The sequence below is a fragment of the Suncus etruscus genome, chromosome 8 (assembly GCF_024139225.1).
Source record: "Suncus etruscus isolate mSunEtr1 chromosome 8, mSunEtr1.pri.cur, whole genome shotgun sequence".
NCBI classification, from domain to species: Eukaryota; Metazoa; Chordata; class Mammalia; order Eulipotyphla; family Soricidae; genus Suncus; species Suncus etruscus.
The window spans coordinates 116,106,258-116,593,844 of record NC_064855.1 but is presented as its reverse complement, the minus strand read 5'-3'; the positions used below and the strand labels follow the sequence as shown (position 1 = coordinate 116,593,844).

Below are 487,587 nucleotides of genomic sequence, written 5' to 3'. Positions count from 1 at the left end.
GCTAGCGGGCCGACCTAACGGTCCCCGCAAGGCTGCGCATCATCCTCCGGCCCCCGCGCGCGCCCCTGCAGCAGAGCCAGCTAATGCGCCTTTGGTGATTGGGGATTTTTTTAAGATAGATCCCCCCCCCCAAAAAAGAAAAAAACCACCCATCTAAGATTGTCCAAGCCCTAACCCTCCGCCCACGCCGCTCGCAGGCCCCGCCCGCCCCGCACCGCCCCGCGCGCACCGACCCTGCGGAGCCAGAGGCAGCCACCCCGGGGCCGCGTTGGGTACCGCGCCTGGCACCATGACCGCGCCGCGCTCGCGGGTTACAGGTTGGTCACGGCCTGGCAGAGGGGCCCCGCAGCAGGGTTGGGCCCCGGGGGGTGGGGTATGCGGGGTCCCGGGGCTCCCACGCTGCCAGGAATGGGGTGCCAAGGCTGCGGGATGCGACTACTGGGCCTTGGCTTTAGGCGCGCGCGGGGAGGTGCCGGGGGCGCAGGGCGAGCCAGGCGTGGGCATTAAAGTGCCCAGTAGGTGGAGGAGGTTTCTGGCTGTGGAGGGGGAACCCTGCATTTTGAATCCTGCGTGTCTAGGGATGAGGTGGGGATGATCGGGAGTTGCAGCAGGTTTCAGAGAGGGCAGCTGGCCCCTGCACACCCCCATGGCACGCAGATGCCTGGCCCTGAGCTTGAACAGCTTTGGGTGACTCCATCAGTCTGCATGGGCCTGCCTGGGCCACTCCATCAGAGGTATTGGGTCCTGCCAAAGCGTCACTGGTGGTCACTGGACCCTAAATTGGAGGTGATGTCTGTTGCAATGGGGGACATGGGGGTTTCACTCTAAGGATGGGTTGATAACTGAGCATTGGTCGGGCTGCAGAATCTCAGGCTCATCCTGTCCACTGCAAGGCCTAATCTTGACAGGAAGGTGCTGAGCCGCCTGAGGTTGCTGCAGGCCCAGAGATCAGGGTGCTCCGAGTCAATGGTGCGGCCGGGTATCAACTCCTGGGCGTAGGCCCCGGTTGGAGAAGAGCTGAGTGGTGATGGGAAATTAACAGGTGGCTGTTTGGTTTATTTTTTAATACAAAAATAATTATGATTCACGGTTTTATTAGTAACAACTGTGACCTTACTTGAAATTAAGCCATGGTTAAGGTTGTTTATGGTGCTGTTGCTGGTGGTAGATAACTAGTACGAATAGATTTGGGCAATTAAGAATTCAGCGACAACAGTCTGAGGACAAACCCGCCACTTCTCAAACCTCTGTAAGGACAATGAGCAGGGAAATGTGTTTCTTGACCATTTGGTTCAAGTTCTATAGCATCTAAGTTAAACTTCCTCCCTTTTTTTTTTTTTTCTTTTGTTTTTGTTTTTGGGTCACACCCAGCGGTGTTCAGGAGTTACTCCAGCCAGCTCTGTGCTCAGAAGTCGCTCCTGGCAGCCACAGGGGATCATATGGGATGCCAGGTCCTGCTGCATGCAAAGCAAACACCCTACCTCAGTGCTATCTCTCCAGCCCCTGAACATCCTCTTTTGTGGGGCATTTCTGAACCAGCACAATCATTCATTCAGAGTGGAGAGAAAAGAAATCTGAGTTGGAAGAGAGATTGGAAAGGGAACACACTCCTTAGACCCTTTTATTTGTTCTTCTAAGGTCATGGAAACGGTGAGCTCCTATTTCTACTTGCTATGGGAAAGAAAATTTAGGTACATCTTACGGAATGGTAGGAACAAAGGTCTAACTTGTGATGCCACACAGGATACTCAGAAAAAAAAAAAAAGGAAAACACAGTAACTTCCCAAAGAAACACTTGTACTCAAACTAGTATAATCTGATCTGGTGAGTGTTTTCTAGAATGGAACGACTTAGTACTATTTTCTTTTTTGCATGTTAATACTTTGTGGGGGGAGGTTCGGCCACACCTGGCAGTGCTCAGGGGTTACTCCTAGTTCTGCCCCTCAGAAATTGCTCCTTACAGGCTCAGGGGGACAATATGGGATGCCATGTTTGCTGTGTTATCACCTTGGCCACCACATGTTATATTTTTTGGTTTGAGGCCACACTCAGAGGTACTCAGAGGTTACTCCTGGCTCCATGCTCAGAAAGTACTCCTAGCAGGATCAGGGGACCATATGGGATACTGGGAATCAAACATGGTTCAGCCATGTGTAAGGCAAACATTCTACCTGCTGTGCTATCACTCTAGCTTTCATTATGCATTTTGGGGCGTGTTTTTATGCATCTTTTATCTTTCCTACATACAGAGTCCACAGATTTATCTGGGTACAGGTGTCTCTTTTGCTTTATCATTTATCTAAAAAGCTGAGAGAATTTTAGAATCTTTAGTGCCAAGTAAATTTATCCCCAGAGAATAGTAGAGTTTTAGTTTATGAAGAAATAATCTCATTGACCCCAAACAATATATCTGACTCTAAGCCAAGTCCTGAACCAGAACTTCATGGAGGAGAAGAGATAAACTGGAATGAATAAACACCCCAAATCCATGTGAAAAGACAAAACTACCTGAATGGAGAGACAGCTTGGTTTTTAGATCTGGCTTGAAATCTAGAGCTTAACGAAAATAGGAATCTCTCTCTCTCAGCCTGGTGTCACCATCTTAGAACTTTATTCACATTATATGAGTGCTGTCAGTTTATTAATTTGGGGCCTAGGGGTGTTTCTGAGCCATTCTCAGCAGAGCTCAGGGACTACTCCTGGCTCTGTGCTCAAGGATAATTCCTAGATGTGCCCAGAGGACATTATGCAGTGCTGAGATCTAAAGGGGAAAGCTACAGCCAGGCAAGTACTTTAATACTGTACTATCTCTCCAGCCTTATAATTAATATCAGCCTAAGGGTCCTAGGCCAGGTACTTTTTCCCTTACAACTCTGTGTGCAAAGCAGCCTTGTTATTTTTTTATTTGAATGGAAAGTATCTTAAAGTTATCCATTGAATCTTCCAATAAACATGGTAGAATGAGAGATAAGAGAGACAAAAAGATGAGAGATGAGTGAAATAATGAAAACTAGTATCTCTAGCTTTAACAACCTAAATAAATGAAGGTGATAATATGTTTAGCTCTGGTCTTTTGAATGACATTACTTTATCTACTGGTCAGCACGACATTGTCGAATTCATATTAATTTTCTCAGTTTAATATTTAAGAAAAATCAGGCGTTTGTGTTTCTATATATTGGTCTTACCTAAAATTTGCAAATCACTCTATTACACAAGATATAACACAATTCTTTGACTATAGATTCACTATTAATGAATATTTTGTATTTCCAGTTTTCATCATTTTGTGGGCTTTTGTTTTGTTTTGTTTTGGTTTGGTTTTTGGGGGTCACACCCTGTGATGCTCAGGGGTACTCCTACCTATGCACTTAGAAATCTCTCATGGCTCAGGGGACCATATAGGACACCAGGGATCAAACCCAGGTCTGTCCTGGGCAGCCACGTGCAAGGCAAATGCCCCTACAGCTATGCTATCGCTTCGGATCCTGGTTTTCATCATTGTAAACACTATACTCCTGGCTATTATGTAGGGATTTATATATATTGGATGTTCTTGTGAAGAATTGAAAACTGTTGTGCTCTTGACAAAGATAGTTTTTAAATTATTTTCAGTATATATTTCTGAGAACAATTTTGAGTAAGAAGACTATGTGCTTTCCAGGGTAAATATCCGATCTAGCAATTGTAGCTTACCTTCCACTTCTCCAGGAATACACAGTGATAGCTCGAAATTAATGATTTTTGTACTCTAGCAAGAGTTTTTGAGCAAATTCAGCTAAAATTCTTCTGCTAGATCTACCTCTTCGAGAAAAACCTAAGTAGGAATGCTCTAACGGTGGTAAAAGGCAAGGTCCCTCAGGGAAAATCATTCTGTGGTCAAGAGTTCTTTGCTTTTTGCTTTGCTGTTCAGACTTGATCAAGATAATTCAGAAAGTTTGCCTAGTTTTTCTACCCTTTTCTCTATGGTGCAGGGACAGATGCTTGGTTCCTGGGTACAGATTAGCACAGAGAACTGGAATGATAGGCTCAACTAAAGTTCAGGCCACAATGATCTCTTGGAACTATGTCCAAATTCAGGCTACAGAGATATTCCACTCCAATGTGAAGGGGCAAACTGAAATTGTGACTGGAGGTCAGCCATAGAGGCCTGGCTTCAGCTATGTCTGCAGGAGACCAGGCTGGATGCAGCCACGCAAATGGCAGGTGTTTATGGAACACACACCCAGTCCCTGAGCCCAATAGTGATTAAATGGTGGCAGGAAGAATAGATTTGAAGTAATCAAAGTTGCCATTTTAATAAGGTTATAGTTACATGCCATTACATTCCATATACTAATTTCTGTAGTGCTATAATGGTCATGACCCAAATATTTCTGAATGTGTTTATTTGGGGAGATGATGCCGTAGATGCAAATTTTTCCTCAAAGTTTTCTCTACTTCCTATGTGCTGAGAGACTAGCATTTCAACATAGAAAGTCGGAAACCAGAAATTCAATGTAAGGAGTGGGGACATTGCTGTTTTAAAACATACATGGATTTATTATAAAATGGAAAATTTTAGATCTGATATAAAAGAATTACAAGCCACACATAGCCTCGTCTCTCTAAAACTCTTATCTGGCTGTGGTGGGTATTACCCTAAACTAAGATTGGGGTAAAGAATAAAAGATATTTACTAAGTGGGAGTTTAGGTAAGTGTTGGGGAAACTGAGACTCTGGCCCTAATTCAGGATGGATGTGGAGTGGAGCAGGGAGATCTGTGGAAAATATACTCTAATCCAAGAGCACTGTCCCACAGACTAACAGGTTGAAAGGTAGAAAAACCCATCCCAAGCTTGAGGTTCTGTAGCTCACATTATTATTTTTATATCAAACAGTCCATTTCTTATCTTTTAGTCAAGTCTCTCTAAGCTAAATCCTTGGCTCTTAATTTTTATTTTCTGGCTGTTCTCTTTTTGTGATGATGAGATTCATAGCAGATCAGCTTCACAGATCATTTGTGAAGCAGGAGTGGATGAAAAAGAAATATTTTCTGTGAAAAGGACAAATTATGAAAGCAAGTGTCAGACAAGATACAAATCAGTAAAGGCTTAAAATACTATGGAATCTATGTCACCAAAATTGCCCCGGGTTAAAAAGCTTCTTAAATAAAGTGAACCAGAAATGAGACTCTTTAAGTCTAAAACATTGCTTAAATGTCCCTGCCTAGAGTTAAGACACAAAGATTAAGCTACTGGAAGATACCAGAAGCAGAATTTGGGGCTTGGAAGTGTTTCACGTTGCAAAGGTCTTTCTATTGTCTTCAGTCTCAAATGTCAATAGTTTCTAACAGAAAAAAAAAATTAATGAAAACTAGGGATGCCCAGAATTATTTTCTGTTTTTATTAAGTAACATAAAGAAAGCTGGGCCAAAGAGAGGTCGGGCACTCACATCCTACCTGGATTTGATCCCCAGCACCACATATGAATCCCTGAGCACTGCCAGGAATGATCCCTGAGCATAGAATCAGGAGTCAGCCCTGAGCTCTACAGGGTGTAGACCAAAACACCAAAAACAAAGCCAAGAAAAGTGAAAGGTCTTCTAGAAGCTACTTGCTAAAGCTACACAATTGTTTTTGCCTCTTTTGAAGAAAATAGAGCCATCTCACAATTTGATTCTTCATCAGGGTCTACCAGAGTAAGAGACACAATTCATTTAGGGAGGGCCTCCAAGTGGTAGTAACCTCCGGTGCAATTGATAGCACTTTCTGCATATTCCCTTAAAGATAGTTGATTTCGGGGGGGGCGGGGGGGGAATCTACTGAGGGACATATTTTTTGGAAAATTGGGCCAAATAAGTCTGTTTTAGAGAGCTTGTGTGGTAGAAAAAAACAGGGAAACTCCAAAGTTTTTAGTGATCTTCTGTAAAGGAAAATCTATGTTTATATTTAAATTACATTCCACATTACATTCCACATACCTACGATTCAGGAAAATGATCCTGTTCCCCCCAGGAGACCTGGAGATTAGAACATACAGTACAGGCATTCGTTACAAATGAACATGTTGGCTCAGATTTATTTCTCTTTTGCCTCTGTTGGCTTTGACTAATCTAACTTATATGTTTTATTCTCAAGCATCTGGTCTGGACTATTAATTCCAGGCTCTGTAGGTGAGTGTTGAGATGTTCTCCTGCCCATGTCCTCCCTTTAGGTAGTCCTGTTTGGTTCCCCTCAAGAACACGGCAGCAATGGAGACAGGGGCCTCCCAGGGCCATGATAGAAAGTGGACAAGAGAATCCAAAAAGCATGGTTAACTCTCAGGATGACACAACCTCAGAAGATGGGGAGGTTTTCTTAAAATTGAATTTCATTTCATGCTTCACAGAAATTCCAAATGAAATTAATCTCTGTTGCAAAACACTCTAATTGGATAGTTCTTGAACACAGAAATCTAGAGTCAAGCCATTGGTCTCTTCCCTACTTACCCGCTACTCTTGGGAGAACTGCTCTAGGTTCTGAACTGGCTTTGTGATTCTGGACAAGTTTGTTTTGACTTAAATTATATGATATTGATAATAACTTTGGAGACACAATGAGGGATCAGAACAGTGTCTACTGTGGAGCCAGCTTTTATCTAAGGTTTCCATTTATTTTTTAAAGATCAATTTTAATCAAATCACAGTGAACTGCAAAGTTTCAAAGTTAATTGGGATTGAGATTCACTTATACAATTTCTAGCACCCATCCCTTCACTAGGATTCACTTCCCTCTACCAATATCCCTATTTTCCCTTCTGCCCCCAATCTACCTCTATGACAGACAGGCACTATTTTCCTTTTTCTTTGTTTCCCTATAAGGCACAGTGTTTCACATGGTTTAACTGATACTAAGACAAGAATACATAAGAATGCTAGTAGGGTTGTCTTCTGAAATTAACTCCTTTAGGGATCAGAACACCCATCCTCAGAGTTAATAAAAGTTATAAAAATGCAAGTAGTTTGCAAGAAGTGCCAAGAAATTTTCATCCTCAGATGTTTCTTAGGGATTGTAGGGTTGGTCTCCCCCAGTGGGTCAGATAGTTTTTTGTGTGTGTGTGCCCAAATATTACCAGTGCGAGCCCAGTGGCCTTGGGCAGTTTATTAGTCTATTCCCATGCAGAAGAAAGCAGATCTAAATGAAAAGCTACGATGGCTTCAGAGACCAAGAATCCTTTCCTGTTTTTCCTGCGCAGTTCTTTGCCCTTTTCCAAATCAGAGAAGCCGTTTCTATCCCACACCCAGGGTGTAGTAATAGAGGGCACATTATCCAAGTGAAGGTCTATCAACACAAAATCCTTCCTATCTGAGAATCATAGCTTTCTGCAGTAGCATAAGATGAGGTCTTATCTGCCATTGTCTTCAATGGAAGTCATTCCTGTCCTCTTCTCTGTGCCCCAGGCAATGAATATCTATGATTTGTTTTGGTTTTATTTAGAATTTTTCCATATGTATGTTTATTAGTTTTGCATTTTTAAAATATTCTACTCCTATGCTTGATGGACAGATTGTTCTTGAACCAAGACTTAATCTCTTAAAAAAAATTTAACCAGTTTAGGAATCCTCTCTGAAAATTCTATAATCTGTCATTGTTTTAGGTAACATCCAGAAATGCCTTTACACACCACCCAGGAGAACCCATCACAATTATTATTGGAAATATTTTACTTCAACGCTTCTTTTCTTTGAATGAAAGCTAGTTCCAGTGCATTTACATGGAGAAACTTCTCCTTAGTCTAGAGTTTCCTTGCTGGAACAACAGAGAACACAGCAAAACAAAATCATGGCTTTGCCTGTTCTTGTTTTTCTGGATATAATTATGATTTCATTGGAACTGAATCATGTCCAATCATTTCAAAGTTTTGTATGACTGTAGGATTATTACAAATAACTTCAACAATTAGGTAAATGCTGAATTTGGAAGAAGACAGGAAGCTTCTCTGACAAATTCCTTTCTGCTCTACTCCAGTCTCTTCACAAAAACACTTTCTAGTGAGTTTATTTTCTTCTTTCACATTCTCTGCATAGTCAGTCTTGAGTTTATGAAACTAAAGCTAACACTACAAAATTAAGAAATATGTTAACTTGAGGAAATTAAAGCAAATTTTATTTTCCTTTAAAATTTAGAAAAGATAATATCATAACAATATACTTCTATGTTTCATTCCCCCCCCCCAATAAAGAAGACTGAATTCTTTCTCAAGAAAGATAGTGAGATTTGAATAACCTGATTGTGGCATTGAGATAGCTTTGATAAGAATTTTGATAATTTCTTGCCAGAAAAGCATTCTTATAAATGTCTGGTAAAGCTATAATTATTCAGTAAAAATCGATTGAATTTTAAGAGATGAGAAATTTTTAAACCATTTCTCATATCTAATTGTTGCTAAGAGTTTAGAGTTACCAAGCTGAATGATAAAAAAAATGTTGAAAACATAGTCTTCCTTTTATCCCCTACCATATAATACCCTCAGTTTTTCATTTTTAGTTCTACAAATTACATTTTCTTGGTTCATTTCCCATATTTCTAAGTTCCCTCACCTATGAAATTACCTGTAAGACTTGAAAGAGAAGGTATATGCCATGCTTGGACAAAGCTAGGCCCTTGGACAAGGCCAGGCACCAATAGTAAACTTCTCTGGAACGAGTCTATGTAATGAGGTGATCAACATAATTGGAGAAGAAAATCTTGGCTGTAAAGACTAAAACCACCTTTCTATAGGAACATCTTTATCTTTCAAAACACCCCCAATAACTTTCTAAGCTTTCTGAAGACTTTGTAAATATGTTTCTGCATGTGTGTGTGTGTTTATGTATATTTAAGAATAATTGCTCTTTTCGGAGCAGGGAGTATTCAGTTTGACATTATGTCCTGTCTTTGACACTTGCCCACACACACTTTGCTTATTAAAGTCAAAGGCAAGTTATTAGCCCCTCCAAGGGGGGCTGCAGGAGCTGCTGGAGACCAACAAGAGATGTGCCCTGTGTAGTACAGAAGCATCTAGAGGGCAGGGACCTCAGTGCATGGCAGGAAGTGCAGATGAAAGCCACAAGGAGAGTAAGAGGATGGAACATGGAGGACTGAGACAAGAGTTTCAGAAAACCTGAGATTCCTGTGTACCTTGGCTGTTGGAAGCAGAATAGGGGAACAGGGGAAGGTGAGCAAGGGACTGAGCACAAGAAAGTTGGGCAGAAGGAAGCAGGACATAAGACAAAATTAAGCTTTTTCCTTCCTAACTTAAACCATCGTGTAAAATATATAATGCTTCATTTACTCATTTGCATGGTAATATCTTCAGTTGGGAAGGAAATTTAGTCAGATAAAAGGAAGTCTGCCTTTACAAGTTAAGTAAAGACTTCTGGCCATTCTAATACAAGGAATAACAAATGTCCTGTGGTTATTATGCTGCACTGGAGTAAAAATAAAGTTTTATGTAGGTGTGTGTGGTTCAAAGGTAAGAAGCATACATTTGAATATTGGCATTCAGTGGCTTTGTGTTTAGGGTTCTTTAGCTACTAATAAAAAGAGATTGAATTCCATGCAGCAAGATCAGGTTCAATTTCCAGAATCACATACATTCCTCCTCAAATATTTCTAGAAGTGATTCCTATGTGCAGAACCACGAGTAAGCATTGAGCATCACCGAGTATGATTCCAAACCAAAAATGGATAAAGACACTAATACTAACACTTCCTATATTGTGATGGTCAAATAAAGTATTTGGTGATATAAAACCAGTTATATCCTTCCATACGTGCTTAGAAACTCAACTACATACACAGAAGCATGTGTTTGTACCTGGCAAGGTATGTCACATATAATTATGGAGATAGGAAAAGAAATGATTGGCACAAATGTTTGCAGGTTGTCTTTATTTATAATCAAGATTATCTGTGCTGGCATAGTTAGTGACATAGAAAGATTTCCACATGCAAGAAAAAATGCTAGTTAAGAACACAGTGCTCTAGGGGCCAGAGCGGTGGCTCAAGCAGTAGGGAGGGCTAATGTAGGATGGACAGCGCTTTGATCCCCAGGGTCCCCTATGGTCTCCCAAGCCAGGAACAATTTCTGAATGCATAGCCAAGAGTAAACCCTGAGTGTCACCGGGTGTGCCCCCCCAAAAAAAAAGAACACCGGTTTCTAGTAACCACTGAAACATAAATACATACATGGAGGGAAAATTCATGGAATAAAAAATGTTAAAAGAAAAAAAAATGTTAAAAGAAATCTACTCTATGTCTCTGGCTCCAAGATATTTCATGAGCAGATCTGAGCACTGTTCTTGGGCTCACACCCTGTAGGAATTTGACAAATACTTTGCAAAAACTATTCATTTGGTGTGAGAGGGATAATTATGATGGCATTTATTTCATTTACATTAATTTCCGTATATCTCTGACAAAGAACTATATTGCTCGTCCAAGGAGAAGAAAATAGAAATTATGTTTTTTATCTCTTTGAACTTTAAGTATTTGTGGTACTGAAAGACCCAGATTCAACTGTTTTGTTTGTGTGCATCCTCTTAGGAGACCAGATGGCTCAGAGAGAAGGACATTAAGAGTCAGTCAGTATCTCTTGTTCAAGATAGTAAAATTGAGCCAATGAGGCAGCAAAAGTACCAGAAAACTATTAGAGGTTGAAAAAATTAGCCTGTAATGGTCAGATGTTCTGCTTTCATCAGGTGCTCTCTATGCATTTGAATGTTGTCTGTGGGAAGAACATGAGGCTTGGAGGAGACCACAGATGTTTTGTTTAGTGCTAAACCCACATCACAAGCTGTGATTGATGGTTCCATGGGGTTGCTCTGTGTTTAGTGTAAGCATGCATACAAGCATGGATGGATGAAAGACCTCTGGGATATATGGAGGGGCTTTTTTCAAGACAAGTCAGGAGGGCAAAAAAAGTCCCTTCCTCACACCTATATTCATTGCAGTGCTATTTACGATAGCCAGACTCTGGAAACAACCAAGATAAATTTTCTTATATGCGAATGTACATGAAATCTATTATGCTGAGTGAAATATGTCAGAGGGAAAGAGATAGATGCACAATAGTCTCACTCATCTATGGGTTTTACGAAAAATTAAAGGCATTATTTTAATAAGGCCCAGAGACAATATAGTTAAGGGCTGGAAGGGCCGCAAGAACGGGCTCACAATTTGAAGCTCACCACAAAGAGTGGTGAATGCTGTTAGGGAAATAACTACACTAACAACTAGCATGACAATGTTAAAGAATGAGAGAAGTAGAATGCCTATCATGAATACAGGCAGTGGTGGGGGTGGAGGAGGGGGAATTGATGGTGGGAATGTTGCACTGGTGAAGGGGTGGTGTTCTTTTTATGACAGAAACCCAACTACAATCATGCTTGTAATCATGGTGCTTAAATAAGGACTTTATTTTAAAAAAAAGTAGTCATAATATTTAGTGAGTCTATAGGTTACTACATTTCCTTTCCAATCTTCCTGGGTTTCTTTAGAGACTGATGTATATATGCAGAAGGGATCAGTTATATAAAAGTCAAAAGATCAGTGTTGGTGGTGGCTTGTCCAGAGAACCCCTGACATGGACTAGGTGTTAGTATGTTGACCCCATCAGCCAGTAAGGGTCAACTTCGATCCTCCTGGTGCATTTGAAATTGAGGGTGTTCTCACAAGCTCAGGGCTGGAAAGGACAGATCCCAGGATGATGACTAGACACATTTTATTCCATCCCAACAATGCTTATATAGGGCAAAAGAAACTGGGATACATTTAGGATGGCAGGGTCAGTGACATAGAAGAATAGCCAAGGGGAAGAGAGGTGCCACGGAGAATATAAATATAAACATTGATGCTTAGAAATGTCTTGGGAGCAACACAGTGGACAATAAAAATGGTCTGAAATCTTTATTATCTAGAGCTCTCTGTAAGGGAGGAGGAATGGCACAGAGTCAAGTGTGAGAGTAACCACTAATCATGGAAATATGGTGCCCCTCTTTGTGCTATCTATCCCCATCTCTGGAGCCATGTCTCTTAAGCTTTCACCTCAAGGAGAATCCCTTGAGCAGTTGGTCTACCAGGTTCTACTAGGTTGTTTGGGTTTCCAACACACTTGGCAGCAGAACAACATGAAAGGGGCCTTGATAGTTGCTTGGCTCAATCTGAGATGAGACCACCAGTGAAGATTTTGACAAAAATGGCATCTGTGTTTTTCATTTTTGCCCACTGTGGTGCATGGGGCCCAGGTCCTCAGAGTAACAGAATGGAGTACTTCAGGGGACAAAGAGGGACTGAGATGCACATTTCCTGCTTAGTTCTAAGTTATGTGTTACAGGCTGGGGCTGCATAAGAGGAGGAAGATGCACAGATGTATATCTCTGGAATTGCTGGGCCCAGCAGATGGTGAGGGAGCCATGCAGAGCAGTTGCCTGTTTTAGGGGTTAAGGAGAAAGAAAAGTCATGTGAGCTCAGAGGTAAAAGACACTTCAGTGAGTAGGTAAAAGATGCAAAAGCTGTGACTACAAACCTGAAAGGCTTGGAAGAAGGAATAGCCCAGTCCATTGGAAGCACCTCCCCAGTGAAATAAAAGATGAGTTAGAGTTTTGCTATGAGAAAGTTGGAAAGCTCAGAGATAAAAATCCTGCCACAAGGCTACAGGGGTAGGGCTCTTGTCCTGTATGCAGCTGACCCAGGTTTAATCCTTAGTGTATGTGGTTCCTCCAAGTGGCAGCAATAGTAAACCTTGTACACCACTATGTGTAAGCACAAGGCACCAACAGAAATAAGACATCTATTTATCTTTATTCTAGCTATCTAATCTATTTCTATGTAATTTCTATCTATCTGTATCTCCCTATGTATCTAATTTCTATCTACCTATAAATCGAATCTATATTTGTATTTATCTAATCTCTATAATCTTCTATCTATATTTATCTAATCTTTAATTTCTATCAAATTTCTTCATCTACTGTCTACTTAATTTCTTTATATATCTAATCTCTCTGTATCTAAATACATATCTAATCTCTATATCTTTCTATCTATATCTATGTACTTCTACATATATCTCTATTTATCTGTATCTATCTATATCTAATATATACATATATATCTTTCGCTATTTCTAAGGAAAGATTTATAAATGAATAAGTCATAAAGTGCATGTTCTTATCCCACTAGTGAGTTGTAGAAATATCCAATTTTAATATGTGGAAAAGATCCACTGGCTGATATGTTGTTCAGATTCAGTGCATTGACTCATGAAAAATAGATACTGGATTTTAAACACCTAACCACGATAAGGCTAAGGTACATAGAAACAATGTCCTATTAAAATACTAGGCTTACCTGGAAACTGAAAGATACCTGCTAGACTTTATCAGGGGAATAATAGTTATGTTATAGTCAGTGAAGTGATATTGATTCAACAGTAATGACTGAGGTGCAAAACTTATTTCTCTGGATTGAGATTGAAAATGATTACAACTGACTGCCTCAGGTGAATTTTGAATTCTGTGTGTGAATATAATTTGACTTATTTTGCTGCTTGAGTTTGTTACATAATATTGAATAATATTTAATGCTGTTGCATAACCTGTACTGAATATTCTTTTAAATAAAATAAGAGGCATTTGAGGAATTCTTTGAATTTTGGGGCAAGTCTGAAGAGATTTTTCTGGGGGGTTGGTAAAATTTATTGGTAAAGTCTTTTGATCTAGGACTTGTTTGGGGAAGGCTAAATAAAATATTCTTGGAATTTGAATGCTTCAAAGGAACACCCAGGTTTTTCTGTTTCTTCTTGATTCAGTCTAGTTCATTTATATTGACCTAAAAGCATACCCCCTTTTTTCTAGTTTTTAAATATGTAGCATATGTCTGTTCTTGGTAGGCTCTTTAATATGGCACTGTATCGATTTTACCATATTTCTTATTCTGTTCATTCGTTTTCTCTCTTTTTCATTAGACTGACTAAATGTCTAATTAATCTTAATCTTTCCCCAAAATAGCTCTTGGTTTCATTGACTTTTGTTTTGTTTACTTAGGTTCTATTTTATTTCTTTCTACTCTGATTTGTATTATTTCCTTTCTTTCTTTAACTCTGGTTTTATTTGCCGCTCTTTTACTTTTTTAGTTGCTTTAGTTTAAAGATTAAAGCTTTTGTTTGGGATTTTTTTCTTTCTTGATGAAAACTTGCATTGTTATGAACTTTCATATTTAACCATTTTTAATGTGCCCTGTGAATCCTGACATCTCCTGTATTCATTTTCATTTATCTCCAGGTATTTTTGAATTTCTGCCTTAGTTCACACATTGGCCCAATTGGATACTGAGAAGCATATTTTGTTTTTGGAATCACAAAGGCTTGAGGTGATTCTGACATTATGTTGATTAGTTCTAATTTGTTCTCATTCTTGCATTGTAATCAGAAAAAGTTTTTATTATTTAAAGCTTCTTTTTATTTTTTTTATCCATTTATTTATTGGGTTTTGGGTTTCACCTAGATGTGTTCATGGTTTACGCCTGGCTCTTTATTCAAGGATAACTTCTAATGGTTCTAGGGGACCATATGGGATCCCCAGGGATCAAACCTCAGTCAAAGTCTACCTGCTATACTATCTTTCCAGCTTCTATTTGTAGCTTCTAAGGTTGACTGGTAGTTGTTCTGTGTCCCACCAGATAGTCTGTCCTTGAAACGTTTCTACACATACTAGTTGTTGTGTTTTAGTGTATGAGTAGATTAATAACCTTATTCTAATCCGAGTGTGGACAGAGAGTTTTTGAGGCACTTTTGGATTGATGACACTGTTTCTTGGAGTTTGTAAAATGGTGCTGCTAGTGAGTCAGTGTCTAGATCTCAATTTTAGTTTATGTGTGGAGGATTTCACACCACCAACAAGCAGTTTCACATAACACTTGCCTGGTGTCCTGAATCAGTCAATGAAGTTCTTACACTTCCAACCCAGAGATAGTATCCGAGGTCCTTCCCCTAAGCTGTCAATCATAAACCAACCACATGTACCCTTGGACATCTAACTGGAGACAGCTTGAGAGTCCCAAAACTTCTCTCCTTGAACTTCAGAGATTAATGCAACTTCAGGTTATCTATACTTCATTGTATGGTTATAAATCAGAGGTTCTCACAGTCTCTTCAGGTTCAATTCATTTGCTAAAAGCATCTCCCAAAACTCACTGAAACATTTCATGTCTCAGATGACTGATTTGTTAGAAGATAGAACTAAGGAAGAGTCCATAAAAAGAGGTATCTGAGTGAAGGCATGGGGAAAAGTGGTGGGACTGACATGCCCCTTCACTCTCTGCCTCTAACATCAGCCCAGGGCTCACCCACTGGAAGCTCTCATAACCAGCCCTTTGGTTTTTAAGGTACTTAATGATGGCTTTATTACCCATGTGTGATTGATAAAATTATTGACTATTATCTATTGATTCAACCTCTAGAACCTCTTCATGCTGCATTATGAGGAGGACAATGGATGGAGCGGATGGCTTCAAGTGCTCATTATTTATTGGCTCTTCCAATACTGAGTGCTCATCACTAGAGTGTGTCCAGGGATCTCTTTAACAGAACAAGAAACACATTAGTAGTTCAAGTTATTGATGAAATTCCAAGAGGATTTGGAGTTTTGCATTGGAAAATGGGATGAAGAGCAAATATGATTTTCTCATGAATTATCATATCACGATTAAATAGTCTTAGTGAGGTTTGAGTGGAACCATTGGAGTCGATATGTACTTTAAGAAGAATCTATTATAATGAAAGCACAATGGGGAGGGTGCTTGCCTTGCACATGGCCAACCTGGATTCTATTCTCAGTGTCCCATATGGTCCCCTGATCATTGCCAAGAGTACTTCCTGAATGCAGAGCCTAGAGTAACACTGAACATCATCGCTTGTGGCCAAAAACAAACAAATATATGAGTGTCTCTTCTCAAAACAAATAATCAGTTTTAACTCAAAGAGGTATTTTGTCAAGAGGTTTATGCGCATTCTTTTGGTATAACTATGACACAATTGTGTGACATTACTCCAGCTTCTCCTATTGTGCCATCTTAGGCTTCTTCAGGATTCTTTCTGGGTTTTGAATTGATAAGGGACTATCATTCAAGATCTGTCTCAAATTAAGGCCTCCAAATATTTTCTACATAGTCAGAGCACCAGCATCATTTGAATATGTTGCATAAATTTACATATTCATGTCAAAAATCAATTAGTGCTGCCTACTACAAGGTCTATATTCAAATCCAATTTTCAGGGCTAGGCAGCTTGGAAGCACCTTGCACCTCTGGAAGCTCTTAGCTCAGGTTCTTCTGGCACATCTGAAATTTCTTTATGCAGTACTTCCATGACTGTATGTTCTGGGAGCTTTCTCATTCTCTTCACTGCCTCAGACCTACTCAGCAGCATTATGGCTCATTGGATATGCCTCATACTCCCTAATCAGACAAGGTAACCGATAACAAGGTCAGGTCAGATAACATGGAGGTAGGGCATTTGCCTTGTACGCAGTAGAATGGTGGTTCAAATCCCAGCATCCCATATGATCCCTGAGCCTTCCAGGAGCAATTTCTGAGTGTATAACCAGGAGTAGCCCCTGAGCGATGCCGGGTCTGACCCAAAATCAAACAAAACAAACAAACCAAGGTTAGTTGAGTCTTCAGAGTCCAACCAAGGTTAGTTGAGTCTTCAGATACCTTGCTAAGTCTGTTACTGTGGTTTAAGGAAGTCAATTTTTCACGAAGCAAAGAGGACCTTCAAGTATGAGAAATTCTTATCTATTCCAGGCTTTGTTTGTGAACCCTCCTATGATTTTCCTTACCTTTGCATGATCTAGAATAGAATGTTAGAGTGTAGTGGTGTAATCCAGGTTTCAGTGCTCAGGAAGCACCTCCCCCCAAGAAGCTCACCATTTTGCTATCAAAAATGAAGTAATTTTCATCCTTCATTCATGATGTGTCTCCCTTCTCTCTCAGAGACACCCCAGGTCCCTTTACACAGGATAAATCTTCCAGGTTGATCCTGTTTTTCCTTGACAGTCCTCTGCCATTTAATTCTATAGTGTTTTAGTAAGTTATGTCTCCTTTGCTAACAGGTTGAATGCTTTCTAGTTGTTTGTCCAGTCCAAGAGAACCCAGAGTCCTAGGTGATTTTTCTCAGGGGAACAGATGGGGTGCCAGGGTTTGAACCTGGGTCATTCACGGTTAATGGAATACCCTAGCTTAGCCTATAGTAATGGAGAATGTGTGTCATTTACAGGTAAATGGGCCATTCGGGAATATCCCTCCTGTGATCTGGAGAAAGATGGGTGAGGTGGCTCACACAACTTCTGTTCTGTTCACAGACTGGGGTTCAGTGCTTGCACCCCAGCGCTAATTTCAGCATGCTCAAAAGGAAGCAGAGCTCCAGGGTGGAGGCCCAGCCTGTCACCGACTTTGGCCCTGATGAATCTCTGTCAGACAACGCAGATATTCTCTGGATTAATAAACCAGTAAGTTTTTGATTTGATGTTTGTGGAATCCCATATTCACACAAAGGTGGTTTGATTTTGAGGATTCCAAAAACATGTATGTTTAGCCTTAAAAAGTTTATCTGGGGGGCCTAGAGAGGTAGTAAAAAAGGTAGGGTGTTTTCTTAGCATACAACTAACCTAGGTTTGATCCACACCATCCAATGGGGTCTCCTGAACTCCATCAGGAGCACATTCCTGAGCACAGAACCAAGCATAAGCCAGATGTTATCCCAAAATATAAAACAAACAAACAAACAAAAAAAAAGCAAGTGTTTCTAAGTTCCAAGAGTGAGTCTTGGAATCCAGATGCTGAGCTAATTCAGGTTCAGTAATGAGTTATTTGTGCAGGAAGACTGGTGGAGGGGGGCAAAGGGCTCTCCATACCTGTGCCTTCCATTGTCGGAGTTACTGCATATTGAGAGAATGCCACCTTTCAGGCTGACCAAAACTAAGCCCGAGACATAAGCTACTCAGCTGAGTTTTCTCTACTTTGCATTCACAATATACTGATTCCTCAAGGAGATAATGGAATGTTCTGAATGAAAGTCATTTCCAAAACCTGGGTTATACATTTTGAAGGAAAGTCAAGATGAATGAAACAGTAGATGGTGTCTGAAGAATGGGGCCACCTTCTCTGCCCCCCTCCACTCACAAGAAGTTGAAGAGTGACCCATTCTGTGAGAATCTTGGCATTTGGACAGGTCGATGTCAGAACCAGGCTTTAAGGATTCTGTTCTGTCATATAGGGGAGCTTGACCCCATAGTCTCAAGTGAAGAGAAGAACTTGCTCCCTGGTGCTCATGATCTTGCCTTTGCCCTTGATAAAGATGATGCCCCTTCTAATGTGAGCTGACTCACAGGCCACTGCCCCATCCTGCTCAGACTTATTTCAGCCTCTGTTTTTATTACCTTATCTCCAGTCACCAAGCCCCTGTCCTCTGTCTTATACAGTGAAGTATTTCTGTTAGAGTCAAGGATATCCATGGGATGACACTAACTTGCCCATTAGTTTCCCCACTCCCGTATTTACACACTTATCCTTCATGGTGTGTGGCTCTAGCAATAAGTATGATAGGATACCATCCTCTCCATAGTAACACACCAATTTATACACCAATGTGTATCTAAATCCACCTAATGTTCAGAAACAAAAGACATAATAGAATGATCAATGAGAGTCTTCTAAACTTTCTGAAAATGATGTAATGACCTCAGTGTAAAATACAATAATTTTTACAACTTCTCAACAAATTTGCTGCTGTACTCTTTTATTTTAATAATTTAACCCCAATTACTTGGAAACAAATGTATTTATGATCAACTATGTCAATTATGTGAATCATGATCTTTAAATGAAGTTATTTAAAAATATGTATAATATGAACCCAACTTCTATGAGCTCAGTGAACACACATTAAGAAGAAAGAAGCACAAGATTATATTTCTACTTGAGTATGTGACTAACATGGGAATCCTTCATGTTAGGCATGTGGAAATGTTTAGCACTCCACTTGCTTCGAATCATCTTCCATTTGTCCTCCTTATATTGGTATCTTCCTGCTCTTCATGTTCCAGTCCCCAGGTGGTCCCTCTCCTCTCACCACAGGTAGCCTCTATGGACCAAGCACTAACTCTGGTTCTTTCTTGCAGTGGGTCCACTCTTTGCTGCGGATCTGTGCCATCATAAGCGTGATTTCTGTGTGCATGAACACACCCATGACATTCGAGCACTACCCTCCTCTGCAGTATGTCACCTTCACCCTGGACACTTTGCTCATGTTTCTCTACACAGCAGAGATGATCGCAAAGATGCACATCCGGGGCATTGTCAAGGTGAGCCTTTTTGCATCATGGCAGCTGGTATCCTGAAGGAAAAAGAATCACTGTCAGCTCAGTACTGTCTTCAGAGTTATTTTGGTAAAGCAAAGCCTGACCTGGTCTCTATTCAAGTTCTCTTAAATGACACGGCTCTGGAGAATGGTGGAAATGGGATGAAGAAGAAAATCAAAATATCAGTAAGATTTGAAGGGGACAAAGTAGTGGGATATCTGGAGTGAAGTTAGAGGGCACTTCTTCTATGGTGCTGGGCTAAATATCAATAAAGCAATGTGGCCTAAGCTCAGAAAATGTCAATTGACTGGGATGAAGAACCAAAATTATATGGTCAAAGAGAATGCGGTTATATATTCATCAGGATGTCCTTTGCCTAAAGTTTTTTGAGGATAGGGGATAAAAGAAAGGCTGGGAAGTAATAAAACATTTCAGGATTTAAAGGGGCAGGACTTAGCCCACTGGGGGGGGGGCATTCAAAAAAAGAAAAGAAAGGAAAAGAAAAGAAGGAACAGGGAAAAGAATCCTTTGGTCCCAGGTACCTCTTTTTTATTTAACTCATCTTTCTGGAGGTTGCAAATATGGCCACATAACTGATGTATTTATGGCATTATACTACTTCAGGAGGGTAGTTTAGCTCGAGTCTCTTCATTTTCTGACTATATCCACATTTCCAATGTAGAAAAAACAGATGGGAAAATCTTACTTATCTGTACAATGGTCTCAACAATATGAGCATAACATAGTTTATTAATTAATTTTGTTGATATCTTTACACATAATGTATTACATGTTATCCTCACAGGAGAAAGATCGATCACAGTAAATGTATTGTTCTCTCTTTCTTTGACCTAAAAACTACAGTGGAAACTGGAGTACAGAGCATAGCCTTGCATTTTTAAATTTTGTGATTTTTTCAGGAGGGCCTGGATAAACAGGTGCTGACATTCGACCTCCAGACAAAGACAACCTTTAGTTATTCTTGTAGGAATCCTTGTAACCAAAGACTTCTGTGCTGCCTTCTGGATGATTTCAACTTGAATAAACAAAACCATGACATCTTCCAAGAATAAAAGTTTTATCTTTTTTTGTTTTATTTTGATGTATTAGACTTTTGTGTCATATATAAAAATGGCAATTAGCATCATTTTCATAGTGCAACCTAATGATAAAAATTAATAGAGGTGGACTAACACAGAAATCATACATTTATTCCCAGTGAACAGAGATTTTAATAGTTTAAATTCTAGAAATTGAAGCTGACTTTCCAAATGCTGTCACAGAACTGTTCTGCTGTTTTCAGAGCCTCATCAACATTTGGATCATGAATTATTTACTGAACCAAAATGTTATCTTCTATCTAACCTGTAAAAATTCTATATTAGAAATTCATGAAACATGGTTTTCTGTTTTTATTCAGAATAAATGGGTTAAATACAAACAAATGTTCATTTGAGTAATACTACTTTGCTAATATCATCTCAGAGTAATTAGCACAAATTTCTGTCTTATTAAAATTGATATTCAAGGAAGCAGAGAGAGAGAGTAGAGTGGACAAGGTTCACGATCTCCACACTTCAAGTGGTCCCCTGAACCTCACCAGGCATGATCCCAGTCACAAAGCCAGCAGCAAACCATGAGAACAGCCAAGTGTGACTTCTCAAAATATAAATAAGGAAATTTGATATTTAACCAGCAATTAAATAAAGTTAATATTCGGTGTTGAAATTCTAGCAGAAATGTTGTATAGTTCTTTTGTTTGTTTGGTTTTGGTTTCTTTGGGGGGGGGATATCTGTTAGGATGCTCAGGGGTTACTCCTAGCTATGTGCTCAGAAATCGCTCCTGGCTTGGGTGACCATATGGGACGCTGGGGAATCAAACTGCAGTCCAAACTAGGCTCGAGCTTGCAAGGCAGACACCTTACCTCTAGCGCCACCGTGCTGGCCCCAAGATGGTGTATAGTTCTATATGGATAAATACAAGGTCAGATTATACTGAGCTCAGGTTTAAATGGATCGTTGAAAGAATTGTTCATCTTTTGAACTCACCAGTCCTAAGCACTCAAGACAAATACTTCTGCAACATATATTTGTCATAGGACAGGGAGTAAGTTGGGCTAGAGATACATTCATGACTTTGCCTAAGGCTGGGATGCTCCTTTGAGTCACATCTATGGTCACTGCTTGGAGAAACCTTCATTCTGTTTTTCATGGTGGTTGCACCATGGTCTTCCCACCAGAAATACATAAAGCTTCCATTTTTCCATTGCTTTTCAGCTCTTGCTATCTGTTAACTGATTGGTAGACTTATAGAAAGTACTGTTATTGTTTGGATTTGCATTTCTTTCCTTGGTGTTGAAAGAAAAGGAAGTGCTCATCCACTGGCTGGTCATTCACATATCTTTTTTTGAGCAATGTCTATTTTGATCCTTTTTAATCCTTTAGATAGCAAATTATCAAGTTGTGTACTTTCAATATATGCACTTTTAGTAGTCAATGTTGAAGTCAAGCTGAGGGAAATAAAACTTTTCATCATATTTTGTTTTAGAAAAAAATAAGTCAGAATAAACTTATGTTGCTAATTTAAATTGTACTGAATTTGTGTTTATTTGCTTATTTTATTTTAAAGTTGCTTGAGAATTATGTACATATGTTGGCATTTAATTTATGTTTTAATAAAAGTCACACATTAGAACTTTGATTCCTCTTCAGAGGATCTTAAGTTGCTCAAATTTGTATTAATATGCCTTTACTAGTAGACCCCACTATTAATTTTTGCAATTGCTAAGATTCAATTTTTCATGAAATATTGTTATGCATTTTGTGTGCTAAAATATTTTCATGTTTTACCTCCCTTAATTGCCAACAGTACTGAAATTTTCACCTCTCAAAATTTTAGCTTCTTTACTCAGAGTAATTGGCAATTATGTGCTGTGTTTGCTTGTAAAAAAGAAAGAAGAACTTACACTTGTATTTCTTCACACATATAGCATGATGTTATGAATACATTTGTGTGCATGGTGTTCTGTTTTAAGCATCGTTTTGCATTATTTAGAACAGAACTCTTAGCTGTTCAGAAATTAAATGTTTAATGTGTACTGACTTCCAACTTAAATATTTCTAAGAAACAAAGCTGTAGTTAATGGAGGGAGTAAATGTATGATTTTACAGCAATTCATTTGTCCTGTCTTATGTGTATAAGCATGAGTTGATATGTGATATATCAAGGTTTGGGAAATGTTGGTCTTAGATATTTGGAAAGTGTGACCTTAAGTCTATTCTACTCATAATAAAAATATTCCTAGAAACAATTTAATATATTTCTCATCCTCATACACATCTCAGAAAATTGTACCTTTTTAGTTTGGTAATATATTATTATATATATTATACTATATTCATACTATACTATATATACATTATACTATAATATTATAGAATAGTATTTATAATAGAATTATAATCATATGTACTGCTTAAGGTAGCGTGAAGCAGTAAGACCTGCTTTATAGATGAATTTGCAACCAACCAAACCCAGAAACTTTGTTTTCAAAACAAAACTACTAAAGAGGTCCGGGGGCATTGCCTGCTTATTTTACTTGCCAGATTTTTTCAACTCTGTTCAAATCTAAGTTTTAGATATTGACTAATACTAGTCACTAAATACTTTAAAGTATTTAGGCCCCAAGTGTCATATACATATGATAAATCAGTATTCTTAAATCCAGGCAGAGTTGTCACAGTTTGTATTTTGGGGGGTGCCAGTGGATGTTGAGGCATACCCAACAGCACTGAGGTGTTCCTCCTGGCTCTGAGCTCAGTAATTACTCCTGGCAAGATTGGAGACCATATGGGATACTGGGGATTGAACCTCGGTCAGCCGCATGCAATGCAAATGCTCTACCTGCTGTGCTATGACTCTGGCCTCAAACATTTTGCTTTTATCATTCAGAAGGCAAATATTGAACACATATCATGTTGAACAATTGAATTTGTTGAATTGTTCCTGGTTGCAACCCAGCAGTGGCCCTTCCTCTGGAATCCCTACCCATTTCACAGATAAGTCCTCAGAAGCAGGTCCACCTGCTTTTCTGCACTCAATCAGATCCCCAAGACATATTGACAGATTTCTTTTTCTTTTTTAATAAACAGGAGCCTATATCTACTAATGTGTAAATGGGAAGTCTGTCAGTCATTATATCTCACCCCCAATTTAATCAGAGTCATCTCCCTAACAATTTACACTCAAATTTATGTATAAGATATTCATTTTTAAATGTATAGACTCTATAACTTTAATTCAGTAATATTTTGTTTTAGCACTCTGTAGAGAAATAATGTTGATCTCTAGTTTCTACTCTATTTTATTAAATCTACATGTGTTAGTTTTAATATGTGGGTTCACTCTACAGATTCATTTTTTTTATTTTTTGCTTTTGGGCCCCACCCATCAATGCTTAGAAGATACTCTTGGCTCTGTGCTTAGAAACTAGTCTTGGAAGTGACCATATGGGATACCAGGAATCACACCTGCATCAGCAGCAAGGAAACCTACCCATTGTGCTATTTCTCTAACCCCCACTTTACAGATTGATAAGGAATAGAAAACTACTCCTTATGACACTGGTGGTAGGATTGGTGTTAGATCTTTTATGCCTGAGAGGAAACTATGAATAATGTTGTCAGTTATGGTGCCTTAATCAAAAACTAAAAAGAAATGAAAGATATAAGAATCTAATGGATGTATCAACTATCATATGGCTCCCAAATTCAAAAATGCCCCACTGAATCAGGGAAGTGGCTGGATAAAGAGTAATTTTCGTCTCGGTCAAATGGAGACCTAGTTCCTCAGAATGGCTGATGGTCACAGGGAAGACATGTCAGCAGAAAGTGGGGACACAAAACCGGGGAGAGTATTTGCAAGATGTCAAGTATCTAATGGATGTGGCAACTGGAGAGATTCTGAGTGGTTCTGAGTGACAGGTCTGTGATGAGAAAGTTATTGGGTTGGGGCAGCCTCTGGAGCAAGGGTCTCACCAACTGACTTGTATTTGTATTTTCCTGCACAAAGAAAATGCAGATCAAATGCTCACTAATTTGGAATAGAGAAATGAACACCAACCTGTTCTTGCAAAAAATATCCAGAGCATGAATTTTTAGGCTTTGGGGTCCTTTTAAGGATTTATTTCCCTTCCCTTCCTTGGTCTTGTTCTCTAAATCTGAAAGTATTAATTGGTCCATTAATACCCACTTTTCTATAATTTGTTTCTAATTGCCCCATTCCTGGACTTCCTGCCGATAAAAGGGTCTGAAGCTGGGAATTGAGAAAACAGGAGAGAGAAGACTTAGGTATCTTTGAGTTCACAGCTTTGTAGTTTGAGATACCTGGTTCTTCACATATATCATCTTAAAATAACAGTCCTGGGCAGACCAAAGGCAATTTACAGATATGTGCCTATCTATGCTAATGTAACTAGGCTAAGGTTTTACTTATCAAAAGTAATATAAGTCTCCTATATTTAAAAGACCCTAAACAGTCTTAATCTATTCATGTCTGGATCATTTTTGCTACTGACAAATATTTGCTTATTCTCTATTCAAATCTTTCCTGTTATATTCTTTCCTGTGTCCCTTTTTGAAAAACCTTTGCATTCTGTTACTAGCACTATCTTCCCTAGGGTTATATCTCATTCTTGGATTTTTTTTTACTAAGGGATCAAACTCTGACCCCCCCCAACTCCTCCAAGCAATGTGAAACCCTTTGGGAAGTAGATGTTCTTGGTGTTGTGATGAGCTCTATTTATTTCTGCAGTGAAAAATTCAAAAAGTTCGCAGTAGTCTGTTCATCTCCATCTGGCAGTGGACCAAAGTTCCTCCAAGCCTTCAGATAATAATAATGGTGAGCCATAGTGACAGACAGGCCCCAAAATTCAGAACTATAAATTGTATGCTTATGAAACTCAACCAGTGCGTATCACTTTGTGGCTCAAAAATATATCCCTAGAACTGTCCTCAGATAATTGCATAGTTTCTCTGTTTGATAACCACTTGCTCAGCAATTTAAATGACTCATTTAAATGATGGAATTGACTGGGATCCCCTGAGTTTTCACCTTTACCACAATGGACAGACAGCCCTTGACTATCTCTACTCAATCCTCAGATGCTAATTTTGGCTGTACTTGGGCATCCTCTGCTTTGTTTCTTCTTGATGGAACAAATAAATGGCAGCCCTTCTTTCATGTTTAAAATGGGTAAAAATTCTTGGGACCAAAGAGATTGTCTAGGAGTTAAGGCATTTTGACCTTGACGCAGCCAACTCTTTGGATCTCTGGCATCAAGTATGATGCTTTGAGCACCACTAGGGGTCAGTTCTAAGTACAGAGCCAGGAAAACAAAGCAAAACAAAACAAACAAACAAACAAACAAAACAGCCAAGCATGGGTTTGCCTCAAAACCCAACACATCCAAAATAAATATAAATAATAAGTAAAACAGAGGTTAGCATTTCTTAAGTATTTGGGGTCATTCATAAATGTCACATTCTAATTATATCTTTTGTAAGCCAGAGGGAAAAGGACAGGTTTATCTTAGCAGATACTATAACATTATTAATATAATAGAATTTGAAACAGAATCATTCAACCAATTTTAGTAAGGAGTCTTTGAAAATACCAATTGAGTGTAGAATAAATTGTACAGTGGGTAGGGCAGTTGCCCTGCATGCCAACACAACCATCCCTAGCATCACATATGGCCTCCAGTCACTCCCAGGAATGATCCCTGAGTCCAGAGCCAGGAGTAAGGTCTGAGCAACACTGATTATGACCACAAAAAGCAATAATACACATGGAAAAGATCTCAATTTCCATTTAATTATATTTATAATTGCAATATAATGTGGATTACATAACTCTGGCCCTATTCCTAATCTCATGTGATGATTTGCTTCACTTATTCAAGCTTATATTTATTCAGTGAGTATCCAAAAGTCATTTCTTATACGATGCACTTATCTAATTATCCCTGCAGAATCTAGCTCGACCATATACTGTGCTAGGAGTTAGAAGACTACCTAAAATTGCCTTTGGTTTAAAATTTAAAAAAATACAAAATGGGGTCCAAAGAGATAGTCAGATAGATGGCAGAGCACTTACCTTGCACATAGCCAATCCAGGTTCAATCTCTTGGACCCCAAATTTCCCTAAGCCCACCAGGAGTGATTCTTGAGCCCAGATTCAAGAATAAGCCCTGAGCATTGCCAGGTGTGACCTTAAGACACACAAGTAAATCTCAAATGGAGAATAGGCTATATTAATGATAACAAATCGTTCAATCTTGAACAAGACTGAGAAAACTAAAATATTGGGAGGCATAGGAAGAAAAGAAGAAAGAGGTAGATGAGGAGTAAAACCAAAATCGTGGTAGAAGATCTTGGGAGCATTGGTGGTAGTGAAGGTCACATCCACGTCACATCTGTACATGTTTATACCACAGAAATAGCATTACCTAAGCTCTAGTAGGAATTTTCAAAAATATCTCTATAAATTCTAAAAAAAAATCAAATATAGTCTCAAATCCTAAGGATCCTCCAAATTCACACATTCACAGTGGCTTTATTTTTTATTCTAATGTAACACCAGCAGGTGAGTCCAAAGAAGCCCACACTTCACAGTGAGGTAAGAGATGATCGTTAAACAGTCAGGTGGGAATGACCCAGGATCATCCTATAGGATACACCATAGGAAGTGAATCTACATTAATGCACTGATTTGTGTCCGAATCAAAAGAGTAGACTGTAGCGCAATGTGAAAATGTTGGTCTACACCTAGAATTTCTGCATGAAAAGCAGTGCTCAATTACTAGTGAAAGCTAAACAAGGCAAAGAATATATATATATATATTTTGGTTGGTTGGTATTTTTTGGATTTCAGTTAGCTGTGCTCACAGATTACTCCTGATTCTGTGCTCAGAAATCACTCAAGATGGCTCAGGAGACCATATGGGATGTTGGGAATTGAACTCGGGTTGGTCACATGCAAGGCAAACACCCTACCTACCGTACTATCACTTGAGCCCCCTGTTTCATGTTTCTTTTAACATTTTTAAATGAAGGTTTTATTTAGACACCACCATTCACAAAGTATGTTAAAATATATGTTTATGCATACAATGTTCTCATCTTAACTCCACCATTGACCCCTTCTTCTACCAATGGTTCATGTTCTCTCCACACATACACATTCTAAATAACTCCCTTACAGGTACATTTTTAAAATTCATTATTATTATTATCTGAGTTCCATGTTTTCAGTAGTACTGGGTCTAGTGATTCAGATTTATTTTTTGGTTTTTGGGTCACACCCAGCAGTGCTCAGGAGTTATTCCTGGCTCTATGCTCAGAAATCACCCCTGGCAGGCACAGGGACCATATGGGATGCCAGGATTTGAACCACTGATCTTCTGCATGCAAGGCAAACTCCTTATCTCCATGCTATCTCGCCAGCCAGTGTTTCAGATTTTTTAGATTATTTTTTAAATTTAAACTATGGTGTGCTGAAGCATTTTATGCCTAAAACTCAACTATAAGTAACTTTGTAAATTACAGTGCTTTGAATATTTCATCTTCATTTAAACCAGGAAAGTATTAAGCAGCCCATTGTAATGGCTTTACCATCTAGTGTGTGGTTATATTCTTGATGACAGCTAAGGACCACTGCACATTTCTGTAAAGTTGGAAACATAGAACAGTCTAAGCTGGGTGCTAAATACACTGACACTGAATTGATTCTGACCAATGAAAACTGTTACATGGGTAGATATTGTAGTCCAATTGAGGCAAAGACTAGTGAGATATTGGGTGATTCAGTAACAGGCATGTGTGTAAAAAAGCCTGACCAGGTTGAAGGGAGCCTCAGCTAAATCAGCAGTTGACTGTATGATAGCTGTGTAATAAAGCATGGATTTAGGCATCAGATGGGACCAGGTTGGAGGTGCTTTCAAATTTCACATCCAGCGTCTTGAGCCATTTTCTGGTGAGGGCCTCTAAGAGAAGGACACATAAAGGACCATAGGATGGAATTTTCTGGTGGGCTTGGCTACTGGCCTGTGTGTGGGAGCTCTGTCTCCATCCATCAGTTCCTTTATTACAATTGACTTAATGCATATCCACATTACCTGGTGACTGTTGTAGCTTGTGACTGTAGTTCAGTTGACTGAAGTCATAAAGTTGAGCTTCCTACTTCAAGATGTAAATTAGCACTGCTGGACCCTCGCTGTGTAGTACACAGAGCCACAAAAATTTCTTCCAAGTTCAAAATACTTTACATGATGTACAGCAATTTAGCTAAATTAGTTCTCATAAGGCAGTTATTTGAGATTAGAATATGTTTTCATTCTTTTTTTAAAGAATTCAAGTTGAAAGTGTATGTTAGGTCATCATTTGCAAGTTTCATTTTTTTTTAAAAAATACCTTCTAGTAAAGAAGGAACAACAACTGTACTTCTGAAGATAGATGACCCCAGGTTTTGTATTTGACTTTATTTAGGCCACCTAACAATTTTGTGAAAGCTCAAATGTTTTCCTTTAAAAGTTATTTAGAATTTAATATAGACTTTATAAATTATAGCACATAATCTTTAGTCAACAGCTTCACTAGTGGTTCTTGGCCACTCAGATTCTCACATAGGAAAATACTTCTGTTTATCCTTATGTTTATAGTTTTGACAGTTCCCCATATGAGAAGCTTTGTTCCTTTATCTTATTGAATATAATTTGCTGCTAAATTAATTATGAACAACAAGAGAGGTTAATTGCAGTGGCTTTGCATAAGACTTCTTTTAATGGCAAAAAATTATATAAACTCATTTGTTTTTGCATTTGGGTATACCCAATAACCAATGATCTATAATTATCGTTTTCCTCCTAATATTTAGTGGGTTTTTTATTTTGGTAGGGGATGAGGTGTACCTAGTGGTGGTTAGGGCCCGTCTCTGGCGATGCTGGTAATCCCAATGAAGAATCCATTCCAGCACTGTGCACCATTAGCCCACACTTCTAACATTTAGTTGTTTATCTTTTAAAATAGTACCCTGCTGAGTCTCACAAAATTTCAGCTTTTACTTTTTGAAATTCCTTTCTGTGTTTTTAAATAGTCAAAATTCCACCTACTTCTTAAAGAGAAAATGCATTCCTCCCTCCTTTTTTTAATCAAATGATCAAGAAAGATCATTTCATTAAAAAGACATTGTTTAATGAAAACCAATTTAAAAACATACACTGCAATTGTTCTTTGTAATTTACCATCATAAAATATGCTATAAGGTTCTCATTTATTAATAAGTGAGAATGGAAGATGAGGGCCAAAATTCTCTTTTAATTCACTGATGTCTTTGTTACTCATGATGGAGCTCTTGATCAGCATGTTTCTGACACTTTGAGCTACCACTCTGAACCTCTTTAGTCGCTCATTTATTCGTTCATACACTGTCATTGAGTGCATGGCAAAATAAATGAAAAGTAGAGGAATTTCACCATTCTTCAATGTAAAGGACTCTTCAAACACAACTTAAAGTAATTGTAGGTCGTCTTGAGGAATTTCAACCAAAATTGGATAAGGAAATTTAATGTTCTATTGGCTCTGTAGTCTATATTTAGATTGTTATGTGTTATTTATAGCTTTAGTTAATGATGCAATACACAATGCAAATAGAATGTCCTTAAATTGGTATAATGTCCTTAAATTATCTGTTCTATGATTTTTTTTGCTAGGCAGAACCTCGAATGTATTTTTGTCACCATCAGTTTTAACTTATCATCTGATAGCTTGTCAGTTATTTTTCTTCATCCAAGTGTTTTGTTGGGTTTGTTTGGTTTTTATTTTTTCCTCTCATTTGGTTTGGGACCACACCTGACTGTGCTAAGATTGTTACTCCTCAAGCAGGCTCAAAGTCACATGGTGTCCTGGAGTTGAAGCTGAATTGGTTACATGCAAAGAACATGCCTTCTTTACAGATGACCCAGGTCATATCGAGCACTGCAGGGCTCAATATGCACCATCTAAGTCCCATCTTTAATTCTCCTAATGAGCTGTCAGTCAAGTGAGAATCACCAGGAGTGGGTCCAGGACCTCTTAAGCAATGCTTGGGTGATTTCAAATTAAATGAATTTAAAGAATGAAAGTATTACTCTAATAAGACTGCAATTGGGTCATCAAAATTGCAGACTCTATTTATCAAACATGTAACTGACTACTCCTTTCTTAGTTATTTCTCAAAACTTCATTTTAACTAATAATGCCTTGTAAATTCTGTTTTTAGGGGGATAGCTCCTATGTGAAGGATCGTTGGTGTGTTTTTGATGGATTTATGGTCTTTTGCCTTTGGGTTTCATTGGTGTTACAGGTAACTATGAACATTTTTTCTTTCTTTCTTTTTCTTTCTTTCTCTCCTATGTTTTTTCTTTTTCTTTCTTTCTTTTTTATTTTTTATATATTTTATTTAAACACCTTGATTACATACATGATTGTGTTTGGGTTTCAGTCATGTAAAGAACACCACCCATCACCAGTGCAACATTCCCATCACCAATGTCCCAAATCTCCTTTCTCCCCACCCAACCCCCGCCTATACTCTAGACAGGCTTTCTATAACCCTCATACGTTCTTATTATTAGGATAGTTCAAAATGTAGTTATTTCTCTAACTAAACTCATCACTCTTTGTAGTGAGCTTCCTGAGGTGAGCTGTAACTTCCAGCTCTTTGCTCTTTTGTGTCTGAAAATTATTATTGCAAGAATGTCTTTCATTTTTCTTAAAACCCATAGATGAGTGAGACCATTCTGCATTTTTCTCTCTCTCTGACTTATTTCACTCAGCATAATAGATTCCATATACATCCATGTATATGAAAATTTCATGACTTCATCTCTCCTGACAGCTGCATAATATTTCATTGTGTATATGTACCACAGTTTCTTTAGCCATTCATCTGTTGAAGAGCATCTTGGTTTTTTCCAGAGTCTTGCTATGGTAAATAGTGCTGCAGTGAATATAAGTGTAAGGAAGTGATTTTTGTATTGTATTTTTGTGTTCCTAGGGTATATTCCTAGGAGTGGTATAGCTGGATCGTATGGGAGCTCGATTTCCAGTTTTTGAGGAATCTTCATATCGCTTGTTAATCTTCACAAAGTTATTCATTCCTGGGTTTATCAGTTTCACAACATGAGTCCATCCATACGTTATTGCCTCAGGGACTTGACAAGTGGTTCCTAAAAATTATTTGCTGATTGATTTATTTTTAGGCACAAAGTTGTATTTAATGTCACAAAAAGCTTATCTAGCATGTAGATGCAGGTCCTTTCTATATTTTTCATAATACTTCTTACCCTTTCTCCATTATTTTATTTCTTAGATATTCAAATGTCCCATAAAAACATTATAAGTAACATTCATATTCCATAGTCTAAGTTGATATTTGTTTTTGTGCTCAAAAATAACAGCTGTGCCCTGGGAAATGATACAAGAAAGCAACAGAGAATGGCACTTTGATTTCTGTACTTGTATTTTTCTTGAGGTAGCTTCAAAAGGGGCTCAAGAGAAATGAAAAAGAAGAGAATAATATAGGATCCAGGTCAGCATACTGTGTTGTCATCTAGCCATGACACACACATACACACCTGCAGACCTAAGAGGAGCCTAAACTTGTGCACCCCCTCTCCTACCTCACAGGTATTTGAAATCGCTGATATAGTGGATCAGATGTCACCATGGGGGATGCTGAGGATCCCACGACCACTCATTATGATCCGAGCATTTCGGATTTACTTCCGATTTGAACTCCCAAGAACCCGGATTACAAATATTTTAAAGTAAGCAACTGCTTTCTTTTAAACATGAAGGGGAACCATTTGTGGATTTTGGGGTCCCTCTGACCCTATTTTAACTACTTTTGTTTCTCCCCTAGGCGATCAGGAGAACAAATATGGAGTGTTTCCATTTTCCTACTTTTCTTTCTACTTCTTTATGGAATTTTAGGAGTTCAGATGTTTGGAACATTTACCTATCACTGTGTTGTAAATGACACAAAACCAGGGTAAGTTCATTAGCATCTTTATCTATATCTATATATACATATATATTTCTGTTTGTTAAATCTCACAATGCCTAATTCTTTTGACATAAACCAGAATGAAGCATCTACCCATGTAAGAAACTGAGCTAAGCAGATGCTCAGAGTGTAATTAGAAATCTTCCTCAGTGTTTTAAAAGGGCCAGTGAGGAATATAAAACCATCAGAATATTTTTGTTTCTGTTACTAGAAACAAAGATGAAGATGTTAGAACTCAAGTTTTTAGCCCCTGGAGACTTAGTTCCTCCCTCTCCATGCCCGACCCTCCTACCCCCATTAGCACCACCCTTTTCTTTAATTCATGAACCTCCCTTCTTCTAGATTTGGGAATCATTCTTAGGTTTTGACATTTTATACTTCATCGTAAGCACAGATATGTATTCTTCTATGGTTTATTCTTTTGTTGTTGTTTTTTTCTGTTTTATTTGGGGGATATAAACACTTGGATGTGCTTAAGGCTCACCCCTGGCAGCTTAGGAGATAGTTCGGGGTGCCCGTGATCAAACTCAGGTCAGCTGTGTGCAAGGCCAGTGTTTTCTTGCCCTATTCTACTATATCTCTAGCTCCTCTATGGCTTCTTCCAAAAAAAAAAAAAAGGGACAGTGACTTGTGGTGGAAAAGCAGAAAATCCTGTGGGCCATTTTCCACATCTCTAGTTATCTGAGACTTCTTAAAACGTCTCCCCTGCTTCTCTCCTTCCTCTATGAAGGACTAAATGGGGACGATTGGAGAAGATTCATTTCTTTTTTAATTACTTTTTTAAATATAATTTTTATTTTAATCATAGTGGCCTACATATCATTGACAATAATATTTTAGGTACATATTAACATAAAATCAGGGGAATTCCCATCACCTAATTGTCCTCCCTCCACCTCTGTTCCTGTCCTACCTCCCATCATTTCTTAATGCCAGTCCCCAGCCTCCAAGTAAAAGAAATCCTTAGTAACTGTTTATTGAAGTCTATTTAAACAACTGGTAATTGTGAAATAAATCAAGAAGAGGAAATGAAAAGGAAGAGAAGTTGTTGCTAAGTGGGACAAGAGAGACATGGTCATATAAATTTTAAAAAGTGATACAAATAACAGAGGAAAGTAGGGAATTTTTACACACAAGGGAGACAAGTTGAAGGAAACCAGCTCATTGACTGTGGGAGAAAGACTGATGTGAAGCAGGAAACTGTAGGTAGTTTGGTACCCACTCTCCCAAGTGTATGTTTGTAGGCTGTAGAATATCTCTGTCTTGTTTCATGAATGGATATGAAAATGCCAAAAGACAGTGTGTGGGCAGGGAACAATAGAAAGAGATGAAACAGAGAAAACTTCTGCTTAAAAAATAAAACCTAGTGTCCTACTAGTGTCCTAGTAGCAAAGAGAATAGGAAAGAGGTGGGTTGAAAGTCTCTTTTATTAAAAACCAAGCTGTGGGCCAGAGAACTAAGACAGCATACAAGGTGCTTCTCTCATGCAGCAGACATGTGTTCAATCCCTGACACCACATATAATTTCCTGAGCTCACCAGGGGCCATCTCTGAGTGAAAAAGCATAAGTATTGACATATCAGGGTGAAATCCCAACCCTTGTTCCTCTCCATAAAATAGCTGAGTCACAACATAAGAACTCTTAGACTTGTGATCATGGCTGGACCAGGCATCTGGCTGGGACACTTAACTTCTAGATAAGTTGGGGGTTAGGGCAAGGTTTGGGGACTTCTGAGCTCATGGATCTTGATGCATATCCTCAAAGACTCTGGATCACACTCGGGTCTGAGAAATAGGTGTAGGGCCAGAGTTATGGCGCAGCACTAGGGCATTTGCCTTGCACACGGCTGACCTAGAACGGACTGCAATTTGATCCCCCCAGCGTTCCATATGGTCCCCAAGCCAGGAGCGATTTCTGAGCACAGAGCCAGGAGTAAACCCTGAGTGTCACCAAAACCAAAACCAAACAAACAAACAAACAAACAAAAAAGAGACGTAGGTGTCTGGCACAAGGATGAAAAGGCCTGGAAAGACCTTGCATGTTCTGAAGAGAAGCTCTGATTCCCAGCTCCCCAATGGCAGCAGACCTTGAGGACACTCATAAATGTTTGCCCGATTGGCAGTGCCAGGCATGTCTGCATTTTCTTCTTCCTTGCTTGTAAAATCTGCCATTCTCTACAGACATCTTAATTTTTCCTCCTTTCTATGTGACTCTTAATTCACTACACGAGAGTTTACCCTAACTTGCCACCTGGTAGTCAAGTGGTTTATATGTCGTACATAATGAGTTTGGTGATTCATCTGGAGGACAGATCATTTATGCCATTTTCTTTCACTTTTCAGTTCAGGATTTAATGAGTCTTCAATTCTATTCACAAGCAGAGAAACCTGGCAATGCCATTTTACAATTAGTTCCAACCCAGACATTAATTTATTTTTAGAAATCAGCATCTCCAAACTGCTGCTAAAACATATAAACAGTTCAATTAAAAAGCAATCTACCTGCTTGTTTCTTTTATTCTGTCTGATCTTCGCATTTTCCATTAACATCTCTGAGTCCGATACTGAAAATCCAGCTAGATGTTTCCATGCCTTGCAATAGGAGTTACTATTGCTATTGCTCATTTTCCTTCATCATTGTCCTTTAACGATTATTCCAATTTCAGCATCATTGATCAATCTGCACTCTAACTCAGGGATGAGATAGTCAGGTAGAGAGAGTTTTCTCTCTCTTCAAAAATCTGTATTTTCTGGGCTTCACAGCTGACCTCTAAAATAGATCCTTTATAATCCATGGAGCCAGCAGGATGAAGAAGGAAGCGATTTAATACGTACTGTTCTGGTTCTATCTGGAGCTCATTTTTCTTTCAAGTACACGGAAGGGAACCTTGGCCTTTGTAGCCTTCCTGGCATCTTCTCTGAAAATGAGGGGTGACCAAGTGCAACTATGAAACAAGATGGGATTGACAAAGCACAGCAGGTCTCATTCCAAAGGAAGTTGTGATGGGCAGTGTCCGGTGGCAGAAATAGATGTCCTAAGAAGCCAAACAAGAAGGCTGACCTCTCCCCTGAAGTTGAAAGAAGAGCATGGAAGCCTCAACTGGCACATTAAATATGAAGACAAAGACTTGTATGACACCTGATAATCACTCCTGAGCACAGAGCGACAGTGTATTCATCAGCTAGTCTTAGTAATGAAACAATTTCCAGAGAGAGATAATGAGAAAAACTGTACATGTCAGTTGCTGTCTAGATAAAAGTGTTCTATCGAAGATTGAGCTAGATGTTGAGACAACATTTGTGGTGGCCAAACCCTTTTTTTTTTACATGTAGGGAATGGCATGGCACAGATGCTCGAAGCAATCCTGTTACATCTGTCTTATTTATGTATGTATTTATCAATTGATTTTTAAGGCCACACCTTGTGATGCTTAGGGATTACTCCTGGCCCTGTGCTCAGAATTTACTCCTGGAAGTAATCAGGGGACCATGTTGGTTGTATGCAAGACAAATGCCCTCCTGGCAGTGCTATCTCTTAGTCCACTAGTGTTATTTTCTGAGAATTACAAATATCTACCCTTTTTCATCTCCAAGTTATCTCAGGATGCAACTCCCCACCTTCTTTAGTCCCCAGCTAAGGAAGAAAATAGTATTTGTTGGTATTTTAAAAAATAACGCTGACTTAGACAAGGAAAAATAATGAAAATGGTTATGTTTAAATTTCTCTCTTGATAGTCCAAATAAAATTTAAATTAAATGGGCTGGAGTGATAGCACAATGGTAGGGCTTTTGCCTTGCACGTGGATGACCTGCGACAGACCCAGGTTCGATTCCCAGATCCCATACGGTCCCCTGAACCTGCCAGGATTGATTTCTGAGTACAGAGCCAAGAGTAACCCCTGATGCAACCAGGTGTGACCAGTGAACCAAAAACAAAAAAAAATTGAATTTACTTAAGAGTGCTCAGAGAGTAAAAGAATTACTGACCTTTAGATTCTATCTACAAAGTAAATGAAATTTTTTAAATAAGAAAATAAAAAAACTAAAAAGTCAGAAGAATTAAAAACAGAAACATGGGGCCTATTCAGGATGAACCTGGTTGTATCCTCGGTGTCCTGTATTGTCCCCCAAGCCTGCCAGGAGCTATTTCTGAGTGCAGAGCCAGGAGTATCTCCTAAGCATCATCGGGTATGGCCTGAAATACCAAAATAAATACATAAATTAATAAAATAGAAACATTAGAATCTTGAATATTAATTAGCTTTTAATCTCTTAGTTTATTATTAAGAGAGAAATTCTAAAGGCCCAGAATCTATGCAATAGTTTATGAGGTTTTCTTGAGCACTATTCAAAAGAATGAAGGGCAATTGCTTGCCTTAACTTAGGGCTGAGGGAGTCATGTGACAATTCCTGGCATGGGGATGTTTCTCAGGACAGGACTGGATAAACTGTCAGAGAAATGGTCTTTTAAATATTTAAATAAGAAATAAAAATGAGGCCAGAGCGGTGGTCCAATGGTATGGCATTTGCTTGCATGCGCTAACCTTATGGCATCCCATTTGGTCCCCCAAGCCAGGAGCAATTTCTGAGAGCAGAGCCAGGAGTAACCCCTGAGCGTCACAGGGTATGGCCCCAAAACAAAGAAACAAACAAACAAATTTCCTGGTCTATGTGCCCTTAATAGTAACATTAGGAAAAAACATTTTATTAATTATTAAAAAAACTTTATTTGGGGATCTGTACCCAATAATGCTCCCAGTTTACTACAGGCTCTGTGCTCAGGAACCACTCCTGGTGGTGCTTGGGGGAACATAATAGTTAGGATCAGGAAATGAACCTGGGCCAGCTGCATTCAAAGTGCAGATGTCCACTTTCCTTAAGAAATTCTAAAACATCTTAAAATATATGTGCTCCCATTTTTGTAGATGAAGACACAGTCCTCAAAAGTTAAATGAATAGAAAAGATAAAATATAAGAGATAAAATACCATCAGTCACACAGTGTGATAAAATATATTTGTACTATGCCAAACATTTCTTTATAAGTTGCTGTTCAAACCTATCTAATGATGCATTGACCTATGTTCACCAGCCAAGACAATCTCCACTGTGGCAATAATTAAAAAAATAACTATAAGGAAATACCTCAGATAAGCCAAGTGTCAATGTGAAAATTAGTACAGAATGATATTCGCCAGCCAGACCATCCATTTAAAAACAAAGCAAAACAAACAAAACTAGTGAGTTCTGATCCATTATAACACAGTGCAATTATTCTTTTGATTTGATATCCACCTTTCTTTTTTTTTTTTTTTTTTTTTAATTTTTTTTTTATTTAAACACCTTGATTACATACATGATTGTGTTTGGGTTTCAGTCATAAAAGGAACACCACCCATCACCAGTGCAACATTCCCATCACCCAAGTCCCAAATCACCCTCCTCCCCACCCAACCCCCGCCTGTACCCTAAACAGGCTCTACATTTCCCTCATACATTCTCAATATTAGGACAGTTCAAAATGTAGTTATTTCTCTAACTAAACTCATCACTCTTTGTGGTGAGCTTCCTGAGGTGAGCTGGAACTTCCAGCTCTTTTCTCTTTTGTGTCTGAAAATTATTATTACAAGGGTGTCTTTCATTTTTCTTAAAACCCATAGATGAGTGAGACCATTCTGCGTTTTTCTCTCTCTCTCTGACTTATTTCACTCAGCATAATAGATTCCATGTACATCCATGTATAGGAAAATTTCATGACTTCATCTCTCCTGACAGCTGCATAATATTCCATTGTGTATATGTACCACAGTTTCTTTAGCCATTCATCTGTTGAAGGGCATCTTGGTTGTTTCCAGAGTCTTGCTATGGTAAATAGAGCTGCAATGAATATAGGTGTAAGGAAGGGGTTTTTGTATTGTATTTTTGTGTTCCTAGGGTATATTCCTAGGAGTGGTATAGCTGGATCGTATGGGAGCTCGATTTCCAGTTTTTGGAGGAATCTCCATATCGCTTTCCATAAAGGTTGAACTAGACAGCATTCCCACCAGCAGTGGATAAGAGTTCCTTTCTCTCCACATCCCCGCCAACACTGTTTATTCTCATTCTTTGTGATGTGTGCCATTCTCTGGGGTGTGAGGTGGTATCTCATCGTTGTTTTGATTTGCATCTCCCTGATGATTAGTGATGTGGAACATTTTTTCATGTGTCTTTTGGCCATGCATATTTCTTCTTTGTCAAAGTGTCTGTTCATTTCTTCTCCCCATTTTTTGATGGGGTTAGATGTTTTTTTCTTGTAAAGTTCTGTCAGTGCCTTGTATATTTTGGAGATTAGCCCCTTATCTGATGGGTATTGGGTGAATAGTTTCTCCCACTCAGTGGGTGGCTCTTGTATCCTGGGCACTATTTCCTTTGAGGTGCAGAAGCTTCTCAGCTTAATATATTCCCATCTGTTAATCTCTGCTTTCACTTGCTTGGAGAGTGCAGTTTCCTCCTTGAAGATGCCTGTAATGTCCTGTAGTGTTTTGCCTATGTGCTGTTCTATATATCTTATGGTTTTGGGGCTGATATCGAGGTCTTTAATCCATTTGGATTTTACCTTTGTACATGATGTTAGCTGGGGGTCTAAGTTTAATTTTTTGCAAGTGGCTATCCAATTGTGCCAACACCACTTGTTGAAGAGGCTTTCCCTGCTCCATTTAGGATTTCCTGCTCCTTTATCAAAAATTAGATGGTTGTATCTCTGGGGAACTTTTTCTGAGTATTCAAGCCTATTCCACTGATCTGAGGACCTATCCTTATTCCAATACCATGCTGTTTTGATAACTGTTGCTTTGTAGTACAGTTTAAAGTTGGGAAAAGTAATTCCTCCCATATTCTTTTTCCCAATGATTGCTTTAGCTATTCGAGGGTGTTTATTGTTCCAAATGAATTTCAAAAGTGTCTGATCCACTTCTTTGAAGAATGTAATGGGTATCTTTAGAGGGATGGCATTAAATCTGTATAATGCCTTGGGGAGTATTGACATTTTGATGATGTTAATCCTGCCAATCCATGAGCAGGGTATGTGTTTCCATTTCCGTGTGTCCTCTCTTATTTCTTGGAGCAGAGTTTTATAGTTTTCTTTGTATAGGTCCTTCACATATTTAGTCAAGTTGATTCCAAGATATTTGAGTTTGTGTGGTACTATTGTGAATGGGGTTGTTTTCTTAATGTCCATTTCTTCTTTATTACTGTTGGTGTATAGAAAGGCCATTGATTTTTGTGTGTTAATTTTGTAGCCTGCCACCTTGCTATATGAGTCTATTGTTTCTAGAAGCTTTTTGATAGAGTCTTTAGGGTTTTCTAAGTAGAGTATCATGTCATCTGCAAACAGTGAGAGCTTGACTTCTTCCTTTCCTATCTGGATTCCCTTGATATCCTTTTCTTGCCTAATCGCTATAGCAAGTACTTCCAGTGCTATGTTGAATAGGAGTGGTGAGAGAGGACAGCCTTGTCTTGTGCCAGAATTTAGAGGGAAGGCTTTCAGTTTTTCTCCATTGAGGATAATATTTGCCACTGGCTTGTGGTAGATGGCCTTCACTATATTGAGAAAGGTTCCCTCCATTCCCATCTTGCTGAGAGTTTTGATCAAGAATGGGTGTTGGACCTTATCAAATGCTTTCTCTGCATCTATTGATATGATCATGTGGTTTTTATTTTTCTTGTTATTGATGTTGTGTATTATGTTGATAGATTTACGGATGTTAAACCAGCCTTGCATTCCTAGGATGAAACCTACTTGATCGTAGTGGATGATCTTTTTAACGAGGCATTGAATCCTATTTGCCAGGATTTTGTTGAGGATCTTTGCATCTGCATTCATCAGTGATATTGGTCTGTAATTTTCTTTTTTGGTAGCGTCTCTGTCTGGTTTAGGTATCAAGGTGATGTTGGCTTCATAAAAGCTATTTGGAAGTGTTTCTGTTTGTTCAATTTCATGAAAGAGTCTTGCCAAGATTGGCAGTAGTTCCTCTTGGAAAGTTTGATAGAATTCATTAGTGAATCCATCTGGACCTGGGCTTTTGTTTTTCGGCAGACATTTGATTACTGTTTTAATTTCATCAATGGTGATGGGGGTGTTTAGATATGCTACATCCTCTTCCTTCAACCGTGGAAGATTATAAGAGTCCAAGAATTTATCCATTTCTTCCAGGTTCTCATTTTTAGTGGCGTAGAGTTTTTCAAAGTAGTTTCTGATTACCCTTTGAATCTCTGTCATATCAGTAGTGATCTCTCCTTTTTCATTCCTGATACGAGTTATCAAGTTTCTCTCTCTCTCTTTCTTTGTTAGGTTTGCCAGTGGTCTATCAATCTTGTTTATTTTTTCAAAGAACCAACTTCTGCTTTCGTTGATCTTTCGGATTGTTTTTTGAGTTTCCACTTCGTTGATTTCTGCTCTCAGCTTTGTTATTTCCTTCTGTCTTCCTGTTCTTGGGTCCTTTTGTTGAGCATTTTCTAGTTCTATTAGCTGTGTCATTAAGCTACTCAGGTAAGCTCCTTCTTCCTTCCTGATGTGTGCTTGCAAAGCTATAAATTTTCCTCTCAGTACTGCTTTTGCTGTGTCCCATAAGTTCTGAGAGTTTGTGTCTTTATTGTCATTTGTTTCCAGGAACCTTTTTATTTCCTCCTTGATTTCATCTCGGACCCACTGGTTATTGAGCATGAGGCTGTTTAACTTCCAGGTGTTAAAGTGTTTCTTCTGAGTCCCTTTGGAGTTCACAAATAATTTCAGAGCCTTGTGGTCAGCGAAGGTAGTCTGCAAAATTTCTATCCTCTTGATCTTATGGAGGTATGTTTTATGTGACAGCATTTAGTCTATCCTGGAGAATGTCCCATGTACATTGGAGAAGAATGTGTATCCAGGTTTCTGGGGATGGAGTGTCCTATATATATCCACTAGGCCTCTTTCTTCCATTTCTCTCCTCAGGTCTAGTATATTCTTGTTGGGTTTCAGTCTGGTTGACCTGTCCAGTGTTGACAAAGCCGTGTTTAGGTCCCCCACAATTATTGTGTTGTTGTTGATATTATTTTTCAGATTTGTCAGCAGTTGTATTAAATATTTTACTGGCCCCTCATTCGGTGCATATATGTTTAGGAGAGTGAATTCTTCCTGCTCTACGTACCCCTTGATTAATATAAAATGTCCGTCTTTGTCCCTTACAACCTTCCTGAGTATAAAGTTTGCATTATCTGATATTAGTATGGCCACTCCAGCTTTTTTATGGGTGTTGTTTGCTTGGATAACTTTTCTCCAGCCTTTTATTTTGAGTCTATGTTTGTTCTGACTATTCAGGTGCGTTTCTTGTAGGCAGCAGAAGGTTGGATTGAGTTTTTTGATCCATTTAGCCACTCTGTGTCTCTTAACTGGTGCATTTAGTCCATTGACGTTGAGAGAAAGAATTGTCCTGGGATTTAACGCCATCTTTATTTCAAAATTTGGTGTGTCTTTTGGGTAGTCTTGTCTTAGATTAGGTCTTTCAGTTTTTCTCTTAAGACTGGTTTTGTGTCTGTGAAGTTTCTGAGCTGTTTTTTGTCTGTGAAACCATGTATTCTTCCATCAAACCGGAAAGTGAGTTTTGCTGGGTATAGTATTCTGGGTGAAGCATTCATTTCATTCAGTCTTGTCACAATATCCCACCACTGCTTTCTGGCATTGAGCGTTTCTGGTGACAGGTCTGCTGTAAATCTCAGGGAAGCTTGCTTGAACATGATTTCCCCTTTTGATCTTGCTGTTTTCAGAATTCTGTCTCTATCTGTGGGATTTGTCATTGTGACTAGGATGTGTCTTGGGGTGGTTTTTCTGGGGTCTCTTTTGGTTGGTACTCTTCGGGCATGCAGGATTTGATCACATATATTCTTTAGCTCTGGAAGTTTCTCTTTAATGATGTTCTTGACCATTGATTCTTCCTGGAAATTTTCTTCCTGGGTCTCTGGGACTCCAATGATTCTTAAGTTGTTTCTGTTGATCTTATCATAGACTTCTATTTTCGTCTGTTCCCATTCTTTGACTAATTTTTCCATTGTCTGCTCATTTGCTTTAAGTTTTTTGTCCAATCTCTCCTGCTGTATGGAATTGTTATGTATCTCATCTTCCACAGCACCAAGTCTATTCTCAGCTTCTGATACCCTGTCCCAGAGCTTATCCATTTTGTCATTCACTTCGTTTACTGAGTTTTTCAGGCCTGTTAGTTGACATGTTATTTCAGTTTGGAGTTTTGTCATTTCTGCCTTCATATTTTCTTGGTTCTTATTAGTGTTCTGTTCAACTCGATCCATGGTTTCTTGGAGTCTGTTGAGCACCTTCCATATTGCTAGTCTAAAGTCCTTATCTGAGAGGTTGATTAGTTGTTCAGTCATTATCTGGTCCTCAGAATTGTCATCTTCATTCTCTATGTCTGATGCTGGCCTGCGCTGTTTCCCCATTGTCACATTTGTATTGTGGGTTTTTCTACGTGTTGTAGTGGTATTCATTGTCTATATGATGTAGGCAGCACACTCCTCTGGCTCCTCCCTTTCTGGATGGGCTGACTTGCCTCTAAGGGAGGGGAGTCCTCCGTGGATGAAGCCTCACACTGGGTCAAATCTTAGGCCCGAGCATGTAACAGAGAAGACAGTCCAGAGAGAAATGTTTGCTTCTGTGATATAGCGCCGTTCTTAGTGTGATTTTTCCTTCTTGTTGCAATGGAGTTCTTTCCTTAGAAAGAGTGCACGGCCGCTCCGCTTCGCTACGCGGCCGTGCTCCTCTGAGCCTCTTTTTGCCCCACTCGCAAGAGTTTCACGCAAGAGGACAGTAGACAGACATAGACAGGTCACACTCACAGTCTTTCACAGCTGAGCCCCACTGGGCCGGTGTACTTTCGCGGATTTTCCCCGCCTGGTGTCACACACAGGGAGCCAGCTTTTGCAAAGGATAGCCGGTTTTTATGCTCTGAAGTCCCTCCCTGAAAATGGCGTCTGGGCGAGCGAGGTTTCTGGAGGCTCTTTTTGCCCCACTCGCAAGAGTTTCACGCAAGAGGACAGTAGACAGACATAGACAGGTCACACTCACAGTCTTTCACAGCTGAGCCCCACTGGGCCGGTGTACTTTCGCGGATTTTCCCCGCCTGGTGTCACACACAGGGAGCCAGCTTTTGCAAAGGATAGCCGGCTTTTATGCTCTGAAGTCCCTCCCTGAAAATGGCGTCTGGGCGAGCGAGGTTTCTGGAGGCTCTTTTTGCCCCACTCGCAAGAGTTTCACGCAAGAGGACAGTAGACAGACATAGACAGGTCACACTCACAGTCTTTCACAGCTGAGCCCCACTGGGCCGGTGTACTTTCGCGGATTTTCCCCGCCTGGTGTCACACACAGGGAGCCAGCTTTTGCAAAGGATAGCCGGCTTTTATGCTCTGAAGTCCCTCCCTGAAAATGATATCCACCTTTCAAAGAATGACAGTATAATAAAATAGGATGTGCATTTACTGTTAGAGGTAACTACTTAAATATTGCGATGGGTTACTCTCTTATTTAATATTCATCCCTGTCTGATTAAGTTCTGTTCTGTTTTTGCATTTTATAATAGTCAGGGATCTTGCAGCTTACTAAGGTCAAGTATGTCCAAGATGAAACAACCTGTAATGTAAGTGGCAGAGGCAGGTTTTAAATTTGTTTCTTTCTAGTTCTGATGTCTAGATTGTGATGTGGTCCTTCGTATGGATTAGTATATGACATGAGCACATGTAGGTCTTGAATGGTTAAATAAAATGTTCTCTTTCCCTTCAGTGACAGAGTACTGAAGGTATATATATTTAGAAAACAAGTTCTATGGGGGCAGGTGATTGAGTGGTGAAGTTGGCTTAGCAGAGGACTCTGAAAGAATTTCCTTGAATTTACAAACACAAATTTACAAAACTTTTTTACAAAAACAAATGCCTGCTCCACAGGCACTTCTCACTCAGCTCCTTGCAAACCTGAACACTATCATTGCCTCTGTTAAAAAATCATATAGGGTGTCATGTTGAAATCTCAAATACTGATATTTTGAGATATATATCAAATATTGATATTGTATTCAATATCTCAGTCAGGCTCAGCTCACCACCTGCTTCATCCTAAGAGAAACCCCTCGTTGGTTATAAGAGCATACGCAGCACTCTTGGGAAGACTTTGTCTAGGAGGGGCACCTGGCATAGCCCACTGTCTGGGGGATTCTGTAGATACAGAGATGCCACATCTGGGTATTTGTATGTCTAGACAGAGCTGAGAGTCTCAGTCCTTCAGGTATGACATCAATAAATTAAAAACTTCATTTCATATGAAAATTCTAAAGCTTTGGTGGTGTACAAAATACATAATTTTAGTGGGGCTCTTAAAAGATAAGAGTCTTATAAGAATTACAGTGAATGGGGCCGGAGAGATGATGCAAGTGGTAGGCCTTGCATGCACTAAACTAGGATAAACCCCAGTTCAATCCTTGGCATCCCATATGGTCCCCCAAGCCAGGAGTGATTTCTGAGCTCAGAGCCAGGAGTAAGCCTTGAGTATCACCGAGTGTGGCCCAAAAACAAACAAAAAAAAAAAACAACAAAAACAAAACAAAAAAATTACAGTGAATATGCAAGTAGTCTGGAGAATTTCATCCCTTCATTCTACTTCCTTGATCAAAAAAAAATGGGGGAAGATTTTGTCACTTTGGGTCCTAATTGTGCTCAGTCTTTGATGGCATTGCTTATTTAGCTACTCAGGAAAGGATGGAAGAGAGAAATAAGACTATAATATTTTATTTAATATAAAGGGGACACATATGTCCTAAATATTAAAACATATGTAAAATCACTGATAATGAAAAAGGTAGAATCTGGGTATAATTCCCTGCCTTTCTCTTGAATGTCTTCTAAGTGTAGTCAGGACAAAGAAAAAATTTTTAAAAAATCAATAAATGGTTTTATCTCTGTAAATTCCAGCCTGGGATTTGCCTTGCAAAGCAGCCAGTATTAATTAGCAGGGGCCAACTCAGAGGCGCTTGGTACTAATCCTGAAAGAGAAGCCAATAAAAGAGCCAAAACAGCCAGATGAGTCTGGATTCAAAGGCACAAATAAGCAGAGCAGATACATGGAAGGGGTTATGTCTCTGAAAAAAAAAATGAACTTGTTTTCCTGTCCATCCTCTGAGCCAGACAAGCAACAAACTAAGGCATCAGATACTGGTTTTTCTTTTGTCTCTGGCATAAACAGGGCCAAAGTTGTGTGTAACTAGTGCCATGTTATTTTTTTCTAGGGGTGGGCATTTTATTCATTATTTTGTGAAAACCTGACAACTAAACCAATAATATACACAGACAAGAAATAACAGGACCTGGGGCCGGAGAAATAGCATGGAGGTAGTGCATTTGCCTTACATGCAGAAGGACGGTGGTTCGAATCCCGGCATCCCATATGGTCCCCCGAGCCTGCCAGGAGAGATTTCTGAGCATAGAGCCAGAAGTAACCCCTGAGCGCTTCCGGGTATGACCTCCCGCCCCCCCACCCCAAAAAAAAGAAATAGCAGGACCTAGTTGTAGAGTATTTTCTGCTCTACAGGCACCTGGTATACCAGGTCCTGCTGACACCCCTTTCAAAGCTCAAACATCAAGCATTCATGGCTGGTCAGCCTCTCTGGATGATTCTAAAAAAAAAAAAAAAAAAATCAAAAACATGCAAATCGTGTTTGCCTGTGGATAAGATAAAATCCTTGCTTATCTTCAGTTCTTCAATGAGAAAAAGGTCAGAAAATGCTATCAAAATTACTGTCTTAATTCCCATTGTAGGTATATTTTGTGAATATGTGGCAACTGAATTATCTGAATTAAGGAGTGTTCTCTTTGCTAACTTTGTGTTTATTTTCTCACCTTCCCTACCAATGAAGAGAAGATGATGGCCTGTCCAGAGTGTCTTAATGCCTTTTTTGTCAGGTTGAGGGCAGTTTAATTTCTTGGCTCTTCTTCCAATCCCACAAATCTTAAAGTTATAACTTAAGAATTACATGGTGTAGTAACCATGAGAAAATATAGAGACTCGGGATGACTTTCTGGCACCACAAGGTACACTTAAGTTCACTTGTGCTTCTCTAGAGGCTTGTAAGCACCAACATGGTGACCTGGATCTCTCTGGCATACAGCATGAAAGTCACGCCTAAGGACCTCCCACCCCTCTCCTCAACAAACAGAGAAATGGTTTGGCTTGGTAACAGTGACATGCCCACAAACCTTGAGCAAAAGCTCTATCATGTCTACTGGGTAGGAGGAGGACAGATGTCTATCCTCCCCCCTTCCCTGAGCACACACAGCCTGATGAACATTTCTACTTGTACAAGTAGAATATCTCACTGTTAATTATCATTTATTTTTGTTTGGTTTGGGTGCTGGAGCCAGTGTTTTATGGGGTACCATGCCTGGGTCTGTGTTCATGAGTAACCACTGACAATGCTCAGGGAATCCTAAACAATTAAATAAATGATAGACCTTGACTTCTCATGAACTGTCTCTTGCTGCATGAAAAACATACACCATATCCTCTACCATTATCTCTCTGGACCCAAGTTAGTATATGTTGATTCCTGCTGATGGCTCAAAGCATTCATCACCTTACTAGAGAGATTTTCTAATGTTCACCACACACACTAATCATATGTGGCTTCCCCCTTTTTGTCACATGATAGAAGATTTAACTTCTCTACTCTTCTCCTACTAGGACAGGAAAGATCATGATTTGGAAATATCTGCTTTTTTGTTATTTCTATCATGTATATATGTTGTATGTATAGTCTATATGAGGCTTATTTTAAATATATATGTATAAATATCTGATTTTGGATAAACGGACAGGCAGATGAACAATGGGAGAAGCTATTTATGAAAAGAAGTTATTAGCTACTAAGTATATTTATGTTCATAATTCAGTCATTGCTTTGGTCAACTGGAATAGAGAAAGATGAATTTAATAAGTAAAAGAAGCATATCACCACCCTCTGTCCTGAAGTCGAATCATTTGGTGTTGGTTAAGATTAGAACTCAGTGGAACACATGGATTTTTTTCTAATTATTTTCCTTTATTTGTGGCTGAAAGTATGACATGATTCTTCAAAAGCATGTCTTTAGATGGTAAAGAAGTGACCATCTTTACAAGTGAGGAGGCTGAAGGTCAGATGGTTGAAGAGCATTTCCTCTAGATAACTAAGCCAGATCATCACTGAAAGGATAAGATGAGACTTGGGTTCCCATGCAGAACTCAGTGATGGCTCTCTGGACCATCAGTTTTTATTCATAAAACTGCAAGACTCCAGGGCCAAGAAATTGTACAACTGATAGGGCATTCGCCTTGCATGCAGCTCACCCAGGTTTGATCCCCAGCATTTTATTTGGTCCCCTGAGCCCACCAGGAATGATTCCTGAGTGCAGGGCCAGGAGTTGCCCTGGATATTGCCAGGTGTGGACCAAAATTCAACACACACACACACACACACACACACACACACACACACACACACACACACACACACACACCAAAAACCTGCAAATCTCAAAAGTTCTGAGGGTTATTTTTTAAATATCTTTGGCTTCTGGGTCACACCTGATGATGCTCATAATTTACTCTTAGTTCTTACTAAATTTCTGGCAGTTCTCAGGGGACCATATGTGATGTGGGGGGATCCCAAACCTGGGTCTGACTTGTGCAGGGTAAGCACCCTGCCCACTCTACTATCACTCTAGCTCCCAGTATTGTGGTTTTGTTTTGTGATTGTTATAAATAATTTTAGCAACAAGCTCAAAAAACATTTTCTTAGAATCTAAAGCTATTTATAAATACATAGTTTGTTAATAATTTAGAAATATCATGGCAGCCAATAATTAAAGCTTTTTGAAAAACAATCAACTGTTCAGAGGGACTCTGGTGCTCATTTAAACCAAGCAAAATACCATAGCCATAAATTTCCAAAACTAAGCATCTATGCCAAGTTTCATATACCACATAGCATAATTCTATAAAAACAACAGGATCTAATTATTGAAGTTTCATCTATATTTACTTTATCAACAGCCTAAATAAAAGAATCTATTTGCAATTGATTTGAGTCATGGTGAAAAGAAAGACATTCAATTACCAGGGAATAATTTCATCAAGTCTATCAGAGTACTTCAACAAAACAAGACTAATAGTGTGTATTTATAAAAAGAACATTTAATTTTAAGGACTTGTGATTGTAGGAAGTGGACGGCCAGATTCATAAGAATAGACAACCCAGTAAGCTGGAAATTCAAACAGGACTGGGAGCAGCAGTGTGAAGATTGCAAATCTCACTCTTTTGAAGTTTCAACTCTTTCTCAAAAGGGTCATGACTATAAGGATAAGGCTTACCCCTCTAGAAGATGACTGTCCACTTTACTCCAGGTGTATTAATTTCAAACGTCTTTGCATCCCAGCAACAACTAGAGTGATGTTTGCCCAATGAGGTACAACCATCTGGTCAGTTTCACTCTTATACATCACAATATGTCAGGAATGACATGCTACTCAAGATGAGGAACAGTTAGGTTTGCAAGGCTTCCAAATAGCCAACAAAACATGAATTGTCTGCATCTCAAAATCCAGACATGAAAAGCTAGGGTACTTTGATATATTACATGGTATTTATGCCACCACTGGCTCCTTGTGATGAGGAGAATGAGGACACATATGCAACAAACCTTTAACCCACCAATTGAACAGAACCCAGTTCATTTAAAGCTGTGATTTTTGAATGCATCTAGAAACAGAGACATGCTCAAGCCAGCAGAAATATACCATATTATGACAAGAATAAAAGTCCAAGCATTTAGGGAGCAAGTCCATTTGGTTCTTCTCATAACTTCAAGGCCAGGTGGACCTTGACTTACATTCTGTTGATTAGTGGATTTCTACTCACCTCTTTCCTTGACTTTGATATTTATGATAGGAGAAATGTCAGTTCATTGTGAGAGACTTGGGGTGACTCTTGGAGAAAGTAACATTCCGGCCTCAAGATTGAAGTTTTTTTAAAAAAAAATTATGTAAGCAAAGATGTGCCCAAGTGGACTATAAAATTCTGAAGTTAAAGTTGCACACTGGCTGGGAGTTAAGTATTCAAAAGAGTTTAATATAAGACACTTGGGCAAAGGGATCTTGATCCTGCAGAATTCTGTAATCACTCATGTTAAAAACATGGATTAAAGGATTTCCAGTAGGAGAATTATTTTAGAAATCTTTCCCTGTGCTTTATGGTCAATAAACAAAAGTGATCAATGCTATAGATACAAGGAGACCAGTTAGGGAGCTAAAAATGGCTCATGGAGGAAATTTAATTAGTTCAAAAGATCTTCCAGGTGATAATAAGTAATGTGCTAGCTCACTATGACAATTTAAGAGACATAAGTATCCAAGTGATACCAGATGCTAAACTTGTTCAGCACTTTGGAGGGTGGTGCCTTGGAGATGCTGTTTGTTTTGGGAGGAAATTTCGGCAAAGGAGTTGGAGTTTAGTGTGGAGAGAAGATAGTTGGTCATACTTGCAGGTTACCCAAATGGAGAGACGTAGTTTAGTAGACAACTGAAAAGATCTGGAAAAGCAAGTGAATGACTGAGGAAGAGAACCATGAACACAGATTTTATTGAACCAGGAATGAGGATGTTGAGAAAGAGAGGAAAGTAGGGATCCAACTTAGATGTAACTGTAGGAAGAGGTGAACTTGAGAACAAAGCCAGTGTATTTGGTGCCAGATATTTCCCATTCCTGTGCCTTCCTGCAATTGCCTTATAATCCCAAGGTTTTCTGCTATGCTGAACTAATATGATTAATTCATCTGTATCAAACAGTAAATCTTCCAAACTCACTTTTTGGGGATTATATCCTTGTTGGAATCTGTATCCTTAAATCCCCTTAAGGAACCATGTGCTCCCAGGTTCCTGGGCTAGAATGTAGGCCGACATCTATATAGGTCAGTATTCCATCTTTTTTTTTTAATTTTTATTTTTATTTTTTTATTTAAACACCTTGATTACATACATGATTGTGTTTGGGTTTCAGTAATAAAAGGAACACCACCCATCACCAGTGCAACATTCCCATCACCCATGTCCCAAATCTCCCTCCTCCCCACCCGACCCCCACCTGTACTCTAAACAGGCTCTGCATTTCCCTCATACATTCTCAATATTAGGACAGTTCAAAATGTAGTTATTTCTCTAACTAAACTCATCACTCTTTGTGGTGAGCTTCCTGAGGTGAGCTGGAACTTCCAGCTCTTTTCTCTTTTGTGTCTGAAAGAAACTGTGGTACATATACACAATGGAATATTATGCAGCTGTCAGGAGAGATGAAGTCATGAAATTTTCCTATACATGGATGTACACAGAATCTATTATGCTGAGTGAAATAAGTCAGAGAGAGATAGAGAAAAACGCAGAATGGTCTCACTCATCTATGGGTTTTAAGAAAAATGAAAGACATTCTTGCAATAATAAATTTTAGTATTCCATCTTTTAATAGCACAGTGATGCAGAACCTTCTGGAGAGAGCTAACGCCAAGTGAAAAAGAAGCAGTTTTCTGTTGGAGGTAGCTCATGGAAATCAATGAGCAATTTCAGTGAATTAAGGAGCCTGACAATGAACTCAAAAATTTAATAAGGGATATTACAAGTAGATCTGATTGTGAGTAATAAATGCAGTTCCTAAGACCCCCCAAACAAGAGTAGTTATTTGTAATGGTCAGGAGAATCACTATTTGTATTTTGGATTTTTCTGGTTGGAATCAAATTTGGCCTCTCTAGATCCCAAGTGGAGCCTCTTCTTCAGTCCTGAGATGAAAATAATATTAGCAAACAAATGAAAAATAAAAAGAAAAGATTTTTTGCACCAATAAAATGAATATATAGATATTCTAAAACTCTTGACATCCGTTTTTATTTTATTTTTGATGAAAGCAATTTCTTTATTTAAGCACCATTGTTACAAACTTGTTCATTATTGGGTTTCAGCCATAAAATGCCCACCCGCCTTCACCAGTGCAACTTTCCTGCCTCCAATGCCATTTCAATTTTTAAAAGGGGTAATTACTGAGTGGTTTTAAAACTATGTGTTCCAGAAGTACCTGACCATATATGTAATTTATTAGTAGGCACTTACAAATACTTTGAAGTTGGTTAAAAATAATAATGTGTTTTAGTCTGTTTCCTTTGACATAAAATTATTTGTCAATAATATATGTGCCATTAAAATATTGGATTCAAGGATAACACTGAAGAAAAAGAAAAGAAATCTAAGATAGAAAGTATTTTTGTAAGTTGATAAAACTATAATTCTAAAGTTTTTACAGTTATGAGTAATAGATTTAGTTAAATTATTTCTAGAGTTGTATAGTAACTCATTTTCTTATGAAACACACCCACAGAGTAGCTAGAGTTATAATTTCTTTTTTTTTTTTTTTTTTTTTTTTTTTTTTTGGTTTTTGAGTCACACCCTGTGACGCTCAGGGGTTACTCCTGGCTATGCGCTCAGAAGTTGCTCCTGGCTTCTTGGGGGACCATATGGGACGCCGGGGGATCGAACCGCGGTCCGTCCTAGGCTAGCGCAGGCAAGGCAGGCACCTTACCTCCAGCGCCACCGCCCGGCCCCTAGAGTTATAATTTCTATTGCAGAAACATGAAACTTTAAGGCATGTTTTAATAGTTTCCTTACCTAGGGCTCATGTTAGTAATTCCACTCTATCAGTAATGAGAGTAAATACCTAGATCCCGCTTACATATGGGGAAACTGAGTTACAGAGAGCTGAAATCATACAGGTGGCAAGTGACTGACCTGGAATTCACAGCCAGAAGACTATCCCCAGACTTTCATTTCCAATCCAAACAGAAAGATGAATTTCTCTTTCATCCCATTTGGACGAAGTGTTTTCTCAAATGCTATCATCTGATGTATAAAGAAAAACATTTGTCAATTTTGATGGGCTGAACTTCTGCTCACCTTCCTTCGTGAAGATCTGGATGATTGATAGTTTCTTCTTTCATTTGTGCCATTTTATGACTGAAGTTCTCTTTGTCACGTTTCCTTCTCTCCACAATTTTGTTCTTGTGCTCTCACAGCCAGTTATAAAGTGGCAATTTTTATTGTAATGATTAATCATTATTTATAGAATCTAATGAGGACTTGTAATTTGCAACGATGTCACTCACTTGGTCCTTTAACTTAATCTTCACCCAAGGTTCCTCTTACTTATAACATTCCCTAGATCACAGATGAGGAAACTGAATTTAGATGCAGCATTTTATTCAACCTGCACAACTTGTAAGTGACAGGGTGCAGGATTCCATTAGAAAGTCTTCACCTGGGACTGAGTCCCTGTCTCTGGATTGTTCTGTTCTAATTTGTAGGTACCACATCAGAAACTTAGAGGCACTTTAGGCAAAGATGTGTCACTTGGCCTCCACAGAAGTATGTGCTGAGGAGAAATGAGTGAAAAGTCTGACTAAAATTCTTTCTGACCCAATCAACTCATTTCTACATTTCAAACTTTCCCCCTTGGTGTTTGTATGCAAAGGAGTAGCTTAAAAAATGTAAATTAAGGGAATAATTTTTAAAACATTCCCTAAGAAATACATGGCATCAGATGAGCTCACATGCAGCTAACACAATCCCAAAGGAATGAACATAGAATGTGTGAAGTAAAGTTGAGAACTTTTGGAGCTTTGTGATTGAGATGAAATGGACAAGTTACCATATATACAGTGAAGCTTATGGTAGAGATGGTGGTGATCGTGAAAGGGATGGTGATGGTGGTGGTAATAGAAGATATAATAGAGATAATTGTGAAAGAGGTGCTGGTTATGGTGATGAACCATAACAATAACTGCGGTGGATGATAGTGAAGGATATGATGGAAGTGGTGGTAGAATGATGGTGGAGGAGATGGTGGACTTTGTGGAAGTATGAAAGAAGAGGTGGTGGCAGACTGATGGAGATGGCAACAGTCATGGTAATCATGAACATGGAGATGTTATGGTGGTGCAGGAAGTTTCTATAAATTTTCTTGCCTCCCCTTTGCTCTTTGTCAGAGAAAGGTTCAAGAACAAGACAACGTAGGTAAGAGTTGGGAGATTTCTTAGACTCAGTGGACCTTTGAGGCATGAGTAAGGGTCCTTTCCAGGGAGAAAGAACCCCTGGGTTTGGAACAAAGGCTTCTCAAGGAGAGAGATAACCAAAAGGAACAATATGTATGAGGGATCAGTCATAAATCACCCAACTGAGTCAAAATGTACCACTGCAGTTGCAGTGTAGTTGATGTAAAGATGGAAATAAGATGCTGAGACTGCACTACCAAGGAGCAGGAATGAGTTGTCCAGACTTTTCTCTGTGTCAGAAAGTTGGTTACCACAGGCCATTTGGGTTGGATGTTGAAGGCTTCTGCATCAGCCTCAGGGCTCTTCTGGTTTTCATTGGATTCGGGGGAGTCTCCTTTGGTGCCTAGAACAATTTTCTCGCCATGATTCCTCCTTCTAGTCCCTCCTCAGAGCAACTGTTTATCCAGCTGCCTTTGTCAGCAGTGAAAGGGGTGGAGGAAGAGGCAGTGGAATTAGATGTGTAAAACTGTAAGGGGAGGGGGACATGCCCACAGTTCAGGCTCATGCAGCAGAGTTAGGCTCCAGCATAGAGAACCCACAATTTATAAGGGTAGAAAACAGACAGTTGAATTGAAGGTATTAAAAAGAGGAAATGAGATCCCAAAGTCTACCTCGGTTTTCTATTTGCTGTACATACAAATAGGCACTGAGCCTTCCCTAAGATCGGTTCCATTTAGGAAATTTATTTAAATAAAATGATAGTAATAAAAATGATAGGCTTAGAAACTTAGCCAATAGCCTTGGCTTCTGAGAAACCATATGAACTGTCTCAGATAACAGCTGAGTTCCATTTCAAAGATTTCATAATTTCCAATTCCTGATGCCCATAGTGGCTACCAAGAAGCTATTACAAATCTAAATCCTTCTACAGCAACTTGATCTTCAGCTTTTTCTCCAAAAATTGGAAAGTATTATACCACTATCCACTTTAATGACCTTCCTATTCCCAGAGCATACACTAAGCCACTCCTAATCTCTCTCTTTTCCAGGAGAGTTTCTTCACTCTCACATGATTTGTCCATTTTTCCTTTTAAATTGCACTTTCTAAACCACTGCACTAAATTTCAGCACAGAAAGCTGCAAATAAAGTTTGAGCCACTCAAAGTATTTGTGTCATGTGGAAAATGTCAATAATAATTTAACATTGTTTGGCAGTGGAGTGGTACAACTTCTACCTAGAGAAATTGCAAAGATTTCGTAAACAATGGGGCATTGCAAAAATTAGCATTGTTTGCCAATGTATAGAACTCTTCCCTTTGCCTCTCTAGTTCATGGTTTTTAATGACAAAGCCACAGTGGTAAGGTAATTTTTATTATGCAAACTGGCCATGGACTTTCAGGTGTGACTTGAAAATGTTTATAGGGCCATTCATGTTAAAAATACCACTTATGCAACATCAATCTTATTTTGGGGGGTCAGGGGCCATATCCATTGGTTCTCAATATCTCTTAAAATAGAGAAATCTTGGACTTACTCTTGGCTCTTTGCACAGGGAGCACTGCTAGTGTGTTGCATGTCAGCCCTTGATGGGGTTGACTGATGGAAGGATGGAGGATGAAGCCTTTCTCTTCCAGCTCAGAGCACGAGTCTGCCACTCTGTCTAGCCAACGGTTCTGAGGTGAAAGGGCGGGTAAACAGCTCGCAGACAGTCAGGCTTGTGGAAATATTAGCTTTATTCAGTGGACAAGATTGAAGTCCAAAGACTCAGCATAAGTTCCAGCAAAAAGCCCCTCGCCTTCCACAGACCCTTGTTTTTATCCCCCAGAATCAGGTACCACCCAATGGTGGGATCAGATACCACCCAATGGTGGAAGCAGAATCAGGTACTACCCTAGGGTGTGGGCAGAATGCCAGGTCACACCCTAGGATAGGGCACAATCACCGATCAGGGTAGGGTCAGTAACATAATAATCCCCTAAAATATTTACATACACAACACTAGTGGTGCTCAGGGATCACTCTTCAGGGTGCCAGGGCTCAAACCCAGGTCAGCTACATCAAGACAAGTCTCCTTCCTACTCTCCTAACTCTCCAGCTCAAGAATCATGGATCTTAAGTCTATGTCCTTATATAGTAGTTATGAATGAATTACTATTGTTGCTTTTTTTTTTTAACCAGCATTCACAAAATTGACTAACCTTTGCTTTGTGTGTGTTGTCCACAGAAATGTAACCTGGAATAGTTTGGCTATTCCAGATACACACTGCTCACCAGAGCTGGAAGAAGGCTACCAGTGTCCCCCCGGATTTAAATGCATGGATTTGGAAGACTTGGGACTTAGCAGGCAAGAACTGGGCTACAGTGGCTTTAATGAGATAGGTCTGTTTTCCTCATGTTTTCAGTTCTCTTTTACAATGTTTTTGAAATAGAGAATTATTATTGATGCGATTTCATGTCCAGATGTTTCTTGTAGGTCTGAATTATAAATGCACATTTTCATGCCAGGAAATGCCTGACAGTTTGTAACAGTTCTTGCCTGTGAGTTTAGCAATGTGTGTTGAGTTCAAGAGCTCCTGTTTTGATGAGTTTGGGATGGTTCATGCTAATGTCTGAATGTTATGTGATGAGCAAGGCTCAGTAGTTGTTGATGTAAAGACAAATAAGACCTGTTTTCCTTAACTCCTTTCACTAGGTTCTGGTAAATAAGGTAAGTCTTAAAATAAATGAAATTCTAGTCATTGATGAGTGCAGGAAAGCTGGAAAATCATCCTGCAGCAGAGACAGCTAATGAAATCCTTAATGAATAGACATCAACTTTATAATAGGTGCCTGAGAAGGTTTGTACATGAGTGTGATGGGCTTGACTGTTGACATTGATTTGTGCTTAGTGCTATTAAGTCCTGAAATGTGCCATTAGACACAGTAAGGGAAGAACTTAGTGTCTGCCATATGTAGTCATAATAGGAGCACTTATTTTGTTTCTATGCAAGTGGCATATATTTCATTAATGAAGTGGGAAAGCAACGAAATTCAAAACAATGGCTGGATGCCTTGAGAATGCATCTTAATGCACTCTGTCTGCCATAACTAAATGCTACATCCAGATGGGATGGTGGCAGCAGCATGAAAGTGTCTCCCCCTTCTGGAGGCTGGCACAAAGACATCAGCCTGGCAGTAGGACTGGCACCTAGTGGGAACCCTCTCTGCACCTCAACTCTGTCTTTATAAAGCATGGGAGACTTAGAGCAGCCAATAGGCTGTTTGCCTTGTATACCACTAACCTGAGTTTCAACCCTAGAACCACTTATATTCCCCCAAGCACTGCCATGAATAATCCCTGAGCAAAGAGCCAAAAGTTGTCTTGAGTACCTATATACTCGAGTATAGTAAGCCAATATTGAGATTTATGCTTTTTTGTGGAAAAATATGAAAAGGTTGTTTTCCCTACATTAGTCTTTATGTTTCACATAGCCACTGGAGTTAATTATTGATTTTATGAAAATATGTGCAAAAGAGAACTAAAGTAATAGAACTCAAACAACGTGCTTGCTTTCTCAATAATAGTACATTTGTCTTGCAAAGGAATTCTTTTATTATGGCAGAGGAAAAACCAGACATATTTGTGTTAAATAGAGAACAAGGTCTTCTGAATTCGACAAAAGGAATAGCTGTCAGTCTCTGATCAAATATGGGAATTTTCAGGGCCAGAGCGGTGGCGCAGCGGTCCCTACTGTTTTTGCCTTGCACATGGCTGACCCAGGATGGACTGCAGTTCAATTCCCTGGTGTCCCATATGGTCCCCCAAGCCAGGAGCGATTTCTGAGTGCATAGCCAGGAATAACCATTGAGCCTCAATGGGTGTGGCCCCAAAAGCACAAATTTTGTGCTGGAAAAACTTGGCTTCTACTCGAGTATATACGGTATTTGCAGATATGCCCCCCAAACAAAACAAAAACTCTAGCCATCTTGTCTATGGGACTCTCATCTCATTATGAGTACCTCAAAAATATAGTTATATTTCAATGGGCCCAATCACTGATATCTTCACACCTGGAGTTACTTGGGGAGGGGTGCTTAAACATTTAGTCCTTAATTTTGTTTTAGGGCCACACCCACTAGTGCTTAGGAGTTCCTCTTAGCTCTGTGCTTAGAAATTACACTTGAGAGCCTTGTGGGACCATATGGAACGTCAGGGGTTGATTGAGCTAGTCTAGGACGAACTGCGATTCAATCCATATGGTCCCTCAAGCCAGGAGCAATTTTGAGCACATAGCCAGGAGTAACCCCTAAATATCACTGGGTGTGGCCGAAAAAAGAAAAAGAAAAGAAATCTCTCCTGGCAGGCATAAGGGACCATATGAAACACTGGGGATTGACTGAACCAGGTTCATCCTGGGTCAGCTGCATGCAAGGCAAACTCTCTACCGCTGTTGCTCATTCCAACCCCTCATTGCCACTTCTTAAAGAATTTTTCAATTTTAATGGGTACTAATGGTTTGAAAAATCATTAGTAACAGTACTATAAACCAAAGAATCTCCAGAAATAAAGATATTTAAATACAATAAAATATGTGTTTTTCAAGTAATAACCCTAATCATTCATTGATATATTTTAATACCCTCATGTTAAAATGTGAATTGTAATGTATATTAAGATGAGTGGATTTTCAGAAGTGTTACTAAATGGGCATTCCTCCAACTCTCTGGGCAGTGATATTGTTTCTGACTTAAAAAAATATAATCATCTTATCATGGGATTAACTATAGACTTCTTTCAAGTTCATTTACTCTCCCCTTGATGTTTTCGTGGTGTATGGAAGATTTCTGCTTCATTCTGGGTGATAAAATCAGAGGTCTGTATCTAGAGATCTCGGTCTCTGCACAGATCAAGGAGTGGAACTTATGATGAAGTCTTTCTTTGTGATTCTAGAAGTTCTGTTTCCTCAGTGTCATTTTAATCTGTTTTCTGTGGTTGGTGGTCTTGGTCCTTGTGGTGAACCTAGAATAGAGCCTGGGATAGCGTCTTTCGTTATGTTTCCAGAAGACCCATTCAGTTGTAATTGTCTCAGTCAGATCTCTGGAATTAGAGATCATGGTTGTTGTGTAGGTCGTAGAATAAACCCTAGACTAGGGCTTTTTTATAGGTCCCAGGATACATGCTGCCCGGTCATGGTTCTATCAGCCAGTCATCTGTAAATCGCGATCTTGGCTTTTGCACAGACCAAAGGGTGACAAGTCTTCTGATTTTGTCTTATCGTTAGCTGGTGAGGTAGGATAATCTGCTTTTAGGTCCAGTTGTTCCCAATTTCCGCGTTGTCAGGATATCATTAGAGCTGGCACATGTTGGTGTTCAAGAAGTATTAAGGATGTCCTGGATGGGATTTGGTTCCTGTAACTTTTGTGAAGAGCTGTGTCATTTCTATGTCTGGGATCCAGGATTCAAGGCTGGACGGTTGGTGTCTAATCACCTGGGGTCTAAGTTGGGTCCACATGACATATTTTTAAGGTGGGAGATGCCCCTGTATTGTAAAGAAGTATAAGTACTTATCCCTAGTAGATAAGAGCTTGTTTATATACGTAAGATTTCCCCTTTTTTTAGTGTGCCTTTGTAGGAAGAAATGGTGCTTCATTATATTGCCAGTGCATTTGGAGGTGGAAAGAGAAGAAAACAGAAACGTCACACACCCAAAAAAGATAAAAATATATGTGCTAACATATATATAAAAATTATTTTAAAAATGAAATAAAAAAGTAATTAAAGGGACAAAGTGATGCAGGAGACTACCTTTTATTTGGGGGAACGCAGGTAAAGAGGTAGTATTATACTTATGATGGAAGTACAGGTTTCCCCATTGTCTTTTGAGATTTTCTTGTGGGGTGTGGGTTCCAGGGCGCCTTTTCATCACACACCCTGATAATATATTCAAAGGGTGGAGAAATCCTGTATCTCTTAGGCCAAGGGAATTCCTTTTAGAATGACCCCAATATTTACTGTGCCTATGCAGGAGGGAAAAAAAAAAAGAGACAAAAAAGCACAAAATAATCTTTTTTTTAATTTATTTTTCTAGTTTTTGTCAATTTCTTTGTTTCAGTGTGGATATTGAAGTTGTTGTCTCCATTATTATTTATATATTTACTTTTTCTTTCTTCTTTTCTTTTCTTCCTTTTTGCACTCTGTCATGTTTTTTATTTCAAGACCATGGCAAGTATGTGGTGCTAATCTTTATTGCTGTAGTGCTCACTGGATATTTTATTTGATATTTCTTTTTGTACTGTTGTGGTGTTTCACCTTCTTTTTCCCCTTTGTCTCTCAAACCAAGGATGAGAGCCACTAGAAGGACTCTGCCCATTGTCGGCGTATTTGATTTTTACCTCATTTTATTACTTTTCTCTTCTTCAAACAAAACCACATAACTTGAACTATCTAGTCCTGCCTCCCAATTAGAGGGAGAAATAATGGAGGTACCAACACCAAACAGTTATAAGATCACTAAGTAGTAAGCTAGACACAGAGGGGACCAAGCATTCTAACAGCCCTGGGGGTGAGGGTGAAGGATATGGGAGGCAGGATAGGAATGGAGGTGGAGGGAGGACAATTTGGTGATGGGAATTCCCTGATTCAATGTTAATATGTACCTAAAATATTACTCTGAACGATATGTAAGCCACTATGATTAAAATAAAAATTATATTAAAAATATAATCACCTTGAAACCCTGAAAGGTTTCCAGTTGGCAGCACACTCCTAAACTTACCTGACTTTGCAATCCACTTCCTTTTTCTTTTTATTTCAGGGGTAAGGAGATTCAGGGATTAGATGCTGCTTTAAAGGTAGAAAATTACAGGCATGATGTGGGGACGAGGTGCATAGGTTTAGTAGTTTTCAAGAAACAGGATCCAGGAGTGCAGATGAGAAGGGATAGCTTATCCAAGCTTGCAGCACTTTCATTAAGGAGGTCACAGGTTCAATCTGGTTTTGTATGGAGACCAGCCAGAAGTTCAGGAGTTAAGCTGCCTTTGCACATAAACCCTCCAATCCTGCTCAGTCACGTTATCAATCAAATCTAATCTAAGCTATTCAACGTCAATCATGACACCTAAGTGCCAGTGGCTGCATTCTATTAGAGATGTTGCCTCTTTCTTCATTGTCACTGAGAAGGACTTGAGCTTATGTTAGCTCCATCTTCCTCTTGGAGAGAGAAAGTCCCCTATCTGAGAGACCCCCTTGTTAGAAGGACTGGTCCTGGGACTCCAGAGCCCCTCTAAGTTCCTCTACTGCTCATTTGCACCTTGATCTTCTAAGGATTAAGTGCTTTGAATCAGGGAGGTCTATTTCAACTTCATTTCTCCTAGGGCTAGTGAAATGCCTGGCAAAGGAGGAAAGCTCTGTCCTGTTTACTGGTGTCTTAACAACAGCAAAAGTCTTTTTTCAACTGACCGCTAACTATTTTTGTTTGTATTAGGAGAAATCCCACAATAGAACATTAAGTAGCTTCCATATTCTGTTCTTTGATTTTTTTGTCTTGTTTCTATTGGCAATAGTCAGTTTTTCTCATGACTTCTCTTTACAAACCCATTGGGTTTGTTTCTTTTTTCTCAAGTGATGATTGAATTCATCATTGTGAAATGACTATTGACTAGATGATAAAATGTTGATTTTGAACCAAAGTAAAAAAAAATTTTGGTGGCTATTCTAGTTGATATTAAAATTAAAAGCTACTTCCTAATGCATTTATCTTGCTCACTTCTATATACATTGTCATTTTTTAGATAATTTGGTGATGTTCTTCTAAAATTGAGATGTTTTCTTAAAAATAAGTACAGGTAAGACTATATGAGGCACATGAGTTGAACCCTTTCTGCATGTATTAAATTTAAAACATCATTAGGAGTTTAAAAGTTTGTATAAATATCACTTAATATATCATGAGCATAATCATGATTAATTCAAAGAATGTACATGTTCTTTTCTTAGAAATGTATCCTTCCCTCCTTGAATTCTGTTTTATTCATAAGTAACTTTACATCCCAATAACACATAATAGTGATTATGTTTAATTTTTAAATAGAAAATTTAATTTATTGTAGATAATACATTTAATTTTAAAGTATACAAAAATATCATTAGCATGGATGAATATGGAGTGTATTATGCTAAGAGAAGTAAGTCAGAGGGAGAGAAATAAATAAAATGATCGCACTCATTTGTAGGTTATAAAAAAAAGATAGTATGATCATAATTCTCATTGAAAATAAAGATGAGGGCCAAGAGGACTGGTCCATAGGAAGAAACTTGCCACAGAGTGCAGGGGGCTATAGTGAGGGCAGAAAAAGGACCACTATGACAGAGGGAGTTAGAAATAATCACTCTGGGAAAGAACTGGGTGCTGAAAGGAGGGAGAGTGATTGGCATGATATCCGTCAGTAACAATATTTTAAATCACAGTGTCTAAAATGAAAAAAGGAAGAGAGAGAGAGATTAGAGAAAAAATGTCTGCCCCAGAGGCAGGCAGGAGGGAGGGCATGAGGGAAACTGGGGATATTGGTGGTGGAAAATGTGCACTGGTGAAGGATGTTGGACAACATATGACTGAAACTCAGTCATGAACAGCTTTGTAAATAAATTTTATGATATTCAATTAAGAGTTATTTTATTAAAAATAAAAACATCATTGAGGATGATTTCAATGCAAATGGCTGCTTCCATTTTAATATAGTATTGCCATCAATTAAAAATGATTTTCTGTGCCCACAAACCTCCACCTCACACTATTGGCATTGTTTTTCTACAACATTTTTCTTTTTAACATCTAATTTTAAATCTTAAGACAATGACTTTTTTTCAAATAATATAATTGTAATATAACTTAATATAATACTATTTATAATGTAATATAAATTCAAATGTTGCTGCCCCGCTGATAAAAATTGATTCAACAGATTTGAATGATGTTAAATCATATTTTATCCTGCTTGTATGTGATATCAGACAAAAACTCTACAAATTAATAGAAATGAATTACTGTATAACTATGATTTATAACATAACATATACATTTATTGCATTTGCAAAGATCTCCAGTAAGATTTATTTCTAAAGTATGTCATTGAGATTTATGCTTTTCTGTGGAAAAAATATGAAAAGGTTGTTTTCCCTACATTAGTCTTTATGTTTCACATAGCCACTGAAATTAATTATGGATTTTATGAAAAATATGTGCAAAAGAGAGAACTAAAGCAATAGAACTCAAACAAAGTGCTTGCTTTTATCAATAAAAGTACATTTGTCTTGCAAAGGAATTCTTTTATTATGGCAGAAGAAAAATAAGACATATGTGTGTTAAATAGAGAACAAGGTCTTCTGACTTTGACAGAAGGAATAGCTGTGAGTGTCTGATCAAATTGGGAATTTGATCCCTGAACCAGGTGACGGGTAAACCTTGGGTTGTGTGAAAAAGTGCAGGTTTGAGGATTTATAAAATATGTCTTTGGGCCTCATCCAATTTTCAAACTAGGTCACAGTCTTCTTTAAATTGGTAATAGATAATCATATGTTATGAGAATGTTAGGAAGACAGGGGGATTAAAGATGGAAATGCAGGCATGCATTTGAAGAGCATTATCAGCTGCTAGAGAGCACTTTTCTAGGAGTCCCTGTGGAATGTGAAAGGGCCTTTGATTAACTAACAGAAGGAAAGTTAGCAATGTCTGAGAACATAATAGATTATGTTTTTCATATTATGAATGAAATATATAATGCCCATTAGGAATACCTAGTATCACCAGCAAAGTAACATGTTTAAATTTATATTTTAAGTATTTGTAGATAAGAATCACTTCAAGTGATATAAAATTTAATGAAAGGAAGTATTATATATGTCTTAGCTCATTCCTTCCTCCACCTTTACCAGTTTAATGAAATCATATGCCTTTCCTTTTTCCCTCACAATATATAATAAATTCTTTATAGTGATTTATGGCAGGTTGCTTTGTATTGAATGCATACACACATGTGTATCCCATGTCCATGAGTATTCTTTGAAATGGATTCCCCAGCTAGATTCTGCACCCTAGTTTCTCAGATATTTATAGGGATTCATAGTCTTGCTCTTTTTTAGAGTACATTTTTAAGTATAGGTACTTTTTAATATGCATCAATATTGATGTAAAGAAAAAGATCCCTATTGTATTCTGTACTTTAAACTTTGGAATCCCCCCCCCCCTTGAATTTCTCCCTGGAGTCACTCTCACACTCTTTTTGTTCACTATAGAACTCAGCTCCCAATACCCACAAGCTTCCCTGAACACTCTGGCTAAAAGTGTCCTTCTCTCTACATGAGACCACAAGTCTTTGTGTGTGAAAGTTGATGCTCTATTCAATTAATTTCCATTCTGCAATGTGTGCTGTGTCCAACCTTGAACTGGTTGACTTTGGCTGGCTCATATCAGAGACTCTGGTTTCTCTTAGGATACTGGTTTGTTTGGTTTTGATTTCGGGGCCACACTGTGATGTGCTGTGGGTTTACTCCTGCTCTGCTCTCAGAAACCACTCCTGGGATCTCAATGTGGGGTGCCTATATGCAAAGCAAGAGTCTCATTCACTCTGCCATTTCTGTTATTTTTTTTTCAAGAGATCCTTGGGGGCACCCCTAGATCTTTATTGATTAGTCAGACAGCTTCCCACTAGTCTAAATAGGCAAGCAGAGCTATTTAAGTCTCCACTATTTAATTATCTTAATAAATTTCTTTATTAATAAGGGATGTACCAGTCTCCATTTAAAAAGTTCCCGCTGTGGGAAGGTTGCATTGGTAAAAGGGGATGTTCATTTTATGACCTGAAAACCAACTACAATATGTTTGTAATCATGGTGCTTAAATAAAGATATTATTTAAAAAAAATAGTTCCCACTATAGAGTCCACTTTGGGGGTTCAAGGGACCTTGGGAATGTTGACAGTGGGAAGAGAACACTGGTGAAAACTTTGGTGTTGGAATGTCTTATACCTGAAACTCAATCATGAATGGCTTTGTAAGTCATGATAATTCAATGAATTTTTAAAAAATTAAAAACTGCCCTTTGTGAAATTTAAGCTTTCACAGCACACAGCAATTCGGGGTGCTTCTTGTGCCCATTAGGGTTTCTGCCCAAGTCCTCTGCCTGGATGTATCGAAGCCCCTTTGGTCTAGCTTTGAATATGCGAATATATTTGTGTCATCCAACTTCACTGTTCCTCCCTCCAGGGCTATAATCTCCAGTAGCCTCTGACTCCAGGATATTGCACACAATCATAGACTCATTTATGAGACCCAAAGTTTAATCTCTTTTATTTATCTATTTCTTGTTGCTGGTTGGGCTGGAGAGAATAAAGGAAATTTCTCTGTAAACTTAGTCCATAAAACTGACCTCAAGACTTATCTTTTTACTGTAGCTTTAGACTTTCTATAAAGAGGGGCATTTATTCTCTCTTAAATATGAGTATTGCAACTATTTTATATTTAAGAAATAAATGTGTTTCAGCATTTTATTAAACTTTGTTAAGACCTATTTATAGGACCTTTTTTATCAGTTCAAAATGTTTCTTTCTGATATATAACTGATAGATATAAAGTAAAAATAGCTTTTTTTGGTGAGGGAATTCACTATTAGTCTTCCTCTATTTTTTAAAGTAAAACTAGTAATTTTAATAATATTTTAATTACTTTATTTAAACACCATGATTATGAGGTTGTTCATAATATACTTGATATTTTTGACAGTTACAAAGTTGTTTATAATTGAGTTTCAGTCATACAATGCATAACAATGTCCGATTTATAGTCCATAAAACTAACTATAACAATGTACAAAAATGTCCTATTTATATTCCATATAACTACTGCTCTATTTATTGCTTCTGAATTCATGTACTAAAACTCTTTCTAGCCTGATTCTGGTAACACCTTGGTAGTGACTTTGTATTAAAAAAAATTTTGTAGAGATTAAGAGAATGCACAGAAAATAAGCAACGGTAATTGTTGAGTCCTGAGAGTAATTCTAATGGATTAAGATTTGGACTTCTTAATCATCTCACTGTTAATTGCAACAAATATTCAAATACTTTCCTCATTTATATAGCTTATTTTACACGTAAGCAGAATAAAAAATGAAGCTTAATTCAGAAATTCCCTAAACATCAGCCAATAAATTTTATCAGACAATTCAGAGTCTAATACAAATTTTATCTACATGTACACATGGAGTTGCATTATTTTATTTCCAAAGCAATGGTGACTAAAAATCCAGTTACAAATTGAGGTTGAATTGGTGAAGACATTCACACAAAGACTACATGGAAGCTAACTTTGGAGAGCAAGGAATACCCTAGAAGGGGACATCAGCTCCAGGTGGGCCAGTGGTGAGGAGAGGATGATGCTTGGTGTTGAACAACTCTGAATCCAGTCCAGCTGCAGATGTGAGAATATGGTAGCTATTTTCACACAAGGAATGAGAGGACTCGCTTTGACAAGACTACTCATTACTCCTGCCTCTTTCTAGAAGATGACCTAGGCTCATGTGTCTTACTTAGCCTCTACGAGCCTGTAAAACGGGAGGAAGGGAGGAAGACACACCCAAGGGCAGGGAGAAGAATAAATAAGTTAAATGTTTCTCATCTTCATGCCTCCTCAATATGATAATGACTTCTGTTTTCATTAGCTCTTAGTTTCATTAGCTTATTAACTGTTAAGGTAAGTGAAAGAATAAATGAATGATGGTAAAGATGACCTGAAGTAATAGGAGTTAAAGCCCACCAATAAATGACTTCTTTCTATAACAGGTGCCTTAGTTTTCAGCCTTGGCAAAAACACTTAGGGTCTGGCACATGTGTTGCCTGGGTGCCTTGATGCCAAGTGCATGTTGCCTGCATCTTCCATCCTGAGCTGTTGAGATGCCAACTTTCATGCTGGGTTATGGACCAGGGTTCTCTCTAGCTTTGAAGAAGCCTGTGCTCTCCCTGGAGCATGTTACATTATTCGTTATTCACTCTTTTTTGTTTGTATGTTTGTTTGTTTTTATTTTGAGGCCACACCCAGTGATGCTCTGGGTTTACTTTTGGTTTGGGGGACCATATATGACACCAGGGATCGAACCCAGGTCCGTCCTGGGTTGGCCCCATGCAAGGCAAATACCCTACTGCTGCGCTATCACTCCAGTCCCTTTTTATTATTTCTTTCTTATCCTCACCCTCCTCTACATTACTAGCTCCAAATAAAATCTGTTTTTACTTAAAAACAAAAAACACTAAGGGTCTTCCAACATATGGAACAATATTATCACAGTTTATTCTGCACATATCTGCCCTTTTTTTTGTCTATTTCATCCACTGTGTCTAGATTATTGAGATTCAAACATGAGTCGTGTTTCTTAACTCCTTAGGCCACCAAATGGGTAAGAAAAGTTATTTTTATGCTCTTATGACAACTGAAATGTATTAATCAATTTAGCATCTTTTTATATGTTTATTGGACAATGTTTCTTTCTTTATATACTTTGTCAGTTCATATAGTTTGTCCATTTATTGGATATTTTGTCTTTACATATATGTATGAACCTTTGAATATACACACATCTAATCTAGAAACTTGATTCTTACTATTATTTGTTTTCAAGTCTTAGTATTTTAGAGTTTATGAAATTAATTGCACACTGCAGGACACTTAAAGCTCACAGATATGTGTGTATCTAAGCATAAGTCCTACATAAAGGACTTGTTTTTAAGGGAGGAAGAAAATAAGAGAGGGACTTATCATGGATGAAGACTAGTCCAGATGGGAGGATACATGGTCAAAAATGATTTAGTGACAACATGGCATGAAAGAATGGTATCGTCACCCCTGTCAGAATGGAGAATGTGATCAGTGTTTCTCTGTAGACCATGAAATCACATTACCCTATCCTCTAACCCTGAGAATGTACTTCTAGAGTGGAAGTAAAAAGAATGAGACAGACACAGTATTAATATGCTGTTAGAATCAAAGAAAAAGAGAAGGAAATGTAGCAAGAAGAGGAAATCTGTAAAAATACAGAAATAGGGGTCAGAGCAATAACACTGCATTTGCCTTGCAAGCAGTCAACCCAGGACTGACTCAGGTTCAATCCCAGGCATCCCCTGTGGTCTCCTGAGTCAACCAGGACCAATTTTTAAGCACAAAGCCAGGAGTAGTCCCTGAGCACTGCTGGGTATGGCCCAAAACCAAAACCAAAAAAAAAAAAAAAAAAAAAAAAAAAAACAGAACAAAAATAACAAAGTTTTATTTAGGCATCTGACAGCCACCAGGATAGAATTCTGAAATTTGATGCATTCAACAATAAAAAAAAAAAAACCTTTTCAGACAAGTTCCAAGAATCTGGAAGACTAGTAATGGGACTTTCCTTACAATCAGTGCTTTAAAAGGCAGAAAGCCATCTAATGGGATACAAAAATAGTCTTTTCCTCCCCACTGTAATATTCGCCTTTAAAAAAAAACAGCCTTATATAGCACAGGAAATAATAGCACACAGCAAGAACTATACTTTGAGGCATTATTGAGTGTCTCAAGTGTCTAAAAGGTACAAAGCTAAAAATCAAACGATTTCAGCTTGGAAAATGTCCCAGAATTTGTGATTTTCACATTTACAGCTGAAATGCAAGTGGGTAAAAAATAACAAACAAAAAAATTACCCCCCAAAATAATTCTTAAATCTAAAAACTAAGCTCAATTGACAACCAGAGGTTTTCTGGACATATTTTATTTAATTATGTCACTTATTAATAAGTTCCATACTTTTTGGGGGGCCACGCCCTGTGATGGTCATGGTTTACTCCTGGCTATGTGCTCAAAAATTGCTCCTGGCTTGAAAGACCATATGGGACCCCAGGTATTTAAGTGAGGTCCGTCCTGGGACAGCCATGTGCAAGGCAAACGCCCTCTCGCTGCCCTATCATCCAGTCCCAAATTCCATACTTTAATTTTGATGTGAGTTATTTGAGGAAACTAGTACTAGCTTGTAACTTTCTTCGTTGATGAGAAGTTGTCACACTCAGGTAGACTTTTTAGACTGTAATTGTAAGTTTAATAAATTTTCTAGTAGATTTAGCACACCAAATAATTGCGCATATACTCAGGTGGCTCATACTGTGATGCCAAGGCATGTTATTAATTTACAGGAGTAAGAAATGAGACAGTGAGGAAGAACAGGACCATGAATTTAACATAGGTCAATGCATCTTGCACTAATACCAATCTCTATCTCAGGTGGTTTGCATCACCTACAAGCATGTGCTTATGATATAGGCTTAGTTCCGCCAGTACTGACACAAGAGAGCACTTGTTCCATGGCTTAGCATACAACAGATGCCCTGCACCATCAACTACCTCAGAGGTTTTTCACCAATACAGATTGCTGTCTGTACTTCTGACCAATTGACTACATTTTAGAGAATCCCAAGATACCCTCTAAGAGTTTGATTCATTTGCTCAAGTGAAGCACAGAACCCAAGGAAGCATTCCATGTACCAGATTATGTGCTTTTCCTAAAAGGATATATTGAGGAAGATCCAACGAAAGAAATGTATAGAGCCAGATGGCCTGTGGAAGTACAGTTGGCCTATCATTCCTGATTTATATCTCACAGCTCTGCGAATGATTTTGGGGGGGGTTATATAAAGGCTTTATTACTAGGTTTGATTGATTAACGTGATTGATTAGGTCATTGGTGATGGAAATGAGAAGTCTGAGTGGAAAAATGGAAGTCTCATCCTTTAATCATGTAATTAGCAATCAGTCTCTTCTTCAGTCATCACACTAACAAATCAAAAATAATTTTTTAAAAAATATATCAATCCCCACTTGATCTGGGAGGTGGGAAATAATATGCCACTTGTGTATAAGAAATACATTTGAGCCATCTGAATAGTCATAGATATAGTTTTCTGATAAATCATTATATTCAAAGGGGTAGCATAAAATGTAATATTATTTTAAGAATTAAGTCATTTTGTAACAATCCTCAGAGACAATGAGAGGAGGGCTGGAACACCAGCTCACTCCATGAAGCTCACCACAAAGAGAGGTGAGCACAGTTATAGAAATAACTACACTGAGAAATACCATAATTAAGTGAATGAATGAGGGAACTGGAAAGCCTGTCTGGAGTATAGGTGGGGGTGGGGTGGGATGGAGGGAGATTTGGGACATTGGTGGCGGGAATGTTGCACTGGTGAAGAGGGGTGTTCTTTATATGACTGAAACCATATCACAATCATTTATGTAATCACGATATTCAAATAAAGAGAAAAAAAAGAATTGGTGCTTAAATTGATTTTCAAAAGAAAAAATCTTATAAACCAAGAAATGCTTAGAAAATATAACCTTTTTTTTAAATGATAAGTTTTATATTGGGATATATTAAATCCATAAACTATTGACTTTATACAAAAGAACAATTACAAATCAATCTATGACCTAATATTAGAAGAGTTGACATTTTATGAGGCATTTAAATATATTCTGCTGGTTTGGTGAGCATGTAAGGAATTTCTTTTTTATATATCAAATGGGTATTTTCTAACCCTAAGAATACAATTATTATATATAAAATAGACAAAGCCATTGACTTAATTTTCCCTCCTTCCAAGAGTAAGAGGTGTATTCTAGGAATGTCGGAAAGCTTTAAAGCATATAACCAAAAAATATTATTTATTCTTAAAGCTTGATTCATGTACTTTTCCAAAGTGAAATGAAATATAAATATTGTATTTTAAGTGATCTTTTGGATATGATTCAAAGCCTTAGATACAGAGAACAAAATGCTAAGTGTTTTACTATATGAGACACAATCTTCCATCTTCCAGAAGTGATCCATAGGCAGGAGGGTTTATGTGATAATCTCCACGAGCCCTTATGCTATCTCTAGTCTAGAGAGATAAAGTGAGATCACACTTGAGCAGATAGGCCAAAGACAGGAATCACACGAGGAAGGGTAGATCTTCATGCCCAGAATGATTTAAATTCAAAACTAGTAAAAATGGCTGTGGTTATTTGGTCTCGACATTTAGGATCTTCAGAAAGGGAATATGCAAACAGAATTTTTTTTTCTTGCAATACATACAAGCAATGAAAACCACAATTTTCCAGAGCACAGGTATCAAAAAGTGTATTCTTTACAAGAAAACATGGTGACAGATGGCTAAAATTTCCATCCAAGAAAAATTTAGTTCTGGAACTTCAAAATATGGAAAAGTTTCTTTGCTGGGCTTCATACAATGTTTACAGTGCTTATAGAAAGTTAAGAGAGAGATGAATGTGGAAGTGAAATGCTCTTGAAATGTAATCAATCTGTGTCAAAATTTTGAATTCTGAGAAATTTCATAGTCCTGTCTGTCCAGTTTGACATGGTGAGCAATGCCAAATTTCTGTGAGGAATATAATAAGTCTAGAATCCTTGGAAGACTGACCAAAATGCCACTCTCACAGTGAACTTGAAATACCTTGGTGCTTTTTTTAAAAAATTCTTTGTGCAATTTGGGTAGTTAATTAGGTTAAATATGAACTTAGGGTCCAATATATAATTTAACATGTTTCTTAATTAATAGAATGATGTAGACCACTGTCATCTGTTGCTATATGGGCAAAGAAGATCATGGAACTCTGACATTTTGATAAAAGAAACATTATTGGGTAGTATATATATATATATATAACATATATATAGTATATAGTAGTATATAGTATATATATAGAATATACCTTCCAGTGCAGCCTCTGAGGATGTTTCCTGTACACAGAGTAAACAGAATTTAAATCATTTGTTCTATGTTAGAATCAAAAGTGCAGTGAGCTTTTGGAGGCTTAGATTATTTTCCAGTTTAGACTCAGTGTTTGGTGTGCAGAGAAGAAGAGAGAGCAATAAATTCTGCCCATCTTTCATTCTTTTCAGAGAGAGCTGGTACTCAGAATTGAACAGGAGCATGTTGAAGAGAAAGGATAATCATATGGGCAACTTTAAAATGAGGGGAAAATGAAGGAGCAAGCAAGTCTTGGCTATCATGGGCCCCCACCTTGGCAGTCATTGCTTTTTTTAATCTATTAGAAACTATGACATTGTTGTTTAGGGAGAGGGGGTGCTTGACTCTTTTATTTTTTGGTTTGGGGGTCACATCCAATGGCACTTAGGGTTTATGCCTGACTCTGAGTTTAGGGATAAATTCTGACTGGCTCAAAGAACTGAATCTATGGCGTGTTGGGGATTAAACCATAGTGAACCACATTAAAAGCAAGTGTCCTCCTCACTCTACTACTCAGTCATCACTGTTGTTTGTAAGTTGTGTTTTTTTCTGGTGCAATTGGTCCTTTTGCCTGTGGTAGCTGAATAGAGGATGTTTATCACAAGACTTCTGGTGACTATTCCAACTCCAGGTAGCTCTGAACTTTATATAAACTGTTATTTTTCTTACGCAGACCTACCTATGATCATATCTAATCTATATATCAAGAGCAATAAGAGAAGCTATAAAACAATAACAATTGAAGATTCCATAATGGAATTATATAAATACTATCATCTTTCTCTATATCAAAATATCTTACTGTATAGGATATTTTTAGACGGTGATTAAAAAGATGTAACCAATGAGAGCAAAACCTTGGTTAAAAGAGTGTTGCCGTGTCTGTGTTTACTATACTTAAAATAGTCTCACTGAATTACCTGATCTCATCCCTTGACATTAATCATTATAATTGATGAATAATTATGACCAGGAATAAATTAGAAGTAAATTAATTTCCCTAGCAACTTTTTGACAGACTATCTGTTAATAAAATGGAATAAAAATTTATAGTAGAACAATTTTTTTGGTTATATCTTAGATTATTACAGAATTCCTTCTTTAGTTTCTACTCCAACACCACGTGCATTCAAATTGGTTAGTCAGTTGCTAATTCATCTCTTCCTGCTGTCAATTATGCTATTACTCCAGCTTTCCTGAAGGATATATATAGTATGACTATTTTGTTGAAAGTAAGTGCTACCTGGTAGTGTAACCACTCCTTCAATTATTCCTCTATTCCTAAAAAAAATAAAATCTTCAAAGCATTATATATCAGCATGTTATTGGTGCCTAGAACTTTCTATGGCATTTGTTACTGACTGGTAGTGCCTCTAAATTTTCTGGGATGTGTGTTTCTTTTATAACATGATACTTTCTCCTTCTCAGAATAAGTCAGTTTCATTTTTACCTTGGTAGTTACTATTTATTTGCTAGGACTTGAGTGTAGAAGAATCTTCTAGAATTCATTATTATGAGTTCCTTCTGCATCTTCTTTGCATTATATCCCCAAATCTAGCAGCCCTAACCAACATTCTTAAATGGGTTCTATCTGAGTTATTTAAGTTTCTCCTCGGCCACAATTTAGTCACTTCCCTTTTTTCATCTTGCTCCACATGACCAAAAGTTATTATTTGTTAGCAGTCTGGCAAACCTCAGTCTCCTTTTATGTAAGACTTGCTTTGTCTGGACATCTTGACCTGGGTCCATTTGAAGGTCAGCCCAGAAGACCGTATTTGTTCTGTACTCTGCTTTTGCCTTTTTTCTGTTATTTATGACATAGAAATTCTCACCAAGTCTTTCAGTGGTCAGCTTGGTTTCCTTAGGAATTTTTTTATAGACTTTACTGGGATTAGTTGTTCTCCTAATGTTTATGTTTTACTTCTTGTCTCTCTCTTTCTCTCTATCCTCACTTGAAAAGTTTCCCTTCTCTTTTAAAAAGCTCATCTGTAAAACTCCTTTGGAGATATGTTCAACATTGCATTCTTTTATTTCCCCCCAACACTACTGTCTGTCCTTATAGGGGGAAGAAGTGAGTGACTGAGAAATATACCTCCAGATAAGAAAATAAGTGCAGACATGCATGCGGTATCACAGGATGCTGAATGATAGGGTTTAATGCTTCCCTTCCTTTGTATGGGATCCAGCTGCTCTTGGGTATCAATAAAAATTACACCATGAGTTCATGCCCTGTCATTGTATGTGAGACTGAGGAAATTCACTTTGATCATTGTAACTTGTGGCTGGTACTCAGTTGAAAATTTTCCCAAGGCATTTATTCTGATTAAATAGAAAACTGAGTGCTCCTGAGGTGAATGTGGGTGGTAGAAGAAAAGAAATGCTGTCTTGTTGAGCACATCCTAGCTATGGTTGTGTATTAGCATAGACTCAAGAACCCACAGTGATAAAACATGCAAGCTATAAACTATAGGGGCCATCTGTCAGAAAGGAACACTCTAAAAAATGCCAACTATTTCTCTATTAAACTGACCTTTGCCTCAATATATCTCAAGTACCCCTGTGCTTTGTTTGTTATTTCTCACGTTCAAGCTGTTTGATAACTAACAAGATATTTACATATTTTATCAATGAGCACTCTATTCAGTTTCTTTTAATAGCCTATTTTTTCTTTTCTCCTTTGTTCTACCAGTTCCTTTCTAGGAAGGTCACTTATTTGAAATATTATTTTTCTATTCCAATAATGACTATTTAAAGGGACTTATAATGATATAATGAAGAAAACAAAGTTCTTCTTAGGACTAGAGAGAGTACAGTGGGTAGGACACTTGCCTCGTTTGTACAAATAGGTTAGATACTCTTTTGATCTCTGGAGCACAGAACCAAGCACTGCCAAGTATGGTCTAAACCAAAGTTTTTCTTTCTTTCTTTCTTTCTTTCTTTCTTTCTTTCTTTCTTTCTTTCTTTCTTTCTTTCTTTCTTTCTTTCTTTCTTTCTTTCTTTCTTTCTTTCTTTCTTTCTTTCTTTCTTTCTTTCTTTCTTTCTTTCTTTCTTTCTTTCTTTCTTTTTTTTGATTTTGGTGTCACACCTAATGGCACTCAAGGGTTACTCCTGGCTCTATGCTCAGAAATCACTCCCAGCAGGCTCAGGGGACATTGGGATGCTAGAATTAAACTCAGGTTGGCTACACACAAGGCTATCTGCTATTCTATTTCAGTTTTTCCTTTCTATGGCCAACAAATTCCATTAAGGGAGGAGACAAACAATAAGATAAATAAAGTGAATAGTATAGGGGGAAAAGGTAAGTGGGCCAGGATTTTGGGTGCTTGAGCTAGGAGGGGCCCTTCAGCATGAAATGTGAAATATTTGAGTTAGGTTTTAAGCTGTTACAGAAACTTAGATTGTCATAACAACCCAGAAAGCATAAGATAATGGTTTAGGGGTGGAAATATGGAGTGGGGGTGGTGTGTCTGGGGGGTCTGGCTGTTCAGTGAATGGTAAAGCAATAGATATACTAACTGAGAAAGAGCCCTCCAAGGTAGCTGGCCTTGATGATTCTATAGAGCTCCTATGAATTTCTCCTATTCAAGTACTAACCAAGCTCAACCCTGATCAACTTCCAAGATCAGAAAAGATTGGGCACATTGAGGATGATATGGATTTTTTGAGGAATATCTATATTCTTTTTTTTTTTTTTTTGGTTTTTGGGCCACACCTGGCGGTGCTCAGGGGTTACTCCTGGCTGTCTGCTCAGAAATAGCTCCTGGCAGGCACGGGGGACCATATGGGACACCGGGATTCGAACCAACCACATTTGGTCCTGGATCGGCTGCTTGCAAGGCAAACGCCGCTGTGCTATCTCTCCGGGCCCGGAATATCTATATTCTTTCTCCCATATGATTCAGCTATCCTACTCCTAGGGGTATACCCTAGGAACACAGAAACAAAACACAAAAAGGCCATCTGCACACCTATATTCATTGTAGCACTATTTACAATGGCCAAAATCTGGAAACATGTCCTTCAACAGATGAATGGCTAAAGAAACTGTGGTACATATACACAATAGAATACTTTGCAGCTGTCAGGAAAAATGAAGTCATAAAATTTTCCTATACATGGATGGACATGGAAACTCTTATGCTGAGTTCAATAAGTCATAGGGAGAAAGATAGACACAAAATAGTCTCATTCATCTATGTGTTTTAAGAAAAATAAAAGACATTATTGTAATAATATCCAGAGACAAAAGAGATGAGAGTTGGAAGGACCGGCCCATGGCATGAAACTTGCCATAAAGAGTGGTGAGTTCACTAAGAGAAAGAACTATACCGATAACTATCATGAAAATGGTAGTGAGTGAGAGAATTAAAATGTCTGTCTCAAATACAGGCAAGGGGTGGGGGGGGGGGAGAAAAATGGGGGCATCAGTGGTGGGAATGTTGTATTGGTAAAGAAGGATGTTCTTTTCTATAACTGAAACCCAACTACAAATATGTTTGTAATCATGGTGCCTAAATAAAGATGTTTTCTTTAAAAAAAAAAAAAAAAGGATGATGTGGCTGTAGGCAAGCCCCTACGAACTTCTAAAGAGCTTGTCTAAGGAAAGGGTGAGGAGGGAGAGATGAGAGACTCAGTTTCACAGCATACCATGTTAAGGTTTTTAATATATTAAAAATGCTATGGAAATTAAGATGTTGATGAAATTTCTTTAATTATTTTTTAATTTAAAGCTCTGTGGTTCACAAAGTTATTCAGAGTTGAGTCTTAGACATAAAATATTTTAGCACTAATCCCAGCATCAGTATCAGCCTCCCTCCACCAATCTTCCTTTTTCTTTAAAATAAAAGGGGGGGAGGCAAGCAGAATGTTTGAACTATGAAAATTACACAGAATTAAATTTAGAAAGTTGGCATTCTTGGACTTAACATGAATTGATTAGAATTGCCTCATTTTGGTCAAATATACTAAGTCAACAGTAGCTGCAGATGAGAAAAGTCCCTAGGAACTAAACTGATCTGATTTGCAAGGAACCATGGCTCCATGCTACGAATTGCACTTAGAGCTCACAGCATGATTTTAAAGGCTGGTTGAAATCATCAGATAGATGCTTAGGGGGGACTCGGTGATGATAGCTGATGTCCTGGTGAGCGTGTTTGGACTGATGGACTGATCAGGAAGGAAATGCCTGCTCTATTTTATCACACAGTGTGTCCGATTTATATCTCCTTGAGATGGACTTCACTAGAATCATCAATTGTGACTTTGTGCTTGGGTCGTAACTTGCCAAAATACCTCCTTCTCCAGCACTAAAGAATGGTTCTGTCACTTCACCTTGAACAAGAAAATTCCTATAGGTGGTCATTTTAAGTTAATGATTTCCTATGGGTGTGTCTGGCCTCAGGAAATATGGTGCCTGGGTATATAAATTATTCTTTAAATTTTGCCTATATCTTAGTATTTTACTTTAGTAAGTGGTAACACTTCTTTGACAAAAAATGTTAGAGAATTGAAGCAAGATAAATTAAATTATAATCCTGCCTCTTGAGAAATAATGTATCGCTTGATATTGTTGAATCATACTGTTAATCATGACATCCAAACCCTATATTTAAAAAGCAACAATCTCATGTTTAAAATCTTTCTTTAGAACATTTTAAAGAATCCTAAGCAAGTCTTTATGCAACTGAAATTATTCATTTTAACTTGTTATTTGAGCTCTATGGTTAACATTTTATCCTGTGGGCTGAAAGTATTGTAGAATATAAATTCTCATGGTTAGTCTGGCACTTGGGGGCCAGGTTAGTACAGTGAGTTTTGCAAGGAAAAATAAAGAACTGCCTTATGAAAGTCTTCTTGAATATGGCCTTGCTTTATTTCCCTGAACTGTCAGATTTGTTTCATATATTTGTCCTAGATCTTCCAAGGTCACTAAGCTTTTAGATATTAAATAGTTTGTTCCAGACAGATATACCTTGGGAACTGACCACATAACAGTGCCCAGGGACTCTGAACTCCTCTGAATATATTAGTCTATGTAATTACTGGCTAAAGTAAATTTCTAAAAAGGAACCTCAAAATTTGCTTTCTCCCTGAAACCAATATCTTGTCTTGACAGACAAATTTTGTCTTTTGTGCCTCACCTATTTTCTAAGTTTGCTTCTGACTTCTGTTGCTAGAAACAAAGAAAAAAATGGGTCCGGGGTCAGAGAGTAATATAGGGGTGAAAACATCTGCCTCTCATGAGCACTGTCAAGAGTGATCCCTGAGACCAGATCTAAGAGTAAGCCCTGAGTACTGACAGTTGTGATCCCAAAACCAAAGGAAAAAACAATAAATCCAGATGGAGTTTTTGTAAATGACTTGAAAGATCTCTCACATCAGAGGGTGACACTTCCATGCTGGAACTTCAAGAAGAATATTGTCCAACTGAGAGGCCTGGTGGCAGAGATGAAGAGAGCAGTTAGCAGAGAGATACCTAGAACATTAGTAAAGAACACATGCCCAAGCATGCAGCCATTGTGTTGATGTCAAGATAAATCTCTCCTATAAATCATCTTTCTGTTTTATCTTCTGCTCCTCATGAGATTCCATTCACCTCATGAAATACAATTCAAGAATGTCAGTTCGTAAGGTCAATGAACATGCATAATTCCATGAATTCAACAAACACAACTTTGAGGTTTTCTGTGCTTCTGATTTCCCTATTGAGATAAAACTTTGAGAGAAAGTGCTTTCAAATTTACCACTTTAAAATATGAGGACTTGGAATTAGAACTCATAGGAAATTTTCAAACTAACTCCTACTACTCTGGGGAAGCTAGCATCATGGAGGGGGTGGTTAGGATCCGATACACAGCTTCTTCCATCCAGACAACATCCAACAACTGTTGCTAATCCAAAGGCCACAGCAGGAATTTTTTCCTGTACTCCCCACCCTTTCTCTGGGCTGGTCCATTTAATTTTAAAAGCAGAGTTTTTCTTTCCCCAAAGTATACCAGACAAGAATGTGCTCAAATTCCTCAAAGCCAAGCCAAGAAAAGTTCAGTCAGTTCAGAAGTGCGTGGCAGAGTGGAAAGAACACAGCAGAGGGGAGGAGGGCATGGACTTGGGTGTTCAGACCCAGACACTCTGCCCAGCCCCACTTGAGTAGCTGAACCAAAGAGAGCCTAGACTATTTCTTTATGGAGAATCCCAGAGTGTGGATGCCCTAAACAAAGATTTAGGAAAGATCCTGATGCTGTAGAATAATCTCCTTCATACAAGGTCCTGTGGCTCTGTAGCTGTAAAATAAATCCCCATGTCATGAAATCACCCCACATGCTATGTTTCCTTCCACCCCCAGGCAGACAGGTCTGATGAAGGTAGGGTAGCTACAAAGGATTAATAAACCAAGCCAGCCAGGAGAGAGTCATGGAGTCAGTGGCTTCCCCTCGTGGTCTCTCAGAGTGCCAAAGCCAAGCTGACTTTTCTTTCTTTTTTTTTTAATAAAATCTTTATTTAAGCACCATGATTACAAGCATGATTGTAGCTGAGTTTTCTTTATTAATCCAGTACAAGCTTCACCAGGCAGGGGAGGGTAAAGTGCCCCATGTGGGCTTGTATATATCAAAAAGATAGGTTTAAAGAAAAGAGGAAGCTGAGAGAACTCCTTTGTTTTGAGTTAATAGCTGGTTGTCATCTTATAATGTCACCCTTTCTGTTCAAAACAAAATAAAAAAAAATTGAGAAAGGCTACAAAAGTTTTGTTCTACTTTTCTCCATCAGAGGTGAGAACCCCAGATCAGAATTTATAAAAGCAGTTGTTATTTTGCATAGGCATGGTCAATGTTGGCTGTAAAAAAGTCAAAGGTTAGATTGTATGTATCATTCTCAAAATAATCAGCTTTTTCATTATCCTTGTCTTATATATATCACAAAGTTTTTTCATAGACTTCTCTAAACATAAACATTTGAACCTTTCTGCATATATATATATATATATATTGTTTGAAAATACGTTTGCTAGAACGTTCTTATGAGCACCATAAAATGAGTCTACATCTTGTAGTATCATATTGCAGGTCATAAACATCTGGGTTTCTTTCCTGAAGGTAAACTGAGAACAAAGGCATTATAATATAGTAGAAAACTAGCTTGAATTAAAAATAAATTGCAAAGACACACTCAATGACTGAGCACATAGCAAGAGTCTATAGCTTGTAGATGCCTTATCCTTATCTCTGGAAAAAAAACATTCACTCATACAAGCAGGCATAATCAAATGGAAATGAATAATTTAAAATATTTCTTCAGACATTATCATGATGAGCACTGTATTAGGAGTCTAGTGGAATATAGCACTGCAATGCCAAACTGGGGTGTCAAGCCTGTATCGTTAAGGATCACTGTGAAGAATAGCATGAAAAGGTTGTTATAAAAATAATATATTGAAGTTAAAACATTTAAGCATTCTACAAGTGAGTGCTGTAGTGGGAATTTGTGGTTTCCAAATGCATTCTGCAGCTGTTCCTGTGGGTAAAAAAAAGCAATAGAACATTGTTAATTTTTTTAGGTTTTGGGGTACACCCAGTGATGCTCAGGGGTTACTCCTGGCTCTGCACTCAGAAATAGCTCCTGGCTCAAGAGACCAACCATATGAGAAACTGGGGAATTGAACCGCATTCCATCCTAGGTCAGTCTTGTGCAAGGCAAATGTCCTACCGCTGAACCACCAACATGGCCCCAAACATTAGAACATTATTATAGACATCTATAAAGAGCAGTAAGTTTAACAGATGCTTAATCTAAGCAGCTCTATCTGTTGCTTCAGGTTCTTTGAAGTATAAAAAAATTATAAGCTGCTGAAGATTTCACAGATGAGTTGGAGATTTCTGAAACTTCACAAATTTAAGCCAATATTGTCTTGCTGCATTTTTACAATAGGCTGTGCAATGACCCTTTTCCACTTCAGCTTAATGGTTTGAAACAGAATAAATTGTACCATTCAGGGTCGTCTTTATAATCCATAGTGTATGCAGGGGTCCTCAAACTTTTTAAACAGGGGGCCAGTTCACTGTCCCTCAGACCATTGGAGGGTCTGACTATAGTAAAAACAAAACTTATGAACGAATTCTTATGCACACTGCATATATCTTATTTTGCAATGAAGAAACAAAACAGATACAAATACAATATGTGGCCCGCAGGCCATAGTTTGAAGATCACTTCTTTAAAGCATGAAACTTCAGATTCTGTAATCATCCTTTCATGTTCGAGACCGGTGAATCAAGATAGCTCAGTCGGTAGAATATCAGACTTTTAATCTGAGGGTCCAGGGTTTATGTCACTGTTCAGGTGCCAGTTGTAAAATAAATACCCATGTTGTGAAATCACCCCACACAGTGTGTTTCCACCCCAGGTAGACAGGTCTTATGAAGGTAGGATAGATGCAGAGGATTAATAAATCAAGCCAATCAGGAGAGAGTTATAGAGTCAATGGCTTCTTCCTTGTGTTCTCTCCAAGTACCAAAGCCAGACTGACATTTTTTATTTTCTCTGTGCAAAGTCAACTGGGTAGGGGAGGGTAAAGTGTCCCAGGTTGGCTTTACATATAAAAGGGATAGGTTTAAAAGAAAAAGGAAGATGGGGGAATACTTTCTTTGGGATAGGTTAATAGCTGGATGTCATCTTACCTATTAACAAGGGAGATGCCTCTAGTTTCTGATATGACAAGCTCAGGTCACCATCATCCTACTGATGACCTTAGGCCTTATCCAGTAAAGTAAGGCCCCATGAGACTGGCTAACCAGGCTCCATCTGACAGGGAAGTCTGGACCTCTAAAACAGAGCATCCAGGTCTCAAAGATAGGGTAGTCAGGCCCCAGGAGACAGGGGCACAGGCCTGTGACACAGAGGAGCAGGAACAATAACAGGGAAGCAAGACATGTTAACAGATTCAGAGAGAAAGGGGAGCAAGCTCTGGGAGACAGAGGAGACAGACCTCAGGAGCTAGGCCCCATGAATCAGGGGACCTAGGCCCTGTGATAAGGCAGCTAGGCCCCAGGAGGCAAGGTAGCCAGACTTCCACCACGGGACAAGAAAGCAACATGGCAGCACTATTCTGGCCAAGCAGCACTTGTCTGTGCTGAACCAAGTACTCTGCTCCCACTGACAGTGTTGGGGTGGGGGTGTGAGTTTGTGGAAGGAGAGGCTGGGCTCCATGCAACTCTAGGTCCCAACAGTTGAGGAACTTATTTCCTGCCATTTCAGCTTCACCATGGAGGGTGTGGATTCTCCAAGATTTAGAAAGGATGCCCTGTAACAATACTATGGTTTTTTATCCACTCATCTATTCTTGGGTACTTGAGTTGTTACCAGACTTGTTACCAGGCTATTATGAGTAGTGTTGCAATAGCCATCAGGATGCAAATGTCTGTTCCCTTTTCAAAGTCAAGAACCTATGCCAGAAATGTGACACAAGACTATAAAGGCCAAGGGAAACTGACTCACATTTAAGAGAATAATTGCTACTGAAGTGTAGCAGGTACTTGCTTCTTTTAACTCATAAGTAAGAACCCAATGTCAATGAGAAGGCAAAATGATTATGCGAACCAGGTAGATGTATATAAAACTGTCTTACCTGCTCTTCCCTCTTCTTCCTAAACTGAAACATTGCAAAATGGCTCTGATGTAGAAATTTAAGAAGAGCCTCCATCAATCACCAATGGTTTAGATTGGCAAATAATAATCATTTTTAAAAATAGTTTTAGATGTTTCCCTATATTCGAATGACACTCATGTAAGTCAGTTAGCTCAAAGGTCATTGAGAAATACACATACATCACACATAGATGTATACATATCCTACATGGATTGGTAATGAACATAATTATATCCCTGACTATATGCCTGATGAATGATCAATTAAGAGAATATTGAACTGGAAGAAATTGTTTTATAGTATGAAATATAAGTCTGTGCTGGATGATACTTTCATGGGTGATTTCCTCTATTTGTTATGCCAGTGATGAAAATAAGTATTATGCCATTCACCACAGCAGTCACATCTGGCTGCACTCTTCAGATCAGATGCTGTCAGAAATGTGGGGTCTCTGGACAAATGATCCTTAGCTAGTCTTACCAATGTTTCTACTGAGGGATTAAGAGGAACCCTTTGTCCCAGGTCAGATTTATCTGCCCCCCACTTTCTTACTTTAACTAAGTTTTCTGTGCTGTTAAATAATATATACATATTTAAAGAATGATTTTCCCCACATTCATTTCCACTGTTATTTTCACCATGCCATCAGTCTGTAATGTTAGCTTGGAGCCTTTCAATTCGTGAAAATTAAGCAGGAAGATGGGCCGCTATTAGGGTATAAAGGAGAAAATGTAGCAAATGGGTGGAAAAGGCATACGGCAGAGAACAATTATGCTTCAGTGTTGGCGGGATGATGGGGAAAGGGATTGCTCTCAAGGGCTGCGCTCACTTTGTATTAATGATGCCCCTTTATCTCACTATGGTTACAAAGCTGGCCAAGTTGGACAGAGAAGGCCAGCTGGCCTCTGAGCACAAATGAGCCCTTCCTAGAAATCCATTTAGAACTCTCCTTTAAATCCCCCAGAATTGTTTCACTTAGAATATTTTTGTCCTTTTCTTGTATAAAAGGGTCATTATTTTTTTTTCTTTTGTTTTGTTTTGGGGCCACACCCATTGACGCTCAGAGGTTACTCCTGGCTATGAGCTAGGAAATAGCTCCTGGATTGGAGGGACCATATGGGGTGCAGGGGGATTGAACTGAGGTCTGTCCTAGGCTAGCACTTGCAAGGCAGATGCCTTACCTCTAGCGCCACTGCTCCAGCCCCAGAAAAGGTCATTATTTTGACTTATGATTAATTTTCCAACTTGTAAAGTGAAGAGCTTGGAATTAATCAATCCTGTGTTTGCAACAGGAAGTGGGGGGGGGCGTCAAGGAGCACACTAAAGAAAAATCTTTCTGGAAGTCTAATGCCTGAGAAAAAGTATAGGAATGAAGATGCTGGTGTTCTGTAGGCAGTTGACCCTGGTTCATTCCTCCACGAATGATCCCTGAGCAAAGAGATAGGTGTAAACCTTGCACATGGCCAGATATGGTGCACAAACAAATGAATAAAACAACCAGCCTTCCCAAATTCTGAAAATCTATGGTGCTTCTTTGCAGAAGAGAATTGGGGTCCCGGGCCAAGTCACTATTATGAAATGTGAGAAGACAGGAAAATACTGAGAAAGAGTCCAAGTTCCTAGGAGCAGAGGACAGTAGAGCCAGAAAGATGCTTGGGTCATTGACTGAAAACTCAAGCATGCAGAGCTGAAAATCCCTCAGTCTGAGGTGAGGGCTAGAGGACCCTGGGAGGTTTACCACTGGGAGCCCAACCAAATGAAGAGAGGAAGGAAAATTCACTCATTCTTTCTGTAGGGGAAAAATAATGATTGTTAGGAGATAGCTGTGCTCTTGGGGAAAGTTATTTCCAAAAATCTCTCTGGACCTAAAGGGAGGTGCAGCTGTCCCCCTTTATGCTTCACAGGATCTGATTTTTTAAAAAGGTTAAGAAGGTTGGCTGAAAGTTAGGTAGGAACAGGGGTCAAAGCATCAAGTTTCATTGGTGCTGAGCTCTATATCCAAACCTTAGATTCAACAGCATGGAAAGAGTTGGAGATCCAAACCACAATAACCAAACTTAAAAAATGTGTCATTGAGGCAGGTTGAAGGCAAAGGGTGGGTAGGAGGGAAGCTGGGACACTGGTGGAGAGAATTTGTTGTTGGGAATGTTACTGGTACAGGAACATAGTATGAAATTCAACTAGGAATCATTTTTTAAAACTCAGTTTCTTAATAAAATAACTTTAAAAATACAAAGAAGCTCTTCTAAAGATCACAGCCCTGGACTCAGAGTAATAGTTTATTAAATTATTGACTAGCTCATCCCAGTTACTTAACTTTAGGAACAAGACACCAAAATGATCATTAGATAACAAATCCAAATATGACAAGGACACAGATGCTTTGTGGAAGGATTTCTAGAGAAGTATTTCTAGAGAAAGCAGCAGCAGAAAAGAGAGAGCTCAGGACACAGGGGGAACTGAAGTCTCTGCAATCTACAATTGTAGGATACAGTGACACAGTCTGGCATGTGGCTTTGTAAAATTCCTACCTTCTTTCACAATTGTTATTTGCCTGGTATCACTTCAGGTCCAGCTTAAAAAAAATTGGGGACATGATAAAAAACAAATAAAAGCACATTTAGTATGCAGAGCCAATGTCGATGATGACCCTCAGAGTCAGACTTAGAATAGCAAGGGTTTTCTAATTAACAATTCATTGGGGATTATTTTGAAATTTAAAATACTTGATGTTCAAAGGACATGCAAATAAAAAATAAAAGGCATGCAAAAGCAGGCAGGTAAAGAAAGCAGAAGCTTGAAACCTAAAAAATGAATTGAAAACAAATGCGGAAGATCAGAAACACTGGGATTGAAATGAAGATTGCTTTGATGGGTTCATCTGTAAACTAGACAGGGCTAAAAAAAAAAAGGAACCATGGGATTGGATATGTCAATAGGAACATCTCTATCTAGAATGCTAAGAAAAAGTGTTACTGACCAAAGAATAATATACTAAAGAAATATAGGACAGGCCCCAAGGGTCTAACAGGGTAGGTCATGTTCAATCTGCAGAAAAGCAACAACAGAGAGAAAAATCTATGTGGGTGATAGGAGTTCTTTAATCGACAGAGGAAGTAAGATCAGCATCTGATGTGCTTTTGCTCAAAAGACTTACAAGCCAGAAAGGAAGGCCAGTGAGTTCCATGAACTCTCTTTCCCTCCTGATGAGAATCAGAATGAGGCAGTTCGCTTCAAAGACACAATCAGATTTGGATTCTTTCATTTATAATTTTATGTTTAATAAAACTAAATATGCCTTACTATATAATCCAGCCAGCAAGCATACTCCTAGATCTTGACGTTAATGAGCTGAAAACTTATATCAATACAGAAACCGCTATATAAATGTTTGTAACAGCTTTATCCATTACAGATAAAACTGGAGACAGCTAAGCTGCTCCTTAGAGTATAATGTGAGAAAAACAATCCGTGGTACATTCATACAATGTCATATTATCCAACAATAAAAATAATTGGGTTGTCAGTCACCAAGAAATGTGGAGAAACAGTAAATGCATATTGATAAGTGAAATGTACTTGTCTTAAAATGTAACAGGTGGTCTCATTTCAACTGCATAATATTTGGAAAAAAGACAAAACTGTAGAGATCAAATAAGGCCATTGGTTCGTGGCCAGGGAGTCGGGAGAGAAGGGGCTAAGACAAAACATAGCATAACGAACTTAATTTCTAGGATGGCTTTCTATTTCTTAATGGTAGTTACATGATATTATGTATTTGCCAAGATCTGTATAATTGTTCACCACAACAATCTATAGATTTGAGTTAATAAGGCATTCATATTGGTGCATTTGTTTTCACAAAAACACACACCAGTGCAAGATTTTAGGGGAAAGTAGACAGAGAAGGGAAATCAATAGGAATTCTATTATTTGCTCAGTTTTGGTTTTGGTTTGTTTGTTTGTTTGTTTTGCAAGAAAAAAGTTCTTTTAAAAATGAGATTTAAGGTTAGAAAGATAGTACAGAAGTTAAGGCACTTTCCTTACCTGCAGACAACCCTGATTCTATCCCCAGCACTATTTATGGTCGCGTGAGCATGGCCAGGAGTAATCCCTGAGTGCTGCCAGGTGCACTCTTTCAAATATAATTAGAAACTAAGAGAATTATTATTAAAATATGATTTGTGGTTTGTGGGAGAGAGTTGTTAGAAGGTGTATTTTAAACTTACATAAATAAATCTAAAACTGAATGGAACACATCAGAAAACAATCTTAAGTCAATTCAGTACTACATATTTTACAAAAACATGTTTTTTAGATGACAGGAATTTATGGAAGGAAGGAGATCTCAAATAAACAGACAATTTGGTGACTATTTGTTCTTGTTTGATTCTTATTTTAGGACGTACTCTTAATACACTATGATCCCATAGTATTAATATTTATGTTTGGTTGCCTGTGCGTGTTTTTCCACTGTCCTGTCTCCTGAACCTCTTGGGAGTGGGCCAAAAAGGGCCCAGAAAAATAGCTCTTCCAGAGGCTCATCCAAGGGCCAGAACGCCAAGGAACTGTGTCCGACCATGAAAATCGGCTACCTGCATTATTCTGCAGAAAGGCAGGTCTCCTATTTGTGATGTCAGGCTGGGAAAATCTACACTTGCCCAGTGGTTCCCAACTGTGAGAAACTGTGAGTGTTGCCTGTGCATGTTTTTCCACTGTCCCATCTCCTGAACCTCTTGGGAGTGGGCCAAAAAGGGCCCAGAAAAATAGCTCTCCCAGAAGCTCCACTTCGCTTGGCAGCCATGCGCTCTTTCTAACCAATGAACCCCACCACAAGAAGCAGAAAAAAAATCACACTACAAGCATGACAATGGGGAAACCTCACAGGCAAACATCATGCACAGAGAATGAAGATGATAGCTCAGATGACCTAAAAAATTTCAACCAACTTCTCAGATAAGGAGTTTAGAATAAAAATATGGAAGATGTTTGTAGAACTCAAAGAAAGCATAGATCGATCTGAACAGAACACGAAGACAGAAATAAGAAAACTCCAAACTGAAATAACATATCTGAAAAACATGGTAGCTGAACTGAAAAGCTCTCCAGCAGGGTAACAGCAGCTGAGAACAGAATCAGCATGCTGGAAGATGAGATGCAGAAAAACTCAACACAGCAGAAAAAATTGGAAAAGAACCTTTTTTTTTTTTTTTTTTTTTTTTTTGGTTTTTGGGCCACACCCTGTGACGCTCAGGGGTTACTCCTGGCTATGCGCTCAGAAGTTGCTCCTGGCTTCTTGGGGGACCATATGGGACGCCAGGGGATCGAACCGCGGTCCGTCCTAGGCTAGCGCAGGCAAGGCAGGAACCTTACCTCCAGCGCCACCGCCCGGCCCCTGGAAAAGAACCTTAAGACAAACGATCAGGCAATGGAAAAAGTACTCAAGGAACGTGAACAGATGAAAATAGAAGTCTTTGATAAACTCAACAGAAACAACATAAGAATCATTGGAGTCCCAGAGGCCCAGGTAGGAGATCTCTAGGAAGAACAACTGTCAAAGACATCATCAAAGAGATATCCCCACAGTTAAAGACTACATGCAATCAAATCCTGCATGCCCAAAGAGTACCAGCTATGAGACCCGAAGAAAAACACCCCAAGACACATCCTCCTTACGATGACAAATCCCACAGATAGAGATAGAATAGTGAAAGCAGCAAGATCAAAAGAGAAAAGAGCATCCGTAAGACTTATAGCAGACATGTCACAAGAAACTCAAGGCCAGAAAACAGTGGTGGGATATTGTGACAAGACTGAATGAAATGGATGCCTCACCGAGAATACTGCACCCAGTCTGACTCATGTTCAGGCTTGAAGGAAAGATACATAGCTTCATGGATAAACAAGAGCTCAGAAACTTCACAGATGAAAAACAAGCATTAAAGGAAAAATTTTAAGATAAGAGAGACCAACAAACACAGCAAACCTATATACAAAGATGACATTAAATCCTATGACAATCATCTTCCTCAATGTCAATGGACTAAATTCACCAATTAAAAGACACAGAGTGGCAAAATGGGTCAAAAAGCTGAATCCAACCTTCTGCTGCCTTCAAGAAACACACCTTAATAGTCAGAACAAACATATACTCAAAATCAAAGGCTGGAGGAAAATCATCCAATCAAACAACACCCTTAAAAAAGCTGGGGTGGCCATATTAATATCTGATGACACCAACTTTATACTCAAAAAAGTGGTAAGGGACAAAGATGGACACTATGTACTAACCAAAGGATATGTACAACAGGAAGAAATCAGACTATTAAACATATATGCACCCAATGAGAGACTAGCAAATTATCTAATACAATTAATGACAAATCTGAAAGAAGAAATCAATAATAACACAGTAATTGTGGGAGACCTCAACCCGGCCCTGTCAACACTTGATAGGTCAACCAGACTGAAACCAAAAAAAAAAAATACTAGCTCTGAAAAGAGTAATGGAAGAAAGAGGACTAGTATATATATGTATATATATATATATATATATATATATATATATATATATATATATATGACATTCCACCCCAAAAAACCTGGATACATATTCTTCTCCAATGTACATGGGTCATTCTCCAGGATAAACTACATGCTGACACATAAAACATACCTTCATAAAATCAAGAGGATAGAAATCTTGCAGGCTACCTTTGCTGACCACAAGGCTCTGAAATTAGATGTGAACTACAAAGGCACACAAAAGAAAAACTTTAACAATTGGAAATTAAACAGCCTGCTACTGAACAACCAGTGGGTCCGAGAGGAAATCAAAACTTTCCTAGAAACAAATGATAATGAAGACAAAAACTGACAGAATCTATGGGACACAGCAAAAGCAGTCCTGAGAGGAAAATTTATAGCTTTACAAGCACACATCAGGAAGGAAGAAGGAGCATACCTGAATAAACTTAATGACACAGCTCATAAAATTAGAAAATGACCAACAAAAGGAACCAAAAATAAGGAGACAGAAGGAAATAGTAAAAGTGAAAGCAGAAACCAATGAAGTGGAAACCCAAAAAACAATCCGAAAGACCAACAAAAGTAGAAGCTGGTTCTTTGAAAAAATAAACAAGATTGGTAGACAGACCATTGGCAAAACTCACAAAGAAAGAGAGAGAGAGAGAGAGAGAGAGAGAGAGAGAGAGAGAGAGAGAGAGAGAAACCATATTAGAAATAAAAAGGGGAGGGCCCGGAGAGATAGCACAGTGGTGTTTGCCTTGCAAGGAGCCGATCCAGGACCAAAGGTGGTTGGTTCGAATCCCGGTGTCCCATATGGTTCCCCGTGCCTGAAAGGAGCTATTTCTGAGCAGACAGCCAGGAGTAACCCCTGAGTACCGCCGGGTGTGGCCCAAAAACAAAAAAAATAAAAATAAAAATAAAAAAACTAAAAAGAGGGAGATCGTGACAGATATTGCAGAGATCCAAAGGGTAATCAGAGACTACTTTGAGAAACTTTATGCTACTAAACATGAGAACCTAGAAGAAATGGATAAATTCTTGGACATTTATAACTTCCACAGTTAAGTAAGGAGGATGTAGCATATCTAAACACCCCCATCACTATTGAGGAAATTGAAACTGTAATAAAACATCTGCCTAAAAAGAAAAGCCCAAGCCCAGATGGATTTACTAATGAATTCATTCAAGCCTTTCAAGAGGAGCTACTACCAATCCTTGCCAGGCTCTTCCATGAAATTGAAAAAATAGGAACACTCCTAAACAGCTTTTATGAAGCTAACATCACCTTGATACCAAAACCAGACAGAGATGCTGCCAAAAAAGAAAAATACAGACCAATATCCCTGATGAATGCAGATGCAAAGATCTTCAACAAACTCTTGGCAAATAAGATCCAATGCATCATCAAGAAGATCATACACTATGACTAAGTAGGTGTCATCCCAGGAATGCAAGGATATTTTAACATCCATGAATCTATCAACATCATACACAACATCAACAACAAGAAAAATAAAAATCACATGATAATATCAATATCAATAGATGCAGAGAAAGCATTTGACAAGGTCCGACACCCATTCTTGATAAAAACTCTCAGCAAAATGGGAATGAAAGGAACCTTTCTCAATCTAGTTAAAGCCATCTACCACAAGCTAATGGCAAATATTATCTTCAATGGAGAAAAACTAAAAGCCTTTTCTCTAAATTCTGGTACAAGACAAGGCTGTCCGCTCTCACCACTCCTCTTCAACATAGTACTGGAAGTGCTTGCTATAGTGATCAGGGAAGAAAAAGATATTAAGGGAATCAAGATAGGAAAGGAAGAAGTCAAGCTCTCATTGTTTGCAGATGACATGATACTCCCTTAGAAACCCCTAAAGACTCTACCAAAAAGCTTCTAGAAGCAATAGACTCATATAACAAGGTGGCAGGCTACAAAATTAACACACAGAAATCAATGGCCTTTTTATACACCAATAATGTTAGGGAAGAGATGAACGTCAAGATGCAAATCAAAACAATGATGAGTTACCATCTCACACCACAGAGATTGGCACACATCACAAAGAATGAGAACAATCAGTGCTGGCGGGGATGTGGAGAGAAAGGAACTCTTATCCACTGCTGGTGGGAATGCCATCTAGTCCAACCTCTATGGAAGAAGATATGGAGATTCCTCCAAGAACTGGAAATTGAGCTCCCATTCGACCCAGCTATTCCACTCCTAGGGATATACCCTAGGAATACAAGAGTACAATACAAAAACTCCTTCCTCACACCTATATTTATTGCAGCACTATTCACAATAGCCAGGCTCTGGAAACAACCAAGATGCCCTTCAACAGACGAATGGATAAAGAAAATGTGGTACATATACACAATGGAATATTATGCAGCCGTCAGGAGAGATAAAGTCATGAAATTTTCCAAACATGGATGTACATGGAATCTATCATGCTGAGTGAAATATGTCAGAAGTAGAGAGACACACATAGAATAGTCTCACTCATCTATGGCTTTTAAGAAAAATAAGTCATTTTGCAACAATCCTCAGAGACAATGAGAGGAGGGCTGGAACTTACAGCTCACTTCATGAAGCTCACCACATAGAGTGGTGAGTGCAGTTATAGAAATAACTACGCAAAGAACTACCATAATCATGTGAATGAATAAGGGAACTGGAAAGCCTGTCTGGAGTACAGGTGGGGATGGGGTGGGATGGAGGGAGATTTGGGACATTGGCGGTGGGAATGTTGCACTGGTGAAGGGGGGTGTTCTTTACATGACTGAAACCCAATCACAATCATGTTTGTAATCAAGGTGTTTAAATAAAGAAAAAAGTTAAAAATATTTATGCTCACTATATACTTGATATATACTTGATAAACTCATGGTATACTCATCAGTATAATGTAATTGTTATTTTTGCTCTTGGTGTTTATGCTAATAATATACATAAACACTTTGACTTTTTCCATGTGAAAATATATAACCAAAACTTTTGCATGTATAATTTTGTTTTTAACTATGATTATTTCCTGCTAAGTTTTAAATATTAACTTGTTCTGTGAATGACAGTGATGAAAGATAGACCCTAGAGAATGTCTCCCTGGCTTTGATACTCAACAAAAATGACAACATATATTGTAATATTAATATAAATTATTTTAGGACATGTCTTATGTTCAGTTTTAGTTATCATTGTTCTTCTTTGTTTTGTTTTCTTTTGGTGTAATAAATAACTGTGCTCAGGGATAACTCCTGGCTCTGCACTCAGGGATCACTACTGGTGGGGTTTGGGACTAAATGAGGTGTCGGAATCAAATCCACATTGGCCATAGGCAAAGCAGGTATTTGACCTGCTGTGCTATCTCTCCAGCCCCATTTTATCATAATTTTTCAAATGTCATAGTAAAAGATTTTTCACCACAGGTCTTCAAATGGACATTGTACAGTGGCCAGTAAGTGTGACCACTTTTATTAATGAAATTTATAATTTAATATTACCACTCATATGAATAAAATTTAGAATAAAATGGTACATTTTAATCTTTGACAGTGATTATGCTTTTAAAAGAAAAATATTATACCCAGAGTTGTACATGTTTTATGAATTTATGGTTCACCTCAGAACAGAAAGCAATTGAACCACATTTAGGTTTGGGATGCTTTATGGTTTTGCTTTGTTTGATTCTTAAATTCAAATTCAATATAATGAAACCTTTAATTTTAAGTTGTGGAAAGTTTATACTCATTCCTATACAATTAGCTTATTTTTAAAGACACATTACATATTTCTTAAATTAAATTTATTGTAAATTACATTTGGTCACGTAGGTTTCTTTCTTCCTGGATGGATCTGAATCAAATTTTAATATATATCTGTGAAAAATAAAGATTAATTTATTTCTAATCTTGTTGATCTTTTGATTCTGATTGTGAATAATTCAGTCAACCTTAATATAAAAAATGAAACAAATATAATATGGCCATTCTGTGGTATAGGAACAAAGAATTAGTTTACAGTACATTCTTAATCCATTTTACGTGGTGGTATAAATGTCGGCCACATGTATATAAAAATCTTGAAGATAAGGAAATCTTCATATTGTTTCCAAATACTTGGTTCAATTTTTTGGACTCAAAATTCTAATGCTGGAACAATTAACTCTCTAGAAATTGCATGCAGTTCTGGCCTTTCAATGTTGATTTCTTTTGATTGTAGTTTCCAGCAAATCTTTCAAAAATGCTAAAATACTCTAAAAAATTTACAGATCTTGTATGACAAGTTTTGCTTGTTGTTTGGAGATTTTTTAAGAATATAAAAAATAACTGTTAATGATCACGTGTTTAGTGCTTTAGTTTAGTACTCCCTAGGCAGCATAACTGCCTGAGTGCTTCAGAGGAAGCCCAGTTGCAGATTTTAACTGGCTGCTCAAGGTTCTTAGAGATTAGAATATGAGGATAGGATTGGTCTGATAGGACAGTAACTGAAAGATCATTGCAGCCAACTAATTTTGAACTTTAAATCCACCAATGAAAAAGAAGCTATTTGGATCAGAAATTGCTGCTCTCTAAAAAGCAGATCAGTCACATAATTGGTGTGACCTCTTCTCCTTCACTATGAACATTCACTCAGAACTCATAGAATGTTTTAGTTGGCTATGAGCTTGTCATCTTTGAAACGGTTCTACTTTAATACCCAGATTTCCTAGCCAATGTCAGCATCTGGCCTTGTCAACACTTCTTTTTTCCATTTGTGAATACTGTAATTAAAGCTTTCACCTCTCCTTTTCAAGAAGTATTTTTATATTTAGTCCTCGAAAGTTTAGAAATGTTCTACCTCTAAAGGAAAGCATTTCAACTAAATGCATTTATTACTTACAAAAACTATAAATTTACACAAAACTAGGTACTTCTAACTGCTCATTGTTACTTCTAAGTGTTAGTGTTATGAATAATGTAACTGAAGATGAAAGATAAAGTGATTTTTACCAGAGGCAAGGCTGTATAGCAAAGGAACATTGAACTAAATATGTACGTGTGTGTGGTCATATTGTGAAATTATATACTAAAATTTAATGACAAAATATGGTTCTTAAATATATTTTAAAACATTTGGAACAAATGTTTGCTCCATTTTCTAAAATAGCAAACACCACTTTTTGCTTTCTTTTTTATTTGTTTGATGATTCTTTCACTAATTAGGTTGCTACATAAGTCATATAGCACGAGTACTGAATGAGTTGGTACTGAATGAGTATGGGTACTGAAGGAGTTGAACTTGGGACTGAGTTATTTGAAAATTATTATGCGGCTTTCTGGGGACCCCGGCCAGCAGGGTGAAGGGGATGAATGCCGCAACTTACTCGTGGGTTCACTGAGGCCGACCCGATCCGAAATATCTGTGGAAAAATCTGTAGAGGTTAGAAAGAAGGCCTAAGTCTTGTAGCTGATCAAAGGCAAATTTATTAAGCAGGCAAGCACTTATATATTTTTACACAAAGGGAGGTGTGTTTCAAAAACTATTGGTCATTTTGAACCAGCTCTTATTCAATTATATTCAAAGCATAGACACATAACCAAAAATGGATAAAGGCACTTAACATTAAACCTATGGGGCATACAAGCATTGGTCAATTCAAACAAGCTTTTCACCAATTATATGCTACTACAGGTATTTTGCCAAAAAGGGAAAAAAGGATAGAGTGTGCCTTGTTAAGCACATCCCATAGGAGGTAGGGAAGGGTAAAGGGGAAAGCATAACTTAATGGCTGATCCTAGCAATCTTAGCTTGACCGGAATCAGAGACATATAAGGAAATACTATCTACATCTTGTCCCTGGCCTCATGGCCCTGTGGTTAGTACAAGGGGCTATCTTTTGTTGCAAGATTTCCTATTTGCTCATGGGCTAAGAACCTGCCGACGGTCACGTATACAGCTCAGTGAAACTTTCCACAGAGACAGAGGCTAAGGTTGATAGCATCCGTTTTGTGCAGGCTAGAGCAGTCTTCCACATTATTAGTCATAAGTTTGTATCATAGCCTATTGAAAACTCTTGATTTAATTATTTTTCATGTAAATCTTAATCAAATTGGTCATTCATTCACAGAATAGAAAACATTATTCATAAAGACTTTTATATTCATTATAAAGGTGACATTATCCCAAGCAATTTAATTCTAACAGCTTATTCTTAAGTCAGCCCCAATCACTAAAGATAGGTCATTCTTGCTCATGTTGGTTTTTTTTTATCTTAACTTACTTTCATTTCCTATATATAGTTTTATGTAGCATTAGAAACAAATATTTATTATGCTGGACCCAGATGTCTAGCTTACACCTATAAATCTCTCATTTAGGGCTTTATTCTATTGTCTCACGAGAAAGAGATTTATTTGTGTTACTGTAGTCACTAATGTGTAAAATTTATTGTTATTCCAGTTATAATCATCATGAATAGAGTTTCCATTTAGGTTCTATGAACAAGTTGGTGAAAGAAAAACATATTCAAAAAGTTACAATGTGTCTCACCACTGAAAATTGGTTGAATTATTTTGCATGTGTGGTTAAGATCAATAGAAGAGATTTTATTCCAGAGAACAGGGAAATTATCAGATATTTAAATAGTCATGAATTCTCCCTAGATGTAGATTGGCATGCAGTGTATCTTGAGTGGTTTTTTATTTATTTTTTATTTAATCCCCTGTTAACCCCTATAAAGCCCTTTTCTTAAAATTATTATTCTTTTGGATCTGTGGCAGAGGACAAATATTGCACTTAGAAGCAATTCTAGAATTTAAACTTAAAGTTTAGTTGGAGAACAAGTGAACATATGCAAACACAATTAAATCACTGAAGAAATAAGGAGATTTGGCCCATCATCTTGAAAAATCTTGCATTTCTAATAATGGGAGTAGGCAAGACCAAACTTTTTCTTTTGGTTCTTCTATAGATTGGCTTTCTCAAATAAATCATTCATTGTGGTAATTGTCATTTCCAAATGGGAGAACAAAAAGAACAAGTTAAAATAAGTGCAAGGAAAGCTGAGATTTTTAATGATACAAACATCACTTTTCCATCCACAATGAATTTCTTTCCCAGGTGGCAAATTCAGCTGAATATGCCAATCTTTCTCTCTGGCCCCATGCCAATCTTATTTTTAAAAAAATGTTCATCAGATTAGGAAGAGGAAAAGAGCAAATGAGATCAACACCTGTCTCAGGATGGCTCATCGAAGCCACTATATCATAATCACTATATTATATCATACATCACTATATTAAAGCCATCAATACCACTGCCCAAATAGGATTGCTTATCCTGCCTTGTGAAGCCAAGAGGAGAGGCCCAAAGGGATTAAATTATTAAACACCTTCTAGTGGGATGGGTCCTGATCTGATCTGGAAACTGGATACTGTGGATGAGCCACTTGATCCACTTGATCACTGGAGATATTTAAATTCAGTAATATTGTTCGGAGAATATAAATGTTGAGGTAGAAGATGGAATGAATGGATTCTTTAGGAGTCTTCCTGGCTTGATCAAAAGTTTTGAGTATGGAGATGAAGGTTGTTGCTGACAGGAAAGTCGGATGTACCTACTTCTTGTACAGATAACCTTACACCTTCATCACCAACTCTAATTTTCCCCCAATATTTTTATTTTTTATTTGTTATGGGGCCACCCCCAGAAGTGTTCAGGAGTTAGTCCTAGCTCTGCATTTCATTCCTGATAGTGCTTGGGGGAACATATGGGATGCCAAGAATTTAACCCGTGTCAGTCACATGCAAACACCTACCCTCTGTGCTATAGTTCCAGTCTCTAATTTTCCCTTTTTTTCATATAACTATCATTTGTATAGCATTACAGGTATTTTGTATTTTTATGGGTGTTTCATGGATGTGGTGACACAATAACCTAAAAGCTTATTTTTATTGACCAAAACACTTAGTGGTCTTTTCATTTCAAAATTAGCTGACTCACTTGAGTTCCATAACATATGACCAGAAGAAATAGAAAATATTCCCAGAATACATTCAGTTTCTCAATTTTTTTCTTCAGAAAGAACATAAAAAGAGTTGAACAGTAGATACAATTCTAATAATGCCTTTGAAACAGATGCAAGTAGAATGTGTTCTGAACTATTAGAAATGATCTTCCACAGGTGTCAATATCCTCAAACCTGTAGGAAGTCATATGTATAAGCATGAACCTTTTTGCCCTTTAGTGAATTTGAACCAGCAAAGGCAAAGGGAAGAAGGAATTTCTGGAAATAGGAGAATTCATTGTCTTTTTTTCTCCTACAACTTGAGCTGGTGCTAAGTGTTTGGACTCCAAGAACATGGTAATTTTCCAGGAGTTTCTGGAGACTTCTGGGAGCAAGTCCAGGTGTTATTTAAGTGTCATTATTTGGGTAACAAACACGGGTCTTTTTAACTAGAAAATTTAGTTCTATGATTTTTTTTATTGAACCAACGTGAATTATAAAGTTATTCAGAATTAAGTTTTAGTTGTACAATGTTCCAACACCAAACACTTCACCAGTGTTTACTTTCTTCCTTGGTGTCCCCAGTTTCTCTCCTTCCCCATTATTGTCCTAGTGGTTCTTTCCCTATCATGTTTCCCCTCTCACCATGTGTCATGCTTCCAAAGAACTACCAGCTCCTCTTTTCTATTGCCTTTGGGCACTAGTTAATCCCCTTTTCTGTTTCTATCCTGCATATGAGTGAGATCATTCTATCTCAGAACTAAAATTACTCTAGAATGTATCTAGAAAAGCTAATTTTGAATGCATCAATGCAAATTTACATATCAATATGAAATTCTAGAAGTTTTAGGTGATATATCAAATTATAAAAGGAGATTTTTATGTGCAGTATGGCTGTAAGGAAATTTTTTTTGTTTTTTTGTTTTTTTTTTTTTAGACCACATCTAGTGGTGCTCAAGAATACTTCTGGCTTAGTACTAGGGGCCAAAGGGTGCCAAGGAATCAAACCTAAGAGGTTGGCATTCAAAACATTGCTTCAGCCTTTTTAGCTCTTGTTGAGGCCTATTATAACATTGACTTTAAGTTTGTGTGTGTGTATGTATGTGTGTGTTTTAAGTGAATTTTGAAAATCAGCCAAACATCAAGCCAATGATAATTTCCTTAGTTTGCAAGGAATCTACTCACATTGAGAAAGAATTATTAAGAGTCAATTTTGACAAAAGCTGTCTACCACAAGATCATTGTTATCAACAGTTCTTGAATTCCAGACACAGATGTGAACAAGATTTTACATAGAACACAGGCCCCTCTTATAGAAGGCAATAGAGAACAGGGACAAGTACCTAATGTAAGTGACCCCAGGTCTCTCTGGGAGGGTGCAAGTGGCCAATTCAGAGGCAGTGATTGGTCCAGGTGACCAGAGAGGGTGGGGCATTCAGAGCATCTGAGCATAGCATCTTCTTTAAACCACCCAACTCCCAAAAACCTCAGGATCATCACACATTGGATTCTTCTCAAGTGAACGTTTAGAGACATCAGGAAAACCTTTTGAAAAGTTATTTTCTTTCCCTGCATTTTATAAAATCAGAAGCAGAAAAGAGATGAACAAGTATTGCCTGATTCAGTTGCTTTTACTTCTGCCACACTTACGAACAGTTTCAAAGGCTTTTGTCTGGGTTCAGTTCATATGTTAAAGTTGTGTTTTTTGCAAGGTCTCAATCTTCCTGCAGAATTTTGGGTTATCTTTGCACAAATCTCTAACATTTTTGTAACAAAAAATATGACTTGTATTGCATTGGGGTTTAAGTCTTTTCTTTTTTCTTTGCCAACTTAGGTAAAATCGAGTAAAAGCATTAAGATTATTCATTGAACATACTATATTTTTGTTTCTAGATAGTATCTTTAGAAAAAGGATATTTTTTCAATGTTTCTCACAATTTTAATCTTTTATTGTCAGCTCCTTGTTTTTTACCTCTAATTGCTCAATGGGAAAAGCTTTTAAACATTAATGGCATTTTGTGATGGACTTTTGTTGAGACTTTTCTGCCTTCTTTGAAACAATTTGAAGCAAATAGAAAGCAATAAATTGCTTGTTTTGTATTAAGATGATTTTTATGGAGCCTGAGAGATAAAACAGCAGGTAAGGCAATTGCCTTACACACACCCAACCCAGGTTAAATCAGCAGTACCCTGCATGGTTCTCCAAGCACCTCTCGGGGTGGTCACTGAGCACAGAACCAGAAATAAGCCCTGAGCACCAATAGATATGCTCCCTCCCCCTCAGAAAAGATTGTCTTCCATAGGCAATAAAAATATTACAGTGTTGGGGCTGGAGCGGTGGCACAGGCAGTAGGGCATTTGTCTTGCACTCTGCTGACCCAGGAAGGACCATGGTTCGAAACCGCAGCGTCCGTATGGTCCCCCAAGCCAGGGGTGATTTCTGAGCACATAGCCCGGAGTAACCCTTGAGTGTCACTGGGTGTGGCCCAAAAAGTTAAAAAAAAATTACATTGTTATTAGGTAGGAATCCTATATGGAAACAGTAATTTCTACTTTCTGTTGGCATTGGATTGTGTGTATACTTGTGTGTACTGCTCTTTTTGAAATCATTCTCTTAAAAGTCACTCAGCATGAATCCCTCAAGATACTGTGTTGACAGACATGCCAGTTCTTCAGACAAAAACATAAAGTTAACTTCCTTCCAATTAGACACAAGTGGAGAAAATAAAGTCTCACTTTTAAGTAAAAAAAAAAAAAAAAGATCTACCCAATAAAAAAATTTAACACCTGGAGCCAAAACAATGCAGGTTCTAAACCCATCACTGCTTCCCACAACATGATTAAGTCATAATCTTCCATTTCCTTTTCTATAGAGTATGATTGATAGTATCTGTCTCCCTACCCACCTACCCATCTACCTGCCTCATTAGAGATTTCCTTTGTAGTCAGATAAGTAAGAGTCGCACATGGAAACCTATTTTGTAAATCCTAGTTGCTATAGCAACAGTGTACAGTCTGCAAAATAGGAGTTTCCAAATGAGAGGCAATATAGTCATACTTCATGGAAACTTCACATAGATGAATCCAGAAAGGGTATTTACCAAGTATGAACACTTTCCTTCTGTCTCTCAGCCTATCCCCCCAAAACTTCCATATTTTTTATGAGTTCCCATTTGCTGTTTAAGTTTACCTGTTTGTTTTGTGTGCTCCAGCGTTGATAGCTATTCTTTCATAGATGTTCCTGATGCTCAGAGACAGCATAATGCTGTCAACCAACTTTTGTCGGCCAACTTTTGTACCTTCTTTCTTAATGTGGATATTGATTTCTATACACACTTAATTTCAAATAAATGCATGATTATCACATCTATGTGCTTTGGAGGATTAAAGCTGTGGATATGTTTATACAGGCTGTAACAAAATAGACAGTTTATGGCAGTAGAATTGATATGTTTACTAGTTTCCTGAGTAACTGTGTGTGCATATTGATTTATAAGTAAACAACATTAATATGTGTATTTAATATGTTTTTGTACTGCATGTTAAATGGTCATTTTCTAGTTTTGTGATCATCTTAATACCTAGATTGTGTTAAGTGTTTTTCATCTGTTAACACTATAAAGGAATCGAATCCCTTAATTCTCACAATAATCTTATTGCTATATGTGTCATTTTCCTGGTTTACAAGTGAGAAAATAAAATAATGGAAGGATGCAGAAGATATCACAATTGCATATTTAGATCTTCTAGAATTATTGTTTATTCCAATTCCCGTAGTTGTTATTTGGGCATCCTAAGATTGATGATTTAATCTATCTACTTAACTTTCAGTCTACTCAACTGTAAAATGAGGAAAAAATAATATGCGCTACATTATATAGTCAGGAATTAAATGTTGTCTTTGCTTGAATGGCATTTTAGATTCTCTTAACCTTAAGTTCAAAATATCTGCTCACCTATTGTCCAGTTTTCTTTCTTTATTTTATTTGAGGTATTTTTGATGAAACAGTTCTCCCAGGGAAAGCAAATATAATTTGATTATTTATCACCTCACAGTTTGGTGTTCAGTAAACACCATGAAATCTAAAGTCAGGGTCCATAATATTAACTTTTGAAGCCTAAAATACTTTAGCCTTTCTGTGAGAAAGCCATGTAAAATGAAACCCAATTTTTAGATTTATTTCAATTGGATAAAACTATACCAAGTGTTTTATAGCACACCCAATGCGACCAGCTTAAACTGGGCACATTCTTTTTTCATTTCATCTTCCCCTTGATTCATTTTTCCCACATTGTAAAAGGCATTGAGCAGCCAAAGAAATAATGTACTGTTATTTTATTGCCAGCATTATTGAAGTTTTCCCTGACTATAAGTCAGAAAGAATCTTATCAAAATTGTAGCAATAAGAACAATGAAAGATTTTATGGGGTGTTAAGCCCCTTAGAAAACATGGGTCATTGGAAATAGAGCCTGGATCAATGTATATTGTTTTCTGAAAAATATGTCTCTCCCTTTCCAAGCATGAAGGAACTCAACTCCCTTTCTTCTTGTGACAGGAACCAGCATTTTCACGGTATATGAAGCTGCTTCTCAAGAGGGCTGGGTGTTTCTCATGTACAGAGCCATTGACAGCTTCCCCCGCTGGCGCTCCTACTTCTATTTCATCACACTCATCTTCTTTCTGGCCTGGCTTGTGAAGGTAGAGTCAACATTCCTCCCCATTCACTAACAGCTCCCACACATCTGGGTCTCATTGTTTTCATGGCCCAGTGCAACCTCCTCCTTCTTTCTCACCTCTGGTAAACTTTGATTTGTGGTTTTATTCCAGAATGTGTTTATAGCCGTCATCATTGAAACCTTTGCAGAAATCAGGGTCCAATTCCAGCAGATGTGGGGATCAAGGAGTAGCACCACCTCAACGGCCACCACACAGGTATGGTACTGGGAGATGAGGAGGAAAGTCCCTGAGACATGATGGAGCCGGTCTTGGCCAGTTTCCTTGTCAGTGGTATTGAATGGAACTTGAGACCTTCTGTTGTCATGGGTTTCTGTGAACACTCAAAGAGTGAAGAGCTGAGAGAGCAGATATAAGGGCCCAGCTGCAATCAACCTTCTTGGGCAATGTGCCCAGGGGTATCTCTATTTTAATGATCTCTGTAGATAAATTCAGACCAAAGCTAAGTGACTTAATTCTATCATCTTAAGTCTTTTAAGTATCAACAGACAAGAGAGAAACTGGAATTTCCCAAATTGATATAAATTTGTTCAAGTAATTATAAATCACAACTATGGCCTAATACATAACTTTGGAAAATAAAGTATATTTCATCTGAATGAACCAATCAGTTAATAGTATCTTATGAGAAAGTTTCTTTTACCCCAAATGCATACTGATGAAGCATGGATGGTTGGGAAGCCTATATATTCAAGAAATTGGAAGTAGCCTAGTGTTTGGTAAAAATCAAAGTTACTAGCCAAGAGGGTGATGCAAATCCAATATATTGCCTGTGTACAAGAATGTTTGCTTTCTAGAAATACAGACAGGTTGATAGCCCTCCAAGTAGTTATCTTCATAAAAAAAGAGAACATAAAGAGAAATCATTTAATGCCTTATCACTCTTATTTTAATAATCAATTTTAAGGGAAATTTCATCTAGCTGGAAAATTCTTGCAAGGCTAACACCTAACCATTGTACTATTGCTTCAGACCCGAAAGCTGAACAATCCTTTACAAATCTGCCATGACAAGTTTCTGTGAAAACTCTGAGATCTCAGAAAAACCTTCAAATTAAGCCTTTAATATTCATGTGTTAAGTGTTGTAAGGTCTGCCAATATTTGAAAATTCTTACACCCACCTTTAATCTCTTGTTTGACCAGTTGTTTATATTTGCTCTAGAATCCACAGTATTCTAGTTTGGCCAACAACTACTGAGAGGTTCATGAAAGGTTCCAAACATTATTTAGTTGCTTGGGAGAACAACAATAGAAAACACTCCAAAGAACCCAGCATGTCTTGTCCTTATTTCTTCTGCTTTTCTATGAGCCATGAGAAGCAATGAAGTCCACTTCCAATAAGAACTATTTACCATAGCAAGACTCTGGAAACAACCAAGAGGCCCTTCAACAGACGAATGGCTAAAGAAACTGTGGTACATATACACAATGGAATATTATGCAGCTGTCAGGAGAGATGAAGTCATGAAATTTTCCTATACATGGATGTACACGGAATCTATTATGCTGAGTGAAATAAGTCAGAGAGAAAGAGAAAAACGCAGAATGGTCTCACTCATCTATGGGTTCTAAGAAAAATGAAAGACATTCTTGCAATAATAATTTTCAGACACAAAAGAGAAAAGAGCTGGAAGTTCCAGCTCACCTCAGGAAGCTCACCACAAAGAGTGATGAGTTTAGTTAGAGAAATAACTACATTTTGAACTGTCCTAATAATGAGAATGTATGAGGGAAATGGAGAGCCTGTTTAGAGTACAGGCGGGGGTCAGGTGGGGAGGAGGGAGACTTGGGGCATTGGTGATGGGAATGTTGCACTGGTGATGGGTGGTGTTCTTTACATGACTGAAACCCAAACACAATCATGTATGTAATCAAGGTGTTTAAATAAAATAAAAATGTGGGAGCCGGGAAGGTGGTGCTAGAGGTAAGGTGTCTGCCTTACAAGCGCTAGCCAAGGAACGGACCGCGGTTCGATCCCCGGCGTCCCATATGGTCCCCCCAAGCCAGGGGCGATTTCTGAGCACATAGCCAGGAGTAACCCCTGAGCGTCAAACGGGTGTGGCCCAAAAACCAAAAAAAAAAAAAAAAAATAAAATAAATTTTTTCCCCGCTGGTGTTACCGATTATAGACACACAGTTCAGTGGAACATAGGACCAGAAGTTCATCACAGAGTTTCCATTCAGCACTGAGCCAGGGCCAAACCTATCGTCACACTGTCTGCTGTTCACTCAGTTACTCTTGCTCATAAACCCAACACCACAGCTGGAAAGGTTGTCTTTAACAGAAAGCACACTGTAAAGAAGGGACCATGAAACCTGGTGGACAGAATTGTTTCGATGCAAAATGAATCAAGGGAAATCAAGTTGGTAGTTTAGAGGTAACACACTCAGGCGTTGAGCAGAGGTAATCACACAGAGGACTGTGATAAAACCTTCATTAAGAAAAAATGCTGGGACTGAGGACCTTGTTGCTAGGCAACATAGCTCCTGCTACGGTCTCTGAGTAAAGCACAATTGAGGTTGCCTGGCAACTCACTGACTGGCCCCGCCCAGCTGTTGGCCTGTCACTCAGCAGGTGGCCCAGAAGCTCGAATGTCTGGAGAAGGGAGGGACTTCCTTTGTCAGGATCCTGGTGCATTGGGAAAATGTGACAGAAACTATGTTCAAGGAACTCTCTTCTCTCCTTCGATGGTTTAAAACACCAAATCACAAGCTCCCAATTCTAAGGAGACAGACAGACTGTCAGGAAATAAATGAAAGAAGATTGTCTGTCATTGGCAGGGTACACAACTATGGAGCCTTGAATTCCTTTTGCTCTTTCTCTCTGGAGCCCAAATAGTTTCTCTTTCAAGAACATACTTAATAAAGGATGAAGAGGGCCCAAAGGGGATTCAGGAGGGCTTTGAAGTGCATGAAAATTCCATCAGGAATGTATGAGGAGGACAAAGAAGTGTAGAATTAACATGATGGGAAAAGGAATCTTTGATGCCTCTGCTAATGCAGGAGGAAGCTCTGACATGCACTTTCAGAGGCAACAGGAAGTCAGTGACAAGAATGGCTTCAAATAATAAAGTATGGTAGATATGAGTTATTTCCCTGAAGTGGATCATGGATGGTTTGAATCTGTAAGCACTCTATTCACCCCTGATCTGACATCATCAGCATCATCTACACAAGGTTATGAGCAGCCTGATGACTGAGCTGTGGGGCTGGGCCAATGCGACATGGCAAGGACTGCACCTCTGTAGAGACTTCAGGGAAGTTCTCTACAGAGTTGAGCTGGGGCAATCTAGTTAGTACCTTTGTCAAGATTGACAAGAACCTTTCCCAAGCTCTAAATAATGACAGTTCCTGGTACTGAAAGTTAATAAACAGCTTTTCCAAAGCACGGAAAAACACAAAGCAAGGAGAAAGAGGACAGGGGATAGGGCACTTGCCTTGTACATGGTTAACCCAGGTTTAATCCTTGGCATCCCCGATGTTCCCTTGAGCATGGCTTAGAGTGATCTTTGATTATAGAATCAAGAGTAAGCCTTGAGAATGTCCACCTCCAGGTAGGACCCAAAGCCAAACCAAACAAGTCAAAGGCAATGTGCTTCCAAATCATAGGCTAGAAGAAGGTCACAGCAAAGCGATTGTCCACATTTGAAGGGAATTGTGATCTGGAACAGGAAACAAAAGGTACATGCAACCTGTGGGAGTTTTCTCATTCTTCATGATTTATTTGCCTCAACTCCACAGATCCTGGGACTTTGAAGACACAATATTTGGAGACACATGAAGGCCTCATGCTTGGTTACATATTGGGTCCAAGATCCAAAGGTTCAGCCAACTGTTGTCTCAGAACTAACTCGGTATTGGAACATTCATCCCTCTGTTTGGGTTTCTCTGCTCATTCCCTGAACATTCCCTTGCACCCTCAAAGACCTGATTAGCCCAGCAACTACCCTATCTAGACAAAGACCTGGCAGGATGCACTTATGTCTCCTGCAGGCAATTGGAAAGCCTTGAAGCCACATAAGGTAGCCTTTTTGGGACAGAGTGATAAGAGATAAAGGCAGTCAGTTTACTATATAAAAGCCAAGTCCAACAAAGTCATATTAAAAGATTGGCAAACAAATATTCTGCTTGTCTGAGGAGACATTTGTGTCTCTTCTGCTATCATTGACTGATCTCTTTCCAGTGGTCTGTGCTTTTCTTTCTGAGTTAATCGCCTCCAGTTCACATCGAAAACCAAAAAGGGTTGAATTGATCAAAGGGTGCTTTGAGTTCTTTCTCCTTTGTGGATTCATCAAAAGTCTTAGGATATTTTCTAAGTTCTTGTCAGAGGCTAACGCATCTTCTGAATCAGTGAACAAGCAGAGCTAAAGAGAAAGAGATTAGAATTGGAAACATAGGGATCTGAGAGCGGGTACAGGAAGTAAGGCACTGGTCTGGCATGCAGATGCCATGACCAGGACCCTGAATCTGTCATCTGTCATCCTATATAGTTCCCAGATCACAACTCATGGTCGCTCCTGAGCACAGAGTCAAGAATAGTTCCTGAGCTCTGCTGGGTATGGCCCAACACCTTGTTTCCAAATAGAAATTCTCAAAATAATGGTTGTAGATAGTCTAATTGAGCCTAGTGCTCAAAGAGAATGCTTTGTGAAGCTTCATTTTTGTGTGTGTTCTAAGATAAATATATATCACTAAAATATGTGAGAAAGACATTTAATGAAAACAATTTCTGAGACGGAAGGGATCATCCAGCAATGCACAATGGCAGATGACATAATGGTTTTAAAGAAACCTTAGAAACAAAACTGAATTTTTATTCTGGAAAGATCTCAATCTTTAAATGTATAATTTCATGATGAAATCATGTCTAGTCTCATATTTTTCAATAATGATTATTACACATTTTTAAAAAATAATTGATTTTTAAAAGAACCCAAGAAGCATAAGAATTTGAAAATGAATTTTAGATTTTTCTCTGCATTGATGTGATGGTATCTTAGGTTTTAAATACTAATGAATACCCTGTAACTAAAATCTTTCTCTGTCAACTCCTATTGTATGTTATAATTGTTGTTCCTGTTGATGATGATATTTTGCTTAGAACAATTTCAAAAGCATTCTTGGCTACATTGTAAATCTAACACCTCTCAAAAATACTCTAGTTATTATAAACAATATAACCTGAGATAATCCTAAAAATTTCATGGATTCCCAAGAAGTGGTTGCTCCTGGAAATATGTCCAGATTGTTATTCATATTCCTATAAATTGTAACATGACAACTTACAATATAATGAGAGCTACAGTATTTATATGTGGAATCTTCTCTAATATTCATAATAATACAGGGAATTGGGTACAATTTGATCTCCCCTTTACAGATTAAAAATGAACAAGGACTATAAAAACTATACAATGGGGCCAGAATGATAGTTCATCAGGTAGGTTGTTTGCCTTGCATGTGGCCAACCCAGGTTTATTCCCTGGTGCCAGCGGGCCTTAAGCATGCCAGCAGTGATTTCTGAGTGCAGAACTAGGAATCTCTGAGAACCTCTAGGTAAGATCCCTAAACCATTAACTATAAACTTTATTCAGTGTGTATTCTGCAAACCCAGCTGCTTATCTGGAAGAGTCCTCAATTGAGCAGCATAGGATTCTATCTCTTTTGAATCTAATGCTGATGGCACATACAGACAGCATTGCTCTTTGTATTCTGGTTGTCAGTTAATATACTTTGTCTTAAAATAAATATGGCTTCTTAGTGGCTCTAAGTTTGATAAAAAGGGACCTTAGGACGTTATTATTCAGAGAGTAACAACTCAGCACTTCAGCAACCTGTTTCTGAAAGTTCTTAAAACATACAGACAATTTGACCAAAAAATTTTATCTTTCGGGATTTCTCCTCAAAGCAATTTTAAGCAACGTTCAAAGGAAAAAATTTGAGAGAATGTTGTCAGAAATAAAAAAAAAGCACTTAAGGTCTAATTATTATATGTTAGAATAATTTTAAAAGTAGGTAATGGTTTCAACTTGGTTGCATGATAATATGAAAACAACATATTAATCCAAAAAGCCCCTGCATTTTTGTATGTGTGTATATTAAATATCTGGAGAACTAATCCCAAAGTGTTCACAATCATTCTCTTTAGGAGATGGTGGTTACAATGTTTTCCCAATTCATCCATATTTTCTAGGCTTTTCATTATAAACCTGCCTTCATTATGTAATGAGTAGACTATAGTTACATCTTCAAAATGAAAATCATATGTAATCCAATGAAAATCTTTTGTATTATGACTCTCTCAGCTACTAGAAACAAACAAATTGGAAATGTTTACTTGTAATAGAGTATATTTCCCTCATATGAAATCAGAAGAGATCACTGGGGCTTGGCACTGTGGTTTACATTGCCAGGGATCCAAATTTCTATCCCCTTTCCTGTGCAACCTTGGTCTTGTACAACCTCCCTTCCCATTGTTGCTCATATCAATATTCCAGAAAGTAGCCCAAAAAGGGCATAACTTTTGCTTCAATCTCCTAGTTCAGTAAGTAGTTAGATGCCAAGGGGAGTTTCATAATCAAAAGATGAGAATTAATTGTGGGAGTGTTACTGGTTGGACTAAGGATAGTGGCTCAATGTAAAATTTGTCTTTTTCTGGAAGACTGAGCAGTGAAGGAGTTTGAGTTGGGTCCCCTCCTCGCCATACACTCCTACAATCTTGGTGCTGGTGGATTCCTGATTCAAATACCCCATGGTTTCCCTCTCTTGGCTACTGTCATGGCATCAGAGCATCCTCTGTCTAGGATCCTTCTTAATGCAGGGAGCCAAAGAGAGTTTCAACACACTTGCATTTCCATCACTTTATTTCCCACTAAAGAAGTGACCTTGGGAGTGTGCTTTTTACTAACAATTAAATTGATTCATTTGATTTTGCTCTACTGGAAAAAAAATAATTTCAAAGAGAAAATTAGTCTGCTACTGATGAAAGCCAGTCGCTGCCCCAGGGATCCTTTGTGCCTTGATAAGAGAGGAGAGGACGAGAGGGCTTTTAGCTGGAGACTGACAAGAGCACTTTGTCTTTTCCCCTTAAAGGGAGACACCCATAATTTTGACAGGAACTTTAAAAGGCACATTAACATGTTTGCATTTCGGCCAACGTCTCTTTGTTCCTAATAAACCTATTCATGGAAGAGGCACTCAATTCTACCACTGAGACACTCTTTTAATTTTTTTTTCCTAAATGGAACCAGAATCCTGTGGATGGATGACAGAGGGGAAAGTGATTAGCATCATCGATCAAAGGATCTTTGTAAATGTGCACCTCCATTTCATCACTCTAAAAATATATTTGTGTATATGTGACCTGTGAAATTTAGTTCTTAGGTATTGATGCCTCATTTTATTTATAGGAGCAAGTTAATTTTTATTATTTCAGCAAAGAATCAGTTGCCTTCACGGTTGGGAGTTTGAAATTCTGATTAAAAAATTAGGTCATGGACCCTGTGTGTTAATTCCAGTTTCAATTGACAATTAAAGGCAGAACAAAGGATCAGGTTAACAAGAGTAAAAAGAATGGCAAAAAAATTGTGTTTTATATGGATTATAACAACCCCAGATAGAATCAGTGAATGTTATAACTATTACCATTTCTTGGGAAAAAAAAAGCCTAAATTTATATTTTATGCAGCCCTTTCACCCAGTTAAACATCCCTAAAAAGTCTTTTATAGGAGATAACAATGAGAAAATATTTACAAGTAAGAAATGTCTTCCCTCAAATCAGAGGACTGATGTCTGAAGTAGTGGGATATACAACCCACAAATAAATATCTCATTCATTGAATGTCTGATTTTGATCATATAATATTCTAATTTTCATTGCATTAGTCTTTTAAATTCAAATAAATTATTTTTCTTTCATAACTCTGCAGTGTACCTACTGTACAAATAGTGACCCATTTAAAAATATCTCACTAAAGCAATATTAAGTGATCCATTAAATCACTCGAGTGTCTTTCCAGATGATTCCAGATGTTTCCAGATACACACTTCTGACTTGATTTTTCATGAGAACATTTTCATTAGCTCATTGAGAAATGTTCATCATATAAAGGTATTGATTCACCTCTTAACAAAAAATACAGGGTCAGGAGAGATAGGTAGTACTTTTGCCTTACATATAGCCAACCCAGGTTTATTCCTGACATCTCATATGGCCCCCTGAATACCACCAGGAGTGATTTCTGAGTGCAGAGTGAGGAACAGCCGCTGAGTATTGCATGGTATGGCCCAGAAAACAAACCAAAAATATAAATAAATATGCTAATAAAAAAATCATGCATATTAGGCATCAGCCTTTGGCATGTCAACTTTTATTTTCTCCCATGTAAGGAATATTATCAACATATGTAAGTTCCAATGCTTCTACTGCCTGGTAAAGGAGAATATTTTGGCAATTCCATGAAAAGCATGTATAAATCTGAAAGAAACTAGCATATAACCGGTGTTTGATACATTCTTTTGCTTTTATTATGACTCACTTAAGTTTTCTGTGTTCAAATGAACACAACTAGAATGACTCATATCCTAAAAGTAAATGTGTACGGAGACAAATCTTGGGCAATGGAGGCGGGGCTGAATCTTGAAGTTTCCATTTCAGTGTTTCTGATTCATCTCCCTCTTTGTCTTGAAGATGTTTCATGAAGATGCTGCTGGTGGGTGGCAGCTGGTCGCCGTGGATGTCAACAAGCCTCAGGGACGTGCTCCAGCTTGTCTCCAGGTACCATACTGTGACATTTATTAAATACTGAGCAGAGGTCTTTTGTTTTATGCAAAGAAATCCATGGTTCTCCAAACTCTAGATCTGCCCTGAAAAAAAAAAATAAGCCTATCTGGCCAGGATCAGCTTTGGCTTAGAGAAACAATAGGGATTTGGTGACTAAGGAATGAATGAAACTGAGGTAACAGCATACCAGGAGTATTGTTCTATGAAGAATTTCTTGTCCTATTACATAGTCTTATTGTTTGTTTGTTTGTTTTTTCTTTCAGGAAAGTCAGGGGGGATGTGATGAGGACATATTTAGTTTGGAGTTTCACTTGTCCTATTAGAGCATAGTAACCCTATGATGTCGAACTGATCTGTTCTATTCGCTCCATAGATGGGGAAAGGGAGATCCAGGACCTCTACTTCTCTCCTAAAATGACATTTTATTTTATTTGGTTTTTGGCCACACTGGCTGCATTCAGGGGTTACTTCTGGCTCTACTCTCAGAAATCATTCCTGGCAGGTTCCGGGGATCATATGGGATGCTGGGAATTGAACCCAGCTCTATCCTGGATCAGCCAAGTACAAGGCAAACACCCTACTGCTGTGCTATCTCTCTGGTCCTGAAGTGGCATTTTAAATGAGTGGAGAAGGCAGGGTGCATTCTTGTATCTTCTGATTCCACTTCACATGCTTTCTCCAACTGTAAAAATATAAAATAAAATACACAGAATTTTAAAACTAAACTCACAATTCTCTGAGATCAGTACAGAGTCTTACAAGACCTCAAATCCATTGCTTAAAAATCTGTAAAAGGCTCAGGAACAAGTACCTCTAGTTTGCAAACAAAGATGCAAGTGGGCCCATTTATGTGAGTGCCTTTATGTGAAAATTTGAGATGATGAGAGGTATACTCTGGCATGGTGGATGTGAATGGAAATGGCAGTCCAGAGCAGAGACAGGAGAACAAATGTCATTGTATTCTTAGGTGGATTTTCAGCTTAAAATCCTAGGAATATACCCTAGAAACACAAAAATACAATACAAAAACCCCTTCCTTGTACCTATATTCATTGCAGCACTATTTACCATAGCAAGACTCTGGAAACAACCAAGAGGCCCTTCAACAGACGAATGGCTAAAGAAACTGTGGTACATATACACAATGGAATATTATGCAGCTGTCAGGAGAGATAAAGTCATGAAATTTTCCTATACATGGATGTACACAGAATCTATGCTGAGTGAAATAAGTCAGAGAGAGAGAAAAACGCAGAATGGTCTCACTCATCTATGGGTTCTAAGAAAAATGAAAGACATTCTTGCAATAATAATTTTCAGACACAAAAGAGAAAAGAGCTGGAAGTTCCAGCTCACCTCAGGAAGCTCACCACAAAGAGTGATGAGTTTAGTTAGAGAAATAACTACATTTTGAACTGTCCTAATAATGAGAATGTATGAGGGAAATGGAGAGCCTGTTTAGAGTACAGGCGGGGGTCGGGTGGGAAGGTGGGAGACTTGGGACATTGGTGATGGGAATGTTGCACTGGTGATGGGTGGTGTTCTTTACATGACTGAAACCCAAACACAATCATGTATGTAATCAAGGTGTTTAAATAAAAAAATTTAAAAAAAAATTTAAAAAAAATGAAAGCATGCTGCACCCAACTGACCACTATGTGAGCTCTGTGTTAGGAAGATAGATCTCCTGTATGTGTTTTATAGTTAGAAACTAATGGAGTGGAACTGGGAGTAGGGTGCTTGGCTTTCATGTGGCCCACCTGAGTTAGGTCCCTGTCACTCTAGATGATCCCTGGAGCACCACCACGAGTGATCTCTGAGTGCAGAGCCAGGAGTAAGTCCTGAGCTCTGCAAGGCATGGCCCAAAACAGTAAGTAAATAAATAAATAAATAAATAATAAAATTTGATACTATGTTTGTAAAACAGCATTTTTAAGGGAAAACTCATCCAACTTCCTGCTTTTTTAAGAATATTCTGATGGCATAGGACTTTTTCTTCTGTCTGTCCCTCATCACTGGAGTTGGTGGCAGTCCCATCAGTCTTGTATATCCATTTTATTTTCAGCCTCCCCATGTTCCAGGTTATGTTCACAGCTCAACATGAGTGTTCTATTTATCTATAGATTGGTGCAATTTCTTTTGTCAGAATAGAAAAATTAGTGCTTTTACCCATGACATGTGGTGGGAAAACAAACACATGTTCACAGAGGCATCAATATTTAAGTACACAATAGATGTCTGAGTGAATAGAGGAATTGTCTGCAGAGAGAAATGAGAGCATGAGTGATCCTTTGTTTAAGCAAATGCCATTGCTGTGTGTTTTGGAAAATGCATATATCTCAGGAGCACCTTCCTTGTTCATGCGACTCACAGATCTCAAGATTTTTGCACCTGTGGCCTGCACTTAGAATCTCAACTATTTATATGCTGTGTTCTGAAACACAAATTAATTTTACATATAATCATAACAATAAACATGACCAGGGTCATGGGAGCCACCTGTAGGTATCAAGGAAAGTCTGGGAGGTTTCAGGTGTTCTTTTGTGCTTTATACTAAATAAAAATGCAAACTCTCTAAAATTGTGGGAGGACTTCTCAGTCCTATGGTATTAGAAACTGCTGAGGTCATCCTAGAGCTCATCCAGTGGTGCTCGGGGACCTCCGGAGCTGTCTCCAGCAATGTCACCTGATGTTGGGAACAGAGCTAGGAATAACTGCATGCAGATCCTCCTCAGTCCCTTTAGTAGCTCTCTTGCCCTTTTACTTTTCTGAGCAAATAGCCAAAACCACAAATTCATAACATGGAATACCATCTCCTGAATGCTCCATTGATAGATGTTGAAATGTTTAGTTAATTTGTAATGTCAGTGAATTAATTTCATAACAACCTTTCATCTTTATCCAGCTATAAATTAGTGTCATATCATATTTAATAAGGACTTAGGCTACAATTGATTTATACCATTCCTATCAAATGTAAGTGTAAACAAGTGTTACACATCCCCTGAAACAACTCCTCAACTCTGGGTCCTTTCTGCTTTTGGTGGGGGGAAGGAAGAGCACACTGGACAATGTTCAGAGTTGCTCCTGGCTTCATACTCAGGAATTACTGCTGAAGTGCTCATGGAACTATATTGGATACCAGAAATCAAACCCAGGTCAGCTGCATGCAATGCAAGAGCCTTCCCTGATATACTATGGCTCTCTATGGCTCCCTTCTTTTTTGAATTTCTTCTAAAATGTCTTTCATTTTGTTCCCTATTTTACTGATACTCTTGATGTTTTTGTCATCTGGGGTCCCAGTTCTTCTTGTTTTTGGTCCTTTATATGGAATAAGATGAGGGAAAGTGACAAGAACAAACAGGGGGACGTGGTTCAGCAAAGCCTCAGTCCTGATTTCCTGATCTCCTCGTGCTTTGACTCTGGCATGATCCCCTCATGCCCACCTCACCAACTCCTGATACTGGGCAGCAGCTTTTTATGGAAGAAAAAAAATCTCCCTATTGAAGCTTCAAGAGCCCAGCCTCTTTCAAGTCAGCTTCTAACTAATAGGATCTTGTATGTACGTCTATAACCTGGAAATATTACTTTCTTGCTTAGCTTAAAAGAATTGAGAATTTATTTAGGTCTAGTGAAGACAAGTGATGGCAAGATGATTTTTTTCTACTGTGCTCTCCAAAAAGTCCAAGCAAAAGGCCAGATGAAATCAGACAAAAATATAATCTTGGGGGCCGGAGTGGTGGCACAAACAGTAGGGCTTTGCCTTGCCCACACTAACCCAGGATGGACCTTGGTTCGATCCCCCAGAGTCTTATATGGTCCCAAGCCAGGAGCAATTTCTGAGGTCATAGCCAGGAGTAATCCCTGAGCATTATTGGTGTGGCTCAAAAACCAAAAAAAAAATTTTTTTTTTTTGTTCAGAAAATAGTAGAGAGTAGAGAGAAATTCACAGTATAGAAGTTGGTTATCTAGAGATCCATATAGTACCTAATAGCACCATAGCCAGTCTATGATGCCACTTCTTTATGTGGCATAACCAAAACCATGCGAAACTTTCTTCTGTGTGTCTCTGAGCAGCAGGAAAAGTGATAATTAATATTTGCAATACTGGTGTGTGGAAGGCATCTGCACGCATAATAAGTAGAACTCTGTTCAATTGGAGTCTCACCTCTCTAATGCTGCTGGAGCCAACTGCCTCCCAGGTAGCACTTTTCTGTGTCTTGAATGCTTGGCAGGTTAACTGCATAGTTCCGGACCATCCTGAAGTGCACACCCAGGAACATAATAGAGATAGTTGCAGGAAATATTTCACAGATGGAGAAGAAAGTTTTTTTTCAAGTTCTTTGACTCCCAGTTCATGCAGATGGGAAAGTTCATGTGTCTAAGAACACCCATTAATTCTATTTTCAATCTTGGTAATAAGTGAATCACCTCTTTAAGTATATGATTTTTGTATTTATTTCATGTAGTGACTGCAGAAGGAATCACTATCCAGAGTTTTTCTAAATAAGATGAAAAAAAAAATGGGCACCACTTGCAAATGGGAGGTTTAGTTTAGATTTTTAGATGCAAGATGTTCCAGAGCTGTTCATCTTGCAAATTGCCTTGTTCTCCAAATATGTTTATTTTGAAATCTAATTAAAACACAGTCTTTAGTATATGTTTGATATAGCCTTCAGTGCATGAAATTTGTTTACCACGGTACAATGTTTATTCACCAAGATGCATCTTCAGGGTTTGCTTTCTGAGATACACTCTTCATTCTCCTAATTTATCCTTATCATGGTCTCCAAGGACACAATTTTTATTTTTTGGATATTTGCCTGCAGTTTTCAGAATCCTGAAGGCATTATTTTATAGGGGAAAAATAAATGAACAAATCAAATAGAAACAAATCCTATACATTTTTAAATCACTTATGCAACCAAAAATTAGATGACTTAAGATCCTTTGGAACATGTATAAATTTTCATAGTTTGCATCATGCTCTCTTCTTTTATTGGTCTCTCATGTTATAGCTTTTTACCTTTCCCCTGTATATCTGATTGTATCTCTGCCTAAACACTTATTGAATCACTGCATATGCGTTGCCAGATTCAGTTATAAAATAAAGAAATAGAAAATGCATGGTACCAGCTATAAGCTAGACTTTAGGCTAAAAAAGTTTAATTGTGTTTAGGAGATTGCCAAAAGTAAGATAAAGGCCACCCACATCTATTTCTTTTCATAGGTAAAATCTCGAGTCTATGTATTCTTTCCCTATCATTGATGAAACGCATCACTACAGACTGAATGGTTTGGAGAGCGGGTAGCCCACCCAGTGATGCTTTGTATTTATTCTTGGCTCTGCCCCTTAGAGATCACTTCTGGTGAGTCACAGGGGACCATATGCATCCTGGGGATAGAACAGATTGGACATATACAAGGCAAGTACCCGACCGACCCACTGAATTGTCTCTTCAGTGACTTAACTGAGTGATTTAGTATATTTACTTAGCTCTCATAGAGGGCAGACAACCAAAATAAAAATATAGTATCAACAAGATTACTATGTGATATTTTAAGAAATAAATATTTTCTCCTGGCAGCCACTGAAATTAGTGACTGACTTGAGTATGTGTGGAGGACCCCTGGAACATAACTTAAAATGCACTATTCTAAATCCATTGGTATGGCATGGGAACCAAAAGCTGGCATTTCTTTTTTAATTTTTATTTAAAAATTTTATTTTACAACATCTTTTAGTCATTTTAAATTTCAGACATACTAACAGTATAAATACCAAATATATTATATACCTATGTGATGATTTTTTATACTTAACTTATTTTTATTTTTTTGTGATTTACAAAGTTATTCATAGTTAAGTTTTAGCATATAATGTTTCACCACCAAACCCACCACCAGTGCCAACCTCTCTCTACCCATCCCTTACCCCCCACAGCCTGTCATAAAAACATGCATCTCTTTAAATTTGATGTTAAAGTTTGAGTTTTATAATTTCAATGTTATTAATTCTGTTGGTTAGATATTTAGTTTTGTCTTTTCTTAACACCACCAATGCATCTGAGCACCCTTGACTCTTGTTCCCCACTATTTCAATCTATCTTGGCTACCTCCACTCAATTTCTTCCCTTCTCTTTATTATACTCTGGAGCCAAGAGCGTTCTGAACAACACTCATTTAAATTGTTGCAGTTATTCTAAATACCACAGATAAGTGATATCATCTTTTATATTTCCTTCCTTTTATGACTTACTTCATTTAACATAATATCTTCCGGTTCCATCTACATTGTGGCAAATTGCATAATTGCATCATCACTTACAGCTATATAGTATTCTAGTGTATATATGTACCATATTTTCATGATATAATCATCTGTTGTAGGACATCTACATTGATTCCAAGTTTTAGCTATTGTACTGAATGTTGCAATAAATAGTGTATGCATCTATCCTTTTGAATGTCCTGGGGATAGATACCCCAAAATTAAGATGATGCTTTACAAAGATTTTCATAATTGAGCTTTAGATATACTATATTCCAGCACCTGTCCCACTATTAATGGCAACTTCCCTTCACCAGTGTCCCTAGGTTTTATCTGCCTCATTGGCAGGCATATTTTAAAATTGTGGTTTGAATTTCCTGCTCTCAGTAGTGCTAAATGAAGTTTGGAGATAGAGCTAGACCATTCCTCTATGCTACGCATGGAACTAGACCCTTAACACTTGACCCCCAGTACTTCCCCTCTGCCTCTTCATATGCCCCCCTTTAATTCTTTCTTTCTTTCTTTGTCCTTGTTTTAACATACTCCAGGGTCAGGAGTGATCTAGGAATTGCATTTCTTTTTCCTCTTATTCTATAAGGCTTAGTGAAACACCTGTATTGCTAAAGAGCTCCAGATACCATATGTCCAGTACCATATGTCCAGATACCATATGTGCAAAGTTCCTGCACATCCTAACACACACTGCTGCATATTGCTGCCTTGGATTATTCCATACTTGTCTCTTCTTTGTATTTACTCATTCCCAAACATGTGAGTCTGGGAATACATGGGTCAAAGACAAACTAAAAATCTATGCAATATTTGTCTGATTTTTGATAATGACATGGTAATAGAAAGAAGCATTTTGGGTTTTTTTGGGGGGCACACCCAGTGATGCTCAGGGGTCACTCCTGGTTTTGTGCTTAGAAATCACTCCTGGCTTGTGGGACCATATGGGACACAGAGAAATTGAACCACGGTCCATCTGAGTAAAGCGCATGCTAGGCAAATACCCTACGGCTTGCACATTTCATTCCATTTTATTTTATATTTCTGGTTTTTGGACCACACCCAGTGATGCTCAGGGGTTACTCCTGGCTATGTGCTCCGAAATTGCTCCTAGCTTGGGGAATCATATGGGACACCAGGGATCGAACCAAGGTCCATCCTAGATCAGCCATGTGCAAGGCAAAAGAAGCATTTTAAAAAATATGATGAGGGGCTGGAGAGATAGACAATGAGCATCAGGAGTCCAACAATAGAAGAGAGACTAAAGAAGCTGTGGTGCATCGACACAATGGAATACTATGCAGCTCTTAGAATATTTGATGTCATGAAATATGCTTATACGTAGATGGACACGAAGATTATTATGTTGAGTGAAATGAGTCAGAGGGAGAGGGATAAACATAGGATATTCTCACACATCTGTAGGAATAAGGAAAATAGAAGACAGTGTGGGGATGGTATCCAGAGGATAAGCCCATGGTAGGAAGCTTGACACAAAGAGCAGAGACTGCAGTTAGAGTAGAGAGGGTCTACTATGAAAGGGATATGCATGGCACCCCTTTGTTAACAGTAGTGCAAACCAGGGTCAAAAAAAAGGGAGTAAATTAAAATACCTCCTCCAGAAACAGGAAGGGGAGGTAGATGGACGGAAGAGGGCATTAGAAGGGTGAGATGAAAACCAGTGACATTGGTAGTGGGAGATGCATATTAGTCAAAGTTGGGTATTGTATGACTATAACTCATTTATGAACAAATTTTATTTGTGAAAAACTGTAGTAGGGACAACCTTGTAACCATAGTGTTTAAATTTAAAAAATAGAAAAAATACAGTGTGTAGGTAGTTGCCTTGCATACGGCCAACCTGGGGTGTATCTCTGGCATCTATATGTTCCCCTATAACCTAACAGGGGTATATATTTAAGCATCATTTTCAATTTAATATCACATGGCCAGTGAACCATAGAGGGATTCATTTGCATGTGGCCAAATCAGACTGAACTATGAAAGCACAAGGTCCCCCATGAGCCCTGCTGGCTGAGTCTTTGGGACCCCCAAGCACCACTGGCAGAGTTCTGATAGTCTTGCACCATGAAGAGCTGAGCAAGAGCACATTATTGGTTTCATACATTAAAATCCATACATTGAACTGCTGCCTAGTTGGCTAAAATTCACTATGAGGGATCCTAGATCCCTTGAGTACTACTTGAGAGCTTCCTCTTCTTAAATGCAAATGATGTTGGAGGGCTGGAGCAGTAGTTGAGTGAATAGGTCATTTGCCTTGGATGCAGTCAATCTGGGTTCAATTACTGGCATCTCATATCATCCCCTGAGCTTGCCAGGAGTTATTCCTGAGTGTAGAGCCAGAAGTAACCACTGAACACAGTCAGATAGGACCCCAAAATCAAAATATTGAAAGTCCTTCTGCCTCATGAAAATCCTTCCCAACTTCAGACACTGGGTTTGTTGTTTAGGCTTGTAGTTGTCTATGTCCTGAGCTCTAACTTGAAAGCTAGAGGGACCGATTTGCTTTTTTAAATTTAGCTTCTACACACACTTACCCATCCTACTTCTTATTTAATATTTGAACGTTATGACTTGAGAAAAATCAGCTAAGCAATGGTGATTATAGCATATCAAAATCCATTGTACGTGATTATTTTAATGACTCTGTGCCAACAGGCACACATAGACATTTCGACAAAAAAAAAAAAAAACAACCTAATTTTAATGACAGCCACAAAGTGAAGCTGTGACAGAAACAAAACCAATTTTATATAAAAAAAAATGTGACAACCCCGGCTACAAGCTTTGTTTGAATCTTTCAATAATAATAGTTTACTTTAGACATAAATTCACAGCTAAGGAAAAGAGAAAGAGAAAGTTGTGGCTTTTTTAGTCGTTCAGATAAAAGTAGAAATCAGTTGAAGTGTTTTTAATAGAAACTTCTGTTGCAGAGAGTAAAGAGAAGGAATAATAGTATTTGGATTCTGACTCTCAGAATGCAAGGGAGGCTAAGTAACAATAAAAATTCGAAGGAGAAAAGAAACTTGCCAACTGATTTGCTTATCATCTTAGTTATGAAGGTCACTACTTCCCCCAGTCAATGGCAGTACATTCACCTGCTTTGATTGGCAGTTTCTAGAATTTAATTTTATATTACTCATCAAATGAAGTCAAAGACAGATGCCCAGTAGAGTGCATCAGTAGCCAAGGTGATAAGAAACCTTTGTAAATTCTCACTATCCCCAAGGTACTGACAAATCTCAAGTTATTAGACCCATTTCTTTCCGTTATCTGACTTGGGAGGCAGTCAAATATGCAATATCATTAATTCTTTGACCTCGAGCTATTAATTTTTCATACCTAGCCGAAAACATATTTGATTCCCACTTCACTGTTTTTACTGCAAACTGAGTAGAAAATTTGCACTCTGCAAGCACTGTTCTTAAGACTTTCTAGATATTGGTATTTCTTTTATTTTTCTTGGTTCTTTTCTCTTTTTTTTGCTTTTTGGGTCACACCCAGTGACACTCAGGGGTTACTCCTGGCTATGCACTCAGAAATCGCTCTTGGCATGGGAGACCATATGGAACTCTTGGGGATTGAACCGTGGTCTCTCCTAGGTTAGTGCGTGCAAGGCAAATGCCCTACTGTTTGCACCACCAATCCGGCCCTAAGATATTTGTATTTCTAATTTCCAGTCACTGTATTCATCTCATGTTTGGCAGATAAAAAAACATTGAGGCACAGAAATGCTTGAGAAACTTACTAGGGATCACAAAACTCAGACAGGGTAGTCTTTCAGCTTCAAAAGATCTGGCTCAGAACCCAGAACCCCAGTATCAGCAAAGCTTTGGGGTCATAAGGCCCAAGTACAATTATACAATATATGTGTAAGTTCAGAGAGGGAAAGGCTGAGGGGAAGTCCTGTTCTCTTCCCATTTCCAGAGTCTGCTTTTCTGAGGCTCCTTTGCTGCAAATGACTGGAGAATCCTAAGGCCAGATGTTCTAGGAAAGATACACATCTGAAGAGAAAGGAAGAGGCAGTAAGAGAGAGTAGCACTGTCTTGAAATCACTAAGCCCTGAGCAGATGGCACAAGGCTCCTGCCTAATTCCTGGAGTTCAGCTTCTCTCTTCTTCAGCTCCAGCCTTTTTTATCTCCACTGATATATTCTCTGCCCCACAATGGGCAGTGGGTCTCTGGTTGGCCTCTGACCAGATGTGAGTGTATAGCCCAGCTATCCTCTGCCCTTACTGTGTGACCTTGGGTCAATGATAGCCTTTCTGGGAATATGTGAGAAACATCTCCCAGCATGGTCAATGGTCAAAATGCAAAGAGAGGAAAGAAAGAAAATGTCTTATAATCTAGGATAGCCTTTATAGTAAAACTCTACTTCTTAATGCCTTCTTATTTCACCATAGCAAGCTTCAACCCATTTATAGTTCTACCTTCAATGCATGATCAAGTTCTCAATCTCAGTTTCCTTCTGTATAAAAGTGGAATATATTTTTTGGATTGTTAGGAACATAAATGAGTGAATTTATTTGAAGTGCCCAGGATAGCTCCAGGCACAGAAAAAGCATAAATGCAAGGAACTGTTATTGGTTTTGTCATTTCAATAAATTAATTATGCAAAGGATAAAAAGCATTCGTTATGCAAATAGTCAAGTTTGGGAGATCTGCTCTATAACTTGGTGCTACATGACAAAAAATATAACTAATGTATATTATCTACTATATAACTAATAATACTATATTGCCTACTTAAAATTTGCCAAGAGGAGACCAGAGAGATAGTGACGAGGACTCTTGTCTTGCTCACAACCAATATATGTTGGATCTCCCACACCTCATTTTGTTTCTTAAACCCTCCCAGGACTGCTAATAAACACAGATCCAGGAGTAAACTATGATTATAGACCCCTCCAAAATTCTTTTGCCAGAGGATAGAGCTTATGTTAAATGTTTTTGCAAGAGAGACAAAAGGCAGGTTGGAACTGGGAAGCAGTGGACTGAAAGGTAGTTTTGTTGACATCACTTACCCCCAAATCATTGAATTATATACATCAAATACATAATAAGCTTTTCGCATGTCAATCATATTTAATAAAATAAGGCTTATTGGGGGCCAGAGCACAGTGTGTAGGCAATTTGGCTTGCATGTGGCCAACCCAGATTTGAGTTCTGGCATCCTGTATGGTCCTCCAAGTCTGCCAGGAGTAATTTCTGAACATAGAGCCAAGAGTAACCCCTAAGCCCACCAGATGTGGCCCCAAACCAAATATACACATATAGTTTGCAAAGTAAGTAATAAATTATTCAGTGAAGCCACAAAGTAAAAATAAGTAAATTTCCAAAAATAATATCCAGTTTTGAGATCATCTCTAAAATAGGTTTTCTTTTTTCATACCATTCTTAATACAGAACAAATCAATGCTTGATTTTATCTGATCTGGGGTTTTTTTGTTTGTTTTTTTGTTTTTTTGTTTATTTTTTTTTCTGATCTGTTTTTTGAAAATCAATTCTCTATTCATTTAGTTTTGTGAAGAAGTATTACCTAACTAATAAAAAATTAAGGTCTGATCTCTACAAGGTAAATGAGATATAGATTTTTATTCTTTTCTGTTATTGTAAAAATATTTAATAGTGTTATTTTTATTTGATAATTATACATTTTACAAGTATAAAATACATTTTTAATTACTGTTTTTAAACACCATGGTTACAAGATTGTTCATAATACAGTTGGATTTTTTTCACAGTTACAAAGTTGTTCATGATTGAATTCCAGTCATACAGTATTCAACACCCTTCACCAGTGCATATTTCCTGGCAACAATTTTTTAAATGTTTTCTTTTCTTTTTTTAAAAAAATTACAATCTTGCACAGTTATATTTAAGGTACATAGTGACAGTAAATTAAGACAATCCTCACACCAAAGTTGACCTCCCTTAGTCTCTGTTCCCAGCATGCATCTTGTACTTCCACCCTTTGCCCCTTGGGCTGCTAGTGTAACCGGTTTCCTTTGTATATAACTTGTTGTAGATCTTGATTCTGTTGTTGACTTTGGGTTTGGTATTTAGGCCTTATCATTATTTATTTTCCCTTAATATTCATGTAATTGTTTGCTCCTGGTACTATACACTTTCTTCCCCCCACCCCTTATTTATGAGGCAGGACAAGATGCTTCAAATTCTGTGGTTCTGTTGGGGAAAAAAAAAGCTGGGAGAAATCCATCTAGGAACTATCAACATCGATTTAAAAGAAGAAAAGGGGGGAGAAAAAGAAGAGGCAATGACAAAATACACAACAACCACAATAGACCACTAACCAACAACAACAAAAAAGGAAGGGGGGCTGGTATAGGGAGGTTTTATAGGGGGAATTTGAAAAGGAATTTCTTTGGCCTAAGAAATACAATGTTTCTCCACCCTTGAAGCATACTGCCATGGGGATAGCCACAGGTTCCAGATATGCTTATTATAGAACCCCAAAGTCTTTTTATGGTGCAAGGAAATGTTCTGCTGACAAAATCTGTAATTAGAGATTCTGGTATTTTCATAGGTCATAGGATAGAGTCTTTATGGTTTTGGAAGTTCTGTTCTGTCATAGTGTTATAGTCAGTTTTCTGTAATTAGTGATCTTGGCTTTTGCACAGATTTTAGGATGAAGCCTAGGATATAGCCATTCCTATAGTTCCAGAAGTTCTGCTCATCACAGTTGTCAAAGTCAGACATCTGGAATTAGAGATCTTGGTTTTTGCTCAAATCCTAGGTTGAAGCCTAGGCTAGGGTCTTTCTTATTGAACCCAGGAAAAGTTCTGCCCCGCTACAGTTCTTTTCTCTAATTAGTGACCTTGGTTTTTGCACATATCAAGGACTTAGTGTCTTCTGATTTCATTTTACCATTAGGTGATGAGGTAGGGCAACCTGCTCTTAGATCTAATTGTTGCTGTTTCCTTGTCATCAGGATGTTGTATCAACCTGGTGCAAGTTGGTGCCAGGGTGGTATTGGGCACTCCCCAGAGGGTATTTAATTCCTGATGCTGTTGCAGGGTTGTTGGTTCTATGGTTGGGATCTGAGGTTCAGGGTTGGAGGGTCACTGCCTAATCACGTGGAGTCTAAGTCAAGTCCCCATGACAAATATTCAGGGTGAGAGGTGCCCTGTACTATAAAATGTATTGGTTCTTGTCCCTAGTAGATAAGAGCTTGTTTTTATACATAAAATTTCCCTTTTTTTTTAGTATGCCTATGCAAAAGGAAACAGTGCCATATTATATTGCTGGTGCATGTGGGGCTAAGAATGACAGGCTATACAATCTCTGTGTAACCCTCTCTGACAATTTCTCTGCTCCCTAGAGTAAGAAGGCTCCTTGCTCTTAAATCTTGTCAATGAGTGGCTTTTTATTAGGGCATCCTGACAGCATATATGTGTATGTAGGCATCCCCTTTAGGTGCTGCCAATCACGAGCTGGTGTCAGTGCCCTTGTTTATTCATAATTTCTTTCTAAGGGCCCAATTCCTTTTGTCTCTTCAGCAAATGATGCGGTCATCGGTTTTCCACATGTTCATCCTGAGCATGGTCACGGTGGATGTGATTGTGGCTGCTAGCAACTACCACAAAGGAGAGACCTTCAGGCGTCAGTATGATGAGTTCTACCTGGCAGAGGTAAGCAGATTAGACCACTTTTGGGCATTAAGCTGAACTTCTGCAACCTTGTCTCCATCCATTTGTTACTAAACATCATCAGAGCTAATGCTTGTTCTGCTTATGTTGATATATAGAAAGTTTTTCTTGGTCCCTGTGTCATTCCTTCCTGGAACCATGGGTTCAGGGGAGCTCTCTGTGCATCAAACTGCCAAGGGTCTCATTAGATCCTGCTTCTTACCTTACTCTGACTGACCTGAAAAAGTCTTCGTAAGAATTCCCAATGTGGGCCAGAGAGACAGCATGGAAGTAAGGTGTTTGCCTTTCATGCAGAAAGATGGTGGTTCGAATCCCGGCATCCCATATGGTCCCCTGTGCCTGCCAGGAGAGATTTCTGAGCATAGAGCCAGAAGTAACCCCTGAGTGCTGCCAGGTGTGATCCAAAACAAAAAAAAACAAAAACAAAAAAAAAAAACAAAAAAAAAAGAATTCCCAAAAAAGAGAATTCCCACTGAACTTGAAAAATTAGGGGGCTGCCACTTGCTCTGAAGAGGAAAGGTAGGAGGAATGAATGGCCAGAGGGGATCAGGTTACTGGTGGAGAGTAACACTGGCGGGTGTGTCCGGTGATATATACAAACATCAGCTGTACTCCTACAATGTATGGGTCATTGCTAGCCTCTGTATGTCAATAATAGCTATTCTGAAATTTTCATATAAAAATCCCTCAATATGGGAATGAATGGTTTGAATTGGTATTGCCTAGAACACTCTTAGTCCCAGAGTATAGTGAGGAGAAGGAATGAAATAGAGTGTAAGGGGAGAAAGACAGATGTGAAATAACCGGGAACAGAGGTCAAGGGGACTCAGGTGGATTGCTGCAGTTAAATGGACAGAAAGAAATATCCAAACCATGGAGTCATTAACATTGAAATCAGGAGACCCAAACTTTAACAACCAAATTTTAAAAGGGCCTGTTATGATGGGAAGCTGGGATGGGTAGATATGGAATGGACTCTGAGAACATTGACAGTATGGTGGGATTGATGCTGAGAAATTATATGTCTAAATCTTAACTATGAATAACTTTGTAAATCACAATTCTCTTAAAAAGTTAACAAAACAACACTAAGTTTATTGAGGCCTATTAAACATTTTATGAGTTTAAAAATATACCTCAATAAAAAGGCAAATCAGAAGGAGGTAGGTTTATTGATGACACAGAGACTGGAATCTTCTAGCAACTCTTATCATATTGGAGAATTTTTTCATACTGTTTATTAGTTGTAGTACTATATAAATACTTGGTCCCTAAATATTTTGTAATGATATGAAAATACTACTATATTATTGTGAAATCTATTTCTAAAAATGAATCTCAGAATTCAGTGATGACATATTTAAGTAAAAATGGACTGAGATCTAGCTCTTTCGAGACTCATTCAGCATATCAGTGTGGTCTATGTATGTCATTGCACTCAACTACAAGAAATCTAATAACTGAAAAGAGACCTTAAAAGCAGAAAGTTCATGATTTGATTACTTTTATTATTAAAGCATTTTTACTTTAAAAAAAATCAATTGGCTTAAAAAATCAAGTGGGTTTAAAGATTCAGAATTCTCCTAGTGCTTCTAAAAATGAATTTTTTCCATAAAAATAAAATCCATTCACATATAAACATTCCAGAAAAATTGATATATATCTATAAACTAATATATGACTAGAAACATCTAGATGGATATCAAGAAATTTTGAAAGAATCAGTCAAGAATTTTTTTTAGTTAGTATTTGTTTTGTGTAATGAGGCATCATTAGTACTTAATTGTCAATGAAATAAAGCCTTCGGGATATGCCAGTGCCAAACAGGACATAGGAACCAAAGTAATGTAGAATTTTATAGTGTAGTAAGAAATATAAGCAGAACAATTGTAAGGTGTTTGTGTTGTAAAGAATGAATAAGAGTGTTCATGTGGGCATTATTTTATGACTCCCTCTGAAAAATAAAAAGTAGAAATGTGTGAAAATGCAATGCACTAGATAGGTTATCATCCAAAGCAGATGGAAACATGGCCAGTGGTCTAATTTTCATGAATCCCCACCAAGTGACTTCTGTCTGTCTTATGTAGTTGGCAGCAAGTCCTGCAATCAAGCTGAAGAGAAGACAGAACAGGAAAAAATTTAGAGAGAGAAGATATAAGTCATGGGTACTCTGAGAGAGGAGGGTGAGAAATCAAAAAGTCAACTGAAGGTACATTAGAGACTAATAAAAGTCCAAATGGACTTTCAAAGCAGAATTTAAAATGATACCAAGATAGACAGAGCTACAGCTTTCCAGAACAAACATAAAGGAGATAAAGATTGTATTATGATTGAGCCAGAATTATCCAGTTTTATAATATTTCCTCCATACCAACATGGCTGAGAAGATCGGGGATTGCAGGATATGAGTCATTGGGAGAAAAGATGGAGTGATAACACTATGGTCTAGACTGGATATGTCAAGTGATAATGCAAGGAGAGTGAACAAAAAAGCCAAAGGACATGAGTTCCTCCAAGTTATAAAAATAAAATGATTGAAGTGATGGAATAAAGGAACCGGAAGGGAAGTCACCAGAGAATAAGATCCATGATTTGTAATTTCAGAGCCACGCTAAGTAGCTAAGTGTTGTGTATGTAAATATTTTAGGGGATTATTATGTTACTGATCCTACCCTGATCGGTGATTGTGCCCTACCCTAGGGTGTGACCTGGCATTCTGCCCCCACCCTAGGGTGGTACCTGATTCTGCTTCCACCATTGGGTGGTATCTGATCCCACCATTGGGTGGTACCTGATTCTGGGGGATAAAAACAAGGGTCTGTGGAAGGCGAGAGGCTTTTGGCTGGAACTTACGCTGAGTCTTTGGACTTCAGTCTTGTCCACCGAATAAAGCTATTATTTCCACAAGCCTGACTGTCTGCGAGCTGTTTACCTGCCGTTTCACCTCAGAACCATCAGCTAGACAGGGTGGCAGACGCGAGCTCCGAGCTGGAGGGGAAAGACCTCATCCTCCATCCCTCCATCGGGATTGCAATTTTGATCGAAGGTGTCTTAATCACATTGATAGACTCAAGCAAAAAATAGGGAGGATCTCACACAAACTAGGTCATGGTTGGTGGTGGGAATGTTGTACTAGTGAAGGGGAGTGTTCTTTTTTATAACTAAAATCCAACCACAAGCATGTTTGTAATCATGTTTGTAATAAAGATAGTTTTCAAAAAAATGGCATTAAAGTCTCTTAGTCAGCTTGAAACCAGTCACTGGGGTATGAACTGTAGGAATGTGTGAGGGAGAAAGAAAGGGCATCACATGGAGAAAGGGGGTGTTAGAAAAGGTTTCCAGCCATGGGAGAATATCTCAAAAAGTAATTAGGATGGGTGTCTCTTCCTGATCACCAATTCTACCCATAAACTATCTGGGACATCTGAGTCTGAATATTTTAAAAGAGTGAACTAGCTACTGGGAGGAATCAGACATTGGGGCAGAACCAATTCAACACTTATTAATGTTGAACAAAATTCCACAGGGTTCAATGAAGTCTCTGGGTAGGGAAAGACAATCAAAGCGATTGGATAACTTGATGATAATATTAGAAAGTTAAAGACATGGGTGTCTGGGAATAAAAAGAAATGACTGCATGATTGTGGTTATATTATTTCTATGAAAGGAGAAAACTATCTACTGAGAGAGCCCTGGATATATTAGGGATTTCATATTTATTTTTTATCCCTGCCAGAGTGGGGATTCGATCATAGCAAATTGTTCCTATAGAATTCATATATAGGCTGGACCCGGGAATAGCAACAAGACAACTCTTAAGGCAATTTTACCTAATTTTACTTAATATTGTGTCAGTATATGCTTGTCAATTTCTTTTCTTTTTTTTATTTTTTGGTTTTTGGGCCACACCCAGTGACTTTCAGGGCTCAGGGGTTACTCCTGGATATGTGCTCAGAAATCGCTCCTGGCTTGGGGAATTATATGGGATGCCGGGGATCAAACTGCAGTCTGTCCTAGGTTAGTGTATGCAAACGCCCTATCACTTGTGCCACCGCTCTGGCCCCTGATGCTTGTCAAGTTCTAATCTTTCAGTTAGTATGTAAGTAGTATTTTTCAAGAGTGGGTGAGTTTGGTCACATTCAATGGGCCTCAGGGGTTACACCTTAAATTGCTCTCTGTCCTTAAAGAAAACAGAGATGAAAATACTTCAGTGTTAAGTATATCTCATTAGCCTGTTAATTGTCCCTGCTCAAACCACCAACATTAAATTTCTTGTGAATAAACCAGTTAGTGGTTATTAAGTTCACCTAATAATCCAATACACTCCTGATGCACTCACAATATATTCCATCCCTGACCAAATTGATAGTACAGTGGCTAGAGCATTTGTTTTGCAGAGAGCCAACCTGGATTTCATCCCTGGTACCGTCAGTGGTACCCCTGAGCCTGCCAGTAGTGTTCCCTGAACACAGAGACAAAAGTAAGTTTTGATCATCCCCATGTGTGCCCCACAAAAATACATGTTCCATTTCTATTGATTAATTTGAGGTATTCGAGTTGTCCACAGCTTTTTTAATCCTTATTAAAATTATACCATCATCCTTCTATGATATAAACTTTCATGAATTATGGTGAATTGTTTCAAACATTTTCCTTCAAAGACATACAGTAAGCATCTTAGACCACTGAGGCCATAATTTCTCTGTCTCAGCTATCAATTAGGTTTACCATTAAGTTAAAAAGGAGGCATGATCTCCTCATATATTCTAGTTTAACTTTGCTTACAAAACTAACAGTGTTGCTTTTGGTCTAAACTAAAGAAATGTGTCAACTAAATGAGATAATTATTTTTATTCCTATGTATAAAATTTGAAGATACTAACACATCCATAACTACCATTTGGGGTGATTTTATTCTGTTGCCAATTACTTTAAAGGAATTAATTTTCTCATTTAATTCTCCAAATGGCTGTAATAGCAGCTATTCAAAATTATGGACTTTAATAACAGAGTGTTGTTTAAAGGCAATCACGTCCGCTAATATTTGAGAAAGCTTATTTTAAAAGTAGATCACAACCATGAGCTTGTAGAGATGTGATTTCTTGAATTCCCATATATTCTAGAATAAATTACTTTTAAAATCCAAAATAAGCCACTTCACCCATTAGGAGTCAATGTACAGTCTTAAAAAAATAACATTTAAGCTTAAATTAAACTCTTCATCTTCTGTTGTGATGCTGGGTACTTGTTGAGCTCCTTTGATTTCATTCATCTAAATTTAGAATTAATTAAGATAAAGGAAAATCTTTGATCTGTTTTGCCATTTTATTCATAAACATTCAAAGGGAAGACTTTTGAGTTCTCATTAAGATCTAAGAGAATAGGGGCCAGCGAGGTGGCGCTAGAGGTAAGGTGTCTGCCTTGCAAGTGCTAGCCAAGGAAGGACCGCAGTTCGATCCCCCGGCATCCCATATGGTCCCCCCAAGCCAGGGGCAATTTCTGAGCGCTTAGCCAGGAGTAACCCCTGAGCATCAAATGGGTGTGGTCCAAATAAACCAAAAAAAAAAAACAACAAAAAACAAAAAACAAAAAACAAAGATTTAAGAGAATATATTGTTGATATTTACATTAAATTATTCTTATTGTGAATATAACTACATTCCCTATTTCTATTCTCTCACCTTTCCTCCATAATAAATAGTGAAGTGTGAGAGAGATTTCCTTTTCTACTGTTAAAAAGTAGATGTAAGTTTTTCTTTGTATCCCAAACAGAAATTTATCTGTGTTCTGCACAGATGAGCAATTTTAACAAAATCTCTCCTTTAAGAAAGTCAAAAATTGATGGAAGAGAAGGAACAATGAAAGAGACCATTTTATGCTCCTAATTTGGTGGCCTCATCCTTGAGGCATTGTTCCCAAATGCTATCAGTCATTTTCTCTGAATTTGACCAAAAATGCAGAACTCTGTCTCTGCTCGCCCCAGGCAGTTAGTTTTAAAGAGCATTGTCACTTTTACTGATGAGGACAGTAAGGGAGAGCAGAAATGTATGCTACATCCTTCACCAGAAATAAAATAAAATGTCACACATTTTACAAGTCTGTATCTTTCTCCTGTCCACACTGGCCCATCAATTCCCCAGTATGGCATGCAGCCAGGCAGGACTTCCCCATCTCCAGCATCAACAACAATTCCACACTGTCCCCCAACTTGCATCTTTTTAGCACGAACAAACCAAAGGCTCTCTGAGGGCCTGAATTCTTCTGGAAGCCAGCATCATTTAGCAAGCATCATCCACTCATGTTTTTCACCCCAAGCTGCCACTTGAATATAAAACCCTTTCTCTGAAGTCATTTTTAAAGCCAAAGAAAGAAGAATCCTTCATGTACACTTTTATGTACCAGTTACCCTGAGTGACTGATGGAAAATCATATGGGAACAGGGAAAACTTAAGTGGCCATATATATATTTTTCCACTCTAGAGTTGTCTTTCTCCTCCATAATAGTTCTACCCTCTCCTCCAGAGATTTCTACACCAATGAGGATCTGTAGAGATTATTTGCTAGTGTTAGGGCCCAAAAACTTTTGTACAAAGTAAGTCATTGATCCAAGAGATTTTTCTGGCAGAAGCAACTGCATGATACCTCGATAATGTTCGTTTCAGCTCAGCATTAAAAACTAGTTTTCATTGCTTAGGATTGAGAGATATTACAGGAACTAAAGCAATTGCCTTGTATGTGGCAAACCCAGGTTCAGTCCCCACATCCTATATGGTCCACTGAGTACTGCTAGAAGAGACCCGTGACCATTGCCAGGTACAACCATCCTCAAAAAAAAAAAAAAATTTAAAAATTCAGTTACTGAAGCCACACTTTTTGGAAATCCAACTTCATTTTTGTTGTTGAAGAGAATTGAGCTGAAGATTATCCTCTCAGAGCTGATAAGGGTCAACCTCGAAGAAGATTGAGAGTTTGCTGTTAAGGAGCAATCTCCGTGTTTAGCTGAAGAGAATTAATGTAGCTTTCAATACAGGACCTAGGCCAAGGCACAAATGCTGGCATTAAATTCATTTTATGTTTGTACTAGAATGGACTTCTTCATAACCCTGCCAAGAAGACCCGATGCAACTAGGATCTCTTCTTAACAATGTATAGTTCTTTTGCCACAAGTAATCTTTTCCTTTGATTTAAATATATCTTGAGAATAATCACCTTAATTATCAAAATTTATCCATTTCAATATAGAAAATAAGTATTATTTTAGATTTTATCACCCACTTGTTTTGTTTTGTTTTTCGGTCCAGATTTTTTTGTTTCCTTGCTTTGGGGCCACACTTGATGGTATTCTGGGGTTACTCCTGGCTCTGCATTCAGAAATCACTCTTGGCAAGTAGGCTATGAGATGCTGGGGACAAGGCAACCATCCTATGTGCTATTGCCTCAGCATGTGGTTCATAAATTTTAATCAGAAGTTAAGCTGTCTCTCTGTGTCATAGAACCAGATATTTTATTCATACACAGGGAAAATGCTGGCCCCTGTGACAATGGGGATGAGGCATTTCTTGTTGATCTCATTCAACAAGATAAGCTGATTTATCCTCCTGTCTCTCTTGGCCTGCAATTTTCTCTAATTATTTGACTTTGGGTCAAAAGTTGCAGTATTGTTCTCTTCCAAAGAGGGGGCGCTATCTCCTCTTTCTCTCCATCTGGTGCTTGCCTGCTTAGACACGTGAACTCAGCTTTTGTGTATCTTTCGCATTTGGGCTCACTGAGAAATTTACTTATGTTACAATTCCCAGGTTGCCTAAAAGTTTTATGTGTTCCCAGCTAATGGGTGCTCAGAAAGCACAAACTTTGAAAAAAAGAAAAAAGTAATTTATGATCTTCTGAAGATATTTGATTTTGTGATAATTGTTAAAATGAAATTAAGAGTCATGTATGTTGCTTCCAACAAAAGCGAATATTCATATTTCAGTTCATTCATCGTACGAAATGATCAAGTGGGGAAAAAATAAAAGAAACTCACCTTTTCAAAGCAGCATCCTTTCACATTTTATTCTTTAATTTAATTTTCTGAAAAATTAATAAAATAAGTTTTGGACAGTAACTCTCTGTGTATGTTAAAGGATTTGGACATTATCTTGTAAAAGTGAAAAAATAACCACAGTATTTTTTTTATTCTTTAGCCATCTGTCTTAAAAAGTCTCCCCTTCAAATCTCCATTACAGATAGCATGTTTATAACAAGTACCTTTAAATTCATACAGGTGATCATTTACTTTGATGTTATTTCATTTGACTGTCACTTGGGAAAATAGGGTTACCCACATTGAGTTTCACGTGGGATTTTGTCATATAATTTTAGATGATAAATATGCATTAAATTCTAATGAATAAACATTATGCTTCTTAAAATCTATAAAATAGAGGCTCCTACATGCATTTATGATCATGTATTTCAACTATCTTTTGACATATAGGCAGTATTTCTAAGATTATATCATCTCAAGTCTGCACAGTGTGATCAGTTCTTTTATAATTTGTCATCTTTAAATGTTTATGCATTTTCAATAAACTAAGAGATCAGAATAGTTTCCATTGTTCCATTTCTATCATGTGTGGCATTTTCCACTTAGTTTTCTATTTGGATTTGGAAGTTTGGCAATGGTATTGTTTTCCCAGCTAGCCTCACAAATCTAATCATAAGCTCTTTTGGGAAACAAGGATTTGAAACTAATGTTTTGCACTTTTCATTTTCAAAGAAAACCTTTGCACAAATTCAATGATGTCTTGAGAACAAATATCTTCCTGGGCCGGGCGGTGGAGCTAAAGGTAAGGTGCCTGCCTTGCCTGCGCTAGCCTTGGACGGACCGCGGTTCGATCCCCCAGTGTCCCATATGGTCCCCCAAGCCAGGAGCAACTTCTGAGCACATAGCCAGGAGTAACCCCTGAGCATTACTGGGTGTGGCCCAAAAACCAAATATATATATATATATATATATATATCTTCCTATTTCTTTAAACAATGACATCTATTTTGTCTTTGTTCATGAGAGATACATTTCTTTAAAAAAAACATTCTTAAATCTTTGCATTAAGTATATTGTATATTATTGAATCATAAAAATTTGGAAGAGAAACAATAAAATGTGATGTTTAAAGAACTCTGAACTTGCATTCCTAAAACTAGTAGTTCAACCCAGCAATAGAAACATCAGAAGCTAGCAAGACCTATAGAGCACAATCTCAACAGAGCCAGAATGCAGTTGTAAATGGAGAAGACAGAAATAAGACTTTGGATTGGGGAGACATAAATGAGAACAGAGTTTTCTATATAGTCAAGATAGACATTTAAAATATATTGATCGACACATCAAATGTATCTGTACTATTTAACTCCCATATTAGGTGTTGATTCAAAATCACTCATCTAAGAAGACTTGGCCCACTAGGGATATGGCTCAGACAAATGCCTTGCATATTGAAGGCCTTGGATTCAATAGCACCCGCTGGGTGTATCCCCCTAAGTACCCAACACTGGGTAAGGCCCCACAAAAACAAAATAAATATGCATAAATAAATAAAGACTCCAGAGGTAGGATTCATTTTAAAGGTTAAAAAAATACCACTTTAATTTGGTAACCATGTTAGAAAAAGAAAGGAAAAGAAAAGAAACTGTGGTACTATGTACAATGTACATAGAATACTATGCAGATGTTAGGAAAAATAAAGTAAGAACTTTGCTTCTGTATGGATGGATATGAAGAATATTAGGCTGAGTAGAGTTTAGAGGGAGAGGGTTAAACAGAATGTCACACTTATTTGTTAGATATTAAAAAATAATATGGTATTAAGCCCCAGAGACAATAGAGAAGAAGGCTGGTCCATGGAAGGAAGCTTGCCCAAAATAGCGAGTGAGTGTTTAGTGCATTTTGGGCAGAGAAGGCGCCATTTGACAACAATAGTTGGAAATTATTACTCTAGATAAGAACTGGGTGATGAAAGGAGAAAAGTTGATATCATTGTAACAATATTGAAAACCAGTGTCTAAAAAGAAGTAACAGAGAAAGAGAAAAGGAAAATATCTGCCATAGAGGCAGGCTATGGGGAGCTGCATGGAAATTGGGGGCATGGGCAGCAGAAATGTACACACTGGTGAAGGGGTAGGGGTGGACATTGTATGACTAAATTTCAACCATTTACAACTTTTTAACTGTATCTCACAGTGATTCAATTTTAAAAAATCATTTAAAGAAAGTAAAACCTTACTAAATTAAAAAAATAAACAACTATTTAAAAATACCACTTAAAGGGGTCGGAGAGATAGCATGGCAATCAGGTGTTTGCCTTGCATGCAGAAGGACAGTGGTTCAAATCCCAGCATCCCATATGGTCCCCTGAGCCTTCCAGGAGCGATTTCTGAGTGTAGAGCCAGGAGTAACCCCTGAGTGCTGCTGGGTGTGACCCAAAAACCAAAAAAATTAAAATACCACTTTAAGAAAGTAGTAAAAGGGGTAGAGAGATGGTACATTAGGCAAAGGACTTTCCTTGTCTGGGTTTCTTGATCCTCAGCATGTGTATTTTCAGTCCCCAAGACTTTCCTCTCCTCCCTTCTTTTTCCCTCTGTTCCCCTCCTATACTTTTCTTCCTCTTCCCTCCACTTCCCTCACCTAACCCTTCTTCCCCTTGCCTCCTCTTCCCTTCCTTTCTTTCATTGCCCTTCCCTTCTTTTCCTTTCCCTTCATTTCCTTTCCCTCTTTCTTCCTCCCCTCCCCATCTCTTCTATTCACTCCATTCCCATCCCTTCCTTTCTCTTTTATCCTCTTCCCTTGCCCTCTCCCTTTTCTTCCCAGACCTTCCTTTTCCTTCAACTCCTCCCCCTTTAGATCCTCCTCTCTCTTGCCCTCCCTTCCCCTAACTGAGACATGTATTTCCAGTTGCTGTGCTCCCACATTTTATGGTTGCAGGACTTACTGGGGTCCACACCCTTCATACCTGGCCAGTAGGGGGGGAAATCAATCACAGTTGCAGGATCCAAGATGGTGGGTATGGTGTCTAGGCCCAGGCTACTGGGAAAATGCATGCCACATGTGGAACAGCAAGAATTGGAACTTGCTCTTAGTGACACAGCTGGTACTCTGAGCCACTGTGCTATTCGGCCAGATCTTATGGTTTTATCATAGAGCATTCACACACTTTCTCTTCCACATTATGTTTGATATCAGTGGAAAACATAATAGACTCCTGTTATCTTGGCTTCTTACAGAGAAGGGTCCATTTCAGTGTATGCACTCAGCATATCTGGGGAGAAGAAAGAGTGGGAGACACAGAGAAGACCCTGTGTTGACTTGCTCAATGCAGGTCAAAGTCAGAACCAAGGACAGAGAGTGAGGGTTATTGTGCATCATGCTTTGGATGGGTAGGAATCCCAGGATTAGACATAAACTCCTGTAATTTTTAGCAGAAGTCCTTCCAGGCACTTATAGACTCTACAAACAACTTAGCAGCCCTCTTCCTTTTCCATGGCCAACAGCAAGATCCCACCATGTCTCTCCCTGTTCAGTTGGAGCTTAACTGTCACTGTCCCCTATGTTGAAATACTGTATTTTCTGGCGTATTAGACGCCTTTTCAAACAAAATAAAGTCAACCGAAAATCGGGGGTCGTCTTATACTCTGAGTATATCCCAAAAATGTTTCAATATGCCGCTAAAAGAAAATTGTCTGAATATTGCCACAAAATGAATTTTCCAACTCGATCCTGCACCAATCACTGCAAGGCTGCTCGGACCACCTCTCTAACTCAGCCAATCCAAGCAGGCTTCTGATGCATGCACATTAGACAATGTTCTGGACCCGAATCTACACTGTCAAAAGCCTGCTCAGAGTGGCCAGAGTCAGAGAGGAAGTCTATTACAGTATAACCTTTGGACCTTTGCTTGTTGTGATTGGCTCACTGTGGTACATACAGTTGCAGCACAGGAACGTTCTGTCTGATACAGTGAATATAGGCCTAAACCTAAGTTTTAACTGCAAAAATCGGGGGTCATCTTATATGTCCGGTCGTCTTATACGCCAGCAAATACGGTAATCTCCTGAGCCTACTTCTTCAGTAGGTAGCAAACAAGAGCTCTTTGAATCTGCCTGAATTGTCTCCTGCCTTTCTTGAACGTCATTCTCTCACCATTAAGAAAACCCGGAGTTTCAAGTGAGAAAGATATACTTTCTGCATATTATTGCTCATAAGATGATGTCACTGTGGAATTAGTGTTTTCTGGAGAACTAGAGTCTCTGTTAGTTTGTGACAATGAACAAATTAGGTTAAAACTATGAATTTGCTCCCAGGAGAATAGAAATCCAAAGTGCTGGAGTATCAGGAATGTTCATATTTATGTCTAATCGCGTAAAACTTTGCTAAACCCTTTTTTAGTGTCTTTTAGTGTCATTGGAAAGCATCTAGTTTTCCCAGGGAGCAAATAAAAATGCAAATGGATCCAGATGAATATTTGATGATGAAATACAATCATTTAAGCACAGAATATTCTGTCTGTCTTTTTAGAGTAAATGCTAAGTGAGTAAAATGATTAATAGTATTTATATATAATTAGATCATCTGTTTAGATTTATTTGGTATGTGTATATGGGTAGTTGCCTATTTTTTTTTTCAATAGAGAAAGAGGATGAAATACTTTGATGTGTATAACATTTCTATAGGGGGCCAGAGAGGTGGCGCTAGAGGGAAGGTGTCAGCCTTGCAAGCACTAGCCAAGGAAGGACCACAGTTCGATCCCCAGGCATCCCATATGGTCCCCCCCAAACCAGGGGCAATTTCTGAGCGCTTAGCCAGGAGTAACCTCTGAGCATCAAACGGGTGTGGCCCCCCCAAAAAAAGAAAACAGAAAAAAACAAACATTTCTATAGAATAAAAATATTTGGGACTGGAGCAATAGTATAGGGCTCTTGCCTTGCACACAGTTGACCTGGGTTTGATCTCTGGCATCTCATACAATCCCCCAAGCACTGCCAGGAGTGATTTCTGAGCACATGAGCCAGGAGTAATCCCTGAGCACCACTGGGTGTAGCAAAAATGTATATCTAAAAATAAGAATGAAGTGAGAATAATAAAGCTAATAGAGAAGAATTGAGCGATGTGTGCTCCCCTCTCTGGTCAGCTTTGGGTGATGCCCTCAGGGTGGAAGCTCTGAATTTTAGTTTCTTCAAAGATTCCCATTTTAAGTCCTATACTTCCTGATACTGGGGGACATGGACTATGAAAACCATATCAGGAAAGGATGCCTATCTGTAGGAAGGAGTTGAAATGTGACATGAGGTAGTAATTCCCTGAAAACAAGGCATCTCTTAAAAGGGGGAGCATCAGAGATCTAGTACAGTGGGGAGGGTGTTTGCCTTACTTGTGGCCAGCCCAGGTTCTACTCAGAATCCTGTATGTTCCCCCATGCACCTGGGTGCAGAACCATAATTATCCGCTGAGAATCTCAGTGTGAGGCTCCCAAATAAAAACAAACTAAAACAAAAAGGTGAATCTTCCTGGAGAAAGTTCAGAGAGATCCCCGAGGCTCATTTCTATCTCCTTAAGCCCAGATGGGAGGTTCCTGGTATCGCCCAGCTAGAATGAATGCTGACATTGCAGTTTGCTCTTTATCTCAGCAAAGAAACTCTGAGATCAGTTTCCACCAAACACCATGATGTTGTCCATTCCCATTTATTTACCGCTGCTTAAAGAGGCATGAATGGCCAAAAGCCCAAGAACAACAGAGTAGCAAGCAAACAAACATTGCCCTGTCACAAGAAGAACTGGAAATGGGGACTGGAGCTCAGAAATTCAAGATGAGCACCGAGAACAGGAGAGTTTCAGCCCAAGGGAAATTATGGAAGGAAGAAATTGTCCTCCTTTCACATTGAGCTGCTTTCCCATTGTCTCAAGAACTGGTGATTAGGGCATGGAAAGGAACTTCTGAAACTTTGATATTTGCAAAACATGAACTGAAAATGTGATCATTGTCATGCTGTTCTTACAGGGGAAATACCATCCAAAGAATGGTAGACATTAGGAAGGAAAATCAATAGAGATTCATAGATGAATACTCAGCAATCATGAAGGACAAACAGAACTGGTAGGAGAAAAATGCTAATGAATGAAAATAGTTTCCTGTCCTACCCATGTACAAGTGAGACCTGATGGAAAAGGTTCCATTAAAAGTGAGAAAGTAGGGACCAAAGTGATAGCACAGTAGTAAGGCATTTGCCTTGCACACAGCCGACCTGGGATGGAACCGGGTTCGATCTTGGCATCCCATATGGTCCCCTGAGCCTGCCAGGAGCAATTTCTGAGCGTAGAGCCAAGAGTAACTCCTGAGCACTGCAGGGTATGACCCAAAAAATAAAAAACAAAAACAGAAAAAAGAACTGTAGTAATCAATATAAATAACATTAACTTATTTATATATAATATATAAGTAATGAATATATGTATATAAATATAATTATTAATTTATAAAATGTGCTTACATATTAATATCATATATTATATCATATATCTATATAATAAAATATTATAAAAATAACATAACAATCTATATAACTAAATATCTGGAATAAATACAGACTCTCATACCAAAGGAATAGAATTGAGTTCAGAGACATTATCAGGTATATGGACAGTTCATCTTCAATAAAGGAGCAAAAATATAAAATGCAACAGGAAAGCCTCTTCAACATACGATGCTGGAAAACTAATAAGTTCCATGTGAAAAAAATTTTTCCTGAGCATGCTTCAAATCAAGATACATGTATGAACATTGAATAGCTCCTCAAATATATTTGTAAGTAAATGGCAGTGATATCATTGAAAGACTAAATAACAGAGGAATTCAGAGGAATCCATCATTTGATCCTTATTTTTCTGGCAAGTTTTTGAGCATTTTTGGGGAGCAGGTGTAGTAGAAATAGCTTTCTTGACATGTAAGATTTTTCCTTTCTCCCTGTCTGCTTACAGAGAATTAGCCCTTAATTCACTGAGACAATGCTATGTATCATAAGAGCCTTTAATGCTGACCATCTGTACAGTCCTGGAACAAACCCCAGACGGTGCTGCTAACATATGACAGAAACTATAGATTATAAGGTTGTCCTATTATTGCAGAGGATTCATACAATTAACTTCAAAATAAATCAAGAAAAATGTATCAGCTGCTAATGAATGCATTTGTTTTTACACACATTTGTATAAGTGTGAGGGAACTTGACTAACACTTTGACAATTAATCAAAACTTCTAGATAAAAAAATATACAAAAGTGAGTTTAGATTAAGCAATGTTTATTTCTTCACTAAAGCTCACTAGGTAGACATGGTAGAAACATATATATGCATCTATATACATAGATATACCAATTATTAAAAATATGTCTATATTTATCAAAAGGATATTAAATATATAAAAATAAAATTTACAAAGTAACAACATAAATCTTTATTTAGAAAGCTTTCGTTCAAGAAAATTGTTTTCATAGGAAAATAGTTATGTCCCTGAACATAAAGACTGCATTAATCCTCTAACATTTATTTTACATCTAAAAGATAAAAAAAGAAATGGATAAAGACACACATGAATGTAACCAATTCCAGACAGAGCCAAAGTCACTGAAATTTAAAAAATCTGACTATTGGCTTAAAAGGAAATATTTGGAGCTTTTAGGACTGACCAAGATGAATAGTTTTAATATCAAGAGCTTCAAATACTGATGAGACAAAATGCCACCCTAGAAAATAGGCAAGGCTATGAGCAGCGAGAGTGTTTCGAAAACAAAAAGAGCCTAGAGGACCAATACACATTTGAACCAAAACGGAGCACTTGATTGAAAAAGTTGAATTGACTCTGGAGGTGGTATAGAAACACATCCTGCTTTTTTCCTGAAAGCAGGTGATTTGCTCTCCTAAACCATGAAACACTCTAGTCAGTAATGCCAGCTTTCATAATATATTTATAGGCTAAAAAAAAAAAAAAAAAAAAAAACCTATAGGGGCCAGAGCAGTGGTGCAAGCGGTAAGGCATCTGCTTGCCTGCACTAGCCTAGAACGGACCACAGTTCAATCCCCCGGTGTCCCATTTGGTCCCCCAAGCCAGGAGCTATTTCTGAGAGTATAGCCAGGAATGACCCGTGAGCATCACCGGGTGTGAAAAACAACAACAACAACAACAAAAATCTATAGTATTTTAATACAGGTACAATGTATGGAATCTCTACATAAATACTGATACAACTCTTGGAAACTGTGTTGTCTTATCTTTTGTTTGTTTGGGGTAACACCTAGCAGTGCTCCAAACTTACTTCTAACTCTGTGCTCAGGGATCACTCCTAGAGGTATTCAGGGGATTGTATGATGAGGTGCAAGGGATCGAATCAGCTGCATGCAAAGCATGCATTTGTGTGATCCACTGTACCATCTCTCTCTCTGATCAATCTTGATTCTGAAGTAGCAAAAGGCATTGGTGGTGGGAATGTTGCACTGGTGAAGGGAAGGTGTCCTTTTTTATAACTGAAACCCAACTACAAACATGGTTGTAATCATGGTGCTTAAAGACATAGATATTAATTTAAAAAAACTATGTCCCTGTTAATTTCATATAATGAAAGAACAATTCTGTGAAAAAATGTCAAATTTAAAAAAAAATTGTGCAATGAGAGTATTTGAGACTGGTCAGGAAAATGAGCAGTACTCATATGTCTTGACCTGGGAGTTATGACCCTGATGATTAGTGGTGATGAAAAAACCCAGCTTCCACATGACACAAAAGCTAACATATACCAGTTAATAGAAATTACATGGGAAAGGCAGACAAAGGACTGTATGAGTACTTTGCATTGAAAATGAGCTCCCAGTTAAATATATTGCTATTTTCAAAGGACATTTCAGGAGCCAGGAGCCAAGCAATTGTACGAAATAGTAACTGACCTGGTTTTCATCGCCATCACTGCTTCTGGTCACTTGAGCACAGAGCCAGGAGCACAATGTGATATGTCCAGAAAATAAAAAGGGAGAGAGAGAGAGAGAGAGAGAGAGAGAGAGAGAGAGAGAGAGAGAGAGAGAGAGAGAGAGAGAGAGAGAAAGAAAGAAAGAAAGAAAGAAGGAAGGAAGGAAGGAAGGAAGGAAGGAAGGAAGGAAGGAAGGAAGGAAGGAAGGAAGGAAGGAAGGAAGGAAGGAAGGAAGGAAGGAAGGAAGGAAGGAAGGAAGGAAGGAAGGAAGGAAGGAAGGAAGGAAGGAAAGAAAGAAAGAAAGAAAGAAAGAAAGAAAGAAAGAAAGAAAGAAAGAAAGAAAGAAAGAAAGAAAGAAAGAAAGAAAGAAAGAAAGAAAGAAAGAAAGAAAGAAAGAAAGAAAGAAAGAAAGAAAGAAAGAAAGAAAGAAAGAAAGAAAGAGAGAGAAGTTTAAAGGAACATGTCAACTTAAAGAAGCACCTTCGATTTAATGATGTGCAAGATGAGGAAGTCAATGGAATTTCCTTTTGGCTTACAAATTCAGCAACTGTAATGTCTTTAAAGTCCTATTCCTGAAAATGCTGTTTCCCAAATTCTGTGTTCTTCACCTTCTCTAAATGTACGTGGAAGTAAACCCTTTCTGATGTTTCATGTTGACCTAGAAAATGGGAGACAATTGCTCCTGTATACCTATCCAGACTCTGTTTTAGTATTTCTTAAAATATGATAGAAGTAATCCTAATATTCACCTTCTGCTCCTTATTTAGAAGCAAAATTGTTATTTAATTGAAAACTTCTTTATGAAATGCAGATCTGTAACTATAACATAAGTAAAGGAAAGATAACCTGCTAGAGTTCTATGTATAGTTTATAATATTGCTCTTTGCAATAGCAGACTTTATAGAACCGATGCCATGAAAGAGACTGAATTAACTCAGGAAGATAGTAATACTGATCATTAACTTGATTGATAATGTAGATGTTAATATGTTAATAATATGAAAGTATATACACATAACTTGATTACTATGAAATTCATATTTCTCTGCTTATATGTGTGGTTCCTAGTGTAATGATATTTAAACTATTTTAATTTGAGTCATTTGGTTTTTTTTTTTTTTTTTTTTTTTTTTGGTTTTTGGGCCACACCCGGTAACGCTCAGGGGTTACTCCTGGCTATGCGCTCAGAAGTCGCTCCTGGCTTGGGGGACCATATGGGACGCCGGGGGATCGAACCGCGGTCCGTCTCCTAGGCTAGCGCAGGTAAGGCAGGCACCTTACCTCCAGCGCCACCGCCCGGCCCCGAGTCATTTGGTTTTTAATTGCATTGCTCAGCAATATCTGGGGCCTGGGTACCAATGCTGGTGACTCAACCTGATGATGCTGACCTTGCTCAGTGCTAGACCTCATGATGTAGGACCATTCCAGCTACTGGTGCACAGGCCCACTAGGACCCTCCCAGCCATGCCCAGAGAGGCCAGACAATGCCAGGTATCAAGCTCAGAGCATCTACCTACAATACTTATGCTCCAATCTTAGAACTTCCTGATCCTAATATTTTTAATGGACATAACTTTGGTTTATATGACTAAATATGTTTTAGGGGGTCACACATTTACTTGTTGTTAAATGTTGTTTATTAATCTCTGTCCATTTATAACACAATGTGCATTTTAGAAGCCATAGTTCACAACTGATTTATATAACATGCAGCTTTCTGTGTCTACACAAATCTTGCTACAAATTGGTGATGGCAATGACGTCAATGAGTGGCTAATGAAGAAAGACTAATTTGCTCATATGTTTTCCTAATTGGTTGATAATGGATTCAGTAAGCTGGTGTAGTGGGTATGCTTTAAGACACATTTTCCATTTGAATGTCATCTGTGCGTCAATCAACACTTAATTCTTTTGAAGCAAGTCCTGGCCTTCCATGTCTAGCCTCACGGTGTCTGTTCTTTCAGGTGGCTTTTACTGCCTTGTTTGACCTGGAAGCCTTCCTGAAGATCTGGTGTTTGGGATTCACAGGATATATTAGCTCCTCGCTCCACAAATTTGAGCTGCTCCTTGTCATCGGAACCACTCTCCATGTCTACCCTGACCTTTATCATTCTCAATTCACTTACTTTCAGGTAATTGAAACAATGTCTGTTTGTCTCTAGGATCATTTTCTTTCCAGGAGAAATATAGGCCACTATTTTTCACAACTGTATTGACTTCCAATGGATCCAATGAGACGGTATATGCCTAAAATTTGCACTTTTATAAATTTTAAGTCTATCTTTAGACTGTCCAGCAATGCATAGCGAGTCTTAAAGATGTTTGACAGAATTCATAACCTGGAACAATGTGAAGCTATACACATGGCTGTGAAACTTAACAGACTGTATATATCAGACTGTAGTCTACATAAGAAATTGAAAAACTCTTAAAAGAATATGGTACTTGACTTTCAGTCAGAAGGTAGGTCTTTCTTTTCAATATACATTAAATATATTTATGCAGTAATGACTCACATAGCCTGAAATAGCTGAAAGAATTCAGCCCTGAGTGCCAAAGTCTTGGATTCAAGGTCTGGCTTAGATGAGCACCATCAGGATGGGCCTGGCTTCCCTGAGCACTATTTGAGAGAACTTCCTCAGTTCTCCAAATAAAATTATTTTTTTTTCCCCTTTGGTTTTTGGGTCACACCCTGCAATGCTCAGGGGTTACTCCTGGCTCTACACTCAGAAATTTTCCCTGGCAGGCATGGGGGGCGATATAGAATACTGAGATTCGAACCACCATCCTTCTGCATGCAAGGCAAATGCTTTACCTTCATGGTATCTCTCCAGTCCCCCCAAATAAAATTATTGATGTTTCTCCCAATTATACAGATTTTAATGTCATATTTACTATGTGTTATTATATTATTATAAGTACTTTTTTTAAATATAGTGGAGCTCATCTGGGTGTATCTTTATCCTTTTTTGTTTTGTTTTGTTTTTTGTTTTTTTTGGACCACACCCGGTGACGCTCAGGGGTTAGTTTTATCTATGCACTCAGAAATCTCTCCTGGCTCGGCGGACCATATGGGACGCCAGGGGAATTGAACCAAGGTCCGTCCTACATTGCCTACATGCCAGGCAAATGCCCTTCCGCTGTGCCCCATCCTCTGACCCCATCTTTCTTGTCTTTTTCCTTAACTTATTTTGATTAACATGATTTAGCAAATTTTATTCAGGTTGCAGCAAACTGCAGGATTTCATCTCTTCTGATAGTTGAACAGTATTTTAGATCTACCATAATTGATTGCTAGGCATATTTGGGCAATAGAAAACCACATTGTCACAAAATAGGTGTTTCTAGACCAAGGTTTCAACTTTGGGTTGAAAGGAAATGTAGCCTGGCTCACTGTTTTTATTTGTCGGGATATCAAAGTTAACCATTTTCAGAGTAATATTAATTCAGCTGCCAGATCACAGCCTGAAATTCAGTACTTCTGAGAGCAGGGGGAAAGAATATGAAAATATAATTCACAAAAGTGAAAAAACAAATGCCCTGCAAACACAGATGGGAATACAAGGCTGAATAATCACAACCTAGCAAATTGAAATCACAGAGGGTATCATAGTTCAAGCTTTCAGTCTAGTCAACAGCTGTGGACAGAAATCACATGTCACTTATGAGGTTGTAACCAGAGGCTTGTTTATCATCATTATCAAGAGTTGGCTAGGGTAGGAGATAGACAAATATTTAAAACTCTTCTAACAAATGTGTTTTTCAAACATTGGTGTCATTATCTTCTCCTGGGATTGCTGTCTATATTCACAAAATCAGCATGAACATTTAGAATCTAAATTAGATAAGCACTGTGCAGAATTATGGAAAATATGTCTGACCATTAAAGCGAGATTTTCTTGACAAACTTATTCATTAGCCAAATGAAAAAATAGCACTGCCTGTTTCAGCCAGAACACAGTATAAAATAAATTCTGAGTTTTAAAGGTTCTTCTAGTTTCTCTTAGATGACGTTTCAATAAGAGGTTGAAAATTGATGCAAATTTTTGGTAAAATAATATATTTATTCTGGGGCCAGAGAGATAGCATGAGGGTAAGGCGTTTGCCTTCCATGCAGAAGGACAGTGGTTTGAATCCCGGCATCCCACATGGTCCCCCGAGCCTGCTAGGAGCGATTTCTGAGTGTAGAGTCAGGAGAAACTCCTAAGCACTGCTGGGTGTGACCCAAAAACTGAATATATATTCCTAAATATGTATTTAATAAATATGCATTAAATATATATTTAATATATTAGTGAATATATATTCTTAAATGACTAGAAAATTATCTAAATTGTTGAAATGATAAGCAATTGATGAAAGTGTAGCAACATATACTAATTGAACTATAAATTTATAAGAATTTGTTATAACTTAAGTATGATCTTATATTTAATATAAGATCATATATTTATAGAAAATATATATTTATAGAAAATGCAAATAGTTGTATTTATACACACAAAATACTTACAAATGAAAAATTGGCTATAAAAATAAACCAAATTTATCTATTAACAGTCATCACCTCTATGTTTTCTGAGTAATTTCGGCAAAGTATATAGAGCTACTAATATAGTTATAATCATCTTATAGAGATGCATAATGGCAAGTGATACTTGGAATTTTAATAACTAGCTTAGAATTATAATTTGTAATATTTTAATTTATGTATATAGTTCATCTCCATCTGCATCTCTCTATATATGGCCATTTCTTGGTTAGGATGTTTTTTGTTTTGTTTTGTTTTCTGTTTTTGTTTTAAGCAGGAGAGGGCACAACCAGTGGTGCTCATAGTTTACTTCTGGCTCTATACTCAATGATTACTCTTGGTGGTGTTCTCAGGACCATCTGTGGCTCATATGGGACCAGGAATAATCAGCTGAAATGCAAACAACTTCCCCCTGAGCTATCTCTCAAGCATCTGCAAGTGTCCATATTTATGACCTTCTGGAATTTGGTAAACAGCTCAATTGGTGGGGCACTTAAGGTTTGTAGGGCCTGGTTCAATTCCTGGACCCCCACATTCCACCTACAGTGATCCCTGAGCACTGAGCTGGGAGTAGTCCCTGAGTATTACTAGGTTAGGACCCAGGCCAAAATAATGAATGAATAAATAAAATTTTCTAATGCAAAATATTTAACTACGAAAACCATTATCAATATATGAAAACAAGATCCAGTCTAAAATGTTTTCAGTGACACCATTTCTTCTGTGACTTCCAGAAGCGTAAGTATCACACGGATATTTCCAGTCTCACGTATGGAGTCTCAATTGCATAGAGCAGATGGGTTCTATCTGTACCCACTGTTGACCCTGTAGGATCTTATACCAAATCTTCTTTCCTCTGACTGACTATCTCCTTTGACTTGGCAGTAAATTTTCCTTGAGCGAACCTTTCTCTTTCCATAGTTAATCGAAACTGATCCTAGAGTCCCACACGGCTCCTTTCCTAAAATCAGTTTTTCTATGGCATTATCAACTTGATCGTTCAGGTAAGGAATTCCTGTGATGTGCTTGGCACTGTTCAGGGGTGGGCAAAAGAGCAAAGATTACCCAGTTCTTAAGGCTAAATGTTAGTGGGAAAATAACTCCCAAACATGGATGCAGGAGCCTGGAATACAGGTCCCAGGGATTCTGAGAGGAAGAGACAAGCAGCATGAAAGGATTCACAACAGGCTTTTAGGAGACAAACTTAAGCACTTCACCAGAAAAAAAAAATGTGTTCTGGAAACAACTACCCCTTATCCCATGGTGTTTATCATCTGAAAATCCACTTTCCTTCCTTTCGTAGAAGAAGGAACACAAAATCTAGAGGCTTTACTAAGTACAGAGAATGAGGAACCTACTGATCCCAACTAAATAAAAATTGAGGTTCTAATAAGGATTTTTCCTCTCCAGGCTGATTCCTTTGAGAACTATGAATTAAATCACCAAAGTGGGACTTAGCTAGTCTTTTTCCCAGCTAATAAAATATTAATTGATCTGAATTGCACAGATGTTGTTAAGCTGTTTTTATTAACATTGACGAAAGGACTCAAAATTACCTAGAAATCTTTTAAATATGATTTGTACCCAAGTGGGGGAAATACAATACTAAAATGAAAGCTATTGTACCAGTGAAATTGTTCTTATAAACTTGCCTGCATTTGGGTCTAACAATTAGATACTAAATCATTGCTGTTGGAGAATAAACAAGACTGACAAAAATGTGAGAGAATGCGGATTATTCTAATAGGAATTTTATATTACTAGTTCTCATTATATGGATCTTTACGTATTTGGATAGCTGGTCTTAGTATGTTCTGACCTGTGAATCTACAGCCAAAAATTGTAGCAGAATAACTTAATACTAAAACTCTGCATGTGGTACAATGATGAATGTAAACATCATAGTTTCTCACATACATTTTCTTCTTTAATTATGTTTCAGAATTTCTAATTAGCTTGAAGGAAGAATCCATTTCCTGTCAACTTCTTTCCACTTTAAGGCTGTTAAACATTTTACAGCTATAAACTATATCATCTGTACTCTGTGGTTTAAGGAAAGAAAGAGCGAGTACCCTCATGATTTCTTGTTACTTCAAAGTCTGAAGGCTTAAGAGAGGGTGAATATGGCATTGGGACTGGCAGCATTCAGAGGTTGACTTAGCTCATTTCCGTCCTCACCTTTTTGTGTTGATGTCATTCTAAGCTGGTTTTCTTCGTGCAATGACAAATGTGGTATCTATGGTTTTTACTGTGCTGTCATTTTAGATTCAAGGAAAAAATAATGGAATAGTTTTTGTAGGTCCCACAAAAGTTCAGAGAATGACTTTGATCACTTCCAGTGCTACCACCAAAGTTGGATGGAAAAAATTTAAGGGATTTTCTTTTGAACCTTCTGAATGGGGAAAGAGGAATGATTTGTTAGAGGGAAGAGTAGAAACTAGAAAGTGGGAAAAAATGGCTAAGTCAGTTTTCCTTTATGCACATAAAATTAATTTGGAGGGCCAGAGATAAGTACAGTGGGGAGGGTCTTACCTTATCCACATTGATCCAAGTCTAATTGCAGTCACCTCATATGATCCACCAAGCACCATTAGGAGTGATTACTGAGCAGAGTCAAGAGTAAGCCAGGAGTACAAAGAAAAAAATCCATTTAGTTTTAGATTTTTAAAGAAATTCTTGTTTCCTCCCTAAAATAGATGATTTATCTTTCTTTTTTCTAAAATGCTCTTCAGACACCTCAAGATGGTTTAAAGCCATCTTGGACTTTCAGGCTAATTACTGAATTTCATTAATGTCTACGCCACCAAAAAGTATGCAGCATCTTAGACTTGGTGAAGAATTATCTTTTCCACCCTTTGTATGCCAGCTTTTCATGAGAAACTCATCTATTCTTTCGATTTTATAAATGTGTCCCCTAAAAAACTGAACCTTTATGTTCTACTTCCTTTGTAGTAGTGACCATCCAATCCTATTTGTCCAGCACAATGTTTGAACAATCAATACTTTTTAAAGCAGTAATAAGATAATATTTAATTATGGGTGTGATGCTTGACATACTACACAATAGAAACCCTAAATATGTGTATTTGTGTTAGTGTGTATTTAGATAGCAAACTAAGCAGATAGAGCAATTATCTAAAAACACCAGGTTTGGATAGTAAAGGGTTTAAGGTATGTGTCTTATGTGAAGAAAACACTGGTTTGATTCCCAATACCATAGATAATTCCCTGAGTCACTTCAGGAGTGATTCCTGAGTACAGAGCCAGGAGTAAGACCTCAGCACTGCTATAGGTAGCCCCAAACCCTAACTAACTATATGATGCTCACATAGGTTATAATTTGCTTCAATCCTGGGTTGGACAGATATCTAGGGAATCTAGGGTGTCCTGTACTTTGCCATTTAGGGCCCCGAACTTTGGATTGTCACCTTTCCTACAAAGCTGCTAGCACTGATGGAAAGATATTTTGGGGGAGAAGACCACACCAGGTGACTCTCAAGGATTACTCCTGGCTATGCACTCAGAAATCGCACCTGGCTTGGGGGGGGTCCATATGGAACGCTGGGATATTGAACCACGGTCCATCCTGGATTAGTCAAGTGCAAGGCAAATGCCCTATAGCTGCATCATCCCTCTGGCCCCACAAAGTCAATTTTTTCCCATTTCCAGCCAGATGTGGTATCCAAAGAGAAATCAGGGCAAGCTGTTAGAACTTAATTTAACCAAAGTTGCAAAAATAACTTCCTTTCATACCCCCTAGATCTGTACCTAGTTCCAGGTCACACCCCACATATGTGAGGTCGGGAAATATTATATGTAGACCTGCTAGCCTGAAGTCCAGGACATACTTTTGTTCATTTATTTACTTTAGTTTTAAAGCTATCCCTTTTTTGCTCAAAGTTAACTTCTGGTGATGTTTGGAGCCAGGGATTGAACCTGGATTGGCCATGTGCAAGGCAATGCACACTGTCTCTCTGGCCTAAGCTTAAGTATTTAAAGGAAAGAGAGATAGATATTAAGGTACTATCTCAGCTCTTTGGGGGGTTAACTATCAAGGGATGCTCAGCAGCTCTCAGAACTCTAAAGAGTCTCAGCCCACTGGGCTGGTGGCTCAATGCAAGGACCCAGAAATGCAGAGCTGATCAGGGATAATGGGGTTACCTTGGTGGTACTCTGGATCTCCAGAGCTGCACTCAAAAATACTCTGGGAATCCTGAGGTGATGGAAATCAAATCAAGTTCATGCTCAGTTAGGACAGAGAAGAAACCACTATGACAATGAAAGGTGGAAACTATCATTCTAGACAAGAACTGGGTGTTGAAGGGAGAGAGTGACCTGCATGGTACTCCTTCAGTAACAGAATTAAAAACTACAGTATCTAACAAAGAAAAAAAAACCAGGGAGAGAGAAATTGAGAAATAGAGAAGAAAGAGGAGAAAGAGGCAGGCACAAAGGCAGGCACAAAGGGCAGAGAGAAACTGAGGACATTAGTGGCAGGAAATGTGCATTGGTGACAAGTGTTGGCCATTATATGATTGAGACTCAATCATGAACAACTTTGTAATTGTGGGGAAAAATACAATTGTATTTTAAGCATCTTAATAACCATAGTATTTAAATAAAGTAATGAAAAAAATTTAAAAAAATTTGTGTGACTAATGGAATGTGCACATTTTTCTGTCCCCATAAAGGTGCTCCGCGTTGTGCGACTTATTAAGATTTCTCCTGCTCTTGAGGATTTCGTGTACAAGATCTTTGGTCCTGGAAAGAAGCTGGGGAGCCTGGTTGTGTTCACAGCCAGCCTCTTGATCGTGATGTCAGCCATTAGCTTGCAGATGTTCTGCTTTGTGGAAGAACTGGACCGATTCACAACTTTTCCAAGGGTGAGGAATGGCTAATATTCTATTCCTTTGTTATCTTTCATCTCGAGTCTTGTTGTTCACATCCAAGTAACTCACAGTCACAGTGGCTCTGACATTGTCTCCTGTTTATGATAATGTGAAGTAATTCCATCTTGGTACTTAAAAGAGTCTTTTCTGTATGGCAGGGAGGTCTTTGGATGTTTTTGTATTGTTGTCGGTTTATATATCATTCCTAAAATACTTTGATCCAGTCAGGTACAGAAATGGAAAAGATGGATGCTAGCCTTCTTACTGTCTCAGAAAAAACTTTTTTTTGCATTTTTGTGATTGTGATAGAGCTTTTATATTGGGTGGCAATGGGAGGTCACCCCCAGAAGTTCTAACAACTCTGTGTGTCTGAAATTGCTCCTGGGGCCCTCTCATTTACTCCACTGAATCTCTGGATCAGTGGCTACCATTGTGAAATCAGCCCTACAAGTTTTTATGTTTGGGGCACAATCTAAAAGGAAGTTTTTGACATTTTCTTCATCATAAAATGCCTAAGCAAAATCATGCAACTTGAATTAGCTAGTCCTGCCTACAATTAGAGGGGGAGATAAGGGAGGCATAAAGACCAAACAGGGGCAAGACTACTAAGTAGTGGGTTGGATACAGAGGGGACCACATATTCTAGCCGCCCTGGAGGTGAGGGAAGAGGAAATGGGAGGTAGGACAAAAACGGAGGTGTAGGGAGGACAAATTGGTGATGGGAATCCCCCCTGATTTTATGTAAATATGTACCTAAAATGTTATTGTCAACAATATGTAAGACACTATGATCAAAATAAAAATTATATATATTATAAAAAAAAAATGCCTAAGATCTTAAGATTCAAGGTGAGGGTCCACTAAAAAGGAAGTTAGAAATCTATCTGTAAGTAAAATTGATGTTGAAGTTAAAATCTGACTCCATGGGGATTAAGAAACAGGAAAATATAAGTCAAAACAATATTTATATATAAAGAGAGAGAGAGAGGGATGCATAGAGAGACATAAACACATACATTGTTTTCTCTCCCAGAAGCTAAAAGAGTAAAATATATTTGTAGGGGAACAATCTTGCAGTAAAGACATACTATTCTCTCTCCATATATATTTATATGTATGTATAACATATGTATGTTTTATGAGAAAGGATGAGGGGTAAAACCTTTGTTATTACCTGTGTTAGATTTTTCCTACTGCTGAGTCATATCTTTAAATCTAAGAAAGTATCTGTTCTCATAACAGACATACTTGCCCATTTAGATTTTTTTCTTTTTTAATCCTATGAGATATTTGTTAACCACATTAGGACTTTGTGGAGTGTTTTGGTAACCCTGGGGTACAAACTAAGTTTCCAGATTTCTCAGTAATTCTCATTGGAGGGTCATCCAGGAAAGAACCATGAAGTGTAAAGACCCAGATGGACATCAGGAAAGGAAACTCATGGATGAAGGCCTGGGTAAAGGCCAGCCCAAATACTGAGGAGATGGAGGTCCAGCCCCATAGTTCCAGAAGCTAAGTCACAGAAAAGGCAGCCTCCAATTCCAATTCCCTAAGATGGAGAAAAAGAGTCAAAGTTTTATCTGTGGGGGACAAAAAAAGAATAATTCACTGATAGAATGTCCTGAAGTGGCTTCATCACCTCAGGCCAATAACTTTCTTTTCTAATTTGGGCCAAAGAGATATTTGGGAGAGCTAGAACAAGAGATGTGGCTTTCCGCCATCTCTTTTCCATTGAAAGTAATTTTGTTCTAAGAGGAAAAGTCAAGATGAAAATTTCATGGCAACATAGCTCAAGAAGATCTCAGGACAAGCTGGTCTGTCTAAAATCACCACGGTTTCTGTTACAGAGAAAAAAAAACACTGTGGGTTTGGGGGGAGCTTCCTGATCAAGTTCTTGTAATGAATTCAGAATCTAATTGTATTTGTTCACTTTATAAAGTTCCTGAATATACATGCTAAGGGTTCACGGTACCTCAGCAGCCAGCTTCAGCTCTTTAAACCTTTTAACTTTCCAGTGAAATAAAAATTAAAAGGTCCTGTTTGTTTAGGGCTCTACAAATGAGGGTCATTTTTAATTCATAAATATTATATGACGTGCTGTCACTAGAAGGATGTGAATTTTTATGTCATTTATTATTTCATATAGGTCTTCTTCATTTGCATTCTCTAAATGCTAATTACTTGCTCTATTGAATTTTCACTTATAAAATCACATCCAAAGCAGTTAGACAAGATGAGCAGTAAATGCAATGAAACACTTAATTGCAAATTAATTTCCATTTCCTCTCGACCATCAAATGACTAATCATGCTTTCGGTTGTACTGAAGGAGCTGCTGACAAATATGAAGAAGCAACTTGCTCTTTCCTAATTTTTTTCATCATTTTTCTAATGTCACCAGATGAAGTTAGGGTTCGACTTCATCCTTATTAAATTCAAGCACTTTTTTTTCCCTTCCAAAATGTCATTAGTCCCATTAATAGCACTGAAATCTTGGCCAGGGTTTTTGTTTCTGCCTTATGCTTTTAAATTGTTCATTAAATATTTCATATATGTGGAAGAATAAGAGGAAAGTATGTTCTGTGACTGTGTTCAGCTTTACAAAGAGGCAAATCTCTCCTACTCTTTGCCAGAGAAATTTCTCTCTAGATGTACCACAATCCATTCTGCTTTTATGCACAGACAAGCATCAGTGGAAAATCATTGTTCTCATAATTTAAACTTGCCTAACTGTACCTTTTATACTGTACCTTTTCCCTTTCTTCTACCCATTACTTTTGTCACTTGCTTGCTTTGGGAGTCTCACAATTGCATTTTTGAGGCCTCTTCCAGTATTTCAGTTAATGTTCTTGTGCTTCCTGTGTAACATGCATCTGTGTGTTTTCTTTCACATAGACTGTCCTATTCATACCCACCCCAACCCAACTCCTATTTTGGAGTAGGCAGTTCTTTTTCTTTTGCCCTCATGGAAGGAGAGGAGTTGCCCCACTTTTTACTTGGAATAAGTTTTTAAAAAATGGAGATAATCCTGAAGCCCCTGATGGAAAGCAAGGGGCATGACCTTCCTGCAGAGAAATTGGTTTGGAAGAAGTGAGTTGCCATGTTGTGAAGGGCTCTGTGACACATACGTAGAGGTGGGCTTAGGGACCGATGAGAAGTGTCAGCCCCCTAAGAATCAGGACCCCCAGTCATACATTCACAGGAGCTGAATTCTGAAATCAAAGAAGCCCTTAACTCTGAGTGCCCACAGTCCAGATTAATCCTGAACTTCGTTGCAAAGGCACAGAACAGATCTCTGGGCTCTCTACTAACACTTCACAACTCCAGAAACTATAGATAATAATGTTTTTTTTTTTGGGCCACACCATTTGATGCTCAGGAGTTACTCCTGGCTAAGCGCTCAGAAATCGCCCCTGGCTTGTGGGGAGCATATGGGACGCCGGGGGATCGAACCCCGGTCCTTCATTGGCTAGCGCTTGATAGGCAGACACCTTACCTCTAGCTTGCAAGGCAGACACCTTACCTCTAGCGCCACCTCGCCGGCCCCTTGAATGGTATTTTGTTTGTTTGTTTGTTTGTTTGGGGGGCCATACTCAGTGGTGTTCAGGACTTCCTTTTGGCTCTGCACTTAGGAATCTCTCCTGGTGGGACTTTGGGGACCAGATGGGGTGCCAGAAATCAAACTGGCAGTAACTATGTGCAAGGCGAGTGCTCTCCACTATATATACAGCAATGCTTATAGCCCGTATTAAAAAAAAAAAAAAAAAAAAAACTTCAAACTCTAGTCTGCTTTTGATATTTTCATGGCTATTTATAATTACCTATGAATGCAATCAAATTAATAGCTCTTAGTTTAAAGTATTCTTTAGAGGATTAAGCAATAAATGTGACCCAATTTCCAGTGTTCAAATAATCTACAAGCAGCAGCAACTCATCATGTTCTTAAATAATAGTGAAAATGCAACTTCTTGACAAAAATGCTGGAATCATAGCAACAATCAGGAACCCCTCTATAAATGATTAGGCATCAACTTTACAAGAAGTACTCAGATTTCTGAATTTCATTGTAAGTTCAAAAATGGTTGCAGTTTTAGTTCAGAATATTATTAATCAACAGTTTAAATATATCACCAGGGGCAAGTAATATTTTATAAAAACATTAAAACAACGTGCCAAATTATCTCTGTAATCTAAAATACATTGTATCATAGTTGTTGTATATGTGAAAATAAGTTGAGCCACTCGATGAATGACAGGTTCACTTTCCACTCTTCCCACCCACAATTACAACACTTTTGGAAAAGTTGCACTGGTGAAGGAGGGGTAGTTATTTACATATATATATATATACATATATATATATATATATATATATATATATATCTGAAACCCAACTGCAGGCATTTTTGTAATCATGGTGCTTAAATATATTATTAAAAAGAAAAGAAAATATGGCAGTCATAAGAGAGAAAAGTAGGGGGCCTAAAGGCTCTAAGCCTCATAGACTGAGAACACTAACTGTCCTTCACTTATTTATTGTTTAGAATCAGTAAACACAGGAAGAAGACCAACATTGATAGTTACCTCACGATACTAAACTAATCTGGTTGGGCCTGGAGCAAGCAGCGACTGCAGAAGTTTCTAGAATCTTCTTCTGGGAGAGGTTGAAGAAAGAGTAAAAACTGTCTCTGACCCAGAGTGCATTACCTAAGGCTATAGGCATACCAGTAATTAGTAGTTTGAGCAGTCCCTAAATTTCCTTTGGGAACCCTCTCCTCAAACTATCATCTTTTAGCTAAGTGTATTTATTCCTGAATGTCTGGATATGTAACAACTGAAGAAATGTGTATATAGACCAGATTACTGACCTGGCAAAGAGAAGCCAAATGTTACATCCCATTCTTTTATGCAATGCTGAAAAGTCTAATACAGATGTGCACTGGACAAGTCCAAATAGTAAACTTCAGGCTTGAGAGTACAGTATTTCTTCTATTGTTTTGGGATATTTGAACTTTGTCCACACCATTCCCCAAACAGGAAAATGGCCAGTGTGCTGGCTCTCTTTGTTTCGATTGATCCTGTCCCCATAACTGCATGAATATTCTGGGAATCCATTTTTTATTTTTCAATCCATCAACACAGTGAGAAGCATTCTTTTACCTTTTGATCTAGCAATATCATTTCAATAAATCTGTCCACCAAATAATGCAGAAACACAATGTAGTGGACCTTTTGAACATGCCTCTGTGTGGCCTAATTTAGCATGTGACAATGTTGGGGCACTGTTACTGTCTAGCTAGAATATGATGCCTAAATTCACTTGGAGCAAGATGGCGATCCCAGACGGTTAATGAAACTAGTTATTTTTGAGATGCATCATGAGTGACATAAATAGTGATGACAAAATATTTTGCAAAAAAGCAGAATAGAGAGAAGCAACATAGTTTAGAAGTTAAGACACTTGTGACTAAGATAATGGAATTATTGGAATTAGAGTACAGCAAATAGTTCTATTAACAGTCAAAATAGTCCCCAGCCTCTTCTCCTCACCAAAAATAAAAAATGGCATAATACAACACATTGCAGCTGCACTTAACTTTATATATCTGACAATATATATCTGACAATAAAAATAAAGTGGTAAATCTCTCTCATTCTAAACTAAAATCTCAAAAACACTACTGTCTAATGGTAACTTTCTTTAGCATTAATACTTTTTATGGTATTTTCGATTAGTGGGGACAGAGCTGGCTCTACACATGGCCAACCTGGATTTGATTCCAAGCAGCATATTCCCCCTGAGGCTTGCAGGAGTGATCCCAGAACATAGAGCCAGGAATAAGCCCTGAGTTTATTCAGGTTATACAGTTCAGGTGTGGAGTCCAAATAAAAATAAATAAATAAATAAATAAATAAAAATTAAAATGGAATGAATTAAATGAATGAATAAAAATTAAAATGAATGCCTGTCTCAAATACAGGCAGGGGGGAGGAAGATTGGAGACATTGATGATGGGAATGTTACATTGGTGAAGGGGGTTGTTCTTTTTATGACTGAAACCCAACGACAAGCATGTTTGTAGTCAAGGTGCTTAAATAAAGATAATATTTAGAAAAATTAAAATGAAAATGGATTGGTAGTTGGATAAATAGTTGGATAAATTAAATTTGTGGTACACATCAAAGGAAAATAATGTGTGTGTTTAAGGCACTTGTCTTGAAGACCCTGGTTTGATCTTTTGTACAGTCTATAATCCTCAAACGCTCTTTGAGCACTGAGTCAGAAAAAAGCCCAAGCAAGGTGTGTGTGGTCCCAAAACAATAACAAAAGATAAAAATATAAGTTCAATTTTAAATGTAGAATGTAATGAAGCAACTTGTAGTTTGGATGAATAATAAACCTATACATACATACACATTTATATATACATATGTAAAACTCTTCCATCTATATTATATATATTTATACACTTAACAGAGATGCACAAGTTTTCTAAGTCTATGCTTTTACCAGGCAAATTATAGTTTGCAAACTGTAAAATCAGCTCTATTAGAGCCGAATCGTTTTGATTAAATATTTATTTGCAAACAACTATTAAATTGAAGTTCAAAGTCTGAATTTTGAAGTACTAAATAAGCACTATCAGTTTAGAAGCAAGACTTCGAAATTTATGTGTGTAATAAAAAAGACCAGACAATACAATTTGCAGGAAAGCTCTTCTCCAGAGAGTAAGGAGAAATGAGTAATCAAACCCAATTAAAATAACAAGCAGTAGAAAAATTCAATTTTGACAGTGTAGGCTTTTATAATATGCAAAAATATAAACATTTCCCTGACAGAAGCTGCCTTCTATTTGTGGCCAAAGAGAAAAACCTCATTTGAGCAGAGTCATACATAGGAATGGTACAAAAATACTGGAATTTCAGGGTAGACAATGTGCTATTATAGATACAGATGTTTTCTTGTTGAAGCTTCCATTTATTTCAAGATGGGACATACGTCTGATTGTTTGGAGCTTAATTTATGTGTCTATGTTATTACATTCTTAATGCACCCAGAGTAAAACTTCCCCTTAGATCTGCAGTTCTCAAACTCCTGAAGTGCACCATGTACATTATGAAAATTTAATATGGCTGACATCAAAAAAATTGCTAATTAAGAAATAGGGCATAAATACTCAAAGAAATTTGACAGTCTCTTCAATGAAGACAATTAATGTAGGAACCGCCTATTTGCATGCATCTCTATGTCTGGCTCTCACAGCTGTTTGTTCTGTCAGCTGGATGGTTGCATTTCAAATTATTTGAACGTAATTGGTGGAAAGGAGACCTCTCAACAAAAAATACCATCCTCTGCAGCATAGGCTTGGAAGGGGGCAAAAGTATGCTCACTCACTACATCTTGAAATGTCTCTAATATAAGAAACTTTAACATTTAAGTCTTCTATTTTTAACTGTAAAAATGCATGCTGTAATTTTACATTTGCATGCAACTGAAAAGGTTGTCTTTTCATAATATGGAAAAAGGTTAATGAGTAGAGCTTATTTTCAGTTCTCAAGTTGACTCTTGTTTGTCACGTTCAAGAGGACAGTCTAGAATTTAAAATCAACAGACTCCATCCTTAACCCATCTTTGCTGCACTTAACCCAGTGGCTCTTAAAGCCCCAGGACCTCAGTATCCACTAGCCACACAGAGGTATTATGTGGTGACTAAAAGACATTATGCAAAAACTCCTCTACACATTGGACATCCAACTTCTTCTGGAATGCTAGAACAGTCTCATCCTAGTTATGACACAGTATCTTTTCAAAGTATTGTTTACAGTGTGCTTATTGTCTAAAAAAGACTCACATCATTTCTATATTGAGTCCAAATGGATTTCAGGAACTGGTTCTCTGTGACCCATCAGGGGAAGGTTTACATAGGATGATATTTCCCCCTGACCCTTAGAGCCAGCCAGAGACATCCCAATTTTGGGCTCTGACAATAGAGCTGAGCTTCTGGGTCTTCAACTCCCTGTTCCATGTCACAGAGGAACATGGTCAGTCTTCTCAGCTTACTACACCTCTATCATCAGCCATGTTCCTTGAGATGCTCCTTTTAGAAGAGTGAGAACAAGTTCAACAAAGTTACCAAGGGCACCCACATTTCACCCAGTTTAGATGCTCTAGAAAACATCTGTCTCTATTTTATCCTAAGGTGATTCCCTGAGCAGTCTTAGCAGGGTTTTTTCCCCATAAGTGTTGGGCCAAAAGAATACCAGAAGAGAAATGGAATTTAGAGAAGGGTAAAGAGTATGAATGGGCAAAAGCTGGCTCCCTGTGTGTGACACCAGGCGGGGAAAATCCGCGAAAGTACACCGGCTCAGTGGGGCTCAACTGTGAAAGACTGTGAGTGTGACCTGTCTATGTCTGTCTACTGTCCTCTTGCGTGAAACTCTTGCGAGTGGGGCAAAAAGAGGCTCCAGAAACCTCGCTCGCCCAGACGCCATTTTCAGGGAGGGACTTCAGAGCATAAAAACCGGCTAAGCCTTGCAAAAGCCGGCTCCCTGTGTGTGACATCAGGCGGGGAAAATCCGCGAGAGTACACCGGCCCAGTGGGGCCCAACTGTGAAAAACTGTGAGTGTGACCTGTCTATGTCTGTCTACTGTCCTCTTGCGTGAAACTCTTGCGAGTGGGGCAAACAGAGGCTCCAGCGGAGCTATAACACAGAAGTAAACATTTCTCTCCGGAATGTCTTCTCTGTTGCATGCTCGGGCCTAAGATTTGACCCAGTGTGAGGCTTCATCCACGGAGGACTCCCTTCCCTTAGAGGCAAGTCAGCCCATCCAGAAATGGAGGAGCCAGAGGAGTGTGCTGCCTGCATCATATAGACAATGAATACCACCACAACACGTAGAAAAACCCACAATACAAGTGTGACAATGGGAAAACAACGCAGGCCAGCATCAGACATAGAGAATGAAGATGACAATTCTGAGGACCAGATAATGACCAACCAACTAATCAACCTCTCAGATAAGGACTTTAGATTAGCAATATGGAAGATGCTCAAAGACCTCCAAGAAACCATGGATCGAGTTAAACAGAACACTAATAAGAACCAAGAAAATATGAAGACAGAAATCACAAAACTCCAAACTGAAATAACATGTCAACTAACAGGACTGCAAAAGTCAGTAAACGAAGTGAATGACAAAATGGATAAGCTCTGGGACAGGGTATCAGAAGCTGTGAATAGACTTGCTGCTGTGGAAGATGAGATACATAACAATTCCATACAGCAGGAGAGATTGAAAAAAAAACTTAAAGCAAATGAGCAGACAATGGAAAAATTAGTCAAAGAATGGGAACAGATGAAAATAGAAGTCTATGATAAGATCAACAGAAACAACTTAAGAATCATTGGAGTCCCAGAGACCCAGGAAGAAAATTTCCAGGAAGAATCAACGGTCAAGAACATCATTAAAGAGAAACTCCCAGAGCTAAAGAATATATGTGATCAAATCCTGCATGCCCGAAGAGTACCAACCAAAAGAGACCCCAGAAAAACCACCCCAAGACACATCCTAGTCACAATGACAAATCCCACAGATAGAGACAGAATTCTGAAAACAGCAAGATCAAAAGGGGAAATCACGTTCAAGCAAGCTTCCCTGAGATTTACAGCAGACCTGTCACCAGAAACACTCAATGCCAGAAAGCAGTGGTGGGATATTGTGACAAGACTGAATGAAATGAATGCTTCACCCAGAATACTATACCCAGCAAAACTCACTTTCCGGTTTGACGGAAGAATACATGGCTTCACAGACAAAAAACAGCTCAGAAACTTCACAGACACAAAACCAGTCTTAAGAGAAAAACTGAAAGACCTAATCTAAGACAAGACTACCCAAAAGACACACCAAATTTTGAAATAAAGATGGCATTAAATCCCAGGACAATTCTTTCTCTCAACGTCAATGGACTAAATGCACCCGTTAAGAGACACAGAGTGGCTAAATGGATCAAAAAACTCAATCCAACCTTCTGCTGCCTACAAGAAACGCACCTGAATAGTCAGAACAAACATAGACTCAAAATAAAAGGCTGGAGAAAAATTATCCAAGCAAACAACACCCATAAAAAAGCTGGAGTGGCCATACTAATATCAGATAATGCAAACTTTATACTCAGGAAGGTTGTAAGGGACAAAGATGGACATTTTATATTAATCAAGGGGTACGTAGAGCAGGAAGAATTCACTCTCCTAAACATATATGCACCGAATGAGGGGCCAGCAAAATATTTAATACAACTGTTGACAAATCTGAAAAATAATATCAACAACAACACAATAATTGTGGGGGACCTTAACACGGCTTTGTCAACACTGGATAGGTCAACCAGACTGAAACCCAACAAGAATAGACTAGACCTGAGGAGAGAAATGGAAGAAAGAGACCTAGTGAATATATATAGGACACTCCATCCCCAGAAACCTGGATACACATTCTTCTCCAATGTACATGGGACATTCTCCAGGATAGACTACATGCTGACACATAAAACATACCTCCATAAGATCAAGAGGATAGAAATTTTGCAGACTACCTTCGCTGACCACAAGGCTCTGAAATTATTTGTGAACTCCAAAGGGACTCAGAAGAAACACTTTAACACCTGGAAGTTAAACAGCCTCATGCTCAATAACCAGTGAGTCCGAGATGAAATCAAGGAGGAAATCAAAAGGTTCCTGGAAACAAATGACAATAAAGACACAAACTATCAGAACTTATGGGACACAGCAAAAGCAGTACTGAGAGGAAAATTTATAGCTTTGCAAGCACACATCAGGAAGGAAGAAGGAGCTTACCTGAGTAGCTTAATGACACAGCTAATAGAACTAGAAAATGCTCAACAAAAGGACCCAAGAATAGGAAGACAGAAGGAAATAACAAAGCTGAGCGCAGAAATCAATGAAGTGGAAACTCAAAAAACAATCCGAAAGATCAACAAAAGCAGAAGTTGGTTCTTTGAAAACATAAACAAGATTGATAGACCACTGGCAAACCTAACAAAGAAAGAGAGAGAGAGAAACTTGATAACTCGTATCAGGAATGAAAAAGGAGAGATCACTACTGATATGACAGAGATTCAAAGGGTAATCAGAAACTACTTTGAAAAACTCTACGCCACTAAAAATGAGAACCTGGAAGAAATGGATAAATTCTTGGACTCTTATAATCTTCCACGGTTGAAGGAAGAGGATGTAGCATATCTAAACACCCCCATCACCATTGATGAAATTAAAACAGTAATCAAATGTCTGCCGAAAAACAAAAGCCCAGGTCCAGATGGATTCACTAATGAATTCTATCAAACTTTCCAAGAGGAACTACTGCCAATCTTGGCAAGACTCTTTCATGAAATTGAACAAACAGAAACACTTCCAAATAGCTTTTATGAAGCCAACATCACCTTGAAACCTAAACCAGACAGAGATGCTACCAAAAAAGAAAATTACAGACCAATATCACTGATGAATGCAGATGCAAAGATCCTCAACAAAATCCTGGCAAATAGGATTCAATGCCTATTTGGTCATCCACTACGATCAAGTAGGTTTCATCCCAGGAATGCAAGGCTGGTTTAACATCCGTAAATCTATCAACATAACACACAACATCAATAACAAGAAAAATATAAACCACATGATCATATCAATAAATGCAGAGAAAGCATTTGATAAGGTCCAACACCCATTCTTGATCAAAACTCTCAGCAAGATGGGAACGGAGGGAACCTTTCTCAATATAGTGAAGGCCATCTACCACAAGCCAGTGGCAAATATTATCCTCAATGGAGAAAAACTGAAAGCCTTCCCTCTAAATTCTGGCAGAAGTCAAGGCTGTCCTCTCTCACCACGCCTATTCAACATAGCACTGGAAGTACTTGCTATAGCGATTAGGCAAGAAAAGGATACCAAGGGAATCCAGATAGGAAAGGAAGAAGTCAAGCTCTCACTGTTTGCAGATGACATGATACTCTACTTAGAAAACCCTAAAGACTCTATCAAAAAGCTTCTAGAAACAATAGACTCATATAGCAAGGTGGCAGGCTACAAAATTAACACACAAAAATCAATGGCCTTTCTATACACCAATAGTAATAAGGATGAAATGGACATTAAGAAAACAACCCCATTCACAATAGTGCCACACAAACTCAAATATCTTGGAATCAACTTGACTAAATATGTGAAGGACCTATACAAAGAAAACTATAAAACTCTGCTCCAAGAAGTAAGAGAGGACACACGGAAATGGAAACGCATACCCTGCTCATGGATTGGCAGGATTAACATCATCAAAATGGCAATACTCCCCAAGGCATTATACAGATTTAATGCAATCCCTCTAAAGATACCCATGACATTCTTCAAAGAAGTGGATCAGACACTTTGGAAATTCATTTGGAACAATAAACACCCTCGAATAGCTAAAGCAATCATTGGGAAAAAGAATATGGGAGGAATTACTTTCCCCAACTTTAAACTGTACTACAAAGCAACAGTTATCAAAACAGCATGGTATTGGAATAAGGATAGGTCCTCAGATCAATGGAATAGGCTTGAATACTCAGAAAATGTTCCCCAGATATACAACCACCTAATTTTTGATAAAGGAGCAGGAAATCCTAAATGGAGCAAGGAAAGCCTCTTCAACAAGTGGTGTTGGCACAATTGGATAGCCACTTGCAAAAAATTGAACTTAGACCCCCAGCTAACATCATGTACGAAGGTAAAATCCAAATGGATTAAAGACCTCGATATCAGCCCCAAAACCATAAGATATATAGAACAGCACATAGGCAAAACACTCCAGGACATTACAAGCATCTTCAAGAAGGAAACTGCACTCTCCAAACAAGTGAAAGCAGAGATTAACAGATGGGAATATATTAAGCTGAGAAGCTTCTGCACCTCAAAGGAAATAGTGCCCAGGATACAAGAGCCACCCATTGAGTGGGAGAAACTATTCACCCAATACCCATCAGATAAGGGGCTAATCTCCAAAATATACAAGGCACTGACAGAACTTTACAAGAAAAAAAACATCTAATCTCATCAAAAAATGGGGAGAAGAAGTGAACAGACATTTTGACAAAGAAGAAATACATATGGCCAAAAGACACATGAAAAAATGTTCCACATCACTAATCATCAGGGAGATGCAAATCAAAACAATGATGAGATACCACCTCACACCCCAGAGAATGGCACACATCACAAAGAATGAGAATAAACAGTGTTGGCGGGGATGTGGAGAGAAAGGAACTCTTATCCACTGCTGGTGGGAATGCCGTCTAGTTCAACCTTTATGGAAAGCGATATGGAGATTCCTCCAAAAACTGGAAATCGAGCTCCCATACGATCCAGCTATACCACTCCTAGGAATATACCCTAGGAACACAAAAATACAATACAAAAACCCCTTCCTTACACCTATATTCATTGCAGCACTATTTACCATAGCAAGACTCTGGAAACAACCAAGATGCCCTTCAACAGACGAATGGCTAAAGAAACTGTGGTACATATACACAATGGAATATTATGCAGCTGTCAGGAGAGATGAAGTCATGAAATTTTCCTATACATGGATGTACACGGAATCTATTATGCTGAGTGAAATAAGTCAGAGAGAGAGAGAAAAACGCAGAATGGTCTCACTCATCTATGGGTTTTATGAAAAATGAAAGACACCCTTGTAATAATAATTTTCAGACACAAAAGAGAAAAGAGCTGGAAGTTCCAGCTCACCTCAGGAAGCTCACCACAAAGAGTGATGAGTTTAGTTAGAGAAATAACTACATTTTGAACTGTCCTAATAATGAGAATGTATGAGGAAAATGGAGAGCCTGTCTAGAGTACAGGCGGGGGTCGGGTGAGGCGAAGGGAGACTTGGGACATTGGTGATGGGAATGTTGCACTGGTGATGGGGGGTGTTCTTTACATGACTGAAACCCAAACACAATCATGTATGTAATTAAGGTGTTTAAATAAATAAAAAAAAGAGTATGAATTGAGGAATGGAATTCCTTCTTGATCAGATACAGAGGAATATAACCCTATGTTTTCATGATCAATTTCAAATCTGTAGTTTTTATATTTACAGATAATTTGGGCACCATCAGTATTGACTCTTGAAATTTTTATTTATTGAAACTATTTTGTTATTTGGGATCACACCCGGTGGTACTCAGGACTTATCCCCAGTTCTGTGCTCACATGTCATTCCCAGTGGCAATCTGGGGCCATACAATGCCAGGGATCCAACATGGGCAAAGAATCTTTTCAGCCCTAAAAGGGTGAATCCATCTTATTGTCCTATTGAATATATATACATAAATATAAAATAAGTATATACATTGGTTTGGGGGCCACACCAGGCGGCGCTCAGGGGTTACTCCCAGCTATCTGCTCAGAAATAGCTCCTGGCAGGCACGGGGGAACATATGGGATGCCGGGATTCGAACTAATCACCTTAGGTCCTGGATCAGCTGCTTGCAAGGCAAATGCCGCTGTGCTATCTCTCCGGCCCTACAAATTTACATTTTTCAGAAATTTAACTTCAGCATTTGTTAAGGTACCATTTGTAATCTGTCAAAGATTGAAATGTTGCCTCAAGTTTTAGCAAGTTGAGTAAGTCTTAATAAGAAAAACTATAATAAGAGGAACTTTACATGAGAGGAACTATGTAACAAAATTGTAAGGGATCATGTGATGTTCTCATCATATGTGATTTGGGGATAAAGAAGAGGTGTAATTAGGTGAGGAATTCAGGCAATCACAGTAAGGTATCATTTCTGTCCTCAGTGAACACCATCAGTGTTCACTGTACTTCTCTTTGGGGACAGACTGGTATTAAGACACAGCAGGACCACTCTCTGTAAAAGGATGAACTATTCTCTAACTTGTCAAGTGAATTTCATTATGAAGGCAATTTTTTAAGGCAAGAGTTCTTGAAGCCAGTAAAAGAGGAATAAAAATTGGTACAAATTATATTGCAAGATAAAATGTGTACCTCAATGTGAGTACATGCCTCCCATGTTTTATATGGAAGAGGTTGTATTTTTTCCTTCTGAAAAGATTGAATGTCTACTTTTAAAGTAAAATAAATACATATTTTACATATGTTTTAACAGAGAAGGAAAGATGTTACCTCACAATAATCATGGAGGACATAAATTCACATAACAATCATTCCTAACTTTGATCTTTCTAAACGGGGCGAAGTAGAAAGAATCCAAACAGCTATCAACTGGTGGATAGGTGCAATGCATCTTGTGCATACATTGAGTCATTTGGCAGTCAAAAGAAATGAAGCACCAGTGGAGCCCACAAAGTAAATGGATCATACCCATATCACCCTAGTCGTAGAAAGTGCCCAGTAAAAAACACAAATCCATCCAGACTTTGAGAGTATAACAATGGTTGCCAAAAGGTGGGTTGGGGGAGATGGTACATATTCTTAAGTTAGATAGAAGTAATAGTTGTATTATAGGACTTTGAATAAGTAAAAAAATCACTTAATAGTGTGCTTTAGAAGATGCATTTTTTATTTCTCTCATTTTATTTTTCATTTTAGACACTATGTTTTGCAATCCTGCTACTGAAAGGTATCATGCACATTTCTGTACTTCCTTTTAGCCATGTCTTGTACAAAGTGATCAGTTCCAACTATCATTGTCATAAAGGACCCTTCTTGACTCTAACTGTGCCATTGTTCTTTGTGGAAAGCTTCCTACAATGGACTTGTCTTCCTGGCTCTCTTCTCTATTGTCTCTGGATATTATTGTCATACTACCTTTAATTTTCTTATATCTCACAAATGAGTGATATTGTCTCATGTTTATTCCTCTCCCTCTGAATCACTTCACTCGCATAATACTCTCCATCTCCATTCATGTATAAGCAAATATAATGACTTCATTTTTCTTAACAGCTGCATAGCATTCCATTGTAGATGTACCAGTTTCTTTAGCTACTCATCTGTTCTCATGCACTGGGCTTGTTTCCAGATTCTAATAATTGTGAATAGTGTTGCAATAAACAAACAAGTGCAGATGCCTTTTCTACATTGTGTTATGGGGGCCCTAGAGTATATTCCCAGGAGCAGTATTGCTAGGTCATATGGAAAGTTGCTTTCTTGATTTTTGAGGAATGTCCATATTGTTTACTCAAAAGGTTGAACCAATTGACATTCCCACTGGATAAGAGTCCCTTTCTCACTGCACTGTGCTACCACTAGATTATTTCTTTTTTTTTTTATTTGTGCCAATGTCTGTGGTGTGAATGATATTGCATCATTTTAATTTATACTTCTCTGATATACTGCATTTTTCATGTACATTTTTAGCCATCTGTATTTCTTCCTTGGTGAAGTTCCTATTCATCTTTTCTCTTCATTTGCTGATGGGGTTCGATTTCTTTTGTAAAGTTCTACCAGTGTCTTATATATCTTTGATATTAAACATTTATAAGATGAGCATTGGATAAATAAGTGCTCCCATTTTGTAAGTAGTCTTTGTATCCTGGTCATCATCATGTTCTCTGAGGTGCAGAAAGAAGCTTCTTAGTTTAATGTCTTTCCATTCGTTTTATTGTTACTTCCTCTGGCTTGGTCAGTGGTGTTTCTTCCTAGCAGATACCTTTAGCTCCAATGTCATAAAGAGTTCTTCCTAGGTTTTCCTCTATTGACCTTATGGAATCAAGTCTAAAATCAAGATCTTTAATTCATTTTTATTTGACTTTTGTGCGTGGCATTAAAAACATGTTTGAGTTCATTTCTTTGCACAGTGCTGATCAATTTTCCCAACACCACTTATTGAAGAGGACTTCCTCACTCTAATTAATTTTTTTGCTCCTTTATGAAAGATTAACTGATTATGTGTCTGAAGGTCTGTCTCCGGATATTTAATTCTATCTCTTTGATCTGAGGTTCTGTTTTTACTCCAATATCATGCTGCTTTAATTTCTACCACTTTGTAGGATAGCTTTAAGTTGGGGAAAGTGATGCCTCTCATCTCCTTTTTCCCAAGGATTGCTTTAGGTGTTTGGGGAAAGGGTGATATTATTCCATATGAATTTTAGTAGTTTTTTTTAATCTGTCTCTTTGAAAAAATATTTTGCATTAAATCTGTACAATACTTTGAGGAGTAATGCCACTTTAATGATGTTAAGCCTCGAAATTCATGAGCAGGGGATGTATTTCCATTTCCTTATATTTCTTTTTGTTTCTTTTTTCCCATCTCCCATCTGCTTTTGTTTCTTGAAGCAGTGCTTTGTAGTTTTCCTTGTACAACTCTTTCATCACTTTAAGTTCATTCTGAGGTAAATGATTGTCTGAGTCACAATTGTGAATTGGTTTGCTATTTTTTAAATACCTGTTTCTTCTCTTTTATTATTTCTACATAGGGAAACCATGAGCTTTTATATGTTAATTTTGTAGCCTGCCACTTTGCTATAAAAATGTCTTATTTCTAGAAGCTTTTTACAGACTCTTTAAGACTTTCTAAATCTAGTGTTATGTAAGTCATAAATAGTGCATTCTGCTGCCATCTAGGCCAACATTTATGGAAAGTGATATGGAGATTCCTCCAAAACCTGGAAATTGAACTCCCATATGATCCAGCTATACCACTCCCAGAGATATACCCTAGGAACACAAAAGCACAATACAAAAATCCCTTCCTCATACCTATATTTATTGCAGCACTATTTACAATATTTACAATAGCCAGACTCTGGAAACAACCAAGATGTCCTGCAAACAGATGAATGGCTAAAGAAACTGTGGTACATATACACAATGGAATATTATGCAGCTGTCAGGATAGATGAAGTCATGAAATTTTCCTATACATGGATGTACATGGAATCTATTATGCTGAGTGAAATAAGTCAGAGGGAGAGAGATAGACACAAAAAGTTTCACTCATCTATGGGTTTTAAGAAAAATAAAAGACATTTTACAATAATCCTCACAGACAAAGAAAGGAGGGCTGGAAGGTCCAGCTCACAGCATAAAGTTCACCACAAAGAGTGGTGAGTGCAGTTAGAGAAATAACTACACTGAGAACTATCACAACCATGTGAATAAATGAGGAAAGTGTAAAGCCTGTCTAGAGTACAGGAGTAGGTGGGATGGGGAGGAGGGAGATTTGGGACATTGGTGGTGGGAACGTTGCACAGCTGAAGGGGGGTGTTTTTTACATGACTGAAACCCAACTACAATCATATTTGTAATCAAGATGTTTAAATAAAGATATTAAAAACTTTTTTTTAAAAAGGGACTATACTTTTAGGGATCATTTCTATAGTGACTAGAGAAGTTTCTCTGACCATGTAGAGCACCTGAAGCCACGAGGAGGAGACAGAGCGTCCTCTCCTGAGTGTGAAGCTGGCTCTAGGTGTTGCTTCTGCAACTGCTTTTGGCCATTGATGATCATTCTTCCCTTCCCTTACTTTGGAAGGGATAAAGGGAGAGATTCATCTGAGTGGTAAAAATAAATAAATAAATAATAAATTAATAAAATAATAATAAAAATAGTGCATTCTCCCTACCCTCTCTAGATACCCTTGGCTTCTCTTTCTTGCCTAATTTTGATGGCAAGTTCTTCGAATACTATAGTGAATAGAAGTGGCAAGAATGAGAAACCTTGACTTGTGCCTGATGTTAGAGAGAAGGCTTTTAGTTTGTCCTTATTAAGTACAATATTTGCTGTGGGGTTGTGAATGACTTTGACTATATTGAAGAAAGTTCTTTCAATTCCCATTTGCTGAGAGTTCTTATGATTGTGTGCTGACTATTGTTATTTAAAAATAGGAGAATGAATGCTGGATCTTATTGTTTAAGAATAAATAGAGATCATGAAAGTGAAAGATTAGAATGAATATCTAGAAAGACTACCATATTAGAAAAACTATCATATTGCTCATGAGTAAATCAAGAAAAAAATTTGAAACGTGACAGGAATTTCATTTGGTGAGGAAAACAAGCAGGATGAGGTCTGTAGGTGTCTTTATTCCACAATCTCAAAATTTCTCACACCTAGTTTTAAATTTCTGGATAAGATCTCAGTAACACTGATGAAGCACAGAAAACAAATTAATTTTCAACCAGTAATAGAAGTTTTTATGGCACTACATTTTATGGATTTATCCATGTAAGCAGATAATAACACATGAACCTCTTTTTGCTTTCAGCTATAATTTACAGCATCTCACAATCAGAATTTTCAGGTGGCTGAATTGTATGGAAATGAGATTTTTTTTTCTTCTGAGATTGTGAAAAGGTTGCAGAATAGCCCCATTGTTCTCGCTCACATTGCTTATCTTACAACAACAGGTCACAATCCCAAAGCTCCATAATCCCCAGCATTCAGTGAATGCATAATAGCTGAGTACTCATGAGAGTTAATGCAACAGATGAAAAAAAAATTAAATTAGTTTGTGGACAAGGCAGATGAAAGGTACACCTGAATTATTGGTCTTGTAGGTACCAAGAATAAATTTATTAGGCTTAATCACAAGCTTTCCTTTGGGGAAAAAGAACCCCAAATATAGTGAAATATGTTTTAGACAAGGAAGTGTTTTGACTTTTCCTCTATTGTTGAATCTTTAAGATATACACATATTTGGCTCTAGAAATAGATAGTAGTGAAAAGAAATGCAGTTATCTGTTATTTTTAATGAGTCCTCTTTGGAATTTATATTTATTGCCTTCAGATGTTGTAAATATTCAACAGGAAAAAAATAAGAGGGAAAATAATTCCCCTCGATGATAAGTCATATACTTATGAGGTTAAATGGAGTGCTGGAAATTCTCTGAAGCATTTTTAGAATGCATTAAAGCTAATATTCTCTAAGGCAAAGAAAGCATTACATTGTCTTTGACGCTGCTGAACTCAAGTATCAATGTACTTCATACTTTGATGAACAAAACACTTTGTAGGGTAATGAGATTATAGAAAAAGTAACTCTGGGAGAAATGAAGAGTTTCACACATGGACAAAGGGTAAATAGGAAAGCCTATCTCCTGGTTCAAGAGTCATTGAACAATTAATTGCTCCTTTATTCCAATGGGCTTACTCTGTGCTGGGCATTTAAGAGCCCACATCTAAAAAAATTAATTTAATTTTTTCTCATATAGAACACTGATAAGAGAGTTTACCATGTGAGTAGGCCTGGAAAGTACTAGATTTGAAAGTTCATGGAACATAGGAAATGGCTTACTTTGGAGGCATAAAATCTGGGTGCTACTTAGATATCAGTCACAGATTCGTAGACTGGTTCTTAACACCATCTGTCACTTTTGTTTTTCTTGCTCCACACAAAGAAAGCATTGAAATTGTTTTTAGGGTTCATTTTGAATCTAAAATCCATTCTGTGATTGAGGTTTCTATAATCTTAGGTTCAGTTCATCTTTCTATGATCCTGGACTTCATTTCTTGGAATCTTGTATCTGAGTATTCAGTTTATATTTTCATCGAACTCAAATTCATAAAGACATTTTTTTAGAGAGTCACAGGTTTCAGTTCTAAAGTTTTCCCCAAGGTTATCAAAAACTGTCCTTGAGAAGTATTCCTGATTAAAATATACTTGTCAGAATGGAACAAACCCAGGATCTTGACACAGAGACAAGAATTTTCCACTGCTTACTTTGGGAGAATAGGGAGAAGAGGAGTATCGGTTCCTTCCAAAGTCTTGATTCTATGTTCTGGATATTTTTTTAAATTTGAATAAGTTATCTGTACTTGCCATGCTCAGCATGGCAGTGTCACTTAGAAATAATTTTAAATGTCCTACTTTAAAATAATCAAAATAATTTAGTAGATGGACAATTATCAAAAAAAATTAAGCTTATTATTCTCTGTGTATTTAAATGGTTCAGTGTAACCCCTAGGAAGATCAGTTGCTATTAGCAGCAAGAAAAGTGCAGTAATCTGTTAGAAGTATGAATAATTAACCTTCTTAAGGAGTAAAACATAAAAGCAAATAAACAGAGGCTGGTATTCTTTTTCTAAATTTGATCAAAAGTATATATCACCAGTAATGTCCTTTTTATCCACACTGATTAGATGTCAAGGTTTAGAACTTGGTGTCATCTGCCCTTTCCCAGCTATTAAATTAAGGTTGATTTTCCCCAGATTAAAATAAGAAAGATTGAAATCCAAGACCTCACACATGATTTTCACTTGCATGCAAGCCTATAAATATAACTAATGTTTAATGTGATCACTCTTCTTTTCTGTAGGCATTCATGTCCATGTTTCAGATCCTCACCCAGGAAGGATGGGTAGACGTCATGGACCAAACTCTCAATGCTGTGGGCCACATGTGGGCTCCAGTGGTGGCTATCTACTTCATCCTCTACCATCTCTTTGCTACTCTGGTGAGTTGAATGTTTTTCCAACTCTGTTCTACAATTGAACACAGAAGGCCCAACTACAGATTTGGGTCCTGTACTGAATTTCAAAGTGAGAAATAACAACTGTTGAGTGGTCCCATTGGGTGCGGTACATAAACATTCTTAGTTTATCAGAATCAAAGAGCTACTCTAGATTTTAGTTTCCACTAAGTCCACATGCTTGAATTCAGGGGGAAAAATGGGAATTCCACATTCTCATCTTTAAGCATTCACACCTTAGCTCATCTGAGGATCAAAACTAAGAGATAGTCCTTGAGAAGTTGGAGAGCTCAAGGAGTGACTGGTTCATCGAAAATAAGCTCAGTGTTTGGTGGGCAGGAAAAGCTACCAGAAACAAATGACAGAAAATAAAACACATGACAAAAAACTTTGACAAATGTTGTCAAAGCACATAAAAAAATCAAATGACAAAATCCAGGGGAAATAGATCTCTCTCATGAAGACATATTTTTCCCTTTAGTGTCCTTCTAAAAATTTAGTAAAGGTCAGGAAAATAGTGATTATGCACAACCTAGGTTTAATCTGTGCAGCACATGGGGAACCATTTAACTGTCATAAAATGTCATTGAAACATTTGTTTCCTCTTTCTGTGTGACTGCATCTTTCATAGTTTTATTCCTAATATTTGAAACATCCAGGATAGTTAATATTCCCATTTAAAGATGATAAAACTGAGGCTCAGAGGATACTCCACATCTTGCTTCATAATCATCAGAGATTTAATGCCAATTTAAAAAACAAAATAAAGAGGGCCGGGAAGGTGGCGCTAGAGGTAAGGTGTCTGCCTTGCAAGCGCTAGCCAAGGAAGGACCGTGGTTCGATCCACCAGCGTCCCATATGGTCCCCCCAAGCCAGGGGCGATTTCTGTGCGCATAGCCAGGATTAACCCCTGAGCATCAAACGGGTGTGGCCCGAAAACCAAAAAAAAAAAAAAATAGGGGTGACCCAGAAGACTCCACATGCCAGTTCTTCTGTTTCTCTTCAGCTGGTATGTTGGGGGCTCTGGGCAGGACAGTTAGCCATAGGCCCCCTGGGCTGACCACTTAGTCCAGGGGACTGAGATCCCCCCACACCAGACTGGTCTTCAGGGCCACGCCTGGTAATTCGGGCCCTGGGGGGAGGGTGGGGGAGAGAAATTCCTCCCCTAATCATACTGGACCCCATTCAGGAGTTCTTTTCTTACTAGTATTCATTTTTATATATACTTTTTAACAACACCCAAAAATATTCTTAATTCTCGACTGTTTCTAGGGAAAAATGTAACTCCCTAGATTTGGAGGATAATATTCAAATAGGTCTCTAATATCAGTGTATATGTAGACGTGACTTCCTATACAGTGGTCCTCTCTGACTGCCAAGCCTAATCCATAAACAATTCATCTATACAATGTATATAGCCCCTCTGATATATTTCACCTCCCCCACACCAGAGCACCTTCTACTCCTTCATCTCCCAATCAGGATTCATTATCTTCTCCTTAATTAACCCTCTTTAACCTCAGGTCTTTAATTTGTTAGGCACCAAGACCGACCTCCTGCCCCAACAGATTCTGCCCTTTTGCACACCCCTACAAAGCTCATTATTACTCCTTAACTCTCTCACCCCCAACCATCAGTACCCCACATTTACACTTTTTAACTTCAGTACTACACAGTCCAAATCACAGACCAAAGTCATGCATTGGATTTAACAATCCCCAACTATTTCAAAAGACAGAAAATAGACACATATGTCTTTTGAATACTTTGTGTGTATTTTCTTTAACAGGTATAACTCTTTTTAAATATTCTTTTACCGTGAAGATTCTATCCATTTTTTATCTTGTCTTCTCTTTGTGAGATGTTCATTAAGGAATTGTGATGGAAGAGTCCCTCAGTTTAATGCTTATGATTGAACCGTGTCATGGGGATTGTTGGACTTGTTCTTATGGCCCCCATATGCACCAATAACACCACGTGGCATTGTTCCTTGTTTGCATAGGCACATTAAAATGGGAAAATACTATACATACAAATAAGTTCTTATCTAATAGACATTGGAACACACAAATCTTATAGTGCAATGGGACCTTACACCCTGAACATCGATATAATGACCTAGCACAGGCCTCAGAAGAACGGACATCCTCCATTCACCCCTGAACCAGGGAAGCTATCAACGAAACATCCAAAGTTTTTTATAACAACACCTGGAAGCAATCCTCTACCAGGGAAGACCCTACCATGGCTCTGACATCGACCTGCTCAAAAAAGACTTCCCTTAACACTTAGAAGACTTGACAACAACAACGACCTGCTAACAGGACAGTGTTCTCTGCATTGCCCTTTAATTGTGAGGTGAAACGAGAGGACACTCTGCACCATCCTGACTGCAATGTAGGATATGTAGATTCCAGGATCTTTAATACAGAAACATGATACCAACAACAGAGACTGTGTGAAAAATAAAAGTGTATTGGCACTACAGACAATGACCTGGATTGGACAAACTAGTTTGCCTGGAGCCTAGAGTTGGTCTTATGCCAGGAAACTTCAGGGGTCGGGTCTCCTAGTATTTAGGCCAAAGCTTTTCCTTTCCATGTCTCTCATATTTTGGTGGGCCTATGCAAACAATAATTGCCACTCTAATACCATTTTTTACTGTGCTCCTTTGACTCTAATCCTTAAGAAAAACAACCCACTTAAACTTTTGAGGTTAACTTAAACTAATATGCATGTGCATGGAAATGTAAAAAAAGTACTTTGCCTTCAATGTTTAAGGAGTTACATAAGTTTTATGGCTTTAGATTGCTTTGTGTGCTGCTAAGAAATATTATGTACTACAATCTGGGGACTTGAGGGACAAAGTAATTGGACATGGGTTCTGTTTTATTTTTCTTAATGTTCTTTGGCTGAAAGTTCAAAGTTAAGATATTAGCAATGGGAGTACTGAGAATTCTGTTTATGGGTGATTGTCCTTCCACTGTAACTTTACCTTGTCCTCTTTCTTTGCATCTTTGTTCTCATAATTAAAAATAAAAATTAATAAAATAAAAAATAGGGGGTGAAGAAATAGTAGCAGGTAAGACACTTATATTGCATGAAACTGACCCATAGTTGATCCCCTACTATCCCACATGGTTCCCCAAACACCACCAGAACTAATTCCTAAGTGCGTTGACAGGAGTAACCCTGAGCGTCACAAGGTATAACCCAAAAAACAAACAACAACAACAACAACAAAAAGTAGAGTGGAATCATTATGTGACACATTTATAAAAATGTTCTGTGAGCAGAACTGCTAGAACCACAAAGAAAGACTTCATCATAAGCTCCATTCCTTGACCTGTACAGACACCAAGATCTCTAGATACAGAGATCTGATTTTACTACCCATGATGAAGCAGAAGTCTTCCATACATCACAAAAGCACCGAGGGGAGAGTAAATGAACATGCAAGGAGTCTATAGTTAATTCCATGACAGTATACTTCAAGAGTGGATATACCCTGTCTCTCCTAGGCCAAGGGAATTCCCTCTCTAAGGCCCCTAATATTTACTGTTCCAATGCACAAAATAATCTTTTTTAATCTATTTATCTATCTATTTATTTATTTATTTATTTATTTTGACTTCTTTGATTTGGAATAGATATTGAAGTTGATGTCTCCAATTTTATTTTATTTTATTTTATCTTTCTCTTTCTTTTTTCACTTTTGGCATGGTTTTATTTCAGGACTGAGACTGTTATGTGGTACTTGTCTTTATTGCTGTAGTGCTCACTGGATATTTTATTTGATATTTCTTTTTGTATTGTTGTGGTGTTTCAATTCCTTTTTTCCTGTCCTCTTTCAAACTGAGGTTGAGAGCCTCTAGAACAGGGGTCTCAAACTCAATTTACCTGGGAGCCACAGGAGGCAAAGTCGGGGTGATCCTTGAGTGCAAAGTCAGTAGTAAGCCTTCAACATTGGGGGGGCGGTGACCCAAACAACTAAAACAAACCAAACAAAAAAAGATTCCTCTAGGGCAGGGCCACAAAATGTTGTACGGAGGGCCACAAATGGCCCGCGGGCCACGAGTTTGAGACCCCTGCTTTAGAAGGACTCTGCCCATTTTTGGCTTATTTGATTTTTACCCCATTTTATTGCTTTTCTTTTCTTCAAACAAAACCACATAACTTGAACTATCTAGTTCAGCCTCTCAAATAGAAGGGGAAATAAGGGAGGGTACCAGGACCAAACAGATATATGATCACTAAATAATAAGCTAGACACCGAGGGGACCATTTATTCTAACAGCCCAAGGGGTGAGGGTGGGGGATATGGGATGCAAGGTGGGAATGGGCTGGAGGGAGGACAAATTTGGTGATGGGAATTCCCCTGATTCAATGTTAATATGTACCTAAAATACTACATAAAAGATATATAAGCCAATATGGTCAAAATAAAAATTATATATATATATATAAAATAAAATAATAAAATAAAATAAAAATTCTGTCAGCATTACTAAAAGATCAGGATGTGGGGATTATAGGGTGAAATTGGGGAAGTACTGGGCTCCATCTCATTGGATATAAATCCAACTGGAGTATCTTCCTGGCTGGCTCTCAGTCCCGTGATCTTACACTTGTTCTGTGCACTTTGCCTACATCATGAAGCCTCATAATGCACTGAAAACATCTACAGGAAAATCACAATTCTGTCCAAGAGTCACTCAAACAAACAAAATACCAGTATCTAAGAATTAAACAAGTTAATTAATTAAACAAAAATTTAAAAAGTTTGGTCAGATAGGCACATCCAAAAGGTGTAATGTTCTAGGTTTGAGGACAGAAACATATAGAAATGGACTTGAACTTTGTGTATGGTAATAACTGCAAATCATCTGACAAGACCAGGACACTGAGCAGTAATTTGGAGAGTTGTGACTGACTGTGCTGGTGTTCTGAGCCTCAATTCTTGGGCCCTCTGTTCCAGGGCCACTAAGCTTGTGTCATCATCTTTTATTCATTCATTCATTCATTCATTCATTTTTTTCTCCTTCACTCACTCATTCACTCACCTATGTTTACTCAGCACCTACTATGTATTTAAGTTCTATTTAAAAATATGGCACTACTTGAGAATTATTGAGTATAGGTTAAATGCAGGAGAATAATATAAACTATTTGTTTATGGGACTAATCTGTTTTTCTTATAAACAACTTGATTGTTGGCTCTAGTCATTGAAGATTTTGCATACTCAGCAGTAGAATTTTTCCTTTAATTTGGGGAGGGTTGTTTGGTAAATTTAGTAAAGAATAAAAGTGAGAGACTTAAAATTCAAATATTTGTTTTGAGGCTCTTCCTAAATACCATCATGAGATGTCTGACTTGAGAAGGAACAGGCAATTTCCCATAACTACCATAGTCCCTTCCAAATTGACCACACATTGTGATTTGGGAATATTTTCTCATAATGTAAGAGGATGACCAAACACTGAGTTTAAATCTAAAGATAAGGGGACATGCATGAAAAACCTCTGGCCTAGCATCTATTATGACAGAAACTTCTTTTATTGAGGAAAGAGTGCTCAGTGTAAAAGTACCAGTGTAGTTAACTATCTTTCAGGCCCACCAATAAAATGAAATACAATACCACTTATAGCTAAATTCTTCCATTCCCTTCTTCCTTTCCTAATACTTTCTCTTACATAAAAATTAGAGAAAATTGGGTGTGAATCTGCCAGTTTTAAGATTGTGTTTGGTTAAACTTAATGTAACTTTTCATTATCAGAAGACTCTTCTCTTGCAAAAGTTCATTAAAAAAGAGAGAAACAATTTTAAATGTCTACATAGATCGTAATATATAGCCCAATTTTAGATAAAGAAGAGTAAGTGGGAAACTTAAAAGCAATGAGACACAGTTGCTTCCCTCCCAGCTGTGCAGGTATAGAGGATAGTGGAAAGCTAGCATTGTCTAGGTATTGTCTTCGGTTCAGTTGGTGGTTAATGTGAGTAATTAGTCTGAGAATCACTCTTCTCGATGATTCTTGCTGGTGTCTACAGTTCTCTCACTGCTCTGTCTGACTCCATACCACAGCCAAGTTGAATGTGATCATCACCTCCTAAATCCCAGGAGGCAGAAACTTTCCTGAGTTGGCAGGAATTCTCCACACATATTGTTAGTTCAGTTTTATACACAACACTCTGTTTAAAATCTTTCTATCTTGAAACACAGAATTATTTGATCAATAGTACATACAGTCATATAGGCATCATGTGTCTATAAAAATAGCATTTTTTGCTTTTAGTTCTCTTGCTGGTGTATATTTGCATGGCTGACCAGTGCTCTCCTCTTTGATCGTTGCAAATGCTATGTCAGTCCTGGTTTCCACTTAGGAGAAAATTTTACTGAAGAAATGACAGGAAGTAGAAATCGGAAATTCAGGAGATTGCCAAAGGCTCTGCAGAGCAATTTTCTGTAGGTTTATAACCCAGGGTTGATCAAAGGGTTGTTTCTCCAGCTTGTGAAAGTCTGTCTGTATCTAAATGCTTATTTGAGTACCTACTTAATGCCCTCAGTGTTGCTTTTGGACTTGCAAAACCTAAAGTATTTCCTGCTGACCTTCCTTTTGCAAACCCTGCCTCTCTAGGAAATCTGCCCAACTTAGTCCCAAAGATGGAGAATTCCTCTGCACACACCTTCTTACTTAAATATAATAATATTTTGAATTTTAAGATTTGGACAACTTTGGAAGCGGAAACCCCACTACCTGAGATGAATGATGATATTCCTTTTCCTTCACTTACAGATTTGCATTTTAATAACTACCAATATGGAAGCACTTCTTCATTTGCTATTGGCAGGCCTTGTGACTTGAGATATTTACCTGTGTTTCTAGAGATTAATTTATCTCCTTATAAAAACATTTTTAGAGTAGTGCTCATATGCTAGATGTATTTCTTAGCTATTATATATAATGAAAATCTTTTCTTTTGAACAGTATCTATAGAAATAGATTACACATTGCTATAGATATATAGATGTTGATGATATAAATATAGATGAAACATAGATATAGATTTCTTTTTGTGATGCAAACAATGAAATTCAGAGTCACACAGACATGATGTTCCTTTAACATAGCATATTGCTGTAGTCAAGTGACTAATTTTTTATTTCATTTAAAGTCAGTATTTGTTTTGGTTTGATACTTAAAAAATTTATTCCCAACTTGAGGTAATAGAAATATTTTCGATCTTCTAATAATTTTAAATGTTTGCCTTTTACAAGTAGAATTTTTCTTCATCTCAACAGGCTAAATATTCAGCCTGAGGTAGATGAAATGTTCCTTTTAAATAAAACTGAAATTAAGTTTTCCTAACCAGATTTATATGATATTTTTAAAGCTTTGAAATACTTAATTGGATTTTTTGATTATGATGATGATGTCTACAGCAGAAAGGTCAACTGTGCTGCTTTTTTACATTGATAAATGAGATTTTCAAATGAACATTAGATAATTCAGTGAAATAAAGCGTTTTATAAGATATGAAAACCAAGAGTACTACCCAAGTAGGGCTACAGCCACAATTCACTTCCCCTATGCCCCTCCTCCAAGTGCACTGGAGATTTTTTTCTTAAAAACATGGCCAATAACTTTTTTAATCATTTTTAATTGAATCACTGTGATATCCACAGTTTAAGTTGTTCATAATTATGTTTCAGTCATACACTATCCATCACCCAACGCTTCACCCAGGACTCTTTCCCACCACCAACATTCCAAGTTTCCCTCCTGTTCTGGAGTTCTCTTAAAGCACCCTCCAGAGTTGCTTTCCCTTCCTTTTTTTTTTTTTTTTTTTTGGTTTTTCGAGTCACACACGTTTGTTGCTCAGGGGTTACTCCTGGCTATGTGCTCAGAAATTGCCCCTGGCTTAGGGGGACCATATGGGACTCTGGGGGATCAAACCATGGTCCTTCCTTGGCTAGCACTTGCAAGGCAGACACCTTACCTCTAGCGCCACCTCGCAAGCCCCATGCTTTCTCTTCCTTATAAAGTCCTTGGCCACCCTTCCACTTTGTCACATTAGTTATGTGTGATTGGACGGTTTTATCAGAACCTAGTTACTGAGTATAAGTCCTCCCCCACATCATGTCCCAAATAGAGAAGACTTTCATTCCTGTCCTCCATGAACCTCCACCTACTCCAGAAACAGAAGCAAACACAAACCAATCAACCAAGCCTAGTCAAGACCTGGGACACTCACTATAGGGGACCCTGGATGTGTCCTGCTTTGAGATCTGAGTCCACAGAACAAGCTTCTGCGTTCTGCTCACCCCACACTCCCTGATCTGAATTGCTGGCAAGTGAATCAGCAGGGACTGGTGTGTGGATATACCAACAAGCAAGCCCCTGAATGAGATAGACCTGAGCATGTTTGCATGTACTTGTATGTCACATGTCCTTTCAATCACACCATTGGTTCCAGAAAGTCTTCAGTCCATTAGTCTGGTTTTAAGCTGAAACATAGTTAACATGAGCATGTTGATGCTAATATGAATGAAACACAAATTGGATACTTCCTTTTGCAAAGTGCTACAAAGCACTTGAATCCCAAAGGAGCAAAGAAAATGGCCACATAAGTGAACAAGTGCCCATGTGCATCCATACTCACATTTGTGCCCCACAACCTTGGCTTGGGGTGTTCCTAAACCAGCCTACTCAGGGACACAGATGGGTTAAGCAGGGGGAAAAAAGAAAAGGAAAAGATATTGTTCTAGAATAAAATTCAGCAGGTTCTAGAATAAAATTCAGCAGGTTATTCTACTGTGCCACCACACACACACACACACACACACACACACACACACACACACAGAGCCAGGGGGCATCAAGATGTCAGCCCACAATGAAAATCAGGCTAAGGTATATGGCACATGCATGTTTATAGCCATTAGCTACTGCCCCGATTGTCCCCAGAAATGTTCCAAATGTTCCGCCTTTAGCAGTAACATTACATTTCCCTCTTGGAAGATTACAGTTGGCCAGATGCTGGTGAAGCTCATCTTCATTTTTCCCCATGTTTTGACAGTAATTGGGGGAATAAGGACAACAGGAGACCCAGACAGTTGAAAGACTATTTTTCTTTGGCAATGTTTTTCTCCCCCCTTTATTATTGTTTCAAAGGACAGCCTGGGATGGAAACTCTGAAAGAGAGAAAATGTAATTAAGCTTTCATTGTAACTCGTCTGCGTGCTACCTTTGAAGTGCTTGGGTTCTCACAGCAATCTCTTGATTTAGATTCTATCTTGGCAGCTTCCCAAGAATAGCCATATTTTGCTAAAAAATGGGCATTTCAAAGTGTAAATTAAATAACCCGATTCTGTAGAATTCATTTAAAAGTGCATCTGTGTTGAGTATGTCCCCTTTTACATTGCTCTGATTACAGTTGACTTTTAGTTGACCTACATTAAAAAAAAAAAGAAATTGTTTTCAACTATGGCCTGTGAGACAGCTTAGGAAGGATGATTATAAATGAGAAAAAAGGAAAAGCGACACATTTTGTGGGTTGACCAGATGCCTGCCGTGCTTCCACAGCATACTTGAAAATAATTAAAAGATAATTTGGTCATAAAGTTCGCAGTAGAGAAAGGACAGAGATTAAAGACAACATTTCAGCTCAAGAGCTATCTTTGACATATAAAGGAAAAGAAAATAGGAAAAGTAACTTTAGAAATAAAAACATATATATGTTTATATTTATATATATTTTTATATGTTTATATATAAAGATGTCAAATATATATATGTTTTATATGTTTATATATAAAGATGTCAAATATTTGTATATATACATACATGTGTGTATCCTATATATATATATATATATATATATATATATATACACACACACACACCCTCTTTTAAGTCTAAGGATTAAACAATACTTATGTCATAGTGAATCTTAGAAGGAAAACTGAACAGCTAATGTCACAACACAATTTGGTTGAAATATTGATTCCATTTTAGTCATTTATTGAATTTTTGCCAAATTATCTGGGGAAATTTTAATTTGAGGTTTAATGGTACATTTTCATGAAAATAGCTAAAGTTATTTTTATTAATTGATGTATATTTCATATTATTTTTAAACTTAACGATGATCAGGTGGAAGAAAAGCTATTTGAATTGTCTGGTTAAGAGTTTTTGACTTTGAGAGGTTAGAGCAGTGGTTCAAGCAGTAGAGCATTTGCCTGGCATGCACTAATCTCAGACAGAACGTGGTTCAATCCCCTGCATCCCATATGGTCCCCCAAGCCAGGAGTGATTTCTGAGCACATAGCCAGGATTAAGCTCTGAGAGTCATCGGGTGTGGCCCAAAAACCAAAAAATAAAAAATAAAGTTTTTGACTTTGAGGGGCTAGAGCAATATAGCTGTGAATAGGGCATTTGTCTTGCACACAGCTGACCCAAGTTTGATTTCTGTCATCCCATATGGTCGTCTGAGAATGCCAGGAGCAGTTTCTGAGTGCAGAGCCAGGAGTAACCCCTGAGGATTTCTGTGTGTGGTTCCAAAATTAAAAAAAAAAAAAAGGTTTCTGACTTCAACATTCTTAGCTCAGGTGCATTTGAACTTTTTCAGGAGTGTAAGTTGTGAGTATCAATGTGTAAAAAGAATTAATCAGAATTAATCAGAGCATTTACAGCACCCAATCATTCTTTGTCAAAGGAAAGTACCCCATCTGGTTAGTGTGCAGGCTTTGTATGTAGAGGCTCCATGATCCAACCCTGTACCGCATGGCTCCCTGGCACTGAACCAGGAATAACCCCAGTGCACTGCCAGGGAGAGCCCCGAAGTCAAACTGCTGAACCTGGAAACCAATAATTTGAAATATACTGTACTAGAAGTCAAAATATCATCCACACATTACAATGTCATCCAAATACTTCTAAGAATCAGAATTCTAGACACCTGAAATCTGGTATTCCCTACATTTAGTGCATTATCAATGTCAAAAAGTATCTTCAAAATTTACTCTGTAAGTAAAGCAAAGAAATACATACCTAAAATATTTGAATAATGATTCTCCACTTCTTCATTGAAATTGATATTTTTGTTGCTTTTTATGTGGATTGCACCTGGCTTTTTTCAGAAATTACTATAGATTCTGTATTCTGTATTCAGGCATCAATTCTGGTGGGCTTGGTGGACCATGTGGATGCCAGGGGTGGAAGTTAGTTTAGATATGTACAAGTAAAACACTCTATCTTCTGGACTCTTTCCAGCCCCCCAAATCATAGAATTTAGGTTATGTACTTATACTGTTAATGCCTGTGGGGTTTATGTAAACATTTACTGACCCCAACCATCATAGTGCCCAAGACCATCCCTCACTGATCCAATATCCCAATATCTCTTCCAGTCCACTTATCCCCATCACCACCACATTACCCCTAAACCCAAGTGCCAGTGTCTTTAGAAGAAAAAAATGAATACAAAACAGTGCAAAGATAAAACCAGATGAAGACATAGGCAGAGATTGGCATGATGCATTGCCACACCAAGATCTGGGACATTAAGAAGCTGGAAGAGGAAAAGAAAGATCCTACATCTGAGTCTTTGTTCCCAATTTTATTTGAAGCAACCAGCTTCCAACTGAACCACTGGGCATCTTCCTGGTGTTTTAAGTCACACAGCACCTTCGTTTAGTTTAAGACACTCTTGGGGTCACTATTGGGAAATGGAGCTCTCAACTAAAGCTTCAGAAACTGTCAGGTTGACAATTTCATGCAGGCCTTGAGCCCCCAAATAAGCTTGAATACTGCCAGGTAACAAAAATCTTCTCATCATTACATCAGCACCATTACCCCCACCAAGCACAAAAAGCAAAGCACTTACTTAGAAATAACTGAGTTAGGTTATTTTCAACTCATCTACTTGGGTTTATACTACTCTATAACCAAACATGAATGTGTTTTTAAAGGCCAAGTCAGGTGGCCTCTCCAAGTTCAGTTTTCAGCCTTTCTCCCACTCCAAGGGGCTTGATAACTATAAAAACCAGTCCACTGTATAGAAATATCAAGGAAATTATTTTCCTTTTGTGCAACCAGGCTTATCTGTAATAGTTTCACAGTCTCCACCATACTCTTGGTGGTTGGTGAAAAGCTGCAATTGGTGGAACTATTATTAATGTTATTGTTCTAGCCACATTTTATAAGTGAAGTCTCTGGGACTCGCGGATTTGTTGCAAGGCTCAGAGCCCATGATTTTGACCTCCAATTCCAATAAACCCTCCTGCCAGGCCCTCAGCCATCCCAGGTTCATTTGGTCGTGAAGTTCACAGCAGTGAGCGCATTATTGCACATACGATCTTGACCAAGCAGTGTCAGAAATTTCTATGGAGCCCATCAACTGCCTGTTGAGTTGAATCAAGTCGCAGAGCCTCACTGCCCTGAAGACACCAGCCATCTGTCTGAGGGTGAGAAAATAATTCAAAATAAAAGCTGCTGGCCCAGAAAATCTCTTCAACCTGAGCAGATGAAAAAGAAAACAATCTATTGTTGATGGAAAGCACAAAATCAGTTTGTGGTGGATTGTCTCAGGAAAACCACTGAAGAAAAGAAAGAGATCATAAAGTCATGGAGAACTCATTTCCTTTCTATCTCCCCATCACAGCTGGCGGGTGCTTGAGATAAAAGACACCTCAAGAAGGAAGATCTGATGATCTGAGTGTTCAATATCCCCCAGCACCTCTCAAAGTTCACTTGGTTTTGAGGTGGCCATGTGCAGTCAATAATTGTTTTGATTCCCCAAGAAAACTAAAAATATCTATTAGCAGGATTGCCAGGCCCCTTGGCAACATCCCATGCTCGATCCCAAGGAGAGTGAAAACACGCAGTTTTTGATGTTTAAATTTCAAAGCCTTTCAGAAAGACCGTCTTGAGAGAGAACAACAGCTAGGTTGATTCTGACTCTAGAAAGGTCCTAAAAGGACAGAAAAAGAATTTATGAAAGCAAGCTGTTGATGGATTGAGGAGATAATACAGCAGGGAGGATGTTAGCTTTGCATTGGCCAAACTAGGTTCAATCTTCAGCACCCCAGATAGACCCCAAGAACCACCAGGAATGATTCCTAAATGCAGAGCCAGGAGTAATCCCTGAGCATCACTGAATGTGGCTCCAAACCAAACACACATGCACACATATACACAAAACCCAAACTGTTGTTTTGATTTGGAGACACACTCTACAATGCTCAGGATTTACTTCTGTCTCAGGGACCACTTTCTGCTGTGTGCAGGGCACCATAAACAGTGGCTGGAAGTGAATCCAAGTTGGCCATGTCCAAGGCAAGTACCTTATTCACTATAATGTCTCTCCGACCCAAGACAAGTTTTCTTTTAAAAAAAAAATTGAAACGATTGTGAAGTACAAGTCTTTCATAGTTGGATTTCAAACATAGTGACAGTGAATTAGGGCCATTCCCACCACCAGTGTTGACCTCCCTCCACCATAATTGCCAGCATGCATCCCATATCTCCATCCTTAGCCCCCTGGACTGCCGGTGTAACAAGTCCCTTATGCGTATAGCTTGTTATTGTTTGGGTCTCTTGATTTTAATGTCATTGACTTTGGCAAGGACAGAACTAAATAGTTCTGACCTTTAGTTTCTCCACCAATGCACCTGAGACCACTTGGTCTCTGGGATCCAACCCCCATCTCCTCCTTCCCTTTCTCTCTGTCTCTGGCTCGCTCTCTCTCTCTCTCTTCTTTTCTAAATTTGTAGAAAAATGCAGAGGTATGAGATAAAACAAAGTAATTCATGTCCCAAGATTCTATAAAAAAAAATTGGGAGCCCCTATCTAGATAATACAAATAGAATTAAAAAAAAACATATATAAAGGATCCTGAGCAAAGTCTAGAGTTGATCCCATGAGAGTATGCTCCAAGGACGGAGAAACCCCATATCTCTTAGGCCAAGTGAATTCCTTTTCGAATGACCCCAATATTTACTGTGCCAGGGCAGGAGGAAAAAAACAAAAATACAAAAAGCACAAAACCTTGGTTATTTTATATATATATATTTATATATATAAATATATATATTACCTTCATTTATTATTGTTATTATTATTTTTATTTACCTATCTATTTTGGTCAATTTCTCTGTTTGGGTGTGATTATTGAAATTGTTGTCCCCAATTATACTTATTTTTTTCTCTTCCTTTCTTTTCTTTCGTTATGTGCTATGCCATGTTTCTCATTTCAAGACCATGGCGTGTTTTTTGTTTGTTTGTTTTTGTTTGTTTTTTGTTTGTTTTGTTTTTTTGTCTGTTTTTTGTGGTGCTTATCGATATAGCTGGAGCCCTCACTGGATATTCGACACTTCTTTTGGTACTGGTGGAGTGTTTCACCTTTTTCTCCATCTCTCAAATCGATGATGAGAGCCTCTAGAAGGATTCCGCCCAGTTTCGGTGTATTAGACTCTTATCCCAGTTTATTACTTTTCTCTTTTTCAAACAAAACCACGCAACTTGAACTAGCTAGTCCTGCCTCCAGTTAGAGGGGAAATAAGGGAGGCATCAAGACCAAACAGGTGCAAGACTACTAAGTAGTGGGTTAGATACAGAGGGGACCACATATTCTAGCCGCCCTGGGGTGAGGGAAGAGGAAATGGGAGGTAGGACAGAAACAGAGGTGTAGGGAGGACAATTTGGTGATGGGAATCCCCCCTGATTTTATGTAAATATGTACCTAAAATATTATTGTCAACAATATGTAAGCCACTATGATCAAAATAAAAATTATTAAAAAAATACATATATAAGGGAGATGGCAATTTTGGCACAGGCACAGCAAACGTTGGGTAAATTAGAAAGGAAATACCCTTTGCTAAAAAGAAACAGGGTGTCTCTACCCATGAAAGCATCCTATCATAAGACCATCTATAGGCTCCGGGCATACTAATTGTTAAGCCCCAAGCTCTTTCTTCATAGAGCCAGGAAAAGTTCTATTCAATTGCAGTTGACAAGACAAATTTTCTAATGAGAAAAATTTTTGAAAAAGGGAGAAAACAGTCACTGCACTGCCCGCCCACCCCCCAGGGAATAGTGCCTGTTCTTTTTTATTTGTGTTCACCCTGTAACCAGGGAGCTGGAAAATGTGATTATTAGGACACAGCTAGTGCTTGCCCAGAACCCACATCGTAGAATAAGAGGAGACAGCTCAACCATGCAGGTGAGGTCTTGTCCATGAGCATCTCTGCTTCTGAGGTGAGGTTGTTGGGGAAGGGACAGTCAGCGTCTTGATGGTATCTTCAGCATCTTAATGTTGCTCAGCATCTTAATGGTATTTTCAAGTTCCACATCAAGATCAGAAAAAGGGAGGTCCACTTGGAGCTAATCAAAAACAGAAATGGGTCTGAGTGAGAGGACACAAATGCTCCAGTTTGCTGTGTTGGTGACATTTGCACACCTACATTCTAGACCATCTATATCTTCTTTAACTCCTGGCAGAGCCTGACAGACATGGCTGTTAAAAGGTGGAGTGCTGGCATTTGTCTGGAACCAGAAATACCCTGACAAGTTTAAATTTGGAGGCTCTTCTTTCTTTTATGAGATATCAATAAACTTGGAAAATGAATGAACTATTTTTGCATAATAAATACTCTGGCACACACAAAAAAGGGTCTGACAAAATTCAGTTGACTTTCTTACCTTCATGCTTAACCATCTAATATGAATAAATGGAAATCATTTGTTGAGGAAAATTGAAAGGAATGATATCAATTAGGAATAAAAAAAGCAACGACATGGGGGCCGGAGAGATAACATGGAGGTAGGGCTTTTGCCTTGCATCCAGAAGGACGATGGTTTGAATCCCAGCATCCCATTAGGTCCCCCGAGCCTGTCAGGAGCAATTTCTGAGCGTAGATCCAGAAGTAGCCCCTGAGCGCTGCCAGTTTGACCAAAAAAAAAAAAAAAAAGCAATGACCAAATGAATGTGGATCATTAGGGAATTCAGGGTTGGAAAGAAACAGAAAAACACTTAAAATTCCACTCTTTTTGTAAACTTTGCTATTATGTCTTTGTTATTAATTTTGGAAATGTGGTGAAATTTGGGGGGGGCACTTCCTGTGATGCTCAGGGTTACTCCTGGCTATGCACTCAGAAATTGCTCCTGGCTTGGGGGACCATATGGGATGCAGGGGATCAAACCCATGTCCATCTTGGGTCAGCCGCGTACAAGACAAATGCCCCAGTGAAATATTTTTAAAAATCTATAATTCCACAAAGGCAGGCACCACTAGTAATTCTAGAATACCTAATATACTCTCTATTTCTTTTTATACAACATTGCACTTTTACTTTATAGAGTATTAATTGACAATGAAACATTTGAAAATGCAGTTTTATAAGTTTATAAGTGCCAGCCACTTATTGCTATGTAACAAATTAAGAACTCATACGACAAATGTTTATTGTCTCACCTCTATGGGTTTCTATGAGCCAGGTACCTGGGACAGGAATGATTAGTTATCTTTTGTGAGCCATGTATTGAAAAATCTTCAACGGGTGAAGTTGACATGTTGTTGGGAAGTAAAATACTCTCAGAACCATTGGGTCCACAACCAAGGTGGGTCACTCAGGTAAACATTGGCAGTGATCGTCGTGGACCTTAGTGGACCTGTGAACTCTTCAAAGTACATTTAAGTACTGGGATGGGATCTGGCTTTCTCTAAATCAGGTGAATGAAGAGAAAGCAGGGTGGAAGCCATCTTATCTCTCACCTCTGACCTCTGACATCACACAGAGTCAGGTCTATAGCCAATCTCAAAGTTGTTCAGCAGAAGAGTGTGAACCCAAGGATGTTTTAGGAATATTGGGGTGTCTTGGAAACTCAGTATAGCAATGGGAACTTTATCCTAGAGAGCCTCATAACTGGAGAGTTCACTATTATCTCCAGTATTTCATTACTAGAAATAACTCTGTCCAGCACCTTTGTATGTGAAGCTTCTCACTCACACGTTCTATTATTTACCTTGGCTATGCACACAGAAGTGGTCCATAGCCACTAGATTAATTCCATTACTAGATTAATTTTTTAAATTGTTTCTTAATTTTCATTTTAAATTGGCTTTCCCAATCAAGGTAATGTTATATACAATTTATTTCATAAACACTTGAAAGTGTCTATGAGAAATACCTTTAATGTCTGTTCTATGGTGCACAATGACATGGTTATTTTTCACTTAATGCATATTACAGGGGTCCTCAAACTTTTTAAATAGGGGGCTAGTTCACTGTCCCTCAAAACTGATGGAGAGCTGGACTACAGTTTAAAAATAAAATAACTATGAACAATAGTGGCCCGCAAGCTGTAGTTTGAGGACCTCTGCCCAAGACTGAGAGGAGTCAAGAGATACAGAGAAGAACTGGAGTCAGAGAGTGCAGTGCACATCCTACATGTGTGCACCTGGAAAAGCTGTATGCTAAGCAGGAAAGGAAGTGGTGACAAAAACACCCGGAAGTCTGGATAAATGTCTTTGGTGGGTCACACATGGCCTGTAGGCCATAGTTTGAGGACCCCTGCTAGAGTATATATTTTAAGTGGGTATTCTATATTCTGTAGGTATTATATTTGATACTTATGATGGATGTGGGTTTTTTCATTGTTATTTAACCATTTTATAGATCCTCCTGAGTTTGTTTGTTGCTGTTATTTTGGACAACTTAGAACTTGATGAAGATCTAAAGAAGCTTAAACAAGTAAGTAATACATGGAAAATTCTTTAAATTTGCATTCTAAAAATAAAGGGGCAAAATACACAATGCAGGTAATATGAAAGCATCTTGAACTTCAAAGTAAAAAAGACATATTTAATAGATTCAGGAAGTCTATTTTGTAAACTAATTTCACTTCAAGTTTAATTGTTATTTAGTGCCAACAAGGGACAATTTCAGTGCTCTGTGATTTTCCTAGGAATTATTGGGGGTTTTTTATTAAAAATAAGATGGGCATATATCTGTATCTTGGAGACTGTTCTCCTACCATTAAATGAAGGTTTGGATGAGGTTGTTTGAATATAAAATGCCTCAGGGCCAGCTTGCAATTTTACATACTTAGATGTGATATTCTTAATCATTTTCATAAAAAGAGTAAGTATCTCAACTTGCCAGAGTCTGGACACTTTTTAGTGTCCTTTTTAGATTTTAGACTGATGTCCCAAGTGATTATAAAAGATGATACAGAAAGTCAAAGAACTAATACAGATGGTAAGGCTGTCTTGAATGAAGTCTTTTTTTTTTTTTTTTGGTTTTGGACCACACCTGGCAGTGCTCAGGGGTTACTCCTGGCTGTCTGCTCAGAAATAGCTCCTGGCAGGCACGGGAGACCATATGGGACACCGGGATTTGAACCAACCACCTTTGGTCCTGGATCGGCTGCTTGCAAGGCAAACACCGCTGTGCTATCTCTCCGGGCCCTTGAATGAAGTCTTGCATGTCTTGCTGAACCCAGTTCTATCATGACCACCATATGTGTTCTCCTGAGCATCACTAGAAATGAACTCTAAGTACAGAATCAGGAATAAACCATGAGCACCACTAACATCCAAACACTCCACCCCAATAAAATAAGAAAAGAAAATGGTAACAGAATAAAAGTCAACTGTGTTTCTAATTAGATATAAAAAGCATACTGAAAGGGTGTATTGATAATTGTGTCCCAAATATAGAAGTGTAACTCTCAAGGTTGTGATATTACTGTTGTAAAATAGTATCAACCATTCTGATAGCTTCTATTACCTAATAAAGATAGATGCACTTGGCTTATATCTAAGAAGTTGAATCAGAGGAAATCAGGGGACCTGAATAAGATATTCTTAGCTTATCTGCACCCAACAGTGCAATATTAGATTTAACAAAGAGAACCAAAACCATAAAACAAATCCTATATAAAAATCTAGAAAGATCACTATTGCTCAGAATTTTCAAATTACCCTTCAGTCATCTACTTAACCACTCTTCCGAAAGAAGACACATAACCTAGTAAATTATTACTGTTGTTTCTATATTGGAAGCATTGCACTTTATTTTTGTTGTTTATCTCCAAAACTATGCTTTTAACCCAGACAGGGTAGTAAATAAAGAAGAAAATAGATCATTGTTATAAGGATGTCTGCTTTAAGAAAACACATGGAGGATGGATTTTTTTTTCTTTCTCTTCCTTTGTTTGGGGGATGTATTTAGGTTCTTTCCTGTCCTGCAGTTATACAGGCAAATTACCATCTGCATAAGACAGAGATGAATTTTTCCATTGCTTTTCAATTTGTGGAAACAATAGCAAATTCTTCAAATGAGCATTCAGAGGTTCAATTTTGAAATTGCTGTAAACATTTTAGATGGCTTCTAGATGTTAAAGAAATATCTAACCAGCTAGTTCAGATCAGAAACTGAACAAAGAATGAGATACAACATTCATAAAACAACTTCAGGATAACTATCATATATCGTATATATCGTATAAGTGTTGTATAAAGCTGGCATTAAGATTTGCATTTTCCTGTTCATCATGCTTATTGTGCATGAATGCTGAGTATTCACTAATTAAGTATATGAAATGTGTATGCTATAGATAAAAAAGATGCCTTATTTTTTAAGCTAGTGATCTGAGCAGATTCAAATATTGTTTCAAAGAAACATGGTCATGGTAAATGCCATTTAATTTCATTTAATTCCATAACATAGAGTTTTTTTTTTACTAGAAAGTGCTCTAATAAATCTATAGGTAGAACTTTTCCAGTTTACACAAACATAGTAATATTTTATAGTATAAAGATTTAGGTGTAGATAGAGCTTTAGTTAAAGATACAAATGCAGATATAGATATCTGATCCCCTGTGGTAAAGAACAATAAAACCTTTGCTTTAATTGACTTTGTACTTTCTTCCTAAATGATAAAGTACTAATAAACTATTTGTTGTTCTGACTTGAATGTATTACTAACTATAAGGTATATTTACTTCACCATTTACTAGATATTTATTTGTGGAAATTCTCTATCAGAGTTGGTTATCTACTTACTGACTTTCAATTTGGGCTATAATCTCTAAATATATAGAAATTTTTAAGCTTAAAAATGCCAATCATAAGGAATACAGTCAATAGATTTTCACTAGTACTTTTCACGTTGTTCTTTACTCATGATTAATAGAAAGTACAACTATAATTAATCTATTAATTTTATACTGGAAATTTAAAATTATTATGGACCAATTTTTATTGAAATAAGCTAAAAATATTCTGAGTTCACTTTCTTTCATTAAAATTCTCATTTGTGGGATCATGAGTTACAGTACTACTTATGATAGGGTTTCATGCATGCAACAACCCTTAGAATGTTGTATGGCACATACCTCCACAAGTTCCTCTTCTTCTACCATTATCTCAGAACCACATCCTGTCCATGCTCCCTCCAACCCCAACTCTTGGTAAATGCAGTTCTGTAAACAAGTTATCAAGACTATCGCTTTTTGCCATTGTTGTTCCCTTACTAAATCTTTCTATCTTGCATACAAGACAGATTCATTCTATACCTGTCCCTCTCATTCTCACTCACTCCACTAAACATAATAAGCTCTAGCTCTATCCACATAGCAGCAAATTACATGGTTTTGTTTTTTCTGATGGAATACAATTTCTTTACCCAGTCACCTATTCCTAGGCTCTTGTGTTGTTTCCAGATTTTGGCTATTGTGAATAATGCTTCAGTGGACATAGAAGAACAAGTGTTTTATTCAGAATAGAGGTTTGGGGCCCTTGGAGTAGAAGCCAAGGAGAAGCCAAATGGAATTGCTGGATTATTTTATGTTTTTATTTATTTCTAAATATAGTGTATTTTAATGTCCTTGATCTTCCTATTTATAATGATTTGATTCTTGAGGTGGAACTCATTTTCACATTTCAGTGTGTGAAAATATTATTCATTATGTGAATAACCAGATGCACCGAGTAATTCATGTAGATACCTGAAATTGAAGTATTCTATTATAGCATGCTTTAGAACTCTAGTAAAAGAAATTTCCTGAAATAGTCACTTGTTTATTTTTTAATATGCTAAACCACACCCAAGAAACATAAACCCATATACTCCCTATTTACTTTTCCTGCATAGAATAGAATGGAATGTGAACATATTTATTTACTCAGTTATTTTAGTTCCAAAAACTATGTATTCTTTAGTTTGTCTTTCTTCAAACTTTTTATTTTGGGTGGGGCACTGCTTGCAGTTCTCAGGGGTCTGTGCTCAGATGTTACTCCTGGTAGGTTCATGGTGCCGTCTGGGATGCTGGGAATCCAACTTGGATCTGCCCTGTGGAAGACAAACAACCTACCTGCTGTGCTACAGCACCTGCCCCAAACATTTACTTTTGTTTTGTTTGAGGCCACATCCGGTGACACTTAGAGGTTACTCCTGGCTATGTGGTCAGAAATCGCTCTTGGCTTGGGGGACCACATGGGACATTAGGGGATCAAACTGCAGTCTGTCCTAGGCTAGCACCAGCAAGGCAAACACCTTACCGCTCCATGCCACCACTACAGCCCCTGCCCAAACACTTTTAATTCATCATTTTGGTGGACTTTATTCATTGCCAGAGGCTTTAAGCTTTAATATATTTAATATGTACAACAACCATTTTATATGGTATTACTTATATCACCATTTGACAGATTAAGAAAGAAACAAAAGACAAGTTAAGTAACTTGTCTAAGATCATCCAGCTACTAAGTTGTAGAACTGGAATTTGAACTCAGAAAACCTGAACCAAAATCCAAGACTGCACTGTTGAGTGGCACTAAATCCATGTCCACACATACACACATCATGCCAGGAGATCTGTGCAGAGCTGATGGTTATTTCTAGCAAGTAGGAGACAGAGAAATCTTGCTACTGGCATAACTATTGCTATGAGGGACAATTTTCTGAAGAGTGGAAGTGAGTTAAACATCCCATCTTTAAAGTCATACAGAGTGGTTCTTTGGGGTCAGGGAGAAAACCCTGAGGTTTAAGGTGCATGCCTTGCATGCAGCTGAACTTGTTACCCCAAGCATCACGCCAGTCCCGGAGGTTCCCAAGTATCACCTGGTATGGGTCTGGAGGCACAAGGCTGGGGAACCATGGCATTTGAAGAAAAAGAAGCCACGTTGAATTACATATTGATTAAAAAAGGTATTTTTACAGAGAACGTAATTCTTTCAAAAGATGATCTAAATGGCAAGTTAAGCAACTTTGGGGGGGATTGAATTTTGAATGGCTTCCCAAAATCCTAACTCAAACATCATCCCTACCTCACCCACTTGCTCCCACACACAACACATCACTGGTGTTGTTGTTTGTGCCTTATAATCATTAATGCAGCTTTTTCTTAGTAATATTTCCCAATAAGCACTGGTCAAAGAAATCTATGCCAATTGTACAGCCATAGAAAATTCATCTCTTGCTCTCCCTGTGTGCTGCATTTAAAATGCAATCAATTCCTAGTAGCAAGAGAGAGGTGTAGCAATCATGTTGGAGTCTCTCTAATTTATGCAGCACACATTTAATGAAGTAGGGGCCCTGCTTTGCTTTCTAGCATCTCCCAACCAGAATCAGGACCTGGAAGACAGACAGACAGACAGACAGACAGAGAGACAGAGACAGAGACAGAGAGACAGAGAGAGACAGAGAAAGAGAGAGAGACAGAGAGACAGAGACAGAGACAGACAGACAGACAGACAGACAGACAGACAGACAGACAGAGAAAGGCAGGTAGGCAAGAGACAAAGAATAAGAGAATAAGAAACATGATCATTTTCTACAGAAGACTAGAAATGTGACCCAACATGTGAATTTTGGTGACAGTAGAATGTGGCTTTCTGGCAGGCAATTCATTCCATTCAGAGAGAGGTTAAAAGTTCTTTAATTTAGTACTGTCCCCTACAGGAGAAAAAAATGAACTTGGTGCTTAGAGGTGCAAGATAATACTGAGGAATGTGGGTGGAGTTTGACAAACTTTGGAAATAGAGGGAGTGCTTGTACTTTGATGAGTTTGTTTTGTTTTTTTGTTTTGTTTTGTTTTTTTGCAAATTCAGTGCAATCTGGAATGTAGAGGGCTTTCTTTCAAACAGTATAAAATTAATTAAACTTGGGAAGGAAGAAATACCCGCAGAAAAGCCTTAGGAAAGAATCACTGAGAAGGGACATATTCGATGCTCTGTTTAGATTAAATTCAAAGCACTGAAATTAAAATGGTCTCCCCAGCTCATATCAAGTTTCATTTGAATCCTGGCTCCAATTTGATGGAACTGGGCTTTTGATGGGGTGTGCTGAATAATTTGAATGGATGGAGAAAGAAGCTTTGTCACTGGTGGGGCCTTTTTTGATCAGAACAATACATTTTATGTTCTTCATTAAATGGGAGTTTTGGGCTTTGGTTTTCTTTAGATCTTGTGGGAAGTTTTGATTTTCATGATTGGATTATGTTTTATCTGGCATTTGTTTTCCAGATAAAGTTTAATGGTCAGGGAACTGGATGGCTTCTCCTGGTCTAAATCTAGACTTCAGTCTTCTCGGCATTTTATTCCTCTCACAAGAGACAACTCAAAGGGCCTGAGAGATAGCACAAGGGGTAGGGCAGTTGCACGAGGTCGACCTGGGTTTGATCCCTGGTATTCTATATCATCCCCTGAACACCACCAGGAATGGACCCTAAATGCAGAGAACCAGGTGTAACACCTGAACACTGCCAGGTGTGCTCCAAAATTCAAAACTAAAAAAAAGACAACTCAAACCAATGTATCACAAGAAAAGAGTGACAGAATTGATATGAGAAAGATGCGATCAAAATGCATACCTTGTATATATCACTCTAAAATATTCACATATATGTATAAATATCAATGCCATGGAACCTAATACCTGAGAGCATTTTTCCCCAATTCACACAAAGATTGGGTTCACTCATTCCTCCTGACTAAAACTGTATCCTTGTCAAAAGATGTGATACTGGTTGCTCAGAGAATCAGCATATTCATTATTCATGCCTTGTGTGATGAATATGTAGAGTGGATTGCATATGGTGCTCTACCTTTGGGTCATTCAGCTCTATCTATGTATATGCAGGAGTTCAAGATATGATTTAAGTAGAGCTCAGTGAGCCAGAGAGTGTGATGGGTCTGGGAGGGGAGCATTGTATGACTTAAATGCAAAATAGCACCAGGCAAAGACATCTGTCTTTTTTTTATAGTTGGGATATTGCTACCCAGAGTGTGTGCATGTGTGTGAATATATAATATAAATATTAAGTATGGATAAATATATAGGTTATACATATATGTATATATACTTATGTATATATACATATATGTATAACCCACCCTTTGGGAGGGTTGGGCCACACCTGGCAGTGTTCAGGGCTTACTCCTTGCTCTGCAATAAGGAATCACTCTTTTTTTTTTAACACCACCCATCACCAGTGCAACATTCCCATCACCAATGTCCCAAGTCTCCCTCCTCCCCAACCGACCCCTGCCTGTACTCTAAACAGGTTCTCAATTTCCCTCATACATTCTCATTATTAGGACAGTTCAAAATGTAGTTATTTATCCAACTAAACTCATCACTCTTTGTGATGAGCTTCCTGAGGTGAGCTGGAACTTCCAGCTCTTTTCTCTTTTGTGTCTGAAAGTTATAATTGCAAGAATGTCTTTCATTTTTCTTAAAACCCATAAATGTGTGAGACCATTCTGCGTTTTTCTCTCTCTCTCTGACTTATTTCACTCAGCATAATAGATTCCGTGTACATCCATGTATAGGAAAATTTCATGACTTCATCTCTCCTGACAGCTGCATAATATTCCATTGTGTATATGTACCACAGTTTCTTTAGCCATTCGTCTGTTGAAGGGCATCTTGGTTGTTTCCAGAGTCTTGCTATGGTAAATAGTGCTGCAATGAATATAGGTGTAAGGAAGGGGTTTTTGTATTGTATTTTTGTGTTCCTAGGGTATATTCCTAGGAGTGGTATAGCTGGATCGTATGGGAGCTCGATTTCCAGTTTTTGGAGGAATCTCCATATCGCTTTCCATAAAGGTTGAACTAGACAGCATTCCCACCAGCAGTGGATAAGAGTTCCTTTCTCCCCACATCCCCGCCAACACTGTTTATTCTCATTCTTTGTGATGTGTGCCATTCTCTGTGGTGTGAGGTGGTATCTCATCGTTGTTTTGATTTGCATCTCCCTGATGATTAGTGATGTGGAGCACTTTTTCATGTGTCTTTTGGCCATCTGTATTTCTTCTTTGTCAAAGTGTCTGTTCATTTCTTCTCCCCATTTTTTGATGGGATTAGATGTTTTTTTCTTGTAAAGTTCTGTCAGTGCCTTGTATATTTTGGAGATTAGCCCCTTATCTGATGGGTATTGGGTGAATAGTTTCTCCCACTCAGTGGGTGGCTCTTGTATCTTGGGCACTATTTCCTTTGAGGTGCAGAAGCTTCTCAGCTTAATATATTCCCATCTGTTAATTTCTGCTTTCACTTGCTTGGAGAGTGCAGTTTCTTCCTTGAAGATGCCTTTAGCCTCAATGTCCTGGAGTGTTTTACCTACGTATTGTTCTATATATCTTATGGTTTTGGGGCTGATATCGAGGTCTTTAATCCATTTGGATTTTACCTTCGTACATGATGTTAGCTGGGGGTCTAAGTTCAATTTTTTGCAAGTGGCTACCCAGTTTTGCCAACACCACTTGTTGAAGAGGCTTTCTTTGTTCCATTTAGGATTTTTTGCTCCTTTATCAAAAGTTAGATGATTGTATGTCTGGGGAACATTCTCTGAGTATTCAAGCTTATTCCACTGATCTGAGGGCCTGTCTTTATTCCAATACCATGCTGTTTTGATAACTATTGCTTTGTAGTAAAGTTTAAAGTTGGGGAAAGTAATTCCTCCCATATTCTTTTTCCCAATGATTGCTTTAGCTATTCGAGGGTGTTTATTGTTCCAAATAAATTTCAAAAGTGCCTGGTCCACTTCTTTGAAGAATGTCATGGGTATCTTTAGGGGGATCGCATTAAATCTGTACAGTGCTTTGGGGAGTATTGCCATTTTAATGATGTTAATCCTGCCAATCCATGAGCAGGGTATATGCTTCCATTTCCGCGTGTCCTCTCTTATTTCTTGGAGCAGAGTTTTATAGTTTTCCTTGTATAGGTCCTTCACATTTTTAGTCAAGTTGATTCCAAGATATTTGAGTTTGTGTGACACTATAGTGAATGGAGTTGTTTTCTTAATGTCCATTTCTTCCTTATTAGTATTGGTGTATAGGAAGGCCATTGATTTTTGTGTGTTAATTTTGTAGCCTGCCACCTTGCTATATGAGTCTATTGTTTCTAGAAGCTTTTTGATAGAGTCTTTGGGGTTTTCTAAGTAGAGTATCATGTCATCTGCAAACAGTGAGAGCTTGACTTCTTCCTTTCCTATCTGGATTCCCTTGATATCCTTTTCTTGCCTAATCGCTATAGCGAGTACTTCCAGTGCTATGTTGAATAGGAGTGGTGAGAGAGGACAGCCTTGTCTTGTGCCAGAATTTAGAGGGAAGGCTTTCAGTTTTTCTCCATTGAGGACAATATTTGCCTCTGGCTTGTGGTAGATGGCCTTAACTATATTGAGAAAGGTTCCCTCCATTCCCATCTTGCTGAGAGTTTTGATCAAGAATGGGTGTTGGACCTTGTCAAATGCTTTCTCTGCGTTGATTGATATGATCATGTGATTTTTATTTTTCTTGCTGTTGATGTTGTGTATTATGTTGATAGATTTACGGATGTTAAACCAGCCTTGCATTCCTGGAATGAAACCTACTTGATCGTAGTGGATGATCTTCTTAATGAGGCATTGAATCCTATTTGCCAGGATTTTGTTGAAGATCTTTGCATCTGCATTCATCAGCGATATTGGTCTGTAATTTTCTTTTTTCGTAGCATCTCTGTCTGGTTTAGGTATCAAGGTAATGTTGGCTTCATAAAAGCTATTTGGAAGTTTTCCTGTTTTTTCAATTTCATGAAAGAGTCTTGCCAGGATTGGTAGTAGTTCCTCTTGAAAGGTTTGAAAGAATTCATTAGTAAATCCATCTGGGCCTGGGCTTTTGTTTTTGGGCAGACATTTGATTACTTTCTTAATTTCCTCAATAGTAATGGGTGTGTTTAGATATGCTACATCCTCTTCATTCAATCGTGGAAGATTATAAGATTCCAAAAATTTATCCATTTCTTCCAGGTTTTCATTTTTAGTGGCATAGAGTTTCTCAAAGTAGTTTCTGATTACCCTTTGAATCTCTACCATATCAGTAGTGATCTCTCCTTTTTCATTCCTAATACGAGTTATCAAGTTTCTCTCTCTTTCTTTCTTTGTTAGTTTTGCCAGTGGTCTATCAATCTTGTTTATTTTTTCAAAGAACCAACTTCTGCTTTCGTTGATCTTTTGGATGGTTTTTCTGGTTTCCACTTCATTGATTTCTGCTCTCAGCTTTGTTATTTCCTTCTGCCTCCCTATTTTTGGATCCTTTTGTTGAGCACTTTCTAATTCTATGAGCTGCGTCATTAAGCTATTCAGGTATGCCCCTTCTTCTTTCCTGATGTGTGCTTGCAAAGCTATAAATTTTCCTCTCAGTACTGCTTTTGCTGTGTCCCATAGGTTCTGATAAATTGTGTCTCCATTGTCATTTGTTTTCAGGAAGGTTTTGATTTCCTCTTTGATTTCATCTCGGACCCACTGATTATTCAGTATGAGGCTATTTAACTTCCAGGTGTTAAAATTTTTCTTCTGTGTCCCTTTGTAGTTTATATATAATTTCAGGGCTTTGTGGTCAGCAAAGGCAGCCTGCAAAATTTCTATCCTCTTGATATTATGGAGATATGTTTTGTGTGCTAACATGTAGTCTATCCTAGAGAATGTCCCATGTACATTAGAGAAAAATGTGTATCCAGGCTTCTGGGGGTGGAGTGTCCTGTATATATCTACTAGGCCTCTTACTTCCATTTCTCTCCTCAGGTCTAGTATATTCTTGTTGGGTTTCAGTCTGGTTGACCTGTCTAGTGTTGACAATGCCGTGTTGAGGTCTCCCACAATTATTGTGTTGTTATTGATATTATTTTTCAGATTTGTCAACAGTTGTATTAAATATTTTGCTGGCCCCTCATTCGGTGCATATATGTTTAGGAGGGTGATTTCTTCCTGCTGTACATATCCCTTGATTAATACAAAATGTCCATCTTCGTCCCTTACAACTTTCCTAAGTATAAAGTTTGCATCATCTGATATTAATATGGCCACTCCAGCTTTTTTTTGGGTGTTGTTTGCTTGGATGATTTTCCTCCAGCCTTTTATTTTGAGTCTATGTTTGTTCTGACTATTCAGGTGCGTTTCTTGTAGGCAGCAGAAGGTTGGATTGAGTTTTTTGATCCATTTAGCCACTCTGTGTCTCTTAACTGGTGCATTTAGTCCATTGACATTGAGAGAAAGAATTGTCCTGGGAGTTAGTGCCATCTTTATATTAAAGTTTGGTGTGTCTGTTGGTAAGCCTTGTCTTAAAGTATGCCATTCAGTTTTTCTTTTAAGAATGTTTTTGAGTCTGTGAAGTTTTTGAGCTGTTGTTTGTCTGTGAAACTATGTATTGTTCCTTCAAACCTGAAAGTGAGTTTTGCTGGGTGCAGTATTCTAGGCAAAGCATTTATTTCATTGAGTTTTGTCACTATGTCCCACCACTGCCTTCTGGCCTTGAGTGTTTCTGGTGACAGGTCTGCAGTAAATCTCAAGGATGTTCCCTTAAATGTAATTTCTCTTTTCGATCTTGCTGCTTTCAGAATTCTGTCTCTATCTATGGGATTCGTCATTGTGACTAGGATGTGTCTTGGGGTGTTTTTTCTGGGGTCTCTTTTAGTTGGCACTCTTCGGGCATGCAGGATTTGATCACATGTATTCATTATCTCTGGTAGTTTCTCTTTAATGATGTTCTTGACTGTTGATTCTTCCCGGAGATTTTCTTCCTGAGTCTCTGGGACTCCAATGAATCTTAAGTTGTTTCTGTTGAGCTTATCATAGACTTCTATTTTCATCTGTTCCCATTCTTTGAGTAATTTCTCCATTGTTTGATCATTTGCTTTGAGGCTTTTTTCCAATTTCTTCTGCTGTATGTAATTGTTATGTATCTCATCTTCCAGTGTACTGATTCTATCCTCAGCTGCTGTTAACCTGTGGGAAATCTCAAACATGTTTTTCTTCAATTCATCTACTGAGTTTCTCAGACCTGTTATTTGATCTGAAATTTCCGTTTGGAGTTTTCTCATTTCTATCTTCATATTCTCCTGATTCTTTTTAGTTTTCTCTTCTATACTTTGTTTGAGTTCTTTGAACATGTTCCATATTGCAACTCTAAACTCCTTATCTGAGAGACTGACTAGGTGGTTGATCATGTTCAAGTCATCAGAGTTGCCATCTTCATTCTCTATGTCTGGCACTGGCCCATGTTGTTTCCCCATTGTCACACTAGTACTGCGTGTTTTTCTACGTGTTGTGATTGTATTCATTGGCTAAATGCTGTGCACCGTCGCGAAGGGGAGCGGAGCAACCGTGCTCCTCTGGCTTCTCCCTTTCTGGGCGTGTCGACTCACCTCCACGGAAGGCTCACAGGAAGGCAGGCTGGCAGATGGGCCGCACCCAGGATGAAATCAGGCCAAAAATGCAGGACAGCAGAGTAGAGAGGCAGAAGGGTGCTGGCATCTGAGATCCAGCAAAGTTCAGTGGCTCCTCCCTTTCTGGGCGTGTCGACTCACCTCCACGGAAGGCTCACGGGAAGGCAGACTCCCTGGAAAGTTCACAGGAAGGCAGGCTGGCTGATGAGCCGCACCAAGGGTGAAATCAGGCCGAAAATGCAGGACAGCAGAGTAGAGAGGCAGAAGGGTGCTGGCATCTGAGATCCAGCGAAGTTCAGTGGCTCCTCCCTTTCTGGGCGTGTCGACTCACCTCCACGGAAGGCTCACGGGAAGGCAGACTCCCCAGAAAGCTCACAGGAAAGCAGGCTGGCTGATGAGCCAGGAATCACTCTTGGCAGGCTCAGAGGATCATATGCGATGCCAGGGGTCAAACCCAGATTGACTGTATGCAAGGTACGTGCCCTACCTCAGTGTAATCCTTGAGTCTAGATATTCGTCTACTATGCTACATGTATTGGTTAAGTGTAAGGAATATAATAATGATCAAGATGATATATCTAGGCTCAAAGAGCTTGAGACATAATTTTCCTACATTTTATCATCAGTCTCAGAATAAAGGGAAATGGAGAACCAGTTCATGAAGAAAAAGATTATGACAATCTCAGCTAGAAGAAATGAGATGAAGAAACATAAAGAAGTATTGAAACACAGAAGACATAATAAAAAGGGCAGGATCTGGTGAATAATTAATTGTGGCAATGACACACAAAAAAGCAGGTGACAAGTATTTGATTTCTATTAGATATTCGGTTGCTATTATCATGCTCAGACAGAGATACAGGAGAAGGAAGTTATTATGGCTTTTGGGTGATTTGAGTTGGCACCATTTTATAAGAATCCTGTGAGAGAGCCAGGAGAGAGAGCTAGTACAAGGCTTATAATAGATATAAGTAAGATTTTACAAATTTGAAAACTTTGTCCATCAAAGAAATACCCAACCTCATATCAAAAAAAAAGAGAAAGGAAAGAAGGAAAGGAAAGGAAAAGAGAGGGGAGGCGAGGAAAGGAGACAGGAAAGGAAAGGAAAGGAAAGGAAAGGAAAGGAAAGGAAAGGAAAGAAAAGGAAAGGAAAGGAAAGGAAAGGAAAGGAAAGGAAAGGAAAGGAAAGGAAAGGAAAGGAAAGGAAAGGAAAGGAAAGGAAAGGAAAGGAAAGGAAAGGAAAGGAAAGGAAAGGAAAGGAAAGGAAAGGAAAGGAAAGGAAGAGGAGGGGAGGGGAAAAGGGAAGGGAAGGAAGAGGAGGGGAGGGGAGAGGAGGGAGAAGGGGAAGGGAAGGAAAGGAAAGGAAAGGAAAGGAAAGGAAAGGAAAGGAAAGGAAAGGAAAGGAAAGGAAAGGAAAGGAAAGGAAGAGGAGGGGAGGGGAAAAGGGAAGGGAAGGAAAAGGAGGGGAAGGGAGAGGAGGGAGAAGGGGAAGGAAAGGAAAGGAAAGGAAAGGAAAGGAAAGGAAAGGAAAGGAAAGGAAAGGAAAGGAAAGGAAAGGAAAGGAAAGGAAAGGAAAGGAAAGGAAAAAGGAAAGGAAAGGAAAGGAAAGGAAAGGAAAGGAAAGGAAAGGAAAGGAAAGGAAAGGAAAGGAAAGGAAAGGAAGAGGAGGGGAGGGGAAAAGGGAAGGGAAGGAAAAGGAGGGGAAGGGAGAGGAGGGAGAAGGGGAAGGAAAGGAAGAGGAGGGGAGGGGAAAAGGGAAGGGAAGGAAAAGGAGGGGAAGGGAGAGGAGGGAGAAGGGGAAGGAAAGGAAAGGAAAGGAAAGGAAAGGAAAGGAAAGGAAAGGAAAGGAAAGGAAAGGAAAGGAAAGGAAAGGAAAGGAAAGGAAAGGAAAGGAAAGGAAAGGAAAGGAAAGGAAAAAGGAAAGGAAAGGAAAGGAAAGGAAAGGAAAGGAAAGGAAAGGAAAGGAAAGGAAAGGAAAGGAAAGGAAAGGAAAGGAAAGGAAAGGAAAGGAAAGGAAAGGAAAGGAAAGAGGAGAGGAGAGGAGAGGAGAGGAAAAAGGAAAGGCTAATCTTCAAAACTGTTGAGAATGTTTGCAAAGATTCATATGGAATATGATATAAATATAAATAGGTGATATAATCTAAAGAACTCAGCAAGATAACCTGATTTTAAAATGATAGAGGGTCCCATATAGTATAGTATAGCAATAGTATATTGCCCTGCACATGTTATGATCCCTGATATCCCTTCTGGTCTCTCGAGCACTGCCAGGAGTTGTCCCTGAAAAAAAGAGTCACTAGTAAGTCTTGAAGACTGCTGGGTGTAACCCCCAAACCAAAAATTAAATAAAAATATCGAAGAACTTGAATAGAATTCTGTAAAGAATATTACAGAAAGAGAAGCCAAAAGTGAATGAAAATATGATCAATATCACTCATCAGTAAATAAATGCAAATCAAAAAACAGTAAAATTCTACCCCATGTGCATAGAATGACCACTATCTAAACAAGACAATAATGGCCAGAAAAATAGGCCGGAGTGCAGGTGCTTGCCTTACATATAACCAACCTGAGTTCAATCACCAGTGTCCCATCTGGTCCCCACCAAGAGTGATCCCTGAATGTAGTGCCAGGAGTAAGTCCTAAGAACCACCAGTTGTGGCCCAACACATAACCAAAAATAATCAGACAATAAAAAACATGTTAGAGAGGATATAGAGAAATTAAAACAATTGCGCATGGTTGGTGAGAATGTCAAATAATGCAGCCATGCTGGAATATAGTATGAAGCTTCTCAAAAGAAAATTAAACCAAATAAAACCCAGCAGTAATCCCTCCAGGTATATCAAAATAATTGAAATGAGGATGAGAGGAGATATTAAAACTGATTTTTATCATCATATTATTCACAATAGCCCTGAAGTAGAAGCAACCCAACTAACTGTCCATTGAATGAGTAAAGGTGGCAGATATGGATAATAAAGTGTTATTAGGCTACAGGAAAGAAGGGAATTCTCAACATGAATGAACTTTGAAGGTATTGTACTATGTGAAAAAATTCAGCCACATCCATTCCAGTCCTATCTGATTGTATTTATTTATAAGATGTATCTAAAATAGTCAATTCATAAAAAAGAAAGGAGAATGATGTTTTTAGGGAACTGAGGGTTTTTAATAAAGAACTGGTAAAGGGGAATTGTTCAATTATCCCACTGTTTTAATGTGGCAACATAAAAACACTCTAGAGATCTTTCGAACAACAATGTGAGTGTACCTAATACTTCTGAGCAAGTAATGCAGAATAGGCATTTGCCTTGCACAAGGCCAACTTGGGTTTGATTCCCAGCATCCCCTAGAATCCCTCAAGCCTACCAGAAGTGATATCTGTGCTCACAGCCCTGAGCACCACGGGGTGTGACCCAAAAACAAACCAAATAAGACTGACTAGAATGGTACAGTTTTTGATGTATTTTTGCCCACACATTTTTTAAATGAATAAAGGATCATTATATTAGGAATAGGTAGGTAAGAAGTGATGGGGTGATGAGGTTCAGGCTCTATGAAGATGGCAGAAATTGGGTCTCAGAATATAGAGATACACATCTTCACACTGAAAGTGACTAACCTTCATTGTTTTAAGTATCTTGACACCTCTGACTTTTATTCCACTGCAGTAGGCACCAAGAAAGATGTTTGTGTGACACTCTGAAGTCACCAGTGGAATTCCCTGCCTATAGCATCTTCAGAGAATTTGAACTCCCACTGCTCCAAGAAATGCTCAGCTGTCCAAGGGCCAGAAATCAGTACCCTGAAAAAGCATTTGCAGCTAAAAGCTTGGGGGCTCTGCCTTTCACTCCAAGCATTGGAGGTTGCCCAACACCACTTAAAGCCACTTTCAGTCTCTTTTTGGTTAGATGCAACCTATAATTTTCTATCATTTGCATCTCAGAAGATCTACTTGCCTTGCATTTCACCTGATATTTCTAAAGCAGCTTCATATTGACCATTTGTGTGTGTGTGTTATTTAAAATGTTATTCATAGTTGGGTTTTAGACATATAGTGTTTCAGGGCCAATCCCTCCTCCAATACCAACTTCCCTCCACCAGTATTCCCAGAGTCCATCCCATGCCATCATCTCCCATCTCAACCTACCCTCAAGATAGTCCCTTTTTAAGTTTGGTTGCTAACGTTTGGGCATCATGATTTTATTGTTGACTAGCTTGAATATTTAGTTCTATTTTTTCTTTTTTTTGTTTATGTTTGTTTTTGTTTTGTTTTGTTTTGGGGCCACACCCAGTGATGCTCAGGGGTTACTCCTGGCTATGCACTCAAAGATTACTCCTGTCTTGGGAGACCATATGGGACACTGAGGGATTGAACCTCAGTACATCCTAAGGTTAGTGCATGCAAGGCAATGCCCTACTGCTTGCGCAACCGCTCTGGCCCCAGTTCTGTCTTTTCTTAAGACCACCAATGCACCTGAGACCCCTATGCCTCTGTCCTCCATTATTTTATATGTGACTTTCTCTTCCTCCACTCAATTTATTTCCTTCTCTCTATGTTCTGGGGGGTGGGGACTAGAGTGTTCTCAATAATCACACTTAAACCATTACATTTCTTCATGCATTTGTTCTAAATACCATACATAAGTGATTAGGGGGGGCACATTCATCAGCACTCAGATGTTACTCCTGGTTTTGTGCTCAGGAGTCACTCCTAGCAGCTGCAGAGGACAATATGAGATGCTGGAAATCTAACCCAAGTCAGTCTCAGGTTGGCTGCTTGCAAGGCAAGTGCCCTACCTGCTGCACTTTCAATTTGGCCCTACATGATCATATTTTAATAATAAATTCTTCTCTCATGTTCAGACTCAAGCAACATTCTGAGTTATTTCTTCAAGGGGATTAAGCAGTCAAGACTGAGAACTACTCACTCAGGGTTCAAGGTCACAAAGAGAGGCTTAAACTTTGGAGGAATCTTGACTCAGTGTAAGACCCAGCCTAGAAATAGGGCTGTGCAAAAAAGAAAATGCCAGCAAGTTCAGGAAAATGGTTCAGGAAGTTAACTCAGAGTAGGTACCTGTTAGAATTAATGTCCTTGAAAAGAAATATTGAAGTTCTAACTTCCAGCTGTGGCTTTGAGACTTTTTTATGAGTTTATTCCCATCCTCATGCCTTTGAGCAAGCAAACAACTTTACCCAAACCAATCACTTTTTATATGGGTGAGCTGCTGACTGGATTATTCTCTAATTGTGCTCACTTGAGAATTACTTTTATTATGGTTTTCTAACAGCAACTTTGAAAGATAAACCATCACTGAAAATAACAACAAAACAATGAGCAAGTTTGGGAGGAAAAAGGCATTTATCTTTAGCTCTACCTGAACTCAGCCTGCCTCGTTGATCTATAGGAACTCAATTTAATTTGTTTTCCTTTAATCAAAATGACCCCAAAAATGTCCAAAACAACCATCATCCTTTCCTTCCATATCTGTCATAGGGCATGGGAGACTAGATAAATAGGGCTAGGAGAAAAGTGTCACCTATGTTTTCTGTGTTCTGCCATGTCTCGTAGTTACAGCACAAATCTCAACACTCTTTTATTGCTGGGTGAAGACTTGTAAGAAGTGGGGCAGTAGTTTGATTCTGTATCCCTAGATACAAAATAGAAGCATGTCAGATGAGTCGTCTTTCCTCAGTTTTGAACTCCAGTTTTACTTGCCATTTGTTCCAAAAAGACTAGAGCTATGTTCCATCCCCTACAGCCCAAACATTTATTTTTAGGAGCTAGAGAAATGTGATGGAGTTTTTTTTTTTAAGAGGTTCTGAAATGTGAGTTTAAGGGGGACAAGAGTATACTGGAAGACCAGTTAAAAAGTGAAAGTAATATGGGGCCAGAGCAGTGGTGCAAGCTGTAGGGCATTTGCCTTGCTAATGCTGATCTAGGACTAACTGTGGTTTGATCCCCCGGCATCCCATATGGTCCCCCAAGCCAGGAGCGATTTCTGAGCTCATAGCCAGGAGTAATCCCTGAGTGTCAACCGGTGTGGCCCAAAAACAAACAAAAAAAAAATAAAAGAAATAATGGGGAGATAAAGCCTGAATGACAGAGTGGCCATCACCAGCTCATTGGCATAGGAGCTGTTGAGGATTCCAGAAGAGCAAAAGCAGAGTTTGAGGAGAGGGACCAAGAGAAGAGAGAAGTCAGTGATGATTGGCTTATCCATAGTTGCGACAGATGCAAGTGTGACTGTACAGTGTAGATGTGGAGTATGTTGATCCTTGTAAGCCAGTCAGAAAAGGACCATCAGAGTAAGCACTTGATCCAGAGAAAGGTTGCCTCTAGTTTCATGTTTTAAATCCAAAACCTAGACCAAGGATCCTCAAACTTCTTAAAAGAGGGTCTAGTTCACTGTCCTCCAAACCATTGGAAGGCCAGACTATAGTTAAAAAACAAACAAACAACTAGGAGCGAATTCCTATGCACACTGCACATATCTTATTTTGAAGTAAAAATAACAGGAACAAATACAATGTTTAAAGTGAAGAACCAGTAAAGTTAAATCAATAAACTTACCAGTCTTTCAATGGGAAAGATGGGCCTGCTTTTGGTGGGCTGGAGTTTGAGAAACCCTGCCTGAAAATGAGAGAAGGAGCTGAGAGACAGAGAGAAGGAGGGAGCTCTGCAAAATGTGGCCCACATCCCACGCATGGGCACTGCAGGCCCGGGATGAGTTGACTGCTAATCTGGACAAGCAGTCGAGGGCTGGATAAATGTCTTTGGTGGGCCGAATGTGGCCTGCAGGCAGTAGTTTGAAATCCCCTGGCCTAGACACACTCATCCAGAAGTTCATCCAGAAGCAAGGCACTGGAGAAAGGGGGAGAAGGTACAGAGATGGAAGGACATGCTTCTGGCCTTTTGATTTGTCTCTGCTCATGAGGATCAGACCTTTTTCCTGTGGAGCTGGGAGTAACTGGGTTTGGGCAATCGATGTGGTTTTGATCACATATCTCCCTGGAGTCATTCAACTTGCAGGGAGTATGCTAGCTCACTTGTAGCTGGCATTTATGTAAGAGAAAAGATCCTCTTTCTTGTTTTATATAAGAATTCTAAAACCCAAAGTGGTTAAGGGATTATAAAACTAAACAAAAATACAGATTCACATCTTATATTTTAAGATTGCTTGTTTTATAGACCAACCTATCTCTTATAATTTTCTAAATCCAAACAGAGAGGATAAATCATGGAAGAGCACTCTCTTTATGTGTGTGTGTGTGTGTGTTTGTATGTGTTCTGAATTCCCTTTAGTGTGCGCTTGTTTTTCCCCTTGTTCTTTATAAATATTTATCTCAGAGCAAGAACCAAGTCTTTCGTTTACATGCAGTTTTGATATAATTTTATCTGAAGTGGAGAAAAAAGGTGCATTTTTATCACAATAAACATATTTCAATGACTCTGATGATTTCCTAATGGAAACAGCTATGTCTTGGTTGAATAACACAGGAGATATTTAAAGTAAAATAAAGGTGTTGGAATGTAGAAGGAAATAAAGCCCGCAAACTCATTATATTTCTTGTGACTAAAAAACCAACCCTACTAATTGGATTTTGTGCTTATTTACTTTGGAGCCACACCTAGCAGTATTCAGGGCTTACTCATGGCTCTGCATTTAGGAATTATTCCTGGTGGACTCTAAGGACCATATGGGGTGCCAAAAATTGAGTTCAGATCAGCCACATGCAAGGGCAGCGCTCTACCAGCTGTGCTATCTCTCCAGTCCCACTAATTGTGTTTTAAGGCACAATAATATAAGGAAAGTTCCCCATCCAGCATTTGGTATCCTAGCTTTTCAACCACCATCTTTTTCCCTTACTGATTTTGCATCTTCTGCTAGTTTCTCTTGTTGAACATATTAGTCATATCACTGTACAAAGAAACCTTTATGGGGACACGTGGAAAGGCTGGAAGACCCTGGGACTGCCATTCTAACAAGAGTGAATATGGAAATACGGAAGCACATCCTTAAGGATGTTTTAAGATGGTACCAATGTAACATCCATTGCCAGTCTTCTGCTGGACTCCCAACCCAGGAAGAACTAGACAGTTTTTAATTCCTCCTGGTCCCCAACCTGCCAGCCTTCTCCTTGCTTCCCATTATCTTCAGGGACTTCTTCTAAGGATGGATGAGTCTAATCAGCAAGCACCACATGCCATCAATCAGCTAAGATCCTGACTGGGAAGCTTTTGGGATGCCAGCTGTCATCTAAAAATGCAGCTTTTATGACCTGTACACAAACTAAATAACAAGCCCTCTAATTACACCCCCCCAAATCCCAATTCCAATTTGGCCATGTAAATTTGAGATGTGTTAAATATTTTTAAAAGGGGATGAACAAGTGATTTAATCACATTTTAAAAGAGCATGACATTCCTATCTTATATGCCTGTGTGTGCCCAATAAACCTTTCCACTTTGGTGCCAAAGGATTATTTCCCTTCTGAGAAATGTACTGGGGAGGAGGAAGATATAGAACAAGAGTGAAGGCATTTGCCCTGCATGAAGCTGGTTTCAGGTTGATCCTCCCTTTTCTAAACACAGAGCTTGGAGTAGATCCCAAATACTACCATCACCAACTTCTTTATTGGATCAAGTAGCTATTCTTGCAAGTTGTTTATCTTTGTCTCTTAAGGCTTTATAGTGCCATGGGGATATTAATATAAACCAATGGGTTGGCCCTTACTCCTGATGATCAAACCCAGATTTTAATTCAGTTTTTTATATCACAACTGTAAAATAATCAGGAAAACTATTCCCACCAAAATGTCACTCTTTAGAAAGAGTATAAACTCTGAATTCCTCTATCTAGTTCATTTCTATCCAGAAAAATAAGCCAAAACCAGCGTGTAAAGAGGCAGAGGATAGTTCCTTAATTTGCTCAAATAGCAAAGAGCAACTCCTTTCTCTAGATTGAACATAACCTGCTCTTTTTTGTTCATATATTGTACAGTCAAAAAATAAAACTCTCTCACTGCATTAACCCACAGACCTATCCACAGCATTTGAAAGAACATGGACCCGAATTTTAAAAAGGCAAATCTTTCCTGCATCTTGAGTGCTTTTTTTTTTTTCTTTCAAATTGTTTTCTTCTGGAAAAATCACAGCTGCTATTACCCAAGAAATTTTATTTAGTATAATCCGTCAATTCAGTTATTGGTCTGGGCCTCCGGAACAGAGCTGAAAATGAATAGGTTTTGAATATCCGAGTAGGGGAAAAAGCACAGACTGAAATATGGAAGACTGAAGCGATGAGGCTGAACATAGGATGTGATGTGCAGAGCAATTACCCTCCATGATCTGGAGAAGCACCAGCCAAGCAAACTCTCTCAGTGCCCAATGGGTGATGCTATCTCTGTAAGACAGATGCTGAGCCGAAGAATAGCACTGAGCTTAGATAACTTATAGTTTTTGAAGCTCAAGGTTGAAATCTTTTGTATTTTTTTTTTCGGTTCTAATTTTTTTTTTTGGTGCCAATTTCCAGCCTTGTGTGTCTGTTTCCAAATTATCATCTGTTCTGTCTACTGCAGCTCAGTGGAAACCTTGACAAACTCCCTCTTGTGTGGGGTTTTTTAGTATGATGGAAATAAAAATCTTATGATTCTCAGCACTATTTTCTTTCCACCCCCAAGTCATGATTTTTGAAACAATGTCTAAGTGGACATGTACAATTAATAATCGTCATATGTTGAAAGGCTTGCTTTTGTGCTGTTATTCTTCAATATATGCAATAGAATTTGTCTTGTTTACTTATTGATATCAAAGTGAAATTAATCTGGGGAAATGGTAGTTCTAATAGGAGAAGGGGAAAAATAATATGGATAGAAGATGAAAGAGCATCCCATCATATGTAAGGAAATGAAACAGTTATTAATTTCAATGTGCCATGAAATTCTTTTTATTTTGTTTTGTTTTGTTTTTGGTGGAGGGAGTTATTTCCACAGTGCCTGAAATGACTTTGCTCTTCTTCCTAAAAATAAATTTTTTTTCATAACCTGTATATCTTTTCAGAAGGTATTTAAATTTTTAATATTAATAGTGTGATTAATTTTATGCTAATACTTTTAAAATCAGCAGGAAATTGATAAATCTTACAAGTACACAATTTAGTAAGAGTGAGGAGAGAAAAATTAAAGTTTCAAAAGGAAATCTAAATAAGTCTATTAAAATATAAAAGTGCATGGGGCCAGAGCTATAACAGAGCAGGTAAGGAGGGCATTTGGCAGCCAACTGAGTTTGATCCTTGGCATCCCATATGGTCCACCCATGTATCACCAGGAATAACCTCTAAGTGCAGAACCAGGAGTTATCCATAAGCACTGCTAGGTGTGGCCCTAAACAAAGATAAATATAAAATGTGTGGGGTTTTTTTTATTGAGACCAAAGTGAATTACAAGTCTTTCACGGTGGTATTTCAGGTACATAGTGACAGTGAATAAGAGCCGTCTAGTTCAACCTTTATGAAAAGCGATATGGAGATTCCTCCAAAAACCGGAAATCGAGGTCCCATACAATCCAGCTATACCACTCCTAGGAATATACCCTAGGAACACAAAAATACAATACAAAAATCCCTTCCTTACACCTATATTCATTGCAGCACTATTTACCATAGCAAGATCTGTAAACAACCAAGATGCCCTTCAACAGAAGAATGGCTAAAGGAACTGTGGTACATATACACAATGGAATATTATGCAGCTGTCAGGAGAGATGAAGTCATGAAATTCTCCTATACATGGATGTACATGGAATCTATTATGCTGAGTGAAATAAGTCAGAGAGAGAGAGAAAGATGCAGAATGGTCTCACTCATCTATGGGTTTTAAGAAAAATGAAAGACATTCTTGCAATAATAATTTTCAGACACAAAAGAGAAAAGAGCTGGAAGGTACAGCTCACCTCATGAAGCTCACCACAAACAGATGAGTTTAGTTAGAGAAACAACTACATTGTGAACTATCCTAACAATGAGAATGTATGAGGGAAATAGAAAGACTGTCTAGAGTACAGGCGGGGGTTGGGTGGGAAAGAGGGAGATTTGGGACATTGGTGATGGGAATGTTGAACTGGTGATGGGGGGTGTTCTTTACATGACTGAAACCCAAACACAATCATGTATGTAATCAAGGTGTTTAAATAAAATATATAAAAATATGTAAATATATATTAATACATAATAATATAAATACAATATATTAATGTGTATTAATATAATAATGTAAAATAATATAATTTTAATTTTATTATCTTATTTTTAACAGTATAATAATGACTCTGGGAAGTCATTAGTATTATATTATAGTTTGACACAAATCTATTCTTCATTGACTTTCCAGAAATGGGATCATTGGTCATGAGCTCTTGTGTTTTGTCTGACTTTCATCACTTCCCATTGTTTTGTGAGCATGGTCCACATTCTGGAGCTTGGGTGTAGCTCATGGATGGAGGTTTGGCTAGGGTACAGTTGATGTTGCCTTGGAGAAGTCTGTCACGGGGACTCCTGAGAACTACTCTGGGTTTGCAAGCTGTGTGACTGGAGATGAGGGGCTGAAGGTGGGTTTGCTTTGACAGTAACCACACACCTTAGAAAAAAATTTGTCAGGTCACTGTTGTGTATTGTTTGTTTTCCATGAACGCCCTTGACTTTGAGCCTGGGACAATTTTCCACTAGGCAGAAAGATGCTCATCCCACTTGTAAACAGAACCCTAAAGGGTGAGCACTGACCCTGTCATCATTGGTCCTTCAGCCTCTCTGTGCTTGTCCTTTGTCATGGAGAGGAGGCCAGGACAGTATTTGCAAAACCCCAAGTACCTTCAATCCCCACAAAAGAGCTTTTATAAATTTACAGCTCCATGACCAACTGCTGTGGACTTCTGATTCATTTATTAACTACAATTTTATTTCTCCTTCTTGAAATAAGTAAATAAAAGTAAAGCTAAAATGAAATCTCCATGTTCAGCAGGAACTTTCTAGCTTTATGGAGCCTAAATAATTCTAATACACATTAGGATGGGTTTAATTCCACTTAAACCATTGAGGCAAAAAAAAAAAAAAACCTAAACCAAATAAACCCCAAAACATGGAGACAAGGTAATTTTGTCTGGGAACCACACCTGGTGATGCTCAGGGGATTGACTCTGGATATGAGACCCAGAAATCCTTTGTCCAAGAAACACTCAGATCTTTGAACTTCTCATTAGTCAGTGGTAATTATTTTTAATATTTCTAACCTGAGTGTATTCAACCTTTTATTCTTGGGTATTGGTTTAAGCCAAAGCTACCATTCCCCTGGCATGTCTCATTATGTAATTTTTTTTACATGTAAGCGTATATTAGTTCACCAACAGCAGGCGTTATTTAGGTTAAATACTATAAGAGACTAATTTTAGTCAATTCTGAATTTTAGGACATGATTCTCCACCATCTCAAATTCATTTAGTCAATGAGCAGACTGTTCATGCACTACTTACCACCGTTTAGGATAAAATAAAATAAAATAAAATAACCTATTCTTAATTTCCAAGTTACCTGGGCAAGAATTCAGTTCTTGCTTACTTATTCAACAAATAACATTTTCATTTAGTGTATGGCACCACATATGATCCCCTAAATCCTGTCAAGGGTAATTCCTGAGTGCACTGGGTGCTGAGAATTATAGGAGGGAGGGATCCTGTCATCATTACAAGGATATTTGAAGGCAAGTAATTTAACAATCCTAGGGATCTTTATAAATCACCAAGAAATTCTTTTCTATACTAAAAGTGCCATTTTGAGTTTTAATTTTTGACCTATTCAAATAAATACCCAGTTTTCTTGACATTTTTAGCATCTTGTGTTTTTAAATCTGATTTTTTTTAACCGGAGTAATTTTTAATAGTTGATAACATGCTTTCAAGAAATTGATGGGAAAACAAACTGTCCCTTCAAACAACTGTATGGGTGCCGTAGACAGCAGCAAGCAGACTTTCTGGATTTTTCTCTTAAACTTGGGTGGTGTCTCTTTCTTCTTGTTTTTTTTTTAATTTTTTAATTTAAACAAATTTATTACATACATGATTGTGTTTGGGTTTCAGTCATGTAAAGAACACCCCCCATCACCAGTGCAACATTCCCATCACCAATGTCCCAAATCTCCCTCCTCCCCACCCAATCCCCGCCTGTACTCTAGATAGGCTCTCCATTTCCCTCATACATTCTCATTATTAGGATAGTTCGAAACTTAGTTATTTCTCTAACTGAAAACTCATCTGATTTTGATTTCCAACTCTCTCCCTCCCTTTTATAAAAACACATTTTATTTAATAATGCTAGTAGCAAAAAATCATCAAGAGAAAATAATTGATGGTATAAAAGTGGAATCCAGTAAGGAAAGAAACAGTTTCTGGTCGTTTATCTGGTTTGGGTTTTGTTTTTCCCTTGCTAGAAGTTTCCTTAGACACCCCCCATGACAGGTGACAGCGTGTCTCGCAGGTCTCTACTGCCATCTGCTGCTGCTTCTGAGAACAGCTCGTCATTTCTTAAACTCAAAATTGCTCATGGTCTCTGGCATTCAAAGATCTCTGTCTTCTCTTTCCTTTTCCTCCAGTTAAAGCAAAGCGAAGCCAACGCAGACACCAAAGAGAAACTCCCGTTGCGCCTTCGAATCTTTGAAAAATTTCCCAACCGGCCGCAGATGGTGAAAATCTCCAAGCTGCCCTCAGATTTCACCGTTCCCAAAATCAGGTAGGGATGCGTCCTATATCTGGGCTCTCCCCAGTGCCTAGCAAGACTCCCCCTGTGTCAGCGACCCACACTCACCCACATTCCTAAGGGCATGGGTCTCTTCTTTATTTCTAACTCGTCTCCATCTCTATTCTCTCCACCTTCACATTAAAAGCCATCCAGCCCTTGCAGGTTCAATCCAGAGCCAAGTTTCTGAGGGCATTAAACCCACATCTCTCCTGCATGGTTTTTGTTGTTTCTGAGGGCATTAAACCTACATCTCTTCTGCATGCTTTTTGTTTGTTTGCTTGTTTTTAATTGAAATACAGAGTCCTTCATAGTTGGGTCAGGGCCAATCCGACCACCAGTGTCGTCCATGTTCCCAGAGTGTGTCCAACCACCACCCTTTGCCCGCCAGCCTGCCAATATTATAGGCTCATATAAAGTTTAGATTATTCGAGTTTGAGTCTCTTGATTCCATGGTGGTTAGCTTTGGCTTGAATAATTAGTTCTGTCCTTTTATTTTTTTTCTCCTCCAATGCACCTGAGACCACTTGGCCTCTGGCCCCTATCCTTTCATATTTGTGTTTCTCCTCCACTTAGTAGTTTATTTCCTTCTCCTCTCTATACTCTGGGGCCAAGGGTGTTTGGGACAATTCCCATTTAGACCATTGCGGGTTTTTTATGCAGTTATTCTAAATACCACATATATGTGATATCATTCTGAATGTATCCTTCTTCTGGTTTACTTCATTTAACATATCTTCCTGCATGCTTTTGAGATGACTCTTGTCTGTGCCAGCAGTTTCTCTGGAAACTGGCCAAGATGCTCAGTTTCATAGTAGGTCAACAACAAGCTATTATTCTCCATCTTTGATTTGGGGAGCCACAACCAGCATGGTTCCAGCACTCTCCCCTGCTCCCAACAACGCTCAGGGAACCAGGGGTGTACTGGCATTGAATTCTGACCTCCTGTATGCAAAGCATGCCAGTTGAACTGTCATTATCCAGCCCCTCGATTTTAATTTTTTGGGGGTCAACACCCGGTGACACTCAGAGGTTACTCCTGGCTATGTGCTTGCTCCTGGCTTGGGAGATTATATGGGATGTCAGGGATCAAACCCAGGTCTGTCTGGAACTGCCGCATACAAGGCAAACTCCCTACCGCTGCACCACCGCAAGAATTTTAATAGAAATACTGATTCCCTCCTCTAATTACATGCAGTTTTTTTGTTTATTTGTTTTTTGTTTGCTTGCTTGGGGGTCACACCTGGTGATGTTCAGGGGTTACTCCTGGCTCTACACTCAGAAATCACTCCTCGTTTGGGGAACCATATGGAACAGGGATCGAACTGCAGTCCATCCTGGGTCAGCCACGTTCAAGGCAAACACCCTACCGCTGATGTGTCATTGCTCCAGCCACCCAATTCTAATTTTAAGGGAACTATGATTACTACTGACTTTTTTTTAAATAAAATCTTTATTTAAGCACCATGATTACAAGCATGATTTTAGTTGGGTTTCAGTCATAAACAAAACACCCCCCTTCACCAGTGCAACATTCCCACCACCAATGCCCCCCATGTATTCTAGACAGGCATCCTACTTCTCTCACTCATCAAGATTGTCATGATAATTGATAGTGTATTTATTTTCCTAACTGCACTCTCCTTTTGTGGTGAGCTTCATATTGTGAGCCAGTCAGTCCTTCTGGCCCTCTATTGTTTCTGGGCATTATTACAATAATGTCTTTAATTTTTTCATAAAGCCCTAGACGAGTGAGACTATTCTATGTCTATCTCTGTCCCTCTGACTCACTTCACTCATCAAAATACATTCCATGTACATACATATATAGGAGAATTTCATGACTTCATCTCTCCTGATGGCTGCATAATATTCCATTGTGTATATGTACCATAGTTTTTTTTAGCAATTCATTTGTTGAAGGGCATCTTGGTTGTTTCCAGAGTCTGTCTAGTATAAATAGTGCTGCAATAAATATAGGTGTGAGGAAGGGATTTTTGTATTGTATTTTTGTGTTCTTAGGGTATATTCCTAGTGGTATAGCTGGATCGTATGGGAGCACAATTTCCAGTTTTTTTGAGGAATCTCCAAATTGTTTTCCATAAGAACTAGACTGCATTCCCACCAGCAGTGGATAAGAGTTCCTTTCTCTCCACATCCCAGTCAGCACTGATTGTTCTTATTCCTTGTGAGTCATCCCAGTCAGCACTGATTGTTCTTATTCCTTGTGATGTGTGTCAATCTCTGTGGCATGAAATGATTGTTCTTATTCCTTGTGGTGTGTGTCAATCTCTGTGGCGTGAGATGGCTTCTCATTGTTGTTTGATTTGCATCTCCCTGATGGCTAGTGATGTGGAGCATTTTTTCATGTGTCTTTTGGTCATTTGTATTTCTTCTTTGACAAAGTATCTGTTCATTTCTTCTCCCCATTTATTGATGGGATTAGATATTTTTTCTTGTTAAGTTTTGCAAGTACCTTGTATATGTTCAATATTAGCCCCTTATCTGGTGGGAATTGCATGAATAGTTTCTCATATTGACTCTTTATTTTCAAGTAAACACATCAGCCCCACTGGCCAGGTTTCTGTGCCCTAGGTATATTGTGTCCTTTATAAATGCTCTTGATACAATAGAATTTTTTTCTTTAAAAAATAAAAATTGTGACTTTTCCAACTCATCCTAATTTGATTTTCTACCAGCTCTGCCCTCTGGTTGTGCAATTTCACAGAAGACGCCTCAGAGCACCTTTGTAAAGATAATTGAATAAGGTTCTTCCAGTTCTTGTTCAAAATTGCAAATAGCATTAGAATCCTAAAATATGATCCTATAAAAATGATTTTATGGAAGGTTATAAAAGTATGAGTCTAGAGTTATTGCTATAATATTAAAAATGTAAATGGTACAATGTTTGTTTCTTAATTATAAAATCTTGGGGGCTGCAAGACAATTTACTGACTAAGGCCCATATGTCTTGCAAGCCAGCTAACCCAGATTCAATCCCTGGTACCCTATGTGGCCTTCCTCCAGTATAGAACAAGGAGTAATACCAAAGTACCACTAAGTATGGCTCCAAACAAACAAAAGTAAACCAATCAAAAATTCACACTGAGAGCCTGAGAGATTGCACAATGGTAGGGCATTTGCCTTGCACCTGGCCAACCAAGGACTAACACAGTGGTTCAATTTCTGGCGTTCCATACAGTCTTCTGAGCCTGCCAGGAGCAATTTTTGTGTGCAGTGCCATGAGTAATCTCTGAGCACCACTGCTGGTGACCCAAAAACCAAAAAATAAAATTCAAACCTGAAAATATGAACTGAAGTAGTTAATTCAAGATTAACAATTATCTAGAAAACTGCTGTTTGAATTCGCATGCTTTGGCAGTTGTTTTTATTTAAAATGACTAGTTTTTGTAAACTAAGTTGCTTTTTAATTTTATCAAGTCCTTAATGGTAAAATCATCTCTCAAGGATATATATGATGAATGGAAACAAAATAAGCTTAATTCTTTAGAGGGAGAAAGTATCTTAGTCACCTCAGTTGATTTTTGAGGGGAGAAGCCCCACTGGTAATTTTCCACCAACCAAGTCAAGGCTCAGGGCAAAGGACTGAGGATATGGGCATTGATGAGCCATGCAAATTGGGGGTTCCTGGGTCATCCCAGTAGTACACAGGGTGCCATAGTTTGGGGATTGAAAGTGCTGTGAGCACATGCTTGACATGCACTGGACCACTGCACTGTCTCCCAGCCCAAAGGATTCTAAAGTACTATCAACTAAAAAGTTATCCTGGAGATTTTCCTTTCAAAATAAAGCAATAAAAATATTAAGCTCCATACAAAAAGGATGATACACTTCCCAGTAGTCTGGCCCAGACTAAAGGTTCTGGGGACTTCTCTAAAAGGGTGGGGGCACTCTCCTCTTTTTGCATGAACCACAAAGGCCCAGCTCTACACCCTACATTCTCAACAGAATTGACCCAGTTCCATGACTTATAAGACCTTATCAAACTGCCAAACCAACAAATTTGTTCCAGATCTGCAGTTCCCAGACATCCCCATGTTTCATAGTTGTGGCAGTCCAGTCAGATCATAGAAAATCTGATGGAAAAGTTCCATAGAAATCTCTCAAGCTTAATGCACCTAAACAGGAACATAGAAGGCTCAACCAAGACCAACCACACAGATAAACTACACACACACACACACACACACACACACACACACACACACACCAATAAATCCTCAGACACTGACTTTAATAACATCATGGAGAGATAGAACAATAATTTCAAATAGGTCCTTCTTGATCTTAGTTTGGGTCATTCCATTTGATTTTGTATTGTACCAAACAATATGAAGTTAATTTGTTTGTGCCTGCAAATGATGGCTGGATAGTTACACTGATGGTGGGATTGGTATTGAAACATTTAATGCCTGAAACAACTGTTTAATGAACAACTTTGTTATAATAAAAAATGTTTTTGAATAGTCAGGAATAGCTGAAAAGTTAGAGAGTTTTCTGTAAGCGAATTATGTGAGTGACCAGTTCTAGCAGCACCTCAGTGTGGTCCTGTATTTTTCCTGCAAACCTTAAACCTTTGCTTAATCTTCATTCAAGCCAATGATCAGAGTATCATTCATCCTCCTTGCTCCCTCTACTCACTAACTAGGCTTGATGCCTGACTGTGCTTCCTTTGCAAAGGGAAAGTTTCATGAAGCAGTTTATTGATCGCCAACAGCAGGACACTTGCTGCCTCTTGCGAAGCCTTCCGTCCACTTCCTCCTCCACCTGCGATCAATCCAAGCGCTCCGCCATCGAAGACAGCAAATACATCGACCAAAAGGTAAAAAATCACTTTCTCAAATAACCACATTTTCCAGAAACATGACTGGTAGAGAACCTCCTAGCTGTGAGGGCTCCTGAAGCCAGGCAGAGTAATGACAGAGTAATGACTATATTTCTAGAAACTATCATTAAACTACACATTTTGCATTTTTCCACTCGATGGCTGTGGTGGTGTGATGAAGTGGAGCACTTTGAAGCCCTTCATTACTTGGCTACAGAAGAAAGAGATGTGATCATTCATAGTCAGCCCAGGTCAGCCTGTGTGAGGCCCTCTACCAAGTCTCTGTTTGTCATAGCTAGTTACTATGGCGATAAGATTGACCAGAGCAAGTGTCTCTGAAATCAGTGGAAGCACCACTTATTGAGGCTGACAATGAGCTGAATTATCTCTAAGAGTGTTTGTTCTCTTACTCATTATCTGAGTAACCTGTTTCAAAGCCAATGAGTCTTCTCCTATATAGGTTTTATTAGTTGAAAAAAGTATAAGATAAGTAAGTTTGTCAATGTAATCAAAAACTATTTTGCGAAAGCAATTCCTTCCAAATATTTTTCTTTGAAGACCTTGGTTTAATTTGTAGAGTCTTAAATCGTTCTACAATGTTCTGCCTTATCACTAAATGTGTTGTTTATCACTAAATCAGTTATATTCTGTTACCATGTTAATGAAATTATTTTCCATCATTTTCTTTTTTTTTCTTTTAACCCCCTTCACAACAAAGATTGGATTTTCATTGAATCTTTGCCCTTTTTCTCCCCCCACCCATATCTCACCCTTAATGCAACTCTCACTTTCACTGCTTCCTCAATCCCTTGGTTCTCTTTGGGAGTTGAGTGATTTTCTTCTAGATGATTATTTCCTTTATCTCTTCTTTCTCAAGGGATTTATGTTTTCCTTTCACTCATTCACAGATGTGTTTATCTTATAGATCCCAAGATCACAGTTTTCTTATTGGCGGGGGGCGGGGTTTGGTTTTTTGGGTCACACCTGACTGCCCTCGGGGGTTACTCCTGGCTCTATGCTCAGAAATCACTCCTGGCAGGCTCGGGGGACCATATGAGATCCCAGGATTCAAACCACTGTCCTGCATGCAAGGCAGACGTCCTACCTCCATTCTGTATCACCCGCCCTTTATTTGCTTTTTATTTGAAAATTATTAGGCATTTCTTTGGTAGTTGGTTGATTGCATAGTATTCTAGTTTCTTGTGGGAAGCATTAAAGACTTTGTAGGTCTCTATAGAGAAACTACCAAGCTATACTTGTATGGATTGTATCACCCAACTGCCCAAACCTAGGAGTCTTTCTAGTTTGCAAACTAAGATTTTTGTCATGGAAATATTTGTGTTTTGTTTTGGTTTGGTTTGGTTTGGTTTTTTGCTCCGTTTTCCTTCATGCTTTCCATTGTGATTGCTGTGTCTATCTTTCTGTTTTATTTATTTCATTTTACATGGGATCTTCATGTGTCTTTCATCCTTCGCTTTATCACTTTAAGTAAAAAATATCATGAAATGTGCGTTTGTGTTGCGTACACATAAAATACCCTGAAAGACCTTTACTCTTTTATTATTGCTGTTTTTTAAACTATTCTCCACACTTATATCCCAGCCCAAGAGGGTATGAAAGCAAAAGTTCATATATATATATATATATATATATATATATATATATATATATATATATATATGGGTGGAATCTCGAAGAAGAAAACAGTGACTTGCTTTTAGCCAAGGTCTCAAATTGTGCTTTATCTAACAGCACATGGGTTACGGTTGTTATTTTCTAAATTTTAATTCAAATGCAGATTCACTGGATGCATTTGTTGTATTTGATGTATTTGGTGACACCCCATCCCCCAGAGTGTCACGGTGCTGAGAGAAGTTATCATTTCTTTGGGTCACACCCGTAGTGCTCAGGGGTTACTTCTGGCTCTATGCTCAGAAACCACTCCTGGCAGGCTCAAGATAAGGGGATTCAAACCATCGTCCTTCTGTATGCAAGGCAAACAACTTACCTCCATGCTATCTCTCCAGCCCCCAGAAGTTATCATTTCTGTCTCAAGTGACAAACCTAAAACCTAGCTTGCTGCTTTAAATCTAACAATATCCTCTTCTGCAAATACAACATTCTTTTGCATAGTTTGCAATGGGTGCATTAAATAATAAGAATCGTGGCAAGGTAGGTTTTGTTTTTACCAGCCAAGTTTTTGTTGTTGAATTGCAAATTGTGCTCGCTTTGGCAGCACGTACACCAAGTTTTTGTTGTTGGGTTAGGTCAAAGAACTTTATGGTCCACTGATAATTCCAGAAATATTCTTATATTTTCCCCCTTTTTTTTTATACCTTCTCAATTTAACATTGATTTTTTTTTCCCCACTAATTGAAGTAAGAGAATAACTGTAATGCTCCCCCAACATCTTTGACTGGGTAATTTTCCATCAGCATCTAAAATGTAGCAAACTAATAAAGACATTGCTTTACAACAAACTAATAAAGACATTGCTGTACAACTCCCCAGACATTCAGCATTAAAGCGATGAGCATTTGTGCAAGATGATAGAAAGTCCAATTCTATAAGGCCAATAGATTCAAATTTGCAACACAAATGAAGCAGAATGACAAGGTGGCCCTTAATCCCATCAGATATGAAATTACACTTTGAATACTGTCTATTTTCTAATGGATATTTGCTGGATAAATTATTTGATTCAGAAAATGGACAAGGAGGAAAGAAACCTATCTATTGCAGCAATAAGGCTCACCCTTGCTGAGCCAGAGCAATAGCACAGCAGTAAGGCATTTTTTGCCTTGCTCACAGCTGATCCAGGACGAACTTTGATTCGATCCCCGGCATCCCATATGGTCCCCTGAGCCTGTCAGGAGCAATTTCTGAGTGCATTGCCAGGAGTAATTCCTAAGCTTCACCGGTTGTGGCCCAAAAATAACAACAACAAGAAAGACTCACCCTTGCTTTGCCTTGTGTTCTTCAAGCTTTGCCTTGATCAAGTAGCTAAAGAACTGGGCTTCCCCCTTGACCTATAGGGCCCACTCTATGAAGGTCAAGCCCAATGTAGGGTCCCCTTCCTTTTTGTCTTTCTTTAGAAATATTTAAGACTTAGCACCCCCACAGGTCCAGGAAAATGTATGCAGAGCCCCACTTAACTTCTTTTATCAGTGGAGAGCCATGGAAAGTATAAATGAAAGAGAAGCCATTGCAGTGTTTATATTTTGTGTGTGTTTGTATGGTTTTATTGTGTTGTTGGTTTTTTAGAATTTTTATTGTCTGTTTGTTTGGGGTTTTAGTGGTTTTGTTTCTTTTATTTCATTTTGTTGGTGTTTGGGCCACACCTGGCAGTGCTCAGGGCTAACCCCAAGCTCTCTTCTCAGAAATCACTCCTGGCAGGCTCAAGTGAGTATATAGGGTGCCAGGAATCAAGCCTGGGTCAGCAATGTGCAAGACAAGCACCAGCCAGGGTCTAGCCCCTGGTACATGGGTCTGAAGCAGGGATGCTATGAGGATCAAGAAAACAAGAAAGACATAAGTGAAAAAAGGCATGGGGTCAAGGCATGGGTTCCCAGTCTCATGGAAGAAAAAGTCCCAACTGTTCTCCACATACAGTATTTATTATTCAAGGACAATCAACTTGGGAAGAAGGACAGATACCTACCTAAAGCTAATCATGCTTAAGTGAGTCCTTACATCTCAAAAACAGGTGTGTGAAGAGAAGAGGAAGCTCTTGCTAAGTCTCTGTGGATTGTCTTCCTTTGGAAGAGAGAGCAAGAAAGAAAAGTAAATACAAGACCCTGCAGAGTGTTCTCTGCAGATGCTGATGATCCAGTAATTTAGAAATTAAGAGGCCTTAAATCACTTTTTTCGACCCTCTCCTCAAACTCTTGACTGCCTAGCTAAATTGATTTATTTTTTTTTATTCATTTAAATAATTTTTATTTTGACCAAAGTGGATTGCAAATCTTCCACAGTAATATTTTAGGTACATAGTGACATTGAATCAGGGGCATTCCCACCACCAATGTTGTCCTTCCCTCCACCCCTGTTCCAGCATGCATCCCATATCCCCCTCCTTTGACCCCTGGGCTCCTAAGATAAGTGGTCCCCTCTGCGTCTAGCTTGTTTAGATTGGGTTCCAATTCTGTTGTCATTTGCTTCGAATTTTGTGTTTAAGTATGATCATTTCTTATTTCTACTCAATATTCATACACCTGTTTGGTCTTGGTATCCTCCATTATTTCCCCCTCAATTTGTGAGGCAGAACAAGATGATTTATTTCTTGAATGTATTCATATCCAATAAGCGCCTACCTGCTTGACTGTCTCTTTAGACTTGGTGTATGTGTATATATAGATATAAATACACATATACATATATTTTTAAAACATGGAAACCCTCCTTCACTCTTATTAAGAAACCAAAAGCTCCCCCAAAATAAGTCATAAATAAGCAACACAAAATCCTGGACACATACTAGAGTTAGTGCCCCAGGAAACATTTTTCAGGGAGTACTTGAAGGCTTTCCTCACCACCTCAATCAATAGTTTTGGAAGTGAGGGTCAATGTCTAAGATCTTTCTTCTGGAAGGAAATTTTGTCAGCATTACCCATGGAGACTGGAACAAGGAAGAGAAATGGAAAGAAAAGAAGAAACTGACTGATCAGTGGTTTCCTTCCTGTGAACAAAGGAATTGGAAAACAAGCTCTTCCTTAATGATAACCTGTCAGGAGGAGCTTCTGTTCCTTTGATTCCAGAGAAAATGGCTAGTCTTTTGCCAGAATAATGAGTTCTGGGGAAACCAAAGCTCACCAGTGGAAGGGAAAATATGACACATCCAGACAACAAAAAATGGCAGTGTGGTTGCATCGGGAGGGTGGGGGGAAGTGGTGAAGAGTTTGATTAAGCAATGCAGGATGGCACATTCTCAGCCAGATTTTTCCCCGTGTAATTACCCTGGCTTTGAAAAATCATGAGTAATTCCCATGGCAACCTGACCTTGCAGAGCGCAGGATTTAAAAATAGCTGTGCCTGATTACCTTTGTCACAATTCTCAAATACCTGTTCCTTCTGCCTATAAACAGCGCACAAACTAGCTGGAAAAAAAAATCTCAGAACACTTGTGTGCCCTGGTCAGACCCCAAAGGAAAGGAAGGAAAGTAGGTTTTTCCTCCCTGCTTTGAATGATTTTATCATGAGACACCCCCCCATTTTAAATGAGATACTCTGATAGTAATATTGACAATAGTTTCACGCATACATTATTTCAACACCGCATGTTCCACTAGCCTGCCTGTCAACTCTACAATTCTTCAAAGTTCCAGAAATTTCTCCAATATATACACCCACCCCCAAATTCAGTTCTGTAAACCAACTGTTCTGTTGCTTCCTTGGCTCATTTGTTGCTCCCTACCAATGTATCTTTATTATTTTATTTTAACTTCATTTATTTTGTTTTCAGAAATTCTGGGTTGGTGGTAGGGTTTATATAGAATTTTATTTTGAGTTATTTTATTTCATTACTTTAAGAAATATTATTAGGATCATAAATAATAAATATTAAAAATAATATTATTTTAAGAAATTGATTCTTGTTGTATTATTATTTTAAGAAATATTTCAGTTCTGGGTTTTTTTGGTTATTTTGGCTTGGGGTTCACACCCAGAAGTGCTCAGGGATGAATTCTTGCTCTGCATTGAGAGAATTATTCCTGGCTTCTTCATATGGGCCATATGGGCTGCTAGAAACTGAACCCGGATTGACCGTGTGCAAGGCAAGCACCATGAAAATAAAATAAATTAAAATAAAATAAAATAATAAAGATACGCCATTCATTAAGTTGATGCACATTCACTACCACCACAGTAGCCAACACTTCCCACTGCTGTCCTTATATCATTTCCAGTCCACCATATTTCTTTCCCCACTCCCAGCCCACCACATCCCCACCAATTGGTAATCAGTTTTGCAATCCAAGGACAAAGTCTTGTCCTAATGGTGCCTACTCTTGTTTAGTCTCTCTGTAAACTTTATGAATGAAATGGTATGTATTCTTCTCCCTCTGTCTTTTTTCACTTAAAATAATACCTAATAAAATACCCCCTATTTCCATTCAATTGCTAAATTTCATCTTTCCCTGAAGCTCCATAATATTCCATTGTACATTTTTTAGGATTTTATATACCATGATCTATACACTAAGTACCACAACTTCATTCTATTATTGGGCATCTAGGTTAGTTACATATCCTGCCTATTGTACTTAGCCAGAAAGTAAGAAAGGTAGAGATTCTTTGCACTCTAGAGACACCTGTGATCTTTTGAGCACATACAATCATTCTCTTTCTCTCTAGCGCTTCTTTTCTCTCACCTCAGTTCTATTTAAATTTATTTCAATAAAAATCCATTTGCAAACAAAAAATACCTTTATGGAGATCAATAAAGTTAGGTGAGCATAGGTCTTTTCCAGTTAATGTGTTTGTGTTATGTGGATAAATTTTGTGAAGTGGGGTTGTACAAAATCTCCGTTTCTTACACAAAATGCTTGATCTTATACTTAGACATGAACTTCCCAGAAACCCTGAAAATCTGAGCAAACCACACAATCCCCAGAAAAGTCTCAGTGCCCGGATCTTTCTGAGTTTGTCTTGGGGGCTAACACTACTCTGTAGCTCACATTCCTGGCCAGTGACCAGTTTGGGTGTCCTTTACAGGGTTGGTAACTATAATATCCTCAGATACAGCAGTGGATCTTACAAAGTGATATCAGCAGAAACAGATGGAAGGACCAGTGTTCTACCAGCTCTTCTTTGCACCCCACACTTCCTGTATGACATCACATTTGATTTGATAAAAGGCACATATTTTCCCATCAGTAAGACAGTGAACAATCTCTTTGTGTGTGTTACATGTTTCCTAAGCACAGAGCTTACGCTTTCTTTTTGTCTAAGTGTAGAGCAGCTTATAAACAGTCTTCCCCACTAGCAGCTAACATTTCTCCACAAAAAAGGCAAAACATGATCAATGTTCATTCTTTTCTGTTTACCATTTGCATTTTTGTAAGTCTTCAACATTTGCTTCATCATCCAACAAACATGTATGGAGCATCTGTTCTTATTCATCCAGAAATGCTTCTGGACTCAGGGAATTAGGCCCTTGAAGAGCCTTTAGTCTAAAGAGAAGGAATGTGTTAGTAGGTGAAAGTGAAAGGCACTCCAGAAACAGGAAGCAGAATTCCCTAAGTCCTTGCTGGAGAAGGAAGAGGACATGGTGGAGCAGGAAGCAGGTCCCTGCAAAGAGGGAAGCAAATGCCAAGAAAGCCTCTACATGAGATGAAGAGCAAGAAAGTAAGACTACTCATCATAGATAATTGAAATTCATTCTACTTTCTATCAAAATCAGAAATAAATACTTTCTAGGTTTACTTGAGAATTAAATATGCTAGTTGCCAACTTGGCACCTGGCACCCCATATGTCGTATGCCTATTGTACTCCATAAGGAAGTTTACCAATATTAAACATGGCATGGAGTCAGATTTAACAAGTAGCTTTATATTCATCAATCAAAACATGTAATTTCATGTAAACATATGAACCTCCAGTTAGAACCATGTCTTTGGATGCATGATAACATATGTTCCTTTATAAGTCTGATTTATTTTTCAGTCTTCTTTAAAAAAATTTTGGTGTTTCCCCCATTACCTACCTGGTGTCTTGGTTGTCGAGAAATAAATGAAATTGTTCTGGAAAGAAATTGTCCCTTTGACAAAGCCCTGTTGATTGCCATCCAACGTTTTGTAATTTTCTGGTGATTATAGAGTGTTGGATGATTTCTTCTAGACACTTGGCACATAGCAGATTCCTCAGCCTGATCTATAATTTCAGGATGAACATTTACTCACTTTAAAAGAGAGGGAGAGAGAGGGAGGCAGAGAACCACCTGTTTTCATCTTCTGAAAGAAATTTCTAAAATAATAGCTTAGCATTTCTGTGCTACCCTTCCAGATGGAGTGTGAGGAGAGGAACAAGAGAAACAAAATGATGAAGTCAGGCTTCTGCCTAACGTGGAAGGAAGAATGTTTGGGGGAGGAAGGGCAGGAAAACCCCTAAGCATTAACCTTCCTTAGCTTAAAGACACTTTGCAAATTGTAGATTACCAATGTATAAACAAGAATGAGAAGGATGCCCCCCAAAACTGTGTTCTATAAGCTAAATCATTTTTCTTTTAACTTGCAGACATCTTTGCAGGATGTGCTCAGCTCACAAAGGCACCGAATTTGCTTTTTCATCATGTGTAGAGGGATGGGAAGAAGGAAGGATCCTGAATAAAAAATGCATCTTCCACTTTTAACTAACCAAATAGGAGGGATTCGTTATTGATGATGCTTTTGCAGAGCATTTCGTGTTGTCATAATTTCTGTGGGGAGGTTAGGTGTCGTTTGTTGGTATTCTTCCGCAGACCCTTCATTAGGAGCACTTTTTTTGCAGAAAAATAGAAACTTTGCTCAAGTGCTTACATTATAATATCCAAACCTGTGGTCAGAGAGCTGAGGTTGACCTAACACTGTCGGGAAAGCTCTATTTTGCTCCATTTTCTAGACCTTCTCTTTTAAATTTTTTTTTCTCTTTAGTTTTTGGGTCACACCCGGCAGCGCTCAGGGGTTACTCCTGGCTCTACACTCAGGAATTGCCCCTGGCAGGCACGGGGGACCATGTGGGATGCCGGGATTCAAACCACCGTCCTTCTACATGAAAGGCAAACTCACTACCTCCACGCTATCTCTCCGGCCCCAAATTTGGTTTTTCTTCTGTGTTTACATTCATGAAGTATATATAGCTCCATCAGTTCTGTTGCTGCTTTCTTGCTGTTTAAACCTGAAGTTCAAATACAGCTGGGTTTTAATGGACTACCAGAAAAGGCAACCTGTTATTTTCAGAGTGCAAACCATGGTCTCAGATTGCCAACTGCCATGTTCTCAGAACGCAATCCTTTTAACACTCAAAAACATCAGCAAGGTAAAAATTTCTCTGGCATCTTCTCTAGGTCACAAATCCACTCATTGTTTTAAAAATCTCTGCAAAATTTCCATCTTTGTCTTTCTTGTTACTATCACCTGTTGCCATTTCATCTCATTGCTTGTAGAATGTCACACTACCCAACTATTGTCTTGTCTTACCAATACAGTGTGTTAAACATATCTACTTGTTCCTCAGATGAAGTATGGCTTTTCCTCATCCTTTGCATTATCAGCATCATTATGCAAGTGTAGATAAAAAATGGAAGACATGATTAAATTGACAATGATGTAGTTGCTATTTTAGTTCCGAAAGCCAGAAAAGGCAAGGGATGGGGCTGGAGTGAGAGGACAGTGGGTAAGACACCTGTCTTATATGTGGCTGACCCAGGTTTAATCCCCTAAGCATCTCCAGGAGTGATTCCTAAGCATAGAGTCAGGAGTAAGGCCTGAGCACTGCTGGGTGTGATCCAAAGCAGCAACAACAAAAAAGAAAATCTAAAAAGGCACAGAAACCTTGACAATTAAGTTTCCAGCCATTTACTATATCGTTTTAGCTGATTTTTCTCTTCACCAAGTGAGTTGATACATTTCAAATCAAGCAATCAACTGATTCATCTTTGCTATTTCAGGGAGTCCTTTCATACAGAAAATAAAAGTAGAAGTTAAAAAAGAGGGGCCCGGTCTTTTAAGATGTTTCTTTGAGAAAGGCACCTGTTTTGTGTGCAGTTAACTTGGATTCAATCCCAGCACCCCATATGGTCCCTAAAACCCTGCTAGTGATCCCCGAATGCAGTCAGGAGTACGCCCTGAGCACTGCCAATTGAGGTCCAAATAAGCAAACAAACCAAAAAATTTACTTTAGGGTCAGATCAGAAAGATATAGTTTCACAGAGTATAAGCTTTGCATCCTGAACATTGTCAAATATGACTTAAATTTTTAAGTTTATTTACTTTTTTCAACACATTACCATGAACCAATCAGATACTGAGCTAGGCTCACAGAAAAGAAGGTTAGGAATGTCCACCTTAACCTAGGAGTGTACAATCTAGTGATCTTCATAGAAAGATAAAAAGATGTTTCACATACATTTATGTCCCCCAAACAAAGAGTGGCAATTGTATGTGGGTGTTTCTGTGTGCTCACACATGTTTGTGTGTCAATCTGTGTATATTCCTAGGTAAACACATTTATGTATATGTAGTCACGTGTGCATAGGTATTTTGTTTTTATGCCTGATGTCTTTTCAGGGTTCAGAACTTGTATTGGTGAAACAACTTCAGATTAGAAAGCTTGGCCCTTCATTGGAAACTTCCTTTCCACAAAATTCAAATTCTAAAATAAATTTTCAAAGTTGAATAGCATGCTTTTACAGTACTATACGCCTTTATAAACATTTTAATATGACTAGTTTAGTATTGCTGCCACTACATTGCTTGTCTGTTAAAATTCTTTCAAAACATAATGTTCAACTCACAAAAAAAATATTTATTTTTATGGCACTAACTTGCCATATGCATGATCTGTCCTGTGCCCTTTGGGATTAATTTTTAGTTCACAGGTGCATGAAATATTCACATTCTGTCAAATGAGGTACCACCTTCAACCTATGTAATTTGAACTAATTGCTTATTTCCAATTACTGTATTTTCTGTGGGAGACTTATTCAATAAAGTGGCTCATTATAATAATTGCACTACACCTTTCCAGCAGAAATGACATTTATCAGGCCCTGTTCATTATTTTGTATGTTGCTGTGTACATTTCCCATTTATTACCAGAATGTTCATAATTTTTGAAAGGGAAAAGGAAAACAAGACCTCTCAAACTTTTCCCCAATTAGAAACAGAACTCTGCTTTTATGAACTCATCAAAATTATCTGTAGGCGCCATATAATGTTTGTCGAGAGTTTCTCTCAAGCCCTCTACAAACAGCTGATTAAAAGGCTTATTTTTCAAGGGTAGGTTACTAATTGAGCAGATGATAATGCTTCCATAAATCCAAGCATACAAGTTCCTAAAAAAAAAAAAGAGCTACCATTTCATCAGAGGTCTCTGCTTATTAGCTGTGATTGAATAATTGAATTACTATTCCAATTAATTGCAAGAACCATGAATCCTTGGTTTTAAGGAGTCAGGAAATGTAAACTGTAAGTACTAACCCTATGAGTTAGAGAACTTTGATCTTTGTGGTTCGGTGCTAACAAATCCATTCTATAACATATTGAACAAATGAAAAATGGTTACATTCAAGTTGTTTAGGATTTGAGCAAAATAGGATCTTTTTGTATGAGTAAGCCAAATATTTCAAGTCAAGCAGATGTTTTATTTCAGGATGGCTTTAGAAAGTGCTTCCTTTTTAAATCTTCTTAAGCCTAGTGACATTTTGCAAGGCATCATGATAGAGAGAAATGATTTTAAACAATGAGACGACACAATCCAAAGTCACAATTCTGCACTTTATTATCTGGATAACCTTAGACTACTTAATTTCTGCCAACCTCAGATTTCTCATCTGTAAAATAGAGATAATGACTATGTATATGGATTCATTTGAAGTTTGAGATTAAATTATGTATAGATAACATCTCATTTCATGCTCAAAGAGACAGGAAAGTTAAGGATTTAGAAGGTTTGAAATATATATATTTTACTAGATTTATAGAATGATATTTATAGATTTCTTTATTCAGTGACTAGCAAATCTACCTTCTGACACAGAACAGAGGAATGATTTACAAAATAGGACCACTTACTATACCACAAAAGGACTCTAAATATATATCAAATAAATAGTCCAGGTTAAAAGATATTATTTAAACAAAATGTGATCGAATTTGAAAGCAAATAAAACGACCATAAAAGCACTCGTACATCTGGAACATTTTAAATAACTTCTAAATCAAAGAACTGTAGAAACCATGGAAATTAATGGCATCTAAAGCTAAAAATAGTTCTCATGTTATATATCAAATTTGAATGCGATAATGTATGTGACGTACTTCTCAATAAAAGTAAAAAAAACGTGTAAGAAGGAGCTCATGGCATTTTAGAAGAAAAATTACAACCTTAAATGCATACTTAGAAGAGGAATAAAAACTGATATTTGGGGGGAATACCAAACCCGGAGGTGTTGAGGGCTCACTTTTTGCCCTGTACTAAGGGATCAGTTCTGGAGGTACTTGGGAGACCATGCAGGAAACTGGGGTTGAAGCCAGCTTGGCCATTTCCAAACAAGTAACCTACCTACTGTACTATCTCTCCAACCCCCAAAGCTCAATTTTTAGAAATTGCATAGAACTCAAATTAACAGAATTTTTATATAAAACATTAAATTATTATTAGATTAATTTTTTTCAGTGGTGTTAATTTGTACCGGAAGCAAATCAAACAGCTTAGGAAAAGAAAAATATGAACCTGGTGTCCAGGAAAAATTGGATTTTCAGTTTTAGAGGAACAAACGAATTGGTACTAAGAATGAGAAATATGGGCCCGGAGAGATAGCACAGCGGCGTTTGCCTTGCAAGCAGCCGATCCAGGACCAAAGGTGATTGGTTCGAATCCCGGTGTCCCATAGGGTCCCCCGTGCCTGCCAGGAGCTATTTCTGAGCAGACAGCCAGGAGTAACCCCTGACCACCGCCGGGTGTGACCCAAAAACTTAAAAAAAAAAAAGAATGAGAAATATAATTATGTGTAGAACTCAACTACATGAGGATTAGCATGAAAAAAATACAATGGCTTTTTTAATCATATGAGTAAAAATTTCAAATAAAGGAGAAAATGGAAAGCAAAGATTAAAGCACCTTTAGAAAATATATTAATGATATTGTTGTGTGGCCAATGGTATCATAATTCTCAGATTGTTACTTGTGAAATGGGAAATAAAACTAATGGGAAATTGATAATATCTTGTTGTCCCTCATCCTTTTTAATGACCAAGAGTTTTGTGTGTGAATTCTAGATACACACAAACATATGCATAGATTCTATGCAAACAGAGTTGAACTTTTAGGCTCCTAAATTGCATGCCTCGGTACACAATTCTGGAAATATTTTTAATTGCAATTCTAAGACCAAAGAATAGTCTCAATATTGTTTGAGCATGTAAATTAAATTTCTTTATCTGGTAATTATTCAAAGGCTAATTACTTTTTGAGTCAAACAAATCCGATTTACAAAACAAAACCACCAGAATAACTTGAATGAAAAACTCTTTTTGCCTCTTTATCTGTTGTTGTTTATATCCAGAAGGAACAATTACTACTTTCTCCTCTCCTTATAGCTGTATTTTACAATGTCAGGTCTGAACTGATTTATTAGTATATAGATGTGGGTATTCCTGGAGGATTATCCTTAAAGGGAATAAAGAGTTCAAGTACTCTAGTCCAAAGTGGCTGTCATTATATTTTGGTGCCAGAAGAGGGCACTGCAGAGTAAGGTCGCTCAGAGTTACTGATTCTCCTTTGCACAAAGAAATGTGTGTTCTATTTTTACAACTGAAACCCAACTACAAACATGTTTTAATAATAGTGCTTAAATAAATAAATAAATATATTATTAAAAATAAATAAATAAATAAAATGCTGATACCAAAAAAAATGTGTGAAGCTTGACCATAGAAATAAGCAAAACTGAAGTGTTATTCCCAAACCTTCCATTCGGCCCTTATTCACTCCAGAAAGAGCAGCTAGAAGTCTAGCTGTATAAATTCATTTTGAGGCTATTGATATCTATCAGACAAACATATATGACTGATATATATTAAATATAGTTCCACAAGAATCCACGTCTATGTACTTCCTTCTGGAACATCTCAAAGTCAAATTGAAACCCTTCTACTATGTCTGCCTTTAGTCATTACGCCCATATTAGTGCTGTATTTATTTTCATCACTCAAGTAAAGGACCCAAGACTAGATAGCCCTTTAGGATAGAGGTAACAGTCATTAAAGGTTTGCCCATAAGTCAGGGGCTTTGGAATGGTGGTTTACACCAGACCATTATCCATCACAAAGAAGATGGTCAGAATAGTAGCCTCACCCCTTCTAAGAAGAAATGGACCTAGAGACCACAGGCATCTCTTAATCCCCTTCCTCGAGTGTACACATCTGTATCAGAGAGGATGTGTGTGTGATGTGATGGATCTCTCTCTGTCTCCCCAAAGAGATGCCTTTCTCCAACATGCCTGTCCTCATGAATGTCTCTGCTACCCAGAGGTACCATTCCAGTAGATGAAAGAATGTTGCATGGTCCCACCTCATAGAAGACTCTGTTGTACATCTCCTGAACTATATAATTTCAAGATTTCTCTCTTTTCTCCATGTCTATGCATTCATTGGTTCTCTAAGGAGTACTAAGGTTCAGGGGCCAGAGAGATAGCACAGTGGTGGGGCATTTGCTTTGCATGCAGCCAACCTGGAAGGGACACGGTGATTCCCAGCATCCCATATGATCCCTCGAATCTGCCAGGAGCAATTTTTGAGTGCAGACCCAAAAACAACCCCTGAGTGCCGCTGAGTGTGGCCCCAAAACCAATCAATGAAGTTTAAAAAGAAAAGAGTTCTAGGTTGTAAACCAAATCACAGTTTCATTTTCATGATAGGGGAAAGTAGTACCACTTTTTGTCCCATGAGAGAGATTGTTGGTATATTCAGTGGCCTTCCCTACATCTAATCTGCTGCAAGATTAAAGTAAAGGGGCCTCCCAATGCTTACCTCAGGCTGTGTTCTTTACACTGACTGTATAGAAAGAGGAGGTACAGTAAATGCTTCCCAAACACCTCAAACCAGGTCCTTTGCTTGGTCTGTATTGTGAATGGGGGCACAAAAAAAAGATTAAAGTAAAGGTGTTTTTCTAGGTCATTGATTGTGTCTAACTAGTCCAGTTTGTGATTCTTCAGGTCTTCTTGACTTTGGACATATGGATGAGCATCATAGCCTTATTTATTGGGTGTGGAGTGGAGCTTGGGCATTGGCCTCTGCACCTAATCCCTGTCTAAAAGAAACTGGATGGTGGAAATGAAAACTGAGTTATTCTGTTTCCTCCTTGGGCTTCCTTCTTCAGTATTGACACACGTATGCCTTTCCACTCCCTTTCTCAGTCCCTCATAGTTGAACACTTCCATTGCTTGCATTTAATTAACTTGCCCCATTAATTAAGCCAGTTCCAACTTGACCCACTGCTTTTTTTGCCTGAAGAACTCTTTTTTTTAAAAAATAATGATTTAAATTTATTTTAAGCACCATGGTTTACAGTGCTGTTAATGCTAGGATTTTGAGCATAAAGTTATTCCATATTATTCTAGAAGCACAATATCTGCAATATCTGCCTCCTTTCACCACTATCCTGGTGACCCCCCTCACCCAGACCCCACATCCTTGTCCCCATCCCACCATCTCAAGCTTCCTACTGAAGATCAATTCTCAGTTTCTTTTGCCTTTGGGACATTTTGTTATTCTCCTACTCTATCTTTACTTCCCATATATGAAAGAGATCACACTTTTTCCTTTTGACTCATTTTATTCAGCAGAATGTTCTCCAAATCCCATTCCATAACATCAGATTGTGTGGCTTCTTTTTTAACAGCTGAATAGTATTCCTTTGTGAAAATACCATCGTTTCTTTATCCAGTCATTTTTTTCTTTGACATTTACGTTGTTTCCAGATTTGGGCTACTCAAGAGATGCTATCTTGAACAATGGAGTTCAAATGTCTTTTCTGAAGAGAGTGTTTGGGCTCTTGGGGTAAATTCCAAGAAGTCACATTGTTGGGGCACACAGAGGATCAAATCCAAGTGTTTTGAGAAGTGTCTATATTGTTTTTCAAAAAAAATAAAAAAGAGGCATCAGTAGGCATTTCTACTACCAGCAGTGATTGCTGAGAATACTGATTGGTTTTCAATTTTGTGGTGTGAGTCAGTCTCGTCGTGTGAGGCAATATCTCATTGCTTTGATTTGTATTTCTCTAATAAGTGCTGCAGGTAATATTTTATATGTTTTTTGGCATCTTATGTATTTTCTAAAAAATCATTTAATGAGTTAGCTAGTTATTGGTTTGGGGGGCCACATCCAGTAGTGTTCAGGGGTTACTCCTGGCTCAGAAATTATTACTGGTAGATTCTGGGAGGCCATATTTTGTCCACATGTAGGGCAAATGTCCTATCTGCTGTGCTATTCTCTGTCCGAGTATAACTTTTTTAAGGAAGTTTCTGTTCATTTTAAATTCCCTCCATTTTTTGGGTGGAATTAGCTAGTTCTTTCTTGTAAAGTTGTACTAGTGACACATATCTTGGATACTAACACTTTTTGTCATATAAGTGGTGAGCAAATACTTTCACCCAGTCATTTTATTGTGTAAACTTAAATAAATTTATTTATTATCATCACTTCTTAGTTTGATATAGCCCTATTCATTTATCTTTACCTCCATTTGGCCAGTGGCATTGAATCATTGAAGACAGCTTCAGATTTAATGTCTTGAAGTGTGCTAACTCTGTTTTTTAATATAATTTGTGGATTAAAATATTTAAACACTTTTGGTGTTAGAAATGGGTCTGTTTCTGTACTTTTATGTGACTGTATGTTACTGACTAGTTTATCCAACACTATTTGCTGAAAGGCATTTCCTACTTCTACTTCATACTTTTTGTTAAAGGATTGTTATAGATTAATTGATTAAAAAAAGATAAATAGATGGGGCCGAAGAGATAGCATGGAGGTAAATTGTTTGCCTTGCATGCAGAAGGTCAGTGGTTCGAATCCTGGCATCCCAATGGTCCCCTGTGCCTGCCAGGAGTGATTTCTGAGCATAAAGCCAGGAGTAACCCCTGAGCACTGCTGGGTGTGACCCCCCCAAAAAAAAAAGAAAAGATAGATACATAATCATCAGTCTTTGAACTCTCAATTTTATTTCATTGGTTTATTCTTATTTCAGTACTATAGTTTTTTATTATGATAGCTTTATAGTATAGTTTGAAGTTGGGAAAAGAGTTGGGAAAATACCTTCTATATTCTTTTCCCTGGGTTTACTTTGTTTATTATGGGTGAGAGATTATTGCTCCAGCTAAAACTCTGAGCCATCTACTAATACCCAACAGAACTTCCCTTTCTTCAGTGGCACCCCTGTTTTGATTCATTCAGGCAGTCTCATCTTCTCCTGTAGCTCATCTTACCTTTTTCACCAACTGACCCCTGTCCTATCTACTGCAGTGGTCCTCAAACTTTTTAAACAGAACCAGTTCACTGTCCCTCAGAATGCTGGAGGGCTGTACTACAGTACATAAAAATTATGAACAAGTCCCTATGTACTTTGCGTATGTCTGATTTTGAAGTGAAGAAACAAAATGGGGGCCATAGTTCGAGGACCACTGATCTACTGTATACAACTTGGTTTTGATACTACCATGGAGTGTCTCAGAGTTTTTGTTTCAGAGAGCCAGAATTCATAATAATATTCCCTTTCTACCTCCAGTGGTCATGGATATCCTTCTCAGCTCAATCGATCTGAGAATCTGGAGCACTCTAATCTATGAATCAGAGTGAACCATCATTGTCCAATTACTGTCTTGGGTCTGCCAACTCCAGTCCCCCTTGCTCATGACTCCTGAGGATGGCAGGCTTCCCAGCTTTCTCACTGCTCCTTGACTCTCCTCCTGGCACCTTCCTGGACTCCTTCCATCAAGGTGACATCAGCAGGATAGAACTGCTTGGGGAGTGCACCATCTGGTTTAGAAAACCCACCTCTGGGACTTGTTCATTTTTTTAACTCCTCTTTTATCTAATTCATAAAGAAAAATTCTTGAGAGCTTATTTCATTTGTCTCTCTCCTCATATGTCAAGTATCTCCCAAACTCATCATGCAGAGGAGAATGAAGTCATAAATGAAGAATTAGAATATAGATATATGTGGGTTAGGGAGACTTTTACTAATTAATAATGATCAGGAATTCAGTATCTACTTCCATGTGTTCTTCTCTAGAAACAGAAAAGTCTATATTCAGATGTAAGATTCTGCCCTTATTAGTAATCAAAGCCAACATGCCCACCTTGCCAAATAAAAAATAATAGTGAAAAATAAAATCAAAGGATTGAAATATGTGATTTAATGTAGCAAGGCTAAAAACTTTAGTGGGGGGAAAGCACGTTTAATACTTTAATCATTTCTCTTTAATGCATCTAATGATTTATCAGTATATTGTGACTTTAGAATCCAAATCTAAAGCCATTCTCATCATTTTACAGCTGCGCAAGTCTGTTTTCAGCATCAGGGCAAGGAACCTTCTGGAAAAGGAGACCGCAGTCACTAAAATCTTAAGGTAACACTGTTAGATGTTGAGATATCTTTAAAGACTATGTGATTATATTAAGCAAAATAAATACTTTTGGTGGACTTACTGTTCTGACTCTCAAAATATAGTTTCCGCTAGACAATAGATCCAGGTGTGAGTGTATATACAAGTAAGGTCAGATATATGTCTTTTCTGAAAGAGGTTTTCTTAGTTCAACTGGAATTTCTTTTCTTTTGGGACACTATGTATGAATGATATGTGTGAGCATTTGCAAAAAACCAAAACTATCTCAAGTGATTCATCCAAGTTTTATATCTTTTGAGATAGCCAAAGGGTAAATCACAGTTTAAAAGAGTAATTCCCAAAGGGGATGATAATCTCCCCCAAAAGGCACTGGACCACGTAACAGGGCTGAAGAGGGGAGGGGAAGCAACAAAAATTGAGGGGCCTTTCTGGTTTTTTTCCTTCAGAAAGGTAGATTTCCAGGGAGTGCTGAGTCATTTTCTTTCTCAAAAGGGGCCAGTGAGCAGGTCAAAAGGGAATCTTCTGATATGAGGGAGAAATTGTTAAGGGGAGAGCTTCAAAAAACGCCTAGTGGAAGCAAGTAGTTTTGTTGTTGTTGTTTGTTTGTTGTTTGTTTGTTTGGGGGCTACAACCTGCAGTGCTCAGGGGTTATTTCTGGCTCTGTGCTCAGAAGTTACTCCTGGCTTGGGACCATATGGGATGCCAGAGATCTAACCCTAGGTCAGCCACATGCAAAGCAAATGCCCCACCACTGTGCTATCTCTCCAGCCCTATATCCTGGATGATGAAAAAAAGTGTGTTTATTCTGATTATTTTTTAATATATAAAAGCCAAAAACTCCTGTTTTAGAGTGCCACTGGAGTATTTTGTAAGATATTTTGTAATGCAGACCAGCATGACAACTGCAACATATTTGGAATATAATGTGTGTATATATGACAGTCATATGTAACCAATAAATATTTATAGATTTATGTATATATTAATATATAACTGATATATATATATGGTTTGGTTTGGGGGCACTCAGAGGTTACTCCTGACTCTGCACTCAGAGATCACTCCTGGCAGGCTGGGGGACCATATTGGATGCCTGGGATCAAACCCAGGTCCATCCTGGGTTGGCTTCCTGCAAGGCAAACTCCCTACAGCTATGCTAACATCCATAACCCAAACTGATATTTTTAAAATTGGGAGCTAATAAGGTAACTTCATACTAGGACACTAGTTTCAATTCCAAACCAAAGATACTCTTCTAGTCCACCTTCATTCCTAGGATGAATTAAACTGCTTATTAATTCATTTAAACCACAATACATATCACTATAAACCTAAATAACTATAATTGGTAAGTAATGACTAGGCATATATACTATAAAAAACTCCTTTTCCTTTAAAGAATTACCTGGAGATTGCATGCCAAAATCATTCAAAGTAAACAAAACAGGATTTTAGGTATTCGCTATTTCGTTATATAATAAGTTATAGATTTGTTGAGTTTAGATATGTTGCCATGCCTTTTATGGGTTGAGATTAAACATTTCTAGAACCTGTATGTTACCACCATGGAGTTGGATGAAAAAAATTTAATCATCTCCTTGAAACATAAAAAGGAAAATTTCTAAGAGAATATGTAACATAGGACTCCTGTCTCAATTTTGATTGGTCTTTAACTTGCTTCTTTTTTTTGAAATTACCATCATATAATGATGGTAGACTGAACTTGGTCACTGCCTACTAATTCAGGGCCCTTCCTCAAACTGTAGGTCTCATGCCCAAGTTCATGGCAGGTAAATACATCCCAGTATTGGGCTCTGTTCACTGTTTGCAAAAGCAGGTTGGGCATTGTACCAGGAAGTCTGGTCCAGCCAGCTCGGAACTACCCAAAGACAATTTGGTTTCGAGCTTGAATAGACATGTGGGGATTGAACCAAAATGACCTCACTCTCCTTCCCAGAATAATGGTCTTCTAGCCAAGGTGAATGTGCTCTTGAGGTCCAGATATTCCAGGACAAATATTCCCAGGACATAGGCAGACACAGAGACTTAGAAGATGGTGGTTTTCAATTTCACTTCCCTAAGAAATATTTCTTCATTTGGTCTTCCACCTTCCTTTTCCTTAACCCCCTCCTTATTCTCTTTTTTCTCCCTATCTTTCCAAGGAGAAATTTTCACTCTTCTATGTTAAGTGAAGGAGACACTTTTATGTGTCTCCATCTGCCATCCAAACCCCTCGGGGTTGCCAATGAAGGACTTCCTCTTGGATTGCATAGACACTAGATTTCTGTCCAAATAACCAATTTGCAGGAAACTTCCTTCTAAGAATTCAGCTACCACAAGGTCAGATATTAGAAGCAATATGGCAGCATATGAATGTGTGTCAACAGGGTTATTTGGACTGAAAAATAAAGTTATTTGGATTAATTAATTTTGGACAATTTAGTTGGTAGATTTGACAATGAAAATGGTTTCTGTCATTATCTGGCATCAGAAACTCGAATGAATGGAACAGAGGGGACTCTCCAATTTTCTGTATAAAGCACATATACAATAATGCTCAAAATTATCTCCTTTGCTGTTAATTAGCATCATCCAGGGGACATTTAGTTGTTGACTTGTACATGGACATTGTTTTAGAAAAAATAAAAGGTTATGGGTTAGCTGAACACAAAGACTTCCCAAGTAATTGTCTAGTCTCTCAGTAATTGTCTGGACTTTCTCAGTAATTATACAATAATGGTATTGTATCATTGATGCTGCTATTTTTTAGAAATAATCTTTTCAAAAATGTTTGATTAGTGGACCTAGTTAACCCTTGATGAGAATCTGCTATTATGCAGAAGAGCCAATCACATCCATGGCAGCCCGAGTCACTAGAAGTGTGAAGAATCCAGGCTGCATGTAGATCTCAGCAAAGAAAGACTACAGTTAGAAAAAAAAATAGGATTTGTTTTTAGGAGGATATAAATTTTATATTTAGAGGAGCCACTTATGTTTTCTGTGAAAATTATTTTCTTATTGCTATAGGAGGTGAACATGAGATGACACATTGATGGTATCTTGGGGGACATGTCTTTCTTCCATGCTAATAACATTAGGAGTATTTGTTGTGATGATATTGGTGATGCTGACAGTGACAGCAGACCTGCATGAGAAAGTCCTCCAAGAACCACCATATTGTGATTTTTTAGATCTGAACTCTAGTTGAGAGAGACTGAAGAGAGACTTAAAACATAGATGCAAATCAAGAAATTAGGATCTACTATCTGTGAACATGTATATTTGTCTGAAGTGTAATATAACTAACTTTTTTTATTTTATATATATATACATATATATATATATATATATATATATATATATATATATATATATATATATATAAAACCTTCACCAGTGCAACATCCCCATCACCAATATCTCAAGTGTCCTTCCTCCCCACCCCACACTGGCCTGTACTCTATACAGGCTTTCTGTAGAAGATGAAGAAGTATAATTAACATTTTAAGTGGCAGTGAATAATTTAATTAAAGCAAAGTTATATAGTTTTAGTAACTATAACTTTTAATAACTTCCTTTCCTTGAGCTTAACATTTTTATACTGAAAAACAATTGACATCTAATATATTAGTTTTGGGGACACGACATGATTTCAAGGAGGGTTGTGTACTGAGAAGTGATCAGTCAGTCCAATTAGTACCACTTTACCCACCCTATATTGCAAAATAAAATATATGTACTAAAATGTTTTTTCTGGGCAATACCATATGGGCTTTTTTTATTTTTATTGAAGCCATTATGAATTATAAGTCTTTCACAGTTGTATTTAAGGTACATAGTTACAGTGAATTAGAGCCATTCCCACCACTAGACCTCCGTCCACCATAGTTCCCAGTATGCATCCCATATCTCCATTCTTAGTCTCCTGGACTACTAATATAACAGGTCCATTTTGTGTTTAGTTTGTTACAGTTTGGGTCTCTTGATTCTATTGCTGTTTACTTTAGCTTGGGTATTTATATCTGACCTTTTTTTTTTTCCACTTAATGCTCTTGAGATCACTTGGCCCCTGGGTCCTATCTACTTTTTTTTTTTCAATTCTCAATTTGTAGGAAGACAGAAATATGAGGCAAAACAAAATGATTCCTGTTTTATGATTCTATGAAAAAGGTGGGATCCCCTATCTAGAAGATATAAATAAAATTTAAAAAGAAAGGGGGGCAGATATGGCATTTTGTTTGTTTTGTTTTTGTTTCTTACATAGACACAGTAAATATTGGGGAAATTAGAAAGAAAATTCCCTTGGCCTAAGAGATACAGGATGTCTCTGCCCATGAAGCATATTGTCATAAGACCGACTACAGTCTCCAAGCATGTTAGTTGTCCAACCCCAAGGTCTTTTTATATGGTCCCAAGAAAAGTTCTGCTCAGTCACAGTTGTTATAGTCAGTCTTCTGTAATTCGAGACCTTGGTTTTTGCACAGATCCTAGGACAAAGCATCTTCTGATTTTATCTCACATTTCATAGGTGGTGAGGAACCAGCAACCTTCTCTTGGATCAAGTTGTTGCTGTTACCTTATTGTTAAGTGTCATATGAACATACCCCGGAGCAAGTTGGTATCTGGGCAACACTTTATTTGTGCTTATCAAAATATTACATTTGAGAGGATAGAGAGATAGTACTGAGAATAGGGCATTTGCTTTGCACACAACTGACCCCAGTTCAATCCCTGGCTTGCCATACATACGGTTCCCTGAGCCCCAGCAGAAGTGACTCCTGAGCAAAGGCCCAGAAGTAAGCCCTGAGCACCGCCAGGAATAGCCCAAAACACAAGCAAGGAAAAAGATGTTTGCTGAGACACTGATACATGATTTGTAGAATGTTTTTAGATATGTTTTTATTTGTAGATTTGTAGAATGTTTTTAGATAGGTGCCAGAATGATGGTTTTGCTTTCACTGTTTTGTTATTGGATAAGAAAAAAATAATAAAGGAAAGCATCTATAAAAAAAAGGGCTCATCTGGTTTTTATAGTATTTGCAAAATACCTGCTTTTATTAGAATTAAAACATCCAAACTTTGTACCATAACTTGCATTTTCTGAGTCAGTAACTGGGTTACTATCTTGAAACTCTGAATGACAGGTAATAAGATCCAGACGTTTGAGTTGCTGAATTTCACTCATTGCTCTAAAGGCATGTGAGAAATAACTGTTTTAGCTAGATTGGAACATTAACGCTTCTTGTATTTTTCCATCTACAGTGAAGTCCTGTAAATGTAGTTATGTATTTAGTTCTGAAAACATTTTGAGGAATAACCAGGATCCAAGGAACTAATTGTTTGTGATGACTAGAGTCTTTTGCATTTAGTCTGGCTGGACTAATAAACAGAAGAGGCTCTTCTCTAAGATACAAGTGTAGCACCTTCTCATCTCATCAAGAACCGTTTGCCCTCTACTGCCTGCTTTGGGGAGTTTATTTGTTTTAGTTTGGCTCTGGTTCTTGAGTGAAACGAGAGAGTGCTCAGCTCAGGGTTTACTCCTAGCTCTGCATTCAGAGCCCTCCTGGTGGGGCTTAAGGGACTATACATAAGTGGTGCCAGGGACCAAAGGCAGGTCAGCTCTATGTAACTCTATTAATACCTGGACTTCTAAGACCTTTCCTTCATCAGAATGAAGTTAGGTGAGAGCTACTTCCAGGAAACACTCATTATTCATCTGGTGCACTATGCTACAGAGTCTAACATGATTAGCTCTGAAGGACTGTTTTTCTGTTGTCTGTGGCGGTGGTTACATGCTATTCACCAACATCTGATAATGCTTTGCAAGCCATTATCTTGTTCAGCACAAGGTTTCATTCCAGTCCTGCAAACTTCATGCTCTGCAAAGCTACGTTGCAGTTGCTTTTGATAGTGATACCAGATGGTATCTGTAATCGAACTGCTAGAATGGATGAGCATAATTTGAAGACTCCTGGTTCCCTCTCTTTCATGACAGAATGCACAGACTTTCCCCACAGCCTTGTTCTGGAACATTAAGAAAGAAGGCAGGGGAACGAACAGAGGAGAAGAAAGACCCCAAGGGCCTCTGCCCTGTTTCTATAAACAACTAGTGGTGTTTAAAGACTAATAAAGCTCCGACGATCTCTCTTGTAACCATAAACTTTGGGCCCAATTCAAAATATTTGAAATGGAGCAAAGTCAAGAAAAATAGTGACAATTTCTTAAGACATCATTCTCTTCCCTCAAACCATATATACATATGTATATGGATATATGCATGTGTATATATAATACTATATTATATATATAATAGAAGGGTTGAGGGTTGTCATGGAAGGGGTGATTGAAATTCCACATCACAGGGGCAATTCTGAGCACGGGGTGGGGATAGAGAGAATCAATCTTTCATATGTTATTTTTTTCAAAGGCTTGGCAAGAAACCAGGGGTAATATTTTTGCAACTGGGAATGTATGTTTGCTGAAGAATATTCCCACATTTGAATCATCATCAGGGGTCCCGGTCTTGTTTTACTTTCAAAGGTAGAGAGGGCATAACATTAACCCCAACTGGGGAAGGGAAAATGCTGGGCTGTAATTCTCCTCCAGGGAGCGGGAATAAAAGGATTACATATGCCTGCATAATGGAGAATTTCCTCACTCAGACAAGACAAAAGACTTCATTATTTTTCACCAGACACTTGAAGCTTTGTGCCTCCCAGCCTCAGAAGTTAAGCGGGCAGGTCTCTTTTTATTTTTATTTTTATATCAAGCTTCTAGATGGAGTTTCTAAGAAACTGGCCTTCTGGTACCTGCCTTAATGGCGGGGTACAGCCAACAGGTTGAAGGTCTTATCTTGAGAGATGCTGCTGGTCTTTCCCCTGGAACAAAGCCAGACCTTCCCCCAAAGGTTGCCCTGAGTGTTTCTGCCTTTTCTCTAGGCAGAAAATACTTTTTCCTATAGATATCATATTTTTTCTATTCTTAGGTGAACACCAAAGGCATCTATTAAAAAATTGAAGAAAGGGGCCAACATTTAGTACTCTGTCTTCTGAGTAGGTTTATACTCCCTGGGTTTCGTGTTGGTAGCCCACTACTCACTGGTTAAATGTTAAGAATCTCCAACTCTTTAGTCATTTGCTCTAATAGATAGGCAGTAAGTTGGGTAATACAAGTGATGTTCCAGAAGTAGACCAGATGTCTAAACTTTGAATTCTGATGCGGTTCATTACAATTTCTATTTGTGTTTTTACAGACTCCTTAGGATGCCTTTCATGTATACTGGGAAACCCATAGATAAGAGTTTTACAAATGTAGCTAAAGATGTGTATATATACATGTAGATTTGTATAGATAAGGAACTTACCTATGTAGATACTTGTACAAATAAGAGATGTATGCATGTATATATGCATGTCTACATGGATGTATTAATCCATGTAGATATTTTACGTGTGTATATGTTTATGCATACAGGTATGTATTCACTTAGATAAGATTTTATACAAGTAGATATGTATAAATTTAGATGTAGGAACCCTAGCAGTAGCAAAGCAGTAGGGCGCTTGCCTTGCATATGGCTGACCAAGGACAGACCTCGGTTCAATCCCCAGCATCCCATATGGTCCTGCAAGCCAGGAGCAATTTCTGAGTGCATAGCCAGGAGTAACCCCTGAGCATCACCAGGTAGAGCCAAAAATAAAAAAAAAATAAAAAAAAATTTTAATGTATACATGTATAAATTTTATGTGTAGATAAAAGAGACTTGTATATGTAGATAAGAGATTTGTACATGTTATATTTCCAAGAGCAATGTCTTGATTTGATTTTATATTTTTATTTTATTTTTAATTACAGCCCTAGCACCTCTTTTCTACAGTACATGGTCTGATTGGCATAAAAGAGATAAAATAAACATTCTTAAACTCCCCTTATGGGGGCCGGGTAGGTGGCGCTGGAGGTAAGGTGTCTGCCTTGCAAGCGCTAGCCAAGGAAGGACCGCGGTTCGATCCCCCGGCGTCCCATATGGTCCCCCCAAGCCAGGGGCGATTTCTGAGCACATAGCCAGGAGTAACCCCTGAGCGTCAAACGGGTGTGGCCCAAAAACAAAAACAAAAAAAACTCCCCTTATGAATTGTACTTCCTCCTCTGGTTGTTGTGATTGTTTCTATGCTTTGTCCACATGAAGTGATCAAAGCTGGAAGTAAATCGTTGTTCTTCACAAAAATCCCAGGTTTGTTCACTTAGCAAATAGTTCTTGAGCATGTTCATAGAGAAGCAGAAGAGGAGAATGAGGAAGACTGGCCTATTTCAGAGTCTGTATGGCTTAAAGACCCAGGAGTGTGGCCTGGATAGGGACTCCTGAGACAAGAGGTGGGGACAGGGCAATTGAGGTAAATCCAGTTCAAGGCACACTAAGTCAATCTCATCTCTCTCTGAAAAATAATCAACTTGTTAAGCATTTTATAGATGCAGTAATGTGAAAATAACTGTGATTCTTCCTGCTGTTGTGCACCAAATTGCTTCAAAACTTTGTGATTGAAACAACGTAAGAATGGGGGCCAGAGAGATAATTCAGTGGTTAATGGTTGTCTTGCATATTCCCAGCCTCGGTTCAGTCTCGCACACCCCATATGTTTGTGTGTGATTTCCAAAAATAATAAATAAATAAACAACACATGGATGATCTTAAGTTTATACTCAGAAATGGAACCAAAGCACCTGAATCTTTAGGGTGTCTTCCAGGGAGTAATATGGTGCCATAGGCCTCAGTGGTCAAGGTTTTTTTCTGGCTCTCTGTTCAGAGATTAGCCCTGTCAGTGCTTGGGGGAAGATTAGGGGTGCCAGAGATCAAACATGTACAAGGCACCTGCTGTACACTATCTCTTGAGCCCTCTCCTGGGATATTTTAACTCAATGGGAAAAACTCAACTTCCTGATTATGAGTAGGATTTAGTGTCTCAGGGGCACTAAGCCAAAACTTCATTCTTCACCAGCTTTTAGGTACAGGTGCTCCTATTCAATAAGAAGTGGATCCCATGTGCCTGTATGACATTTGTATGTCATCCTTGGGGAAGCATGGCCTCTTTCCAAAAAACACTATGTAATACCATATAAGCCAGCAATTTTATTTGCAGATATATTTTCAAAGAACACAATAGTGCTTATTTAAAAAGAATCTACAACTCCGTATAGCACTATTTATAATAGCCAAGATCTGTAAATAATTCAAGTGCTCAATGACAGATGTGTAGATAAAGAAAATGTGGTACTACTCAGCTATTTTTTACAAGATGAAATTATGGTATTTGTTGTACCATCAAAGGAGTGGAGAGAGTCATATATAAGTTAAAAGGACAATGACTGGGCTCAGAGAGATAGCACAGCGGTGTTTGCCTTGCAAGCAGCTGATCCAGGACCTAAGGTGGTTGATTCAAATCCCAGTGTCCCATATTGTCCCCCGTGCCTGCCAGGACCTATTTCTGAGCAGACAGCCAGGAGTAACACCTGAACACCGCCGGGTGTGCCCCCCCCCCAAAAAAAAAGGACAATGACATATACCCAATGTTTCACTTACATGTGGGATAAAGAAACAAAGAAAGAAAATAAGTATAAACAAACTTAATTAATGCTTGGGTTAGAACTGTAGACCTGAGCCTATAAGGAAGGGATAAAAAAAGAGGACGGGATAATGGTGGAGAGATCTGGTGAATCATGGTGACAGGGTATTGGTTCTTTGGTGGCTAGTGTGCTCTGGTAGCTTACATTTGAAGAGACATGACCCTTTAGTCTACAGTATTCGAAGTCCACATATCTCCGTTAAAAATAAATGAATTTCTCCACAGAGTATCTCCCAAGATGGCCACTGGCTTAATCAGAGCAACTGATAACAAGAGAGATTGAGGGTGCAGAGGAAGAAAACACTGACTTAGTCACTAGTAACCCACCACATACCTTTTTGTCTTTGTTCATTTAAAGCAAGTCACTTAAGTCCTCACTGTGCTCAAAAGATCTGTTACACAAGGCATCCAAGTCAGGAGAAGGGGTTTAAAAGGGCCTTCTAGAAAACACCCTTCACCCTGACATGACAGACATTCACTTCTGAAAGCACTTTGCATTGGAGAACAACCCACTTAGTGAGAATGGACAGAGACCTGAAACTTCTGCCATTATAGATGTGTCCTACCAGATAGAAAAGTAAGCAAGATCCATTAAGGTGTTAATAGCATCTCTGGATTTCAAAAGTTTGTTCATGCCCACCATTTTGAAGCCTTCAAGTTACCTGTGAAGTGGGTCAAAATGATGTTAGTATCCTCCATATATTGCACAGAGGGCATGGAGACTTAGAAAATAGTGTCATTTTTACATGACTAAAACCCAACTACAATCATATTTGTAATCAAGGTGTTTAAATAAAAATATTAATTAAAAAAGAAAGAAAATGGCGTCATGTGCTTGACACCAATTACTAAACTTCAGAAGCTGAGATCAGAGACACACAGTTCTAAACTTTTGTTTTCTTTCTTTTATTCTTGGAATTTGGTTCTCAGGGCTTCTGGGTCAGTGCTCAGGGATCACGTCCTGGCAGTGTTCAGGGAATCAAATTGCAGTCAGCCATGTGCAAGGCAAATTCCTACCCATGGCACTATCTTGCAGGCCCTAAACTTATGTTTTGCCAAATGGTCTTTTCTGTAAGGATCTCCAGACCTAGGCTAAACTCTCTATTCACTGTTACATATGAAAGAGGTTTTTTTTAATTTTTTGTTTGGGGGCCACACCCAGCAGTGCTCAGGGCTTACTCCTGTCTCTGTTCTCAGGTCTCTTCTGACAGTGCTTAGAGGACTACATGTATTGCTGTGTTTAAACCCAAATTGGTTGCATATAAGTCAAGTGCATACCAACTGTACTATCTCCCAGCCCTACTACATGTAAAACTTTACTGCTAACAGACTTAAAAACTAGCAAGTCAAAGATTAGTTCTCCAATTCTTTCCCTGACTTCCTCTGTCCCCTAAGAAGAGTTCACCCATCTTCCACATCTTCATGCTGCCCAGCATCCATCCTGCTGTAAGTCCAGTCTACCCAGACCAATATAATTAGATAAAAACAAAATAAAAGTGTGAGACAATACAGATAGTGCTGGAACCAAGTTACCTGCCTTGCACATAGTCAATCCTGTTTTCATCCCAAGTACTGCATGGGGATCCCTGAGCACTGCCAGGAGTGATCCCTGAAAATAGCCAGGAGTAGACTCTGAGCACTTACTACAGTTGTATCCTCAAATCTAATAATAATAATTAATAGAATAAAATAATGACATTACTGAGAGGTCTATGATCTCAAAACCTGAGAGCACAAGTTTAAGTATCAGTCTAAATTGTGTCAGGTAAAAAAGATTTAAGAGGGAAGTAGAGGGAAAAATGTGGAGGAGAAAGATGGAATTGAGATGTTTAGTTGTCTAAAAACAAGGACCAATTGTTGGAATTGTTGGCTATACATTAATTAGCTCTTAATAAAATTGGCTTCTACTACTATGAAAAGAAGAAACAAACACAATTATATTTGCTTTGTTCCTGGAGTCTAGCTGGAAATAGGTTTTTGTCAGTCAGGAAACAGTCATAGATTTTTTTCCCCCAGGTTAAAGTTCAGTAAGATAGTGATTTGGGATTCCTCAAACCTCCTTCCAAGTCTTGAAAGAAATCTACTTTTGCATAGGGTGATAAAATGACAAATTGCCACAAATAACATTCTCCAGTGTTGGTTAATCACATATTGTGGAAACATGTGGCATAAAACAGATGTGTGTGTGTGTGTGCACCTTACATAAGGAGAAATACTGACTTCTCACTTTGTTACTTATCAGAACCCAAATAAATCAAAGCATCTGTCATTCTATCTCATGTGAAAACACTGATAGCTCATAGGTTGGGTCAGTCTGAAGACTTGGATCTAATGAAATTGCATTTTTCTTTAAGAATATTACAGTCCACTTCTGCCATGCTTTTATGCGAGCACATTGTGGTCGAAGCATATAATCTCCTGGTAAAATCATACCTTGCCAGATAAAAGTCAGTAATTTTCTACAAAACCTATTATTTCAAAAATAGAAAAATATTTTACCTGCTTAAAGAATGTGGCAAAGGTTTAGATATGAACTGTTTTATTTTTGTAAAAGCTCCCTAATGGGGCTCTTTCTCTACCTGTTCCCATATTCACCTGTCACAGGGTAGACCTAGGAAGAATTTTCTCTCCCAGGCCTCTGTTCCTTTTACCTTCCAGGTTTACAACCTTCTCTCGAAATTTCTTCCTTCACAGCTATGGAACCCGTGACCGGCAACTAGTCTTTTTGGATAATGCAATTAGACTTTCTCCATATGTTTTTATTTAGATGGATTTATGGACCTTCAGAAAAGCTGTTTGTTCTGATCATCACTTGGGTGGGATTTCATGGGAAATTGATTATAGATAAATAAGCTGATTATTAACTTTAATGAATACTGTGCCTAGAGAGGATTTTCATTTTAATATAATTCCCTACTGTAATTAGGAAGGGAGAAAAGGGTAAGTTTCCAGAGTCTTCCAGGGAACTTAAAGACCTTTCACCAACTGAGAAAGATGCCTTGGGCTTCAAAACCAGGACCTGGAGAGACATGGGTCTGAAAGCAAATGCCTATGCAGGAAATAATCCACACAGTGAAAGGTGGTAAAATCAGGTTCAGGAATTAAAACACACAAGCCTTCCACTCCTAAGAGGCAGGTAGCTTAGTGGCAAAGACCAGAGAATTAAATTCACAGCCTTCCTGAGACCAGGGCTTTTTATTAGCAAAAGCCAGACCACATCCTTGGGTGGAGAATAAATATTGAGTAAGGAGGAACTCAGTAATCCAACACCAAATCACACTCTGGAGTGGAGTGCTAATACTGAGTAGGACCCAGTAATCCAACAATTGACCTTCCCTGCCTGTTGCCCTGAACCATTTTTCTATTTTTCACAGGAACTAATAGGAATGCTAGAATTTCACAAGACCAAAATGGTACCTAAGTAGCTCTCGGGAGGTTTTAGAGAAGAGAGGCTATTTCCTGATCCTTAATAGTGCTGTGTCAGACCACTCTTGATCTGGAAACCTGAAGTTGGCTTTTCATTTCTAGCTTTGGCCCATGAAGTTTGCTAGTTCTAAACCACTGATATTCTCAAAGGAAAGGTGGAATTTCCCAGTTGATGGTCTAAGATGAGCTTCAACAATAGGGTGGAAGCTGTTGGTGTTTGCTCTACACACTTGAAGCATATTTGGAGCTGTTGGATGCAGTGCTGTGCCAGTGAAGGAGAGATTTACAGGACGGCCAAGGCATTCAGGATGGTCTTGTCATGGCAAGCCAGGAGACCCTTACTATGCTCAGATTCTGTGGGTGTCCCTGGCACCTCAGAAAAGGAAAAGATGGAAAAGTAGCCCAGACTCTATGAAGCAGAAAAAATCTGGCAAAGTTCTCCCAAACCACTGAAACCACTAATGTCCACTGAGGTTTATATTTGGCATCAACTCTGAAGCCATTACAAGTTTTAACTGGCCCAGTCAGTGTTCTACTAACATTTATTCTCCACCAACTTCCCTCTCATTATCTCGTTTGAAATTGTTATTGGCAAACAGTGTCCTTGACAATGAAGAACAAGGTGAGAGGGGAATAAAAAAAAGAAGTGATTGCGTTTTCTATAGTGCATGCAATTCAGTGGACATCTCTTGAAAGTGTGTTGCAAAGACGTGATACCCAGACCCCAAATAAGCAAAGCATGTGTTCTGCTCCTGCAGCCACTCAGCTTTCTCCCAGCCATTTCCTCATTAAGCACCTGGTTTCTGGTTGCAGGACAGAACTGAAATCCTGTCCTCTGCCCAGTGAAGGCATTGTTCCCATTCAGGGAACAAACAAGTCACAAAGACTCGTAGAATCTGCAGTTTCCTTTTTGTGCACGTTCTTCTGAATTTGCACCTCACCCAGAATTAGGAAGGAGTAATCTCATGGCAAAGACAAAGGGGTTTTTCTTTGTCACTGGCTGGCTGCAGTTGGGAGAGTAAAAGAAGAGGTGCAGGGCTTTCTTCATAACCAGAGATTCTGCCTGTTGTCCCTTAGAGGGGAGAGTCTCAGCAGGATCAAAAGTCCATTTTTCAGGTGTGGTGTGTTTCTTGACTAGGGTGCTGGGAGGTTGCTTGGTCCTGGCATCAGTTTATGAGGTCCTAATTCTAGCCTGAGCACCTCAGACTGGACTTTTAGGGGAACTCTAGTCATTCTTTTATTGGGACATAAAACAGTTCATTCTAGTGTCCAGAGCAATGATAACACAGTGGGTAGGGTATTTCTTGCATGCTGCAAATCCAGGTTTGATCCCCCAAATCTTGTATGGTCCCCTAAGCCTACCAGTAGTAATTTCCAAATGAGAGCCAGGAACAATGTCTGAGTGCTACAGGATGTGGCTCAAAACAAAACAAAATAGAACAAACAAAAACCCCACAAAAATCAGTTCATTCTCCCATTTTGAACATAATAAAAACATTACTTCAGTTGGGGTATGTTTTATTTATGCAATATGAGTTTTCTCTTTCAGGCAAATAAGTGTCAGCTAACTTAGAAGACAGCCTTGTAACAAAAGAATCAAGGTTACTAAGACCATGACTGAAGGTTAAGTCTTGACTGTCTGCACAAATAGGTTTTATTTATATTTATGCCAGAATAGCACCATTCTGAGAATAGATTTCTTCACAATGACCTCATATGCTTCAATTCTTTGCTTGAAAAATACTCCTGAAAAATACATGCCATGGATCATACTATATGTTTATTTGTCCTAACTTACTTAAAAATGCAGCTTTCATTGTGACACTTTTCATATTCTAAAATAGCTACTATCCCTACTAATCACTGTCAAAAATGCTCAATTCATAGAATTTTTCTTAAGGGCTGGGGATATGGCTTATCAGTAGTACATAAGCTCCTGACTTGGTCTTTGGGGATGCAAAAAATAAATAAATAGTAATGTAATAATAGTATAAATACTATATTCTCAATATTTTTCTTAAAATTATTTGTGGTGATTATTAAACTAAGAATAGTGATTACTTTGGCTTTCTTTTCTATAATGCATTTATATTCATTAGAGTTGTATGATTTTTCAGGTATTTATAATTATCTTCATCAGCACCCAAAACATTTTAAGTACTCAAATATACGTATGGTATCATAAGAGCGGGTATTTTCACTATGCTAAACAGGTATAGATCTTTTCTGGAACATCTTAACCTAGAGACAGTCAAGGTTAATTATTATTTGAATAACATTATCCAAAGGCAATCTAGAAATGCATCTTTAGGGAACATCAATATGAAAATGTATGTAAAGTCATGGCAGTAGCTCATGTTCAGGTGATGAACCAATATGGCACCAACAATTTGCAAAGCGGAAAAATCTTTGAATCTTAAGTCCATGAGGCTTCTTGGAGACCAAAGTCTCCTTGTGTTGCTGATGAGCAAAGTGAGCTCAGGGGCTGTCCAGTTGGCTCACAAGACATGACTTCTGGGACACAGGTCCCTGAACTCTTTGTTATTTTTCTCTCCACTTGATTACTTTATCAAGGGAATTCCTGCTCTTTGCAGTTAGGACTTTTTGGAGGAGAATTTTGTTTTCTCTCCAAGTTATTCACAGCACAGGTGTTGAGTCACCCAATTGTCTTCACTCATTAGCAAATCTGAAATGAACACAAACCCAGTTCTGGATTAATGAGAATGTGTGTGTGTGTGTGTGTGTGTGTGTGTGTGTGTGTGTGTGTGTGCGTGTGTGCTTAATTTTTCATAATGCCATGGCTGATTACCTGTAAGCCACAGGCTTTTTGTTTAGGGTTCTCCGGCCTCAATTACTTTTCTTGACTACTCTTTTCACCCCTAACTTTGTCTTTTGCATTTCCTAAAATTCTGAAAAATCCTGAAAAGGCTCCTTAGCACATCAATTTCTCCATCCCAGGGGGGACATGGGTGGGCAGAATTCCACCCAAATTCAAGAACTGGATGGAAATTAGAGACATGCTAATGCATTTTATAAGAACGATATGCATCATGAATTTTGACTATAGACAAATTTTCCAATAGTCTTCCCTAAAGGTTTTTATGAGGAGTCTCCCAGGCTAAATAAAAGCAAAACCCATGTAGTGATTACCTGTGGTTTGGCTGGCCCCAGTGCTGACAGAATTCTGGTAGAAATGCCCAGTTTAAGAGAGAGTGAGAGAGAGAAAGAGAGAGAGTGAGAAAGAGAGAACTATTGTGGAGTGAAAGGGGTAGAGAGAAAGCTTTCTGTTTATTTTCCAACAACTTTTCAGAGCTGTGACATTTGTGTTTTCTAAGTGTTCTTGACATGGAACTTGGCAGAGAAAGCTCATTTAGAGTTCTGTGTCACTGACCACATTTTTGCCTGATCGTTGGTGTTTCCTTAAAAATCATAAGATTAACGAGCACTCATGTATTATTCATTCCAGGCGTACAGATCACGCATTTATCTTAGACTCAAAGCCCCCCCCCTTCTCTTTTCCTAGAGCTTGCACTCGACAACGCATGCTGAGCGGATCATTCGAGGGGCAGCCAGCAAAAGAAAGGTCAATTCTCAGCGTGCAGCATCATATCCGCCAAGAGCGCAGGTAAAGGCACCCAAGGAGAGACGTGGGCTGCAGAAAAATCAAGGGGAGAAACTCAGAGTACAACAGGCCCGGCTGACAGACAAGCATGGGGCAAGCCTAGTGTTTTCTACCTGTGATGAGCACATTCATCAAATTCACCATCAGATTCTACCATACAATCATTCTTCCTTGGGTGGTGGCTGTTCTCTCCTGCGTGCCCAGAAGGAAATCTTCTGAATTTAATTAGATGAGATTCAAGACCTTTGGGTCAGACTCCAAGCATTGGCTAGCAGCCCTGGTGGAGGCTTTGTGCACTGCTTAATTTTGCTTTCATAACGGCCATTGCTGGCAGGTCAAAATGTGGTGGAGAGTGTGTTGACCAGTGGGTTGTGCTTGTTTTAGGTCACTGAGACATGGATCCAACAGCCAGAGGATCAGCAGGGGCAAATCTCTGGAAACACTGACCCAAGATGTAAGTTCTAAGCCTGTTTGAATGTTAGAAACATGATTATTAAAAAAAAGATGACACCCATGCCTGCATCTTTCCATCTCCTTTCCATCTCATGCCAGAATGAATCAAAGAAGGAAATGAAATTGCCAACACAGAATAGTAGCCACCAAATATAGATAGAAAACCCCAAACAGTACCTGTTTCTTTAGACAGTGATATGTAAGATATGCATCTTGCATCCATATAATATAGGTTAAATAACTAGATATAATAGATCTACATTGCATCACTATAGGTTTAAATTAGAGACCCAAAATATTTTGAGGAAATATTTTAATCATAATCTTTAAACATGTAATTAAAATTTATCAGATATTCTAGAATTTTGTCTACAAGTGCTGAGCATTAAATCCAATATCCAATTAAATCTCAGAAATAAAACTTTATTTTTAGGAATAGTTGTCTGTAAATACTACATAGTATTTCTCAAGAATCTTTTTTTGTGTTCTCAGATTCTAGATCCTTCATTTATTTATTTGCTAATTCTATAAATACTTGTCATGTTCCCAGGGAGAAGAAGTGGGGGTTGACATGAGTCTTGGTCCTTCAGGGGTTTATTTTCAAGAAAAGAAATCATTAGCAAGCAAACAAATGTTTATGCTCCATATTCTCTTTGCGGTTAGAACAGGTGGACTATGTTCTAGAAAGAGAAAGCAGAAAGAAATCAAGAGGAACAGGACTGCAAAGATACTAAAGTGGATAAAGCACTTTCCTTGCACATGCTAAATCACATATGGTCCCCTTAATCCTGCCAGGATTAATTCTCAGAACAGAGACAGAAGTAAGCCCTGAGCAACACTGAGTGTGGTTAAAAATAAAATGAAGAGAGAAAAACAAAAATAGGAGGGAGAGAGGGAAGGAGGAAGGAAGGCAGGATGGAAGGAAGGAAGGAAGGAAGAAAGGAGGAAGGAAGGAAGGAAGGAAGGAAGGAAGGAAGGAAGGAAGGAAGGAAGGAAGGAAGGAAGGAAGGAAGGAAGGAAGGAAGGAAGGAAGGAAGGAAGGAAGGAAGGAAAGAAGGAAGGAAGGAAGGAAGGAAGGAAGGAGGGAGGGAGGAAGGAAGGAAGGAAGGAAGGAAGAAGGAAGAAGGAAGGAAGGAGGAAGGAAGGAAAAAAGGAAGGAAGAAAAGGAGGGAGGAAGAAAGGGAGGAAGGAAGGAAAGGAGGGAGATAGGAAGGGAGGAAGGAAGGGAGGGAGGAAGGAAGGAAGGGAAGGAGGGAAGGACAGAGGGAGGGAGGGAAGGAGGGAAGGAGGGAAGGAGGGAGGGAGGGAGGGAGGGAGGAAGGAAGGAAGAAAGGAAGGAAGGAAAGAGGGAAGGAGGGAGGGAGGGAGGGAGGGAAGGAAGGAAGGGAGGAAGGAAGGGGAGGGAAGGATGGAGGGAAGGATGGAGGGAAGGAGGGAGGAAGGAAGGAAGGGAAGGAGGAAGGAAGGAAAAAAGGAAGGAAGAAAAGGAGGGAGGAAGAAAGGGAGGAAGGAAGGAAAGGAGGGAGATAGGAAGGGAGGAAGGAAGGGAGGGAGGAAGGAAGGAAGGGAAGGAGGGAAGGACAGAGGGAGGGAGGGAAGGAGGGAAGGAGGGAAGGAGGGAAGGAGGGAGGGAGGGAGGAAGGAAGGAAGAAAGGAAGGAAGGAAAGAGGGAAGGAGGGAGGGAGGGAGGGAGGGAAGGAAGGAAGGGAGGAAGGAAGGGAGGAAGGAAGGAAGGGAAGGAGGAAGGAAGGGAGGAAGGAAGGAAGGGAGGGAGGGAGGAAGGGAGGAAGGAAGGAAGGGAGGGAGGAAGGAAGGAAGAAGGGAGGGAGGGAAGGAGGGATGGAGGAAGGAAGGAAGAAAGGAAGGAGGGAGGAAGGAAGGAGGGAGGAAGGAAGGAAGGAAGGAAGGAAGGAAGGAAGGAAGGAAGGAAGGAAGGAAGGAAGGAAGGAAGGAAGGAAGGAAGGAAGGAAGGAAGGAAGGATCTAGTACCCTCTATCCTGCTGTTTTTACTTGAGCCCTCACCATCTTTGAGAATTTTCACTTTTATGTTTATCTGTTGGTCTCAAAAATCTATCTCCTTTCTCTCTAGAACTTGAACCCCACAAAAACAAAGATTTGCAGTAGAGGACTTGATCCCTAATTCTAGAACTGTGCTTGGCACTTAATGGTAGTCAATGAATGTTTTCCTTGAAGGGAAAAAGAAAACCCTGAAATGACTGTGACTCTATTAAAATATAGTATTCATTTTATTTTCCAAATTACCTTTGAGAGGGGTTTTTTAAAACAAAAGCCATTTGATCTTTTGTGTCTTTCTAGCATTCTAATACCGTGCGGTACCGCAATGCACAAAGGGAAGACAGTGAAATAAAGATGATTCAGGAGAAGAAAGAACAAGCGGAAATGAAAAGGTACCAAGACATCCCTGGACTCTTGGACCCGCTTGTGGGAAAGGGGGTGGAGAAGTTTGCCTTCATCTGACTCTGTCCTCTCTCTCCTTGTAGGAAAGTGCAAGAAGAGGAGCTTCGGGAAAACCACCCCTATTTTGACAAGCCCCTTTTCATAGTTGGGCGGGAGCACAGGTTCAGGAATTTCTGCCGGGTCGTGGTCCGGGCACGCTTCAACGCGTAAGCACATACCTTCTGGAAAACAGGAAGTGAGGGGAAGGGTCAGATTGAGAATGGGAGCATGTTCTCATAACGGGGTCACAAAATCATCCGTGGGCTCATACGTTATGTGGCTTCTGTTGACTGAGTGGCCAACTATTGGGTTAACCAGGTTCTACCTATTCAGGATTGGCACTTAGATCATCTGTTCTCCACCCTAGGGTGAGATCTTGCACTTCCCAATAAAGATCCTTGGTCTCAGGGAAAAACCACATCCAGTTTTGGCTTTTCCACCTCTGAGCTATTTGCTTCATAGGAGTGGAAGTTTTGGTTCCAGACCCACATCTGTCCAATGCCCTGGGTTTGGAGCTTGAGGTTTCCACTACAGCCAAGCCAAATAAAGGGAGAACAGTTCTTAGCATGAAGAGAAAACACACATTGTACACAGTTAATGTGCCATTTTCCCTACACTCCACATGATCTTGAACTGTTTCCCACCTATTCTCTCTTAAAGGTAACTAGCTCCATATTTTATTGGGGAAAGGAACAATCCATGGGAAACTCAGTGACCTAATGAGAATAATGGCCCCCACTCTTTCTAGGCACCTTGAGGAATGAAAACCCTCCTATAATATTAATATCAAAAGAAAACTGCTGGCTCATGTTCCCACCGCTAATTAGTAGAGAAGAAATCCAGGCAATTGGTATCTCTGTCTCTGCCAACATGGAGAGACCCAAAAAAAAGGAAGTGGGGGCAGCCAGTCTAGAGACTGAGGCATTTAAACAGACCAAAGTAAAATTAGTTGAAGAAGTAGAGCACTGGGCTTTCACAGATTTTAGGAACTAAAATTCTGAAGATCTGCAGGGTCATGGAGGAAAGGTGAAAGCTTTCAGTTCTGTCAATCAGAGTTTTTAGATGATAACACATATAAGAATGGTTCTCCCTAGTTGACCAGAAGGACCATCTGATCATCACCCCATGGCTATCAGCAATGTCACAGGCCTCTGCACAAGAAGATGCTGATGATCAAAGGCAGGATTCCATAAAAACTGGGCCAACAGGCAGGGCTCTCTCCCCGTTAGGTTGGGGTCCTTGTGAGATGAAGATCTGTAAGGGGCGATGGCTGAAGACTCAGGGAGACAATGCCAGTCAGCAGCCAAGGAGATAGTACCCTTCTCCTTCTCTCTCACCAGTTTTGTGACCTCTTGATCTGGAGCACTTAGTGTCCAGAACTGGGCAGAATTCTTTTTGCCTCCTATTGGCCAGTTCTACAACACCCCTAGAGGAATATCCATACAATGGAGGGTATAGTTTAGAGCTAGAAGCGGTCACATGTTCACCCTCTCCCTTTTTTTAACAGAGGAAGAAAGCCCAGCTGGAGGGCCTAGGGCTTAGGGTTCTACACATAAGTGACACCAGCTACCAGCCTATTGTTCTTTCTGCTGGTCTAGAAAGATCCTCATGAGGATTCATCACCAAAATACCCAGTTTTTGACAAAGACACAATTTGGGGGTCTAGATACGAGCAGTTCCCAACAGATTTCCATCCTGTGGGCTTCCCCCATGTCAATTAGCAACTGGTCACTAATTCTCTTCACTGATACCCAATCTCCTGATATCAGTGATGCAGCTGGTATAAAAGAGAACCAGGACAGCAAGCTTGGCATTGGGAGTGAGTCCCCAGAACAATGACTGGAGTCTTCCCCGAGAAGTGGACCTGAATTTTCTGAATGTCAAAATTACCCCCCAAATACACACCATATCAAATCCTATTTCATGCATCATAATTAAATCTTGGTGATGTGGTATTTCATTTTAGGAAAAATAAGTCTTGATAAGTCTTGTGAAATTTCAGCTCATAACTCATAGGCTTATCCAGGGGGTGATTAGAAGAAAGAACCTAAGTGTTTTGAAGAACAAGTCAAAATTCAGCATTTGTGAGGGCGAGTCAGAAACTGAGGGGAGTCTCATGTGGGACTTAAAAATACACATCCCTACAATGAACAACACAGGGCCAAAGGCAAAATATTGGGACGACTGAGCCATACAGTTGAGTTGGGTGGGGGGGTCATCTGGTGTAAGGGAGAAGTAATAGGGTCCTTGCAAATAAAATGAGGTGGCTACCCTGATAATAGATCTAATATAGGAATTATAAACATGAGAAGCCATGATTAAAAGTATCATAAACCACAGACTCTCAATCAATAAAACTGAACATCCTTTTCGGTCTTAGCGGAATGAGCCTGGGGAACACAAGATCACAATGTAACAGAAGGTTCCATGTTTTCTCTCATAGGTCTAAGACAGACCCTGTCACAGGAGCTGTGAAAAACACCAAGTATCATCAACTATAGTAAGCAGAGCCACTTGATTTTCCTACACAGGTTTCTCTGCATGTTTTTATTTCATAGAAACATGGAAAACATTCTCCTGTTTCTTTTTCTTTCTTCATTTGATCTATTTTGGCTTTTGGTTCATATATGGTAGTGTTCAGGGGTTACTCTTAACTCTGCACACAAGAATCACCCATGGAAGTGCTCGGGGACCATATGGGATGCCAGGTATCAAACCTGGGTCTTTTGCATGCAAGGCAAGTGCCCTCCCTGCTGTGCTGTTGCTCTGGGCCCACCATGTTTCTTTTTAATCAAGGTCTAGAAAGAAGCAAGTGGGTATTTATTGACAACAGCCATTCACTGAACTCAAAAACATCTTCGCTGACTCTTAGCAAACATTCCAGGACTTCTTGTTCTCAGTTTCTTTGTTCTTTGGCAGTGACTTGCTGGGACTTGTCACCTACCTGGACTGGGTCATGATCATCGTCACCATCTGCTCCTGCATCTCCATGATGTTCGAGTCCCCCTTCCGGCGAGTCATGCATGCCCCAACCTTGCAGGTATGACTGCCAGAAAGTCAGGGTGCAGCATGAAGAGGGGAATATTGACCCGCTGCTTGCATGTCCTTGGAGATTCACCTGCCTTTCGCCCATGCAGATTGCTGAGTATGTGTTTGTGATATTCATGAGCATTGAGCTCAATCTGAAGATCATGGCCGACGGCTTGTTTTTCACTCCGACCGCTGTCATTAGGGACTTTGGTGGAGTCATGGACATATTTATATATCTTGTAAGTCTTTGCTTTTTTTTTTTTCATTCTCCTCTCAATGTAAAATGGGGTCGTTTTGTAGAAATGCCTGCATTTCCTGGTACAAGACTGAAATATGGGTTACAGATGTTTAGAAGCCTTGACTAAGTTAAAGAGCCCATTAAAGGTGCAAACACAGAATGCATGTAGATTGTTTTCAAGTGTTTGAAAAATATACACGGATATTTTTATTGTTGTCCAAGTACATCAACCCCTATATGCTATAGATATACTTTTCTCAGGTTGATCACCTACTAGAATTCTGCAGCTGAGAATTCTATGAATCTATATATTCTGTGACTCCTATGGTTAAAACAATCAATCAGGACTTGGAGCAATAATACAGTTGGGAGGGCACTTACCTTGCTCCTGGCTGACCCATGTTTGGTCCTCAGCATCCCATCTGATCCCCCAAAGCATCACCAGGAGTGATTCTTTAATGCAGAGCCAGGAATAACACCCGAATATCACCAGGCATTGCCCCAAAATAAAACAAAAACAAATATAAAACAAAATATAAGCAAGCAAGTGCACCCCATAGTTGATTGATGAGCCCCTAATTGTTCAGGAAAGTGGGTGGCCTGGAGCTTTTTCTATATTTGGTTCCAGCCACAGATTAGGTAGCTAGAGAAATCAACATCCAATGTTGTTTAGTTATACCCAATGCTGGGACCTCTGAAAGGAACTCAAAAATTTTTTATTTTTCTGTCTGACTGAGAAAGGATAAAATCATGGTCTATCCAATGCCTCAAGGAAGGTGTGGCCAGTAATGGGCACTTCAAATGATTCATAACAGTATCGAGTAAGAAACAGGACAAGGTCTAAGGAAGGCCCAGATTGTTACTCTCTCTGGAGCCTCCAGTGTAGAAGAGAAGGGACAGAGTGTATGTATACACACCGACACACTCACACACTCAAACACACATGCACTCACACTCAAACATACTCACACATTCACACACAGGCCCTGGGAGCAGGAGCAGCGGACAGATTTTTCATGATGCACTTGCCCCCTCACCCCGTCCCAGAGGTGAAAAACACTCAATGCCAGACTCGCCCCAACCTGTCCCCACAGGTCAGCCTGATATTTCTCTGCTGGATGCCTCAGAATGTGCCTGCGGAGTCTGGGGCTCAGCTCCTCATGGTCCTGCGCTGCCTGAGGCCCCTGAGGATCTTCAAGTTGGTGCCTCAAATGCGGAAGGTCGTCCGAGAGCTCTTTAGCGGCTTCAAGGAGATTTTTCTGGTATGTGAGTTTAAGTCCCTTCAGCCTCCAGCTCGCAGAGCCAAGTCTATAGTGCCTGATTAAGTTTCCCGATTTGCTTTGAGCTACATCCACAAAATGTCAGCCTTTTTTACACCTCTGGTATGAAGCCAAAGGACATGCCAATGACTGGATCATGTCTCTGTGACTATGTCAATGCACAGATATTAGAAGGGAGTCCAGATGGGTTTCTGAATGACACTGTTTTGGGTGACATTTTAGTGTTTGCGAGATGTGTGCTCAGCCTGCAGTGTCCAAGCATCCAGCAGAGGGTGCACGAGTCAATAAACAGATTTACTGGGTTTAGGAGTTGCAGGAAAGCAAAAGACTGTCCTTCTCTTGTCTGTCTGCTAAGAGAGATTTGTATCCACTTGGAGAAAATGAGGAAACGACAGTTCTGGACACATGCTGCTTTTTCCTTCCTAATAGAGCAAAGTGTTGGTTTTTAAGAGCAGCCAAGCCTGAGTCATGTCAGATCAGTTTTAATGCATTTTGCTTACATCCGAAAGTCCTCTGCTTTTGTTCTAAAAAATGCAAAACCTGGACCGGAGCAATGGCGTAGCGGTAGGGCATTTGCCTTGCACCCAGCTGACCCAGGACAGAATGCTTTTAGATCGCCCATCGTCCCATATGGTCCCCCAAGCCGGAACGATTTTTGAGTGCATAGCCAGGAGTAACCCCTGAGCGTCACTAAGTGTGGCGCAAAATCAAAAATAAATAAATATATAAATAAAATTAAAATGCAAAACCTGTTATGCATTGCCTCCTTTCACTGTTCTGGAAAGGGGAATCCAAGGAAACTAAAAGATATCATAGGAGTCACTGGAAAACCATCTTTGTCTCTTATGACCGCCCATTTTTTTTTTTTTACCAAGATGTTGAAATAACTGATTTATCTATTCATCTCTTCCAGGTCTCTATCCTGTTGCTGACATTAATGCTTGTGTTTGCTAGCTTTGGGGTTCAGCTTTTCGCTGGAAAACTGGCCAAGTGCAATGACCCCCACATTATTAGAAGGGTAAGCCGGAATGTATTTCTCTATTTTGGGAGAAGAGTGAAGGTCATTGATGAAGGTTCTTAATAAGGTCACACTGAAGCTATATGGAGAACCTTTGGGAATACAGGGATAGTTCTCTTCCTAAGCATTCCCACTGCTTAAAGGATGCCCAGATCTTTCCTGACTTCTCTGCAAGACTAGGAATACAACTCTTCCCTCTGACTTTAGGGGCTGTCCTTGTCAAATCAGTAGCACCAGAGTCCACTGCTTCTAGTTGCAACTCTCAAGAATGTTTCCTTCCCTTCTTCCATAGCTGAATCTTCCCTTTGTTGACACATGAGGGTCACATCAGTGAACAGTCCAACCTGGGTACAAAACAAAAAAAAAGTCAATTAGAACTTTACCACCCACTCTGGCTCCAACTCTCTTAATCTGACGTCTACTCTTAACATTCTCCATGCTAGCATTCTTCCTGGTAGGAAAGCAGGGCCTGCCATGAGCTCTTCATGGTTTCAAATACCTCCCACCCCCATCATTGCAACTAGCAGCAAAGAAATGGGGAGAAATCTTGAGTGTGTGATAGAGACTGACCTTTGCTGCTAGAAAAACCATGTCTACACTAGTAGAACCTGATAAGACAGATGTGTACATCTGTCAGGAATGCACTAGCTGGAAAAAAGGGAGTGTGGTTCTCCATGAGGAATCAAGCTCCTTCTGTCTTTCCTACCCACCCTCTGGAACTCCCTGTCTTCTCTACTGGCTGACCTGGAAGTATAGGAGAGCTGGTATAAGAGGGTTCAATCTACACCCCCCTGCAGAGAACTTGTCTTCCTGCTGGCAGAAGCCACATAATGTGTGTGTCATCAGAAAAGAAGGCACAGTTTGCTTTAGGACAAGTCATTCACTGCCATTCCCATAGAAGTGTGTTCCGTGAGTGTTGGGTAAAAGAAAAACAAGGAAACCTATGCAAAAGTGTGTTTCCAGAAGACCTATTACTGAGGAACTTTAATACGGATTTCTACTAAATATGACTCTCGAATACAGATCTCCTATTTGTATAAGAAACCTGATATTTTTCCTCTTCATCCCATATTTGCTTTTATTTTTTAATTAGTCATCATAAAGTTACACAGTTATTTATGACTAGACATGTTTTTCCCTCGTCATCACAAATTTGCTTCTATTTTTTTAATTAGTCACCATAAAGTTTCAAATTTATGCATGATTGGGTTTCAGAAATATAATATTTGTACACTAATCCCTTCCCCAGTGTCCTCTTCTCAACAAGACCCTCTCATCATCATTTGCCTGCTGCCTACCACTCTACTTCTACAAGAGGCAATTTATAATTATATATATTAATGCATATGTTTATGTCAATGTTTGCACTGTGGTTTCCAGCTGATCAGTTTTCCTATATAACACTTTACCACCAATCAGCATCTCTTCCTCCTTCCAGTTGAAAGCTTCCTTCCATCATAGACATTGCACCTCCTTATTCTCTCCTTTGTCCCCTCAAGTGACATGTTTTCTTCTGAACACTAGTTCTAATATACTTTGTTTCCATTGTCTTTGGCTATTTGTTATTACAATATTGGATTGAAGAAAGACTACATTTTAAAGCTCCTAATTATTAAAAAGATAATTGCCTCATGGGCTAAACTGAGAGTATAGGCATATACATGTTCCCACTCACTGCCTTATACCCCCATGTTCTGGGAAATAGCTCTGACAGCCCATGAATTCACTGAGGTTCCCCTGATGGTCGCTGACATTGCAAAAGTTGAGAAACTCCACATTCTTGGACCCTGGCATTGAGAATTATTGGCCAACTCTCTCTTGGAGAGCCCCATCCCCCCTGAGTATCACATTGGATCCCTCCATCCCCCAAACAAAAATCATTTTCTAATTCTTAGAGTAAAGCAATTTTATGAGTAACATCTTAATCCAGGCCAAATGCATTGCCGGTTGCATTAATAATGAGGATTTCCAAAGGAGCTGGAGTGGTAGAAGCTGGATTGATTGGGCAGATCCTAGAGCATTTCACAAAGTTTCTCCTATGGGAAGCTGCTTTCTTAGCTCCTTCCCACAGGGTTCCAGGAATGTGAGTAAATCAGAGAGGTGTGTGAACATGTAACGTGGCAGAAAGGTCATGGTGTTCCCAGCAAGCTCAAGAAAAAAGTCACAACAAGCTGATGCCTTATCTACCAGCTTGTGTAAGAAGGGATTATTTTGGATCCCTTGGATAGAGGCCAGAGTGATAATAACTACATTTCAGGATGCAGCGTGGTGGATTCTTGGGTGACTCAGTATATTAATAATGCCCTGAGTGCATGGTAATTTTACATTACCTACTCATCTCCAGTCCAGTGAAATGAGTGGTTTGTATGGAGGACAGAGCACGTGAGGGATGGAGAGGAGCCTTGGCACCAGGATGTTGTTCTCCTCTTTTCTGGGCCAATGAGATCTCAGTGGAAAGCTCCTAGAAAGTCTAGGACAATGTAGCCTTTGGGTGAGAACCAGAGATCAATTGAAAAGAAACGGTCCTAGTTGGAAGTGGTCTATGTCTTAACAGCAGGGTATGTTCTTTCTAGTCTAATTGGAGTGTGTGTATGTGTGTGTGGTGGGGGGGGGGTGTTGTGGACCTTGGTAGAGCACCATGTGATCCAAGGGAATGACAGTTCTCTCTTGGTCCTGAGAGTCCATCCTTCTTTACAAAAGGAAACAGACCCAGAGAAAGGTAGAAATAGGTGTTTGGTTACACCACCCAGTTTCAAGACAATGAAGCTTAAGTTGTGTTTTGGGTTCCCCTGGAAGCAGACATTGTTTTCTTGGCAACTGCCTGTGAACTTCTTTTCTCTGCTCCTTCTCTGGAAATTGGACAAGAGAAATCAGGAGCTTCTGTTGATGTAATGGCAGTGGACTTGGATATGCCCTTGGATATCCCTACTTGGTAGTTGGACTTGAACACACCCCCTTAGATAATCTCACTGTGATGACAGTCATACCTGGGCATATTGCCTTTGGACATGTCTGTCGCCTTGTCATGCTGGGTATAAAAGAAAAAACTCAGACCATGGGGAAGGAAGACTCAGGGTAGTGACCAGAGCAGCTCTTCCTGATCCACCAGGAGTCTGAGATAAAGCATCAGTGAGATGTTCTCTGCTTTGTATATATTCCTTTGTCTCTTAAATCCAGGCCATTACCAGATACCTCTAACTGGACTGGTGAATTTCTCTTTCTCTGTCTCTGTCTCTCTCTGTCTCTGACTCTCTGTCTCTGTCTCTCTCTGTCTCTGTCTTTCTCTCTCTTCCTCTTTCTCTTCCTCTCTCTCTTCCTCTCTCTCTTCCTCTCTCTCTCTTTCTCTCTCTCCCTCTCTGAAACCCTTGAACATTGGTGGCACGCCTCAGACTCTAGGATGAATAAAAAAGAATACTTGGTTTCTATCCCCCCCCCCCACTCAGTCCCAAGCAGGCAGTTAGTGTCCCTGGGTGATCTCTTGGCCCCAACTGGCAGCTGAGGCTCATAAATACCTATGAGCACTGTGAGCTAACTTTAGAGATATAGATCCAGAGCTTGGTTGATAAAGTCCCATAAATAGACCCTGAGGATACTTCTTCATCAATAGTCATCATATCTCATGGTACGGGAGGCACCATGACCAATGCCACGAGGACTGGGAACATGTGTCAGTCACTCTCTGCTTTTAAGCACCTACAAAATTTGAGTTTAATAATTAAGATGCAACAATCATAAAATGTTAGGATTTGACAGCATATGAGGATATGGAAAATGGAACTTTCCAGATCAGCAGGGAAAAATCATTTCGTGTAGATGAAGCAGAAGGGAATAATGCAGAGCATGCACCAGAAAGAGCTCTGGTGTGAGGTAGGGGTAAGTAGGGAGGAAGCACGGGGCTTTGAAGCCAAGTTATCCAAATGTGGATACCCTCTTTAGAGTATAAAGTTTTGGTCTACTAACTCTTGACCAAGAATTTGAATCACTAGGTCATATGGAAGCTCTATGTATACTTTTGGGAATATCACCATACTGTTTTCCATGGAGGCTGAACCAGGCAACATCTCCAAGTCCCAGCAACATAAACAAGAGTTTCTTCTTGCCATGTTCCCTCCAACACACGGTGTTTCTAGTCTCTTGAATACAATCATCCTCAGTGGTGTGACATATACCATTGTCATCTGGATTTGAAAAAGCCAATTCAAAGTAGATTAAAGACATTCAAATTAGACCAGAATCCATAATAAACATTGAGAAAACTATAGACAGGAAGTTCAATTCATGGGGCCATGCATTTGGGGGGGGGAGGAGTTGCAAGTCAACAGTGCTTGGGACTTACTCCTGGCTCTGTGGTCAGAGAGCATTCCTGGCAGGGCTTGGGGACCATCGAGGCTACTGGGGATTGAATCCATATTGACCATATTTAAGGCAAGCAATTTATTCCTATTTTATGTCTCCAACCCTGAGATGCTTTTTAGCCAGGACACTGAGCTGATGTACCCAAAAGAGTAGACATACTCCAAAAGACAAATTAGAAGAGTCAGTATGTGATGCTCTTTGCACCTGATGCTCTGCTGCACCTGATGCCTCTGTTTAACACACCATAGCACAACCATATGGAATAATGGTGTAGATGAACAGGGATGCGCAGAGAAGATCATTGCAATAAAAGTTTATAAGGTTCTAGGTGGTGACAGGATGAGAATTCTCTGAGCTCAGGAGTATACAGACCAAGGGCTAGAGGAATGTACACCAAGTGTGCTTCTTGCTTGTCTTTGGTCAAGATATACCAGAAGCAAAAGTAACAGAAGGGAGAATAAGGACATAAATACGTTCCAAAAACTACTTAATAATATGGCTTCTAATATATATGTGTATGCATATATATTTTCTATATCATTACCTGTACATTATTTATTTTTATACATTTTATATATACCATATTTGTGGCATATAAGACGACCCTTCAACCCATAAAAAACTTCCTAAAAGTCAGGAGTCATATTATATGTTGGTATACGGCCTGCTGAAACTTGTTCCAGCTTCAGGAATGAGTGATCCACACCCCCTCTTACTTTTGAGAAGTAACTTACTTTTAAGACTTTTAGGAAGTGTTTCATGGGTTGAAGGGTTGTCTTATATGCCAGCAAATACGTATTTATAGAAAGATACCCATATATCCATATATATCACTTTATTAGAATAGAATTCTCTCACTTCAAGTGAACAATTCTTTGGTATTTCTATTCATAGAGTTGTAGTCCATTTCCATAATTAATATTTCATCACCCTAAAAAGATATACCGTGACCTGTATTTTAACTCATCTCTTCCAGATGTTACTACGGTTCCCACAATATTTCCCATTCTGCAATAATTACAATTATACCTTATGTCTCTTTGGGGGGAAGCCATATCCAGCTGTGTGCTCAGGAATTACTCCTGGTTCTGTGCTGAGGAATCATTCCTGGAAGGCTTGGGGAACCTTATGGGATGCTGGAGATCAAACTTAGGTTGGCAGCATGCAAGGCTTTCCTTGCTGTGCCATCTCTTCAGTCCCTGCTTTCTGTTTCTTTGTGTTCCCTGTTTGAGAATTTTATATAAATGTGTTCATAGACTTTAGAGAGCTAGATTTCTGTTCCTCTTAGCATATCTTCAAGGTTTCTTAAGTTTAAAATACAGTACTTGTATTGACACCTTCCTTTCTATGGTGAAAGAATAGTTTCATGATGACCATTCCATAGTGCTTATTTCAGTATCCAATGATGGACCCTGAATGTTTTTGTTATTTTTAGGGAGGGTCCACACTCAGCAGCACTCAGGGGTTATTCCTTGCTCTGCACTCAGAAATCACCCCTGACATGCTAGGAGGACCATATGGGGTGCTGGCGATCAAACCCAGGTTGGCCACATGCCAGGCAAAGGCTCTACCTGCTGTGCTATCCCTCCAGCCCCCTACCCCCTGATCTTTTACCCATCTCTAGAGCCTTAGTAGCAAAGGCCTTGTATAATGGCCATGAGGGCACCTTAGTGCGCAGGTTTCTGTGTGGAGTTCTACTTTCAGAGGAGTGGAATTGCTGGAACTGCTCTTTCCAAGGACCAAAGTGGCGGCACCCCTTTCCACTCCCACCCGCAGTGCATGAGGCTTTCTTGCGAGCATCCAATTGCTGCCCTTCTCCATCAAAGCTTGTCATCTGGCTCTTTGATGATAGCTTCCGAGTGGGCGTGAAGTGGCCCCCCATTGTGGTTTTGCATGCATTTCCCCATGACTTGTGATGTGGAGCATCTTTTCATGTGCTCTGACACCCTTTGTTTATTCTCCCTGGAAGAAAGTTCCTTCAGATCGGGGGCCCACCTACTTGTTTCAGTGTCAACATGAACCTCTCATCTTTCCTGTTTGCTGACTAGCTGTCCACATCACTGCGCTTGGCCAAAAGACCTTTGTTATTTTAAATAAAGAAGTGTTTCGTGATGTTCATTTCTCTGTTTTCTGACCACTTCTTCCCCCCCCCCCCCACCCCACCCCGTTTTTCTCCCTGTTTTAGGAAGATTGTAACGGAATATTCAGAATTAATGTAAGTGTGTCCAAGAATTTAAATTTAAAATTAAAACCTGGAGAGAAGAAGCCTGGATTTTGGGTGCCCCGAGTTTGGTAAGCATAGCAGAAAATTAACCTGAAGAATGCTTGATTTATTAATCTAAGGCTTTTAAAGAGGCTAATATGGCATGAAACTAAAAGCAATTCTGTTAGGAATGTAAAGATGATGTTAAGGAATACAAGGCTGAGCCATGAATTACAAAGAATGCGAAAGTATACAATGAACACACACACACAAGCCCACGTTACTTCATGAAATGGAATGAGATATTGCGGTCGTGTTTTTCTAGCGCTCTGAAAACATTTATGTAGATCCTTGTGGCTTTAGAAATTAGACAAGCTTGAAAAAAAACGTTTCTAAGAATCAAGCGCAGAGATTTCTCTATCACATTCTGACTAAACTTCACCAGAGTTTACAGTTTTATGACAGGAGCTGGTTTTCTCCTCACAGTTGCGGAGAAAGCTAAATCATTGAGCAATTTCCACTTTAAACTCCATTTGCATCAAAGGAGTCCCTTTATTGGAACTCTGTCAGGAACCCTTCAGCAACACAGTTGATGAGCTTGAGCTCTTTCTTTAATATCCATTTCTCTTGAAAAGGAGCTTCCCAAGCATTTTTCAGCCCAGCCCGAACAATAGTTTTCTTCTTGCTCATCTATTTTCATAAAGACCCTGGGTAGAATCTGCCAGCCTTCCCTATCCCCAGTCATGAATGAAAATTGGGCTCTACCAGCTTCATTTGCCCTCCCAAGATTATTCTCTTTCCCTTTTTATTTCATTTTTACCTCTTAGATACCCACGTGAACCACAATAACTACTTTGCTCTGGTCACAGTAGATGTCCTTTACTAAATGTCAAAATTTGGGGCTGAAGCCATAGCACATACAGCAGATAAGACTCTTGCCTTAAATGTAACAAGTCTGGGTCCTATCTCTGGCACCCCATATGATGCCTGATCACAAAATAGTTAACTCTAACCACAGCTGGGTGTAGTTCCAAAGCCTAAAAAGTAAAATAGCAAAACTCTTTCAAGGGAATAGGATTTCCTCCAGTAGACCTAGGACCGTCTTCTTCAGCGAGCTACAAAGAGAGCTGAGCTACTGAGGATGGGGTGTTGCTGTGTCCTGAAGACCAAAGCTGGAAGTAAAATGGCCCGTCCCAATCACGAGAAACAGGCTTACCTCCAGGCATGTGCTCTGTGGTGGGACCTTTCACTCCTGCCACCAAGCACATCCCCAGGTCTGATGGAATGAAACTTCATGAGAGAGACTAATGATGTTCTAACTGGAATGTGGCCAGAGAGATTTGGAACATACCCCATGATATCAGTAGGGACTAGAACATACAGGAGAGATAAAAGTATAACTCTTGCCAGTGGTACCCTATGACAGTTTTTAAAATTAGCTACTAGTGGGACCGAAGTGATAGCACAGTGGTAAGGTGTTTGACTCACATGTGGCTAATCCAGGATGGACCACAATTCAATCCCCCGGCATCTCATATGGCCCCCCAAACCAGGATTGATTTCTGAGCACATAGCCAGGAGTAACCCCGAGCATCACAGGGTATGGCCCAAAAATGAAAAAAAAATCAGCTACTACCACTCAGACATAGAGGAACAATATTTACTTTTATCAAAATAATTAAAACATGTTATTTATTTACTTTATTTATCTATGTTTTATTGATTGATATTTATTTTATTTTTATATTTATATATACGTTTTACATATACTTATTTGTTTATTTATTTTATATAGTATTTACAAATACTAAATATTTTGTTTTAAGCAGAGTTCTGAGGGATAGGGATATGGAATGTATGAGAAAAAATTGAGCATAGTACATTGTTTTATGATAAATATGCTATTTAGTACTTACTACTCACCAATATTACTCTGGTTTTGAAGAAGAGTTTTGGTCCCTGGCCTGTTGAAGTTTCAAAGAGAACAGACTGAAATGAAAAACAGTTTGACACAATAAGCTAAGATCTTTAATGCAGCCTGAATAAGACCCTAAATTCCCTTATAACTCTCTGGTCTATTGTACGCAGAAAAATATACCAGATAGTGTCGAGTCTAAAACACCTCAACTGGTATATGTTAAGAAAAAGAATCAAAAACCACCCTGTGCTCTAAGTTTAACAGAAACATTTGACTGGGAATTCATCTATACCCCATGCAGAGTCTGGAAGAGGGGCCAGTGACAGGGTTAGGTTTGAAACTTGTTTCTGTAGCTTCCTGCCATGTCAGCCCCTGGTGCCAAAAGAAAGTCAAAGAGTGCTAGAAGACACTCAAGGAAGGTGCCTACTTCAAACTGTGATTGCACCAGAGAGAAAAGTTCAGAGAGGACCCCACAGCTCATATTTGAAGGAGGAAAAGGAATCTGGCCACTGAGTGGGGCAAGGGGAAGAAACAGAGCAAGGGGACTTGATTGCCAAGGTGCAAGGCAAAGCATATGTGCAAACCTAGAGGCACCCAGGGGGCCTGGCTTCTGTAGACTAGAGAGCGGAGGAAGGTGAGAGGCAACTTGGATGATGTCTTTGACCTACCTTCCCATTTCCCTGGGGAGAGGCCAAGATCTCCCCTTTATTTCCTCCATCCCTGCACCATTTCCAGAGGTGAAATGGGACACTTTCTTCCAGCATGAACACAGGGACTTAGATTAAATGTCATTGGGGTATAGAAGATAGATCAAAATGTGAGGACAGAACCAATGTCTTCATCTTATAAATTGGGGAGATATGATGAAGAAAGAGGCTTGTGGAACAACTCAAGGAAGAGAAACAGGAAAAGTGACAGCAAATTCTGATTGTGATTTAACGAGATTCTCTGTAGTTGCAGGTCCAAGTTTCTCAGGTTCTCATTTTAATAGCTCAAGTTAAGCCCACAGAAAGGATTCAGATATTCAAAGTGTTTAAAAATATACCTTCCAACTGTTCAAATCTGTCACCTTGCATCTTGTTTTCCTTAGATCAACCCTACAAATGTATTTTTAATATATTCTGACTTCTGAAAGAGTTAAAACATGAAAGAAGTTTGAGATGCAACAAATCCAGCTTTTACCAAAAGCATTCTGCGAAAAGAAAACTAATAGGGAAGAAGGTTTACATCATATGCAAATAGGAATTGGTTTCTCAAATCATTCGTTTTTGAGAAAATTGCCTTGTTAGAATCCATACACTTCTTTCTAGTTGCGAAATATATTTTGCTTAATTTACACCCCCTCCACCAAGGACAGTTTGTTTTGAAAAGCCCAGAGAAATATAAAACCTTCACACTTACAAAAATATAACCCTGAGTCCTAAGTCTTCATTTCAAAGCAGAACTTCTATGCAAGGTAGAAATGATTCCTACTCCTCAACCTTGACTCAACTCTGTGCTTTTGTATTAGTTCTCTATTCAATAGTAGAAACACAAATATGTGGAAAATAACTAAAGGTCAGCCCCATGATTCTTTCCTCTTCTTTCTTCTGCCCCCATGATTATAGTTATGCCTTAAGAAACTAAAGGTGGTGGAAAAATGCTAAATCACACACAAACACACACACATACACACACTTTACATGGTCAGAATTACTTCTTATTTTAATAAATAAATTTTGATAAAGAAGCTAGCCAGAAAAAGTGGTCACATGCAATTCTAATTCAGTGGAATTCCAAATGCTACTTCAGGAGGGTTCAGTTCTCCATCACAATCAAAAAATGTCCTGAGTATCAAACCAATATGGAGATCTCTTCAAAACATTGGAATAAGACTCCCATACCACCAGTAAGCCACTTCAAAATCAAAGACACAAAAACAGTCATCTAAGAATCATTGTTTTGGACTATATGATTGTCAAAATCTTCAAACTATTTCAGAGAGACTCTAGGAGCTCTCTAGGGAAGTAGCTCAAAGGGATGGGACATGGGCCTGAGAAGGGGGAGGCTCTGAACCTTATCACAGACACCTCACAGCACCACCCCCCAGCACATAGGGTGTGGCCCCAACTACCACTGGTAAAAATTTAAAATAAGCCCTAGTGAAGGAGAAAGGAAGAAACACTAAAGTTCTCTGTGGATCACCTTCCCACTCCTCACCTCACACCAAATACTAAGCAAGATACTTAAAAGGAAATGCATTCATAGAAAAACTCATTTTGGGGGGAGGGATTGGGCCACATCCAGAGGTACTTAGGGGTTACTCCAGGCTATGTACTCAGAAATCACTCCCAGCAGGCTCGGGGACCTTATGAAATGCTGGAAATTGAACCCAAGCTGATTCCAGGTGGACCACATACAAGACAAATGCCATACTGCTGTGTTATCACTCTGGCCCCCAAATTCACTTCTTAAAAGTTTAATTTTTGGTTTGGTGGCTACATCTGGCAGTGCTCAGGGCTTCCTTCTGGCTCTGCACTCAAGGATCACTCCTGATGATGTTCGAGAGACCACATGCAACACCCAGCATTGAGCTGGGGTTGTCTACACGCAACTCAAATGCACAGTTCCCTGTATAATCTCTTCATCCCTCACTTTTGCAATTGGAAAGGAAAGGGAAGAGGCATAGGCATGTCAGATAAAGATTTCCTCTTCTTTCTTCTGTCCCCAAAATGATAGAGGGCAATTTGTTGTTTCTTGTTGTTTTTATTTTAATGAAATGAACATTGGCTTGAAACAGTAGGAAAGTTTGGGTGCTTTTCATTGTATTTCATAATCTCTGCATACTGTAGAATGATCCAAAGTGCTTTGGAAATTTGTAAATTTGAAATCAGCTATGAGTACAGACATTGTATGGTGCATAGAGAGCCTCTAGAAGCTTCAGTGGAGAACTCTTGGATTTGAAAGAGGGAATCCAAGTGAGAGACAGAGAATAATCTGGAGCTAACTAAGGTGGGAGCAAGCCCATCTGGGCATCTCAGGAACCTCCTCTACATCACATGTCTGTGCCAGAATATTCAGGAACATATCACAGAGCAAAAGACACATGGCTAAGTCCCATTCTACTGCTCTCACACTCATAAACTGATACAAATTCTGTAATGTGTGCCTTTTCAGATCCTTCCCCAAACACTTTCAGGAGTGATCTCTGAACATAGATCCAGGAGTAAGCCCTGAGCACAGCCAGATGTGGCCCCCAAACCAAATAAAAAAATAAAAAGCCTTTCAGTGGTATAAACTATTTCCATCTTCACAACCAACCCTGGTGTCCCTTGGTGAACATCTCTCATAGGCACTACATTAGTCCTCCGTCTAATTCATTCCAATCAGAATCATTGCAGAACCTCTGAAGCACAATTCTGAGTTGTGTGTTGTAACTTTTGTATTCTCAATAATGAACACTGCATCCTTGCCAGATACCAAATACCATCATTTTATTCTCATCCATGCATTATATTGAAGCAGCCCTGAGGCCCCACCTTCCAAGGGCAAAAGTGCACCTTAGTTCCAGCATGGGTCCTTGCTTCTTGTGGCCAATCCAACAAACATTCTGCTTTCTGAATTGCAGGGCAAATCCTCGGAACTTTAATTTCGACAATGTAGGAAATGCCATGTTGGCGTTGTTTGAAGTTCTCTCCTTGAAAGGCTGGGTGGAAGTGAGGGATGTGATTATTCATCGCGTAGGACCGGTAAGCAGGAATATGCAAGCCCTTGAACACTGAAATAGCTGCTCTCATTGGTCTTGATGAATGACTATGTCTCTCCTTTCTACAGATGCATGGAATCTATATCCATGTCTTTGTCTTCCTGGGTTGCATGATTGGACTGACCCTTTTTGTGGGAGTGGTGATTGCTAATTTCAATGAAAACAAGGTAAGTTCTTGGCCCCCAAATACCAAACAGCCTTGTTTTTTGCAGGCTTCTCACTTGAGCTCTCTAATGCACCTTTGTCAATCATCTCTTTGGCGAATAATGAGATTCATTCTCTGACCACTGAAAAGCACATCTCTTTTATTGAGATTTAAAAGTATGTTCAGGGGCCAGAGTGACAACACAGTGGTAGGGTGTTTGCCTTGCACGCAGCTGACTCAGGACTGACCTAGGTTTAATCCCCGAGTCCCATATGGTCCCCCAAGCCAGGAGCAATTGCATAGCCAGGAGTAACCCCTGAGTGTCACCGGGTGTGGCAAAAATAAATAATAAATAAATAAATAAAAGTATGTTCAAAAGTTAGGAAAACCATAATTGTTGAAATGGATGCACAAGTTTTAGGGAATACCAGAATAACAAAATAGAAATTGGAGGTCTCATTGTAACTCTGTAGATGAACTTCAAAGTTTAATGGGGTATGGAGTATAATAGAACATTTTAAATGGAAATTTAAGCAACATAAAAAATATTTTCTCATTTCCTATGCAAACGTTACCCACTTTATGAACTCAGAAGGTGTGTTGAGTTTCAAAGAGCTCTTTGATCCCTGCAAGAGCTCACTCTAGAAAAAATAAAAGTTTTCCATCAAAAGGGGGCAAGAACATGTTCTATCACTCTTCTGAGCATGGTTGTGTTGCCTCAAATATACAGGAATCAGCCTTTTGGAATAATAAGAAATCATTGAAATGAGGGCCATTTATTTGGTGCTCACATTTTACATGTGATGTTAGTAATTCTCACAGCTCAAATGCATGGTTGAAATAAAAATATTTTAGAAGGCTGAAGTAACTTATAAAGAGTAGAAAGTACAACCAGAATAGGACCAGGATTTGGAAACGGTGCCTAGTTCAGCCCCGCCTCTGAGTTTTCCAATTCAGAAGTCGAAATTCAGATGTCATTCTGATGGAATGAAGGCTCTCATTTTCTGCCAAGCACCATGCTGATCTCGTCATTCATGGTGAGGACTGATTTGCATGCAGTTCCATCAGAACTCTGATTTGGGGACCACATCTCATGGGACTGTACCATTCATGGTTCCCCAGGCTCAACGTGTGGAACAGTTACTCAGTCAGCTGCCAGCTTTGATATGTGCCTAATGAGAGTGTCATTTTGTTCAGTCTTTCAAAGGGGGAGATTTTTTAGCAGCTCCTCCACTTTGAGCCCTAACTCACTTAAACACAGGTCCTGAGAAGCCTGTGTAAGAGAGAGATCATATGGCCCAGCCCCTCTATTTTACTTCTTAACACATTTCAAAAATGAGTATCTTGAAGTCTCACAGTGTGTTCAGTTGAAAATGGAACTGAAAGAGGGAGCCAGGGTTCTGTGGATGCTTTGAGTCAGGCAAATGGAGTAGAGACTGGAATTCCAGAAGAGAAGCAGAAATCAGTCAGTTCATAGATTTCAGGAACTGCTTGAATACTGACGAAAGAAACTGATCACTGGACAAGTCTACCGGTCCTGAAATTCAAGCCAAAAATTGACCAAATAGAATAAAAAGTGAATTGAAAATAAGAGGGAAAGATACTCTAGAATACTCATGAAGAAAGCGATGAAAAATAAGAAATAAACTATGGCACATGAAAATATTAGATCTCAGGGCCAGAGAGATAACATGGAGATAAGGCATTCACTTAGCATGCAGAAGGATGGTAGTTCGAATCCTGGCATCCCATATGGTCCCCCATGCTTTCCAGGGGCGATTTCTGAGTGTAGAGCCAGGAGTAACCCCTGAGCACTGCCGGGTGTGACCCAAAAACCAAATATATATATTGGATCTCATGAAATTTAAAGGCCCCTGACCCCAACAAGTTCAAAATATGTGTCATGTTCATGTGCATTATACATATTTTTATTGTACAAAGCATCAAAAAGTATCTAAATACAAAAATAAACAAACTTATCAATGAACAATACATTGAGGAAGACAAGAATATGTCATTTCTATATATAAAAAAGGATGCATTGGCTTCATAGTAAAACAATATTAGAGGGGCTGGAGTGACAACACAGTGGGGAGGGAATTTGCCTTGCATAGCCAAACTGGGGTCAATCCCTGGCATCCCATATGGTTTTCTGAGCTTGCCAGGAGTGATTCCTAAGCTCAGAGTCAAGAGGTAAGCTTCCAGTGCTACCAAGAGTGGCCCCAAAATAAAAATTAAATAAATAAATTAAATAAAATCATATTATATACATTTTCACATTCATCAGATAGCCAAATTCAAATGACCAAGTCAGACATTTTGCAAGAATATAAGGAAATAGAAACACTGGTGCTCACTGGTAGTAAATTTGTTTGCTTACTTCTCTTCAGAGGAATAACTTGGCAATTGCAGGTAAATATAAAAAACATTAATTCCAGCCTCTTCTCTCTGCCAGCCAGTATTCTCTTAGCAATAGTCCTCAAACTATGGCCCACGGGCCACATATTGTATTTATTCCCATTTTGTTTCTTCACTTCTAAATAAGATATATTCAGTGTGCATAGAAATTTGTTCATAATTTTTGTTTTTATTATAATCTGGCCCTCCAACAGTCTGAAGGACAATGAACTGGCCCCTGTTTAAAAAGTTTGAGGACCTCTGTCCTAGAGCATCTCTGATGAGAAATATTCCTAGATATTTGCCAGGTGGTGATAAGGCCTGTTTATTGCAGCAGTGTTTATAGACCAGACAACTCAAATCTATAACCATTCATGTTTGTACATCCCCAAACTGTAGTCACAATTAACATAAAACTAGGTATATCTAGTATCTAGTTGCATAGAAAGCATAGTGTTTTTAAAGATAAAAAAAAAACTTCATGAATAAGCAAATACTGGACACCAACTCTATAAAATTTTAAATTCAAAATAGTGCATTCTTATGTAGTTGTATGTACGTAAGCAAAAATGTCAGGGAGAGTAAAATGTTGAAAACTGAAAAGAAGCTAATAGGACTGGTGGGGAAAGGGAAGGGACTTGAGAGGAGGGGTATCAGTTTATTCCATATTTCTTTTATTCTTCTTTTGTCTTTATAATCGAATGTCATGAAGTGCTGTGGACTGTAGTGCATTTTTCCCCTGCGATTTCATTAAATGCTTTACTCTAGAATACAGGATGAATTGATCATTTAGACAGTGATCACTTGTGTGTGACTTCTTACTTATATACTGTGGCTTCTTCATACCCCTTCATACTAGTTTGGCCCTTACAGATCAAAAAAAGTGAACTAAGTCAGTACCTTTAAATAGAAGTAGTGGCTTTGGCCATTTACCACCAGGCGACAGCTTTCCTACCTAATCATTTGGGCAGTAAATAATTCTTTCTGGAAATGTCATCTTGGGAGAAAGAAGCCCTTCCACAGAGTCCTCCACACCCAGATATTTTGTGTCCCCAGATCCCAGAGAAGACTACAATCTTTCCAAGAAATTATGGCCATTATTTTGCCGAGAGTGTCTGCTCTCAAGATCTAGTCTTGACATTAAAAATTCTAGCAAATTCTGCCCAGATTTGATCAACCACCACAATATAGGAAGACCGTGTTTATGTTAAAACCCCAAATCGGTTGTGTTTATGTTACCCTCCCATTCAGAGTGTCGTTGGTCCATGTGGTGCCCTGGACAAAGGCCTATTCTGCTTTCCTTTATTCAGGGCACAGCTCTGCTAACCGTGGATCAGAGAAGATGGGAAGATCTGAAGAGCCGCCTGAAGATCGCTCAGCCTCTTCATCTCCCACCGCGCCCGGGTACCAAAGATGCTCTGATCCCATTCATGTCGGACCCTCATGTTCAGGGTGTCCCCAGGAGTCTCAGATTTCAATTAAAATAATCATCATGAGCCAGGAGGCCATTGTGCATAAGTTAATATAGAGACAGGCTCCCAAATACACATTTCTCCGTAGGCTATTAAAATCAACCACCCAAAGGCTGTGCTTCATTGCTCCCAGGATAAGCCTTAATGAAAAAAAATAAATTTTTAAAGAAACTATAGTTGGGCTTGCTTTCCATCCATCTGAGTGAATTGGATCAAGCCGACAGAAATTGAATGATCCGCTTTTCCTTCCAATCTGGACAGCGTCATGCCCCGTTGTCTTAAATATTCACCGCCAGCCATTTCGGCCAAAACACTGCAGAAGAGATTCAACTGGATGGGAGGGGGATGGATGCAAAATAGATTTTCAGAGGAGAATTTGGGCAATGGGAGACATAGTAAATATGATCTGTGTCTAAAAGGGCCTGACTTGGACCTTTCTTTTTCCAGATAATGATGGTTTTAGAGCTAAGATGTATGACATCACCCAGCACCCATTCTTTAAGAGGACCATCGCTTTACTTGTCCTGGCCCAGTCCGTGTTGCTCTCTGTTAAGGTATTTGGTGGGCATGTAAGACTCTGGAAATGGTTGTTGGATTCACTGTTGCATCCAGAAAGATGTATCCCAAGTGATCATAGCTTCACGACATCTTTTTGATGGTGTCACGAACAGCATTCAATGTTATTATTATGATATCTGGGTAAAGAGAGGAGAAAATGTGTGGACAACAACATATGTATTGTTTGTTTTTTCACAGTGGGATGTGGAAGATCCAGTGACAGTTCCTTTGGCAACAATGTCAGTGGTCTTCACCTTCATCTTTGTTCTAGAGGTACAGCACTGAGTCCCCTGGCTCTGAAGATAAAAGGCATCACATTTTTATTGTTTTATTTTATATTAGGGGCCCATACTTTGAAACACTCAAAGTCTACTCCTGGCTTTTTGTTCAGAAATTACTCCTGAGCAGTGCTCAGAGGGGCCATATTTGGTTCCATGGATTGGTCCCAGTTTGGCCAACACCCAAGGCCTGTATGTGCCCTACCCACTGTACTATCTTTCCTGACAACCCTGATTGTTTAAAAGCAAAACATCCTCCCCCTTGGATAGCACTTAAACTTATTGGGTTTTGGGTTTTGTAGCAAGGCAATCAGGGAGAAAATTAGCATACTCTTGTAATATTTGTTAAGGCTACTTTTCTGAATTTGATCAGAGACTTCACTTAATATTTTGCATTTTTTTCTAACTTCAAGAATTAGAAAATTCTATTGATTACTGATTGTGCCAGTGTTGATCTTTCTAATTGTGTGAGTTCCAACACATCACAAGAGACACCAACCAGTGGTATACTTTAGGGAGTCCTATGGGAAGGTGGTGGGTGACCAAGAGAGTTAGTACAAACACAGTTATTCTAAGGAATGATCCAAATAAGATCCTTTCCAGTGTAGACATCTTAGAAATACAACCAGTGCCTTATTTTAATCTGTTCCAGTTAACGGTTTCCAAAATATTTTACTTGAGAAAGAAAATTGGCCTGCTATCAAATTTACATAAAGTAAGAGGAAAATAGAGTGAAGAATATGAATTTGTGAGCAAGTCAAGTTTGAAAAAAATGATAGATAGGCAGGTAGAGATGTGAGTAAGTAGAAAGAGAATATAGATGATAGATGGATGGATGCAAGATTTCTTTTCTTAATTTATTAACCTTAAAAAATTGTAGTTCTGAAAAAAATTATCAAGGACAGAGGGAAGGGCTAGAGGAGAAAAAAGATGAAAATGATATAAGGACAATGGTGGATGGTCTTTGACACTTTAACTGTAATAAATACAGAAACCTTTGTCCCAGAAGTATAAGACAACACTATTCTTTGTTACCATAATTACAATAAAAATGTACATTTAAGAAGAGGGCAAAAAAAAAATAAAAAGTACTTTATAAAAATATCCCTGTGGTCTGTTCATTGAGGTCTGTGCTAAATGCTGAGCTTATTTGTTCATCACTGTCTTCCCTAGGTCACCATGAAAATCATCGCAATGTCTCCTGCTGGCTTCTGGCAAAGCCGAAGAAATCGATATGACCTGCTGGTGACATCCCTTGGCATTGTCTGGGTGGTGCTCCACTTTGCCCTCCTGGTAGGTACATGTTTGTGGCTTATTTTAATTCTAATCAGATCACCCTATTTCTGTCCTGTTTCGATCCATGACAGCTAACTGTCAAGTAACAGGTTAATTTCCCTCAGGTCTTAGAGCATGTGAGCCAGAAGGACCCTAAAGATGCTCTAGTTTACCCCATTTTCAGAGTATGAGAGAACTAAAAGCAGAGAGACTAAGACCTTTATAAATTCAATAAAAAGGCCCAGTGTGGAAACACTTTCCTGTGTGTTGTCACAAACAATATAAAGAAAATCTATGCCTGCAATGGGAGAGTCTAGAGGGAAGAATGGGAAGTTGGGGTCACTGTGGAGGGAAGGTCACACTGGTAGTGAGGTTGGTGTTGGAACAGAAGAGTTTATGCCTGAAATGACTGCAGTGTGAATAACTTGGTAATTACAGTGTTATAGTAATTTTTTAAAGTATGGGTGTCCTTTGACACAAGATTACCCATATTAAAGCCCTGCCTGCCTATTCTACAGGGTGGCATTTCTGACCCCAGTATACATTTATAGGGTACACCTTCCTTGTGGGTTTGTCTTTGATGGCAGTCCTTGGAGGAAAAATTCCAGAGTGGTTCTATTCCCATCCAATGTGGGCACATTCCTATCCTTGTTCTTCACCCAGCACCTCACCGGGCCTCCTTCCCAGAACCCCATCTGTGGCTGTTGTCACTGGGCACAGTGGGGCTCCTACCGAATCATCAAGCTCTGGCACCAGCTTAATGCCAAGGTAGTTCTTGCCACACTCGCCAGCAGGAACTCTGCTGCTCAGAGGAAGCTTGTCTCTTAGTCATCAAGTTATCCCTGTGCTGTGCATGGATCATGCTTTAGAGGAAGGAACCTGGTTTCCTTGCAGAGAGACAGTTTTGACTCATGCACAGGTGGTCAGAGATGGTGCCAAGAAGGAAACTGGGGCTCAGTCCATCTCTTCCCAGCACCCCCTGCACCCGGAAACAATCTACTCCTCTTTGTCAGTATTCCCCAAAGCTCCATTTTCCCTTGATCTTTCTTTATGTTACACTTTTTTTTAATCTTAAGTTTTTCTGACTCCTAGGAAGATCTGGACCCGCTTTTATGTAAAATCAGTTTTGAAATAAGAAAATTCAACCGAGCAAGACTGAGCCGGCAGTTTCATTTGAGAGTTGATTGGATAGCTCATAATTATTCATGACTTTGGGCAGTGACCTTTTCGGCCCCCCCTTTCCTTTCTTTAGATAAATTTCTTAAAGGAATTTTCACGTTATAAACTAATTATTCCCTCGACTTCAGAGAGGACTTGGAAAGGAAAGGGGAGCCTTACACGAGTCTGTATTTCTTTCAGAATGCATACACCTACATGATGGGCGCGTGCGTGATCGTCTTTCGTTTTTTCTCCATCTGTGGGAAGCATGTAAGTACCAGGCAAAACATCCCCTCAATGGTCGCATGTACACCAAGAAAGGAACAAGGCCTAACTTGAGCTCCTGCTGGGTTTGGAGGGGCTGTAGTCAGCAAGATACTAGGTACTGCAAGTCACAATGCACAAATACAAAACAATAAGAGAATCAGTCATTTGTTGTTAGGTTTGTTTGTTGATAGTTTGATATTTGTGCTGTTTTTGTATTCTTCCTCGGGGCAAATAAAAGTCAAATAGCAGGCATGCAAGCAAATGACCATAATATTTTAAAAAAAATTTAATTTTTAATGAGGTTAAGTTGTTTTATTACCCAAAAAATCATCTTCAGCATAGGGGGGCCAGACTGTGATCTCATATTTCTTAATATTCTTTGGAAAGGGGTGTGCATACAACTGCATTCATTTTCTTACATTAAATGATTGATTTTAGTCTTCACCATGATTTCTTCCTTATACATTACATAGACCCACACAATGACTATATTTTACATTTGATGGTTGTGTGGTATTTAATTATTATTTAGATTTGTTTTGTGAATGTCTGTTTGCAGAAGAAGCATGTGGCTATGTGCCTTTAACACTGAGAACCGAAAAGTGAAGGGAGTGGAAAAGAGGGAAATCCAGGACTATAGCTTTTAACTGAACTCAAGAGACTGACTGCTTTGAAATACAAGTAGAATTTGTCATTTCGTTTGTTTGTTTAGAGCTCCATACCCAGCAGTGCCCATGGGTCACTCCTGTCTCTATACTCAGGAATCACTCCTGACAGTGGTGGGGAGACCACATGGGACACTGGGCATTAACCCCAGGTCTGCTGCATGCAAGGCAAACACCTTATCTGCTGTACTATCTGTTCATCCCCAGAATTTTTAACTTTTTAACATTAAATTCATATTTAATGCCAAGTTGGAAGCAACTTTCAAATGCCATCCTTGAGAATCAATCTCTTGTGCCAACCTGCTGGAATGTTATTTCCTTCCCAGTTCTTGGTGACTAATTCGTAACTTGAACAGTTCTTCCTGTCTCTTGCCTGCTGTCCCCCCTTTCTGCCTTCATCCAGGTAACTCTGAAGATGCTTCTGCTGACCGTGGTAGTCAGCATGTATAAAAGCTTCTTCATCATAGTGGGGATGTTCCTCTTGCTACTCTGCTATGCTTTTGCCGGGGTGGTTTTATTTGGTACCGTGAAGTATGGAGAGAACATTAACAGGTGGGTGGCTGACTCTCTTTTCACTCACTTAATCAAGAAAGCTCTTTTCAGTGATGAAATCACTAAAATCCCAAATTTTGTTTTACTTTGTGTTTTTTTAAAAAATAAAAAACAAGATCTAGAAGGCGTGTGGGGGAGGAGGAAGCAGTCAGAAACAAAATTCGGTGGACAAATTTTAAATGACTTTTTTTTCAGTTCACAATAGTATGGATGTTTACTCTAGAAATCTTAAAAAATTAGGACACACAAAAAAAAGAGAAAAAAATGAACAATTCCACCACCACTTGGGAATAATAACCTCTTCTGATAACTGGGTGATTTTTTGATAACTGGGTGAATTCTAGCATATTCTTAATCTACACACATGCTGCATCCCCTAACAAATATAAAATATTATTAAATGAAAGAATTTTAGATGGCATTGTCTTCCTTTTTGTTTTATTTTTTAATATGGTATGTTATAAGCCTCAAACTAGTCTATATGAAAAACAATGTTTAGTGATTATGTTACATTTTGAAAGTTTGTCTTAGTGTCTTTTGAAATTCTGATACATCCCAAACACACCAAAAATTCCAAATATGCCAAATGTTGCCCGAACTTCTAGTTCTGTGATTGTCTTTAATATAATGAAGAGATGATCCTGAGTTCATATTTGCTAGTAAAATTCATGTGAGAGAGGAATCTCTTTTAATTGCCTGTTAGTCCCTTGCCAGTTAATGAATGGCCATAAGTTGGTACTGTCATTGGGTTCTTCAGACTCAAGTCTTACTAGCAAATAAGAGAGTAGACAACCTTTGCAACTGGTCACATAGCAACCGAATGTGCTCCCAAACTTACCAGCTTTGGGGGTGATAACTATTATTCCTTGGGGGTGAACCACATTACTCATATTCCGTTTTATTTTCTCTCTTAAATTAGGCATGCGAACTTCTCTTCAGCCGGCAAAGCTATTACTGTGCTGTTCCGAATAGTGACAGGCGAAGACTGGAATAAGATTATGCATGACTGTATGGTGAGAAGCTTCATTACTCACTGTGCCTGGATTTAGAAGCTGATCAAAACTCCTTCTCAGGGCGATATCATCAACATTATCCTCGCCTGCGTCAAGAATCCATGTGCTAAATGCACATCTGGTCTTCAGAGCAGAGATTTGGGGGTGGGGGGGGTTTGTTTTGTTTTGTTTTGGTATTTTTTGAAATGGATGAACCTACAGGGAAAAAATATCTGATGAACACAATTTAAATTATTCTAGTTCGCTCTCAGTAGATAAGCATCACATTCTCACTAGTGTTCCCTTCCTCCTACTTTTATTATTTAGGCAAATGAGTACAGAGAGAAAGGGTTGTAGTTAATGTGAAACTGGGTTTTGAGCTATTTGACTGGGGGTGCAGGAGAAAGGGGTTCAGTTTTATTTGAAGGCGCTTGACTCCTGATAAATGCAAGGGCGTTGTGAGGTCCATGACTTTATTGATTACACGGCTTCTTCAAGAAGCATTGTTGAGTTCCCATCTACCCATCTGCAGGCCTCCTGCTGATGGTCACTTTCCCTCAAGCTCAGCTTCCTTCAGGAAACCCCCTACTAACCTGGCAGTTGTCTCTGGTCTGCTGGTGTCTCCTCTGGGGAGTTTATCACAATGGTCATAGTATTGGTTTGTTTTACTTCTTTCATCTCTAGAGCCATATTGTCCACAAATGATTTCTACCAAGATGGCCACCATTGTATCCATCACCAGTTAGTCATATGTGGTTCGGGGCACTTAAAATGTGGCCTGTGCCGTTGAGGAAGCACACCTGACCTTGGATTGGATGTGAATATAAATGTTCCTTTCAGCAACCCATGTAGTTATGGCACAGTACTATATGGATGAGACAGAGTTTGTGTCCACTGCATTAGCCTGTGCCTGGCGTTTGGCAAAGCCATCATCTGAGCTGATTCATGAATGAGTGGCACAGAACTTGCCAACTCAAGTGTAATGGTATGGATGAGCTAAAGACCCAGCAGATTGCCCAGGAAAGGCATAAGAAGTCAGTCTGGAAGAAACAAGAGGCCAGTAAGGAGTGGGGAGTGTTGGATAAACCCAGCACCTCAGAGCAGGGTTCCAGAACTGAGAGACCACCCCCAATCTTTTACTTTCCCACACATCTCAGCTTGATGGCTCTGTAAGAAAACCAGATCTGCTCGGCCAGTACTGGGTCTTCACAGAGGACTTATCATTCCTTCCTTCCTTTCTTCCATCCATCCTTTCTTCCTTCCCTCCTTCCTTCCATTCTTTCTTCCTGCCTTCCTTCCTGCCTTCCCTTCTTTCCTCCTTCCCTCCCTTCCTTCTGCTCTCTGTCCGTTTCTTTTTCCCTCCTTTGCTTTCTTCTTCCCTTCCTTCCTCCCTTCCTCTCTTTCTCCCTCCCTTCCTGCTTTCCTTCCTTCCTTTTGTCCTTTTCCTTCCTCCCTTTCTCCCTCCATTCTTTTCCTCATTCCTTTTTACTCTATTGTTTCCTTCCTTCTGCCCTTTTTTCTCCCTCTGTACATCCTTTCTTCCTCCCTTCCTTGTCTTTTTTCTTACTTTCTTCCTCTCTTCCTTACTCCCTTCTTTTTTCCTTTCTTCCTCCCTTCCTTCCTCCCTTTTTCTTCCAGCTTTCTTCCCTTTCTTCATCCTTCTCTCCCTTCCTTCTTTCTTTTCTTCCCTTCTTCCTTTCTTCCTCCATCCCCTCCCTTCCTTCACTATCTTCCTTTCCTTCTACCTTCCTCCTTTCCTTTCTTCTTCCCTTCCTTCCTCTCTTTTTTCTATCTTCATTCATTCTTCCTTCCTTCTTTTCTTCTTTTCTTCCTCCCTCCCATTTTTTCCTTATTTTCTTTCTTTTCCTACCTCCCTTTCTTCTTTCTTTCCTTCTTTCCTCCCTTCCATTCTTTTTCCTTACTCCCTTCTTCCTCCCTCCCTCCTTTTTCTCCTTCTTTTTCCTCTATTGTTTTCTTTCTTCTACTTTTCCCCTGTTCTTTCTTCCTCTCTTCCTTCCTTCTCTTTCCCTACTTTCTTCCTCCCTTCCTTCTTCCTTCCCTCTTTACTTCCTTCTTCCTTTCCTTTTTCCTCTCTTCTTTCTCCCCTCTTTGCTTCATTCCTTCCCCTTCCATATTTTCTTTCTTCTTTCTCCCCTCCCATATCTCCCTCCTTTTATTTCTTTTATTTTCTATTTTTGTGTGTGTCTCTTTTATTTTCATTATTGTTATTGATCTTCCCAACATTATCCAAAGTGGAACCAGAAGACTTGATATTACTCCAGAAGTATGAAGTTACATGGTTTACAATATTCTTACCATTTATGCTGTAGGTATAAAATATTACTGCACCACACTTCCCACTAAGATGCCAGTAATTCTTTATCACTCTCCATCGGTTGGGTCTCTTCTCCTCCATCCCTCCTTCTACACTTTCTATCCCTTTCTTGATAGCTTTAAGTCCATAATCAGAGTTGACAAATTGGTTGTCACTAGCCAATGTCTAATTCCTAGATTGCTTTCTTTACGTTGTTGTTGTTGTTGTTGTTGTTGTTGGGTTAGCACTCACTCAAGGCTTACTCCTGGTTCTGCACTCATGGATCTCTCCTGGCAGGCTCAGGGGATAATAAGGTATACTGGGGATCAACCCAAGATTAGCTACCTGCAAGGCAAGTGCTTCCCCCCACTGTCCTATGACTCAAGCCTTAACTTTCTTGACATGTCACTTCTGAGTGAGACTACCTGTTACTGATTTGTCTTACTTTGACTTAATTAGCATAGCACATCATGCTTCAGTTCTATCCAAGTAACAAAACACAAGATTCTTCTGTCATAGCCAAGTTATACTCCATTGTGTGTACAGAGATCTCGGGTTGTTTCTGGATCATGGCTATTGTAAATAGCCCTGCCAAAACATAGGAGTCCAGGATTTATTTCCAATGAATGTAGGTGCATTCTTTAAGGCAGGGGTCTCAAACTCGCGGCCCGTGGGCAGCAAACGGCCCTCCATACAACATTTTGTGGCCCTGTTCCAGGGAAATCTTTTTTTGTTTTGTTTTGTTTTTTTAGTTGTTTGGGTCACATCCCCCAATGTTCAAGACTTACTACTGACTTTGCACTCAAGGATCACCCCGACTTTGCCTCTTGTGGCCCCCAGGTAAATTGAGTTTGAGACCCCTGCTTTAAGGTAAAGACCAAGGATCCACACACAAGGTCAGTGTAATTGATAATGGAGAACTCATCTTCCTAACTTGTGCCTCATTAGATAAGTACAGGGAGCATGTCCATACCTTTTGAGTGGACTTTCTGCAGGTAGTCCAGGATGATGGATACTGAGAGGATGGCAGAATGTGGGCTGTGTGGGGGAGTCACTCACTTTCACTTCTCACAAAGCACTGCTCTGGGAAAGCTGCTCTGAGACTACAAACATGGCGTCCACCAACTCTTCTTTATCATTCTGATTCAGTGATTAAATCAGTCCTGCTTTGGAGGAATTCTTGAGAGTTAGTTAGCTTTTATGAGAAGCTTTTATGTCTCTCACTATAGTCAACTGACAGAAATCCTTTTTGCTCTGCTCTTGTCACCCTCCCTCGACCCCACCACTCAAACCCCCATGCCATTAGGTTCAGCCACCTTTCTGCACCCCCGATGAATACACATACTGGGCCACTGACTGTGGAAATTATGCCGGGGCTCTGATGTATTTCTGCTCATTTTATGTCATCATTGCCTACATCATGCTGAATCTGCTTGTGGGTAAGTGATGTTCATAAACTAGTTTTTAAAATCTCTTTAAGCTCTGGTACTTAGATAATTATGTACCATTTTCAAGTCATTATCCAGGTAGCTTGGGGCAGGTGCTTTATGCTATTCATTATAAGTGGATGTCTCTAGGTCTGAAGATTTGTGAAGGTCATAGACAGGAGGCTGATTGTAATGCCAAGAGTTTCACTATTTATTATGATCGTAAATTTCAGATGTACTCTTCTCCTGGATTATGTTGAACTAATATCAACAGGGCAAACTTTCAGAGCTTCAAATCATCAAATGTATGCTTAGGAGAGAAAGACGTTGTTGTCCCAGCTGCAGGGCCACCCAGAACTCAATTTGACCTTCTCAGCCTATCCTGGAACCCTCATCGGAGAGTCGATGCCAGTTGGCAAGAGTCTCCTGTGACACAGAATGTGTGTTTATACCCATGGCTATGGTGTTTGGGGCTTGCAGGAGCTGGATCAGTAGCTTAATCCAAGGATGGCATGTGCCAGCTAGGAAATCTCACTCAAAGCACTTAAAAATGTTGGCTGATAATGTAGGTGATAAAATCCATTATTTATAATAGCTGTTTTACTTTGTCCTAAGAACAGCAGATTTGCACAATTGTCTAACAGATGGAATTTTTTTTCTCCCCTTAGCCATCATTGTGGAGAACTTTTCACTGTTTTATTCCACAGAAGAGGACCAGCTTTTAAGCTATAATGATCTTCGCCATTTTCAAATCATATGGAATATGGTGGATGATAAGAGAGAGGTAGAGGGATGGATGTGGCTGCATGCTTTCCCCCCCCCCAGTACCCCCTATCACCTCCAAATTTGGCTCAGGCCACGCTGAAGACAGTGCCAAGGCTTTATTATTGGCAACCAACATGCACCAAAAGGGTTTTGGGTGACATACAAAACTCTCTGGCTGGCAATTCTGCCAGGTGTACTAGAAGGGACCGAACTGGAAAGATTTCCCCCTCGTGTCCTTTCCTCGTCCACAAACACTCAGGAAACAGGAAACAACACCAAAGGGGGTTCTGAGGAAATAGTCTTGGTGCTGGGTGGGTCAGCAGCAGGGATGAAGTTTAGTGAGCATCAGTATCACCATCAACTGCACTGTGAGTCCTGCTGCTTTCAATATGAACTGAAGCACAGTAAAGGAAAAAAAGCAATGCCTGGATTCTGAGGGGGTTCTGAGGAAATAGTCTTGGTGCTGGGTGGGTCAGCAGCAGGGATGAAGTTTAGTGAGCATCAGTATCACCATCAACTGCACTGTGAGTCCTGCTGCTTTCAATATGAACTGAAGCACAGTAAAGGAAAAAAAGCAATGCCTGGATTCTGAGGGGGTTCTGAGGAAATAGTCTTGGTGCTGGGTGGGTCAGCAGCAGGGATGAAGTTTAGTGAGCATCAGTATCACCATCAACTGCACTGTGAGTCCTGCTGCTTTCAATATGAACTGAAGCACAGTAAAGGAAAAAAAGCAATGCCTGGATGTTACTATACTGAGCCCTATTGGACTCCCCATCTACATGTTTGCATTATAAAGCAAGCAGAAATCAGATTTCCTAGGTTTAACTGAGGCAGTCCTAGTCTGCCTCCTCTTCCTCTTCTTAACACACTGAGGGGGGTGCCTTCTGGGTGTTCTGGACAGAGCAATGAGAAGGGAGGGAAGGTGCCAGTCTTTGAAGAGCCACAGCTTGTGTTTGAGTAGGACAGATAGACTGCACACAACAGAGTTATGGGTGCACATGAGCACACATGGGAACCTGGGGGCAGCTACTGGAGTTGACAGAGCTGTCTTCTGTGGAGGGCTCAGCTGTGCCCAAGTAGGGGTCTCTGAATTAACATGTGACGCATCAAGATATCTAGGGAAGAACCTTAGTGGGCTCAGAGGGGCTGGGTATTTGATGCCCCAATACCCAGAGCTGACATGATTGCCCTATGCCCCTTCCAGGGGGTGATCCCCACATTCCGTGTGAAGTTTCTGCTGCGGCTTCTGCGGGGCCGCCTGGAGGTGGATCTGGACAAGGACAAGCTTCTGTTCAAGCACATGTGTTATGAGATGGAGCGTCTGCACAATGGCGGCGACGTCACCTTCCATGATGTCCTCAGGTATGGGGCCGGGGCCTTGAGCACAGGTGCTGCTACTATCCCAGATTTTACAAGATTCCTGACCCTAAACACCACCTTTCCCAGGGCTGGTAGGCAAGGTGACTGTCTTCCTGTGTGAGGCAAATCTTTTAGGGGGACTATTGTGATGGATCATTTCCCTCTGCTTTTTAGAACCGAGAAGTAGGGGTTTGACACTCTCAAGGAACCCCCAGGCATGATTATTAGGTGCCTGAAGGGAGGCAGCCACCATCCCCTTTCAAATGGGGAAGGCACCAGGTTCAGGTCAACATGGGAGCAGGCCTTGACCTTGGCTTTGCATGCTGCTGTATTCACAAGGAAGACCAGGAAGCACACTCATTGGGAGGGAATGGGGATAAGACAACTACATGATACCCCAAGTCAGCCCATTAACCAACCAGAGATGAACATAAAGACAACAGAAAGGGACAGTCTTCCTTCCGCAGGGAATGTTCCACAATCTGAATACAAGATCACTTACCTTATCCACACTGCTTTAGAACTTTCTCTAAGCCTCTTGGATTTATGACACTTAGCCATGGCATGAAGCAGATACCCAGGAAATTATACTCTTCTAGACAAGTTCACCAGCTCTTGGGGAAGACATCAAAAAACCTGTGTTGTGGGGTAGAAGGATGCCCCAATGTCTGGGTTTTCAAATTTCATTGAGTGCTCATGGCAGAGAAGTCAGCCTGGTGATTGCTTTCTTTTGCCCCCAAGCATGCTGTCCTATCGGTCTGTTGACATCCGCAAGAGCTTACAGCTGGAGGAGCTACTGGCCCGAGAGCAGCTGGAGTACACCATTGAGGAGGAAGTGGCCAAGCAGACCATCCGCATGTGGCTGAAAAAGTGCTTGAAGCGCATCAGAGCCGTGAGTGAACCCCAAAGCAGTGGGCTTTCTGGTTCCTCTCAAAGGGGGAAGGGAGTCGAGAAAAATTCTCCCAATTCTCCCACCAGGAAACTTAACTTCCCTGCAACTGCACTATCCACTATGGTTATCACATAATTCCACTCTGAATCCTGGTACAAACTCAGCTGGCTCCCCTGTGCAGGGCCCCCCAGAAATATCTACATCATCATCATCTAATGCAGGGGTCCTCAAACTTTAAACAGGGTTACAGTTCTCTGTTCCTCAGGCTGTTGGAGGGCCAGATTATAATTTAAAAATATATATGAACAAATGTATCTTATTTCAAAGTAAAAAAGGGGGGCAAATACAATATTTAAAATGAACAAGTACAGTTAAACCAATAGTCTTTTCAGTATTTCAATGGGAACTATGGGCATGCTTTGGAAGGCTGTAATTTGATGAACCTTGCCCAAGACTGAGAGGAGGAATTGAGAGACAGAGAGAAGGAGGGGAGTCAGAAAGTGCTGCTTATATCCCACATGTACACTGCGGGCCCTGGATAAGTCTGTGGCTAAGCAGGCCAGGCAGTGGCAGCAAAAACACCCAGATAAATATTTGAGGTGGGCTGCATGTGACCCGCAGGCCATAGTTTGAATGCCCCTGTTAATGATTAGATGATCATAACCATTGAATCAAAAATCAGTCCACTGATAGGAAAATATTTTTGATAGCCATCTCAAGAACTAATTAGTTCAAAAATACTGGAAACTTGTATGTATCACCAGACAACTGAATTTATAAGGTTCCTTTCACTTGCTCTTAAACATAACAACACACCATCAGCCATTAACAACCACTTCTCCAGGGAACTTAATGATCTGTTTGCTGCTTCCTGCACTCTGAGTGTCAAAATTTCCTTAACTCATGAATCACTCGCTAAACATGGACCGAGTTAACAATGAACATTTCCATTAGGTGATTCTGTATATGATACATTTGATTTCTGCTTCACAGGAAGAGGGGAAAAATACTCAAATTGATCATAAAATATTCGTGTGAAATAGAGGTTTTTGGATTTTTTGGCTTGGGTTCGGGAGCCACTCCCGATGGTGCTCAGGGGTCACTCCTGGCTTTGCACTCAGAAATTGCTCCTGGGCAAGGTAGAGGGATCATAAGGGATGCCAGGGATTGAACCCAGGTTGGTCCTGGGTAGGCCAAGTGCAAGGCAAATGCCCTACCCACTGTGCTATTGCTCTGGCTCTTAGAGGTTATTTTTTGGGTTTTTTGTTTTCTTTCTTTCCTTTTTTTTTTTTTTTAATGAACCCTTTTTCTTACAATATGCATCTCTTTCTCCAGGAGGCAAGTTTCTGGAGAAAGGGACTCTGAAACAAGGCTGCCTTCAGAGGGCTCTGAGGCCAGGCTAGATTGAGAATAGACGGGGTAATTCAGGAGATGGGGGCACTGCAAAGTGAGTGCGTTCCTGTTTCCTGATGTCCCCCAAAGAAAACAATTCTACTCAGAACAGGAACCCCATCATCCCTCTCAGGCCCTGGCTGTGTCCATGAGCTTTGCATGGCTTGGAAATAGAGCACTGTGACCCTGGTCGCAGATGAGTCCCAGAACTTAAATATAGGGATTTAGACAAGGATGTGTGTGTGTGTGTGTGTGTGTGTGTGTGTGTGTGTGTGTGTAGTCAGATTCTCTGCCTTTGTCCAAGAATTAATTCAAGGACAGATATTATTAGCAACAATAGAAAGATGGGAGGGAAAATAAAATTGATCCCCCAAGAGGTGGACAAAATCACGGGAGCCAGCAGTAGTTTGGGGAGGGAGGGTTTTAAGAAGAGAGCTGATAAAGGGGTGGAATCTGCATTAGGGTTAAAGCATGTGGAGCACAATATGGCCCTGCTACAGCCCCCTACATTTTTGAGGATTACAGGTTCACTCACACATCACATGTATCTTTCACACCCAATTATGTGGGGATCTATTTGCTTTAAAATGTATTTTAGAATCAAGAAGGGAAGAAATGAACAGGTCCCAGGATTGCTTGAGCTGGTTTTCTGAAGTCTTTACCAAGACCTCTAGATGGTATTTAGTACAGACATGGGACAAGGGCCTCTCATTTTTTTCTTTCTTTTTTTTAATTTTTATTTTGATCATAATGGCTTACATATCTTTCACAGTAGTATTTTAGGAACACATTAACATTGAATCAGGGGAACACCCATCACCAAATTTGTCCTCTGCCCATCCCAGTTACCTTTCCGCAACCCATATACCCCACCATCACCCCCCGGGCTGCCAGAGTAGGTGGTCCCCTCTTTGTCTAGCTTACTATTAGTGATCATATATCTGTTTGGTCCTGGTACCCTCCCTTGTTTCCCCTCTATTTAAGAGGTGGAGCTAAATAAATCGAGTTATGTGGTTTTGTTTGAAGGAAAGAAAAGCAATAGAATGGGGTGCAAAATAAGAAAAATAAATTAAAAAAGGAAGTCAAATACGCTGAAAATGGGCAGAGTCCTTCTAGAGGCTTTCAACCTCAGTTTGAGCAAGGACATGAAAAAGGTAATTGAGACACCACAACAATACAGAAAGAAATATCAAATTAAATATTCAGTGAGCACTACAGCAATAAAGACAAGCACCACACAATAGTCTCTTTTCTGAAATCAAATCATGCCAGAGTGCACAAAGAAAGAGAAAGATAAGATAAAATAAAATAAAATAAAATCAGAGACATCTACTTCAATTTCTACACCAAAATAAAGATGTCAAAAAAATCGATCAATCAATAAATAAATATTGGAAAAATAATTATTTTGTGACTTTTTTTTCTTTTTTTCCCCTGCATAGGCACATAAACTATTGGGGATATTATAGAGGAAATTCCCTTGGGGCTCTCATTTCTAACAGCAGCTTCTTACCTACCTCATATCTCCTAGTGCACAAACTCCTAACCCTCTCCCAAACTTAAAAGCAGGTGGACTTTTGGCTTTCCACCAAGCTGCCTTGCCTTGGTGTGATCTTGACCAAGGTGGATTAACCTTCTTGGATCTAGATCCATGCCAGGGTGAGGGGTTGTGCTCTTCCCACCAGGGGTTAGCTCTGCATTTACAGCTCTGGAGCAGAGGGGAATCCATGAGGCTGCATTAGCCCAGAGTAAATTAAAAATCTTATTTTAGGAGGCCAGAACAATAACAGTGAATAGAATGTTTGCCTTGCACATAGCCAACCCATGTTTATTGAATGGAGTTTGTGTGTTCCACACTCCCCAGAGGGGAAAAGGGAATCCCATGACTGCTGTCTGGGTAGGACAAGAGACACTGGTCTGGTAGCAATTCCCTGCAATAAATAATCCACACAGGAAGGTTTAGCAGGCAAGAAACTCACACTGCAAGCTGTGGAAGTAAGCCCTGGGCATGTGGAGTTTGGTCCAAATAAATGAAGTTAACTTATGCATGAAATATCGTCCTTGAATTTAAACATGAATGGGCACAATTGTTGTTCAAATAAAACACAAAACGGAGCAGCTCCATCTCAGGCTCACAACTTCCCAGCAGTCTGACTCTTAGAAGGGAGATTAAGTTCATAATTGGGTACCAACAACATGTGATGTATGGGCGAGTGTGGATCAGGAGCCTGGTGTGGCTGTTTCTCCATGGGCTCCAAGCCAGAGGTTCTTGGGAGAGCAAAGAACATAAGGGTGGAAAGAGGGGCTAGGATTGGGGCTGCCTTGACCATGGTGAAAGAGGCATGGGGCTGTCTTGGCTATGACAGAAAAGAACATGGAGTTATGTTGCCATGACTGTAAGGGCAAATGCTCTTTCCACAGAAACAGCAACAGTCTTGCAGCATCATCCACAGCCTGAGGGTGAGCCAGCAGCAGGAAATGAGCAAATTTGTGAACCTTCCCAGCATCGAGACCACACAGCCCAGTGAGGACACGCACGCCAATAGCCAAGACATTGGCATGCAACCTGAGGTAAGGTTTCCAGGGTGCTTCCTCCCGGCCACTACAGGTCTTTACACAGAAGAGAACTGCCTTAGTGCTGCTGTTCAAGTGACTGTTTCAGAGACAGGGACTCTGTTTTGAAGCTTTAAAAAAACAGCACTGGGCCATGTTGGTTCACTTATGTCTGTGCCTTTGGCATCCAGCTGTCTACCAAGGTTATTTGAAAATATTTGCATTTATAGGCTAGAGAGATTATACGGCAGGTAGGGCACTTGCCTTACATGAAGTTGACTTGGGTTCAATCCCAGGCACCCTTACGATACCCTGAGCCTACTTGGAGTGATCTTTAAGCACAGAGCCAAAAGTAAAGCCTGAGCACCACTGGGTGTGGTAAAAAAACAAACAAACGTGTGTATATCTGTGTATACAAATATATATGCATCATATGTAGGTATTTGTATGACATTAAAAATAGTGATCCTCTGAAATCCTGGAGATTTTTGGGGGGTCTTCTACAGTGTTCGTATAAACTCTACATTTGTGAAGGCATCATTGGAACCCAACTCTGGAGAATATGGTCTGCCTAAAGGTCTGCCCTAAGACTCTTCTCTTCTACCAAGCCACAGAGATTTGCCAACTGTGTGCCAACCTTTATCACTGACCAACAAATTCCTCAAAGTGCCCCATTCTGAAGACTTCAATCTTTGCTACCTGGAATTTGAGATGTTCCCTCGACCTGCCCATGAGGTCTTTATTTTTCTAACTATTTTGCACCTTTTGAGGGGGGTCACAGCTGGCGGCGCTCAGGGGTTACTCCTGGCTCTACACTCAGAAATCACTCCTGGCGAGCTCAGGGGACCATATGGGATGCCAGGATTTGAACCACTGCCCATCCTGGATCGACTGCATTGCGCCTTTTTTTTTTTTTTTTTTTACTTATCTGAGGCCCCATGGCAAACAATACTGTTTCTGGTAGCTCTGGCTTTACTTTCTCAACTCAGTCCTCACTACTGTTGGAAAAGGCGAGGGAGCCTGGCTGGCACCCTGGGGAGACTCAGGAGAACATGGGTGTGGGCACTGTCCTGGGGAAACTGGGGCTGGGCCAGCACCCTAACGCACACCCCAGGCAGTGATCAGAACTTGGCATCAAAGGGACACCTTTGGGCCAGCCAGGAACTGCCACATGAGCTCAAAGACCATCGGACAGTGCTGAGATCTCCTGTTCCATAGTCCTGGGAGTCCCACCCTACATGGATCTTTTGGTCCACACCCCACACACACACCCCGCTTCTCCTTGGCAGGGCTTTGTGGCCAAGTGGGGACAGGACAGCATGACCAAGAAATGGACTGAGGAGTGAAAGCGGAAGTTATAGAATTTTTTATTCAAAAAATAAAAAGATGTAGGGGTCAGAGCAATAGGACAGCATGTAGGGCACTTTCCTTCCATGTAGCTGACCTGGATTTAATCCCTGGCATAGCATAAAGAGGGTCCCCTGGGCACCACCAGGTGTAATTCCTGAGTGCAAAGCCAGGAGTAAGTCCTGAGCATTGCTGGGTTTGGCACAAAAGGGAATGAATGAATGAATGAATGAATGACTATATATATAAATTAATTTTTAAAAAGCCCAAGCCGCATAACAAGCATGAGTAGGGACTGTGGAAGGTGCTGGAAACCCGCAGGCCACTTTCTCCCAGAATGCAGACAGCTTCTAGCAGAACCTGCTACCCATCTACCTTGTTTACTGCCCAACTCTCCGGGCTGGTCAGTCTACTTCCTTCCTGGAAAATGACCTCCTGCCCTGATCAGTGGGCGTGTCCCCAGGAATGGAGGAGATGTGGCCTAGGGTGAAGGAAATTTGGGGAGCAACCGAGAAAAGGTCTCCATTTTATGTTTATTTTGGAGTCACACCTGGCAATGCTCAGGGCCTATACCTGGCTCTCTGCTCACTCCTGGAAGTGCTCAGATGACCTTATGGGAATGGGCCTGAGTCAGCCATATGGATTCAAATGCTCTACCCACTATACTCTCTCTCTCTGATTCCCTTTTAGCCCATGGTCCCTGGCTACTGGATCTTTGTAAATGCCTTTACCCATTTCACTCTTCCTTTCATGACGGACATTGTAGCTTTCTTCTGTTTTGCATCTTTTCTTTTCTGGGGTTCTCCCAAGCAGTGCAGAATAGGGGGAAGATCAGAGTCCCACTCATGCAAAACATGCACTTCTGACCCCTGTTCTACGTGTGTGAGAGCCTGGTTTGATGCCCAGCATCACATAGCCCCTCAAATGTGCAAAGGACCTATTTTTTTCTTGCCTTTTCTTGACAAGGGAGTGTCAGCGCCAGAGATTACTCCTAGCCCTGCACTCAGGAATCACTCTGCGCAGTGCAGTGCAGTGCTCGGAGGACTCTGTGAGGCCAGGAATTGAATTCAGATTGACTATGCGCTAGGCAAATGCCTGTTCTCCCTACTGAACAATGGGGCCAGTCACTCCTCTTTATTTTTTAAAAGAGGATGAGGGTCCCTTGGAACACAAAAACACAATACAGAAAAGCCCTCTATACTCCTATGTTCTTCACAGCAGTATTTACAATAGCCAGAATCTGGAAATAACCCAAATACCCAAGAATAGATGAGCGGATAAAGAAACTTTACACATTTACACAATGGAATATTATGCAGCTTTCAGGAAAAATGAAGTTATGAAATTTGATTACACCTTGATAGACATGGAGAGTATTATGCTGAGTTAGAGTTAAAAGGGAGAAGGGTAGACATAGAATAATCTCAGTCATTTGTAGGATATAAGAAAAAAAGTTAGTATGGTAATAATACCCAGAGGCAATAGGGATGAAGGCCAGGAAGATCTTTATGGTAACAAGCTTGCCACAAAGCGGTGAAGGAAGTTAGGGCAAAGAAGGGACCACGATGGCTATGTAGTGGGAATAGACTACTCGTGACAATAATTGAGAGTTATTACTGAAGGTCAGTCAGACAGGACAGTCATTCCAGTGCCTGATTCTTGACTTTACAGAGCAGCAGTCAGCAGCAGCTTCTGAGCCCCACGCTGTCAGACCGAGGTGGGAGTCGACAGGATGCTTCAGATGCTGGGAAACCACAAAGGAAGTTTGGGCAGTGGCGTTTGCCCTCAGGTGCGTATTGGAGTCTTTTCTCCACATCAGCTACACCAGGAGTCCTGGAATACAAATTGTACATCTGCATGTGAAGTTCTTTACAAATGGGTCAAGTGTGAACACCATATTCCCTTCTCAAAAGTTGTGCTCCTAAAATAATTGCACTACACAGAAGGACACTGGTTCTGATTTGCACAAACCGGGGCTGAGAGCCAGCAGCCAGGAACAGAGATGTGAGAGTCAGGATCTAGAAGGGAAGAACTATTTCCAAGCTTTCCATGCACATTGGAGGCTCCTCCAATAGGCAGAGTCTGTAAAGGGAGAGGCATATTGGATACAATGATCAGAAGTGATGGAGCATGAGGGGTCTGAACTCAGTGAAATGAATCCAGGTAGAAAGAAAGACAAGCACTGTCAGAATCCACTCATGTGTGAAAGAAACCAAGCAAATAATACAACACAAAACAAACACCAGCTTTTTGATCCAGAGAACAGATCGGCAGAGGGAGAGCAGGGAAAGTCCAAAGAACGAGAAGGGTGGTCATTTTTCCATGATGGAGGGAAATTAACTTCTGGTGGGAATCAGAATATCAAAATGCAATTGATACATGAGACATATGTGATGATATTAGCCCATTATGTACTTATAATGTGTTTTTCTACTTTTAAAAAAAAGTGAAAAATTCCTCAGGCTTCTCAAAGAACATCATTAATGTAAAATAACATAAATATGTTATGATATTGTATGCTAGTCACTATTCTAAGTTAAGCATATGGTTAATCCTCATATGCTTTTAATCCTCCTATTTCTTTTTTTTTTCTTTTTTTTTGTGTGTGGTTTTTGGGTCACACCCGGCAGTGCTCAGGGGTTATTCCTGGTTCCAGGCTCAGAAATTGCTCCTGGCAGGCACGGGGGACCATATGGGACGCTGGGATTTGAACCGATGACCTCCTGCATGAAAGGCAAATGCCTTACCTCCATGCTATCTCTCCAGCCCCTAATCCTCCTATTTCTATTTAACCCATTTTTTAATTGAGGTACTGTTAATTATCCTTTTCATACAGCCATTGTTTCAACACCAGTGTCCCACTCCCAGCCTTCCCTCCCATGTAAATTCTGTTCCCAATGCCAGTTGATCAAATGAATTTACTGGATATCTTTATTTGTACAAGCATATCAATATTAAAAATTAATATGAATAATTATGCGCTAACACATTTTAAAATGTACTTGAAATCAATAAATCCTACAAATGTAAGATATAGTAAAAGTGAGGAGAATGAAGAAAATATTAAGGAGGGACTCCGAATTGGCCTATAAAAGTACAAGTGTCTTTTATGCTAAGAAAGGAAACATTGTCTTTATGTCAGGAAATAACTATTGATAATGCTTAAGTATCTTCATTATTAAGTAAAAGGCTGCAATGAAACTCTATGGGTGTGAAAGCAAAAATGTCTAATTAGACATAGAGCATGCAATATAAATGAAACATTACTTCATTATTAAAAAGTACCTTAGTAAGGTAGGAGTAAACTAATCATTCTTAATCTAGTAGAAGGCAACCATAAGCATTATGCATGAATACAATACTCACTGCCAAGTGCAGAGAAGTTTTTTGTTTGTCTTTAAAAGGGATCCTTTAATGCTTCTTGCAAACTTGCTTTCAAGGTTATGAATTGCCAAGTGGTTGTCTGTCCCTGAGCTCTGTATTGTTCCTTCAAATAATCTAGCTGGATAAAGTATTCTTGGTGGCATGTTCACTTCATTGAGCTCTTGTACTGTATCCTTCATTCTCTTCTGGCTTGTAGCATCTTTTGATAGATTTTTGTGTGAGTCTTATGGGATTTCCTTTGTATCTAAGTTCCTTTTTTAATCTTGCTGTTTTCAAGATTCTGTCTTTGGCTTTTGTTATTCTAAATACAATGCATCTTGAAGTTTTATATTTGAGTCATTATTTTCCTTAATATTTTTGGGTTTTGTTTTTGTTAATTGTTGGGACCCTTTGGGTGTCTTGTAAATGAAAGCCTCCACTTGGGGAAATTATTATCTATGATTTCTTTAACTATTTTTCTTCATTGATTTCAGCTTCCTGTTGGGGACGCTGATGATTCTTATGTTGTTCCCTTTAAGCTCACCCCACAGTTCTATCATGTATTGTTCATTTATTTTTAAACTTTTTTCCTTTATTTTGTTGTTGTCTAGAAGGTTTCTTCATATGACCTTGGAGCTGCCTGATCTTTTCCTCAGCTGTTGTTATTCTTCTTATACCTTATATTGAGGTTTTTAATCTCTGACCATGCACTTCATTTCTGTCATTTTTTAAATTTACTTTATTTAAAAAGCTTGTATCACAAACTTGACATAAGTGATCATAATACATTGTTTCTAGATATGTTGGAGCAAAATTATTTTTAAAAAATAAATAAAGAGGGGCTGCTGTGTGGCACTAGAGGTAAGGCAATTTGCCTTGCAAGCACTAACCTAGGATGGACTGCGGTTCCATCCCCCATCGTCCCATATGCACCCCCTCAAGACAGGAGCAGATTCTGAGCGCATAGCCAGGAGTAACCCCTGAGTGTCAAATGGGTGTGCCCCCCAAAAAATAAATAAGAAAAGAAGAAACATAAAAATAAAAAGAAGTACAGGAACTACCAAATTTGAAAATTTTTTGTATTTCCAATGAGGTCATTAAGTAATGTTTTGTTGCTATTGACCATTCAGTTATTTCATTTGTTTTTAAACATTTGGTGGCTTCACATTTCTGTCAGTTTTCTCATTTTCACTGTCATACTTTCTTGTGCTTTGCTGACTACCTGTACCAACATTTCTTTGAGCTCATTAAGCATCATAAACCAGGTGCCACTGAAATCATTCTCTGAGAATTTAAAGAGCGAGTTGGGGTTGATGCCGGTTGAACCTTCTATGTTAATGTTTTCACTTTTAGAGCTTGATGGGATTCTAAGTATCTTCACTCTTGTGTTCACTGTGCTCCTACAGTGATGAGGTTGAATCTTGGGATTCTGAGAATCTCTTGGGATTAGGTTGAGAGTAGCTTTTTATTACTTTTTCTGCCAGTCTTCACCATGCAGGAAATATAATTGTGCACAGTATGAGATTTGATGAGTAAACTTTTTGTACAACTGCATATATGGCCGTGTGGTTCAGGAGATGTTGAGCTGGGCCTGTTAATGTGGTGGAGATATGCCACGGAAGTTTCTGTGACTTACTGTAGATAGAAGGGAAGGGGATACACTTCTGGTTTCCAAAAGCATCTAGAGATGTCTTCTGGGAGATCATTCTCTCTGGGAAAGGGGGGCAAGGGAGAAAACTGGGGCTCAGGAGATATTGACAATCCTCACATTTCTAGAGTTTTTTACATTTTATTGATTCAGTGAGAGAATTTGCTTCAGGGAGGCCAGGTTTTGTTGATTTCAAGGGTAGACTCTAAGACACAAAAGCATTCATTCTAGAGAATATACACATTCCATTATTTATTGCAGCACATACAACAATACTTAAGTTGTGGTATCAACACAGGAGTCCACAATGGAGTGGATAATGAATGTGATATATAGATATAGATATAGATATTGATATACAGAATGAAATACCACACAGCTACAAAAAAAGAAGAGATCATGTAATTCACTATAACTTCAATGGGATAGGAGAATATCTTTTTTTTTTTGGTTTTGGGGCCACACCCGGCAGTGCTCAGGAGTTACTCCTGGCTGTCTGCTCAGATATAGCTCCTGGCAGGCACGGGGGACCATATGGGACACCGGGATTCGAACCAACCACCTTTGGTCCTGGATTGGCTGCTTGCAAGGCAAACTCCGCTGTGCTATCTCTCCGGGCCCAGGAGAATATCTTGATAATTGAAGTATGTCAAAAGAATGACAAATACCAAATGATATACTATATATCTGTGACATATAGAATAATAGGACAAAGGTATGCAAAGTATCAATGACAGAATTCCTTTGATTAAGGAAATTCGAGGGTTAGATCAGGAAAAAGACCAATGAGGTGGAATAAAAAGAAGTGATGGGAAATGAGAAGTGAAAGGACCCTTATCACATTGGTGGTGTGAAGAGGAGGTACAGAGACAATACTGCAAGCTGGATAACCACTTCCAAAAAAATAATATCAGTCCAGACTATCATAGCCAAACTTAAAAATGTGTCTATTGAGAATGTAGGCTGGGGAGTGGGAAGAAACCTAGGGCACTGATGAAGGGAAGTTAACACTAGGGGTGGGATTTGTATTATATACAAAAAACCTGTTATGAACAATTTTGTGAATAATTATGCCAGGGGAAGAGTAATAGTATAGCAGGTAGAGCATTTGCTTTACAAAAAAATTATGGGTCTGATCTCCAGCCTCCCATGTGGTCCCTGAGCACTATGGGCATGACTCCTGAGTATACAGAATCAGAAGTAACCTCTGAGTATTGATGGGTATAACCCCCAAAGCAAAAATAAATAAATAATGTTGCCTTAATTTTACAAAAATTTTACTCCAACAAAAGGAGAAAGCCACACAGAGTTTTTTGATGTGATTTTCTTTGCACATAATTGACCCCAATAACAATTAGGAACTACCTCCCACTCACCCAATTGATGAGAAAACCTTCTGTCCAATCCAGGGAGAAATAGGTAACTGCAAACTCATCGTTTTGATGGAGCAGAGACAGTGAAATATCCCATTTGGAGGAAAAACTTCTTCAATGAATCTTAAACCCAGAGAGAAACCTGCTTCCCCATATCAAGGAATTCATTCAGGGACACAGGGGGCCCCTCCTAGCCATGTTGGGAAAGATGGAAGCAGGAGTGAGTAGGTGGTGGGGCCAGGTCATGAATCTGAAATCACAGGATGAGTGGGTTCAACTTCATCAGGCAGGCAATTAGGAACCTGGACAATTTCCGAGCAAGGCTGAATATTTGGCATCCTAGCTTCCGGATTTTGACTTGGCAGCAGAGTGAAGAGTGAACTGTCTCTGGCAGAGCCTGCAGCAGGATGATGGGGTAGGAGTCTGGTCCAGAGAGAATGGGGATGTGCACAAGGCCACTGGCAGTGGGCCAAATGCTCAAGGGACAGAGAGGAGATAGTATCTCGGGGATAGTCCTGAGTATTCACTTATATGAGTGTCACAAAGGACCAAAGTTGCTCCCACAAGAGCTCAAGGCTAGGAGGCCCAGTGGCAGAAGGGGGATAATTGAAGAGACATGTTATTGGGGATATGCTGATGATGAAGAGGCAGCAGACAAGGAAAGAAATTTGACAGGGCCTCGCAATGTGTCAAGTTTCATGCATGCATTTTTTCCTTCTCTTTCAAAAACAAAATTGTATATTTTAAAGATGCCTAAAGTGGTATTTTGTCAAACAAGAACATGCTGAAATGCTTACCATGGCCAAGTTAATTAACACATCTATCCCCTCCCATGACTGGCCATTGTGTGCAGTGGGAATATGTGAGACGAACTCTCTTAGTGAGTTTCTTGTCTACACTGAGTGTTGGGAACTCTTGTCACGCTGCACATTAGATCTTAGGATTTAGTCACCTTCCTTAGCCCCAACCTGGTTCTCCTTGACCAACATTGTCCCCCTCCCTTTCCTCTTTCTTCCCTCCAGCTACCACCCTTCAATTTTCTTCTTCTGTGAATTTGACCCTGTTGAGATTCTACTTATAAGTGAGAGCCTGCAGTGTTTTCCTTTGGTGCATGACTGGTTTTAACTTGTTACGGCATTATGTCCAGGGTGTTATGTTCTTGATTAAGTTTATGCTTTCACTGATGTTATGACTAAATCACATTTGTGCATGTGTGAGTATACATCATATTTTTCTTATCCATTCATCCTTGATGGGCATTGAGGTTGCTTCCACTTTCTGGTGTTGTGAATGTTCATGTTCATGCTGCCATGAATATGAGTGTTCAGAAATCTTGATGATGGTAATTTACTTCCTTTGGATAAATACCTTGAAGGGAGATGATTGGATCTCTTGACAGTTATGTTTTACATTATCTTAGGCTATCATATTGAGTCTGTTTTTAATCTCCCAACAGCCCAATGAGAAAATATGCATTTCTTGATTTTACAGTTGTGGAAATGGGTTCAGAGACATGATATTACCCATGGTTTCATGTTAGCATGACTGTGGAACCCCATAGCCATGACATAAACCATAAGTATTCATACACACAAACTTATTTATTCAGACACATCCCTCAAAGGTATTCCTTCACCCAACTTTAAATTTCTCTAGGGATCACTCCTTTATTACTACTACACTTCCATTTAGTTTTACACCCCCAAAATGATTTGCTCACATTTCTTCCCATACCCACTCAGCCTCTTTATTTTTCCATTCATTTAGTTCCACTGTTCCTTCTGGACATTTGTTTTCTCTTTACATGCACATAGTCACACAGCACCTTATTATAAGTCAAGCTGCCTAATTTGGAATATTCTGTGAATTTTTGGCTTCCCTAAAGATCTCAGGGGACCAGGGACAAGTAGCATTCCTCAACCTCACCATACAAAGATATCACTAGCTTGCTACTAAGCATGTACAAATAGGACTTGTTCTCCAAAGCATTAGTAACAGTCTAGTATGATTTTGAAGAAATAACATGCAATGGGTTCAAACAAAACCAAGTAGTTCATAGCATTCTCCTCCATCCCACAGCACCAAAGCCTATAAGCCACTCTGTGTCCTCAGTCAACCTGCGCTTTGGAGGACGGACCACAATGAAATCAGTCGTGTGCAAAATGAACCCCATGACGGATGCTGCTTCTTGTGGTTCTGAAGTCAAGAAGTGGTGGACCCGACAACTGACTGTGGAGAGTGATGAAAGTGGGGATGACCTTCTGGATATTTAGGAGGAAAATGATGGAGAGGACAGTCCAATGGTCAAAGCCATCATCTCTGCTCTCCTCCTATGCCCAGTGAGCATCCATCATTGAAACCTCATTTAACTGCAACTTGTCTCAAAATTTTCTTACAAGGATTTTTTTTGTTCTGCCATTCAAAGACAATAAAAATGTTGTGTATAATAAGATATGATAATCCTACATCTTCAAGAAATGTTGTATATTGTCTCTACTGGGGGGTAATATTAGGAATTCTAACAACCCCAGCTGTAGATCAGTCATGAGTGTCACATACTCTGTCTAGGTAACCTAGGGTGTATTTTTATGTAAGGCTTTCCTGTACTATACTCCCTATAACCTAGAAAAGAGTGCTAAACCCGGGTGACTAATGTCTCTGATCTAGAATCTATAGAGCCTTTGTTTATATTTCCACCCTTCCAGTAGAATTACTTCTCTTGGGAGAATTTTTCATTTCTGATTTGATCTGAAAAAGGTCAGGCATTGAACTCAAGTAAAATGGATTAGTAGTTTTACAAACTACAGATTATGAATTTAAAAAAGCATATTCTTGTTCTCAAGTTATTTTTAAAGTATGTTATAGATATTTAGAGCCCAGAAAAAGTTGATTCCGGTTCTCAGTCACTTCATGAATCTGTTTACCATTCCTTCCAAGAGATTTGTGTGTTGCCGGGTAAATAACTTACCACAAGAAGTTTTACTCCAGTATCAAATACCCCATATGTAGATCTTAGGAGATGTATTTATGGTCTTGTTGACTTTTTTTCAAAAGGTATTGTAATGGCTGAGTTTAATAAAAATGGGGTGAAATGGACAAATTTGGGCTTCTGAAGTGTTTTGTCTTCTTATGCTATCATCAGGTTCATAGTACCCATTGTCTGTTCTTAGCCATAAGCCAGAAACACATGATGGGGTTGATCACCAATTCCATTGTTGTGTGCAAATCCTAGATTTGCTCCCTTATTCCTTATTCTCCTCTGGAATAATGATCTTCTTGAAAAGTTTTGCTCTGAACTCGGCAATTTTATTGAATTCATTTCTTACATTCATGGTTCATGTTTCCTCATGGGAAAGTTTAATTCATTGTGTTTGGATGTGAGTTACACTAAGACCAAGAATATTTGAACTTTTTAAACTACATTTATCCAGACTGGAGATGTTAGTTTGAAAGGTTTATTTACAGGCAGGGATGGTCCTCAGTACTTTGACAGCCACCTTGCTTTATGATCTTTATTTCTTGTTTAATAGTTTCTCAAAAAAGTTCAATATGTGAGAGTCTTGTTTTGGTGTTAATTGTGACTCTAAGACTATGAACAGGTCAGTCAACACAGCGTTTTTATGTTTTTTGAGTTTTTTTGCTGTTGTGTTTTTCTTTTGTACATAAGAAAAGGAAAATAAATATTGGATTTATAAAAGGAATCTTATTTCTGAGTTAATCTGTTCTTATTCCTTCTGTGGGATTGGGCTGTGAGGGGGGCTGTCAGGACAGAAGTACTCACAGCTATTTCTTTTTAAATCCTACATTTAAATAAACATCCTGTCTGTAATTATGTTGACAGAAAAATCTTTCCCTCTCTCATATTTCCTCAGTAAGAGTAGAGTGGATACCACGAAACCTTCCAAACCTGAAATTAAAAACAAATGCCCTTCAGTGGCCAGGCCATGGGTCTGTACTAGTGCTGCATGAAAACGAGACTTTCATTTTCCTTTTTGCTCACTGCACTGGAGCATGACAGCTTCATTCACTCACAAAAGCAGCCAAGTCCTTCCCAGAAGTATAATTGCTGCTCAGCAGAGCATCCTCATTCTTCTCCAGCAGTGGAACCAGATAGAATCTCCAGGCGTCGAAAACCACCATGACACCTGGCACTTGCCAGGGAACAGCAACCAATTGCCAGGCTCATCTCTGCCATTTCTCCAAAGCAGGGAGAGCAGGGCAGTTGAGCCGAGCATGGAGGTGACAACCCCTCCAGGTGGCTCATGAGTACCTCACAAACTGGAGATACAGAGGGAGAGATCATCACCAGTCACTGTTCTCATGGGTCTCTTTTGGAATTACTTTATTGAAACACTATTATTACAAGATTGTTCATAAAACCGTTTTTGTATTTTGTACAGTTTTTGGATACAAAGTTTTCATTGATTGAGTTTCAGTCATACAATGTCCAACACCCTTCACCAGTGCACATTTCCTTCCACCAATGTCCCCAGTTTCTCTCCCGCCCTTCCCCTTGCCTGACTCTGTGAGTAAATATTCTCTCTTCTTTCTCCTCTCTCTCTCTCTCTCTCTCTCTCTCTCTCTCTCTCTCTCTCTCTCTCTCTCTCTCTCTGTCTTCCCTACCTCCTTTAGACACTGTGGTTTGCAATACTGTTGCTGAAGGGGTATCAGATCTATCACTTTATCTTCTTCCAATACCCAGTTCTTGTCCAGAGTGATCTTTCCAATGACATTCTCATTGTCATAGTGGTCCCTTTTCTGCTCTCACTATACTCCCCCACTCTTTGTAGCCAGTATTTTCTCATGGGTCAGTCCTCCTAACCCTCATCAATATTGTCTCTGGATATTATTACCATACTATTTTTTTACATCTCACAAATAAGCACGATCATTCTATGACTATTCTTATCCCTCTGACTCATTCCACTTAGCAAATGATCAGAGAGAGAGAGGGATAGATATAGAATGTTCCTTGGTTTTTAGCAGAGATTTCTTTTATAATTCTTGAGTTCAAGGACTGGGGGTGCCTAGGACATCAGAAAACATCAGGGATAAAATGTTTGACCCCCGAGACTACAGGAAACACACGTGTTGCAGGTAGGGCAGTTGAACAGGATTCCGAGGCACGCAGACAGAGGCTTCCCAGAAGTTATACATACCATTCTTGGGGATAGAGGCTTTGAGCAGCACCCCTCAGCAGTTGCCAGTGGTTTTTGTGTCCTGCCGGAGATTAATTAGATGAAGTTAGGAGCAAGAGAAAAACCAAGTTAAATTGCTTGAGCAAAAGCAGTTCCTAAACTCATTGAAAGACTTCACCTGTTTCTTTGTAGGAAAGGGCTTCTCCCATAGAGGGTGATTTGCAAGGAATAGATGAGCCTGGGATCCTATTCTCTAACAAAAGCCTTTGAGGTATCCCCAGATTTAACTCAGGCCGAAGAAGGGTAACCAGAGAGATGACTGGGGTGAGGGTGAGAAACTCACTCACTTGATTGCTTCTCATTTTGTGGCATGGATTAAATTGTGAACCTTCCCTAATGGAAATCATAGGCATTGTGAGTGGATCCAGACTTGGGAACTGGTCTTTGCAGATATAATTACGTTTGAATAAGATGACAGAGCAGTGGAGTGCGGCTTGAACCAACCTGACACTTGTCCGTAAAAGAGAGATGCTGGAAGAAAAAGGTGCATGAAGACAAGAGGAGCAGAAACCACAACAAACCTGGGGAGGACCTGACTGTCATTGGCCAAGGACAGATGCCAGGGCCACAAGAAGCTTCTGGCCCACCTGGCAGATCTTTGGAGGAAGCAAGGGCAACTCACACCCTGGTTTATGGATTTCCGGCCTTCCTACCTAGAACCGTGAGAATATATTAATCTCGAGTTTGTTGTGTTTTTGTAGCATTACCAACAGACTGTGGGAACCTCTGCTCCAAACACACATAGGTCCCCTGAAGGGCCAATGAATGGACTTTAATAACACAATGTTGTGGAGCTAGAGTGATAGCACAATTAGTAGGGCATTTGTCTTACATGTAGCTGATCCTGGTTTAATCCCCAGCATCTTATATAGTTCACTGAGCCTGCCAGGAGTAATTTCTGAGCTCAGAGCCATGAGTAATCCCTGAGCACCATTGAGTGAGGCCCAAAACCCAAAAGAAAAAAGAAAAAACACAGTTAAATAGTGCTGGTATAATCAGGGCAGAGCATAAGTTATGGAGTGAAACATATTTTTCAGTTTTTGGGTTTCTGTTCACTCCTTGTGTATCCTGAATGGGTTGCTTACCTTCTGAGTTAATGCAACTTCTTGTGTAAAACAGGAGAGCTGAGTAGACAATAACACCTGTTACTATCCAGTGAGGTTCAGAGAGTCTGTCCAACACCTCTATCTGAGCTCATAAAGCTCACACCAGTCATAAAAGTTATCTGCTCTCTGACCAGATTCCCCAGCTGACAGGCAAGCAAAATCAATAATCAAAACTCAAGCTATAATCAGTCAAGTTTTGAAAATTTCTAGAAGGTAACAGCCATCAAAACACCATTAAATATAAAAAAAAGCCCCAAGTCTGAGATGTTACCTGAAAATTTGAGTTTGTAGATATCTGTAACTTTGAGGAAAGAAAGAAGAAAAAGAGAAAGAAAGAAAGAAGAAAGAAAGAAAGAAAGAAAAAGAAAGAAAGAAAGAAAGAAAGAAAGAAAGAAAAAGAAAGAAAGAAAGAAAGAAAGAAAAAAAAAGAAAGAGAAAAAGAAGAAGAAAGAAAGAAAGAAAGAAAAGAAAGAAAGAAAGAAAGAAAGAAAGAAAAGAAAGTAAGAATAAAGAAAGAAAGAAATAAAGAGAAAGAAAGAAAGAAAGAAAGAAAGAAAGAAAGAAAGAAAGAAAAAGAATGAAAGAAAGTAAGAAGAAAGAAAGAAAGAAAGAAAGAAAGAAAGAAAGAAAGAAAGAAAGAAAGAAGAAGAGGAAGAAAGAAAAGAAAGAAAGAAAGAGAAGAGAGAAAGAAGAAAGAAGAAAGAAAGAAAAGAAAGAAAGAAAGAAAGAAAGAAAGAAAGAAAGAAAGAAAGAAAGAAAGAAAGAAAGAAAGAAAGAAAAAGAAAGAAAGAAAGAAAGAAAGAGAAGAAAGAAAGAAAGAAAGAAAGAAAGAAAGAAAGAAAGAAAGAAGAAGAAAGAAGAAAGAAAGAAAGAAAGAAAGAAGAAGAGAAAGAAAGAAAGAAAGAAAGAAAGAAAAGAAAGAAAGAAAGAAAGAAAAAGAAAGAAAGAAAGAAAGAAAGAAAGAAAGAAAGAAAGAAAGAAAGAAAAAGAAAAAGACAAAGAAAGAAAGAAAGAAAGAAAGAAAGAAAGAAAGAAAGAAAGAAAGAAAGAAAGAAAGAAAGAAAGAAAGAAAGAAAGAAAGAAAGAAGGAAAAAAGGAAAGAAGGAAGGAAGGAAGGAAGGAAGGAAGAAGGAAGGAAGGAAGGAAGGAAGGAAGGAAGGAAGGAAGGAAGGAAGGAAGGAAGGAAGGAAGGAAGGAAGGAAGGAAGGAAGGAAGGAAGGAAGGAAGGAAGGACATTTGCATGACATTTTTTTAAAAAAAAGGTGTCTTTATTGCCAGGCTACTAATCTTCCTCGCAGGGCTATAACTGAAATAGAGAGCTCTGTCACCTCCCCCAGGTGGAGTCCTGACCTCTTCTGCCCTAATCCATTTCCTAGGGTTGCACAGGGGACTCAATTCCAGTTGTATCAGACTCCCAGCACTTTTACATCTCACATAGACACATGCACAGAGTCCCTATGTAGGGAGACAGTAGATCCTCATGGAGCAGCCCATGGAAGGGACGGGGAGGGGTGCATCAGGGTGGCCATGGGTGTATAGCTTGTCCCATGACCTAGACCAAAAGACACATTGAACTTAATTGTCTCCCTTTAGGGGTGAGCAACCCCAGGTCCAGGCAAGGAAAAGACCGCTCTCTGTCCCTGTTTGGCTCAAAGTTCAGGCACAGGAAGGAATCTGCATCCTTGGGAGACTTTTTATGGGGCTCATGGAGGCACAAAATCCCCCTAATGATCACTATAATGGCTACATTGGTCCATCCCCTCCTGACTGCAGAGCAGCAAATTGTCCCTACACAAACCTACCTTCGCTCCACTGGGCATGTGCAAGTGGGCATGCCCCTCATGACGACCCCAGACCACCATGAAAGCCTCATCTCTGTGTTTGCTCAACTTCCATGCAGGACTTCCGGCTGGGGTGTTCTTTTTGAGTCATGGACTCCTTCTGTGGGGCTATGGGAAGAACCAGGTCAGAAGATAATTGGGAATTCTGCAAAGCCTTAATGAGTACAGCCTGGAGGTCCTGGCAGGGTTTTTGCTTCCAACAGCCACCCAGGGTGACCATGTCACACCAGCAGCCTCGATTATCTTCTGCACGTGTCTCCCAGTCCAAGCAAGGCCTCCCCTACCCTTCTGCAATCGCTCACACCCTCCTCTAACTGTTAATTAGCTGCCTCATTTCTTGGCATGTGGACAGGCTGGGGCCATCTGTTTATTGATCACATCCTGCAGAATAGATGGGATTTTAAGGCACTCAGCCACCAAAGCAGGTAATGATGCAGGTGGTCCCTTGGACAAGTTCCCTCCAGAGCCAGCCTGAGAGGGTCTGTGATGTGTGGTGACCCACAGAGGCACATATCCAGGCTCGACACGCTGCAGAAAGACCAGCTGTGTAGCTCACAAACTTGATGCTGATCAAGCATCTGAGTCAGAGGCACCATTTCTAGCTGAAATCTTCCCGGGAGAGTTGGCAGTGCAGGCAAGAAAACTGTGAAGATGGCCAATGCATCTCACAGTCACTGAGACCCACAGCTCAAGACCCACAAGACCAGTGGGTCTGAAGTTGGTAGCTCCGAGCCAGGTCTGTTAAGTCAAGGCTGGTGGATTCACCATAATATTCAACATCTCGGCATATGTTCTACTCAGTTCACTCTGGAAGTTGTGAACAGAATAGACGGATTTTGATTATTTTGAATCTCACCTCTAAAACAGAAGATTTGCTATCCTGAAAATTCATACCGAAACAAGTATCCTCCACCGTGAAAAATCTCCATTCTCCAGACTTCCCTCCTCCTGGACTCCCTTTTCTGTGGAACACAGATGGCTTGTTCGCAAGGAGGGAAGACACAGTGGAAACAAGAGAGCCCACACTTTCCCCTGAGTCCCCAAGTCCTCTTTCTTCCAAAGACTCACAGCAGGTGCGATGTTGCAACAACAGGCCACATGGGTGACCGAGGCTAAGTAAATGCAAGTTGTCTCTGATTCCTAATTCATGTACAATCTGTCAAATAAAGGCCACATTCTGGCTTTGGGAAAGCAGATCTTAAGTTCAAGGAATGATTGCTGTCAGAAGAATGCTCTGATTATGGCCCAAATGTTAGGTTTAAAGGAGTATAAATTATGGGAAGCTAGGGGGAATAACATTTGCTGATGCTCAGGGTTTACTCCTAACTCAGTACTTAGGGATCATTCCTGGCTGATTACCATAGGTGGTGCCAGTGATCAAAACTGGGCCAGAAGCATGCAAGACAAATCTTACCTGTTAGAGTATCACTCAAGCCTTACTTAATTTCATTTGAAACCTTCCCCTTTTGCCTCTCTCACATATTTGTGTTACAGACAATAGCTAAGACATACCAATGTGTATATTGAAGGTGTCTAAGCTGATGATTTGATACACATATGTTTGGTGAAATGATGACCAGAATATGTTGGTTAACAGGTCCTTCTCTTTATATAATTGTTCTGTTTTGCTGGTGATGGCAACGAGAACATTTAATATCTACTTCACCGAACACATCTACAGCAGTAACAAGAACCTTAAGAGCTATGCTGTATACAGATCCCAAGGGAAAGGTAAGTAGGCTGGAATGAAGAAGGGTTGGATTGGACAGTGACACAGGAAGTAGAACTTTCTCCCTGAACTCTGCAGATTTTCCAGAGCGAGGGGGTGCTCACATGGACTTGGAGAAAGGAGAAAGGTGAGGAAAAGTTTCACCAAGTCAAGTCAACAGATCTTGATCTCAACTGATTAAACAGTCCAGGTCATCCCTTTGGAAGCTAAGAATGAGAGTCAAGAGTTGTGTTCTTGGCCTTGGCACAGACAAGGGAGGGGACATGGGTGAATCATCTGCCATAATAAAGCATTTTTTCAGAAATTTGGGGGTGTTAGTCAGGAGGCATTCCTTGAGCACAACCTATTTCCCAGGAACACAAGGCAAATCTTCTAAGAGTCGCTTCACTTCTCCAAGCCCCTGTCTGTCTCTTGTGAGATGATATTCGGGTAATCCCCACTTCGTCGACCATGAAACTATGAGCATCAGTGGACACATGTATGGGCATAGTTGAGAGCTGAAAGAGCACACATGGAAAACACCAGATCTTATTATCTCTGCTCCTACATAACTCTACCTTGCCAAGAGTGAACCATGTTCAAATTTAATATTCTAATATATGACTCTAAAGTATAGTCAAAAATAATTGACTATAGTCAAACTACTGTTGACTATACTTTTTCCCCTTCTTCACAATTAGGTCCAACATTGACTTGCAGGAGTCCATGGAAGAAATTCTGAGGATGTCTCTGTGTCCTCTCTCCTCTGGGTTCATCCCAGTCTGCAAAATAAGGCTATTACAGAAACCACCTTCCCAAAAGGTATTGAACTGCTCCCAAGAGTGACTTAACTGCTTTGACATGATTCTACAGTCTCCTAAAAGGAAACACAAAGACTAGGAATGAAACATGCCTTCTGGTTCACAGAGGTCACAGTTTGTAAATCCTGCCAAGTGTTCCAATACATATGAGGACTTCAGGCACTGTGGCTCAGAGGAGGAGCCCATGCCCCTCACTGCAGGATCCCAACTGCACAGCTGCCTGAGAGTGTAAAATTAGATCATGCTTTGGCCAGCAAGCCAGAGAAAGATTCCTGGGGATCAAAGCTTTCTCAGCACCCCAAGGATGAAAATCAATGTGCCTGGAAGAGAGAAGAGAGGAGGGGGAAATCTATAGGAAGGGGAAGTGAATGATGGGAAATAGAGCTGGAAGATGGTTTCCCTCTTCAAGCAATTAACTCCATAGAAAGTGAGATGTGAAATCTCTAGCTGAGAAGGTGCAATTTTAACTCAAAATCACCAGCAGGCTTTGGAATTGACTAGCCACTGACTTCTGGACCACCAAGATAGCCAGACTTGTTGGTTTCTGTTTCTTTCTAACTTCTGAGTAGAACCAATATGGATTATGCCAAAATGGAACATCAAAGTTATATTTGGGAGCAACACTATAAAGATCTTTTTTCTCTGTTCTACCTAATTTCCCCCATATAAGAATTAGTTTGCATTTGATTTTATGAATGAATTCCAAAACTATTTATTCAACAGGGTTTTGAACAATAACTTGCCACCTTCCAAAATAATTTCATCTTATTCTAGAGAGTCATTTTACACTATTGTTGGAATGATCCTGATAAAGGCATTTCCTAAATGAGCAAATTTAGACTAGTAACTCAAGCATAGAAATCTATCATTATAGCATTGGTGGCAAAGATCCTGGCTGCATTGTGCTGTTTATCCACAACCCAGTATAGATAGATTTCTTGGCATGTCTGACACTAACATCACCATCTCTCACATAAATTTTCACTCTGGCTTGTCTCTTCCACTTTTTCATTAATTTCTATTTGGTGCTTAGATCCAATCTCCCCTCAAAGGAGGTTAGAGGAGACTTGACCTTCCAGTGGTCCTCAAAGTATGGCCCACAGGCCACATATTGTATTTGTATCTGTTTTGTTTCTTCATTGCAAAATAAGATATATGCAGTGTGCATAAGAATTCGTTCATAAGTTTTGTTTTTACTATAGTCAGACCCTCCAATGGTCTGAGGGACAGTGAACTGGCCCCCTGTTTAAAAAGTTTGAGGACCCCTGCAACCCATATAAAGAGAACAAAACCTTCCACTTTCTCCTCTAGATCTTCCCTCTATTAACCTTGTCCTCCTGCCTGTGAGACCATGGGAGAGTATGAGAATGACGGGCAAAGAGTAAGTACTTCCTGTCATATGTGTGCCAACCACTGTCTTAGGATTCATTGCAAATGACAAGTTGAATACTGGTTCTATTTCTGGCACTACATGTTTAAACAACCACCTCATCAAAGCATAAAGCATCATGTTCCCAACTAAAGGTAAGCGTCCATGTCTCCTGTCTCCACCAGCCACCTTACCTCTCCTCAGCTGAAGACAATCATGTCACAAATAGGCCCAGGGAGCAAAGTATGTTCCCTTTCAAGAGATCCTGGACCCACCAAGACTCTCAAATTCATTGATTCTACCGAAGTCTGAAGGTTTTCTAGTAAATTGAACTAGACCAGAACCTAAGTCTTTTTATTATTGGTTTCAAGCAGTCCACAACCCAGATGATAGAAGATTTTGCTTCTCTGTAAAGTATGATAAGGGAAGAGGCCGAAGGTAGAATGAGATTTCTAGTTGATTTTTATTTGAGCAAAAGATTGGTTATTCAAAATGTTCTTTCAATAAGCAGTATGATAAAAAAAACTTCCCAGAGCTGGAGACAGAGTATAACAGTTAGGGTGCTTGTCTTGCATATAGCTGACCTGGGTTCATTCCTCAATCCCACACCACATATGGTTTCCTGAGCCCTGTCAAGATTGAGAGCCATAGGTAAGCCCTGAGTACAGATGGGTGAAGATTCCAAACAAATAAAGATCACTTCCCATTAGAAAAGAAGGAAAAGAAATTAAATTATTTGAGTCTTTAAATGAAGTTCTGAATGCCATTGTTCTAGTTGAAAACTCTAAATAGCTTCAACCAGCATCTTTCCAAAGTAAAAAACAAAAATTATCTGAATAAATTAGGTCAATACGGTACATTTGGATGCAGGAGAGCTGTTTTACAGTCCTAAATATGCTATTCTTTACCTATAAGTTTTGATCACTAAAGGTATCTCAATGTCTTAATTGTAGGTTACTGTCTTTCATCTTTAAGTTGTTTTTTGTAACATTTTACATTTTACATTCCCCCTTTGCATTAGAAAGAAGATAATAAAAGCATCAGAAGATTTATGGTGGAGTGTATAGAAGATAGCACATGGCCCCCAACTTTCACCAGGTACAGCCCTTGAAGCCCCCAAACACTGCCAAGAGAAGTCTCAAAGTACCCAGAATTCTCAGAATTGTTATAGCATCGCCTGCACCACAGGGCATCAAATTCTCAGGTTCTTGCATTGAAGACCTTGCCATAGCCTGAGAATCACGTTAGAATCTCTGAGCCATCTGAACACCAGTTGGTGTTCCAGTTGGTTTAGCCCCCCACCAAACATAAATAAAATTTAAAAAATTAACTGGTGGCAGAGTGTTTTTATGATCTCTCATAAAGCTTTTATTTACAATAGAGCCAATCCCGGGCCAGACTGGGTGGGGGTAGAGCATTTGCATTGCATGCAGTTGACCCAGGATGAACCTCAGCTCGATCCCCGAGATCCCATATGGTCCCCCAAGCCAGGAGCAATTTCTGAGCGCCTAGCCAGGACTAACTCCTGAGCGTCACCAGGTGTGACCCAACCCCCCCTTTAAAAAAGCAATAGAGCCAATCCCCTAATCACAAAAAGCAAGATCTCCTCCCTATTTGGAAAATTCTGTTGTTCCTCAACAATAACGACCCAATTGCATTGTGACTCAGTAAACAGTTGTTGCTGCATGTAGTGGTTGTTCTCTAACTTATATTTCAAACACCCGTGGCTGTCTGATTTTAGAATAATCATTCTTGAGAAATGAAATATTTCTCTGCACCTGGGCAGAACTCATGTCTGCATTAGCATAACAGGTGTGTCTGTTCTTTGCCCAGAGCCCACTGGAGTTGCCAGTATTTGCATCTACACTGGAATTATTTTGCTAGTTTCTTTAGACTGCAAAGCGTGTTTCCCAAATAGAGAATCAAAAACGATCTAAATAAATTAGGGAAACATGGTGATATAAAGGAATTTATTTATGCTTTAGACTGGATGCAGGAGAGATGTTCTTCAAGTCTTTACTATGTTATTTTCTGCCCACAATATTTGAATAAATATTCTAAATCTCCAATTTCATTATCCCTGAGAATAAAAGGGACTAGTAAAATCTCATAGGACTTTCTTAGGAGACTGACAAAATAATCAATCAGGAAACTTATTGATAACTATCAGGTTGAATATTTGCTTATACGAGCAATAATATAAGCAATATAAGCAATAATTTGCTTAGGCAAGCACATATTTAGTATTTTATGAGTTTAGGAGTCAGAAACACACTCAAAATGTGACTCTAAATTAACTTTTATGCTTCAGAGTTGGGAAAACATAGTAGACAGAATTTCTTAATTCTAGATGTTCAGCCATAAGTGTTAGGGATGGAACTAGAGTCTCACACAAGCAAATCCAGTGCACTACCTCTTGAACCACATTTCTACCTTGTTGGTACTTGTTTTGAAGTTGAAGGAGAAAAGTAAAAAACAAAAAACAAAAAAACTTCAGAGTAGCCCCCATGAAGCCAAGAGCAGCCATGAACAGTCTATTTGAAAGCAGAGACCTCAGCCTAACCACTGGCAGGAACCAGTTTTGTACCTACCCTACCAACATTTTGATAAGAAAGGACATTTTGTTGGATATGAAGACATAGAACTAGACAAGTTTAGCTATAGAGTTGATAGTCTGGGGAGAGGGGTGAAAAATGTGATCTAAGGATTCTTAATTCCTAATTATTAGAATTCCAGCACCCTTAGGGAATGCCCTAATAGTGGGAGTCTTGTATTGACTCTTTGCTCTGTCACTACTCCTGAAGAAGACAATCCAGAGATATTTTGTATTAGCTTCCTCTCTGATACACATCCCCTGATACATAGAGCCCCACTTAGGCTTGATTTATATTAGTTATGTATTTGCCTGTAAGCACCTGCCTTTCTTCCTGTGTTTATTGGCCCTGAATAATAAATACTGTACTTGGAGGACTGTCAGGGCTTTCAGTCCATGAGGCTGTGAGCTCTCTAATCCTATGCTTTTCTCTCTTATGTTTATATTCTTCTCTCTTTTTTTTTTTGTTTTTGTTTTTGTGTCACACACAGCAGCACTCAGGGGTTACTCCTAACTACGCTCAGAAATTGCTCCTGGCAGGCTCGCGGGACCATATGCGATACCGGGATTTGAACCACCGTTCTTCTGCATGCAAGGCAAATGCCCTACCTCCATGCTATTTTCTGGCCCCTTGTATTCTTCTCTTAATTCTCATGGAGCACCTGCCTCTCTCCTGTTTACCCGAGGCTGGTCCCTTGCACCTTTAAGACCCCAAACTTAGGGGCCGCTTAAACTTAGCACCACCAGGTGTGACCCCAAAGTCAAAAACCAAAAAAAAAAAAAACAAACAAACTTAAACCCCAGCTGAAATGCTTGTTTCTTGAACCATTAGACATTAAATCGATTCTTTAAAGGGTGCAGGAGTGGTGGTAGAGGACTTTGGAGATTCACCCTGTGGTGCTCAGGAGCTATTCCTAGCTTTGTATGTGCTCAGGAGTGAACCCTGACAGAATTTGAGGGCCTATTTGGTGTTGGGGATTGAACACATGAGGTTAGCCACATGCAAGGTAAGTACCTTAAATCTTGATCTATCTTTCTGACCACTAAATGGGCATACTTGATAGGGCAGAGTAAAATAAATTCCACATGTTGTGAAATCACTGCATATGATATTCTCACCCCCAGGAGGACAAGTTTGATGAAGAGTAGCAACAAAGAATAAACCTGGACTGAAGCGATAGCACAGTGGCAGGGCATTTGCCTTGCATGCGGCAGATCCAGGATGGACTGGGTTCTATCCCTGGCATCCCCTATGGTCCTCAGAGCCTGCCAGGAGTGATTTCTGATTGCAGAGCCAGGAGTCAGTTTGCTTTTTGCCTCGTGGTCTCTCTGAGCCACAAAGCCAGACTGACATTTTTTATTTCTCAGTGCAATTTCAACAGGGTAGGGGAGGGTGGATAAGATCCAGGTGGACGTTTACACATCAAAGGGATAGGTGAAAAGGAAACAGGAAATTTGGGGAATGCATTTGTTTTGAGTTAATAGCTGGATGTGTTCTTACAGGGCAGCAGTGAAAAATAAATGCAAATATCTCCCCTAGCATCTCACATTGGACCTCCCAACTTCTAACTGGTCAGCCTCCAACTGCCTCCCGGGCTTCAACTAAGGCCTCTCTCCTATTCCTTGAGTCAGCCAAACACAAGAGGCTTTGTATGTTCTTATCTGGAAGCTCTTCATTCCTGGCCAAACTCTTGGGAAATCTTAGTGAGGGTCTTCTTATAAACCTTGGTATTGAGCAGGCTGGGTGAGCCCAGGGAGAATTGAGGGAAGCCAAGACAATCCAAGAGTGAATACTCTCAGGATGTTCAGAATGTGCCCATTTAGTTTCACAGGAGACAGGAGGACTAGAGCCAGGCTGGAGCTGCCCAGGAACAGGAAGCAATGCTCTTGTGGTTTGAAAGTGTGAAAGATTTTGTTGATGGTGTCATGTAAACGTCTTTCTCTATCCTGCTGAGTTGCCTTTCCATAGACAGCTCTTCTTTGTCTTATTCTACGATAGCCAGAGCAGACTTGTCTGATTGCTAAATATGTGTTGGGTGCCATGGGTCTGTTCTCTACACATCACAAGTTAGATGTCATTTCTTACTCTTTCTTCCTTTAAGGAAATCCTGTCACTGTAGCTAGATATCAGCAAAATAACAAGAAAGTCAATAGTTTAGTCTCTGTCAGTCCTCTACAGTCCTATTATGTCTCTTTCTTTTTCTCTTCCTTTATTATTTATTTTTTGGTAAACAAACAAACAAACAAACAAAACGGGATCTTTTCAGGGCTAACACCAGGCTCTTCATCTGGGATCCCTCCTGGCAGGGTGCAGAAGACCAAGTGGAATGTGAGAGATGAAACCTGTTTTGACCATGTGCAAGGAAAGTCATCACTGGCCGAGTTCCTCAGCCATCAGAGCTGGCCACTGTTTGTCTCTCCGCCCACCTGAAATGTTTGTCCCCTGTCAGGGCTCTGCTAGAAAGTTCTTGACTTTCTTCACCTTTCTGTCCTTCCCTTACTTTCCTTTATATGTAAAAGTCTCCTTTTCTCCATCTGAAATGCTGATGTAATTCCTCAGTGTCCTTTCAAAGAATTATAAATGTTCTCATTGTGAGAATCCTGTAGAGAGAGACAAAGAGAAATGCAGTGTCACGATCTCTCAACCAGATCACTGGACATGGCGCACCACTCAGCACAGTGTGGGATCAACATGCTTTCTACAGGATTGGATGGGAATCACTTTGGGATCGTTCATTTTGAGGTAAATTTCACCCTCACAGATTCAAAGGAATGAAGGGTAAAAGTGTCTGGTGAAGAGGAAATAGGAACATCTGACTCTTTCAACAACCTGTCTCCAGGTTTTATCCATGACTTCTGGGGCTCGCCACCTCTTGTTGGACCCCACCTGAAACTCAATCATGAACAATTTTGTAACCAAGGTGTTTAAATAAACTAATTTAAAATAATTTTAAAAAGTGAAATGAAAGACACAGTAGAGGGAATAAAAAGAATTCACTACAGGGCCAGAGCTGTAGCGTAGCAGTAGGGTGTTTGCCTTGAAAGCAGCTGACCCAGGACAGACCTCCATTCAATCCCTGGCATCCCATATGATCCTCAAACCTGGAACAACTTCTGAGCACATAGCCAGGAGTAACCCCTGAGCCACCGACTGTGACCCCCAAAAAGAATTAATTACTGAAATGACAATCTAAGCTTAGCGTGAAAATGCAGAGATGTGGAACATTGGATGTTGAATGAAAGGAAATGGTTCTGTTTTTTGCCTGGGGAAAATAAGGAACCAATCTCTTACATTTCTCAAAATGTTTATCTTGACATAGTCAACTCAAATGACTGTTTTTGGACATGAGTAGAGGCCATTCAGGTCACCAGAGGACATGAGGGCAGGCCCGAGACCCAGTGGGAGTGATGTGCTTATAGGAGGTGATGAGGATTCAAACATACAGGAGGAGGACCATGCATGGACACTGAAAGAAGACAGTTGTCCATAGCCAAGGAGAAAGACCACAGAAGGGATCCTCCATGTAGACACCCTAACATTGTACTTCAGGGCTCAGTATTATGAAAAATTAACTTCTATTCTTGAAGCACCAAAGGTTTTGTGGCACATGGCTATGGCATCCTTAGCAAAATAATCCACCCCACCTTCCAGCTCCTCAGTTTCAGAGATAACCTTATTCAAGAATACATTTCCAATTGACTTATATCCTGAAAGACTTAATTTCCCTTGTGAACAGTGGACTGAAGGGTTGTGGAATTTCAGAATCTGAAAAGCTGGCACTTTTCAATAGAAACAAGAATGTTACAACCACTGCAAAAAATTCCCTCTTTTCCCCTTTTGACCTATCTCATTAAACCAGGATGCTTATCCACAGAATCTTCCCATTTCTAAAATTAATTATAAATGCCTGAAGGTGTGGCTGCCCTGAGCATTTCGAAGCCTGCATGTCCAGATGGGAAGGGAAGAATTTCCCATTTCCCCACCAGGCAATTTGATTTCCCAATTATCTTTCTCGGGCCAATTATGGATCTAAATAAACCAGGGTGGTACGCTGCCATTTTTCTCTAGGACTGATGCTTTTGCCCTCTTGCTTTCTCTCCTCTGCTAAAAAAAAAAGAAAAAAACAAGGGTAAAGATGATTTCAGTGCTTGTCAAAGAAGACATGGCTAAATTAAAAGGAAGACAGGCATGATGTTACCCAGCCAACAGCTATCAGGGGAAATTGGAGGGTCTAAACTTTTCATATCCTGGACACTGGGAAGGAATTGATTAAACGTTCCAAAATTAGATCCTTCTGGCCACATTTCTGGATGGTGTGACTGTGAATGACTCACGGGAAGTCCAGCTTATTATGTCCCGGAGACACCACTTGGCAGTCAAAAGACCCCAATCAGCACTGTGGGGATGTCGTCTACTGAGAACACACTGAGTGATATGGAAGGGATGATCTCCCCTGAGAGAGACCCCCAACAGGGTCTGAGTGAGGCTGACTTCTAAATCTGTGCTCTAGGGAAGACGTGTGCTGCTCCCACTCCTCTCACTTATTGGAGATTGTTGCTTGAGGTCTCTGAGAGCAAGTAATGAAGGTCCATTATTCTTAAGAGATGCAACAGCCATTTGGCTGGCTGCTCCATGGCTCTGTTAGAGTCCAGACTTGAAAGATTAGACCACATAACTGGAATAAAGTTTAATACTTTGATCCATCTGCCAAAAAGATCCCAAACCGGCCAGCCAGGGCCATCTCCAGAAGGACATAAATCCTGCCCAAGGTCATGAAGAAGATTATATTGAGAAAGGATATAGAAAGATTCAAGCTTTCTGATGATCTTTAAAATGATTGGCTATTATCTAGGTATACCCTCCTACTGCTCCCTTGTCCTTCCCTGATAGGCTACTTGGTATGCCCAGATAGCTCGGTGCTATGCTAATGAATAGAGGCATGAGAAGACCTAGCATATGGTTTATACCATGTGATTCTTACAAAAGGGCATCTCTCCTTACTCAAAACCTGAGAAAAAGCTTGTCCCCTGTGTGACCTTTACAAAATGGCATCCCTCCTTGTTCAGGATCCAGGTCCCAACAGCTTCAGTTTCTGAAACCCTCCCCTCTATCATCAAGTGATTATCTCAAAGCTTCCCCACAACTATCCAAGGAACACAAAAATGTCTATACCCTTCTTCCCACCACCCCACCACCCACTTTCTTCTCACTTATTCTGACATTACACCATAGTTTAAAACAGTTGTCTGTCAATCTGGCTTAAACCAGCATTCTTGTCATATTTTGCTTCCTATTACAGGCTGAATTTTTCTCAGCCACTCCCAAATTCAAGAGTGAAAATGCTACCTACCATCCCCCACTAGTTCACTTCACCATCTCTTCCCCATCCTATCCCTTATCAACATTGTACTTCTTCAAGTCTCAGCTCAAGAGGCAGAAGAGATAGCAAGGTGGTAGGGCATTTGCCTTGCTTGTGGCCTACCCAGGAAAGACTTGAGTTTGATCTCAGTATCCCATACGGTCCCTCAAGCCTTCCAGGAGCAATTTCTGAGTGCAGAGGCAGGAGTGACTCTTGAGTGTCACCTGGTGTAGCTTAAAAAACAAACAAACAGGCATGCAGGAGGGAGGCGTGAGTGAGGAGAGACCTGAGTGAATTTCAGCCCCTTTGCGCGGCTTGGGTCGGCACCTCCCCCCAGGGGCTCCGGCGTGCAGGAGGGAGGCGTGAGTTAGGAGAGGCCTGAGTGAATTTCTCTCCCTTTGTGCGGTTTGGGCTGCCCCCCCCCCAGGGACCCCTGCGTGCCAGCCGGAGAGGGTCCAGTGACTCCCTTCCCCCAGAGTCACCAAAATATGTGAGGCAACTACTGGCAAACCTGGAGAAACACATGAAGGGAATTGTGATAATAGTACGGGACCTCAATACTCCACTATCACCACTGGACAGATCCTCCAAGCAGAAAAATAGCAAAGAAATAAGAGCTCTAAATGAAAAATTAGAAGATTTAGGGCTAATAGACTTATATAGAGCCCTCCATTCCCAGAAAGCAGAATACACATTCTTCTCAAACCCACATGGAACGTTCTCCAGAATAGACCATGTCTTAGGATACAAAGCCAACCTATGTAAGATCACAAAGGTAAGGATCATTAGAAGTACCATTTCAGATCACTATGCAACAGAGCTTAAAATTGATGTCAAGAAGAAGCAATGGAGGAAAACTAACACCTGGAGACTAAACAACATGCTGCTTAACAACAGCTGGATCAAAGAACAACTCAAGGAAGAAATAAAAAGATTCCTTGAGACAAATGACAATGAAGAGACAACATGTCAAAATCTATGGGACACAGCAAAAGCAGTAATTAGGGGGAAACTCATAGCAATACAGGCCTATGTCAAGAAACAGGAAAACAACAAAACCAACAGTTTAAAAGATCACCTCAAAGAATTGGAACAACAGCAACAGAGAAATCCAACCACAACCAGAAGGCAAGAAATAATAAAAACCAGAGCAGAAATAAACAACATCGAAACTAAGAAAACAATACAAAAAATCAATGAGACCAGGAGTTGGTTTTTCGAAAAAATAAACAAGATAGACAAACCATTGGCAAGACTCACCAAAAAAAAAAGAGGGAAAACACCCAAATCACTAGGATCACAAATGAAAGGGGAGAGATTACAACAGAACCCCAAGAAATACAACATATCATGAGATCATATTATGAACAACTATACTCAAGTAGGCTAGAGAACCCAGTAGAAATCGACAGATTCTTGGACAAACACCCTCCTCCAAGACTGGAAAAGGAAGATCTAGAAAGTCTAAACAGACCAATCACTTCAGAGGAAATTGAAGAGGTAATTAAAAAACTCCCTAAGAACAAATGCCCAGGCCCAGATGGATTTACAGGTGAATTCTATCAAACATTTAAAGAAGACCTATTACCACTGTTCCAAAGGCTTTTCCAAACCATAGAAAAAACAGGAATCCTCCCCAACTCCTTTTATGAGGCTAATATCACACTCATTCCCAAAGAAGGCAAAGACACCACCAAAAAAGAAAACTACAGACCAATCTCACTAATGAACATAGATGCAAAGATACTTAACAAAATCTTAGCAAACCGAATCCAACACTTCATCAAAAAGATCATACATCACGACCAAGTGGGTTTCATACCAGGAATGCAAGGTTGGTTCAACATACGCAAATCAATAAACATGATACATCACATCAACAACATGAAAGACAAAAACCACATGATCATATCAATCGATGCCGAGATGGCGTTTGACAAAATCCAACATCCTTTCATGTTAAAGACACTCAGCAAAATAGGGTTAGAAGGAACCTTCCTCAAGATAGTTACAGCTATTTATGAAAAGCCTACAGCCAACATTATACTTAATGGCGAGAAACTAGAAGCATTCCCACTAAGGTCAGGAACTAGGCAAGGCTGTCCACTCTCTCCACTCTTATTCAATATAACCTTAGAAGTCCTAGCAATAGCAATCCGACAAGAGAAGGGAATCAAAGGAATTCAAGTAGGGAAAGATGAACACAAGCTAGCTCTATTTGCCGACGATATGATGATATACATCAAAAACCCTAAAGAGTCCACAGTAAAACTCCTAGAAACAATCAACCAATACAGCAAAGTGGCTGGATACAAAGTCAATACACAAAAGACAGTAGCGTTTCTATATACAAACAATGAAGTTGAGGAGAGAGAGATTAAAAATACAATCCCATTTAAGATAGTATCAAAAAATATCAAGTATCTAGGAATAAACCTTACAAGAGAAGTGAAAGACCTATACCAGGGAAACTTCAAAACACTTCAGAAAGAAATTGAAGAAGATCTAAAGAAATGGAAGAACATCCCATGCTCATGGATAGGTAGAATTAACATAGTCAAAATGACTATCTTACCCAAACTTCTATATAGATTTAATGCAATCCCTATCCAAATTCAGATACAATTCTTTAAAGAAATAGAACAATCAATCACAAAATTCATCTGGAACCACAAAAGACCCAGGATAGCCAAACACATACTGAAAAACAAGAAGCTGGGAGGCATCTCCTTACCTAACTTGAAACTATACTATAAAGCCATAGTAATTAAAACAGCATGGTACTGGAACAGAGACAGGAACTCAGACCAGTGGATCAGAACAGAATTCCCAGACATAACCCCCAGATATACAGCCAACTAATATTTGATAAAAGAGGCAAGAATCTGAAATGGAACAAAGAAAGCCTATTCAACAAATGGTGTTGGTACAACTGGAAAACCACATGTACGAAAGTGAAAATTGACCCATACCTCACTCCTTATACAAAAGTCAACTCAAAATGGATCAAAGACCTTGAAATCAGACCTGAATCTATAAAGTTTATCGAGAATAAAATAGGCAGAACACTCGAAGACCTATATATCAAAAAGGTCTTTGAGAACGGAGCACCAATGGCAAGAACGTTAGCATCAAATATAAACAAATGGGACTACATCAAACTAAAAAGCTTCTGCATGGCAAAAGAAACCCTACTTAACGCAAGAAGACAGCTAACAGAATGGGAAAAAATCTTTTCACTTGACATATCAGATAAAGGGCTGATATCTAGAACATACAAAGCACTCAGAAAGCTGAGCCCCTCAAAACCAAATAAAGCCATAGAAAAATGGGGAGATGAAATGAATAGACACTTCTCTGAGGAAGACAGAAGGATGGCCAACAAACACATGAAAACATGCTCACCTTCACTCATCATCAGGGAGATCCAAATCAAGACAACAATGAGATACCATCTTACACCAGTGAGGTTGGCTCACATCAAAAATAATGGAAACAACCTTTGTTGGCGAGGATGCGGTATGAAAGGAACTCTCATCCACTGCTGGTGGGAATGCCCCTTAGTCCAACATCTATGGAGAAAAGTCTGGAGAGTGCTCAAAGAACTCAGAATTGAACTGCCATTTGACCCAGCAATTGCTCTACTAGGCATATACCCACAAGATGGAAGGACATTCATTCCAAAATATATATGCACCCCACTATTTATTGCAGCACTCAGTATAATAGCCAAATCTTGGAACCAACCTCGATGTCCAACAACAGATGAATGGATCATTAAGATGTGGTACATATACACAATGGAATATTACATGGCAGTCAGAAACGATACAATCACAGACTTTGCAGCAACATGGATGGACCTAGATCATGTTATGTTAAACGAAGTAAGTCAGAAGACAAAAGATAAACACAGAATGGTAGCACTATTCTGAAACACCTAGAACACATAGTTTATACACAACTAAATCCTATCAAATAACAGGGGTAGAAACTCCGAACACTGTAATAGTCAGCATAGACGTGGGAGCAGTGTCCAAAATACATGAAAAAGGAACAACGCAAACTCTTGACTACACATTTTACCACAAAGAAAACAGCAACAACAGAAACGGCAGCATAGAGAGAACAGGTATGTAATCAGACTTCTACAACAAAGGTCCACAATAATCCCTTAGAGTTCATATACAGGAACACAAGTATAGAACACCAAGGGAAATCACGGACTACAATGGCAACATACCATAACACTACCTTTTAATGCCTTTATCTTACTATACTTTAAATAACCTCTCAGCTTTTCTGCCCACAGGTGCCCTTGGATACAAAGGGCGGACAAACTAAGGTGGCAACTCGGGATACCACACGGGATACCATACCTTGCTTGCACTACGAGATGGCCACAAGAAAACTCTTTAACATACACTTTATCTCTAGGTAATACCTTCATTTAGGAATTGAAGCACGTGACCAGTCAGACCACTGAAGCAGTACCTGAGACGTACAGACTTAAACTACAGGCTCTATTCTTCGAACACATTCAATCAAACCAGCATTCCCTTGCTATTCTCTCCCCTCTTCTCACTACTTTTTTTTTCTTTTTCTTCTTCTATTCTGCTCATTACTTTTCTCCCTTTCTCCCCCCCTTTTCTCTCTAAGGTATTTTCTCTTTTCTCTCCCTTCAAACCCTTCCCATACACCTTCCCCTTTCCCCCCTCCGGAAATCCAACTATCCCCTCACCCCTCAATCCCATCCAGATCTCCCACCATATTAAAACTCTTCACCCCCAGTCCTTATTCTATTAGGCATCAAGATCGACCTCCTACCCAACGAACCAGTACCCAGCACCCAGGCGAGAGGACACCCAGATAAACCCACACCTCGTCTCCTGAAAGAAAAGACAGCCAACTCCCCTATGGACTCATGCTGCGAGGCCCTCCCGACCAACTCCCCCTAACGCGAACTGCTCCTTGAAACCGGGCCTAGATCCAAAAGTATCCCCAATGCAAGAACTCTTCCAAGACCTCCCTGCCGCAAATATTTACCAATCTGAAGAAGGTCAGGGGGTGGGTTAGGAAGATGCCTGGGAACCCACACACCACAAGAAAAACCCAAAAGACAATGGGAAAAACTGTACTTCCAACATAGGCATAAGACCTGTAATACACCACCTCTTTACCTGCCCTCCCCCAAATGTAAGGTAGTCTTTTGCACCACTTTGGTCCCATAAAAATTTCGCTAACTCAAAAACAAAAACAAAAACAAAAAAAAAACAATAAGTTGTGTGGGGATACTGGACTGATAGTCCAGCAAGTAGGGTACTTGTCTTGTATGCAGCCAACTAGGTTTTTATCCCCAGCCCTCATATGGTCTCTCTGAGCATCACCAGGTATGGTCCCCAAACAAAATAGAAAAAAAAAGAGATCTAATTGTGGAGTGATATTTAAGTAGGATTTTGAAGGATATCCAGGAGTTCAACAGTCAGAAAACATCAACAGGACCAGTAAGGGGATATGAAGAAACTGTTAATGATGCTTAGAAAAGAAAGAAAATATTTCTCTCTAGAAAGTCTAGGCAGGAAAAATTGTTGACAAATAATGAAAAACTTTAAGGTATGCCATTTTAAAAGCAAAATAGTGAGGTAAATGGAGAAAGGAAAGCTACAAAGTAAGATTTACTTTACACATATCCTTACCAAAACTAAATAACTGTTCTCACTGGGATGCTTTCCAGATAAATATCTCCTGGCTTCTGTTATTGGGTCAGGCCTGTTCTATAAGGAAGCCCCAATTTCCTTTGAAAAGGTCCCTTAGCTCCAGTTAATACAACACTTGTTGGATATATTGAATGTCTTAGGGCAGACTCTGAGGACAACAAATCTCTCCCTGAGGTGGGACTCTGGTTAGCAAGGGATCACCATCTCCCTCTTGGTAAGAAGACCTTTGCGCTTCTAGGTTGAGCAAGAAGGACAACAGGCTTCTTCATCCCTGCTTGGGAGTGATGATTTTTGATCTCCCAAAGCTTTGAGACTTGCACACACCCTGCATCCACACTTAATCATCCAAAAGAAAACAAGGCAGCTTATGAGCATCTTGAAACACAGGGATAAGTCTTAGACTAGAGCAAGTGGAGAGAATTGGGCTTTCTGCAACAACAAGGAGACATAGAAAGTCTTAAAAATAGGGGCCACAGCAGTGTCACAGCAGTAGGGCATTTGCCTTGCATGTGGCTGACCTAGGACGAACCTCAGTTCGATCTCCCAGCGTCTCATATGGTCCCCAAGCCAGAAGTGATTTCTGAGCACATAGCCAGGAGTAACCCCTGAGTGTCACCAGGTGTAACCCAAAATCTAAAAAAACAAAAACAAAAACAAAAACAAAAACACCAACACCAACAACAAAAAGTCTTCAAATCTGTGACACTCTCTGGAGGGACCTTTAGCCAAGTCCAAGGTCACAGTGACACTTGGGGTCACTATAGCCTACCTGGGGAAGAAAAGTTCCTTCTATTCAAACTCAGAGAGGCAACTGTAAGATTTGGAGAAAGAAAGTAGCTTATAACATCCTAGGTAAGGAAATAACATAATAGCTAAAGGATACAGCCAAACGCATTCATGCTTCAAGAGAGTTCTTGAGCCGGAGAGATAGCATGGAGTTACATAAGGCATATGGAAGGATGGTGGTTCGAATCCTGGCATCCCATATGGTCCCCTGAGCCTGCCAGGAGCGATTTCTGAGCATAGAGCCAAGAGAAACCCCTGAGCACTGCCAGGTGTGACCCAAAAACTAAAAACAAAGAGAGAGAGAGCTTATGGGATGTAATTCCCAGGGTTCACCATATTCTTCTAGACAATTTTCATGGGGTCAATATCCTTGAGTAAAATGACATCTTTCTTCTTTTTTGCCCAACATCATTCCCAGTCTGCAGCCATTGGATTATGAACACCCCCCTTGAAGAGTGAAACATGAATGGCTCTTCCCATGCTGAAGAACAACTTGTCAGCACCCTCAAAGATCCCCTTCACACTTATTGGATATTCTCTATGGTGCTGTTCCTGAAAATCCTGGCAGACCAAACCCCTGTAAAGCTATTTGTTCGGGGACCTCCATAGAGCAATTATTTTGAGAATTCTTGAGGCTGAAAACTTCAGAGACACTACTACATCAGAGACAGGAAAGGACAGCACAAAGAAGGACTTGCAGTTCACCCCCATCATTAGTGATTCTTAATAGGGCTTGACTCTAGGCCATCCTTCATTCCTCACAAGGAACTGGTTAAAAAAGATAATACTCATTAACACTACTTTGTTCCTGACAGCATACTTTTTTATTATTTTTTAAAGAATATCTATTTAGGCCCCATGATTACAAACATGTTTGCAGTTGGCTTTTAGTTATTAAAAAAAAAGAGCACTCCCCTTCACCAGTGCAATAGTCCCACCACCAATGACCTTTATCTCCCTTCTCCTCCACCCCTTGCCTGTATTCAAGATAGGCATTATTCTACTTCTCTCATTCTACCATTGTCATGATAGTTGTCTGTGTAGTTATTTCTCTAACTTCACAAAGAGTGGTGAGTCCAGTTGGGGGCATTCTTAAGCCCCATTGTTCATGTTTTTCTTATTTCTGCCTCCTCAACTACCCCTCCAGGTTATTCTTCTTTGTCCTGTTACCTTTCAGGTATCCCAGTTTCTCTTGCCTTATATAGACATTGTTGGAAGATAATAAAGTGTCATCATCAGCCTGAACCCCATTCTTTCCTCAGTCACCCAATGCAACCAGATGGGAGTTGACCCTTGACAGCCATCAGGGTCAGCATAACATTAATTTAAAAAAAATACCTAACCCAGATGACACACTAATGCTTTAATTCTCAAGTCTCCTGCTTTTTTCTATGTTGAATGTTATTTTCATGTTTAGTTTCCAGGACTCAGTACCTTATTATGTTTATTACCATCTCTGCCAAGAAGAGAGGAATGTCAAGCCAATGGCCTCACCCAATGAGACACAATTCAACCATAGTTCTTCCTTAGGTGAGCCTAAGGGCTGTGTCTCAACCTGACTCAAAGCTTGAGGTGTTAGTGGCCAAGGGAGGGAAAGGCCAAAGGTTGAAGGAATAGAAAGAGCTATTTTATTGCTATTTCTTGCTATTTCATTGATTTATTTTCTCCCTCTTAGGAATGTTGTATGAATGAAACCCTATCATTAATAGTTTTGTAAATACGGTACCTTGAGTAAAACTTCCTTTAAATTATTTACCTTACAAATAAATAAGTATAATGTTTTAAGACTTCCATCTGCAAGCTAGCTTCCTGCTACATAGCTGTTGCTGAGAGAAGAAAATGAAATTCACTTTGAAATGGCATGCCTTTTGGCTATAGCCAGACACCAGATTGTTAGAGAATTGAGGGTTAGCTGATTTGGGAAGAGAGTTTTGGCTTTAATACAAAAGAATATAAAGAAAGAAACATTAAATTGGAAATATCCTGCTTGATTCTAATCTTACTTGGAATTGATTCTGCATTATTTTAAGTCGCATGATCACTTCTTCTCAGGTTTATGATAATGTTGAAATATATTTATTCCCCCTGGCAATAGAGGTGGTGTTTCCCCAGTGAGATTCACATTAAATTGCAAAAAATTTTATATGTTCAGAGGTCTCATTTAGGAATAGACTGAGAGAAAGCTATCAACAGTACTGATCTTTTTCTCTGCAACTCTAAGGTATAAAAATTATTTACACTGAAAGGTTGTCTAAAGGTTCTAGAAGCATAATGACATTTGATGTGGGCAAAAAAAAAAAACAAAAACAAAAAAAAACGGTGCAATTTACTATATTAACCTATAGGTTGTCCCATTTCCCATTAATCTTTCTAATCTTGCTTGTAAATCATGTGCTCAGCTCTCAAGCTCTCTAAGCACTCTCTGTCCTTAAAGTTCACTATCCTGTTTTCCTTCAACAGACAGCTGCATCTTAGATACAACTCTCAAGAAATGTATATATGTTTTCAGAAGTCTAAGGACTTTTGCTCCAGAAATAATATTCCTAATATAACTCAAACAATTCCATATAAAATACTAACCAAATAACTTAAGACTTCAAGCCAAGATACTATATGCACGGATACTTGAAAGAGCAATTGCCAGCTTCAGATTATGATTAATATCTTGGAATCTCAATTCTGTGTTAAAACACTCCTGGAGCTGTATGCCTTGCTGAAAAATAGGAAATGATTAAGCAAAAAAGAAAGCAAAGAGCATTTGGCAAGAAGACACAACTCTTAAGAGATTGGTGTTTCTTTTTTATTTTATGTTGTTTGTTTTTATTTGTTTGTTATTGTTATTTTATTATTGTTTTTGTTGTTATTGTTTTAATGAGTTAGACTCTCAACTTTAAAAGAGATGTAGACAGAAAAAGAAACATGATCAAGATAAAAAATGGCAGGGAGGTAGAAGGAACTCCAGGGACTAGAGCGATAACACAGTGGGTAGGGCTTTTGTCTTGAACAAAGGGGACCTAGACTCCATCCCTAGTACCACATATAGTCCTCCAGGTCTGCCAGAAGTGATCCCTGAGTTCAAAGCCAGGACTATGCCTTGAGCTTTGCTGAGTGTGCCCTTCCCCAATATAAAGGAACTTCAAAGATACAATGGGATTTTGAAATAATTTAGAAGTTGAGTGTTTAATTAGTCAAATGAAGCTACAGGTCAAAGAACATAGAGAAGACTTGATAAACACAGTTAATTTTGGGCATGGGTGAGGCAAAATCAGTTGGTAGTGAGGAGAAGCATCTGTAGTTGATGGAGCCTCATCCAAGGCTGAGGCTAGTCCCAATCTTCTGGCCCAGATTGGTTTCTGTTCTAGCAAAGATAGTGATTATCCAGTTCTACGCAGCCATTCTACAGGGACACAGCACTCCAAGTCTCTTAGGAATGACAATCTCCTCTTTCATTCTCCCCCTTCCCTTGCAAGCATTTTTCCTGTCTTTTCTGTTAATTTGCACTCAGATTCTGTCCAAGTAAGCAAGTTTCCTGAGGTCATTAAAGACCATTTCTTCTGAGTAGCTCTGCTGAACAATAAAGTTGGCTTAAATTCTATCCATCCTCCTGAGATCTCCTTGTCACCCCTCACCCCTTCAGAGAAGTAATACACAGCCACAGAGCAGATCCCTGCATAAAGATTTTCCTGATACACAATTCATACTTTTCATCTTATTTATGTCATTAGATATGTATTACATGATTTACACAGTGATTCACCTGACTTCCACGTCTAGAAAGTGCCCGGGCCACACCCTCAACCAGTGTTGACTTCCTTTCACCATTGTCTTCAGGTTTAACCTGACAGGCACATTTTGACATTTGGTTGTTGTTGCTCTTTGGATTTTGTACTTCCAGTACTGTTGGTTGTGTAGGTTAGATGTATGTATATACCTCTTCTCTTCATTATTGAAGTGTTTAAGGTCCCAGCGTTACCCCAATTACTTCCATCCTTCTCTTCATCTTACCCCCCTCAGCTTATTCATATTTTTCATTTTAGAATCTAGGCAAACATCCTCAATTCCCTTGATAAGTGAAAGGCATTGAAAATATTTATCTTTAATGATTTTCAACATTTCATTTTCATTTATTATTCTTAATAAAAAGCAACCATTTATCAAATGTTTTGTTCTCTGATCTGATCTACTAGCCTGGAACTAATTTTTAAATAATCAGAGAGAAACTAGATGCTGGCAAGTCACACTGTAGTGAACAAATGAAAGGCATGTCCATAAGTTTCACACAATATTCAGAAGCAAAAATATGGCTACATCTCACATAATTGAATAGACTGTTTCAATAATGCAGTGAGGAATTTAATGTATTACACAATAACAATTCCTAGTTCAATAAAATAGAAAAGTGGATTCACTTTCTTGAACTAATAAGCAAAATAGAACTCAAAGTTCTTTGTGCATTTTTGTAGGTTTTTTCCTTCCTTCACTTACCAAGATAGGGAAGAAAATGAGAAATGATTTAATTTTTCAAAAAGCTTGAAAATACTATATTAATTTTAAAATTTTATAAATGATCTCATGTAGTATTAAGAAACATGTTTTACAGGAAAATACGGTTAAGAATTCTGAATGCCCTGGGGCCAGCATGGTGGCGCTAGAGGTAAGGTGTCTGCCTTGCCAGCGCTAGCCTAGGACGGACCGCGGTTCGATCCCCCGGGGTCCCATATGGTCCCCCAACCCAGGAGCGATTTCTGAGCACATAGCCAGGAGTAACCCCTGAGTGTTACTGGGTGTGGCCCAAAACCAAAAAAAAAAAAAAAAAAGAATTCTGAATGCCAATATATGTTTTGATTACAGATATAGTAAGTGTAATGAGTTTAACAAGTTATATTTTTTATTTATCATTTTGATTTTGGAGCCATACCCAGTGGTGCTCAGTAGTTATACTGACCCTGCACTCAAAAATTACTCCTGGCAAGCTTGGGGGACCATATGGAAGGCTGGGGATCAAACCCAAGTCAGCAGCATGCAAGGAAAAGCATGCACCCTATCTGCTGTACTATAACTCTGGCCCCACTTTTCTTTTTTTGAATATAGAACTCATAATAGAAAAATGGGATATCCGATGCTATTGCATAATAATGATATCACAAGGGGTCAGATAATGCTTATGCAAGGCACGAATGCTACCTGATGTACTATCACTCTGGCTCTCAAGTATACTACACTTAAATAATAAATATCTTGCTTGGCAACTGTCTTTCTGACTTTAAAATTAAAAATACATAGTCCAACATGGCAAAGCAATGACTTCACAATGATTCCAAGGAAAAATATATTAAACAGAAGTATATATCATGTCTCTTTGACTCCCATCAAAGCAAGTTTCTGATAGATCTTGTATATGCTCCTGTAAATGGATCAGTTTTGCTTTGGTTATTTCCTTGTTTTCATTTTCCCCATTTTTATTGTGTTACCATGTATATATTTCATATTATTTTGTGCATATATCATTTCTATGTCACCTCTTCATCTGTGTCAGCTTTCCTCTGTCGAAGTCCTTAGCACTGCTCTCCTCCATCCCAGAAAAGCTCATATCTGTAGCTTAGATATGGTATTTATATGCATAGTGACTAACTACACCACACCATCTCTAAAATACCCACAATCCCTCACCACCATCTCCACATCACTTCTAGTCTAGTCCTTTCCTATCTCTCCCTACTATTCAATAGTTGGTCTTGATTCCGATACTTAGCATTTGCCATTATTTTGAGTAGTTCAGTTTTGAACAGCACTATGAAATCAATAATTAGGTATTTTTGTTCGGTTGCTTGGTTGATTTGGGGCCACATATCATTGTGCACAGGAGTTATTCCTGTCTCTGCCCTCAGAGATCACTTCTGGCAGGCTCAGGGGACTATGTGGAATGCCAGAGATTGAGCCCAAGTTGACATGTGCAAGGTAAACATCCTACCTGCTGTACCATCACTTGTAATCTCTACGATTAGTTTTGAAGGGAAAATGAATTAAACGAGCTTGAATTATACAATATAAAGTAATTAAGTCTAAACTATTCTACCTTCACTCTCCAGAAGTTGACACTAGGAGTGTCCCTCCAGGTCTTCAAAGTACATGCTGAAGAGAGAAAGAGAGGGTGTGGAATTATCTACCCTATAAAAAGTTTTATTTCTAAAGTTACTTAAACCTTCTGCTCCATTTTCTTTACAATTCTTTTATCAGTTGTAGAATGAAGGTTAATGATATTAGGTTGTAGAGATGGATGCTCCAGAATTCAGCCTTTCTTTCATACAAAGAAAAAACTAGCTAAAGAAAAATATAGAAGACTATAGATATGCTTCACAGAAGACAGGGAGAGTAATGACTGATAAGCCCTAGTCAGGAGAAGAATGCAATGAGGGGAAACTCAACCAAAGTGGGCCCCAGAAGGAGGTAGTTTAAAGGATTTTGGATATGGTCTTCAGATACGGTGAAAGCTTTTTTCTAATGGCCTCTCACTGTCCTTGATTTTCACAGTGGACAAGGCAGTGAGATAGCTGCTGGTGACTGCAGAGAACACAGAACAGTAGTTGTTTAGGTATGGAACTCGTTGGACATTCATAGATGGCCAAATGAGCCTTAGTCATGAGGATCCTCAAAAAAAAGATGGGGAGAAAGGGGTACATTCCAATCTTATAAGAAGGCAATCAGACTGACTGCTACCTACTAACTACCTACCTACTAACAAGAGGTCAGGAATACTAGGTTTCATAGAGAATCCTCCATTCAGTAGGCATTCATGAAAATCTACAACACTGTTCAAATTGAATCAGACTATAGGATCCTATACAAACTGCCCAAAAGCTTATATTAATAAAATACACCTTATAATGTGGAAGTTGGGTTCATTTAATAACTAAGGAAAGTCACTGCAGGAAAAATAAGACATTGGTGCAAAAATAGGAACCTTCATAAAAAGCATGAAGGATTTTATGAAAGGATATTTGGATGGAGACAGATGAATTCTGAAGGGAGACTTGCCTCCAAACTGTCAAGGTTACAGATGATTGCATTGTACCCAAGAGAGATAGCTTTGCCTCTTTTTCTCTCTTGCTTCTTTTCCTTTCATAAGAATCTTCTAGGTGTCAAGTGAAACATCTGATACTGTCTGAAATGTGAAACTCTTAGGGAGAAAAAGTTAAGACATAGTACCAGGATTTTAATAGAGTAACTGTATTATAAAATTCTACCCATACAAATTTAAATGCTGTATAAATGGTTTATGGTTCAGAGCAACATAGCATAGACAGGCATCATTAAGTGTGACAAACATCATTGACACAGGATGGGGAGGACATTATGAAATTTACTGCTTGGTGCTTAAGGGATGAGTTGCATCCAAAATGTGCAACACAGGGAGTGTCCTTAAGTGTTATTGCTGGGGTGGCTGTACTCAATTGTACTTAGGAAAACTTCTAAGACAGCTTACTAGGCAAAGTATCTAATATGAGTAGATAATGGTGCTGTGTCCAACTTGGGGATATACATGAAAATATAAAGTGCTGAAAAGGGGTCATTAAAGTAAGGCTAGAGGGAGTGAGGGGTGATACAGTCTTAGTGAGAAATGGAAAGCTCCTTGATTGCCTTATTTACTTGGTCCATGCTAGTAGAGCTCCCTCAGCAGACAAAAACCAAACCTAAAACATATTCATGTAACTTAGTCTTTTAACCTGCAATGTCTAGTCCTACAGAGAACACAAACCTAGGTGGGAGGATGCCTTCTTCCCTAAATTTTAGAAAAAAACAGGAATGCCAGGGAGGTGTCTCTGATGAAGTCAATGAGTTTGTGAGCTGCTTCATACACCATGTCCCAGCTGCCTGACATTTGACCTAGCACCTGCATGCTTGAGTCTTGACATAGAGATACTCCATTCATCAAGTGCCTTGGAAATTCCATCCTCCATAGCTATTGATATCATGGTCTCCTCGGTAGCTAAATGCTACCATTTAGCTCATGAAATCTATTGACTTCAGTAAAGACTTGTCTGAAGTACCCTCTTGAAATTCTTCTTTGACAGTGATTTGTCCAAGACCTTCTAAAAGACTTCCAAAGACTTCTTGTCCTTGGAATAAAATTCCATGTTTCTTTGTTGATCAACAAATGTAAGTGCCTTAAATCTTAGGACAATAGTCATGATCTATTGAGAATTCCATTTTTAGGGACCTTCCCCATGTTTCCATTACACATGTTGAGCAATAAGTCACAGGCCGTTATAAACATCACAAATGGAAACTATTTTGCAACTTAATGCAGGAAATCACCCACAGAACTTTGAGCAAGAAAGATGCTTTATTGAGTCAACAAGGAGGCCATTAGACTGAGGTGGTTCTACTGCTTGAATAGCTTTTATAAAGCAACATAAAGTTCAAGTTTGTAAAGCCCCAATCAAATACAATAAATAGATTGTGATATATGTATTATTTGTGTTTGTATACATATACATACAATGAATACTATGCAACTGTAAGAAAAGATGAAATCATGCTGTTCACTGCAACATAGATGAGATTGGAGGGCATCATATTAATATCCCCAATTATACATATATATTTATGTACTCAATTGAGTGCTACCTATACCTGCATACACAATGAAATACTATGTAAATGTAGAAAAGATTAAGTCATGCCATTCATATGGATGAAATTGGAGGTATCACATTAAGTGAAACCAGTTAGAAAAAGACAAATACTAAATTATCTTATTCCTTCGTGGTACAGAGAAACAAAAGAATAGGCTATATTGAATAATGACAAGCCCTGACCTTAGATTACAAACCTGAGATTTCTCACTAGTGTGGGTGTGAGAAAGGGCATGAAGAGGTGGACTAGAGGTGATATAACAGACAGTGGTGGTAGGGTCTTGGGTATGATGACAGTGCTGTTGGTGAAATAACTTTGTACATCAGTGCCATGAACCTTAATGCAATATAACTGTCATCTAAACTGAAGTACAAAATTAAATTTTTTTGGTTTGGTTTGGTTTGGGATCACACCCACCCAACAGTGCTTACGGGCTACTTTTGGCACTACACTCAGAGGTGGTGCTTGGGGACCATATGGAATGGTGGGAATCGAACCCACTGTGTGCTATCACTCTGGCCCCCAAATTTATTTTTTATAATAAAACTCCAAGACAGCTAGTCATGAACACAGCCCATTAGGATTTTGGAGCAATGCAGGGTTTTTGAGCAAGAGTCAGTAAATTGATTTCTTGACTTTATTCATACCGCATCTCTGTACAGGTCTCCCTTGGGCTCCTGTAGTCTCCTAAACACTTCCAGCTCTACACTGCCTGGTTTGAATTGATTTTGGTTCAAAGACACTCTTAAAATTTTTAACAGGCCTCAGTTTATCTCTTCACAACAACAAAACACATTTATTTTTGTTTGCCCAAGTCATGTAGATGTGATGTGCATGAGAGAAGAGATTATTGGCAAATTCTCGACCAATATCAAATTGGTCTTTAGTCCTGCAGAGACCTAAGAAGGAGGAAGGTATTAAAGCAAGTAAAGCAAGAAGCATAACATTTTCCTTTCCCAGTTTTAAGAGGAGATTCTTTTATTTTCCTTCCTTTATTTTTAATAATTATCTTTATTTAAACACCGTGATTACAAACATGATTATAGTTGTATGATTACAGTCATGTAAAGAACACCCCCCTTCACCAGTGCAACATTCCCACCACCAATTTCCCAGATCTCCCTCCTCCCCACCTCCCCACACCTGTACTCGAGACAGGCTTTCTACTTTTCTCATTCATTCACATTGTTATGAATGTTTTTAGTGTAGTCATCTCTCCAACTGCACTCATCACTCTATGTGATGAGCTTCATGTCGTGAGCTGCACCTACCAGCCCTCATCTCTCTTGTCTCTGAGATACTGTTAAAAATGTCTTTCATTTTTCTTAAAGCCCATAGATGAGTGAAACCATTCTGCGTCTAAGAGGAGATTCTTTTACTGGGGGCACCTGGGAACAGAATCTCTGGTCAGGATAAAGAATGTGCCAGGGCATAGAGTGATCAGGGTCATTTATAAAGAACCTATATTTCAGTGATTAGTTAAAACCTCAGCTTTTTAAGAGGCCAGAAAAATAGTATAAGAAGTGGAATCCAGTCTTGCCACCCCTTATGATCTCCTAAATCCCTCCAGGGGTGATCTCTGCTTGCAGAATCAGGTGTAAGCCCTCAGCACTTCCCACTGTGATCAAACCCTCCCAAATTCCCAAGTAAAGAAAAGGTAAATAATAAAATTAAATTAAAGTTTAAAACTCAGCTTCATAGAACAAGTGTCTGGCACCCAGGCATTCAAAAAAAAAAAAAAGTAGGGCTAGAAAGATAATATAGGGATTAAGGCATTTGCATTGCAAGTGGCCAACACTAGTTTAAGTCTGTCATCAGATATGGTCCCCTGACCACCACTAGGTATGGACCCAAAAACAAAAACAAATATTCAGGCACAGTGGGTAGGACACTTGCCTTTCACACAGCCAGCATCTCATATAGTCTCCTAGCATGCCATAAATGATCCCTGAGTATAGAGCCAGGGGGAAGTCCTGAGCTCTACTGGGCGTGGACTAACACCAAAAGAAGAAAAATACAAGTAGCACAGGGTAACCAGTTCTATTTATGTGAGCTTTATCAATCTGGAACAACCCCTCCTGCCCATTTTAGCATTTGTGTAATCTAGTTTAGTTGTCAGACCTGCACCTGAAAAGGAGAACATTTTGCCAAATGACAAGCCACATCAGAATACAAGACTCTGGGGCTTGAGTGTTAGCTCAGCAGTAGGGCATTTGCCTTGCACATAGCCAACCTGGGACGGACCCAGGTTTGATTCCCGGCATCCTTTATGGATCCCCAAGCTTGCCAGGGGTGATTTCTGAGCGCAGAAGTAACCTCTGAGAGCCGCCGGATGTTGCACTAGTAAAGGGGAGGGGGTGTTCTTTCTATGACTGAAACCAACTACAATCATGCTTATAATCATTGTGCTTAAAAAGAGATAGTATTTTAAAAAAAGAAGAAGAATACAAGGCTCTTGTCCATGTCCTAAGGCCCTCATGGAATATGAATGGACAGCAGATCTGGCCAACCGCTAATGAAAACAGGGAAAACTACAGATATAACCTTGAAAAATCCCACAGAAAGGCTAGTCCCAGAGGAACAGGTGAGCTTACCAACACTTTTAATTAATATTAATGTTTGAATGAATATGAGAGCAGATATGCCCTGAGCCTATAGAAGGAAAAGAAGGAAAATTATTTTAAAACCAATGTCAAAGTCATGTCACCTGGTAATAGCCTCGAGTTTGCCTCAGACTTCTCTTTTATGTTTGTCAGAGACAGGATCATGCAAAGCATCATTTCTACTTTGCATAGGGCCCAAGAACTTAGACCCACAGAGAAAAAAAGATAATGAGAAATACATTGGTGCTCTTGTTTCAATAAGCAGCATTTCTTGGATCACAATAATAGAAAGTCTATCTATTCTTTCAAGAATGTTTCTTGAGTATTTTTTCTGGGCCAGGCATGATCCAAGAACATGAGATCTACCCCAGTGAACCCTAAGAGAGCAAACACGAGACTTTCCCTTTCTAAGCCCCATTGTTGGGGTTCACAGTCTAAGAGAGAAAGCATTCTGGTTAACCACTGAGCATATTACCTAGCTTAGTTGAATAGTTTAGTTGAATAGACTTGAAGGAATTGGGGGAAATCATAGCAGGACCAACAGGCATAGGGTATAGCCTTGGAGTATACTGAAAAGACAGAGAAGAAAAGGATTCAAGGGAAAAAGAAGAGAAAGGGAAGTAATGGAGGATCACAGGTCAGGGCTTTGGTTATATTGGGGATGTGGGTGAGTGAAGAGTAGTACAAGTCTATATCTGAAGTGTAGACTCAACAACACTGAAAACATGAAATGTAACGTAAGATCTGCAGCCACCCAACTTTGAAATGTGCCTGTCAAAGCAGCGGGGGGGGGGGGGGCAGAAAGTTGGCATCGATGATGGGATTGATGTTAAAATATGTATGACTAAGACTCATCTATCAATAACTCTGTGAATCACAGTTCTTTAAATATTTTTACATGAACTGAAAAGGAACCAGGAGTGGTTCAGTGGCTACAGTACCTCCTTGACAGAGTGAGGCCATGGGTTAGCATCCTAGTGCCTTGTATGTATACCAGACATGGGCCTTAAAAGTCTGTCACCCACATACCCCAACAGTGCCAACAGTATACAAGCTCCATGCACAGCCAGGTACCTGGGAGCACCACAACTGAAGTGTGCTAGCCTTGGTGAGCACTGCCACAGAAAAGACATGTGAGCCCTACAGCCCAAAATATAAACCCAGCTGAGCTCTTGCCTTGGCCTCGCAGTCTACACTGCAACCAGAATGTCTGTAAGCACCATGGCCAAGTGTCTGAGCACTGACCCAGTCATTGCAAGGAAGGGAAGAGAAGATAAACTTGTTTTAACTAATGTTAAAAATTAACAGAGAAGGGTTCAGAGAGGTAGCACAGTGATAGGGCACTTACACATGGCTGACCCAAGACAGATGCAGATTTGATCCCCAGTATGCCATATGATCCCCCGAGCCAGGAGCAATTTCTGAGCCCAGAGAGAGGAGTAACCTCTGAGCTCAGTCAGGTTTGGGCCCCCACCAAAAATAACCTAAAAACAATTTAACTGAGAAGTCTTCAAAAGTTTTCAGGAAGACCTAAGCCTGGTGAGGAGACATGTTGGTGCTCAGGACTTTTATTTCTATCCAAAGACCAGGTGAGCAGTGGGAGTTCAGGAAATAAGCAAAGACCCTGAAGGTGTAGCTGGACGTGGAACTTTAATGGGTCCTTAGAAGACTTTGACTTTATTTTTTGTTTTTGGGTCACACCCGGCAGCGCTTAGGGATTACTCCTGGCTCTATGCTCAGAAATTGCTCCTGGTAGGCTTGGGGGACCATGTGGGATGCCAGGATTTGAACCACCGACCTGCTGCATGAAAGGCAAACGCCTTACCTCCATGCTATCTCTCTGACCCCTGAAGACTTTGACTTTAATCTTGAGCAAACATTAGGGCTGTTGCAGGCAAGGAGGCCTGATGAGCAAGAAACTCTTTCTTAAGAAGATATTTAGCCTGTTGCTTGGAAAATACATGGGAAGGGAGAAATGGAGGCAGAAGTGGTGCTTGAGAAGTGAACTGAAATTTATCTTGCTTGATCATGGGACATGCCAAGCACTGTAGACTCATTCAGCCACTGTGAAGCCCTGAGTTGTAACTGTCAGCAAACTGTCCATCTGAAACATTCAGCAGAGACCCCTCCCTGGAGTTAGGAAGAAGAGGCCACTGCTTTTCACTGTACTGAAAATGTCCCTCAACTCTCTTTCCTTTATTCTTGACCCAGATGAACAACTGGTTTTGTTTGTTTGGGGGCCATACTTGATAGTGCTCAGGTGTTACTGCCTGGCTCTGCATCCCGACATACTCTGAGGACCATATAGGATACCAGGGATCAAATCCAAGTCAGCTCTTTGCAAGGCAAAATTGTCCTCCCCAGTATGTTATTGTTCTAGCCCCAAATACCTGATTTTTTTATTTTAATTTAAATATGTCAGTGATAGTCTAGAAGGTAGACCAGGAAACACTTGTTCCACAGAGACAGATACAGCACTCAGAGCAGGACTCTCGTGGCATTCCAAGGGATTCAAAAACACTGATCTCAGCACCTCCTGGCAGTAATGGGAGTCTGCTCTGCCCTCCTTACAGCATCTGTGATACCAGCATTAAACAGCTGATGTCGCTGTGCAAAGCAAGGAGTTAGAAAGAGGACAAGAGAGGAAAAACTCTCAAGAGACTCCAGGCTATGCCTCTTCAAGGCCAAGTGCTTTAGGCACCTTCCAAGATATCCCTGAAAAACATCAAAGGAACTGAGGCCAATAGGAGATTGTCTTGAGTGTTGAGTGATAGATGAGGATAGAGGTAAAGAGTGATATCCACTCATGTGCACCCCTGTTTCAGAGACATCAGTCATTGCTGCAATGCCTGGGACTTCATACATTCTGCATATCTTGACTTCCTAACTTCTTTCTCATCATTGTAGTCATGAAGATGTGCTGTTCAAGGGAAAGAGCGATGACCTTGAACCTGAGTTCAAGCATGGCATAGGGTAGGGCTTCTCTGCTACTGTTGTGTCAAATCCAGTTTCATCCTTTTCTAGTTTAAGGAAAATCTACTTTTTAGATGAATTCTTCACATGGGGACACATTTTTAATGCAAATTTTCAATGCAAAATTATTCACATAAAGTGACAATTGTTATGGGTATTGGTGACACAATATGTTGACATATATTGAAAATGTAAGAATATTATTTCAATTATATAGGAGAAACCTCCACGTGTTTCTTTAGTAAGGGCTTTCTATAGTTAAAGAATATTCATCTATCCAATACCCTTCAATATCAGGTCGCTGAATGTTTAGAATGGATTTAGGCTTTACCTTGCAATCAGATAACCTTTGACTTAGCCAGCAATGAGTTTTTAATTGCACATATTTAGATGAAAACGAGAAAGGTGGATTTGTATTATTTCTGAAACTTCATTATGGTATTAACCTTTAAGTAAGAAGTGGCATTTTAGAAATGCCACATACATGCATTTTAACTCTTGCTCCAGTTACTAATGGCAAAGATAACCTATAAAATATGGTAGGAAGAGTCTAAATATTAATCATGTAATAACTCGGTCCTTCAGGATAATTATGATCCTATTGTTCACTAAGGCCAGTAACATTCTATTCATTTAATTCCCAAATATTACTATTTATCATTGTCAGAGATAATATCTTAGAAGACTTTATCTATTTTTTCTTTATTTATTTTTATTGAAATAATATTGGTTTGCAAGACTGAAAATGTTATGTCTTAAAAGGAACAATGGCAGACCAACACATCCACCACCAAAGTACCAGCATCTGTCCTTCACAATTTATCGACCTCTTTGGTTCAACTTTCTTTCTCCCTTCCTTTCAAATAACCTCATATTTTTGTTGTTATTGTTTTGTTTTGGGGCCACACTCCATGATGCTCAGGGGTTACTCCTGGATATGCTCTCAGAAATCACTCCTGGCTTGAGGAACCATATGGGATGCTGGGGATCTAACCAAGGTCCATCCTGGATCAGCTTCATGAAAATAACCTCAGGTTTATCATAGAAATCAAGGGACTTACTTCCATGTGTCCAATGTATATTCCCTTGCTTTGTTTCTTTATATACTCCCTATAAATGAGATCCTATGGTATATTTTTTTCTTTTGACTTATTCCAAATTACTTCAGTTCCATCCATGTTGTAGAGAGAAAGTATGTTTTTTTATCATTAGAATGACTGTGTAGTATTTCATTACATCTATATGTCACAACTTCATCATACCTTCATTTGTTGTTAGGTACTTGGATTGTTTCCAATTTTTTTTGGATTATCAATAGAATTGTAATGAGCACAGGTATGACAGTCACTTTCAGATTTGTGGGATTGTTGTTCTTTGGACAGACACATAAGAGTTCATATATTTTTAATATTTTGAGAAATCACATAGTGTTATCTATAGAGTATAGATCAATTTATATTTCCATAACAGTGAAGAATTTCTTTATTCTCCACACATCACAAGCACTGATTACTTCTGCCCTTTTAATAAAGGCTATTTTCAGAGGTGTAAGGTGATATCTCCATGTTGTTTTGATTTGCATTTTTCTCATAATAAGTGATAACAAGCACCTTTAAAAGTGTCTTTTAATTAGCTATATATAGTTTTAAATCTTTGGTTATAAAATCCTATAGTCTCTTAACATCAGTATCTTTCTATATCTTTTTTTGCTAAATTTTCTCTTGCCTGTTTGATCAGCAAGAATTTATTCTGCTCATCTTTTTCTGAGCTATAATTCATGTGTGAGAGAATGCAGGGTGAATGTGTTTGATCTATGGAAACTTATCCACAAATATCTCTTTGAAACATTTTAGAAGTTCAAAAGGGAGAGCAAATCTTGTCTCCTCTGCAGAACAATCTACATGCCAGAGAATCCAACCCATTAGACTATTCCAATTTGGGCAGGATATAATTAGGTTAATGAATAACTGAGAAAGCTTCTTGATGAATCATGCATATTAACCAAATCAACCATGACCACTGACTGAATGCAGTTGAAGTTTTTGATGTAGTCAACATTTGGAACTGCCAAAGGGTCAAGTCCAAGGTTCTCATTTTAAGAAATACTCAGACTAATGCATCTATTATTTTTCTTTCACTCATCAGACACCAATTGAGACTTCAGTATATACATCAAACCCCACTGTGGGTGGTAGGCATGTCAGTACCCAGCCTTCCTGGAGCTCACACTGCCAATGGTAATTTGGGGTATATAGTTTGGTGGGGGAGAAAACATGCTGTACCAATGGTGTTGCCAATTTTTCTGTGTTGATTAGAGCTGTTTACACTGATCTAAATGTCTATCTTAGCCCATATGAACTGCTGTAACAAAACTGTCAGATTGCCTAATTTGAATAAGCATCTTCTTCTCACCATGTTGAAAGTTGGAACTTCAAAGATCAAGGCAGATTCCATACCTGGTGAGGCCCACCATCTGGCTCAAAAGCTACTGATTGCCCTGTCTTCACATGGAAGAGCCAGTGCAGCTCCCTGGATTCTCCTTGACAAGGGTGCAAGCTCATCACAGGGATCCTCCCTCGTGACTTAATCACCTCCCCAAAGCCCAATTTTACCTTGGAGCTCAGGGTTTGACGTAAGAATTGGAGGTGGAGGAGGAAACTAATATTCAGTCCTTTGCAGCACTGGATGAACATGTTAATGGCCTTAAATGCTCCAAATACATACTCACCACACATACTCATTGACTCCCAATGTTTCTTTCTCAATTTGCAATTGGGAATCAATGATTCTCAAAGAGTATTTTTGTTCAATAGTGAGAGAACTCATTTCTTTTTTTTTTTTTTTTTTGTGGTTTTTTTGGGTCACACCCGGCAGTGCTCAGGGGTTACTCCTGGCTCCATGCTCAGAAATCGCTCCTGGCAGGCACGGGGGACCATATGGGACGCTGGGATTCGAACCGATGACCTCTTGCATGAAAGGCAAACGCTTTACCTCCATGCTATCTCTCCAGCCCCCGAGAACTCATTTCTTGCTTCATGGGAGAAATGTCCTCATTTCATGATGCAACTATGACTCAGAAATGGTAAGTAGATTTGCAAATGAGAGTAAAGCTCCACTCACTGTTTTTCTCTGGCTAGTATAGGACTGGGATCCAAGAGTGAGGAATCCCAAAGTCTTTATAATGCTCTTCCTTGTCATGGAGGAAAAATCTAACATAGTAACCATCATTGAACAAATCCTTTATTACTATAATATAGATCCAAGGTCAGTGAGGGAAAGAGGATATCTATATCTATATCTATATCTATATATCTATATATATATCTATATATATAGATATATAGATATAGATATATATATATCCTTGAACTAAGGAATAGGAGAAGAAGCTGAGGTGTCAAGGATTGGTGGGGAGTGGAGGAATTGGGGTTTCTTATAAAAGAAAGGATAGTCCAGGTAATGAAGACCAGCAATTTAATGTGTGCCTTATCAGATAGATATGTTTCTATTTTTATAAAAAGATGTCTCTGGCATTCACTCTGAAGAAACCATGTTATCTCTTGCACAAGTATCTCTCCCTTTCTCTACCCTCTTATTTCTCTAGATTTCTTTCACCAAATTATTCTGCTTCAAGAAAGTAAGAAAAAAGAAAGAAAGAAAGAAAGAAAGAAAGAAAGAAAGAAAGAAAGAAAGAAAGAAAGAAAGAAAGAAAGAAAGAAAGAAAGAAAGAAAGAAAGAAAGAAAGAAAGAAAGAAAGAAAGAAAGAAAGAAAGAAAGAAAGAAAGAAAGAAAGAAAGGAAGGAAGGAAGGAAGGAAGGAAGGAAGGAAGGAAGGAAGGAAGGAAGGAAGGAAGGAAGGAAGGAAGGAAGGAAGGAAGGAAGGAAGGAAGGAAGGAAGGAAGGAGAAAGAAAGAAAGAAAGAAAGAAAGAAAGAAAGAAAGAAAGAAAGAAAGAAAGAAAGAGAGAGAGAGAGAGAGAGAGAGAAAGAAAGAAAGAAAGAAAGAAAGAAAGAAAGAAAGAAAGAAAGAAAGAAAGAAAGAAAGAAAGAAAGAAAGAAAGAAAGAAAGAAAGAAAGAAAGAAAGAAAGAAAGAAAGAAAGAAAGAAAGAAAGAAAGAAAGAAAGAAAGAAAGAAAGAAAGAAAGAAAGAAAGAAAGAAAGACAGAAAGAAAGAAAGAAAGAAAGAAAGAAAGAAAGAAAGAAAGAAAGAAAGAAAGAAAGAAAGAAAGAAAGAAAGAAAGAAAGAAAAGAGATATGTGATGAAAAATAGATATCTGGGAGATATCCACAATTTCCTTTCTCTCCAGGTAGTTACGGAAACAAATGCCTCTCTTTAGTTAGCAGAGCTCAGATTGACTCTAAAACAGCTCACATGCCAAAGCAAGGAATTTGGTGGATCCTTCTTGTAGAATATTAAGTTCCTTTAGATTCATCACAGACAGTACTGAAGGGCAGAAGACCTCTGATTTTTCTCTAGCTTTCATAACACAGGGCAAGGTCAATTGCCAACTGTTCCCCTTCTTGTGTAATTAATCAACATTTACAAAGATTTTGTAAAGCAGTTAATTCTTTAAAACTTGCACAAAAGCTAATGACTCAAAAATATGATGTTAATTCCCAATTTACAGCCCATTTTAAAGGTTACTGTTAAACTTTAGGGTTCATGGATAGGAAGTAGAACACTGTTGGAACCCTATTACCTAAACTATAATAATAATTCTTTAAAAACTTCAATAAAACAGGTGCTGGAGCAACAAAACAGCATGAGGGAAGCTTGCCTTGCTTATGGCTGGTTCAAGCTCTATTCCTAGCACTCCATATGGTCCTGGCTATGGCCCCCACACCAAATAAGTGATAATAATAAGTAAGAAGAAAATAGAAAAACACTAAAAGGTGCTACAGTAAACACTTCAGCTCCCTATTTGAAAAATGAGACTTAATAGACAAGAACCATTTTGTACCTACTAGCCAACTCTACACTTGTTCTTTCAATGTCTTCACTTAAACTTGACCATAGAGCTATAGATCAGCATTGAAAACACATCAATAATAAAAGTCACGGGTCACATTTCTGAAGTGCTTGCTTACCAAAGCATCTGGAAGTGACCAATGTATCCAGAATAAACATAATTAACTACTGGAAAATTTGAAAATAATAATTTGAAAGTAATAATGATCAGGTTTCAAGTTATCGATGCTATTATGTAATATGTGAACTCGGAACTTGCTTTCTGAGTTACATAGAAGAGAGTAAAGTCAAAACATAGCTCTGTGGGGCCAGAGAGATAGCACGGAGGTAAGGCGTTTGCCTTTCATGCAGAAGGTCAGTGGTTCAATACCGGTGTCCCATATGGTCCCCCGTGCCTGCCAGGAGCGATTTCTGAGCATAGAGCCAAGAGTAACCCCTGAGCACTGCCGGGTGTGACCCAAAAACAAAAACAAAAACATAGCTCTGATACACTCTGCTATGTGATTTTTGATATACATCCTTTGACTATGATTCATTAAGAGGTAAAATATATAAGATAAACAGATGTAAAATGTGACACTAAAAAAAAAATAATTGAGGGGCCGGTGCGGTGGCGCTAGAGGTAAGGTGTCTGCCTTGCAAGCGCTAGCCAAGGATCAGGACCGAGGTTCGATCCCCCGGCATCCCATATGGTCCCCCCCAAGCCAGGGGCAATTTCTGAGCTCTTAGCCAGGAGTAACCCCTGAGCATCAAAAGGGTGTGGCCCGAAAAACCAAAAAAAAAAAAAAATAATAATTGAAGTGGGCAAATGAAAATGTAGAACTATGGAATGAATCCAAATCTCATTTTTTTTCTCCCCTTTGGTTTATGAGCCATACTTGGTGGTATTCAGAGCTGACTCCTGGCTCTGTGCTCAGCTCTTGGCTGGGCTCACACAACCAACCATATGACGATTGAAACCAAGTTGACTCCATGCAACTATCCCTCCAGCCTCCAATTTTCAATTGCTATTGATTCAAACATCCACCGTCCTTTTATAGTAGAAGCATGTTTCAAATTAGGTTTTCAGTGTGCCCATATTTCCAATAGTTGACACATTTCTGCCCCTTGAATTTTAAGAGAAGCTTTAGCTGTTCTGAATTTGGAGTCATTCCCCTTTTTCATTTCCTTCCTCTTTCTTTCATGGCTGTAGTGCAGACATAGTGATTGGAGCAGAAGCAACCATCTGTGTTTCTGGGGACCAAAAATGCACTACCAGTATGAATGTTGAGGGGTATAAGAAGGCCTGTAAGAAAGCTATCAACTTCAATATCTGCCAGATTTTTTATTTTTATTTATTTATTTATTGGTTTTTGGGTCACATATGGCAGTGCTCAGGGGTTACTCCTGGATCTACACTCAGAAATCGCTCCTGGCAGACTCAGGAGACCATATGGGATGCTGGGATTCAAATCACCACCGTCCTTCTGCATGCAAGGCAAATGCCCTACCTCCATGCTATCTCTCTCAGCCCCGATATTTGCCAATTTTTTATTTGCATGTTTTTATTGGTGGTAGTAGGGAGGTATCATTCCTGATGCTTTCTCAAGGGCTACTCCTGGCACTGATGCTTCTGGCAGTGTTCCTGGAAGTAGATTGTGCTGAAGGTGGGATAAGGGCTTCTTGCATGCTGAGCATGAGCACCAACCCTGGAGTCAACTTTCCAGCCCAGCTGCCTACTTTTATATATCCTATAAGAAGTCTGAATTAAGAGTGGCTATCAGGACATCAATAGAAGAATATTCCATGACTCATCAAAGTAATGAAATGTAATTCCCATCAGCTGTAAATACCAGTAGTTGTGATTGTAGACAGCCCTTCTAATTTATTGGTATTCCCTACCACTTCTCTTTATGATTTTTCTTTTGTCTCTGGTTGCTTTCATGTTATAAGGGTAGAGTTGCATGGTGGTTATGGAGGTCTGTAGGGTCTAAAATACTCATTCTCTGGTCATTTCAAAGTTTTTCACGTTTCTCTCAAACAACAAACTGGATCGCTGACCTCCAGATCTCTTTTCCTGAGTTATGAAAAAAAAAAAAGACTTTTGCTTATCTCATCCATGGTTTGTTCCGATTTCATGCCACTTGCAGCTAAAGGCAATCAAATTGGTGCACTGCCAACTGAGACTTGATGAACTGGAATGGAAGAACCACAAGTGGATAATGAGGACAAGAGCCCAGAGGACATTCTGAAAATGCCAGGGCTCTTAATCTCTGTGCTTACAATTGCCCAAGAACACTGAAATCTTTCACCGGAAGAGAGCCTTGTCTATGATAGTAGAGAGGAGGAAAGAGATAAGAGCATGAAAGAAAGATAAATTCTGGTAAAACTCCCAGTCCCAAGGAAGACAAGTGGAGTCTGGAAGGAGTTAGGTGTCACCCAAGAATCCTGCCTTGAGGTGACAAAAACAACACGAGTTATCCTTCTATAGCTTTGCGACCTATGCAGGCGGCAGCTGAGCCTCTGCTCTTGGAATAGCCTGACCTCAAGGGGTCACTGGATTGCCTTGCAATGTCTAGATTCTTGCAATGACTAGAATCCCACTAAAATCACACTTTCAAGATGATTATTTGCACAGTGGTTTAAGGAAGAATAATTTCCCTCAATATTTTCTCCCTGGCTTGGCCAATGCCGATGATGCTGGTTATGTTGGATACCAGACAAGTTAGAGCACATACAGATTCCGAATCATCTGCAAGCCACTTTGGACAGAATAGCTCTCCTTATTTTGGGTGGGTAGAATATTTATAGGGTGTCAGCTCTGTGTGTTTAGGGGGAAATTGGATGCATGCTCTGTGTGTTCAGCTACAGCTTAAAACTTATATAAATACAGTAACAGGAGAAAATCATACATTGTGAATCTTGTTTTATTTTATGAGGGAAAGTGAGTCACTCGTAGCAGTGCGCAGGGCTTGTTTCTGATTCTGTGCTCAGGATTCATCCTTGGCTGGGCTTGGAGGATGATATGGGGTGTCAGAGTATCTGGTTTTTGCCCCAGTTATGATGATTTCTTCTTTGCATGTGCTTGTCCCATTTGCATGGCTAGATCCTCTGGATTGGTCCCCTACCCTTCCTTACCTGTTCTCCACCTATGGGGGTGGTCCTACACTTCCCAGTAAAGACCAGGTCATATACTTCTTCCAGTTTTTGGTCCCACAGCTAGCCTGTCTGCCTACCCTTGCCCTTTTGCCTGATGGCAAAGAGCTTGTGCTGGAAGTTCCTGAACTTGTTTTATCTTCCTAACCTGTGTGGGTTATTTTCCATGTCAGAGTTGCTTCCAGACCTGCATTCCTCAATCCCCTGGGACTGGGGTATGAGGCTTCTTCTACATTGGTGTGCCAGGGATCAAACTCTGGTCAACTACATGCAATGAAAATGCCCTCACCCAGAACCTGTCTGCTCCCAATTCCCTCGACCCTGTCACCTACCTCCACCCACTTCAACCCCACCTATATAATTCGTCCTCCTCTCATCTGTGAGAATTATTTGCATTGGTTCTTCCTAAATTTGAGTTCAAACCCATGTTCTCCCTATAAGTAAACAAAAACTGTAAACAAAAGCAAGAATTCTGAGACCTGGGAGTGAGATCAAAGAGTTAGAAAGAAGGAAGGAAAGAAGGAAGGAGGGAAGGAAGGAGGGAAGGAGGAAAGGAAGGAAGGAAGGAAGGAAGGAAGGAAGGAAGGAAGGAAGGAAGGAAGGAAGGAAGGAAGGAAGGAAGGAAGGAAGGAAGGAAGGAGGAAGGAAGGAAGGAAGGAAGGAAGGAAGGAAGGAGAGGAGGGAGGGAGGGAGAGGGAAGAAGAAAGAAAGAAAGAAAGGAAAGAAAGAAAGAAAGAAAGAAAGAAAGAAAGAAAAGAAAGAAAGAAAGAAAGAAAGAAAGAAAGAAAAGAAAGAAAGAAAGAAAGAAAGAAAGAAAGAAAGAAAGAAAGAAAGAAAGAAAGAAAGAAAGAAAGAAAAGAAAGAAAGAAAGAAAGAAAGAAAGAAAGAAAGAAAGAAAGAAAGAAAGAAAGAAAGAAAGAAAGAAAGAAAGAAAGAAAGAAGAAAGAAAGAAAGAAAAAGAAGAGAAAACCTTAAAACTTCTAACTTCTTCAGAGCACCGACAGCCACCTTTCCACCATCCCTCGCTGGCCTCCTGAGCTTTTTTCTTCCCCAAGTGGCTTCCTTTCCCTCTGCTCCTGCCAGGCACACTCTGGAAGCTGTGCAGCTGTGGCCTGCTGGAGAGGCCACTTCTCACCCAATAGTGCTACATGGAACCCAGGGGCCGTGAATCAGGCTCTTTAAATTGGGCCATGCTGCCTTGCTCTTGGCAGACCACAGCCCTCATTAAAATGCCCCCTACCTCTTCGGAGCAGACACTGGGTTTGTCTTAGCCTAGCGGAACCGAAGAGTTCATCAAGGAGGGGAGCCTTGGCACCCAGCCTGGCCTGCCTCTTTTGCAATTTTAAAAACACTGGGCTTCCAAAGAGCTGGTACTTGAGGGTCCTTTAAACGCCCAGAATACTAAATGGGAGGGTTGTTTTCTGTCATTAGCTTTCAGCAGCTGAACAGGGAACAGCAGAAGACAGGGAGGAATCTTTTCTTCCTTTGCCTGTAGCCAGATCCTTTGCAGACTTCAAAACAAATAAATACTGATTCTCCAAAGCAACCAGGCATGGATTTGATGACAATAGTCACCATGTCCATTGGTTGCCAGAGCTTTTCATTACTTTATTCATTTTTTTGTGTCTGAATTCTTCTTTGCTTTTCTTACTGCCTACAGAGAGAAAGAGAGAGAGAGAGAGAGAGAGAGAGAGAGAGAGAGAGAGAGAGAGAGAGAGAGAGAGAGCTATCCTGTGTCTGGCCACCCAGGAGAGGGACTTGAGGGGCTCAAAGGGTTGGAGCTCCAGATCTGTATATGAAAGGTCCAAGGTTTCTCTTCAGCCCCTCGTGGTAGCCAGGAATAACACCCAATCTCTGAGCTGGAATTAGCCCCAGAGTGCTGCCAAGTATGTTCAAAACTGCCCTCCTTCCAAATAATAAGTGTTTGCTGTTGTAAGCCATGAGAATGTCATTATGCATAAAAATTAGATGTGTGCTGGGGTACAGTTTTAATAAAGGAAGACCTAAAAATCTGACTGATAAAACCTGAAGAGCCAGGGACCAAAGCGATAGCACAGTGGATGGGACGTTTTTCTTGCACATGGTTGACCCAGTTTCAATCCCCAGCATCCCATATGGTCCCCTGAGCTTGCCAGGAGTGATTCCTGAACTCAGAGCCAAGAGTAACTAACCCCTGAGCACTGACAAGTGTGCCCCCCACCAAAAAAAAAAAAAAAACTAAAGAACCAGTGACTTTGAGCATAGCTGTTTATTTTGCTCCTATAAAGCAAATTTGGGACCCAAGCTCCTTTTAATGTATGTTTCCCTTCTCTATGACCCCATAAAGCTCGCTTTATGACCCAATGAAAGGCCTGGAAGTTCCTATTATAGGGTTTTTCATGGGGCTGGGACCTGGAATTGAAACAGGATGACTAGCACATTCTATCAGTGGTTCCCAATCTTGGCAGAAAACCCCATTGCAATAGGGTGCTGGGGCATGTGGCCTGTTCTCAAGGGAAGAGAAAATGCAGCTTGGATATGTAATGACTAGTATTTGATATCAGAAACTAGTTTATCATACCTTTCATGCTATACCAGTCCTGTCTCCAACAGCCTAGATCTTGGGAAAGATACAGGCATGTGATAAAACAAAAGGGGCTGGAACAATAGCACAATGATAGGACATTTGCCTTGCTCAAAATCCAGGACCCAGGTTCAAGTCCAGCATCCTATATGGTCTTCGAGCCTGCCAGAAGTGGTTCTGAGTGCAGAGCCAGGAGAAACCCCTGAGCACCGCAAGGTATGACCCCCAAATCTCAACCCCCAATAAAAGAAAAATGGCCCACCTCTTCTACCAACCTCTAAAAGAAAATAATGGCGTTCAACTCTTCCCAGGTAGTCTGTCTGGGTTGATACCTCTGGCGCCTTCTCAAAATGGGTGGTGCAGATTCTGCTTTTACATGAGCCACAACAGCCCAGTGCTACACCCTGTATTCTCCAATAGAAATGGCCCAATTCCACAATTTAACCTTATCAAATTGCCAAGCCAATACATTTGATTTGGGTTTATAGACACTGGACAGCACAGCTGCATACATACATCACATGACATCAAAATTTCATAATAGTGTCAGCCAGGTAGTGTCATAGTATATCTGATGGGAAAGTTCCATAGTTATCTCCCAAGCTCAGTGAGCCTAAACAATAACAGAAAATTCAACCAGCACAACCACAGCCAACACCTTCTTAGATGCTGAATTTAGTTACACCATGGAGAGAGAGAGAGAGAATAATCCTTTCAATTGACCCTTGTGGATCAAAGTTTTGATCATGTCATGTGCATTTGTGTTGTCACAAACAGTATGACATAAATATGTTTGTGCCTGCAAGGGGAAAGACTAAGATGGTGGGTGGGAGATTGGTAGAAACGAAGGTCACACTGCTGGTGGGACAGCTGTTTGAATATTTAATGCCTGAAACTACTATATTATGAATAACTTGGTAAATCGCAGTGTCATAATAATAGCAATCTTTTTAAAGATGCAGGCACATGGTTCCCAGGGGAGTTTTCCACTATAAGACACCATGAAGCTGCCTATAGCTCGGGCTCTCAGATATAAAGGGCCTCAGCAATGAAGGAAGTTGCAATAGAATTCCCTGCCAACTCGTCTAGGCTTTTAAAAAAACACACTTTAATTTGGTTTTCCCCTTCAAGAAGCACCACTTCTTTGGGGCGCCAGTGAGCTTGATAATTGGCTACAGCAATAACTGGGTTTAAGAAGGTGGCATTAAGCCAAGAATAATGTGAATTCTATCTATTCTCATGGCTCAGTCATCCCCACCTCGGTTTCCACTACAGATGACAACAGGTGAGGTCTCTTTGCTTGCTTGTTGTGCTCTTTAGTACAGCTTTTTCCAGCCCTACCAACTTCCCAGTGTTCATTCTACCAGATAGCATGTTTTGTCACCAGGTATGGCACCTTCCTATTGGATAATGCACCTCCCTACCAGATATCACACCTTCCCAACAAGTGGTAAACCTCTCAGGAAGACATCATAATACCACCTTCTCCATCCCAGAACACAGACCATGACAGTTGATATTATTTTCACAGATATCTATGATTCACATAACAACCAAGAAACATGTGTGTAAACATGCCTGCTTGCTGTATTTCCTTCTTAGTATTTGTTATCTTGTGTTCCCAGAACACTGTGTCCCCTCGTTTCCCCAGATATCTGTATACCCTCCTGTAGCACTGATAATTGCAGCTGAGGACAGTTTGCTCCCTTTTCTAGAATTTGAATTGCTATAAAATGCGTAGAAAACAAGGTCTTGGGGTGACATCCACTGCCTTTAATAGCTGACATTTCCTTCCAATGTTTTCACAGAGGATTCTATCCAAAATGCACGAATTTAGGGGTACTGATGCTAAAAGTATGTAATACTAGAAATTGGGGGCAAGGTCACTGATCAATGTAAATTCCCAAACACTGTATTCTAACCTCAGGTAAGAGTGTGAAGCAGGGTCACTGCATTAATTAATAAACCAAGACAGTCATGAGGGAGAAAAGCATGGAGTCTGGTGGCTTCTAGCCGCGTGGTCTCTGAGCCTGCCAAACTGACATCTCTTTATTCACAAGTTCAAATATCAAACTGGAAGGGTAGGGGCCTGGCAGCCCAGGAGAGAGAGAAACCACAGTGGAAATTCATCCTTCAGCATCTTAGTTTTGACTTTCCGCACATCAGAGCTAGGAAAAGTCACTCATGGTATTTCAGTTTGGGAGCATATTTTTCTAATGGCAGAAGTGGTCCATAAAGGCACCTTCAGAGAGCTGAAACAGCAGAAAGAGAATTGGTGTTTAAGTCCAGTGGACAGGGACCAACTGGAAGCACCAAATAATAGAATCAAGGATTGGCATTGGCCATAGACATGAGTAGTCACATTTCCTCTATGGGAAGAGGCCTAAGACTGAGGAATGAGCAAAGGTGATGTTTCTATGTGTGGCAAAATCTAGTCCACAGAGAGGATCCTTCATGTGCAAAAGTCTGGAAAAAAAATAATCACAGTTACAGACATTTTCAATGAATGGAGGACAGACATGAGATTCAGTAGAGGCAATTGGTGAAGCAGGAAGGATGCATTAAAAAGATTCTCTCTGATTAAGTCATGAAATTTTCCTTTACATGGATGTACATGGAATCTATCATGCTGAGTGAAATAAGTCAGAGGGGGAGAGAGAGATACGCAGAATAGTCTCACTCATCTATGGGTTTTAAGAAAAATAAAAGTCATTTTTGCAACAATCCTCAGAGACAATGAGAGGAGGGCTGGAACTTCCAGCTCACTTCATGAAGCTCACCACAAAGAGTGGTGAGTGCAGCTATAGAAATAACTACACAGAGAACTACCATAATCATGTGAATGAATGAGGGAACTGGAAAGCCTGTCTGGAGTACAGTGGGGGTGGGGTGGGATGGAGGGAGATTTGGGACACTGGTGGTGGGAATGTTGCACTGGTGATGGGGGTGTTCTTTACATGACCGAAACCTAATCACAATCATATATGTAATCAAGATGTTTAAATAAAGAAAAAAATAGAAAAAAAAAAAGATTCTCTCTACCTTGCCCCAATGTGACAAAATCAGTCCCAGAAACCCATGACTTTTCTGGGTTCATGCTGTGTAATTGACTAAAAAGATAAAGCCTGAGTAAAAGATCCTATTTTAGCACCAAACGAAGGCAGCCATATGGCCTCGGTTTTCCAGGACTCTCCTGATGGAAAATATTGTGCCTTAGCAGATCATGTGTCAGGACACAGCCCAGTGAAGGGTTAGAAAATGTGTTACCAGAACTTCATTGCAGCCCACACACCATACTGCTTTTTTCCAAATAGATGGTGACATTGCTTCTGGTTGGCATCCTATAGAGAAAAGCATCCTGATTTGTGAGTTTACAATTCCCACTTATGAATATTCAAATGCACAACTCCACTTAAAGTCAGTGCTGAAAGCCTGTGCTACAGGCAATGAAAATAATCTTCCCAGAGCTACATTTGTTTTATTAACAAGTTGTAGCCTAAAGTCTTTTTTATTTAAAAAATAAAAAATTGGACCCAAATTGATTATCCCAGAGATGTCCTAGGAATCAGGGCTGGGGGTTACCCAGGGGAGTCACTACCCAGGCAACCCACCCTCCCTACGGAAAGCCACATTTTCTGTCTCTAGGAGGGAACAAGATCAAGTATGTAAACACCCAGGGTCCCTGGCCCAATCCAGCCTATGCATCCACCAGTCCCCCCCCCCCCCTGTCCAGCCAACCTGGGCTGGTGGACTGTTGGATAGAACATGGCTTTATCATCACCTGTACAGGCTCTACTTGCCAAAATCTAAACTTAGGTGACTAGGTCTGAAGCAGAGGCACTGCAAGAATTAAGAAAACAAGACATTAGGGGGGAAAGCATGGGGTTAGGGGACTCCCAGTATTGTGGACTGAGCACAGAACCTCCTCCTCATCATGCAGTCTTTGTTGTTCAGACTCAATCCACATGGGAGGAAGGACAGGCATACTTAACAAATAGAAGTACCTATCTGTAACCCCTCCCCCAACTTCCTGCCTATCTTACCTGGATGGAAGAAGTCTGTGGATGTTAATAAAGGGTTGCCTCTGGGGTGAGTGGGAGACTGAGCAAGAAGTCGCAGCAGGGAAAGATCAGAGATAAGATGGATGAAGGGAGCTGAAGGAGGCTGCTTAAAAGGCTAGCTTAGAAGCCATGTGAGAGAAGCACATGGTGGTTAGGGCCTTATATTGATAAAAAAAAATTCACATCTCCTAAAACTTCATGACTGCTGTGGGTCATTTCCCTGCAGTCACCCTGATACCTACAGATGCACTGGCTGGAAGGGGCTGCAAGGCACGGGGAAAAGCCAAGAAGGCCCATCATCCATCTTCCATCTAGGACTCTATAATTAATAATTAATTCAACGCCTATCTAAGGCTAATCAAGCCTAGGTGGGTCTTTACATCTCACAAGGAGTAGATGAAGGTAGGGAAGGGGAAGCTAGGGCAGTCTCTATTTTGGTAAAAGTAGAGTGTGAGTTCTGTGCTTATAACTACAATCATCCAGGCATCGATAGAAGATATCCTGGTGCTCACCAGGCAATTCCTGGTTTCTAACTACCCTCCTAAAAAAAAAAAAACCATGAAAGTAACATCTTCAAGATGTTTTTCTGCTGTTTTCATGCCCACCATGTTGGTCAATCAAGCTCCTCCACTGAGTTCTCTGTATATAAGGAGGAAGCCAACACCATTGCTAAGATCCCAGGGACTTGCCTGCTCCCAGAGGTGACAGAAGAAGATCAAGGAAAGATTTGTATAGTTATTGACCTGGATGAAACCCTGGTGCATAGCTCCTTTTAAGCCTATCAACAAAACAGATCTCATAGTTCCTGTAGAGATTGAGGGAACCACGCACCAGATTTATGTGCTCAAGCTGCCTGATGTGGATAAATTCCTGAGATGTACCAGGGAACTCTTTGAATGTGTTCTCTTGACTTCCAGCCTGGCCAAGTATGCTGATCCTGTGATAGATCTGCTGGAGTGATCCAGACCCACCTGTTCCTGGAGTCCTGTGTTCCACCAGGGCTGCTATATTAAGGGCTTCAGTCACTTGAGAAGGAAACAGAGGAAAACACTCATTCTACACAACTCACTTGCTTCTTGAATCTTCCACCCTGAGAATGAAATACCTGTGCAGTCTTGGTTTGATGACATGGCATTCACTGAGCTGCTAAACATGATTCTGATCTTTAAAAAAAAACTTGATTTATTGGTTGGCCTTGTTGCCAAACCCATGGTCTTTCCTCAGTGTTGTATGGCTTCTCCAAGAAGAAAGAAAGGGTCAGAGGCTGGCTTCTTTTCAGAGGTACCTCAGGTACACACTCGACTAAAACTTTTCTCCAGCCAGTTGCTGCAGTCAGAAAGACGATGCTTCTGGGAAGGGAAAAACTTGTTTCCACAAATGGCTTCCCTAGTGTTCACCAACCCCTTTGGCCCAACCACTGTGCCTCTAGTATGGGTGCCAAACTCTTTCCGAGTCTCCCCAAGACTTGGTACCAGGCCTGCCTTACTTATCACTTAGCCATAGTCTTCACCAAGTGGGGAAGGAGGTCTTCTCCCTAACCTGCAAGAGGACATATCACTGATCTCTGTTCTTTTGACTCAAACAATTCTTTATTTAAAAAAAATTTTTAATCCTTTATTTTCTTATAGCCCTGAAATCTTGCCCTTAATTGAAATATCTACTTATCATTTACAGAAGTATTAGGGAGTTTAGCCACTTTAATAGCAGAAAAGTTATGTTAATAAATTCAGATATAATTCTGAGTCTGTGAGGGGCTTTATAGGACTTGGTCTCAGCAGGGAGGTAAAGAACCTGGGAAGTCACTCCAATATTCGGGAGGACATTGTGATGGAATACAAAATGTGAGATTTATTTAAGAATGACTAGTGGTTCAAACTCATGCTTCATAATAAACGCATTTCCTACAATTTTTAAATAAATATTTTCCCTACATCACAGTTGCAAAGTTGTTCATAATTGAGTTTCATTCTTACATTGTCCAACACTCTTCACCAGAGCACATTTTCTGCCACCAACGTCCCAGTTTCCCTCTTACCTTCTTCACTGCCTGCTTTTGGAGCAGATTTTCTTCTCTCCTTTCTCCCTCTTCTGTCTCTCTCTTTCCCTTTCTCTGTCTCTCTCTAGACACTGTGGTTTTCAATATTGGTACTGAAGGGGTATCATTCATATCATATTCTCCCCTTTCAGCACCCAGTTCTTGTCCAGAATGATCATTTCCAACTTCCATTGTCCTAATGGTCCCTTCTCTGCACTCATTGTATACCCTACTCTTTGTGATAAGCTTCCTCTCATAAACCTCCAACAATTGGTTCACCATGATTTCTTGCTTCTTACTACCATTCCAAAGTCTCTCCTTTGGCAAGCTGCTACTTCTTCTCTTCCTCTCTTGCTCTTAATTTTGGAGACTGTCTTAGATGTTGGTTTTATTTCTATTCTGCCCAATATCTAAATCCTTCATCACCACATCAAGTGGGGGGCTTCTCAGCCACCGAGTCTGGTAGCAAGCAAAAGTCCACGGTAGAGGGAGATGAAGGAAGAGGGGCCTCCAAGAGGAAATCAATAGCAGCCGAGTGTCGGTTTTTCTCATGTAGGAAATCTATCTTTCACTCTGGGGGCTGGTTGACATCTGGCTGGGGTGGGGAGAATGTACTGCTTTGTGAGGTGTTAAGCACATGGAGTTTTATCCAGAGGGTCTTGGGCATTCCGTTTCCTTTCCTAGGAACAATCTAAAATTATGAGCATTGTGGTATCATGGTAAACTAAGTACAGTTGTCGTGGGGGTGCTAGTGAGCCATTTCCTAGTTTTGGGAAATGAGGACTGATGAGAAAGAACTCCAGGGCAAGGTCAGATGCACAGTCTGGTTATGGCCAATGGAAGGAGCTACTTGTTCCCTTTCCCTGCACCCCCGGGGGCCTTACTGTGAAGGCCTGGCTTGGGAGTCCCATATCCCTGCTGTAGGGTTTAGTACAGAGGTCCTGTCGGCTAGCTCCCCCTCTCCCACTGAGGAGACATCCCAGTTACTAGTTGCAAGAGGAATGGTGATATCCTGGTTGCTGGGGTCTGCAGAGGGCAAGTTTCTTGTTTTCAATGGAATTTAGCTATTATAAAATAATATTCTCAGTAAATACATTTATATTGTACACTAGAGTATGACTACAATAGGATAATCTCAACATTATATGTCATAATATTAATATAATAATTATATGCACTCTGAGTAATGAATTTCAATATTTACCCAGGCTGTTTTGTGGATCAGTTGTCTGAGTCTCAATAGGCATCCAAATTGTTTGCAAATTGGAGCTGTTGTTGTAAATGGAACAGCTATGAGCATTCATGTTCAATGGATATAGTTTCATTTATCTTGGACAGATACCAAGGGTGGGGAATTGTTTATATGTTATTATGTGATTAACATTTTGAGAAATCATCAGCTTGTTTTCATCTTGGCTCTACCATTTCACTCTCCAGCAAGGTAGGACATTCCAGTTTCTCCACATCCTATCATCAATGGCTATTGTTGGTCTTTTTTTTTTTTTTTTTCTTTTGGTTTTTGGGCCACACCCGGCCGGCTGTGCTCAGGGGTTCCTCCTGGCTGTCTGCTCAGAAATAGCTCCTGGCAGGCACGGGGGACCCTATGGGACACCGGGATTCGAACCAACCACCTTCGGTCCTGGATCGGCTGCTTGCAAGGCAAACGCCGCTGTGCTATCTCTCCGGGCCCTATTGTTGGTCTTTTATGTGTATCTTCTTTGTGCAGACAAGGATATATGGTGTGGCTTTAATCTAAATTTCCTTGGTAGTTAATAATATTGAGCATCTTTTAGTGTAGTGATCAATCATGTGAAATGTTTGTTCAAATCTTTTGCCTATTTATTTTATTATTGAACTGGTGGTGTCTCAATTTTTAGTTAGATGGCATTTTTTTATGGTTTTGTATGTTTCAGAAGCAAACATTTGGTTCCATGATATGTGTTGACAGTATTTTCTCCTAGAATGAAGCTTAACTATTTTAGTAAAGCTTTCTTTTTTCTTTGTAAGTCTTCAACCAGATCAATGCTTAAGAGAAATTCCTAGAAGAATCCATAGAGATACCCAAACATGTTACCTAACTTGAAAATAGCCTCAGGATATTTTCAGGGATCAACAAATGAAGAAAATATTCTGAAACTTGAGAAGCATATCGTAGAAAATAAATTTCTGTTCAACTACAATATTTTCTTTTTCATTGATTAATGGGGATAATAATGGGATTTTTGTGGTAAGACATAAAAACTCCAATAGCTGGTTTTGATTCATCTGTTATCATGGGGAAGACATTATGAAGAGGGCACTGTGGTGGGTTAAAGGTGAAGGTACATTCATATAGATTTAAGAAAGAGAGAATTTTCAAAATACAATTGAGCTATAAATTTATCACTTCTGAGAAAGAAAGGAAGCAAAAATAGCAAAATCTCTTGAAAAAACTAAAATTGCAGGAGGGAGTCAAACTACCAGATACACTCACACACACAAAACATACCACACACACACACACACACACACACACACACACACACCACGGAAGTGGTGTGAAAGTGCAAGAAATGCACTGTAATCTGCTCTCTTTTTTGTTAGTCATATCCTGCATCATTTACTGGTATATTTTCATTTATCCTCAGTATGAGAATAACACAGCTGACCATCATACTTACTTTGAATCCTGAAAAGACTAGAGAAATATCCAAAATAAAAACTTTAAAGATGAAATTAAAATAGTCACCAGTGTCATATGCAGAAAATTCTTCCATATCTCCAGATTGGTTAGCAAATACAAAACCATGTTTAAAGGTAAATATTTATGGAACCAGAGTGATAGTACAGTGGATAGGACATTTGCCTTACTTGTTATCAACTGGGGTTCAATCCCCAGCACCCTATATGGTCCCCCTGAGCACTGCCAGGAGTAATTCCTGTGTGCAAAGCCAGGAGCAAGCTCTGAGTACCACTAGGTGCAGCTCAAAAACAACAATCACAGAAGATAAACTTTTACACATAACTAGACATTGTTAAAATTCTGGGTTTTTTTGGTTCACTTACTATCCTCAGGTAGGTAAGAAAGACCTCAGAAGGCATGGACTCATTTTTTAAGTGATCCCACAAGAGTGGTTAAATATTTCCAACTTAATTCACCCACCCACATATGGGAGATGAATAATGTTTTCGATAAGAATTATTGGGAGCACTAAATGAAATTAAATCAATGTTTTTCATCCTACTTTCCACCAAGGTTCCAGGCAGCATTTACTGGTTAAAGATTCTTGTCACTTCTAAAAGGTCGTTTGTCCTGAAAGGATTATAGACTGAAGAACAGCAGTCCCAACAAAGAGATCCTGGAACTTATCCTCTAGACAGTAGTTCTCCCTTATTCTTGGCTACTTGAGACAGATTGTCTTCCCCTATCTGTTTTGTGGGAGAGAAACTTAGAGTCATAAATTTCTCAGACAGTGCTGGAGTTGATTTAATCTTCCCAAGACAAGGATCAGGATCTTCAGTTAAAGTAAGGTGATGAATTGGAGTAACAACTAAGCTAGAACCCATCTGAATCAAACAGACTTTCTACATCCTGTCAGAAAGAAGCCCAATCTTGGGAGCTATATTCAGTCTTTCTAGGCTATGCCAGTTTCAACTATCAAGTTTTTCTTTTTCACAATTCTATTCCTAGGTATCAGATAGGAACCTTACATGCTTTTTTGGCTAGAAACATAGATCTTGCGTTGTTTTTCTGTAAGCAACAGACTCTGTGGTTGAGAACACAAAGCATTTGGCTGTAAATTGTACTTAAGGGCTATATTTTCAGATTAGTGCTTCTCTGATGCAGGTTTGGTTTATGATTTCTTTTATAAAAAGTCATATGACTTTTCTGACACATTTTTCTTGGCAATATTTTAATTGCTATCACTCCCACTATACAAAAATACTTGAACAGTAAAAGATGCAATGACAAAAACACTTTTAAAAATAGAAATTAGAAATCAAAAGCTATGTTGTAAAGGCAATGCTACAAGTGACAAGCTTTGAAGTCAGACACCCCTAGGAAAATTAATTCAAGGCCCAGTGCCTTGTTTTATTTTTTTAAAGGAAATGACAATCATATCTACATCCTGGGGTGAATATGACAACTAAGGCATTTAGCTTGATGCCAACACATTGACATGACTTCAAAAATAGAAGCTATTGTTATCATTGGTTGGAAGAGCAAAGACAAGTACCAAATCCAAATTGGAGTTGCCTTGAACACACTTGGCCCAAGAGTATAGTGAAGAGAAAAAAAGAAACTGAGTGGAAAAGGAGAAACACAAGGATGAAACACAAGGAGAAACATGAAAGAATAGGGCCAGGGGCCAAGAGGTCTTAGGTGAATTGTTGGTGTTTAAAAAGGACAGAACTAAATATTTATGCCAAAGGCAATAACAATAGATTCAAAAGACCCAAACTTCAATCTAAACTCTAAATGGACTTTTTATACTGTTAGACTGGGGGCAAAAGATGGGGGTTGGGTTATACTCTGGGAACATGGTAGAGGGAGTTGGGCACTGTTGTTGGGATTTGACCTGATTCTTGTATGTCTAAAACCCAACTATGAAGTACTTTGTAAATCACAATGGTTTCAATAAAATAAAAATTTTATAAGATATGTACCAAAAACTCTCAGACATTTTCATTCCTAGTTATTTTATTTTTTTAACATAGTTTATTGGAAAACTAGGCAAAGGTAAGATTCACTCTTAAGAGGTAGCTCTTAATTATTATCATTAGTTTAGTATGGGGCCACACTTGGTCATGCTCAGGGTTTACGGTTGGCCCTCTGCTCAGGAATCATCTCTGGAGGGGTACAGGGAACTACATATAGTGGTTCTGGGTATAGAAACTGGTTGGCTGCATGCAAGGCAGCCACCCTCACCTCTGTACTGTTTTCTCTAATAACCCAATGAGATGAGAGCTTAGAGACTGGTACTTCTATCACAGGGACAGTAAAATAATGCAGAGCATTACAGTACCTGCCTTTCAAGGGTATTACAAGTTTAAATTCCTGGAGTTTGTCATGTGCTGAGTTCAATCCTAACAACTCTACTCTCTGCTCACTTTGGCAGCACATACATGGACAGCTCTGCTCTTTTTTTTTTAATTAAATTTCTTTATTTTAGACACTGTGGTCTACAGAGTTGTTCATAATATAGCTATTTTTAGCATTCAATATCCCATCATGAATAAAATGCCCTCCAACCTGGTCATCAGTTTCTCAAACTCCCTAAGCCTGCCCCTTGGCAGGTAGAAATAATTTACTTAATATTCTGTGTATTACTATTAGGAAATCAGAATTAAAAGTATGTGGTGTCACGCAGCCACACAGACCATAAATTTGAGGATTTGTAATGGTGGGCTAATGAGCTCAGATGGCTACAGCAGTGTTTCATATGGGACTGTTGATGTAATGGCAGTTGGACTTGGAAATATCCCTTGAATATCCACACTGGACTTAGACACGGACCTTGTATACCCCCACTGAAATGACAGTTGAACCTGGATATGCCCTTGGACACACCCCTTGGCCATACCCTCTTGTCATGCCAGGTATAAAAGGAAAATTTTGGCCAGTTGACAGGAGACCCCAGGAGAGTGACTAGAGCAGTGCCTGCTGGTCTGCAGGGGGCCAGAGATAAATCATCATCAGAGAGATGCTGCCTACTTTATGTCTATGCTTTTTTCTTTCTTTCTTGAACCTCCCCTAGGCTGGGCCTCCCCCATCCACCTCTAGCTGGTGAATTTTCATCTATTTCTCCCTCTATCTCAGAAATCCCTGTCAATAGTAGACCTCAAACTCCAGGAGGAATAAAAAGTATACTTGGTTTCTACTTCTCCCCCCTCTGTCTGTCTTGGGCAGACAGTCACTACAGGGACCCTCTGAAGGCCCAGTGTGATCAGCTGTAAAGTGGGTATGTCCATGACTTTTTCCTTCTAGTTGGGTCTCTCTTTCAAGAGTTCATGGGTATAGTTTCCAGGTATATCTGGAAGTGCAGAGGCAATAGAAGAGGTGTGGTTGTCTGATTCAAAATCTCCCTGGAAATGTCATCCACAAAACCAGCACACCTAGAGGGTTTGGTGGGTAGAAGTCTCTGCATATATAAGTGAAGAGCGATGAGGTTGAACCATTGTCATGCAGGTAGTTGTAGTGTGGATCTGCATGCCATCTCAGGGCTTCAGTAGGACAGGACCTTTCCCTTTTCACCCTCTGAAAGACTCCAGTGCAACCAGCAACAAAGCCAGTATGTTTGTGAGTTTTTTCCTGCTCATTGAACCTCTCTTTGGATTGTCACATCAGACTATGGCATTGGATGCTTGCGTAGACATGGTGGAAGTCTACGGGTCATGGTTGGGTCTGCTCGGAGCATCCAGCTCTTTAAGCTCTTTAAGCCAGATAACTTTGCTGCGTGTGACTGTTGGCAAAGTAAGTGATTTCTGATCTTTCCAACCAGGTATATGTCAGTATCACAGAAAGAATTGGCCTTCATTGGGCAGAGTCACTTAAAAAAAGCTGTGATAGCACAGCAGCGTTTGCCTTGCAAGCAGCCTATCCAGGACCAAAGGTGGTTGGTTCGAATCCCGGTGTCCCATATGGTCCCCCGTGCCTGCAAGGAGCTATTTCTGAGCAGACAGCCATGAGTAACCCCTGAGCACCGCCGGGTGTGACCCAAAAACTAAAAAAAAAAAAAAAAAAAAAAAAAGCTGTGTAACAGAGACTGGACACATCACAAAGAACAAGAACAACCAGTGCTAGAGTAGATGTGAGGAGAAAGAGACTCATTCACTACTGGTGGGAACGTCTACTTCATCAGCCTTTTTGGAAAACAATATGTATATTCCTAGTTATTTTTAACATAATTTACTGGAAAACTAGGCAAAAATAAGATCTGTTCCATGCAGTAGCTCTTAATTATTATTAGTTTGGTTTGGAGCCACACCTGGTCATGCCCCTTAAAAAACTAGAAATTGAGCTCCCATATAATCCAGCAATACTACTCCTAAGGATATACCCTAGGGAAACAAAAAACACAATATATAAAAGGTCTCTGCACTCTTATGTTCACTGAAGCACTAATTACAACAGCCAGCATCTGGAAACAACCCTAGTGCCTGAGAACAGATGAGTGGATAAAGAAACTGTGGTACATCTACACAATGGAATACTATGCCGCTATTCTGAAAAATGAAGTCATGGAATTTTCTTATACATGGATAGACCTGGAGATTATTATACTGAGTAAAATGAGGCAGAGGAAGAGGGTTAGACATAGAATAATCTAACTCATTTATGGTCTATAAGAAAATCAAAGATAGGGTAGTAATCAGATCCAGATATAATAAAAAGGAAGTTCAGGAGGACTAGTCCATGGTAGGAAGTTTGCTGCAAATAGTGGAGCAGTGCAATTGGGGTAGAGAAGAGAACACTGTGACAATAATAGTTGGAACAGATAACTCTGGACAATAACTGGGTGTTGAACAAATATAAAGAGATACACATGGTACCCCTTCACTAACAATAGTGCAAACCATAGAGTCTAAAATGAAAAAAGAAAGGGAAGTCAAATGTCTGCCCCAGTGACAATCAGGGGGATGGTAGTAGGGAAATCAGGAGCATTGGTGGAGGGAAATATTTGTGGGTGAAGGATGGTATACATTGTAAGACATTGTAAGACTATAACTCAATCATGAATAGCTTTGTAATCATGGTGTTTAAATAAAAGGGGAGAAACAAGTACAGGGGGAAAAAGCTGTGTATATATACACACAAAGGAATACTACACAGCTGTAAGGAATGATGCAATCATGCAATTTGCTGAAACATAAATGGAACTGGAAGATATTACGTTAAATGAAGTAAGCCAGAAGAAAAATGATGAATACAAAATGATATCACTTCTATGTATTATTTAGAATAACCGCATAAAGAAATGCAATGGTTTAACTGAGGGTTAAGAACACTCTAGGCCCCAGTATAATTGAGGAGAAGGAAAGAAATTGACTCGGAGGGGGAGAAAGATACATGAAGGAAGTTGACACTGGGTGGTGGGATTGGTCCTGAAACATCATATGTCTAAAACCCAACTATGACGAATTTTATAAATCAAAATGGTTTAAATTAAAAAATGGGTTTTTTTGTTTGGTTGGTTGGTTGATTTTTTCTGGAGTTTTTTTTTTTTGGTTGGTTTTTTTTTTGGGGGGGGGTTGGTGTTTTTTGGTTTTGGTTTTTGGGTCACACCCGGGAGTGCTCAGGAGTTACTCCTGGCTTTACGCTCCGAAATCGCTCCTGGCAGGCTTGGAGGACCATATGGGATACCGGGATTCAAACCACCATCCTTCAGCGTCTAAGGCAAAAGTCCTACATCTGTGCTATCTCTCCAGCCCCTAGTAAAAATTTTTTAAAAAGCTGTGTACACTCCACAACCAGCAGAATTGAAATCTGGTTAGCACTTGTATGAGTGTTTCTGCAGCCCTTGGCAACCTCACAACCATAACTAAGAATTTGATCCCCAGAAAACATGATGTGTGTAAGCAATATAACCTAGGGTGCCAGTGTTGTGAGCAGCAAGCAGTCATGTGTCTCAACAATAACTGCATCCTGATGTGTGATTCCATCCCACACTCCCCAAAGACAAACACCACACTTAACATCATGTGAGTTCCATGACTAGCCATATGTTTAACCTTCAGTCATCCGAACAACAAAATGGGCTGCCAATCTTTTTGCTTTAGTCAGAAATTAGTGTTAAGTTTGATAAGTTGACTAGAAAAGGCTCTTCCATGAAGGGCAAGAGAGGTCTTTGTGCCCTAATGTCTGTAGCAGATGACTCAAAAGCAAGGCCACTAAATGGTGACACAAATAGATTTGAATTGACACAAATAGCTCAAAGTAAGCTTGCTATGAAGATTCTATTGACTATGATTGCAAGAAAAGGGTTAAAGGAGATGAGAGAGACCATTAAAATATGTTAAAGAGAGGCAGAGGCACGGCTGGGCTCAGACCACTCCACATGCCAGGATTTCTGGGTCTTTGACTGGTATGTTGGGGGCTCTGGGCAGGACAGCTAGCCCCAGGTCCCCTGGGCTGAACTCCTAGTCCAGGGGGCCAAGATCCCCCCAAACCTGGTGGGTCTTCAGGGCCATGCCTGGTTAATCGGGCCCTGGGGGGAGGGGGGGAGAAATCCCGCCCTATGCATCCCAAAACTGCAGAGGCACGGCTGGGCTCAGACCACTCCACATGCCAGGATTTCTGGGTCTTTGACTGGTATGTTGGGGGCTCAGGGCAGGACAGCTAGCCCCAGGTCCCCTGGGCTGAACTCCTAGTCCAGGGGGCCAAGATCCCCCCAAACCTGGTGGGTCTTCAGGGCCACGCCTGGTTAATCGGGCCCTGGGGGGAGGGGGGGAGAAATCCCGCCCTATGCATCCGAAAACTGCAGAGGCACGGCTGGGCTCAGACCACTCCACATGCCAGGATTTCTGGGTCTTTGACTGGTATGTTGGGGGCTCTGGGCAGGACAGCTAGCCCCAGGTCCCCTGGGCTGAACTCCTAGTCCAGGGGGCCAAGATCCCCCCAAACCTGGTGGGTCTTCAGGGCCACGCCTGGTTAATCGGGCCCTGGGGGGAGGGGGGGGAGAAATCCCGCCCTATGCATCCCAAAACTGCAGAGGCACGGCTGGGCTCAGACCACTCCACATGCCAGGATTTCTGGGTCTTTGACTGGTATGGTGGGGGCTCTGGGCAGGACAGCTAGCCCCAGGTCCCCTGGGCTGAACTCCTAGTCCAGGGGGCCAAGATCCCCCCAAACCTGGTGGGTCTTCAGGGCCACGCCTGGTTAATCGGGCCCTGGGGGGAGGGGGGGGAGAAATCCCGCCCTATGCATCCCAAAACTGCAGAGGCACGGCTGGGCTCAGACCACTCCACATGCCAGGATTTCTGGGTCTTTGACTGGTATGTTGGGGGCTCTGGGCAGGACAGCTAGCCCCAGGTCCCCTGGGCTGAACTCCTAGTCCAGGGGGCCAAGATCCCCCCAAACCTGGTGGGTCTTCAGGGCCATGCCTGGTTAATCGGGCCCTGGGGGGAGGGGGGGAGAAATCCCGCCCTATGCATCCCAAAACTGCAGAGGCACGGCTGGGCTCAAACCACTCCACATGCCAGGATTTCTGGGTCTTTGACTGGTATGTTGGGGGCTCTGGGCAGGACAGATAGCCCCAGGTCCCCTGGGCTGAACTCCTAGTCCAGGGGGCCAAGATCCCCCCAAACCTGGTGGGTCTTCAGGGCCACGCCTGGTTAATCGGGCCCTGGGGGGAGGGGGGGAGAAATCCCGCCCTATGCATCCCAAAACTGCAGAGGCACGGCTGGGCTCAGACCACTCCACATGCCAGGATTTCTGGGTCTTTGACTGGTATGTTGGGGGCTCTGGGCAGGACAGCTAGCCCCAGGTCCCCTGGGCTGAACTCCTAGTCCAGGGGGCCAAGATCCCCCCAAACCTGGTGGGTCTTCAGTGCCACGCCTGGTTAATCGGGCCCTGGGTGGAGGGGGGGGAGAAATCCCGCCCTATGCATCCCAAAACTGCAGAGGCACGGCTGGGCTCAGACCACTCCACATGCCAGGATTTCTGGGTCTTTGACTGGTATGTTGGGGGCTCTGGGCAGGACAGCTAGCCCCAGGTCCCCTGGGCTGAACTACTAGTCCAGGGGGCCAAGATCCCCCCAAACCTGGTGGGTCTTCAGGGCCACGCCTGGTTAATCGGGCCCTGGGGGGAGGGGGGGGAGAAATCCCGCCCTATGCATCCCAAAACTGCAGAGGCACGGCTGGGCTCAGACCACTCCACATGCCAGTATTTCTGGGTCTTTAACTGGTATGTTGGGGGCTCTGGGCAGGACAGCTAGCCCCAGGTCCCCTGGGCTGAACTCCTAGTCCAGGGGGCCAAGATCCCCCCAAACTGGTGGGTCTTCAGGGCCACGCCTGGTTAATCGGGCCCTGGGGGGAGGGGGGGGAGAAATCCCGCCCTATGCATCCCAAAACTGCAGAGGCATGGCTGGGCTCAGACCACTCCACATGCCAGGATTTCTGGGTCTTTGACTGGTATGTTGGGGGCTCTGGGCAGGACAGCTAGCCCCAGGTCCCCTGGGCTGAACTCCTAGTCCAGGGGGCCAAGATCCCCCCAAACCTGGTGGGTCTTCAGGGCCACGCCTGGTTAATCGGGCCCTGGGGGAGGGGGGGGAGAAATCCCGCCCTATGCATCCCAAAACTGCAGAGGCACGGCTGGGCTCAGACCACTCCACATGCCAGGATTTCTGGGTCTTTGACTGGTATGTTGGGGGCTCTGGGCAGGACAGCTAGCCCCAGGTCCCCTGGGCTGAACTCCTAGTCCAGGGGGCCAAGATCCCCCCAAACCTGGTGGGTCTTCAGGGCCACGCCTGGTTAATCGGGCCCTGGGGGGAGGGGGGCAGAAATCCCGCCCTATGCATCCCAAAACTGCAGAACCGCGCGGGGGCTAGTGCCCCCACACGTACTTCATATATTAAGAGTATTCCTATTGTTATGTTACGTTTTACATATCCAGAATCTTTATTTTGTATCGTGCCCTTTCCCACATCCCTACAAAGCTCTTTTTTATTCCTTTACTCTCTATCCCCCCCAAACATCTCTAATCTACATTACTCTTTTAAATCAGTAGTGTACAAGCGTTATCACAGACCAAAGCCGTGCATTGTGTGTAACAACCCCAAACTGTTTCAAGATACATAAAGTGGACACGTATTTCTTTAGAATATTTTGTTTTTTTTCTCTGACAGCTATAATTCTTACTAAATGTTGTCTTATATAGTGATGATTCTAACCGCTTTTCTCCTTCTCTTTTTGAGCTGTTTAACAAGGAATCTTAGAGAAAGAGTCCCCCAGATTAATGCTTATGATTGAACCATAATTGTTCTTATCACCCCCTTATGGGCCAAGAACACCACGTGGCATTGCTCCTTTTTTGCATAGGCACATTAAAATGGGAAAATACTATACATATAAATAAGATCCTATCTAATAGAGATTGGTACAGACAAATCTTATAGTGCAAAGGGACCTTACACCCTGAACATTGACATAACGACCTGGCACAGACCTCAGAAGAAAGGGCATTTCCCTGAACCAGGGAAGCCATCCACAAAACATCCAGGCTGGTCTATAGCATCACCTGGAAGCAATCCTCTACTAAGAAAGACTCTACACGGCTCAGACATTGTCCTGCTCAATAGAGACTTCCATTAACACTGAGAAGACTTAACAACAACAACGATTTGCTTACAGGACAGGGCTCCCTGCATTGCCCTTTGATTGTAAGGTGAAACCAGAGGACGCTCCACATCCTGACTTCAATGTTGGATATACAGATTCCAGGATCTTAAATACAGAAGCTTGATACCAACAACAGAGACTGTGTGAAAAATATAAGTGTGTTGGCACTACAGACAATGTCTTGGATTGGACGATCTAGCTTGCCTGGAGCCTAGAGTTGGTCTTGTGCCAGGAACCTTCAGGGATCGGGTCTTTTTGTATTTAGGCCAAGGTTATTTCTTTCCATGTCCCTCATATTTTGGTGGGCCTATGCAAACAACAATTGCCACTCTAACACCATTTTTGCTGTGCTCCTTTGACTCTAATCCTTAAAAAGAACCCAGTTAAGATTTGAGGTCAACTTAAGCTAATATGCATGAATATGGAAATGTAAAAAAAATGCTATGCCTGTAATGTTTAAGGAGTTATGTAAGTTTTATGGCTTTAGATTGCCTTGTGTGCTGTTAAGAAATATTATAGTGTGTTACAATCTTAATGTTCTTTGGATGAAATTTCAAAGTTGGGATATCAGCAAGGGGACTTCTGAGAATTATGTTATGTATTGTCCTTCCACTGTAACTTTACCTTGTCCTCTTTCTTTGCATCCTTGTTCTCATAATTAAAAATAAAAAAAATTTAAAAAAATATGTTAAAGAGATGAAATAATCAGCACTGTTCTGGAACTTTCAGGACTGACCAGTAAATATGTGAATGACTTTCTTTGTAATTGAAAATTTTTGTTACACTGGTTGACTCTATTTCGGCCCAGCATAAATTTGTTTGAGAGCTGCCATGAGACAAACCTGGCCAACATCTTAAAGCTAACTTGAACATGGCAAGTAAGAAAAAAGAATTTAACCCAGGAAAAATGATTGACAAATATAAATGCTACTATCATGTATTTTCAACTTGGTGGTTTATCTTTTGTTCCCATTTTTGCTTAAAATACAAAAACCAAAAATAACAATTATACCTGAGAGTGATTGGGCACACAATGTCTAAAGATAAATTCAGGAGAGTGACAACATAAATGAAAATTTAGAGCTGAATAGGAGTTAACACATGCTATTGAAGCTAAACTGGTATCAATTCCAACTCGATTGGTATTAATTTAGGATGTTAACTATAATTCCCATGGTAACCACTGTGAAAGTTAAGTTTAAAATAAAGGGAAAATAAAAATAGAATCAAAATTGTTCACTAGGGTGCAAAAAAGAAAAAAGCAGTACTGGAGGAAATCAAAAATATCTATCCAGGATCAATACTTATCAGTTCTACTTAGGAAATAATATCCAGTTGGTTCTTTTTTCTGTCCTCTCCTTCCAATCCACTACCATGATCATCACCTCCACTTTTACCTCCATCCCCACCACTACCACCTCTACCATTGTCACCACCATCATCACCCAACAAAATGCATTAACTTGCCTTTGAACTTGTCTACAGCCATACCACTCTCAACGTGCCCGATCTTATCTGAACTAATACAGAAACTCCCTGTTCAGCTGAGCCTCTATGGTGCCTCCCAGAAAGAGCTTTGAAAATTAATAACGTCCTTAGTCCTGAAGTGATCCCAGATTCCTCACAGTTTCCCAAACCTGGTAGGACAATCCACAGTCCATTGTCCTCTCTGCTGCTGTGACATCAGGCAGGCTACGCGCCTATTCAGCGTAGGGTCTCCTATACTTGTTCTTCTATCCAACTGTCCTTGCTTTTCACCAGTCACCAGTCACCTCTGGGGGTCTGTACCTGCCCAATGTCTATTGTGGAATAATTCTGCTTCTTCTCTAACTGATTTCAGATTCTGCTACTCAGATTTCTTCTTTTTCTTTGGGACACTTGGCACAGCTCTAGCAATATTGTGCTTCTTTCTGTCTAGTTTCTCTCTCCCACTATTAATTTGTTTCATGTGCCCTGAAAAAAGAATAGAAACAAGAAGGATTTGTTTCATTAATCCTCAATACAGAGTTTGATTCAGAGTGGATGCGACATAGAGAGAATAAATAAATGACTAAAATCCTTTTATTCCTTGAGAAGGAGCCCTGTAATTATGGCCAAATATATACTACTTTTGCAAGTAAAACTTTTATAATTATTTCAAGGTGCTCACAAATATTAATCAAGATTAATAATTGTGCCTACAGCACAATACCTTTGAGTAAGAGAATCATTACAAATGAGAAAGACTCGCTGAAAATAGAATTCCTAAAATTCTATGCACAGTGAATCTGGGCTAATTACAATTCTTTGCTTTGAAAAAATGGCAAGATCCTAATGCATGTATTTTTAATAAAGAAGTTACTTAAAATTTTAAAACTTCAGGTTAAAACGTTTTGAGTTTCAAACCACCATAATATCTTTTACACCAAGTTGGACCACAATGCCTGTAATAATTTGAGATGCAATATTCAATATTTTATGCATCTAGCTCTCTCTTACTGGCCAAGCACTCTCACTGATACCCATATAAAGCACTGTGGAAGGTTTCCATGGCAACAGTTTTTTTTTTAGTGAGAGTATATAAACATTAGAACTGCCTGGACCTTCCATGTTTCAATCAGTCAGCAACTATACATTAGCCCTCGGCTAGAATTTGACAAGAGTTATCAACAATGATTTTCAGAGGAGCAATGCTGAGAGTAAGAGCTGACAGCCAGAGCAGTTCTGGGCTGGACGTGAGCCCACCTGCCATCTGTAACCTCGGCAGTATACACCCTGTGATCACATTTTCAGAGTCAGAACTATTTCTGAGATGTTCTCCTGAAAATCTGAGAGTCACCCAAAGTCATAACACAGGAGTTAGGGATCTGAGTTTCTTCAAGTATGAGCAAAGTAGATATCAGGAGTTTAAAGATCTTTGTGCAAAGTAAGACACAAGATTTTTATTTGTCTGTTTGGGGCCACATTTGGCTGTGTTCAAGGCTTACTCCTGGCTCCACACTCAGGAATTACTCCTGTTGGACTCAGGGGACCATATGGGATGCTGAGGTTAGAACCTGGGGCTGCTGTGTGCAAGGCAGAATGCCCTACCCATTGTCTTATCATTCAGCTCCCAGATTCAGATCTTGAACCAAGATTCTATGTTCATTTATTCATAAAAGTAAAAAGCAACAAATGCTTATCTTTTCCAGACACTGTCTTTAATTCTTGGGATCTATCAATATAAATGTACAAAACAATTATCTCCTGTTTCACAAAGGTTATGTTTCAGGAGAAATATATGTCGGCTAATATTTTAACTCTGGTTAAGTTTGTCCTTTGGGGGAAGAAAATTTATGAATAAGTATTTTAAAAAGTTGAAGGAATGAGACATATGAATATATAGTGATAAGAAAATCTTCCTTCATACAGACAAATAGAACAGATAAACCTGGAAGGATGAGCCTAGACATAAAGATTGTGTGTATATGTATTTATGTAAGTATGTGGTGGGAGGCAGATCACTGGCAAAGAATATGATGAAGAGAAACACTGTATACGTCATTGGAATGTAGAACCAACCTGTCTTGGTGCTTCATAGAACATTTAAGTATTTTCTGCACAAGATACTAAGGTTATTTCTGTACTAGTGTTTCAAGATGCTAGTAGAGAATATTGGATAAATCATCAGTAATAATTCCAGGTTCAAACTGATGTTGAGTATATTTAGCAGCTAACAAGAGCAAAATAACCAAGTGATTGGAGTAGGCAAAGGTCTGATAAAGAATGGAAGCAGTAGAGAAAGGCCAGAAAGGGGTCAGGTATCTGGCTGTGGTCCCATGGAAATCCTAATAAGTGCAATATTTTGTACCATGGGCAGGTTGAATTCAGAGCTAGCAGAGAAATATGGAAAAGAATTAAGGCAATGTTGGTTTCAACACATTATTCTGTTCTAGTAACCTGGACAAGTATATATCAAGAAAAGACAGCAAGAGGCTATTTCAGTAATCCAAAGTTGGGGAAAATGGAAATACAGAACATGGTGTTGTTCATGGAGTTGGTAAGAATAAGAATCTGGTAAAAAAAAAAATCTGTGTGTTATACAGACAATTCTAGTTGTATGGGATAGGGGGTCAGATGTATAGTGTAAATAAATAGGAGCAATGGGAACAGCCATAAGATGTTTCATCTGAACAAATGAACATCACCCACTTCTGAGGGAAATAAAGCTCATAGGTCGGGTGTGAGGTAAAGAAAGCTAATTCTGACCACTGAGATTCAAAGAGCCATTTAGATGGTAAGAAGATTGTTGGGTGTCTGAGTCTGGCTTTCAGCTGGTATTCAGAGGCTGTTGTGAATGTCCATGTGAACACTTGATATGGTAGCGTTCCAGTGGAGATCCTACCTAGAATCATCGCTTAAAGTGTCTCCAAAATCAGGTACCCTAGTGGAGTTAAGTCCCCAGCACCTGCCTATTTTAATCCTGATTTCCAGTCACACTGTATATTACTCCAGGGGACCCTCAATTAAGGAACACCTTGCAACTCCATAAAACAGAAGCCCTATCACAGAACTTCAGAGACAGTGTAAAACAAAACTTTATCTACTAACATTGTCAATTGATTGAACACACTACCATTTGCTAGTATGTCAGATATTTTATCATTTCTCTTCCTTCATGAGGAGGCTGTATTTTAAATTTTACATCCTTGCAAAAAAGTTTTTTTTAAAGCCCAGAGGGAAATCAAAAGTCGCTGAGTGATCCAAAATTCAACAACACTCAGTGAATCTAAATAACCTTGTCTTTGTTGAGCAATGCTTCGATGCCAGGAGAGTGATGGCATTTCAAAACGTTTCCTATAAATATGACATATGCACTCCCATGTGTCAGCACTATCTCTACTGAAAACATTTCCCTGAATGACAAGTTGATTGGCCCCAATTTGAAAAGCAGAGTATAAAAACACAATTTGGGGATGGCCAACATTATGACAGCTTCTATCTTCGTGCACAGAACTGGTTGGAACCATTCTGAAACTATTGGAAGTCTGAAAATGCTTACAGCAGAGAAAATTGGCCAGAGAGGAAAGGGAGGGGCAGAACAGAATGAGATTAACAACTGGTGGGCAACTATTTTCAGCCAAACTTTCATTGGAGAGAAAAATGATGGGTTAGGGATTGGCTGGTAACTGCTGTTTATCCAACCAATGGAATCACAGGCTAGAGATGGCAAGAACATGGGAGTTGCATGTGGAGTACAAATCCTAGAATTGTCACTCACTAGAAGACATCAAATACATGAAGTCATTGTCCTTGAAGTTTACATATTCAACTGAGGGTGACCGTGGGTTCATCCAAGGTAGTTCTAAGAATTGAAGGAAACTTAACATATGTACACATACAGCCTACTCAGTTCATGTGACTCTGTTACAAATGATGTACCTGAGAGAGACCAATGTAAAATAGAATATATACAGACCTCTTACCATGGTTTAGATGACCAAGAAAAATAATAGGGAAAAAAGTCCAAAAACCACAGGTTATTTCTGCCAATGCCATGCAGAGTCCAATTGATTGGACACCTAAGAGACTTAAATGGACCAACAGAGCCCAGCATAAGTTCCTTCCTTTTGTACACTATATATCTCCAGTCCCATTGGGACCTTCTCCTAAGGGGTTCTCATTCATTTTAATGAACCTACTACAAATTGAACTCTTGCTGATTAAAAGTCACCAAAAGAAATGCTAATAAACAATGGAAAACAGTTATGTAAATGTTTCTTGGTCACTTGGGGAGTGAAAGGCACAATAAAAAACAACCTTTAATTTCTTTTTTCAACAGTTTTCTATTCCATTACTCCCTAGTGTATTAAAGGACAGTGCCATACAAGAAGTCTGCTTTGCCTGTTTATAAAGATTCTCCATCCCTTTCTTAGTTTCTTTGACCTCCTGGAACCAAGACAAGGGCCAGTTACGAATCCTGAATCCCAAAGGAAAGCCCAGAAAAATAGATGGTCCATGGAGACTAGGAATAAAATGGACAGGTGTGAGATGGCAGTGAAAATAAGCATCCGAGAGAGGGGGTAGGGGGCCCCAACTGGACTATTAGGCTTTTCACTGTTCTCCTATAAGGGCCTTACCTCAGTTGAGAATGGCTCCTCCAGTTGCCCCTGGAAATGATCACTGGTTGATCAGTCATATCTCTTTCCATGTGAGCTATTCCATGGTGGTATTAGAGGTACTTCAAGCAGGACCAGCTCCTTTCCCTTTGCATTTACCATCTTAGCCAGATGACACACCAGATGAAGACAAACCACAAGTGAGGGGGTGGAGAGACCCGTTGCCTGAGTTTTCATCTGTTGTTTTGCTTACACATGCTTCCTCTGGCATAATAAAATCATCTCAAGAAATCTGCTTATGTCAACTCTGCATAGAGGAACTGAGGAGAGAAAACTGAATTCAAAGCTGCAGCCAATTTGCCTAATATGAAGGACTGTCATGTGAAATAAAAACCTGAACTATATAATGGTGAACTTTACTGGGGAAGAAGGGACCATAGTGGCCTACAGAGACCTGGACATGTAATCCTATCAAGACTTATGCTTAGAGTAGGTAAAGGCCACCATGACCTAAGGAAGGCCACTGGAGTAGGTAAAATTAAGGTCAAGGGCTAAGAGTGTGGTTGATTGGCAAGTATTGCCAATCAAACTCCAGGAAGACACAGTCTCTAGCTCTAGAACATGACTTCATTGGTTCTCAGGCACGAGAGAGTGAAGATAGGCTTTGGCCTGCCCCAAAGGTCTTCACAACTATTCTTTGGTTACAGTGCCATGTAATCTCTCTTCCTGAAGTCTTCTGTCCTTACAGGACCTTAGAGGTAGGATCTAGAGCTGGCATGTGATGCAGAAAAGGGCTGAGCAGTCCTCCTAACTATGCTGTGCTCCTAACTATGCTCTACCAGATTGACACCCTAAAGAGAGAGAGTCTATCACAATCCTTCTTGGATGAAAAGGTTAGGGAAGAGGCCACTGGACTGACTTTTCACCTACCAAACTGGCTACACTTACATTTCTCTGCTTCCCATCTTTCTTCTCAGGAAAATATTGTTTTGTGATCACAGAACTACTTTAGACTCCATGAAAAGGAAGACTACAAATGAAAATACTTAAAACTGTGCATAACTTTAGGTTCCTTCCTCAATTTTCCATGCTCTACAATTTTTCAAATTTGGAATTCTCCCATTGCTTCTGAGGTTTAAGCCATGAAGCAAATAAAGGTCACTCCTACTAACTACGGAATCATTTATTTCCCTCCAGTGTTGGAACGAACAGATTTTGTACTTTAACATTAGGGTGTCCCTTATTCTGAATCATTTGGAAGTCCCAGATGGGCTCTTTCATTTTATCCTACTTTAACTCATTTTAAGAAAATATTAAGAACCACTCATCAAGTTTAAAGATGTCAAAATATGGTATAAATTCTATTCCTAAGCTTACCCTTTACTACCCTCCAAAAACAATCAGAGAAGACAGGACTCAAATTGATATCCACAGCAACATTATTTATACAGCCAAAAATAGAAGCAGCACAACTTTTCATCAATAGGCTTAACAAATATGGTGCACTTATAAGTTAAATGTAACATAGTCTTTGTTAGGAAAGGAAATTCTGATATAAGGATAAACCTTAAGAATTATATATATATATATATATATACACTAAGTAAAAAAACTGAAATAAGTGAATACAACTAAAATGAGCATCACACACACACACACACACACACACACACACACACACACACAACCAATACTTTAGTTCTACTTACATGAAGTATTTAGAATGGTTGTCTCCAGAGGCAGAAAGTCAAATGATGATTGTGAGGGGGTGAGGATAGAGAAAATCGAGTTGTTGCAAAATAGGTCTAATATTTTGGTTTTGTAAGAGTTATGAGATTCATTGTACAACAATGTGGATCTAATTATTACTTGTGAACTATATGCACTTGAAAACAAAAAAGAAATGGTGAAATATATGTTCTCCACCTTAACTTTAAAAGTCCATAGGTGCTGGATCAATAGTACAGTGAGTAGGGTGTTTTCCTTGCATGTGGCTATTCAGGATTCAGTCCCCAGAATCCTATCTGATTCCCTGAACTTTCTAGTTTCTGAACACAGCACCAGGAGTCAACCCTGAGCACTGCCAGGTGTGGCCCCCAAACTGACACATACATAAATAAAATATGACAAATATATAAATAAAATAAAACATACAGGCTGGTTCTTCAAGCCCATGTTCTCCCTAGAACATGTATCTTGGTTATTTGTCTCTATGTTTCTTTGCTTTGCTTACCTTCCCTTGGTCAAATCTAAGAGGGAAGATTAGAAAGCACATCTAAAGCACAGAAGTAAGCAAAACGCAAATATCTAATATAAAAGAAAAGTTTCCATTCCCAAGTGAGGGAGAAGCAGAAGAAAAGTGTGTGTGTGTGTGTGTATGTGTGTGTACATACCTAAACATGGGATCCAGAAATACATATATTGAGAGACTAATAAATTTATGAAGAATATAATGGTGCCAACTGACACATAAGCTTTATTGTCAAAAACATCAGTTCACAAGAGTGAGCATGGACACTGTTAAAATTAATTCTGTAGTTAATTCCCCATTCTGAGCATTTGTGTGTGCCTTGAGTATGGAACTTAGCTTTATGAAGTCTCAAGAAAAATTAACACTCTTATAGAAGGGTTGAGAAGATTAGATACAGATCAAGTACCTGAAACTTATGAGGGACCTATATAGTAGTTATAGCTATAATAAAATAGTCCAATGGTATATAAATATACATATTTATATAAATTTAATTAAATCCTTTTATAATCATATACCATTACTGAGTGTTTATTATAGGCAAAGGACTAGGTGCTAAAGGGTGATGGTATTATTTCCATTCATAAAATGTCATTTGTTTGATATATTTACATCTCTAATACCTAATATTTGTAAAATAAGAAGTCAATACCCAGCTGTAAGGTCAAGATGCCACATATGAAAGTACAGCACTGCTTCCCACTGGAGGGAGGACTTAATTAAAAGTTGTTTTCTATTTCCGGAGTAAGTAATGACACCATGAGAATAGTCAACTCAATACTTCTGAAAGGAGGAAAGATAGGAAGGAAGAATAATAGGAATTAGATGAAATCAGAGGGGGTCAACTGTCCCCTGCAGAAGATCCTCCTTTGGTTCTCCCATACCAGACATGGGTCAGATCCCAAACCTACAGAGCATTGACAGTGGAAAGGAAAGACAAATGTGAAGAGTGAGTTTCCCAACCTAGATGCCCAAAAACAGATAAGTGGCTAAAGAAACTATGGTACATATACACATGGAATTCTATGAAACCATCAGGAAAAATGAAGTCATAAAATTTTCCTGTGCATAGATTGACATGGAAACTATTATGCTGGGTAAAATAAGTCAGAGAGAGAGAGATAGACACAGAATAGTATCACTCATCTATGAGATTTAAGAAAAATAAAAGACAGTATGTTAATAATACCCAGAGACAATAGAGATAAAGGCTGGAAGGATTGGCCCATGATATGAAGCTTACCACAAAGAGTGGTGAGTGCAGTTAGAAATAACTACACTGACAACTATCATGACAATGGTAGTGAGTGAGAGAAATAAAATATCTGTCTCGAAGATAGAGAGTGGGGAAGGAGAGAGATGTCTGGCACTGGTGGCTGGAAGGTTGCACTGCTGAAAGTTTGAAATGTATTAAAACATACACGGGGATGTATGTTTGATAACTGAAATCCAACTGGAGACATATTTGTTATCATGGTGCTTAAAAAAAGATACTATAAAAGAATAAATAAAAGCACAGAGTTGTATTCACAAAAAAAGAGTGAGTTTCCCCAAACGTACATCACAACATTTGGTGGGGGGGGGGGGTCTCTTGAGTCACACCCAGTGGTGCTCAGTGGTTATTTCTGGCACTGAATTCAGACTTTACCCCTAGCAGGCTCATGGGATCATATATGATGCCAGGAACTGAACCCAAGAGGGCCACATGCAAGGCAAATGCCCTATCCCCTGTACTACGGCTCCAGCCTCCTACTTTGATTACTACTTTGATCTCATGTTGCAAACTGACACTTGGTGACTTCCGAAGATCACTTTTCTATTTATCCAACAGTATTTATGTTCCTCAACTATACTCTCACACTCCCATTATTTTAGAGCCCTTTATCCTTCAAATCAGGAAGGTGAAGATAAACACAGAATATGCATTGCATATGGTGCCACCCAGGAGACCTTACATAATGATGCTGATAAGTCAAGTAGCCCTCCAAGGTAGAGATAGTCCTTCTATAGCAGGGACAGACCCCAGACAAAAGGAGTGGGTTCACAAGGAGGAGGGGGAGAACAGAGAAGCAGATCAGAAATCAGTGTCCAAATATAGAATAAGTTCCCACTGTAGTCAATAAGTTAGCAAGCTGAGTATTATCCTGGTGGGGGGAGGGAGGGATGGAATTTTAGAGCTTTGTTACTGGGCATTTCTAACCCAAGGTGACCCAATGGAAATAACTTTCTTGTCCCTCCATATTCCATATCAAATTCTTTCTATGTTCTTAGTTCACTTTATAATGCAAGCATCCAGCACTTCCCCCAGAAAAACCAGGAGATCATCCTTCACTTTTTCTTGTCTCAAATCTGTGCCAACACTGAGTCTGTTCTGCATAGCTTCTTCTGAATCCTTCCCAAATATTCTCCTCACCATCCCTACTTCCACCTCTATAGTTTAGGCCTCCGTAATTCCTTAGGCATCTTGCCATCCATCCAATGTCTCTCCATTTATCCTTCAAACTGTCACCAAGCTGACTGTTCTCCAATTCAAATGAAGCCATACTACCATCTGTAAAATAAATTCCCACACATTGTGATATCAACCCACACATGTATTCTACCCCTGGGCAGATGGTTCTGAAGCAAGTAGGGTAACTGCAAAGGATTAATAAACCAAGCCAGTCACAAAAGAATTTGGAGACCTTAGCTTTTTGCCTTGTCATCTCTCTGAGTGCACCAAGCCAGAACGCTTTCTTTTTTATTTTATTTTTTTATCATTGAATGTTTTATTTTATTTTTTTTACAAAGTGAAATATCCATCTAGAACATCAAGAACCAACTAGTATCCAGATCAAGCAATAGACCTTCCCAGCCTCACTAAAATTTGGTACATTTTTCCATTAACCCTCCATTGAGTCCAAGAGTAACCATAATGCTTTGGCTCTGTACACAGCCCACCTCTTTCTACCCCTGTCTCCTTTCAACTCCTTAATGACTTTTAACTGTATATTTACTTTGCCTATTTTAGAACTTTCTACACATAGACTGATGTAGTGATGTATTATGTTGTAGGTGCTTTTATTTTCTCCCTTCGCATTACTTCTCTGAGAGTAATTTACATCATTCTATATTATTAGTATTCAATTTAGCTTTTTCTTAGTATTCCTGTTGAATATGTGGTGATTAATCAATTCTACAAGAAGAGTTGATTTTTCATTATTATAGGTGTAACTCTCTTTCTTTTTTAACCCATTCTCAATTGACCAGAAAGGGGAAGGTCAAGAAAGAGACAATAGTACATATTCAAGTGGGCTTTTTACATATCAAAGGAAAGATTTAACAGAAAGAGGAAGATGGGAAAATGCTTTTGTTTTGGGTTAATAGCTGGATGTTATCTACAACCATCTATTCCCAAAAACCAAACTAACCAGTTTCCTGTTCTCTTCTAAGTCCTGAACTTGTCACTTCCGAACCTTGAGGATAACATAATTACTTTCACTGTTGGCCCATCTACCATTTCCCCTCTTAACCACTTTTTCTCTAGTTTTGTTCAATCAACTGTCCCTTGTTCCTAGAATGGTTTAAGTAACTTCATATCTCAAACTCTTTGCATGTATTTTTTTCTTGTCTTTGAACCTCTGTTGTATTCCTTCCAGGTCTTTCATTCACCTGATAGTAACTTATTCCTAATGACAGGAATCCAGGCACACACATGACCTCTGATGTGTACTCTATAATTTTTGTTATAGCTCCATCAAAAGATTTAATTAGAATTCTATTTCCCCCACTGGGCTACATTTTCCAGTCCTGTTCCTCCCTCCACCCCATTAATACCCATTAGACTGCTAGTTGATAGTGTTTGTTTATCTTTCTGAAAATAATTGAGATTCTGTGTTTTACAATACTGTGGTTATTTTTTATTTTTTAAAAATAATATCTTTACATAAGCACAATGATAAGAAACATGTTTGTAGTTAGGTTTCAGTTATAAAAAAAGAACACCACCTGTTGTGTATGTAAACATTTTATGGGATTATTATGTTACTGACCCTACCCTGATCGGTGATTGTGCCCTACCCTAGGGTGTGACCTGGCATTCTGCCCCACCCTAGGGTGGTACCTTATTCTGCTTCCACCATTGGGTGGTATCTGATCCCACCATTGGGTGGTACCTGATTCTGGGGGATAAAAACAAGGGTCTGTGGAAGGCGAAGAGCTTTTTTGCTGAAACTGAGGCTGAGATTTGGGACTTCAGTCTTGTCCACCAAATAAAGCTAATATTTCCACAAGCCTGACTGCGAGCTGTTTAACCGCCGTTTCACCTCAGAACCGTCAGCTGAATGGGATGGCAGACGCGTGCTCCGAGCTGGAAGGGAAAGACCTCATCCTCCATCCCTCCATCAGTCAGCCTCTTCAGGGGCTGATTTGCAACAACCACCCTTCACTAGTGCAACATTCCCACCACATTGTCTCCCATCTCCTTCCTCCCCAACTCCCTGCCTGTATTTAGGACAGGCATTCTATTTCTCTCACTCACTACCATTGTCATGATAGTTGTCAGTGCAATTACTTCTCTAACTGAGCTCACCATTATGGTGAACTATGGGCCAGCCCTTCCAGCCCTCATTTCTATTGTCTCTGGGTATTATTACAATAATGTCTTTTACTTTTCTTAAATCCCATAGATGAGTGAGACTATTCTGTGGCTATCTCTCTCCCTCTGACTTATTTCACTCAGCATAATAGATTCCATTTCTACCCAAATATAGGAAAATTTCATGATTTTATTTCCCAGCATTCATATAGTATTTCATTGTGTAATGTACCACAGTTTCCTTAGCTACTCATCTGTTGCTGGACATCTGAGTTGTTTCCAGATTCTGACTATGGTAAATAGTGCTGCAATGAATATAGTTGTGCAGAAGGAATTTTTGTATTGTGTTTTTGTGTTCCTAGGGTATATCCCTCGGAGTGGTATAGCTAGATCATATGGGAGCTCGATTTCCATTTTTTTGAGGAATCTCCATATTGTTTTCCATAAAGGCTGAACTAGATGGCATTCCCACCAGCAGCAAATGAGAGATCCTTTTTCCCCATGTCCCTACCAGAACTGATTGTTCTTATTCTTTGTGATGTGTGCCAGTCTCTATGGCTATGAGATAGTACCCTTATGATTAATGATGTGGAGCATTTTTTTCATGTGTCTTTGGCCATTTGTAGTTCTTCTTTGTAGAATTATTTGTTCATTTCTTCTCCCCATTTTTGATGGGGTTAGATGTTTTATTTCTTGTTAAGTTCTGTCAGTACCTGTCTATTTTTGATATTAGCCCCTTATCTTATGGGTATTCTGTGAATAATTCCTCCCATTCTGTGGGTTATCTTTGTAACTTAGTCACTATTTCCTTTGACGTGCAGAAGTTTCTCAGCTTAATATAGTTCCATCTGTTTATCTTTGCTTCCATGTGTTTTACAATACTATTAAGGATGGTTTCCAATACACTCGATTTCAATACCACACTCATCACTAGTGTACCCACCTAGTGATGGGTGTTTAATAATCTTTGTATTGCATTTAACATAAGAATGTTAATAAATGACCAAAAAGTTAGTACAGTGTTTGGGGCATACACCTTTAAAGTAGCCAACCTGGGCTCAATTCTCTCAGCACTTCAGATGGTCCCCAAGCACTGCCAGAAATAATTCCAGAGCACAGAGGCAGGAGTAACCCCCAAGTATCAAGAGATGTGGGTCCCAAACCAAAAATAAATTAATTTTTTCAATAGATTTTTAAAAAGAATGTAAACAAGTTTGTGCTAGACAGAGAGAAAGCTCAAAATCTTGGGGATCTTAGCATCAGAATATCCAAAACCATGATGGATCACAAGCTGCAGAGAAGTTTCAAGGATACCCGAGCTGATAGGGCACATTGCAAGCACTTGGAGGGCCAGACTGTGTAGGTGGAGACACAGGTGCCCAGCTATGTATGAGTTCATTTATTTCTGAAAATTATCAGTCTCGTTGGGCTTAGCATGGTCCCTTAAGTCTCAGCTTGGCATACAGAGGGGAACTGAAGTTTGCAAGAGGTAGCCCCAGATGTACTCAGTGGGTTTTATCCTGCCAAACTGGTACCCCTTGAGCCTTTTCTCACCACTGCCACATAACATTATTTCTCTCCTTGGAAGTGGGAGCACACGAGAATGTCAGAAGGGATCTCCAGCCAGGCAGGGCTCAGAGCCATCCCATTGCCATGCTCCAAAGCCAGAGGGCTCCAGGCATTACCTCCAGTGATTCAAAATGAACCCAGAAAGACAAGTGGAGGGCAAACATCACACCGACATGCACCTGTAAAAATAGCCCCCAAATAAGAGCTGCCTGTGAGCCAGGCAGAGAACAGATGGCCAGGTCTGCCTCATTTTCCTGTCCCTGAGGTTGTACCTCTCTGCATCCTTTCCATCTCTTTCCTTGAACAGTTTTGGCAGGCCACAGGTCCCTTGGAATCAACAATATCTTTCAAAGGCATTTCAGAATGATGCAGCCACTGAGGCCATGCCCATGCTCCTTCTTTCAAATCAGAAATCCAGAGTTATGAACAAGAGGTGAGCTCACAACATGCCCTTGACCTTATCAGGATATTTCTACATTTTCACAGAGCATCTGTTGATCGGTGTCCCTTTTAAAAGTAAAGACAAGAGGAAATGAGACTCAGATAAAAGTCAAGACAGATTAAGGCAGTGTTAGTTGCTGAGAGCCAGCCAGATGTCCTGGAATAGACAGGCCACACTCTCCTAACTCCTCTGCTTATCCTGAACCCCTAACCCTGCTTCTTTCTGGGGTGTCACCTGTAGTCTATAGCTTTGTTCTCTCAAGAATTGTTTTACAACTGGGGGTAAAGCTCGACTAAAGGTAATCTTCCTTTGGGAGTTTTTAATACCAAACCATCAATCCAGAAGGTAGCAATTTATATTTATAAATATTTTACAGGGATTTTAAACATGGAAGGCTCAGCATCTTTATTTTGGAATTCTATTTTGATAGATAGCTCTGTAAACTTCCCAAGCTCCTGCAAATTTTAGAGATTGTAAAATCTTATGTAAGTATTTACTATATATTTAATGTCTTATTTTCCTTTTCATAATTATCTAAGCAAAAGGAAATGTACTGAATTTTTGGCAACCCCATACAGATCTCCCCCTCCAACAATATGTTAGAAATAGTCCTCATGTTCCATACACATCTGATCATTTTCCATCTATAATGGAGTAAACAAATTTGAGAAGCAACATGGTAAAGAAATTGGAGTCCACATTTATTGAATATTTACCAAATATTGGACACCTAAAATGATCATATATTGATCAAAAAGGGTCTTGTCTTCATCATTTTTGAGATGTAGTTACTAACTCTAATACCTAGAAAGAAGAAAGAAAAGTGGATTGCAGTGGCCAACCTCCAAACTCACTGATGTTTCTCATTTTATTTCATTATCACCACTGCCCTCTTACCTGGCTATAATCAATTTTCTACAGGTGAGAAAGTTGAGGCTCAGAGAAGTTAAATGACCCAAGGTCATATTAAATAAATGGTGGCTTCTATGTGAGCTCAGGTTTCTTTGACTAACACATGATATTCTTTCTCTAACTTGAATTGTGTTTCTTCTTATGAAAGCAATGACATTCTGGGACAACTAATAAAAACACTCTTTCCAGGAGAATTTCTGGTTTAGGCATCAGAGAGGACTTCATAAATGAACTAGAACCTTAAATGAGATTTGAAGAAAATGAGTTACATGAGAAGAACTTGAGGGGACAGACTAAGGGTTCTGAGGGGTCTAAGGCTGGGAGTCAGCAAGGGGTGTGGTGTGGCTCTGGTGTGCAAAGACCATGGAGGCATAAATTAACAAAAGCATGTGATCATGCTGCCATGGAAAAGTGGACTATACCATCCTTGACACTGGATAGCAACCACATCCAAAATACATGACAAAGCACATCCACAAAGTCCTTCATGATGAATCTTCCTCTAGCTATGTGTATAGAAAGAAGAGGGGAGTGGATAAGGGTAAGAGAAAAATATATATGGATTCTCAGTTCCACTAGTGTTGATGGGGAGGTGGTCAGGGTCCATCAGGGTCACCAGGGACGTTGTGCCAGGGATGTCTCACACAGTGCGAGAAACCAAATCCAGAGCCCTGTATGTCCGGCATGTGCCCTACCTCTTAAATCATCGCCCCTTCCCCTCTTCTTCTAGCCTGCATCCCTTTAGTTCCAAATTTATGCCTCCCACCTTTGCCTTGATCCCAAGCAAATTTAATGAATGTAAAACATATCTGGAGGTTTCAAAACATTTATTATGCTAGCACAGCACTTCTGTCTCCAAGCTACTCAAAACATCTATTTATAAGCAGATGCAGCAACAACTTGCAAACCCTGGCAAGGCAGTTCAAGGTACTGTGACCTTCACAAGTCTCCATGGGACACACAGAAACTGGAAAATTTGTGAGCATCAACCAAAAGATAAGAACAGGATTCATTCTGCGGATCTCTGTGAGAATAGGGGTATTTACAATCACTTCCTATTTCCAGTGTGTCAGCGCATAAAAGAGATTATTTGTCTTTCCGAAGAATGAAACTGGCCAATGGTGCACAAGCAATGTAGTTGAAGACAGAGCTCATCAGCATAAGATGACAGAGAGCTAGTAAAGCAGTAATCCTTGCTGTGGAGGGGCTGTAATAAAAGTCTAGGGATTTTTGGTGTGTAAAGTAGGGAAGAAATCAGATGTGTTTAAGTATGGAAAGGAAGTAAAATCTACTTCAGAATCCTGTGCGTGAAAGGTAGAAGGATGAAAGCAATTGTTGTTAAAAATAGGACAGCTCAGATCATTATTATTATTAGACAACAATTTCATATTAGTCATATTGAAAAGTATATTTGCCCAGGACAGCGAAGGATTAAAGAGAAGCTGAGGACCTGTGCGTACAGTCTTGCACAGTGAGTAATGAAGGATGGTGGCTGAGGGTGGTAGAAGAATAGATGTTGTGTCTTTAACAAAACAATCAGAGAGAGTGTGAACATTCAAAGCTTAGAAAGCTGAAGTAAGGGCATAATATTAATTATCTGGTTAAGAGGTAGAGCAAGGAGCTGGAATGATAGTGTATTTGGAAGGGTGCTTGCCTTGTACTCAGCTGCCTCAGGTTCACTCCCTGAAATCCCATAAGATCCCCTGAGCACAGACAGGAATGATTTCTGAGCACAGAATCAAGGGTTACCCCAGAGTACCTCGGAGTGTTGATGCCTCAAAAACAAACAACAACAAAAACTAGAAGAGGTAGAGTAATACCTAAGGATCAACTCAAAAGGATGGTCCTGAAACCGAGTAAAATGTTTCTTATTAGAATTGCTATTCAAATTTTAGGTTTAAACAGTTACAAAGCTAACAACAAAAATATTAGGAAACCAAAGTTTAGAGAAAAAATTCTAGTTATTAGCCAGCTAGCTCCCTATCAATAATATAGAGAGAGTCTTTGCAAATAGAAAATTAACATGGCTTCGAGGGGCCCGCTAGAAGTCTAGCAGGAAACTTCCGTATCTTCCTTACAACTCATACAACACTCTTGAATCTTACAACATCTTATACAGATGAAAGGTGTTATAGACTGGTTGTTCATGTCTCCCCAAACTCAGAAGTTGTTATGAAGACATAGAGTATCTGTGAGAGATCATGTAATTGAGCCCTAATACATAAGAAAAATGCTCTTGTCTTTTTGTCTTGGGGCATCTGTACTCTTCCATCTGAAAATACATGGTACATGGTAGCCATCTCTAACATGGAAATGGAGTTTTAACAGATCTTGACAATCTTAACAACAGATCTCAGGTCTCTTTGGCCGATATAAATGTGAGGGAGAAAAAACTCTTTTGTTTATATGTATGGTAATTTGTGAAAGCAACCTGCATAGACTATGAGACACACACAAGCTTGTCTGTACCGAAAAAGAATCAAGATGGTAGATTAGGAAAGATAAGACTGCACAAAGCCCCTTCTAAGGCCTTCGAGTAAGAACACAAGTCCTTTCCTCAATAGGAACCCTTGTGACAAAATGGGACTTGATATTTTATCTTTATCCCAACAAAATGAGAATCCACAAAGCTGGACTTACAAGTTTAAGGCAATGTGTTGATTCATTCAACCCATACATTGATTTAGTGCAGGTAGGTATTTTGTGTGTGTGTGTGTGTGAGAGAGAGAGAGAGAGAGAGAGAGAGAGAGAGAGAGAGAGAGAGAGAGAGAGAGAGAAAGAGAGAGAGAGAGAGAGAGAAGGACATTATACTTGTGACTAAAGTGTGCACAATGTCAGGTTAAGAGTAGAGGAAGGGACTCTCCTTGATAAAGTGAACAGAGGGAATTCTTTAGTGTACTGATGATGAGAAAGGAGCAAAGTTAAAAAGGAGTCAGGGGCAAGACAAGAATATCCAGAAAAAGTCTCAAGGCAGAGGCCATGAGGAGGGAGTGGGCTTGGATGAGTAAGAGGAACCCGGATGAAAAGATTAAAAAGAATAATATGGATATGAGGGAGAGGATTTTAATACATAGGGAAGTACCAAAGAGTATGGAACTTTTGTCTTGCTGTTTCAAAAAGCTCCTATGTAGGGTTTGAGTAAGTCAGCGACAGTGTGAGATGTAGTTTTGCAGAATTCTATGAACGTTAGGTGTCAAAGTAAGTCTGAGACTAGAGAAGAAACAGGAAGATGATTTACCAGAAATAGCCACTCATGTAAATAGCTTGGTTGGCCTGGACTGAACTCAGTAAGGCTGTAAGGAAAGTTGAGATTTGATATCTCTTTGGATGGTAACTCCAGCCATGTCAATGGGCCATTGAAGATGAAAGGAGTTAAGAGCCTGCATGTAGGGTGGGTTCTACTTACCTGAGATGAAAAGACTGATGGTGAGTTCAGGGACTAGCAAGAATGCTGGAGTGACTGTTCCAAACATGAAACCTAATAGATCTTTGAGGTGATTTGGGGTGTGAAAAGGTTCCCAACCCTAAAAGTGTTCACTTGAGAAGGAAGCTTTCAGGGAGAGCAAGAAAATGGGACAGGACATTTTGTGACAAGTTTCAAGGCACATCTGATGCTATTTGTGTTAATTTAGTGCCTCAGATTAGGAGAAAAACAATGACATCTGGCCTGGGTATAAGAAAGTATGAAGCCACCTGGACTGGCACTCGAGAGATGTGGTAAGTAGGACTTGCTATTTTTTAGTTTGGATGACAATTGTGGATGATTCATGGGGAAAATTCTAACTGGCCTTTTCCACTTGGATCTGGAAGTCTCTGGTGGATTGAACAACTTGGCCCCCTCTGGAACAAGCCAGCTGCCCCTGGAAATCCTAGATCAGGTGGGCTGGCAATAGGGCTGTTTGGATCCCAGGAGTCCAACCAAGTGCTGGAAATAGTATTAAGTCCAGATGGAGTGATAAGAGGCCTTGCTGGATGGAATCCCTCACAGCTTGTCTTAACAGTGACTACTGTGGAAAATGGCATCACTGATTTTTAAATAACTCTGGGAAGATAGTTGCTTGTACTTTTTTTATCTTTCCCTCCAGTAAACTCCCACTTGGGTTTGATTTCCATCCATCTTATCTCACCAAAATACCCCTGACCAAGTTGACTACTGACTTTCATTCAATGCGTATTTTTTTCAGGTACCATCTTTTCTTTTGTTTTTATTTTTATATGAAAAATGATGATTTTAATGAATAAATAAATGAAGACTCAGGACCATAAACACTAGACATGAATGAAAACGAGCAAAAATATGCTAAAGAAGAACTATTTGGAAAGTCTATGAAGCCAAATGTGGTGGTGAGTTATGAGTGAATAGCAGAGACAGATGTGGTCTGGGAAGGAGGCAGAAGTCAGATTCTGAAGAACCTTATCTATTACCATGAGGGAATTGTATTTTAACTATGAGAACCACTTTTATAGTGAAATGGGCTTATTTGTATACACACTTTTATGAAACAATTACAAACCATACCAAAATAAATAAAACACATAACTACAACTATTTGAAGTTCCTTCTATAAACAAAAATGCAGGCAAGTTCAATAAGATGTCAAGACTTTGAGCAAGTAGTACAGGCTGTCCCTCCTTTAGACAGATCCTGGTTAAGCTTTATCACAGGTGATATCTTAGTCCTGTGGGCCAACACTTTCTTCATGAAAAATTTTCTGCCTTGGGGCCAGAGTGATAGCATAGCAGGGAGGGTATTTGCCTTGCAAATGGTCAACCTGGGTTCAATCACTCGTATCACATATGGTTCCTCAAGCACCACCAGAAGTGATACCAGAGTGTAGAGCCAAAGCAAACTCTGAGTAACACCAGGAGTGCCCCAAATACACACATAAAAATTAGTTCTTCCTTTGGATTTTCAGTGACACTGTCCTATCTTCACTGTGTTCTAGTATCCTAGGCACACTCTGCCTCTCATTTGCTCAGTGTCTCTCTAAAATTCTCCTTTATTTAGGCCTAGAAATAATCGGGGTTCTGAATATTTGATGAAACACACTTTTCATCTTATCATTTCATCTTCTTTCTCTAGGCCACCTACAGTATGTCATAATGCAGACAGATCACAAATACTTTTGGAGCAGTTAGTGGTGTGCATGGCAATGTTGTGTTTGATGTTGCTTGGATTGACTCATTGTTACTCAAAAGATCCAAGTAGACTTACGGTGGATATTGCTGCTCAAAATGTAACCAGAGAGAAAGAAAGAGAGAGAGATGGAGAATATAAGCTAGAGCTCTAAGAAAACTATTCACAAAATTGGAAGATAAATAAGTACAAATAAATAAAAGTGATTGTTGTTATCATGCATCACAATTGCCATTATTCTGCACTTCAAGATCTGTGTTTGTTGCTTCTGTGTTTGCTTTGTATTAGCACTTCCTACCATCTATCCATACACAGTATTTATGCCCATGTTTCACTTAGCATATCACCAGGCTCTTATTCATCAATTCAATCTATCATCGGTAATTTTTAGTTTTAGCCTTTAGGATTATAGTGCTGCGACCTATCTCTTCCCTAGGAAATTTTGATGGAGTACTGCAATAATCCTTCTACTGACTGTGGTCATATTTTCCATCAATGTCCATTAGAAAAGACCTCCAGAAACTACATATTTGTCAGTTATTTTATCAAGGGAACAAGTATGGAAGCATTACTCACAAGTGATCAGCACTCATTACTTCATGAGACTAAGAGTTCTGTTCTACTTTTAATAGAAAGCCACAATAGAACAAGCTTTCAAAGAAGCTCAGGTAGTCTTCTACAGTGATATATTCATAGCCATATCACATGTTTGGTGCCTTGTCAACATCTGCTATCTTCAATACCAAAGTTAACAACACTTTTCCTTGGTAGCAGACTTTTTTGTTTCCCTTATTTGCATAGTTTATAGAGGCAAGCCCATTCAAAATAACACCCACCTCAATCCAAGCTTTGACATATAATCCATTCTGTAGCACACAAATTTATCTTTCTTCAACTGTAGGATGACCTCGTTCATCAGCAGGATGGAGATAAACAAAACAAGTGCACATAGTATCCATGATGATGACATCTTTAGCCTTTAATTACAAAGCTGTGGGGAAAGCAGTTGGTGAGGAAGATAAGGAAGAGGGGAATGAGAAGTGACATAGAGACAATAGTAGAGAAACATGGGCACTTTGAAGGGTTGTGAGGTGCAATAACTCTGTACATCAAAGACATGGACCTTCATACTATCTAAGCTCTTACAGCACCATACCGTTCCAGCACCATGAAGACAATTTATGACCTGAAGAAGTTAATAAAAACTCATTTCTTCCCTGCTCTCCTGGAAAGAGAGGCACATTCCAAATTCTCAAGCACTGATTTCTAAAACTCAGAAGACTCTTTAAAATTGACCTATACACAAAATATTACCCTTGGCATAAACTTGGAACTTCACATGGACAATAAGGAACTGATAATACATAACAATAGAACTAGTCACCTATAAAGACAAGCTTCTCATAGGATAGAGATTGGGGTAATGATCAGGGGGGACTAGGGCCTCTCCCAATAACCAGGATGGCAGCTCAATGCAAGGGCCCAAGGATGCAGTTCTGGGTTTTGTGGTGCTGGGCATTACCCAGCACACCCTATAGGGTGTCCAGGATACCCTAATGGGATTGAGAGGTACTCTTAGGCCATAGTCAGTGAATTCTTGGGAGCCTCCAGTGCTACATATAGCTATATTCTTTGGGAGCCTGTGGCTGGAATCAAATAGGGATCAGGGCATATATCTTATTTCTCTGAACCCTGAATAGAGATATTTTGGGTTGTTTTCTTAATTTATTTTCTTGACAGGTTCTGTGATTTTCAGTACTGTTTATATATCATATTAATAATTGTTTCTCACACACATAATTACAAAATGACACCTACCACTGATTTACTGACCTCTCTCCCAAGGACCCCAACACCCATCCCTCTCAAACCCTTCTACTGACTCTTAGATAGATCAATTCTCCTACTATATTGCCTTTGAATCTTTGTTTCTAACTTGTAGCATAGTTTTAAGTTCCACATATGAGAGATTATTCTTTATCTACCCTTTTTCTTCTTCTTTTTTTTTATATTTATTTATTTATTTGGTTTTGAGGGGTCCACACCCATTTGACGCACAGGGGTTACTCCTGGCTATGCACTCAGAAATCGCTTAGTTGTTTTTTTTTTTTACCCTTTTTCTTCTGACTGACTCACTCAGCATGAGATCCTCTAGTTGTACAGAGCTACATTGAAAATTTATCTAACAATTCCACTTTACAAGCAGTGTTTTTTCATAGTTTGTCACACTTAATATACATTGATCTTCAATCAATAATTCTCTTAAGCTATCTCCCTGATACAGAAGTCATGTGCATGCTAAAGCTTAGCTATAAACTACCAATCCATTCTGGTCATTTCCCATTTGAGACACAGATGTCTCCAAACTCAAAATTAAATATTAGCCATATCTTCAACTCGATGAAATGAAACACTCTCAGCCCCTTTAGTTTTTCTCTAGCTTTCTGATCAAGAGAGTAATTCAAAAATAGTGCTGATGTGGTCTCCCCAAAAGGGTCAGATCCATTTTTGCAATATGCCTCAAATAGACCTCTTCCTTGAAGTGTCACCTGGGTTGGGGAATAAATTTCAGGAACTCCTCAAAGGACTCAGAAGATTCTGCCCTTAGAAAAGCAAGAAGTTTCAAAGGAAGAAATAGTGGTGGTCCTAGAAGTCAGAAGGAATATAATCCTTATTGCAACCCGTTGCCCTTTTCCAATGCGCAAATCTATCACAACTCTCCTTTTGTAAAACCTAGAAGAATCCAAATTTGAAAATATCACCCTGGTGTATGTCTCCCAGCAAACGCATCCTATCTAAGAGATTCAACTCTTTCCTCAAAGAGTAAGATGACCTCTTTCTCTCCACCTCAGGTCACTAAAAAGATGAAAAAGATGAAAAATCTCTCCTTCCTCCTCATCACCCACCTTTAGTTCCTCTACACAAGGCAAATATGTCATATCTGCCACCTTTTCATCTGGAAATCTGCAAATGTGTAAATTCTGCATGCAGAGATCGTTAAATAGATTTTCTCTGCACAAATTCCCTGATTTTTTTAATCTGTATTCTTTTTAGCCAAACCCATCATTACTCAGGGTTTACTCCTGGTTTTGCACTCAGGGTACACTACTAGTTGGCTCAATGGACCCTATGGGGTATCAGGATTGAACCATCTGCAAGGAAAATGTCATACCCACAGTTTTATTAATCTGGGTCCTTGGTATTACTCCTGGCTCTGCTCAAGGGGTCACTCCTAGAGGGCTTGGGGAACCATTTGGGGTGCTGGGGATCAAACTCAGATCAGCTATATGCAAGGCAAGCACCCACTCTGACCACCCTCTGATACTGTTTTGATAATTTGCTTAGCTTGAGAAAACCCAGAGGGGTGGGACTCCCTACCCCCCAACACATACAACTATTACATCTTCCATAGCAGGTGTTTGTCCACATAAATAGACTCAAAAGATTACAGCAGTTGCCTGGCACCTGAGCGTGCTTGTAAATTAAAGGGTGGGTTGGAGACTAGAGGACATGGTACATGCCAAGCAGCAGACGATGCCCAGAGAACACACACTGGTCCACTTTTGACACATGGATTTGCCTGCTCTTGGCTAGAGTACACTGGTTGATTTGTCCCTCTGCTCAGTTTACTGCTATGTGAGGTAAAAGCCCAAACATTTTTATCACAAAAATGTTCCTTCCTTCTTTGCCATGAGCCGCTACTCATTTCAGCACTGAAAGAAAACAATTCCAATAATAATAATAAAATAAAAAAGCCATCCTCCTAATTCCTGGTGGCTTGCTTCTGTCTCTACATCAGGAGACATCCTATAGGTGGGGAGTCACATAACAGCCTTGCAGACCAGCAAGTGGCTGCCACTGTCAAACAGCTGCAATGCTTCTCTAATTAAACCCCAGCGTCTGACTGCGGGCGGCAGCATCCATCACTAATATTGTATTTCGGATCACTTTAAATTCTGACTGGGGTATGCGGCTTCCCGCACACTGGCCTCTGAAGGAGATATTTCAAATAAGCTTTAAGTAGCATTGGAAAAAAATAAAATAAAACAAGCCTCCTGCAGCTCGCCTCAAGTCCCACTCTCCCACTGCACCATCATGAGCTGTTCATACTGATTGAGAGATGGCAGCCCCTGACAGTGCTAAAGATTTTTGGGGTGTCCTTCTGGAAAGGGAAAAGGCAGATCTGCTCACTTCCAAAGTAAATAGCACCTTTTGGTGCCTCTTTTGAATGGGAAAGGATGGAAGGGGGTACCCCTTTGCAGTGCATTACACTGCATTGCTTCTCTCCTCTGGGAAGCCATCCGCAAGTTAGTGAGCTGTGATTTCTATGCGGGATTTGCACGTTCCTATCCTCCATCTGCAACGTGGAGAAGCTCTTCAGTGAGCTCGGATGGCCCAGAAATGTTTATGTAAATCTCCATCCTGCTAGGCACATGTTCATGCACTTGGGTTCGAGCTCATAAACCAAGAGGAACTGTTTCTTACATGGCTGTTCCAACAGAGACACGCCATTGGGCCAAGCCAAATGGGAGGATTTAGACAAAGAGAGAGGCTGGCAAAAACCAAACAAGCGTCTGCTTCTTCCAGCCTTCTAGGAAAAAATGCCAAGCAGCTGTGCCAAAGTAGACAGTTCTCCTTTGTTCAGAAAGCACTCTAACCTACAAGAACTGCGGGGACACCATCAGCACTCAGGGTCCTAAAATGTATGTACAAGATACACTGCCTACACAAAGAACAAAGAGAGCAGCCAACACCACCTGCACCTTACTTGACATCCAGCTTTTCTATCATAAAGAAATGGGCTAAGTGTAGAAATCATGAGGTTTTCTCTCCTATAAGTTAAATTGGACTGGACTTTTGCCAGGGTACTGCCTGGCACTCCGTCACATCAGCTAGAGAGAGTTGGGAGGCTCAGAGAATGCAAATAGGAGAAATATGATGACTCAAAAGTAGAGGACTCTAAGGGTAGACAGAGATCTGGCAGACATGCAGCCAAGAATTAGAAATGCAAGGCTTCAAACATGTTTGGAAGCCCATATGTGAGACCACTAAGCAGGCATAATCAGAGGTGTCTTCTGAAACTACTGGATACAACTCATCTGACCAGACCATGGGGATATGCAATGTGACAATTTAGCTAAGTTGGAACTAAATTTCCCAGAATGTGTGTGTGTGTGTGTGTGTGTGTGTGTGTGTGTGTGTGTGTGTGTGTAAAATGAGAGAGAGAGAGAGAGAAAGAGGGAGAGAGATTCACCCTACACCCAAGACAGAGACATTCTGTGGGTGATTTGGAAGATGTACATGAAGTGACAGCCATATTATTTTAACCTTCCTTTGGACCATATTTTATATGACTCCTGAATTTCAAAGCAGGGCCCAGAATTGGTTTCTACATCATTCCAACAACTGTTTTGCTTGTTCCCCTGTTGCTCTAGACAACTCTAAATCCCCTCTTTCAACTCCTAAAATCCCTGCATCATTAGAAGCTCTATCTTAGGGCAAAGAATATTAGCTGTGTCTGTTGTGCATCTAAGTTAAAGTTTCAGGGTCAAGAGAGATCAGTCAGATTCTGGCCCATCCTCCTGGATTCCAGTTAGTACATGAAGCTCTTATTTTATCCTCAAATTTCCCACTTTCTACTTCCTCTCTTCTGACCCCTCATTCCACACTCACTCCTACTTACCACCTCCCTTGACCCCATTCAGAATCAAGAGCAATTTTATTTGCTTTCTGATGGCTTAACGATAACATTCTAAATAACTCATCATGCATTTTTATCTGGATCAGGATTTTAAGTCTTTGCTAAGATGCTTAGTGAATAATCAATGATCTCTGATCCAAAGAACCTCCAAAAGAAAGGTAAATGCCCCAATTTTTCCTGCCTTCTGGATGTATTTCCCCTCCATAAACATATTTATGTGGCAGACTAACCTGTTCATTTGTAAAATAAGGTGAAATTGAGCAATCTTCTCCATTTCAGATTTAACGCCTTTTTTACCCTTATTCCTATCATTTCCACTTCCCTAGTCCATTTTTTTTTAAATAGTTGGGCTTAAAACAAGTAGAATAATTCCCTCTCCCTGATTTTTATGCTTCTTAAGGCAGAACATGAATGTGCCAAGTTCTCTGCTTTAACTAGAAAGAAGTTCCCAAAGATGCCAACGTAGTGGCATCTATGTTTTTCTCTTCCTGTGTGCCACTTCTACAATTCCTCTGGAAACAGAATCCTCTGCATCCTTCTTCCAGAAGGCTCTTTGGCAATACTCTGACAGAGAGCAACCATGCATTCTGCATCAGGACCAATTGCACCTGAAGAAAGTTTGAATTCTGAGTCCAGCTTTATCACCTATCATTTCACCAACCTTGGTTGGCCAAGTCATGTGATGTTACTGGCCCAAGCTTTCACATATGAAAGTTCCAAGTGGTGATGCTTCTCCCAATAGGGTGTGAGATTCAATTGAAATGATATACATGTAAAGGTTTTGCAAATGCCAAGGACTGAAAGATCCAGTAACTGAAAAAAATTGTGATTTTGCTAATCAATAATTTGATGTTGTCTATATAACTATCATTGATTATACTAAGACCTACTAGTCAGGGATACACTTTTCAGCTTGCCCTTTATTTCTTCTTCAACTCTTACCCTTCTGCCTCCTTATTTTCAAGACTCTACATGTTTTTCCTACCTAGAATTCTAGTTTATAGCATGACTAGAGTTTTTAGACCCTGCTGGTTCTCCTTAGTCCTTTATCTTATGACTCTGCTCCCAATAATGCCTACTTCCATTGGTTGAGTTATTTTCGATGAAAGACAAATGACCCAAGAAATACTATACACTTTCATTTGGCTGTATGTTCTGTCTCCATGATGTCAGGCAACTGACTTAGAACTTCATTTTCTATTTCAGTGTCAAAAGTTGACAATCTCTTCTGTTCTGGAAAGTTGAACTTAACTCTCTGTTGAACACTAGTCTTGAATCACCAACTGAACTTCATCATCCTGAGTAAGAGATAATGTCCTTTCTCCAAGTTTTATTTACACTAATGGTCCTAAGTTTTCATCTGACCATACAGTCCTTTACCCTTAGAATTAATCATGTGGTCCAATGTGATTGATGAAATGTTAACCCAATTCTTGCCATAAACACCCCTTAGGCATCCTAAGAAAAAGGAGAAAAAGAGAGTTGGTAAGTTCAATAGAATTAAACCTAAATTAAACTTATTCTCCTTGGCATTAGGAACAAATTGTAAAATTTGGCAGTAAGGACTATAATGTACTTTGACTCTAATAGAGTTGAGAAATGCAATAAGAACAGCCTTGCAATAAGAACAGGGACCATTTTCAGTGAATGAGGAATTTTGACTTTAGAAGCATTTTTCCCACTGCTAATAATTGGAACTCTGGAGTTGGCAAACACTTTCTTTTACACCAAGCATGGCTCTCTGACTCTATTGTTGGTTCCAGACAAATGTCTATTGATTATCTTCTATGTGCCAAGCATTGTGCTATCATTTTGCCAGGCAAGCTGTGAGAGCCAGGCAGTCTGGTTTCTAAGCCTCTGGGGCCAAACATCTGACACTTGGGCCTGAGATTTTCTAATTAAGCAAACAGTTTCTTCTACAATCGTTCCTGGGCCTCGGAATATAATGTGTTTGGCAATAAATCAATTGAACTCAATGAAGCTGCAGTAAAACCAGGAACCCAAATTTGAGGACTCCCAAAATTCCCTTTGAGAGGCTGGTCATCAACCTGGGGGCTGGTCTGTAGCTCACAGCTGGAGCTTCCCACTTGCTGTTCGAGTGAGTTGTCCCATGGACTCTTTGAATATAGATGAATGCATCCACTCTTTGTGCCCAGGAGTAACCCATGCAGTGGGTAGGGTTGAACTAATCCCTGTAGAGTCAGTTCAGCAGACTGGCTCTACAGGGGTTGCAGAGCCACAGCCAGGGATGAAGACCACCTAGTGTGAGCTCCATATATAGTATGAAAAATGAATGAACAAATACTTAAATTAATGGGGCCCCTACTTTTGAAATTATTTGACCCACTATTGGTATAACTTCTAAAGTCCCAGAGGGATGGAGAGAGCCAGTGAGAAATATGGGGCTCACATAATAAAGAGGGAACAGAATATCCCCACTTGCAGGGCTAGGTATGCTAGAACATAATTGCATGGAGATGCCTTTAACCTCACAGTTACATTTTCATAAACTTTATACAAAGAGACTTAAACTTTGAAAATATCTCTCTGGTCTAGGTAGTGTTTTTTAAGTATTTGAGTTTTATTTAGCTTCTGTCTGTATTTGAAAAACATGAACCCACATACATATATCTAAGACATTTTTCAATTAAGCTCAAACACTATGCTTAGAAATACAGTCTCATGAATAACTTGAATTCATGATCTGCTAACCAGGACTCTTAGATTGCAAGTCACATAACCAGCACTAATCCTTGAAGGGAAAATGTATTTTGTGGCAAGAGACATTTCAAATTTCTAAGCAGTGGCAAAATATTTCATCAGAACCAAATATAAACACTGATTTTTTTGTATGTGATGCAAACAAATGAAGTGAGAATAAATAATGTCAGTACCAGAGGAAAAAGAAAGACACTGGATTAGACGCTGAGCAATAAAACATGATGCAGAGGCCAGATCACAGAAGGGTAGAGCACTTGCCTTGTACACAACTGACCTAGGTTCAATCCTTCAGCATCCATATGGTCCCTGAGCCCAACTGAACTGAAGCTTGAATGCAGAGCTAGGAGTAACCCTAGAGCTTCACCGCATGTGGTCCCCCAAGAATCAAACACACAACAATAAAAATAAAACATGATGAAGAGACATGCAAGGTAGAACACCTGTGATACTTTCTCAAAATAAAATCAATCCTAACAAAAATAATAGCTACAGAAATAAGAACAAGGAAGCAAAATTATTTGGTGGTTCTGGAGAGACAGATGCTTCCATAAATGGTGCTATCATGATGGCATTGCTTAGGAAAATAGAGAAAATACAAAATCTCACAGGAGGGCCCAGAGTCTTAGCTAGCTGGAAGGGTGTTTGCCTTGCATATGACCTGGGTTTGGTCCTTAGCATTTCGTATAGTCCCCTGAGCCTGCCATAAATGATTTCTGAGGCACAGATCCAGGAGTAACCCCTCAGCACCGCCGGGTATGTTCCGAAAACAAAACAAAAAAATCTCATAGGAAATTAAAGGATGGTTTAAAAATAAAAAACATACAGAAATTTCAGGATAAAAAGATACACTCAGATGAAGAGCAAAAAAATGGCTATTAAATGTGATCCATTTATTTAAAAACAAAACAAGAGAGACCATTATAGGAAAAAGAAAATGCATTTTATAAATGAATGAATAATAGGGCCTGATGGTCACCAAAGGTGACATTTGTTCTGAATCTTCAAGCCTACAAGTTCCAAATAGACCTTCACTATTCTGAGAAAGTGACTAGGGTCACAATGTGGTAGGGAAACAACTATTTTAGTAATTTCCTGCCAATGCAAAAGCAATGGACAAAACTGGGCACCCAATGCTCATTTGTCCCTGGGCAGGTTCACCTTGCATGCAGGTTAAAATTAGTCTCTATGGTTGGAAGAAAGAGAAAAAAAATATTTTAATTAAAAAAATAAAAATAAAAGATAATTTAAAAAAAGTTAAAAAACCAACTTGTGTCTGTCAACATCACAACTCCCATCTGAAAGCAGGTGAATTAGAAGAGTTAAGAAGAGAGCATTCAATGTCCTCCTGCATTTCTTACAAGACCCAGAGTCCCATCAGATCCAGAATTGGGACAAGCTCTCTCCCATATTGCCTTCTCTCAACAGGATGCACACATAAAAGAATGCCTGAAAATTTCTGTATGACCCAAATGGCAAAGACAGTGGTTGCTAACTTTGTACATGGATAATATTGCATGGGCTAGCTTGGCATACTGCCACATTTTTAGTCCCTTTTCAGGGACTTTTCTGTTGAACCTTGAAACAACTCAGAACTCCTGGGAAAAGAAAAGCAACAGGGAAGCGGAAGTTATCATTATGCTTTGGGCATAAGGCTCTTCTCTTTCATGCCGCATTTCTCTCTTAGAGGAACAGATTTCTCTGATTCAAGAAAATTCTTTTATTATAGCCTTTTTTCAATCATCATCATGACCATCAGTGTGCTATTGGCTAAAATAATGTTGGCTAACAAAAACCTCAAAAGCATTGAAGGTTTTCCTTCCAGGCACTCTTTCAAAGGAAGATTGTTGATTTCTATTCCAATGTGTGTGAGAGAGAACTGCTTAAACATTTGCCATCACTGTGGAAAATCTTGAGGCAGAAAAATAAAAATGTTCACTTGTTGTGTTTTGAGTAGCCAAATTGCATCCAATCTTATAACAGTGAAAGTGATTTGTTGCTAAGCAATTCCATAAATCTTCCCAAGTCGGGTTTTAACCAAACCAGTGAAAGCTTCCCCTGTAATTTTTCCTCCACTAGAACACAATTTTTGCTTTAGTAACAATATGTAATCTGATCATATGAGAAAAGAAGAAAACTTTTGTGGCTATAATTAAGTCATAGGACAACACTAATATTTAATAATAAGCTTAATTGTTGTAATGCAGGAAAATATAAATAATGAAAGATCCAGACAATGATTTCACTTGGTTCTGTGTTAACAGTGCATATCAAAGTAGCCCTGGAATTAACTCATAAGTAGAAAGAATAGGGAAGAACAGCTCTGAACTCTCTCTACAAATTCCTCCACTTTCCATCCATTGCAGCCTCTGATCTACCTACTTTGAGAAATAGCATCACTATTGACTAATGCCAACCAGAAAAACAACAAGAACCACCAAAAGAGGTGTAAGGTGTAATGTGTTTATTAAAGACCAATCACTTTATTAATAATTATAGCTGATAAGGAAAACTTACACACTATATCTTCTTCAAAAGCAAAATATACAGATTGTATTTTAGTTACATTCCATTCCAAGACCCAAAACAGGAGTCTAACTGAAATATTATTGAGTATAAGTAGTGAAGGATTCACTACCTTCTTATTCACTACCTGCAAAGACAAATCATATATCTATTTATGTGTGTGTGTTCATACAAAAAGAAAGAGAGATGCTCAAGGCAGCTTTAATCTTTAAACCTAAAGCTCTTATAACACAAAGGATATAGTTCTTACTATCTGTATAAATTTTTATGTATGTTTACGTATTTTCAGTAAGTAACTAGGGGGCTGGAAATGAACCCTTGTTGAGATTTTGCTGGGTGACAATACAATGAAAGAGTATAGTCTTTGCAGCCAATCTCCTGGAAAGCAGGAAAGCCAACAACAGGCGCTCACACTGGCTTTTAGTTGGATTTGACTTTAGCTCCTAGTGTCTATGAGCAATAAAGGAAAACTAGAGCAGAACATTTCCGAGGATATTAGGGGATTTAATGAACAAGAATAGCATTTAAGGGAAAGGGGAGTAAAAATGAACTTTCCTCTGTGAAAAGTACCCTTGTAATTATGCATATATCTTAATTAAAATCGCATGTTCTGCATTTTCCGGTGGCCTCATATAATTAAAACTTCATCACAATTGATGTATTTATAATTATAGCCAAATGGTTCTGTTAATGTTCATCTATTCCATGCTGAAAAACAACAAAAATCTTGCACATTTTTTAAATTGTTTCTTACCGTAAATTCAATCTTCAGATAGAAAAGCTCAACAACTGTGTATCTTGAAAATAAAATATCTTTGAGCGCAACAGTTGCAGCTTTAAGTGTAATATTAAGAAATCCTAATTTTTTGCAAAAGCATAAACCCAAACAGCTTTTAAGACATAATCTATAGAGAGAACAATAAAAATAAAACAAATGGTAGAAGGACTAATTGAGGTCTTAAGGAGCTTTCACTCTCTCTATCTCTCTCTTTGACTTAAAGGAATTGATAGGATACAATCAAATCTCCTCAGGCTATAATCAATGAGCTTTAAGTCCCCAAAACATTTCCACTTAAAAAAAATAGCCTCATGCTACAACATCTGTGCTTTCATTTCTGAATGCAAAAATGATGACCCAACTAATGTCCATCATTACATCTTTACTGAAAACCCCTCTTCTAACTTTTGTCAATATTTTTTTTATTTTTAAGATAAAAGCAATACAGTCTATGGGCCAGAGAGATAGCACAGCGGTAGGGCATTTGCCTTGCACGCAGCCGATCCAGGATGGACAGTGATTTTAATCCCGGCATCCCATATGATCTTCCATGCCTAACAGGAGTGATTTCTGAGCACCAGGAGTGATATCTGAGCACAGAGCCAGGAGTAACCCCTAAACCCGCTGAGTGTGACCCAAAAACCAAAAAAAAAAAAAATACATAAAAGCAATACAGAATATAAAAGTTGTGTCAGAAATAGTAGCTTATGAACTTGAGTCTCGGGGTGATTTAGAAGCATATTTCAGGTGCTGGACATGTCTTCAGATAGATAGGTATTTTTGTGGGCTAAATCATGTCTACAAAAAATTACTTAGAAGTTGTAACCTTTTGGGATCTCAGAATGTTTGGAAATAGGATCATAAATGACCCTGATATAAGGTCTCTGCATGAGAGAAATCTGAACACACATTTCTAAGGGTAAGACCACATAAGGATGTAGAAAGAGGCAGATATGGGGATGTTGTGACTACAGACTACAGACCTAAAATTGCCAAGAAAGCCAGCTACCACCTACTACCAGAAGAGAAACAGAGTAGATCCTTCCCTGAAGCTTTCAACAGGACCCTTGACATCTACCTGTAGATTTCTGAGCTCCAGCTTTGTGAGTGAGAACTGTTTCATGGTCCATGGTTTCATGAGGTCACTCCATTAGTGGATCTTTGGCAATACACTCCTAAGAAACTACTAGAGGCATGTGAAGTGCTGGAAAGTTTATCTTCCCAGGATTTTAATTTCTATTCTCTTTCCACAAGATGCATGACCCAATGTTTCTCTTTGTTCTATAGTTTATCAAGAGGAGATGATTCTCAAAATTTTAGAAACTACCTTTGTTTCCTTTGTCTCAAATAAGCAAACTTGGGGCTTGAGACATCACAGAAGCTAGTGTTTATTTATTCTCAAGTTGGACATGATCCGATGCAGCCATTAAAAATGGTAATGAATCTAAGGGTCTGGTTGCCATCTCAGGCATATGCCTCAAGCCTGAAGAAATCTGTCTTGTGAGATGTTCCAGACAGCTATTAAAAGAAAAAGAAAATTGAATTAGTCATTGTTCCCAGACAGTGATACAGAAACATAGACTCAGGGCATAACATGGAGATACAAATCCAAAAGATCCATACACTCTCCACCAGAATGCTAGATCAACATACAAATGGTTCAGCAGGACATCTGCTCATCTTCTGGACCAGTGTCTTGTCAATAACTGCTATGCTGCAAGTATGTAGAGAGGCTGAATGCATAAGCTTATAATACAATGTAGCCCTAAGCCTAGATGCAGATAAACAGATACCCTGGGGAGAAGACAGTAAGAGTCATTAACCAGATCCTACAGTGCTCTCTAGGTAACAAAACACTTTCACATTCTTTTCTTGGTCTAGTTCTCATAACAGCCCTGGTGATCTCATTACTGTAGAAATGTAGATTGTTGGATCATTTGAACGACTTTCCCCTGGGTACCCAGAGATGTTAGTGTTGCTAGCATCAGATCTTCTAATTCCACAGGTTCTGCTCCAATTTCCCAGGAGAGTTGGTTGGAATGCCTATACTTGCCCTTTTACCTGGAGCCAACTCAGAGGCACAAGCTTGGTTAGAGTCAATATAGTTACTGGCACATTTATTACCAATTCACATGCCCTTTGAATTAAGACACAGTCCTGAGCCAAGCTCCACAACTTATCTCAAAAAGAACATGATAACACCGATCATTTCAGGTAGACTGGTGAAGGCTGAATTCTGGGACCATCTCAAAATGGAAGGGTCATATTCCCCTTTTTTCCTGAAGGCATAGAAGCACCCATCCACACCCAATACCCTCTAACATAGAAACGATCAGCTCCATAACTGAGCATCATCATATTGTCAAGCCACTTAGTTGCTCTAGCTCCATAGTTCCTGGAATACATGGCCTTGAGACACCTCCAAAATTCATAGTATTGATAGCCCGCAATTTTGATGGGAAAGTTGTATAGAAGACCATAAGACTTAATGAGCAAAAACAATAACACAGAAGACTCAACTTGCATCAACCAACTCAGTAGATCCTCAGACAATGACTTTAGTAACGCTATTGTGATATATAACAATGATCACAACTTGACTTTTATTTGATAATTCCTTTCACCTTTTTGTTGTAACAAAATATGAAATATGAAGTAAATATTTTTATGCCTGCTAAAGGACAGACTTGGGTTGTAGGTGGAAAACTGGAGATATTGTTAGAGGAAGGTCATACCAGTATTGGGACTGGTGTTGGAACACTGAATGTCTGAAACAACTGTATTATTAACTTTTTAAATCGCAGTGTAGTAGTAGTAGTAATAATAATAATAATAATTCAATATAATATGATAAAGACATATTTTAAGTGTGACATCTTAAATGAAGTGTGACATTCAAATGAAAGGGGGAAGGTTTTATTAATCAACTAACAATATCTTTGCCTAAATAAGATAATAACTTTATATTATATTATTTTCCTCTCAAACTAACATACTGTTAAAATGATGCATGTATCTTCTAATCATTAAAATTACTGTTCTAGGTGCTATATATAAATGGCAAAAAAAAAAGATATGGACATTCTTTTCCTCCAGGAGACATAAGTTGGATCTCAATTCAGAACACTGGGCCTGAGTAGCCCCTAAGCACTGCCAGTGTAGTCCAAGTCCCCACCCCCTGCCAAAAAAATACTACTTTAATTACTATTACTGGTCAAAGGTATAAATATAAAATCTGAAGAAACAACTAATAAGTGTTAAAAGAAAACATAAGGTACCAATCATCTGCTCATAAAATACTGCTAAGATATTTATTCATTTAGCATTGTGCAAATATAATTTCATTTTAAAAAGCTGAAACTATGCACCCCACTATTTATCGCAGCACTCAGTATAATAGCCAAGTCTGGGAACCAACCTCAATGTCCAACAACAGATGAGTGGATCATTAAGATGTGGTATCTATACACAATGGAATACTACATGGCAGTCAGAAACGATACAATCACAGACTTTGCAGCAATGTGGATGGACCTAGAACATATTATGTTAAATGAAGCAAGTCAGAAGACGAAAGATAAACACAGATGATAGCACTATTCTGAAGTACCTAGAATATGCACCAGATATACAACCAATACCCCACGATTAAATAACAGGGTAAAACAGGATAGAAACCTCAAACACTGTAATAATCACCATATACTGGGGAGTAGAGCCCAAAACAAAGGGGAGAGAAACAACACAAAGCCCAACTACACATTATATCATAAAGAAACCAGCAACAACAGAAACAACAGTGTAGAGAGAACTGGTATGTAATTACCGTTTTTACTACAAGGCCCATAATAATTTACTAAGGATCTTATACAGGATTAAAGGTAAAAATTACGACGGGAAATTACTGAGTCCGAAGGAAAGACTTCAAAACATTATATTTGAATGCCTTAACCTTACCACATTTAAAATAAGCTCTCAGTTTTTCTGTCCAAAGGTGTTCCTGGATACAAAGTGTGAACATCCTATGGTGGTACCTTGGTGCTCAGTCACACGAGGCACCATACTCTGCTTGAATCATGAAAATGGTTGGATAAAACTCTTTAAAATACCCTTTATCTCTAGAGTATGCTTTCTTTTAGGACCTGAAGCACATGACCAGCCAGATCACTGAAGCAACAACCGAGACCTACAGATTTTTACCATAGGGCCTAAGCAACGAACACGTTCAACCAACCTAACATGCCCCTGCTCTTATACCCTCTCTTCTCATTACTTTCTATTTTTGTTGTTGTTTGATTGTTGGTTTGTTTTGTTTTTCCTATTCTCTCTTCTTGTCTCCCTCTTCTTCCACCTTCTCCTCCTCACTATCATCAATTCAATCTATGTCAAATAAAATCCACATGGTTACCTCCTCTATAGGAAAGGAAAGCTGACATATAGGGTGCTGTGAACAAAACTGAAAAGGGTAAACATCTATATAGATAGACCTCACTAACACAATGGTCAGTACTCGAGACACTAAACCTATACATACCCAAAAGTTGACCTATTAGCTTCCTTTCCTTACATGTACTATACTTAGTACTCAGCGCATCTCTTGCCCTCCACACCTTTCTACATTAATATACACCTAAGCTAATGTCTATATGTTTATATGTGCACAGGAGCACACAGAGATAGGAATCCTCCTTAAGGGACAAACCTAAACCACAAACAACCCATACCTATACCCTATATAACCCCTCTCATATACTATTCCCTCTCCCTCCTCCAGAAATCTGACTATTCCTTCACCCCTCAATCCCACCCCCAAAATCCCCCCCCACTATAACTCTTCACCCTCAGTTCTTAATCCATAGGCATCAAGACTGACTTCCTACCCCAACGAGCCAGTATCCACTACCCAAGTGAAGAGACACCCACTCAAACTCTCACCTCGCTCCTGGCAAGAAAATACAACCAACACCCCAACTGACCCATGCAGTGTGGCCCTCCTAATCACCTCTCCATAATGTGGACTGTGGCTTGATATCGGAACTAGCTCCAAAGGACCCCTACTACAAGAACTCTACCCAAGACCTCCCTGCCTGAACCCCACACCTCACAAGAAAATCTCAAAAGACAATGGGGAGGCCTATCCTTTCATCATAAGTATAGACCTATATAACACAACCTCTTATCCTGTTTCTCCTCAAAAGTAAAGTGATCTCCGGTATCACTTTCTCCCTTTTTCTTTGTTTTGTTTTCGTTTTTCTTTTCTTTTTTGTTCTTGTTAGTTTCTTTTGTTTGTTTTGTATTGTTTTTTTTTGTTTGTTTTAGTTTTTGTTATTTGATTTGATTTGTTTTTGCTTCTTTTGGGTCACTCCTGGCGGCTCTCGGAAGGTGCTCCTGGCTCTATGCTTGGAGAACGCCCCAGGTGTGCACGGGGGACCATGAGAGATGCCGGGATCTGAGCCACAGTCCTTTTACAGGAAGGACAGACGCCTTATCTCCATGCTATCTCTCCCGGCCCCACTTTATTCCTTTAATTACGTCTTTTTTTCTATAATTACGTCTTTTATTTAATTTTTTTTCTGGTTTTCGGGCCACACCCGTTTGATGCTCAGGGGTTACTCCTGGCTAAGCGCTCAGAAATTGCCCCTGGCTTGGGGGGACCATATGGGATGCCGGGGGATCGAACTGCGGTCCTTCCTTGGCTAGCACTTGCAAGGCAGACACCTTACCTCTAGCGCCACCTTGCTGGCCCCTTTTATTTAATTTTTTTTTTTAAAAAGAAACTTTCAACAGACGAATGGCTAAAGAAACTGTGGTACATATACACAATGGAATATTATGCAGCTGTCAGGAGAGATGAAGTCATGAAATTTTCCTATACATGGATGTACACGGAATCTATTATGCTGAGTGAAATAAGTCAGAGAGAGAGAGAAAAACGCAGAATGGTCTCACTCATCTATGGGTTTTAAGAAAAATAAAAGACACCCTTGTAATAATAATTTTCAGATACAAAAGAGAAAAGAGCTGGAAGTTCCAGCTCACCTCAGGAAGCTCACCACAAAGAGTGATGAGTTTAGTTAGGGAAATAACTACATTTTGAACTGTCCTAATAATGAGATGTATGAGGAAAATGGAGAGCCTGTCTAGAGTACAGGCGGGGGTCGGGTGGGGCGAAGGGAGACTTGGGACATTGGTGATGGGAATGTTGCACTGGTGATGGGTGGTGTTCTTTACATGACTGAAACCCAAACACAATCATGTATGTAATTAAGGTGTTTAAATAAATTTAAAAAAAAAAGAAACTTTTATCCCTTTAGATATGTGTGAGCATATATATTCTCAGTTTTTTGTCAGGTGTCTGTTTTCTTTTCTCTCCACCCCCAAATCCACCAGCAATATAATGTAGCACCATTTCCTCCTGCAAAGACATATTAAACAAAGGGGAATTTGTACTACTAGGGATAAGAACTCATACTTGTTTACAACACAGGGACATCTCCCACCCTGAACGTATGTCATGTGGAAACAACTTGGGCTCCAGGGAACTAGACACCAACCATCCAGCTTTGACTCCTGGATCCCAGACATAGAAAGACAGAGTTCTCCACAACAGCTCCAGGAGCCAAATCCCCTCCAGGGCATTCACAATGCTGCTCTGACGCCACCATGCGCCAGTTCTAAATTGATAACCTGACCATGAGGAAATGGGAATAAATTGATATAAGAGCAAGTTGTTATTCCTCATCAGCTAACGATAAGACTAAATCAGAAAACATGTCATCCTTTGATATGTGCAAAAGCCAAGATCGCTATATACAGACGACTGGTTGTTACAACCAGGACTGGACAGCCAGGGACCAACAACAACAACAACAACAACAGCAACAAAAAGCTCTAGCCTAGCTTTTGGTCTACAATTTGTTCAACAAACAAGATCTCCAATTCCAGAGGTCTGACTGAGACAACCGTAACTGAACGGGTCCTCTGGAAACATAACGAAAGACCTTATCCCAGGCTCCATCCTAGGAGCAACATAATGACCAAGACCACCAACAGAAGATGGATTAAAAAGACACTGAAGAAGCATAACTGATAGAACCACAAAAAAAGACTTCATCATAAGCTCCATTACTTGAGCTGCACAGTCACCAAGATCTCTAGATACAGAGGTCTAATGTTACCATCCAAGACGAAGCAGAAGTCTTCCATACACCATGAAAGCACCAAGGGAAGAGTAAATGATCATGCAAGGAGTCTATAGTTAATCCCATGACAGTATACTTCAGGGGTGGAGAAACCCTGTATCTCCTAGGCCAAGGGAATTCCCTCTACAATATCCCCAATAGTTACTGTGCCTATGCAGGGGGAAAAAGAAAAGGAAACAAAAAAAGCACAAAACAATCATTTTTCCACGTATTTGTTTATCGATTGATCGATTTTTTTCTGACGTCTTTATTTTGGTGTAGAGATTGAAGTTGATGTCTCCAATATTATTTTATTTTATTTTATCTTATCTTTCTCTTTCTTTTTGCAGTCCAGCATGATTTGATTTCAGAACCGAGACTATTGAGTGGTGCTTGTCTTTATTGCTGTAGTGCTCACTGGGTATTTAATTTGATATTTCTTTCTGTATTGTTGTGGTGTTTCAATTACCTTTTCACATCCTCTCTCAAACTGAGGTTGAAAGCCTCTAGAAGGACTCCACCCATTTTCAGCATATTTTTCTTTTTTTTTCTTTTCTTATTTTGTACCCCATTCTATTGCTTTTCTTTCCTTCAAACAAAACCACATAACTCGATTTATCTAGCTCTGCCTCTTAAATAGAGGGGGAAACAGGACCAAACAGATATATGATCACTAATAGTAAGCTAGACAAAGAGGGGTCCACCTACTCTTGCAGCCCCGGGGGGTGATGGTGGGGGATATGGGTTGCAGAAAGGGAACTGGGATGGGGGGAGGACATATTTAGTGATGGGTATTCCCCTGATTCAATATTAATATGTACCTAAAATACTACTGTGAAAGATATGTAAGCCATTATGATCAAAAAAATTGTGTTTTAATCAGAAATGTTCTTTGACTTACATGTATTATTATATTATATTAATTATACTTTATGTTACTATATTATGTTATGCTAGCTCACCTCAGTATGTTAATCAATTTTGTCTCTTGAATAAATTCTTATAATAAAGAAAATTTCAGGAGTCTGTGGTACACTTTTTTGAAAAATGTCATGTGTATCCTTAGAGGGATTGCATTAAAACTGTACAATGCTTTGAGAAGTATTTCCATTATAATAATATTTATCCTCTGATTCATGAGCAGATGATATGTGTTCATTTTCTCTTGTCTACTTTTATTTCTGGAAGCTCAGGAAATCTTATGGGATACTGGGAATCGAATCCAGTTCTGTCCTGGGTCATCTGCGTGCAAGGCAAACACCCTACCCCTGTGCTATCACTCCGAGCCCAACAATGTCAAATTTCTCAGCAGTGAAAGGTCCCTGATCCTTGTTAATGATTTATTGATCTTGTTTATATTTTAAAAGAATAAATTCTTACCTTCATTGACAAAAAAAGCTGAAACTATTAAATATTTTGTATAATGAAGTAAAATTAATATTGTTATGATTAAAATTTTATAATATAATTTATATAAATAATTTTAAATAATTTTCAATTATTGAATTGATCAACATGTTCTAAATATTTTTCAGGGCCACACCCAGAGGCGCTCAGGGATTACTCCTGGCTCTGTGCTCAGAAATTGCTCCTGGCAGGCTCGGGGGAACAAGCTGGGGATGCTGGGAATCAAGCCCCGGTCTGTCCCAGGTTGATCGCGTGTAGGGCAAACGCCCTACTGCTGTGCTATCACTTCAGCCCCAACACAATTCTAAATATTAAAAAAATTGCAAAAATAATAACTCCAGAGTTTGATGTTAGTAGGAGTTCTAGAAGCATTCCAATTACATTTAAAAGATTTTGTGACATTAACTTCCGTTAAGGCTGCTCAAAAGGTCTCTTATTTTTAGCTAATAAGAATGGCAAAATGAGTCGTTAGAAATGAAAAAATTGCTTACAGTAAAAAACATAAAAAGGTCATTCTTAGCACTCAATAGTTTTTAAAGTGCACTCACAGGAACTTTCTTTCCCTGGCGAATGATGGGAATAAAATGCCAAAGTGATTTTTAAAATATGCCTTTTGAGAGATAGCATGGAGGTAAGGTGTTTGCCTTTCATGCAGAAGGTCATTGGTTCGAATCCCGGCGTCCCAGATGGTCTCCCGTGCTTGCCAGGAGCAATTTCTGAGCATGGAGCCAGGAATAACCCCTGGGCACTGCCGGGTGTGACCCAAAAACCACACACACACACACACACACACACACACACACACACAAATATATATATGCCTTTTGGTCATCATGTTCTACCGGGTCAGCTGCAGAGACTCATTATTTTCTTGAACAAGATGTAAACCAAGCTGTGAAAGATCATGGGTACACACCGGCCCACACAGCAGAAAGTTGGTCAACTCAGGAGGAGAGGGTGGGCCAAACTCCTGCCCTGTTGAAGCCATGCTTGCTGCCTCCATCACCCAGAATCACTGTTTCTTCTATGGCCTTGCCTCGTCACTGACCCTCAAGGATTCCTTTCAGGGACACCAATCTGACCACATTTCAATTATGCTGTTTTGGGGGTTGATATCACCAGGGCATTTTGGAGTGAGTTTGGACACCTTCCCCTTATATCTTCTTTCTTCCAGGGGGCCTGGCAGTTGACTGAGTACATGCCCCTGAAAGACATAGTATCTAAAATAGTGCTTTGAATTTCTGAACAACTTCATTTGTTTGCTGGGATGTCAAACAATTTGTTTGATGGTGTCATCCCTAAAGGAACACTCCAATTTAAGAAAATGGGTAGCTAACAACAAGAGCTTACTAAGACCTTGTGCCATTGTATTAATGACTTTATTGGAGATAGAATAATTTTCACAAATGTGCTTGCTACTGTACTTTTTCTTTCTTCTTTATTTTCTTTTTTTCTTCTCTTCCATTTTCTTTTTCTCATTCTATTTTTTTCAATAACCATGCTTTCACTTACTAAAAACAAATTTATTTTGACCAACTATGTCAACTCCATGATTAATTTTCTTTAAATCAATAAAAAAAATTTTGTTTTCTAGGCACACCCAGCTCTGTGCTGAGGGCTCATTCCTGGCCAGGATCTGGTGATCCTATGAATTTTGATTTTCAATTTGGGGATTAAACACATGTTGACTGCATTCTAGGCAAGTGCTTTATTCCATACTATCTCTCTGTCCCTAAAACAAGAAAATAGATTCTTCCTATTTCTTTTTTCCAACTCAGGACAAAAAGTATCAAATTTCACCCCAAAGGTTAGTGATTAACATAATAAAATACCAGACTCCTGATAAATTTGATGAACTATCATTCATATTTAGAGGAAATTTCTCTTTGTTGGAGAGAGATTTTACATTTCTGGCCCATGTGTGATTTTTAGAATTAATAACAGATGTGCTTTTTGTTTCTCAATTGGGAGAAGGTTGGGTTTTTGTTTTTGGGGTATGTGTGTGTATGTAAACTTGGGCACTGTCTCCAAGTAAACTGTAGGACCAATAGCACAAAAACTCTAAATACAAGTTTCCTGAAGAATATTTATATATTTCTACCTTGGAAAAGTATATGCCAGTTGAGATCATCACAGTAAACCAACTTGAGTTTCCACAAAACTTTTTCCATCTCTATGAGTATCCTAATCTTCTTGGGTATAGTTCTAATTTAAAAAAAAAATGCACATCCAAAACTACTAGAATTTGGATGTGTCTTTTTGATTTTTTTTTATTATTTTATTCAAACACCATGGTTTACAAGGTTGTTCATTATACAATTGTTGTTTCTTTTTTCCAGTTATAAAGTTGTTCATGATTGTTTCAGTCAAAGAGTGTACAACATCTTTCACCAGTGTACATATCCCACCATCAATGCCCCTGTTTGGAAGTATTTTTAAAGGGAAAGAAAGAAATAGAGATAGTTATTTTTTAATATAAGTAGACATATAGAGTAGAATAATCCTACTGACTAACCCAGATGCTGTGAATTGATATGGCTATGACAGTGGTTGAAAGGTGGGATAAATAATGCAGAGAAATATGTTTACTTACAAATAATACTGATAAAACAAATGAGTGGCAAGAAGTGATTTAAAAATAAACAACATAGCTTTGCAAAGCAAACTGGTCTCAATGAAAATGAATATTGGCCTGGATAATATCTCTCTAAAACATGCTATAAATGTAGGCACTGAATTGGGCCCATTAGAGATGCCTCTGGTTTAGCCACCAATAGTTCTGAGATTTTCTCCAGGTTTCTATGAAAGCTTCCAGGAACTTTTTCACTCAGAGAAGCAACTTTCCAAATCTATATGCTGAGCCACTAATTAATTCATAAAATACTCCCTTTAACAGACAATTGTGTATTCTGGTTAGGTTTTTTTTTTGTAAGACAGAGCCCCTTCAAAAAAAATATTATAATTATGTTCTTGGCTGAAGTAACAAGTAAAATTCTCCACCTACTTTTGAGTTGTTGTTGATATTATTATTATTATTATTATTATATTACTGGAAGCTTAGTTAAACAACTGGTTTATCTTTTTTTATTGCAATTGTGAGCTCTTATATTCAAGTATTATTTGATTTAAGATAAGCTTTAACATGTTAAAGAGAAGAAAAGTTCAAAGTTTACAATTAAAAACTTGCTATATGTAAAAAGAAAATTAAAAAAGAAAAGAAAAGAAACGTGCTCTAGCTGAGGGATTTTTAAATTAAAGGCAAATAAAGTATATAAAGAAAAAGACATTGAAGGTAAATGTAGTGTTTGAGGATATTTCATTTTACCTAACAAGCCAAATAGAAAAATAATTATCATAGAGTAGTTTTCCAATGTGTTTGCAATATTTTATATATAGCCCATAGTCACTAATCTCAAGTCATTTAAAAGAGAGACAATGTATGCTGAGAATGTGAAGCAGTGTTTGGCTACGAATAAACTTGACTTCCAAAATCAGGCAACAACATCACTTAGCAAAATTAGGCCACTGAACACTGTCAGTATGGAGTGGACTGAGACAGACCCCAGCATTTCTTCCTAGTCTGACAGCATTGGGACAAGATGTGCTTGGTCTTCATTTCAAACAAAGATGATGAACTGTCAAGTGCCCTCATGTTGTTTTCAATGACATTTTCAAATATTGATAGGTATTTATTTCTAAGTCTGAGTCTTTGTGTCACTTAATAAAGTTGAAATTCAGGAGCATGATAGCATAGATATCTTTGGAAAAAGATTTAAAAAAAACTTTTTTTTTCAGATCCAAATGGGTCCAAATTTTTATGAAATCTACTCATTGTCTAGAAGACATAATTGTGAATTCTGTTTTGAAAATACCAGGTGAATTGTGTAGAACTGGTAAAGGCAAAGAAAGCTATGGAACCATTTCTATTGCAGAGAAAAATTACAGGGTAATATTGAATGACTTAAAGCTAAATCATCAGAGGCTCATGATGTCTTTTCACTGTCAGAGAATTTTAAATCATAATGTACATCACAATCATTGTAATGATTAACTCAAAGTGACGGCCCTTCTAAATTATCTGCAGAAGGAAGCAACAGCACAATAGAATGAGATAGAAGGTGGACAGTTCTTTTCTGATTAAATCAATCTCATCTGTCATAAGACAGTCTCAAAATTTTTTACTGAGTAATAAGGAAAGAGAAAGAAATAGCAGTACTTTGATGGATTGGGAGTGTTGTAGATTTCTTTACTCTCTTCAGAATCTGAAGAAAAATAAAGGTGGAAAGGGTCCCAACATCTTATCTTAATTTCTTTCTCTTTTTCCATCTTAAACTGTAATGAAGTACTACAGTCAGATCAAGCAGTTTGGTATTGTCATATCATGCCTGCCCCTTCTTGGAAAGATGTTTAGAGAGACTGAAACAGCCCAGTGGTATATATGAGGGAGATGTTAGCTTTGAGGTTTGAAAGTTTATTCAAATGGAAAATGACTCTATGTGAGACTTGTAAGAACTTGTGACAGAATAGAATTGTTCTTTTCACTTGCATGGCTGTCTTTAAATTTGTTTTAATTTGGGGTAGAACTAATAGTACAATAAGTAGGGGGCTTGCCTTGGATATTGTCAATCCAGGTTTGATTCCCAGCACCCCAAAATGAATGATCATGAGTGCAGAGTCAAAACTAAGCCCTAAGCACTGCTGGATGTGGTCTCCCCAAAATTAGTATTTACCATTTTTAATTCATTCCTTTAACTCCTACTCTATCATTTCCCCCATTTTTTACCTTCTATCTCCCTAGTATGCCCAGTTTAATTTTTAGTGCTTAGCATTTTTTTTCTCTATCCTTATGCCCTAAATCCCCAATAGACCTTCACATTCTGTTTTTATAAATACCATGTCCATAATACCTGTGGCAACATTCTGGCTCCTTGACACGCTGTTCTACAAAAAGAATGCTCATTCATTTGTTCAACATATATGGAAGACTCTCATATGCTGCTTCTGGTCTGACCCAGAAGCAAAGCCTGGGATCAGAACTTTCATTCCAGTGTGTTACACTGTTGGGATACTCAATGGGAGAGAAAAATGGCAAACATTAGAAGGCAGCCTCTGAAGGGTAGAGTGGCACTTTTGCCAGGACTGTAAGCATCAAAACTTCCAGCAGGTGAGTATAAATACACGGACTTGATAAGGGGTTCTGGGTGGTGTCCCAGATGTGCTCATTGCTCACACATGCATGAAGCTCAGTACTGAAGATATAACCAGAACAGTGAGCCCACAGCTTATAGGTGCACTCACATAAAAGATAGACAAATAATTTCTCTCAATCTTCTAACAGATGTCTCTCTCTGTATCTGTCTGTCTGTAGTCTCCTCTCCCCCTATTCTTTGAGAACAGGCAATACATCTTACATTTCTTTTTTGTTTTCTCTCTGTTAGCCAGACCCTCTACTCAGAGCTAGAAAGGGATCATAAGAAAAAGCAGGTTTGGGGCTAGAATGATGGCACAGCAAGTAGGGCACTTGCCTTGCATGTGGTTGACCCAAGTTTGAGTCTCAGCACACCATGTAGTTCCAAGATTCTACAAGGAGTGATCCCTAAGTACAGAGCAAGGAGTAAGTCCTAAGCACTGCCAATGTGCCCCTGCCTACAGAAAAAAAAAAAAAGGAAAGCATATTAAGAGGTATTAAAAAGCACTCCTTCCCCCAAAGAAACTCTACCATTCACCTACAACACATGACGGTTTTTATGTCTGAATGACATTTTTTAGCCCTTGCTCATTTGCTTATTTTGTAATATATTTAATTATGGTAAAATATATATAGCAGAAAGATAATTATTTAACCATCTTTGCATATGCACTATTTGCTTACTCCTTCCAAAAGCAACCATATTCCCTTTTCACAAGAGTTGAACACACAACAAGGTAGTAGAGGTCAATTGAACTGATCTTTGGTCTTTGAGATGAGGGAGAATGGTGGAATTTACGAGGCTCTGGATTCCGAACTTACAAAACAAGATTTCTGCAATGTTACCAATTCTGACATTTGGTACACATGTCACCAACGCTTAGGCATGTTTGTGTTCAAAGGGGAAAAAATTAAATTGTCATCTTTCGAGCTTAAAAATCTCAGCATTGCATTGTGAGCTTCTGGCATCCACACACACGTGATCATCACAACACACGGGGATGCTATGTACTGAAAGGATATAAATAATGAAAATTCTGCATCGAGATTTTTGTTGACAGGGCTCCATTGTCATGCTTGTGCCTGGTGTGAGTATGGAAAAAATTACATGAGTTTATTTAAAAAAAAATGATAGTTCCTGTTCCATTCCTCAACCCCATGAGATGAGATCAAATAGCTATTCGGAAGTAAGAATTGACAGTATTTAAAGAGCTATTATTGGTATAAGGCAGAGAGCTGACTAACATTTGGTGGAATGAGTTCTCAGATACAGCCACTCCCCATTGTGTCCAGGGCCCCCGCAACACCACATCGTGGGGTTCAGATGTTCACGCTATAAAATGCTGCCAAGTCCATCCTTAGCCCTTGTTGGATGTTCTGTTTCATCAATCCCTTTTCATTTATGATTCCTTCGTATTTCTTAAGATAAAAGCTTACACTGCAGAAACAGTCTAAACTCTACCCCCTACATACAAGCTGATCTCCAGATTACCAGTGAAATTGCTGCCTTTGTATACTTATGGACTGACGTGATAACTGAAAATAACTTCCATTAGCACTATAAAAACTCCAGCTGATACCAAATGAATTTCATTTGATACCAGCAGAGAAAAATATTGGCTACTGAGATATTCTTTGTTCATGGTTATTTACAGCTAGCTAGAATCCATGGGCAAGGCAGTCAAACAGAAGGCGCCAGATGATTCCCATCTCCCAACGACTTTGCAGGGAAGGTCTTCCACAAAAGACTGACTCCCCTTCATTCGGTGAAATGTGGGAACTCTTGTTGCACCTGGTTCACCAGCCTGCATAAAAATGTCTGGTAATTAAGTGTTTTGATATATGCAAGCTATGAGCAGACATTGGAGAAAGGTACTGTTGTATGGAACCTGAATATTTTTCCTCACCTTTGAACCTCTACCCCATTAGCATTCTAGACTATATATTTTGGATTTTCTCAGAGAAAGTTCCAAGTCTACTTCGGGGCATTTAAGAAAAGTAAATATTTCACACACACACATACACACATATTATATAATTACTAATATTTAAGAGTCAATATTTTTGTATGTTTCCTCAAAAGTTTTGGGGATTTTTAGAGAAATAACACAAATGCCATTTAAACCTCTTTTTGGCTAATTTCCTCTCAGGAAGAAACCATGATCTTGATATGAATATTCTTTGCATCTCTCATCTTCTTATCCTTCAAATACAATACATATTCATATTCATAATATCTTTCTATTCCAGTGTGCAGTTTTCTCATTCAACACTATTTTATTGTAAATATTTATGCTAATTACCATGCTAACTATTTTAATTCTACAGCTCAGTAGCAATAATTACATCCACAATGGTGTGTAGTTTATGCTAATATCTGTTTCTAGGACTTAGTTATCATTTCAAAGAGAAACTTGATATCAATGAAACAGTTTCCCATAACAACTCCCTAGCGCCCAGTTACTATCATTGTACTCTCTATCTCTTTAAATGTACCAGCTCTTAGGTGGATTACATAAGTGGAATGATGCAGTATTTGCTTGTGAGTCTGCCTATTACACTTAGCATGTAAGCATTATACTTTGATTTCAACTCTTGTTAATACATACTGATCCAGGTCACATAGCTTAAATATTGTAGAGTAGTAAAGTACCCCAGTATATTAGACACAATAATTTATCCCTAAAAAAGAACAAATAAAGAGAGCAGAATAAAGTGTCTTCCATAAAAGCAGTCTAGGGGTGAGGGTAGGGTGGATGATGGGAGGATAACAGGGGAAATTGATGGCAGGAAATGAACACTGGTGAAGGGATGGATGTTGAAACATTCTATGGCCAAAATTCAACTAACTTCTTAAGTCTGTATCTCATGGTAATTTAATAAAAATATACATAATAGCAATCATTTACCCCTTACTCCATTGAAGACCTTCTCCAAAGACTCCTACTTAGAAGATTTCTAATCTGAGCTATTTGTCTACATTTGCTGTAAAACACAGTAAGATTGTCAAGTTACTGATAATCCAGGTGGTGAAACAAAACAAGCCTACAAAGAGCACTAAGTGTGGTGGAATGCAATGAGGAATAAGCAAACAGTACTGGCAGCCTCCAATACAGTCAGAAGGAAACCTGGGGTGCTGGGTCAGAAGCAGACATCCAAACAAGGATAGAGTAGAGGTAAAGTCGAAGATTCAAGACTAAATAGCACTTTGAGAAGTTGATGAGGATACTAATTTGGGGAGAGTGAGAGGTAACACAAGTGGGTGAGATCAAGTAAACTCATTAGTTATTGAGGTGTGTCAAGAATTATTTGATAAAATTAAGTAAGCCAGCCACCACCTGAGAGAAAACATGTGTCATACAATCTACTGGGCAAAACCTTGCATCTTGAGTATATCATTTATGCCTACAATTCAAGGATGAAAAGATGAACAATTCCTTTTTATTGGAGAAAAATTTGTAAGGGCATCACAGAAGAGATGTCTGTACAAATGATTAAGAATCACCAAAGACATAAAGCAGAACTTATGAGGAAAGGTAAATGAAAAGGAAAATAAAAGAGGTTGAGACATAATACAGGTCTAAAGGTACATGTTTTGCAAGTAGCCAACCCCAGATCAGTCCCTGACACAACATGGTACTGCTGGAAACTACCTTGTAAACTTCTGCACACTACTGAGAATGGCCCAGGTAATACTGGGTGTGTACCACAGGGGCTGAGCAATGCTGCATCTCAGGTCCATGCATGAATTACTGGTCCAGTTGGCCAAGAACTGCTAAGAAAGATTCCTAGGCTACTTTAGTACTGCCTGAAGGGCACCCCCATCAAAAGTCAAGAAAATTAAGCAGTCACTTTGTGCCCACAGAGTGACTCAAATGAATAAGACTGGTTTTCTCAAGTATTGGCAAATGGCATGAAACCACTGGCAATGTTGAACATTGCCAACAGGAATAAGAAATAGAAAACTTTTTTCTCTTTTTCTTGGCTGTCTTTGAAGTGCATGGTATCATTACGATAAAGCTTATAATAGTGCTCATAGATTTGTGTTGGTTTTACTATACCTCATCACTCTCTACCACCATCCTTATCACTTTGGTCTACTCTTCCCTACTCTGACTTCCCTTCTCACCATCACTCAGTAATCTGAGTTCAGAAGCCAAAGTCCAAGGATTTGCTCTCACTGGCTATTATATAGTGTCTTGTTTTATTTGTCTATATATACCACACACAAGAGAGAACATCTGGTATTTCCCTTGTTCAATCTGGCTTATTTCACTTCATACAACCCCTCCTATTCTACCTATGTTGTAATATTTCCTCTCTTATTATGGAAAAGTAGTATTCCTTGTGTATATATATATTCTACTATTTCTCTATCCACTCAGCCATAGTTAGGCATTTGGGTTGTTTCCAGATTTTTGGTTAATATAAATAGCTCTGCAGTGACTATGGGTGTGCATATACCTATTCACATTAATGACAGTGTTCTTGGGACAAGCTCCAAGGAGTGGAATCATTCAGTCATATAGTAATTTTTCTTTTTATTTTCAGAGTTCTCCATATTGTTGTCCATAGAGACTGAATCAGATGACACCTCATTGTCATTTTTATTTGCATTTCCCTGATAATAAGTGAGGGTGAACATCTTTCCATATGTTTATTGGCCATCTGTATGTCTTCTTGGGGGAAATACCTATATATCAACTCTCTCTAGTTTTTGACAGAGTTGCTGTGGGGATTTTTGTTGTTTATAGCTTTATAGGTGTTTTTTTATATCTTAGTTATTATTTGCTTTTCAGACATACAGTGAGCAAAGATGTTCTCCCAATAAGTAGGCTGTATTTTGTTTGAGCTATATTTTCTTTTTTATGCAAAAACATCTTAGTTTTCAATAGTTATAGTTTTTTTCTTTTGTTTTATTTGCAAATAAAGTTGAAGCAATGAAGACAGCGCTGAAGTTGGGGTTTGTTTGTTTTGGCTGTTTCTTTTCAAATTAAATGCACAACTAACTTGTATTCATCTAGTCTATTCATGGTATTTAGCTCCTCATCTCATAAATTAAGTGAAGAAATATATCCATAAAGTGACTTATAAACAAATTTTTATGACAACTTTATTACACAAATTGGGAAAACTCAAATTCTCATCCACAGGACAGTAGATACTTATGTAATATCTACCTGATAGAATAACTATCAAATCTTAGCATAACATGTAGATGAATATCAACAATATGAAGCTAAGAAAAAAAGTTCAAAGTTGCCAGTTATTGACATTCTTTAATATTACCACAGAGATCCAAGCTTGTTTTCTTCTCTGCCCCATCCTTCTGATCTGACTTTTATGATCATACTGACTTTTATTCTCATGTCCAGAAAATAATTTCCATGGCTCTAAACATCACTCTATGGCAAGTCAAAGGAGTAGAAGTTGGAGGTATAGTACCCCCCCTCTTCTCATTCCTTTAATAGACTACCCTTTGACAATTCATTGACTTTCACATGTTTTGTCACAACTAGGTCACGTCACAACCCCTGTGAAAACACAAAAGAGAAATGTTGATCTTGATTTAAACCCAAGTTTGACTTGTTTTGTCATAGGTCAGGCATATTCTAACCAGAGCCGAGTCAGAGTTATTTCAGCACAGCAGAAAAAAAGAACAGATATTTAAACAGCCAACAGGCAGTCACACAACTTCAAAATCAAAATAATTAGGTCTTGGGACTAGGAAGAACCTGTGGGCAAAAAGGACCTGAAATATAATGCAGATATGCATGTAGAATAAACATACTTTTTCAAAATCAGACACTTGGAAGTTCATCCAATACCAAAGAAACTGATAAAAAGGGATATGGCCAAGAAGGATGTTTTGGGATTGTTGCTAGGAAACGAAAAATGAGGATCAAGATGCTGGAAGTGTCAATGAAATGCATTGACATTTAAAACAAGTTACATTAAGGAACTCAGGAAAGGAAAAGAAAAGGGGAATTAGTCAGTTCAAGATACTACAATAAAATTCTGTAAAGTGGAAGACTGAATTGTAGGAATGTATTCATCACCATTCAGGAGAGTTTGAAGTCCAAGGTCAAGGTAGCGACCAATGGTTCTTGGTGAAGCCTCTCTACCTGGCTTGCAGAAAAGCTACTTTCTCATTGTTTCCTTACACAGTGAAGAAAAAGGAGGCAGGCTTTGTCTTATTTTTTTTATAAAGGAACCAATCTCTCTTATTTGGGTATACCCTTGTGATCTCATTGAACTTTTCTCACTTCTTCAGGGGTCCTAGTTCCAAATACATTGGGGTTAACACTTCAACATGTGAATTTGGGGAAGGGGTAAGATATCAATTCTCAACCATAAAGGGTCAACACAGTACTAGTTAGGTGCTATGTTCTATTTCTAATCAACATGAAATCTAAATTGAATATTTGATGTTGCCACGTACAAAGCCATGACAGTATTGCATGAGATGTAAGAACCCTCAAGGTTTTGTTTTCCCACAAGATCAACAGACTTGGTGTCAAACACTTGGGATGCTCATCTCTGCCTTCACCAGTCTGCCATACACCACTTGCTCTTCCTAACACTGCTTGCAGTGGATGCATTGTTTACAAACAAAGTGCATTGGCTGGCATATAGCAGCTGTGATTAAGTTAATGACTAAGTGCTGTTTTAAGATGGCAAATATCTGAAACCCACATCTCTTGCATGCTATTATTTGGTTCAGTAAATGTTTAGACAGCTGGTGGAAGTTTGCCCTGACACTGCCATTAAAATACACAACCATGGAGTGCAGGGTGCAGTCTGGGCTGCAAAGGTTCTATTTTCTCCTTTTTGTAGGAGAGACTCAGATCTGATGCTCTACAGCAAAGCCATGAAGACCAACCCTCTGGTCTTCGTGAGTTCAGGGTTAAGTTTTATCTATTGAAAAAAAGAAGTGACTTCCTCTTTGTCAAACACACACACACACACACACACACACACACACACACACACACCACATATACCTTCCTGAAATAGGCTTTCATCATCCAGTGATGTTTAACTCCCCTTAGCAGCAGAACTATTTCCAGGTGAAATAATCCATGTAATGCCAGTAATTAAAGAAATAACAGTAGTGCTAGTTGGCAAAAACACAGAGGCAATTCTCCCAGCCACCCTGGCAGACCCTAAATGGCCCTGGGATACCATATAAATTGTCAAAATATTTCTTTAGTCTCTATTCCTTCCAATTATTTTGACTCTTGATGTATCTGGGGGTTGCAAGCACCTTTAGAATCAGAAATATACTATAATAGAGAATACTTTGAAAAGAGATTGACAGAAAATATCTTTTTACTCCTTGGCCGAAGTAAGTCATGAATTCTGTGTGTTCAAATAGTTGAAGGGTAAAGCAGAATCCAATTATAGAAACCTAAAAGCAAATAGAGAGATGCAGTGTGGATAAATTACTTACCAAAATGGGACAGGAATAACTCTAGGTGTAAATCCAGGGAGGTGCCCTGTTTACATATGAGTAGAAAGACGGAGCCGGGGTCATCTGCCCATTCCCTGTTGCTACATGAAACGATAGTGGCAATTTCAGCATTATTTCTATGGAAGTCTCAGTTTCCACAGAACACAGACAACTGAACCCCAATACCAATGCCCACCAAACAACACAGTCCATGGCTACTATGAATTAATGCTTTTAGACAGGGCTCTCCAAGAGAGATCAGGGCTCAAATCCAATTGGCCATCTCATCAGCATACCCCATGCCCTATCTGCCTCCAACCCCATCTTCAAACATGCAATCTTTACCATTGGAAAACTCACATGCTCCAAAGGGTAGGAAAGTTGTGTCTCTTATTTTTCAGGACAATTCTGGAGAGCCCAGAGGAGGAATGGTAATGCAAGAAGCCAAGTAAAGCATCTAAAAAGACCATGAAAATATATGGGGTAAGAAATGCCAACCTCCCCTCAAATCACAACCCGGAGAACATTAGTCCTATGTTTCATGAAGAAAAGCATAGGAAATCTAAAAGATATTCCATTTCAAATTGAATGTCACACATCTTTGGTATTATCAATTGTTCAACATGTACTGAGCACTTAAAGTCGGCAAAGCACCTTTGTCAGGAGAAGAAAGGCAGATATGAAGGATTTGGGTCCCTTAAAATAACTCTAAATTTCAATGAGAGAAATAGACAAATAATTGACATTATAAGAGTGTTGTACAGTTTAATCTCTGTGTGGCTCTTTTCTCCCTCTCTGGGATGCCCTGACTGCAGGTGTCTATGCATGTGGGACTCAGGAGTTAGTAACATATTTCAGCATGACTTATATATAAAATTGGGTATGATCTCCCCCTCACAGTGGCTTCCTAACTCTCTAGTCACTGAAGAAGCACCTTAAATTTTCAGTTGCTCTTGTTGTCTTAGATTCTCTTCTCATTTCCAAAGGCCAGGAAAATGTGAAGATGTGCAGTTTTCATGTGGAGTTTTAGTCATCCTGGGTGCCAATTGTGACCTACCCTCAGCGGCCAGAAGCTGTACAAGGGAAAGCTCACCCTGTGCCACTTTCTCTTTGAAGGGTTGTCATCCTTCCCACTCAGCTTTCATTGCTTCCACTGCTGTGATTCCAGGTGGTGATCATATCAGGATTTTGGTTCTATTCAGTATAGTTTCTAGTTTGTTCTCAAGGAGCTAGTGGCAGACGAAGTGATTTCACCACAGAAGGGGTGCTCAGTCTTTCATCTCTCAGAATCTGGCTTCTTTCTCCCTCTCACGCTGCATCCAGCTCCATTTTCAATTCACTTCAAACTCAGCCATCCCCCTAGCCTTCATAAACACCCAAACTTATTCCCTTGTAGGATTTTTTTCTCTTGCTTTTCTTCTCTGAATATTATTTCTGATCCTCAGTCTTCACTTAGTAGTTCTTTTTTTCATTGCATTACCATTTTATATATAAAAAATATATACCATCATTTTAAAAAAATTATAAAGATACATATTTTTAGAAAAAAAACTAAGTTTGTGATGGGGAAGGCAAGATCATAAGGAATAATGTTTGAGGCAAGAATTGAATTATAGGGGGCTGGAACAGTGATGCTAGAGGTAAGGCTTGCAAGCAAGCGTTAGCCTAGGACCTCGGTTAGATCCCCCAGCATCCCATATGGTATCCCCAAGCCAGGGGCGATTTCTGAGCACATAGCCAGGAGCCAAGCTTGTACATCAGTGAGTATGGCCCCAAAACAAAAAAACAACAAAAAAAAGTGTTGAATAATAAAGTTTTCACCCAAGAAGAAAAGTTGGTTCCAGGAAAACAAACAGGTGTGAACTTGGAAATTTTTGCAAGTATGTGTCACATACTAACATTTATTCAGATAAAAATGGGTGGGTAGGGGCCGGGCGGTGGCACTGGAGGTAAGGTGCCTGCCTTGCCTGCACTAGCCTAGGACGGACCGCGGTTCGATCCCCCGGCGTCCCATATGGTCCCCCAAGAAGCCAGGAGCAACTTCTGAGCGCATAGCCAGGAGTAACCCCTGAGCGTCACAGGGTGTGGCCCAAAAACCAAAAAAAAAAAAAATGGGTGGGTGGGTATGGAATATGCATATATATGGGTGTAGGACTAGTTGGGAAAAAGTATTTTCATTAGAAAACTAATTTAATAATACTGGCAATACACTGAGGGGTTTGAACTTGGTATTAGCAGAACACTTGTCATGAAGATAAATTAGCATGAAAAGAAGAAAATTGATGAGAGACTATGAATGAAGAGGAATTAAAAATATTCCATGAGAATCCACTTCATCTTCCTAGCACAATAAATTGCTTTGTCCTCTCAGCCACTATCTTCATTTGAACACTATCATTCATCCAGTCACTAAGCCATAAAACTGGATGACATTTTTAATTCTTCTTTTCCTTATCCTGATATTCAGCTTATCAACAAATCCTCTGAAACCAACTATGGTTGTTTCTTAAATATGTTCATCTCTTCCAACTCACTTGCATCTTACCTGAGTCCAGTCCTCATGTGAATAAGCAATAATTAAGAAATCTCCTCAAAGGCCAATGAGAGTTCAGAAATAAAGGTGTATGCCAGGCATGCAGTTGTCCATACCCCAATTCATATGGACTCCTATGTTTTCCCCCTGAAAGTCACTGAGCACTGCTAGGGTAGCCTGGGATCATCCCAGATACTAAAGGCATAGGTAATGCAGCATTCTCTGGCCCATTCATTAAACCGTGGTTCAGTTGTTCAACAATTAATTGAAAGAGCTCCTGGACTTATTGAGCACTGCTTGGAAGCCCATTCCTCGGAAAATAAAGGAGGGAATCACCATAGGACTAGAGATATCAGTTAATAGTTAAAAAATCAATCTTGATATCAATGAGGCCCTAGGTTCTAGCACCCTTGATCAAAAAAATTACAAATTTTCTTGAGATCTAGGGAAAAAAATTCATTGAAAATTTCTCTTTCCCCTATGACATAGACAAGACTTGTTTTTGTCTTTGTTTTTTAGTGTTAAGGCCCTCCAAATTCCCACTGATTTCCTCTTAAACTCTTTACTAAAACACGTATTTCCATGGATAATTCAGAATAAAACATGCATTCATGAAACTTTGGTTCAGCCTCTCTTCTTCTCCTAAGTGAAACCAGTAAATGATAAAATGGAAAACCAGAGGAACAGAAAAGGACCAGAGAAACAGAATTATTGAGCCAATGCCTTTCATGTGCCATCCCCTGAATCACATGGTCTTCTAAGCATCATGAGGTACAGTAACAATAGGAGTGACCTCTGAGCACTGCTTCCAAGAAAAACTTTGTAAAACATCTTTTCAGATAGATTTACACATGGAAAAAAATCTACAATAGCCAAATGGAAAGTGAAAACAGAAGCATAGTATATGAGAGAGCAGTAAGCATACTTTTTCATTCTAAGAGTTGTTGCCAACACTTACTTAATAGGCTGCTGGTTCCAAGTATTAGGAGATTAAAACGGAGATAAAGTGTATAACTTTCTAAAGAGTGGGGAGCCAAGTAGAATCTCATTACAGAAACAAAGTCATGGAAGAATGACATCCTGATGGGAAAAGTGAAGAGAAATGAAGAGAGCAGGGACACTTTTGTATGTCACAATTTCATGCATGAGAGTAGAGGGCAAAATTTCTCCTGGAGAATGTCCTCTGGTAAGTGTGTGATGTGATCCATAATCACAGAGCACACAAAAAGAAGTTCTAGTTAATTTTCAGATTTCAGTTACTGGACCCAGATAGTAATTATTCACAAGATGGAAATTCAAATTCACTCTGAAGAAATCAGCCTTGGAGAGATAGTTGATTTTAGGGCAGGAACAATGATAATGCCAAATAAACATTGCTACCTCATATCATGTAGTGCCTAAATGTAAGGAAGTACTATGAGAGGAGATTTCATGCCCTGACTATTGTGAGTAAATTCTAACAACAAGTATGTCAAAGAAGGAGTAAGAGAATGGGAGAGATGGATAGTGGGGACAGTATTTTTGACAGTATTAAGAGATATTACAGGGCCGGGCGGTGGCGCTAAAGGTAAGGTGCCTGCCTTGCCTGCGCTAGCCTTGGACGGACCGCGGTTTGATCCCCCGGTGTCCCATATGGTCCCCCAAGCTAGGAGCAACTTCTGAGCACATAGCCAGGAGTAACCCCTGAGCGTTACCGGGTGTGGCCCAAAAACCAAAAAAAAAAAAAAAAAAAAAGAGATATTACAGTGTTGGTAGTGATTGTGAGTGGTATATACCTTAATCAAGGTATGACGCTATCTTTCTGAAACCTATTTATTATTGTAAATCAGTAAGACATTAAATTTAAAATAATTGGAACTCAGCCAAAAGGCTGAGACATGATAATTTTAAGATAATCTAAATGATGTGATCCTGTAAAAGGGACATAGGAGCCAAACTGAAAGACTTGGGACACAGAGCTGGAGTGGAAAGGTACAGTGTTAAGTAAATTTAATTGGTCAGCTTAAATTTTGCCCATTGAATAGCTATCCAATTAAAGTAGATAATGGTATGACTGGAGGTGAGAGATGGCAGCAGATGAAGGGAAGCCTCCAGCCAGTCTTTCTCTTTGCACCCTCTTTACATGGAGTGAATGGACTGCATGAGATGCTCTATATCTGCTCCAGATGGATCATAGGATCAGGAAGGATTTGTGCACATCCAGACAGATGACCAAGTACAGCAAAGCCTCATAGGCCCCAATGGGGGCAGAATAGAGAAAACAGACAGAGCTCAGGTCTCCAGGAAAGTTTAATTTCAGGCAGGGCTCAGATACCCAGGCACCGACAAGGAGCTGAGGACAAAGGTCTCCTACATGCACATTATGTGGCCAGAGGTGAGGAAAGTCAAGAAGGAATGAAAAGATCTGCTAGGATAAAACTGAAAGGGCTGAACACAGGTACAGAACTCACTCGTGTGCTCCTGACTGTGACCAAAGAATACAGAAAGCTAAGATATTAAAGAACCATTGGGGTACAGTCCAAGAGAGGCCCAGAACAAAATTTTAGAGTCATAAATTAAACACAGCATTATAAGATGAAATAAGTAATATTGTATATGGGTAAAGGAAAGGACTGGACATCTGGGAGGAACCGAGCCCATCTATGTAAATTGTGCAATAAACTCTAGCTTTAAACTTTCTGAATTTTGTATGCAAATCTTTCATAGAATCCTCAAGAACCAGAGAGCTCAGGAAAATCCATTTTCACTCTAACCACTACTTTGAGCTACAAAATAATTAATGTGGTATTGGATTAGAGTCCGGTGTATAAAGTAAATATCCACTAATCCTAACTTATACCAATTGTTTAATGAATAAATAAATAAAAAGTAGAAAATAGCTTTTTAGTGAATTTATTTAATAAATAAATAAATAAATAGACAAATGGGGAATATTTACTCCTTCAATATAAGCTTTACATAATGAGTTCCAAATACAGATAAAAGGGGAAAAAGAAGTAATGCATAGTGACACCTGACAAATATTTCAGGTGATCAAAGAAAATATCAAAAGAAGTAATTTGTGTTGATAGTATATACTGTGGTAATGAAGCAGTAAGAATGACACTTACCTCTATAGATTACTTCTAGAAACCCTAACCTCAGTCCAATTATGAAAGAAACACTAGGCAAATTCCAGTTGAAGATATTCTACAAACTAATAAAATTTTCTGAATGGGCAAGGTCTGATAGTTAACATGTCTGCTGTGTGTTGCTGACTCTGGTTCCATTCCTCACACCACATATGTATGGTCCACTGAGTTCCACCTGGAGTTATCTCTGAAAACAGATCTAGGAGTAAATTTTTTTTTTTTTTTTTTTTGGTTTTGGGATCACACGCGGCAGTGCTCAAGGGTTACTCCTGGCTCCACACTCAGAAATCGCTCCTGGCAGGCTGGGGGACCATATGGGATGCCGGGATTCGAACCAATGACCTTCTGCATGAAAGGCAAACGCCTTACCTCCATGCTATCTCTCTGGCTCCTGGGAGTAAATTCTGAGCACTGCCTGCTGTACAACCAAAAACATTTTTTTAAACTTTCACATCATAGGGGCCCCCAGAGAGATAGCACAACAGTAAGACATTAATGGACCCGGTCCAGTTCCAGGCATCCCGTATTGTCCTCTGAGCTTGCCAGGAGCAATTTCTGAGCACAGAGCCAGGAGTAACCCCTGAGCATCACAGGGTGTGGTCCAAAAACTAATTAATAAATAAACTTCTTTAAAAAATAAATAAAATGAAACTTTCACATCATAAAGGTGGCTAGTAAAACCAGAAACTCTTTTGTTTGATGCAAAAAAAAAAAAAGCTTATGTTATGGCAATTATTTTTCCATTTCCTTGAACACTGCCCTCCATTGTCCAGAAAAAGCCTATCTCTTCCAGAAACCCATTTTTTTAAAGTTGTCTAATATATCTGATCTGTCTTTCAAACTGGCAACTAAAGCCCTGGGCTCCAATGTTGGCATAAGATTTTATTCCCTTACATGGGCAGCAGGGTCTAAGCCCATATGTCTACATGAAAGAGTTAAAGTTACCTTCAACCATGTGCCTCTTCAACACTTAAAGAGGTGTTATTGCAATAGCCAGACTCTGGAAACAACCAAGATGCCCTTCAACAGATGACTGGCTAAAGAACCTGTGGTACATATACACAATTAAATATTATGCAACCATCAGGAAGATGAAGTCATGAAACTGAACCCAGGTCAGCCATGTACAAGGCAAGTGGTCAACCCACTGTACTATCCCTCAGGCTCCTCTCTGAATTATTTTTCATCCACAGAAATACACATTGAAAGTCATGTGGACTTTCTTAATATCCCCATCTCTATCTCCCACTCTAACTCCCCAAATTTAGAAGTATTTGTGAAAATAGTTTTATCTTACTTGAATATAACTTTTTTTTGGGGGGGTCACACCCAGTAGCACTCAGAGGTTACTCCTGGCTCTATGCTCAGAAATTGCTCCTGTCATGTTCAAGGGACCATATGGGATGCTGGGATTCAAACCACCGTCCTTCTGCTTGCAAGGCAAACACCCTACCTCCATGTTATCTCTCCAGCCCCTTGGATATAACTTTTATTAAGTTAGGAAACAAGATAGATAAATATGGCAAATTCTAGAAAAATGTCCTTCATTTAAGTATTATTTTGCTTTAATATTAATAAAGGGGATTCAATTTGCAGCCATGGTCTCGACTGTATGGCACTGGCACATTCTCCCCTGTCTGAGGTGTAGGTTTTGTCCAGGGACTCAAATTTACAGCCATATCCCAAAGATGTGCACATGTGATTCATGATGTCATAAACCCCAGAATGTCAGTATATATGTGATGAGAGGTAGTGGAGAATGAGTTTTCCTTCAATAAAAGGACATCCTGTGCAGGGGTGAGCACCCTCTTCTCCCTAAGCTCCTTGAAGGTCTTTGGCCATCCATAATCAGGAAGCTTCCCAAGCAAATTTTTGAAAAAAAATAATGGATTGTCAATTAAGCTCTAAATATCAGCTGTGTTTAGGGTCTTTTCTTATAATCATGGAGGTGTTTGTGTGACCAGAAATCCCTCCAAGAAACTTAACTCCTGCTATAACCAATTGGATTAGGGTCAAGTTGGTGTCCTTCAGTATTTTGCTTAAAGTCACCATGTATTAACATTTCAATCTGAGGACTCTTTGTATTATTATTATTTTGTAAATATTGAAATTTCAAGGTACATACCCCAAGCCATCTGGATTATTCCTCCTTGAACACTCCCATAATAACTACCATAGATACTACATCACACATGCTTTGGTTTTCTTTCAATTAATTACCCCATTTTGCAAGTGCTTTGTTTTACTCATCACATCTCTGGGGTAAGTTTAATTATCCCCTGTTAACAGAGAAGAAAACCCAGCTCCAGAGACATTGACTTATCTGTCCAAGGTCACCAACCAGAGGGACCATGGCTGGGTTTAAATCCCAGCTCTCTGTTGTTATAGGATATACATGTTCCTCTATGCCTCATGTGATTTTCCCACCTGTCAGTAATCTCACGTCCAAATAATACAGTCCAGTCTCTGAATCCATGGAAAACCTTTTCTTCTGATGGACCTAATTGAAATCTATCAAAAGAGCAGCAGCATGCTGCTTTGGCAGAGCACATTCTGAAATTGGAAATTTCAGAAATTGGAAATTGGAAATACAGGAAAAATCAGCATGGCCCCTGCACAAGGATAACACATAAATTCATGGAACATTCCATATTTTTCATAGAATGATTGAACTCATTTGCGGGATATTAAAAAAGAAGTAAGATAGTACGATAATGGTATCCAAAGACAATGGATACAAGCTTCAAGAGGAATGGTCCATGGGAGGAAGCATACCACAAAGAGCTGGGAAGTGCAGTGATGGTAGAGAAGGGACCACTAGGACAATGCGAATTGGAAATGATCACTCTAGACAAGAACTGAATGCAGGAAGGAGATAAAGTGATAAGGCATGATACCCTTCAGTGCCAATATCGCAATTCACAGCCACAGTGTCTAAAAGTGGGGAAAATGGGGGAGGGGGATGTCTGTCCCTGAAATAGGCAGAGGGTGAGAGTGGGAGGTAAATTGGTGAAGGGAAATGTACACTGGTGAATATTTGGAGTAACCGGTTCTTACTCTAATCAGGATATTTTTTCTTTGCACGTGCTTGTCTCTCATGGGCAAGAGAATCCTCTGGAGTGGCCCCCTCATCCTACCTATTCTCAATCCATGGGGGTGGTCCTACTCTTCCCAATAAAGACCCAGTCAGAGAGACTTCCTTTGGTTTTGACCTACAACTAGTCTCTATGCCTGCTGGTGCTCTTTTGCCTGCTGGCTAAGAGCTTGTGGTGGAAGTTCCTGAATCTGTTTTACCTTCCTAACCTTTGTGGATTATTTTGTGTGTCAATATTGCTTCCAGATTTATGTTTCCCAATCTTCCCTGGATTGGGGCATAACGATTCCACTACAATGAAGGTTGTTGGCCTTTGTATGACTGATCAATCATGAACAACTTCGTATCTCTGAAATCAATAAAACCAACTGTATTATGAACAACCTTGTAACCAGGGTGTTTAAATAAAGCAATTAAAAAAAAAAGCACCAGCAAGCCAGATGTATGGTTATGACACAAATATGATATTATGCCATAGGACTTTAGAAAGTGGTTTATTGGGTTATAATCATAACTTATTCCTTCTTTGATCCCAATCTTCGAGTCTGCTGTATCATTACTTTGTAAGTTCCACAAAATATTGGAATGTCACAAGCCACAGATGCTGTAAAATTTCAAACCTTTCATGGAAATATGACTCCTGATGCCAGTCAAAAGAAACTGGTCAAATTTGGTAGTATCTCTTCCAAAGGAAGTTTTGTGCTTTCAGCCCACCTCAGTTGTTGGTAGTGGCCTTTGGATTGGTCCTCATATTGCCTTCTAATTAGATGTCTCTCAAGTGACCCTTTTGGTTTTCTTTTTAAAAAGATGTTTCCCCATTGGCTCTTCATCTGACTTTTCCCTTCCCCTTGGGGGCGGACTTTGTTTATCTCAATAAAGGCTACTCACAAGGCCTGGAAGAGGAGCTGCCATCTTGGCTCATGTGTATAAACAGCTTGCGGTTAGTTTTCTGGCCTGCTATTCCTTCCCAACTGTGTGTGGATTATTTCCTGCGTCGGAATTGCTGCTGGACCTACAGCTCTTGTCGTACCTGGACAGGAGGCATAGGGATCCCTCTCCCTTTCTGGGGATTGTGAAACACACAACCCACCATTTCACAGCAGTTACCTTCATCTCACCTGCCTGGAACCTAACATAATAGACTGCATGGTTAGCTTTACTTGCGTTTCCTTTTAAAAAGCACCATTTTGGGTCTACCTGTACAAGTTTAGGTAAAAGAAATTACTCTAGCCATGAATCTATTTAAGAGCTCTTTCCATTACATACTATCAACTGAAATTTGTCATTTTGTCATGACCTGTGATAAAAAGCTATTATCTTTTGCCGGGGCTTCCACATCTCCATCTAACTTTCTCAGTAAGGTGGGCTCTTCTGAGAAACTAGGGGAACAGCACAAATACAATTTATTTTTTAAATAATGTAGAAGACTGAAATGGGAACTCAAGTGTGTTTCCTCTTATTATTCAGTGTGTTGGTTCATAACAAGGAAAAAGAGATCACTTGTTAATAAAACAGAGAGCATTATTCTAGCTCAGAAATGCAAGTAGCCACTGAGTCATGAAAATCTAATGTCTGGGGGCCCGAGAGATAGCATGGAGGTGGAGCATTTGCCTTGCATGCAAGGTGGTTCGAATCCTGGCATCCCATATGGTCTCTCGAGCCTGCCAGGAGTGATTTCTGTGAGTAGAGCCAGGAGCACCGCTGGTATGACCCCACACACACAAAAAAAAAGAAAGAAAAAATTTAATGTCTGTATATGAAAAAATGGTTTGAGGCATTTATCATTAACATTAACATAAATCAAAGCAACCATGGGATATTTTCCACCAATGAGACTGGCACACATCACAAAGAACAAAACAGCCAGTGTTGGCAGAAATGTGGAAAAATGGTCCCTCATTCACTAATGATGGGGATGCTGGTGGATCCAACCTTTTTGGAAAACAATATGAACTTGCCTCAAAAAACTAAGAATTGAGTTTGCATATGATCCAGCAATTCTACTTTTGACCATCTACACAAAGGCCCAAAAATTCTATTTAGAAAAGACATGTGCAATTCTATGTTCCTTACAGGACTATTCAAACACAATAGCCAAAATCTGGAAATAACCCAAGCATCAAAGAATAGATGCCTGAATAAAAAAAAAAACAAACCTGGGGTACATATGCATAATAAAATAATACTCAGCTGTAAGAAAAACTAGAATCCTAAAATTTGCTAAGTGGATGAATCTGGAGAGTATCCTGCTCAATGAAGTTGGTCTGAAGTTAGAGAGACACAGAATGATGTCTCTTATATGTGGGATATATAAGGCTATTATAGAGAAATAATGAATACCCAATGGCAATGGAAACTATAAACTTGTGTTCAGTAAAAATCTTACCCCAAGGAGGCAGTATGGTGGACAGATACTGAAACCAGCAGAGGGACGCAATCACCTGAATGGAGGGTGTGGTGCTGGGATAGTTCATGTATGAAATCTTACTAAATAGTACTATGTAAACCATAGTAGAGAAGAGAGGAGGGGAGGAGAAAAAAGGAGAGGAGAGGAAAAGAGAGGAGAGAAGAGAGAAAGGGAGGGAAGCAGAAGAAAGGTTCTCTTTTCTTTTTCAAGCTTTTTATCAGATCTGAAGCTCCTCATCTCAATTCCTCCTTGCCTACTTCTAAGGAAAACTAAAAGCAAATCCTCTTCCATCTCAATGCACAGAGGCTTCCCCTCAGTTCCCAAAAATGTTTTCATCCCTTTTCAGAGGTAAATATTTAAAAACCTGACCCACTTCTGTGGTGAGGTAGTACATCTATAACGAAATATCTCAGAAAGAGGCCTTTTTTTTTTTTAATTTGGAAACTACCATTATTTTCTGATAAAAATCTCTAACCCAAGGGTCTCCAGAACAAAGAGCAGGGAGTGTGCTGCGAAGAGACAGCGCCTGGGGAAGAGCACAGGCTGGAAAGGTGTGATTGTTTTCACTGTGCAAAGCACTAGTGTTGGCAGGCTTGCTATTAAGGCATGCTGACTTCTGCGGGCACATCCAGCCTTCCTTCTCTGGAAACAGCTCTGCCCTCTCCACATAAAAGTGTTTCTGCATCCATTAACGCTTCATCCTGAAGAGCTGGACTATGACAAGGGGAAAAGCTAAAATCTCATCTACTCTGGTCTCAGTCCTGCTTTGTTAGAAACAAGAAAAGGGAGATTTCCCTCCATGGGAGCATATGGAGTTGGTTTTCAGATGAGTGGGCAAAGGAAGAATTAATCAGAGTCAAAATAGAATTTTCCTAGAGAAAATGAAGGTGTTTTCATTGTCTCTATGTAAAAAAGCCCAACAGTGCTCAGGGTTTACTCCTCCAATGGTCCTCAAACTACGGCCCGCGGGCCACATATTGTATTTATTCCCATTTTGTTTCTTCACTTCTAAATAAGATATATGCAGTGTGCATAGAAATGTGTTCATAATTTTTGTTTTTACTATAATCTGGCCCTCCAACAGTCTGAAGGACAGTGAACTGGCCCCCTGTTTAAAAAGTTTGAGGACCCCTGCAGGAGTCCTGATTCTGCTCAGGGATCACTGCTGGTAGTTCTCAGCCAAATAAGCACCCAACCCACCCAGGGGACTAGGGCTCCAGCCAGAAATGAAGATGTTTGGCCTAATTATTCTAAATAATAATTCTACATTATAATAATAATTCTAAGTACTTTGTCAGTTTTCATGTCTCATGACAGGGCTAGACAGGAAAGCATCATAAGGCAGCAGTAAAGGAGTAAAATAGGAAGAACATTGCTGTAAAAAAGGTATCAAAAGCATGTTCTTCCCCACAGAACCAGTGCTTTTCTTGACAGAACTATAATGATTAGGTGGTTTAAACATGCTTGCATCATGTGAGAACATAGAAGGTGACTAAGTGAGCTAATTCCTTTGAGAACTCTTGCCTTATGATCAGCTGACACCATCTTTGAATTTGTGGCTATTTCTAAACAGACACAGATAAGCCACACACCCCTACATTTTGTGCCCCGTTGTGCAAGATAGAAGCAGTGGCCAAAAAAAGGCTGGACCAGGGACCACGATGATAAAAATCTTTGGAAATGATCTCTCTGAACTAGAATTGGGAATTTAAAGAAAGTAAAAATGATATACATGTACATCTTCAGTAACACTATTGCAATTTATAGTGTCTAAAAGGAAGAAAGGGGAGAGAGACATACAGGCAGGCAAGCAGGCAGACAGGCAGACAGACAGACAGACAGACAGACAGAAAGTATCTGCCATAGAAGTGGTTTTCAGGGGAGGGAGAGTACAGAAAGTAACTAGGGACATTGGTGCCCAGAAATGAACACTGGTGAAGGGATGAATGTTGAATGAAATTTACCTACCAAGAACTTTTAAACTCAGTCTCATGATTTAATTTAAAAACATTACTTTTATTAATCAGAGATTATTAAATAGCTATTTAATAAAACAGGATTCAAGCCTCTGTGCTTACAAGTTCCAACCTTTAAAAAGTGGGGAGGTTGTAAAAAAAAAAAAAAAAAAAAAAAAAAAAGCACTTCTATACGTGTAGGGGTGTAAAGGGCATTGTTGTATTGTGTTTTTGTGGTGTTAGGGTACATCCTTAGTAGTGGTATTGCTGGGTAGCCAAAATCTGAAAACAGCCCAGATGTCCTACAACAGATGAGTATGTAAAGAAACTGGTACATCTACACAATAAATACTATGCAGCTGTTAGAAAAAATGAAGTCACAAAATTTATTTATATATGATGGATATGAAGAGTATTATGCTGAGTGAAATGAGCCAGAGGGTGAGGGACAGACATAGAACAGTCTCATTCATCTATGAGATTTAAGGGAAAAAATGAAAGACAGTATAATAATAATAATACCCTGAGACAATAGAGATGAGGCCCAGAAGGACCAGCCCATAATATGAAGCTTACCACAAAGAGTGGTGAGAGAAGTTAGAGAAATAATTACACTTATAACTACCATGATGATGCTAGAAAGAGGATTACAATGTATGTCTTGTACATAGGCAAGAGAAGAGGGGAGGAGGAAAATGAGAACTTTGGTGGTAGAAAAGTTGCACTGGTGAAGGGAGGTGAATTTTTTTTTCGGGCCACACCCATTTGATGCTCAGGGGATACGCCTGGCTAAGGGCTCAGAAATTGTCCCTGGCTTGGGGGGGACCATATGGGATGCCGGGGGATTGAACAGCGGTCCTTCCTTGAATATCGCTTGCAAGGCAGACACCTTACCTCTAGCGCCATCTCGCTGGCCCCTTTTTCTTTTTTTTCTTTGTTTTTTTGTTTGTTTGTTTGTTTTGTTTTGTTTTGGTTTTTGGTTTTTGGGTCACACCAGCAGTGCTCAGGGGTTACTCCTAGCTCTTTGCTCAGAAATCACCCCCAGCAGGAGACCATATGGGATGCCAGGATTCGAACCAATGACCTTCTGCATGAAAGTCAAACGCCTTACCTCCATGCTATCTCTCCATTTCCAGGTTTGCTTTTCAGAGGTAAATATTTTATGGCTGAAACCCAATTGTGAACATGTTTGAAACCATGGCACTTAAATAAATAAATTACTTTTTTAAAAGAAAAGAAAATTCAGGAGATCAGCTGAGCTGAAGTCACTGTGCCTTGAGAGTCATTGCTCTCCATGGCATAGATTTCCTTCTCTGAATCAAAGAGGTCTGAGGAGCATCATACTTGGTCTTAAGTGTTCATTTATTAGCTTCACACACACACACACACACATTTGAGAGCTAAGGCCCTGTTCATGGGCCATTTATTAACTCAAGATTCTGTTCTCAGTTTTCTTATTTCAAAAACATCCCCATGTCACAACATACAACTCACAGCACACACACACACACCCATACCCATCATCCTACACATAAACTCAGACCCAACATCATATTACACACATTTATACCCACCATCACATATATCTACTCAGACCCACCATATAGCACACACCTATATCTGCCATTACGCGCATACGCACATCACATCTACCATGACATCACGTATATATCACACACCCCATCATACATGTCTATACAGATACCACACCCCACATCACACACCCACATACATCCCATCATATACCTACATAGAAACATACAAACTTGTTTCCAATCATTTGTACTTTTCATGCAAACTTCATCAAAATAAAGTGTGTCCTTCACACAGCTAGTACAAAGATGTCTGTACTTATTATTCATGTCAGGTACTGTAAATAATATGAATCATTGCCTCCAATTCCCAACTACCCAATCATGTTGACATTTTAATTCAATTTATCTCTAAATAGTCCTTTGAGGCAGGAAGGAGCAGTGATGGCAAGCGTCCATAAACCAATATTCCCAAGTATCACTTTTTTTCAGGTATCCTTTCACACACAGAAGTAAACAGCAGCTACATTCTCTCAGATCCCAGACCACAATGATTACTATTCTCAGATAACAACAGTTCAGTCATAAAGTAAGTGACTATAAACCACACACAACCCTAACTCTGACTTTGCTGCTGAAACTCCAATCAGAAGGATTCAAAGGAAGAACACATTCTAAAGGAAACTTCTAGAAGAGGTTTCTTAGAAGAATAGAAGAGCCACTATAAAGAAAAAATTGACAGCATGTTAGTTCCAGAATCTACACATCAAAGTCTTAACATCCAAACCTCAGAGCATGATCTCAGGGATGGCATCTTTGTAGAGTCATGAAGACACTTTCTAATCTCCAGCAACCAGTATCCTGGTGAGAGAACACAGACACGTCGACATGCAGAGCCTGAAGATGACGTGAAAACACTCAGAGAAGACAGTCACCACCAAACCAAAGGGGGTTAGAACAGTTCCCTCTCTCATAATCCGCAGAAGGAACCAGCTCTGCCAATACCTGCTTTCAAACTTCTTGATGCCAGGCCTAGAGAAGGTGAAATCCTGTTGTTGAACATAGTGGGTCTGTGGTCATTGAAATGTGGCCATCACACAGGACAGCACCATCCTCTCCTGCCATAGGAAGCCATGTGGGGGCCTGGTGAGACAGGTGCTAGCCTTCAGGTCAAGTTTTGTCAGAGCTATAACCCTACCACTTTTGTGCTATGATGTTGGGTGGGTCCTTGACATTTCTGGCACCATTGTCTTGTCACCTGTAGAGAGTAATGTCCATGATGGTTACATGAGACAATGCATACAAAATGCTACCCACATTTAAGCATGCTGAGTGCTCAACTGCAGTGACAGCATTTATGGTTTCTCAAGTCCTTGACCTTGATAGGAAGTCAACAGTGATGATACTAAAACAATCATCTCTTGGGATGATGGAAATATCAGCCTTTAGATTTTTTTCAGCAGTTCAATATTAAGATACTAGTCATGTGCTGAAAGCATTTTAGATCAGAGGTCTCCAAACTTATTTGATCAACTGTTCCCCTTGCTGAAAAAAATTAGTGTCCCCTGGACATCTCCCCTCTTTAAGTGGACAAACAGGAAGTATTACCCAAATTGTACCCACTATACTACTGGTCACCTTCATCATTCTAGCATCTCTGAGCAAATAGCTTATTGGAAAACACTGCAAATGAATGGTTCTCTTGACATTATCCAAGTAAAATACAGAATTAAATTGATTTGATGGACAGCAAAGGGTGAGGAGCTCCAAAGAGGGTCTCAGAAGATCTTGGGACCCACTAGCAATTCTCAACCAAGCATGTTAATGGTTCAATGCAAGTGTCTGAAGATACCCTGCTGTAGGGTACCCTGAAGTTCCAGAAACTTCCAGGCTATTCTAAAAGTGCTGGAAGCTGGTAGAAAAAAAAGGGGTACCATTGATGCAGATCAAACCACAGTCAGTTGCAGATACTTTAACCCCAGTATCATTTCTTCAGCCCTGTATTATACATGTTTTATTACTTTTCCAAGAGCTGTTGAAAACTTATAAACAGTCTTTAATTTCAGAGCCATTTACCCCAAAAGCTCCTAGCTCCTAAACCAGTTGTTATGCCTTACTAGATTGTGGTTTACAAGTTATTGGATGGAGCAAAATTTCTTTTTAGCTTCCTTTGTCCAAAATGAGCATTTTTTATCTTTATTTTTAACAGAGACTTTCGTCATCCACAAAAGAAGTTCTTACTTTCATTCACATCTGCAATCAGCCTGTTTTACTACCTGATCTAGTACAGACAAACAAGACTCAAGAATAAGTGTTGCTACAGAGACAGAAAGTACCAAAGCACATGACAAATTTTCTCCACATGAGATTGTTAGTAGTAATAGTGTCCTGTGGGTGTTTATCACCTTCTGAACATATCCCACCTCATCCAGTGGAGAGGGAGAAAAGGCTGGAAAGGCACCAGTATTTCTAAATTGACTGCTTCAACTGGTTGACCCAACCTCCCCTGTTGTCCTGTTCCCTAGAAGATCGCAGTCCTTCTCTCTCTATCACCCTTCATTTCATCATTAGCTTACCAAAATCATGGAAAATGAGACTATACTGTCAAAACAAACAACTACCCTCTTGCTAGTCTCAGAGACAGTAGGCCATATGATATAAAGAAAGGGAAGAGAAGGTATAAAAACTGGCCAGTCCTATTAGGACTGAGTAACAGTGGTGACTAATGCTCTATGAGCTCTCACCCAGCCTGAGAAGCACTCAGAAACTGAACTTTTATTTCCTCCGTACACACAGTGCAACCCATGTGGCCACATACTCCCAAGATCACAATGGTGAGTTGGTGTATTACTTTAAGTTCTATGCAGCTCTAATTCTGCTTTGTCTCTGGTTTCCTTCCTCCAGGAGTGAGTCTCAGACTAGCATCAGAATTTCTTGGACCATTTTTCCAGCAGTAAGTGTCTATTTTAAGCCCCCATAGCCACAGAATCATAAATCTAGTCTATGGGTCCAAGAAGCAGGTTTGAAGAGATGCCAACACTCACTAGAGCAAAAGTTTACATATGAGGCATTCTCAAAACAAAAAAATATATATGTCATGTATCCACCACCACCACTCTTAGCAATTCTGATGTGTTGCTTGAAATATAGTCTGATTTTAAAGTTCCATAATCAATATAAGAAAAATAACCTAAATGCTGTTCACACTTAACCCAGGAGAACTTCTGATTCAAAAGGACTATATCAATGGTTTCCTTATGCTTGACCACATGAAAACCAGGGTGAAATTGAGTAATATCTACCTATATTTTCCTGAACCAAGATCCCTACTTTTCAAATGAGTCACTAAATCTAGATGCAATTAATAATGTAATGATTTAAGAAACAGTGAATTCTCTCTTCTGTATTTATGACTAGGAAGCTTCCTGGAGGAAACAGTTCAAAATTGACTGAGTGCCAGGGCTGCTAAATGAATGTGATCTAACCTTGTGCAATCAATGACAATATATTTTCCTATATCCTCAAGTAGGGAAGGGGAGAGGCTATGAATCTATGTAAGTATTCATCACTGACATCATTTGAATCCATTCAACACCCTAGAGAAAAGACTACCATATGGGGTATTTGTTTATTTGACCTTCACTCTCCCCTGTGACGGTAAGAAATATGATTGCATTTATGCATGATAAATTAAGTGACGTGCACAAGACCACATGAGAAATAGCAAAACAAGAACTTAAATAAAAATATTCACTACATTTGGTCTGAAGTATAAAAAAATGACTGTCAACAAGACAATGCATAAATATAAATCTGAGTCTCACTGCCACCATCAATGGTAGCAGCAGCAGCTCCCACTCTGTAGTACACAAGCCAGGAAAGCAGTCTACTAATAAATCAGACCTGTAAGAGCCAGATTGCTATCTCCAGTGAAAATTCAGAAAGCTAAACAATAACTTCTAAAATAATCAGTTCCAAATGGCCAGGTCTTGATTAATAACTAACAACTTTTTGACCTTGCTTCCAACTTAGTGTCAATCAGGAAAACCCAAGCCAACAACCTTACCAATCAACACACAAGAGGCTCCACCAGCACAACAAACAACCTTCAAGCAAGGGCACCATGGGAAGCTCTCTTTTACCCAGTTCTTGGCCTGTTTGGGGCCTTTTTCAAGACTCAAGTAATGCCTGCCACCTCCCCCACCTCATCCCCCACTTATTATCACAAGCTCTGAATGACTGGCCTTTACTTTCTCATTAGGTTGGTCTTTATTTCCACAGCCGTCCCCATGAGCTTACCTTGCCTTGCAAGGAAGATCACTAACAAGTGTCTTCCTTCTTACTAATACTCCAATTGGATGACACTTTCTCAGGCCAACACAGGATAAGGCACTTTTCAGGAAGTTTAAACTCCCCAGTAGTTGGATCAAGGTCATAGATAGCTCCATGGAATAACTTTTTTTTTTTTTTTAGTTTTTGAGTCACACCCAGCGGTGCTCAGGGGTTACTCCTGGCTGTCTGCTCAGAAATAACTCCTGGCAGGCACGGGGGACCATATGGGACACTGGGATTCAAACCAACCACCTTTAGTCCTGGATCAGCTGCTTGCAAGGCAAACGCTGCTGTGCTATCTCTCCGGGCCATCCATGGAATAACTTGATCCTAATACCAAAATAACTCCCAGTCTAATGATCTACATTAGATCTGGAAGGATCTAATTTACTGTTCCCTTCCCCTATACGCTCAGATTCAATCTAGCCTTTACTTTTGTTTCTCCCCCTTAAAAGCTTGTTTTATTTTTTCTTAACTGCATTTAGGATTTTATTGTTTGAGGTTTGTTGGGTTTGCTTGATTTTATTTTGCTTTTTCAAAGCATTGTTGATGATATTCTCTCATTGAGCATGAAGTAGGTAGGGCAGAGGAAGGGGATGATATGTTAAAAGGATACTCAGTTGCATGTTGCCACATGTTCAGGACCAGAAGGCTCCCTGGTTCTTTTGTAGGTAACAGAGCTCCTAGCTGGCCTAGAGAGGAATCACTTTACATCGCCTGGCTATATCTTGTTCGTGGGACCTTCCTGTTCTCAAATAAGCATTATATGCCCCTCTGCCAGCTCACCATGTCCCATAGGGAGCCTGGAATAACTCATTAGTAACAATCCTTCACAAAGGCGTTGATCAAGGATATCGCAGAGTCACTAAAAACCCAAAGAAAGTGCAATTTACAGCAATCTTCACCAGCCAACTTTGGAGTTAGCTGAAATGACTCCTTCTGGCAGAGGATAAGTATCTAGCAAATTGTCAGCAGTATCCTTTAGAATAGCTCATTAAGTATATACCAAAAGGTAATTGCCATGTCCAACTTTTCCTTTCTCTCTTACCTGGACCTACCTAGACTCTTTACTGTCTTCAAGTTTTACTCAACCTCAGCAGTTTCTTCTTCCAACAGCTCTTAGTAAAGAATGATTCTGATAATTTTTTTTTTGCTAATTAAAGTGTTTCAAAAAGGAGATGGTCTCAATATGTCACTTTCCCACTATCCTGTCTGATTTCTACCATTCTGTCTTTCCTACTGTTTCCTTTTCCATATCTTCCATTGAAGACTATCCTCCAATTGTACTCATCAAGTTTTTCAGCTCTCTATCCATCAAACTGATGCTGATGTAGAAAGTAGATATCATACTCTTTAACCTTACATCATAGATTCAGGCTGAGGTTTAGGAGACAGGTAAAAAAATAGCAACAAAAATAGTTAACTATATATATTACTAAAGTGAGTTCTGTTACCTGTTGTCTTATATTTACCTTTTTGGTTGTTAATTGAGACCAATGTGAATTACAAGTCTTTCACAGTTGTATTTCAGTTACACAGTGACACTGAATTAGAGCCATTCTCACCACCAGTGTTGACCTCCCGCCACCATAGTTGCCAGCATCATCCCATACCTGCACCCTTAGCCCCCTAGGCTGCTAGTGTAATGGGTCCATTTTGTGTATGGATTGTTATAGTTTGGGTCTCTTGATTCTAAGGTCATTGACATTGGCTTGGATAATTAGAGATGACCATTTTTTATTTCCATTCTATGCTCCTGAGACTGCTTGGCTGGTTGGTCCCATCCACTTTTCATTTCCTTTTCTCAATTTGTAGGAAGACACATAAATATGAGTCAAAACTAGATGATTCGTGTTCTATGGTTCTGTAAAAAATAAAAAAAGGTGTGGCCTCTATCTAGAAGTTATAAATATAAATAAAATTTAAAAAAGAAAAAAAAAAGGAGAAAACAGATGTGGCAAGTTGTATGTGGGGTTTTTCTTTTTTTCTTAATTTTTTGTTTGTTTTGTTTTGCACAGGCACATTGGGGAAATTAGAAAGGAAATTTTCTTGGCCTAAGAGATACAGGGTGTCTCTACCCTTGAAGCATACCGTCATGAGACCAACTTCATGCTCTGGGAATATTAGTTGTCAAACACCATGGTCTTTCTTTATGGTTCCAGAAAAAGTTCTGCTCAGTCACGGTTGTTGTAGTCAGTTTTCTGTAATTAGTGATCTTGGTTTTTGCACAGATCCTAGGATAGAAGGTCTACTGATTTCATCTCACTCTTAGTGATGTAGGGCAACCTGCCCCTAGATCAAGTTGTTGCTGCTTTCTCATTGTTGTGGTGTCATATGAATCTACCCTGGCTCAAGTTGATGCCAGAGCAGTATTAAGGCCTCCCCCAGAGGGGAGTTCGAGTTCTGGTGCTGGTTCAGGGAACTGTACCAGTTCTAAGGTTGGAATCCAGGGTTTAGGGTTGGACAGTTGATGTCCAATCACATAAGATCTAAGTCAAGTCCCCATGACAATTGTTCAGGGTGGAAGGCTCTCTTGCATTTACCTTTTATCCTTCTAGACTTGATTATCTAGAGAGAAGATAAACCAAATCTCTACCTCCCATAAATTTTTATGACAATGTTATGGTCATTAATTTATATGGGTTTTTTAGCATTTAATGACTAAGAAAAAAACCTAATTAAACAGTACTATCTAAATAGAAACCATTTAATCATGCTAACTAAAGAGAAACCTAACAAAACAAAAACTATCTACTTCATGAATTATGGAGAATCTTAAATAATACATCTATTGTCCATAGTGTGCAGAATAGGTTCAAAATATTATAGATTCAAATAAAACCTCCTATCTCATACATTCCTGTTTTCATACTTGGCTTATTCCAAGATATAAAATTAAATTGCAAGCTTAACTTTCCTCTCACACATAACTCTTAAAAGTGATTTGAAATTTAGAACACACATATACACATAAACAAAACTTTGAGATAAATAAGCATAAATTATTCAAAGCATAAAATTACTCAAGTATAAAGTGAAAAAAATCATTACAGGAGTTTTCACTTTGGTGATAGAGGAAACTGAAGTTTGAGGTTTCAAAATTGCCAAGAAAAAAGTACATTAAATACCTGGGTCAAAGTGTACAGTGCATAGGGTTCTTGAGTGTCCTGCAATCAATTTGAAGTCAAGCCTGACACTATATAAGGTCCTTCAAGCAACACAAAGAGTGATCACTGAGACTGCCAAGTGTGGTCAAAAAACCAACAAAAAATTAAATATGAAATCTGTAAGACACTACATCAGAATATATGTATTTTTGTAATACATATGTGATTATTGATGCATGGGATCTGACTTGCTTATTTGTTTTGGTCACATCTAGCGATGCTCAGGGCTTATTCCTGATTCTGTGCTCAGGAATTAGTCCTGGTGGTGCTCAGGGGACCAAATAGGATGCCAGTGATCACATCAGGATCAGCCACATGAAAGCATCTACCTTACTCTCTGAACCTGAGGACTTTAACACTTCGGTTTTTCTTTTTTTCTGTCATTAAACCAAATTATGTGTCTCTGTCTTGATGCAAGTGCTTTTCCTTATGCTCTGCTCCAAGAAGGTGGAGTCAGGGTCTATGGCTGAACATGAGATCACTTAAAAATTAATTTATTTATGACTTATTAGCAATAAATGTTTGATTTCTTACTTTATATAGCTGGGGTTATGTGGAAAGTCTCAGAAAAATTCTCAGATAAGAATGGTTGCAAATAGTGAGGCTAAAGCTATAATACACAGCAGGTAGAGCATTTACCTGGCATGCAGTCAACCTGATTCAATCCCCAGCATTCTTTATGGTCCCCAGAGCCTGCAGGAGTAATTTCTGAGCACAGAGCCACGAGTAACCCCTGAATACCATCAGTGAAGCCCAAAAACAACAACAAAAAAAAAAGGTTTCAAGTGGGAAAATTTTAAGAAGCCATGCAACATTTCCAAAATTTTAATACTGAGTTCCTCACAGGAAGAACCCATTAGATAAAAAATTATCATAGAAGTCGCATAAGCCCAACAAACAAAACAGAATGCTCAACTAGTAATAAACATCTTGGTAAACCTTCTGACAGTGACATAATGACCCCACTGTGAGATATAACAATTTTCACAAATTTTCTTTATTAAGTTCTTCAATAATTCCATTACCATTGAGCTGTACCAAGCAATGTTTGTACCTGCCACGGAGCATCTGGGAGGGTGGGAAGCCAGGGACAATGATGGGGAATGTTACACTAATGGTGAGATTGGTGTTAGAATATGGAATGCCAGAAATATCTGTACCATAAGCAACCCTGATATTTAAAATAATTAAAAAAAATTTTAAAACAAGCTCTAGTCTGGAGCACACTTGATGCATCTTTTCCATAATAGGCCAGACCATAAATATTCAGACTCTGTCATAACTATACCAATCTCCCATTGTAGCTCAAAAGCAACCAGAATCATGTAAATTAATTAGTATAGTTGCATTCTAATCAAACTTGCTTTACAAACACAGTGGATAGGTTGTAATTAATTCTTGGATGATAATTTGTCAGCCCCTCAACACTTAACCAATATTATAATCACCAGTCATGTCTGGATATTTAAATTCAAATTAAAGTGGAATGAAATTTAAATTTTATGTCTGCAGTGGCTCTGCCTCCTTTAAAGTGTCCAATGACTCCCAGTGACCTGTGACTATACATAATGAACAACACAAAAAGGGACCCAACCCAGTATCCACACAACAGCTCAACCAATGCACTTCTCGAGATCTGCAAACCACATTATAATTTTTCAGAGAAAAGTGAAAAAAAGACAAATATTATGTTCCCTAAACTACTAATCCTCCCAGTTTTGACACTTAAACTGATTTATAATAGCATCAAGTCATGTGAAAGCTCCATATTCTGCACAAAATTGCCATGGTGTGAATTCTAAGCAACATTTTAATTTTCACCAGAAATGAGGTGTTAAAAAGCATGTTGAACTTTTGTTTAGAAGATTTAAAAATGAATTTTAAAAAGTCTATATAATAAGAATTCGGAGATTGGCCTTCACGTATCTTTTTATAAAAGTATCTTAGGTAGTAGGAGTCTAAATACAGTAATTCTAAATTTATCCAAAGTTGTTGAGAAAAGCAGAAACAGGTAAAATAAAATAAAGAAAGAAAATGAACACAGTTATCTTTAGGAGATATATCATTAGAAACCACCATTAGAAACCAAAGGCTTCCAGAAGCCTTTAAGGGAGACTTTGACCAAGCATTGCTTTCCTTGATATGGCCACACTTCTTCCTTAAGAGCTCATGATGGTTCTCAAAATTCAGGACCAGAGACAGGTGATAAATGGACAGAGACCTCTGCCTGTTTTAAAATTATTAACTAATCTTTCCTTTCTTTCTTTCCTTCCTTTCTTCTTTTCCTTTTCCCATCCTTTCTTCTTTCTTTCTTTCCTTCCTACCTTCCTCCCATACTTTCTTTCTTTTCTCTCTTGCTTCCTTTTTATCCCTTTCTTTCCTTTCTTCTCTTCCTCCCTTTCTTTCTCTTCCTCTCTTCCTTCCTTTCTTTCTCCCTTTCTTTCTTTCTTTCTTTCTTTCTTTCTTTCTCCTCTACCTCCCTTCCATTCTTCCTCTCTTCCTCCTTCCTGGCCCTCCCATTTTCCTCTTTCTATTTTCATTTCTTCCTCTCTTTTCTCTCTAAAAGAGAAATAATAAGAGGCCAGAGCATTCATACAGTAGATAGGAATCTTGCCTTGCAAATGGCCAGCTCTGGTTTGATTTCATTCCATTTGCTCCTCCAATCCCTGCCAGGAGTAATCCCTAAGAACAGAGCCAGAACTAAGCTCTGAATGCTGCTGGATGTGACCAAAAAGAAAAAAGCACCAACAAAAAAAGAAAAAAGAAGAAAATAACAAAACCATGAGTTATAACCATCTCTAAATAATAACAAAAAGTTTATTAAGTGACCGAGGGCATAAAGAAAAGACTCCATCAAAAATACACACCATAGGGAGGTGGAGTAATAGCATGGAGGTGGGGCATTTGCCTTGCATGCAGAAGGACAATGGTTCAAATCCCAGCATCCCATATGGTCCCCCAAGCCTGTCAGGAGCTATTTCTGAGCGTAGAACCAGGAAGAACCCCTGAGTGCTGCCGGGAGAGACCCAAAAATCAAGAAAGGGGGGGGGCAGAGAGATAGTACATTGGTAAGGTGTTGCATACAGCCAACCCAGAATGAATGGTGGTTCAAATTCCAGCATCCCATATGGTCACCTCAAGTCAGCCAGGAGCAATTTCTGAGTGCAGAGCCAGGAGTAATCCCTGAGCGCTGCTGGTGTGACCCAAAAACAAACAAATAAAAAACACACACCATATATTTCCCACCATTTGTTAGATTTTCATAGAACTCTATTTTTACAATCTATCCTCAGTTTCTTTATAGAGAGAGAATTTACATTCTATCAGAAAGATAGTGGCTAGGGTGTTTACTTTGCAGAAGTCAACCCAGACTCAATCCCTGGCATCACAGTTGATCCCCTAAACACTACTAGGGAGTGATCCCTGACCACAGAGCCAGGTGTAAAACCTGAGCATAGCATGAAGAGAAGAGGAGAGAGAAAGGAAGAGAAGGGGAGGGGAGAGGAGAATAAGAGGAAAGAAGAGGAAGGAAGAGGAGAGTAAGGGTATGGGAAGGAAGAGTGAGGAGTGGAGAGGGGAGGAGAGGGGAAGAGAGAAGAGGGGAAGAATGGGGAACAGATGAGAAAAAAAGAAAGAAGAGGAGAGAAGAGGATGAGTGAGAGAAAAGAGGTGAAGAGAGGAGTGGAAGGGTGGGGAAGAAAGAAGGGGAGGGAGGAAATTTATAGCTTTGCAAGCACACATCAGGAAGGAAGAAGGAGCTTACCTGAGTAGCTTAATGACACAGCTAATAGAACTAGAAAATGCTCAACAAAAGGACCCAAGAATAGGAAGACAGAAGGAAATAACAAAGCTGAGAGCAGAAATCAACGAAGTGGAAACTCAAAAAACAATCCGAAAGATCAACGAAAGCAGAAGTTGGTTCTTTGAAAAAATAAACAAGATTGATAGACCACTGGCAAACCTAACAAAGAAAGAGAGAGAGAGAAACTTGATAACTCGTATCAGGAATGAAAAAGGAGAGATCACTACTGATATGACAGAGATTCAAAGGGTAATCAGAAACTACTTTGAAAAACTCTACGCCACTAAAAATGAGAACCTGGAAGAAATGGATAAATTCTTGGACTCTTATAATCTTCCACGGTTGAAGGAAGAGGATGTAGCATATCTAAACACCCCCATCACCATTGATGAAATTAAAACAGTAATCAAATGTCTGCCGAAAAACAAAAGCCCAGGTCCAGATGGATTCACTAATGAATTCTATCAAACTTTCCAAGAGGAACTACTGCCAATCTTGGCAAGACTCTTTCATGAAATTGAACAAACAGAAACACTTCCAAATAGCTTTTATGAAGCCAACATCACCTTGATACCTAAACCAGACAGAGACGCTACCAAAAAAGAAAATTACAGACCAATATCACTGATGAATGCAGATGCAAAGATCCTCAACAAAATCCTGGCAAATAGGATTCAATGCCTCGATAAGAAGATCATCCACTACGATCAAGTAGGTTTCATCCCAGGAATGCAAGGCTGGTTTAACATCCGTAAATCTATCAACATAATACACAACATCAATAACAAGAAAAATAAAAACCACATGATCATATCAATAGATGCAGAGAAAGCATTTGATAAGGTCCAACACCCATTCTTGATCAAAACTCTCAGCAAGATGGGAATGGAGGGAACCTTTCTCAATATAGTGAAGGCCATCTACCACAAGCCAGTGGCAAATATTATCCTCAATGGAGAAAAACTGAAAGCCTTCCCTCTAAATTCTGGCACAAGACAAGGCTGTCCTCTCTCACCACTCCTATTCAACATAGCACTGGAAGTACTTGCTATAGCGATTAGGCAAGAAAAGGATATCAAGGGAATCCAGATAGGAAAGGAAGAAGTCAAGCTCTCACTGTTTGCAGATGACATGATACTCTACTTAGAAAACCCTAAAGACTCTATCAAAAAGCTTCTAGAAACAATAGACTCATATAGCAAGGTGGCAGGCTACAAAATTAACACACAAAAATCAATGGCCTTTCTATATACCAATAGTAATAAGGAAGAAATGGACATTAAGAAAACAACCCCATTCACAATAGTACCACACAAACTCAAATATCTTGGAATCAACTTGACTAAATATGTGAAGGACCTATACAAAGAAAACTATAAAACTCTGCTCCAAGAAATAAGAGAGGACACACGGAAATGGAAACACATACCCTGCTCATGGATTGGCAGGATTAACATCATCAAAATGTCAATACTCCCCAAGGCATTATACAGATTTAATGCCATCCCTCTAAAGATACCCATGACATTCTTCAAAGAAGTGGATCAGACACTTTTGAAATTCATTTGGAACGATAAACACCCTCGAATAGCTAAAGCAATCATTGGGAAAAAGAATATGGGAGGAATTACTTTTCCCAACTTTAAACTGTACTACAAAGCAACAGTTATCAAAACAGCATGGTATTGGAATAAGGATAGGTCCTCAGATCAGTGGAATAGGCTTGATTACTCAGAAAATGTTCCCCAGAGATACAACCACCTAATTTTTGATAAAGGAGCAGGAAATCCTAAATGGAGCAGGGAAAGCCTCTTCAACAAGTGGTGTTGGCACAATTGGATAGCCACTTGCAAAAAATTAAACTTAGACCCCCAGCTAACATCATGTACAAAGGTAAAATCCAAATGGATTAAAGACCTCGATATCAGCCCCAAAACCATAAGATATATAGAACAGCACATAGGCAAAACACTACAGGACATTACAGGCATCTTCAAGGAGGAAACTGCACTCTCCAAGCAAGTGAAAGCAGAGATTAACAGATGGGAATATATTAAGCTGAGAAGCTTCTGCACCTCAAAGGAAATAGTGCCCAGGATACAAGAGCCACCCACTGAGTGGGAGAAACTATTCACCCAATACCCATCAGATAAGGGGCTAATCTCCAAAATATACAAGGCACTGACAGAACTTTACAAGAAAAAAACATCTAACCCCATCAAAAAATGGGGAGAAGAAATGAACAGACACTTTGACAAAGAAGAAATACGCATGGCCAAAAGACACATGAAAAAATGTTCCACATCACTAATCATCAGGGAGATGCAAATCAAAACAACGATGAGATACCACCTCACACCCCAGAGAATGGCACACATCACAAAGAATGAGAATAAACAGTGTTGGCGGGGATGTGGAGAGAAAGGAACTCTTATCCACTGCTGGTGGGAATGCTGTCTAGTTCAACCTTTATGGAAAGCGATATGGAGATTCCTCCATAAACTGGAAATCGAGCTCCCATACGATCCAGCTATACCACTCCTAGGAATATACCCTAGGAACACAAAAATACAATACAAAAACCCCTTCCTTACACCTATATTCATTGCAGCTCTATTTACCATAGCAAGACTCTGGAAACAACCAAGATGCCCTTCAACAGACGAATGGCTAAAGAAACTGTGGTACATATACACAATGGAATATTATGCAGCTGTCAGGAGAGATGAAGTCATGAAATTTTCCTATACATGGATGTACATGGAATCTATTATGCTGAGTGAAATAAGTCAGAGAGAGAGAGAAAAACGCAGAATGGTCTCACTCATCTATGGGTTTTAAGAAAAATGAAAGACACCCTTGTAATAATAATTTTCAGACACAAAAGAGAAAAGAGCTGGAAGTTCCAGCTCACCTCAGGAAGCTCACCACAAAGAGTGATGAGTTTAGTTAGAGAAATAACTACATTTTGAACTGTCCTAATATTGAGAATGTATGAGGGAAATGTAGAGCCTGTTTAGGGTACAGGCGGGGGTTGGGTGGGGAGGAGGGAGATTTGGGACTTGGGTGATGGGAATGTTGCACTGGTGATGGGTGGTGTTCCTTTTATGACTGAAACCCAAACACAATCATGTATGTAATCAAGGTGTTTAAATAAAAAAAAATTAAAAAAAAAAAAGAAGGGGAGGGAGGGAAGAGAGGAGAGGGGAGAAGAGAGGAGGGGAGGGGAGTGAGAGAGGGGAGGAGAGAGAAATGAAAGAGAGGAGTGGAGGGGAAGGGAGAGTAGTGGAGGAGAGGAGGGGAGAGGAGGGAGGAGAGTGTAGGGAATGGGAGGGGAGGGAATGGTGGAGAGGGGAAGGGAGGGAAAGGGAAGGGAGATGAGAGGAGGAGGGAAAAGAAAGGGAGGGGAAAGGGAAGAAAAGGAGAGAAAGAGGGGACGGGAGGGGAGGATAGGGATGAGAGAGAGAGGAAAAGGAAAAGAAAATTGTGCACAGGACCAGTAGCCTGTGTCAAGTTGCCAGCAGCCCTATGAAGTTTATCTCAGAAACTCATTGGAAAGTGGATGTGGGCACAGCTGGCCACAGCTTAAGAGAAAGACCATGAATCTCCAAACAACCTTGGTGGCAGACTACAGAAGAGACACAAGAGTCTGAGGACAAGGCAGTTCTCTGGAGGAGACCAGAGAGAAATGAGTTCAGTTCAATTAGGGACAGTCTCATTCCAAATACATCATGTAGTCATTAAAAATCAAGGATGCCTAAAATTAAGTTTATTAAGTCAGTATTAAAAACACCATTTGGCCAATGGGTCTCTTTCTCTCACTCAAAGAAACATGGGCGATTCACAAAGACTGTCATCTTCAGGATCTGTTCCTCTGAATTTTGTTTAACTAGTGTAGGTGTCAAAGGGCTTATGTGACTTGAACAGAAATCCCATTGTGCCACCTAACACATGGGTCCCCTGCATTAGCCCTGAGAGCAGGATTGTCATCTTATTCTCTTTGTCCTAGTCTTCAATTCCGGGTCCCAGGGAGCTGCCTTTACTCTCCAACTCAGCTTCCCTTTTCAAAAAGTGGTCCGACTTCCCATGAGGTTCCTCATGGGATTTGATGTTGTTTTGCAGACAAACTTTGAACATGAAGGTACTGACTTTCACAGGAATGAGTCAAAGCCAGCCATGCTTCTCTAAAGCTTTGCTTATCTAACTTTAATGCGCCACACATCACCTAGAATCTGAAAATTTAGGGACTTAGGAGGAGAGTTCTAATAGTGTGTTTCCAACACACTCTTCCAACTCTTCCAACAAACTCCTGATGGTGCTGATGCTGATGTTGAAGTCCCTCAAGCAATACTTAGGGTAGCCAAAAAAAGTAAATAAATGGTATGTTAATTTTTCAGAGCAAATTCTTGTTTTTCAAACTTGGAATTGAAGGAGGAAATTAACTTTTAAATGCAAAATAGGGAAATATTCAAATGGATCAGACTTTGGCAAATTTTCCAGAAGAAACTTTTCTCGTTTCCAGAAGGGTTTGGGCCAGGCTAGCAGCACATTGTAAGTGGGCATCCTTTTCTCAGACAGAACAACACAGATTTCAGAGCTGTTCACAGAGTGTGCACAGAGACAACCAGAGTAGAGCAGGACAGGAAGGGAGGGAAGAAATGGGGACAATCTATGTCTCTCACATCTGCACCAAGTAGAGTCAGAAAACGGCAGTCTGCAACTTGAAGAGTAATAGGAAAAGGTGGTCCAGCTCATTAGATGCCAGTAAAATAGTTCATGCCATTTGTCAATCACATCCACCTTTTTCCTTATAAACAAGCCCAACAAATATTGCCAATTGCATCTAGTAGGTTGGAACCCCCCACCTACTGTCTTAGAGGTCTTACTTCTCTTACCAGCAAGGGAAGAAACGTGGTAAACAGAGCCTCTTTGTCCTCAAAATGTGACTTGCTTCTTGATGTGCAGTGCCCCATTTAATGCTTGCCATCAATTTATAAAATGGATAAAATTATCCCTGTTTTTGAGATAAGAAAGCTGAATTTGAAAATAATTAACTAGCATGCCTGTGGCAATACAGATAATAAGTGGCTGAGCTAAAATTTAAATTCATGACTGCTTACCCCAAGCTCTGAGAGTTTTCTGTTTTCAAGTGTAAAGTCCTATCAGACCCGGAATTTAAGTCAAGTTAAAATTAGCCTCCAAGTATACATATTCATATGTATATATCACTCTCAAGAGCTATATTTATTTCCAAAATAAACTTTCTGTTCTACACTTTATCCTCTTGTGGGCCTAAGTCAAATTGTAATAAGGAGTTACCAAATTTATCTTTTAAATTCCCCTGACCCATAAAAGTTCTTTATACAGCAGTGTGCTTAAACGACTTTGGGTAACGGTTGATAAGAACTTTAAACCTGCCAAGACCATCATCAAGATGAATGAGTCAGCCCATTTTGAGAAATCCACAACTTCTTGATGGGTGGACACCAAATGAAGATAAAACAGGAAGTAATGTGCAACTGAACCTAGAGAGTCCTTGCAGAGAAAAACATATGAGTAGTTTCTGAAAGATAAGTGGTTAGTGATAAAAAAAAAAGAAAATCAGCAAACAGGGTTTCACTTGTGTCACAGGACAGCGTAGAAAGTTCCCTCTGGCAAAATTCAATCGCTGGAGAGCAATTTACCTCTATCTGCCCAATTCAAACCCTGCCTAGTGCAGAGCAAACTCAAGACAAAGGACCCAGGCTGAGTTGTCCAGGACAATATGATGGTTGGATATGAGCAAAGAATCAGTGTCTCAGGCAGGCCCTGAAAAGGACTCAAGGAAGAGAGATGTGTCCACATCTACTCATTAGCACCCTGGTTTTTCCCCCTGAGGATCTTAGATTCACCTATTTGGATTCGTTCTGCATCTGATAATCCATTATAATAACTATTTCATGGCAAGGTTTTTGTCCTCATTGCTGTCTCTCCACCTATCACAGTCCTATACCTCTAGCCTACTATCCACATTTTCAGGGACTTTACAATGTGCTCTATTTGAAACATGCTTTAGGGATGAATTCGTCGGGGCCAACTCAGGTTGTCTTAATAATGCTATAGACTTGAACAGGAGGATTTTAGTCTCACAGACTTCAGGAGGTTGAAAGTCCAAGATCAAGTGACAGGCATGATGCTTGAGAACTGTTTTTACTATCCTGCACATCTCAAGACAGAGAGTAAGAAAAACACCAAGAGAGTAAAGAGGGGTTGCAAGCCCTCTGCTGACCCTTTCTTACAGCACTAATTCCATTGTAAGGACCCTATTTTTATTATTAATTTCACCTTATTCATTTCCCCAAACTCCCATCAGACTACATCTGTATCTCCACCCTGGATTTAGGTGTAGCTACCTGAGACCCACCCATTTCTGGGAGGGGTCTTGGGAACCAGATATTATGTGTGACCTTACCTGCAAGACCCTGCCCATTCCTGGGAGGGGTCTTGGAAAAGGTAGATAAGCCTTTGAGCCAGGGGATTAGGGTTTTTCTGCCCTGCTGGGCTCTCTGGCTTTTGGGTCTTTGGCTTTTTGGTCTTTGACCAGCATGGAGGTCAAAGGAAGATGGCTGAAAGGAATTAAGATGCAGGGTAGCTAAGAATGGCTGAATGCTTGAAAGGTTATGAGATAGGCCACACACATGTGGTGAATAGGGCATGAATAAAGTTGATGCTTCCTGATGCCTGCCTGTGAGTGAGTTCAATACCCGTCGCTTTCCTGGATCCCAGACCCGCTGGTTCATGGGGGATGAAGCCACATGACCGGGGCCTAAGGACAAAGGCCTCCATCCTTCACCATCCATCGCCATCTTTCTCCCTCCATCCATCACCATCCAGATCCGTCGTTAATTATTTAATACAACATACATCTAACATGTAGATGTGGGTAGGAGGATTAACAGCCCATAATTATTTGAACGTTAAGATTTACATGAATTAGATCATTCTTTTTTATCTTTCTGGATAATATTAGTTTGTGAGAATACATGTGTTTTAGGGGGCACAATTTCACGACTCTTCAAGCTATGTTATTGTACCGTGTCCACTATCCAGTGGACCCCTCCACCCTTTCAACTCAACCCTTTCTCCCCTTTGTTGAACCTCTACTCTACACATAGAATCATTAATGATTTGTCAAATTAACTACTTGTCTGCATTTGCTTTGTCCCTGTTGCTTTGTTTCTCTGTGAGATGATCTGGCATTTGTCTTTTTTCCTTCCTACTCACTTCACATCATATGATATCCTGAAGTCACATCATATCGTTACCCCTCAAAAAAAATCTAAATGTCAACTTTCCTTCCACATGAGTAGTATTTACATTTTTTAAAATTCAGTTATTATGGTGGAGCTGGAGTGGTAGCACAGTGGTAGGTTGTTTGCCTTGCAAGTAGGAGACCGAGGATGGACACTGGTTCAATCCCTGGCATCCCATATGGTCCCTGAGCCAGGAGCGATTTCTGAACACAGAGCCAGGAGTAACCCCTGAGCACCACCAGGTATGGCCAAAAAATTCCAGTTATTATTATTTACAATATTTTTAGGATTTGCATTTCAAAAATACGATTTTGCTATACCACACCCACCACCAGAATACCAGCATTCCTCCCCCAATATCTCTAAGAACCTTTTCACCACCAACCTACCCCCCTCAGTAAACTTATCTCCAGGCAGATACTACCAGCATTCCTCCCCCAATATCTCTAAGAACCTTTTCACCACCAACCTACTCCTCAGTAAACTTATCTCCAGGCAGATACTCTGGGTCTGCTATTATTGACTGGAGTTTGGCATTTTGCTTGCTTATATTTATATGTATCTGTATAGATATCAAAGTGGGATTACTGGATCATTTGGTTCTAGTCTTAATTTTCTGAACTATCTACATACTGTTTTCCACAGAGGCTGAACCAGAAGACATTCCCCTCAACAGCGAATGAGGCTGCCAGCACTGGTAGTTTTGAGTTGCTTTGATGTATGTGATTCTCACTGGTGTGAGATGCTATTAAATTGTGATTTGCATTTCTCCTAATGATAAGTGACAAAATGCACTTTTTCAAATGATTATTGGCCATCTGTATGTCTTCTTTGAGGAAGTTGTGCCATCATTTCTTTCACCACTCCTCTGTCATGGGACATCATTAACTGATCTTTCACTGTAGTCAACACAAGTGTGCAGATACTTTTTCAAGTTAGTGTTCTTTGGGTAGACATAGGAGTAGAATTGCTAGACTGTACAGGGCAGGTCTATTTTTAACTTTTTTTTTTTTTTTGCTTTTTTTGAACCACACCTGGAAGTACTCAAGGGGTACTCCTGGCTCAGCACTCAAAAGTCATTTCTGGGACCTAAGAGATAGCATAGAGGTAGAGTGTTTGCCTTGTATGTAGCAGGATGGTGGTTCAAATCCCGGCATCCCATATGGTCCCCTGAGCAAGCCAAGAGTGATTTCTGAGCACAGAGCCAGGAGTAACCCCTGAGCACTGCAGGATGTGACCAAAAAACCAAAAGAATAAAAATAAAAAATCATTCCTGACAGTGCTCAAGTGATCATTTGGGATGCTAGGGATTGAACCCAGATCAGTTGCATATAAGACAAACACCCTCCTCGCTATACCTTCAGTCTGGTCCTATTTTTGGTCCCATTTTTTTATTTGATAATATTTTCTAAACTGGATTAATTTTTAACTTTTTGGAGGGTGTCACAGCCAGCAGCACTCAGGGGTTACTCTTGACTCTATGCTCAGAAATCGTTCCTGGCAGATTCGGGGGACAATATGTGATGCCAGGATTCAAACCACTGTCCTGCATGAAAGGCAAATGCCCTACCTCCATGCTATATCTCCAGCCCCCTTTATTTTTAACTTTTTAAGAAGTCTCCATATTATTTCCCTTAGAAGTTGAACCTGTCTACATTCCCACTACCAGTGCTGGAAGGGTCCCTTTTTTTTTTTTTTTCTACATCCTAACTAGATCTTGCCATTTCTGATTTGTTATGATATCAACCAGTCTCACAGGAATAAGGCAGTCATTTTGATTTGTATTTCACTATTTCAGTGATAATGAGCTTTGCTTTTTTTGGTTTTGGCATCACACCTGGCAGTGTTCAGGAGTTACTCCTGACTCTGTGCTCAGAATTACTCCTGGCAGGCTTGAGGAATCATATGTGATGCCAAGGATCAAACCTGGGTCAACCACATGCAAGGTAAAAGTCCTTCCTGCTTTGCTATCATTCCAGCCCCAAGCATTTTTTTTCACATGTCAATTGATCATATCATCTTTGATGGTGTAAACTTAGCACTTCTCATTTGTACTGAATTTTTTTGGTTCGGTTATGTAAGATCCTTTTGTATCTCAGATATTGATAAGATTTAAAGTGTGTAAATATTTCTCTAGCTCCATACATTGTCTTTCCATTTTTATGATACTCTTGCATGTGCAATATTTATCAGCTTGCTGTCATACCACTACATTACACTAGTCCATAACTATCTACAATTAAAAATTGCACAGATTATACTGTCCTATTTTTCAAACATTCTCCAAAGAACATATTCTGTTTACCATTGAAAATAAACCCTGTGAGTGTTTGTAGCCATTTACATTAGGCAGAAGGTACATGAAAGTTGAAGAATAAAGAGGGTCACTCTGGTGAGAAGAGGAGAGGGCCGGGGAAATTATTTCATCTCTGCTATTCTATCTGGTCATCAGCATCTTCCCTCCTGACCAAACAGTCAAAGAAATTTCTCAGGGAGAAATCCTGTCCATCATTACAGTTAAGCATAACCAACTACCATAACAAAATTGTACAACTTCAACTTTTAAAAAATATATTTCACTAACATATTATTCATACCATGAGATTTGTTGATCAGGTGGAAATAGACTTAAGACCTACCTATTTCTTTTATTGAAATAAAGTACAATTTGGACCAGAGCAATAGAACAACAAGAAGGGCATTTGTCTTGCACACAGCCAACCCAGGTTTAATCCCTAACATCCCATATGCTCCCTCGAGCCTGCCAGGAATGGTTTCTGAATACAGAGCCTAGAGTTACCCCCTGTGCTCTGCCAGGTGTGGCCTTAAAACAAAAACTAAAAACTTAAATAAAATACAACTCTAAGGATCAGACCATCATGAAGCAGTGTCAGAATGATAAAGGACAGGAAATCACAGGCTAGATTGTTAGCAAGAAACAAAGCATCACTGAAATATCTGTGTGGAAATGGGAAGAAGATACAGGGTTTAATCTCCTATAGCCTCCAGCATCCAAAAGGAGGAGGTGAGTTTTGCATTTCCAAAGCTCTTGCTGAGTTTTGCATTTCCAAAGGATAGACCCAGTCGCTGTTGACCCTGGGCTCTCACTCTGAGAACAGCTGTTGTGTGCAAAATTATAAAATGGACTGGCATCCCAAAGAGAGACCTTTCCACGTAATGTGCACACAACATATGGTTTTATCTCCATGTACATCTCTGTGTTTGTTCAATCCTGTGATCCTATAGGTCTAGAATTTGAATCACCCTTTCGAACCCCCAGTGCCAGAGAAAGCCTGGAATGGGATTTTCAAAGGCTTAGATCCTCACTTTCATCTACTTGATGTGCCAGTTTCCAAGAAAAGGGTGTCAGAACCTCTCACTACGGAGGTGGCTTTTCAGTGTCATTCTGTGTCTATTTATAGCTGTGAGGCAGGATGAATGTGGTAGATGGTGTCTTCTTGATAGTGTTTTGCTAATAGCCTTTTGCTCTTTTTGTTTTGTCTTGGGTCACACTTGGTTATGCTCAAGGCTTCCTCCTGGCTCTTTGCTTAGGGATCACTTCTAAAGAGGCTCAAGATACTGGGGATGCTAGGGATAGAACCTGGATCTGCCATGTTCAAGGCAAGCGCCTTATCCACCGTACTCTCTCTCCAGCTTCTAATATTCCTTTCTTTTCTCTATTTTATCCTTGAGTTAGACGTTATCATGTTAAGATGACAACTCCTATTTTCTTTTTAACATTTACCCAGCATGCACTTTCCCTTCCTTGATTTCAAACTTTCTATAAATTATTTTATTTTATATTTGTCCCTTTTAAATAGCTCAGAATTTGGATTAAAGGGAATTTTTTCATTCAGACTATAACCGACATAGACACTGTAATTCTTCATGTTTTTCCCTTCTGCTCTCCAGTTTGGATTTTTTGTGCAACTCTCTCTCTCCTGTTCATCCTCTTTCCCTTTATTTATTTGTTTTTTGTTTTGTTTTGTTTGTTTGGGGACCACACAGTGGTGCTCAGGGCTGACTCCTGATTCTGCTCTCTGCTACACACAAAAAAATGTTCTACCCATTGTACTCTCAATCCAGCCTCCTTTCACTATAAATCTTTTTGTAGAATTTTTATTATTCTATTTTCCTCCTACTTTTTATTACATCTATTGCTATCTGTCTTTCGACAACCACTTTTTATTTTTAGCATGCATATTTAAGTCTATCTTCCAAAGTGAAAAATGAAGTTTGAAATTGATTACACCAATATTCAATGTCTACTTACCCTACTTATCCATTGTCTGAGGCAGGGATTCTGCAAAGTGAAAGAATTGATCATCACACATTCTAGTAGAAAGAGACAGCACAATAGAGAAGGTGTAGGGGGGTGCCTCAAGGCCAGCATGAAGAAAGGTGAGAGAGGAAAACATTGGAGGAGAGTTCAAGGAGCAAGATGGCCAGGTCACAAAAGGCTTTGGAGTCAGTATGGTGACCTTGGCTTTGACACTGGGAGTCCTGGAAGGGTTTGGTCAGAGTACTTTGTCACAGTAGCATCACTTTCCTCTTGGGGTTGAAACTAAGACAGAATTATGAAGTCAGGAAGCTTTGTTTTGTGGGCAGAAGTTTTGTAAGTGGGAAGCTTTGTTTCCAATAGTCCTTGTGGGTCAATCAAATTATAAACTCAGTGACCCGTTGAGAAGAATCTTTAAAGTCCAGATGGCACAATTTTTAGGCTGGAATGGGACATGTTGGAGTCCCCCCCATTGTCAGGTACCCTTTCATATGGGACCAGAGTCACACCCAGGTACTTCAGGACTTTGGGCCTTGATCATTCTGGACTGGAGACTTGGTAGAGTGCCATAAATTTCTGCTAAAGGCAGACTTCTGAACACCTATTTGTTCATAGCCTCCAGACAGAATGAGAACACGTATTGTTACTTGAAATAACTAGAGGGCAGGTTTAACCAGGACAAACATTGGTTTCCCCTTTATAAGAACCCAAGTTCATAGTCCAGTGTTTCACTTTGGTAGAGGTTTTGCACCATGAATGTTTTCAGAAATATGATATCATCATCAATTGTCCAACCCTAAACTCCGAATCCTAACCTTAGAACTGGCACAGTTTCCTGCACCAGCCCAAGAATCAAACTCCGCCAGAGGGAGCCCCTCATACCACTCTGGCACCAGCTTGCTTCAGGATAAGTTCATATGACACTCTAATGATGAGGAAACAGCAAAAACTTGATCTAAGGGCAGGTTAGCCTACTTCACCACCTAACAGTGAGACAAAAACAGAAGATGCTCTGTCCTAGGATCTGTGCAAAACCCAAGATTTTTAATTACAGAAGACTGACTTTGGCAACTGAGCAGAACTTTTCCTGAGACCATAAAGACCTTGGAGCTTGACAACCAACATGACCTGAGCCTGTAGTCAGTCTTATGACAGTATGCTTTAGGAGTGGAGAATCTCTTAGCCCTGTATCTCTTAGGCCAAGGGAATTTTCTTTATAATTTCCCCAATATTTACTGTATCTTTGCAAAAAATTGCCACATCTGCCCCTTTATTGTTTTGTTATTTTGTTTTTTTTCTTTTAATTTTATTAATATCTTCTAGATAGGGGCTCCCACCTTTTTTATAGAACCTTAGGATTTGAGTTATTTTGTTCTGTCTCATATTTTTATGTTTTCCTAGAAATTGAGAAAAGAAAAAAAAAGTAGATGGGGCCCAGGGGCCAAGTGGTCTTGGGAGCATTGAGTGAAAAAATATTGGTCAGATAAAAATATCCAAGCCAAAGTCAAAGAAAATAGAATGAAGAGACCCAAACTATAGCAAGCCAAACACAAAATAGACCTTCAATACTAGTTGTCCAGGTAGCTAAGGGTGAAGGTATGGGATGCATATTGGGAACTCTGACGGAGGAAGGTCAACACTGGTGGTGAGAATGGCCCTAATTTACTGTCACTATATACCTGAAATACAACTGTGGACGACTTGTGATTCACAATGATCTCAGTAAAAATTAAATAATAATAATAAAAAAAAAAGAAACATGATGTCATCAGATCCTGCCTCTCTGTCACAAAGGGGAAGACTGAGGCCCTAAAGAAGGCAGGGCCTTTAAGGGAAGGTAGGAGCATGCCCACAGGGAAGGTAGGCTCCCCCAGGAAAATCAGGGCCTCCCAGAGAAGGCAGGACTCCCCAGGGAAGGCTGAGACCCCCTAGGAAATGGAGGGACCACCAAGGAAGGCAGCCAACAGCCCACAAATAATAACAATCAGGCAATCACTCTTCTGGCGCTGTCCAGACAGAGGTGCTGACCAGGGCTGTCAGTCGGGCTTGCGCTTCTGTCGCTCTTTGGTCAGCAGTGGCGATGCATCTGCCTCAGACGATCCGTGTCCTTCCTCATGAAGGGGCTGTGTTCCCCCCAGAGAGCCCTTCAGAGGCGCCGCAGACACAAGCTGTGGTTACAGAACTGAGCAAAATGAACTGGCCCCTGGGAGGGTCCAAACGCTTCTCTGCGGGGGAACTGCTGTTGCTAACAGCTCCCCGGCTTGGGAGCCTTCAAATTCTAATTAAAATGAGGTGAGGGGGAGCTGGCTGGTCCTGCCTGTCCATTCCACACAGGATGTAGCAACCATTTCACCGTGCGACGCGTCGTCTCTGATTAGGGAGTGCATTCGCTCCGGGGTTTATTAGAACCATAATGAAACCGAAGGGAGTGGAGCATGTCAGTGGAGAGACAATTTCACAGCGACCGTTCGAACAGGCACTGAGCCCTAATTCAGGATGCTGGGTTACATCCCTTCTCCGGGCTCAGGGTAATTGCTAATATGCAATCAGGAGTTAAGTTATTTTCGCACCCTCATATTAAGAAGCAGAAAATTCATAAATATTTACCAGATTGTTGCATGTGGCATATAATTTTTTTCTCTCCCCATAAATTATAAAGTGTGTCTGCATTTTCTACATCAACAGGGGAAGAGAGGGATGGGAGTGAAGGACACGAATAGCAAAAACAGGTCACTGAAATGATCGTCTCCCCCCACAAATCTCCTCTATGGAGAAAGACTCCTAAAGCTCCCCCAAAGTAGCAGTTTAATTGAAGTATCTGCACCCCAGGATAAAGCTGTGGGATCCAAGAGACATCTTCACTCTGAGCTCTCCCATACAAAGGTTCAAATAAGTGACCACATGAAATATTGTTCCCTAAATTAGCAAGGAAACTGGGTGTGAAAGCAAAGTTTCTAGTTTCCTTCCTAATTCTGACAACATGCATTGGTTTTTCTCTTCTTTGTATGTTAACATCTAACATCTCCAAGCACGCAACTTGAATAATAAATACTCAAATTAATACTGAAATTTCAGGTTACTAAGCATACACATACATACACAAAGATAATTTACAATTCAAATCTACTTTTTAGTTGATTACTTAATGTATTTGCAGGTTAAGGGAGTTTCTATAAATTGAGTTTTAAGGTTCAACCTAAAAAAATCTGCAAAGTCTGGCAAGACTAGCTAACTGATTTTTACGGCAGCCTTAAAGATATGTGCAATTACTTGTAATGGATTCACTCATAACTGCCAAAGCAAAAGGCAACCAAGAGCTGTTTCAATAGGTAAGTGGCTCAAAACTTGTGGTAGATACATACAGTGAAATATTAGTCAATGATTAAAAGGATCAAGCTATTAATTCATACAACATGAATAAATTTTAAATGCATGTTGCTTTGTGAAAGAAATGCTTGTCTTAAGGATTCTGAATATGATGACATTGGGAAAGGAATAAAAGAAAACCAGTAGTTGTCAGTGACTAGAGAAGGGGGTAGGGTTTGATTCGTGGGTAGCACAGTGCTCTTTGGGGAATCAGATAACTAATCTCTATGGTACAGAGTTCATAGACACCTATACTATGCATTTGTCAGATCTATAAACTCACAGTCTGGAGTGATCTTTACTGAAAACACGCACGAAAGATGGTTGAGGAAGGCAACCTCAGCATGGAACAGAGACAAAGAAATCTAATCTAAATAATTATAATAATATGAATATGTGGCATGATCTCCCTCTAATGGAGGGGAGAGTGTGAGAAAACGACTTATGGGGGACAGATGACTGAACAGCAGGAAAGACACCTGCCTGAGCACCATTCGATGTAACTCAAAAACCATTGGATGCAACTCATAAACCAAAAAAAGTGATATAAATTACTTCAAAATAAATGGAGGCTGCCAGGCTGGGCAAAAGGAACTGTACTTGAACATACTGTTCTACCAGTGAATTATTTTCTACAGGGAAACAATGCTACAGCCTGGAAATACTTCTCTTTCTTAAAGAAGGCCTCAAGTTTTTTCCATTGGAGAATAAGACTAGAAATCAACTTCTAGACCCTGGGGTCCTCTCAGTGGCTCATTTGTACCCATGTGTCTTCCCGCAATATACTATGAGTCTGGAGCATCTTCTAGTGTGGGAAAGACAGAAAGTGCCTCCCTATGAGAAGAGCATGGAAAAGGAACCCAGTAGCCAGTAGGAAGGCACATTGAATGATTAAAGCTGGAACTACTTAAACAGCCAAATAATGTTGCACTAGGTTAACCCTAATGTATAAAATCAATACTCACAAATCTACACTGATATAAATTCTTGACAAAATAAGTAAATGGAGAAAAAGAAGAAAATTCCCCCATGAAGGGAGGGGCCTTGTTAGAATTTCTTAGCTATTCTTACTATGCCTTTAGCTCAGAATTATCCGAATGTCAAGGTAACACATTTGGGGATAACACATAATCGCACGTGGTGGCTTTCTAAGAGCTTGCTCACCCATGATAAAAGGAATGTTGGCCATTTCCAGCAGAAAAGTTAAAAAACCTCCCATGAACCTTGTTTCTTCATCTGTGAGGCAAATGGGCACAAATGAGCCACTGAGAAGACCCCAGGGTCTAGAAGTTGACAAAGCCTCTTTATCTAAGTGGCCTTGATGCCTGAATTACACTGTGGAGTAGGGTCCAAGCTACCCGGTGTTGAAACACAGCAAAGTCATGGAATAAACTGGATCATGGTCAATTCACTCTCTAGGGAGCCTGCCTGCTACAGAAGAGCCACTCTCTCCTTGGGGAACTGTCTCTCTTGGGGTGCAGGCAGAGAAAGCCACAGAAGGTTACCCCAAATGTGCAATGTGAAAACAAGCATACCATCAGAGACATCCAAGTGCTTCCAAACAACTGAGGCCCCTATTGTAGGGGCCGTAACCAAGGATGGAGCCCCAACAGTTTTCCCAGCCACCCCTGGGGTGCCCACCTCACTCAGTACTCAGAGGAGCAGCTGAGAGATAGAAGCACAAGCAGGACTACTATGGGGAGAGCTGGATCTGAGTTTATTCCCTGCCTTTTTTGAGGATATGGGGCCAGTTCCTTTACTCAACCACAGACATGAGGCTTCCAAGTGCCTAGAATATCAGGGATCTGGATAGACCTATAATAAGTCAAGAATCAAAGAATCAAGAATCAAGAATCAAGAGAGCTTTATATTCAAAAGAACAGAATACATTAACGATAATAGACTCTCCTAATTTCCATGCTTGCTTCTTCCTGCCCTCTCTGCCTAACTGACCCTATGCACACATGCAAGAATAACTCTTAAGACTATTAAAAATGAACTTGGATGGGCCGGGGGAGGTAAGGCATGAAGGGAGCATATAGATAAGGGATGGTCCTGAAGGCATCCATTGAGTGGAGAAATAAAGTTACTAAGGACCTTTGTATAAAAAAGGACAAGAATAGGCACAAAAAGAAAAAGAAGTGTGTGTGTAGGCTGTCTTTGCCTCAGTTTGCTGGTGTCTGATTCTGGGTTATTAACATGAGTCTTCCCAAGATAAATCAAGGAGTTAGTGCACTTGCCTGCTCATAAATTACTTGGAATGTTTAGTTCTTACCATGTTAAGGAAAGACAGGAAGAATTTTATATGCATCGTCCAAAAAGGCAATACACTGAGAAAGGTGCTAAGAAGTCCTAGTCATGCTTCTTCTCTCATTTCTCACCTTACTCTATATGTAATGTCCTGACATGAGGAAATGCATGTGTAGGAAGGACGCTCCATCTTCCTCAAAGAATATCCTAGAGTCCCTGTGTAAAAGGTGCATCCTGACCTCCAGAAAAAAAAAGAAGATAATTGGGGTGAGCACGCCTAACACTTAAGAATTACTCCTGGCTCTATGACCAGGCAAGTATCAATGTACTGTATATGGTTCCAGAGATCAAACTCTGGTTGCCCATGTGCAAAGCAAGTGCCCGCCCTGTTATACAATCACTTGGGCCCAAAAACGTACTTTCTTAGATCCCAGCTAATTGCTTTTGGATCCACTCTCCAATCCATTTTTCCTTAGCTTGCATTCTTCACCAAACTCATTCCTTCAGGCCTTCAGGTCTTCGTGAAGGCTTCATGCCATCCACAATGTACCTTATATAAATGGAGGTGCTATTTCCCTGATGATCTGTCCTTTGTTACAAAGGCCCCAGTCAAGAACTTCATAGTATAGAGGGAAATTACTTGCCTCCTTTCCCACATCCCATCCAGGATGATTCCAACTCTAACATGCTAGAAAAAATAAAAGTATAGAAAGACTAAAGAATGTTTATTCTGCCCAAGGGGCAAAGGAAAGTGACTCATGATGGTGCCCAGAAGATTAGAAGGCACTGCAGAGACTCCTTGTGATGAATTTATACTTTTATCAAAACACAAAGAATAGGCATCAAGGGGCCGGGGCGGTGGCGCTAAAGGTAAGGTGCCTGCCTTGCCTGCGCTAGCCTTGGACGGACCGAGGTTCGATCCCCCGGTGTCCCATATGGTCCCCCAAGCCAGGAGCAACTTCTGAGCGCATAGCCAGGAGTAACCCCTGAGCGTTACCGGGTGTGGCCCAAAAACAAACAAACAAACAAAAAAAGAATAGGCATCAAGAGCTAACCTTGCACCAGAGAGAGTCAGTGCCAAGGTTAAGGCACCTTTCTTGCATGCAGCTGTGGCCATGACAATGAATTAAATCCTAGCACAACAAAATGCTTTCCAAACCCCAATAATAGCACCTGAGCCCAGAACCAGAAGTGGTCCCTGAGAATCACTCTTTATGCCCTTATTTCCCCCCCCCCTAAAAAAAAGAACTAATTTTGATGTACCTTATAGGTTTGGATTAGGAGGAAAACTAAGGGTGGCATGTAAATTCATGGATTGTAACACATACTAATCTGGTGGGGAAGTTGATAGTGGCCAGATGTTATGGATGTGTGGAGCAAAGGGGGTATTTTAAAGCCTCTATTTTTTATGCAAATTCTTTAGAATACTACTGTAAAAAAAAGGAAATCCATTTAAAACTATTCAAGTTTCCAAAACACAAATGTTTTAATCAATGCAAATAAACATAAGCATTTGACATCTGCAAATGTACATTTTTATGCCCACACAAAATCTGAGCATCCAATTAGAAGACATACACAAAGTCTCCCTCCAAAAGATCATGCTTCACCATGGATGATGTTGCTGCCTTGTGTTGTCTTTTGTTTACCTTTTGCCTCTACAAGCAGTCCCACAAACTATTAAGGGCAGAGCAATGATGCAATCCAGTCATGGCCTGGAAAGCAATCATTTCTTTCAAAGCGTGCCCACTTTTTTTTAATATGTTGCCAATTGCTTTATATATTACCGATGTGTCTCTAAATCCATATTTTATACCATTTTGCAATTAACTCTTCAACAGATAGAGTTCAACAGCGTCAGGGGCAGGAAGGGAACACTGTCTTACAGGCGATAAAAATTCACAGAAAAGCCACAGATGTAGCAGAGTGAGAATTACCACACCAGCAGGAACTGGAGATAAAGAGGATTACACATGATGAAATGCAGTAATTGACGAGAAGTCGCCGAAAAATACCAGATGGATGTCACCACTCTATCTAACTCTAATGTGCATTCAACTTACAGAGCATCGTGAGAGGTTCACTTGGAATATTTTCTTGAGTGTAATTGAAGTTTATTGATAGGTTATTATTGCCCAGCTTAGATGTGACTATAAAAAATATATAGTTTGATATGCTTATGGCTCTATAGAGTAAAAAAGCTCATCATAATAATTGCCATAATATTTATTCTTCTGCCTCCATTAGACCTTCGAGGAGAACGTGGACAGTAACAGCTCCAGATAGCATGGAAATTGCAGGGATATTTTCAGGAGTGACTGGCGCATAAAAGATCAGATGTGCAATTTCGGATACTACCAAGGGAGACTTAGAAAAGATTTTTATGTCAGAGGTAAAAGAAAACAAATTTCTATGCTGAAATGAGTTGCCATAGGTGGTACCGTTTCCACTTCGTGATCAGGGGTTTACTCCCATTTAGTTTTCAGCACAGGAAGGGAATAAAAAAATAAATAAATAACTGTCCATCCCAGCTAGGATATTCATTTTGTGAACACAGATGCCTTGGATCTCTGTAAAAGAACTCCCAGCATTATAAACAAAAGCCATTTACCTCCACAACAAACATTTTAAATTAAGCTCGAAATAATGGGTGTGAAAGCGATTGCTTCTCAGAGCAGCAAGGAAAACTCTCCATGGGAATTCCAGGTACAGCTGAAATCTTATTGCTGACAAGTTAGGATAAACTGATAAGAAGCTGCTGGAAGGCCCAAGTCAAAGGGCCAGGCAACTTGATTATATTTTCGCAAGCTGAAAATCAAATTCTATTACTTAAAAAGAAAAAAAAACAATTTCATTCTGAATGTTGGTGAGCTGCCTGGAGAAAGTAGAGTCAAGACATGAATAAAGTTCCTGGCTACTGGACCTAGAATTCTCAAAGGAAACAGGGAGCAAAGTGAACCCCAGGAAGCAGAAAAGGTCATCACCGCTCCCTTTCCATCTCTCTAGCCCACAGATGCATTCTATTAGAAACACCACCAACACACGTGTTTCCATAAGCTGCCAACTTCAGTGCTGTGAGCGATGTGCTAATGTGGAGGAAGCCAGAAACATACTCTCAACCCAAACTTCCAACCTGAGCAAAGTGTTTCTTCAGGGACCACTTGTATGGGAATTTTTTAGATTGTTCATTAAAAATTCCAATTCCAGGTAGATACCACACACGAATCCAAATCTCTGGGCCATCTCTGTAGAATCCTATATTATTATGCATTTCCCAAGCAAATATCATTTTCAGAAAGGCATAGGAAGCATTGACTGGATTTACAAAAATCAATTTTTGGAGAGAATGGAAGGCAAGTGAGTACATTATCAGCAGGAGAGGTCTTCTAGGCCCATAGCACCTAATAGTAATTTGCAGATAGCAAGTTCTATTTTTAAATAAAATTTTAATTGAATTACCATGAGATACACAAATACAACGTTGTTCATGATTGAGTTTCAGTTATATAAAGTCCACTACCCATCCCTTCTCCTGTGCACATTTCCTGCACCAATGTCCCCAATTTCCCTCTTGTATCCACTCCTCCTCTCACCCCCACCTGCCTCTATAACAAATATTTCTCTTTCTCTTTTCTTTTTTCCTCTTCCTTTTTTTTCCTTTTAGACAATGTGGTTTTCACTGAAAGGGTATCATACATATCACTTTCCCTCCTTTCAGCACTTTTCAGTTCTGGTCCAGAGTGATCATTTCCAACTCTCCTTGCCATAGGGGAGTTTAGCCCCTACTTCCTGTAGATACGCTCTGAGCATACAATCTGAATTTCAGTTTGGACTTCATATCTCTGTGTTATAAACAAAGATGCAAGAGATGTTGGTTCCCTTAATCATCCATACAAGGTACGTCTTCAACAAGGTACTCACATTAACTTGGAGCCAAATTTTGTGTTAGCCTCTGGAAGAATGTGTGAAACATACTCCAGGACCTTGTAGAGTTAGTTCTATCATGGGGACAATTGTGGAATGAACTGGGCTGTCCTGCACTTCTTCCATTGAATTCCTAAGCCTCAGATCTTCAAATGTATTTGGGATATGGTGATTACAGAAGAGACTAAGTAAAAAGGAAATAATGGGCCTAAATTTAATATGGCAGATATCCTTATAAGAAGAAATAAAGACATAAGGAGAGGAGATGAACATTCTTCCTCAAAAAATACAGATAGACAAAAGGCACAAGAAAAAAATATTCCACATCACTAATCATCAGAGGTACGCAATCCAAGCAGCAATGAAATTTCATCTCATACTACCAAGACTAGCACACATCTAAAAGAACAAGAACAACCACTGCTGGCATGGATGAGGAGCGAGAGGGACTCTTATTCACTGGTGGGAATCTAGACTAGTTCAGTATTTCTGGAAAACTATATGGACAATTCCTTAAAACCTAGAAATTGAGCTTCCATTTCACCCAGCAACTCCATTTCTTAAAATGTACCCCAAAGATCCAAAACCAAAATGGAAAAAAAAGATATGTGCCTCCCTATGTTCCTTGCAATACTATCCACAATAGGACAAATCTGGAAACAACTTATGTGTCCATAAATAGATGAATGGATAAAGAAACTATGATGCATTACAAAATGCAATACTGCTCAACCATAAAATTGATAAAGTCATACAATTAGCTGATCCATGGAGGGACCTGGAGAATATCATGCTGAGTGAAGCTAGTCAGAGGGAGAGAGACCAACATAGATGATCTCTCTTATATGAAGATATGAAGAAACATAATGGTGAAATAATCAATACCCAAAGATAATGGGAGCAAAGAACATGAGACCTACAAATCTCCAGTAGAAAACAGGAGAACTGATCTTCAATAGGACACATGCTAGTTGAGGGGGCTGGGGATAGCACAAAAAAGGGGCAACATCTGTGATTGAGGGAAGTATTCAACCTCGAAAAGGAGGTGGTGAGTGCTAGAAACTACTGTGAAAAATTACATATACAATAAAAATCATCTGTTATAGATGCAGACTGGTGGATCATTGGTTGAGGAAAGTGGAAACTGATGAAGAGATTGGTACTGAAATATTGTGTTCCTAAACTCCAATCATGAGTATGTCATTTCATGACTTCATTGAATGCCCAAAGTGTCTGAAAAGAGAAGACCAAAAATAAATCCATCTTCTACTTAGAGTCAAAGCTATAGATCTTAAAACATATCCTGCTTTCATGGACCTCATAACCTATGATGGAAAAGAGAGACAAAGACACTGGATTCTTGTATACCACAGATTGGCACTGCAGAAATAGGATCTGTGAAAGAGATAGCCAACCTGACCAAAAACATACCCACAAGTCCAAACACATCAGCAGATTCCCTTTGGGGTATCCTTTTTTGGCAATGTCTGTGTACATTTTTTGATGGTGAAACTCAGGATTAGGAAGGACAGAGTGGAGGGAATAGTTCCAAGTTCCCTTGTAAATACTGGCACCATTATGACTTCTTATTTCCTCTTGTTTTTGGCTGAGATGGGAACTTATATTTTGATTATTCCCTGATAATTTATGTCATAATAATGATAATTAAAATTTCATCATTGCAGCATTTCCTTTCTTCAGCTTTTCATTTCACAGCTTAAAAAAGTGGGGGACTAAGAAGATAACTCAAGTGATATGAGTATACACACAACATATGTTAGGTATCCTGCACCAAATGCCTTAGCCCCCCAGAACCAAGAGGTTTCAACCTAGTGGCTCCAAGTACCATTTAGCTGAAGTGTCAAAATGTCAGTCCCACATCACCATGGCTGGGGGTGGACCCTGGCTCCAGGGTGGTTCCTATTTTAAAAAAGAAAAAAATGGTAAAACGTTATAGATTTTAACAATTTCAAAAGGTGCAAAATCTACAGAATCCATGATTCCATTATATAAAACTAGAATGTAGCCAAAGAAACAAAAAAGGGTTGGAAATACCAAGACAAAACAAGGGGAAACTATGGGAACTCCAGAGAGTTAGGACAGTTAAAAGTCGGCGGGGGGGGGGGGGGGTTGTATGTACCAGTAATATCATGTGGCATTGTTTCTTTTTGCATAGGAACAGTACAATGGGAAAATCTTATGTGTAGAAGGAAGTTCTTATTTTATAGGAATAGATGATATAATAAATTTTATATTGCAGGAAGCCCTTTCATTCTGAATATTTATCATAGTGACTTGACTTAGGTTTCAGTTGATTGGATAGGAGCCGTTTACCCCAAAACCTTGGATTCCATCTTTTTAACTGATTTTGTTTTCTACACCAGCACCAGGAATCAGTCTTCTACCAGGGAAGGACCTAATGCTGCCCTGGCATCGAATTGCTCGAGAGTGGGTTCACATGACACCCTGAAGACTTGGTAACAGCAACAACTTACTTTCAGGGCAGGGCTTCCTACATTGCCACCTACTAGTGAGATGAAACCAGAAGATGCTTCATGACACCCTGGCTTTGACAAAGGGTCTGTGCAAAATCCAGGATCTCTTACTACAGAAACCTGACTGCAACAACCGTGATTGAGAACTTTTACAGGTACCACAAAAACTTTGGATTAGACAATTTAGTGTGCCTGAAGCCTGTAGTTGGTCTTATGCCAGGATACTTTACGGGTAGACTTGCCTTGTTTTTAGGCCAAAGTTCCCTCCAGCACTGTCCTTACATAGACCTCTCCTTCCCTGTCTTTCTTCCCCCCTCTCCTTGCCACACTTAGTAGTCTTAGTTTTGTAATCCAAGGTCAGGAGCTTGCTAATATTCAATACTGGCTATATTCTAGTTTTGCTTCTTTATTGTTGGATCCCCCTGAGTTGCTATTTCTGAACCACCTGGCAGACATAACCCCATAGAGCAAGAGTTCCAGGGGGGGGGAACACCATAGAGCAACTGTTCTGAGGATTATCCTTGAAGCATAAGCTCTGGAGACACCACTCCAGAGATGGGTAAGGATAATACTAAGAGAGGCCCCAGCTCCCCAAAATCAGTGGTCACTCTCAGGCTTGACTTTGGACAAACCCTTCTTTCTCACAGAGAGCCCTGATTAAAAGAGATTATAGTCACTTTTATTGCCCACTGTGTTGGTCCCAAAACCAATGATTATATTTATCTTCTCCATGGCTCCTCACTTCCCCAGTTATTCTTCTGCTTTGATCCTGGCCCTATTACCCTGCACATATCCCAGATCCTCTTGTCCTATATAAGCATTGTTGGAATAGAATAAGGTGTCTCTGGTCATTTGTTGCATTAATTATTTATTATAAAGTCCTTGTGGTGTATGTATGAATGGTGAGGCCTTTCTCAGCCCGGCCCAGTGCCTATAGCCCCTATGGCCCCTACTGCCTAACGGGTCTGTAGGTATCAGAGCGCTGGTGAGGAAATGATCTACAGAAGTCAGATGAAGTTTCAGGAGTCATCCAGCTTTATTAAAAGGCTCTAACTGCCATGTACATATTCTTCACACGGCCTCTAAGCTAACCAGCCTCTCTGCACCCAACCTGTGTCTTTTCTCTCCCTACTGTATCTTCCTTGCTGAGTCTGTTCCTCATCCCTCACCTTAGGCCACTCTTACTTACCAACCACAGACCCTTCCCAGCTGTGAGAGGGTCTAAACATCCAGGTAAGATTAGCATTTGTCTTCAAGAAAGGGTAACAGTCATCAACTTAGAATCCATTCTTTCCTAATCATGGGGGGAGGGATGTACTTTGTCCCAAACACACTAGGAGGATGGAAGTTAACCCTCACCAGCAATTGTGTCAGCATACTTTTTTGTGTGTGTTTTGAGCCACCCCAGCAGTGCTTAGGAGTTACTCCTAGCTCCACACTCATAAATGACTCCTGGCAGGCTCCGGGAATCATTTGGAATATCGGAAATTGAACCTGGGTCGGCTACTTGCTAGGTAAACATCCTACCAGCTATGCTATCACCCCAGCCCCCAACACACTTTATAATCCACAAAGGAGAGCTCCTATGTCTTTCTCTCCTAACTTATTTCACTTAACATGATGTTTTCTATTTCCGTCTACATTGCAGCAAAAGGTTTGAGGTTCTGATTTTCTTAGGTAGTTGTTCTGACCTCAGAGACACAACTCATCTACTACCTCCCTATGTCATTAATTTAATAGTGTCTTCTCAAAACAAAATCCCTCTAAGTTCTACTTAGGTCTCTTTTTTAAGCTAAAAGCTTAAAAAAAAACTAAAAGACACCCATAGAGAACATAGGCTATTATGAAGTCAGTCACTGAGCTAGTGACTTACAATGAAGGTCGCAATAACATCATGTGCACATATGACTTCCCTCCTCTGGGAATTTCCTCTGACACATAAGAATCTATAAGCTCCTCCCTTCCCATCAACCAACAACCTCCCACTCTCAACCCAAGTGCCCTTGAAATTGAAATATAGGGCTCCCAGGAAATGAGCACTTTTTCCAAGATGTCCAGAGAAGGCATTTCTCCAGTGCATGTCAACTTGACATGTGACTAAGTTTTGCCAAAAATTTGAGGACTGCAAGACAAACTCTGATCTTTACCAAAATGACAATGATAGGAGTCATTGGGTTACATGGTTATCTGTTGAATGGCCACTCCGGCTGAAAACTCAATTCACTTGTAGAATGAACCTAAAATCATCTTCTTCTCTTTCTTTGATGCCCGTAGGCTTCTGTCCCATGCCTGAGCTCAGGATAAACATAAATAAATATTTTTCAATTAATACGCAATTTGTTCTATATACTGAAAGCTGTTTCTTCCTAGTCCAGCAAGCAATTTCACAACAGAGAAATTAATAGTAGAAAAAGATATGATATGAAACTGCTTGCTTGAGCCAACTGAGACTACTCCAAGAAGTAGCGAAATTTTCCCCTTGCACCCCTGAGTCCCTTCTGAGACATAGGGCAGGAAATATGTCAATAGCTGGAGTAAATGATTGTCTCAGCTCCTACCATTGATGGCGGAGGAGTGTACAACTCAAACGAAAAAGAAGAAGCTGTGTCCATTACATCTAAACACAGTGCAACCATTTGTATCCATCCCAAGGAGCTCCACTTAACAGACTTTTTGAAGAAAACAAAGGAGAAAAGAGCATTCTTGGAGCTGCCTTGGAAAGTGTGAAAATGATCATTTGCAGAACACAGCTTCTGCCTTGAATGCTGATATGCCCGCAATGTAGACAGAGATCAAAAGAGTGAGCACAGACAAACAAGGACCAAAAGCGTGTCTCAAGGAGAACACCCAGGTTTGTACTGTCTGGTACTGAAAAGCCTCCCATTATAAGCTTCCTTTCTTCCTCATTTCCAAAGCACAGTTTGTCATTGCTGTCCTGTGCCAGGGTGACCAACTGAGTCTCCAATGCCCTTCGTTAAAGTGTGCAGAGACCGGTGATGCCCAGAGCTTGCCCAGAGCACCAGAGCCAGCTGCCAGGACCCTGGGATGTGAGCCACTAGGCAGGAGCAAAGAGACCCCAAGCACAGGCAGCCATAGGCTTTGATTTGCAAGAACAGCTTGAGACCCATAGCAACGTGGCCAACGTGAAAAACGCAAGATAAAAACATTCCATTTAATTAAAAGCCCACAGTTCAATGGTAGTGTAATTATTACAAGTGCATTTTATGGCTGTCTGCATTCATTTTGGGTACATAAATTAATATGCAAATGACCATCCCTTCTCATGTTCTTCACAAGTTCCCCTATCCATCTTTTCTTCGACATGTCAACTGCATAAAGCGTGGCTTTTTTAATGCAAAATTAAATTCACATTTATGGGTCTTCTGAAATCTCCCTGTGTTACAGACTTTGTTTTAGATGAAGAGTGTGTAATTAACAGCGTTCACCTCTTTCTGGCGCCTTCAGGACCACAGAGGATTGACCCACACTTTGGATGGTCTTCTGGCAATTCAAGGACCACCTAGCAAGATATTTGTGAATTCCCATTCAGCCCATTCGGGATTTTATTATGGGGAAATATTGTTTGAACTTACAAAAGAAAAGCAAATTCCCCAACCATAGGCAGAGGAACTAATGTTATTCACTGGGAAAATCTCTACTGAACCCCTTAACAGATGGTTTGGAGGTTTTTGGAAAATGCTTTGCACCTGGTCAACAGAATCTACACTGAGGTGGGCATGCTGGAAACATGGAGTGTACCTACCCAGCTCACGGTCCCATTAGACAATTGCTAAACTGATTCTTAAACCATAAATTTAATTTAAAAAATTTCAGAAATGGAGCTGTTAGGGAAAAAATGAAATCATGAAATTTGCTTATATGTGGATAGAAAGGAAGAGTGTTACGCTGAGTGAAATAATTCAAAGAAAGAATAGACATAGAATATCTCACTTATTTGTAAGACATAAGAAAAATAAAAGATAGTATGGTAGTAATATTCAAAGACAATAGTGATCAGGGCCAAGAGGACTAGTCTTTGGCGGGGGGAGCTTGCTATAAATAGCAGGAGAGTGCAAAGAAGGGACCACTATGACAATGAGAATTGGAAAGGATCACTCTGGACCAGACTGAGTGCTGAAAGGAGGGAAAGCTATAATCATGTAACCCCTTCAGTAACAATATTGTGAAGCACAATGTCTAAAAGAAAGACAATGAAAAGACACAGAAAAGAAGAAAAATGTCTGCCCCAGAGGCAGGCCAGGAAGAGGGAGGGAGAAAAACTGGGAATATCGGTGGTGGAAATGTGCCGAGGTAAAGGGGGTGGGACATTGTATGACTGAAACTCAATTATGAACAACTTTGCATGGGGGAGGGCGAATCAAGTGTTTGTGAAAATTCTCGTAACCACGGTGTCTAAATAAAGTAATTTAAAAAATAAAATAACTGATCTTTCACTCCCAAGAATACTTGATCCTTTAAGTAAAAGTGCTCATTTCTGGTCTAGCTATACCATCAATAATATAATTCCTCTTGGACAGAAAAATATGTTCAGTTCTCCAATCAATACATCTTATCGCAGCCAGCAAACTGTGCATGTCTGAACCTTAGTTCAAGTTTTCCCTTGGGGTAAATTCCTATAACTGGAGCTGCTGGAGCTTAGTATCCTCTTTGATAATGTTTTGAAAAAATTACCTAATGGTTTGCACAAAAGTTGGCTCAGTTGAGAGATTAGGGATTACATCCTTCCCCCAAAATATATTCACTGAATTATCTCACATGATGGTATTAGAAATGGCACCTTTGGAGCTAACTAGGCCTCTAGGAAATACTGAATAGATTCGTCTTCTTGTAAAAAGTAGGGCAAGAAAAGAGGAGAGAGAAAGGGAAAGGCCAGTCACTTGCAAACCAAAGAGCAGACCAAGCTGGGACCACAAGCTCTTATAAATCTGCAGCGTACAAAACTGAGATTCCCTTCTCCTTCACCTCAGTCTACTTGGTGGGAAATATCTCTTCCATCTTGGCTGATGTGATGAGTAAAAATAGTTTCCACATTTTCTTTATAACCTATCATGATGTTGACTATCTTCAGAAAGCACAGTAAACCTTTGTTCTTCTGAGAAACTCTCCTGGTGTGCCCGTTCATTGATGCCTCTTCGTATACTCAGAGAGTCTGCTCAGAATATACTTCATCTTCTTGAATCTGTGAACCTACATATTCCTTCTCATTAACCCCTCCCTTGGCTAAGATTCTTATTTTATGATTCCTCTTTGAGCCTTTTTATTCTACCGGTAAGTATGTGTGTATAAAGGATGATGGTCTTAAAAGAGTTTCTGTCCTGTCAGGTATTGCCAGTGGATGGAAAAGTCCAGAAAAAAATTTAGAGTCTGGCACTGCCCAGCATGGTGTCATTGTTCTGCAGACTACAGGCCCCTCACCCACCCACCAGATCCAGCACAAGAGGCCTGAATTTCTAGCCTAATGGCTGCAGAAATGCTTTGTCAACTTTCTTTACCTCTAAAATCAAAACTACCACTTAACCAGGATACTTCTTGTGAAGATGATTTCCCACACAATTTGTCAAAAAGACAATACAATATATTAAAAAAGATAGTATTGTAATAATATTTAAAGATAAGGGCCAGGAGGACTAGTTCTTGGTAGAAAGCTTGTCACAAAGAGTGGGGGAGTAAAGTCAGAGCAGAGAAGGAAGCACTAGCAATGAGAGTTAAAAATGATCACTCTGGGGGCCAGAGCAATGGCGCAGTGGTACAGTGTTTTTGCCTTGCACGCAGCTGACCCAGGACAGACCACGGTTCAACCCCCAGGCATCCCATGTGGTACCACCAAGCCAGGAGCGATTTCTGAGCACATAGCTGGGAATAACCCCTGAGAGTCGCTGAGTGCGCCCCCCCCCATTTTAAACGCTAAAATAAATAAATAAATAAATAAATAAATAAATAAACCTATCACTCTGGATAAGAACTGGGTACTGAAATGATAAAATTTGATATGCATGATACCCCTCGGTAGCAATATTGAAAACCACACTGTCTAAAAGGAAAAAGAGAAGTGAGAGAGAAAGGGAAGAGAAAGTCTGCCCCGGAGGCAGGCCGTGGGGAGGGTGGAAGGGAAACTGAGGACATTGGTGGTGAGAAATGTGCACTGGTGAAGGGTGTTGGACGTTTATGACTGAAGCTCAATAATGAACAACTTTATCTTTTTGTTTGTTTGTTTTCTTTTTAAATTAATAGCTTTATTTAAGCACCATGATTACAAACATGTTTGAAGTTGGGTTTCAGTTTTAAATAAGGACACCTGTTCACCAGTGCAACATTCCAGCCACCAATGTCACCCATTTTTGTCCTCCTTCACCCTCTGACTGTATTCAGGACAGGCATTCTATTTTTCTCACTCACTACCATTGTCATTATAGTTGTCAGTATAGTTATTTCTCTAACTGAACTCACCACTCTTTGTGGTAAGCTTTGTATCATGGGCTGGTCCTATCAAAGCTTATTTCTATTGCCTCTGGTTATTATTACAATGATATTTTTTATTTTTCTTAAATTCTACAGATGAGTTAAACTATTCTGTGTCTATTTCTCTCATTTTACTCAGCATAATAGTTTCCATGTCATCCATTTATAGGAAAATTTTATGAATTCATTTTTCCTGACAGCTGCATAGTATTCCATTGTGTATATGCACCACAGTTTCTTTAGTCACTCTTCTGTTGTTGGGCATTTGGGTTATTTCCAGATTTTGGCTATTGTAAATAGTGCTGCAGTGAATATAGGTGTGCAGAAGGCATTTTTCTGTTGTTTTTTTGTGTTCCTAGAGTATATCCCTAGGAGTGATATAGTTGGATCATATAGGAGATCAATTTCCAGTCTTTTGAGGAATCTCCATATTGTTTTGCATAAAGGCTAGATGAGATGGCATTCCCAACATCAGTGAATAAGATTTCCTTTCTCCCTACATCCCCACCAGACTGATAGTTCTTGTTCTTGTGATGTGCACCAGTCTCTGTGACATGAGATGATACCTCATTGTTGTTTTGATTTGCATCTCCCTGATGATTAGTGATGTGGAGCATTTTTATGTGTCTTTTGGCCATTTGTATTTCTTCTCTAAGAAATGTCTGTTCACAATAATGAACAACTTTGCAACTGTGGAAAAAAACAACTGTATTATGAACAACCTTATAAACATGGTGTTTAAAGTATTTTTATTTTAAAAAGACAATACAAGAGAATTTTATTGATATCAACTCATCTTTATCTTTGGAGTGAGTTTATCTTTGGGATATCTTTATCTTTGGAAAACTTTTTTTAGAGTCCCTGCAATGATACCAAACTATTAAAATGGCATTGCACAAATCTCTGAATCTATTTAAAAGCACATTTCCACTTCAAACTCCAGAGTTTGCCTGTCTGATTTACTCACATGACCACAGTATGTCTCTGAAAGGAAAACCAGCAACACATCCAAATTCTACCTGCATACATCATTTCCAGTCCTCGTGTGTCAAGTGCTGTAAGAATATTTCCACCCTAAGGAACTAATCCTGCATAGAATATAAGTCAAGGCAAGAAAGCAAATTTCCAATTAGGCACGCCAATAAAAGCAACACATTGAATCCTAGTCTTGGGGATTAAAAAAGAGATGATGAAATTCAGATTCAGCATCGCCCCTTTCCTTTCTCCTCATTCAGAATTTCATTACCCACACTGGGAGAGCAAAACCAGAGAAATCAATCGCACTAAGTAATTAGTAGTCATTGCCTGTCTGCTGTGCTTGCAGGACAACCAGATGTAGAGGAGAAACACTAGGAGATTGCACTCTGGTACCTGGTTTTCAAATGAGGCCACCTTGGAAAGGAGCTATTTACAAAGTATTAGGTGGGAGCTGTGCCAGGGTATTAGATTTTTGTTTGTTTAGTTGATGGAATTGTTTTGTTTCTGTCTATAAGGTAAGTGGTTCATTTACTCTCCATTCAACAGGCACATTTCCAGTTCCAGATGAGAAAAGCCTCCTTGGGAGACATGTGTGGCCAACTCTTTCTGAATTTGCATCTGCATCCTAGTGCCCTCCAGAAGCTCTGCAGCTGGAGTACCATACATCCAGAGGAGTAAGATGATTAGAAAATGGTTGGATGCGGAGCAACAAATCAACAAGGAGACAGGAGGTCTGCAAGGACTCAGTTTCCACATCTATAAAATGAGTCTTTGGACGCCTACATTTCAGAGGTGTCCTACTGTGAAAAGGAGTCACAGTCTGTGGCATACACAGAACATAAAGCATAGAGTACACAGAACACGGCTCAGTGAATGAGGACTGGTCTGAGTGGTCTAGCCAAGTAAGGTGCTGCTCATGGTCCTAGGGATTAGACAACAAAAAGAGGCCCCACATCTCTAGTTCAGAAGTTGTAGTGAATCTCACTGGGCCAAAGTCACGTTGGTGGCCAAGCTCAGTTTCTTTCTGGAGGCCCTTGAGAAGGACCCATTTCCTGTCTTTTTACAGGTTTTAGACCTTAAGCTTGATTCCCAGCATCGCCCCAAAAAAGAGCAAATAGAGGGCAGTTTCTTTAATATGCCTTGGTTCCCAGACTACTTCCTCCAGTTTCATCGCCTACAGTTGCCTGGTCCTCGAGTCCCATTGCTTTCTCTCTGGTTCTCTTTTGCTTCCTTTTTTCCTTCTCAGAACTGTTGTGCTAACACAAAGCCCACCTGTATAAACAAAAATAATATTTTATTTAAGGGCAACTATCAGCAAGGATAGGTCACCTGAAGACTTACTGACTCTTTGTTATTGGAACATCATGAGCAGGAGGAGGAGGAAGACATCTCAGAGATTATTGTTTCATCCACCAGAGTTCATTTGATCTCCTCTTACACCAACATAATCTCTGTGTTACTTCCACCAGAGCTTGTACAGTAATTGAGCTGATGGCCGCTTTCAATCTGCACTTCCTTTCCACTAGAGGTAAGTTTCCCCCTACCATATAATCTATCCCTGATTGTCTTGGTTCCTTTATGGGAGAATATAAAAGTTTAGCCTTGCTTCAAGAAGCAAGGGTATGAGAATGAAACGTCACCCAGCCTGAGGTTCCTATACTCTTCCCTCACACCCAAACTTTCCCACCGTGCCTTGCTTTTAGTTGTTTGTCATCAAAGCCAATGTCTGTCTGCATAGTGATGAAGCTTAAAGACACCTGTGAATATAAAAATGCCCCACTATCAATCATATATGTACTACAAATAACTAAAGCAAATTGAACTTGCTAAAGATGAAACAATCTGAGACTTAATAAAGATTATGGCAGTTACTGAAGAAAAAGAGAGAGATGGGGAAAGGGCAAAGGAGTCTTTGGAGCAGAGAGATGGCAGTAGAACATTGGTGGTAGTGGGAGTATAATGATCACACACATAACAGAGTTAAAGCTAAACCTATGAAATTCTATAGTATAATAAGTCAAAAATAAAAATAAGGAGTAATGCTGGGTCACATTTCTCCAGTGCTCAGGAGAAAATAGCCAGGCTATTTATGGCTCTGTACTCAGGCGGTACTCAGGTAGTGCCAGAGATGGAGCAAAAGTTAGTTGAAGCAGCTATATGCAAGGCAAGTACCTCATTTCCTGAACTATCTTTTGGGCCCCAAGTTTTATTTCTTCTTTTTTAATTTTCCTTTATTAAAGCACTGTGACTTTCAAAGCTATTCAGAGTTGAGTTTTAGACATGCCATATTCCATCACTGACCCCACCACCAGTGTCAACTTTTACCTACTGTTTCCAGGCTCCCTATCCCAAGTTTGATTTCTTAATCAAAAAATTGAGAGGCCTCTAAATTTCTCTTCCAGATTGTAGGGGATTTCCCCTTTTATCGTATTGTGGCTTTATTATATACTAAATCTTAAATTCTTTTTGTATTTATTTGCCTATATAAGCATTATTTACTTGAGGAGGGAACATATTATCTATAGAAGATGTATTCTATAAATACAAAAATATCATGATAATATATGAAGTAGCTACTTAATTCACTGTAAGGCCAGTATGCTTTTTTCTTCATAGCACCTAAGGGTTAGAAAGAATGTGTTTATTTGCTTTTGGAAATTAGATGGAATAAGACTTGGCTGTAAGTTGCTGGAGTGTAAGATTGAAATATAAAATATAAACACCACAAATTGG

General features: G+C 39.4%; 1 protein-coding gene, 3 non-coding genes and 1 pseudogene across 4 annotated transcripts; all 5 read left to right on the top strand.

Annotated features, from left to right (window-relative positions):
* The first annotated feature begins 217 nt into the window (after window positions 1-217).
* Window positions 218-306,539, top strand: NALCN (sodium leak channel, non-selective). Its single transcript, XM_049778612.1, has 44 exons — window positions 218-317; window positions 17,363-17,509; window positions 19,181-19,363; window positions 30,678-30,761; window positions 32,087-32,226; window positions 32,322-32,450; window positions 55,811-55,965; window positions 101,107-101,249; window positions 101,379-101,483; window positions 109,976-110,062; window positions 123,889-124,020; window positions 142,993-143,160; window positions 150,251-150,442; window positions 171,755-171,892; window positions 189,590-189,664; window positions 215,262-215,398; window positions 220,106-220,247; window positions 238,506-238,579; window positions 255,143-255,244; window positions 255,626-255,695; window positions 258,011-258,102; window positions 258,196-258,318; window positions 260,595-260,651; window positions 261,071-261,191; window positions 261,289-261,420; window positions 262,514-262,681; window positions 263,613-263,717; window positions 270,259-270,365; window positions 275,802-275,922; window positions 276,008-276,106; window positions 279,792-279,885; window positions 280,401-280,507; window positions 280,710-280,784; window positions 281,963-282,082; window positions 283,424-283,492; window positions 284,558-284,706; window positions 285,626-285,719; window positions 289,319-289,451; window positions 290,108-290,223; window positions 291,409-291,566; window positions 292,305-292,455; window positions 296,269-296,418; window positions 299,419-299,536; window positions 306,211-306,539. The coding sequence occupies exons 2-44, from the start codon at window positions 17,402-17,404 to the stop codon at window positions 306,402-306,404; spliced, it is 5,217 nt and encodes a 1,738-aa protein (XP_049634569.1). The 5' UTR covers window positions 218-317; window positions 17,363-17,401; the 3' UTR covers window positions 306,405-306,539.
* Window positions 168,788-169,000, top strand: LOC126016842 (small nucleolar RNA U3). Its single transcript, XR_007498534.1, has one exon. It is a non-coding gene; the product is annotated as a small nucleolar RNA U3 (small nucleolar RNA).
* Window positions 234,964-235,094, top strand: LOC126016629 (small nucleolar RNA SNORA51). Its single transcript, XR_007498417.1, has one exon. It is a non-coding gene; the product is annotated as a small nucleolar RNA SNORA51 (small nucleolar RNA).
* A 9,617-nt stretch (window positions 306,540-316,156) lies between the features above and the next one.
* LOC126016011 (carboxy-terminal domain RNA polymerase II polypeptide A small phosphatase 2-like) lies at window positions 316,157-361,065 on the top strand (annotated as a pseudogene).
* A 74,989-nt stretch (window positions 361,066-436,054) lies between these two features.
* On the top strand, window positions 436,055-436,158 carry LOC126017157 (U6 spliceosomal RNA). Its single transcript, XR_007498819.1, has one exon. It is a non-coding gene; the product is annotated as a U6 spliceosomal RNA (small nuclear RNA).
* The last annotated feature ends 51,429 nt before the right edge of the window (window positions 436,159-487,587 follow it).

Bases quoted from the DNA above. Each gene is read 5' to 3' on its own strand.
- NALCN (XM_049778612.1), top strand. From the start codon at position 17,402: ATGCTCAAAAGGAAGCAGAGCTCCAGGGTGGAGGCCCAGCCTGTCACC. The intron at 255,696-258,010 runs GTAAGTTCTAAG...GTGTCTTTCTAG, and splicing joins TGGAAACACTGACCCAAGAT to CATTCTAATACCGTGCGGTA. The intron at 263,718-270,258 runs GTAAGCCGGAAT...TCCCTGTTTTAG, and splicing joins ACCCCCACATTATTAGAAGG to GAAGATTGTAACGGAATATT.